We start from the raw sequence: 535,068 nt of genomic DNA, 5'->3' as shown, positions 1-535,068 counted from the left end.
GGAGTCCAGAGTAAGTTAACTTAAAGATTGCACATCAATTTAAGTGACATAGTTGAAATTGAGAGATTTTCGCATTTATGCTCAGCACTTTGCCAAGCGGCCCGCTTTATCTTGCAGTTAGGTTTCAAAAGTGTTTTCATCCTGTTTCAAAATTTTGCGTTTGCTTTAGGTGTCTTCATCCATATATACAAATGGCACCATTTAAGTTTTTTACTAATATAATTATTTCAGTATATTTTTTCATTATATTTTATGGCTAAATTGTTTTCATAGCTGTGAATATACCCACATTAATCATCTTGTTTGAAATGACATGAACATATTTTAGTATCTTCTTTGACAATCAAAAAAAATTTTAATATTTACCCAGGGATATAGTTTTACTGATTTTAGAGAAGAAGGGGGAGAAAGAGAAAGGAAACATCTATTGGTTGCTACCCATACATGCTCCACTGGGGATCGAACCCAAAACCTACATCATCTGACTGCAGATCAAACCCACAGTCTTTCTGTGTACGGGACTAGGTTCCAACCCACTGAGTCACCCAGCCAAGGCTGCTTTGACAACTTTCAAATTGAACTGAACTCTCTCGTCAAAAGCAGCATTGGTTATCACCCTGCTGATGCATTCTTGAACCAATTGTTTTGGCAACTAATTTACTTACCTGTTATTCTCTGCATATCAGGCTTTTTTGTGTGTTATTAGTGCATGCCCATGTTGCAGTTAATTTAATGATACCAAAGGGAAAAAAAATTGAGCCCTGGCTGGTGTGGCTCAGTGGATTGAGCACTGGCCTACAAACCAAAAGGTCACCAGTTTGATTCCCAATCAGGGCATATGCTGGGTTGCAGGCCAGGTCCCAAGTAGGGGGGGTTGTGGGAGAGGCAACCAATCAATGTATCTCTCACACATCAGTGTTTCCCTCTCTCCCTCCCTTCCCCTCTCTCCAAAAATAAAATCTTTAAAACAAATTGATTTCTCTCACCCAGCCTAGTTATATAATGCATTACAAATTAGTTTTGTCTTCACTTGTTCTATTTCTTTGAGAGCTAGAATTAAAAATGCAAAATTAACAGTATAGCAAACCATACTTGATTTTTTTAAGTCAGCAATATTTTAAGTCATTTTTCTGTTTATTGATAAAAAGCATAAAGTTTAAAATATATTTTTAAAAATATATATTGATTATGCTCTTAGAGTTGTCCTGATTTTTTCCCCTTTACTCCCATTTCCCCAGCATTCCCTACACCCTCAGACAATCCCTGCACAATTGTTCTTGTCCACGTTCTTCAGCTACTACAGTTTCCTGTACTATATAACCCTGTGGCTGTTCTGTGATGACCTATTTGTACTTCTTAACCCCTTCATCTCTTCACCCATTCCTCTGTCACTTCTGGCAACCATCAATTTTCTTAAGTTAACATTTCATATAATAATGGCTTGGTGATGATGAACTTTAGTTTATTTCCTTGTCTAGGAAGCCATTTATCTGTTCTTTAGTTCTAAGTGATAGCTTTGCTGGGTAGAACAATCTTGGCTGTAGATGCCTGCTTTTCATCACCTTGAATACTTCTTGCCAGTCCCTTCTTGCCTGCAGTTTCTTTCGAGAAGTCAGCTGACAGTCTTATGGGAACTCCCCTGTGGGTAACTTAACTGCTTTTCTCTTGCTGCTTTTGAGATTTCTTTCTTTATCTTTTAGCCTTTGGCATTTTAATTATGATGTGTCTTGGAGTGGGCCTCTGCATCCATCTTGTTTGGGACTCTGTGCTCCCTGGACTTACATGTCTATTTCCTTCACCAAATTAAGGAGGTTTTCTTTTCATTACTTTTTCAAGTAGATTCCCAACTTCTTGCTCTTTCTCTTCTCCTTCTGGCACCTCTATGACATGAATATTGGACCTCTTGAATTGTTCCAAAGGCTGCTTACACTATCCTAGTTTTTTTGGATTCTTTCTTGTTCTGATTGGGTGTTTTTGTTTTGGGCGGGGGGGTTGTTTCCTTGTGTTCCAAACTGCTGATTTGATTCTTGGCTTCATCCACTCTTCTGTTGTTTTCCTGTAAATTGTTCTTTATTTCAGTTAGTGTATCCATGTTTCTGACTGGGTCCTTTTTATGCTGCTGGGGTCCTCACTAAGTTCCTTGAGCATCCTGATAACCCTTGTTTTGAACTCTGCATCTGAGAGATTGATAATCTCCATTTTGTTTAGCTCTTTCTGGAGTTTTGACCTGTTCTTTCATTTGGGCCAGTTTCTTTGTCTCTTCATTTTGGCAGCCTCCTTGTGAGTTCCTATGTATTAGGTAGAGCTGCTTTGATTCCATGTCTTGGTAATGTGGCCTAATGTAGCAGGTATCCTGTAAGGTCCTGTGGCACAGCCTGCCCTACCACCACCCAAACTGGGTACTCGAGGTGTGCACTTTGTTTGTGCTGAGTACACCTTCCTCTTGTAGTTGATTCTTGATTGCTGTGGCAGGTCAGTGGAAGGGATTTACCCAGGCCAGTCAGTGGCAGGGACTGGCTGTGACCACTGACCACCACCCTCTGCCCTCTGTGGAGGATCAGCTATGCAAGGGCAGGGTGGCAGTGCTCTGAGATTGTAGCTGTCCACTGGGTGTGGAGGCTCTGGGATTTCCCTAGTGGTGCAGGCCAAGGGCAGCCCCTGTTTGTGTTTTGCCTGGGGCACCCTGCCTGAGATGTCTGCTACTTGTGCTGGGCTTGGAGATTCCCAGGCCAAGCTAAACTGCATCTAGGCTGGCTGCTGCTTGTGCGGGGCCTGGGTCTCACTGAGGCCAGCTGTTGCTTGTTTGAGAGGGTTTAGGAAGTTGGGTGGGGTGGAGTGGAGTCTCAGGAGATCTCGAAGGGCTGGGCAACCAGTGTTAGCCAGGTTGGTGGATATGGCACCAGCTTGCTGGCTCTGTGGGGGGAAGGTTCAGAAAAGGGCAACAATGGCCTCTGCTCTCCTTGATGCCAGGCACTTCAGTTTTCTCCCTGTATGCCACGGGGACCTCTCAAGCTGCTTCTCCAGTGCTGGAGCTCAGAGAGAGTGAGTCTGAGTTAGGTGAGTCCTTGCATGGGTTTCTTAAGAGGAACTGTTTGGGGCTCCAATGGTTTCTTCCACTGACTCAATCCCCACTGGTCTTTGCAGCCAGAAGTTACAGGGACTTCTCTTCCTGGCACTGGAACCCTGGGCTGGGGTCCCTTGTGTGGGGCTGGGACTCCTCACTTCCAAGATATCCCTCCTGAGTTTTTATCCACCACGTGTGGGTGTTGGACCTGCGTGCTCAGTGTCTGTGCCCCTCCTGCCAGTCTGGATGGATGTGGTTTCTCTAATTCCTAGTGTCAGACTTCCATTCAGCTTGATTTCTGCTGGTTCTGAGTGATGGTGGTTCTATATTTTAGTTGTAATTTTGATGTGGTTGTGGGACGTGGCAATTGACATCTGCCCACGCCACTATATTGATCGGAAGTCCACATAAACTTTTGTGTGGTCATGTTATTATGGTCTCAAAACATACTGGATTAGCCGAAAAGTTCATCCTGTTTTTTTTGTTGTTGTTTTTTTTTTCATAAGATGGCTGTGGTAGTGCTTGGTTGTCTTTAACTTCATTTGAAACAATTTTGTTCAATTGTATTTTGTGACAGCTGTCATATCAGTGTGCATTTTAAAAAAATTGGTGAGCTTTTGTAGCCATTTTAATATTGAAGATGGAAGAAATTATGCAAGATTGTTTGGCATATGCTCTATTTCAAGAAAGGTAAAAACACACTGAAATGGAAAAGATGTGTGCGGTGTGTGGAGAAGGCGCTGTGACTGATGGAACGTGTCAGAAGTGGTTTGTGAAGTTTCGTGCTGGAGGTTTCTTGCTGATGGATGCTCCACCGTCGGGGAGACGAGCTGACAGCGATCCGATCAAGACATTAATTGAGAACAATCAGCGTTCTACCATGTGGGAGATAGCCAACATCCTCCAGATATCCAAATCAATAAAGTTATTGGTGAAAATGAAAATTGTCTTTTATGGAAAAAAGTTAAATGAACTAATTGGCCAACCCAATATTATGAATTCATGTTATGAACCAATCATTTAATAGTGTTCATTTTTATACTGAATTTGACAGACCTAATTTTTTTAAATGTTCCTAAGAAAGGGAGCACTTCATAGTGTCATAGAAAGGTAGTATTCATAGCAGAGGTCTCCACTTTGATTGTTTATAAGAGTTCTCTGGAGAACATTCTAAAAATTTAGATTTCTAACCTGTAATTTCCAAAGATTCTGACTGAGGAGAGCCAGAATAAGCCTGAGAATGGGCATTTTAAGGTGGCTTTCTCTTAGGTCTTTATTCGAACTGATGGTTTATACACACGTTGAAAAACTGGAAAGATATGAAGGAGTATAGGACACAAAATGTCTCCTCCCCCCCCCAACCCCCTGCCGCTTCCCAGAGGCGGTCCCCGTCACCCATTTGTGTACTCTTTCCTACGTGGTCTCTGCGTTGCCCTGCGCTGTGCCTTCTTTCCTTGTGTTACCAGGTGTCTTGGAATCTTGAAGTTCGTTCCATGTGGGTATACACAGAAACTGCCTCTAACAAGCACTGTAGGACCATTCCAGATTAGGCTTTTTCTCTAGTTACAGATGGTTCAGACGCAAGTGGTACATGGATCAGGCTTTAATCAACATGCTTTATAGCAGTGACCATAACATATAGTCCCAAACCAGTATTTTTTTTTTTTAAGATTTTATTGATTTTATTTTTAGAGAGGGAAGGGGGGGAGAGAGAGAGAGAGAAACATCAATGTGCGGTTGCTGGGGGTTATGGCCTGCAACCCAGGCATGTACCCTGGCTGGGAATCGAACCTGCGACACTTTGGTTCGCAGCCCGCGCTCAATCCACTGAGCTATGCCAGCCAGGGCCCAAGCCAGTATTTTTAATTTAATATTAAAGGTGTTTTATTATCAGCCATATAATATATGTAGCAATAAGTAATTGAAATATTCAGCAAATCATAAAATCCCCATTCTCTGAGCAATTTTAGTCTTCCTTTATTGTGTGCTTAGTGTAATACTCGATGTCAAGTAAAATCTGAAAACAGGAAACAATTCTGTAACAATGCGTGAATATTTTTGAACAATAGTTAAACTGGCTTCATATTAAGTACAAAGTTATTATGTTCACCTTCTATTTGCCTTATCCTACTATAATTCCAAGTAAGACTAGATAATTGTACTCAATTGATTAATCACTCTTAAAATACACGGATGTTTAAGAGTTCAGAAATAGGGAAAGGAGCAGAGAACAAACTTCTGTCTTGAGTCGATGTGGGCCCTGTATTTAAAGATACGTATGATAGTGCAGTATGACAGATTCATGACGAGAAAAAGTTCAGGGTGTTGTAATTTGTTGAGTTTTGCTCTGAGCTGTAGTGACTGACTACTTCAGTGCAATTTAGGGGGCAATACAAGGCAGACAGAAACAGCTGGGCTGCCTTTTGTTAATGCCTAGTGTGGGGCATTGGAAAGAAGCTAAAAGCCTACGTTAGCCATCACACTAATCTTAGCATTGGGACCCTGTTAACAGGAGCTTCCTTGTGTCCCTTACCTGCACGATACCCAAAGTGAGAGAGACAGTAGTTCCTTCCGCCACCCCCTTATCTGTGGTTTCACTTTCCACCATTCGTTATCCACGGTCAACTGTGGTCCAAAAATAGTAAATGGAAAATTCTGGAAATAATTCTTAAGTTTTAAATTGTGTGCTGTTCTGGGCAGCGTGATATCTCAAGCCATCCCACTCCGTTTTACCAAGGATATGAATCATCGCTGTCTAGCGCATCCACATTGTATGCACTGCTTGCCTGTTAGTCACCGAGCTTTAGGTTAGATTGGTTATCAGAGAGACTACATTCACATGTTATTCTCCTTTTATTCTACTATATTACTGTGATTGTTCTATTTTATTAATCTCTTACCGCACCTAATTTATCAATTAAAACTTATCATTGGGACACATATATAGGGTTTGGTAATATCCTCATTTCCAAAGAGGGCTTGTGGAACGCATTCCCCACGATGAAGGGGAAACGACCGCATCTAGTTCTACACTTGGCATTAGTCACGCCATATCTGGAGTATGGTGTTCAGTTCTGGGCATTAGTTTTGAAGTGATACAAGAGCATGACTAATGTAGTGAATTTGTTTGAAGCCGTATCATGTATAGTTGGAACTACAGAGCAGTAGGGACAAGAGATGATGTGGGAAACAGAAAAGATGGTATCTTCTTATATGAATGTGGGAAAAATATCCATTGAAGAACAGCTTTTAAAATGTTAACTGCAACAATAAAATGGAGGTTACTTGCAAAGAAGTTGTTGCCCATGTTCATAAGTATAACCAACCACCTGTGTAAGATTTTGGTTAAGGTCTGGCATTTGGTATGAAAGTATTTAAGATGACCAATCTTTTCCAAGTTTGAAATGCTATTATACTATAGTCCATGTATCTATTAGAGGTCATTTGAACAGGATTCAAATGGCCAATTGCCTCAACGTTGATAAGAATTATTTCATGGCATCCAAAATAAGATTTTGGAAAAACAGGTGCTGGTTTTGCCATACCTTCTTAACTGTTCCCTGGTTTTCCATAGCATTGAAGTTTCTAAGCATTTTTTCTCAACATTTTTCTGCTTCTGCTGCTTCTGAATAGCACTTTTCCTGGATTGTCATCAGCATCTTCTGTGTTTGTACACACTATTGATGATCTCATTCACCTTCCAAGATAGATACTCCCTTTGTTAAAGTTATTTCCAAATCCTGTCTATCCAAACTCCAGCCTTGCTTTTTTTCTTTCTGCCTCTAGTATCTACACTATTTATTCAGCCTACAGCCCCCAGATTACATCTCTATAGCATCTGTTTGATCATGACCTTCAAACAATTCCACATCACTGTGTTAAACAGTATGTGGCCCTGGCCGGGTAGTTCAGTTAGCCCGTCATCCAATACACCAACGTTATGGGTTCAATCCCCAGTCAGGGCACATACAAGCATCAACCAGTGAGTGCATGAAGAAGTGGAACAACAAATCGATGTTTCTCTTCCCCTTTCTCTCAACCTAAAATAATAATTAAAAAACAAAAAAACAAAAAAACAAGTGTCCCAGGTTCGATTCCCAGCCAGGGTACATGCCTGGGTTGCAGGCCATGACCCCCAGCAACCGCACATGGAAGTTTCTCTGTCTCTCTCTATCTCCCCCCCTTCCCTCTCTAAAAATAAATAAAATCTTAAAAAAAAAACAACTACATACTATTTCAACCACACAACATTACTACATGGTAGGTATTTATTACACATGAGCAAACCAGGGTTTGGGGAAAAGTAACTTGCTGTAATAAAAGGTCATTAGAATGAGACAGCTTTTTGAATTGGGTCAGATCGTCAGAAAGCTACCTCCTTGGAGAGTTCTTTTGACTTGAAAACCTGAGTGTTTGATCTTTATGCCCTATATCTCCTATAGATGTGTTTTTAGCCAACCCTCTTTCTGTAGAACTTAAATGCTGAAGACATGGTATGCAAATAGATTTTAAGTCTCCCAATTTTGGTCTACACTGCAAAGGCTTGCACCCCAGCCTTTCTCACCCCTCTTTATCTTAAAGAACTTACAAAGCTGTATCTCTTTCTAAGGCCGATGGTTAACTGAGGATGGGAAAACAAAGGGAATCCCATTTTAACCTCTACCAGAGCCAGAAGTCAAAACGGATGTCTTACGTACCATACCCAGGATAAGCTATAGCTGTGTGTTATTTGGCCCAGACACTGTTAGGAACCTTTGTTAGCAAAGGTTCATATTAAAGATTTCACGCAGAAATCCTCACTTGACTTCTCTGAAAAAATTCTAAAATCTGACAATCCAAGGCATGTGTACCTCCGTGGTGATAATTAGCTAACACTGAGCATAGTGACCTCTTCCTGTAGAGGGTAAATCTGAGACAAAGCCTCTTCTGGACAGCTTACCACAGCCTTCTCTGTTCCCTGTCTTGCCTCCCAGGCTGGCCCTGTGGGCGTTTGGTTGTTACATCACATCAGAAATGCCAGCCATGTTGCTGTAGCCTCGCCCCGTGTTCGTGTGTGACTGCATCTGTTAAACTGAGGCACTGAGGATCTCTAAAATTACTTTCAGTTCCAAAATTCTTGAGTTCTGTGAGCACGTGCTTCCTACACAAGTGCCCTTGATGTCATCCACCTTTAACATAAAGGACAGTCCTAAAGAAACACTCGCACTTCCTTCATGGATTGTTTCCAGAAAAATGCCAGAAAGGAGGCCTGAGATTTAAGCGTTACAGCCTTAAGAAAATCCTTTTTTTTTTTTTTTTTTTTTAAGTAGAGACTAAAATCTAGCTCCTGACAATCTCACAGTAACATTGGAGCAGCCCGCCTGTCTTCCTGTCTGCCCTTGGGTGGGGCTAAGAGAAAGATGTAGAAGAAAAGACTGTGGGAGTTGAAAAGAACAAAGATGGGCTAAAAGAAGACTTTCTAGATGGCAAAATTCTTAATTATACAAGTTTTTACATTTTTATTAAGATTTTGTTTACTTATTTTTAGAGAGATTGGAAGGAAAGGAGAAAGAGAAGGAGAACACATCAGTGTGTGGTTGCCTCTAGCTCACCCTGCACTGGGGACCTGGCCTGCAACCCAGGCCTGGGCCCTGACTGGGAATCAAACAAGCAACCCTTTGGTTCACAGGCCGGCACTCAATCCACTGAGCTACACCAGCCAGGGCTACATTTTTTATTTTTATGAAATCTTAGTGTACATCAAAGGAGATGAAGAGGAGAGGGCTTAGTAAAGTGGAAATGGAGCTGCAATTAAATTATTAATTGAAACCCAATTTATGAGTTTCAGCTCTGGATGAGAAAAAGTAAACACACTCTTCCTTTCTTGCCCACGGAATGCAACTACACAATCTGGATAAAATGCTGAGAGCACCCATGTGAGGACTCTGAGACATAACTAGTGGCAGACAGATTGGAGGAGATCACACATGCAGTATCATCAAACTGACATGACAGCTTGCCATGACTCCTTCTGGAAGTAAACTCACTGCTTAGCCTTGGATGTGAGCACAGCCACAGAAGAGTATGGCAGGGTGTGGTAATCAAAGCCCCAGATTCCTGGTCAGAGGATGAAAAAGGAGAGTCCTAGGGACCTGGAACATGCTGGGCAGGTTGGGAAGAGGCAGGAGCTAGGGTAAGTGACCTCATAATGTTATTTATGAATAATTTTGTAGTAATTTTTTCCAGGGCTCAACTGCAAGTTATTTTGGGAGGCCAACATTATCCTGATATGAAAACCAGATAACAACATGCTATAACCACCCTGGCAAGGTGACTTGGTTGGTTGGATTGTCATCCTGACACGCCAAGGTTGTGGGTTCAATCCCTAGTTAGGGCACATATGAGAATTAACCAATGAATGCAGAAATAAGTGGAACAACAAATTGATGTTCCTCTCTCTGTGTCTCAAAATCAGTAAATTAAAAAAAATTACATAAAAACATACCACAGCCATCCAGGTCTCCAGTTGGGGGTGTGCTAGAGGCAACAGATCAATGTTTCTTTCCTTCTCTTTCTCCTTCCTCTCTCTAAAAATAAATAAAATCTTTGAAAAACATACCACAACCAAGTGGACTCTACCTTTGGAATGGAAGGTTCAATATGTAAAAATCAAAATATGAATTTTACTACTAAAATATAAAATGAACTGTATCCTAGAATGAATAAGATTTAAAGGGGGGAAGCCATTGCAGCATAATATACCAAAGAGCTGATATTGATGAAGGCGTTCAAATCTTTGGAATGTGATTCCACTAGGAAAAGAACTGGACACAGCCATAAAGAGTTACCACCTAAATGGTCAAGAATTGGAAAAATGGGACACCCATATAGTGAGTCACCACAAATAGTGATGTAGCTATGTGTTTCCAACAAGCTGAGCTGCTCACAAACATGCGTAAAGCCAGCATCTGTGTCAGAGCCCACTTTTGCAATACATGCATCTACTTGGCACAGACACATGTAGAAAAAGTCCTAACTCTAAACTACTGACACTGGTTATCTCTGGGCTATGAGGTCCTGGATGACTCATTGAACTGATTCGGATGTTTTGACAATAAACATGGAATGCTTTGTTAATAATAAGATAAAAGCTTTTTTTTGTACTTTTTTTGTTTTAAGATTTATTTATTTTCAGAGAGGGAAGGGAGGGAGAAAGAGAGAGAGAGAAACATCAATGTGTGGTTGCCGGGGGCCAATGCCTGCAACCCAGGCATATGCCCTGACTGGGAATCGAACCTGCGACACTTTGGTTCTCAGCCCGTGCTCAAACCACTGAGCTACACCAGCCAGGGCTTTTTGTACTTTTATTAGCATTAATCTTATGCTGAATTTACTCCTGGGCTGTAAGTTTTTATTTCTTCAGTTTCTTCTGGGGTATCTTTTTCTTCTGTGCAGCCTCGTCTTCCGGTTCAGGAGCCATCCGCGGTTCCTCAGTAGGCTCGCCCCAGCGTGGGAGGGAGGGCGGGCTCACGTGCGGCTGCCCGGTCCGTGAGCTCTGCATTCTGCGCCGCGTCTTGGGAAGTTTGTTCACTTGAGTGTGTTTGATGACCAGAGAATTTACATCTAAATTCTGAATTTCAGTTTTACTCTCAGCATTTTTCAACTCGTGCAGCAAAAAGTCAGCGCTCTGGGGACCACTGACCCCGCGCCGGGGACCACTGACCCCGCGCCAAGCCCCACTGTCCGGCCTGAGCACACCTCCGGACGTTACCGTTGTAACAGCGGAATGACGCACTGGGCTGCTGTGAAGTGACATCCCTCAGACACTTGATGGCTTCCGGATATGCATGCCCTTGGTGGCCTGGGCAGCTTCTCGAGTGACCCCGAAGTGAACACAAAGATTTGAACCTCTTGAGTCACATGATTTTGTGGGGTTTTTATGGGCCGAGCAGATAGTGAACCATTTTCAGAGGTCACCTCCAGCTGCATATAGGAAGAGGAAGAAAAACTTTCTTTAAAAGGACAAATGAGCAATGTACATGCGTGGACAATTCTCAGGAGAAGTATATATTCTCAGAAGAAATATAAATGGCCGATAGCCATATGAAAAATTTTCAACCTTACTAGAAATCAAATAGATACAAATAGAAAAAATAAAGGTAATAGACTTTTTGTCAACCAGATTGACAAAGGTTATAAAGAATGAAAATAATCTGGTCTGATCTGAGCTAGTAAGATCACAAAGGCAAAAGGCGAGGGGCACTAGCTCAGTTGACATTGGAATGATCTTCTCTCCTTTTAGTTTTCTAAATACACACACACACGCACACACACATGCACAGATAAAGAGGGAGAATCTTTGACCCAGCAACTGAACTTCAAAAACTTTACCTGAAAGAATTTAATCAGATAAGTATACAAAATTATAAATTCAGATATTTTTACTGAAGCACTATTGGCAAGTGTGTAAGAGTAGAAACTATTGAAATGTCCAATACATACTTTATGGAAATAGAGCTCAACCATCTAAATGATAGTACAGACCAGTCATTCTAAAGGGAAGTGTTGCTTTCTTAAAACCCTCATTATTCAACCCCTGTGACTCAGGAGAGAGTGGGTGTCAGCTCCCTCAGGAATGTTAGGTTGGAAAAAAGTTGAAAGTAACTACGTGGACCCCGGCCAGGTAGCTCAGTTGGTGAGTGTCGTCCTGATATGCTGTGGTTGCAGGTTCAATCCCCAATCAGGGCACATACAAGAAACAACCAAGGAATGCATAAATAAGTGGAATAACAAATTGGTGTTTCTCTCTCTCCCTTCCTCTGTTTCCAAAATCAATAATAAATAGAAAAGGAAAAGAACTATGTAATAGAACAACACATGAAGACATTTACTTTATAATGTTTAGTGAAAAAATCAGATTATAAAACCACCATGTGTAAAGTATTGTCAATAAAGCATGTATACCATTCTCCAAAATGTTTCCAGTGGTCCCTTCTGTGCATTATGATTACCGCTTGTTCAGTTTGGGGCTTTTATTTCTATCTTATTAGGAGGTTTGCTAATATCTGTTTCTATAATAGCTTTTACCATATATTAATAAATAACTACCTATTAATTCTTAAATCATTGCTACATAATAACTCTTTAAAAAGAAACACGGTGTGAAAGCCTTCAGATATCTCCACGTGCCTTAAGGACAGATTCCAAAAGCCTTAGCATGGAAGCCAGGGCCCCATAAACTGCCATCCTGACCTGTTCTTCCAGCCTCTCTTCCGGGGCTCCCTGTCCCTGTTCTAGCGCCGCCGGCAGCGTCAGCCCCAGAGCAGAGCGCTCGCTCGCTCTCGCCTCCCACCCCCTGCCGCGTGTGCCCGCTCCCTCTGAGGTCAGCCTCAGAGGCCTATGTGGGGCTCATCCTAATGGACCAAGAGAGACAGACAGAGCCTTTCCTTTGGATGGGGGGAGGTGTTGCCCTAGTCTACCCTGGAGACTAGGAAAAAAGTAAATCAAGAGACTTTAAAAAAAAAAAAATTAATTACTTCTCCGACCCTATGTTGTGGTTCCAAATTAAGATTCTCTGAGTAGTTTCCCCTCAGCGGATGTTGTCTCACGTGGGGTAAGAGAATGAATAGGGTCTCCCCACCCTCTCTTTCTGGGCCCCCAGTGGAGCTGAGCTATAAAACTTCCTTTCAGACTTCTTAAACCTGCATAAGATGTTTGCAGAGTCTGAGATGGACTTGCTGGGTGCTTTGCTTGGCTGCCCTCGGAATCTGCTCCAGAGACCAGGTGAATGAATGGTGAATAGACACCAGTGTTCTGGAGGGAGGCTGGGAAATGGCTGGCCACGAGCGGCGCTCCAGGAAAGTTACTCTATGAAAAACACCGAGATGTTTCTGTGCTGCTCAGGCCTTTCCATTCCTTGCATTCTCTTTTTGCCTTTGGACAGAAAGGACTTTAAAAAAACAGTTTTGCATACATTTAAACCTTGGGGCAGACAACTGTTTCAAGCGAGAAACAGTGGGCCTTTCACAGCCGCTGCGGGTGTTCCTTTACGGCCACCTGAACAATGAGCCTTTCAGGTCTTCAGTGAGCAGAACGGGTTAGCCAAGCTCCCAACGGGTGTAACCGCACTGAGCAAAGATCCAGTGTCCCGGTGGGGAGGCATGCTTGGCCTGATTTTGTTTGAGAAGGTCTCCCGGCCCTTAGGACGGCAACTGCTTCCTTCTTTCCCCTCTAAGATCATCATCATGCTCCAGACTCTGTGGAAAAGAGGCGTCCTCCTGCCGTGGTGCTGGATTTTCTATCCAGATTCAGCCCCGCGCAAAACTCGAAGAGAAGATTCTCTCAGTGCCATTTTCCTTCAACTCAGAGAATAAACAGCCTGGACGCCAGGTCCTTAACTTTTCCCCAACCAGCTCGGTGGCACCCGAAATTCTAAGATTTAAACTGCATGCTTTGATCCCAGGAAACATTCAAGAAGGAATAGCACATTGTTTTTATTTGGCGATATGCAGCCTTCAGATGATTGAATGACATGTAAAGCATTAAGTAACAGCAGTCTTAACAATCTGAGACATCAAACAGCCTCCTTCGTTCCTCTCTCCTGGAGACCATCTCTGAATCAGATGCCAGATCTGGGCTGCTGTTATCCTGGAATGAGTCAGGAGAAATGGAGAGCCAAGCAAAACAACAGGTTTTTCAGCTCAGTGGTTGCTCCCTCCCACAGTCCCTCCCATTCCAGACACACACACACACACTCACACACACACACACACGTGCGCGCGTGCAGCTCTGAACTGCCAGAGTGAGGAGTAGGCAGTGTCCCTGTACTGAGCCCCTGCCTCGCAGCTACTCTGTCACTTGCGGGACCTGGGATGTGTGGGCCTGAGTTCGACACTCTGTTCGGGGTTTTTGGAGGGTGGTAGCCCTGTGGACCTCTGCCAGGCCCTGCTCTAGGCATAGAGTACTTGAAACAGCAGCATGGTCTTCCCAGGGGTTGCAGAAGCCCCTTGATTCCTCTGTGTCTCCCAAGAGGTTTGGAAATGATCCACAGTTTTCCAGGGCCCCTGAGTGAGACCTAGGAAGTAATTAGGAGGGAGAGCCCAGGCACTCCTGGGAGGCTGCCCAGCAGAGGGAAGGCAGGGACCAGCCCAGGGATGAGGGCTTCGCTGCATCTCCGAGGCATCACCATGCCGGCTGGCTGCACAGGGGCAGGACAGAGTGACTGCAGGCCCCGGGGACACCTTCCCTGCCCAGGAACACACAGGACAAGCAGCGAGACCAAGTCAGGGATCTGGGCACCTGGCCCCACTCCCATGCCAGGCCTGGCCAGGACTTTGTGCCGGCCCAGAGGGTAGTGGAACACACACGGAGGGGAGTTCTGGAATGGATTGTGACTGCCTTGAAAGACTCCCAGTGACAAAGATAAAGCTCAGAAATAACCAGATTAGGTCAGACCTCTGGATTAGAGGATTAGAATTCATGCTCGGAAATCAGACTGCGCTACAGGAATAAGTCCCAGGGCTGCACCAAGCAGCTGTGTGATCTTGGAGGCGCTGTTTTACTTCTCTGGGCCCTGTGACATCCCTACTCCCTGGCTCTTCAAAGTGAATTTGGGTCCGGCTCTGGAAGCAGTTCCAGGGCCTGCAGGGGTGGCCCAGCGCTGACTCGAGCCAAGTTGCTAGTGCACGCCTCATGTAACTGTTGGCCGGGTCGGTGTGCCCAGAGGAGGCCTGGTGAAGGAGGGCAGGAAGAACAGTCCCAGCCCCCTCTTGTATTATTTGTCTGTGTCCTGTACCTGGGTTAAGGGAATTCCTTAACCCCTGTTTGAGAACACCTTTCTGGCTCACCACTTCCTAAAACGTCCTGTAGAGGGCGCAGTTTCCTTATCCCAGAGGCTTCCAGGGTTCAGGCGGGTCAACGATTTCGATCAAGTTTGAAGGCTTATCCATCCGTCGTATAATCTCTTCAAAGCACCGAGGACGATACTGCAGGGAATGTCAAGAAGCACAGGAGGGCCTCCTGTGACCGTCGGAAGCTCTGGGCGGTGAGTAAGGTTGGACATATGGCATTTTACATGTACAAATGGATCTGTAGGATACATTTGTAGAAGCGAAATTCCTGATAAAATCCTGATGGATATTGCAAAACTGCCCACCCAACTGCCCCATCAATTTGCCCCCCACCTCTGATAACGATGAGAATCCCGGTTTCTCCCGTCCTCACTGAGGGCTCACTTAATGTTGCAGCGCTAATGCAGGGGAGGTCCTAGTCACACAGGAGACCCACGCCCCTGCTCTCGGGAACTTGCAGTCTTGCTGAGAGAGCCTCAGAGAAGAGTCGAGCGGACCATCCGTAAGCCTTTGTTTGATAAATCTATCAGGCCATGAACTTGTGTTTTGAAGGAGACAGAATACAGATTACACACAGTAGGCTCATTAAGCCCCCTACCATGTGACCAACTTAGATTGTGTGTGTGGTGGAGAAAAAAAAAATCACAGGAAGTCCTTGTTTATAATCGGCGAGCCTCCCCAACAGGTCCTCATATCCTGGTACCACGAGACTGACACCATCCCAAAGGCTTCTGAAGTCAGGTTTACTCCGCGTCATCTTCAGAGGCGGGTTGAAAGACCCATGGGTGCAGCAAGACCCATGTGTTCAGTGAGAGAGGGGGGCAGGCCTCCACGTCCGGACCACTGGCCAAACTCGAAGTTTGGCAAGTGGCCATTAACCATCACATGCACTTCAGCCCCTGACTATTTTATATACAGATATCATATGTAAATAACATGTGATATAGAAGAAGGGTAATATTGATATATTATAGAATATATTGAGTTATAAATAAGAATCTATCACATATCACATATAAATCTATTGTATATGTCATATATAATAATATAAAGTTTTATTTATGTATTTATTTATTTTAAAATCAAGTCCTAGTTTGTATCCAAGGGATTGAAAAGTACAAGCTCTAATGTGGATGCTCGAGTGTGAACTCTTGCTTCCCCTGCTTACTAATCAATCACTTCCCAGGCTGCTTTTCATCTCATACCATTTCGCTCACTGGGGTGCAAATATTTGTTGAATTTCTACCATGTGCCTGGCACCTGTTAGACAAAGATGATTAACGCATACCAGGAGGCTGCTTCACAGGACTGCACACAGGAGGAAATGGGAATGGCCGGGCTTAATTATCTGTCAGAAGAATGTGTCTCCCCAGCTGGGAGCATGCCGTGGGAAGAACACACTGCCCCCGGTCTGGCACTCACTGTATGCTAGCTAGGAGCTGAGAGTTGAGTGGTTCTTATTTATAGTTCTCCAAGAACGCTTGGGGCGGCATTGGGAGAAAAGAGTGACCTTAAAACTATTGCGCATAAATTAAAACGTTTCAAAGTCTAAGGGCCACCATCTGTGTTTATTAATAGATGGAGATATTTGACCTCATCATGACAGGAATTTTTCAATCAGTCGGGAGAGACCCTCCCAAGGAGAATTGACCCACACCCTAAATATTAAGCAAAAATATGCTGGTAGCTGGAAAACTTGACAGGAAGATGGAGACAGATGTGAGCCTGCTCTCCATCCTCATTGCCTTCTTGCTTCTTAAAGAAGGTACAGATTCTCATGACCGACTCCAAACTGCTGGCGGAAGCATCTGGCCTTTCAGTCTTTAAAAACTTTCCTTTGAAAGTGTCACAGGTTCGATTCCCAGTCAGGGTGCATGCCTGGGCTGCAGGCCATGACCCCCAGCACCGCACATTGATGTTTCTCTCTCTCTTTCTCCCTCCCTTCCCCCTCTAAAAAATAAATAAATAAAATCTTAAAAACAACAACAACAACAACAAACTTTCCTTTGCCCTGGCCAGGTAGCTCAGTTGGTTAGAGCCTCATCCCGATACTCCAAGGTTGCAGGTTCAATCCCCAGTCAGGACACATACAAGAATCAACCAATGAATGCATAACTAAGTGGAACAACAAATCAATGTTTCTCTCTCTTTCTCTCAAATCAATAAATAAAAATTAAAACAATCTTCTTCAGTCACTGTCTATAGTTTTCTGAGCATGTATATACATGGAGTGGCAGTGTGAAGTTTCCAGACTCATCGCATTGTAAAACAACTGGATGCTGAAGAGCAGGATAAAGTCATCATTATAAAGCAGGATGGTTTGAAGGGAAGGAAAGTTGGTATAACGGATTAGAAATAAAAAACATTATCTCTAGTCCAAGGATTGGGGCAGAAGTTAACAACAAGCAAACAAACAAAACCTCTTTGCTTAACAAAGTCCCAGAGCCGATTATTGGGAGAAGTCATTTTCCTTCTCTTTCTATAGTCTGGGAGAAGGAGTCAATTATGTCCTGCTTGGTGGGCTTGTACTAAAGGCAGCCAGCATGTATTTAGTTCTTGCTGACTACTAGGCATCACTTGGATACTTCGGTTAATCTTCAAAACAATCCCCAACCACAAGGTAATTATTATCGTTGCTTCTATCATCTTAGACAGAAATAGAGGCAGAGAGAGGCGAAGTAACTTGCCCGGGGACACAGGTAAAAGGTATAGGCAAGGCCAGCTGCATGATTTGCAGGGCCCAGTGCAAAATGAAAATGTGAGGTCCTGTCCCAGGGCAGAGAACTCAATTCCCTCCCCACAGGATATGGGTGACCCTTGAGAGATTGGAGCCTATGTGCCTGGCCACACTAGGTATCTGAATGGGGGTGGGTGAGAGGCTCTGGCAGCCGCCATGGTGCTGCCAGCCTAGGGCAGGGATGGCTGCTTATCTCACTCAGAGACACGGGAATGAATTGGGGGACTGCACTTGACCCTGATCATCTCCTAGTTAATGCCCAGGCACTCAGGGGGCGCGGGGTGGATGGCGATAGAAGAACACGAGATTCCTCCCTCATCCCTTCTGGGGAATGAGGCCTGGCTGCTGCTGCCCTCACAGAGGCTGGCAGCAGACTAGGCTTGGCTGGGGAGGACCAGGGTGCCAGGGCCTGGTGGGCACCTGCACGGAGGCAGGGGAAGGATGGGAAGTGGCACTTCCCAGGAGCTGAGGCTTCCAGCCCCCAGGCTTGCTCCGTTGTCCCATAACATTTCAGTCAAAAAACACGAATTCAGAGATAAAATGATTCAGAATTTCAAGGCCGCCACCATGGAGCATTAAACAGCAAGCCCTTCTAAGTGTGGGTCCTGTGTGACTGGACTAGTTTCCCACCCAAGAAGCCAGTCCTGACAGCAGGTGCCCACACTAACCCATTGACTGTGGCGGAGGATCGTGGAAACGCAGGGTCCTTTGAAAAGGAAGTACACATTTGCTCAGGGTGTGAAAATCTGCCCTGCCATTTCACTATGAAAAGTGAAAACTCTTATGAAATATAAAGTGGGCTATGATTAGTCCTGCCAAATAATTTCGTTCTTCAACACCTTCTTAAGGAGCGTCTTTCTTGATGAAGCTTGACTCGGGCTTCACACACAGAACTGACACTTTCATTGTGATCCTCCCTAATTTGGGTAATGACAGTGCTGAGAACATGGACTTTGGCCTCAGGCAAACCTGGGATGGAATCCAGCTCTGTCAGTGACTAGCTGTGTGACCTGGGCAAATTATTTGCATCTGTTTCTCATTTAAAACGGGGAGAATGCAGCTCAGCAGCAGCTACAGTGCTGAAAACCGGATAGACTTAATAATGGTAAAGTAGTTGGAAATGAGGCTGAGACAGTGTAAGGGTCCATCCTGACAGAAAGAACTCCGTCCTAGAGGCTATGACTCCTTGCTTTCAACAAAATTCTGTAGTTAAAATTAACGTAGCCACATCCTTAAAGGAAAGAATATATGAGGATAATACCCTTCCTTGACATCACATTCTGCAACAGAGTTGTTTTGTCAATTAAATAGTAACTAGAATATTCGCACAGCATCATTTTATAGGCCCTTTGGGTGGTCCACTGACTGTGGAAAACATTTACCCCAGGTTCAACTGCTGCTAGATAATGATCTAGGGACAATTGACCTACTTCATTCTCATTCCCAAACCGTACACCCTCCTCAAGGCCCTGATAGAAGCCATAAACTATGGCTTCACAATAAACTCTCTGCTTGATCTTGTACTGAGTCCAGTGCTCATTTCTATGGCATCCAGACTCAAGAACCTGGCATTCAAGGTCCAGTAACAAGGCTACAGGGCTTGTTCTGAAATTGTGTTTGCAAAATCAAGTTCATTCTTTGTCACTTAGGTTTTATGTTTATCTGGAGCTGCTTGGGAGGAGCAGTGAGGGAGGAAACTCATGGGAATGAGGAGGGTGAGAGCATTAGTCCCTGACACAGAAAAAAATTAACTGCAAATACTGATTAGTGTTTTCCACAAGACTGAATTTCTTGAAAGCTGTGTCCTGTATTATTCATCTGTATCTAACAATGCTTGGGCCAAATGTGTTATTTAAATGAACTTTCTTTGCAATCTTCACTAAAAATGGGGTTTTATCGGTAACCTAGGAGAGTGGGTAAGAGAAGTCTCTTAAGGGCCCTTGATAATTGTCAGAAACACGAAGAAACAAAAACTTGGAGAATGAGATAGACAAAGAACTTCATAATCAAACATCAGGCACTACTATTAAGCGTCTGTTAACACTTGGTTTATTTAATTTTTTTCTACATTTAAAATAATAAAGCTGAATGTCATTAATGTGGATTTAAAACTTATAGGGGGGAAGCTGCCATATCATACTTTTGGGAAGTTTTATTCCAAGACGACCGGGAAAGAACAAACGTCTTGACCGATGCTCACAACTTAGTTACCGCAGGATCATTGGACGACGGAGACATACTTGCTATCCAATCGCCGGGGAGTCCGGAGGAAACGCTCTCTAGATTGGCAGAGAAAACATCTCTCCAGGTTCCTTTAAGAAGGGGCATGGCCAATCAGAGAACGCAGGGGGGCGGGCTTTGCCGCGGTGAGGGTGAAACAGAGCCTACCTCAAATAGCGACTCTCCGCCAGTGAGACTCGCCTGTTGCGAGGGGGGCGTGGCCTCTGGCCACAGTCTCCCAAGGCGCGGAATGGGCGGAGCGATTGGTTTCGGCGGCGGAGCCGGATGCGGGCGGTGCCGCGGCCCTCGCGGCCCTGGGGATGGGCGGAGCCCCAGCCGCCAGTGCTGGTGGCCGCCGCCGCTGCCGTAGTCCGAGCGGCCACCTCTATTTCGGCGCGTCGCTGCTTCCCAGGGCGGTGGTATGCTGGGGAAAGCGGTAGTCGGCGCTGGCGGCGGCACCAAGGTGCTGAAACCCTCCTTCGTGTCATACGTGCGCCCCGAGGTGAGAGGACGCCGCACGGGCAGGGCGTCCGGCTTGAGTGGCCCGGGCAAGGGGTGCTTGGAGCCCCTTCCCCGGTGCGGAGAGGGCGGCGGGTGTGTGCGGGAGGGGAGCCGGGCGGGGCGAGGTCCTTAGAGGCTCTCTGGGGCCTCCGGTGGGTCGGAGTGGGGATGCCCCGGCGCGGGCAGGCAGGTGCGGAGCGCAGGGCCCGGCTCCTGTTGGCCAGGTGAAGGGGCCGGAGCCCGGAAGGTTCTGCGGCCCGGGACGCCCCTGGGTAACACTGTAGAGGCGCTGGGGTTCTGGGCAGTGCGTGAGAGTAAGGGCTGGGTGGCCCAGACTCCAGTGGGGCCTGCCCAGAGTCTGCCGCCCTGGTGGGTCTGCCCTGTGCTTGGAATTTTTCGTGAATCTTGAGAGCTTTCCTGTCTCCCCTGTCTGCTCCTAACAGCGCTATTTGACGCCGCCGGCGGGATACTGTGCACCGGCTCTCCCCTCCCATTTGCACTGCAGGGAGAAACTCTGTGTCGCCCCCACCTCAGCCAGCTTTTACCTCTCCCTGGTGAATTCCCTTTTGTCACTTTCCTCTCCTTTCATTTCGCCCATTCACCGTCACCCTTTCCACCCCCTCTTACTTTCCTTCTGGATTTTTACTGTCAAGTTCATTCATTCATTCAGAAAATATTTTTTTAGTTCCCACTCTGTGCCAGGCACTGTTCTAAACGCTTGGGATATATACATCAGTGAACGAAACAAATATCTCTGCTCTCCTGGAGCTTCTTTGCGGGGGAGAGAGAGGAACAAACAATAGATAAAATAGATATAAGTAAATTTTATGTATATTGGAAGGTGCTAAGTATCATGGGAAAAAGTGTTACCTTTTTTCTCTTTGCAAGCCTGACATTTGAGCAAAGACTTGAAGGATGCTTGGGATCTGAGGGGACAGTAGTACTGGCAGAGGAAGGAGTCTGGAGTGTTAGAGGAGCCTCAGAGAAGCCAGCCCCGTGGCTGAGGGGGACAGTCACAGGGGAGGAGGCTGGAGAGGTTACAGCTTGTAGGCCAGACTGAGGGCTTCTTGAGCAATGGCTCCCAATCCAAATGCCTAATTAGACACGTTCTCACTTTTGGATTACTGAAGTTCTTCTCTGCTCCTCTCTCCAGCACTTTATCAGCAATGTGCAGAAGCGCTACCAGACTGTGTCTCCCCATCTCTGTGAAGGAAAGGCAGGTGGGCTGTGGATGGGGGGTTTGGATCTGGAAATGTGTCTGTAAGACCCCCCTGTAGGTATCTTCAAATTCAAAATGTACGTTGTTTTTTTTTCCAGTGGAGAATACTCTTGAAACGGGTCTTATTGTTAGTCCTAATTTTAAAATAAAATAAAAACCACTTCCTCTTCCTCTGTAAATGCTTGATAAGGAGTCAGGGTCATTTTGAATTTTCAGCTGGCTTCCCTTTTAGTATCATGGACAATACTGTGGTCAGTTAATTTCTCTTTCTACCTTTTTTGGTAGAACCCTGGTTGAAGTGCAACCGATCTTTAATCTTTCCTTGTCAGTGAGGTTAAACTGCAAGTGGAAAGTCTTCTGAAATGTGGCCAGAGTTCAAGAATGTTCGCATTTTTCATCTACCAAGTGCACATGTTGTAATTGGACTTGTTTTCCCTCTTTGCCTGGAGTGCCTGTTACAGTTCTTTTGAGGGATAATTAGGGTAGGGGAGTGGTTTAGAACCACAGTAAGCCTGAAGTGGTCACATTTTTCAGGTTCCCATAGTTGGCCGTCCTGTTTTCTTGCAATAAAACAGTGCTGTGCAGACTCTGTGCTTCTTTGTTATAATCTGAGGACAAGGCTCTGGTGGGAATTGTGGATGATGTTTAAAAGGTAAGTGAATGCAGAGGTGAGAAGGCAATTGGTGTTTAAGTATGTATGCAGCTTTCGCTAGACATCACATTATTGGAAATGCATGAGAGCAGCTTGGAGGCTCAGCTGATGTGCCTCTGAGAGCACCGGCTCTGGTGACATTCTCTTGCTCGCTCAGTAGGAGGAGTTCCTCACAGCACCCTTGGAAGACTCATTCTTGCTATTTCTACTCCTTTCCCTTGTATTGCCCTCATCTCTACTGCCTTGGATGTATGTCTTCCTGTCACGTCTGTGTATGCACTTTGCTTTTGTTAGCTGGGAAATCACAGATTCTTGGCACACCTTTTTGCTGATAGGTCACTGAGCTGCTGGAACAACCTTCACGTCTTATGATATAATGATACCTGTGCCTGGTGATGAACTTGTTCTTGGCTGATCGGATCTTGGGAGGTTCAGCTGGGAAGTGGCTGCCTTTGATATGCCAGGGAATCCATAAGAAGTTAGCATTTTGGGTTAAAAACAGGAATGTTTCACTGGATAACGTATTTGAATTGAAGATGATGCTTTTAAACATCATGGCTTATTTTTTGTTCTTGAGGTCAGAAAGGTTGGCATTGGACAGCCTAAAATGAGGGGCAGTAGTTAGCTCCAACTTTAATAATTGGATCTCTGCCAGAGTGGCTTGAGCTCTTCTGTTACTGATCCTCCTAAGTCAATGACTGGGGAAGTTGAAATCCTGAACTGGAATGTAGGACCTTTGGTCAGTTTGGTAAGCTCTGCCCAGAGGGCTGCAAATCGGTAAAGCTTGTAAGTGGGAAGTTGAGGGGAACAGGAAGGAGAGATCTGGACTTATGTTGGTGGTACCTGATGGCTGGAACCGGAAACATCTCAGCACTCCCCCCCCCCACCCCCCGCTCAGCCCCAGGGTGTCTGTGCCTGGGAACCCCGGCCTGAGCTCTGCTTCAAGGAGACGTGTGGATAGTGTGGGTGCCAGATCTATTTTTCTTGTTCGATAAAACAGCTGTTTGAATTCTTTCAGGAGGTATAAGTGTTCATTGTAGAAAAATAAGAAAATATAGATATGCAAACAAATATTTTACAGAAAAGTCAATAAGCTTATTTTTTAAAAAAGATGTTTCTCTTTATTTTTAGAGAGAAGGGAAGGGAGGGAGAAGGAGAGGGAGAGAAACATTAATGTGTGGTTGCCTCTGGTGTGCCCTACTGGGGACCTGGCCCGCAACCCAAGCTCATGTCCTGACTGGGAATTGAACCAGGACTTTTTGGTTTATAGGCCTCTGAGCCACTCCAGCCAGGGCTAATAAGCTTATTAAAAACTTCATTTATATCCTATTGGATGTGTGTAGGTATTTTGGTAAAAAATACATATTTACATACCAAAATACATATTTTATCGGAATAGGATTGATATTGCTGGTTATATTATTTTGTAATCTGCTCTTTTTACTGGAAATGTATATTGTAAATGTCTTCCATGTCAGTTGTTAACCTATCATTTTAATTTGACCCCTTTTCCTCAACAGGGACATATAGTGTCTTGGGGCGATGTTAGGTAGCAGAAAGAACCAGAGAAAGTAGTATGATTGTTAAATGTTTTTCCAGTTAAGTCACCTTCTGCGGTGGTGAGTGACAGTTCTGATTCGTCAAAACCACTGGCTCTCTGCTCAGTAACCTTGCACTTATAAGCACTGGTCTGGTAATTTATAGTGATTAGAAATGCTTAGTGTCAGTACCCAGAAGTTTGTAAGTAAAGGACCATTCAATGATCCTAAGAGAAAGTCCTGATTTAATAAGTCTGTTCCACTGTGATAAGGAAGTTGAATAAAAACTTCAGGGTACTCGTGTGTTGTTCCCTGAAACCAAGACCAGGAAAAATTCAGCTTTTAGAGTCTGTTGTACCTGTGCCCATATTTGTGTAGTATTCCAAATACAGTTCAAATGTATTTTTTAGTAGGTCAGTGTTTGACTTGAATGTACTACTAATAATGATCAATTTCTTATTTGTGGAGTTTTAGATTTTGAAGAGAATTTGAAGATAATCTAGATGTGTCCTGACTGGTTGGACTCGGTTGGGCGTCGTGCCCCAGAGTGAAAGGTCGCCGATTTGGTTCCAGGTCAGGGCACATGTCTGGGTTGTGGGTTTGGTCCCCAGTTGGGGTGTGTGGCAAGAGGCAACTATTGATGTTTCTCTTGCATGCCAATGTTTCTCTCCCTCTCTTTCTCCCCCACCCCCCTCTCTCTAAAAAAATAAACAAATAAAATCGTCAGCGATAATCTAGATGATGGGGCCCTGCGGGGTTAAACGTTCTTCCCCGGGCCACAGCAGTACTGCAGAACAGGGTTAAGAACTGTCTCCTGAGAGCCAGCAGAGCCACAGCCTGAGCCAGGTTCACAGGCGCTCAGAAAGGTTTTACGAAGGCAGGGGAAGAGAAGGCAAGAAGAGAGATGAAGATTGAGAAGGGCCAAAAAAAAAAAATCAGACTTAATTGCTGATTTTTCTTTTCCATTTATCCCTCAGGGAAGAGAATCCATTCGATTGCCTAGTCCTCATTTGGTGCTATTTCTTTTGTTGGGGAGAGGTGAATCTATGATCCTGTTTTCTTCCCAGGGATATGACTGTGGGTATATATCAAAATAAAAAAGCCAAGTAATTACTAATATTTATTAGGTACTTTTGTGTCTTAGAACTGTACTTAGCTCATTTCACCCTTTCAACTGTTTCATGCAGTGAACACGAACTACCGTTCCCTCCCTTTTTTCTGTGTAGATGTGGAAAGTGAGACCCAAGGAAGTGAAGTGCTCCGGGTCCCGGCTGGCAGAGGGCGGTGCCGGGATTTCAGCTAGGGCAGTCTGACTCCGGCGCGTTCTCTTACGCCTGCGGTTCATGAACACAGGGCCCCTGAGCAGGGAAACGTGCCTGTAGCCCTGCCTGGTGTTCGCACCCCAGAGTGCTTTCGCATCTGTGTTCTCCAGGGCCAGTTTCTTTGTTGGCTTTTGTTAGGTTGTCTAGCAGGTAACTGAGCGGATGTGGGCGCCGTGGAGATACAGATCATCCATTCCACAGATGTTTAGTCAGCACCTTCTCGTGCCAGGCACTGTTCTGGATGACGGGGAGACAGGCAGACTGAGATTGTTTTGTGGTGGAATACTGCTGTACTGGACCGCTAATTTTGATGCCTTTGATGGATTGGTGACGAGGAGAGACTGGCTTATCCTAAAATGTCCCTACTTCCCCAGTCCTAGCAATAGAAATTAACTTTAAAAACAAAATCTAGATCCATTTCCTTTTTTGTTTAAGACTATTTCAAGCTAATTTTTTTAATGGCAGAATTATTTCCTTAAGTTTATTGAGGTCATTAATAGTGATTTAACGGCCACTAAAGGACATTAAAAGTTCTTCCTAAAATGATCACTTTCTTAGCTGTGGCTTTAGCCTGATGATCTGTCCAAAGCTTCCGCTTTTCCTTTCCTGCTTGTGCTTCCTGCAGTATCTCCCTGAGTCAGACCCAGCACCACGCCAGCCGCTGCGGACAGAGCGTCAGAGAGTGTGTGAGGCTCTGTCGGGCAGCACTTCCTGGTCAACCAGCAGCCACCGGGCAGCCACCGGCAGCCACCGTCAGGGCCAGGCGCTCTTTCATGCCCTCCCCACTTCTGGCTCCGCTGCCATCAACGTCTTAGGCCGAGGGGAACCCGTACTTAGAAATGTAAAGTTCTGGATTTTTCTCTGAATATCCTCAACAGATTATTTGATGTTCTTGGACTACTTCCATGTTAAACCATCCTACATAATAATGTACTTTAAGGAAAACTCAATTTTTAGGAGCCACAACTTTTTTTTACCACTGTAAAACATACATACCCTATTTTTATGATGCAGACAACGTCATGAAGTTGCAGACTTTGGAAGTTAGAAAAATGAAGTCACCCTTCGTTTTGCTGCCCTAACCAGAGCAGTTATTTCTGTTTTTAGGATGCCCAGGATTTGTTCATATGTATGTGTCTTGCATGTCTGCAACATAATGGGTGTAAAAATCTGTGACCCACGTGAGCTTGTCAGGTTTGACAATGCTCCCACTGATCTGTGTCCATGGAGCTTACACTTTGAGTTGTTTTCCAGCAAGGAAACGCCCTTCGTTTTTCACTGTGTTGTGCTTGTGACTTCTGACGTGCCCCTTTTTAAGACCATGAGAACAGTTTAATGGATCATTCAAAATACAGTCCTTGAGACAGGTTGAGAAGTAGGACTGAGCTGGAATAATTCTTACAACCTCTAATCTTCTGTGGCTCTGGGGGGAAGAAGAGGGGAGGTAGAAGTGGGGTGGCGTCCCAGGAGGGCACGAGGGCCGTGGGAAGGAAGCGGGGCCTCCCCCTTCCTGGAGCTCCTCTGCGTACCCGCAGGGCTGGGACTCTGGGGGGAGCAAATGCTCGTCAGTCGCTCTCCCTCGTCGGTTGCTAGCTGTGAGCGAGCCTCAGTTCTGTTTCTCAGTGAAAAATGGGAGTAAGAATAATACCTCTCTTGTCTGGGAGGTGTATGTGAGTGTTTGGGAACGTTAACTGTGATTATGCAGGCAAAACCGTGGGCAGAGCGCTCGGCTCGCGGGGAGCCTTCGGTAGACACGGGCCACTGTCGTCGTCGCTCCTCAGGGGCAGTGGGCCAGAGCCACGTGGATGGGCCCAGAAAGTGCGTGATCGTTATAATCTCGGGACACAGACACCCTCGCCATGGAGCGAGTGAATGAAAGTGGAGTTTTAGTTGTTGCGGTGGTTGCCATGGCGCGTCAGGAAAGGTCACTGTGTGGTAACTTTTTCTTAGAATATGTTTTACTATCTCTAAAAGTTTCCTTTCCTCTTTTCTTTGTTCCTTTATACATTTGAGGATGACTCGATTATATTTAAAATTCCAGCTAATGCGAACACTTAGTAGTTGACTTTTCCTTGTTAACGGTTGCCCTTTGACATTTTGCTGGCTTCATTCTGTGTGCTTCTTTTGCCCTCTCTTCCCTCGTTTCTAACAAGTCGGTGCCACGGGGCGAATGTGTCCATTTATCCCATCTGTTCAGCGGCTGGCTTAAGATCTGAGGGTCTTAAGACCATACGACAACAGTATGGTTGGAGACCATACTGATATGATTTCATATTTAAATGCTTTTCCTAAAATGACACCATCGCTTTTCCCTTCTCTGCCCCTGTCCTTCGTCCTTCCTGCTAGACCTGGCTGGTGGGCAGCCGTTCCCAGGTGGCGTCTAGGTCCTCAGTTGTTTGCTCACAGGAGAGGAAGGGGCTTCAGCAACTGGGCCGCAGTGGTGAAAGGCTTGGAGTCTGCCTTCCCCGGGACAGATTGCTGGCCTCTGTTTCAGACAGCGGTCCTCAGCTACTGGGCTTTGGCTTTTGTCTTTGCTAGGAGGAGGGTTTTAAAGTTCCTGAGAAAACACTGAAGGGAATGAGCCCAGTTTTTTGGATGAAAAGTCTCATTGTTCCTACCTTTTCTCCAGACATAAAATCAAGTTCCTGTTTTGCTTTATTCCCTTGAGATCCACTTCCTGTTGCACTTCAGCTCTCTTTGACTTCCTGTCCTCACCTGTCACAGTGGGTGACCATCTGCCTGCAGGCTGAGTTTGAGTGTGAGAAGAAGTGCCACATTTACCCAGCTCAGGACCTGACAGCGGGCGGACACTCAACAAATGCTCGATGCAGTTGCTATTAACAGTAACTTGAATTGGAAGAGTTATTCATTGCATACCTCCCATTTGCTATGCACTGCGTTAGAATTAGGACTGCAGAACACCAGCCTGTGCACTCAGGGTGCTCACATTCTGATGGAGAGACGGCAAGCCAGCAGATGGCTGAGACACACGGGGGTGGGTGCTGCCTGCTTGAGGGAGGAAGGCGCGGAAGGCTCTGGGAGCAGGAGGAGGGCCCGCTGCAGAGCCTGCTGCCGCACCAGCGTCAGGTGAAGGCTGTGCGGTGGGCTCTGGTATGGGGGAGGAGGGATGCTGTAGCCGGCAGGCCAAAGGGACAGCTCGGAAGACTGATAGGCACACTGGGACCAGGTGGCTGGAGCATCAGTCCCCTTCCCTTACGTAAGACATGTGCGTGGGGGTGCAAGTGAGAGAAGTCCCGAAGGGTGTCAGCCCCCTGGGCGCTGCTAGGGTGGGCCGGCTCCTTTCTTCCCCTCTCCTGAGGTTGCCTCACCATTGGGTTGGGGTGGCCCTTCTGAGCCTGTAGGTACCTCCTCATTGGCCCCTGATTGCTCTTGCGTCAAGACCGTGGAAAAGCTTCCACTTCAAGGCTTTCAGCTCCTCACCAGCTACTCAGCTGACCTATTATTTATATAGCAGTCCCGGAGGGGGAGGTGCGGGGGAGTCGCAGAGGCAACGCCATGTGTTTCTGCAGCTGCTGTCAGTCACATCGGTTCGCCTAAATTCCAAGACCGACAGCCCCATAAATGCCACCCAGCATTTGAACACATCCCAGTGCTGCCTCTGTAAATGTAACCTGGTGGCGGAGAGCGTGGCTTTGGGATTAGAGCTCTGCAGCTTGCTAGCTGTGTGGGTTTGGGCTAGGTATTTGACTCTCTGCGCCTCGGTTTCCTGATCTGTGAAATTAAGATAATAATGTCTAGCCCATCAGGTGCTTGTTGGTCCTCAGTGAGGCAGTCCATAGAAAGTCGTTGACATCATACCTGGCATACAGTAAACACTAATTAAATGTTAATTGTGGTGGCTCTCACTCCCCTCCCCAAAGCTGTAGCTCTGTGTGTGTCCGTGTGTCTGTGTGTGTTTTCAGATGCTCTGTGGGCCTCCATCGCGGGTCCCGAGAGTGGCGATACTTGACCTGCATTCGCTCCCAGCATCACTCCCCCCTTGCACGCTCAGAGCCCGTGTCTGGAGCCGGGGTGCCGGCCCTCTGGTGAGACTGTGCCATGCTCACAGCGAGCACCTTCCCCGTCTACCCGGAGGGCCTCCTGCCTGCCCAGGTTTCGTCTGCAGGGAGCTCTTCCACGGACTCCTTCTCCGTCCCCCTGGCACAGTGTTCTCCCTCGTCTCAAGGGCTTCCAAGAGCACCTGCCCGCGGCCCCTTCTTTCTCCAGTCACTGCACTCCACACCAGGCGTGGTCCCCAGGGTGCCTTTTGGGAGGGTCTCTGTGGTGGTCTGTCTTCATTTCCATCGCCAGCCCCTCAGCTGGTGTCCTGTGCATGGGACTGCGGACCACAGCTGCTGAGCCGGTGCCCCCACCGACCGCTGCTCCCTCCGGCAGCACCCGAGTCACCTGTACACCCCACGGCCAGGCCCCCCCCGCCCCGGCTGCAGCCTTCGTGGCTCCTTTTCCCGTTTTGGGTTCTGCACTCCCCGTGCCCCTTCCCCTGGTCTGAATCTCGACTGGCGCCCAGGCTCGCTGCAGACGCTGCCTGCTTCTGGCTTGTTGAAAGAGCGTTAGCCTGACTTGAGCAGGCCTGGGCTGCAGCCATTTCTTTCCTGCGTGGCTTTCATTTCCTGATTTATAGAGTTGGATTAGGGCAGTGTTTGTAAAATTGTTTTGTGCAAGGAACTTTTTAAAAAAAATTTTTTTAAACTTATTTTTAGAGAGAGGGGAAGGGAGGGATGAAGAGAGGGACAGAACCATGGATGTGAGGAGGAAACACCTACTGGTTGCTTCTCACACGCACCCCGACTGGGGACGGGACCCGCAGCCCAGGCACGTGCCCTGACCAGGAGCCGGACTGGTGGCGACGTTGCACTTTGTGGGACGGTGCTCAGCGGACCGCCGCAGGGTGCTGTGGGTAACTGTGGTGCAGAACTGTGTTGGGCGCACAGTGTGATTGCTGCCTCTACTCTCTGTCTTCATGCCCCAAGACTCAACTCTGGCATGAGGTGCTCTGCCCTACATCATTCCTTCTAGCTGTCACCATGGCTCGTAGCTTGTTAAGCCAGTGGCTTGGCATGGATGCGTGAAACCTCGTCTCTGGCTTTCCTTCACCTCCTCCGGCAGCTTCATATTCCATTAAACGAGCAGCCCTCTTTGTTGGAATCGAGCCAGCTAACTATTTGGGGAGGTCAGATCTCTGGGTTCGGGGGCTTACACTGGAATTTGGGTCTTAACAGTTATTGTTTAGCTTTGAGTGTCTTCCTAGGGGGGGTTTGATAAAGCATTTGGTTTGTTTAAAGGCCTAGGGAATGCCTGGTAAGAGTGATCCTTGCTGAGAGGCTTGAGTGAGTAATACTTTCACTGCTCTTCAGTAATTGCTGAGCTGCTGCCCTGACCACTGTGGCTCAGTTGGCTGGGCATTGTCCTGCAAAGTCAAAGGTCGCCAGTTCCATCACTGGTCAGGGCACATGCCTGGGTTGCAGGTTCGGTCCCCATTTAGGATGTGTGCGAGAGGCAACCCGTCAATGTTTTTTCTCACATCGATGTTTTTCTTCCTCTTTGTCTCCCTCCCTTCCCTTCTCTCTAAAAGTAAATTAATAAAATTAAAAACAAAACAAAACATTTAAATAATTAAAAAAATGCCGAGCTGTCAAAACAGAGTGAGGGCTTTAGTTTGGGTCTTCGCAGTTACCGAGATAAGGGGAGAAATGCAGTCTAAATGTGAAAGGAAGGGTTTAGAGTGGACACATTGGAAAGTATCGCTCAGCTGTTAGGGTAGCACACAGCCAAAGGGTGTTGCCTATTTCTCTGTCCTGCAGACTTGCTGCAGTGGAAAGGACATTTGACGGTATTGTTTTGTAGTAGGAAAAAGGTTAAGATGGGCAGTTGCCCAGGGCTGGGGGCTGGGATGGGGGTGGATAGGGAGAATGAGGGGATCAGTGCTGACAGGTATGGGGTTTCTTTTAAAAAATATATTTATTTATTTTTAGAGAGAGGGTTAGGGAGGGAAAAGAGAGGGAGAGAAACATCAATGTGAGGTTATCTCTTGTGTGCCCTTACTGGGGACCTGGCCTGCAACCCAGGCAAGCATGTACCCTGAATAGGAATTGAACCAGTGACCCTTTGGTTTGTAGGCCGGTGCTCAGTCCACTGAGCCACACCAGCCAGGGCTGGTACGGGTTCCTTTTAGGCATGGTGAAATGTTCTAAAACCCATTGTGGTAATGGTTTTACAATTCTGGCAATATACTAAACACCATTGAATTGTACACTTTAAATAGGCGAATTATCTCTTAATAAAGCTTGTACAAAAACAAATTAGAATCAAAAGTACTGAACTTGGTGTCAGAACTCCTGAAAATGAATTCTGGTCACCAACTATTTAGCGATGTGAGCCCAGGCACATCATTGAATCTCTTGGAGCATCATCGGCCTTACCTGTGAAGTGGGGATGGAAGTACCTTACAGGATTGCTGTGAAGATAAATGATGTAGGACATGGGAAAGTAGACAGAGTGAAACCTCCAACAAATTATATCTTCATGTGTTTAAGCTAGACATGTATTTTTGTGGGTAATAAGTACTTAGTCTGAACTGCTCTTGCGAGTTCCCGACTAGCCCTGTGACATGAACGCTTTTGGAGGCTGAGAGCTGATTTGCACGCTGAGTAACTAGCAGAGGCCTTAACGACCAGGTACCCACACAGCTCTGTCTGTGGTCTGGTACCTTGAGTCCAGACCGAGGTTGTTCGTTTGCCGCTTACTGCATGTCTGCTTCCCTGCCTTCAGATACTGTCTTCTTCGTTTATTGTCAGAGTAATTGTTGCTTGTAATTGCCAAGGACCGTGTGGAGGTAGTGGAGTGGAGCTGGTCATGCTCTCAGAGGCAGTGAGCCTGCTGCCCAGGCTGGCTGGGAAGGGAGCGAGGCCCTTGGGCTAGGAGCAGGGAACCCGCAGCCCTGCAGTCAGCTCCAGGAAGCAAATCCTGTTGTGAGCGCCAGCTCCCTAGACCTGAATGGTGGCAGAATCATTGAGTCTGGGGTCTGCACCCTCTGTGGTTTAGAGTCTGGCCTTGAGGGTGCCCCTGCCCTGTCGGGGAGGCTGGAGTGTGTTTCAGGAAGCCAGCTCCTCATGGACGCAGGCAGTAGTTTTTAATAGAGTTGTTTCTTTATTTCTCAAGGCCTGTTAAGGATTAAAGGCTATTACCACGTTCAAAAGTTATTTGTCTTTTTGTATGTTTTGATTTGTACATTCTTTCAGTAGACTATTAATGACAATTTACTGTCTGTCAAGGATTATATACTGAGTTGAGGCTAAAAATACACAAAGGTACAGCTCCAGCCCCCAGTTGGCACCGTGGGTTGGGAAGATGAGGTAAGGTATTATTGTAGTACAGGAGGGTGGTTGGCCTTTGCGGAGGAAGTTTTGCAGAGGATTTGAACGGTGTGGGCTGTGGATTGGATGGTGAACTGGATGGGGGACAGTGGATTGGGTGGGGGACACTAGGTTGGGTGGGCCTGGTGGGTGCACTGGGGTCTGGATGGATGCGGTCCAGCTGTCATCATAGAGATGCAAGCTGAGGGATGACGGTGGCCTGAAGTAAGGGAGCAGCAGCAGGGATGGGCAGGCGTGGACGGGTTCTGGAGCTGTTAAGAAAGCAGAGCAGGCAGAATGTGAAAGAAAGGCGGGGAGTAGTTAGGATGACTCCTGAGTGGCCTGGCCAGCTGGGTGGAGGGTGGGGCCATCTGCTGAGCCAGAGTCCAGAGGAGGGCGAGCTGGTTTGGTGAGATGCAGGGGGGAAGTGATGAGCTGATTTTGAAATGAGAATTTGGAGGATCTGAGAGACATTCTAGTGCAGATGGCCCGGAGGCTGTTTGGGTGTCCAGGCCTAGAGCTCAGAGATCTGGAGGGAAGAGCCATTTGGGGGTCATCAGCGTATACGGTTGGCAGCGGTGTGAGAGGGAGAGCTCATCCTGGGAGCACAGGCCGTGTGAGGAAGGGAGAGGACCCCGGAGACAGGAGGAAGAGCAGCGGGAGAGAGTGTTGGGTGTTTGGCCTGGGACTCATTCCTGCTGATTTACAGGTCTCAGTGTAAATGACACTTCCCGGGGGTAGCAGGCTTCTCTGTCCCCCTTTGACTGCAGCGGGGAGTTCCTGCTGTTCCCATCACAGCCTGCCCTTCCCGAGCGCAGACCTCACACACACCTTTATTGTTGATTTGCCATGGTTGCCCCCTGCACTCTGGGACGGTGGGGCTCCGGGTCGTGTCACTCCTGGGTGTGCAGTGCTGGATCAGAGCAGGCGCACACGAAATATCAGTTCAGTCCGAGAGTGTGCGTGAAAGGCAAGGGGGAGGGAGACAGCGCCCAGGGAAGGGTGGGGCCCGCAGGGACAGGCAGGCTGTACTGTAGAGAGTAAGCACGACTGGTCAGGTGAGCCAGGACTCTAGTCCCACTTCACCTGACCTCGGCCAGCTTCATTGTCCTCATCTCTAAAATGAGGACGATGAGGGCAGTTAACAACATTTTGAGGACCAAATGAGACGGTGAATAGAGGTATAATCCTTTGCAGGCTCTAGTAGTTATTGCCCTGATCACCCAGTGTTCTAGTTATTATTTTTTATTTGAGCTTCTTGATGATGGCAGAAGTCAGTTCTTACTCATCTTTTTGTCTTCAGCATTTGAGGTTTAGGATGTTTGGGAGCTGTTTGTTGAACTGGTCTGTATTAGAGATCGGTCATCTTGCAGCTTTGGGTACCCAGACGTACACCGTGAGGTCACTGGCTGCGCTCCCCAGGCTCACTGGAGCCCTGTGCTTTGGGCCAGTGCTGCTCGCAAGCATGTTTCTGAGAAGAGACCTGCTGAACAGCCCTGTGGTGCTGGGCCAGCTGTGTGCAGTGGGTTCCAGTAGGCACAGTCCTTCGGCCACACACTTGCTAAGGGTGGGTGGTACTCTCATGTCTTGTTTGGCGCTCGCAGGCTCTGGCTCAGCGCCGGATGCCGGGTGGGCTCTCAGGGAACATGGGGGCAGCAGCCGCTGTGGGACCCCCTGGAGTTGTTGGTGTTTGGAGTGAGAACACGAAGAGACATAGTTCCTTTGGATCTGTGGGGCAAAATGTGCAGAAACTGGAAGACTTGTTATCCATGGCCTTAGCCCCTTTTTAAATTAAAACAAACAAAAGGAGCATCCATAACATTTCAGGTAAATGTGGAAGTTAATTAAAAAGCACCAATCCCAATCCTACCACTCTGGCAGAACTTTCCACTTAATGTTTATGCTGCTGTTGTAACTGAATTCAGGCCACTGGGTCATCCTGGTTTTGAAAACTTGGACATTCCCTGACCAGTGCCAGTAGTCTTTGCTACTCTTTTGTGCCATAACAGCGAGCTTTGTCCAAACTCAGATGAAGTGGCGAGAGGTGCCCCACACAAAGCATGTGGGCCGTGTTTAATGACCGCATTTGTTGAAAATTTGCATCACTTTCAAATGAGTTAGTTTTCAGGCATCTGAAGAAAGAAGTCTGTCTGCGTAACTAGTATGACGAGTTCTGCTTGATTATTAAGGAACCTACCTTTTTTCTTCCCTGCCCATTGAACATGATAGTTAATTGGGGTCAGTAGGGTATTCAGATCCCATTCCACAGTTTCTAGAAATCAGATTGTCTTCATTTGCTGATTAGGTAGCGTGGTCAGGAGTGTCAGAGTTGAAGGTTAGTGGGACAGAAGGAGCAGAAGGTTAAGGGGACTCTGGACCCTTCACTGAAACCCGGGGGCAGTTTGGGAAGTTCCCAGCACCCCAGAGAACAGGGATCGGACAGAAGCAGCTGTCACTGGTTGAATCGGTTGCAAGATCCTGGAATGAGGCCAGGCCCATCCGCGGCTGTTGCGCTTCTGCAGGTTTTACTGGACAGGCTTCACGACTGCTAGTCTTTCTGGACTGACACCATGTCCGTGGCAGTCTCTAATGGAATGCAGTCCTTCTCCTGTTCCACCATACGGACCTGTGGTGACGCCAGTGCATTGATGGCCGCGCCCTGATGTTGGACCCAAATCTCCATACGTTTCTCTGGGCCCTGCTGGAGTATTTTTAGAAACTCTCATCATTTAAAGTCATTATTAATTAAACTATTCAACAAAATCTTTTGAGCCTTTATTGTGTACAAGGCCTGTATTGGATTCTAGGGCTATTTGGTGAATGAAAAAAAAAAAAAAAGGGAACCACAAAAACACAAACAGACAAAATGCCTGCCCTCGAAGACTTTATAGGTTGGTGGTGAGATAGACTTAAATAAATACATAAACAGAAGCAAAATTGCATTTGTGCTGAGTGCTAGGAGGGAGAGGTACATGGGGCTGTGAGAGCCTCATAACACAGACAGGTCCCTTGTGCTGAGATCGGATGGAAACCCCAAATTCACAGGGCGAAGAGGGTAAGGAGAAGTGTTCCGAGCAGAGGGAACTTCCTGTGGAAACCACTCAGGATGGGAAGGAGCGTGGCAGGTATTGGGGGGCGACAGCAGGCCAGTGCGGCCCACGTGCAGATTGGACATAGGCGGGGGCTGGGCTAAGAAGGCCTCGTAGGCCGGGTTAAATCGTCATCTTTACCCGGCCAGTAATGCAAAGCACACTGCGCTCTGAGGTGTTCACTGCTGCTGCAGCGTGGAGGATAGAGAGAGAACAGCCACAGGTAGACAGGTTGCGGTGCTCCAGGTGGGAGGTGACGGCTGCTTGGTCCAGGGTGCTGCTGGGGAAGAGAAGAGAGCAGTGTGGATTCTAGGTGCATTTACTAGGCAGTATCGATGGGCTCTGGTGGTAGAGCGGGCGTGGAGGGGGAAGGAGGAGGTGTGAGGGGGAGCAGTGGAGTCCCCTCTGGACGACCTGCACAGAGCAGTCCTGGTTGGCGCCTTTCCTGGGGGTGGGGGGTCAGAAGTTCCCCTTGGACTCTGGAGTGTCGGCGTCGGTTGGGGTGTCAGTCAGGTGTCTGCCTTGGAGGACCCAGTGGAGGAAGTCATCGGAGGCAACTCTCTCCGAGGGGGTGGAAGAAGCCCCAGAGTTTGCCCCATGCAGGAGTAGTAGCCAGCTGCTACTCCGGGGGACAGGTGGCTTTTGTTTCCTGGTTTTCCCTTTAGCCTCCTGCCTCTGCGGGCACTTCTTCTGGGCACCCTCAGTGATGTTTGCTTCGGCCTGGTTTCTGGTGGGTCTGGCTGCTATATCCACCCATCCTTCTGTCCTGGTTTTCCTTTTTGCCTTCATTACCATTTCGTGGTAATGAGAGACAGAATGCTCGTTCATGGAAGAGGTAGTATGGTGTCATGTAAGAACATAGACTGAGCCAACTACCAGGTTCAGCTTCCACCCCCACCGCATGCTGGCTGGGCATTGTCGTCTGCGAGATGGAGAGCACAGTGGGCACGGCAGTCCTGCTCCAGAGGCTTGCCGTCGGGGTCCGGTGAGTGAGCAAGTGTAACATCCTTTAAACAGTGTCTGACACATAAGGCTCAAGAAAAGTTTATCACCCTGACTGGGTAGGACAGAACCCTAAAAGGTGTCTCCTGATGGCCAAAGAGGAATTTCATTAACCAGTTCAAGAATCGCTACAGATGGTTTTGGATGGTGTAAATTCTTTATCATCAGAAGATGATAGATACTCCTGGAGGCACAACAGTGGGCTAGCCCTCTCCACGCTGGCGTTGGTGTCAGGACTGAATTCCAATCACTAGTCAAGATGATTGCTAGAGTTTTCCAACAGCCGATTGAATTTAATGAACAGCTTTGCTCTCTCCTCTGAGAAAGATGATAGACCTGTCAAAAATAATTGTGCTTTAATATAGTTTCTTTGCCGAAGACAGATGAAAACTCTCAGTGAGAATTCCTAAATTACCGTATTTTGCTGAGTGCAATGCACACTTTTTGCCCACATCCTGTGTATAGTGCACACAAAAACGTGGGTGTGCGCTCTACCCGGCAAAATCCGGCGTGAAAACATTGGTTCCTCAAGCCCGTGGTAAGGCCTGAGAGTCTACAGAGGTTGTGGGCTCCCCAGCTAGTCTGGCGCCCTCAGGGCTGCGAAGCACTGCCTCAGGCAGACTTGATTCCGTCCCGGAATGGAATCATAGCGTCTCTAAAACAGCCCTTGCTCAAGCGGGTTCTCTGAACCAGCTGTGACTTTGTCTTTCAGCCTCAGGATGGGCCGTCTGACCTCTCCCTGCCTCAGCCGTACCCAGGTTTCTTCTGATGCCGTATTTCAGATGGAATCAACAATTTCAGAAAATTCCTACCACCCGGGGTCTTCTGCCAAAATAAATAGATAAATGAAATCCAATTTTATTTGTTGACAAAACTGGTTGTGTCTTGTAGAACGTTCCAGAGGCAGGATTTGCCTGGTTGTGTCCCCGTGGTGTCATTTAACATGTTTCTCTGTCCCAGTGTTTCTCATAAATTGGTAGAATGACACAGACACTCCAGCAGATTGAGCTTAGCTAGTTTGGCGAGAATACTTCATGGGTGGTAGGTCGCATTAGGAGGCCCTCTGTGCCACCTTCTTGTTAGGTTGACAGCCATTTGTGACTGTTGAGGATTGCTGATCATCTTTGAATACTCAATAAACACCAACCCAACAGGGAGGCATTTGAAGATGATTTTCACTGAGAAACAGTGACACAGAACCTGGCCTTAATTCCTTCTTAGAAATGACTGTGCCCCGTGGCACTGTCTTGGGATCTTAGGTAACTCAGAAGGGGCAAAGGACGGTTCCAGCTGTCTTTATTGGGTCCTAGTATACTACAGGGCAGATGGATCAATACTGACTCCAATATTTTTAATTATTTTTATTATTTTATTTTTTTTACAGAGTATTGACTTGAACCATTCACATTTTCCTGTTCTTACCTGTAAGGGCTTTACATAAGTCCATTTCCTCCCTGTAACCCACATTCTTTTGCTTCTAATCCTTGCTCCTCACTGGAGGGAGCGGGGAATCGTTCTGTGGGATGTCTTCCCCTCGCTTTCTGACTCCCAGCTGTCTTGCTTTGCCGTGTGACATTTGACCTTTTAGATAGTGCCAACCCCTCTCTTCCTGCTTGGGACAGTGAATAGTTGTTGGTCGCAAATAATTAGTTTAATATTGAACTAATTTGTTGGAATTTTCTGTCTCCCTTTAGTTAAAAAATACTTTTTTTAAAAAACAGTAACTAGCTTGTCAAAGAAAAGACCCTTCCTTGACGAGGGTTTCTGTTTTTGTGTGTATTCTGAAAGCATGGCTTAAAGTTACTCATTTTGAGCCCCTAAACAAAGAAAAATATTACTCTATGCTTTTCTCTTTTAGGAAATTCACACAAACGAAAAGGAAGTAACAGAGAAGGAAGTAACTCTTCACTTGTTGCCAGGTAATGGTCATCGTGTTAGCCTCACGTGCAGCTCAAAGCCAGCGTTGATTATGTCGTTCCTGCTGTGGCCATATAGCCTTTGTGTTCATCCAGACAATATGTAACAGTCATGAGTGGGACAAAGGATCAAGGTCTTTAGTTCAGTAATGACACACCTGGGTCTGAGTATTACAACATCTGCAAAGAATTTTCCTTCTTTTCCTCTCCCCGGGCAGATGAAAATAAACCTGGGAAATTGTCACCGCTTTCACGAGCAGATGAGGCCTTTTTTAGGTCACGTCCCTTGGCCCCATCCAGTATTCTGGTCTCCAGTCAGGAAAATCCTGGTCGCCCACAAAGCCCTGCACCCCACACTCTCTTCCCACTGCCCAAGTGCAGCTGCCGGTGACTGGCGCTGCCTCCCAGGCTTCCCACCTGTTGTCTGTGCCTGTGCATCTGAGCGCCAGTGCCAGGTGGGCTGCAGCCCCCCAGCCCATCCCAGGGCTGCCTGGGCTTTGCCCTGCGGTTAGCACCAAGGAGCCTGGGTGGCTTGGGTGTTTTTCAGATGGGGGAGAGTGACTCTGTGGCTTGAGTCAAGCCTTAATCATGTCTGAATTCAGAAACAGAAACTCCTTGGTGGTGTGTCCTCTTTGTATGTGGGGCTGTGAGCGGTGCACTCAGTTCTTCGTGCTTTTTTTTTTCTAATCCCAAATGGCTTTTTAAAATAAGTTTTTTAAAGGCACATTTTCCCAAAACAATAAGGGCTTGTTCTGGTACTTTTTATTTTATTCCATTTTATTGGGAGGATATGTATATGCACAGATTTCTGGCTGATCCACCTTATTTGGTAAACATATTGGAATCCTGTAAGTATTTATTTATTTATCCTCGCTCATTGATCTTGGAGGGGAGGGGAGAAAGGGAGGGAGAGAAAGAGAGGGAGAGAAACATCGATGTGAGAGAGAAACACCAATCAGTTGCCCTTGCACACCAAACCTACAGCCCAGGCATGTTCCCTGACTGGGACTTGAACCCGTGACCCTTCAGTCCGTAGGATGATGCTTCAACCAACTGAGTCATACCAGCCAGGCCTATGAGGTTTTTTTTAAAGAGATTTTTAAGTTTGAAAGACTTTTTCCTATAGTAAACATCTAAACCTTAATCCATGTACCCTATTGTCTTTCCTTTTCCTGGGTTATAAGTTCTGGGAATAACTTTATTTTTAGCTTAGTGTTATATACATTTCCCCATCTTCTGGGTCACTTGATGGTCTCATCCGGGTGTGCAGCTGTGAGCTCACAGCTGACTTCTCTGAGCCCCAGCTTCCTAGAATAGACCAAGATCTTTCCCAGCTCCCGAGATTCAAGACTGTGCACACGCAGGTCGGAGACTGTGGCACTGCAGTAGCCACCGTGTGCCCCTTGCTCGTCTCCGGTGCGTGGCACAGGCTGAGAACGGCTTGCCGGGCCTGGGGGAGAGATGACTTGCCGTGAAAAGCCGTTTCACTCTGGGAGCTGAAAGCACAGGAAGCCTCGCTCACATGTCTTCCACCTTGGACTTAGCTGAGGCACCTTTTCTGGGGTTGTTTAAACCTTAATGAGGCCCTGACTCCATTGTTTTCCTCAAGTGCTGTGGTCTCTCTAGAGGATGACCTAGTGACTGAGCCACCTTGCAGTGCTTCCGTAGTAATTAACCCCTTGGAAGATGACAGCCGCGTCATAACGTGTGTCCCTGGACAGTCTTCGTGTCTGTGACTGTTCTCTTTACATATTGAAGGTCAGACTAAATGCATTTGAGTCAAACCGTAAACTTGAAGACATCGAAGGGAATACCCAGAGGGAGGTTTTGAGGGGAAAGTGGCTGTCTGTTGGAGGAGAAGAAATTACTTTTCTTTTTTGTTGCAAAGTATTTACACTTAGTGTTTCATTTCCCTCATAACCTTCTCCTTTCCTGCCCTCACCCGGACAGCCATCCCCGAGTTGCTGCTCTGGGGGAGCCGAGAGTGCTTGTCCCTCCCCACCTCCTGGTCTTTCTGACTGTGCAGAGAGTTACTCCGTCTCCAGGAAGCGCAGCTTTGCATGCGGGCTGGGTGCCTGCAGATGGAGGAGGAAAGGTGACACACCGAGAGGAAACAGTTTTCCCCCCCACCGCAGACCTCTGCCCTCCCTTTTCCTCCCGCCCTTGTCCGCAGAGCCAGAGTTAGCATGGTCAGGTGGCAGCCTCTGCGTCTGAGGAAGCTGCTTGACAGCCCCGTGGCCAGGGAGACGCCCTGCCCCTCTGGCAGTTGCAGATGAGACCTGGCCCACTCCCCCCGAAGGTGGGCTGCAGGTCTGCATTCCGGAGCACGCCGGCAGGCCTTTCTGCCCTCCCTTAGTTATGGTATTGCTTCTGTGGGACATCCCCTGGGTCCACGTAATAAAAACACTTGTAGCTGAGATCATTTCCCCGCTTTGGAAACTTGTTACTCTGTGAGAAGATGGAGGGGTGCTCTGTGTGAAGGCATACCTGAGCCATTGATCTCATTTGCCAGTGGCCCCCACGGTGCCTCATCTTCGACTTCAAGTCTGGCCGCGTCGGCCTGGCTGGAAGGCGTGAGCCGAGTGCTGCGCTGTGCTGTGTGTTGGTCCTCACGGGAGCGCGGCCCGGGAAGCTTTCGCCGTTCGCATGCTGTGTGCTCCCTGAGGACTCGAACGGGGGTTGTTTTGGTTTCGCCCAGGTGAGCAGCTGCTTTGTGAAGCCAGCACCGTCCTGAAGTATGTCCAGGAGGATTCATGTCAGCGCGGGATCTGTGGGAGACTGGTCTGCACGGACTTCAAGATCGCTTTCTTGGGCAGTGACGAGTCTGCCCTGGAGAACGACGTACGTCCGAATGCGTCTGGCTGCGTGTGGGGGAGCAGTGCCGCTGTGGCCACCCCCCCGTCTGTTCCCCAGCTGCTCGGTCCCTCCACCCCAACGCACACAAGCACAAAGGACAAGTCTGCTCGCTGTCCTTCAGGGTCTCCTTCCAGTGCGGGACCACTCTAGAAATTTCCCCCATGCCTCCTGTCACTCCGGCTTGCATTTGCCTTCCTAGATCGACACTTCTTGTTTTCTTCTGTGTTTCATTGCAGCGTTTACCACTCACTGGAATGACATCTCCCAGATACACTGTTCCCCCCGCCCCCTGTTTTCTGTATACTAAACTGTTCCTTAAATTTGGGAACTAAGTCCAGTTATGAAACTGATGCTGAGTACAGCACTTGAACTTGGGTTCCTCTGCACTGGGCGGCGGTGTGCTTGTTAGACTTGTCCCTGCTCCTGAAGAGTGAGCAGTGTGGTGAGGGGAGAACTGGCCACACCACTCGGAGGGCACCATGCGCTGATGGAAACGCAGCCGTCCCGGCCCACCCTTGCTTCTTAAACAGCAGCACCGTTGCTGTCTCAGAGTGTGGTCTTCTGGCTGCGGGCCACTGTAGCAGCTTGCTTCCCAGTCCTGTAAAAGGCAGCAGTCACAGCCACTCGAGTCCTCGGTGTTTTTCTCCCTGCGTAGCTGTCACTCACCTACTCGCATTTATGTGGAGAAATCACAACCTGCGTGCCACTCCCCAGCTCCCCTCGAAGTGACCGTGGGGGCGCGGCGTGTTTGCGCAGGAGCAGCCCATGGATGGCCTGTCCTGCCTGGGTCCACACGCCGGTGACCACACCTCTCTGCACACCCTTCCCCGTCCCTTTCCCAGGCATGTGGCTGCATGTCCCTTTTCCTTAATGTGCGCGTGGGGAATGGTGATGTGCTCTGTCTGTAAGTGTGTGCCAGCGCGCAGCAAGGAGTCACAGTTGTCCCCTTTTGAATCTTTCAGGAAACCCAGTTTAAGAACAAGATTATAGGAGAAAATGACATTACACTCCACTGTGTGGATCAGATTTATGGAGGTAAGTATCTGTTTTCCCCTGGGGTGTTACAGGCTTTTGTAACTGATAATGTTTTTATGGTCTTTTATAGTTTACTAGAATTTCTTCTTCTATTAATCTTGTTTACATCAGTTTTATGGGTGATAAAGTTGTTATGTAAAGTGGCTTGTTTGTGGTCAGTCACTTAGCTGGAGCAGCTCGGACTTGAACTTAGAACCTTTCTTCCTAATACTCCACAGTGTCATTATAGATTAGATTGGATCATACTTTTTGCTGTCGGGGATAGCTGTGTCGGTCTCACATTAAAGGTGAATCTGATCCAGGTCTGTGGTTCTGCATTTGGGTGTCTCTTCTGCCTTCAGGCACCGGTCTGCTCCACTCCTCTGTTTTTGTAAGGAGGACTTTTTCAGCAGTCATGCAGTGGTCATGTGTGATGTTTCTCATGCCAGCAGGTGCTGCGTGGTCCGAACTCTGGGGCAGGGAGGGAGGGGGCAGGAGCGGCCCCTGGCCCTAAACCAGGCGTCAACTGTCCCTAGTTGTCTCCTGTCCATCCTTGGTAATCCCAGCTTCTGGAGCAGGGTTTCTGCAGGCCAGCGGAGCCAGTCCTTCAGCAGTGGCCAGTCCTTTCCCGTCTAGCGCTTCCCGAGAGGCGCGGAGAGCCCTGGGTGCCCTCGGGGAGCCTGGGCCCTGCCGAGGGCCTGGGCGGGGTGGGGCTGGCAGTGACTTAGAACGTAGCACCTTACCCCTCACTTCCCAGAGGTCTCCTTAGAGGTTAATAGTACACCTGGTGTCTTGAGTGTTAACTTGTTGCCTTATAACATAATTCCCCTCCCTGATTTTATCATTTATCGTATGTGCAGTGTTTGATGAGAAAAAAAAAACTCTCTTCGGACAGCTGAAGAAGTACCCCGAGAAACTCATCATCCACTGCAAAGACCTCCGGGTGTTCCACTTCTGCCTGAGGTACACGAAAGAAGAGGAAGTCAAAAGGGTAACTAGCTACATGTGTTTTTAGGTTTTATTTCCCATCAGGTTTTCCCCACCAACTTCAGCTTACACTGCATGTAGGTCGAGGAGCCTTTTACTTTGTAGAGGTGGAATTGGTTGTGACTCCGTATGCCTTGATTAGAATTGAGAGAAATTGGGTGCAGCGTGCCTGTGTATTATCTTGGCACGCGCTACCTTTAATTCCTCAGTCCGTAATGTTGCGATTTCTGGAGCCTCTGAAGGGTGGCAGATGGAAAGCCAGGGCCAGCAGGCGGTCGGAGAGGGGGAAGGATGGAAGCAACCCTCTTACCTTGCCCCCGGCAGCCTTTCCAAGAGCCAGCAGCAGTGACCCCCCGGCTCCTGGGTGAATGAGCTTCCCCTCTACCTGGGGAGCAGTGGACGGGTGTGGGAGGGGGAGGAGGTGCACAGGTCTGGGGGGTAAAACCGAGCCAGCAAACGAGCCTGTGGACACTTTGGGGCACTTTAGAAAACTTAATCCGGTAGCCACAGCACATTAAGATGCGTAGCTGGGTAAGCTGGTTGTAGTGGTCATTGTGACCTCGAAGATTCCTCTCACTGAGGCGCTGAAGGTCCCGAACTTGCCCCTCTCGTGGTCCAGCGCAGCGGGGAACACAGGCGGGAGGCCAGCTCGTCCGTTGTCTTTGGCTGCAGTGAGTTACGCACGCTGACAGGCAAGTCCCTGCTTTTCTTGCAGGTGGCATGGAGGTCAGCAAGAGTAATGAACGTGACCTCAGTTGTCTGTTCTGAGCAGAGGAGTGATGTAGGTGTGGAAAGTTCCCTGAGAAGCCAGACACTTCATGTCGAACGATGGTTTTGGTCATCTGTCCAAACACGCCTTTGTTGGGCACCTCAGACAAAAGCACAAAGGGTCGATTTCGTTCCTCATCTTCTAGAAGAAAGGCCTACAGGCCACAGATTGACCAGACTGTTTCCGTTCGCATCTGATATCAGATGTGTGTGTCTCTGATGTTAGATTTTAGGGTGTCCCAATGTGGCACTTGAGGTTTTTTAGCACCTAGTTTTTGAGCAATTAGACTATGCTTTACAAATTTTCCTAGAAATCCAAAACGCTTGGGAAACCTGACAAAATGCTTGGCCTTTGTGTGTTTGGTGTTCTTCCGAGAGGTGCTGCCGTAGGTGCAGATCTCAGGGGGAGTTCTTGCGTGTCGCCCCTAGGGACCGGTTCGCATGACTGAGAACTAGACGGCTCCATGCTCACTGCCCAGACGTGACTCTCTCCACTGCTTGGTTCTTTTCCAGATTGTCAGCGGCATCATTCACCACACCCTGACCCCTAAACTGCTCAAGCGCTTGTTTCTCTTTTCCTATGCAGCTGCTGTACAGAACAGTGCAGGTGAGTGTCTTCTGGGTTCCGTTTGTGAATGGGCAGACCTTCCCATTTCTGGAACTTGCCTGAAACTGGTGGGAGAGAATCCACGCACTGAGCTGTTTCCTCCTCTTCTCTAGCAGTCGGTCGCCTTTGCTTGGGCGACACGTTCAGGTTTCTAAAAAAAAAAAATTCTATTTTTGTTCCTGTGATCTTTGTTGCTTTTTACTTATCTTTTAGGTTTGTTGTCTTATTGTGAGGAATTCCTCACAATAAGGAATTGGTTTGATTGTTTCGCATGAAAGATGGAAGTTGCACGTGAAAGGACGCATCAGGTGGGAAGCGGATGTTCTGCGGAAGAGCTTGTGTACTCAGGAGCCAGCGTGCCTGGGTCGGGACCCCGAGTCCGCCAGTGTTAGCTGTGTGGCCTTGAGCAAATTACTTAACTTTCCCGTGGCTTCATCTGTAAAACGAAGATGATAATGGTATCTACCTCTCTGGGGTACTGGGGAGATTCAATTAGGGAATATACTTAAAGTACTTAGAAGAGTACATGGCCCGTAGTCAACCCTAAGGGTTTACAGTTAGCATTATTTCAAAAAAGAACACATCAGAAAATCAGCTTGGTTGGAAAACTTAAGGTTGCAAATATTTTCCATTCAGTTCACTGAAAAAGAGAGCAGGCTTTTAGCTGAGAACCTCTGATCATCTGAAGTAGCTGTTAGCAGTGCCTGCATCGTGCGTGTTTCCGCAGGGGTCTGTCTTCTCCCCTCTCTAGGTGTCTGCCCTCCGTCGGCTCCCCGGCTCTGCCCACCACTCCTCACAGGAGGCTGGTGTTGGGCGGTGCTGTGTGCTGCGTGCTCTTCGTCCGGGACGTGGCTTTCGGTTTAACAGCACGGCACGGCACGTGTCAGGCTTTCTGGAGTGCAGAGTTGCTTTGTCACGTACTGCTTGCTGAGTGAACGCTGTCGAGTGCCTGCTGTGGGTCAGGCTCTGGGGGGTGCGGAGGCGAGCAGGACTAAGTCTCTGCGCTCTGAGAGCATCACATCAGAAGCAGCCGAGTGACGCTTCCTCTGCTGGAAGAGGCCGTGGGAGCAGGAGGAGGAAGTGCCTGACCATCCCGGGGGCAGGAAGGCTGTGCGTGAGCTGGCCTGGACGACGTGGGAGTCTCTGGCAGGCACAGAGGCGTGTTTTAGGCAGAGATGGAGCTATCTGAGGGAGCAGGTTGAAGTTTGGGAACTGGGGTGATTCAGTGGTATGAATTCCGGGGTCTGTCCTCCTTGAGTTCAGATCCTTGCTCGGTTGCTTAGCAGCAGTGTGATCTTGGGGCCTCTGTTTCCTCATTTTAAAAAATGGTAGTGTTAATGCTTCCTTTAAAGTGTCGTGAAGGTTATAAATTATTAAACGTATGACTCAGGGTACAGTCAATAAATGAGGGTTAACTGAGTGTAACTGCGTGTCATTCAGGACGTGTTATGTTCAGAGAATTATGCTGATATAAAACATAGTCAGCACTGCTAGTAGGCTGAACCTGACGTTTGTCCCTTAATTCAGGAGGCTCACTTCTGTGAGTGACAGCTCTCTCTGCCGTCGGTAAGCGTGCGAGTACCGGTGCATGGTGCCTGGTGCCGGTGTGCAGCCGCCCGTTGCAGCGCGAGACAGGCTGTGTCGGCTGCTCTCATGCACACAGACGTGCGTTGGGCTACGTGTGGAAAGTCTCCCTCTACTTTTTAGGGGTTCTGCTGCTTCCTCACATCTGATTCTCGCCCTGGACCCAGCCTGGGACAGCTTCTCAGCTGGGGTCCGTGTCCGGAAGCCCTTACCTTGGCGGACCTGGCAGTTTCATTACCTCGTGGTGGCCCTTGCTGCCACAAGGCCCCGCATGTGAGACTGCTGGTGTTCTGTTTTAGTCCCGCCCTTCTTTTCTCCTTTTCACCCCCAAGTGTGGGTAAGTCAAGGTTACACTAGATAATTTTGAACTGACGAATTAATTCGCGTTGTCACTGTGTAGGGGTTTGTAGAGAGGGCTGCGTTGCAATCTGAACATCTTTAATTATTCTCAGGCTTAATAATTCATAAATGTGCTTTGGCTGAAAGGTCGTAAGTGCTTATGTCCATGGGGATAATTTTTTTTTTGCAGTTATTACTGTGTAGAAATTTTCTCTACAGCTGCCTAGGCTTGAATTCCAGTTCTGCCATTGCCTGGCTCTGTGATCTTGGGCGAGTCCTTTACCCCTCTGTGCTGAGGCTGTCCAGTGGAGGAAACAAGACCACCTAACCTGTGGGGTTCCGAGGACTGAGTTCAGGATGCTCAGAACAGCGCCTGGCACACACTAAGTGCTGGAAGCTTATACAAACTTCACTACTGTTTTTATATTATCGTTATTTTCATCATCATCCCTTGTACCATGATCTGGTTTTATTAAAAAGAGTGGATGGGAGTTTTATCAAACACTTTATTTTTCCCAGAATGCTTATTTTTTTAGATACGCAAAGGCTTGAACTAACCAATCTGTGTAAATACCCACAACTGTTGTGCATGTCACCCCCAGCAAGCGGTGGTGTGGCTTGGGAGAGGGTCCGGGACACGTCGGTGGGGCGGAGCCGTGCTCCTGGGCGTTTCCTCCCGGCAGGTGGCAGCGGGGCAGGGGCCGGGGCAAGAGCATCGGCACACGCTGCAGCCGTTGGCTGGCAGACCCTGCCTTCCTCGTGGCTCTCCAGTGTTCGTGGCCTTCAGGGACAGGCTGGGAACTCCACTTGCTGGCAGTGTGTCCTCCAGTTGAAGGAGGATTTACACTCAGGAGCCCTGCATGCCGTTCAGATGAGCTGGCCGTCCCGTGCACTTACTGGTGGGGCTGAAAACATTCTTTGAGCATTTGTGCTGAGCCCGCCCTTCAGTGCCTCTCAGGATCTTTTTATGTTATCCAAATTATCTCATGGTCAGATGGCTAAAAACGGACCTATGATTACTTTTACAAGGAGTGGAACTAAAACAGCCCCTTTCCTCCCGTATGAAACAACAGAGCCTCAGTTACAATTTTGGATTCGTGACAAAAAAGGGGAACAAGGTTAGGACCGAGCGGGGAAGCCATCCTGCTGGATGGACCTGGGTGCAGTAAAGGGAATTGGGGCCTGAGAATTCACTTCGCCGTCATTAGAAGACCAGCGCTTCATGACAGGCTTTTATTGTCTTTTTAAATTTATGTTGCTAGCCACCAGCCCCGAGAGCCACACTGTGATGTTTGACACCCTCGAGGACTGGTGTCGGGAGCTGGACCGGACCCGGGGCAGCGTGAAGTACAAAGCAGTGAGTGTCAACGAAGGCTACAGGGTCTGTGAAAGGTGAGCTTTCAGGGCCGTGCGCTTGCAAGCAGCTGCCTCGAGATTTCGTTCCCATTCCATACGTTTCACCCATTGGAGATACACTGTTTTGAAATACACTCACACAGTTGTGCAACCATTACTATAGTCGGTTTTGGAACATTCTCCTCATCCCCGAAAGAAACTTCATACCCATTAGTAATCTCTCCCCACGTTCTCAGAACACCCCCAGCCCTAGGCCGCCACTCATCTGCTTTCTAGCTCCGTAGATTTGCCTCTTCTGGACATTTTATAGGAAGGGAACCACACAGTATGTGGTCTTTACGCCTGGCTCCTCTCACTCAGCACAGCGCCACAGTGTTAAGGCTCATCCATGTTGTAGCACGTATCAGAACGTCATTCTTGTCTGTCACTGAGTGATACTCCACAGCACGGATAGTCGTATAGACCATGTTTTATTTATCTGTCCATCAGTCGATGGACATTTGGGTTGTTTTCACGTTTTGGCTGTTATGACTAATGCTGCATCAAACGTGTGAGTACGAGTTTTCGTGTGGATGTGCGTTTTCAGTTCTCCCAGGTAAAGGCCTAGGATGGAGTTGCTAGGCCCGGTAGTGACTTTGCCCTCAGCATTTTGACGAGCTGCCGGACTGTCTTCCCCAGCAGCGACTCCACTTTGCGTTCCCATCAGAAGGGCCCCCTTCCTCCACATTAATTAAGGTATCCCCTAAAACATTCAGAAGTGGGTTTCTGTTGTATTGCCCATTCCTGTATCTGTAATCTAAGTGCAACATTTTTAGAGGCATTTCTGAATTTATTTTGTGTGTTTGCTTTCCTCTTACCAAACATGTCATTTATTCACGCAGTGAAAATTTGAGTGCCTACTCTGTGCTAAACAGTGTCCTCGCCACTCAAGGTACAGCAGCAGCAGAGGCTAAAAACGCGGCCCTCCTGGGGCTGTCACTGCCGTGGGAGGAAGTGATGACAGAATAAGTGAGCACTCACCGTGCATTAGGAGGTGACAAGTGCTACAGAGAAAATAGATCGGGGAGGGGGGAGGGTGTGCTGGAGCTGTTGGTGGGGAGGCCTGGTCAGGCAGCGGCGGCAGCAGAGGCCCTGCGGTGCAGTTCGGTCCTGCTGTGTGGGGAGCGAGGAGCCAGGGGCTGGAGAGGAGCGAGCAGGGGCCGAGCAGTGGGAGGCGAGGTCGGGGAGAGGAGGAGCGGCTGGTTGCTGGCTGGCTGGGAGGCTGTCAGAGGAATTTATAGGTAAGTGAGGAGGAGTTCGAGCAGAAGCGTAATGTGTCCTGACCTACATTTTAAAGGTTGATTTTGCATAATTCTCTTTTAGAAACTTGAATCTTACCATTTGGGAACACAACGCCCCAGCGCTCTGCTAGCAGTCTCATAAAATTTGTACAGTAGTCTTCCCTTGTCCGTGGTTTTGCTTTCTGTAGTTTAAATCATCTGTGGTCAGCTGCAGTCCTAAAATGTTAAATGGAGAATTCCAGAAATAAACAATTCATTAACGGGGTGCTGTTTGAGTAGCGTGATGAACTCTTACACCGTTCCGCTGTGTCCCGCCTGGGTGGGGAGTCGCTCCGCCCTCTGTCCAGCGTGTCCCTGCTGCAGGCACACCTGCCCACTCACTAGCCGCCTTGCTTATCAGATGGCGTGTCGTGGGATCACGGCGCTTGTGTTCAGGTAACCCTTATCTTACTCAGAAATGGCCGTCAAGTGCGAGAGGAGTGAGTGGTGCGGCAGTTCAGACCTGCCCAAGTGAGGCTGTAAAGTGCTTCCTTATGAGAAGGGGGCAGTGCAGCACAGCAAGATATTTTGAGGGAGGGAAAAACCACATTCACATAACTTTTATTACAGTGTTTTCTTATAATTGTTCTATTTTACTAGTAATTGTTGTTACTCTCCTGCCGTGCCGAATTTATAAATTAAACCTCATCGTAGGTGTGTGTGGACGGGAAAGAACATAGTGTGCCGCTTTTTGCCACGTGTCGTACGCTTCCATGTACAGCGTGCACCCACGTTCTTGGCCCAAACTTTCAGGGCAAAAAATCTTTCATTTTAATTTTGTAATTCAAATTTTATTTATATTTAGAAACGAAACCGATTACTGTATTTCAGGGTAATTTGCATATGGATATCATTGTTGCTTTCTAAAGTAACACTTTTAACACATAAGCATAAATAAAAGAATTAAGAACATTCACATAGATACGGAATTAGTACTGCCCGTGTGTAATGCGCATCCTTATTTTTCCCTCAAAAATTTGGGCGAAAAAGTTTGCATTATACATGGCAAAATATGGTGTATAGGGATCGGTACCACTCATGGTCTCAGGCATCCTCTGGGGTTTGGAGCGAATCCCCGTGGTTAAGTGTGACCACTCTACTTTGGTGGAGCATTTTGAATTCGTGGCTCTGATGGGCCTCTTCAGCAGATGACTTTTGATGTTGACCAGTCTCAAACATTTATGATTAACCTTCCTGTCACAGTGGGAGCTGGGGTGACAGGGGGAGGGGCTTGCAGGGTGAGGGCGGTATCACGTGCGCCCCCACTCCCATGGAGCTCCTCCTCCCCTTTACAGTCTCAAAGCTTGGAAAGTGAAAGTTAGCACCCCTCAGAAAGAGGGTGAAACCCCCGCTCCCGGGAGGCAGTGAGGCAGTAGTTCGGTAGCTCATGATGTGACGTTGGAACTGAGAGAAGGCAGTCCCGTTCCCAGAACTGTTTAGAAGAAGTCCTGCCGCAGACTGGTTAAATCCACTGGTGTTCGCGTACATGTCAGCACATCAGAAGTACATCTGGTAGAGAAGACAGCTCCGGGGAATCAAGGACACTGTTTTTGCTCGTCATCACAGGATGTGGCAAAGGAGGTTTACAGTGTATATGAAAAATAATACAATAATTAATAGATATTAATACAAGAATAAACTATCTCATGTGCTTACAGTTATAAACCTATTTTTGCTCCACCTCTATCCTGTGAACCAAGCGTAGTGCTTGGATTTATGAGGGACTCGAGACATAGGAGACAGAGCGAATAAATTAATGAAAGCCCACCCGTAGTCAGAGGGGACTCCAGTCACTTTGGATGAGAATGAAAAACTGAGTGCCTATGTCACCTTCCTTTAAGGTCCGAGCTGGCTCTCCCCGTACCACAGTCTGTTCTCCTGAAAAGCCTTTCTCTTGTCCCACCTCCCTAGGACGGTGTGAGGAGGTCTCACCCCTGTGGGGCACGAGTAACAAAGGAGCCCGTGAGCAGACCCCGCTGCCGCCACAGGCAGACACCGCTGCCCGGTGCTGTCGCTCTGCGGGTTCCCTCACCCTGCCCGAGGCCGTGCCTGAGCAGGTCACACAGCTTCCCGTGAATAGAGTCACCCTGTATTTGAAGGAGCTGTTTACTTTCTGCTCTAAACTCATCCTAATCACTAAAACGACTGCTGTCCCAGGAGGGAGGGTTACTGGCTTACAGACGTTGGGAATCTTATCACAGAGACTCCACAGAGCCGCGTGTGGTGCAGTGGGACAGGACAGCACCTCTCCGACCTCCTGCACTGGTGCAGAGCTGTCCCTCTCTGGGCAGCCTCCCCGCCCCCTTCTGCCTGCCTGCCTGCCTTCCTTCCTTCCTTCCTTTTTTTTTTTGAATTTGTGTGAGGTTTGTTGAGCCAAACTGGCAACAGTTGCTGGGAAGCAGCAAAAATCTCAGTGGATTGAGAACATGCTCCCAGCCTTCTTTCTTGAGTGACTGGTACATATGCTGATCCACTTGATTCTCCCTTTGGTGAAAGACATAAAAAATTAACTAGGTAACCAACACTGTGAGACATGCGAATGTTTTAAAGCAATAGGACCCCACCCCGGCTTTGGAGAGTGAGCCTCTGGTGAAGGAGCTGGGAATCAGGTTTGAACCAAGCCCATGGTGACTCCCCTGTACAAGGGGAGAAACTCGGACATGTCTGTAGGCTGCCATCTAGAGCACTGCTTCCTCTCACAGTTTCCTGTCCAGCTAAGTCTCCTGGGAGCTAATTCAAATGCAGGCCTTGATCCTGTGAGGCTGGCTCTGGGCCTGAGAGCCTGCTTTCCGTATCAGCATCCAGGTGACGCTGTTGCAGACTCGGAGTAACAGGATCTTCCAGAACAGCAGCTTTCGTCTCGTTTGCACATCTGGAGAGCGTTTAAGCTTCTGACAGATCATAGTTCTGGGGTGGGGCCTGGACATGAAGAATTTATTTTATTTTTATTCATTTAATTAATTAATTTATTTATTAAGATTGTATTTATTTATTTTTAGAGAGGGAAGGGAGGGAGAAAGAGAGAGAGAGAAACATCAATGTGCGGTTGCTGGGGGTTATGGCCTGCAACCCAGGCATGTACCCTGGCTGGGAATCGAACCTGTGACACTTTGGTTCGCAGCCCACGCTCAATCCACTGAGCTATGCCAGCCAGGGGTTAAGAATTTTTCATCTTACCATGTGATGTGAATGGGCAGCCTGAGTTTGAGAGCCACTGATGCGTGAAGAAGTTTTTCCTTCAGTGACAACGACCTCTGAAGGGGTGTCTCACCGCCCACGAACTCAAGCAGACACACGAGACAACGTCCTAAGCACTTCCAAACCTCAGAAGCCAAAAACAACTTCTACGTTTCGGTGGTTTGAGGTGTCTTAGCCTTGACCAGTGATTCCCAAACCTAGTTTTACGTGACAATATTATGGGAACTTTTTTCTTCTTAATTACCTTTAAGGTATTTCTCTAGGAAAATTTCAAGAGCATAAAAGAAAAGTGAAAATGATGAATTCCCTTTTCTCCATCGCCTGGCTTCAACAGTTACTAACGCATGGCTCCTCCTGTTTTATTTATCCTCTCCTGGATTGTTTTGAAGTAAATCCCAGAGCTCATCACATTTCATTCATGAATATTTCTGTATACATCTCTAAGAATTAAGGACGCCTTGTTCTTAAGATTTTTATTCATTTAACTTTTAGAGAGAGGGGAAGGGAGGGAGAAAGAGAGGGAGGGAAACATTGAGGTGAGAGAGAAACATGGATGGGTTGCCTCTCATACACACCCCAGACCAGGCATGTGCCCCAACCTGGAATCCAACTGACAACCTTTCGCTTTGGGTGAGGTTTTCCAACCAACTTGAGCCACACTGGTTGGGGAAGGGCTCTTTTTTATAAGCATAACCATAAAACCATCATCACAAGTTTCAAATTTAACATTAGCTCCTTAATATCATTCGTCCCCACTATTCAGATTTTCCCTATTGTTTTATAAATTTTAAAACAGTTTATCTTTCATCTTTTTACATGTTTTATCATTAGTCAGGATTGAGTGTGATTGATATTTTGCAGTTGATAGGTTTTTGATGTTTCAATCTATAGATTCACTCACCATCATTTTCTTTGGTTGAAGAAAGCAGGCCACCTGTCTGAGAGTTTCCCACAGTCTGGATTTTGATGAGCACATCCCCATGATGATGTTTAAAATGTTGCTCCATACCTTGTGACCTGATTCGATCCACTGGCTTGATCACACTCAAATTTGGATCTTTTCAGCTTGGAAAATTAATCTTTCCCACGACCTAAAATTGCTATTTGAGAGCTTTACTTCACACACGCAGCATAAAAACACCACCTGAGTAGTTTCATTGTAGTTCCGACACCACAGGCACCTTCTTGTCGTGGGGGAGGCTTAGTTTCAGGCTCGTTGAGTAAAAGATCCTCCCCGCCCCGCAGTGATAAAACCTAGGTGGCCTTCTGATAAAAGAAACCTGCATCTGCTGATTAGAGGAGGGGAGGGTGTCCCCGTACATCTCTGACCTCTGTGACCCCGAAAATCTGCCTGTCCCACGTCCCTTCTTAGCAGGTGTGTTATTTTTGGAACCTAAATTTTCTCATGTAGAGACTGAGGTCATTACTCCTGGGGGTTAAGTCCCAGCTTCACAAATGCTTACTAGCTGTGTGACCTGGGAAGGGCCTTGGTAGTGCTGTGTCTCAGTTTCTTTATCTGTCAAATGGAAGTTGTAGTAGCACATGCCACGTCGTGGTGTTGGGGAGTTTGAATAACTCAGTAATTAGAACAGAGTCTGGCGTATATTCAATAGTAACACTTAAGTGTTGTTGAAGCACTTGGTAAAGTGGGCAGTGGTCATATTAGTCTGACCGAAAACAACACAAGTGCTTCTGTTGTCACTACGTGATGACAAAGATCACTCCCAATTTTGGAATTCATATAGTTTTACACATCACATATTCCAGTGCCCCTCTCCTATGGATGAGAGGACCGACCCAGAGAAGTGAAGAAAGTTGTCTGTAGTTACCAGAATCAGAGGCATAGCTGGGATTTGCACTCAGACTCTCTTATCTGGCCAGAGAGGGTTCACCTGTGCTGGTTCTTAACAGGGAAATATGGTCCATTTCCCACCACTCCGCTTAGCTTCCTGTGTTCATTAAAATTGAGCTTTCGTATTTAGCGAATTAGCCCCACCGCTAAAACTGATGCCATCTCTTTCTTCTAGGTTGCCTGCATACTTCGTTGTCCCCACCCCTCTTCCCGAAGAGAACGTGTCGCGCTTTCAGGGTCACGGCGTACCGGTAAGTGCATCTGGAAACCCTGACAGCCACGGCTGCTTCCTCGGCTCATCTTGGGGAATTGTTCTACTTAAATCCCTTGGCTTCTGGACTAGAGATTTTCTCCTTAGCCCAAGAGTGATCCAAAAATATCTTAGAGACTCCCTGGAGAAGTCTCTTAGACCCGAGGCTCCCGGGGACAGAGCTCTAAAGTTTTCACAGATGCAATGGCGCATTAGCAGAGACACCTTTGAAAAGCTTTAAGACGATTACGATCTGTCTGGTGTTGAAAGCTAGCCTGATTTAACACCTAAATAATTTTGAGGCTCAGCCGACCACCCTAAGGGTAGTAGGGTTTAAGATTCTTTTCGGCCTGCACCATTAATCTTTGGGCGTGGCTGTGGTTTTCCCAGAGACGGCAGAAAGAGCTTACTGAGTCTCACAGAATAGACTGGGAAGGGAGCCACATTTAATGTGTCACTGATCAAAGAAGGCAAGACTCTGGCAGTTACTCCGGTTTCTCATGGGTGGTTGGGAGTTGCCAAGCCTGCAGGAGTTCAGTGGGGAACGAGAGTTACAAATAAATGCTCTGCTGTGCCCATGGCTCGTTCGCCAGAAAGGTCACTCTGTATGGGAGGCGAAATGTGCAGGCAGGGTCACCCGCCCAGGAGCACGTGCAGGCCGGGCAAGTGATGAGCGTGGTGGCCCTTACGGTGCACCCGGGTGGCCGCCCGTCTGTGCCAGCAGGTTGTGCTCTGGGAGTATGGGCCTGGTCTTGCCAGACACCTGATCGCTCTGGAGAAGCCTCAGATATGGATTCTTATGTGAATTTTCTTGATTTCTAAAGGTATGCGTTGGACCCAGAGGCTTAAAAACAAGTCTTCGGGCCTGCGTTGGTTCATGTCCTCACCAGTCTGCAACTTTCAGTGTAGGGCAGTGGTTCCCAGACTTCCCGGTCTCCGGGCGCTTCACACTCTTACAAATGACTGAGGGTCTGGAAGGGTTTTTGTTACGGGGTTGTATCTACTGCTGTTTGCATGTTAAAATTAAACCTGAAACACTTAAAAATTGTTGTTTTAGTGATAAACTCATAACCTGCTAATGTAAATAACGTATTTCTATAAAAAGTAACTATATTGTCCAAAATTTTAAAAAGCAGAACAGCACTGTTTTACAGTTTTGAGAATAGAAGACAGGTGGATACTTCTGTATGCTTCGTTCATGTAGTCTGTTACGGTATGTGAGACTTTGGGGGAAGTACGTGAAGGAAAGTCCAGCCTAACAAATATGTATTTGGGGAAAGAAGGACTATTTAATAGCCTTTTTCCGTAATTGAGAATATTATTTTTTGATGGTACACCAAAAAAACTGATCAGTGGTAGTTTCATAAAGGTTAATTGCAGTTAGGAATCTGAAAACATAATCGAGAAGTTTTTCATTCTCTGCTAAGTTAAAATCCATTGGTTTATCTTATACTTTGAATGGATCTCAAAACATGCATGATTTTATAACACTATACATTGGTCATCTGGAAAATATTAGTTCACTAGGTAATACAGATTGTCCAGTACTGACATTTCCTTACATAATATAAAAACCAAGCCCTGGCCAAGTAGCTCAGTTGGTTAGAACGTTGTCCTGATACATCGAGGTTATGGGTTCAATCCCCAGTCAGGGCACACACAAGAATCAACCAATGTCTCTCTCTTTTTCTCTCTCTCAAAATAGTAAATAAATAAAAAAAATAAAAATCACTTTCATTTATATCACTCCATCTCACCAGGAAAATCATTAAATATTGGGAAGCTGTTCAGCCAAAAGGGCAGAGACTAGTTTCCCAAAATTCCAATTTTTACTTGAAAATTCAGTTTTTATCTTTGGTGTCAATTTGTCAGGTGTTCTTCATGAAGTGATAGGCTTACTTCATTCATATTTTTAAAAAGAATGACCACCAGTTACCAAAGTCTGAACACCCATAATTTGTCAGTCACTCATTTCTTCAGTTCCATGAAAAAACAGTTAGCTCAGTTCTCAGGCGCATATGCTCTTTTTCCTTGAGACAAACGTTGCGCTTTGGTGCTTACCTCCCATTTCATCACACAGAACATTAAAAAGACATGTAGTGGTCAAGATCAGTACAATTAATAATTGTTAGTCCCTCAACAAGGGCACTGGGAGGTGAAGCCGAGTGTGTTTTCTGCACGTGTGTGGCAGTGGAGAATCCTGGGGCGGGCAGTGCCGCTTGGTGGCGGTGCCTTGACTGGTCCTGGGGCATGGGCAGTGTCACCCACCACCTGTGCAGATGGCCACACAGTGAAAAGGACAGGTTACATCTTGCTGTTATTCTCAGGACACCTGAAAGGGTCTTGGGCTTCCCATCTTGGACCTGTAGACTACACTTGGAGAACCACTGTTTCAGAAGAATGAAAATGAGGGTCTTCCTCCTTCAGCCTTTCCTAGAAGCATCTAGGAGAAGCGGGTGAGCTTCGTGGGAAGAAACAAAGATGAGTCGTCTGCACAAGCGGCAATAGGCAGCGTCTCCGTCCGGCGTTGTCTGGAGCTTCGGTGTTCTGAGTTCTAGCCAGGCCGTGGGCTGAGAGGCAGAGCCATGCTAAGCCCGGAGTGAGGAGCTGGCAGCATAGCTGATAGAAACTGTGGGGAGGTGTTCTCACTGTACTAGGTCATCAGCCGTAATTATGTGACCTGAAAGTCATTAGTGGAGTTTGTATGAATGAACAGCAGAAAAATATTACACAAGGTGGACTTTGTACATTTATTCAGGGAGCACAGAACTCTCGATGCACATAACGTAAAGTTTACCACTAGTGACATTAAGTATATTCACAATCTTGTGCAACTATTACCACTACCTAGTTCCAGAACATTCCTCATCTCCATGCTGTTTTACCCTGACTTTCACCTGCTTGCCTCATCTGCCTCCCCGTCCTCGTCAGGGAAGCCGCCATCGTGTGTAACTCCAGTCATGCTCTCGCTGCTGCTCTGGAGTCTTTGGCCTCCGACCCAGAGGATTTTTTTTCTTTTTTTTTGTTTTTTTTCTTTCCTGTGGGGCTAACGAACGTGGCCGTGGATTATTTACGCCCAACAGCACAGCGGACCTCATGGGATCGATGGAAGCTGTCGCGTCACCTGGGCTGGGTCCCTGCCCTGCAGCCGTCTGTCTGGCCTGTCGTCTGACTCCTTCGGGGCCTGTGCCCTTCTTCCCCGGGGCTGCTGCGGACGTTTTCATCTCCTTCTGTTCGCCATTCATTCCCTCCTGAACTCTCTTACTCGCAGAGACGAGCCTTCCCATCCCTTTAGTGGGATCACGGGCAGCAACCACAAGACCCCCCTCGCCTTCCTTCCTCCCACCCCCTGTGGTTTCTCTGCGCTCCTCTGCCCTTCAGCTCGAACCCAGACCCCTGCCCGGCTCTTGCTCTCGTCCGCCCTTCTGCCCGGGACCTGCTCCCGTCAGTCCCCCGGCCCACGCGTGCCTTTCCACACGGTCCTCTCCTCTCGGAGACTTCCTCAGCTCTCCCTAACCTGAAGAAGCCCTTCCTTAGGAGTGAAGCTACTGTGGTGTCCTCCGTCCTTGGCTGCCAAACGGATTTAAAGAGACTGAACTCATTTTCTCTACTTGCTTCCCTGCCGCCCGCCCTCTGCTGACCAGGCAGAGCCCGCTCGGCCCTGGTGCCCCTGCACCCCTGCTGTCACTACAGTTTGACTCTGGGGCACCCTCCCTCGGGCCTTTTAAGCTCCCGTGCTGGCTGTAGAAGCACCGTAGTGTCTGGGTCCTCTTACTTCCTTAATAGTTCTCTTCCTTACCCTGCTGTCTAGCCTCCAGTTGTGCATGTCCCCCCGAGACTCTGTCTTTGGCTCTGTTAAGAGAGACACTGTAAGATGCATGAACTAGTGAATAATTTTCCCCCTTCCTTTTCTTAGGTAAACAGGATTAACCAACTGTGATTCTTATCTGTTGTCAAGTCCTTCACACTAAGAACCCCGGGCCCTTTCCCAGACAGAAATAGTACACACTACAATAGGAGAGGACGTGTGCTTTTTGCTAAATTCCTGAGAGCAGTCTCTCTCTAACAAGAATTTTGCTTGTTTTGTACTTACTGTTTCAAATGGAGGATAGTCAGGGAGTTGCCCCTCCGCTCCTCAGCTGAGCTGAGACAGTTCCTTTACGGTTGTGCCTCAAATAGAAAATGAGTTATGGTTTGAGACCGCCAAGAACCACCCTTTCTGTTCCAGGAAAGGAGATAAAAAGGGTTAAAATCACTCAGTTGCCTAGACCCTGTCACGCAGTCATGGTAAAGAGCATCTCCCCCTTCATCAGGATGAGCCGTGCCCAGCAGGGGCGCAGGACGGCTTGGGCATGCGGGATGTTGCCGCCTTTGGCAGGGAGCTAGAGCTGTGGCGGTTTCCGCACGTGGCTCAGCATAGCACCGGGGGAGGGGATAAGAGGGCAGCAGAGAGCCCTCTGAATTGTCTCAGTGTTCTGACACTTCTGCCTTGTTGTGAACCCTAAAGCATCAGAGTACGGGCACCGCCTGTCCCTCAAGGAATCCTTGCTTTTCGGCAGTTCTATGTCCCTTCGCGTTGCTTCCTGAGTGGGCTTATGTCTCTTCCACGTCAGCTGGAAGTCAGCTGCCGTGTCCAGAGCTCCAGTCCTGCCTTCCTCTCCTGAGCTCAGAACCCTCATCTCAGGTGCCTCCTGAGTATCCTCACGTGGATGTCCTACTGGCACTAGACACCCTACACACCGAACACTGATTGTGCTGCTTCGTCCCCTTCCCCCGGAGCCCCAGACTGGTTCCTCTATGTTGGATTCTCCGAGTGTAGTGCATAGTATCCCCTGGATCGGCCTGACCTCTAGTCTCCTGGGCCAGGCTGCTGCTAACATGGTCAAGGTATTGTTTGTACATCAAAGAACGGCAACAAGGTGCCCCTCCGGGCTGCTAAAATCCTGTAGGTTTACCTTCGAGCCAGGGCCCGATGGCTTGGTCAGCAGAATGGGGGCTGAGCTTTAGCCGCTCTCGAACCCTTAGCCAGGCTGCTGTCATACCAGGCCCAAAGGCCATGAATGGACTCGAGTGCCCCACCCAGCCTCGCCCTCTCCTCCACCCCAGGCTCTGCTGGGCAGATTACTTTGCCCCAGGATCAGTTCTGATCTTTCGTTCCTGCAAAGCAGAGCAAACACGAAAATGCCCACTGTATCCAGAAAAACACTGGGACCTGTCCTTTGTGACCATTCACGTGATTTCTTCCTCCTTTGCCCTCCCTTTGTTGTTCCTTGCAATTCTCTTCTGCTGTGGTTTAGCACATCCTGCTTCGTTAGACTGCTAGGCGTCTCTCCCTTTTAGAGTGTCAGCTCCTTGAAGGCAGACACCGTACCTTCGCCCTCTTCTCGTGCTCTCACAACCCGAGTCGGCGCTATGCACATGCGAGTCTGCGACAGTGTGTGTCGAAGAGCCGACTCCCCCTTCTCTCTAGCGTGAGCTTTCTCGGATGGCAGCACTGCCCCCTCCTGCCGCCCTTTGAGTCAGACCGCCGCGGCCGGTCTCTCCGAGCCTCCGTTTCTGGTTGTTAATGGGGCCAATAATCACACCTGCCTTAGAGTGAGAACTAGATGGGTTGATTCATGTAACGCTGTGACACGACAAGGCTGCACTCCAGCGATAGCCTCTACCCCACTAATACTAACATTGTTATCTGCACCCAGGTTCCCACACTGGAGAGCGCGTCTACCTAGACCTGTTCTGTTTTCTAAGACTCAATCAATCTTCGTTATGACTGTTGCTTAGCTTAGCAAAGTTTAATATGTCCAGCCACTTCACGTTGAACTTATAAATTTCCCCGTATCGATTTCAATGGTAAGCTCACCTGTTCCCTGTTGGCTTGTGTATATTATGTTTGGAAAACTTTTACCTCTCTCTGCAGATATGGTGTTGGTCCTGCCACAATGGATGTGCCCTTTTGAAAATGTCAGCCCTACCCAAAGAACAGGATGATAGCGTTTTGCAAACCCAGAAGAGCTTCTTGGAAGGGTTGGTACTGTTCGGCATTTCGTCACTGCTCAGCTCTGTTCTTACTTTCTGAGAAGCAGGGAATAGTTCTTGGTAGTATGGCCGTTTCTGGTCACCTCTAATAGCTTAGTGCTTGGGATGCAGCTCAGAGTGGTGGCTTTTAACTGCTTCAGAAGGCGCGTACCGAAGTCATTAGGAATGGCAGCTGTGTTGTTTTCAGAGACGCACACTGATGGATTTAGGGGCGTGTGGCGAGGTAGCTGTAATGTTAACCGCTGTCGGTCTGTACTGTGGCGCGTGTCACCGTGGTGCGTGTCACCGTGCTGCTCTTTCTGACTTCTCCGCATGTTTGAACATTTTCAAAATAAACTCCGCACAGTTTAAAAAAAACCAGAGGGCACGAATGAAAAACACAAGAGGCGTAGACTTTGGAGTTAAGTTGCTTTAGTTCAAGTCACGGCTCGATCAGTTTGTGAGCTGCACGGGCTTGGGCCAGGGAGGCGCTCTCCGCGCACCCCCACTTCCCCGTGCGCTGGCTGTCGCTGGCGGGCCCGTGGGGCTTGCCTCGGGGGTGAGGGTTAAAGGGGAGGGCGTCTCCAAAGCCCTTCACACAGACCTTGCCATGTAGTAAGTGCTCAGGAGAAATAAGCTAGTTCCAGTTCCCGTCTGCCCTCCTAATCTCTCATTACTGTTTGACGCCTAGAATTTACAGGATCATCCACAGGCCACCCTACGAGATTGTCAAAACCGAAGACCTATCAAGCAACTTCGTGTCCCTGCAGGACATCCAGACTGCGTACTCCAAGTTTAAACAGCTGTTTCTGATAGGTGAGTAGAAGGCCGAGGGAAATGGGGAAGGGCACACCACGTGGACCGGGTGGCGCTCGGGGCCTTTCTCTGGGCGCCTCGTGGTTGTGCACAGAGCTCCGTGGCCGCGAGGGCCGGGGTCGCGCCACGGAGGGGCTGGCAGCCAGGGGGCGGCTGCCTTTGCCACGCTCCCCCTCCGTTCTCCTTCAGGCTCTTCCCCTTCTCACAGCAGTGAGCGCGGATCCACCCGCCCCTTCTCTCCTTTCCTCAGCTCCCCGTTGCCCGGTGGTGAGCGCTGGAGCCTCTCTGGGCGAAAGTGGTGGGACTGTGCCGTGCGCGTGCTCACGGACTGGCTTGCCGGGTGCCCCAAGGGAGTGATCAGTGTGGCCTCTTAGTGCGCTGCTGAAGGGACTCCGCCCACCCGAGTGGGGTGACTTTACTTTTTTCCTGATTGGATATACACACACACACACACACACACACAGAGGTACCTGTGTGTGTGTGTGTGTGTGTGTGTGTATCAGTGTGAAAATTTTCAGTTAGTCAGAAATGTACGAAGCAGGAAGTGAGATGTGCCCATCCCAGCCACCCCCACTTCCCTGCCCAGGCTGCCCACTGCGGACAGGTCAGAACTTGAGTCATCTCTAATCAGGCTCAGTTGGCTATTAATTCTTTTCATTCTTGAATGAGTCTTCACCCTGAGATTTCTCACACAGGTAACTTTTCCCAACTTGGACCTCTTAGCCTAGCAAAGCCGCACTAATTTAGGATTCATTCATGTATTCAGCTGCTGTTTACTGAAGTTCCATTATGTACAAACCCTGCGAGGCACTGGAGATAAAAATGAATGTGACACCAAGGGAACCAGAAGTGGACGCCTCTGACTGAAACACATTGTGACGCATGTTACAAAGTCAGTTGATAAGAAGTAGGGGCCTGGCGAAGGGAGTGAGAAATTTTACCAGTTGATACAGGACTGATTCTCCACTTTTGTTTTGATCGTCCAGGACCTGCAGGGGTATCTGCCTTTGATTTAAAGTTGCCGCTTTGAAGTGGCAGGCTTCTGTAAAGGGCAGGGCTCTCTGTGTCGGGTGGGTGGGGGACACTGTGCAGCGCTGTGCGCGGTGACTGTGTGTGTGTGTTCGGGGTCTCAGCAGAAGGCAGGTCTGCCCCGAGGCCTCGGGGCCTCGGGGTGTATTCTGTTGCCTTCCCACTTCTGGGAGCGGCAGCCGGGATGTTCTGTCTCTGCCCGAAGCCTGCCATGCTCCGTGCCGAGTTACGGGGTGGACCGTGGCTCCCGTTCTGCATCGTAGGCGCTTTCTGTTTGTGCAGTAAAAATCTGTTTGTGACTACCGCGACCTTCCAGTGCTTTGCAGTGGAAATGCCGTCTCAGCTGACGTTTTGAAACAGCCCTTACTTACAGCGGAGACTGGTGCCTGGCCTCGCACTTGAGCTGCGTGGTTGAGCTGCGTGGCTGAGCTGCGTGGCTGAGCAGCACAGGTTTTCGTGGCAGGCGTGGGAGCGAGCCACCTGACTCTTTACTTTTTTTTTTTTTCCAGATAACAGCACTGAATTTTGGGACACAGATATAAAATGGTTTTCTCTGTTGGAAAGTAGCAGCTGGCTTGACATAATCAGGTATTTCAAGCCATTGATTGCTCGTGAATGTTATAGTTCTCTAATTCAAAGTAGTTAAGCAAATTGACAAATAATTTAAGTGTTTTACATTTCACAGTTAACTATTCTTACATCGTGTCTTCTATTCAGGGCTCATGATTTTACATTTGTTACCTATTGTGTGTGTGCACATTTGATTAGAATTTTTTAGAAGAATTCAGTGTCCTATATGTATATTATCTATTAAAAATTAAAAAAAAATTATGATTAATGTCAGTTTGTCATTCTGGGTTTGGGAATTAGGTTGAGATTCCCAGAGAACAGAATTATATTCACTTTCACATTTTGAGTAGCTCTTCCCTGTTGCCAGGAAGTAGAGGGAAGGGCAAAGGTGGGGGTGGCATGGAACGGAAATGAGGGCTGGGGCGAGAGAACAGCCCCAACCCAGGGATGGGGTTGAGGGAAGAGAGGAATTCCCCCTTGGGCCTCGCCTGGCATTCTCCTCTCTCAGCTGTGCCCTCTGCACATACTAACCAGCATGTTTTAAAGAGCATGGCTAATAGTGTGAATGTGTTATGCCAACAGGGATAAGTGTCGTAAAAGAACCTCTCCTTTTGGGAGGCAGAGAGAAGGTTGAAGGTCCTTAACCAGGGGAAGAGCCTGCAGGGGTGGCGCCACTGCAGGCAGAGAGCAGCAGGCGAGAGGCCCTCCTTGTTGTAAGTCAGAGTTGCCGGTGGTGGCCGCCGTCTCAGAGGGAATAGTGCGTCTGGAGAGCGACCCGTAGGACTTCTGGGATCTCGGCGGCCACGCTGACCGGAGTCAAGGTGTCCTTGAGTGGACAGCACGGACGTGCGGCCCGCTCCGCAGGTGGCGCCTCCGTGGCCCCCCCCGGGCCTCGCGCCAACTCGGGTCTGAGTCCTCACCAAGAGTTTCCAGTTCAGAAATCACCTGGGAGCACTTCTATGTCAGTCTGGGGATTCCCTTCTGAAAATTTTAAGTTTCTAGTAGGCAAAATGCATGTCTTGCAGTACCTGAAGAGTGCCGATGGTGATTTGTTTCTTTTGGAGGCTTTTAGCAAAAATAAGATAGAAAACTGAAGATCAAGTCAGACTGCCTTCTGAAGTTCTTATTGTTTCAATACCAAGCCCAAGAACTAATGCCCTTTTTTTGTCCCTTTTCCATTTAGACGTTGCCTGAAAAAAGCAATAGAGATCGTGGAATGTCTAGAAGCACAGAACATGAACGTTCTTCTCGTAGGTAATGTATTTACAGCAGCAGGTGCGGTTTCCGTGGTCCTTCCCTGGAGACTCGTGCTGCAGACACAGCCCTGTGTGGTTGGGGTCATCTTGGGCAAGGGGTGAACGAATGTAGAAGTCCTCCCCAGTCTCTCCTGCCCTTACCTCCGGAGCCTTTGCGTTGGATTTCAGTGTCACAGTTTAAAAATAAGTTATTTCACTTGGAACTTGGCAGATCTGTTCACAGCGCAAGAAGAAATAGTTTGGCATCTTTACCAAAACTCACATTTCCCAGTGCTTTGGATTTTGTTTTATATTAACTCAGCTTGGTTGAAGTTAGAATCTTTGATAATCCCTGTTCTAGAAAGAGACCCACGGATGGTTTGTTATTCTTATGTGTTTGTGTTCAACAACCTCATGCAGTTGCTATAGAAACTTTGTGGTCCGTGACTTCCTTTTCCTCAGTGGGCTCAACCTGCTCTACGGGAGGACAGGGCACAGACATTCACGGTGTGCGAGAGCAAGTGTGAGCTGCCGCATAGCAAAGGTTGCTGGAACCCGGTCGGCGTGAGCTAAGCTCAGGTCTGCTGGTGAGAGCATTTTAGGTTCTCAGAGCCCACATTCTGGGTTTGGTAGGTCGTCTCATGCTGCTGTGCCCTCAAGCTCTTGTCATTTCTCCGACGTGCTCTGTGGCTGTGAGGTTTTGCTTTTATGAGCAGTTTGGAAAAGGTGTCCTCCTGCGGCTTCTGTAGCGTCTGATGCTGGGTCGCTGGCTTAGCTTTTAATACATTTACTGAGCACCTATCATGTGCAGAGCTCCATCCTTCTGCCTGCTAGAAGCTCACAGCCTAATGGGAAAGTTGGCCTAAGGATGTTACTGAAAAAGACCTCCGCAGCAACAACAGAATAGAGTTCTAACTGGTAAAGGGGGGTAGGGGTAAAGATTGGGGTCTGAGAGGTGGAAAGCCCAGGGCCCACCTGCGCTGATCACACAGTTGCATAAAATGAAATGCAAACCTTTGGCCAACGTGGCTGAGATGTCACTTGTTCCTAGATGGACTGCTGAGTTGTCTCTAGTCGAAATCTCATTTCCTAGCCCCTCTTCCTAGTCCCATGGGTGTGCTGCCAGCACCCTGCAGGTGCAAGAAGGCAGCAGGTTAAGCCCTCTGAGGGCCCCTTAAAAGCTGAGACTCGTTTTGAACACTGATGGCACTAGGAAGTCAAAAGTGAAAATGTTTCTTTTCGCCCTGTGTGTGTGTATGTAGCTCAGGCTTGTTTCCTGAGCAGAAAAAGGAGCGCACGAGGGAGCCGGGCCCTGTGGCACTTCTTGGTTCTGAGGCCTCAGCGAGGAGAGTCCGAGCAGCGTAAACACCTCGCCGCTCACAGCCCATTCTTGGTGTCTCTGACCCCAGTGAGACCAGCACCGCCATCCTCGTGGGCATTTTAAAATAGCAGCTCGAACTGCACTTCTTCATTCTGTAAAGAGGAAACTCTGGGGATGTCACACCCTGACTTTTAGGACCTTCAAACTCAAGGCAGAAATGCATACATGTAGAGGATGTATGTTTTTATTGGCTACGAGTCACGAGTGTTAAACGAGCGTTTGGATGGCATGGTCACCAGATGGGTTTTGTGCAGTGACTCCGGGGTGGGCGTGTGGAAGCAGGCCACGGCGGAGAGCTCGTGCTCCTCGGTCGGAAACAGGAAGAGCTGTGGAGCGGGGAATAGGAGCATTGAGGTGCGGCCCAGAAATGCTCGGCTCCCTCCGGAGCAGAGGGGGTGGAGGAGGAGCCTTGCGATGGGTCCATAAGGCGGCCGAGCCGCGGAACAGTGGGTTCCGCGATGGAGACTCGGACACGCCCGCCCGGAGGGTTTTGAGCTTGGTCCGAGGAGCCCAGCAGGTCGCCGTTACGTGGGTGACCCGCCCTTAGCCTGCAGCCTGTCTGGACGCCCACACGCCGACAGTGGGTGTGCAGCGCTGCGTTCATCCGCTCAGTGAGCCCGTCCATACTCACTGCCAGTGCGCGCCGGGCCCCTGCCAGGCTGACTCGCAGCGGTCTGAAAACACTGCCCTTTTTTATCGTCGGCCCCTTTGTAGGGAGTTAGGGCCGGACTGTCAATAGCAGGCCTTGGCGTCGGTGACCCTGCTGTTGGCTGTGCCAGCGTGAGTGCGCTTTGTGGGTGTTGACCATTTCATGTCCTCCTTCCTCTCTGTGCTGCTCCCGGGCCCCTCCCAGAGGAGAACGCTTCCGACCTCTGCTGCCTCGTCTCCTCCCTGGTGCAAGTGATGATGGACCCCCACTGCAGAACCAGCGCTGGCTTCCAGAGCCTCATCCAGAAGGAGTGGGTCATGGGCGGGCACTGCTTCCTGGACCGCTGCAACCATCTCCGCCAGAGCGACAAGGAGGAGGTGAGTGTCCTCATCGCAGGCAGTGCGGGTCGTGGGGAGAAGGGCCCGGCCTCTTAATTCCTGTCTCCCCGTGTAGGGGCAGTGCTTGCGAAGTGCACACTGTGCAGTCTCAGTAGGAAGGCTGTGATCTGTTCGCTGTTCGGTGGCTTTGAGACTTTAAACAATGTTGAAACCCTTCCCAGAGGAAAGAATATTAGCAGGTGTGTTCAGAATGTTTTCTTCTTAACTGTGTACACCAAAGGTGTACATCTATTTCATGGTGGGAGCAATATTGATTTGTAAAACTTAAATAAAAACTAACTCAGTGGGAGAGACTCTTATAATTTCTGCTTAGTTAGTCTTTGCAAACAAAAAATGGATATTCAGGATACAGTTTTTCTGTGGAAAATACATGACATAAAATGACTTTTCCTTGCACATAAACCTTTTCAAACTAAAGCATAGGGGACGTTAGTGTCGCCTGCCACCAGGGCCCTTGTGCTGTGTCCGTGAGCGTGTGCGAGGCCTCCTCTGCCTCTGGCGCCGTGAGCTGCTCTGGGCCCAGGCCTCCCTCTGAGGTTGGGCACCGCGGTGTTCGCATTGCAGTTGGTTGCTGAGAACGAGCCCCCACATCGTGGTGTTCTGCTTGTCTCGGCTGCAGCTGTACAGGCTCCTTGGACTGGATGGTTAATGATTGCAGAAGGAAAAATGAAAACAGCACCGTCTGTAATTAAATCGCCTGCAGAGCTCCCATATGCTAGTAGCGTGATGCGTGGTTCTTCTTACTGCAGATAGTAAGCATGTCTATCTGCAGTGCTGAATGGCCTGACACACGTGCCGTGGGACTCGAGAGCCGTGGCTCTTGCCCTTACAGCCCTGGCGTGCTCCTGGGAGACTCCCTTCAGGCCTGACCTGTGCTCCTCCGTACCTCCCTGCGCTGAACGGGAATCACCGTCTGCCGTTCAGGGACTGGACTTTTCCTTTCTGAGAAGTCAGTGGGAAAGCTTACGAACTCCAGCAACATGATGGGCAGGGAGAGCTGCTGAGTGTGTGGGGAAGAGTGTGTTTTCCTATCTGAGGTCATGGGACTGGCAGGCATCACGTCTAAAGGGGAAAAGGCTGGGAGCTTCTGAGCCGCTGTTCAGCCAGCCCCTGGGGAAGTCTCCCTCGCTTTCCCAGCCCACTTGCCCGACCGCACAAAGCGGTTCAGGTATTTTTCACTCTCTCTTTAATGGGATGGAGCATAAAATGAGGTATGAAGTAGAATTGCAATGTAAACGTTTCCTAGCGTCCACGTGGACATAGTAGAGGTCTGGAGGAAAACGTGGTGGCCTGTGTTGTGATGTAAGTGATGCGGCACTGGACTTGGGTGCAGGAGCTGGATTCCAGACCCACGTCCCCTGTGAGCCGCGGGGGAGGCCTGGGCCACCTCTGTGAAGGAGAGGCTGTCGCCCGCAGGGTCACCCGTGGCTCAGAGATAAACTCTGTGAGTGACAGAGCCCCTGGAAAACTGCCATCTGTACTAACATATGGCTTGTCTCGCGGTAGGCTCTACAGGGGGCCAGCAGTTAAAAAGTACATTTGTGAAAAATACTAGAAAATTTGTTTTTGCTGCATGTGCCTTCTCTCCTGTCCTCTTGTCTTCTGGGCTCTCATTTTGGGGGTGGAGAAGTGGGTATTAACAAAATTCAAAATAATCAAGTGTCGTTTTTTTTGGTAATAAAATTGACTTACAAGAAGAATGGAATTCTTTGAAGGGAAATAACATTTTAGTTTATTGGGGTTCAACGTTAGTGTTTCCGACCACAGTCAGCGGCAGTGCTCATCTGTTAGTGCTGTTTGGGTTGGCAGTGAGGTTTTACACAGTTTACCGTTGAAGCGTCGCATGGGTGGCTACTGCTGAACATGGGTGCTAATCTGTGAGCACATGGTTCCGGTCGAGCACACTCGCTGCTCGGAGTGGAGCAGAGTTGGCTGTGGTGTCCCGAGACCGCCGTGCGCAGCCGCAGTTGTCCCGCAGCGGCGAGGTGGCTGCCCCGAGCTCAGGGCAGCTGGCATTGGACCCTGAGTGCCCGCCCAGTAACGCGTATTTTGTTTTCACGTAGGTGCCTGTGTTCCTGCTCTTCTTGGACTGTGTCTGGCAGCTGGTGCACCAGCACCCCCCAGCATTTGAGTTCACGGAGACCTACCTGACCGTTTTGTCAGATAGCCTGTACATACCCATTTTTAGCACCTTCTTCTTCAATTCGCCTCATCAGAAAGAAACGAACATGGTAAGTAGGAGTCCCTCTTAGGAACCCGTGTGTTGAAGAAGCTGTGTCCCGCAGGCAGGATGCAACGAGGTTGATAATAAAAAGTGAAAAGTGGTTTAGCAGTGCTGATGCACGAGGCCCTGTTTGGAGTGCTTCCCGGTGTTGGTGTTTAGCCCTCACAGCACCTGCGGGTCTGTGTTGTTGCTATAGCCCCTCGGGAGTCGCTGCTCAGGACGGGTACCCTGCCCTCGGTCACACCGTGGATACTGGAGCGGGGGCAAATGTTGGAGTTGGGGGACTGAACAGGGTTAAAATGCCCTTTGTAAAGGCGGTCAGGCCTGACGCCTCCTCTTCCGCTCGCCTGATGTGCGGGGTGACTCTGAGGGGAGCGGCGATGGGGCGGAGCAGGGAGGCCAGGCCGGCACTGCGCCCCCCTCGGACCTCGCTGCTGGCCCGGCCGGGGGCTCAGCTCTCACCAGCCTGGCGCTCTGCCGGCCTTCTGCAGGGTGGCCCGAGCCGGCCTTCTGGGAGGGAGTTTGCCAAATCCCACGCGGAGTGGGAAGCATAGACTCTGGGCTTTCGGGCACACGGCCCCGGTGTCAGGTCCCTGCCCTGCCGCCCACCAGCTTCCTTCAGACAGCTCACTCCAGTTTCCTGAGCCTCAGTTTCCTCAGATGTAAAACTGCAAAAATAGTAGTCACTTCACAGGGGGTTGTGGAAGTGCCCAAGACTGGCTGGCAGGGGACCGGCTGGAAAAGGATGTGTCCTTCTCCCCTCCCCCCTCCCCCGCCCGAGCCTGGCGAGCAGGCCTGTGAAAGTGAAGCGCTGTGCGTAGTCCTTGGGCGGGTGCAGCAGCGCCTCCCCGGTGCCTGTCTCTGAGGCCTGTGTTTGCTCTCCTCGGCCCCCCGGAGGCCGGTGTGACCTGTGCTTGTCTTGGCAGGGCAGGGAAGGCCCGGATGCACAAGGCAAGCCTTTGAGCCTGCTCACCGTGTGGGACTGGTCTGTGCAGTTTGAACCCAAAGCCCAGACGCTGCTCAGAAACCCTCTGTACGTGGAAAAGCCGAAATTGGACAAAGGCCAGCGGAAAGGAACGCGCTTCAAAGTAAGATGTCCACGTGCTTCCCCCCTCCACCTTCCCCCCATGTGTGAAAGGCTGAGAGTCGCAGACGGATTCCGGAAGCAGCCTGCGGGGTTGAGATCTGTGGCAGGCAAACTGTCCGGGTCCGAGAGAATCCCCGGCTTTCCGCAAATCATGCTTTGCCCCGATGAGACGTGTCCGTGTGCTGAGCGCCACTGGGGACGCTGCTGCCAGAAAGTGTGTGTCGCGTGGAGCCGTGCATCTGCCTGGGCATGTGGCTGGGGGAGCAGAGGGCCGTGATTGCGGGGGCTTTCCTGTGCGCCAGTTCGTGTCTCCAACGGCTAGACCTTTCTGCATGAGATGCACCTAAAACGTTCCCGTCACTGGTACAGCTCCCCGCCCCCCCCCATTGTCATAGCACAAAAGCAGCCACAGACCACCCCTGAGAAGGTGGGCGTGGCTGTGTTCCAATATTTACAAATACGGGCCCAGCCCAGGTTTGGCCCTGAGCTGTCAGCTTCAAGTGTCAAGTTATTTGGGTTTCATGTATTTGTTCCTGACTTTCCTGGTTAGTTAAATCCCAGAGTTCCCTAGATACGTGATTTACATGGCGTTTCCTGGCTCTGTGCCCCGGCCCGGGATTTCTCCCCCACAGACCCCACGAAGGGAAGAGCGGGAAGGCAGATCCCAGGTCAGGGCTCGTCCCTGCCTTCCCCTGGCCAGGCCGTGCTTCTGGTCCCGCCTGCCCACGGGGCTCTCCAGGAAGCCTGGCTGGCTGTGGTGCGGGCGGCGGCTGCATTCCAAAGAGGCTCGGGGACCTGGGTGAGCCAAAGCCAGAGCTCACAGAGGTGCCGTCTGCCAACTTAGAGCTGCTGCTTTGCCCTTTGGAAGGTGGTCCTCAAGCCCAGGGTGGATGTTCCCCAACAGATTTAACCTCTTTCCCGCCAGCTGGACCAGAACTCCCCGAGCTCCGGAACAGCTTGGCCAGAGGTCAGTTTTCCTTCATGCACTCTGCCCCCTGGTGGCTGCATGCACACTTCTCGTGATGGCCTGGTTAGGATCCCCCAGCTGCCCCAGGCCAGCCGGTGAGGGGCCTCAGAGGTGGCAAGGCCTAACGCTTATTTTTGCACCAGATGAAGCTAAAGCTCTGTCTTGTGAGACTGGATTGCATTTCTCTGCCCAGATTGAGTTTTTTAAGTGTCCCCTTCTCCCTGTAAGTCGGGGCAGATAGCCTAGCCTCCAGGAGCTGACTGGTGGGAGGGGTTTGAGCCAAAGGGTTGGCCAGTCTCAGACTGTAATAGATGAGGTGCACTGGGGCTGGGGCACCTGGGAACTCTGAAGCGTTTGGGTTAGGAGATCAGGTGTCGGGCTTGGAGCCCCTCGCTGAGTGGAGGGACGGCCTTGGAGGAGCTCCGTAGGGACTGAAGAGGCTGTGGCGGGAAGTGCTGCGCTGTGAGTGCCTGCGGGAGGCCAGGGGCCTGCTCCGGCGAGGGACCTTGGCTGCAGCCTCAGCCCTGCCCAGGGTCCAGGCGTGTGGCGCCGTTCCCGCCCCGCTCACCCTGAACACTCTGTTCACTTCGGGCAGCGTTCCCAGCCTTTCCCTCTCACGCAGACAGAGACTCTGCAGCACACCGAAAACATGTATTTTTTGCCATTTGGACAGAAAATAGGTATACTTTTGATTCATTCAAACCAAATGGCTATTGTTGTGTTGGCTGTTGTCATTTTCTTTTTTATTCAACAGTCTAAGGAAAAAGAGGTCAGTGCCCTCTACTATATAGCCAGGTACCGCATGTTTCAAAATTCCTGCGGCGTGCCAGTTGAAAATCACTGACTTAGGGGACGGAGGGAAGGGGCTTTCAGGACAAGGAGAGTTCTGTTAGGAGCCCACACTCTGGAGCCGGACTGTCCGTGAGTGGAACCACCTGTGGCATTCGGTATCTGAGGCCTTGCCTTGTTATTTAACCTCTGTGCCTTGGTTTCCTCACGCGTAAGGTGGGGCGCTAATAGTGACTCCGAGGACTGAGTAAGTCGTGGCATACAAGCCGCTGAGCACCGAGCCTGGCGGCAGTCAGCAAACACTGAGCTGCTGTTAGGTCCCACCCACCTTCCTTACTTCCCACCCACTCGTACTCCCCTGGTCGTGGGGAGGGGAGAGGCCGGCCACTGGCTCCCCGCCCTCGGCTCTCGGTCCCTGGCTGGAAAGTCAGAAATCCCCGTCAGCTCTGAGTTGGGGTTTTGTGGGTGGTTTAGCTTTCTTCTTTTAATTGTTATCCCATATTTTATAAGGAAATATTTCCTTTATAGTAAAGAAAACCTTTTTGCAAGGAAGACCACTCACAGAAATAGGTTAGAGAGTCGTTTTAAGTCTAGCCTGAGACTACAACTTTTGTCTGTTCTTACTTCAAATGGATACTTCAAGGGCAAAAGAGTCGGGGAGAAACAGCTTCCCCCTTTCCTACCTTGTCCTCTGGCCACTAGAGATCCCCCATGGCCTCCTGGCCGCTGTTGCCAAGGAGCAGGAACCCTGTGAACGCTCTCATGTGGTCTCCTCCTTGCAGCTTGTCCGGCAGGAACCTCTGGCCAGTTTCGTCAGTTGCTAGAGTGCTCCTGCCCCCTCTGCCTCGCTGTCCAAGCGAACTTTCCGACTTAGGCTTGAACTCCTCCTGGACGCCTGCTGACCTCCAAGGTTATTTCACTGGAGGGGTAGGGTCTTCAGGTGGTCAGCACTGCTTCCTGGCAGGTGTTCAGAACACCACGGAAGCTCAGGATTCTCAGAAAGGAAACATTTTGTTCCTTACATAAAATGAGTAGACATCGCACCCAAACTCCCCTAAATTGTCACCCTGTCTTAAGTTAAACTTGTTCTTCATAAGTACCCAGTGCCCTTCGGCCCCTGTGACAGTGCAGAAGGCGGTGGGCAGCTTCCCCGCGTGTCGCAGCTTCCCTTTCGGCGCTGCTGCGGATCACCTGGTTTCCCCCGCTCGTGTGTGTACGTGGCACAGCTCACAGCTGCATCACGAACTAGACAAGAAGCCCTGCTCTCTCTGTGTGTTATAGCATTTTAATGAGTTTGCATTTACATAGCAATTCTGATGGCTCAAGACTTGTAAACGCAGGATTATGCCCCTTTCTTTGGTGGGCACAACGGTACCTATGTTGTCAGGCTAACCAGCGATTTTTTATTTGTATTTTCTCTCCAAGCATCAACGACAGCTTTCTTTGCCACTCACCCAATCTAAGTCATCTCCCAAAAGAGGATTTCTCAGGGAAGAAACAGATCATTTAATTAAAAACCTTCTGGGCAAGAGAATTAGCAAACTGATCAATTCTTCTGATGAGCTGCAAGACACCTTTCGAGAGTTCTATGATAGCTGGCACAGCAAGCCCACCGACTACCACGGTCTGTTGCTGCCTCACATCGAGGGGCCCGAAATCAGGGTCTGGGCCCAGCGCTACTTGCGTTGGATTCCAGAAGCCCAAATTCTGGGCGGTGGCACGGTGGCCACCATGAGCAAACTCTTGGAAATGATGGAGGAAGTACAGAGCCTACAGGAAAAAATCAACGAGGGACACCACCACCAGGAGGCCCCCCAGGCAGAGTCCCCCTCCCGGCTGAGGAACTCTGTCCGCCTGTCCTCTTTGTTTCCTTTTGCTTTGCTGCAGCGGCCGTCCTCGAAGCCCGTCTTGCCCACCAGTGGCTGGAAAGCTTTGGGAGACGAGGAAGATCTGGCCAAACGGGAAGATGAGTTTGTGGATCTAGGGGATGTGTGACCCCCCTGCTCAGTGGTGGTGAGAGTGGTTGGCATTTTGAAGACTGGGACCGGCGGCCAGCACACTGACCTCCGGACTGGTGTGTCACGCTGGCGCTTGCTGGTGGGGGAGACGGCCGCTGGCCCGGAGCTCTGTAGGAGGAAACCTGGGCCTTCCGGAGAAGAGCTGGCACTCATTTTTTTTTTAACGGTCCTGAAAGACTATGCAATTAAAACCATGTCTCTAGTATTATTCATTGGAAGGAATTACTACTTGACCCATGATAGAATTGCAGCTCTTATCTGATGGTTAAGTGTTATACGGAATCTGCAGTAGCTGGTTTACTACTAAAAAGGGCTTTAGTAAGATATTCTTGGACTCAACTCTTTCTTCAGATCCCTTCTGTGCCAGGATGACGTATCCAGTCCCTGGGAACAGTCGGTGTCTCTCTAGCCTGCCTCAGCTCGCAGCAAGTTCGGCTTTATGTGATGTGTGCATGGCGAGTGGAGATTCAGGTAGCGGCGTTGAGATGTGTGGCATTTGCTTAGACAAACCACAGCACTTTTCCTTTCTGCGTCCTCTCGCCTGTAGAAGAGCTGGAGAAATCCCACCCGTGTCACCCATCCTGACGCTTCTGACCACCCTCCCTCCTGCATCGACTGGGTCGCTTTGCAGGGGTGCTGACGAGCCAACCACGCCACTCTTTTTCGTGGGCCGATGCCTCCGGGTCCCTCCCTGCCTGCTCCAGCCCTCTCGCCACCTTCCCTCCATGCTAGGCCCCCCCCACCCCGGTGCATATGGCCCCAGAGTCTTGCTTTGAAATCCGCAGTTTTAACTGCAGAGCTCTCTTTGGTCGGCCAAGAGGAGCTTTCATTCTTCTGGAGGCTCTCCCTGTTTGCAAGTACCGTGTACCTCAGTACTCGTCGTTAATTCATCCCGAGGGGTGGTGAGCGAGGGATGATGGACGGAGCATTTTCTCTTGCGGGGTGACATCGTGACTCACTCGAGGTCCGGCAAGTGTGATGAGTGCCGAGCAAGCGCTGAGTGAGGAAACATTCCTTCCCATCAATCGACGAGTACCGGCCTTGACGAGTTCCGAGGCTGACGAGTACCGAGGTACCCCTGTAATTGTTTTGCCTTTTTCTAGCAGCATGCTGAGGCCTCGGAGCATTTGGGACCGTGGTCCCCTGCAAGAGCCCGTCCAATGGTTTCCCACACTCTCTGTCACCTGACAGACTAATGAGGATCGTTTCTGAATGTGGCTTTCACAGGGGAGCAGTTAAACATAAGTGTCCGAAGTGATGGCTATCATGTAGTACCTCAGCAATTTAAAAAGCCATAGGAGAAACTTAACTGCGTCTGATAACCTTGCATCTGCTGTCTGGATGGTCTGTGTTTTTAAATGCAGGAAAGCACACTGTAGAAGGACCAGTTTTTTCATTCTCAGTGGGACTGTATTAAATCCCACTAAAGGAAGGGGGGGAATCTAATGTTAGAATGTTTCAAATGGAATATTTGCCTTTCGTATATATACATCTGCTCTCTGCTATAGATCCTAGTTTAAATATTACATGTTTAGAAAAGCTTTCAGTTGCTCAAGGGCAATAAGAAGTTTTAAAACTATTGACAAAGAAGAGTTTCTTGGGTTTGCACTGAATCGTCTCTTGTATACACCAGAAACTGCTTTGCCGTTCTCCCACTGCATGGCGACACACATGCAGTCGTCTGTCCGGATGGCCAGAGGTCGAGGGGAGGGCGGGGGTCACAGATTGGGGCCAAGCACATGTCTAGTCTCGGTTGCCTTAAGATTCTCACGAGGGAGGTTGGTGTTAGGCTTGCCATAGGGATTTTGGAAAAACACCAGTTCCCTAGCTACCTTCACATGTTCTCTGTGGGCCTTCTTGAACTAGCACTCACCTCCGCTTCTCTGCCCTAGCTGCCCCAAGCACACTATGGAACTGACTATTTTTGTTACCACATTGTAATGTGAGTGATTTACACAGTGGCCTCTTCAGTCTTAGGGTCTTAGTAATTTTCATTCCAGAAATGCCCAGTGTGATGCTTTACACTTCACAATGATGGTTTAAAGACACAAGGTCATGGCCCTTGTCATAGCAGTTGAATGTGCATTGAAATATTTTTCTATGATTTAAAAAAATTGCAATAGAAAAATAAGCTGTTATAACATGGGAAGGTCATGACAATTTATGTATTTATATTTGAAATCAGATTTCTATAAACTTGTATTTGTGTACAGAATTCTCAGTGGGTTTATATATTGTGACATTTTTATTCAAAACTGAAATGTGGGTTATGCTTAACAGTTAAAGCTGAAACGAGACCATTTTCTTTGTTTAAAATGCTGCACTGTGCAAGTTTGGAAATGTACGTTAACTTACTGTATATAATGTCTTGAGTTTGTTTATACCTCCAAGTTTTTACACTGAAGATAAATTAGCTTTAAGTACATTTAAACCTTTTTTTTTTAATGGAATAAGCTGTTGGGCTAAATCTTTGTAAATGTGCTTTTTATTTTCTGGATGTACAATGAAAGTTTATACTCGTATCTCACTGCATCATACCTGATTGCAGAAATTAAAGCACAGCTTACCAGCGATCCTGTGTTCAGTGTGGTTGATGAAACGGGGAATAATGACCTTCACGAGTACCGAGTACTCACTCTGTGTGTGTGCGTGTGTTTGGTCGGTCGGTTGGTTGGATGTGGCGGAACATCAATAACCAAATAAATATTTAAAATTTCAAGTAGTCATAAATACAGCAGTGAAAAATCGGGTGGGTGGCCTGTGGCAGTGACGAAAGGCAGCGGGGCTGTACATCCCCGGAGTGGAGCACTACTGCGCGTCTCCTTGTGGGGGCAGGTGTGAAAGGAGGGCAGCACTTCACCGCTGGGGGAGTGCCGAGGCCAGGTAAACCGCGCAAGGGGGGAGGCTTTGCTTTTCCTTCCAGAGAAGACGACAGGTGCGCCACACCGAGGGGGCGGCGTGTGAGAGCAGGAGGCGTGCTGGTTCTTCTGTCTGACACCTGCCCGCCTGAGACCTGTCCCTCGTGTTTGCTGGGAGAAGCTGCATTTGCTTGGCCTTTCCCACCTGCAGCCCTTCCCCTTTTAGTCAGGACAAGAGAAGCTGTGTCCCCCCCCCCCATCCACTTGCCCCTCCTTATGTCACGAAGGCTCTTGGAGACCTCCCTGGAACTCAATAAGCCCTCCTTGTTGCCATGTCCTCACAAGCGTTATTTCTTTGATATTTGCATCAAACTCCCAAGTGGTCATCAGCGCCCTGTTGACGAGCAGGTTCTTGTCCGATTCTCCACACTGGTGGAGCACCCCTGTGGTGGGGGGGTCCGCCCGCAGTGCCCCCTCGTCCGCCAGGGGTGAGAATAAATCTACCAAGATGTGATCTGCTTGGGGAGGAAAGGTGGCCAGTCTCAAGAAGGACCAGGAAGCCTTTTCCTCAATGGGCTTTTATTGGGTTTATTTGCATAGGAATACAGGGTGTATACGTAAAGCTCATCAATCATTGTCAGTGATGATCAAACAATAACATTCAAAGAACACTGACAGTTTATTTTGGGTCAAGGTCAGATAAAGGGCCATAAAACTTTGGGGAACAAACTCATTTCATGCTTGGACCCTTATCATTTAAATTGAGGGTATTAGCAAAGCAGGTTTCACAGGATTTTATGCATTCTCAGGCCTTCTTAGGCCTGATTGCCCGGGGAACCTGCCCTTTCCAGCATAGGGCTGTACCACCCTCTGTCATTGTTTACGGCTTAAGTCAGGCAGGGGAAGTAAGGCAGCCAAGAGATTAGGAGACTTCTCGCAGACAGAATGAGGACTCAGGCTACGTCAAAGCCTAGGGGTGGGGGTCCATCACCCCCTTTTTCTATAGCCCCCCAAGGCCTTCCCTAAGAGACTCCTAGTGACCATGCCTGTCTTAGGTCGTCCCTCCCTTGAGGAATCTTACCCATCATTGGCTAATCAGTCATCTGCCCAGGGCCAAGCAGGGGGAGGTGAAAGGGGGCAGAGGCAGCACGCCTGCCAGGGAGATAAGCGTTGTCTCCTTAGTGGCTTATGGTCCCAAGGTCTTTTACTCAGCCTTAGCCATGAGGGGTTACAGTTTCTGAAACCAGGCAGGGTGGTTCCCAACACCCCTGGATGTGTGCGTGCTGGCTGCGGCTCTCCGGAGTTTGCTTGTTCCTTGGTTTCCAGGGCAGGGCAGGAGGAGGACTGAGGGGGCGCAAAGAGTGGAGCGCTCCCCTTCTAATGTGAAACAGGGTGGCTGGCACGGGGGCTCTCACTGAGGGCAGAGGACTGGCTCCCATGCCTTCCGTGTCCCCTCCTGTACTAGGAGGGGAGGCGGGGCAGAGGGGGCCTAGACTGCAGTCTGTTTTCCGAGCCCCTGCTGTGATTGTCGGAGTTGCTCTGCAGGTGGAAACTTTTCTCCTGATCACGGCTCCTGAGCATCTGTAAAGCGGCCCGGGGGCAGGGCGGGTGGGCACTGAGCACCCAGCACCGCCTGCCTGGCCCCAGGCAGGGACGGGGTCTGTAGTGACCTCAGCCTTCCACAAACACCCTCCTGCAACCCCCCAACGCACGCACACACACAACACGCCGCCCTTAAAATGTTAACCCTGTTCGTGCTGCGAGTTCCCACGTAACCAGAAAGCGCCCAAGGGCTCACACATAAGTGTGTCAATAACCAGGCCAGCCATGGGTGGTACAAGCAACTTCCATCGAAGAGGAAACTAATTTGTTGGTTTTGTGCCATTAAAAACACAGACATCTGAGTCTATTTTGTAATCCAGGTTCTTTTTTCCCTTCTTTTTTTTAATCCTCTTATTACACTGCCTACTTTTAGCAATTGAAGTATATGAAGTGTCTGATCACCTGGAAGGGTATACAGTAAGCTTTTGGCCTTTGAAGAAAAGCTTTCCAGTTTTGCTAGCCAGTCCAGTTTTTTGTTGAGTAGCTACTTTTTTAAAATTTAGATTTGGGGGTTACTTTTATAAAAAGCTGTGTAGCTTTATTATTTTTTTATTATTATTAAAGATTTTATTTTTATTTATTTTTAGGAGGGAGGAAGAGAGAGGAACATCAATGTGCGGTTGCTGGGGGTCATGGCCTGCAACCCAGGCACATGCGCTGACTGGGAATCGAACCTACGATGCTTTGGTTCGCAGCCCACGCTCAATCCACTGAGCTATGCCAGCCAGGGCTTATTATTATTATTTTAAATCCCGGATGGAAGACTTTTCAAATTATCTTCACAGAGGCTTGGGCCAGGTGAGTGTCTGCTTCCCTGTCCTGGCCCCGAGGGCCCAGTTCACACGGTTCTCGGACCGTCCGAGTTTCCTCCCTCAGACTCGGCCTGAGGACCTGCGCCAGGGACCTGCACCTGGGGCCAAGGCTTTGGGACGCTGCCACGGTGGCTGCGTAGCTGAGCACAGCGTCCCCGCAGACTGGGGTGGAAAAGAACCAGTGGAGATTGCCAGGATTAGAAAAATCTAATCCTGAGATTTTGTTTTAGCTCGAAAACTTTTAAGGATGCATCATTAGAACTTGGGGTTGCAGTAACTTAAGCCAAACAATATAAAATTGGAGACAAAAAAGAGAGAGAACTTGTGTGTGTTTGAAGGTTCAGGTCGGAGGTGCTGTTGTGTCTGAGTACCCAAGCCCATGCAGTCTTTTTGAGTCTTCTTTGCTTCCCCTGCTCTGCCCACCAGTGTTCTCTTCTGTCCACTCCGTGAAATGGGGCCAGACTCCTAGCGCAACTGTTTGCAAGAGACCAGTCCTAGTGAAGCTGTAACCTCGGTCCTCCGCCTCGGTGCCAGGACGGGGCCTGCGCTGGCTGGCTGGGGGCAGGGTCGTCCTGGAGGACGAGGGCCCCTCCCACCGCTCTGCTTGTGTGCTGCGAGGTTCTCGAATTTTGTAACAGGATGGATGTCACGTTTCTGCATTGCCCTGTATTAACTCTGGCCTGGCTCCTGCCAAAGGCTGCGTAGTGTGGTGGTTAAGGAGCTGGGCCCTCTGGAGCCAGACAGCCTGAGTCTGAACCCTCTGCAACTTACCAACACCCTGAGACTGGGGCCTGGGAGTTAACACCCCTCAGTCTCAGCGCTCTCATCTGTGAAACGATGACACTCACAGAAGCCACGCCACTGGAGTATTTGAGGACTTAAGATGAGCTCCTTTGAACCACCTCATTAAGAAAATGCTCAAGAAGTGTTAGCTATTATTATAGGATGTGTATGGTCATTTAAATACGCCATATAAACAGTGTGTGTGTGTGTGCGCGCGCGCGTGCACGCGCGCGCAGATGAACTTTAATCTCCACTCCAGGACCAGTTAGTCGTTAAAACACTCTAAACAAAAATCCAGGTTCCAAAGCCGGCTGCATGGGCACTTCGGATGCTTCCAACATCCACCCGGAGGGTTCGTCGAGCAGCACGCGGATGTTCATCATCTCTCACTGGCCAAACGAGCGCCGCCCTTGGGGTGCGTGGGAGGCTGGAAATGCGGTGGCCGCACCCCCAGACCTACAGGATAAAAATACCCATCAGGCCCCGCGGTACAGGCACCTGGGAGCCCAGCGCGGGGTCTCAACCCCGGTGGATCCGGGGACCGCGGCGCCACCCGGCAGACTCCAGGATCAGCCGCTTCTGCCTTCTCGCTGTGCCTGTCTTGGGAGTGAAACTTGCATCCGAGGTGCCGCCGGGTGGAGGGCAGAGCGAAAGACTTCCCCACAACCTGAGAGCAGGAAATGAGATTGTTTTGTGCGGTTAATAAATGCGGGCACATCTGGTAGGCTCGCCCCGAGGCGGGCCTTCGCTGTGGGTGCCATCTGCTGAGGGGGGATGGGAGGAGGGGCAGCCAGCCGCAGCCCCCACCTGCCTCTGACTTCCAGAAGCTGCTGGCACTCCCCAGAAGCATGTCGCCACTGCTGCATGGCCAGATTGACTAGGTCAGTTCATGGCCCCACTCCCTCGATGTACTCGGAGTTCCGTGGTTACGTACAGAGTTACTGGATGTTCGGTCACAGTTTTACCCAGTCCATCCGAGGGACTCCGCCCTCGCTGCCTAAGGTCGTCCATGCAGTCTTAGGAGGTGCGAAGTCTGCCTGCGGCCCTTGGTCCGGCATGGCCGCTGCCGAGGGGCTCCTTGCCCCAACTCTGCAAGTTTTAGTTTGGGTTCCCCCAGGAGCCGACTCTGGGGCACAGATGTGGGCGTGAGGGGGCAAAGACGTGGCCGGTGACCCCAGGCAGCACCGTGGGCGTGGGGATCGAGGGCAGGCAAGGGAAAGCGACAGAGCGGCGTCTACGAGCAGGTTGTCGCTGGGGCCCACTGGCCGGGCCCTGCGGAGACCCTCCGGGAGACCGTGTGAATTCGGGCGGGGCGTGCTGGTTGCACGCACATCTCTTCATCTTGCCTTTCTCCCTCAGCCAGGGGCTTGTGGCAATTCCTTTAAGTCAGGTGGTGAGGTGCCAGCTCATTCTCACGTCACAGCTGGTCAGAGCGCCTCCTGAAGGGCGTGGGAGCAGGCTGTTCAGCCCATTCCTCCCTGGCGCTTTTGGCTCTTCATGGGAAATGCCCTGATTTCTCCCCAGATTCCGCAGGTGGGACTGGCTGCGAGGTTCTATTTCTGCGGCCTCGGTGCCTGCGGGCATTTCTAAGTGCCCTTCCTGTGCGCATCTGAAGGCTGAGTTTCATCCTGCATCAGAGCTTCTGCTTGCAGGGCCTGACTTCCCAGAACTCTTGACAGTTTGACCCACACTGTCCCTTGCCTCACAGGAAATGGCAAAAATAACTGGATGATGATGTGATTCGATCCTCACCATGAAGTTGAGCATTTAATTAAATGCACAGTGTTTTCAATTCACAGAGCACCTCTCTTTTCATCATCCAATTGCACGAAGCCTCCCGCCAGCCCTCGGAAGTGCAGTAACGTTCTCCAATGTGCAGCCCCACCCCAGATCCTCCAGGCTACAGAGCCCTGGGGAAGGACAGCGAGAATTCAGGAAAGAAATGTTTTGTGATTAAAAAAAAATGAGTTAAAAGCCAAGAGATTAAACAGCCTCTGTTTATAGTCACCGTCAGAAAAATGTAACGCAGCATACACCACTTCCTGCCTTTGCCCAGCCAGTCTGATGTGTGGGTTGTGCTGTGTGAGCAGGCTCAAACCTTCCTGGTTTTCTTTGCGATCGCAGAGCCGGTGCCAGGGAATAAGGGCCCAGTGTGTTGCAGGCACAAGGAGAACTTATCCTGGATGGACTCAGGCAGCCAGGAGCCAAGCTGTCAAGACAAAGGGCGGCTCAGACACAGGAATTCCAGCATGACGCCCATAGCTGCCCAGTTCAGACACACAGACTGGCGGCTCTGTCCCCACACCCACACGCTGGGAGGCCGTCGCGGCAGACCAGGTGGCCGAGGGTGTTGTGGCTTGCAGGCAGAACAGATCGGGTGGAAGGAAGCTGCCCAACTGTGAGGCTCTTTTTTTTTTTTTTTTTTTGCAGCAGCAACAGCTTTATTGAGATATAATTCACATACCATACAGTGCACCCGTTTCAGGTATACAATTCAACAGTTTTTAACACTCACATTTGTGCAGCCATCAATCACCACAGCCCACGAGAGAATGTTTTCACCACCTCAGAAAGGAACCTGTGCCCTTTAGCTGTCACTCCGCCACCCCCCATGCTGCTCAGCCTCAGGCAGCCACTAATCCACCTGTCTCTGCATATTTGCTTTTGCTTTTTCTGGATAGTCCATATAGATGAGATCACATGGTGTGTCCTGTGCCCGGCTCCTCCCACTGAGCGTAAACGTGTGCCGTGTTCGACCCCGCGGCAGCGTGTCTCAGAGCTCCACTCCTCTGTGCAGCCTGGGAGCCCTCGCGTAGGCGCTCCACGTTGGGTTTGTCCGTCACCAGTGTGGGCGTCTGGGCCTTCACCTTCTGCTGTTAGGAGTGATGCTGTCACAAACTGACTCGGACACCGGCCCGCAGTGTCCACAGTGTTACAGATGGGGCGAGATGAATTCACACGAACTACCGAGTCCTGTGGAGGAAAAGGGACAGCGCAGCCACCCTCTCAAGAGGAGAGCGCCCCGACCCTTGCCTTGACAGGCTTTTACTGGCTTTCTAATAGCGTACATCAAAGAAGGTTTTCATTCGCTATGCTTAGGTTTGCTTTAGGTGATTACTTTTTACAGATAGCAACGGAAGGGATGTTACTGATTACTTCTTACAGATTAACGAGGAAAAAATGTTGTAAATGCAAGGGAACGATAAGAGTAACAGGTCTGGTTACACTTCAGTCCTTGGAAGAATTAGCACAGACTTCAGGAGATTCCTTTCAAGATAATGCAGCAAGGGCTTGCTGCCTGAACTCAGGGTGAGAGAGTTTTAGCAAGAGCAAGTCACAAAGCAGCCTCGGTGTAATGCAGGCCTGACTTCCCACGGGAGAACTTCTTCACAGGTGTGGTCCTGGATGCCCACTCGCTCTCCACTGGTTTTCCACGTGGGTGCTGAGCTACATTTCCATGTCGAGAGAAGCGGTTCCCTACAACAGACCTTTGTGTGCAAGTTTTTGTGTGGACATGTTTTCATTTCTCTTGGGTGTGGACCCAGGAGTGGAATGTCTGGGTCAAACAGTAACTCTGTGTTTAACTCTGTGAGGAGCTGCCAGACTGTTTTCCAAGGTGGCTGCGCCATTGCCCGTTCCCAGCAGCAGTGTTCGTGGGCTCCGAGTGCCGATCTCTCCACGTCCCAATGGCCAGCCCGGGCCATCGTCGGACTTTGTGGTTCCAGGCGCCCTAGGGGGTGTGCAGTGGTGTTTGTTGTATTTTTGATTTGCGTCACTCGGATGCCTGACTCATGATGCTGACGTTGAGCATCTTTTCATGGGTTTGGTGGCCATTGGTCTGTCTTTCTTGGAGCTGGAGAAATGCTTATTCAATCCTTTATTCGTTTTTCAAAGTTGTGTGGCCTTTTCGAATTTCTTTGTGTATTTTAGATAGAAGTCCCTTATCAGACATAATTTGCCAATGTTTTCTCCCATTCTTTGGGTTTTTTTCACCTTCTTGACGTGTGTTTGCGGCACAAAAGTTTAATTTTGATGCAGTCCAACTTATCTATTTTTTTTTCCTTTTGACACTTATGCTTGGTATTGTATCTAAGATTCCATTGCCAAAGCCAAGTTCACAAAGATTTACCCCATGTTTTCCTGTAAGCGTTTTACAGCTTTAGCCCTGACTGGTGTGGCTCAGTTGGGTATCGTTCTGCAAAGCAAAAGGTTGCCAGTTAATTCCCAGTCAGGGCCCGTGCCTGGGTTGAGGGCTCAGTCCCTGGATGGGGCGTGTATGAGAGGCAACCTATTGATGTTCCTCTCCCTCTCTTTCTCCCTCCCTTCCCTTCTCTTTAAAATAAATAAAGAAATAAAATCTTTTTAAAAAGAGTTTTGCAGCTCTAGCTCTTGCACTTTGGCTCTTTGATCCGTATGAGTTAATGTTTACACACGGTGTGAGGTGAGGTCCAGCTTCATTCTGTTCCACGTGGATACCTGTGCAGGTTTCCTAAGGCCTCCCGTCCCACTCTGGCTGTGAGCAGCAGAGGCTCACTTCAGCCAGATGCGTCCTGCAGGGCAGACCATGGTGTGTCTGGGCATCATAACCTCCCTGTCTAATTTTGACCCCTGTCTACATGTTGAAGAAACTGATTTAGAAGGAGATGCATTGAAACTCTTTGGCCTCAGCTTTGTCTGTTATTATACAAGATTGGCTCTGATACTTGTGAATAGAGCCATCCCTGGAGATTAAATGGGTAGTTTTACTGCTGGAGGAGACAGGAAGGAACATCCTCCCTGACCCTGTGGGTCTAAGTCAGCATTATTCAGGGAGGCGTTGGCTCCTGGTCCACATTTCCCATCACCCCACGCTGCCCAGCACCTTTCTCCCACAACGTTCCCTCTGCCCCTCCTGTTACGGGGGGAGACTTGGACTCCTTCTGTCCCCGTGGAATCCCTGCACCTGTGCCCTGGCTGCCCCCACCGGTGGCCTGCCCAGGAATCTCTGCTCTCTGTGATCCTCTGTCTCCCCAGGCCTTTGGTCTCCGCTGGCCCTGCCCATCGGTATTGCAGCGAGACCAGCTCTAACTGATCGCAAAACAAACAAAGCCCTGGCTTTGATCCCAGCATCCTCCTGCAGCGCCCTGCCCCCAGCCCCACCCTCCACCGAAGAGCCGAACTGTGGAAGAGGCCTCAGCAGGCGGGTTTTCAGCGTCCCACCTCACACTCACTCCTCGGTCACTCTGACCTTCTGAGCCCATTTCCCCAAGGCCCCAGTGAGTTAGTTCCCTGCCACCGAACAAACCCGGAGGGTCCCCTTCAGTCCTGTCTTACCCGTCAGTTAGGGCTGAGTGTGACGAGGATGTTGGGAAGGTGACTTCAGTGTCTGCCAGACCTCGCTCGACTTCCAGTGCTCAGCACCAAGGGCCATTCCCTCCTTCCTGAAAGACTTTTCCTAGACTCCGTGACGTCCGCTGAACACAAAGGGTCAGTACGCTCTGGCTCCAACCAAGAGCAAAAAGTTTTTCAAGGGTCTTAGGGTTTCAAACTGGAAACCCAACCGGGCAATACCCGGAGCATTCCAAAGAAGGAAGAAAAGTACGTCTTTGAGAAGAATCAGTCCTTCATTCTGAATGCACTGGTCCGAGGTGATAATCTCCCAGATGTCTAGTGGTCTGCATAATGAAGTCAGGCAGTCTGGACCTCTGACATTCTTATCTAAGCCCTCCAGGGGGTAATCGGAGGGTCGTCTATAGGATCTCTCCTTGGCCCTTCCACCCCTGTTTCTCAGCATAAAAGAGAGCTCAAAAGTTTAAGTTCCCAGGCTAGTTAAGGCAAGAATAGAATCATTTCTTTATGCCTTAGCCTTCTTGATTTTAGTAATTTAGCAGCTTGACTACAGTACTTCCATTTTACTTCTTGGCTCTATTCCTCATTTCACCCTTTTGATCAGTCTTTATTTTTATCAGAAAACATGATAGCTCAAAATATTTTAAAGTCCCTTAATGCCAATGTAGCGATGCTGGGTCCATCAAACCCCTCAGAGAGGGGACGTGGGCCAGAGAAATGCTGGCCATATACGGTTTATAGTCAGCTCAGTATTGATGCCAAATTTAGGTTGAAGAATTAGGAAAGGACCAATTAAGACATTATTACCCTGGCTGGCGGCGTGGCTCAGTGGGTTGAGTTCCAGCCTGGGAACCAAAAAGTTGCCAGTTTGATTCCTAGTTGGGGCACATGCTTGGGTCACAGGCCAGGTCCCCAGTGGGGGTCGTGTGAGAGGCAACCAATCCTTGTATCTCTTGCACATTGATGTTTCTCTTCCTCTCTTTTTCCCTTCCCCTCTCTCTCTCTCTCTCAAATAAAAAAAAAAGACATTATTATTATATTATTCTGTAACAGTTCCAGAAACCAGTCTCAGTCTTGAGAATAGTTCAGTTCAGGTAAATAGTTGCCCCTCATTTTAGGAGGTGATGATGCAGGTGGTGTTCCAAAGCAGGCCGATGGCACAGCAGTTGGGTATCGTTGTAATAAGAGCCATCTCTATGGCAACAAAAGAAAAACAATGACTACTGATCGGAGCAGACTGAATTCCAGTTTCTGCGTTCTGAAGGCAGCCAGTTGCGATGATTTCGAGGTGTCTGGCTCGGAACGTCTCGGGGTGGAGTGAAGGTGAGGGTGGGGGCAGTCTGAAAGATGCTGCCGCGCTGCAGTTTGCGTGTCGCTGGTGGTGTTTTCTGCAGCAGGCACGGAGACTGACCTTCGATGAGCTCTCGCGGTGATTCCTCTGAGGTTTGGTTCGCGTGGCGGCTTTGGGGAAGGGACCGTTTTGGTTCTCAGTGAGTCCACGTCAAAGGACGGGAGAAAGACTGGGAAAGCTAGTTTGGAGAGTCACACCCAGGTATCAGAGGAGTCCAGATTAATTCAGGATCCCGCTCAGTCTATAGGTGGACACAAAACCTGAACAGCCCTGCTGTCTAATACCCACACAGGTGGACTCCTGAAACATCATGTCTCTGTCTAACACCACCCTCGTGTTTGCCAGTCACAGCCGAACAAGACACTTTTTTAAGGAAATAGGGGTGCATTGCAAATTCTGATTTTCACCAGTCAAATCGGTAAGTAAAATGTTTATGACACTAAGTCGGTAAATAGTTAGGAAAATGGACTTTCCCCATATTTGGCTAACACAGCTGCTTTTGATGCATGGTGGTAGAGTGTAGTACTCAACAGCACAGATTCTGAACCCAGACTGTGTAGGTTCCAACCCCGGCCCCATGGGTTAGTAGCTCTGTGATTTGGGGAGCTTAATCTTTTACCTCAGTTTCTCTATCTGGAGAATGGGGAGAATGGTGGTGTCTGCCTCATAGGGATTTTATGGGGATGGCACAAAATAAATGTAGAGCAAATAAAACAGTGTGTAGCATACACTTAGCACTGTGTAAGTGTCTGCATGTCAGGAGGCGTCAGAGAGGGTGTTGAGCGAACAAGTCTGCAGTGAGGGCCACAGGGACACGGCCCCACGATGTGAGCATCAGTGCAGCGAATGTTCCACCTCCAAGTGCTGAGCGGACCAGGACCCAACAGTTCATACAGGATTTCAGCCACGCGTCATCTGGTTTAAAGTGTTGGAGGAAATATGGTAGCTGGTACTTTAAATAGTCAATGGGTGTGTTTCTGTCCTTGTGCAACGCTTTTTATTCCTACACCATCATAAAAGCCACCGCAAAAATCGGAGAATTCAGGGCGCGCACACACTCACACACCTTCCCCCACCTCCTTGATGGAAGATTCTCTGGCTGGGGAGATTTGGCAGAGAGCAAGGGGGGGGGGCGGGGGGGCGGGGGGCGGGGGGCGGGGCGGGCAGCGCCCTGTTTCCTACCGCTAGCCCTTGAGTCCTCTGAATGTGTGTAGAGGAATGTCAGGGCTCACAACATTGATGGGAGAGTCTGCAAGTAAAGGGGACCTGTGTCCCACTCTGTCGTAGAACTCCCCGAGAACACGGTTGGGCAGGCCACGCGGGAGGAGAGCCTGCGGCCGTCCAGGTGGCAGAGGAGAAGAGCAAGACATCTCCATGCTGCTCTGGACTGAGGGTTGGACGGAATTCCTATGCTGAAATCCTAATGGCCACGGTGATGCGGATCCTGGCCGGCAGGATCCGTGTGTTGTGGTTGCTGTGAACACATTCACACGGACTGCAGAAGTCCTGCGGAGAAAAAGGGATGGCATGGCCGCTCTCCGAGTGAGAGACACTTGCCCCGACCCCTGCCTGGACAGGCTTTTATTGCTTTTCTGGGTGCATCACATTGAGGATGGTCCTCATTTACTATGCACAGGTTCGCTGCAGGTGATTACCTTTTACAGACAGCAAAGGAAAGAATGCTGCTAATTACTTCAAAGGGAAGGATGTTACAGATCAAGGGGAAATGTGGTTGAACTGAACACACTCCATACTGGGGAGGTTTAGCACAGACTTTAGGAAGTGACAGTAAGCACTTGCTGCCTCAATTCAGGGTGAGGAGTTTTAGCAAAAGCAGGTCTCATAGCAGCCTAGGTACAATGCAGGCCTGATTGCCCAGGGGAGAACCTATCCATGGGCATGGTCCTGTGTGCTGACTCGCTCCCCACTGGTTTGCCACGTGGAGGCTGAGCTGCATTTCCACGCCATGAGAAACGGCTCCCTATACCACGGTGATGGTGTCAGGAGGTGGGGCCTTTAGGAGTGATTAGGTTGTGAGGGTGGCGCCCTCCTGGATGAGCTGAGTGCCCTTACTAAGGAGACTGAAGAAAGGTGCTCACCCCATTCCCGCGTGAGGACACTGCAGAACGCTGCCACGAGAGCAGGAACCGGGGAGCTGGCCCTCACCCGACACCAAGTCTGCCGCTGCCTTGATCTTGGACTTCTCAGCCTCCAGAAATGTGAGAAATAAGCGTGTGTTTATAAATTTCTCTGTTGTAGCAGCCCAAATGGCCTAAGACCGTGTCCTCATGAGCAGTCTGGAGGAGCTAGGAGAGGGTCAGGGGGTCTGAGGGGTCTTGTGTGGGAGGGAGGACACCCAGCTGCAAAGGCCGGGAGAGAGCCACCTCCTGCCCCACGGCCACACAGTGATAGGGTTTCAGAGGATCGTCCCCTGGGGCCCAGATACAATTCTGGGAAAACAGGGAAACCCCCAGCTCAACTGAGAACACTCTGAATCGACAGTTCAGCCCAGAATAACTGCAGCGAAGTGTTCAGACAAAAGCAGAATGAGGCTTTGGATAGAAATCACAGACGGGTGTGTTTGTTTTTGCGCACCTGAGTTTGTAGCCTCTGCAGTAAACTGGCCCACCTGAGAGAGTTATGCAAGTTGAAATGTGGTTTGGAAAGACATAATTATACCATACATTTTTCATTGCCCAAGTTAACGAATTCAGATGAACATTTCTTCACTAGGCCACTTCTATTCACATCACGTGTAGATTTGGTTGAAGGCTGGGCCAGTGGATATTTTCCTGAAATACCATCGACCTTTCCAAACTCACATTTCCACCCAATAACTGATCGCACCTACTGCAACGACCTTTCCTAAGTGACATTGGCATTCATGAAGTAAAACCGAAGGTATTAGTCATACATGTAGCTGCCACTTGGAAGGCAAAATCAAGTGGTCGTGTACTCGGAAGACTAGTTCTTCAAATTTCTTAGGACATCACTTATTTCATTTTTACTCCCAGAACAGAATTTTTTACATACTCAAATCAAGGAAATTTTTATCTTTGACTTCCTCTCCCACATGCCCTAAGATCTTCAAACACAGCAGAGGCGCTCCATTAGAGACCCAGAGGGGGGATTATTTTGAAGAGGGGTAATATGAAAGCTCAAAGTAGCTTTTGTTCATCGAATTAACCAACAGTGGATGCACCTGCGAGACAGACCCTGTGCCCCACTGCGACCAGAACAACTCAATCATGGGCTCTGCCCTCAAGAAATCTGCAGTCAAGTACGTCTCAGATTCCGTCCAATGCAACAGGACTTGAGGAGATGAAGTGAGACACAACCTGACAGGCAGATCAGTGTTGTGACGGTGTTGGTGTTCCTCAAGTTTGTCTCAGAGTTTAACCCAAGCTCAGACTGAATCCCAAACCAGAACTGACCTCTATGAAATGACTCCTGAGTTCAGTGACTCCTGAGAAAAGAAGAATGTGAACCTTTAAGAAAATCCTGGAGAAACAAGAGAAAGGAGGCGGATTTCCCCTGTAGATAATAAGGTGTGTGATATGGTTATCATCTCAGAACACAAAATTTAAAAAAATCAGTTATCAAAACAGAAGAAGCAAGTAAATGAAAAAGGATAAAGTTTAAAAATTGACCCAAGTAGATAAAAGAATTTAGAATATTATTACTTTGCCTTTCCAATCGTTAAATTGATTTTCAGTCAGAAGTGATGGTTCAAAAAGTGCAGTTGGAGCCAACTGGCTAACCATTTGCAAAAAATAAAATAAAGCTGAGATTTGTACCTCATGCTTATATCTGAGAGAGGTTAAGGATTAAATGTGAGAAAGGAAACCATGAAAGAACAAGAAGAAAATGTCGGTGGATATTTTTATCATCCTGAGATGGGAAAGACTTTTTTAATATGACATCCAAAGCACAGCCTCAAAGATTGTTCAGCTTTGCCCTGGCTGGTGTAGCTCAGTGGATCGAGTGCTGGCCTGTGAGCCAAAGGGTCACCTGTTTGATTCCCAGTCAGGGCACATGCCTGCGATGCGGGCCAGGTCCCCAGTAGGGGGCGCTCAAGTGGCAACCAGACATTGATGTTTCTCTCTTTTTCTCCCTCTCTTCCCCCTTTCTAAAAATAAATAAATAAAATCCGTTAAAAATAATTTTATTTTAATTATTGTTCAAGTACAATTCTCTATCAAATAAATAAAATCTTTAAAAAAAGATTGTTCAGCTTTAGTAGATAGTGCCAGTTTTTCAAAGTGCTTATTACGCTTACACTCCTGATAGTAGTGCATGGAGTTCCAGCTGCTCCACATTCTTGCCAGTGACTCATATTGTTAGTTTAAAATTTTCACACATTTTGGTAGTTATAAGGTAGTATTTTACTGTGGTTTTAATTTGCATTTTACTGAAGGCTAATAATAGTGAACACATTTTCCTTCTAAATATGCATACATTTTTAACCCAGTAACTTTACTTCTAAGACTTTATCCCAAGGAAATATACTGGTACATTTATGAAATACACATGTACACCAAACCCATAAGTGGGAACCCAGGCATGTGCCCAGACTGGGAATCAAACCCACGACCTTTCGGTTCACAGGCCTGCACTCAATCCACTGAGACACACCAGCCAGGGCTATTTTAATTTCTAAACATAAAACTTTATTATATTTCTAGTTGTATCCTGACAGATGATTTTTAAATTGTTGTAACTTTTTTACATTCTCTGAATTTTTCACAAAAAGCAAGTATCATTTTTTAAAACATATTTTTTAAACATATATATTTTTAAAGATTTTATTTACTTATTTTTAGAGAAGGAAGGGAGGGAAAAAGAGAGAGAGAGACATCAATGTGCGGTTGCTAAGGGCCATGGCCTGCAACCCAGGCGTGTTCCCTGACTGGGAATCAAACCTGCGATGCTTTGGTTTGCAGCCCGAACTCAACCCACTGAGCTACACCAGCCAGGGCAAGCATGTATCATTTTTGTATTGGAAAGAAATGGCAAAAAAGCATTTCTGTTTTATTTTGAAACAAATAGGAATCTTAAGTACAATCCCAAGTAATCTGAAAGAATGGTCATAATTCAATCATGAACAATATCGTTTGCGGTGTTCTTCTTTTAAAATACAAAAGTAGCCCTGGCTGGTGTGGCTCAGTGGATTGAGTGCTGGCCTGGGAACTGAAAGGTTGCCAGTTCAATTCCCACTCAGGGCACATGCCTGGGTTGCAGGCCAGGTCCCCAACGGGGGGCATGTGAGAGGCAACCAAAGGATGTTTCTCTCTCTCTCTCTTTCTCCTTGTCTTTCCCTCTCTCTAACAAATAAACAAATTCTAAAAAAAAATTTTAATGCAAAGATATACCCAATGCCCATGTCTTTCTAAATACGTTTTCATCTTCACAAACAATCACGGCTCCTTGGAGGAATGACTGGGTCTAGGGCTGAGGCAGGACAAACGCGAGGTGAGCCAGGAACACGGAACCCCTTGATGTGCCAGGAAGCGAGGAAGTGGACAAACAAACAGCAAGTGGGGACGTGTGAAAAGGACACGGGAGCCGCTTGGGAGGAGAGCCCACTGCACAAGTCTGGGCTCATTTTTGAACAAAAAAATAAATCAGGAGAGTAAAGATTTTAACTCAGTGAGTAAAATGGAATCTATCAGTTCACGCTGATAATAAATAGGTAAGTAAGTGGGGCTGAGAAAGGCAGAGAGCTCGTCCTCGCAGAGAAAGGCGGATTGAGGAGTGTGGAGGGAGGAATGCAGTGGAAAGATTGCCGTCTTACAGTCATCATGGTAGAGACTGGCTTGGGCAAGAAACAGCAAATATTGCTAAACCTGGGGGGAATCGTTCGATGAGGAACAGGATATTTACTCAGTCCTGAAGTGTCTCTCTCCAAATCACTTACTAGTTTCAAAGAAAAAATAGTCACTACGCAGCGAAGAAACTGGACAACACCTGGGTCTGTATTGATCAAAATTACCCAGCAAGGGTCAGGCTGACGTGGTGCACTTTCAGATACGAAATTCTGAGAAGAGCGAGCCCTCACTTCTGTGCTCTTCTGGCCAAGGACGCGTGACCTGAGTCAAGTCACGTGGAAGCAAACACCGGACAAGTGCAACTCAGGAACGTTCCACGCACAGGGCTGGCTTGCATTCTCTAAGCCTGTCCATGGTGTGGCCCTGGCTTGTGTGGCTCAGTGGATTGAGTGCCAGCCTGCGAACCGAATGGTCGCTGGTTGGATTCCCCATCAGGGCACATGCCTGGGGCTCGGGCCAGGTCTCCAATAGGGGGTGCATGAGAGGCCACCACACATTGATGTTTCTCTCCCTCTCATCTTCCCGCCTTCCCTTCTGTCTAAAAACAAATAAATAAAGTCTTTCCATGTTGCGAAAGACAAAGAAATACTAAAGTACTGTTCCAAGTACAGGAGAGTAAAGAAACATGGCCAGTTCATGCATGTGCGATCGATGCTTGAGGCTTCTGCTAGAGGGGAAGAATGGTACCAAGAATTTATTGGTATAATTGGCAAAATTGAAATACGGATTGCAGAATAGAAGAAAGTGTGTAAATTGGCAAAATTGAAATACGGATTGCAGAATAGAAGAAAGTGTGTACGAAGGTTAGATTTACCGATTTGAAAACTGTTTTGTGATTATGTAAGAAAATATTCTTGTTCTGAGGAAGTATACAGCGAAGCATTAAAAGTACAATAAAGGCATGAACTATATAACTCCAAATGGTTCTGAAAAAAGTAATCACAATAATCCAACAAATGTGATGGAATGTAAAAACAGGTGATTATTTTGGATAAAGGCTATGTGGAAGTCATCTGTAACTTTGGCAACTTTGTGTGTGAAATTTAAGAGTGCAATAAAGAGTTTAAAAATACACAAAGTCACAGGCAAGGCTCGACCTGAATGCTTGTACTGCAGACACACACACAGGCACGTGCGCACGTCACTGAGATATTCACGCGGAAGTAATTTATCTGCGGCAGGGGAAGGGCAGAAGGGCAGAAGGGCAGAAGGGCAGAAGGACAGAAGGTCCTTCTGTTGCGTGGTGAGCATGTCCCTCAGCTCTTGCTTCATGGAAGACGGGAAGGGGAGTAGACCCTGGCGATGGGTCTCAGAGTGGAAGATGGTGGCTCTTGCTGGGGACTTGACTACTGAGTATCCCGAGAGGTCAGTTTGCTTCCAGTCATGCTCCACGAGCATGGACATGAACGTGGCCATGGTAAAATGGAACTTCCAGGTCATAAACAATAGAAGACAGAGGGGACGCCACTAGAAATTATCCAGGAGAAGCTGGCAGCACAGGGATCACGGGGCCCACGAGGACCACGGGGCCAGGGTCAGCTTGGAGATACAAGGGTGGCTTTGCAAATGATGTTTCCCTTGTTGGTGCGTCACTGAAAGCCTTCAGATGGGGATTTGCTGTGTTTGCAGTGGCCACAGGGGCTGAACTTTAGCCTGAGGAAAAGATAAGGAGCAATGCTCGAGATAATGCCTGGAAGGAGCTTGGTGGCTTCTTGACTCTGTTATAAAAATAAGATCTCTTCACTATAAAAAAAAAAAAGAAACGGGAGATGGCAAGACCTCCTTGCTTACGGAACACCGCCTTGTAACTCTCGTTTCTCCCCTCCCCCGGCCCCCCCGAAATGCCCAGCGCAGTGGTAGGGTTGCAGGGGCCGGTCCTCACGCTGGTGCGTCATCAGCTTCGCTTCGGCCATGAGATCCCGTCGGCCGCGGGACCGATTTCCTCCGTCTCATCTTTCTGAATCTTCCTTCCCAACCAAGCTCCTGTTTGGAGACTGGAATTTTAGTTCAAATTGCAGTGGCCTTTATAGGCTTATTTTTCTATGGTAAAAAACAACCCCCCCTCCCCCATACTTTTGAAGCCCCATCATTTGACACAGGTCTGCCACGACCAAGCAAGCCAACGAGACCGATCGCCACTGCAGGGGAGCTTCTCTGATTGGGAGCCGGGGGGAGATCTCTGTGGTCACACCCCTTGGGAGTCACGGTTAAGGATGGAAACATCTTAGAATGCCTGGTGTATCTTTGGCATGGCTGCAAGAGTTGTTATGGCTTTCCTAACATATTAGGCGGTTTATAGTTCAGTGGTCTAAGGCCCATCCAACCAGGATTTATTTATCTTCAGCTTTGCCTTTGAAACATCCCACTGGTCTGGCTTTTGTAAAAGGCAAACCTAACCTATTCATTTTCCTTCTCCCTCCCTCATCCCTTATTGAGACGGATAAATAAAAGAAGACTGACAGGCCAGACCAGCAGGCTCGATACAGCTATGATTTAGACTTGGCTAAGTGACTTTTGGAGAGACATTAGAGCTTTCAGCTCACAAGGCACCCGTTGGTGCAGCGAGGCAAGTGGATCTGTCCAAGGAGAGGCCAATGGGATGGGGGAGTTGATCAATATTTCCGAGGGTACCTGCTGTTCTCCCCATGGCGGGCAACTAGTGGAGAAGACGGCTAATTTTAGTTGAAGCTTCCTACATTTATATTATAAGGCTTTCTTTAGTTTAAAAGCACATATTTATAATCAAAGATTAACTCTGCCCAAGGAACTAAAACCTGTAGGGAAACCAGGAAAGGTGAAAACATTTCAAGGCCATCTTTATTAAGAAACTCCTTGGGCTGGCAAAAATTGCTTTCCAACTGATCAGCTCAAATTCTAGGTCCTAGTTAATTTTAGCTTCTGTAGCTGAATTTTCCTGCCACTGGAGTCTTCTCTTTCCTTAGTGAGTAGCTATTCTAAAATTCTTTGGGAGAAGTCACTGAAGAAACAGGACTGAAAGGCATGGGACAAAGGGTGGCAGAGAGTGTGGGGGGGGTTACCTCAATATAGAATTCAGAATACGAGATGCTTTATTTGCCAGTTCACATTCAACCTAAGACATGGAATCTCTTGCAGAAACACTCAGCATGTAGGTGTTTGTGCAGGGCGGTGCAGATGCCTATATGGCAGCACTGCTGGGATTGTGGGCATTTAGGGATGTCCCGTGTCCGTCGTGACAGAACTGAGTCGGTTGTTTCCCGTGCTGAGAGATACTTTGCAGCCGTTTGAAAGAATGCAGTAGAGGTAAATGCCCTCTACAGGGAGGTTCTCAGGACGTATTGTTATGAGGAAAAAGCAACTTGCTGAACAATGTACACAATGTATACAACATAAAAGAACAATGATCCTTTTAAATTAAACAGGGAGATTCTCAGGAGGTATTGTTATGTGGAAAAAGCAACTTGCAGAACAATGTACACAAGGTATACAACATAAAAGAACTCATTTAAATTAGACGGCTGTGTAGTATACTTGTAGGTACACGTGTTGCAGGTGTATAACTAGAACAGGGATGGAAAGGATGGCCATGAAACCACAGTCCTGGCTAATTTGGGGGAGAGAGGAGAAAAGGTGACTTTTATATTTTGCTCTCCAGAATTGATTTGTGTTTGAATCTGAATCATAAGAATGTGCTTATGTTGCTTGTGCAACTTTTAAATAAGATTTTATTTACATTTTAGAGAAAGGGGAAGGGAGGAAAAGACAGAGAGAGAGAGAGAGAGAGAGAGAGAGAGAGAGAGAGAACACCATCAGTTTGCAATAAAAACATCGATGGGTTGCCTCGTGCATGTCCCCAGCTGGGGTTCTGGTTCACAACCCAGGCATGTGCCCTGACCAGGAATCAAACTGGCCACCTTTCTATTCTCAGGCCAGTGCTCAACCCACTCAGCCACACCAGCCGGGGTGCAGTTTTCAAAAGGTCATCTGATGCATTCGGTTTCTCCTGAAAACAAGAAGTACTAACTTTGTAATGATATGTTGAACTCCTTGTGTGGGTAGCTCTTTGGCATCTGACTTCATGCTACCCACCCCCCTCCAAGAGTTAAAGTCCAAGAGTGACGATTTCTGTGACATCCCCTCTAAGTCATGCCCAGGTGGCGTAACTGGTTTAACATGTTTGCTCTGCCCTCAGAGTTGGAGGAGTTTCTGTTGAAACTCCTCGAGAGCATATCTTCCTCTCTTCATGACCGCTTCAGCCTGATTATTGTGCTAAGCCAGGCTGCCCGGCCCTTATGTGCCCCGGTGACTTCACTCTTCCCATTTTGAGTCTCAGGCCTGTAGCATGAATGGAGGACCGACTTTCACGAAATTCCTTATTTTGATGAGGGAAGCTGATGAAAAGTTCTGAGTTCTATTGGCGGTTAGAACAATTCATCTTGATGACTGACTTGGGTTTTTTTACCACAAGAAGAGGCAAGTCCTTTGGATCTAAAGATAATGTATACCAGCTTCTGCTCTACTGAAGCATGAGCCAAGGAAACTCTTCTTCCCCTGCATCTGTTACCTATTTCTGACTAGTTCAGTTACCTCTTTCTCACAGAGCCATGGCTCATCTCCGTATGCGGCATCAGCTGGGGCCACTCAACGAGGGGCCGAAGGATTCACTTTCCAGATGACTCACTCCTGAGGCTGGCAAGTCGGTGCTGCCTGCTAACTGGGGGCTCAGCGAGGCTCGTGGGCCAGGGTCCTCTGGTCCTTGCCAGGTGGGCCTCCACACAGGATGGCTGGCTTTCCCCACAGTGTGGTGTCTAGGTTCCAGAAGGAATCATCCCAACAACACAAAGCAAGTGTGCGTTGTATTTGCATTACACTGTAATGACCTGCCCTCGGAAGTTACATAAGGTCCATTCCACTGTGCCCTCTTGGTTGAGGCAGACTCATGGCTTACTCAGGTTCAAGAGGAGAGGACATAGACCCCACCCCATGTCTGGATTGGGGCAGACGTAGGCCATCTATTGGCCACACCTTGGCTTTGAGAAATAGCACAGGGGGCATTGATTACTGGATCTGAAGTAAAAAATAATAGCAGTTAAGCAAATGTAAAGACTGAGACACTGATATTTCCAGATCGTCCTCAATCTCCTATAGTTTGGTTGATCATGAATTCTCCCAAACCCAGTAAAACTTACTGTCAAATGCAAAATGCAGAAGAATGGCAGTTCAAAAAAAAATTAGCCTGACCAATCAAGCAACTCTTCAGAGAAAAGCAAACCAGCCTTTCTGGGTGGGTAGTTCAGCTGGTTAGGGCATCTTCCCAGTACGCCGAGTTTATAAATCCCAGTCAGGACGCATGTAAGGATCAGCCACTGAATGCATAAGCAAGTGGAACAACTAACAGATGTTTATCTCCCTCTCTCTCTCTCTCAAATCGATGACTAAAAATTAGAAAATAAAAAATAAAACAACCCAATGCCAATGTTGGATTTAGGATTATTTATTACTTGCTTAATTTGACTTATCTGAACCTCTCTTCCATCAGAGAGAGAGAAATAGGTAATTATATCACACCATCTTATTTATTAATTAAATGATACAAGGTAGTAAAAGTTTATTGGGATTTTGAATTAAAGAAGGTATAGTCATTGTTAAGATTATTGTGGACATGACTATGTCACCTATTAAGGTAGCTTTCTTGCATCCTCATTTTATTTCTGTGGAAGGAAAGAATACATTTGAAATAATGATTTCTAGTTTACTTCATTAAATTTTGATTGAAATGAGTGTTTCCTATATAAACCCCATTACTTTCTCATATGGTTTGAACAGACTCTATTCAGAAGAGCGTTCCCTATGCAGTGAAAGATTCATTTGGAACATTTTCTGAACTTTGTTAGTGACTGGAGGGGAGGGCTTTCGGTGGTGAGAATGGAGCAGGCACAAACATGGAAGGAAGACTGTTGTGGTCAACTGCACATGGTAAACTTCTGGTGAACATTGCCATAGGGTGCTGAAGAGTACCGCGAGCTTCTAGAAAAGGGGCTATACAAATGCAAAATACAACAATTTTGTCCTTTTTTTAAAGTATGCAAGTTCCTTGGCTGGCATAGCTCAGTGGATTGAGCGTGGGCTGTGAACCAAGGCATCGCAGGTTCGATTCTCAGTCAGGGCACATGCCTGGGTTGCAGGCCACGGCTCCCAGCAACCGCACATTGATGTTTCTCTCTCTCTCTCTCTCTCTCTCCCTCCCTTCCCTCTCTAAAAATAAATAAATAAAATCTTAAAAAAAAATCTAGTGGTTATTAAATAAATACTAAAAAAAACAAATCGTAAAAGAAATAAAGTATGCAAGTGAGAAAAGATCAGTTTATTTGGCACAGAGTTCTTTTTTTAAAGATTTTATTTATTTATTTTTAGAGATGAGGGGAAGGGAGGGAGAAAAGGAGAGAAACATCAGTGTGTGGTTGCCTCTCATGGGCCCCCTACCAGGGACCTGGCCCATAACCCAGGCATGTGCCCTGACTGGGAATCGAACCAGTGACCTCTTGATTTGCAGGCAGGCACTCAATCCACTAAGCTGCACCAGCCAGGGCACAACAATTTTATCTTCTAAAGGTAAGTAGGAGATGGGAAAAGACTATGACAGATATACACCTGTGCCTTGGAAAAGCTCCCTGGCCCTTTGGCAGGTAAAGTAGCAGGAGAGAGGAGTCTCCACCTCAAGTGGGGTCAGAGCAGAAAGCTTCTTAGGCCATTCCACGTCAGCCAGAGCCAGTGGCCGTGGGCAGCTGGCAGAAAGTCACTCCTTGCTGCCATAGAGCATTTATGGAAATGAAACTAAAGGAAGTATGGTGGCGGTTGGAGAGGAACATGTTGGTACTGGCCCTGAGGTAAAATAAGCAGAGGTGATTGTAGATCTTTGCACCAGAGAAGAAAAAAAAGAGGAACCGACACCCCCTCCCCCCCGCCAACAGGCAAACTGGCAGATTTGCCTTGGGCTGGGGGAGCGAGACTAGAGAGCAAAGGGACTGCGAGGAAGATGTTCTGCAACCGACTGGGGCGATGGCCGCACAACTCCGTGGTTATACTAAAAGAGCACTGAACTGACAATTTCAACAGGCGAATCATGTGGTATATGAACGAAATCTTAATAGAGCTGATGTTTTGAAAAAGCACACCTGAAGTTGAGTATAAGTAAAAATACATGTGCAGATTAATAAACATTTGTGCTGCATGGAAAAAACAAACTCTCCATTGACTTGTCCATCACTGTGTCCCTGTCTCTCTCCCAAATCGTGTAACCCCTTTTGTTAGTTTCTTTTGTGTCTTTCGCAGGCTTGGAAAATGCAGATGTAAGCAAATGGGAATATACAGCCTTTTGTTCTTCCCTTTCTTACAGGATACAAATGAACAAATGAAATAGAAACAGACTTATAGATACAGAGCACAGAGCGAGGGAAGCCAGAGAGGAGGAGTGCTGGGCAGTGGGCGGAAAGAGGTGATGGGATTGCAATCAAGTGCTGGTTGTTAGTTACAGAAGAGGCGCAGGAGTGTAAGGTAAAGTGCTGGGAGCACAGCTAACGGCATTGTAATAACTGTTGCACAAACTCTTCTGCTGTTTGTATTTTCTCTGTACAATGCATGTCAGAGATCTTTCCACGTTAGCACACAGAGCGCTCCCTCCTTCATTTCCACAGTGCGCAGTCGTCCGTTGTGCCGCCGTTCCAGTGCCTGTTTAACCAATCTTCTAACGATGGACTTCTGGCTATTTCCAGTCTTTCGCTTCCACAGTGTTTACAGTGAAAAACCACATACATGTGTCATGTCATTCGTTACAAGATAAATCTGGGAGACAAAGTAAGATTGGTAGATGAAAGGTTGAAATATATTCATAATTTTGATAAATTAATAATTTATCAAATCATTCCACATTTTGTACTCCCACCAGCCACGTGTGATAGTTCTGGATTTCCCCATACTTTTGCTCATGTGTTGACAAAATTTCTAGCTGGTGAAACCAAATTATCTGTATAGTTGAAATATGTTTTTCTTAAAAAAAACCAGATTTTATTTACGTATTTTTAGAAAGAAGGGAAGGAAGGGAGAAAGGGAGGAGAGAAACATCAATGTGTGGTTGCCTCTCACACACCCCCTACTAGGAACCTGGCCCGCAACCCAGGCATGTGCCCTGACTGGGAATTGAACCTGAGACTCTTTGGTTTGCAGGTGGGCACACAATCCACTGAGCCACACCAGCTGGGGCTAGATATGTTGTTCATATTACTAATAAAGTCAAAGTTTTTAATACATGTAAGGTCCAACCGTATTTGTTTTTCTGTGAGCCGTCAATATGCTGTGACCACTATTTTCCCCCTTTGGCATGTGTCTTGACTTTGTCGTATTTTCTTCCCATGCAGATGTTTTTGATATTTATGGAATTAAATTTATTAATGTTTCTTTCCTGGGTCTGGATTTTGGGTGATAGTAAGAAAGCCTTCTCCTCTCCAAAGTTCCAAAGCAGTCCACCCACAGTGTTCTTCTAGTACTTTCATGTTTTATTTACTAAGTGCTTTCAAATGTTTATTAAAATAAAAGGTTAAAAGAAAATGGAAAGCAGCTACCAATATTTAAGATTCAAGTGATAGCTTATTGTAAACAAGCAAAGAACAGTTAACTAACATTAAATGCCATTATATGTTTCACTAGTTAAGAAATGCTCTTGTATATGAAGGTGGATACCTTGTAATAGTTATCAGGTAAATACTGAAGGGTTCTCAGCTTTGAACTTTGCCCAGATGTAAAAAGGGAAAGAGGTGGGATCTATTTTCCCATCCATTGCACCTCAGCTCACCTCAAGACTTATTCTGACCGATAGAATGTGGCAAAGGTAATATTGCCCAATTTCTGAGCCTGGCAGGTTCCCCTGGAGATCACATGCCGTGTGAAGAAGACGAGCCTACAGCCGGCACCAAGCCCCACGTGTGCGAGGGAAGCCATGTTAAACTGACCGGCTCAGGGTACGCTGCAGTCGGACCAGAGCCCCGTGGATGACCCCCCGGGACACCAGCCGAAGAGCAGCCCCGCAGAGCTCCGCTGAGCCCAGCCCATATCGCTGAACCAGAGAGTAACAAGCCAACAGTTGTTTTAAGCCCCTATTTTGGAGATGTGGTTTGTTACACAGAAAATAAATAATGCATACGCATGGTTTTGTAGGGAGTTTTGAAAATACTGAAAGCTAGGCTCGGTTTTGTTCATTCCCACAGTCTTCATCTCCATGCAGAAAGGGTTCAAGACCGCCATGGTGGGCGGACCCTGAGGTGACCCCCAATTATCCCTGCCTTCTGGTGTTCGTGCATCTGTATAATACCCTCCTCTTATGCTTTTTTAAAAAAGATTTTTATTTATTTATTTTTAGAGAGAGGGAAAGGAAGGGAGAAAGAGAGGCAGAGAAAAATCAATGTATCTTCCTCTCTCATGGCCCCAACTGGGGAACCAGCCTGACATCCAGGCACGTGCCCTGACTGGGAATCGAACTGGCAACCTTTTGGTTTGCAGGCCGGCACTCAATCCACTGAGCCACATCAGCCAGGGCTACTCCTCTCCTCTTGAGTGTGAGTTGAAACTAATGACTGTTTCTAACCAATATGGCAACGGTGATGGGATGTCATTCCCCTGATTATTTTACACAGTGTAGTACTCCATTATGCTACAGATTCACACTGGGGTTCTCCTTGTGGGCTTGATGAAGCAAGTGGTCAAGCTGAAGAAACTCGTGCAACCTCTAGGAACTGAGGGCGGCCTTCAGCCAACACCCAGCAAGAAACAGAAACCCTCCCTTCCACAACACAGGGAAATAAATTCTGCCAATAACTTGAGCGCGCTTGGAAGCCAGTCCTCTAGCGGCTGAGCCTCCAGAGGAGAATGCGGCTCAGCTGACACCTTCAGCGCATCCTCATGAGTCCCAGAGCAGAGGGTCCAGCGAAGGCGCCCGAGGCCTGCTCCACAGCGACTGTGAACTAATAGATGCCTGCTGTGTGCTCCACAACCCAGAACACTAATACAGCCTCGGAGGCAGCCTGGGCATTCAGCCCTTTGCCAGGAAAGCAGCCCTTGCTCCCAGAAGAGAAAACTGTGGTTTGTGAAGAGAGGAGGACATTCTGTAGCTCGGTGTCCACATTTTTGGCATCTCTGGGCCACACTGCAAGAAGAAGTGTTGTCTTGGGCCACACATAAAATACATTGTGACGTGGAATCACATAAAAAAATCTCATAATGTGTTAAGTAAATTTATGATTGTGTGTCGGGCCGCACTCACAGCCATCCTGGGCTGCATGTGGCCCGCGGGCCACAGGTTGGACGCCCTGCTTTAGAAGGCCGGTTCTCATCACACCCTGATTTATTTTAGAATCCTGGGGCAGGAGGGTATGTATTTTCCTGGTTGACTCAAAACACTGAGGACCATTTCTCAAAGAAGGTGGGTCAGGAAACAAATTAAATTTGCATACATGTCTCAGGGGTTCTTTTCTAGGTACCAATGAGGAAGTTAGTCAATTTCCATTGAGTTGAGTAAAAAAGAAGTATGTTAAGTGCAAAAAAGTTTACCTGAAGTACATTGCAAGAAGGTGGCTTTGGTCTAAAATTGCAATCACGGCAGAGACCCTTACTTATAAGTCAGGAGATGGGTGACCTCCTGTCCACTTTGAGACAAGCCAGAGGTGGGAGCCATCCTTCAAAACCCGTTTTCCTTACACCCCACCCACTCCACAGTCATCTGCCACTAAGTCCTCTCAGTTTTACTTCCTAAGTATCTCTTGGAAACATGCATTTCTCATTTCTCTTCTTCCATGACCGAAGCTGAGTTGCCGCAAGGCTCTGAGGGACTGCTGCGGAAACCGACGGGCTCCTGTACCCAGTGTGGCCGCCTCCTTCGTGCACTCGGTGAGCCCTCCAAAGTCAAGTCTGATAATGTGACACACCCACCCGTTCCATCTTCCCCACGTGGGTATTTGAAATATCTTCAACGGCTTCTCATTGTGTTTAGTTGGAAAAAGACCAAGATCTTAAAATGGACTCATAGCTCTGCATGATTTGATGCTTGTCACTCTTGCGTTGGGTGAACCCTGCCCCTCAGCCTAGCCAAAATGGTCTTCTGTTTGATTCCCCATCATCCTATGGTCTGTCCTGGCCTCAGGGCCTTGCTACCATCCTCCTAGGAGTGACCAGCTCCGATGTGATTTAGTTAACTCATGTTCATTTGGGGGCTCACGACTTCCTTAGAGTCGTTTTCCTTGAGTTCCAGACAATACAAGTCTCTCATATATTTGAGGATACATGCTCTCATAATACTGTATTCCTTATGTACTCAAAGGTATTCAAAACATTTCCCAGTTTATACATGAGTTAGTGTGATGATTCCCTTAATATCTGTGCCCTTCATTACGCTACCTCATGATAGCTGTGACTGTGTCTCGTTTGGCTAGTATGACAGCCTCATTGCTTAGCACAGTGCCTGGCATGCAGCGAATTGGCGTCTATGCAAATACAGGGGTGGGCAAGGGTAGGTCTACAGCTGTTTGTGTGGAAAAACACATTCATTCGGGTTGTGATGATCTCAGTGGCTTTATTAACTGAAAAAATGTCTCAATGGCACAGGGCACTTAGGTACAAAGCACTCTTGTCAGTGCTCCAAGGTGCTGGTCTTCCTGACTCACACATCCTGGTAGTCTCCTCACTCCACTCCAGCACCCTCTGGCAGAGAGATCTTTATTGTCATCAGTAAACCTAATTTTGCCCACCCCTGTATTTGTTCATGGATCAAATCAAGGACCTGGGTTCTAGGGCAGACTTTGCACTTTGCCAGATGTGTTAGTTGGGAGATTACTTAACTTCTCTGAACTTCAGTCTCTTTGCAAATTAAATGGTGTCATGGTCTGGGATTCCCAGAAAGCAGGACCTAAGACCAATAGTACCTTTCATGCTACTATTTTGCTAGGGAGTGCAACTCCTGGAAACAGGACCACGGGAGGGGGGTCGGTAGAGGAGACTGTTCTGCGTGGCGTGGGCCCAGCTCTCAGTGGAAGGCGAGGTCTAATGCACAGGACCCACACCCACAGATAGGTTCTCCCATGGGCAATCAGGCCTGCATTGTACCTAGGCCACTTTGAGACTTGCTTTTTGCTAAAACTCCCTCACCCTGAATTGAGGCATCAAGTGCTTACTGTAATTTCCTGAAGTCTGTGCTAAACCTCCCCAGTATGAAGTGTAACTGGTTCAACCACTTTTCCCTTGGGTCTGCAACATCCTCCTCTTTGAAGTAATTAGCAACCTTCTTTCCAATGTTTTCTGTAAAAGGTAACCACCTAAAGCAAACCTGTGCATAGTAAATGAGGACCATCATGGAAGGTGCCCAGAAAAGCAATAAAAGCTTGTCAAGGCAAGGGCCAGAGCGCTCCCCCCTTGAGAGTGGCCATGCTGGCCCCTTTCCTTCCTCGGTAGTCTGTGTGAATTTGTCTCCTCTCATCCATAACGCCTCGGACCCCATGAGCTGGGGTCCACGTCATGGGGGCGTGAAGAGGGATGGAGGGAGAGCCGTATCAAGAATGGGTGGCTGAGCTCGCTGTAGCTAAGCGCCGCTGAGAAGTCGGAGAAAGGATCTCCATAATCCACTTGAGAGAGAGAGGGGAATGTTCACCCACCAGCTTGAAGTGCTAATGCCTGCACGCTGCCGGGCTGTCCCTCGTCGGGGGCGGTGTGGAGGGGTCAGACTACGTTACTTCACGAGTCCACGCAGAACCGCGGGGCAGCACCGCCACCTCTGCTGAGGGTCCGGGTGGGGGATTCTGGAGAACAGGCCTGGCACGTACTCAGCAGGCAACAAATAAATGCTCCTTGCTATTAGGAACCTATATTTTGGTTCCCCAAATACCATATTCTCTCCCTTTCTTCCTCTTCCACCCCCTTTTTCTAGACAAGGTGGTTTTGAAAGTTTACCTTGTGGAAAATAAGGGAAAACATGCTAGGAAAACTGAGGGAAAAAAAGGGATAGTTATGTACAGTCTCAATAATTTGAAGAGTGTGGTGCATATTTTTATAGACAAAGTATGTGGCTATTCATTACATTTAGTTTTTCAACAGTTCATTTTTTATTGTATTTTTCATTACCATTTATCCCCCCATACTCTCTTCCCCCACCCACCTCTCTCCCTACCACAATCACCACAACTGTTGTTCATGTCCATGAATTCTTTTTTCTTTTAAAAAATATTTTATTGATTATGCTATTGCAGTTGTACCATTCCCCCCCCCCCACTTTATTCCCCTCTGTCCTGCACACCACCTCCCACCCGCATTCCCCCACTTTAGTTCATGTCCAAGTGTCATACATATAAGTTCTTTGGCTTCTACATTTCCTGTACTATTCTTAACCTCCCCCTGTCTGTTTTCTACCTACCATCTATGCTGCTTATTCTCTGTTCCTTTTCCTCCACTCTCCCCTCCCACTCCCCACTGATAACTCTCCATGTGATCTCCATTTCTGTGATTCTGTTCCTGTTCTAGTTGTGTGCTTAGTTTGTTTTTGTTTTTGTTTTTGTTTTTAGGTTCGGTTGTTAATTGTTGTCATTTTACTGTTCATGTTTTTGATCTTCTTTTTCTTAGATAAGTCCCTTTAACATTTTATAAAATAAGAGCTTGGTGATGATGAACTCCTTTAACTTGACCTTATCTTGGAAGCACTTTATCTGCCCTTCCATTCTAAATGAAAGCTTTGCTGGATAGAGCAATCTTGGATGTAGGTCCTTGCCCTTCCTGACTTAGAATACTTCTTTCCAGTGCCTTCTCTGTCTGCAAGGTTTCTTTTGAGAAATCAGCTGACAGTCTTATGGGCACTCCTTTGTAGGTAATTGTCTCCTTTTGCTGCTTTTAAGACTCTCTCCTTATCTTTAATCTTGGGTAATGTATTATGATGTGCCTTGGTGTGTTCCTCCTTGGGTCCAACTTCTTTGGGACTCTCTGAGCTTCCTGGACTTCCTGGAAGTCTATTTCCTTTGCCAGATTGGGGAAGTTCTCCTTTATTATTTGTTCAAGTAAGTTTTCAATTTGTTGCTCTTCCTCTTCTCCTCTTGGCACCCCTCTGATTAGGATGTTGGAATGTTTAAAGATGTCCTGGAGGTTCCTAAGCTTCTCCTCATGTTTTTGAATTCTTATTTCTTCATTCTGCTCTGGTTGAGTGTTTATTTCTTCCTTCTGGCTCAAACTGTTGATTTGAGTTCCAGTTTCCTTCCTGTCACTGTTGGTTCCCTGTACATTTTCCTTTATTTCACTTTTCATAGCCTTCATTTTTTCCTCTAATCTGTTACCATATTCAACCAATTCTGTGAGCATCCTGATTACCAGTGTTTTGAACTGTGCATCTGATAGGTTGCCTATCTCTTCTTCTAAATATTGTATTTTTTCTGGAGCTTTGATCTGTTCTTTCATTTGGGCCAATTTTTTGTTCTCAGCGTGCCTGTTATGTACAAGGGGCAGAGCCTTAGGTGTTCACCCGGGTGGGGCAACCCACGTGGCTGTGTTATGACTGCGTATGTGGGGGAGGGGTCCGAGAGGGAACAATGGCACTTGCTCTGCTTTCTGCTGGTTTTCAGTCACTTCCCCCATTACCCACAACAAAGTGGGCCCTTCTGGTGCTGATTCCCAGGTGGGTGGGCTTGTGTACATTCTAGGACCCCGTGTGTCTCTCCAATGAACTCTCCTGTGAGGCTGGGAGTTTCTCCCAGCATCCTAACCCCCACAGGAGTTTTCAATCAGTGCTTTGGGGCTTTATTTCCCTGCGCTGGGACCCTGGGTTGTCTGGTCCGACCCGCTCCCCAGTTTCCCTTGGTTTATCTGCATGCGAATGTGGGGCCGCCTTGCTGGGTCCCCCAGCCACTCAGCTGCCTGTCTCTGCCCCTCCTACCTGTCTGGATGAATGTTTCTTCCTTGGCTGTCGGACTTGCATATAGTTGAACTTTTCTGTCCTGGTTGTTTTTTGTTCTTAAATTTGTTGCCGTTCTTCTTTTGGTTGTGCAAGGAGGCACAGTGTGTCTACCCACACCTCCGTCTTGGCTGGAAGTCCGTGTCCATGAATTCTTTTTCTTTTTTGCTCTATCCCTCCACCCCGCACCCCCCACAGTCATTACATTCATTATAGCATTGTTTGTAGTAGCAAAGGATTAGAAACAACTTAATGTCTATCAATAGGGGATTGATTAAAAAAATTATGGTATGTTTATACGATAGGATATAATGCAGCTGAAACAAAGCATGAAGCTCTTCAGTATTACTATAGACAGCTCTCCAACATCAATTAAGTGAAAAAAATCAAGATGAAAAACAATGCAGAAATATGCTATGATTTGCATAAAAAGGAAAAAAGTTTATTTTCATATTTGTTTGAATGTACATTAAAAAACTCTGGAAGGATATCTAAGAAAGTAATATTAGTTGTTAACTTTGTGTGTGTGAGGTCTGTCTGGAAAATGTTGGACCATTGTTGGTGAGAATGGTTTGCATGACATCAATGGAATGTGGCAGCCAAGGAGAGTGGACTGGAATGCGCAGGTGTGAGCAATGATGACTTCACTGTACTAGTCAGTGGGGGCTGTAGACACAGTTGAATGAGCATGTGTACTGTGTGGTCGTCACACTCAAAATGACTGAAAGAGTCAAGCAACAAATCTGCATCAAATTTTATGTTAAGTTTGAACATTCCTCCACAGAATCTATTAGGATGATTCAGAAGGCCGCAGCTATGGGCAACTGGTGATTGGCAGCTTCATCACGACATCGCACCCACTCATGCATCATGTCTCCTGCAGAGTTTTTTGGCAGAAACATCAAATCACCCAGGTGACTCAGCCCCCCTACAGCCCAGATTTGGTGCCCTGACACTTCTGGCTTTTCCCAAAACTAAAGTCACCTTCGAAAGGGAAGAAATTTCACTGTGGATGAGATTCAGGAAAATATGCCAGGGCAGCTGATGGTGCTTTTGGAGAAATGTGTGAGGTCCCAAGGTGCCTACTTGGAAGGGGACTGAGGCCTCATTGTCCAGTGTGCAATGTTTCTTGTCTCTTCTTCAATAAGCATCCGTTTGTCACTGCATGTGGCTGGATACTTTCTGGGCAGCCCTCATGTATGTGCCTATGTATTTTGGTGCCCTTACTGCATAAAACGTGACCCCAAATTTATCAGCCTAAGACAACAAATATGTATTATCACACAGTTTCTCTAGTTCAGAAATGTAGGAATGGCTTAGCGGGGCGGGACTGGCTCAGAATCTTCCATGAGGCTACAATCAAAATGTCAGCTAAAGGCTTGACAGGGCCCGGGGGATCCACTTCCAAGATGACTCACTCACGTGGCCATGTGCAAGAGGACTCAGCTCCTTCCCAGCTGGGCCTCTCCAGAAGGCTGCTTGCATGTCTTCATGACATGACTGCTGGCCTTCCTCAGACTGAATGACCTCAGGGAGAGAGGTGGAGAGAGATGGAGAGAGCTGGAAAGAGGGAGAGCAAAGAAGCTGCAAAGATTTTTATGGCCTAATCTGTCACACAGTCACACCTCCCATATTCTGTGCCTCTGGAGAGGGGAATTAGGCTTCACCTTTTGAGAGCAGGAATATCAGAGGGTTTGTTGACATATATTTTGAAACTGCCAAGGCAGGGGAAAGGGGAAAAAACTGGGTCAATAGAAGCAGGCCTGGAACGAAGATTTTCCCTATGTCTATGTTTATGCTTCTTCAACTATGTATTTGACTATATTAATCCAATAAGAAGTTAATTACATTTCTTTTACAAGGAAATACATTTAAGCTCTTTAGGAAAGAATTGGGAGGTGGAAAAAAAAAAAAGAAAAAGCTAAACGTGAATAGGAAAACTTGTTTGAGGTGAAGTTGAACTTCGCCCAGAATAGCCGGGAAGTAAAAAGGTCTACTTTGTGCTCACCCCGCCCCCTCCTCCCACCCACGCCAGGGCTTGGCGCGGTGACCGTGTGTGACCCGCTCCAGATAATGGTTCTGTGGAGAGGGAACAGCTCTGTAGCCGGAATGTTGTATGGGGCAGGCGTGTATCATTTATGAGGGCTTAAGTCCTGTTACAACAACATGTGTCTATCTAAGCCATTCTGTTGCCACAGCCTGTGGTCACTGCTGATTTAATGTATTAGATGGCGTACAATGCTATTCTTAATAGGTCATGCTTTACTTACTTGCTCCACCCTTCTGGCCTTCCAAAACCCCTCTCTGGGTTGACATTTGTTCTTTGACATAACTTGCATAAACCTGTTAAGCAAGCCAAGAGAATGTAACCTAGTGATTAAATGGAGGGAGATTTAACGTCCACAAAGACGTGGCACGGAATTGGAACAGGTTTATTGTCTCTCCATAAAGTTCCTTCCGGGCGCGTGCACGGGGCAGAACTAACTGTCCTCACTGCGTCCCGGTGGTCGCTTTACAGGTCAGGAGGTAAGGCGAAAAGTTTTACAAACAGAACTACTCCATTTGTTTTAACCTCTTTAATACAGCAACACACCTAGAAAACACTACAGATCCCCTTTCAGGCTGTTTCAAGGCGGTTGCTGCTTCAGAAGGGTCAGGGAGTGCGGGGAGAGAGCGCGCCCCCTCCTCGCCCTCATCTGCGGCGACCGAAGTCCTTCCTGCGTCTCGTGGGGACCCTGGACTCCAAGCCGGTTCCGGCCAGCCCGGCCGAGGCCAGCTCCCAGGGTGGTGGTGTCGGGGGAGCGAAGGGCACCGCTGGAGGCGTGCACCCTCGCGAGGCCACGTCCCCGATTCGTGCACGGCTCCAGCCCTGGTTTCTCGAGAGGCGAGGTGGGAGGTGGACGGAGGGAGGACACGACATGGACGGGGGACCGCGGGCCAGGAGGCGAAGGGACGCCGAGGCAGGGGAGAGGGCCGGCGGGGAGCCCAGAGCTCGGGAGCGGTCGCGGTCGGCGGGTGCCGGGCCGCCGCTTCCGGCGCCCCGTGGGCCAGCCCCGCGCCGGCGGTGCCACATCCTCTGGTGACGTCAGCCGGCGCCGCCATATTGGGAAGGCGCCGCCGCCGCCTCGGAGCTCGGGCTGCCTGCGGGGCTGCGGCCGCAGGAAGGAAGGGAGGAAGGAACCCCCGCTTCGCCGCGCCGACGCCCGGCCAGCCCGCTCGCCCGGACCCGTCTCCCCATGAGTGCACCCAGTTCGGCTGCCGACGGACGTCGCCCCAGCATCCGGATTTAACACGGAAGCCCGGGGCCCGGGCCGCGGGGGGAGGAGGAGGAGGAGGAGGGAGGAAAGCCGGTAGGTCCCGCGTCCCTGTCGGCCCGGCGCGGAGGCCTCGGCCGGAGCCATGACCTCGCTGACCCAGCGCAGCTCGGGCCTGGTGCAGCGGCGCACCGAGGCCTCCCGCAACGCCGCCGACAAGGAGCGGGCGGCGGGGGGCGGCGGCGGCAGCGGCGAGGACGACGCGCAGAGCCGCCGCGACGAACAGGACGACGACGACAAGGGCGACTCCAAGGAAACGCGGCTGACTCTGATGGAGGAGGTGCTCCTGCTGGGCCTCAAGGACCGAGAGGTGCGGGCAGGGCGGGGGCGGCCGGCGCGAGGCCCGGGTGTCTCGGGCGTCTGCCCTCCGAGCTCCCGAACCCTGCTCCCGGGAGCGTCCGGCTGGCCCGGGGCTTCCAGGTCCTGTCTGCACAGACGGCTCGGATTTTCCCTTCCTCCTCCCACATCACTCCGTTCGTTTCAACTCCCTGGGCGTCTGCATTTCCTCCTCGCCCCTCTGCACGTGGCTGATAGCCCGTGCAGACCCCAGGTGAACGTCCTCACCTGGAGACGGCCGGGTAGAGTGAAGCATCTGGAACCACCAGCGCCCGGGACTCCTGGGTTTTGCAGGTTTTAGGACCTGGGAGGGCTCCACGGATCTGCTTTCTGGGAGATTTTTTAAAAAGTTTAAGGTGTACTGTTTGGAATCTTTAAAAATGTCGGTAAGATGGTAATGGAGGCAAAGTTATTTCACTGATAAAGTTAAAAGTCCAACAAAATCCTGATGACACCTTCTGGAAAATGACTTTCTAGGTAAACTTGCTTTGGGTGAGAGGTAATTTTTAGTGTCGCCTTTACATTCTATCAGTTAACTATTCTCCAGAAAGTATTGCCATCTTAAGCAACGGCTTTTCCGTGGGGTGCTTGAAATAGTAGGTTTGTGATTTCATGAAAGGCTTCAAAGCCTTAGGTAGGTTGAAGTTGCCATAGGCATTTCTTTGTGTTATGACTTGGAAAGATGATTTCCACCTAAATATCTTATAAGAATTTTCACACGTAGAGAAGTTGAAGAAAATGCTACAGTGTACACCTTTTGTGTTCACCGCCTGTGTTCTGTCACTGACATTTTGCTGTAATTGCTTTATGGCCTTTCTACCTACAAAAATGATTTTTAGAGACTCCCAGACTGTGGCGAGACGGGTAGTCTAAATGGTATTTGGTAAGGTGCTCCCAGAAGCTTGTTTTCTCTCAGCATGGAAACCAGACATTTTGAGTCAGATACAAAAATATCTAAGTTATTTTTCTTTTTTAAAAATGTATTTTAAAATTATAGTTGACATACAAAATTATATTTATTTCAGGTGTACCTAAGTTTTGTTTTGATTGTAAGAATGTTTGGTCAATCCTAGGAAGGTGGGCACAAATTTTTCTTATGAAACAGCTTAGTCTTACTTCATCAGTACTTATCAGATACAGGTGAGGTTACACACACACACACACACACACACACACACACACACTCCCTCCCTCCCTCCCTCACTCCCGTCTCTCTCCCTCCCTCTCTCTCTCTCTCTCTCTCTCTCTCTCTCACACACACACACACACACACACACACACACACACACTCTCTCTCACTCTCTCTCACACATGACAAAAGGTTATGTTCCTCTGGCTGCAAAGTGGGCCTAGGCTGTATATGGTATTTTTGTTCTTCGGAAAAATAAACTAGATATCTAGTGTCCTAGAATTGCCATTTTAGGAAGTATTTAACTTGCCTTTTTTGGCTTTACAATTTAGAATCTTGGTAATAAATGTTTTTCTTTGAGTTTATAATAAACATCTTTTTCCTTTGGGACAAAAGTAACATTTTAGAAAAAGAAAAAGCCAAGTGAAGAAAACAAGTTGCCCTTATTTCTGAGTGGATACTTCAGTTTTATAGTTTTTGAGACTTCTGTGAGGGTACGCCCTGTGTGTCCACTACACTTAGAAATACTAAAACCAAAACTAGCTTTTGGACTTTTGAGTCACTCTGAGTGAGAAATTATGGGGGAAAAATAAGTACCTTTTTGTCTTTTTAGTACGTGTTACTCCAATGTTTAAGCTAAAGCATATCAACATACTACTTCCCTGTGACGAGTTTTCATGAAGATAACCTAAATAATTTGTTGAAGCTTAATGGTACTTAGAAAATGTAGATACTTTAAAGTTTTTTGGTGGCAAGTAATTGAAACCATCTGTTCTGTTTGTGTCAGGAGTGGCTATACTTTGCCATGTCATGGCCATGGTCCAGACACTAGTTAATTCTGAGCATTTCTTGCTGATTTCAACAACCACCATAGGGAATTTTTCCCCTCTGCTGCAGGCAGGTCCAGGGAGTTGAAATGGAAGTAGGTGGGATTGGAATTTGGCATTGGTTTAGATTTAGGTATTAACCTACATATTTTTTTCTGTCCTCACATCTTCTCATACTAATAACCAGCTCTGTCTGTCAACTCATCCATTCATCTAATTCTCCTGCAGAGGTTTCCCCCATGTCTTCAACCTGTGTCACCTTTTTAGGGGGCAGGAGTTACTTACCCTCTTACCTGGAGCCTAGGTGTTTATGCTGGTTAATACTAGATTTTAACTTACTAAATTTGTTACAAACGAGCCCCAGACTCGAGCCATAATACAAGGTGGAACAAAAGTAGGTTTACAGTTGTGAGTATGCAAAACAGAGTTTATTCTTGTATTATGATTTATTAAATGCTGTATTTTCATATGAACGACTGTAAACCTGCTTTTGCCCCATCCTTTATATAGTTCAGTAAACTTACTGCTTTAGCTTTTTTATTATTTTAACTCAGCAAACTCAGCATCTACCTTTGTAATAACTGGAACTCAAGATATTTAATTTTAAGGTGAGGCATGCCGTTAGTGGTGGACACACTATATATATGTGAGCTAACTTTATTTGAAATCAAAATAAATTAAATTGTGAAATTAGTTTTATTTTCATAGTTTTTTTCTTTTTAATTCTCACCTGAGGATATGTTTATGGATTTTAAAAAGGGGGGTTGGGGAAGAGTGAGAGAGAAAGAGAGAAACATTGATGTGAGAGAGGAACATCCATTGGTTGCCTCTCATATGCACCCCCACCGGGGATCAAACCTACAACTGAGGTATGTGCCCTGATGAGGAATCGAACCCTGATCTTCTGGTATGTAGGACGTGCTCCAGTCAACGGAGACACCTGGCAGGGCTACTTTTACTTTTTAAAAAGTTGAGAGTTAGTCTTTTAGAAAACATTTTTTGTTGTTGAATAATAAGCCTACAGAAAAGTGCAAATATCATAAATATGGCGAATTTTCACAAACTGAACACTCCTAATAAACTAGCATCTGGGTCAGGAAACAGAACATGACCAGCTCTGCAAATGTCCCATTGGATTTCCCATCCAGTCACTGCCTGGTCCTGAAAGGTCACTGTTAGTTAGCTTGGCTTTAGAATTCAGCAGAGAGTAATTTTGCTGATTTTTGTACTTTGATTTGCGCCTTGCGTTTGTTCAGCAGTGTTTGTGAGATTCACTCATATTGTGCGAGGTTGTCATTTGTTCATTCTTACTGAGTTACCAACTTTTAACACATTTACAATCTGCAGTATTTAGAAGGTTACTTCGGCTTACATCCCGCCTGGTGCTTTCCCCCTCCCCTCTTCCCTGACCAGAAGGCTCAGCTTTCCAATAAGCAGATAGTCTGGCTGCCGATGACCTAGTACAGCTGACTCTAAAGTCATTGCGAAAGACGTTTTTTAAATTTAAGTACACATTTCAGGGTGGTTGTTTTTTTTTTTTTAATTTTAAACCAGTGATTTTCCTTTTTTGGCTTTCATTGAGACACAGATGTCTGCATCCTTCCGGGGGTTTCTGTGCTCAGTCTGGGGCGAGCATCAGTGACACAGGTATTGAAGTAAATCTTCAGAGGCCACACAAGGGTGGCAGATAGGCTCAAATTTCAATTTAGTTTCCACACAGTTGGCCCAATTTCTGGGATCTTGTTTGTCTTTGAGTGAGGGGGAGGGGCAGCAGATGACCCAGGTGTTTTCCCAACTAGTAGTTGATTTTTTCCCCATGGATGCCTCCAGTAGTCAGTGTTTTCGGAATGCCTCACTGAGAATTACCTCAAATAACTGGTGTCATGTGCTTTTATTTTATTTAAATTTTTTAATTTATTGATTATAGAGAGAGGAAAGGAGAGGGACGGAAAGAAACATCAATTTGTTCTACTGAGCTATGCATTCAGTGGTTGATTCTTGTATGTGTTCCCTGGCCGGAACCCACAGCCTTGGCGAGACAACTCCAACCACCTTGAGCTACCCAGTCAGGGTGGTGTCATGTGCTTCTAAATATCTTTCTTGGTGGCAAAGTTGAGTGATTTAAGGTTGGATTTGATTATTTTAAAGGACCAGGTATAATTTAGAGGGAGTCTGTGGAATACCAGAAGTGGAAAGGGGTACTGTAGTCCTAGCCTGAGGTGTATCCTCTGTTTTACCTGCTTAAGCTCTCTGAGCCTCAGTGTTCTCTAAGTAGAGAAATAGTCCTCTCTCAGGGTGGTTTGGATCGGACTGTTGCAGGCATGTATTTGTTTTACTGTCCACTAAGATTCCCCCGTTCTGTCTTGCTAGGGCATTCCCCATTGTGTGTACCCAGGATGCCCTGTTGAAGCATGTACCCCGTCCCTTCTGTGGTGCAGGCAGACCTAGACTTGTCCAAACAGGCACCCCCCCCGCCCCCCCCAAGGGGCCTCGGCTCCTCACAGCAGAACAGGCTGTGGGGTTTTTTGAGACCTGTCAAAGCCTGGGCAGTGTGTGTGCCTCGCACTGTTCCCTGACTTGGTTCGCGGAGCACCATGTTCTCTGATGCCGATCTCTGAGCTTCTCTTTCGAGTCTGCTGGTGCTCACTTTCCCACCCATTCAGTTTTGTGAGGCACCTTTCGATTTTGTGAGCTTCAAGAACAGTCTAGTAAAGTTTGTTTTTAAAGATAGCCAGAGTCAGTTACAAACGTTTCTCATGCTTGGAGACAAGAACTCTAATGCAGTATATTCACTCTTTATATTCTACCCTAAGTGTATACTTACACTTAGGGTACACTTAGGGTAGAATACTCATGTTTAAGATGATGGAACTGACTTTTGTGTGGCTTTTAAACTGGTTCCAAAGATCGATCCCATAGTTGGGTTCCATTTTTGGAATAAGTTTCCCAAGGTCACTACTTTTAAATACAATAGTTATCAAGATGTACGATTTTTTAAAAAAATTCTCCTTTCTGTACATGCAGTCATATACATCATCTATGCATGTCAAATTTGATGAGTAACATCCAACAAATATTTAGTATTTCAAAATGTGCTAAGATTTTAATAAAAGTATCATAAGGCTTCTGAGTTTTGGAATTTTATGATTCCTTGATAATACAAATAATAGTTCCTTCATATTTTTTAAAGATTTGAACTTTTTTTTCCTTTTAAGGTATATTTAAAAGAAGGTACCAAGTATGAGAGATACAGAAACTAAAAAAAAATTCATTTTTGATGTTAATTTAATCATTTAATTTTACCTTTTAAACAAGATTTTATGCTGTTGAAACAACTTTTTAGTGCATGGGGCCAAAATACTAATATTTGATGTTTAGTAACTTTAAACCTTCTGAGCCTCCATGTATGGGTCATTTGAGATTATCTTTTAGAAGTATTGAAATTGAGTACTTTGAAATTATTATGACCCAATTTTGAAGTATTTGGGGAGTTTACTGATATTTAAGACATACATTTTGTAGTAAAGTGTATTTACTGTATATGTCAGCTTACATGTAAGTCTCAAAAATACTCTGCAGGGGCGTCCAGCCTGCGGCCCGCCGGCCACGTGCAGCCCAGGATGGCTGTGAATGTGGGCCAACACAAAATTGTAAATTTACTTAAGACATGAGATTTTTCTGTGATTACGTGTCACAGTGTATTTTATGTGTGGCCCAAGAGAGCCCTTCTTCCAGTGTGGCCCAGGGACGGCCAAAGGTTGGCCCCCCGGGAGGCGGCATCATGCTGTCAGGTCAGCCTTTCGGCCCAGCACCCCTTCCTGCCCAAGCAGACTCTCCCTGCTTCCTGGCTGCATAACTTGTGTTATTAACCAGAGCGAGTGGTATGATTCAGAGTTGCTGTGATCTTTGTTTAGGGGAGTTTATTTTCTCGAGAGTCTTTTGAAGCGGCACCAGGAGACTGTGCTTGTCCCTGTGTTTCTTCTATTTGACACGTGTAGTGACATGTACCAAAGGGGGGAGGCTGGCTTTATTTTGAAATTGATGTTTGTGGCTCTAGTAAACATTGAGGTTTTAATTTAGATATGATATGGAGTTGTGTTAACTTATATTAATTTAGATATTATGTAGCCTGCTTCTCTTATTATTAGTTGTTTGGTAAACCTCTGATGTGTATGAATACAATTTATATTAAGGTACATTACATTACCAAAAAGAAAGCTTCTGGTTAAGTACACACTTAAGCTTAAAAACTTATATTTAAATGAAAATATAACTTCCTATTTTTTTTTAAAGCAACACCCCCCCTTTTTTTTTAGATTTTTTTATTTATTTATTTTTAGAGAGGGAAGGGGGAGAGAAAGAGAGAGAAAGAGAAACATCAATGTGCAGTTGCTGGGGGCTGTGGCCTGCAACCCAGGCATGTGCCCTGACTGGGAATTGAACCTGCGACACTGGTTCCCAGCCCACGCTCAATCCACTGAGCTACACCAGCCAGGAAAATATAACTTATTTTTAAACCTAATAAACTGCATTTGGTTTACATACTCCTTTAATGGAGAAGTTCTTAAATTGGAGTTAACAGATGGAGTTTAGAAATTGTGAACACTTTGCAATTGTGTGTTTTGTGTGTGTGTGTTTTCCCAGAGAAAGAAGACACAGCTCTCATCAGATACTCAAAGCATGTTGTGAACTGGAAGGTTAAAGATTACTGAGTAATAACTGTTTCTTTGTTTAAGTTTTTGCTTTGCTTTGTTTTCTTTTTTCTTTTTTTTCTCCTGAAAATTGACTAGAAAATTCCAGGTTTCAGTGAATTGGATTTTGAGTTCTTTTGAAATGTGAAGCCAACATTTCTGTACCCTGGCTATCTTGCTAAATGGCGTTTACAAGGTCTGTGACTACCACATCTATAATTCGAACAATTTCCGTGCATTCATCAAATATTTATTGAGCTGAGCCCTTGACTAGGTACAAACACTAGGAAGAAGGTCTCTATTTTCATTTTAGTTCCCTTAGGCAAACTCTTATACTAAAGTACAAAAAACTAAACTGTGTTGATGTTTAATAGTGAGTATCTCAGCCTGGCATATAGCTACTACTCAATATTTATTAGGTAAATCTTGTATTTTCAATGAGGGCAATTTCACTCCTTAAGGGAGTGAAAATTGATTCAGGGTGGTGATGGTGGTGGTGGTGGTGGTGGTGAAAAGTTCTTGCCCTTTTTATGTATAAAGCATAGATGCCCATACAATATGTAAACAGATTTACAGTGCATCCATCTTACTAAAGTTTCATGGGGGAGAGGGTAATTAGGAAACAAATCTGAAAAAGCTCCTTTAGGGAGTGATAATGAAAAAAAAAGGTTGAGAACCACTGAAATAAACTAGTATTGAAAATACAAAGTTTATGCTTAGCTGCGATTTAGAAATCTTTTTCTCTGATAAGAATTTTTATATAATAGAATGTCTTGTAGTTCAGTAGTTGCAGGAACAATGGTAGCATACTGAACTGTGGGAAGTTGTGAGTTAAAATTTTTCATCAAAACGATTTGTGTTGGTTGATAATTTGTAGGTAGACTTTTGTGCTGCTGTACCCACTAGCCTCTGGGAGGACTGGAAATTTAAGGACTGAATATAAAGTGCTGATGGTTATTTTTACTGCGGTTTCGTTTCCTAGTTCCAGTTTCTTAAATGCTATTGACTATGTAAACAAAATAAGCTCAGAAATAACATTTAAGAATTGAACTTAAATTTCAGTGCAGTTTCTGAATTGAGTTTGTCATTTAATTTTCCTATGTATATGCTGTTTATAAAAACTGGAAACAGGTTTAGGGTCCGTATGTTTAGTTCAGGTCAGCTGTTGAACACCCATGTGACAGTCTCTCTGCTAGGCGGTGGGGCGACAGAACACTTTTATTCTCAGGGAGCATCCAGTCTGTGTGGAAGACAGATGTGCCGGTGATTTCAGCGAAAGAATTACTTTAATGGAAGTACGTGTTACGCGCAGTAGGGACGTAGGGATCTGTGGCAAAAAGATCCCTGCGCTTGACTCCCAGCTTTGCCTTTGACTAGGTAGAAGATCTAGGATAAACCGAATGATTTGAATTCTTAGACCTTCAGTTTTCCCCTGGACAAAAGGGGCCTCCGTTTGTGGGCTGTCCCATAAGTCAAGCCCTAAATTGTAGGGATCCGGGGAATTGGCCTGTGTGCAAGCACTGGGAAAGCTCGGTGGCACTGAACTGATGCAAATGAATATTTACTTAGCTTAGAAAAGGGAATCAAAATTTATAGTGGTCTTGACAAATATTTAGTATTTTCACTATTTTAGTATTTCTTGACCCTCTTGTACTTTATGTGCTGAGCTTATTGAACATTCCATTCAAATGCAGTGCATTTGTACTGAATACACCAACCTTTTTTTGAGGGGGCTGCTGTGAAAAGGGTAGTCCCTGGCCCACCTGGCCGGGAAATCCGGAAACGTGAACTACCACCTGACTTCTTATTTTTAGGCCAGTTCCAAGGTCTTCTTTAAACAGTCCTTATAGATACTGTTAACTCTCTGCAGAGCTATCAGAAGCCTCCAAACCTCCAAAATAACAAGTGACTCTAAGGACAATTAAAAACCCATGTGAAGTACATACCATAGTGGGCGCACCACAAGCCAGGCTTCCAGATGTCTTGAGCCTCCAAATCAGGAAGCTTCAAAAGGTCCCTGACCTTTCAACACCTGTGATTACCATTTGTTTCTACCTTTGATGTTCCCATCTCCCTTTTTTAAAAAATATATATTTTATTGATTATGCTATTCCAGTTGTGCTTCCCCTCTTCCCTGCACACCCCCTCCCACCCACATTGTCCCCCTTTATGTCTGTGGGTCATACATATAATACGTTCTTCTGCTTCTACATTTCCCATACTATTCTTAACCTCCCCCTGTCTGTTTTCTACCTACCATTTATGCTACTTATTCTCTGGACCTTTTCCCTCTCCCACTCCCTGCTGATAACCCTGTGTGTGATATCCATTTCTGTGATTTTGTTCCTGTTCTAGTTGTTTGCTTAGTTTGTTTTTGTTTTAGGTGTGGTGGTTAATAACTGAGTTTGTTGTCATTTTACTGTTCATATTTTTTATCTTAGATAAGTCCCTTTAACATTTCATATAATAAGAGCTTGGTGATGATGAACTCCTTTAACTTGACTTTATCTGGGAAGCACTTTATCTGCCCTTCCATTCTAAATGAAAGCTTTGCTGGTTAGAGTAATCTTGGATGTAGGTCCTTGCCTTTCCTGACTTGGAATACTTCTTTCCAGCCCCTTCTTGCCTGCAAGGTTTCTTTTGAGAAATCAGCTGACAGTCTTATGGGAAATCCTTTTAGGTAATTGTCTCCTTTTCTCTTTCTGCTTTTAAGACTCTCTCCTTATCTTTCATCTTGGCTAATGTATTATGATGAGCCTTGGTGTGTTCCTCCTTGGGCCCAACTTCTTTGGGACTCTCTGAGCTTCCTGGACTTCTTGGAAGTCTATTTCCTTTGCCAGATTGGGGAAGTTCTCCTTCATTATTTGTTCAAATAAGTTTTCAATTATTTGCTCTTCCTCTTCTCCTCTTGGCACCCCTCTGATTAGGATGTTGGAATGTTTAGATGTCCTGGAGGTTCCTAAGCCTCCCCTCATGTTTTTGAATTCTTATTTCTTCATTTTTTCCTGGTTGAATGTTTCTTCCTTCTGCTCCAAACTGTTGATTTGAGTCCTGGTTTCCTTCCCGTCACTGTTGGTTCCCTGTACATTTTCCTTTATTTCACTTTTCATAGCCTTCATTTTTTCCTCTAATTTGTGACCATATTTGGCCAATTCTTGAGCATCCTGATTACCAGTGTTTTGAACTGTGCATCTAATAGGGTTGCTATCTCTTCTAAATGTACTTTTTTTTCTGGAGCTTTGAACTATCCTTCATTTGAGCCTTTTTTTTTTTTTTGGTCTCGGTGTGCCTGTTCCGTATTAGGGACAGAGCCTTAAGTGTTCACCAGGGCAGGGCAACCCACGTGGCTGCGTTATGACGCTGTACGTGGGACAGAGGTCCGAAGTGGACAGTGCTGATTGCTCTGCTCTCTGTTGGATTTCAGTCACTCCCTCCGCTTCCCACAAGCAAAGTGGGCCCTTCTGGTGCTGATTCCTGGGTGGGTGGATTTGTGCACGTTCTAGGACCCTGTAGGTCTCTCCAACAACTCTCCTGTGAGGCTGGGAGTTTCTCCTGCTGCCTCAACCCCCACAGGTGTTTTCAGTCAGAGGCTTGAGGCTTTATTTCCCTGAGTGGGGACCCTGGGTTGTGAGGTCTGTCTTGCTCCCCAGTTGTTCTTCGAGGTTTACCTGCACACAGATGTGGGACCTCCCAGTCTGCCAGCCGCTGCTTCGTGGGTCTGTCAGCAGTCCCCTTGCTGCGAGTCCTCTCCGCCCCTCCAGTTGGTCTGGATGAATGTTTCTTCTTTAAATTCTTGGTTGTCAGAGACAGTTCTGTACAGTTCAATTTTCTGTCAGTTCTGGTTGTTTTTTGTTTTAAATTTGTTGTTGTCCTTCTTTTGACTGTGCGAGAAGGCACAGTGCATCTGCCTACACCTTCATCTTGGTCGGCCCCATCTCCTATTTTAACTTAGGGGGAGGGTGTCTGTCCTTCTGGCCTAACTTCAAGGCTAGGATCTCTTTATAAAATTTTTTTGTTTATTGATTTTGGTGGGGGGAGAGAGCAAGACATCCACTTGTTGTTGTTCCATGTATTTGTGCATTCATTGGTTGCTTCTTGTATATGCCCTGACCAGGGTTTGAACCTGCAACCTTGGCATATGGGGATGAGGCACTTACCAACTGAGCTGCCCAGCCAGGGTCCTTTCTGAGGGTGATAGAGCTGGGTCCCCTGGAAATGGCATTGACTCCATAACCCTTTCTTTTTTATCTTATTGGACAAAATCCATTTCCTCCATATTTATTTAACGATACTTATTTTTAGAGAGAGGGGAAGGGAGGGAGGAAGAGAGGGATAGAAACATCCGTGTGTGGTGGCCTCTCATACACCCCCTACTGGGAACCTGGCCAGCAACCCAGACATGTGCCCTGACTGGGAATCGAACCAGTGACCCTTCTTTTTATAGGCCAGCACCCAATCCACTGAGCCACACCAGCCAGGGCTAAAGTAATTTTTTATTTTCTTAAAATTTATTTTTCAGTTACAGTTGATGTACAATATTACAGTAGTTTCAGGTGTACAACATAGTGATTAGACATTTGTGTACTTGACCATGTGCTCATCTCAATACGTCTGTTACCCATCTGACACTGCACATAGTTGTTTCGGTATCATTGACTAATATTTCCTATGTTGTACTTTACATCTTCATGACTGTTATTTTAATAAAATTATTTTCAGTTACTGTTGATACTGAATATTGTATTAGTTTCAAGTGTATAGCATATTGCTTAGTCATTTTATATTACTTCGGAAGTGATCCACCCAGTAAATCTAGTACCCACCTGGCACCACACACAGTTATGGCAGTATTGTTCAGTGTTCTCCCTGTGCTGTACTTTACACCGTGGTGACTACTTTGTAATTGCCCATTTGTACTTCTTCACTTTTTTCACCCAGCCCCCAGTTCCCTTCCAGTTTGGCAACTCTCGGTTTATTCTCTGTATCTATGAGTTTGTTTCTATTTTGTGTGTTTATTTTTTTAGATTTCACATGTAAGTGAAATTGTGGTATTTGTCTTTTCTCTGTCTGACTTATTTCACTTAGCATAAGACCCTGTGGGTCCATCCATGTTGTCACAAATAGCAAAATTCTGTTCCTTTCTTATGGCAGAGAACTATTCCATTGTGTGTATGTACCACATCCATTTTTTTTTATTCCTCCATAAGTGGACCCTTAGGTTGCTTCCATATCTTGGCTATTGTAAATCATGCTGTAGTCAACATAGGGATGCGTATATCTTTTTGAATTAGTGTTTTGGATTTCTTTGGATGTCTACCCAGAAGTGGAATTGCTGGGTCATATGATGGTTCTGTTTTAAAATTTTTGAGAAACCGCCATACTTTTTCCACAGTGGTTGCACCAATTTACAATTCCACCAACAGTGCAGTAGGGTTCCCTTTTCTCCATATCCTTGCCAACTCTTGTTGTTTGTTGATTTATTGATGAAAGTCATTCTGACAGGTGTGTGGTGTTACCTCATTGTGCTTTTAATTTGCATTTTCCCTGATTAGTGATATGGAACATATTTTCATATGTCTGTTGGCCCTCAGTATATCCTCTTTGGAGAAATGTCTGTTCAGGTCCTTTGCCCATTTTTTAAATAAGATTGTCTTTTTGATGTTGTATGAGTTCCTTATGTATTTTGGATATTAACCTCTTATTGGTTGTGTCATTGGCAAATAACCTTTCTCCATTCAGTAGATTGTTTTTTCATTTTGTTGGTGGTTTCCTTCACTGTGCAAAAACCTTTTAAGTTTGATGTAGTCCCATTTGTTTGTTTTTTCTTTTGTTTCCCTTGCTTGGGGAGACACACTAAAAAAAAAACATTGCTAAGAGCGATGTCAGAGAGTTTACTGCCTATATTTTTTTCTAGGAGTTTTATGGTTTCAGGTCTTCCATTTAAGTTTTTAATTGATTTTGAGTTTATTCTTGTGTATGGCATAAGCAAGTTGTCTAGTTTAGTACTTTTGCATGTATCTGTCCACTTTTCCCAGCATCATTTATTAAGGGGACTATCTCATTGTATATTATTGCCTCCTTTGTCATAGATTAATTGACTCAATAGGCGTGGCTTTATTTCTGGTTTCTCTGTTCTGTTCCATTGATCTGTGGGTCTCTTTTTATGCCAGTACCATGCTGTTTTGGTAACTGTAGCCTTGTAGTACAGTTTGATGTCAGGTAGCATTATACCTCCAACTTTTTCTTTTTCAAGATTACTTTGGCTATTCTGGTCTTCTGTGGTTTCATATAAACTTGAGGATTATTTTATTTCTGTAAAAAATGCCATTGGTATTTTGGTAGGGATTGCATCGAATCTGTGGGTTACTGAGAGCAGTATGGACATTTTAATGTTGTTAATTCTTCCAGTCCAGGAGCACAGTGTATACTTTCATTTATTTGTGTGTTCTTTTATTTCTTTCTTCAGTGTCCTACAGTTTTCCAAGTATAGGTCTTTTACCTCCTTGGCTAAATTTATTCCTAGGCATTTTATTCTTTTTGATGCAATTATAAGTAGGATTGTTTCTTTAATTTCTCTTTCTGATAGTTTATTATTGGTGTATAAATATGCAATTTATTTCTGAATATTAATTTGTATCCTCCTACTTTACTGAATTCCTTCAATAGGTCTAATAGTTTTTGATGGACTCTTTAGGGTTCTTTAGATATAGCATCATGTCATCTGCAAATAATGACAGTTTTAGTTCTTCCTTCCTAATTTAGAGGCATTTTATTTCTTGTCTGATTGCAGTGGCTAGGACTTTCAACACAATGTTGAATAAACATGTGAGGGTGGACATCCGTGTCTTGTTCCTGATTGTAAAGAAGAAGCTCTCAGCTGTTTACCACTGACTGTAATGTTAACTCTGGGTTTGACACCTGTGGCCTTTATTCTGTTGAGGTTCATCTCTATCTTTTAATTTACTTTGCACTTTCTCTTCATTGTAAGGAGGTTGAGAGTGGAGAAAGATGTGGAGACAATAATTTTAAAAATTGCACCAAATTATAAAGTTGTATTTTGTGCAGGGTTTTTAAAATTTTATTTTAATTTATTTTTTATTTTTATTAAGTGCATCTAGTAATAAAATTAAGTAATAAGTATAGTCCTAGTCTTCACATGCTTGTAGTCTGAGTTTGTAGTTTGTGGTAGGGAGACAAGACACGTGAGAATGAAAGTAAAGGTGCAAAGTAGCATTCCTAGTGCCACTTTGGCAGTGGAGACAGTGCATTTTCAGTTCAGAGGAAGCACAGAATTAGGCTGAGGCCGTCCTGGAGGGTGTGAGGAGCATGGAGGAGTTGAACTGGGTGTCGCACTATGTGCAGGAGGAAGGGTGTTACGTTTTAGGAGAGTAGGGGGAGCCAGGGCATGGAGCAGACTCTCCCAGGGAGCTGTATTCACAAAGTAGTTTGAAGTTGACTGGAAATTGATTTGGGGGTAAACTTCCATTTGGTTGTTAGTCTTTTAAGAGGGTGCCTATGAAATTTTAAATTAAAAATATAAAATTGTTTTTTTTTAATTTAATTTATTTTTAGAAAGGGAAGGGAGGGAGATAGAGAGAGAAACATCAATGTGCGGTTGCTGGGGGTCATGGCCTGCAACCCAGGCATGTGTCCTGACTGGGAATGGAACCTGCGACACTTTGGTTCGCAGCCCGCACTCAATCCACTGAGCTACGCCAGCCAGGAGAAAATTGTTTTAAAATGCATTTTTAGTGATTTTTTTTACAAAATACTTGGTATATTTAGAAATTATTATTTATACTTTTTGAACTTAGAATATTCTCTCTGTGTTTCATCCGTCCATTCATCTGTCCATCTATCCATCTGTCACTTGTCCTCAAGTATAGTTTGGGATCTTTTATGATGTAGGCAGTGTCCCCTGTGTTGAGCCAGAGACATTTTAAGATGGTTCCCTTCTCCAGTCTCCACAGCCTTAATTGTGACTGAGAGATCTAAAAGAGTAGAAGGAAAGCTGTAAGTTTTGTGTTTTTAGTTTTTTAATTATGGTGAAACATAGGTAACATAAGATTTACCATTTCAGCCATTTTAAAGTGTACAGTTGAGTGGCATGAAAGACATTCACGTTCTTGTCTATGTTGTGGCCATTATCACTGTCCACCCCAGCACTTTTTCATCATTTGAAACTCTGTACCCATCAGAATTTCATTCCTTTTTAAGGCTGAATAATATCGTGTTATATGTATGTACCACGTTTTGTTTATGTGTTCACCTGTGGGACATTTTGGTGGTTTCAACTTTTCAGCCATTGTGAATAAGGCTGCTTTGAACATTGTTGCACAAATACCTGTATAGAGTCCCTGCTTCAATTCTCGATTATGTACCTAGAGGTGACTGCTAGATCATATAGTGATTCTGTGTTTAATTTTTTTCTGGAATACTTATTTTATGTGTCAGATCTTTACAGGGGAGTTTTTATGTGGTATCTCACTTATTGTTTATAAAAACTCTGCAAAGCAGGCATTAGAACATCCATTTCACAAGGAGGAAGCTGTCTCATGGTATAGTCATTAACCCCAGTTTACACACACACCTAGTAAGAGGCAGAGTTAGGGTCTGAGTTCAGGTCTAATGGAGTCAAATTTTCATGACAGATGCAGCTCACATGAGTTCTGATCTGTAAAATATTAGGATCAGAGCACATTAAAAACTCAAGTTGCAGAAGCACCATCCTTCGGTGATGACTTGGAATGAAATGCCTATTAATTTCTAGATCACAAAGATGGTCAACCTGCTACCTGTCTCTGTGGATGAGTGAAATGAGGCAATGAAACCAACCATTTGTCTCCCAAGCAGGTTAGATATTTCTCTGCAGCTACCCTCCGGTAGGTATCCCTTGACATGAGGGATTCCAGAGGTTGCGTCCACTTGAAAATGCAGACTCGAGCCAGAATCCTAGCTTTGCTTCTTACTAAAACATATCCTGGGACAAATTGCTTAACCTCTCTGTAGTTCAGTTTTTTCATTTGTAAAAACAAAAATATTAATGTAGCTATTTCATATAGTTCCTTTGAAAATTAAGGAAGTAGATTCATGTAAACAAGTGACTTTGTGCTTAAAACTATGCCCAGCACATGGCAAGCATTTTCAACCAAGGTGAGATGCTGTTATGTTTTCTCTTTTTAAATTCTTTAAATTAATTATTTATTATTCATTAATTAATTTTTCACTGGCATGACTTTAGATGCATCATCCACCTTGGTCATTTTCTTCTGGACTTTCCCCTGTTTGACCTTTCTCCTCCTCTCTTGGGATTACCAGAACTGAGCATGTTACTCTAGGTATGATCTGATCAGACCAGACTAAAAAGTTAGGTATTGATTGATGTGGTCCCAATTAATCCTGATGTATTTATAGTCATGGACTCTCTATACTTTATATCAAGTTTAGCATCCTTCTCTTTTTCTGAAGGCAAAGAACTGAACTAAGTAATCTTAATTTCTTTCTTGCGCAAGGTCATCTTGGGTGGAGTTCAAAAACTTGTCTCCAAGTTTGATTTTTTGAGGAAACTACCATACTATTTTCTGCAGTAGCAGAACCATTTTATGTTTCCAGCAGCAGTGTTCAGTGATTGCAATTTACTTTTTTAAATACATTTTATTGATTATGCTATTACAGTTGTCCCATTTTATTTTTTCTCTTCTGTCCCCCTCTGCCCTGCACAGTCCCTCCCCCCAGCATCTCTCCCACTTAGTCCATGTCCATGGGTCGTACATATAAGTTCTTTGGCTTTTCCATTTCATGTACTATTCTTAACCTTCTGTCTATTTTGTACCTACTATTTATGCTACTTATTCCCTGTGCCTTTTCCCCCCAGTCTCACCCTGCCCCCCATAACCTTCCATGTGATCTCCATTCCTGTGATTCTGTTCTAGTTGTTTGCTTTGTTTTTGTTTTTTAGGTTCAGTTGTTGATAGTTGTGAGTTTTCATTTTACTGTTTATAGTTTTTGATCTTCTTTTTCTTAGATCTAAGTCTCTTTGACCTTTCATATAATAAGGGCTTGGTGATGAAGAACTCCTTGAACTTCTCTGGGAAGTACTTTATCTACCCTTCTATTCTAAATGATAGTATGGCTGGATAGAGTAATCTAGTTGTAGGTCCTTGCTTTTCATCACTTTGAGTACTTCTCTCCAGCCCCTTCTTGCCTTCAAAGGTCTCTTTTGAGAAATCAGCTGACAGTCTTATGGGCACTCCATTGTAGGTAACTGTCTCCTTTTCTCTTGCTGCTTTCAAGACTCTCTCCTTATCTTTAATCTTAGGTAATGTATTATGATGTGCCTTGGTGTGTTCCTCCCTCGGTCCAGCTTCTTTGGGACTCTCTGAGCTTCCTGGAAGTCTGTTTCCTTTGCCAGATTGGGGAAATTCTTCGTTATTTTTTCAAATAAGTTTTCAATTTTTTGCTCTTCCTCTTCTCCTCCTGGCACTCCTATGATTCGGATGTTGGAATGTTTTAAAGTTTCCTCGAGGTTCCTAAGCTTCGCCTCATGTTTTTGAGTTCTTGTTTCTTCATTCTGTTCTGGGTGACTGTTTATTTCTTCCTTCTGCTCCAAACCGTTGATTTGAGTCCTGGTTTCCTTCCCCTCACTGTTGGTTCTCTGTATATTTTCCTTTATTTCACTTTGCATAACCTTCACTTTTTCCTCTATTTTGCAACCATACTTAACCATTTCTGTGAGCATCCTGATTACCAGTGTTTTGAACTGTGCACCTGATAGGTTGGCTATCTCTTCATTGCTTTGTTCTACTTTTGGAGCTTTGATCTGTTCTTTTAGTTGGGCCATATTTTCTTGTCTCCGTCAGCCAGTTACATAGTAAGGGGTGGAGTCTTAGGTATTTGCCAGGGTAGGGCAGCCCACATGGGTGCCTTGTGGTGCTGTTTGTGGGGGAGGGGTCCAAGAGGGAACAGTGGGGCTTGCTCAGCTCTCAGTCACTTCCCCCACTAGCCACAAGCAAATTGGGCCCTTGTGATGCTGATTCCTGGGTGGGTGGTTTTGTGTACATTTTAGGGCCCTGTGGGGCTCTCCAACAAACTCTCCTGTGAGGCTGGGAGTTTTCTCTCACCACCACAACCCTCACAGGTTTTTTCAGTCAGAGGTTTTGAGGCTTTATTTCCCATTGCTGGAATGCTGGGTTGTGTGATCTGTCTTGTTCTCCACTTGTTGCTTGGGGTTTACTCGAATGCAAATGTGGAACTACCTGATCCACCAGCTGCCGCCTGGCCTGCCCTGGCCTGCCCTGGCCAGCCCTGGCCTTGCTGCGTGTTCTTTCTGCCCCCCTCCCCCCCCCCCACACCTGTCTGGATGAATGTTTCTTCTTTAACTCCTTGGTTGTCGGACTTCCATACAGTTTGGTTTTCTAGCAGTTCTGGTTATTTTCTGTTTTTAAATTTGTTGTACTTTTTTTCATTGTACAAGGAGGCACAGTGTGTCTACCTACACCTCCATCTTGGCGGGAAGTCTCTGATGACAATTTCTTTACATCCTGGCCAATATGAATCATTTTCTTTTCTGTTTTGTTTTGATAGTTGCCATTCTAACAGGTATGAAGTAGTATTTCATTATAGTTTCAATTTGCATTTCTCTAATGATTAGTGACTTGAACATCTTTTCATGTACTAATTAGCCATTTGTATTTTTTTAGAGAAAATAAATGAGAACAGATGTTTTTCCTGAGCTGCTTAGTGTGCCCAGGTATACTAATAATAAGCCACTGTAGTCTGAGGATGCTGTATGCCTGAGCCCTGGGGCTGGTAGTGTGAAAGAGCTTAATGGACACGTACCTTAACGAAGAATGAAAGACACTGTACTTTTAAACCTCTGATTTCCAAAGTTACTTGTTGTTTCTCCACATGTAAAGATAAGTGGTAAAAAAAAAACCCCAGTAAACCCTGAAAATCCTGAAAATTCCAGATTAGTAATATATAGTAATTGTATTTTTGTATTTTTTCAATATTGTATTTAAAATTATAATTATGGAAAGACAAAGACAAAAGGCACCAAGTGGCAAAAGTATTTGTTTTTGACTCTGAATTCAAAGTAAATTAGTTATTTTCTTTTCTTTTTTAAAATAGGGTTATACATCATTTTGGAATGACTGTATATCATCTGGATTACGTGGCTGTATGTTAATTGAATTAGCATTGAGAGGAAGGTTACAACTAGAGGCTTGTGGAATGAGACGTAAAAGTCTATTAACAAGAAAGGTAAGAGGAGTGCCGAATAACAACATATCCTTGTTAAATAACGAGTTTGTGCTGCCTGAAAATGAAGAGTGTTTTTGCTAATGGGTTTAAAAAATTAAAGAGGACATTGATTTTAAAGTGTTTATTGGATCATGTTTCTGTTTTTTTGTTTTTTGTTTTTTGTTTTTTGTTCTTGGTTTCCTGGTTCTTTGTGCATAATGAGGAATGTAATTTACTGTTACAGTCACTGGCCACTGCATCTCACACATTCAGAAAGACGCCAAACTTCATTTGCTGCTGCTGAAAGCCATGCCGTATTTTGCCATGTATAATCCACTCCCATGTATACTGTACTCCACATTTTTGGCCTAAACTTCCAGGAGAAAAATCTTTTGTTTCAATTTTTAAAGTCAGTTATTTATTTATTTCTATTTAGAAAAAAAACTAATTATCATATTCTAGGGTATTACTTTGCATACGGATATCATTGCTTTCTAGAGTTACACTTTTAACACATAAGCATAAATAAAGGAATTAAAACATTTATATAGGTACAGAATTAGTACTACCCATGTATAACATGCATCCTTACTTTTCCCTCAAAAATTTGGGGAAAATACGCATTGTACGTGGTGAAATACGGTAATTTGGGAAGACTTGACATAACTTTCCTTGTGTTTTGGGGGGCATGGTGTTTCAAAACTGTTTTTTTCCTTAATACAGTGTCCTAATGCAATCCAAACAGTTTTAGGTCAGAATGGAATTTTTTTTTTCATTGATAGACTATACAGAGTAATAATCCTATAAGAAAGAAAGCCATTAATAATTCTTTCAAGGTATATACAAAGTAAATATGGTATAGCAGAAAATATTTTTCATGGGACTTTAAAATTCTTGTCTGGGCATTTAAAGTCAAATGAGCTGACGACATAAGATTAGTGTTAAAATTACTGTTTTAGATAACTATATTATAAAGCAGAGTGTAATTTTCTTTCATTTTACTGTGCAGCCACAGAATTATGGAGGAAAAGACCTTAAGAATCTGCTGATACAGTTATTGATGAAATATATACATAGGTTGCTAGTAATTATAGTAGTTATAAGTAATTTTGCATTAATGTTATGGATCCCAGACCTGAAGAGAAAATATATTGATACTGGTTCTTTGTACTGATATTCATACTTCTTTGTGTGGTAACAAGACCTGTTCTGTGTTGGTGGTTATCCATAACATTTTTTTAGTGCTAAGTCTGCCATGCCTTGTGCTTCACCCTGGAGATACAGCGATGACCAAGACACATGTTCCCTGCCTGTGTGGGCTTCATGTTTCAGTCTCTGTGTTTTGGGATCTTAGTTAAGTAGGTAGTTGATACATCGTTTGAAAAAATGCTCGAGTGTGATTTAATTTACACACTTAAACCAGTTTTCTTTGTAGCTGTCCTGTTTTCTTACATGCTCCATCAGAGAAAACTTAGCAGTATTAATCTTTAGATGTTAAAATACACCATGTAACTCCATTAACTCCATTAAAATTCACCTTGTGTTCCAGCCTGAGTTATGCTTGGGTTCTCCTGGCATTTCCTGTGCCATTTTGACTGCTTTCAGCCCTCTGCTGGATCTGATCTTTTCTTCCGTCCTCGCAGGAGACTGTGCGGAGACTTGGCATTCCTGTAGATGCTGCTTCAGTTTTATTCGACAATTTAGTTTTATTTGGCTGGCAGTAGAACGTTAGATTTAAAGTCTTTTTTTCATGGAATTTTTGAAGATATTTCCAAATTGTCTTATAGTTTACAGAGTTGTGGGTTAAAGTTTGATGCCCTTCTGATTTTCATTCTTTGTATGAGATCTGCTTTTTTCTTTCTGGGAGCATTTGGGATCTTCTATTTATTCCTGGTGTTCTGAAATTGTATGATTTGCCTTGATGTGAGTCTTTAAAAATTCGTTATGCATGCACTCTTTTAATTTGAAAATGTGTCTTTTGGTTTTGGATAGTTTTCTTACATTTCTTGTATCTTCTGCCTACCACTTTCTAGGACTCTTACCAGTTGGATGTGGGCCTTTTGGCTACTCTTTTTTCTTTCTGCTTTTTGTGTATTTTCTCAGTTTTATTGAGATGTAATTGACATTCTCTGACTTCTCTTACCTTGAACCCTCTGTTGATTTTTTTTTTTATTGTGGCACTCATGTTTTTAGTTTCCAGGAGCACTTTCCTGCTTTTTGTCTTGGCTCTTATTATTGTTTTATTGGTGTGATATCTTTAAGATCTCTGATGACTTTATGGCTTTTCTGAAAGTTTCCTTTGTGTTATCTGTGTTTCATCAAAGTTCTTATTTCCTTCCTTTTTTGGTTTCTTTGCTGATGAAGGCTTTCCCTCAAATGTCTTGTCCCCTTTGGTTATCTGTTCAGATTGAAGAAGGAGACCTCCTCCTCCAAAGGAAAAACAACAACAACAAAAAAAGTAGAAATTGCAGGTGTGGGCATAGAATATTTGCCAGTGGGCTACATGTTACTGAATTTTTTGAGGAGTTTAGAACTTACTCGGAGTCGGAAGAGTTTTAAGCAGAAACAGTGGAATGCCATGATAAGATTTCTCTTATGTAAACATCACTGAAGAGAATCGATTGAAAGGGTTAAAACTAGCGAGGGAACTTAAATTAGTCCACGTGAAAGATAACCAGGTTAGGTGGACTAGAATAGTTGCAGAGTTGATAGAGTAAAGTGGTCCCTTGGAGACAGATTAGAGGACAGAATTTCATAAGAAAAAAGATCTGCTTGTACCCAGGTTATTGGGACCCTGATGTAAGGCCACTCTCAAAGTGGGTAGGGTGGGCATGAGGCGGTCACTGAAGCTAGCTTGCATAGATTTAAGGAGTGAGTGGGTAGTATATAGACATACAACTTTCTCTCCCTAGGTTCTCCTTGTTTCCCGTTCTCTCTGACCCCCTTACTGAAAGCATGGTCTCCAAGAGCACTGTCCAAAGAACTTTCTGCCATGATGAAAATATTCCACACGTGCACTGTCCAGTATGATCGCCACTGGCCACATTTGTCTGTGAGCCAGACGCTTGAAATGGGACTAGTGCAAATTGGGGCATGCTGTGAATAAAAACACACATTGTATTTTGAAGACTTACTGTGGAATAAGAAGGATGTAAACGATCTCAATTCAAAAATATTTATTGCAGCCCTTGCCATGTGCTCACTTGTTTAGAGTGTCACCCCACACACCAAAAGGTGTTGTGGGTTTGATCCCTGGTTGGGGTGTATATGGGGGGCAACCGGTTGATGTTTCTCTTTCACGTCCATGTTTCTCTCTCCCTACCCTCTGCAAAATCAATAAACATATCTTTGGGTGAGGATTAAAAAATAAAATAAAAAATTAATTGCATGCTAATATTTTGGCTATAATGGGTTAAGTCAAATATAGTAAAATTATTTCTACCTGTTTTTTTCTTTTTTAATAGAACTACTAACATTTTTAAAAATAGATTTGTGTTATGCATTTGTGGTTCTTAATGTATTTCTAGTGGGTCACACCGTCTCATAGATATTGTATGTATATTTCAGACTTTTAGAAGATAATTACATTTTTTGAACAAAAATGTAAAGGATGCATTGTTGAGGATAAATTTAAGAGAGGACTGTTGCATTTAAAAATAATGCTTTTAAATTTCATAACATTTTAATAGGTTAAATTGAGTAATATAACAGATTTAAATTTGATATTATACAATTTAAACTGGAAATTTGTTGCTGAGGCAGCAAGAACATTAATGAAGGCCATAGGGGTCTATTACTTGGCTGAAGCAGTGTAGCAGTTTCCTGTCTTGTCCCCCAACTCTGGATTTTTCCACTGTTAGGGTGGATTGTGTATCCTGATATAGTTGAGACAGAAATTTGTAGTATTTAAAAAATTTATGTCATCAAGCCTGTTGGTATTTTCTTTAAGTTGTCAGAACTTTGAAAAAACGTTTCTCACCTTCCAAATTCTATTTCATTATATAAATCTTTATTTTATTGTGGTATAAACTCTGATGAGTCGTCTTAACTTTAACTATTAATTTATTAGACAGTTTTAATAACATTTATTGACAAATTTATTTTTCTACTGATTAAATGCTACCTTGTATCATGTACTGAGTTTTTACATATAATTGAAACTGTTTCTGGAGTTAATAAATGTTTAAAAAATAATTTATGGGTACATAGCCTAAGATTGAGTAGTGAAAGTAATTATGGTTAGTATAAACTGTTCTACCACTTTGCTTTACTAATTAAGCTTATTTTTATTCATGATTGTAGCTAATCTGCTTAGGTTAAATGTTGGATTTTCTTAATATAGAAGTAATTTAAAATCTGAACCTTGATACTGAATGTACACTTGGGGCTTTAGCCACATTGAATTACTTGCATAATTAAGTTTTTCATTTTAAAGAGAACAAGTCTCTTTAGGAATCTGTGGGTCATTTTTTTCTTAATGCTTGCATCTTAGGTGATCTGTAAGTCCGATGCCCCGACGGGGGACGTCCTCCTTGATGAAGCTCTAAAGCATGTTAAGGAGACTCAGCCTCCAGAAACAGTCCAGAACTGGATTGAACTACTTAGTGGTAAGTGTCTGTGTGTGGACTAAAAATTGAATTCTGTTTAAAATTTTTTTTTGTACAAGTTTAAAATCCTTTTAAAAGGAACTTAGACAAAATAGCCAACAGCTTATTTTGTAATTTATGCATAAGTTGTAAGATATCAGTCCCTGAACAGGGAAAGTGGTGGTTTTTAAAACTTCATGCCCTTTAACAAGACTGAGCAGGTGTCAAATGAGATGTTACTATCCTCCCCTAGAGCTCCCATCTTCCTTCAGCAGAACCGCCTCGTGCTCTCTTACTCTGGGTGGGTTAGGTTTCACTTTGGTAACAAACAACCCCCAGACCTCAAAGGCTTAAAACGACAGTTTATTTCTCAGTCACACTGTCAGTCTGTCACGGCCACTCATTCTCCCTCCGACAGGCAGACAGGTGGAACTGTCCCCACCTAGAGCGCTGTTGGTTACTGGTGTAGGAGCAGGAGCATGGCAGGTCTCTCGGGCTCTTCAGTTGCTGCTCAGAAAAGACAGGTTTCAGTTTTCATGGTAGGTTATTTGTGTATTTGTCTGATCTAGGCAGAGCGCGCCTTCGGTACAACAAGACCTGAGTTTTCTTGTTCTTCCGCGTACAGTTGACCCTTGAAGAGCATGAACTTCTTGTGTCCACTTATATGTGACATTTTTCAATCGATATTGTAAATGTATTTGTTTTCCCTTAGGACTTGATTAATAACTTTTTTCTGACTATTGCAAGAATACAGTATATATAATAACAAAGTAAAATATGTGTTAATCGTCTTTATTTTACTGGCAAGGCTTCTGGTCAACAGGAGGCTATTCATAGTTAAGTTTTTGGGGAGTCAAAAGTTGTATGTGGATTTCCGACTGCTCGGGGGTCAGTGCTGCTACCCCATGTGTTGTGTAAGGCTCAGCTGTACATATATTGTTATTTCATTTTGTGTTTAGACATATCGTTGCTTAGCATAACTTTTAAACACACGTGGACTTGGTCAGAGATTGGTAATTAACGTGGTGTCATTTTTTCACTTACAGAGTTTGTAAAATAATAGTCCCTACTAGGATGTTCTTTTAGTTATAAAATTTTGAGCTTTGCATGTTTGTTTATTTAAAAATTGAATATACACACTACATTATTAGCTCCTAGGGCCATAATGGGCACTTGACACTCAGGGCAGGATTCATTCTTCGTTTTGATAATTTTGAAATTTTGGTTATGACCACCCTCTTGTAGATCTGCTGGTAAAGTTGTTTACCTCATTGAGCGAGAGAAACTTTATTCTTTACCTTCTTTCTTTTTTTGTTAAATATTTTATTTATTTTTAGAGAAAGGGGAGGGAAGGAGAAAGTGAGGGACAACATCCATTGGTGGCCTTTCCTGTGCCCCCAACTGAGGACCTGCCCTGTAACCTAGACAGGTGCCCTGACCTGGAATTGAACCTGTGACTTTTTGGTTCACAGGCTGGCCCTTAATCCACTGAGTCACACTAGCCAGGGCTACTCTTTCTTCTTTGTGTTTATGAGATTGCTGATGTCTTAACTGATCATTTCTTCTGCAGGGATCTTTTAAAATTACTTTGCCCATTTTACGAGGATTTGTTTGGTTAAAACTAGATAATACTGTCTACAAGTCCACTTACTCAACACATACCAATAGAGCATGTCACTGTGCCCAACTCATTGTGTAATTGTGTAGGTAAACATTCTACTGAAGTACTTTCTGGGCAGAGGACATAACCTTTGAGGAGCTTTTCCTCTGTGTATATACTGTCACCTCTCTCTGGTTAGCCACCTTCCGCTTATGTTGGTGACATGTGGCTATCTGACAGACTCAGAGATTAACATCAATTGTATATGTTAAATATTAACAGTTATTTTAGAAAAAAGTGGAAGTGCTAATAACCTGTAACTGTACCCTAATGGATCATTTTGTACATCCTTTGAAGATCACTGACCTGAGCAATCTTCGGGTTGAGCTCATTTTGTGCTGCCATTGTTGACCACCCCTGTTACCGCAAATTAGACTTTGTAATTAGGTTCTCAGCTGGCCTGAAGGAGGGCTTCTTAAAGTTTACCTGTGGTAGGGAGATACCCAGGGGTTAATTTTATTATCACATACACTGTGCATCATATATGCTAAACCTCCTGATAAATTGTGAACATTATTTATATATGAGTCTATCTCATTAATTTAAAAATTAATATACACATATTTGATGCAAAGACTTAAAAATGTTTAACAATATTTTTAAGAATACAGAGCTTCTGGCCCTGGCTGGTGTAGCTCAGTGCATTGAGCGTGGGCCTATGAACCAAAGCGTTGCCAGTTTGATTCCCAGTCAGGGCACATGCCTGGGTTGTGGGCCAGGTCCCCAGTAGGGCATGCATGAGAGGCAACCACACACTGATGTTTCTCTCCCTCTTTCTCTTCTCTTCCCCTGTCTCTAAAAATAGATAGATAAAATCTTTTAAAAAGAGAGAAAATAAAGAGCTTCTGGCTTTCTGAAATCTTAAGGCATGCAGTTGATCAGCTTGGTCACAAGGTGTCACCAGATTGCCAGATTTCTGAACAGCTACTTTTAGTTGTGTAATTTAATGTCCAGGAAGACAAGTTTTTTGTAGTAAAATTATGTAGATAGATGTTCTACTGAAGTACTTTCTGGGCAGAGGACATAACTTTGGGGAGCTTTTCCTCTGTGTATACTGTAGTTTGCCATGTATAATGTGCACCCATGTTTTTGGCCCAAACTTTCAGGGGAAAAAAATCTTCTGTATTATGGTATATAGATATGGAATTAGTACTACCCCCATATAAGGCACCTCCTTATTTTCCCCTCAGAAACTTGGGCAAAAAGTGTGCGTTATACATGGCAAAATATGGTACTTCTCTCAATTTCCTTTACAAAAAAAGTGAATAAGTAAATTCTGTACATTTTAAATTTGCTTTTTAACTTAATAAAGTCTTTTCATGTAAACAGTGAATAAATTAGGGACTGATGAATAATAATATGGATTACAGTAACATCTTTTAATCTGGAATTTTTAGTACTATTCATTTTTCAGGCATTTATTACAAGTATTTAAAAGGTATTTAATATTCTGCTTAAATTGAAACAGCGATATTTTTAGTGCTAGCATAGGTTAGATCTTTATTGTATCTTTTCTTTACTCATCCAGCTACCCTTCTCCCACCCCAGCTGATGCTGGTTTCTTAAAGTATGCTAATCTCAAGGGTGAGTTTATTCTTTGGATTTTGCCTAATTTGGTTCTTTTAAAACAAAAAGCAGAAATGTCAGGATACCAAGACACTTTACTCAGTTTTGGGGGTTGCCAAAAATAGTATTAAACATTTGCTTGTTACACTGTTTCAGCCTTCTACTTACGAGATTTCTTCTTGCTTTCAAATACCTGAGGAGATCTGAATAACATTTCTGTTGAAGTGAGCACACAGAGTTTGCCCTTTTCCAGGGAATTGCTACAAAAGAAGATGATGTCTAATTCCCTTTTTATTACTTCCTCTGAGGCAGGAAGGATTGCCCAATAATAATGTGTAGTCTTAAGTGGAACATCTTGAAGGTGGGTCTGTCTGTGTTCAGTCTCTCCTTATTTTTAGTAGCAACACTAAACTGTAAATTAGCATATTTTGGAATTGAGAAATTTCTTACAGCAACTTTGTAAGCATTACTTGTTCCATTGGGTACAATATATATGATTTAATTGTGGATAAGTTGTAGGTAAACATTAGTGTGGCTCAAATACAATAAACAGTAAGTCATAAACTGATGCCACTTATTTCCCATGAAAAAGAAAAAATTATTGTATAGCAGCAATCAGGTTTTTTTTTAGGTCTGCAAAGAGAAATTTAACTATGGGTTTCTCAGAATGATCTTAATTGCCTCCCATTCCCCCCTCTCTACCTCTGCACTCCCCCGGTCCCCCCGCCATTGTCTGGGAATAGATGGCTAATACGTTCTCCAAGGTATAGAACATCTTCCTATTTGACTAGTGAATTGCTAGGGAATGCTGTTTCTTTGATAATTAACAAATTATTATAAGCATGGTTAACTAATAATTTACCTTAGAATTGAACTATAGTTTTTTATAGGTTTTAATGTAAATTTGGCTATTGAGTAATTTATGTTAAAACATATTTTTAAATTCTGTTTTTTCCATTACCATTTTAGTCCTTTTATACTCCCCTCCCCACAGCAGTCACCACACTGTTGTCCATGTCCATGAGTCCTTTTTCCTTTTTACTCAATCTCTCCACCCCCTACTGTCCGCAATCCCCCCGCCCCACAGCTGTCATCCTGCTCTCTATCTATGAGACTTTCTCTGTTTTCCTTGTTAGTTCAGTTTGTTCATTAGATTCCACATATGAGTGAAATTATATGGTGTTTGTCTTTCTCTGCCTGGCTTATTTCACTTAGCATAATGTTCTCCAGGTCCATCCATACTGTCGCAGAGGGCAAAAGTTTCTTCTTTTTTACGGTTTCTTCTTTTTTTACGGAATAGAATTCCATTGTGTAAATGTCCCATAGTTGTTTGTCCACTCATCCACTGATGGACACTTGGGAGTAATTTATGTTTACTAGTTTAAATTTCCAAAAGTTAATTGAGAATGTCAGAAAACACAACCTAGCCACTTCCAGCCTAGTGACTAGGCTGCCTACTACTTGCCAATGGCATTAGGAAACCATACAAAACCCAGTCTCTCTGGTGAAAGGTGCAGCAGGCAGGCATTTGTTGAGGAGACAGTGGGGTTGGTAGAGCAGTTACAATTCTACACGTAACCATTGCCTGTCCGCTTTATTCCTCCTGCTTGGAGTGCGGGTTCCTCTTCCTTTTATAGGGTCTTGAAAACCTGTTGGGTTTCAGGATTTAGCTTTGAAGTTCTTTCTCCTGTAACTTTCCCAGAAATACTCCTTAACATTAAGCCTGAGTAATTTCTTATTTCCCTAGGTACTTTGTTCTTACTGTTTTTATGGCCCTTTTTGCATCTTATTCTAGCCAGTATAGTTATATTCATCTTTTTTCTTCACTTGATTTTAAATTTCTACAGTTAGAAATATGTCTTTGTATTTTCAGAACCTAACATGATTGTTTTTAGACCATTATAAATATGGTAAATTCTTTCTGCCAAAGTGTTGATTCTGTATGTGGATAAATAATGGTAACTAATGTTTCTTGAGAGCTTACCATGTACCAGGTTCTGTTCTAAGAACTTGGTATATCTTAGCTCATTTAATCCTCATAATAACCCTATGTGCTGAGTATACTTATCTTCACCTTACAGGTGAGAAAAGAGAGGTTAAAGAACTTTGCCCAAAGTCTCAGAGCTAGGAGATGATCAAGCTGAAACTCTGGCTTGCTGTTATAACGTTAGGCTGCAATGCTTCATCAAGTAACTGTTCATGATTTCTTAGCATTAAATGTGGGTATGAGCTTGTTGAACACCAGAAACTGAAATAAGTTTTTATTTATTATTGAATTATGGTTTTTTAATTATGATTAGGTTTTAAAGTCTAATAGGGCCCCCAAATATACTTCAGCTCGTGTCTTTTTTTTTTTTTTAATTCTCACCTTAGGGCATTTTTATTTCCATGACTTTTAGAGAAGATGAAACAGAGAGAAAGATCAATCAGTTGTCTCTAATATGTGCCCAGACTGGGGATCATACACACCTAGAGTATATGAACCCAGATTGAGGACCACACGCACCCAGACCTGAGACCAGGGGTCAAACATGCAATCTAGCCATATGCCTTGACTGGGAGTCGAACCCACAAGCTCTCTGTTATGGGCTGATGCTCCAGCCAACTGAGCCACACTGGCCAGGGCAGCTGTTCTCCTTTTTGAAGTTACCAAGGAAATTGAATGCAGTGATTGTCTTTTATGGAAGCTAATTTCCCAGGGTTTTTTTAATTGGAAAAAGTCATATTGTCTCTAAACGTAGATGGTGACCTCAATTTCCTAATAATTCATGGTACCAACACTATTATTTGATAATTTTTTTCTTTTTTAAAAAATTTTATTTATTTTTAGAGAGAGGGGAAGGTAAGGAGAAGGAGAGGGAGAGAAGCATCAATGTGTGGTTGCCTGTCATGTGACTCCCCCTGGAGACCTGGCCTGCAACTCAGGCATGTGCCCTGACTGGGAATCGAACTGGTGACTCTTTGGTTCGCAGCGGCACTCAATCCACTGAGCTACACCAGCCAGGGCTGATAATTTTTTTTTAAGTTTGTAGTTATACAGAGTGAATCACAAAATGAAACATAGCAGTTCCAGATCATTTACTCATTTACAAAAATAGCTCTTACCCTGGCCAGGTAGCTCAGTTAATTGGAGTGTTGTACTGTGCACCAAAAAGTTGTGGATTCAGTTTCGGGTCAGGGCACATACACAGGTTGTGGATCTGATGCCCAGTCGGGGCATGTACAGAAGGCAGCAGACCGACGTTTCTCATGTTGGCGTTTCTCTGTCCCTTTCCCTCTCTCTAAAACCATTAAACGTGTCCTCTGGTGAAGCGTCAAGAAGAATAGCTCTTTTCTCTTTGTTGTGTTCATGCGTTTCCTTAAATTATTTAGATATTTATATAGCCATTTTAAAGTCTTTGCTAAGTCCATTGTCTCCATGGTCTGTTATGTCTGATTTGGTTGACAGTTTCTATTGATTTTCTTATCCCTCTTAATTTTAGGTCATGTTTTCTGTCTTCACAAGTTTAGCAGTTTTTATTGGATGCTGGATGTTGAGTGCCATGTTGTTGAGTGCTGAATTTTATTGTCTTCCTTTATGTAGAGTGTTGAATTTTGTTAGTTAAATTGCTTGCAGACTGGCTTGTTTTTTAACTTTGTTAGGCCAAGTCTAGAGGAGCCCTTTAGTCAAGAGCTCGTTTAGCCCTGCTCCAAAGCTGTGAGCCTTCTGGAGTCCTGTCTGAGCGTCCTATGGGCTCATTGAGCCTTTCCACTGAGGCTGGTTGGCAGCCAAATTATTTTAATCCCTGTTCAGTTTACAACTTTCTCGTAATTTTTCTTTGCCTAATGTTGTGGAGTTTCTCACCTTAACATGCTTGGCTTTGTTTTCCACCAGATCTGAGGGGATACCATGCAGATTTCTAGAGCCCTCAGCCTGCACAGTTCCCTCTCCCAGGACTCGGCTGTGCGTGTTCCAGGTGGTTTGCCCCGACCTCCGCCGCCTCGACCCAGTGTGACTTCTGTGCTCTGCTTTGGGTCTTCTGTCCTACTCTGTTTCTTTAACGTGCCTTTAGGTAGAGAATTTGGTCAGTAGTAGGGCTCACTTAGTTTTTTCTCAAGGATCACAGCTCTGGGCTGCCTTTTGATTAGCAGGTGAAAACAGTTGTTTCATGTATTTTACCCAGATTTTTCATTGTTTAACAAGGTGAGAGGGTAAGTCCAGGACTGATTACTCTACCATAGCCCTATATTTTTTAGTGTTAACTCACACGCTAAAATAATTTTGTCTGTGGCCCACTGAATAGTAGTCGATTTAAAAAAAAATTATTTATTCATTTTTAGAGAGGGGGAAGAGACAGAGAAAGAGAGGGAGAGAAATAACAATGTGTGGTTGCCTCTTCTACACCGCATACGGGGACCTGGCCTGCAACCCAGGCATGTGCCCTGACTGGGAATCGAACTGGTGACCCTTTGGTTCACAGCGGCACTCAATCCACTTTGAGTTACACCAGCCAGGGCAATAATAGTAGGTTTTGAGACAGCACTGTGCACCAGAATTTTCTGTGACAGTGGAAGTGTTCCATTTTAGTGATATCCAAACAGTATCGCCAGCCACACATGGCTGTTGAGCACCTGAAATGTGGCTAGTGCAGCTGAAGAACTGAAATTTTTATTGATTTAAATTTAAAAGCCCTGTGGTTAATGCCTCCTATAGTAGACAGTGCAGCTTAAGGTTTTTCTCTCAGTATTATAAAGTTTCAACCTTACAGCTTTTGCATATAATAAAAGTTCCTGTGGTTGATCTTTAACATGCCCCAATTTAGAAAATTACTCTAGTATAAAAGTAGTTACATGTTCATTGGAGATCATTTGGAAAATACAGAACATACAATAAAGAAAATTTGTCACACAGAACTCTCAAAGATAACCAATGGGTTGAACCACAAGCTAGGTATGTGTCCTGACCAGGAATTGAACACACAGCCTTTTGGGATGAGGCTCCAACCAACTAAGCCACACTGGCCAGTGCAAGATTAATATTTTGATATATTTCCTTCTAGTCTTCTGTAGAGAAAAACTCCTGTAGTGAAAAAAATCATTTGGTTTATTTTCAACATTTCTGTCTCAAAAGAAAGTGTTATATTAAAACAGGATTAAAATGGTGAAGATGTTTGTCCTTGAAGAATTAGCTTTATATTGTTTGTCACCACAGAATACCGTACATAGCCTAAACAGACTTTCCTGGCCTTATAGGTTGGGTATATATGTAGTAGCGGTTTCAGGAATAACATATTAATTAGGAAACTTCTTTTCTTTATCTGCTTGTTGCAGATTGGTTTTTAGCAGAAAATAAACATCTTGTTTTGCTGTTGGCTGCTTTCTGACAACAGCTAGAGAAAGGCCAAACATAACTTAATATTTGGCTCATCTCCACATTAGGGGAGCTGATTTGAACACTGCTTTCAGTTCCATCGTTTGAGTGACTGCTGTGCTTGAAAATGTTCCAGGTGCTTAGGACCCAAAGGCCCGGTCTTCAAGGGGTTCATGGTTTATTTGACAAGTAAATATAGTTGTATTTTTCTTCTGTTTCTCTGGAGGGGAATAAATTAAATTTTACTGTTTATTTTAGTACAAAATTTGATAAAATTAGATTATCTCTATCATTTTTTAAAATTAAATTTTCAACTCCAGTTAATATAGAATACTATATTAGTCTACAGTATAGTGATTAGACATTTATATACTTTATGAAGTAATTACCCCAATAAGTCTAGTACCCATCTGATAACTATGTATCATTATTGCAGTATTATTTTTTTACTTTTTTATTTTTTAAAATATATTTTATTGATTATGCTATTACTGTTGTCCCATTTTTTTCCTCCCTTTTATTCCCCTCCACTCTGCACCACCTTTTTTACCAGCATTCCTCCCCTTGAGTTCATGTCCATGGGTCGTACATATAAGTTCTTTGGCTTCTCTGTTTCCCATACTGTTCTTCACCTCCCGTCTGTTTTGTACCTACCAGTTATGCTTCTTATTCCCTATACTTTTTCCCCCATTCTCTCCTCTCCCACTCCCCACTGATAACCCTCCCTGTAATCTCCATTTCCATGATTCTGTCCCTGTTCTAGTTGTTGGCTTTGTTTTTGTTTTTGTTTTTTTTTAGGTTCATTTGTTGATAGTTATGAGTTTGTTTTTATTTTACTGTTCATATTTGTGATCATCTTCTTTTTCTTAGATAAGTCCCTTTAACATTTCGTATAATAAGGGCTTGGTGATAATGAACTCCTTGAACTTGACTTTATCTGGGAAGCACTTTATCTCCCCTTCCATTCTAAATGATAGCATTGCTGGATAGAGTAATCTAGATTGTAGGTCCTTGCTTTTCATCACTTTGAATACTTCTTTCCAGCCCCTTCTTGCCTGCAAGGTTTCTTTTGAGAAATCAGCTGATAGTCTTATGGGAACCGGAGGTTCCTAAGCCTCCCCTCATTTTTTGAATTCTTGTTTCTTCATTCTGTTCTGGGTGACTGTTTATTTCTTTCTTCTGCTCCAAACTGTTGATTTGAATCCTGGTTTCCTTCCTGTCGCTGTTGGTTCTCTGTATATTTTCCTTTATTTCACTTTGCATAACCTTCACTTTTATTTTGCGACCATACTCAACTGTTTCTGTGAGCATCCTGATTACCAGTGTTTTGAACTGTGCACCTGATAGGTTGGCTATCTCTTCATTGCTTCGTTCAATTTTTGGAGCTTTGATCTGTTCTTTCAGTTGGGGCATATTTTTTTGTCTCTGAACCTGTTATAGAGTAAGAGGTAGAGCCTTAGGTATTTGACAGAGTGGGGCGACTCACATTGCTGTGTTGTGGCAATGTATGTGGAGGAAGGGCCCGAGAGGGAACAGTGCCACTTGCTCACCTCTTGGCTGGCTTTCGGTCACTTCATCTGCTACCCAGAAGCAAATTGGGCCCTTGTGATGTTGATTCCCGGGTGGGTGGTTTTGTGTACATTCTAGGGTCCTGTGAGTCTTTCCAACGAACTCCCCTGTGAGCTGGGAATTTCTCCCACCATTACAACCCCGATAGGTTTTTATAGTCGGAGATTTTTGAGGCTTTATTTCCCATTGCTGGAATGCTGGGCTGTGTGGTCTGTCTTGTTCCCCAGTTGTTCCTCCTGGTGTTTTTGACGCAAATGTGGGACCGCCCGATCCACCAGCTGCCGCCTTGCCCACCCTGGTCCTCTGGCCAGTGCCTTGCTGTGAGTCCTCTCCACCTGGCTGCCCATCTCCACCCCTCCTACTGGTCTGGGTGAATGTGCTGCTTCTTTAACTCCTTGGTTGTTGGACTTCCATACAGTTTGCTTTTCTGGTGGTTCTGGTTATTTGTTGTTTTCAAATTTGTTGTGCTTTTGGTTATGAGAGGAGGCAACAAAGTATACCTCCCTACGCCTCCATCTTGGCCAGAAGTCTAATTATTACAGTGTTATTGACTCTATTGTCTATGCTATACTGGACAACCCCAAGACTTATTTTATAATTGGCAATTTGTACATCTTAATTTCACCCAAGCCCCCAGTATGACCTGGCATCTCATGAATACATATGTACTCTGTTTCTATGAGTTTGTTTCTGTTTAGTTTGTATGTTTACTTTGTTTTTTAGATTCCACATGTAAGTAAAATCATATGGTATTTGTCTTTCTCTCACTGACTGACTTTGCTTAGCATAATACCCTGTAGGTCCATCTGTGTTGTCACAAATGGCAAGATTTCAGTATTTTTTATGGCTGAGTAATAATCCATTTTATGTATGTACCACATCTTTATTTATCTATTAATAGACACTTAGGTTGCCTCCATCTCTTGACTATCTAAATAATCTTGTAGTGAACATAGGGTTATATACAATCTTTTGAATTAGCGTTTTAGATTTCTTCAGATATGCACCCACAAGTGGAATTGCTGTGTCATATGCTAGTTCCATTTTAAATTTTTTTGAGGAACCTCCATACTGTTTTCTCTAGTGGTTGCACCAATTTACAGTTCCACCCACAGTTCACAGGGTTCCCATGTCTCCGCATCCTCGCCAGCTCTTGCTGTTTGTTGGTTTATTAATGATAGCCGTTCCGATGTGTGAGGTGTTATCTCACTGTGGTTTTGATTTGCATTTTCCTGATGATTAGTGATATTGAGCATCTTTTCATGTATCTGTTGATCATCTGTGTGTTCTTTTTGGAGAAATATCTGTTTATATCTCTGTCCATATTTTAATTGGATTATTTGTTGGTTTTTGTATGTATGTGTTAAGTTGGTGTTAAGTTCTTTGCATATTTTGGGTGTTAACCCTTTATCGAATGTATCATTGACTAATGTGTTCTTCTAGTCTGTAGGTTGTTTTTTGTTTGGTTGACAGTTTCCTTTGCAATGCAAAATTTTTTAGTTTGATATGGTCCCATTTGTTTATTTTTTCTTTCCCGGGCCTGGGGAGACATATCCAAAAACAATGTTATTACTAAGAGCGATGTCCGAGTTTACTGCATACATTTTCTTCTAGGAGTTTGATGGTTTCAGGCCTTTCATCCACTTGGAGTTTTTGTATGTGATGTACCTTTAAGTGGTCTAGTTTCACTGCTTGTGCCCAGCCTGGGGCTTTCTGGTAGGAGCTATAAGGTGACCTGCAGTTGGTTGCTGCTTATGCTGGGCCTAGAGCTGCTTGGGAGTGGCTATTCTGCAAACCAAGTCTGGCTGCCACTTGTTGGGCTTGGGACCCTTTGGTGGGCTCCATGATGTGAGCCGGGGCCAGCTGCCACTTTTGCAGGGTTTGTGGCTGCTTAGTTGGAGCTGTGTTCCAAGACAAGACTGCTTGCTGCCTATGCCAGGCTTGGGGCTACTTGGTGGTAGTTACAGTGCAAGTTGAAACCTGTTGCTGTTTGTTTCATACTTGAGGTTGCTTAGCTAGCTGAGGACAGCCACAGCTTTTTGGGGGTTTGTGGATCTTTAAGAGAATTTAGGAAAGTCTACAGCATAAGCTGAAGCAGGTTGCCTGCTGGGAGGAGCTGCCAGAAGAACGTCTGCTGGGCACCCCTGTTGGGTGGGGTGGGTGGGGTCTCAGGGAATTGCCTGGGCAGGACCACTGGTGTTCACTAGGGTAATGGAGAGCTAAGATTTGGGCCTTCCTCTGCTGGACTAGCTGGGTGCGGGGAGGGCTCAGTAAAGGAGCACTGGCAGCCTGGGAGGGAATAGCTCCTACCCTGCCTCTGTGGCGCTTTTCCTTGCAGCTTAGTCAGTTTAGTTTCTTCGTCTGTCTGCAGTGCTTTTGGAACTGTGGCCCTTCACTGGAGCCCAGCGGAGTGACTTTGTTTTAGCGAGCCTGCGTGCCAGCTCTCGGCAGGAATGCCCGGGACTCCTGCAGCCCTTGTTCTCAGTTGCATGCAGTTCCTGCTGATTCACAGCCAGATGTTAGGGGGACTCCTTCCCACCACTGGTGCCCAGGGCTGAGGAGCCCCAGTGGGGCTGAGGCTCCTGCTCCTTGACACCTCCACAGCACCCATGGGTGAGGTCACATCACCCATTTCACGTCTCTGCCCCTCCTGCCAGTCCCGTAGTGGCTTCTTTATGTCCTTAGTCATAGCATTTAAGTTCAGTGAGTCTTCAGGTGGTTCTCAATCATTGTGGTTTTATAATTTAGTTGTATTTTTGCTTTAGTCACAGGAGGAGGCAGGCACAGTGTTTACCTACTTGGACATCTTGACTGGAAGTCAATACCTGTCATTTCTAACTACTTAAATCTTTTATTTAGGTGAAACTTGGAATCCATTGAAACTTCATTATCAGTTAAGAAATGTGCGGGAACGATTAGCTAAAAACCTGGTAGAAAAGGGCGTGCTGACGACCGAGAAACAGAACTTCCTGCTCTTCGACATGACGACGCATCCGCTCACCAACAACAACATCAAGCAGCGCCTCATCAAGAAGGTGCAGGAAGCCGTCCTCGACAAGTGGGTGAACGACCCCCACCGCATGGACAAGCGCCTGCTGGCCCTCATTTACCTGGCCCACGCCTCCGACGTGCTGGAGAACGCTTTTGCTCCCCTCCTGGGACGAGCAGTACGACTTGGCCACCAAGAGAGTGCGGCAGCTCCTCGACTTGGACCCCGAGGTGGAGTGCCTGAAGGCCAGCACCAGCGAGGTCCTGTGGGCGGTGGTGGCGGCGTTCACCAAGTAGCCCCGCCCAGAGCGGCGTGTCCTCCGGTCTCTGTGCGCCGGCTGCTTCCATCCCCTGGACTTCTGACTTTCTGCCGTTTGTACTCCCCTACACTAACATTGGCTTTTGTTTTCTAAAACAATAGGAGATTATTTTTTTTTTAATGTACGCAGGATTCTGCTGGTACGAGAGGCCTTCCTCTTTCTGTTTTAAAAGAAGTTTTACTGCCATATTGGCATTCCATTCTCACTCTTGCCTGTTTTGAGTTTCTGATGTGCTTTGACTTTCAAAGTACCTCCAGTCCGGTCACAGGTACACCTTTGGATTACCTCAGGTTGAGTTTCCCCATGTGCATGTGTACATCTCACAGTCTGCCTATGTATGGTTCACATAGAAATCACAAAAAGGCCTTTAATTTACCAAAGGTAAAAAACTGTATGTATTAGCACATTTTATACATAGACCTCAGTTGAGATGTATACTTAGTAAAATTATTTTTAAAATTTAAACAACATAGTAAATAATACAAACTGCCCCTTGAATTTTGCTTCTCATGAAAATCTGTTATACTATTTGTTATAATTTTAATTATGAAATCATACATGTCCAGTTGTTTCACAAAGCCAGTTTGGGATGGGCTACATTCCGGGGATGCTGTATATAGTTTGAATTATATATAAATTACCCCTTCTCCTGGCCTCCATCTTAGCATTTTGCAAGATTTAATCAGTTTTATACCTGGTGCCCCTCACTTCCCTTGTTATTATTTGAGGGCAAAATAGACCTCTTATCATTGAGGGAGAAAGAGGTGTGTCTGATTGGTGCGGAGATTCTTTGAGCTGTGCCATTCATGACACTCTTCTGCAATTTTTTTGCTCTTGTTGTTTTATCATTTCTATAGGGAAGAGGCTTGTGACCAGTACTAATCTTGAGTACAGTATTTTTGTTTGTTGATCACAAGTTACATTAATGTCTTCTCTTAAATCTCGTTCATTCACTTACACTTTCTTTAAAGAAGAAATCAAATATCACTTATAGCAGATGTTGCATGTAAATTGTTAGCAAGTAAAGGACTAAGGTCAGATGATTAAGAGTTATAATAGAAAGCTCTGCTATGTTTTAATTTTTATATACAATTATGACAATTAGCACATTATAAAAATATAAACCTTTGATTTTTAAAGTTTATTTTTACTATTTCTTTATCACTTTATTATATACCACAATTCGTTTCATAAATGTAAATACTATATAGTGAACAAATTAAATGTCAAATTTTTTATTACCATAGTTCATGTCAATAGTGAGGCTTCAGGTATGTAGAGATTTTTTTTTTTTTTTTTTGTTAAAATTCAATGCAAAAGTGCTAGATTGTGTATAACTTCAGATTTGAATTTTAAGATATTCTCTAATATGTATACTATGTTTTTATCTGAAGTAATAAATAAACTATCATCTTGAAAGTGCCTGAATTAGAGCAAGCATGTTATTTGTATTTCTGTATTCTGAGTTTTCTTGGTGATGAAGTTTTACTTACCCTTGTGTAGCGTGGTAATAATTTAATGCAAGCTCTTCTGAAAGAGCCAGATAGTAAATGTTTTTAGGCTTTAGGCCGTTTATGGTATCTGGTGCACCCCTGGGCTCTGCTGAATGAAAGTCGTAGACAGCGCAGATCAGTGGGTGAGGCTGTGTTCTCACGAACCTCAGTTACAGAAACGGCAGCTGTTCACGGGCAGCTGCTTGCCAGTCCTCGTTCTGACGCCTGGGAGAAGACGGGTTTCCTCCCCAGCAAAACAACCTCCTTCGCCACCAAAAATGACACTACTGCTGGTGAGTATAGAAAGTATTCGTTTATAGTTTCTTCCCATAAAATGGATACTGGAAACTGATACCTGTATCGGAATTATTTTTCAGGTGAAGATTTATTGTTTTATCCTTGACAAGATTCTAGAAGTTACGGCTGTTTCTCAGGGAGCCTTAATTTCAGCAGCGTCAGGATCCGCGGGCAAGGGCGAAGGCCTGGCCTGCGCTGCGTCAGCCAGCGTCGTGTGGGGCTCCGCTCCGGCGCTGTTTCTGTGGGCAGAGGAAGCGCCGTGCGGCCTGGAGGGAAGGCTTATCCAGAACTCTTGCCCCTGTGAAACGCTGCTGCTTGCCGTCCTCTTCCAAGCATGGACGGTGTGTGTGACTCTGTGGAAATGCCGTGTGTGGTAGAAACGGTGTTCTCACAGGTTCTTGCCACTTGGGTCAAAAGCCTTCCGATCCGAGAATCAGGCAGTGAATTTTAATATAAAACTTAGATAAAGATCTGTTGTGCAAAGAATTAGTTGCTATGGCTTTTTGACTAATGTTTTTTATTTGATGTGTATTCCTTAAAATAAAATGATCTGGAACAGTGTTCTAGAAGAAGGGAGAAAGGAAACGTACTGAACGCATGTTCTGTGCATGGTGAAGCATTTTATGCCTTGTTTTGACCTCCCTGAACCCCAATTACTATCTTCATTGAATGAAGAACAGGCTCGGAGAGGATGATGTGCCCAGTCCACATTATCTGGTAAGCGTTTGAGCTTTACATCCTGAAGTGACTGAGGAATAGTAATGGCATTCAAAGACAGTTTATCCTTTCTTATGTGGGCACCAGGCGGGGGTTTCTCTTCTCTAACAGACAAAACAGAGTAGTAGGCAGGCACGCAAAAAATGACCGTGCTCGTGCAAAATAACTGATAAAAAGGACATCCCTGTTTTACTCCACTGTCTTGGTATAACTCACATAACTTATTTTTTAGGGATAAAGAAGTTGACTAATTCTGTATGTTCTCAGAAGAAAAAAAGCATTGCTCGGTGTCCAGTGGCTGGCCATGGAAGCCCCCCGGCCTGCTGCAGTGGGACTGCCCAGTGGTCTTGAAACATGTTCCGTCGCTGGGTTCTTCCCGTTGTGTGTGCACAGATGGGTCCCGTGCTCTTGTCAGGTAGACCACGCCTTTGAATTTGGGTATCACCCGAGAGACAGTGAAAGAGGCTGGTGTCTGGCCAGTTCAGTGGCAGTATTGGACCAATGGGTAATGACATCCAGCCCGTAACTGCCAGGCGGGCGTGGCCACTTTTGCCCCAGGAGCATGAAAACCTTCCGTCATCAGTCTGGGAGGTGTTTATTTTTTGTGAAGTTCAGTTCTGACTTCATGGCCTCTCCGTCTTCTATTCACTTCCTATATATTGCCGTGATATTGTCCTGTTTCACTTTCATTCAAATCAAGGTGACCGAGAGACAGCCTGAGGTAATTTCCAGTTCATCACGGCCCGTCGGGTCCCAGAGTGCTGTACCTGGCCCTTGTAAGTTCTGCACAACTGTCACATGATCTTTAATGGTGCCAGCAAGGTGGCGTTGATATCCATGATCTTGCAGGCCGTCCTTCAAAGGGTGGTGGGTGGTAACGTCGTTCCTGTCGGTGTGCACGTGTTCCCGGCCCCACGGTGGAGTGGTGGGGGCGATCACCTCTGATGGCCGGTGGTGCCCGGGGACTCCCATTAGCATCGTAGCGTGATGGTGTGCGGTGTGCTTCTTGTGCTTTCAGGATAAGCACACAGCACACAGCACTCTTTCTAACCAGTTTTGGCTTCATTATGTAACTTTGTTAAATCTCCTATTAATGGACATTCGGATTAGTCTCATGGTTTTCATTATTGTTGCAGACAGTATTTTAACGTGCATATATCTTCATATTTGTCTGACGTCTGTAGGAGGAATTAATGGAAATGAATTTGTTCCAACCGTATGTCTTGAACATGTCCAAGATAAACCCAGATTGATCTGCGAGACTCGTGTGCACTTGCACGTCCATCAGTGACGTGCGTGCTGGTTTCCCCACCCCCGGCTGGTACTGTAGAGGGTCTGCCCGACAGGCCTTTGCCAGGCCAATGGGAGAGAGTGACCAGTTCATTGTAATTGTTGGGGGGGGGGGTTTGGTTATCGTTGATTGTCCTTATTGGTGATTGGCATTTTATTTGCTCTCAGTTACCTCTTTGTGTTTGTTCAGTGTTCTAATGGACATCTTTCTGTGAATTGATTCGTCAGGACTTCTCATGTATTACGGATATGAACCCTGTGTCTGTGATGCACTGGGCTTTCCCCAGCCTTCCACGTTGACATGTGGTAAGTTTTTTTTAACATTCAGTAGAATGTCAGATTCTGTGTTGAGCATGGACTTTGTGGAGACCTTAACTGTTCTGCTAAAGTCATCTGTGTGGTATTCAGATTTGGGGTGTGTATATATATGTCATAAAAATTGTGGGGGGTATGATTAATGAAAACAAGTACAAAAATCATACACACAAATGTATATCGTATGAGTACACATGTATATAAGCATTCCATGTAATTTTTACAAGTAAAACACAAATAGAAGATCCCATAAACACATGCAGGGGCTGATGAATTATTGTAAGGCAGATATGTGTGCAGCCGTCACCCAGGTCAAGGGGTGGAACTTGTCAGCTGGCTGTCCAGAAGCTCTTCAAGGCCTCCTTCCAGTTCCCGTCTCCTGGTCCCAACCCAGGGTACGGCTCTTACAGCTTTGTTCTCTCTCATTTCTTTTTTCATTTGTCATGTGGTTGTACGTTTCTCCTAATTTATAGGTTCTCCCCCCCCCCCCACCTCTTGTTTATTCCCTTGCTTAATATTTGTTGATGAAATTGGATCACTTGTCCCGAGTTTTCCCAAGTTTGGATTTTGCTGAGGGCACCTACACGTAGTTTAGTGTGCTTTCCTGACTTCCGTCCTCCCCGGGAGCTGGTCACTGGACCTCGAGGCCGCAGCAGAGGCCGGTTTGTTGCGTAGCCAGCACCGTTCCCTGGACAGTTCCCTGGCCAGCGCTTCCGTCCGGAAGGAAGCACGTCTCCTCGCTCTGCTTCTGAGGTGTGAGCAGCCTTGCTGCTCGGTGCCTAGACCCGTGATTTACTGGGGTGCAGGGGGGCGATGTTTTAATTCTTGTCAGTTTTCCTTGATCGGCTAGAATTTTGCTATAAAGAACTTAAAGAATTTTGCCTACCTTTATGTAGCTTTTAGTACAATTTGTAGAGGAAAGGTGGGATACATTCTAACCCTAAATTATTATTAAATACACAATAACCCTAGCATTCACCAAAGGTGACTGATTAGTTTTTTTAAATATTATGAATTTGTGAAAATAGAAATTGTTTTATCATTAGTTTTCTTCATGAATACAACCAGGATTCTCTATGTGGAAAAGTGAAGACACAGCTTTAAGATGGAAGATATAAAAACCTTATCGTTCTACGTTTGAATAGGAAGTATCAGTGTAAACTTAGGAGGTATTTCATTTTTTTCCCTTTTTATTGCACAAAATATGTAATATGAAACTCACCATTTTAGCCATTTTTTAGTGTGCAGTTCAGTGCCGCCACTTTTTGTAGTTGCGCTGCACCTGCGTTGTGAGGACAGTGTCATCACACGCTGGAGTCTGTCCCTTTTAATCGTCTTAGCTCTTCAAATAAATCCACACTTACTAAATCCACACTTGCTAATTTGTCAGGATCTTCCGGAAGGGCATGTGCGCACAGCATCCCCTGAGTTGGTGTGCAGGTGACAGTTTACCTTCCGCCTTTTATTTGAAAGTCAGTTTGGATGAAATTCTTGGCTCACATTTTTTTTTTTTCAAAGTATCTTACGTTCTTTTTGTCATAAAGCACGACTGTCAAAGTCTGATTAAAATATTTATTTTCTTTCCCACATAAATGCCTTAATCTTTTTGCTTGAAGCCCACGGGATTTTCCCCCCAATTTTTTCCTGGTGCTGCTGGGGTGCGTTTTGGTTGTGGTTTTGGTGGTTCTGGGATAGAACGTGGTGTGTTCTTTCAATATATAGTATCAAATCTTGTATTCTCTGGAAGCAAGGGAGGGAGGTGGATTTGGAGGGGGTGGGGGGAGGGTTGGGGAGAAAATATGGATAACTGTAATTGAACAACAATAAAAAAACAAAAAATAAAAATAAAATAATAAAACCTTTTTATTTTCATTTTCAAGAAAATTGAAGTTTTAGCACTTGTTCTGTTCCTTTGTTTAGGTTCTCTCCTTTGGGGACTGCTGTTAGTTACACAGCGTCCAGCAGGAGTGTCTGCGTGAGTGGGGCTGGGAGGGTGATAATGCGGGTGTAACAATGTACAGTTTTAACCTGAACATTTCACCTAAAATGTCATATGGTATGCTTGGGTGTGGTGTTATGTTACAGAATTACGTGCTTACGATTTTGTAGTAAAAGATTTTGTAATAAAAAAGGGGGCATTATTTGTGCCAGACCCTGTATCTCTTCTGTATTTGTCAGCTTTGCTTGGGTTCTTTTCTCTATTACTGATCTTTAAACATTTTACCCTTTTTATCTTAAAACATTATTGTGTTTGTTCACTGTGAATGATCTTTTAGTTTAGTCTTTTTTGAAATTGTTTTTCTCTGAGTTTTAATGCCCAATTTTTAATTTTTTCTAATTTCAGTTTGTATTATTCACATTTTCTTGATATACTTTAATTAAATTTGAGGTATTATGGTTTTCATTGGTTTCTTGGGCACACCTTCCTGATGTGCCTTTGCTGTCTGGAGGGAGTGTATTTGCTTCTCACGCGCCTTTTTCTGTGTGTGGGGTTTGAACCAGATCATCTTCTGTTGCCCCTGTTTACAGGAAATTACCTTTCCTGTTCTAGGAGGAGGGGCAGGTGGGTCGGGGCAGGTGGGTCAGGGCAGCTTTTCCCACTGTGTTGACTCTCTGGACCTCTCTCCTGTTTCGGTGGAGTGGACAGAAACACGACAGCTTCCTCTCGGAGATCTGGTTCTGCTCCCCTTTGCCTGCGCCCTGTTCTTCTCGATCACGGATGTTCTTGTCCCACTCAGTTCGGATTCTGTTCTTGAAATGTCTCCTCGGTGCGGGAATCGGCAGGTCTGTTCTGAGAGTACGTGACGTGCGTCGGCCCTTCCTGCCTTCCTGTGGGAACCCGCACACTCGCCCACTGTGCGCAGGTGAGAAAACTAGTCCAGCCCCCACCGCCTTCTCTGAGCTCCTGCTGATTGTGGAGTGGGGAGTGGAGCGGGGGTTTTGGGGCTGTGAGATGCAGTCACTTCCTCCTGCGTGGCCTTGCACAGATCCTGATACCCGATTGCTCTTTTTGGTAGTTTTTCTCTGCCTATTTGTATATCTTGGGGGTGTGGGGATTACACACTAAGTTTTGTTGTAGATGTTTACCAAGGTTTTTCTGTACTAGTTGCTTGTGTGTGTGTGTGTGTGTGTGTGGCAGTGGCAGTGTAGGGAGCAAGGAATGCTGGGAGACGAGATTTGAGAGCTGGGTCACTGTTCCGCCCTCTGGCTCGAATCTGCTGCGATGGCCCCCACTGGTCTGCATGTAGTTTGGTTAATTTATGAGTCTGTGGCTTTATAATAAAGCTTCTGAATTTACCGTCATACCCACTTGATGATTCAAACAATATATTTGGCTTTTTAGATGTTTTTTTGTCTTCCTTTCTTGTTTTTACATCTGTGACCACTCTGGAACTTTATTTTGTCGTCAGGACTTTATTTGGTTGCAAGGGATTCAGCTTTCCCCCATGCCTGCCCCCACCCCGCTGGCCACCCCCAAATACCTAGCCGGTGTTTCCAGAACCAGTGACTGAATAGCCATGTTTTCTGCCACCGATTTAGAGCGTTCCCTTTGAATTCAGAAATACTATATATGCTTATATTTGGCCCTTTTCCCAGTGGTTTGCCCACTCAGTTCTGTGGAGGAGGAGCCACTATTTTAATTACGGGCATCTCTGATGGTGTGACGATAGGGCTGGTCCCACTCCTACTGTGCTTTTTCGAAATTCTTCTGGCTGTTTTCACCTGTGGAGCAAACGGACTTTAGAATAATTTTGTCGGGTTAAAAAATTCTTTTGAGGTGATGGTTGGACTTACATTACACTTACAAGCTGGTCTGGGGATATTGGAATCTTTATAGTATTGAGTTATCCTATTCACGGGTAAGCTGTATCTCCCCGTTTGTTTCAGTTACTTTTGTTATGTCTCTTAATGCATCCTTTTTTTAGGTTTGCCAGCCCTTGCTAAGGTTACATATATCTTTCCATCGCTGTTGTGATTCAGTGTTTTTTGCCATCTGTGTTCCGTTGGTTATTATTTATATATGGGAAAGCTCTTGTTTTGGTGAATAATTTGATAGCTACCTTACTGAATTCTAATATTTTAATAATTTTTAAATTGATGTGCTTATGTTCATATCGGCTTAACTATGTCATGTGCAAGTTATGATACTTTTGTTTCTTTTCACTGTTTATACCTCTCTTTAGAAATTTTGCCTAATTGTGTTGGCTTGTACCTTCAGAACATATGTTACTCAACAGTAACAATGGTGAACATCTTTTTCGTGTGTTCCTGACTTTAATGAGAGTGATTCTGGGGCTTTTCCAGGCTTTTAAAACTGTTTACTGGTATCTTTCACAATGTTTTTTCTCTTTTGTCCTACTGATCTGATGAACTACATTTTGGATTTACCTTCTAGCCATTTCATACCTTCCTGAAAATAGCATCACTGAGGCTAGGGATTGGCCAAACCTGATTGTTCAGTGGGAGGTGCGGGGGAGGGTTTTATCAAGCCTGCCCTTGGGCCCAGTACTGGTTGGGGGTGGACCGTGTAGAGCTCTGGGGGTGAGCGCTGTTCAGTGCCTCCCCCAGGATGCAAGAGGAGAGTTGGACGCAGGCTGATGGTCCCCTTCGCTCAGACCCTCAGCGGCTTTGGCCGCGTGGACTTCAGAAGGGGTGCGGTGCTCGCTGGGTCCTCCTAGCGGGTGACCGGTGGCCACTGATCGCTCAGGGAGTCAGATTAGCTCTTTGTCCCGGGGTCCTGTGTGGTGGGGGCTCCCCTCAGCTCAGACCCTCCCTCAGCCCTCACCTGCTACTCCTCTGACCTGCCTTGGCTGACCAGGTGCCTGGAGCAATTAAAGCTACCCCACCCCCGTGTTCAACCTCCCCTCCCAGGTGCTGTTCTGAGGAGGGGAAGCAGCTCCAGCTCCAGTGCTCCCGGCTTCTTCTGGGGCCCGCCTTCCCCTCTGCCTGCGCTCCTCGGAACTCCTCCACAGCACCTTTGCGCTCCCCCATCCGGAGGGCACCAGATCCCACTTCATTGTTCTCCTTCAGTTTGGTCTCGGGGCCTGTTGTACGTGGGTTGCAGTTCCTCCGTGAACAGAGAACTGGTTTGTGGCTGTTTCCGGACTGGATTAAAACTCTCCTTTTTCTCTTTGTCTTTATTTCATTGGGTTTTTGAGAGGCTCCCCTAGCCGAAAGCTCTGTTCTAGTAGGGCCAATCAGAATCTGACTTTGGGGGGATAGAGGGAAAACCAGGCAGACGGCCTGGGAGGGAGTGGGGCCACCGTTAAGACAAGAGCATTCGTAAACCTCTAAGTCGGGAAATGGGGTGAGGCAGCCAGTTGGTGGCCAGGAGTGGGGTCTGCAGGAGTGGGCCCACGAACAGTGGCGGTATCCCGTGGCTCGAGGCCCATCAGGAGGACCCACGGGCCCCGAGTCCCTCTGGGTTCTGAGGTGTGGTCACAGGCTGGGTCCCGTTCTTGGATTTCGGTGAGATTTCATCCTGCCTTCTTAATTGGGCTGCTTCCGGTTGGTGTCTGCATCTTAAAACCGAAAGAACCCAAATAAGTAGATGCTTTTTGTTTTACTCCATGAAGTAGGATCCCAGATCATCCAAGTATTCTGGGAGGAGGTGAGTGGGGCGGGCTTTTGAGGAAAATGAAGAGCGCGGTCACTGTGAAGGACGAGAGAAGACACTGACAAGGAAACGCCTGCCAGGTGGCGCGGAGTGCCCATCTGAGGCTGGAAACCAGGAATTTATAGCAGCCCCGCTCTGTGTGGTGGTGGGTTTTCTCGGGGACCGGGCATGTAGAAACCAAGCAGCAGGCTGGTTGCTTGGCTCCGGGGTTTAGTTGGGGTGAGGAGCTGAGCCCACGGGCAGGGGACAGTTGCACTCGCCCTGGCGGCGAGTCTAAGGAGAGTTGGGGGTGAAGGGGGGGAGAGTTGACAGTTGTGAGAGGGCTGGTTGCAGGGGGAGCCGAGAGGCAGTGAGAGGAAGAGGAAGGGGAGGGAGGTCCGGACGGTCGGGAGGGCGTGGTGTTGGCTCTGAAGGTTTCGAAGGCAGTACATTGAGTGCGATTCTGAGTGCGGCTGTGGGAAGGAGCGGCTGACTTGATGTTCTGGTGCCTCTGCGCCTCTCACCCACCTAGATAATAATTTAGGTAATGTATTACTTTGACCTTTTAAATGGTTATTCTGTAGATGCAAAGCTAGAAAAACTAGTAAGCAGAGTGTTTATTTTTTTAAAATTACTTACAAAAGGTTGTTTACAGAGATGTGGGTTTACATAACAGTGACAACATTTTAAAATGTACAGGCTATTTCATATTATTGCACTTAACTCTTTAATAATATAAGGCATTTTTATTTTACATAAATAAAGAATCATGTATATCATACAACAGGTGTGGCGCCAGTTAGGTCAAACAGAGTTACATGAGATGTGTGTGGCAGAACGGAGACGAACTCGACCTACTCCACCCGTCACGGTCTACCCTGGAACTATGACTTACGTAGCATAACACACACTTACCCTCATAGCTTATTGCGAACGACCAACCAGTCAAAAACCAAAACAATGAGCGTTTCAGTGGGACAATACCATTAGTGTTCACTGCAGGAAGTGTGGGAATTCATTAGACTAATTAGAAACACTAGTCATGCCTCGAACACGGAAGACAAATAAGTAGCTCTCTATCATCTTAGGGTCAAAAACGGTTTCGCTTCTGCTTGCTCCCTTATGTTCCCGCTGTCTGCCAGGGAATCCTTCCGGCGAGATCTACGAGAGATGGCTGATGCCCTGGACAGAGTCTGGTGAGCCAGACGTCCGCCCATGCGGTGCGAGCGAGGGGCAGACACTCTCGAGGGAGACCCCCACTCCCGCCCCGCTCGGCACCGCCCCGGAAGCCCTGCCTGGTCACAGGGGACGGCCCTGCTCAGCAGCACAGCTGGAGCGTGGAGGCTGAGAGAGAGTTTGCAGCGTTGACTTCGGAGAGTCTCGTGTCAAAGAAAACAAACCACAAAACTGACCCCCCAGAGACTTGAAAACAACCTAGCATGCACCTTGCACTGAAGTTCTATAGTAGCCTACGTGGAATTCTAGTGAAAAGTAGAAGCTAAATTAACCAGGCCTCTGCTAATTCCTGTACTACATTTCCGTTTGTATAGCCTGTTAAAAAAAAATGAGAAATGGAGGCTCACACCAAGCAGATATTTCGCTCCCATCTCAGACGCCCCTCTGGGCCAGGTGCACAGAGGTTTACTGGGATCAGTCGCGCAGAAACATGGTGGACAGAGGTGATGGCTCAAGTGCCTCCGTGATTGGGGCTGTAAGGACCCGAGTTCCTCCTCTAAGCCATGGACCCCAGCTGCAGGTCAGTTAAAGACGCTCCAACATGAAACCTTAGCGTCGTGATGTGCACAGGTGTGCAGTCCCACCTGTACTCCCTGAACTCAGTCAGCTAGCCTGTGCCCCACCCTGAGGATCTGGATCGTAACTACACAGTCCTGCTCCTTTACCTTGAAAGAGGGACTTGCTCTTGTTCTCCATTCTCCTCCTCACTACTCTTTGGTGAATGAAGCTGATGAGAAGTACGAGGGGGAGAAAAGCCAATTTTGTGACAAGGAACAGCACCGACGAAGATCCTGCTTTGAAAGGAGAGCAGCTGGGACAAGTTTCACAAGCAGCGTGAGTCACAATGGTGTTCTGTAAGACAGCAGCTGGGCAAAAGGAAGACTTTGCAAAACAGACAAAAATAGCAAAAACTTCAGTCACTGCAGAGGTATGTCATTACACCCAGGTCAGCAAAAGTGATCCAATGCTTAGAAAACAGCCCCATTTTTTTTTAAAGCTTGCTGGGAAGGGGAAAGAACGCAAAAAAAAGTCCCTTGCAAGAATTATCTTAAGCTCCTGTATTTGGATTGTAAATATAATGCCTATGTTTATAAATCCAAGGACACTAAAAAGGTATTTGATCTCTAAAAATTGAACTTACTGGTTGGAGTACATAAAATACAGGCATAGAAACCCAGAGACTGCAGCGGTTCCGCCTGCTCCTGTGTTGGCCAGTCTTGAACTCGTGCTTGAATTCAAGGCCGGTTCCAAACTGGATACAAGGTGCTTTCAGAGCTGGAACTTCCTGCTCACCGTAAGCAGCAAAGTTCATGGCTATCGAGTGCAGTTCATCAGAACTGCGTTTCTGTAAAAGAGCCTTACGACCTACACTCCTCCTAGGTTACGACCAGCACTTCGCGGCGCTCAGTGACCCACTGAGCTGTGCTCTGCATCCACACATTGCACATTACACTCACTAAAAAACACCACTTCCTGGATTCTGCTTTTTCCTTTTTGGATAATTCCTGAGCTCAGCCTAACCATTAGGTCATAATTGATTCTTATATATATGTATATATTTTTAAGTCTCCTTTTCAGGGTAACATACAGACCACGGCTCTCTCCACTGAACGTGCCTGAAGCTTGGTTACTTAGGAAATTATGTAAATCCAGAGTCTGTTCAGTCATGACAGCTGTGCGGCCCTCCGACTCTGCAGGCTCCCCAGCTGCGCGGGTGGGGTATGTGGGGAGAGGTGGCGGAAGGGGAACAAAGGCCCAGCTGGGTGTTGGGGGGAGGGCGTCGGGCCACATCTGTAGCCCCACCAGGAAAAGTGAAAGCTGGGGGCCCAGCACCGGGACACAACGGACCCTCCTGGCCTGGGTGGAAAGCTTCCAGAGTCGAGCTTCATCTGTCGGTAACAATGTGGAGATTTTTGGAGTCCTTGCCCGCGCCAGCGTTCCTCTGCTGTTTCGGGAGGCTGCGGCGTCAAGAAGTCAGTCTGATTTGCTAGGGTCCGGAGGGAACAGAGGAAAGGTGATTCTTGTCCAGAACTGGGAGCGTCACTGCTCGCGCTGGTTTCATGAAGAATTCCTGTGCTTCCTGATCACTAGCTGCACGGGTCCCTCCGGGACAGACTTCATGATGTTCCAGGCGTCGAAGTGCAGGAGCCCGACCAGGGGTCTCCCGTTAATGGCAAGGATTTCATCCCCGGCTTCTATGGTTCCGGCTTGTTCGGCTGCACCGCCTGGGGGGGGGGCGGGGGCACACAGGACAAGGCTTGGTACTGTCATAGCGTTCACAAGGAACTAACTCTAAACACTTCACCGAGAAAAAGCTCTGCCTGGTATTGTCTTAGGACAGATACACAGAACATGTATCCGTAAGAAGAAACCCGACTGCATAAAAAATTCAAGTCTGGAACCCTTTCCCCTCCCCCTGCAAAACAGAAGCTAAGGGAAGCTATTTCAAAAGAATACAAAATAAAGAGAAAGTTGAACAAAGGAAATCAATAGCTGAACATCTAAATGGCCAATAAACAAAAAAACCCAGGTTCAACGTCTAATTGTTAACCAACAATGGTTAATGTATCCAAGTTTGACTATGGAGAGATACTTAATATCTCCGCTTACACAGCTTTAACGTATTTCTACACTACAGCTGGGTGCACGTTACAGCAAGTTTATGGGCTCCGAAAAACAAGTTTAAGCCCTCTTCTATGGACTTTCTTGCACACACACATCTAAAACAGTCGTGTGGAAAAGACACGCACACTGGCTGTGGAAGTACTTACGGAAAAAAAGGGCACTGAAAAAAATTCCCAGATATGAAAATTTTCTCAGAAATCTTAATTCTCAGAAAACTGACTAGATGTAGCTATCCCATCGTAAATTTCCGAGAATCATTGCTAAATATTTAAATATTAAACATATATCCATATGATTATAGTTGATTGTAAAGATTAACAAAATAATTAAAATATAGCTGGAAGAAGGTAAGTTCAGATCCAACCCACTTGAGGACAGAAACATTTTGTGTTGATGAGAGGCAGACACTGTCCTTAGCGTAACTGACCCTAACATTAGTTTTTAATAAAGCAGTGCTAAACTAATATTAGTATTAAAATTTAGTATTAAATTTAGTTATAAGACAATATTAATATTTAATGTTAACTCAGTATTATTAAATGTGATGTATTACATGTATATATATACTGATACTGTTAGTATAACGATATTGTTAACATATTTATTGTTCAGCTCAGGAACCTGAGGAGACTTGGAGAACTGCCCAAGATCATAAGATGAATGATTCGGGTTCATGAAGAGACCTTGTATCTACCAGCCATTTCACTCCCCTGTAGTCTGGTATTTGCAGTGTTAGTGGACTGATCTCGGCCGATTGTAGGTATCCCCGACTGGCCGTTCCGATGGCATTACTTAGCTGGGCACGCTCACGTGAGTAACACCCATGTTCACCAAGAACACAGGCACAGGAACAGGGAGTTAGAGAGTGCGCAGAAGTCGGGGCCCAGGCTCTGAAGCTGCACAGCCTGGTTCTGCCACTTCCACCTGTGACCTTAGGCCCCGCACAAGTCCCCTGTGGCTCAGTCTCCGCTTTCATGAAGTGAGGGTGATAACAGCACCTACGTGACCAGACTGCCGAGTGGGTGACGTGAGCTGATAGTGCATGGGAAACACTCATGACAGGGCTGACACCCGTCAACCCTGGGTGTGGAGAAAGCATCAGAAGCACCTTGGATTGTTAAAAACAGGTCTGATTTCCAGGGGAGGCGCTGACGTACACAGACAGAAAACAGGCGACGGGCGTGTTGCCTGTTTGGGCTGGTGTTCTAGGGGCGTTACCTTTGTACACGCGTTTGATGAACAGAGGCCCGTCCCCGGACACGGACGATTTCCCTCCGTCCAGGCTCAGCCCCAGCCCGGCCGCGGTCTTCAGCACTTCCACGCACAGAGCGTCGTGTGCGGCTGTGCTTCTCCCTGCAGTGAAGATGAGAAGACGGGGTGCTCACTGCCTCCCCATTCAGTCCCCCAGACGTGCTGCCCGGGCACAGCCGAGCCCCCTCTGACACCGGCTGGTCTCCTGGTGTGGGGCTGCCCTCCCGGCCGTGCTCCTGCCACCCCTGCACCCGCTGCCCTGCTCAGGCCCGTCTGCGAGTGTGGAAACGCCTTTGTGCCCGAGCAGACTCTCCAGGTGGGTGCCGTCCTGCCCCAGTCGAGCCCCCACTGTCGGTGTGCATGTCAGTGCACATGTTGGTGCAGACTGGGGCTCACGCGTGGGGAGAGAACGTGCACGTCAGAAACCAGAGCAGCGCCTGGTTCCCAGTCAGCACTTAGTGTGGCCCTGTGGGGCCCTTAGTGTGACCGTGCAGGGCACACAGTGTTCCTGAACCTCTTCTGTAAGCTCTTCCTGGCTGATGAAAGTCTGTCTGTCAACACATCTGCCCCCTCGCTTCCTTACCATTTTCCACAACAGGCACCGACACAAACCCTGGTGTGTCCCGGGGACACCCCTCAGCCTGGAGCTGCTCTTTCAGCTCTGGCTCCCCCATCACAGCCGCCCCGTGCTCCACCTACCGGCCACTTCAGTCCTAACAGGAGGATGGAAGTGCGCAAGGGCTTCCTCCTCAGGACGTTTGGAGAAGCTGTCAAATATAGCTATTTTAACCTTCAGCAGTCTGGCTTTAACTACCAGGTTTTTAAAAAAAATAACTTCTTTTGCCCTGGCTGGTGTAGCTCAGTGGATTGAGCGTGGGCTGTGAACCTAAGGGTCCTCAGTTCAATTCCCAGTCAGGGCACATGCCTGGGTTGCAGGCCAGGTCCCCAGTAGGGGGTGCCCAAGAGGCAACCAACCACACATTGCTGTTTCTCTCCCTCTCTTCCTTCTCCTCTTCCCCTCTCTCTAAAAATGAATAAAATCTTAAAAAAAAACTTCTTTGTCACCCTGCTTTTGCAAGCAGCATCCACAAACACCAGACTCCAGTACATTTAATGTCTCTGACCCAGGATATGGTGATTGCTATTGCTGTCCTTCCTGTTCAACCCGAGTCTGCGCTGCCGGCCGCTCCCACCCCCACCCTGCGGGCTGGAGAGCGGGAGCCTTACCCACTCCAGGCTCCAGGGGGACGGTCCTCCTGGACAGCGAGCCCCTCCCGTTGGCGGTGGGTGGCTCCTGCCGGGTGGAGGGCCTGGGCTGGCCGTTTCCCTTCCTGACGACCACGAGGACATCTTTGTGCATCTGTGCCTGGTGCAGAACCTTCAGGACGTCCCCGTGGGCCAAGCCTGCCAGCGAAGTGCCGTTGACGGACAGGAGGACGTCCCCTCGGTGCATGGTCCCTTCCTGAGAAGCTGCCCCCTGAGAAAATACCCTGTGGACCTGGGACAAGGAGAGGGCAGAGCCAGATTCATTTATGACCGCCAGTAAAAGCAAAAGGCGGACTGTACGTCTGCAGTAGCGGGAGCGTCTAGCAGCAGGTTTTCCACATCATCCCAACACTCGGTTTATCGAACACATATTCACTGCGAGGGGTGGAATTCCCACCTCAGTGCCGGCATCTGAACCCATTTTTACTCAGCTCCTTGCTGGTGTCTGAGGCGTGCCTGACACTCCACGGGGCAACAAAACACACGGGGGAAGGGGGCCGGGCCTCGTCCTGTTAAGGACGATCTCGAAGGCCCTGAGCGATACAAACTGTCAGGTAGTGGTTCTTGAGAAAGAAGTAATTTCATAAGCAGATGCAGGCTGGGTCCGTCAGTTCTGATGTTTTCTACATAAAACGGGAATTTGGAGCTACAGATGAATGGCCGTGGTCACGTGTGCTGGTGTTTCCCCAGTCCCCCAGCCTGCGTGAAGGGCCCGTCTCCGTCAGGGGAAGCACTCTGCACCACCTTCCCCGCTCCCCTGCCGCGTGGGTCCCCGTGAACGGAGACCAGCGGCCCCTGAGCCCCGGACACGAGTTCCGTCCTGATCACACGCCGGGCTGCCTCCGCAGGGACTCCCCGAGCGCGTCTCGGCCTCGTCACTCACCACAGTCGATTTCGGCTCCACCTCTGACCCTCCGGCCACACTGAATCCCAGACCTGAGCCTTCTCTTTTAGTCAAGACTATGAAGCAAACATCTTCTTTATTCTAGGGAAAAGAAACAGAAAAGTAAAAGTATATTCCTTGTGCCAAGAGTAGTGAGTGCTGATAAAAATCCTCCTATAGTAGAGTACTGAAATCTGTCGCCATGAAGCCCAGTGGTTTTTCAGGAGCTTTCGAGGAGCATTTGGCGTGGACGAGCCACGACTCAGCCGTGCTGCGCTCCTCCTGGGGGGTCGGTTGCTCTATGGGTTTTCGAGGGCTCGTCCTGCAGCTCTGTTACCGCAGAAAGGTGGGCGTGAGCCAGGACGGGGCCGTCTAGAAGCTCGCGTCACCCTTCTAGGCACCAGACTGTCTTTCCAGATGTGATCCCAAAGGGAGTTCTTTATTCTACAGTCAAGTCGACAGTGTCGCAAACGGGCAGCAAAGGCAGACGCTGAAGCGCCAAGAGCAGGGTAAGGGCACGCAGAGGCCGGGAGTTCAGTGCCCCCTCCTCCCGTGTTCCGCTCACGGGACTCCAGGTGCGCTCAGTGAAGCAGTACTCCCAGAACACCAAGCGCGTCTGACGCTGTCAAGTGCGTTACACTATTTAAAGTACATTAAAACCGTCACCTCTCGCAGTGAGCTCGTCTACCCCATTCTTAGTAGGATCCTGAGGTTAAGGAACAAAAGACTGCCGGATATTTCAAGCGTCGATCAAAAGATACGTTGGCAAAAGGTTTTAAATAAAATGAGCTGGGCTAATTAGTTATACCGAATTTTGACTTCCTCCACCCACATGCTAGAGATGATTCATCGCCATTGTAAAGATCTGTACTGCCAGGTTGCCCGTGAAGTGATTTATAATCCATCAACTCAAGGTGTTCTCAAACACGGCAGTAGAAAAAGAATGTAATAATAACCTTTAAGGATTGCTTTGATGAGAAACTGAAAACGTTGAAAGCGAAACCCGCCTTGGTACTGTGCTGGGGAAGGAGCCCAATATTTGAAAGTGTGTGGTTCTGTTCGTAAGCCCTAAGGGCTTATCTTAACGCATTTCAGATTTCTTTGGAGAAGCTCATTCAAATGAAGGCTCCATGTGCTGACAATACGAAGTCCCACAGAACTTTTTAGGGGTTGGGCTTTTGACGTGGTGGGCCAGTTGAACCGTGTGTGCGCTCAGACACGGTTCAGTGGAGAGAAGAATGATGACTAGGTTGTCCCAACAAAAGCAGCACCGTGTGGCCTGGCAGATGGCCTACGCACAGCTTCTCAGAGGTAGTGTTTGATGCTGAAATAGGAATACTTCCGTTTACATGCACTAGTGGAGCAGAGAGACAGAATACTGGAAAATGAGACTCTTCTGCATCCCAGAATGTTATCACCAAAATTTTTAATTAAAAAAAACTTTTCCCAGTTGTTTTTGAGGACCCACGTGGGCAGACCAGATTTTGCCTCTGTGAGGCTTAGCCCAGCATCGGGAAAGCTCGACCCACCACCAGGGCTAGGGCTCCCCGAGGGGCGGGCCCAGAGCAAGCAGGAGACCAGGGCCTGCCTTCCGCCTCCGGTCTCCCACGGCACCCCAGGAGCCAGCTGTTTCGGGCAGTTCCGTTCTCAGCCCTGACAAACTATACTCATTGGGAAACAGCAAGGCGGGAAACTTCCGGTCTAAAGATGGCAGAGTGAGGACCTCCCTGCTTACTGCTCCTCTGAAACCAACTGAAGACAGTAAGAAAGTCAGGGGAGAAAGCTGCATGCTGATGAAAGTCAGCATGACCTTCAGCACCAAGCCATAGTTAGTACCTGCCTGGCTCAGGGTGAATGTGGAACCAGGGCCAGGGTGAGGGAGGGCCCGGAAGATGCCCCCAGGGGGCGCTCAGCACCCTTGTCCACACACAAAGTCTCTACCTGCTACCTGCGAATGGCCCCTGAAAATGTCCCATCTCTTGGGAGGTGGTTTGGAGAACTTTCACATTTGGTTTTCTCCTTTAGCATCTGTCTGAAGGAAAGGCGGCCCTGGGCAAAGTGTGGTCCCACTGCACCACCCCCCCGACGGGAGATCCCTGAGTCAGACTTTCACGTGCAAAATGCTCCCTTATTGTAGCGAGTCAAGGGACAGAGGGAGATGGTGGAGCAGTCCCTTTCACTGAGGGTGAAAGGCACCGCACGCCCCAGGCCTCTCTTGCCGGCACAGGCCCAGCCGGTGGGCGGAAAGCCAGCAGAGGGCGCCGAAGGGGCTCGTCTCTGCTTCACCCCCACCCCTCCCCTGGGTCCCTCCTTAGGGCCAGCGTCACAGCCCTTCTCCCGTCAGTGTCCTCAGGTGCTACCAGTGACCCTGGTACGTTACCCCTCATGGAACACAGCTCAAATTTGCTTTTTTCTCAATAAAAAATCTTCATTTCTTAGCAAATCTCTATAGGTAGTCCTGAGGCATTAATGTTGCACTTCAGAATAGTATTCTAGGTAGGGACCCCCCCCCCCATGGTTTCTTTTGTTGTTACTGCCACGGTCCAATTTATTTAAAGACTGTAATGAGTAATGTGCTCCCTTGTTGGGAAGCCCAGGGCAGGGCCACACAGATGTTAACTTATTTCCCCAGCAGGTGGCGCTCTTGACAGGTAGTTTAGGTCCACCTTCCCTAGCAATTCCAAGTTGCCTGTTTTGAGGACTCTGTGCAGACACACACTTGAAGTGTGGGGTGGGGTGGGGTGGGATGGGAGGTCAGTAATGAGTCGCCACTGGGGGATTAAAATAGCAGCTGCACCAATCACCTAAAAATGCAAGACGAGGTGCAGCTTCTGAACCCGTCTGCAAGTGAGACAGAAGAGTGAGCTGCAGACTCACAACTCGAGACCTGGAGCTGGGCTCTCCGGATCTCTGAGCTCGTGGACATGCCCGGGCGCGGACCTGGCCAGAGTCTCACCTCTTTGTGTTTTCTGTTTCACTCACCTCTGATTGTGCTTTCGCCTCCTGCATGAGAGCCAGGATGGTAGATTTCGACCTCACCGAGGACAAAACGGCCTGTAATCTTTGCTGGTCCCCTGCTGACCCTAGAAGCTGATCCAAACTAAATAATACAAATGCATTAGGAGAATATTAAAGGAAAAAAAAAGCAATTTCTCCATTTTTAAGGACGCATGTAACATGATCTCCTTTCAACTACATTCTAGGTATTACGAGGGGGAACTACTATGGATTCAGGGATTCCTCCAAGATGTTAGGGGACCCATGTGGTAACTTAACCAAATTTGATGCATTAAAAAATAAGCCACGTATAGGTTGAAGTGAAGTGTTTTAAAATGTTAGGAACTCCCTGTTTAACTGCAGTCACCGTCGAAGGCCCAGATTCTTCCCTGAGGTGTGGCCCCTCCACCCACCATCTCTGGGAGCTTCTGTCTGAGCGCCCCGCCCTGCAGAAGCACCCCCTTAGCACACGGTTTTGGCAAACAGTCTTCCCTGCAGGCACGTCATTGTTCCAGCAATGATGTTAAAAACAACGGGGGAACCCTGGGCTGGAGGCTGGAGCAGGAACAGGACTTCTGTGGGATTCAGCAATATCTAAACCAAGCCTGTAGCTAACTGTGCTGTCCCAGTGTTAACTTCTTGTGATCAGAGGAGGGTGGTTGTGAAAGACGTTAACAGTAGGAAGAACTGGGAGAGGGGTGCATGGAAACACTTTGCACGTTTTTTGCAACTTTTCTATACATCTAAAATGAGTCCATAATAACAAAGAGTTTATTTAAGTAAAAGGGGGAAGGGCAGATACTTACTTGACTGACCAGCTTTTTCCGGAAGGCGGAGCCTGGGTGGTTTCACTCCCATCGCCGTTGTCGGTGGGACTGGGTGCCCCAGGCTCACCAGCTTTAGGCCTGCTTCCTGCGGGACAGGCCCTGTCCCCGCCCTTCACAGGGCACAGAAGGGCAGTGGACCCGTTGAGGCCCCCGGCCGGGGAGCCAGGCGACCTCCTGGGCACGATTTCCAGCTCGGTTTTGAAGAGCACAGCCGTGGGCCCTGCAGAGAAGTCCTCGTTGCAGAGCTTGTCCAGGTCAGGCATGCTCAAGGCCCTCAGTTCCTGGAGCTTAGAGCGGGACAGGGGCGAGGGCTGGGTGTGGCGCACCGAGCACTTGTTCCTCCTGACGGGGGCAGCCGGCGGTGGCACTGCTGGGGCAGGGATTCCGGAAGGCCCCGGGGGTTTCTTCGGGTCAGTGTCAGGGCCCTTGACGCCGGCCTCCAGCAGGTTCTGCCGGGAGACCATCAGCGTCATGCTGGACGGGGACTTGGTCATCTGCGGGATGAGGCTGCCGGCTTCGCTCTGGCTCTCGCTGCAGGAGCTCAGGCTGCGTCTCAGTGACCTTGCGGCTGGGTCACTGGGGAGGCCGAAGCCCCCCGAAGCCACGCTGCCAGAAGAGCGCCTCCCGATGGGAGGCTTGGAGCTCACAGACAGGAAAGAGGAAGCCCCAGCCTTGGCCGTGGGCCGGTCAGAGTGGGCCAGGTTCTCAAAGGACTTGATCCTCTGCTTCACAGAGAAAAATGAGGTAGATTCATGGGGCCAGTTCTGCTCAGGGTAGTAATGTCTCCTGGTGACCTTGATTCTGTCTGTGACGAGGCAGCTCGTGTCCTGCGTGGAAAGGCCATCCCCTCTGTCACCTGGCGGAAGGTTCCTTGACGTCTCCAGCAGCGGCTTCACACTGTAGATGCCCTGTCCGTTAACCAGGCCCAGAGCACCGCCTCGGGGGGACACCTTGGCCTCGAGAAGGCCACTGCTTGTGGCAGGGATCTGGCTGTCCCGATGGGAGCGACCCGGGCTGGGCAGGGAGGGCCCTTCCCGTCCAAAATGGCTCGTGAACTGGGCAGGCATGGAGTAGGTCCTGGTCGCCGGCCTTGGCATGAAGTAGGGATGCTCGTCCAGCGCTGGGCCCCCCGGTGTGCCATTCTTGGGTGTCCCTGGGGACTCGGACGACATCTGGCGCGACCTTCCCGGAGAGGAGCCTGCCTTTTTAGCGGGCAGCTGCGGGGAGCAGGCGGCGGCCAGTTTCGCCATGCTCCAGGAGCGCTGCATTTCCTGCTCCGCCTGGGAGGCACGCGACGCTGTGGGTGAGGGTGGGCGACCGGGGGACGGTTCCGCCGACTGGTGACAGAGTCCGATTTCACTCCTCTCCTGGGAGTTGCTCGGGGCCAGGAACCCGCCCGGTCTGTCACTTTCGGCTGGCCCGTCGCCCCAGGCTTGCTTTGGCATTCTCTCAGAAGAAATTTCAACTATTTTCAGCTGGTTTGTTCTTTCTGGGGGGTCGCTAGCAATTGTTCGGCTTCCTCTGTCGCCAGGTACCCCAGGCTGGGCTCCTTCGGGTACCAAACCTGTCTGGCTGGCTGAGAGCTGCTGGCCCTGCCCGGGAGGCGGGAGCTCCCGTGAGTCCTCTTCTGCGGACACGGACACGCTGCTGCTCCTCCTCGAGGCTGCGGGACCCGTCCCCGCCGCCTCCCTGCTCTCTGGCCCACACCTAGGCGACCTGGGGGTGGGCGGGCAGCCTCTGTCGGGTTCTGAGTGGACAGCCGTGTGGAACCTCCCACCCGCACCTTGCTCGGGAGGAGCCTTGGGGGAGGTCGGGGACGGCACGAACGGTCTGATGCTTGTGTCCGACGCCGATGGCCTCAGGGACCCCGGGGCCGCAGGGGCTGGCTTGCTGTCCAGCACACTCTGGGGAGACTTGACGGTGGCCGTGGCGTTTTTGCCGGGGTCCTCGTGGTCGGCTCCCTGGAGCCGGTGTGGTGCTGCCTTGGAAAGCACTTTGTGGGAGGCCTGGGGGGAGACGAGGGATCTCCTGTGGTCCGCCCCACTGGCCTTGGGCGGGTTAGCAGCGGGCGCCTCGGAGCCGCCTTTGCTTTTGCTCTTGATGCTCAGTCTCCTCAGCCTAGGGCCGCACTTGGATTTCTGACAGTTACTTAGAAGGGTTTCCACTGAACTTTTTCTAGGTGCATCTCTATTTTCAAGACTCAGTTTCAGCTGAGGGGGACTGTTGGGCACGGCAGCCCCCTTTCTGTGGTTCGTGCTCAGCACCTGGCTCTTGGAGTCGGGACTTCTGGCCGGCACCGCCGACTGTTCCTTTTCCGTTTGGCTCTGCAAGTGCCCACCTTGGTGACCTTTATTGATCTCTTTAAACCAGGCCATGATGGGCCTCCTGGAGACCATTTTTGGCTTCTGCAGAATGTCATCCGGGTCTTGGCTCTCAGAGATGTGCAGGGTAGTCGAAACAGATTCCCCGTTCTCAGGCGCACCCACATGAGAGGAGGACCGACTTTCGGTTGCATTAATTTTTGTTTCTGTTTTTTTATCCGGGCTTTCACCATCCAGTAAGTCATGTCCCAAACCATTGACCGCGCCAGGAGGGCCGAGAGGGACTGCGTGGTTGTGCGAACGCCGGGCGGCGTCAGAAGAAGCCCTGCCGTTTTCCGCGGCTGAGCCACTGCCGCTGGCTTCCACCGCCGCTCCTTCACACAAGGACCTGCGCTTCTGTGCCATCCTTAGGTCTGCGTGGGGTGCGCGCCCCTGAGAGTTTCCATGCAGGAGAACCGACGGCTGGGCAGCATCTGGGGTTGCAGGGGAGGCCCCGTCGCGGGGACTAGCTGCGGCCTCGCTCGGGGCACCGTGTGCTGGGGGCGCGGCTGCGGCCAGAGTAGGGCAGGGTGCTGCCCAGGTAGGCGGGTGTGCTGCGGTCGGGGCGGGGCTGGGGGGACTGTGGGTGGAACAAATTTCAATTTGCTCCTCCTCAGACTCCGTGGCCTCTTCCTTGGGAGAAGAGCCCCGAGAACGAGGAGGGGACCAGCTGGCTCGGGCGGCAGCTCGCGAGGCTCCAGGGAGCGACTCGGGGTCGGACGAGGAGTCTTCCGCGTCGCCGTACATGGACGAGAGAGACGGCTCTGTGCTGTCACCCAGGCCCGACAGGGACAGGGACGTGCTGTCCTCATGAAAGGGGCTGAAATTTCTTGAGTAGTTGCTCAGAAAGCTTTTGTTCACAGTGAAGTGTTTGTCAGGGTTGATGGAATCCAACACGGAGGGCTGGGAGGCCCACTGCAGGGGCGCGGGCGCACCGGTGCCCGGCTCGGCGCGGCCCGCACGCCCCCCTCCGGCCGCCGCGGGAAGCGCGCCCCGCGAGCTGCCCTCTGGACTCGCCCGGTCCCCTTTGTCCGGAGACCGCGGACTTCCTTCCGAAGCCGCCAGCTCCTGGATGAGGCCGTCGATGTCAGTCACAGGGCTCCCTCCGCTGACCGCGGGGCAGCCGGGCCCCGAGGCACTGCCACACTCCCCTGGGGCCGTGTCGGCGGGTGACCTGCACGAGCCGTGGGCCTGCGGTGCCCCCGTGGGCCTGGCGTCTGGTCCCTGGAGCAGCGCAGACTCCCGGGAGCGCTCAGGTGTGAGGGTCCCCGTCCTATGCAGAGCCTGGCTGTGGTCACCTGGAACTTCTTGTCTATCTTGGCACGCGAGGAGGCCTGGTGACAGGACGGGGCCTGCCGGAGTCGCCCCCTCTGCCTCGGGTCCTGCTCCCCCGTGCGCACCTGCCTTCCCGGGGGTGTCTGGCCGGCTGGTTTCGGGGGCTGCTTGCGTGGCGCCGAAGTCGGGATGAGCCGCTGTGGTCTTCCCTGGGGAGATGCTGTGGTCCTGGGCAAGGCCGACGGGACATCTGTCCTCAGACCTGGGGACCCTAGGTGACACTGGCCCTCCGGGGTCCTCAGGCTGCCTCACTTGTTCTGTGTCCCCTGAGGTCTTGCTGGGGTTAGGGTGCGTGGCCCCCTTCAGCCCTGGGGAAGGGACACGGTCGGGGGAGCCATCCAGTCCTGTGTTGAGAAAGCAAACGAAAGGTGGGCTGACACGAAGGGAGGTAGAAGGGAAAAGGTGAGAAAATAGAAAAACTCAAGTAAAAAATAAAGGGAAACCGTCTTTTTTGTCTGTTTCAGAAGGACACCCCACAGCCCGAATGTGGGACTTCTTGTCTCTCCAACCACGGAGAACACGGGTCCGGCAAGCAGCACTTGCTTTGGGCGCTGGCTGCGCCAGAACCGGGTGGGGAGCCCGGCTGCGGCTGCCCCCTTCCTCTCCTGGTCCGGCTGAAGGGCCGGGGCCCAGCACCAGCGCTGCCCCGGGTTTCTCTGCACTGGTCACTGTGACGGCAGACGCCATGGCAGTCAGGCTGTGGTTCTGGGTCCTTCCTAAGCTTCCCGTGGACTCTGCAGAGGCCACCTGTCTCTCTCTCTCAGTGCCAGCACCTGGCCGGGCACCTGCGGTCTAGGTGTGGGTTGTAAGCCACACAGGGAAGTAGGAAGCAGCCCAAGCGCCGAACTTGAGGGACTCACTGCTTCGCGCAGAGACGGGGCTCATCTGGGAGACAGGTGGAATGCCACAGACAGGATGCGAGTCCACGCTGAGTGGGGGCCGTGTCTTCACCGAGCTCAGAGGGGTGGGGGAGCCGGAGGCCAGGTCGCCCTGGGAGGCTGTGACAGAGGGCTGGGGACTGGAGTGGGGTTCTGAAGGGGTAGTTTGACCAGAGTGATGAGGAGGGTAAGGAAGAAAACGGAATGAATGCAGGGAAGCAAGAAGCAGCACGAGGCCCTGGCTGGGTGGCTCAGTTGGTTAGACCCTCGTCTGGAGAGGCCAAGGCTGAGGGTTCAATCCCCAGTCGGGGCACACAGAAGAATCAACCAATGACTGCATAAATAAGTGGAGCAACAAATCAATGTTTCTCTCTCTTTCTCCCTCTCCCTCTCCCCCTTTGTCTCTTGCCTTCATCTCTCCCTTTCTTTAAACTCAAAAAGCAGCAGCATGGAATCTCAACGGTGCAGGGCCGGCGGAGAGCTCCCTGGCCCCGGAGCCGCCTCTCCCGAGGCCCCGGCACTCGGGGGCTAACCTGCCCACAACATCTGGCACACGACACTGTGCTGTGGGGGCGGAAACTGGCTTAAACAAAACGTAAGATTTGCTATTTTATGGGAACTACAGGCCTGAGGCTGGAAAGAAGTCACAGTGAGAGCTCTGCCTTTGAGAAATGTGTCTACCCCGAATGCCTTTTCCCTCCTCCAGTTCCTGTGTCACCTATTAAGAGACAATCAGTACAACTTAGCACTATGCTAAGAGCTTATCTTGCACTTAATTTCCCTACTGGCCCCATGAGGTTGGCACTGGGACTGTGAGCACTGGGATGGCAGGGAACCGAGGCCTGGAGTGGCTAAGCCACATACCCAGGGCCACGGGGTTTCTGGCCAGGGGTCACCCCAGGAGGCTGGCTCCACAGCCCCCACCACCACCTGTACCCCTTGGCCTTTGAGTAGAGAGCACCTGGCAATGACAGGCCGGCTCAAGACACCTGTGGAGACCCTGCGTAACTTCCCCAGGTCCCCGGAAAGCCGGGGGCCTGCCTGGATTCACATCTACAGCACCTGTCACCAAACGGGTGAAAATGTGCGCCTGTCTGTGGCACGGGGACGAGCAGCTCAGGCACAGTGAGTCAGTAATTAGATGCAGGCTGCTTTTCAGTGTCATTCATCTGTGTAAGAGTTTTTCTTCCCCCTTAAAATTCCCCCAGCCAATTCCCAGGGGCATGTCCACCCTCCCGTGGAGGAGCGTAAGGAATGATGATTATCGTACCTGTCCCGGGTTGTTGCCGCCCCTGGTCTGCTGCAGCTTTGGGCAGGTTCTCGGCGAGGCGGCCAGCACCTGGGTGGGGCCCATGCCCGGCCGTCAGCCTCCCCGGAGGTTCCTGGCACAACGACAACAGCAAAGTCACTGTCTACAGCTTTCGGGCAGTCTGCATCCCGAGACGTCACACGCAGAGCAGAGCTGGTTTGGGGGCAACGCAGAGAGCCCTGGACTCGGAGCCCTGAGACCGGACTGTGGGTCTGAGTTAACTAGAAATTGCACGCTCCTGTCGCTCTTCCTAAGCCTCTGTCTTCTTGACTTCCAAGTGGGGGCGGTTAGGGAAATGAGGCAGCACCTCGTACCCAGCGGGATGGCCATCATCGGAGGACAGAAGTAACCAGTGCTGGTGAGGGCGTGAAGAAATGGGAACCTTGTGCACTGCTGGTGGGAATGGAAATTGGTGTGGCCACTGTGAAGTGTGGCGTTTCCTCAAAAGGAAAACTAAAAATATAACTATTATATGATCCAGCCATCCCACTTCCAGGTATATACCTAAAATTTGAAAGCGGGGTCTTGAGGAGATAAAAAACACACCCATGTTGCCCTGGCTGGTGTGGCTCAGTGGACTGAGCCCCAGCCTGTGAACCAGGGGGTTGCCAGTTTGATTCCCAGTCAGGGCACATGCCTGGGTTGCGGGCCAGGTCCCTAGTGTGGGGCATGCGAGAGGCAACCACACATGGATGCTTGTCTCCTTTGCTTTCTCTCTCCCTTCCCCTTTCTATAAATAAATAAATAAATAAATAAAATCTTTAAAAAAATACACCCATGTTCATACAAGCATTATTCACAACATCTAAAATATGGAAGCAACTCGAGTCTATCGTTAGATGAGCATATAAGCAAATGTGGTCTCTACAGAAGATGGGAATCAGCCTCAGGAAGGAAAGGAATTCCGACACAGGCTACAACATGGATGAGCTGTGAGGACATCATGCGAAGTGAAGTGAACCAGTCACGAAAAGACAAGTATTAGGAGTGCCCAGAACAGTCAGAATGACACAGACAGAGGGCAGAGTGGTGGTGTCCAGGGGCTGGGGGGAGGGGGGCGGGGAGTTAGTGTTTAACAGCTGGAGTGACCAGAGGAGGCGTCGTGGAGACGGACGGCAGCGCACAACACTGAGGCTGCCAGTGTCCCCGAGCTGTGCCCTTGAAAACGGGCAAGAGCGTCAACAGCTAGGTGTGCTGCACCACCCGCACGGGAAAAGGAAGAATATGGGGATGAAAAGGCTTGCCCTGTCTAGTCACAGGGTTTTAAATGAAAGACGACTAGGTAAGTAATAGAAACCACGCGCGTCACACGAAAGGCTGCACAGACGGAAGGTGCTGCCGTCACACCGCAGAGCAAGGTCCCTGAGGGTGAGCGGCCGTTCCTCGCCGCGCCGGTTAGGGCGAGGGCCGACCTGGGTGAGCGGAACTGACACTCAGCATTTCAGAATCTTACTGTGGCCACGTGCCAATGACTTTATCTCCTTTCCTTTTACTAGCTACTGTAAAGAAAAATTCTTTAAAAACAAATTTACTAAAAAGTCAAGCCAGGGTTCACTGAATTTCCCCTTGGGGTTCGAGTCAGAGAGTGGCCTACAGGGGGCAGCAGAGGGCAGAGGTGAAATGGACGGGAGGCCTTTCAGGGGCTCCTGTCCAAAAAATCATTCAGTAAAATGCCAACTGTCTGCTGAGGGGAATCCGCACAGGGTTGGACACAGTTAACCTTCTGTTGGCCAGTCGGGCACCAGTGTGACAAGAAACAGAAGTGGGTTGCCCAGCATTGCTAGTGCCCTAAATTCTGGGGAACTGCACGGTTTAAAACGACTAACTTTAGGTTCTGTGAATTTCTTCTCAATTTTAAAAAGTATTAAATAAAAAACAGGAGGCAACCCACTTACCAAAAGATTATTTTTTAAAAAATAATCTTTTATTAAAATAATCTTATTTTTTTAAAATAATCTTATAATCTTTTACCCACTGTTTGAGGGTAAATGCTTTATGGCAATGCATTCTATTTTCTTTCTTATGGATAAATAAAATCAAATTTTGGAACTAAAATTTTTAAGAGAAACATTAAACTTCTTTGGGCCAAAAGTTTTAAATACTGTTTGAAGTTTGTATTGGGAATACTAATTAACAATTGCAAAAAGCCTTATTTTAATAGATGTAAATTATTATGAATAAAAATGCCAGTTTGACTTTAGTTATCCAAAACTTATCAATGATACTTTTTAAAAGAAAAGGTTTACCCATTGGCTGAATGTTACATTTTCAAACACATTTGCTATTTGGAGGTCATAGTTTTTTAGGAGGAAAAAAGATGTGCATTTCTGCTTTTTCGACCAGGTTAAGAAAACCCCCTCTGTTTAGCATAGTTTTTGTGACTTTGTATTTTCTGGGTCTATTTACATGAATGTTTATATAAACCACCTGGATACACATCTTTATAAATACGGCCTCACAGGTCACCTCAGATCCTTTGCTCACACAGCAATCATTCACGTTGAGGAGATCGTAAATAACATCTGTGTCTCCTACTCCTTGCTAAAGTGGAGGTATTTTGACATTAAAAAAAACGAGCAATTTGATAAATCTGGGCCATTCTGACACAGGTGTAATCAAGGAGTAGCAGAACTAACTGGAAGGAGTTTAAAAAATAAGGGTCACTCAGAATTTTATCAGTAGGGGATAGTCACTGTTACCCCGTGTCTGATGGCCACCCCGACTCTGGGCGTTGATCAGGGCGTAGGGCGTCCCTCCTTCACTGCCCAGACAATGGTGGTCTGGATTCTAAAACTCAGAAAGGCTCAGTAACCGCCTCAGAGGTTGCCCAGCTTGGTCAGTGGAGAGACCGGGCCCAGGCCCCGGGCTCTCCTCCACCTGCCTCGCACCTGCCTCCCATCATCAGCCACAGGCCCCGTGGTCAGGTAAGAGGGCAACGGTATCTTTTGGCCGAATGACCCATTCCTCAACACCTGGGCACTTCTCCCTGCACCGCCCCCCCCCCTCCCCCGCTGATGTATGCACAGGCCCTCGGGCTGGCCTGTGCTGAAATGAATGCCTTGTTAAAGGAGAATTCCCCTGTCATTATCTCTCTTGCAGGCAGATGATGCCCTTGTGCTTTATAACGCACCCTGTATTCATTCACACAATCTCCACTTAGATCCCAAGCAACTAAGGAAACCAGTTACCTTTTCCACAGTTCCACCGGGTCGAAGACCAGTCGTGGTCACTTGCCCTGAAGCGCCCTGGACTGGGGAATCCAGACCACATGGGTCGTCAGCTCCCCCCGTCAGGGTCACTGTCTCCGAGCTGCTGGGCCTGGCGTCGGCCTCTGGCCACTTGCAGTGTGGGCTGACCCTGGCCACAGGTCTGTGCCTGGACCCCAGGCTTCCATCCTTCTGGGGGGAACCGGGGCTGTCCACACTCACGGGACTCCGGGGACTGGCTCTGTACTCCAGTTTGGGCGAACTCCTGGATCCCGACAGTTCCTTCCGCCCCGAGCCGCCCGAGCTGCCCCTGGGGGCCTCTGCAGAGGACAGCAGGCTGGCCGCATGCAAAAGAGTGTCCCCCATGTCCCCCGGGACACCCCCCTCTAAGTGTGATGCACTGCCCAGGAGAGGCACTGAGGAGGCCTTGCTGACCGGCATTTTCGGGGGATGTTCCTCCTGGTTCTTGACGCCCGTGACCTTGGAAGAGGTCATGGAGACAGGCCGAGAGTCGTCCCCCGTCCGAGGCCTGCCGGGACCGGGGAGGGTCCCTGGGAGGGAGACGCAGTCGCCTTCGCTGCCGCCGAACTCGCCCTCGTCGCTGGCGTCGTCGGCCTCGTAGCAGCCCACCTTCCGCTGGCGGAGGAGAGGGTTTCGGAGCGCCTGCGGGCTCCCGGGGAGGCTGGCTTGTCTGGCAACCGTCACCTGCTTGTGGAAGAGCCCGGAGCTGCGCTGGCTTCCCAGACACACAAGGCTGTTGGCCCTGGCTTTTCCGGGCTCCTTGGGAGCTGGCGGGAAAGGAAAGTCAAGTGAAGAAGTTAGCTGTCTGGCCTGGCCTTCGCGTGCACCCCCGGAGCATGTCCACATGCTGCACAATAACCGCCCTCTGGCGGCCTGCGGCCATGGGGCGCCTGGCTCCGACGGCATGGCTCTGTGAGGTCTGCATGCAGCGGGCACCGGCTTCCCGCCCCCGTTCTCCGCCCAGCCTCCCTTGTTGTGTGTGTGTTTGTTTTTGTACCAGAACCTCTGGGGTGTTTAACTTAAACATGGGTGCTGCCTAGAAACAGAAATGTATCGTTTGTCACCATCGAGGATGCCTAACACATCGCTGGGGTTTGACTCAGATGCTGCTGCTGAGAGTCCCTCTTCAGGAGGCTGACCGGGGACCAAGCAAGTGCCCCTCGCCTGGGCCTTCCGGTCACCTGAGGTCCTCCCTGCATGGGCAGCAAGGCAGGCCCCCTCGGAGGGCACGGGAGCCCCGAGACCGTGTGGTACAGGGAAGCCTGCGATGATCATCTGTGAGTAAATCCCATCAGCGAAGGGGAAAGGGGCCCAGGCTGGTCTGAGAACTCGACGCATCTTGCTAAGGGTAGTGAGAAGTCACACAAGCCTGTGCCTGGGAGTGTCTCCCCCAGACCCGAGGAAGCTCATCAGGTGCTCCAAGTAAGAGTCGGGGTGACTGTCGCCGGCCTGCCCTCGGACGGGGCACTTCCTCGCTCGCACGTTTGAAGTGCAGCGAGAGGGGAAACCTTGCCGGCAGAGGCCCGGTCGTCTCCCAGTGTACACAGGAGAGAAGCCACACGAGATCCAACGTCTGTCTCTCCCAGGGCCTGAATCCTCCACCCACTGCCTTGTCCAGAGAGCTCAGTGAGGGCCCGGGGAGGCACGGACCCTGGCGTCTGGCTGCGATTCCCCGGAAAGCCCGGCCATCAAGCTGCCCGTCCTGACTTGGCAGCACCGCTCTCGAGGCTCGGCCGTGAGCTCGGCACCTGCGGGCGGCGGGCCCGGCCTCCCCCACCCGCCCGCACAGACTGAGCGCCCGGCCTGTTGCTGCAGGCGCGAGTGGCCGGCCATTAGCAGCGGCTGTGTTCCCCGAGAATGAACTCTGGACGTAGTCGGGGCAGACAGACGGCCGACACGACACTCGGCCAGCGAGAGGCCTGGTTTCCCACCGGAGCACCGTGACGCGTGGACCGGAGAGGCCCGGGTGGGAAAACAGCCGCGGCTTACCGGAGGGGCCGGGTGGCAGGCTGCCGTCCTCCGAGGTGCTGCAGCCGCTGCCCGTGTGATCCTCGTCCTCGGAGCCGGCCACCACGAAGTCCGACAAGGGGCCTGGGACGTCCTGGGCGAAGTACTGGGAGAGTTCAGAGTCAGAGGCCAAGGAGTCCTGTCGGAGAAGACCGCGTCAGGCGGCTCGGAGGGCGCGCGGAGGCAGCCATCCCGAACACTGACCACTCCCATCTCTCCCCGAGCACTCGGTCCTAATCCACGGTCACTGCAAACAGCTGTGACGGTGCACACCCACTTCCACTTACTTCAGGACGGCTCGTCAAACGGCCAATGAATCAAAAGCCAGTGGTCGCTGCCAGATGACGTTTTTTAAGGTTTTGTTTTTTTTTTGGTGCTAAATGTTTGGTAATGATGAGAAAGGCCGGGGCAGCCCTGGAGCAGCCCTCCCAGGAAAACCAGTGGGGAAGAGAGGACAACAGAGTGAGATTCCGAGCCACGGGCTCAGCCCGCCCATGAAACAAAACACAGGGCAGCCTGAGCCCCACAGTCCCACCCGCTGGGACTTGGGGGCAGCCGGCCGAGGAGGCGCCCACCAGCTCCTCACGGCTGTGGGGCCCCCAGACCTGGCCCGGGGGCCCTCTGATTACGGGGCATTTGGACAGCTGTTTTCAAACTGCAGCTCCGTTCTTTTGTTTTTCTATCCTTTCCCTGGGTAAATCGTTAAGAAAGAAACACCCATTTGTGTATTTGTTCTCAAGTCAGCATTGTTGCTGTATAAAGCAGCCAAGTGACTCCTGGACAGAAATGTCACCAGGGCCCTCACATTCGCCTTTTTGGGCTCCGGGACTTTGTTCCCGAGGCAGGTGGGCGAGGCTGCAGTGCACCTTGACTCACCTTCTTTGCAAAAGAGGGGCTCTTCAAGGGGGTACCTGTTGGGGAAAGGTCACCAGACTGTCAGAACAACGAAGCTCAACCCTTACAAACAGGCTCACACCCTTAACTAGAGGAGGAGCAGCCAAGCACATTAAACAGAACCCTCTTCGCTGGACTAGCCCTGACGGGCCACGTGCGTCAACGTGCGTGTCCCCTACCCGGGCACCCAGGCCCTGCCCCGTCCCACCCCGCCCCCCTCCCAAGATTCTGCGCCTGCTTTCAGGTCTAACTCGGGTGCTACCAATGATGCTGGTTAGAAGTAACGTCTTCTAAATTTCAGAAGTATTTTACACTGCTCACACACCCATTCCCGTGCACACAGCATAATTGAGTCATAAGTGGATGCACCTCATCTCCCTTCAATGCTTTAACCACGTGCAGGGCTGAAACCCTCGCTGATCTGAGACCGCAGCACCCAGCCTGGCACCCTGATCAGAGGATGAGTGGACAAAGGGACACTGCCCGAGAGACGCAGGGCAGAACTGGGGAGAGTGTTGAGTATGTATTTGAGATTCTGGATGAAGGATGCAGAGACTCAGCATTGAGACTCTGGCTTCTGTGCTATGAGCAGCAAGATCTTGGGCATGAGGATTGTGGCTTAATAGGACCTTTTATAAGTGATCAGTGGTGATGCTGGGATTATGAGAAGGCAGCTTTCAGGCAGGTCGGGAGAATGAGCTGGTTGAATAAAGAGCCCATTATGGCTGTGCCATAATTTCACATGTATTAATCATGGATGCAAATAATCGGGGCATTTCATGATTTCCAAGAATTCCTACGCCTTCCTTTTCCTCTGACAGCCTGTCACTCCTGCCTCAGCTCCTTGTCCCTCCGACATCACTCTCCACGTCGGGCCTGTCTCCAGTTCAGACACGCTGCCAAGCCCCTCTAGGTTTCCATGCTAGAGGACACGTGACTTTACAACTCAATGCAACGCTTCCTATGTTAAATTCACATGAAATCCTTACTATTTCAGGCCTCCTCTGCCTGAACTGTTCCAAGCAAGAGGGAGGAAAGTGTGATTTATGCAGCCTGTATCACCTTCCTTAAGTGGAAGCGTTTAATTCACGTAAAGAAACCCCAGGCTTCTGGATGGATAGTGTACTCTGTGCCCAGCCACGGGTAAACCAAAGAGCTGCTGTCTTTGGTGTCGCTTCGTGTTCACCTAGAACATTTCAGATGGATTGCTCTTAGCTCACTTTTGCAAATGATCTTATCGTACAAGCATGCATAATTAGAACTTTAATAAGGCAGATTAAATAACTGCAGACATCGAAAGTAACAGCTAAGAGCAAGCAGAGAATCTCTTTGACAGCTACTTCTGCCCAACATGATAATTACAGAGAATCCAATAATACTGCACGGGGGAGCCCCCCGGGGGAAACTTCACGAGACGCTTCTGAATGGCGAACAAAAATGTGCGATTACAGTACCTAAGCCAGGAGAGGAATTGGCCTCTTTGCTCTCCTGGTAAGTGCTGCGTGCTATCACTTCATCCATTTCCTGCTCGGAAACCTGAGTTTCAGCAGAAAGCACAAGTTAGATGGGTTTTATTTATTGACTCCCCCCATAAAAAGTAACGAGGAGCACAGGCAGGAACTGAACAGAGACGCGGAGGAAAACCGGAGGGCGGAGGACTCAGAGCGTCCTCTGATGCAGCCGCTGAGGGTGCACGGGAAGCACAGCTGGGTCAGCCGACTGCTCTCACCAGATACTCAGGTCAACAGCCTCACCTGGGCCCCACGTTCATTAAGAAACGTAGTCGAGTGCAATGGTGGATACCTGGCTCTCTCTGGAACACTCCTCTTTTTTTCCCTACTTCTTATTTAAACAATTTCAAACTTACATACTTGCAAGACTAGCACAAAAATAGTGGACTCCTCACCTCGATTCACTATTTGCTGGCATTCTGCCACATTTATATTCATGCTGGCTGGACACACACGGGCTGTGACAACTTTTTACTAAACCACTTGTACGTGAGTTGCAGACATCACCACCCTTCACCTGTGCGCTTTTTCACGGAGCTCCTAAAATCAAGGGTGGTCTCCTAAATAACCCTGGTACTGTGCTCAAATTCAGGAAGTCCAATGTTGACGTAATGGCTGTCTAATACACATACACTCCACTTTCCATTTTAGCCAGTTGTCCCAATGCCCTCCTTCAGAAGCACTACCCCAAGGGTGCCTCGGAAGTAGTTCCCAGAAAGTTTGGTGCCAGCCTGCGGTAAGATAGGATTTTCCTCGAGAATGCAAATTGACATTCAGATTCTTTCACCAGCTCTATCTTGCCAGAGGGAAAAATGTCACATGAACTAAATGTGAGCACGGCGATCCAACATTTCCATTCTGTGCAGGCTCCTGATCTGGCGGACCTTTAGTGGGCTGTCACTGACCTGCGTTTTTGCAGAGGAATAACTTCATAGGATCTTTTCCTCTGTTTTTGCTAACCCAGAATTTAATTCATGACCCAGCAGTCCTGTCTCTTTGGTCTCCTTTAAGCTGAGGCAATTTCAAGCCTTTCTTTTCGTTTACGAAACTGTTATTTTGGGGGAAAAAGGATGCCAATGCAAGCCTCAACAGATTTGTCTAATAGTATCTTTATGCTTAGATGCAGATTTTGCAGTTTTCTGGCAGAAAAACTACAAACATCATTTCCTTCTCCATGCATCCCAGAGGCACTCAGGGTCAGCGTGTTTCATAATTAGTGATAACTAGGATCCCTTGATTAGGGTGGAGTACACCTGATGTCTCCACTAGTTTTTTTTTGGTCATTAATGGGTAATTTATGAGGAGATAGTTTGAGGCTATGTCAATACCCTGCTCTCCAACATACAGGGTCTAGCAGAAGTAACACCTGTGTGAGTGTGGTTGCTAGGGCAATAATATGGGCGTAATAACGTATAGTTTTATTTTGAACATTTCACCTAAAATGTCATATGATGTGCTTGAGTGTGACATTGTTATGTTCCAGAACTAGATGCTTATGATTTTGTAATAAAAGATTTTGTAAAAAAAGAAAAAGAAAAGGGGGGGGCGCGTTACTTGTGCTGGACCCTGTATTTTTCACTCCATGGTTTTAGCATTGTTGATAATTCTTTGTCCCCCTTTATTTTTATTGCCTACACTAATCCAGACGCCCCCATTTCTCCGTGATGGTGAGGTTATGATGATGAAGTTTTCACAACAGCGGTTTCAGGGCTCCCCTTCCCCTCCTCCTCCTCCGTTTCCTGGTGCCACGGCAGGTCCGTGGATCCTTTCCCCGTTGGTTGTTATCCAAACCGTCAGGGTTCAGGGGAAGATTTTTTAAAGGCCTGAAACATGCTACACTACGAGATGTTTTAAAAGATAATTATGTAACGTCTACAGTTTCTTTTTTAAAGAGAAGAATACTTAAAACGTAGAATGATAATTTTTTATGCTAACATACCATTTAGTATAAATAATATTTGGATAAGCAAAGTAATTTGCCTTAAGTAAATAAATATTTCTCGACAGGATTCAGTATTACATGTAATCACAATCACACCATGGCCTTTATGGGATACTTTCTAGTAGGTTTTACAGGAAATAAAGTGTACACACACATGCACACAGGCCTGTACACTTACATACACACCCTTTTCCCCCTTCACAAAGCCCAGGGTAATTTTGTATAAATGAGCCAGGGAGAATATCAGCTAAAACAGTGGTTGCAACTTTTTGTTGATATTAGACTTTCCATATTTGCAATTGCTTTTTGGAGTTAGGGTTTGAAACAAGTGAACGATTTCTGGATAATTCTAATTGTGCTGAAAGCCCCGGCACCAATTAAAATGGATCTCTATTCCTTTCTCTACTTAACATAAGTGAGACGCTGCTACCCGAGCAGGCCCACACTGCGGCTTGTCTAGACCTGGAGGGCTTGAATATCCCGAGCGGGCAGTGCTGCTCCCGTCGTTATGAGAAACAGAAGAAAAGAAAATCCTTGTGGTATTTCTCTTGGAACAACATGAAAACGAGGAAGCACGTACATTCAGTATCAAAATGTACTACTGGCATGAGATGCTGGGATAAGTGGTACAAAAATACATTAAACATAAAATGAAATCTTAACCCCAAGAAAAATACAGTATGATGTTACAGCTAAGAACGCCATGTTTACCTAGGGAGAAACGTGAAGTCCAGCCAAACAATTACGGGAATTTGGTTTTGCTGGACGCGATCCCCAGCGCCATCTCAGAGACCGTTTCGCTGCGGCTACAAACATGAATCAGCCTGAATGTTCAGCGGCCCACAGGCCGGAGCCCACCGGGGTTTTGCCATGCACTGAAATGCCGTGTGTTTTGGACTGTATTAGCAAGTTAGGCAGATGCTTCTGGGCTGAGATGAAGTGAACTCTGAACAAATCATGGCCTGTGTGATGGTGCAATGGATTGTGAAGCCAGACATGCCTTCAAGCTGTTCGACTGCAAACCACTGAGAACTTGACTTTCTATAATGCTGCCATGGGATGTGCTCGGTCAGCCACAACTTAGTGAGGTGTTTCCTAAGGTGACAGGAGGCACGGCTGTGTGGCTGGTGGAATCCAAGAAAGGGCCCTGGAGGAAGGAGCCGAGGCTGTTCTAACTGTCACAATGAGCAAAACAGTGTTAAAAGAGACCCAGAGAGAGTCTTGGGGAAAGCAGGAGACAAAGAGCAGCAGATTCTAAGGGACAGTGTCAGGACCGCAGAACAGGGTGGAGAAGAGGGGGATGTGACAGGCAGAAAAACTGGGAAAAAGTGGAAGCAGGACTCAGCAGCCTGGGACCATTGAGGGTATCATCAAATACAACTACAGATAATACAAGAGTGGCCATAGGACAGGCATGGAGAGAACTAATGTTCTCAATGAGCATTTTGAGTTGTTAAAAGGAAAAGATTAAACTGTGTCAAGTTCAACCCGATTACAATGTTAGAGACCAGCTAGTTTTAAAAGATGTTTACCCCGAGCACTCAATGCCACACAGTGTGCACTTCAGCAGCACGTGCACGGAAACTGGGGCGATGCAGAGAAGATCAGCATGGCTCCCGCACAAGGGTGACATGCAAACCTGTGAAACGTTCGTATTTCTTAAAAAATTAGCGTTCAGAGAGAGTTTTTTAAAAAAAGTGAACAGTTGAGTTGCATTTGCAGAGGTGTCTTGTGGTTAGCTTAAAAAATTAAAAGCAACTGCACGGGTGTAGAAGAGATAACCAAATAGCAGCAGGGGCCACGATAACCTGCAAGTTCCATATGTGATATCAATGCTCAAAAAATAAAAAATTAGTGGGCTCGGAAGCCTAACTGCAGGAGTGTTCTGCTCAGGCCAGGAACGGCCTGGACAAACCGTGTTGTCGCACGCTCTCCGACAGTCCTGCTGCAGAAACACCTGCCATCTCTGCTGCGGAACCCGAGATCCCATGGCCTGCTGGGGGTAATCAGAACCCAGCTCTCCTGCCTTCTACCCAACTTTAAATTCACCAATGACACTGTCAAAACTGTCTAATATTTTCGAAGAACGCGAGGACGAAGAAGTCCAGGTGGGTGATTCCTACCCCTCGTGTATCTGTCACCATGGCCACGGTGTGGCCTCAGGCTGACTCCCACCCCCAGCTGAGTGAAGTGTCTCCTCGGAGCGTGGGTGTGGACCCTGTGACATGTGAGTCACTGCTCCTGGACAGATGGCCAAGCCGTGTCCCATGCCCAGAAACAGCGTGAAATGCGTCACCTTTGGATTGGGGTGCCGGCCGATGACGAGGCGAACGGGTCCTGGGGGGCACTTGCTCAAGATGGCGTGGACTTTGCTTAAAGCGGCATGGCGGACGTTGACGGAGTTCACTTCGAGGATTTGATCTCCGCGGCTGGGGAGGCAACACAATCAACGCTGTGCTAACGAGTTAGCTGTTTACAAGGTTTCCTTCGGGGAGAGGTTTATAACAAGGGATCTTTTCTGCACACTTTAAAGAAGCAAATGACATCCTTTTTATCTTGGCATGCGTGTAAAAGAACAACACATCCGTAGAAACACATTAGATGTGAGACTGGCAAAGGCCCTTACGTGTATCTGCCCACACTTTCAGAAGCAGTCAAGTTCAATAAAATGGACAAGAAGGACAACAATGCAGGCTGCCCTTTCTTGAGCCCATAGTGCATGCCAGGCACTCTGTGGAGCGATTCACACAATGATGCCTGAAGAGGTATTATCATTCCCATCATGGAGAGAAGGCCACAGGCTCTCACAGATGTCATCCAGATGTCACACTCTGGTGAACTCAGGTCTGTCTACCTCTTGATCATCACGTGATAGCCCTTCGACCACCAGACCACCATCGGTTTCTTTCTTCCTACCATCTTGAAATGATTATTGTAATATAATTTAAGGAGGAAATATCTGAAGCTCAAAGGTTACCCAAGAATTTGTAAAAACGTTTCAAATTTGAACAAATGAGAAATTGAGGACAAGATGCCCATTTTTGACTGGAAATTACAGGGAGAGAGCTCAGCCCGAGAGAACAAAGCCCCTTTATATGGGGCTTGAAGAATGTTCATTTGGCAGGCTGCAGACACATGGAACCATTCAAGGGAGAAACATCATCTTGGGATGTCATTAAAGCATTTTTTTCCTTGGGTTCTCAAAGTATATTTTCTTTAATGTACTTTGGATGATTTGCTAGGTTTTTTTTTGTATGGAAATTCACTCTGATGATTAACTAAAAACATAATCTAATCTATTCACAGGGCCCCAAGATGGCAACCTCAAGGAATGTCATTTTGACAATTCCTCCAAAGCTCAAGGACTTAGAAGCTTATGGAGGAGAAAGGTGATACTGTTTGCACAGCGTGCTTTGTGCAACACGTGTACATTCCCGTGAAGTTTGGGTGGGCACGGGCCCATCGCCGCCGCCGGACGACAGAACACCTAGGCATGTCTTGTGTAAACAGAATACCCGCCCAACGGCCCGGCTAGCTGCACTGAGAAATCGGACACGCCGTGACTGCTGACGGTAGGCATCCAGACCTCACCGTCCCCACCCAGAAAGGAATGAAACCGCAGAAAAGGTTCAAGGGATTATACTTAACAAAAAAGGCCTCCCATTCAAGGGCCTGATTTGAGGACTCTCCAATCATGTGTATCCAGGGATCCTGAGCCACTGTGAGCCGTTCCCAGCATCTCAGATCAATTTTATGTAACTGGACATAAAGAAAACACTCAGGTAATCCTAGTAACCTGTGCAGAGCTGTATTTGGTCATTTCTGAAACTGAACTTCTGGGTCCAAATAGAATAAAATAGGCAAAGCCAGGATCCAGAGTTCTCAGATTCAACTGAGTTTCATTTAGATTCACGCGTCATCTTTGGAGATGCTATTAATTATAACCCTGGCTATATTTCTGCAAATGATAGAAAGATCGAGGATCCCACAAAGGCATGTAACCGGGCAGGCACCTTACACATGCATGTGTTCGGATACTCCCAAACGTGCCGGAACCCTGCCCGGTCAGGTGGACAACGAACCTCAGGTTGCTCTCCATCTTGGCCACGGAGCCGGGGGCGAGGCTGTGGATGTAGATGCCTGGGGGGCTGTTCTCCAGAGCCAGGCAGCAGGCACCGATGCCTAATCCGACTCTGGGCTCTGCGAGGGCAGCGTTCCGAGAAAACAAACACCACCGAGAAAGAAGCGTGAGTGATTTGCAACTGCCTCAGTGTACATTCAGACCAACAGCCACTTGGTTTTTGACCGGACTCGGAATGTCAGTCCTGCTTTTCTTCGTGCACACTGCCGTGTTCCGTTGACGAGACGGGTCCACGGCAGAACCACGGCTAAGTCTGGACCATGACCTAGTCAATGGTCTACTCTGCTTAGTCTGAAGAGCCCCTCGAATCTGCTTTTTGGAAACAGGCAGAGTTGCAGTAATAATATATTTTATTCTGAACACACAACGTTAGGTTTTGTTTCACTTCTTGCTTTAGTGCCTAATCTCTTGATTTTTAAATTGCGCCTCATATCTCCACAGTAGGAGGGCAGGGAAAGACAACAAAGATGAAAAGCAGTAAGATTTGGTGATCACTCATGACTCAGTTACTGGTATTAACTGTATTTTTAACTATAATCTTTTGCTCTTTAAAATTTTCTATTAAGCCAGTTACGCTGGTGAGTGGTTTCTTCAAACACGAGTCTCTAACACACAGTCATTCATCAGGGGAGCCTGTGGGCGACTGGTAACTTCCGCCCCCTTCAGTAAAATGACTAAAATCTCCAATTTGGACCCACTGTCCATTTAGAGAATACCCTATGTTGTTGGCAGCAAAGTGCTCCAAAGGAACAGGTCACAGAAAAAAAAAACAGGGGAAGTTAACCTAAGAACAAAGCACGCGTCATCGTCATTTGAGAGCGTGCAGCGACAGTGAGGAGGCATCACCTTTGTTGAGCGTCACTTCCATGACGATTCTGTCCTTGGGCCCCGGGGCCTTCCGACCCAGGGAGGAGGGGCTGCTTTCATCGGAGCCCACTGCTGAGGAGGTTCCCCCGCTGGCGTTGAAGTTTGGGGAGCTGGATCTGCTCATGTGTGTGGGTGTTGAGCAGGGCGTGAGGCTTGGACTCAGCAATTTTGTGCGTACCGTTAACACAAATAATCCACTCCGGATTTGCTGAGGAAGCAAAAAGAAAGTAGGGCGAAAACATTCACACTTACCCCATGTCAAAGGGTGGGAAAAACCCCCAAACCAAAAAACAAAACCCAAACCAGGAGGAAATGAAGAAAAACGTAAGAAGATAAAGATCAATGAGGATGTCTTTACCTTGAAGGTATGGATGGCTTCTTGAAACGTCAAGCCCTTTATTGGTATTCCATTTACATCTAGGATTTCATCCCCTAGTGAGCAAACAGGAGAATTACATTAACGTCAAGCTTTAATTTACGGGAATCGAGCTGCTCAGTCAGTACGAGAATAGGACACCACGTGGTCCCTGATTTACAGCTCTATAAAACGAGTTTTCTTGTTCCAATCCACCTTCCTTAGTGGAGCTCCCTGGAATGTCACAGAAAGGGACAACTAATGACAATGTATACTCTTTGGCCGTCAGCTGTATTTCCATCTTTAATTAAAGCAACAATGGGAAGCATCATGGTTCTTATTCTTTAGCCATTGCCAAGTTTAATAACAGATGTCCTACGTTTAGAGATCAAACTGCAAAAAACGGAGTCCTGAGTCTTTCCTTATGGTCTTTGTTTAAAAATTCAACCCACTGGCAATGGAGCATAAACACAACATGCGAGAAGCCACTCGTGCCTTCACAGAGAGACGAGCTCCGTGAGCCCAGGGAGGCATCACAGGGCAGGGAAACTGGTGTCCATGCTAGAGACGAAAACACTTGTGAGGTATCATTTAGGAATGGCAGCCCCACCTCTAGAGACAGTCTAGATGCCTGGTCTTACTGGGGCTGTTCCAGGTTCTCGGTCACCGAGCTGGCAAGTTATATGCTTCCGTGTAAGAAATCACTGTAGGCTCATGTCAGCGTGCACACATACCCCTCTCTTCTCCGCCCCCCCCCACGCCCCCATCTGGACTCATCTTCAACCCCGAGAAGGTACAGTTGGGTCGTTTTTCAAGTTGCTGATAGTGTCTGCTGGGAATAGGGAAGAACTTGGACATCCTGTTGACTTACCAGAGTTTGTTTCTAGTTTGTACTCTTATAACACGGCCTGTTTTTTAAAATAACAGTCCATCAGACACACTACCGAGGGGCCCCGGAGAGAAGGACAGACGGGCCCTGCACAGCGGCGCGGGACAGAAGAGGGCCTCGCTGCCCTGTAACGGAGCGCACGGCAGAAGAGGGCTCCCACCCCCTCCAGGGCAGGGCCCACCCCAGGAGCACACTGCGCCTGCGGTGCATGGAGTTCTGTGCCGGGGTTTAAGAACGTAGCAGCTCCCCGTGACTTTGTTCTGTGCCTTCTCTTCTACGCAGTTACAGAAGTTGTAAAAGACGTGAAAGATTCTGTTTAAGAACCACCTGGTGTAACTGATTACTCAGCTAGGTGAGGTTTGGGGTTTCTTTCCACATGGGAAAAGCATGGAAGCATTCAAAGGATTGCTTATGCTCTGAAGGAAATCTTTATGCAAGATTCTAAAAAGACCATTCAACAGGTTGACAATCTGTTTTAAGGTCTTGTTTTTATTGTAAATGAACACAGATGAAAAAAAGTTTTAGGAAGCATCGAGTGCTGTTGGCCTTCCCCAACTACTGATCCCTCTCCGTCCTGCTCCATGGCACCCGCAGTGCGGGATGAACTCCAACCACGCGGACACGAGGGGCGTCCGTCATGAACACGCTCTGCTGCGAGAAGTGTACCTTGTTCTGTCCGCAGACACAAGCACCACCTGGGAGCCGCCCCTTCCTCTGACGGAGAGAAATACATGTTCTGCCGTCAATGTGCGAAGCCTGGTCACGAATCAGCATTAGCAGACAGGCCTCCCGGGCCATTCTGCCTGGAAAAGGGGCTCCCATCCACCCCATCGGTGACAAAACAAACCAAACCGGCTGAACTGAGCAGCAGCTCTGCTCTGGGCCGACTGCAGTGAAGACTCACAGCGTCTCTGGCAACTGGCAACACCGTGACTGAGTCATTTCATGAAGGGAGCATATCATGAAAAGGAAAACATCTGAATTCATGAGTAAGTTCTGGGGATCTGCACGGTGGCTACAGTGAACAGCGCTACTTATATTCTTGAAAACTGTTGACAGAGTGGATCTTAAATGTTCTCCACACACACACACACACACACACACACACACACACACACACAAACAGGTGATGCGAGGTGAGGGAGGTGTAGACTAACCTAATCGTAGTAATCATTTCACAATCCGTAAGTGTATCCAATCATCCCATTGTACACCTTAAACTTACATCATGCTATCTACCAATCACATCACCATAACGCAGGGGCAGGGTGAGGGTGGGGGCACTTGTTTCGGGTGTCGATGCACGGCAAAACGGTAGGTGCTGGGGAGAATGTAAAAGAAGTTCATGTACCCAGCCCCGAGGCAAGGGCGGACGAGGAATTCTCAGGAATTTTCCAGGCAAGGAACCCGATTAAGGAGCGAGGGAGGGAGGGAGGCAGGCACTGAAAGGCCCAAGTGAAAGGCAGAGAGCCATTTTTCGCAGGTTAGCCCATTTAATCCTCACCACCACTCCTCAGGGGTGTCATCAGTGCCCACGTTTACAGTGGAGGAAAGGGAAGCTCAGGTCACACTGTCCAAGGTCGGGACGTGGTCAATGCTGGGTTCAGCCCAGGTCTGCCCACCTCCCAGGCCCTCGGCCTTGACTGCTGCACCTCTGCGCCACACCCTGCACAGGGGCCGGTTCCGTGGAGTCCCGGCTGGCCCCCACCGAGGACCTACCTTCCTTGAGTCTCCCGTCCTCCGCAGCCGATCCGTTCGGGAAAATGGTCTTGACGAAAATCCCCATCTGTCCTCGAATGCAGTCTCGACCACCAGCGATGCTGAAGCCCAGGCCCTGCACCCCAAGCAGACGGAGGGTCATCGGGGGCACCTCTTCCCACGCTGGCATGTCGCCGAGGGCGTCCCTCCCGGCACGGCACTGAACTGCGGCGTCCGCCCCCGTCATGCTCGTGGTCAAGCTAACTAGCTGTCCACTCAAGCTTGCGATCCCTTCTCCTCCCCTCACTGCCCTGCCGCGCCCTCCACCCCCACCCCCACCCCCGCCCCGCCTCGCAATAACTACTTGCATGGTGCTGGCCATGCGTCACATGAAAGGGAGAACATTTTAGGTGTTTCGGTTGAAGCATATAAAATTGTCAGTATTCGACAACCTTCACTCTTCAAAAATGGCAATTTCACATGGATCAACCAAACAGCTCACGAGAGTCATTGCATGCTCTTCAGGTGCCGTATTTGTTTTATTCTTTTGTTTCCGTCTTTCCATTTTGTGCAACAGCTAATGAATATTCTGAGACTGGTGTAAGGATCCTGCTACATGTGTTCTCCTCTGTATGATAATACCGGAATCATGAGACTCCTCCGGAAGGTTAACTGGGAGTATCCCCTGAAGCCGCGGGGTCCCCTTTTCTCTCACTTCCGGTACAAGTTGGGGCACTCAGCTCACACGTGATCCTGTCCTAGCAGCCCGGAGCTGGAGACCCCTTAAATCGTAAGGACAGGCGGGTGTGACCGTGACACTCAGAGGCCCCTAGGAAAGGGTGCCCTGGATCCACTCAATATCCACAGTAAGGCCACACATCGTCAATTCCTCTTTAAACGTTTTAAAAAAGTTTTACTTTTTATTTTATATTAAAACAACAATAAAAAGCAACCATTGAAAAAAATGTATGTGAACCTGGTGCAGAACAGCGGGCAGAGGGAGCTCACCTTGCCCTTCTCCTTGTACAGCCCGATGATGGAGATGACCGACGGCCGGATGAGCCTCCAGGGCGACTCCACCTGCGTGGTGCTCAGGGAGCGGGTGGACTTCTTCACGATGTGGTAGTCCTGCAAGTCAGCAGACGGCAAGGTCAGCGAGGGTCTCTAGTATGCTTCCAGGGGCCTCCGGTGTGAAAACAGATTCAGACTTCAAAAGCCTCGATCGTCTTTTGGGTTAGATCGCCATTTCTCCCCGGCCCAGCAGCTTAAAGAACATTTATTATAAATAACGTGGGAGGAATAGCACTTTCTGCAATAAATTGCCACACCTTCCTCCTCCACAGAGAGAACGGATCGGAGGCCACAGATGCCTGGTATTTCTTTCCTCAACTGCTCTCCATGGTCCTGCTTGCTGCTCTCTGGAATGGAGTGAGCAGTCAGGGGTCAGAAACCAAGACGTCTCAGAAACTGCGGGTGACCGCCCTGGGGCCAGGGTCTCCCTCGGGAGTCACCCTCTGCCCCCACCCCAAGTTCCCAGTTGTGGGTGGAAAGCGTTTGCTGTTCTAACCTTAATTCACTCGCTCAAAGACTTAAGCCCTTGTTTCTTGTAAAACCCAAGCTGCAAATGCAGATACAATTGTTATTCTGTATGAAACATCCCAGCAGCTCCCGTTCTAGTCCCTCGCACTCGGACGATAAAACATTTTCCTTTCAGCCACACCTTCCCTTCCTGGCCCACAGCAGTGCGAATCTTGATCTCCTTTTTCTGTGCGGCACTCCAATATATACACTTGTAAGCAGGGCCCACTATTTATAATGTAAGAGATTACATGAGTCTATTGCTAAAGCATTCCTACAGTCTAGCTCCGTGCTATTCTTCTTAGAATAAATTTCCTAAATGCTAGATTTTCCAGCATTTGCAAAAAAAATCACTTCATATTTAGTCCTATTTTCTCATATTTTCATATGAGAAAAGAGACATCAGAAATAGTTTTTATGCTTAATGGGTGTGTTCTACTTTCAAAGGTAGAAACGAGATGTCGGCTAATGATATTTTTGTTTTCCTGGCAGCTTAGCACAATTATATTTTGTAGTTTCACAAAACACCTGCCAGCTATGTGGGTCTCCCAGGCCCTGATTCAATAAAAAAAAAATAAATAAAAAAGATGCTGGCTCGGCAGAGTCACTGCCCTTTCTCCGAAACCCCCACAGAAATGGCCAGACGGAGCCCACGGGTTCGTGGTCCTGGGACAGAGAGGCCCCGTGTCGACTCGAAAGGGAACTTTCTCTGCCCACCAATCTTCAGCATCATTCCACCCCGTCTCCCCTCCGGGACTGGCAGGCCTGTCTGCTTCACTGTTCTCTCTAATAGCTTCAGGGGTCCCACGGAGCTTTCTAGACCTGGGCTGTCCCAGATGGCAGCCACTAGCCATCTTGCGGCTGTCTACAGTTAAGTTACAATTAAAAGCACAGTCCTCAGTCTCACTAGCCACTTTTCAAGAGACACATGTGGCTGCCATGTTGGGCAGTACAAATATAAGGCATTTCTGTCACTGCAGAAAGTTTTAATGGATAGCTCTATTCTATTCTCTTTTATTTGTATGTTTATCCTCATCCAAGGACATTGATGAGATGGCTATTGATTTTAGAGAGAGGGGAAGGGAGGGAGGGAGAGGGGGACAGAAACATCGATGTGAGAGAGAAACCCTGATTGGCTGCCTCCTGCACGCGCCCTGCCCAGGGATTGCACCTGCAACCCAGGCAGATGCCCCGACGGGGAATCAAACCTGTGACCTCTCAGTTACAAGGCGATGCCCAACCCACTGAGTCACACTGGCCAGTATAGACAGCTCTATTCTAGATAGTACTTTTTAGTGGACGAAGAGAGAACAAGAAGAAAGAAAGAATCCTGGAAGAAAAAGAAAAGGGCAGAAAATAAGGAGAAGACAAAACAAAGGACAATTGAATGAGGAAAAAAAAGTCTTTCCTGTAAAATATTTACTAGCCTGTGCCCTCTAGTTTCCGGAAGCCTGGTTGGAAATAGGTATTTACAGGCTACAGATACGGCCGGGTCCCCTCAGCAGGTCGCCCCCTCACTGCTGGACATCCTCGGCCGCAACGGCAGCCGAGCCCCTCCCGTCCCGCACTGACCACCGCAGCCCGACAGCGTGGCTCTTCTTGCTTTCTGATCTCCTCATGTGCTCGGTCCACCTGCATCATCCTTTGCAGGTCGCAGACTTGTCTGCAGTCTGGAGTCACTTTCACCAGGTCCCAAGCGCGTGTTCTTGCTCTCTTTTCTCTTGATGCCCCCATCAGGCAACTCAAGTTGCCTCTGGGCGGGTCGGACACCACACAGCCTGACTAGCAATGGCTGTGGAACTGCTGGCGCTTCTCACGTGAAGCTTCCCTCACTGTGATTCTGGCGTGGCCCTCTGAGCAAATACCCCACCTCGCTGAGATTCCATTGTCCTATCTGTAAAATGGTGACCCCGTATTTAAAGTAAGGGCCCGACCCCGGTGTCCTAACCTGGTCCTTTTGCGCTCTATGATCTCTGTGTCTCCAAGCATTTTCGGGTGTCATTACAGCCTCCCCCTCTTCTCCTTCGCCTCTGCTTCATCACAGGCCTGGGGCAAGGAGCCAGGGGTTGCTCTTAGCCGTCTGGCTAATGGGCCAGGACTCAGAGAATCCTCCTCAAGTTCCCCAGAGACTGGGCCTGCCTCCAGGGGTGGTTAGGAGACATTAACTCCATTTCAACTGGGCTGAGGATGATGTAATTGAAGAGGTATCCCCATTCGGGGTTATGGAGCTCCGAACACTTATGGCGACAGGCCCTGGAATAGCAACATCACCTCCCACTTCACCCCTCTGGGCAGCCCCCGCTGACCCTGGCTGCTGGAGTCGTTCCTGTGTCACATGCCACACACACTCCCTTCCTTCTCTCACACAACCCAACATCCACCCACCCGGTTGTCAGGCTGACACCTGACGTGCCCACTAAACCAGTCATGGTGATTCACCCCAGACCGAAGGGCGCCACTGTCTCCCAGCCGCTGAAGGCAGCTCTCGGTGCCAAAGGACGCTAGAGGAGGGATCAAGGTGTCAAGATCCGACAGGGGATTCTTCTTCTCTACTGTTTTCAGATATTGGGCCGACTTCCTTCTTGCCTCCCGGGATAGACCTTACTCACTCTTGGTATGCCAGCTCTAGTCCCAAATGCTCCTGGCCCACACAGATGGGCAGTTGTTCAGGACACAGAAGCTCTCGCTGGTCTTTGGAAGAACTACGGGAAGCCTAGAGACCCCGGGGTGGAAGCATGCTCTTTCATCCCTGACTGGTCAGCGGTGACTGCACGAGAAAGCAAGCGGCTCCACGGCGCTGCCTACCTGTGCTGTGCTCGAAGATTCCAGCAGCTGCGGGAGAGAGTGCTTCCGGCCATCTCGGGACACCTCCAACATCCTGATCCGGGGGTCCCCATTTTGGACCATCAGCTCGTTATATTCTTCAACAGATTCTAGACGGTGTACACCCCCTTGAAAATACAGGGGAAATGATGTGGCTTGATATGGGACAAAAAAAAAAAAGCTTAAGGGCATACATAGGCATAAACCTGCTGTATTTATACCCATATTCATGGTTTTCAAAATGTCTGGTGTTCGAATCTTTCGAAGCACCGAACTCACCATGTTCAACCATGAAGCTCTGCATAAGATCAGCATGTGTTGAAGCAGTAATACCAGGTTATGAAGAAAGTGCCAGTTTTTGAGGGACAGATAAGGCAATGTACATATGAGGGGGACTCCCCACAAAAAACAGAATTATCTTCTGGAGGGAGGGCCTCTTGTAGTACAGGCTTCCCTCCACTATGTGAGTGTTCTAGGAACCCAGTTGTAGCAGTGTGCCAGCTAGTGTTGTTGTGAGAGGCTGCATTTCGTTTCAGTGAATTTTTTAAAAAGGCTCTTTCAATGCATTCGCCCATTTCATGATGGGTGACTTAGGAGCACACCTGCCCACACAGTGCTGAGTGTTCAGCAGTTTTTGACCAAAAACAGCATGACCCCCATGCCCCACCCTCCCTAGTCACCCAAGCGACTCTTTTTGGTTTCCCCAGATGAAAAAAGTCAGTTTGCCCATGTGGAAGACGTGAAACAAAAAATGGTAGAAGCACTAAAAGGCATCAAAATTGATGAGTTCAAAACTGTTTTGAGCAGTGGAAAAAAGTCTCAATAGGTGTATTGCATCAAAAGGAGAGTACTTTGAAGGTGACTAAAGTTTAAACATGTAAGAATAAATATACAATTTTTAATAAATAAATTCCATGTTCCAGCCCTGGCTGGCATAGCTCAGTGGATTGACCGCGGGCTGCGAACCAAAGGGTAGCAGGTTCGATTCCCAGTCGGGGCACATGCCTGGGTTGCAGGCCAGGTCCACAGTGGGGGCCACGCTAAGAAGCAACCACACATTGATGTTTCTCTCTTCCTCTCTCCCTTCCCCTCTCTAAAAAATAAATAAGTAAAATCTTAAAAAAAGAGGTAACTCTAGTTTAAAACAGAAACAAACAAACAAACAAACAAACAAATAAATCCCATGTTCCTTTGGGTCCCCCCTCGTATTTCACCCAAGGAAGATGTAGCCGTGGCTGACAGGGCAATAAACAACAGTGAGGACACTCTCGGGAGGCTGTTTTCTGGTGATGGAGGAACATCACTCTGTGGTCAGTACAGTGCCGTCGCTGGGGCACATGGGCTTTGTTTCAAGTGCAATGACTTTTAAAATAAACTTAAAACGCACAGAAATGTGCACGAATAATCAGTGTACAGTGTCACGAAATTTTCAAGTGGAGGTACCAATAACTGACACCCAAACCAAGAAACAGAATCTTGCCAGATCCCGAGAGCCCGTTTTGTGCTCCTCACCACCTCTCACCCACGGGGTAACCGTTATCCCAGTCTCTAACGTCACAGGTTACTTTCGCCTCTTTTCAGCCTTTACGTAAACGAGCGTGTGCAATGTGTACTTACTGTGTGTGTCTCGCTCCTCGTTCTTTTTTAAACATTTAAAAATATATGTTTATTGATTTTAGAGAGAGAGGAAGGGAGAGAGAAAGACAGAACATTGACTGGCTGCCTCTCATACACGCCCGGACCAGGAACCAAACCCACAATCTAGGTATGTGCCTTGACTGGGAATTGAACCCCCAACCCTTTGGTGTACGGGATGATATTCCAATCGAGCCACAGGGGCCAGGGCTGGCTCCTCATTCTTAGCGTTTGTTTGTGAAACTCTACCAGGTTGTTGCATGCCAACAGATTGTTCATCCCATCTCTTTGTACTATTTTATTGTATAAACACACCATTTCTGTGTACTGTTTCATGGAATAAACATCCGTTCTTTTGCTGATGGACATCTGGTTTATTTCCAGTTTTAGGTCTAGAACAAGCGTCAGAACGCTTTTTTTCTTCTATTTTGTAAAGGCAAGATAGTCAATGTTTTAGGCTTTATGGGCCACAAATGGTCTTGGTTGCATATTCTTTTTTTAAAAAAATATTTTATTTATTTATTTTTTAGAGAGGGAAGGGAGAGAGGAAGAGAGAGAGAGAGAGAGAAACATCAATGTGCGGTTGCTGGGGGGTCACGGCCTGCAACCCAGGCATGTACCCTGACTGGGACTCGAACCTGCGATACTTTGGTTCGCAGCCCGCGCTCAATCCACTGAGCTATGCCAGCCAGGGCTGGTTGCATATTCTTTACAAAAAGTTTTTACAACCCACTAAAACTGTAGAGAGCATTTCTAGCTCATGGGTCATACAGACACAGCCACTGGCGGCAGTCTGCTGACCCTGATCTAGAGTGTGCTGTTACTGAGCCTCCTCGTGCACGTCACGTCTGCTGGATGTAGCTCTGGGAGCGCAGCTGCTGGGCTACAGGTGCACACGCACCGTGACCAATGTCACATCACCAGTGTGCGGGAGTTCCGGTTCCTCCACGTCGGCGTCACACGTGGGGGTGTCTGTCTTTTTAACTTTAGCCATTCTGTTGGCTATAAAGCGGCATTTCATCATGGTTTTCATTTACATTTCACTGATGATTAATCGTGACTGAGCTTCTTCTAAAATATTCATTGGCTGCTTTTCTTTTTTTGGGGGGAGTGCTATTTTTGAATATTTTTATTTTTGTCACATTTTTAAATTGTTGTTCAAGTACAGTTGTCTCCCTTTTCTCTTCGCCACTTCCCCCCACCCTGTTTTTCTTTTGTAAAGTGCCTGTTCAAGTCTTGCTTGTTCTTTTACTGGGTTTATTCTCTTTTGTTGTTGGTTTACAGAATTTTGTTAATATACTTTGGATGTCTGCCTAGATCGTGGGCTCTGTGTATTGTGAATGTCCTCTGCACGTCTGTGTGGGGTGATGGTCCAGTCCAGCCACTTTACTTTCTTGATGTTTTTTTTTGATAAGCAAAAATTCATATTTTTAACATAGTAAAATATATAGATTTCCCTCCCTTTTTGGTTAGTACTTTTCGGTCCTGCTTAAGAAATTTTATAGTAATGATTTTTAAAGACGCCCTCCTTTATATTATATGCTATTTAAAAACAAGATAATTTAAAGGACATTAATCTTAAGTGATATCTTAATTACACTGAATGTAATAACTATAATCACACTGCATTGTTTACATCATACACTGTATCAGCCATTCTCAATCCTTTTCATCTCATGGCACACATGAGCTAATCACTAAAATTCTGCAGCACACCCAAAAATGTATTTTTTCCTGATCTGACAAAAAATAGGTACGATTTTTGATTCCTTCACACCGGATGGCTATTGTTGTGTTGGCTGTTGTCATTTTTAAATGTGACAAGCGAAGAGAGGGCAGTGCCCCTGACCAATGTTTTAAAAATTCTTGTGCACTGGTTGAAGACTGCTGCACTATACGCGTATGTACATACGTGTATACGTGTGTGTGAACATAGCTATACGCACATATAGATCCGTTGGAATATCAAGTTCTCCTGGACCGTGTAATGTCTTATTTGATGACTTCAAACTTCATGTACCTAAAAGTTTTTCACGAGATGAAACAAGGTGAGTCTGTACTCTTTTACAAATGATGGTGAACTTCCAGCAGTGACGGAAAGTTAGACGAGGGCTGACAGCTACTTCAGAATGGAGATCACCAAAGGCCTGGTTTTTCAAAAGCTGAATATTAACTTTGTGACACGGGTTTTCAAACACCTGAAATTCCTTTGCAGTCAAAGAAAATCTTCCATTTAAAAAGATCATAAGCCTAAGGCGTTAACATGGATCAGTCAGAAACACCAAAATTAAGAGGGAACCTGCCGGCAAGAAAGGAGGCATGAAGGGTGAAACCTCCAGTTAAAATTTCAGGAAAAAAAATGTTCCATGAAATCGCTTTAGTCATTTTTTTGGAGCCAGACCGGGCAAAAATCATAGTGGGAATGGCTGGAACCTCTTTACAGAAGAACCTCCTCAATAATTCATGACGAGATTAATCTATCTTGGCATGCTTACTCATCTGAAAAAGACTGATTAGAAGAAAATTCCTTTGCAGCTGACCGGGAAGCACTTGCCACCGACGGCAGAGAAACCACGTACGGTAGCGTCTGTCGATCATAGGCTGACACGAGAATACCAGGGTGACGCACTTGAAGAAAATACGAAATAAATGTCCAAGTTTGCAGGACAGACAAATTAGCTCATCGCATTAACATCTTCTGTATTCAAAGGTCTGTAGAGGGAGCATATTTCACAGCGCTCACTGCAGACCCCATTCCTTAAGCCTCTTGAAGAGGGCCTCCAAATTGCTTTTCCAGTCTTATCTCCCGCTACCCGGCTACATGAATCCATTGCACTAGCCTGCTGATTCTCAAAGGCAAGGATTTGTCCAAAACTTGCATCCTTTCCAAAACTGCGGAGCACATAAACATCACCCGACAGTTCGCCCGACTCTGCCGGCCCGTCACCTCCCACCCAAGGGCCTCCTTTCCCCTAATCGCTCTGACGAGCTCTGCTGGAGCCAGTCGCTGTGACTGTAGAACTGCTGGGTCTTGCAGATGGATGAGGAAGAAAACTGGTTGCCCCCGGAATGCCTCCCCCGGGCACCACAGCCCAGAGAGACCCCAAGTCCCTGGGGCTCTGAGCTGCCTTTTCATGGCCTTCTCGCTCTTACCCAGACTCGTCCCCGTACCCAGTGAAGCACCTTCCCCTCCTGAGAGGGAAAGAGGAGAACAAGGACAAGGACAGTGATGATGTGACATTAATGACAACAACGGTGAGAACAGTGGCAGCTACCGCACGGTGAGGGCCTAGCGCCACCGCACTTTGGAGTGGCCTTACCCTGTACGTTTGTTTTTTTTTTTTAAACTTCTTGTTTATTTGTTTTTTTCCAATCCCCACCCAAGGACATTTTTTCATTGGCTTCAGAGAGGGGGTAAGGGAGAGAGACACCCATGGGACAGAAGCACCAACTGGTTGCCTCCCACACACACCTGGACTGGGGACTGACCACACCCAGGCCAGGAAGCAAACCTGCAACTCTGCAGGCACCGGCACCTCCCACCCAAGCGTCTCCTTTCTCCTAATCGCTCTGACGAGCTCTGCTGGAGCCAACTGCCGTGACTGCAGAAGGGCATGTGTCCCAGCCAGGATCAAGCCTGCAACCTTTTGATGATAGGATGATGCTCTGCCCAACGGAGCCACGCCGGCCAGGGCGTCCAACTCCATCTGCCGACGAGGCCTGGCACTTAGAAGGCGCGCACGCTGATGGCCAGGATGAAGGAAGAAACAGAGAGCCAGAGGAGTGGAGTCACTTGTCCCAGGTCACACGGAGCCGGGCAGTGCTTCCCCCGCACTTCCTCGGTACGGCCCTGGATGTCTGGGAAGGACGCAGGAAGGGAGGGGGCATCCATACATGGCAAACAGCAGCCAGCCCTGGGTTTACTACTCAGCTGGGCGTGCTGCTCATTCTAAAGTAACAGAATGAACAGAGTTAGGGAGTCGTGGGTCTGGAAGGTCAGCCTGACGTCCCCTCCCCACATCTACATCTAGGAAGCTCCAGGCGGGGGAACAGGATTCCTTTCCAGATCCGCAGGAGGTAAAGGGGTGGGCAAGAAGAACTCTGTGTGGGAGGCAGATCTTTTTGTGGCACTGGATGAGTGACCGTTGGGATTCCCTTAACTTCGTGGGTCTCGTCCGTAAAATGAGGAACGTGACTGCTCTGGTTCCAAAGCTCCCTCACGTTTCCCCAGAGCGCTGTGGCCCTCCTCTGGGAACCGTTCATCAGGTGTCGATCAACTCTGCCAAGGCAGCTGACCCAAAGGTCTCCTCTGGGCTTCCAGTCCCAAATAGATGCAGGATTTAAATGCACGAGGCCTGTCCAGAAAAAGTCCAGCCACTGTAACCACAACAAAAACAGCTTGTGTGACATCGATGTAACCTGGCAGCCAAGAAGAGTGGGCTGGAATGCACAGGTGTGAACAATGACGACTTCATTGGACTAGTCAGCGGGGGTGCTGGACACCGTTGACGAGCATGTGTACTGTGTGGCCGTCACATTCAAAATGACTGAGTAAAGAAATCATTGAATCTGCATCAAATTTTGCATGAAGCTTGAACATTCCTCTGTGGAAACCATTCGGATGATTCAGAAGGCCGCGGCTATGGGCAGCTGTGATTGGCAGCTTCATCATGACAATGCGCCCACTCATGCATCATGTCTCATACAGAGTTTCTGGTGAAACATCAAATCACCCATGTAGCTCAGTGTACCTCCAGCCCAGATTCGGTGCCCTGCCACTTCTGGCTTTCCCCAAAATTAAAATCACCTTTGAAAGGGAAAAGATTCAGATCATTAATAAGATTCAGGAAAATATGATGGGGCAGCTGATGGCGACTGGGAGAACTGTGTGAGGTCCCAAGGTGCCTACTTTGAAGGGGACCGAGGCATCACTGTCCTCTGTACAGTGTTTCTTGTATCTTGTATCTTCTTCAGTACATGTCTCTGTTTTTCACATTACACGGCTGGGTACCTTCTGCAGAGACCTCGTATTTCTCTCGGCTGCTCCTCATGCCAACTCTCCTTAACCACCCTCCGGTCATCACGCTGTCTTGTCACAAACCCACCTTCCAGCATTTGCTCGGATATGTACTACCTAATTATCCTGAGTTACAAACACAAAGCAATCCATTTTGTTACTGAAGAAATGAAACTGATACAGTTTATGGCCTTGGACCTGCCACCTCACCTGAGAGTAACAGTCCAGGGCCAGGCGGGGTGGTGGGGGGCGTGGCTGGGGGACGTTCTTGGTTGCAGGCATAGATTCTGCCTCTCGCCACTGATGTGAGTAGCAGGAAGAGGAAACTTCCTTTTTTGGATGTTAACATACATGCTTTCTGCCAGCTGCTTTCATATAAGTTGATTATTATTATTTTTAAGAATCTGCTCAACCTTTCAAAGTCAGCATTATCACCTCCTTTTTCCACTCGAGGGAATGGAAGTTCACGGATGGTAAACAGTCGGCCCGAGGTGATAAGGTAAGACAAGGGCTGAGGGGTAACCTTGGTTCTGCCAAGCTCCCAAACCCTGCTACAGCTGAGTCTCCCACGGACAGGCAGCCGGGGCCAACTTCTGCATCAGGCCACGGACACAGTGCTGAGAGCCCACACCACTTTTAGCAGCTCACAAGCATTTTTTAATTTCTCAAATTCAGAAAAAAAAGAACATATTAGCAATGAATAGCCAATAACGAGTCCAGCTTGTAACTTTATACGAATGCAATCATGAAACATAATTTTAGTATTTTTTGTATCCTTACCCGAGGGTATGTTTATTGACTTTAGAGAGAGAGAGGAAGGAAGACAGAGAGAAACACTGACCAGTTGCCTCCTGTACATGCCCCAAGTGGGGATCGAACCTGCAGTCAGGGTATGTGTCCTGACTGGGAGTTGAACCCACGATGTTTTGGTGCATGGGACAGCACTCCAGCCAACTGACCCATCAGGCAACGGCAAGTATATTTTTGATAGAGGAAAGAACCTGGCAAAGCAAAAGTGCCTGGGATCCTCGGAAGCCCCTGGGTCCCAGCACACAGCCTCTGCTTCCAACACTAACCCCCTCTCTCGGGGCACAGGCCAGTCGCCGCAAGGCTGTGCCCAGGAAACATCAAATCTGTGTCTGTTCCAAAAGCTGCCACTCCATCCCATTCCTTGTCCCCCCCCAGCCCCCCCTCCATGAACTGAAATGCAGATTTGAAATTCACAAACAGCTCTTTGCCCCTCGTTCTGGTGGACCAAGGGCTTGGGGGAGAGGTACGTTTGCTGGGAAGACAGGCCATCCGAAATATCCCACACTGAAAGGGTCCCACTGAGGTAAACAAACGAAACACATGGGAAATTTAAATGTAAGCAGAGACGAACGGAGATGTCCACAGTCATTTCATTATGACTCGAAATATCCACCCGGGGAAGCCAGGCTCAATGTCGTTCTACACCTGAGACATGCACTATCTAAAGGAAAAACAGCTCTGAGGTTTTGAGGGGAAAAAGGAGGCCATCCTGCTCACGGTTTTGTACTCCCACTCCCGAGGCTGGAACCTTATTCTCAGAAAGATCGCGTCAGGCGGACAGTCCCACTTACCGGACAGACGACTCTTGAGCTTCATCTTCCCGCCGCCCTGTTTGGGGCTCTCCAGGTTTCCCTTGGCGTCCTCGGAGCCGCCCGGGTCGTGGGGCTCATCTGCCCCGGGGATCTGAAACGCAGACAGCGCAGAGCTGATGGGGAGGCCGGCGCAGTCCCTCCCGGGAAGTCCTCTCTAGGAGGAAGGAGCCGCACGCCAGGTACCACGTGAGAGATGAGGAGCAAAGCACAGCCCTGCCGATGATACCCTGGAACCGGTACCCGGGAACCTCGCGGGCAAGTCCTTCCCCCGCACACACTGCACCGCACCGCACCGCACAGCGCAGAACCCGGGAGGTTTCCAAGTTGTTTGTTTTTTTTTCAATCCTCACCCCAGGGCATGTTTATTGATTTTAGAGAGAGAGGAAGGGAGAGACAGAGGGAGAAAAACATCAGTGTGAGAGAGAAACATCAGCTGGTTGTCCCTCCTGTACATGCCCCGAGCAGGGGTCAGCCCCTCAACCCCACATATGCCCTGACCAGGAATCGAACCCCCATCCTTCTGATGTTCTGAATGATGCTCCAACCGACCCAGCCGCTCAACCAGGGCAGGTTCCCAAGTTTACAGAGCTCGAGGGGGTCTTTTCATTTCTTGAGAAAACTTGTCGGACAAGATCACCCATGTGGTCAGCGGCTACAAAGCCACAACTAGAGCCCAGGACTTTGGACGTGTGGGTCAGTGCTTTTTCTGATAGAGCAAGTTGCAACAAATAGTAGACCAGACATTTAAACTCAGTTCTAAGGTTCTTAAAATATAGTACAACTTTGATTTTGTGAAGGACAAACCACCACAGCCCTCGGGTCAACCAGGGGGTCCATGTGCTCTGCTCCCGAGTCCTGAGTAAGCGCCTCCCAGATCCCAGCCCTGCCCAGGCCACGGGGAGGCGTCCACACGAGCTCCCCTACCCATCTGTAGGCTGCTCGTCCACACTGCCAGACGGCTACAGGTGACGCAGAAGGATGACGCCCAGGCCCACTGGGTCTTCCTTCTGAGAAAAGCCAATCATGCTTAAAAAAAAAATCCACCAAAACTACATGTCTGAGAGAGGAGACTTATGCACTGGAGAGTGTTCATAGAGAATTTAGGGGGAAGACGTACATTTGCTCGTACAAAAGTTATGAGATACATCCAAACAGTGAGCCTTCCCCTGGGAAACTTCATTTTTTCTTTGAGGTTCATGGAGAAATAAAGCCATATGAATTAAAAGAGATAAGATTCACGTGGAGGACCAGATAGTTTAAAATGACAGACGATACCCTTTAACGTTTAGCAGTCATTGGACACTTATGTAACTATAAGGTAAAAAAAAAACCTCTGAATTTTAATGGATAATAAAAATTAGACATGGTATCTACAATTCAGTATCAAAACATATAAAGTAAGCAGTAAGAGTAACATCCCAGGTAAATCCCCTTTTAAGAGGTAATGGTTTATATATAAATTGTACGTAATACATAAGATTTGGAAGATTTGCCCTTTGCCCTCAAGTTCTTGCCCTCAAGTTCAAGCATGTTTCTGGATAAGAAACAGGAAAAATGGTCTGAGAAATGAGGAGATGTTGGCAAATTGAGGAAGGGGCTTTGGGAAAACAAATTAATCCTGACATATGAAACTAAGATAAATTTGCTGAATTCCTACCACAATGTCAGGGACTGGCAGGTCTCCAGGTTTAAATGATGAAGTAAAGGCAGGAATGGAATCCTGAAGGTGATTTCAGAGGTTCTCTGGAGAGCTGTCTTCTCAGCCCCGAACTGTGACACTGATTCACACACGCTGCAGAGGAACCCTCTCGGACACACGCCAGAGACCGGGGCACGGAGAGACATGCAGAGAGCCGTCATCCACAGAGGAGCCTCTCCTTCGCTTGGTTTAAAAACTTCGTGGGAAGGACCTGTCTCCAGACTGCAAACAGCAGCTCCGGGAGACTGAGTTACGTTCTGGTGCCTGCTAGTTACACCCCCGGCTGTGGCTGTCAGCCTACAGAGAAAGGTGGGCCCCAGGTTTACAAGTCACTACCTCCTCTGGTGCCTGTTTAGGGGGCAGCTTCTCACGCGGTGGCCAAGGCCCAAACCATCAGAAAGCCTGAGAGAAGCTCCTGTCAAGCGGGGGGAAGCCATCCCAGCCTACTGATTCTGGATGTAGACGTTTCCTCCGTCCAGTCTCTGCGCTATTTTTTTTTTTTTCAGCATAGCCCCAGGTTTTCATACATCAGAAATTTTGGAGATGACGTGAGCACTCACAGGAATAACCAAGAAGAAAAGTGGCCAGCCCATGGTTTCTCCACTCATTCCAGCCAAAGGGCTGTGACTTCCAATTTAGTCCCTGACTTCCAGCTTCGTGTACTGCTAGGGTATTTCCCGCCCCTCCATCCTAAGGTGCTTTTAAAGATTTTATTTATTTATTTTCAGAGAGAGGGGACGGGAGAAAGAGAGGGAGAGAAACATCAATGTGTAGTTGCCCCTTGTGTGCCCCCTACCTGGGACCTGGCCTGCAATCTAGGCATGTGACCTGACTGGGAATCGAACCAGCAACCCTTTGGTTCACAGGCTGGTACTCAATCCACTGAGCCACACCAGCTAGGGCTGCTTTTAAATGAATAACTTTGGATGATCAATACTGAACCCCGTGGCCCATGAGCTGCAGGCAGCACAGGATGGCTATGAATGCGGCCCAACACTAGATCATAAACTTAAAGCTTTTTTTGGCTCATTAGTTTTCGCTAGTGATTGTGTATTTAATGTGTGGCCCAAGGCAACTCTTCTTCATCCAGGGTGGTCCAGAGACGTCAAAGGGTTGGACGCCCCATCCCATTCCCCTCAGTTTTTCCCCCACTTGATTTTCACAGCAAACACGTGTCCCAAGGTAAACAATATCTCCATCTGTCAGATGAGGAAACAGAAGTGAGGCCCGTCAGTTTATAACCGAGACATATCCAGGATCTCGCGCTGACTGTGTGTGAAGAGCGTCGGCACAAAACGAGTGGTGTAGAGTTTTACAAGGGCACAGACGCCCTGTCAGCCTGAAGTCCCTGGGAGGCAAACACAAGTGCCTGAACTCTTCCTGATGTCCAGAGTCTGAGGGAGGCAGCTTAGAAGAAAGAATCGCAGCCTTAAAGAACAGTCTTTCTCGTGGTCCTCAGATACAACGAAGAATGAAATGAGATTTGGTTTCTATGATCTGTGTAATACGCAGAAAGATGCCTGACACCAAAGACACCTATGGTAGAGATGGTGCCTGCCACATCACTCCTGAAAGCCCGTGGCAAACTGGGAGTGGGCCCAGAGAGCTCTCACAGCGCTGCAGAAGGCACGCGGCACGGGCGCCCGCCGGCATAGGGCCCCGAATCTAAATGGAACCACCTCCTCTTGCAGCAGAGAACCCGTCTGCCCTGACTTCGGGTGGCTCGTGACTCAGTGAGCAGGAAGCAGGTTGCTTAGACACGTTAGTTCCAGATTAGTTCAGGAAGTAGCAACCCTGGAAGTGCAATTTTGATTACAATGAGCCTCTCTTGAGTTTTACGACCATTGTGTGAAAATGTTCCCATTCCAAGAAAGTCCCTGTGTTGTCATTTTTTTTCAGATTCGCAGAACAAATCAAACTGTTCTGGAAATGATGTCATTTTAGTTGCCCTAAAATGGAATGTGCAAAAAGTTCTTCTGGAGGGCCTTTGGTTCAGAGAAGCAGTTGATACAATCTATTATTCATCAGCAATTTCTAATTCATGTGTCATACAACAATGCCATTAGATTAATGGAATCTGATACAGCTTGCCAATTTCCCAGTGAGAGCCTCTCTGTGTGCATACTTTTCCACACCTGTAAGCTAGGAGACACTCTCTCCGTGAAGACGAAATCCTTGCTTCTGGTTTTAGAGCGAGGTGCTAGGGCAGAGTGGCGAAGAACCCAGCTGCCTGGGCGCGAATCTCAGCTGCATCATTTATTAGCAAAGTAGGCACACTTGCTGGCCTTCTTGAGCTTCGATGTTCCCCCATCTGAAAAATGAGGCTCGACTTAAGAATTAAGTGATACAGGCTTCTGATAAGAGATGGACAGATTTCCCTCTTGAAACCATACTAAAATGAGAGGGAAGAGATTTTTAAAACCGAAGACAGAATCCCACAAGGACAAAGAGAAGAGAAGACAGCAGCAAGGAAGTTCTAAAAGCCAGGACGTAGACCGATGTGTGGCCAGGGGTCCAAGCCGACGAAGTTGAACCCTAAACTGGCATCGCAGAAGGATTCAACTGAATCCTCCCCAGAGCAACTTGGCTTGTACACACGACTCAGTTGCCGAGAGAGGATCTCGGCGGAAGCAGTGGTAAAAGAAATGGCTGAAGGAGTTGAAGTTGATTGATGCGGGTACCTGGAGGAGATCTGATTTTGAGGGAGATCCCCGGGGTCAGGGATGACCCAGACAAGCCTGGTGTGCATCAGAGCCACGTACAGAGTTAATGAAAGCCCCGGCTTATGGACCTGGGACAGGACCCAGGACAGGACCCAGGGCTCTGTAATTCACCAGTGCCCTGGTCCAAACAGGAGCAGCCTCCAGAGCAGATGCGGGCTGAGCTGGAATCCCCTGTCCTCCCTGCCCTCCCCCTGAGCCCACTCCAGACACGGAGAGTGGCAGAGTGGGGCTCCGGCTGCACCCAGGCAGACCCCGGCCTGCGAATGAGAAGAGGTTGTTACCCTCAGGTTGCTCTCTATTCAGAATGCGGGTATTTAAGCAGCAACTCTGACCCACCCTCTGTACGGACTACAGACACACAAAGTGTACATAATGCAAGTCACAGGTACCATGGGTTGTGACACGTCTGTGCCTGTAATATATTAATAGCACACTGATGTCAGAAGTAGTTCTTTAGTTACATAACACAGGCACAAAAATACATACTTCTTGCGAGTTAAACTTACCTTGTAATTTATCTTATAGACTTATTATGAGGATTAAATAAGAATGCACGTGAGAATACCAGGAGAGTTCCTAATGTGTATCACGGGGGTACAGGGAAGGTTTAGTTAGAAAAACAAAAACAAAACCCCCCAACACCAAAAACCCGAATCTCTCTCCCTCCAAGGTGCCAGGGTGCCTCTGGATTCAGTGAGTATGTGGACTAGGATTACAGCCGTGGACTGCAGCACCTACTCCAACTCCACACCTACAGGAGGGACCAGGTTTAATTCACGGGTGAAGCCAAAGAAATGGGGACCCAAAGAGAATACGCCATCTTCTCGGAGTGAAGATGAGGAAGAAGGCTCCATGATGTTACTGCAAACCCGGCAGTTAAGAAGACAGTTTTATTTGGGACACTGGATTTTTAGCAATCAAGTCTGCACGGGACCCCCAGGGGGATCTGAGAACACACTCTGACCTGACAATCAGAGCAGAAGCGGTTCGAGAGAGGCCACGCAGGAGACCTGGTGACTTGCTGCGGGAACAGAGAGGCTTCCTCAGGAGGATGAGACCTCCGACGGCAGACTGGACACAGACGAAGGGGAGGGGGGTTTGTGACGTCCGGGGCAGAGCGATGTGTAAGGAGGAGAGAGAGATGTGACTACGTGTTCTCCAAGCAAGCATTGTAAAGTGGGGAGGCGCGTGGCTCTTCCTAGGTCGGGGGGGGGGGGGGGGGGGCTGACGGGGACCTGGAGAAACCCCGCTGAGGAAGAGAGGCAAAGCCACAGAGAACAGCGCAAGGACTTCCTGCAGGGGTCCCAGGCACGGAAGCTTGAGAGATGTGATTGACGAGCTGCATGCGAAGAGCCTGAGTAAGAGGATTTGGGACACCTATACTTGGAGGGATCAGATTTAAAGCAAAGGAGCAAGGAAGACCAGGAAGAATGAACAGAAAAAAAATTCCTGGGTAAATTTTAAAGGAATATAGTTATTTTTGTTGCCCCGATGGAAGCGGCCCGAGAAATGGGAGCCAGGTGGGACAATGACAGGCCCGCAGTGCACGTTGGTCTGATGGGGGACTATTTCCTGGGTGGACTTAGCCAAGTCAGAGGTGCTGGTGGTCAAGAGACGTTTGCACAGTGGATGCTTTAGTAAACAGAGGACTCATTCACTCCATCTTTTTCACAACGATGGGCCCCATGTGACAGAGTCTAGAATAGCATTTTGGAAAAAAATATCTGAGTCGGAAAGCAGAGGAACAGCGGAAGTAAAAAAAAAAAAAAAGGCACCCAGACGCAGCAAGCAGGGCTACGGAAGCAGAAAGTGGTCCATTTAAGTAGCAGGTTAACCAGAAACTCAAAGTGAGTCTTCCCAAAAGGAGACAGATAAGAAACACCAGAGGCATGTCCAACTACTGCCCAAAAATACATAGCAGAAAGCTGTGCTACTCAACCCCTGGAACATTCAAAACCTGAGGAAGGACTTGCCCAGGGGCGGGGGGCAGAGGCACTAGCCTCGCTAGCGCACCAGGGGTGTAAGCTTCAGCATCATCAACAGCAGGTCTGGTTCATGGATCTGCAGAGGGTGTGTTTCAAGCTGAATGGGGGGAGCGAGAGATGCAGTGGTCTCTAGTCTAAGCACTTCTTTGTCAAGAGGCAGTGGAAATGGAAAGTCTGAGAATGAGGGAGCTCTGTCAGAGATACAATTAACACCCAGCGTGGCACACCAGGGTGCCCTATGCTTTTATCTCAAAGTGTGAATGCAAATCAAGAAGCTCTTGACCCTGTCTGGGTAGCTCAGTTGGTTAGAGTACTGTCCCAATACACCAAGGTAATGGGTTTGATCCCCAGTCAAGACACATACAAGAATCAACCAATGAATGCATAAATAAGTGGAACTCAAATTGATGTTTCTCTTTCTCTCACTAAAAGTCAATTTTAAAAAGTTTTCTAAAAGAAGCTCTTGACTACAAACAAAAGGCACTGTAAGTAGGACCAGATGGATTCTCCCACCCAGATTGGGAAGATTCCTGCAAGTTGAGTTTAAGTTCACAGTCACGCACTCCAAACAACTGCTACAGACTGACTGGCATCTTCAAGAGAAGCCAAGAATATTTTCATCATCAACCGTCCTTCACTTGACAGTACTGCGTCTCTGCTATGGCCTTTCGGGAGACATTTCTCCACGGGGCTCTCCCATTTCTGTGTCTTGTGGACAGAGGCACAGGCTGTTTTTTCTGTGGATTATCTACCCCTTCAAGGATGTTTGTAGAGTGAACAGCCTTGACAGGTAGAGACAGTGTCTCAAGAGAAAGCAGCAGATTTGTATACTGTCCAGGAGAAAAAAGATAATGCCTCTCTCTGGAGCAAAGAGCAATCAGGTTTGCTTCCAGCTCGCCATAAAAGATTCAGGTCATCTATACTCAGGGTTCCTTAGCTGGGATACAAACCCACTGCATGCGCATCCACCCGAGGCCCTCTGCATCGTTTCCAGAGGACTTGTGTGTATGTGGGCGGGAATGGGGGGTGGTGCAGGGGACAGTCATGCAAACATGAAGCTCTAAACTGGGATTAAGTCTTAAAAATTTTTTTTAATTTTTATTTTTTTAAAGACTTTATTTCTTTATCTTTAGGGAAATGGAGGGAGAAAGAGTGGGAAACATCAATGTGTGGTTGCCTCTCGCATGCCCCCAACTGGGGGCCTGGCCTGTAACCCAGGGATGTGCCCTGACTGGGAATTGAACCCGCAGCCCTTTGGTTCACAGGCTGGTGCTCAATCCACTGAGCCACACCAGCCAGGAGGAATGGAATCTTAAACTGGGACTGGAGAAAGCCCAAAAGTGCTGTGCCAGAGTAACAAAGTCATTTGTCTCTGACCCAGGAATCCCATGTCTTCTGCCAGTGTCCATTAATCTGTAGTGTAAAATTCCAGACTTTTTACTATTCTTAACATGGTTTCTGGCAAAATTAAATAAAGTCCTGGGAACAAAACTTTGCCTGGGACCACTGTCCAGGGGCTGGGGATGGGCTCATTTGCCTGCTGACGTGGGCAATGTTTTGATACCAATGTGGGTCTCTTTACTCTTTCTTCACTTCTGTTTCACTAACAAGAGACCTGCTGTTGAAAAAATGCAACTTTCCTGGGGCTGAAAGGGCCGTGTTTGTTTCAGCGGAAGGCAGCCCAGGCTAGATAGACACAGATGCCGAAAAGCACCACCTCCCCCGGCACCCGACATCAGGAATCTCCTTGGTCAGTAAGCCGGTCTGAGAAAGACAAGCACCACAGGATTTCACTTACATGTGGAATCTAAAGAACAAAATAAATGAAAAAAATAAAACAAAACAGAACAACCCCAAATTGAAACAGACTCATAGGTAGAGAGAGAGAAAACAGGGGGCTACCAGGGGGAGGAACTGGAGGGCTGGGTGAGAGAGGGGAAGGGGCCGAGGAGCACAGGTCGGCAGTCACAGGACAGGCACAGGGGAGGAAGGAAAGCACGGGAAATACAGTCAGTGACACCGTGACGACCAGCTGGGGCCAGGTGGAGAACTGGAAATACTGAGGGGAACACTGAGGTAGGTGATTGTCCAACCACCAAACTGTCCACCCAAACCCAATACAGCATAAAATTAAAAAAAAAAAAAGAATTTCCTTAGTTAGGATGGAGCAAAATAAGAAACAGGAGAGACGGAAGGAGGCTGTGCAGTGCTCTGGTTTTTAACTCAAAAGATCAAGGAAATTTAAGTTCGGATGTTAATTACTTCAGGTTTTAATGTCTTCGGATTATCATGTGCAAGGGGATTTGGATGGTTGGCATTTTAATGATCCGAATATCATTATGTTGACATTTTCGTCTCATTGCAAAACCTCTGAAAAGCCGCACTGGACAAGGTGGCTAGAAATAATTCTGGATGAGAAACAGCATGGAAATTGAGTTTTAGCTCCTGGCACATTTTCGCCTTCTCGGGGCGGGGAGCAAATATCATCGTTTACCATGAGACAGGCCTCTCTGGGCCAAGCTGGAAGCCTGGCACTCAGAAAGGCGCTGTGACTGCTGTCCGGAGCCTTTCTGAGATCTCCGTGAACGCGCCGTGACTAACGGAGGGTCGCGCTCCTGAGCAGCATCTGTCTTTCTCAGCTAACTTTGGAAGCCCCACAAACAGCCCCTGCGAAGTGTGGCTTTTATATCCCGCCGTTTCCATTGCGCAAGCACATCTGATCCCAAGGAAAACAGCAGGAGGACTGGGCTGCACCCAGTTCCTGCCATGTTTTTATGGCTCCCAGTACGTGACAAAAAAAAAAAAAAATCTGCAGATGTGACAGAAGATATCCAGGCTCCAAATCCCTGGGAAGCTGTGTTGGCTCTTTCCCCTGGTCAGTTTCTGCAGGACAGTGGAGCCTGGAGACTTCCCTTTCACGCTTCAGTCTCACTGAGATCGTTTTTAGGCTGCCGAGGGACGCTTGCTTTCCAAATCTCTGGGGCAGATGTTTGAGTGATTGAAGGAGCAGCGGAGGCCAGGGCTGGGAATAAATAACCATTCAGAAAAAGGGAATGAGAACAACCATAAATCAGCCCCAAAGTAGCAAGAAGCCTGAGAGCTGACTGCAGAAATTCAAACACAAATCTACTGCAACACTAGACTCATTGCTTTCCAACAAAGAGGGTAACTCAGGACTGAAGAGGAAAACAGTGAAACTGAGGAGTGGAGCTGGCCAAATGCCAGCGTGCTTCTGGGAGAACCAGAGCTGGGAGGCAGCTGGGCGAAGCAGCAGCTGATGTGGACAGAGGCGCTGGGCTGCGGCTCAGCCGATGAAATAACATTGTCCTTGTTCTAACCAAGCCCGTTTCCGGTTTCCTCCCATTTATCATCCCCAAGCAATCTGAGCCCACTTTGTTGGTGAGCTGGATGATTTTTATGCATGCAAATCAAATAGCTCTCTTGGTCCCTTAGAAGGCCGAGGCAAATACATCCTCCTTTAAGGAGACAGGCATGTGATCACTCCTAGGTGCATGTTAGCCCCGCCTGGGGTAGATCTGTATCTGTCACCTTCCCAAGGAGAGGTCAGTGTCCTCAAGTCATTCTTGGCTCAGTTCTTCAAAAACGTAACAGCAGATGCAGGTGGCAAAGAGGGAGAGCCTGTCCCTCCTTGGTATTGATTTCAAACGGAAGCCAAGACAGACACCTCTATAAAGCAGGAATCGCTCACTCTTGCTACATTCCCATGGCCCACTGGGTGAGAACGGTGCAGGGCCTGGATCTGTTTCTCCTGGGTCTGTGGGCTGGTCATTAAGCGCAGACCTCTGGGCCACTGGTCAGCAGGAGCCGGCTGCCTGCTCTCGCCGGACATATTTCTGGGAGCAGGACTGTGTGTGCTGCACTCTCCAGGCCAGAGGGATGAAGCTGGGGTATGTGTGTGTGTATTTGTTTGTGTGGGAAAATCTCAAGATACATAGAAAGTTGCGGGGTGGGTGGGTTTGGGCTATCAAAAAGGCATGCAATAGAGACTGAAGAAGTACACGGAAGGAATGAATGGCAGGAAAGAAAACACGGGCTGAATCGCCAGAGGTGGTCCGACACAGCAGCTGAGTCGAATCCAATTGAGCAGCAACGGTAAACACAAGCCAGATCCTTCCAGGGCCCTTCCCCCGACGTGAACGGTTTAGAGGGAGTTTTCTGTGACTGCACGGCTGACTGTTACAGAAAGGGATTGTTTTACCGGGGCATTCCACACAGGCAGGTTTTGGATGCCGAGGAACCGGTCCTGTTGAAGATGCTGTGATGAAATTTTGGTCTGGCACGTTCCAGGCAGGACCCTAGGGCCTTCTGCCGCCTTTCCCAGACCCCCCGAGAGCTGCTCTGCGTTCTGTGTTTTCCGGGAGCGGTGCTGAGTGTGCGCTGACTTGCTGACAGATATTCCTAAGGGCATGCGCTCCTTGCAGAACTGGACTGGACAGCTGAGCCACGCTCTGCGGAGACCACCTGGCAAGCAGCACGCGGAAGCTGTCCCGGCTCACCCGTGATCCTCTACAGCAGGGTGGGCAAAGCGCTGCCTGGGGCCCCACAGGGCCCCACACCTGTTTTTGTAAAGTTTTACTAGAACAGTCGTGGCCATGAGCTCCCTTGTGGCCTGGGGCTGCTTTTGCACTATGAAGCCACCTAGGGCTGTCGCCATGGACACTGTTGGGCCAGCAGAGCCTCACATGTTTATGATCTGAACTTCACCATTGCCAACCTCTCGCTTCTAGGAATAGCTCATACCCGAGCCTACCCGTCCCTATGCAAAGTCACTGTGAACAAACTTGAGAACTTTTAGGAAACACAGGATGCTGAAGGGAAGGCACGGACAAGTACAGACACCTTAAGGAAGCTGCTACCGGAGGCAAGGCTTAGTGGCCCACCGAGGTACGTATCTCCTCTAAAAACAACTCCGCCGTCCAGGCTGTGGGAATGAACTTGACCTCATCACTCAGTGTAAAAACCATCAGTGAGTCACAGCACTTGTAAACTAAGTCATAATTCCTCAGTCCGGAACTAAAAGCATGGGCTGAGCCTTTGTGTTTAATAGGCTGTTTGTTAATCCTTAAACAGGCTTTAACATTTTCTGCTGGTGGATCACCGTGCCTGTTGTTTCTCTGCTCTAGAATGTCACCCCTTTTTGAGGGTGTTTTCATGGAAATCCTATGAAACAGTCAAATACCACCCATCCACTGAACACTCCCTGATCCCTGGAAGAAATCAGACATCCCTCTTTTAGGCCATATACAGCACATGGCTGCTAGGGATTTATTATACAGAAGAGGGGAATATGAAAATACAGAAAAACCTATCATTCGTTATGGAATATAATAAATACTGTAAGAGAGGAAGATTGTGTTGTATCTTTGTATCCCCCCAGAGCGGCCAGCTCAGATGGGTGGCAAAGTCCAGCTGGCTCAGGCCAGTGCTGATTCACACTAGGTCTCGGATGTGGGCACCTGAATGCCATGTTATCAACTTCTGAGGTTGCATCTGGTATCAGTGGGAAAAGTGTTAGGAAGAGTTAGAAATGTTTGCTCTGGGAGGTAAAGAGGTGATGTGTCCGTGTGCATGTGTGTGTGTGTGAGAGAGAGAGAGAGGGAGAAATATGTGCAGGCCACCTATTTGCCACCACTAGCTTAGGAGACAATTCCACAAATATTTATTAACATATCTGTTTCTAGGGGAAATCAATTGGACACAGCTTTACTAGCACATTTTGGAAACATCTGTCTTACCTGCTTATTATAAGTCAGGGGTATCTTTCTGATTTTTAAGAGCTATAATGTGACAAACAGACAAATGAGACTGGCGGTCGGAGAAAGCAGAGCCCACGGAGGCGGGAGTCGTTAGCAAAGTCTCCGAGGAACGAGGGCCCTCAGAATCTTGAGGGTCAGGGGTGGGAGGAAGGTTCTTCCTGGTGAAGAAACCAGAGCAAGAACCAGGGGAAGAGGTGCGGCTCACCTTGTCTGCAAATGTCGTTCGCTACGTCAGTAACTTACGTAAGACAAGCTGGGCAAGCAAAAACCAAACAAGCAGCAAACAAAACCCTGGGCGAACAAAACACGTGGGTGGGGAGAATTCTGTTCATTGTAAACAGCTCTACTTCTACGGAAAATCTCTGCCCTGGATTCCACAGGGCAGCTTCTACTCTTCCATTCTGCTCTGTTTTTATGTCACGGCCAGGCCTTACTGTGGTGGCAGAGATGTGGGGAAAGGAGAAAGACACCCCAGAACTCCGAACCCCCTACTGCTCACAGAGTCTTCAACTGAGGCTTCTGCCCCGTTTCCTTCCACCCACGCACTGCCTGTCCATCTGAGTGACCTAGGCACTGCCAAAGGGCGACTTCATCATTCGCCTTCAACAACAAACACAGGAACTGGAATGGACACCAAGTGGAGATACCCTGTTTCTCTTAAGAGAAAGAATCTGATCATGTGTATCAGCCCCATGTCTATGCCAAGTCTCAAAAGACAGGGATCTCAGGGATTCCTGTCACCTCCCAGACTGAGCGAAGCTCGTGAACAAGCACGACGCGTCACCCCCGACAGAGGGCACGCACTGTCCTGTCTGCTTTCCCCGTGTGACGGCCACCCCTCGGTCTACGGCAGAAGAAATTTCTATTTCACTTTCATTTCTGAACTGCCACTTCCCCTCAAGTCAATATATGCTACTTAACATTTCAATGGGAGAACCAGGGATTTGAACGCCCCCAAACCACTTAAAACTAAGCTCCTGGGGGTGATATTTATCAGAGGAACAACTGCAGGAAGGGGCGGAGCTGAGGGGCACCTTGGCACGCTGAACGGGCAGGAAATAACCTACTTGGAGAGAGAAGTTCCCTTCATGACTTCTACAGTATTATTTTCATAAAGAAAACAGATTTGAGGGCAAAGACACTTTATTACATGCTCTCGTAGCCCATACTTGATTCTCACGGAAACCTGAAGGGATTTTTCAAATCCAAACGACGACCGTAAAGTTGACTGCTCACGGAGGGGACCTCTTTACCTGCATTTCCCATTGCTCTGAGCTGGGTTGCAATCTTAGTGGCTGGTGCAGCCAGCGGGCACGCCCAACACAGATTCATAAGCTATAATCCGATACTCCCAGATTAATGCATACACACCCTGGAAAGCACAAAAGCACCTAAAATGAGCTAGGCGTCTACTTAAGTGCTAATACTGTCCTCCCACAATCCAGGGGGCCAGCTGGCTCCCCTCCCCCCACCCACTGTGCTCACCCCACCCACCCACTGTGCTCGGGAGACCCCGGCGGTACGAGGCTGAGGAATATCTGCTTGTCTACGCAGAACACGAGTTGTCTGCTTCCCTGCGAACCGCAAACTGCTCGGTGGAAATGCAACGCAGAGCCAGGTAGCAGGTTGGAACAGGCCCCGGAAAATGCGCCCCGGGAGGAAGCCTGATGCAAACTTCAGCAGTTTTCTGGGCAGTTCACCCAGGCCAAATAATTATTCTTATCTCATGTGCCACCCCTCCCCGCCACACACTCATTTAAGTAATCACTTCATCTCCTTTAAGTATGAAATCAAACCAAAGCAAACAAAACCCACCCCCACATGGAAATCTTGTTTTCTTAGGCCAGCAGTAATCACGGCCTGGTTTTTCTTATCTCGCTCTGGCAATTCTGCCCCGAGTGTTAAACCAGGTCTTCTCTGTGGCCGTGCCAGCGGACGTGGGGCTTAAGGAATGTCCGTGTGAACTAGGACCTACTTGGGGAGGTCCAGGGCTGTGAGGGGAAAGAGAGGGCAGCTCCCAGTTGGGGGCAGTGGAGAGAAAAAAGTACAACTCAGGGAATTTGGGGTCAGTGTGTGTGGCTGCTTGCCTCAGGCTGGTGCCCACCCAGGATGCTTTTGAAAAGACACTCCTGGGCACCCTCCCCCGCCAAACACTCAGACCTGCCAGATGGGTCCCTCCAGTGGGACCCCTGGAGATGCGAGGACCAGCTAAACCATGTGAATGCTTTTTTTGGTGTGTTCACCTTTCCTTTCCTTTCTCTTTTTTGCTTTTCCCTTGTAGCTGGCGTGAGTGAGCCATAAGGTGACTCGTCCAGGGAGCAAGCCTGCTACCAGTGGAACTCAGCGGGCTTCTTTCCCACCCTGGATTTCTAGCTCATAAAATGCAAGGTGTGGACCAGCTAATCCCCACGGTTCCCTGGAGCTCTGATACTTCAGGTCAATTAGCCCGAACCTGCATCTCCGAGGCTGGCGGTCCGGGGTCCTTGCCCCGGTGGCTTCTCGTCTGGTCTTCTCACTCGAGTTTTGCTTCATTGCCGTCCTGGGGGCGATCAGTTGTTGCTGTTATTGTTGATTTCTTAAAAATCAAGGCCTACATTCCCTGTGTAGTTACTTTTGGCTTTCAAATCTTCACCCAACAAAACATATGAAATCCATTCATTTTTTTAACGAGCTGCTGCCGCAAATGTCCTGTTTTCAAGGAAGAGACACTGTGTCCTCCCAGGTCCTATCCTTGGAAAAACTGTCTCAACATCACTGATCTGTGAGTCTCAGGGGGCAACTCCCGGAAGGGAGAGGCAGACCGACTTCCTGGTTTTCAGGCACAAATAATACGCACCTACTAGGTGCCCTGCCCGTTACAGAGTCCTGGTGTGCTGGGGGAGACAGGTAAGTCAGTGGGAGGTAACCGAGTCTTAGATGAGGAGTCTGTGGGTGCATGAGGAGGGAAAGAAGTTCCAACAACCCTCTACCTGTCTGCCCGCCTGTCCACCCACCCACCCTACAATCCCTGCTGAGCACCTGGGATACCTGAGCGAGCAAACCTGACGTGGGTGCTGTGCCCACGGATCCTCTGCTAATAGGGAAAGAGGACGTTCACCAAACTGCCACATGAATACAAGTTATAATCTGTGCTAAGAGTCGTGGATGAAAATGCAGGGCGTAACGCATGCTGGGGCCCAGGGATGAGGGATGTGTGTATCTGGGAAGACTTCCTAGAAGAGGTGAATCCTAGATGAGGAGGAAGGGTAAACCCAGGGAGAAGGGTAGACTGTTCCTGACCCCAGAGAATGAGGACATCCCTAAGCAGTAGCCGCCGCTGCCTGGTGCTTAAAGGGACCCTCGGAGCCCACTGCTGCCCGTGAGCAGCCTGTCTGACCACCCTCCCCTCGAGGCCTGCTGGAAAGAGCATTCACTCCACTTGCAGAAAGTTTGGGGAGCCCCGTACCAGTGTCTCTGCAGTAACGGCTTCCCACCGGGAAGATCCGACTGTCGGTCAGACGCTGGATCTTCCCGCTTTAACACTAATCACAAGCTCACCCTCCTGATGCTCCCTCTTCTTTGCATTAAGCGCTAAGATCAAGTCACCTGAAAACCTAGCTCAGGTCCCTGAGTCCCGTGCAGGGCAGCTGGACTCAATCAGAAACGATACTTTCAGATGCTGCAACACAAGTTCTCAGCATCCAGACATTTTTGGAAACATGTAGAGCGAACCCTTGATGACTTTTTTGATCCAAATGAAAACACCAGAGTGCCTCTCCTGCTTTCTGTATCTGGATAGGCGTCCACCCCAGAGGATGCCGCTCCCAGACCACTGCTGTCCAGGCCCCAACACCCCTGCACCACTCCCCCAGCAAACACAGACTCAACCACCGACGTCAGACTTACAGAGTCGTGAGACCCAGCTCAGCGCTTCTTTCCTTTGCAGAGACGAGGTCCTTTATTCCTGCTTAAACCCTAACCGCCCCGAAGTTCTCCAAGATTTCCCCAACCTAGGGATTCCAAAAATGTCAGGACTGCTTCCCTGATGTCACGGGAAGCGGAGACAGGCCCGCTGATGGATGTGCTGAGCAAACTCTTCCCAGCGGAGCTGTGACAATTGCAGATTTGGCGACCAACACCAGTACTTCCATTTTTTTTTTTTTGGTTAAAAATACAAAAAAGGAGACAGGCTCTTAATGACTTAAGAGGTTCTCACCCATTTCACACCCTGTTGCATTGAAACTCCCCTTCATCTCTTCATTTGAAAAAGAGCTACTCTCTCAAAAGGCCAGAAGGTGGATATTTTTTTTTTCCTGAAAAATCTCATTAAAAAAAGAACTGTAATTATTTACACTTGAGAAAGGATACACACTTTTTTGAACAGCCTATAAGAACACATGTGCCCTTCATTTTACTGGAAGGCCCTGAAACTCTCAAACATTAGCTAACGTCCACACTACCTGGAAGGAAATTAAAACAATTTTGGGCACCGTCCCCCGAGTTTCTGATTCAGCAGGTCTGGGGTGGGTCCCGAGAATGTGCTGCTGCTGTTGTTTTTTGATGTATCTTCTTTTAAAAATTCGAATACCATTCTGATCACCCAGGGTCCATACCATTCAAATAATAAACCAAAAAAGAAACAGATGTGAAAGACTGGTCCTCAAACACTGCAGCCAACGACGCCCCGCGTGCTGGGATCCGGCTGATGGAGAACCACGCCCACTCCTCAGTGGCCGGTGAACCGCTGGGCGGAGCTTCACCCACTGGGGGCTGGTTCGACTCTACACTATGGGCGTGAGCACGATCGGCTGTATTTTTCCAAGCACTGAAGAGCTGCAGGGATCTCAGCGGGGGTTTGAGGAAGCAGGTCAGCCTTGGCATAGCGCCAGGATGCGGCCAGCCGGGGGCCTGAGTGCGACACGGCCGCGTTCACCAGTGCCCGTCCTGTTCTACAAGGCTGCGGACGGATCCGGCCACGATTCTAGGGTGGTAGGTCTGTGGCCTCCAACAGCCAGCCGAACGTCACTGCCCCACCCTCACCCCCTGTAAGGCGAAGATTTGTATTTTTAACGAGTTTCTGGGGAATGCTGATGCTGGAGATCCGGGGACCCACTTTGAGACCCACTGCTCTGCAGCGAGCTTTATGAGCAAGACGTATACTGAGTATGTGCTCATCACAAGGAGCATCACTGGATACCGGGGGCCCCGGAGAGGCACCCTAACTTCAAAAGTTTGAGGCCCTGGCTGCGTAGCTCAGTGGATTGAGCGCAGGCTGCGAACCAAAGTGTCGCAGGTTCGATTCCCAGTCAGGGTACATGCCTGGGTTGCAGGCCATGACCCCCAGCAACCGCACATTGATGTCTCTCTCTCTCTCTCTCTTTCTCCCTCCCTTCCCTCTCTAAAAATAAATAAATAAAATCTTTAAAAACTTTCAAAAGTTTGAAAGCCTTAAGTAGTTTCTTTCTTTCCTCAGAGAAATAAGTGGCAACAAATAAATAGAAAACAGCTAAATGCCAGGGGAGCCGTGATGAGCAGATTTGGGGGGGAGGTGATCACAGGTGCTTCGAGGGGGGAGCATCAAGGGTAACTTGTAACTTGATCTAGTCTTTGAGAGCAAGGTCCTGCTTAGGTAACCAGGGAGAAGAGCACACGTGTAACATCTCCAAGTGAAACCACCTCCATTCCTTTCAATGTCACCTCCATGGTTGACCTGGGGATCCTGGCACGCAGCAACAGAACGACGGCTCGCTCTCCCCCCGTGGGCTCGTGCCCCCCGTGGGCTCACACGCTCAGCGGCACCACCCCAGCAGGGCTCCACGTGTGCAAACCCTGCAGCGGAGCTGAGCCCACCCCCCTCAACTGGCCACAAGGACCAGAAGGGAATCGCTGTCCTTTATTCTCCAATCAGCCACAAGGTCAGAGCTCCAAGTGCTGCTCTGCCCCACAGTGAGGCCACCTAACTGGTGGAAGAGACAGGGCCCGATGAAGAGGGGCCCAGGCAGGGCAAGTGTGGGGGGCAAGGAGAGGGAAGCAGAAGGGTCAGAGGCTGGGGACCCGGGCTTGTACCTCAAGGATGTAAGGACCAGCTGAGTTTCTAGTCCTCCAGGGAAGGGCCAGAGGTGGTGAAGGAATGGCAGGAGATCACAGGAGGATCCCTCCCCTTCCTCCCATCTCCCTACTATTTTCCAGGCATTGTACTGTCCTAGCGGTAGAGAAGTGCTTAGGCACCATGGTCTTTGCCCTTGAAATGTTTCTATCTAATGAGGAAGACGGAACAGTAAACAGATCATTCATCAAGACAAGATGGTAAATGCTACGACAGAAATCACCTCACAACACTATCCAAGCGCAGAGCACAGAGCAGAGAACTCGCGTGTCAGGGAAGGCTTGCTGATGGGAGGAGTGACCGTGGGCGGGTTGACAGTGATGTTGCCAGGCAGAGAATACATACATGTCTATATTCTTTCTAGGCAGAAAGAATAGCAGGTGCAGAGGCACAGAGTAGCCTGGGGAACTTGGGGCTCACAGTGCCACGAGGAGGAGGTGTGTGTGTGTGTGTACATGTGTGTGCATGCATGTGGGTGTGTGTGCATGTATAGGGCTCCTGGGAGCACACACGGGAGAAAAGGCAGCAGAGGCAGGCAGGAACGGACGGCAGTCCAAGGTAAGGAGTTGGGATCTTAACCTCGGTGTGATGGAGAGCCGCTGAATGATTTGGAACCATTCACGACGGCCAGACTCTCATTTAAAAACTGTCCCTGCGGAGCAGAAGACAGAGAGTGGAGCAGACAGGCCTGAGGAAGAACGGCCAGTCAGGGGCCCAGGACCGCAGCAGGTACGGTGGGGGAGAGCTGGCCTTCAGATATTCCTCACACTGATGGGCAGTCTTCAATACTGGGTGTGTGGGGGGGGCACAGTGGGGAGAGAGCCCTGTCACCGAAGCCAGACCCCCCTCCCCCACGGAGATGGATGACCCTCATGCAGATGACAGGCATCTCACCATCCCATCCCCCCGTTCCCTTTTCTCCTCACTCTATTCCTCAAGCTCGATGTTCACCATATGGTTTTATCCTCAGCATGACTGGAGCTTTTTGGAAGGAAAATCTCACTGCTATTTATTGTAGCCATGCAAAATAAATCACGAGGGTGCTCCTGGCAGGTCCTCGGCATGTGCGTCGCACTCGCGCAGCCTGAGTGCTGGGAGCACACCGCCGCCGCTTGCAGGAGTGGAGCCCGTCAGCGTTGCACTGGAGTGGGCTCCGCAGCGGGTTGAATCGGTCGTGTCTGTGAGACAGGAGACTCGGCAACCCAGCTCACGAAACCGCTCCAGGTGCTTTCGTTTAGGGAGGTGCATCCGTGTTTAAAAACGACACAACCAAGAGTCTGGGACTGTAAACACAGAACTAAACATATATATAAATATATATATGTCTGTTTTTTCCCAGTAGTTGAGCACCTTCATGAGGTACAGAGGGCAGGTCCTGGATAGACTATGATGCCCGGAAGATGCCTTGTGCCAGCGGCCCCTCCCCTGGCCCTGCAGGGCTCTGTCTCGGGCCTGGGCGTCCTGGTTGCAACTAGACCTCAAGGGAATGGCTGACAAAGGACGGGTGTTCAGGTGCGCGTGGTGAGCCCAGGAAGAAGCCCGGGAGTCTCCTCCTCTGAGTGCTGTGTGAGGGGGGAGGAGAAGTGGGTGAGGGGGTCCCCAAGGCACGGAGAAGGGGGAACTGTGAGGGCAGGATCAGTTCTGCTTCTTCCACCCGCGATCATGGGTTTGAGGGGTGTGTGTGCGGCAGCTGGGGTGACGAGGTGGAGAAACCCAGAAACACAGCCCAGGAACATGTGTGCTCGTGCAGAATTCGTGCTGGAGACGTTTGTGTCTCCTTAACGGCCACATAAAGTTCCCCAACGCATTATGTGTTGGACAGAATGCACTGCAATTCCTTTGGAAAAACTACAATACAAGCATATAAAACCCTATGTGACTAACTGGTAATTATTTTTAAAGGTAATGTCATTGGCGATGATGGGAACTGGGCACTGCTAGAAATTTAAATCAGTAAAACCTCTCTGGAGAAAACCTTTGACCAAGCAATCCCAAGGGCTCCAAATGGCAGAAAGTCAGCCCTCTTTCCGTGGCTGGTTGGGTGGGGAGCAAAAGCTAACACGAGTTTACACTAGACTTCCTGTCAAGATGAAGACGTGGGTAAACATGCCTCGCCTCCTCGCACAACTATACAAAAAATACGAGACTGCAAGACAAATATCACCCAGAATTTTCAGAAAATCAAGCTGTGTGGAAGTCCGACAACCAAGGATTTCAAGAAGCCACACTCATCCAGACAGGTAGGAGAGGTGTGCGGACGCGGAGGGTTGCACAGAGAGGCATGGACACATGAATGGGTGGCCCCACGTCCCATGTGTGGTGGATCAAAATCAGGAGGGATACACTGGGAGCGAGTGACCCTAGCCCCAGACCCAACCACCCAGCCCAGGGTTCCACTGCCAGGAAGATAAGTCCCTGTGGCTTCTGGCTGTAAATACCAGTGGAGATTGGGGCAGCAGAAGAAACCAAGGGATTCCTAAGAGACTCCTTTTAAAGGGCCTTCAATGGACTTAGGACTCACACAGACCCATCCACTCTGGGATTCAGCACCAGGGCTACAGCTGGAAGGGCACAGCTGGCATACGGGGAGGAAGCGAAGTGACTGGCAACAGGGCGAGTGCTGGGAGATAACTTCCTCCTGCACAAAACTCCAGCGGCCAGGCAGCGGCAATGTCCACTGTCAGAGTCTGCCCCAACACAGAGCAGCAAAGCAGTGACACGGGTCACCCCGCCCTGGTGAACACCTAAGGCTCTGCCCCATACAACTAAACAGGTGTACTTTTCTACAATAGGCCATGCTACTAAGACAAGGAGTCAAAGTAGCTCTACTTAATACACAGAAACAAACACAGGGAGGCTGCCAAATTGAGGAGACAAAGAAATATGGTCCAAATGAAAGAAAAGAACAAAACTCTAGAAAAAGAACCAAACAAAATGGAGATAAGCAACCTATCAGATGCAGAGTTCAAAACACTGGTTATCAGGGTGCTCCAGGAACTCATTGGGTACTTGAACAGCATAAAAAAGACCCAAGCAGAAATGAAGGCTACATTAAGTGAAATGAAGAAAAATCTACAGGGAACCACTATTGGAGTGGATGAAGCTGAGAATCAAATCAATAATTCGGGACACAGGGAAGGAAAAAGCATTCAATTACAATAGCAGGAAAAAAAAGAACTAAAAAAAATGTGGACAGGCTTAGAACTATGGGACATCTTTAAACAAAGGGGTGCCTGAAGGAGAAGAGGAAGGACAAGAAATTGAAAATTTATTTGAAAAAATAGTGAAAGAAAATTCCCTAATTTGGTGAAGGAAATAGACATATAAGTCCAGGAAGAATAGAGAGTCCCTAACAAGATGGACCCAAAGAGGTCCACTCCAAGACACATCATAATTAAAATGTCAAAGGTTAAAGATAAAGAGAATTAAACGCAGTAAGAGAAAAGCAGAGATTTACCTACAAAGGAGTCCCCATAAGACTATTAGCTGATTTTGCAAAAGAAATTTTTCAGGCAAGAAGGGGCTGGCACAAAATATTTAAAGCGATGGAAAGCAAGGACCTGCAACCTAGATTGCTCTACCCAGCAAAGCCATCATTTAGAATGGGAGGGCAGATAAAGTGTTTCCCAGACAAGGTAAAACTAAAGGAGTTCATCATTACCAAGCCATTATTATATGAAACAATAAAAGGAATTATATAAAAAATATCAAAACAATGAACATTAAAAAGGAAACACACCCACAACTATCAATAAGTACATCCAAATAATAAAACTAAGCAAATACGTAGAACAACAACAGAACCATAGATATGGAGATTATTTGGAGGCTTATCACTTGGGCGGGGGAAGGGGAAGAATAGGGGACAAGGTGCAGGGAATTAGGTGTACAAATTGGCAGGTACAAAATAGACAGGGGGATGGTAGAACAGTAGAGGTAATGCAGTAGCCAAAGAACTTATATGCATGACCCATGGACATGAACTAAGGAGGGTATTGCTGGAGGGAATGGGGGTATCGGGCAGAGGTGGACAAAGGGGGAAAAATTGGGACAACTATAATAGCATAATCAATAAAATGTACTAAAAAAGAATTTACACTAGAAATGACGCATCTGTCAGGTCTGGGAAACAAAGCAGAGACCACGGAGCCCCACTGCGACCACAGGTCCCCAAAAGCGCCCCTGCCCGTGTGCGAGGGCCAACGGAGGGTGTGAGGCATCCCGGGCTGTGAAAGGATGAGCTTCAAGCCCCGGAGGAGTCCTCATCTGTTTCAAAATTTAACACCTATCTATTCAATTTTGCACAAAAGAGTTTTGTGTTATTTTAACATTATGCTTTCAACCAGAAATCTTTCAGTCTAAGTTTAAATTCACAAACAATAGTTTTCAAACACTCTGTCAAAAACAACAATAAAATCCTTGCGTATGTTATTAAGCATCTTAGAAACGGATGTACTCACTGAACTTCATACTCAGTTTCTCTCTCATCCTGTTTCCAGTTTCAATGTTCGTTCTTAAATGAAAAGCATTACCCTCATAGATCTTTCTGGAAGATTCTGACAAAAAGTAAATACATACAGAGAATACGCTGGGGTCCTCTCCCATTCTGGTCTCTGTCATACTACTTCGAGCTTTTATCCCAGACCCCAGCAGCCCCGTCTCCGGGGGGACACCGTTCCAGCAGAGCAGCCCGGCGCCGCAGGCACACTTACTGCTCCCCGGATGGAAGACGAGCCAGTTCCTTCGTCCTCTTCCCCGTCTGGCTCCTGGTCTTCGTTGTCAGTCCAAGAGGACACGTCCTCTACCGAGCTGGTCAGGTCAGGCAAACTCTTAGATGTTAACCTCAGGAGGTCCTCTGCGGAGGTTTCCTGTGGGAACACAATTAAAGGCCCACCAATTACTGCATGGCACCAGCAGTTCTAGGTCAAGGTCAAAGAAAACCTAGCAGAGTCAGCTGTGGGCAGTCACATGCTCCCAACCCAAAGACTGTCTATGCGATGGATGTTCTGCATTTCCAGGTTTGCAAGGTTACCTCAAATGCCAGGGGTGTGAACCCAATGTAAACCCAAACCAATTTTCCCCCGTGAAGAATCTGTGTTTCTTAGATGGGTGTTTCCATAAACAATCCAAGTTCCCTGAACTCATGTTCCTTTGCTGCCTTCCTGTCTTGCTTTCAGGATACAACTTTTCAAGGTCAACAAAAACACAAGAACCAGACTCCATTAAAATTAGACTGCAAATGAGGCTTCCTCTCCCACTGTTACCTTGCTTTTGCATTCTCAGTTCTATACACCCTTCGAAGTTGAAGGGTAACACTTCCCAAACTTCTAGTGGTTTGCTGGTCTCTAGTTTTTGGAGAGTTCTTGTCACTATTTTCTAAGGAGAACAGGTAGATTTTTTAATGCCCTCCCCCAATCATACATTTCACAAAGCCCTGATGAATTTTGAATATGTACAAAGGTTTAAACATTCCCTAATGATGGATCTGTGATTTAGTAAATTTCCCTCATGCGTATATTCCTTCAGTGCCGGGAATTTTCTTTTTCCTTTCGCAACAGCCTTGTTGCTTGTTTTCCAGGTGCAGCTAGTAAAGCCAAGTTTTAAAGCAGGAACCTTATTTGATTTAGTGTAGATGCTTCCTGTCTATTCTTTGTTGACGGGGCCTTTTACATGAGTGTTTTTTTTTCTTTTTGTGTGTGTTACATGTCTGTGTATTAAAGAGGAATGTGCATATTTAAAAAATTTTAAACATAAAGGGGGCTCCATCAACACAGCCCTTCCTACGCATCGACAAGGCCAGAGTGGGCTGTGATACGTGGGTGAGATCATAGGGCCACGGGACAATCCCAACTGCAGACGCAGCCCACACAGGAGCCGAGAGTGCTCGCGGGAAATGCCATAGCCCACGAGGCTGGGGACCGGGGCTGCAGGGCTGGTCCCTGGTCAGGACAAAGGGCAATGTGTCCTCTCCACAGCCTCCACACCAGCCGTTTCTACAAGGCAGGCCCCGTGGAAAGCTCTGACGATCGAATTCCTCAGGGACTGGCAGAAAAGAGAATAACAACAACAAAAACGTCCATCATCAACCATGGGCAAACTCCTGCCGAGGAGGCATCTGGTGACAGTGACACTGGATGCAGGTTCCGCCTTCAGGGTACCTCAAGCTCATTCATTTTAGAGGAATAATTGTAAACACTAGACCGTGAGCCCTTCCCTAAGGAAAGGGAAAAGAGCTGTCAAACAAAAAGTGAGTTCAGTTTTCCTCCGTGATGGCACCTCTGCTAGACCATTAACAGAAAAAGAGTAAAAAAAAAAAAAATCAAAATGGTGAAGGTCCCGACTGGTGAGCAAATTGCACAACAGCCACAGGACAGAATGCTTCAAGGTCACTACAAACGGCGCTGCAGCAGACAGTCCCGGATGTCAGGTGCAGTGCAGGGAACAGTCGATGATACTGGAGCCATGGTGCATGCAGCCAGGTGGGCGCTGGAAGTACTGGGCAGGCGGGGGGTGGGGCACTTTGTAGAGTATGGTTGTGGAACCACTGTGTCGTACACCTGTAACTCACACAAAATAATGCTGAATGTGAACTGTGATTGAAAAGTGAAGTAAACGGTGCTGTAGCAATGTGCTTCCTGATGTGGCGATTCTTACACGTAGTATGCTATTTAGTAAAAAGTAGGTTAAAAATAAACTGTAGTGACTACACGAATGCTAAATGTAACGATACATGACAGCATAAGGGCAGACGTCGCTGGGAACAGCTGCATGGTTCGGACCCATTTACATCTCTCAGTCTTCCCGACAGCCCGTGAGTTTCAACGTACAGGCGAGAGCACTGAGCTCTAGGCAGACACAGTAGGTTGCCAAAGCCCCACAGCTCGTCTCTGGCTGTGCTGGCGCTGAAGTCCAGGTGGGACTGCCTCCGGGTGCACTCCGTGTCTTGTGTTTGGTTCCAGTGAATGAAAATGTGTGTGTACATTCTGCACACACCTGTGTGTGTTCCAGGCTGGAAGGACACGCCGGTTAACAGTGCTAATGGTGGCGTTGCAAAAATTTTTATCTTCTTTTTCTTCTATTTTTTTTACATTAGATTTAGTAAGCACACATTACTTGTTAATAAAAACTAAGAGTAAAAAAAAAAAGAGCACAGGAGAAATCTGTATTGCTGTGCATGTACTTTCCAGGAACACCCAAGCAAACTTGGATATTCCAATTTCACTCATCCAACAAAAACCTGCTCAGCCCCTATACACAGACAACCCATCTGTGTAGAAACACGAGGTCTCCAGAAGAAAGTGACTGCTGAATTTCTGAAACAGTGCCTTAGAATTTTGTGATGCGGTGGCAGTTATCTGTCACAGTAATTTACACTTTTATTATTCCTTATACTCAGCAAGTCAAAGCTCTTGTTCCTTCTCCCCCTCTTCGAAACCAGGCAAAGGAAGCCTGTGGACTGCTTGCTACTGTCGGGTAATGAAGAGGAACAGATACCATGAGGTGCCTGGAGACGGCCTGCTTTCCCCTCCTCCACGGGGGAGCACCCCCGCAGTGCGGACTAGGGTGAGGAACCAGGAGCAGGCAGCAGCTGCAGCAGCGGCTTGCCTAGTTGTAAGCAGAGTGCTTGGGAAGAAGTGAAAGGGTCGCTCCTTTGGGTCGGCTGTAGGGCCACAGCCCAGTACCGGTGGCCAGGAGCACACGGACCGAGCATATAGACGCTCCTTCCCTGGCTCCGGCTGCAGCTCCGCCCTACAGAGACCCCGGCAGGTGTCCCACAGGTCAAAACCTGCAGCAGAGACACACAACCTTTTCTAATATCATTAGCCCTAGTGTTCTTTGTATCTTATTTGACTGAGGGGCAGCCTGGGCTAGGACTTGAACTTGGAGGTCTGAGGGACCCAGGATGAAACCTGCTTCTGCCGCCCACTACTTGTGCGACCTCTGGGCAAGTTGATTAATCACTTAGATTTTGATTTCATCCTTTGAATAAAAAGAACTAATACCTGACTCACGGGAATTATTTGAAGAATTAAATGCGATGATAGGTGAGAAGCGCCTGGCACTCTGGGGCACCCGATACCTGTCGGCGTCCTTCTCCCCGTAAGTCGGTGCATGAAACTGTCGGCCGGGCGTCACAACCTGCCTTCACAGTCCCGCGTGCGCCCCTTACTCAGTAGCCTCACCCCTGAGCGGCCTGTTTTTGTTTCCGGTCTATGTTTTCTGTGTGTCTGTGTGTTTGTGGGTAATGAGATGACATGGACTCCCTCTTTCCCACTTTCCCACTAGCAGGGGAAAGACGTGGCCAGGGAAGTTCGGGTTTGGTGGCCAGGGTGTAGCGCCTGTGCAGAAAACTCTGTTCTTGAGCCACAGACCTTGGGGAGGTGGGCCGTGCAAACACTTGACTGTGTGTGCATGCACAAGATCCGATGATGCTTTTCAAACTCCTAGCCCTTCTGATCAGATGAGGAATTTGTCTCCCTCCTTGTGGAGTTCGCCAGGCTGACCGAGGACCTCCCCGGCTCCTCTGTCCCTCCCCGTGCCCAGTGAGGAGACGCCAGGGTGCCCCACAGCATCTCTGGAAGGGGAGGGGGGCCTGTGAGTGGACAATGTGTCCACTTCTATCTCTAGGACCTCAGTGCAACTCCTCCTGCCGAGTCTTTCCCAAGGCTCCGCGTTCTTTTTTTTTTTTTTAGATTTTATTTATTTATTTTTAGAGAGAGGGGAAAGGAAGGAGAAAGAGAGAGAGAGAAACATCAATGTGTGCTGCCTCTCTTGCATCCTCTCCTGGGAACCTGGCCCGTAACCCAGGCATGTACCCTGACTGGGAATTGAACCAGTGACCCTTTGGTTCGCAGGCCCATGCTCAATCCACTGAGACAGGCCAGCCAGGGCTCAAGGCTCCGCACTCTTGTTGGAAGCCCAAGAGTCGAGGTCAAGGGTCTGGGGTGAATGGTGTAGAAGGGAGGGAAGCAGATTATTCAGGTAGCTAAAAGCATTAAAATTCCTCCAGTCTACTTGTTAAACACTCCAAGAATAGGCAATAGACCTTGCAACCTAAGAGGCAGAAATACAGGATGGGGCAAATGTAGGTTTACAGTAGTGAGCACACGAAACACAGGTTATTCTTTTTAAGAGAGAGGGAAAGGAGGGAGAAAGAGAGAGAGAGAGAGAAACATCAATGTGTGGTTGCTGAGGGTCATGGCCTGCAACCGAGGCATGTACCCTGACTGGGAATCGAACCTCCGACACTTTGGTTTGCAGCCCGAGCTCAATCCACTGAGCTACGCCAGCCATGGCTAGGTTATTCTTGTATTATTATTTTTTAAAAATTTTTACTGCTCACCCAAAGATATGTTTTTATTGTTGAGAGAGAGAGAGCGAGCGAGAACATTGATGTGAGAGAGAAACACTAATTGGTTGATTGGTTGCCTTACACAGGCGCCCTGACTGGAGATGGAACCCTCCACCTTCTTGGTCTACAGGACCATGCTCCAACCACCTGAGCCACCTGCCCAGGGCTATTCTTGTGTTATTATTGATTAATATGTACTGTTTTCCATACAAACAACTGTCAACTTACTTCTTCCCCACCCTGTGGATGGTAGGTTCAAAAATAATAATGGGGATAATGGGGGAAAACAGCCATACTGCAAGAGTATAACGCTCACACCAGTTCTTCCCGGAACTGCAACTGGGACCAACTGGGATGAACTGGGATGAGGCCTTGTCATAGCAACACTTCGCTAGCTCCTCAGTCACGTGGGCTCTTTCCTGGTCTCGTCGCCAGCAGGATGAGAGCGAGGAGCAGAACCAGGACAGCCCAGTTCCTCCTCCTCCTCCTCATGTAGCTGTGGAGTCCAGCAGCCTCCATCCAGGGCGCTGAGGCTGGCGAGACCCAAGGAGGAAGCAGGTGCCAGCCCCGATGTCAGCACTATCTTAACGCACAGAGGGAGCCCAGCTGGAGGCCTCGTGGACAGGAGGCTGCCACAGAGGGAGGGGACAGACTCTGCCTGTGCACCGAGAACTTGAAGAGCATCTGGGCCACCACGGAGCTCGGCCTCACCGTCTCGTTTGTAAAACGGAGGAGGAAGACAGGGAGGGCTGACACTGACAAGCTTGCCAGCAGCACCGACACTCTGTGACGCAGCGAGTCAGATCCTCCCTCCCTCCAGGACCTGAAGACGGACACCTCCACCACCCCGTCCCCGCGGCCCTGCGGCCCCATGGCTCTTCCCCGGTTTCTCCCTGGGTGAGCTGCTGCTGCTGCTGCTGTTCCCACTACCTCGTCCTTCCTCCCACCCTACCGTTCTTACCTTTTCCTTAGACTTGTGGTTTCCCCATCTCCTAAACATACCTTCTAAATAACCTTAAAAGGCAGCAAGCACGCTGCCCTTCAGCTAAGGGCCCCCCTCGTGGGCCTTGCGCTGCGGAAGCATGGCTGTTTCAGTGGCCCGAGGTAAACGTGCGTGGGGAGGGCGCCAAGTTCACCACCACCATTAGAAACATTACAAACAAACAAACTACCTACCTTGCTGGCCACGACCAGCTGAACCATTCCCGTGGCTGAGCGAAGAATGGCCACAGCTTCCTCGTGGGACAGCCCGACCAGCAAGTGGCCATTGATTACCAGCAGCTCGTCTCCTAAGGACAGCCTGCCGTCCCTGAGGAAACGGAGACGGGAAAGATTCCCTCGTCAAGACATGCCGGGCTTGAGAGAGGACATTTTCCTGGAGCTGGGAGGGTGGGACGGGGAACAGTTACAATGATGCCAAAGAGGAAGTCGGGGCGGCCAGACATTGTTGGGCTGGGAGGGCTTCCTTTGTTGCTGTGGCTCAGAGGAGAGAAATGCTCCGTCAGTTTTAAGGAGACACCTCGGAACAGACACATCCTTAAGTGGCCACCACGTGACCTGGCATTCATGGCACTGAAATGTCCCATCCTGGTGGAGACAACAACAGAGGCACCCAGACCTCAAGGTTTGGGAGAGTCAAGGCATTCTCTCCTCCGTCCGACCTGCCACCCTCCCCTCGTGCCTCCGTCCTCAGCCGATCGCTGAGCTGAGCCCAGAGAGGCAAAAGCATCCTAAGCTCTCCGGGAAGCCTTCTCCAGCCCGTGCCCCTTTTCTTCCAGGTGACACAGCCCTGGCCAGATTTCCTCTGTGGCACCTGGGACACCACATGGCACGTGTCTAACTCCCCGCCCCACAGAGTTATGGGACCTTGAGGAACACGTCTCTTAGCCCCTTTTCATCCCTGTGTCCTCACAGCCGAGCTTCCTCGGCAGAAGGATGAACACAAAGAGGAACAAAGAGGCTAATATATGGCTATTGCAGGTATCAGGCCCGGTCTACAAACACAGGTGCACAAACACACTGGTTTTTAAGTTTCCTTTCAATTAATTACAGCTGACTCAGAGCTTCCTTCCCGGGGCTGGCAGGAGAGCCAGTGGCCTCGGGAACTGGCTCCCCTGGGGGGGGGTCCGGAGAGGCACTCTGTCGGAGTGCTGGGCAGGACCCTCATTCATGGTACACCCATAGTCTTGTGGGTTTCAGTTGAACCCCCAAGGGTCTGGTCTCCCATGAACCCAAAGGAGCCAAAAGCTTTTCACCTCTATTGCTAAGTACGGGATAGGAAATCTGGTGAGTCTGGGAAACCTTACACCTAGGGTTCCATGGTCCCCTCTGCAGGCTTCGGATTAGTACCCAGGGTGCGGCCCTGGGATACGGCCAAGTCCCCAGTGGCTGTGTCCAGGGCTACACCCAGGTCTGTTTCTCTCCCACCTGCGGACCTTTCCCCTGCTTCCTTTCAACGGATCAACCAACTTCTCTCCGCTTTTCCCTCCCTCGTCAGTTCCTCTCCCCTGTCCCCTTCCTTTAGGGTGTGCGTCAGAGGGGGTTCTGTGAATTCAGGCCTTAACAGAAGACGACAGGCACCAGAGGCTTCTGAGTGCCTCTACTTCTGTCCTTCAAAAACCCTGAAGGCAGAGAAATGCTAAGGACCCCATGGGAATGGAAAGAGAGGGGACGAGAACGAGCACAGCACAAACCACAGAGAACAAGCGCCTGCAACCTCAAGGAGCCGTGTGGTGGGCCCCCCGGGGGAGTGGGATTCGGGACTAAGGGCGCATGCACGAGTTCTGGCCACTGTCCCTGGGTTTACTTCTCTGTAGCACCATCGAGACCATCCCTGACCCCATCTCTTCACTTGTTTCCCTCTTTCATCCCATCTTGCTCTTCCCCCTGATTGACTAGAATGCCCCATCTGTGAGCTACACACCCCAGAGACAGACACACGTGCACACAACTCCCAGCGCGGGGCACAAAGAAACACGGCACCCACTAGAAACAACTCCCAGAGAAAACAGACAAGAACAGCTCTACATGAGCTTTCCTCTGGGCACAGGAATTCCCTAATTGCCAACCTTGCAAAGACAGACTAGAACGGGAGACCCAGGACTAGTGGGCAAACGGCTACCCTGGTGGTAGTTCCTTAAGGCACACATCACTGGGGAAGTTGACCAATGTTCCCGTGGGTAAAAACTGTCGAAGGGCTTTGTCCCCAATCATTACGGCCATGCAGATAACTGACCTACACAGTTAATCTTCTTTTCCCTTTAGCGGTTAGTTAGCCTCCTACTTTCTAGTTCGAGGACTGATGAGCATGAAACACCTGGATAGTCTGTGCCCCAGTTCTTGCCTTACTTGCGCATTCTTCAGACGAAATAACCTCCAGCTCCTTCTGCTCCACCTCACGAGATACACCTCTGAGTGCCCACTCGATCGTGGGCAGGCCAGCACTGCTCTGGCTTGCCACCACTCCCTTATCAGGGTGCCTGGCTTGAACACTCTAAAATCCAGGCTACATCCATCTTCCTCATCAGTGGAACTCTACCTGTACGTGCCCGCTGTACATGTGTGGGCTTGCGACATGTGCACATACCCGGCCATGCCTCGCAAACAGTAGACACCCTCTGTACAGCAGGTCCTCGGATATCATTTCATGCAATATTGTTTCATTATCTTGTTTACGAGATGCTGTAGGAACTTAATTCTTGTCTGTAGCAATTAGCTATAGTAACACTGCTTTGGCCACACATTGTTTTTGTTAAAGCTGCAGCACCTACCGATGGTAAGTGAGGACTTACTGTACACAGAAGCAACTAGCTGGCATGGCAATTGTATTTTCGGATTGTTACGTCCCTTTGACTCCAAATAGACTTCTTTGCGCAAGCTCTGCCTACGCACAGTCTCTCTTCCTATTTCAGATGATTGTTCAGGCTGGAACATAACCTATTTTGCTGTGTATAATGCACACTTTTGCCCACATTTTTGAGGGAAAAATAAGGAGGTATACTATATATGTATAGTACCTTGTATCTGTTCTTGTTTTTTTGTAATTGTTACATAAAACTTCTTGTACCATAATATGTTCAAAAATAAATGCTAAAATTCCTTTATAATACAAAACCCAAGTATCTAAATATAAATAAATAAATAAATTGAATTAAAAAATTAAAGTGAAAGGTTTTTCCCCTGAAAGTTTGGGCCAAAAACATGGGTGCACATGATACACAGCAAAATATGTAAGTTTTGAGGTATGAATTGTTTTCAAGTCACGAGGAGGAAGATTCGTTTACTTTTTCCCCCTCCACATCTGCAGGACAGAGACACACGCATATAAGCACGTTAGGAGCCTGACCCCCCATGTGAGCTGTGGTCGTATTTAAAACCAGTCACTTCCCCAAGTCGTTAGCCACAGTCTTCTGGGAGTTAGGACGTCAGGAATGCGGTATTCTGTTGCACGGCACAGTCTTGATAAGTAACCACACGTTACCAGCATTCCAAACTCTAGGACAAGTCGCATTCGCTTGAAACTCAAAAGTGGACTGGGAAGAAGTCCCATTTCTCCTGCACGGTTTGGGGGAGCCTGCAGCGTCGCCGGCAATTAGCCACTTCCTGTGCTCAGAGGTAGGTGTGATTAGAACAGCTCAGGGCCACATAGCTCTGGGCTCCAGCACAACCTTGTGAAGTAGAATTACCAGGGCTCTGGCCAAGCGGGAGGGTCCCAGCACCCAGGGGCAGGGAGGGGAGAGGATGGGGAGGAAGAGAAAGGGAGAGCGTTAACTAGTCACCTGTGAGCGGCACCTCCTTCCTTCACTTGAGTGACAACGATAGCGTGAGGTGAGCGCTTCGATCCTCGGCCTCCACTAACCTGAATTCCCAGCCCATCCGATTCTTTAAGCAGCTCCAGCTTCCATATCCGGCCGACTTCCTCCTTGGAAGAAAAAGTGAGCACACCGTGAAGAACACAGACAGACGCAGGGCCACGGCACCAGAACGGGAGAGCGGGGCGGCTGGGTCAGGCCATACGCTCGTCGCTTGTCGACAGGAAGCACAGGTAACCACAGAGGAAACAATTCTGTGGACTGAACCCACGCCTAGCTGGCAGTGTGTCCACCAGAGCGTCCTCTGATGATGGGAAAGCCCTGCGTCTGCACCATCCAACACGGAGTCACAGCCACAGGTGGCTGTCCCGTGCCTGAAATGTGACTGGCAACTGACACACTATTGAATTTGAACTGAATAGCCACTCATCGTTACTGGCTATGACACTGGGCAGCAAGGCAAGAGTAATTACTGAACCCCGTGAGCAGGGTCCTGCTCAGTGAAGCCGCCTCTGCCCGAAACCCAGGCGCCACCGTGCGCATGGCTGCTAGTTCGCAAGGGAAGGCGGAAGGGGGACCCGGCCTGGTCTCGGCGCCAGACGTCAGCTGGCTACAGCCCAGTGCTGCCACTCAGTCCTCCTGAAAGTCCCCTGATGCCTAAAAACCTGTTTCTTTGCCTCTCGAGTGGGGATAAGTATGACTAATTCCGGTTTGTTGTTAGGGTTAAAGGAGGTATTTCTGGAAGCAGGTGGCAACGTTTCCAACATCTAATTCCCTATTCTGTGCACATAACAAATGTTGATAGGTAACCATGTGCTACTTATAATACGTATAATATGTGTATATGTTAAAAACATCATATTGAGTTGAACCTCAAACTTCCTTACACCCTATAACTGAGAACTTTGGTAGGAGAAACCAAAACAGTCAATTAGCTGATGAATTTGTTATTTATTGACTTCCACAGACATTTGCTGTACATTCTTTTGATACATTAAAAAATGCTTCAAACAAAATGTATCCTTTTTAGAACTGACAAATGTCTGTAAGTCTTCTGCACTGCTGGTAGCTTTTCTGGTTGAGTTCATTCTCCGCGGACCCCCATTTCACGCCAAGGACACAAGCACAGGCCCACCGCACAATGTCGGCGTTGCCTCAGCTACTTCGAGGTCGGAGAAATGAAAGCAAAACCTCCCAAAGCGGTTTGTTCTGAGTCTTACTGAGGCTCACCCCTATTGTTCTGTTCAGGTCTAGGTACAGGGGTATGAGTCACAACACATTCTTCAACATTCTAAAACAAGAGCCATCTGCTTTCTTCATCCATCATGAAGGGCCACTGGAACCATGAAGGTCCGACAGGAACAAAGCCATCCTCCTCCTAGAAATAGGCAACCTGCCCAATCAAGCTGCTTGCAAAAGAGAAGGAATGCGAAGCATTTGGAAAATCTGAAATACACTGTCAGAAACTCCAAGGAAGCTTTATGCAATTGTAAAAAAACCAGATGTTGAACGGTCACTGATGCGCGGCAACAGGAATGTCTGGGGAAATTATTACCAGACAGAGACCTGGTAGATCCTGAGTTTATCTGGTACAGCACTCGGTGGGGCCCCGTCACCCCAGCCACACGCAGGAGGTGCCAACTGTCTCCTCCATCCGCTCACCACAGACACACGAAGCCTGTCTGGCCAAATGTAACTTCAGAAGTCACTGGCTTACCACAGTAGTTCATGAACTTGTCAACGATCTCTAATTCATCCAGTCGTCTCCCTCTGGGTTCCACGGTTTTTGGTTAGTTGCCTCTGACCCCTGGAACACCTTTCTCTCTTCCCCATTCAGAAGCGGCCTCCCTGGCCTTCCGTGTCTCACTAAGCTCCACTAATTCAAGAAGCCGTCCGTGAAAGTCAGCGCTACCACCCAATGGCAGCTCTCACCCCTTCTGGTCTGTGAGAGCCCCTCGCCTGGCGGACAGCCCCACAGGGAACCAGCTCAGGGGACGGCAGATTCTCTGTGATCCCAGCTCCCTGGGCATCTCACTCAGCACCCGGGGCAGCCTGTGGCTGCCTCCCTGGGCCTCGTGACGCAGTGGACAAACTAGAGCAGATGGTGGCCTGACTTGCTTTTTCCTGTGAAGAAATGCCAGTGGCTCCTGGAGTCTGGGAGGTGTGGGACAGCACTCGCCCCTCTCTCAGCAAGCAAAGCTGTGGAACCCTTCCCTAAGAGCAACAGGGACCACTATTAGAGTCTAGAAATAAGAAAACCCGTTCAGTTTTAGTCAGATTAGTAAAGGACTATCCATCCCATTTTCAGTGACACCACCATTCCTCTCCATCCCTCCCCCACCCCGGTCCTACCCTTCTTGTTAAACAGAGCAGGTTAAGTATGGTTCCTAGATGGTGTGATTCTCAGTACTGGATACAGTCCTTTCCCATTTTTAAATGCTCTTAGAAACAGGACTTGTGACAAGACACATGCAAAGCCATGATCGCTGGGGGAGAGCAATGCCCTAATGTACACTGAGAGAATGAAAGACACTTTTTGTCAAAAGTACCCACACCCCTACCCCATACCCCTGCTCCTGCTCCAACACACACATTAAGTTAAAAGCAAAACAAAACACCTATCTAATAAAAGTGGCTTCAGAGGGCGGAAAGGACTCATCTGTGGTGCAGCCCCCAAGTGTACTAGTCAAGAAACATCAGTTTTCACTGATCCGACAACATGAGTTTTTTCACAACTGGAAGCAGGGACTATAAGGAGAGAGTTCACAGAGATCAGTGTACGTTTCCGTGCCCTGGAGCTTCTCGGTCACTGATGGGGGTGCGGAGGGACACAAAGGAAGGCCCAGCAGGAAGGGGCAGATGTTATCGGTCTCGATTGTACAACTGTCAGGGTGGCGTTAAATTTATCGGCCCGTAGCTGAAAGCAGCGCTCAGTTAAAAATAAAGTCAGCGTTTGAAGTTTATTTGGCTAAAGCTGGTACTGGCCAAAAACCAACCGGCCAGCCAAAGCATGATAATATTAAGTATATTTCCAGCTGCTTCCTCACAATTCCACTGAGGTATTTGAGACACACCTCAGTACGGTCCAAACAGGACTCTCCCCATCCCCAACCTGGGCTCCCCCCTCTCCATGGGAAGAAATACCATCATCTACTCAAGATGGAGAGGGTATACAACCCCAAAATCAGACCCGAATCGAGAGCGAGGTCTACTGGAAGCTCTACTGGCAAAACAGATCCACACCCATCTCCTTCTGCTCCTCATCCCCGCCGCCACCCTTGTCAGGGCCACAGGCATCTTTTTCTTGGGTCATCACAATAGCCTCTAATCTGGTCTCCTTTTGTAATCCTCCACCTCCTACAATTCACTGTGCTCTCCATTCCAGGTCTAGGGTGAACTGTAAAAGAGTGTACGTCACGACGCACTCAGGTTAAACCTTTCGACAGCTCCCCACCAGGCTGAGAGCGAGGCCGGGATGGCGTGCACAATCTGTTGTGATCTAGCCCTGCCCAGTGGGTCCTCCCGCAACTAGAACCGTGCCTGGCACATAACACTATGCATACTTGTCATGAAATGGACAGCTGTAAGATATTTTCCCACTAGTCTTATGGTTCTTCAGAAGTCACCGAGACTGGCATGAATAGGCTCATGCAGATGGGAGACCCGTGTGCTTGCCAACGTTCGGCGTGTGAATGCTGACCTGGTTGTAGACACGACTACATTCTGAAACAGATCCCGTCTAGACACACGGCTCGGGCTTTGGCTTCCTTTACGTGGGCTTAAAGGGCAAGGAGCCTGTGTCAGCCTGCTGAGAAAAAGCCAAACCACATGGAACTGGACACTGCGGACCTTTGTAGCACGCTGTCGGAGCGCTGCCCTTCCTGCAGAGCGCTGAGGACTATGCGGGCGCCCGTGCGTCTCTTTACGAGAGCAAACAAGGGGGCTGACTTACCAGACGGGGCAGTACACCAAAGGGAGCTGTCTCTGCAGCATCTAAAGGACCTCATCTTCTTCTGGAACCAAGGGTAAAATCTCACAGCAGCAGCTTTGCCCAACATGAGAAGGCACATCACCCAACTCGAATTTCACTGCAGTAAGTGCTCTGGCTCTCGCTGGAAACCTATTCTGAGACTGTATGTGTATCCCCCCTTCTTATTTAGAACAATCTGTAAGTGATGAAGCAATGTGTGATCATAATGTCCAAGTTGCAGTCCCTTAGTCACCAGACTAAAATGCTCAGTTTATAGGGGAGAAGACAGAAGCTCAGAGAAAGGACATGGCTGCCCGAAGGCCCCTGGGATGAGAGGGCCAGGGCAGGAACTCAATGTCCAGCCCTCAGGCCTGGTGCTCCTGGGTGCCTTTATTTACGAATAGCTCAAGAGCACCTATGGGTGCAAGGCACCAAGTCAAGACAGAAAGACAAATGAGGTCCTTGCCCTTGAAGTCTACTGTGGATGCACAGCCCAGTGCTATTTGGAACACGTGGGGTTGAGGCACTGATGGAGATCAGCAGGTGGTCCTGCAGGAGCCCAGGGAGGAGATGCCTGAAGATGGGGCAGGTAACAGGGACATTAGGGGAGCCTCCCTGAGAGGGTGCCATGGTGCTCGGTCCCCCAGAAAAGGCAGACGCTAAGCTACACTGAGTGGAGAAGACATGATGCTGAGAGCAACATCTGCCAAAAATCAGAGGCAGGAGTGAGCATGGCCTTTTGAAAAGAAAAAAAAAAAAAAAAGGGAAACTACTTCAGCCCAAATCAGGGAGGCAGAAGGTTAAGGAAGGATCAGGTAACACTGGGCCTCATGTGCTTTGCCAGCCAGGGTGTTTGACTCTTACCCAGAAGGTGAAGCGGACCCGTCAAAAGGGTCTGAGCGGCAGTGTACGCGGGTGCGCTGGCACATGCATGACGGCACCTGCCCTTCACAAGGGTCTGGCTGGTTGCAGTGGGACAGCGGATGATGGGGTCAGCGTGGGGGCAGTGAGATGGGTGGGGGAGTACTGTGACCACCCCGACGAGGCATGAAGATAGCCTGGCCTCGACCTGAAGTTGTGGGAGTCGGGGAGAGAGAAGAGGGGAGAGCAGGGACATCCGAAAGAGAGCAGGCATTGACGGGACTTGGTGACTGAGTGGACATGGTGTGAGAGAGAGAACAGCATGTCAGTGGACTAGAGGACACTGGCTGTCTCCAACTTAGGATAAAGGCATTTTTCAGGACATGGGACTGTTGGTGCAAAACCAGGGGAAGTTCTGGGCAAACCAGGAGAGGGGTCGCTCGCTGACTCCCAGGTTTGTGGTTTGGGCAGCTCAGGGGGCGGTGAGTCCTGGAACACTGGTGCAGACTCAGTGGTGCGGGCAAATGATGCATCGAGTTTCAGGCACGATGTGCAATAGCCAGGATGGAGACATCCTACAGGCAGGTGGTGGAAACTTGGGGTTCAGGAGAGAGGTGAAGGTGCAGGCACAGACATAGGAGACACTACCATGCAGGAAGACACAAGTTCACTCAGCGACCCTGGGGGCTTCCCAGAAGAGGGACATCCTGATGTTGCATTTGCTTGTTGCAAATGTCAGGGACCACCGGGGAGATGATGTCCTGAGTGTCAATCTCCAGAGCTGCCCGTGCTTTCCTGCAGACTCAGGCCTTCCTGAGGTCTGGCACTGTGCAGGGCAGATCACTAGTACTAGGGTAAGACCACGAAGGGACCCACAGACCCATGCGCCAGTAGTGAATAAACTCACCTGCCTGGCCGATGGTAGGACTGGTTTTCTCTGTTGTGTGACTACCTTTGGTTGCATTCATTTGTACCATGCAGTGTTGCAAAAATACACATATGTCTAAATAAGCTTGCAAAAACTGTCACCTTGGATGACAGTGAATGTATTTCTAAGACTGCTTATTTATGTTTTAGCAGGTTATTATGTTTTAGATGATAAGCATGGCTTTTTAATCTGGTTGCATACCTATCATTATGTGTTAATATTTTATAGAATCATACTGGATTTTTTTAAAAAACGAGGTATTTGTTAGAGGAAATATTTTCCTATAGCTCTGTTAAGGAGGAACAGAATATAAAAATGTGTAACAAATAAGTCTATGAAAAAGGAGCACCTGACAAGATTGGTCTTGACAATCATTATAAACCTTTTCTGTAATTTATTAAAGCTTTGTAGACATGTTAAATCATTAATAAAGCAGAAACAGAACAATGCTGACATGTTTAATTTCCCATTATTCAAATGGAATGGAGTTTTTTTCCTCCAAAGGCTTAAAAGGTAAATAGCTCATTTCTTCCCCCTAGAGATTCTATTTCAGCTCGACTCTGGGCTCATCCCATGACTTTGGAGTAAAAATAAAAATCCATTCCGCTCAAGGACTGGATAACTTTCTGTGAAGATCTACTGGTTCCAATTTGAGTACCACCTGGATGTGGGGGATGCTACTTCTTGCCAACTATATCAATTTTGGATAAATGCAACTGATGATAATACTTCTGGGGTTGAAAAGGGTGCTAAAATATTCACAAGTAAGAAGGTATGTGGCCCACTCTGACTGTGCAAACGAAAAGCCGATAATCAGTCCACAGATTACAGGCAGTGATGCAGAGAGCACGTTCCAGATGGCAAGTCTCTGCTTTCTATAGGCAGGTGGCTTTAAAAAACGCCCCACAGGCCGTTGGTTTTTGTTTCACCATTTCATTTATACTTTTTTGCACATTTGACCTTGAGCACAGAATTCAGGGGCTCTGATAGGTGTAGTTTTCAGAGAGTCCAATCCAGAAATTCAATTTTATGTTACTGCTGTTTATTAAGATAAGCAGAGGGTGGTACTTTAAAAGTTTGATGTGTTTTTTTTCTTTTAAAACAATTCCAAGTTATTTCCACTTATCCTACAATTCAAAGCCTGTTCTTTAAGTGGTGTGTGAGAGCCAACTTTAAACCTTTAGTACCTCAACCCTCCAATAGTATTAAGGATGTCGACACTCCCTCACTTAGTTTTTTCCACCCCAGGCTTTCTGTGTATTTACAATCCAATCACTGGGGGAAAAATCATATCAAGGCATAGTATCCATGGATAGGGACACCTTATAATACGGGTATTACCTGCTTCTCAGAAGTTCGTGTTATGCCACTTCATTTTTACAAGAGTCTTAGAGTAGACCTGTTTTCAGTAACAGACAGAAATCCAAAGAAAGTTTTTGCTTTTATGAGAAAAGGCAAAAAGCGAAAAGAGTGCCCAGCGTTTGCTTTGTGGGGAGAGTCACAGAGGCAGGTGCCCCCCAGACAGCAGGAGTGGCGCTGCCTTTACTGTACGCTAGTGTTGCTTTCGCCTCTGTGTGTTCTTTGGTGTGGTCAGTAGGTTATTTTGGGGGTCTAGGAGCACTAAAATATTTTCTCACATGAATTAGTAATAATATTTTAATCCTCACCAGAGAATATACTCATAGATTCTAGAGAGTGAGGAGGGGAGAGGGATGGAGAGGGAGGAAAGGGGGAGGAAGGGAGGGAGGGAGGGAGGGAGAGAGAGAGAGATTGACCAGTTGCCTGCCATATGCACCAACTGGTCCATTCTGACCAATAGATCCACCACCCAGCCAGAGCAGGGCTGTATTCCTATTGGCCTTAATTTGGTGGGAGGGGGGACATTAAAGTCTTTTTTGCCCTTAATCCTTTTTTCGTGGGGAGCATAACTGGTTAGGAAAATCACTGATGTGAGACATTAGTTTTTCTTCTTATTTGTTTACCCTTCCATCTACAAACAGGCCTCCTCTGTGTAAGGCTTTAAGATGACCCTCTAGCTCTGCAAAGGAGAAAACAGGTCCTCTAAGAGAGCATTATTCTGGTTCTTCTCCACCCCCTGTGCAGCCTGGCTACCACTGCCGACATGTGCGTAGATCAGCCTTTAGAAATTACACTCACTCGCAGGGCTCCGCTTCCCAGCAAAGCTGAACGGTATACTCCCCCTGGGCCCATTTCCCACCTTTCCAACTTTCTCTTTCATCCCTACGAGCATCTCCCGAGTCAGAGAAGACGCCAGTCAGGAGCCACTTAGGAAGTTACTGCTTCATGAAGAATCCATAGCAGTATCTGCCAAGAGGATTCTTGGAAAGAACGTGCTGATCCTAAAGAAACGTAACTTAATGAGAGAGTGCTGGTTATCATGGGCGGGGGGGGGGGTCAGTTTGCGTCTGGAAGCGCACCCACCACTCTTCGGAATAGACCACATCTGCTTTGCCTTTAGGAGGTAAGACCAGCCCTGACCATCACAGCTGGATATCATAGCATCAGAGATTTTTGTGAAGTTTCTAAACGTCGCTGGAATTCAGCAATGTAATAACACGACCCCATGAAAACGTCTCTGGTTTTGAAGTGTTAAAAATAAAAGCAGATGCTTCCCTGCGTGTTGGACATCCTTCCTGTGTGATGCCGAGGCCTGGATGTTTATGCTATCGACTGCCACCAGGAATTCTTGGCCTTGCCGTGGCAGGTCCCCTGGTGACAGCAGTGATAAATAGTGATGCACTTCAAGCACTTCATCTGGGCCTCAGATGACTCAGCTCATACCACAGAAGGCTTGAATTTTCCACTTAGGATCACTCGACTCGCTCTTTATTTAAGTAGGATAAAATGACTTGGATTTTTTTGGTTGTTATTGTTAGTCCTCTGATCGTTTATCTTAATACACTTGTTGGCTTCTAAATGCAAGGTCACCTGAGACGTTATTTTCGAAACTTTAAAAGCAACTTCAAACAATATGACTTTAAAAACTCAGGTTCTAGAATCAAGCGGAACCTTACCCGTGCCAGGCAGTCACTTGACTGGAAGTCCGTCTTCCCCGACTTTGAGAAGTGCCGTTTGTCGTCACTTGTGGGCAGGGAGACGTCTGTCTTTGGAACCCTCTGCTCGGTCCCTCTGCCCACTTCTGACCCGTCTAGATGGGATCCAGCCACCACCTCCTTCAGAGAATCTCGGCCGTTTTCTAGCTCAAAGGCATGGCCATTGCCAAGTTCAGGGTCTGGGCCATTGTCCGGCTCACAGATGGGGTCATTGTCCAACTCACAGCTGGTGCTGCTCTTGGATTCTTCAGTGGCCTTGTGGGTAGAAGGCCTGGAAATGACCCCAAACTTCCTTGTTCTTTTCCCCTTTTTCACCGTTCGGTCACCCAGCTCCAAGGTAGGCGTCTCTCCTGGTTCAGAGCTGTTGCTGCTGTTGCCATTGTAAGGAGAATGGACTTTGTGCTTGAAGCGACGCAGCATGATCAGGTAGATGAAGCCGCCATTCCAGCACTGCTCAGCCAGGTAACTGCGGCAAACAGAAGAAGACTGCGGTTAAAATCCTCAAACTCCCCCCCGGCGAACAGTGCAGTGGGTCGGTGCATTCAAAGGCCCACGGAGGGGGCCTTGTAATTAAGAACCTGGCCAACAGACTGAGGCACTGAGCTCCCCAAGGAGACGTAACACTCATTTCATTCTTTCAATCTACATAATTGTCGATGCTAAAAATGACTCCAAAACCAACCAGAAAAACCGAATGAGCTAGAAATTACTAATGAAAGTGCCCCAGGATAGGTAATCAGAGAAGGATTTTCCTATTAACAGAGCCAATCCTAACATACCATTAAAAAAAAAGTCCTCTGCTCAGCAACTTCTGACATCAGAATTATTCTAGCCTCCCATTCATACAGCTCTGCTGTGATAACACTGGAGTCCCCAGGGTAAAGAGCGGGTAAAACGGCTTTGGGGGAAATGTTCAGTTCTGCTCTCGGGATCAGAGAAATCCACCGCCCGACAGGAACCTCTGCCGCGCAGCAGTTAAAGCGGAAAACCGACCGGGGGTGGAGTGGAGTGGAGTGGAGTGGAGTGGGAGGGTGTCACGATGCGAGCGGTGATGAGCGCTGGCAGGTGTATCCCGTATTAAATGAGCATCAGCTCATTTCTGGGCAAGGGTTCTAGCCTGCCTTGTTCACAGCACACGCGGAGTGCCATTTCCAGCCTGGGCATCACACTAAGAGGCACGCCGACAACGTGCAAAGCACGCACACATACATAGGGTGACCAGGACAAAAAGAAACAACACTGTGGAAACCAGGAGAACCAGGAATAGTGGGAGGGAGGGGGGACCCTTATTCTGAGAAAAACAAGGGCCAGGCTCAGTTGTTTTTCATGTATTTTACAGCTGCCAAACACTCAGATGCAGGAAATAATATCAACGAGATAATGAAGCCTGACACACAATACTCCTCCAGATCTTAAAGAATAACAAGAAAATAGAACATGAAATAAGATGGGTAATTAGTGGTGATCAGACCAGATCATTAAAGCTTCAGCAAAGAAAACACTTACTCAAAGCCAGGAAACCAGGCTGGGCTGCACCCTCCAGCCCTGCCCCCCAAGATAAGGAAGCACAAACCCCAGATGAACCCAGGGGTTCGCCACTGGACCCTTGCTGCATTCTACACACCACCAGTTCCCAAGAAAACAACACCAACAACCAACTCCTTAATGAGTCAGAGCTGCTTCTGGTCTTCATGCACCACCCCCCACTGCCCCCCAAGAGAAAGCCTTCATCTTCTATAAGTGAAAACAACTTTTCCAAGCATGCCGAGCTAGCTACGCTCCCTCCAGGCCTGAGAACCAGACCTGAGCGCCGGAGCGAGCAGCATGTGGGAAGGGGGCCAGGTCGCAAGGAGAGGTGACCGGCTGTGTTTAATACTAAGTTCTGGGCCAAAAGGCATATATTCCTCATGCCTAATGCAATGACAGGGACCGTCTCACTGAAAAAGAGAATAATTCTGAATTTGCCATGGAGTAAAGGGAACAAAACAGAAGGGTCTTTAAACATCAACCAAAGCTAATAAAAACTCCGTGACCCTGGGCTATCAGCCATGGTACCGAACGTGCACGTAAAGCCCAGGTAGATAAAAGATGCCGTACAAGACTCAGGCTGTTCTGTGAAATGCAGCGGGAGGAAGAGGGGTGAAGTACCCTCTGGAGTACAATGGACTGTCCACTGGAGTACAGAAAACAAAAATCAAAGCTGGTTTTCAGCATAACTTTTCTACAACGCTTAGATTTTTTATTTCCTTGGATTGTTGTGGTTTCTTTTTTCACACGAACAATTCTTAGAAAGGTACGAAACCCTGACAGCGGTTAGCCAGGTTACAAGGTTCCTTTGAGCCAACCACTGCTGCGAATGTGATGCGCACACTCGGATGTAATGACACCCGGTGTGCAGTGGCAAAAACAGGACCAGGCTGAGGGTTAGATTCCCCGAGTCCTGCCTCTGGCCCAGCTGTGTAAAGCAATGGTAATTTCCCCAAATTTCCACCGCCTGACAAGTATATAGACAAAACGTGGTACACCCAGATGATGGAATGTTATTTGGCAACACAAAGGAAGTAGTAGTATCTGTGCTACAACTTAGGTGAAGCTTGGAACCGTTATGCTGAGTGGAAGATGCCAGACCACCAAATGATGCCCCTTCCAGGCCATGTCCAGAATCCACAGAGACGGGACGTAAGCCAGCGGTTGCCAGGAACTAGGGGGAGGGGAAAATCAGGACTGACGGATAACAGGTACAGGGGTTTTTTTGGGGTAGTGACGGAAACGTTCTGGAATTAGATAGTGGTGATGACAACACAACCCAGTGAAGATACCACTCCAAAACGGTGAACTTTATGTTAGGTAAAGTATGCCCCATCTAAAGAGAACAAGAGCAAGTAAAATAACACCGGCCCAGTTTTGAGTTCGTTTTTTGAGTAGGCACTCCCTAAGAGCGGTTTACGGAGGAAGAAACCGAGACTCAGAAATACTGGTTCACTTGCCCAGGTTCGCATACCTGCTAAGTGGGAGGCCCGTCTGCTTCCCAGGCCCGTGCTGTGTTCTCTGGGCACTTCTCCCTCTTCAGTTGTTACCTTCCCAGTGCTGCCGTTTCCTCGTCTGGGAAACGAGGTATTCTAGTGGGCCCCCTAAGTGGCTTTTGCATGTGGATGCCTCTGTTCCGGAACAACTTTGGAGGACAGAGGACAAGCCATCCCAACAACCCCGACCCAGGGTTGAGGACAAAGCATCATCCGGGAAGAAACGGGAACACTCCTTTTACGGCCAAGTGATCCTAGGGGCCTCTTGGACATTGCCCAACAACCTGAAAAAGACTTCACCTGGTGGGGGGCAATTCCTTTAAAAACATTTTTGGGATTCTACCTGTTGTATGAAAACTCTGAACACCCTGAGGGGGTGTATGGCAGGGACCTTCTTTTCAGCACCCCGAAGGCCAGCCCGTTGATTCAGAACAGAGGCTCCGGAGTATCTTTCCCATCACTGCTCTCACAGAAGCTCCAAGACCCTTGACAGGTTCCGTGACAGAGTGTTTTACTCCCTCTGCAGAGTCCGCACTCAGCAGCACTGCAAAGCCAGAGGAGTTTATCTTTGGTTCGGCACCATCTCCCTCCCTATCATCTCTCCCCTGGCTTCCTGGCCATAAATAAGACCCTGACACCTTCAGGGAACTGTCTGACAGGTTATTTTATTCCTTCCTGGACTCAGAATTTTCTAAGGTCATCCCAAAGACAGAGAGTAATGCATGAATTATGGACATCTGAGCAAGCTGGTGAGAAAGAGACTTTTAGGCAGAGGGTAACTTTCTTATAATTCGTGGAATCACCTTAATGTCAGGCTGCCACATTCCCTTCCTGCCTGTGTTGAAGTAACTTTCCTAACTCTTCCAGCACCTTCCTGGCTAATTCATACTTCCAAATCCCTTTTTTTCTGTTCAGAAGAATTCTCATCCATCATTAGAATCTGTTAATTTCAAATCAACATTTAAGAAAGAAGAAATGGAATACAATCACATGACTTCAGAAAAAGAAAAAGAAAAGAAAAGAAAAGGTCTCCTATTCATGATCGATGAGTAAAATTAGAAGCTTTTCCACCCTATGATTATTCTTTGGTTTCTTCCGGAAATGGCAACCGATCCTCTGGCATGTGAAATGAATTCAATGAATATGTATTTGATTTTGACCATTCCAGGATGACCTTAAGATAAATGAGGAAAGACTAGCATATCCAGAAATGAAGTTCCGAATTCTAGCTTAGAAACCCCCCTTCTGCAATGTGTGTGGTTCTTCATTCCTCTCGGCCTTTGCGGGCATCTTTTCAGAACTGACCTCTTCCTTCCTCCTTCCTGTCTCTCAGACAGTCCCCTGACCCAGTGTTGAGTGCCTCCTCTGTTTCTTGACGTTCTGTCCTAATCCTGGGCTCTCCGAGGGCTGGCAGGGGAGGTTGGGTCTTGGAAAAGCTGAAGTCTGGAGTTGGAAGAACAAGAGAACAGGGAGGTAGGAGACACAAGAGGGGCAAAGACAGGCACTGGGAGGCCAAAGGCACACATTATTCACCCTTGCCCTGATTCCGTCAGAAGAGGGCTTGAGGCAGCCATAAAAGTTTGATATCCTGGACTGTTTTGCCAAAGCTCTTGGAAGGAGCAATCTCCAGGTGGCCTTTGAAAGTTGTCTCGGGCATTCAGCCATCGGTTACTGATGCCTGGCACGCAGTGCACACCCACGGGGGCAGATGGGGGGTAGGGCGGGGGTGCTCACGCCGAGCTGACCCATGAGTGTGCATCTGTGTGTAACTGAGAGGAACCTGGCTCACCACCACTGGGCACTGGCCCGTCTGCAATCCCATGGGAAGATGAGGGAGCTGCGAGAACACAGAAGAGAAGTCTGGAACTCAGATGTTTCACCAGGGCCGACATTCAGCTGAGTACGTCAGGCTCCCAGGAGACAACAGGAGAACAAACACTGACCGCAAGAAGATGTTTATAGGCACTTATTCTGACAGAGCCTGGGTTTTATGGCGTGGAGCCAGCTGCTAAGAGCCACCTGGTCTGACATGCGGGACAAACGGAGATCCATCTTTCTGGCCTGCGACCTCCCTCCTGCCTCAGATGTGCAGGGAGGCTGGAAAGCTGTCTGGTCATTTGGAAACCTGCTAAGCCGAGTGAACCCAGAGGTCCGCCTGAGGCTGTGTGTGGATCTGTTGGTCCCCGAGAACAATGTGTCGAGAGGAAGTGTTAAATATACACAGCTTCGTTTCCCGGCGAAGTCTTGGCTGGGAAACAGAGGGAGGCAAGTGTGGACAGCAATGAATATCGAGGGGACAGGAAGATGAAAGTCGTTATTTCTCGGAGTCACTCAGTAACCTGGTTCCCAAAGGGCAGTTTCTCTTAGGTGTTACCTCCCAGGCACATTTGAATTTTGGACACGCTTCTTCCAGATTCCACAGAATCTTTCTTTGGAAGACTCTGAAGGTGGATGCTTTCGGCTGCACGTGGTGCTGATAAGAGTGAGTGACGTCCTGGGTGCTCTCGTAAGGCCTTTTCTGAAAGCACGCCGACCTGCTTCTGCACTAGTACAGCGAGGGAGAGGGTCAGGCCCTTCCTAGGGTGGAGGAGGCAGGGGCTCAGGCGACCACGGAGGCATTGTAACTGGGTCAGAGTCAAGGCCTAGAAGGGAAACTAGAAATGAACTAGAACACGGGATTCCAACGGCTGCTTGCAGAAGGGCCACCGAGGCAGCCGGTGTTTGCGACCTCTCGCGGCCTCTGTTCAGCATGAACAGAGAGTTCCTGAGGTTCAGGAACTCTCTCTTCCTCTCCCTTATCTGGAGTCCGGGGCAGAGAATGCAAATACATTTATGTGTTTTCTTTATTATAAGATGTGTATTTATTGTTTTATTTTTATCATAAGATTGGGGTGGGGGAACACAAGTTGAGAGTGAAGAATCAGGGTAAATATTTGAGGATTTCCACCCCACCGGCCTGTAAAACAATTTAGCGATTCAAACCCAACCTAAATTATCGGTCATCAAACTTGCCATCATTGCTACACAACGGTGAAATTTAAATTGCACCCACCCAGACCCCAGCACAGAGGTCCCCACTGCCCTCAGGGAGTTGGGGTTGGGGAAGTGGTTAGTACAAATAATGCTAATGCTCTGGCTCCTGCGATTTCCACGAATAATAAACTGTCTTTTCATCTCTGATCCAAGAGTTTCATATTTTCTGCCAGCCGCCATGACACTGGCAGGCTAAGCTGTTGGCTTACGAGTGGAGCACACTCATCGCTCTTGACACATAGAGCAGGCCGGTACACAGGAAAACTTGGCCTGTAATTGGCCCGTTCCCTCCATCAAACTTATACAAGGAGTTCGATGATATATTACCCAGTACACTAGTCACTTAGAAATAAACATCAATAGGCACCCTTCATCAAGCCAACACTGAAAAGAAGCCGTTAAGGCCGAATCAGAGAGAGGCGGCATTGAACGAAGGGAGCAAGACAGGAGGTGGGTCCCTGCCCTTCGATTCCACGAACAGCCACTACATTCGGCGATTTAGATTCACAACTCCCACAGCAGAGAACCTGCACTCCAGGACACGCACTCTGCGTGACCAGCCCCAGCGGGGTTTAACAGGAAGGAAACAGAGGTGTGGCCTTTTATCCTGCACCAGGACGTTTGAATGAAGCTTCACTTTTTATCATAGGTTTTCACGTACCTCATTTCTGTGTAAATCAATAAAAGCCTTTTTAAAGCACCCACATGCCTTTTGGAAATAAGACTTCAGAAGCAAAATTGAGTAAGCATGTCTGATCAATGATGAAAGCTGGCCTTATAAAAACACACTGTGGAGATACTGGGCCCCGGAAAGAGAACCTCCAGACTTCCATTTGCAAATGATTTCGTTTCTGTATTAAATTACTGAGAGTGAAGCAGGGTTTTCTAAGTAACGATATGAAGTCAACCTGCAGCCTACATGGAATCGAATCAGAGCTCTAGCCCCATGGATCTGCTGACTCACCCGCTGATGCCGGTCCCACTTTCCCAGGGGAGTGAAAGCGGGGGCTGGCTGAGTCGGACTTCTCCAGATGTGTGTGAGTCAGCCCCAGCTCAGCAGGGAACCGCGGGGCGTCGCACAGCGCACCTGGGCACGCACTTCACTTTTCTTCTCACGACATAATGCTACTTTTTTGTTTCCCAAATTACTGCTTGCTCATTACCAACTCATGTGCTCATTCATTCATTAATTCAACAAATAGCTACAACATTTTTAAAATCCTCGTCCACGGATACATTTATTGATCTTTAGAAAGAGAGAATGGAAGAGGGAGAGAGAGAAACATTGATGTGAGAGAGAAACATCGATCAGTTCCTTTCTGTACATGCCCTGACTGGGGATCAAACCCTCAACTTATGTATGTGTCCGACTGGGAATTGAACCCACAACCTTTTGGTGTATGGGATGATGCTCCAACCAACTGCTGCAGTTGGCCAGGGCCAACAAAAAAATTTATTGGTTATCTACTGTATGACAAACTCTGTTTTGGGCATTTGGGGGTATAGTGGTGGACAAAACGATTCCTGTCTTTGTGGAGCTTCCAATCTAGCAGGGGAGATAGACAATAAATAACAGACTTATTCAATGAGCACCCAACCGTGTAGTAAGTCAGAAGGTGAGCTGTGCTGTGGAAAACAGAATGCCCTGACCGGGGGAGGCCCGAGCGTGCCAGGAGCTGGAAGGGTCGGGCTGGAATCCGAAATGCTGTCACTGAGGCAGCAGTGGTGCTGGGAAGATGGAGCAGATGCTTGGAGATGAAACCGTTGGCCACGCAGCTGCCTGGAAGAACATTCCAGACACAGGGAAAGCCAGGGCAAAAGGGGTAAGTTGGAAGCGTGTCTGGTGTGTTTGCGGAACAGCAAGGAGGCCTCAGTGGCTGCAGAAGAGTGAAGCAGGGAGGGGAGGAGGGGGAAGGGGGGAGGTAGGAAGTAACGGAGACCAAATTCATGCAAGGCCTGGCCGGCTGTTATCATGTTTTGAGCTGCTGCGTTTTGAGCAGAGGAGTGATGTGATGTGTAGTACGTTTTGAAACAATCCCTGTGTTTCCTGTGCTAAGAACTGGGCAAGGGTAGATGGAGGGAGACCAGAGGGCCCATCATCTTTGGAAATTTCACGGAGAGACAGCTCAGTGTGGAGCAGCACTGGAAACGGGAGGAAATGGCCCCAACGGTGATGCGTTTCGAAGGCAGAGTCAACAGCTCTTGCCTTTGCATCAGACACAGGGTGTGAGACAAAGAGGGGCGTCAAGCACGGTGTCCAGGTGTTCGGCTTCAGCACCTGGAAGGGTGGGGCTCCCATCACCCGAAGCTAGCAGCGCGCCTTTGGGGGGGTGGCGCTCTTGGATTCTGAATGCAGATCTGCTCTGCAGTCAGGTTCTGGACGTGCTGAACTGGAGGTGCTCGCGTGGTTGTCATGTGGGCAGCTAGAGACCTGAGTCCGGACTTGGGGGCAGGGGACTGGTCTGGGGACAGCAATCTGAGAGGTGTCAGGACACCGACGGTATGTATCTAAAGCCCCCCTGGGACAAACTTCTAGAGGTGAACTTTCTGGGCCCAGAGTTCTTGCGGAGTCAAAAGCACATTCAAGTGTTTCAGTATGTCCTTCCAGTCTTTCCTCTAAACAGGGCCAACAATTCCGAATCCCACCGGTTACGTCTTACAAAACCACGTGCTCCTCATGTCATCGTCTGAGTAATGACAAGGGAAGCCAAGTTCTCAGGAGCCATTTGCCACAGAAAATGGGCAGTGAGAAGTCCTTTCTATTTAAAAAGGTTTTTTTTTTTAAAAACGACTTTGTCGAGGCATATTTTACATATCCATTTCCAATGCACAATTCAATGATTTTCAGGAAATTTACCAAGCAGTGCAACCGACAGCAACAATCGGCCTCAGGATATTCTCTTCGCCCCAGCAGGACTCCCCGTGCCCAGGTGCAGGCCACGCCCCTTCCCCTCCTGGCTGCCCCACCTGGGTCCCTGTCCATCTACCTCTGCCTCTTCTGGACGTTCCACAGAAACGGGATCGTACAACACGTGGTCTTTCCTGTCTTGCTTTTTAGAAACATTTTTTATTGAGTTTATTGGAGTGGCGTTGGTTAATAAAATTATATAGGTTCTAGGCTTATGCACCGTCTTGCCTCTTAAAAGCAACCTCCTTTTGGTTGGTCTCACTCACTAGACTTTAACTCCTGTGTCTGCTTGTCATTTACCCCCTACAAAATCCCGATTCGTGCAAACATGCTTACAAAAAAAAAGATTTTATTTATTTATTTTTAGAGAGAGGGGAAGGGAGAAAGAAAGAGAGGGAGAGAAACATCGATGAGAGAAACATTGATTGGTTGCATACACCCCCACGAGACTGGACACACAACTCAGGCATGTGCCCTGACTGGGATTCGAACTGGTGACCTTTCATTTTGTGGGATGTCTCTCAACCCACTGAGCCACACCAGTCAGGGCCAAACATGCTCTTTGGCTATCTTTCTCATTTTCCTCCGATCACACCCAGGTATCCTGAGTGGACAGCCCTCATGACCCTGCTGGCCCCTCACCCCACCCTTCCCTTCCCATCATTCCAGCAAATGCCCACCATTCCTCTGGTCCAGGCTCCAGGTACCCAGGGAGCCCCTTTACCTCCAAGGTTCCTCAGGGGACCTCGCTAGGCATTCTTCTCCAGTTGCTCTCCTCGATTCTTCCCACGGTGCCAATATCATCGTAAACCAACTCTGCTTCGAAAGGAAATCTTTCCTCTTTGGCACTAACCCGGCAACGGTGCCAAACACCATGTTAATGCAACAGTGTATCATATGTAGTGCATGCTAACATATTCACATCACGAGTGCTCTCCATTCACAAATGCACTCCTAGGAGCTGCATTTTCATTTTTTATGTTCTCCATGCTATTTTTGTCCAGGACAGAATACCGGCGTCTACCGGACCCAAAGTCTCTTCTGTACTTTGCCTGGGTTGGTGCTAATGAAGCTTCCATTCCCCTCCTATGTCCTGCTCCCCAGCCAGCCAAAGACACTTAGTTCCTACCCCAGAGGCCTTTGCTGAGGTTTGCCTGTGAGGCTGAAAGTAGGCCAGGTCTGAGGGACAGAAAGCGCAGGTCGGCCCGCTCCCCTCGCCTGGTTCACCACGTGCAGCCCTGCCAGGGCTGTTTCCCACGGCGACGCCGCGCTGTCCCATGTGTGGCGCTGCCCTTGGCCTCCCCTTGGAAGAGGCCACTGTCAGCGCGCAAGGATGACCGAAGGCAGACCAAGTCCCAAAGATTAGGCTCCCTCTCTTCTCTAACCTCAGGGCCGCCCAGCCCTGAACAGCATGTCAGAAATGGCCCGGGGCCTGAGTGCCACGCTGCCCCTGCCCCATCTCCCTGGCTCCCCCCACAGCAAGAGCTGCTGGAAGCCAGGAGAGTCCCCCACTCTCTCCCTGTCTGCTTCCACTTCCACCAAAGCAGCCACATCGGAGAGTTCACAACCAGCCAGCCAGACGTCCTCAAGCTCCGGCATGGCCCCATTCAGACGGTGGCCACCCCCTCCCGCTTCCCTGGAGGGGACTGTAAAGGGAGGGGGACCCCTGAGTGTCTCTCAGAAGGCATGCGATGCTACTCACCCCCTCACTCAGACACCGACGAAGCGTCTGCACCTTCTGGGGTCCTCCCCTTTCAAGCGGCTCCAGCTCTGGCCCAAACCAACTTCCCCAGCCCGTCTCAATCCCTCCACACACTCTGTTCCACCGGCTTGGCCACAGCACGCCCCCGCCGCGTGCCAAGCCTGGCTTCCCTTAGGTCAAAGCAGCTTCCACCCAAACACTGGGCTGCTTTTCTGAATTTCTTTCCCTGTTCTGAAGTCTGCAGAGGAAAGATACTTGAGGAATTGCAAAACGGCTACCTCCACCAGTGTGTTCTGGCTCGTGTCCAGCCCCGCTATTCTCCCCGGCCTCTTCTGTACCATGTCCCGAGGACCTTTTAAAACCTGATTTCCCTTTTTCTGTCTCCTCAAAGGCTCTCTGGCAGGCGTGGTGGGGCTGAACAGGTCTCAGAATCTGGAAAGGCTCACGTCTAGGTTTTGCAACCTTCTCCTCCAAGCAAAGGGTGCTCCCAAGAAGCTGAGTTTGTTGGCTATTTACCCTGTGGTTCATCCATCTGCCTGGTCCTCCAGGGCTCTTGCTGGTTCGGAGAACTTCACGTACAAGAAAGCCAAACCAGCAGGATTCTAGCCTAGGAAAACAGATGAGCCAAGTCCTTACAGATGTGGACAGAACGATTTTATACCTTGGCTTCCAAGCAGGGCACTCTTCATGTGTCTGCTGATCAGTTGTGACTGCGATATCATCGAGTAGCTCTGTGACCCCTGGTTTCTTAGTCGTGTTCAGACAAGAAAAATGCAGAGCCATTTGTATTTATCTCAGGGGACTCTAAAGATAACTGCAAGTGAAGCACTGAAGAAGCTGTAACTTCTTGAATGCACAAGCATAAATGTTGACACAAAAATGCAAAGCTTGCTTTTAATGGTGTGTTTATATCAGAAGCTCCAGAAACTAGTAAGAACTATAACAGACAAGGGGGACAGGTACCAATATTAAGTTGTAACTACTTGTGTACTGAGTTAACTGCGCACACACATCACCTCGTTTCAATGTAAAGCAACCCCATTAAATATCAAGATTATGGTCTGTATTTTGGAAATGAGAAAACTAAGGCTTAGAGAAGTGAACTTGCCCAAGGTCACAGAGCTGCTATGGGTGGAGCTGGGATTAGAAACAACCCCGGTAATGACCCAGGGACTCACTGTGGTCAGGTCCCACCTGCTGTTCACTCTGACCGGGCCTGGATCCAGAAGAAGGGCTGCAACTTCGCACAGCCAAGAGGCCTCTCCCCGCATTAACACCACTTCAGCGGTGAGCGAGCACCCAAGATATGTCCCACGCCCACAAAACAAGGGCCTCAGGGAAAACAAGAGGTGCTTTCAGGCAGGCCCAGCACACGGGTGAGTATTTGGGAGGGGGAGGGGGTTTCTCAGGGTGTGTGTGGAAGTGGCCAACCGCCCCATTCCATCTCAGCTGGGGGGGGGCTCGAGGCAGTCCTCGAGAATTCTGCAGAAGTAGAGGCAGTACTTGCTGGGATTACCTAGAATCAGAAGATTAAGAAAACAGCTGGGCCTGTGGCCCAGCCGAGGCCAGACAAAAGCCGAACGAAATGCCTAACAGAAGACGTGCCCCTCCCAGGCTGGCCTCGCCCCTCGGGGGTGCTCTGGGGCTGAGGCAGCTCCTGCCTTGCCGCACCCCACCCCACACGGTGCCCCAACTCCAGACCAGCCCTTCTCAAGTAGAGCTGTGCACTGGACACCTCTCCCTCTACGAGGAGCTGCCCCTCTTGACTGTAGGTAGTCTGGAGATTTGGGCTGTAAGACTGTCTTACTACGATATCCATTGTTCCTGTGGATTCTTGGAGAAGATAACGAGCTGTCAGGTAGTGATGGGCCAACGAGATCAGAATGAAGGAGAAGCAGGCAAATCTCTGGGCTGGTATCACTGCGACGCCCCTTCAGCTAAGGACTTACGGTCCAGTTGGCCAGGTGTGTGTGTTCGTGAGCTCATGACCTCCAGCAGTGAGCTTCATCAGAGCTTTCAAGCCCAGGCTGTGCTCTTCTGGAGCGATTCCTTGCCAATGGTGATCTACATGGGAGGCTAGGCTAGAGGTTTCCACCCGGGGCAGGACGCCTCGTACGGGCAAGCGCTGCTTCAGAAACCCCTGTTGGGTGACCCACTTTGTCAGGTCAAGCACAGGTGCCAGCTCCCCTACCCGGTTCTGCTTCCTCCCTGTCCTTCCACAGGTGTCTTCCCCACGGATGCTCTGCACCCTTCGCTCTAACTCAGTATTTGCTTCCTGAAGGACCCCAGGGGAGAGAGGACAATATAATATAAAATATTTCCCCAAAAAGGAGATGATGGGAAATAACAGTAGCCAAAAAAAAAGGCATGTCAGAAATGAACAGGACTCAGCTCATTGGTTAGAGCAGCAGTCAGCAGAACGTTCTTGAGAAGTCAAGTCGGATGAAGGGCACTCGCAAAGGTTTCCCGTGAGTCTGTTGACTGGTAGCAAGAAGAACCCACCACAAAGGGCTCAGACTGGGGCTCTCTATACTCAGTACCTAACAGCTTCACCAAAATTCTCCAAATGTATGTGGGCCTCGTTGTTATCAGAGGAACACCACCTGAACACTTGCTTCAGGTGTCAGCATCGCCATCTGGGCCCTTAGGGCAGGACACAATACCAGAGACTAATCCCTCAGTGTCGTGCACCGATGGGGTTTTGGGGAGGAGTAATTGGGATGATGAACTAAGCAGGCTGTTTTGCTGGCTGGTTTCCTGCCCGGCACGTCATAAATGCCAATACAGGAGACCCCTTTCCTTTTGAAAATGTTCTGGGTAATCCTAGGCCAGCCAGCTAAACTTGTCTGCAGCTATGGTCCTGGATGAAATCCTGGGAAGGCGAACTCACAGAACAGAGCGGTCAAGGCCAATTCTGTGGCCAGAATGGGGCAAGAGCACCGCAGTCAAGCCAGAAAAAAGGGAGTCTCTGGAAAAAGCAAGTCCACAGGGACGGGCAGGGAGTGAGAAACAGATCTGCAAACTGAAGATCTGATGAAAAGGTGGGGCAAGTGTGCCTTACCACGGAGCCTGCGTGGCCCCTGTGAGGCGCGTTTTGAGGGTGGCATGGACCTAAGTGGCTGGGCCGAGAAGCGTGGCTGTGTGTGCGCGGGGTGGGGGGGGGCTCAGGCTCGCGCGGACGGTCAGCACGGAGTCTGGCCAGCCGCAGCAGGCACGCTGTCTGCCAGAGAGAGACGAGACAGATGTCTTTCAAAACACAAACCGACGGTGGCCTCCTGTTTCACTTCCACGTCCATCTGGCCAGGGTCAGGCTCCCAGCTCCCAGAGCAATTACATGCTTTCTGACCTGATCTGAACTCCAGGGAAGGTCCCTGAGGTCCTGGAATGGCCCCAGAACTCGGGGTGGAGGCTGGGAGGCTGCCCACCCCACCCCACCCCACCAAGCTGCGGCACGGGCTGACCCCTGGATATTTTGTGAAATCCGTGAGCTGCTCACAGTGATATAAGAAACTGCCACGAATAAATCAGATGCACGTGTGTGCAAGGAGAGAGACCACCTCTCCCAGCATCCACTTTCCCCTAAGCTACCTTTCCTCCATTTATCCAAATATCGGGATGACAACCCTCCCTTTCAGTTCAGCGGCCTCCTTTCCAAGGGCCTCTTCCACTTTTTCTGAGGCAGGCGTTTCCAAAGCCTGGTTGTTTTAGCATTAGATGTTTCAGCGTATTACAATGCCATGAGATAGTCAACATCATGATGGTGGTTTTTAAATGGCCAGAGAGGGTCCCTGCAGACACACGGGTTCAGTTCCAGGGGAGAACACTCCAGCACGAACAGCCGGCTCCTTGGCTGTCATACGAAGCACAAGCAGGTGCGGGCACTGGAGTCACGGGCATGTTTTACTATGAGGAACTCCCTTCCTTACCACGAGTTCTCCACAGGAAATAGCTGGCAGACGGCACACACTAGACTTGGAACTCTCCTGCTCAGAGCAAACGGAAAACATCCAAAAACAAAATCAGAGCCATGAGCTGCCTGGAAAAACAAACACCCCCAAAAAGTTATTTCTTGAAATGCACACCAGAAAAAGTGCAATCTGGAAGAATCGGGAAGGGGGAGGAAACAAAAGCACTGCCCAGAGGACCTCTTCGGATCTCTGGGGGAAAGCGCACGAGAGTTTTCTGCTGTGGCCCCCGTTCCACTGAAACTCACAACTGCTTCTCTCAGATAAAGGGACATCTGAACTGGGTCCAGCTCCCCGCGCTGGAGAGCCCACTGCACCCACGTTTCACCCAGGCTGGCGCTCTTGGAGGACAGCGGTGGTCCTGGGTCAGGGCCGGGGGGGAGGGAGCCCCCAGTTCACCAGAGACCGAGAGGGCTCACTGTGGGCCCCAGACCATGTGTGGGCAAGAACTGAGCAGCACTCAATTCCTGGGGTGTTTTTTTTTTTCTCTCTCTCTTGTTAACTAACGCTTTGCATCCTGAGCTCTCTTCGGTGATTTCCTCCTAACGAGGCTTACTGTAGTAGATCTCTCAGATGGAGCCCACGTGGCCTCCCTCCCTGTCTCACTTCCCCACAGGATTCACGTGTTACCGCCACCACTTGTATTCAGAAAGGCAACCTCCCAGTACCTGCGGCAAAATGAGAGGATCCCAGGTGTGGCTTCAGGGGAAGAGGTCAAGTTTGCCAAAGCACTTCTGTGGAAAATGCCAATGTTGCTGTTTCTTAAAGACCTGGATCGAAAGGATCAGGTACAAAGCCTATCAGGTCCAATTTCATTAGAAACATCTTCGAAGAATAGAAACAAATATGTGACTGAGTCCAAAGGGGCTTCTCACTTTGGACTGTTTCAAATGGCTGACGTTGCAGCTCATCTAAAGAAAATGCGTGTTTGTCCAAGTTCATGGGACCCCATTCTCTCTCCCTCTGGGGCAGGGGTGAGGGATCGAAGGGAAAAAGCAACTGGAAGGAGGAACAAACAAGAAAAGTGAAGAGTCAGATTTCACTCTTTTTCTCCACTCCCAATAGGATCAATGATTGAAGCCATATTTTAAATGCTCCACCTTATATTTCAAGCCGACGCACAGACGCCCCTCGGAAAGCCTGGAGCCCAACTGTAGACCCGTCCCCGCTTCCACAGACAGACGGACGGACGGACGGACTCGGGCTGAAGACAAACAGCAGCTCAACAGCCCCAGCCCCTGGCCCCCAAATGGGAGGTCCCCGTGAGACATTCCATAGCAGATCAAGAAGAATTCTGATCTTGCCAAAGAACAATTTGCCAAAGAAATTGCCAAAGAACAATATTCTCTGAAAACCAGGGAGATGATACAGAGACAATAGGTTCAAAAATCAAGCGCAAGGATCAGGCTTGGGGCTGACAAAGCGGCGAAGATGGCAAGGGGTCCCCGCCCTCACAGGTCTCACAATCAACCTGTAGTAATTTAAAAGACTTAGGTGTCATTTATATCATTAATTATAGAAATTATGTTATTGAAATAAAATTTTATACAACAAAACACAGTACCACATAAAACTATTAAAATGTATGAGTGGTTAGAAAATATTTAATAATACAATAGGAATACTAATATATAAAATGAAAAAATATAATATAAACTTTTTTTCTAATGATATTAATTATTTGAATAATGTTCGATGAAGCACAGGCTACTGCAGAAGCTTTTAAAGGAGGGACTGGACTGACCCTCGTGCACTGCTGGCGGGAATGCGGACTGGGGCAGCCGCTGTGGGAAGCAGTGTGGGGGTTCTTCAAACAATTAAAAATGGAACTGCCATGTGAGCCAGCGATCCCACTCCTGGGAACAGAGCCAAAGAAACCTGAAACACTAATTCGAAAGAATATACGCACCCCTGTGTTCATCGCAGCATTATTTAAAGCTGCGGTCCATCTACACAATGGAATATTACTCAGCCATAAAAAAGAACAAAATCTTATTTGTAGCATCATGGATGGACCTAGAGGGTATTTTGCTCAGTGAAATAAATCAGAGAGAAAGAGAAAGACAAATACCATATGATTTCCCTTATGTGTGGAATCTGAAGAACAATATAAGTGAACAGAAACAGAAACAGACTCACAGACACAGAGAACAGATTGGTGGTGGACAGCGGGGAGGGGGCCGGGGGCTGAGAGAAAACGGAGAAGCATCGACCAGCAATTACAAACCGGTCGTGAGTATGGAAAGCAGAGCGCAGGGAACAGAGTAATACTGGAGTTACTATGCACGGTGCCAGGGGGGTGCTGGGAATATCAGAGGGGACCCTTGGTAAAGTATAAGGTTATCTAACCACTATGCTGTACAAAATAATACTGAATGTCAACGGCAATTGAAAAAATGTAAAAAAATTTAAAAATGAAAATCAAAGAGGGACTGGCCGGCTTGGGCAGTGGACGCACACAGGCAAGGTTTCCCCAGGAAGTGTCAGGGGTGGGAGGTCCAGCAGAAGGCAGCTGGGCTCGCTGGGGATCTGGCGGGCGGGGGGAGGGTTTGGATCTGAGTGGAGACAGACAGGCTGCAGGCAGAAGTTCAGGCTGACTTGAAGGCCTTGGGCCAGGAGTTTCACATGGAAAGTCTCTGGGCTAACCAGTGAGGGTCCCCCCAGAACTGCCGTCCGCCTGGAACCTCAGAACGCTACCTTACTTTGAAATAGGGTCTTTGCCCAGGTTAACAGGTTAAGGACTGAGAGGAGATCCTGAAGGATTGGGGGGAACCCTAAACCCAATGCCAGTGTCCTTCTAAGAGACAGAAAAGAACAGAGACCCAGAGAAGAAGGCGAGGCGAAGAGGAAGGTGGAGGTCGGAGTGACGCGTCCGCGAGACGGGAAGTGCCGGGTCGCCCACGGCAAGCTGAGACCGGCACTGGGCGCCACGCCCCCTACCTCCGGAAGGAGCCAGCTCTGCCCGCGACTTGGTTTCGGACTGCTGGCCTCCGGAACCCCGAGAAAACACGTTTCTGTCGTTCTAGGCCATCGGATTCGCGCTCCTCTGCATAAATGGCAGCCCTAGGAAATGAAGACAGACTCCTCCCCCCCACCCCCCTTTGGCTCTTCGAAGACTTTTTGACTCTTAAACTTCTTTCACAATAAGATGCAATCTTGTAAAACCTCCAAGACCTGCCTAAAATAATTTAATGATGTTTTGCATGGTTATATAGCCAAGTGGTTTTTAAATAAATATATCATATTGATAGGCTGTCAAAACATTTTAAAACCCCTTTTAATACAATATTTAAAACTATCAGGATGAATTTTCCAGTTTCACAAGAGATACACACTGTTTCATTTACTATTCATCTATAAGAACAAAGAATTTACTGACTCAAACATCATTTAAAATATTTAATAATATACATCATTTAAAAATATTTAAAATATATATTTTAAAATAGAGAGATAAATTACCTTGTGATACCTATGGAATTAAGAACAGAGGGAAAAAAAAAACCCTGCTGTTTTCACTCTTGGATGTTAACAGTTTTTGTGGTCGAATCACAGAAAAATGTCCTGCTGTGTTTTTTGGAAGCATGGTGCTTAGAACCTAGATGACAAGAGGAGAGATTTCTAGCTGCAACTTGTAATCGCTTTCCCTCGAACAACACATTGCGGGGTGAATATGGAGTCTTTGCTACACTGGCTGGACTGAGACACAGCTGCTACGTGTGAACTTGATTAGATGACAGGAACTTAAAGACCTGGTGAAGACCATCTTGAGGGGAACAGTCACTGTCATGTTCCACATTCTCGGCCATCACCAGTGTCCCGATGCCTCTTGTCTTCCGTGACTCATTAAAGGCACGGCAAACAGGGATATTACCAGGCAGGGAAAGTGATTTCAGGACCACGCGACGGGCAAAGCCACTGTGGTGGCCAGAGCTGGTCTCTGACTCATAAGAACACCGGCTGTTTCCCCCTTGTTCAGTACCTGCTTTGACATTCTCAAATGATGTGGGAGGGAAAATATTTAAGCAATTATCTTATTTTCTGATTTCCAGCAACACATTTGACATTGACTCCAGGGACCACCTTTACCAACAAAGGTGTTCCGTGAGCCAGGAGCCCCTTTGCCAGCTGCTGGTGACTCACAGGTCTGTGAGGGGCCACCCCCCGCCTGCAGGCGGGAGCTTGCGGACCTTGAGCTTCACACAGCTGGAACCGCTGGGCGGTGATTTCCCCCTGGGTCAGAGCCAGCGGGCATTAACTGTGCTGTCACGTCAGCCTCTCTTCTCACTGAACACACTTCAGAGGATTTTTTAAAAAGCAAACAAACCCAGTAAAGACGTCAACGCGTATTACCCATGTCTCGCACAGGTTTCTAAAGGGCCCGAGACATTGGAACAAACTCAGTTTTCCTCTTTGTACTTCCTCCTACCATCTGACAGGTGACCGGGGCTCATGCTCTAACTTGGCAGTAGCTCCCTCCCTTTCCTATAGCGCCAGAGGCGGACCGCCACATTGTCAGCCCACGCGGACGGACACATTACATATCAGAATGCAAGACTCCTCAAGAGATGAACAAGTAAAAGAAAGCAGAAACAAACTCAGAGACTCAGAGAACAAACTGATGGTTGCTGGAAGGGAGGGGAGCAGAGAAAGGGGCGGGACAGGGGAAGGAGGGTTAAGAAGTACAAACTTCCAGTCATAAAATGTGTCACTGGGATGTCATGTGCAGCACAGGAAATAAATTTAATGACATCCTAATAACTACATACGGTGACAGATGGTTACTACATTTACTGTATACCCTAGGTATACAAATGTTGAATCGTTACGTTGTGCACCTAAAATTAATATAATACTGGGTGTCAATTATAACTAAAAATAAATAAATAAAAAACAGGTCATTTGTGAAGGGAGGAGTCCCGACTCATATCTTCTTTAAGACACGGCCACATTTCTCATGGGCACCTTCATTTAACAGGACGGTCTTGCCTATTTGCTATCCCAAACGCCACTGTACATGGATTTTCAGCCTCACGTGTAGGGGACAGTGGGGGAAAGGTCAAGAGCATCGTGTTCAGTCAAGAGTTTCAGTGGAGGGGTACAAGACCTTGTAACTGCGGGGGTTGTCACGCATTAGCCAGGACGGTTCAGCACCCTCATTTACTATTATTAATGCTACCTTGCTTTGGTACACGTCTTTGCATCTTACGATCTGGCCACCACGACCTTGGGAGGTGGGTAAGGAAGATGGGATCGTCTCCAGTGTCTGAGTGATACAATTCAGGAATGGAGGTGAAGGAGCTGCACAGCCCCTTCCGGCCGCCTGGTCTAGAGGCCCTCCTCCCCCTTGCACAGAGGGACGGGAGATGGTAAAGCTGCCGTTTTGGGAGCTAGCTGAGTTCTGGCCAGGAAGATCTTCCAGAACTCTCCCTGTGCTGCAGGAAGGGTGTGATGTTCACTGGGTCTGGCAGCTTTTTGGACAGAACATGGGTTTTGGAGTCTAGCAGACCTGGGTTTGAATCCAGGTTCTGTCACTTACCAGTTGTGTGACCTTAAAGTAAATAATGTATTTTTTTTCTTTTTCTTCCCTAGTTTCTTCATCTGAAATGGGTTACTATGAGAATTCAATGATATTTAGATGTAAAGCATGAAGTGTACAAATGTCCACAATGACTATATCCAAGCCTCCTGGGTTAGCTGTAGTCAACTTACTACATATAAAAATCCCCTCTGGTGAAGGGAAGGCATTAAAACCCACCTGCTGAAGATGACACTGCGGGGCAACTGGATGCCAGCCCCGCGGCCCTGGCCCATGTGCTCAGGGAGAGTCTATTCCCCTGCGGCCCCAGGAGAGACCGTTCACCCTCTGAGCTGGTCAACCTTCTAACCTGACATCCGACAACAGTGTGTGTGAGTCACCTGACCGCAGAGCACAAGCTCAGCCAGGAAGAGGCCTGTTTCAAAGGAGCAAGAGGACAGGGCAAGTCTCTAGAATCATCTGTCTACCAAGGTGGGGCTCCCTGATCCACCTCTTCCTGACCCCTGGACAGGCAGGTCCCCACTGGAAGTTCCACAGAGCACAGATCCCAGACACCCTCCGGGACCTGGCCATGGGCTGATCACACTCAACTTGGTGCTGGATGCTGAAGCGTTTACAGCCTGGTCCCTAGAGGTTTTCACTGGACGCCGTGGTGGTCAACAAGACCATGCGTACCTTAGACAGAGCAGGCCCCTGGCCCTTCCGCTGCATCCTCTCCCTGCCTCCCCCAGGCCCTCCTCCGGAGCGCTGCGTATCCCTAGGCGCACTGTCCGTCAGCTGTCACTACACATTTCACAGCGGAACCGAATCTGATTCCCAACACATAAGAGAATCTCACAAAAAACCCCACACATTTAGACATGAAGCCAGATTTTCTAATGTGAATCACTGTAAGTGAGGAAAGGGGTTTAAAAACAATACCTACTATACGTTATGTGTGCGTTGGCCATGGTCCACACATTATGGTAAGCACATTGATAAAATCGTGCAATTCATAAATACTTTCTTTTTTCCTTTTTTACTGAATGTACTGGGGTGACATTGGTTAAAAATATTACATAGGTCTCAGTGTACAACTCTGTAACACATCGTCTGTATTGCGTGTTCACCACCTGATGTGTGAACATATTTTCATGGAGAACTCTCATGGGAAAGTATGCTGAGTAAAATGTGACAATCACGCCTTCATATAACCCTCAAAAGCACATTCCCACGACTTGACTTTCAAGTTGTTCTTTTTGTCCGTGTATCGTCATCCATAAGTTTAGCCTATCTTCTTCTCCTTTGACTTCCTGAATTTATAGTCTTGGTGGCTTCCCCTCCCTAGATAATATTCTGTTTTCTTTCAATACTTGTACAGATTTCAGTTTTGTTTAGCTCTTTATCCCATCTGGAATTTATTCAAAGGCAGAACCTAAGTTTATACTCTTCTCTAAACAGTTTTAGCTAACTATTTCAATAAAATTCACTAAAAGACTGTCATTTATCCTTCAGTTTTGAATGTTTCCTTTTCATACACCAAATTGGGCCTCTTTGGGATTCCCTGCTCTGTTCCACTGGTGAATTTGTCACGTCCTGTGCCATACCAGTTGAATTACTATAGCTTTGAAGTATAGTTTGCTAGATGGTAAACAATGTGCCTTGTTGCTCTTATTTGTTCAAAAATTTCTGAGCTATATTTACTCAGTTTTCTACTTTTTAGATGAAGTTTAGTTTATCTGTTCAAGATTCCAAAATAACTTTCTTCCAGATTTTGATGGAAATTGTATTTATAGATAGGAAAGGAAGACAGCAGAATCTAATACCCTTAAAAAGACTGTCTGCAGAGCCCATTTGCTTGGTACAAGTACTCTGTTTGTGATACGGTAAGTTAAGATGGTCCCTATGAAAAAGCAAACAACCAATTCATCTAGCCGACACTAGTGGTCAGCTTCGAAACTTCAGAGAAAGTCTCAGTGCCGTAATCAGCACCCCACAAGTTTTCAATTGAGATTATGAAATCCAAGAAGATTTTCTTTAAAAGTTCTTTCTTACCAAATCATAAATCAAAGGTGAACAGAGGTTATAAATTCAGACATTCCTATCACATAATTATTTCAAACCACCCTCTCCTCCATTCTAACCTGAATTTCAGAGTGCAGTGTTTATGATATAACTATAGATCTCTTGGCACAGCTATCAAAAAAGTATTCCCGTAGACATTTAGTGGAACACGTCCAATTTTAAACTAAAAACAGTTCTTTAAAAGAGAGTTTAAAATTCTGGCATCCTAGTTCATGTAATAATTACAATTCAGTAAAGAAATCATAATATTAAGACAGTGACAGAGTTCCTTTAGAGACGCTTGACCAAATTTTTCCTTAAAAAGGAAAAACCAAAAAAAAATAAGAAAGGTTTAAACTGGTTTCAAAGTGCAGTAAGAGACACGAGACCTATATTCAAAATAGACAAAAATCTGGTGCTGATGCCTGCGGGCAAAGAAAAAGCAAGCATACATATACTGTACAAAGACTCCTTTTCGTATATTTTCCGTACTTCAGGAGACAGAAAGATAGGAACTTAGCCTGCATGAAGGGCAGGGGTCACACGCAAGAGCGCCAATGTCTCCGTGCCCTCTTTCCCGCGGCGTTACACAGACCTCTGCCTGATGTAACAGCCCATTCAAGGCGTGAGTGGAATACGCATGGTGGCACATGGGTGCAACGGAGGACTGCTCACAGGGAAAAGGAAAGGACTACTGATGCATGTGGTAGCGGGGAGGAACCTCAAGCGCATTCCAGTGTGAGACTGGGATGGCCACATGCAATGTGATTCCGTTTACGTGACCCTTCTGGGAGAGGCTGGGGGTGCGGGGAGGGTCTGCCTACAAGAGAGTACTTTTTAGGGTGATCGAATGGTTCTTCATCCTGAGTATGGCGGTAATTCACATGACTTGCGTTTGTCAAAATTTATAGACCAATACAAGCGGAAAGTCTTCCTTTAGTTTCTGCCTTACGTTAGCATAATGTTTCAATTTTGTACTTTCAGTATACTCCCTTTAATCCTTTCTTCTGAAATTGAGGAAAATTTATTATGCTAAAGAGTGTCAGCAAATTACACTTCCATAAACTTATCATCATCGTCGTCATCTAATAAAAAAAGGCTGTGGCAAACCACGCCCTCACCCTGTCTTCCCATGCCTTCTTCCATCCACCAATGGCAAGTCAGCTATTTATTTGCTTGTGAATGGAAGTAAGGTGTACACACCGGTCTACCTTGCAGGTCTGAGCTCTTCATTTTCCCAGCTACCCGGAGAGCTCACCTTCTCAGGCCTTCCATGGAGCCACGTGGGCATTCCCCGAGGTGTAGCCAGTTAACAGTACTAGATGCTGCCGCCCGGATGCTAGTCCTGGGCTCCTGGATCAGCATCTGATCCCATGGGATATTTTAAGCAAATCCACACAGCTTCAGTCCAAAACTCTGGGTGTGCACAGTCAGTCAACTTAATTCCACGAGAGAACCAGCAAAAGGCGCTGCAATGTTTGACTGCATTAAGTGTACACCCACATCAAAGGAGGTGATAATCCAGTTTCGGATGACACTGCATGTAGAGAGTCTGATTCAGTGCAGGCACCGAAGTTCAAACCTGGCGATTCTGTTTTACAACGAGCAGCTGACGAGACTAAGGGGGCTGCCCCGGAGAAGATAGTAAGGGAGGGAGAGGGTAGGAGGGACATGATGATTTTGCACACGCAGATACCGGAATGATTACGTGGACAAAGGGGCAGACCACTTCACGGTGGCCCAGGGTATAGGGTTAGTACCAGTGAGAAAAATATTAAGTAGTGTAAGATGTTTGGCTGGATGAGTCAAAGCCAGTAACTTTTGAACACCTCGTGTTACCCCATGGTGAAATGGCTGCCTTCTGAGGCAGGGAGGCCATTCGGGATGCTGCCGACAGTGTTTCAGATTTCACAGGAGGCTGGGTGAGAAGACTGAACAGAAATGACCAACAGTAAGCTCATGCCACTGACTGAGTGGCCAGGCCACGCCCAGGACAAGATGGGGTATCTGGGAAAGGCCGTGCAGGAGAGGGAAAGAAGGGGAAGAGAAGGATGTGGACATGCATTTCATTCAACGGTGGAGGAGGAGGAGACACACCTCAACTTCTGTCGCCTGCACAGAGGGCAGATGAACGTCTGTGTGGCTATGCAGTGTCTGATCATCCTGTGGGCTTGCGAGTCGCTCCCACTCCGTGGGAGGTGGTGAAGAAGGAGCATTTACTCTCCGTCCCCACTCCCGGGCACCGCCAGTCCATCGGCATTTGACCTGGATCTGGCCCGCTGGAGGTTCTCACCTGGCTCTCCTGTCCCCTGTGAAGACATGGGGACAGATGCAGGCTCCTCACAGGAGTCCAATGATGGTCATGGTGGCAGTGGCGGCGTGCTGAGGAGCGGCGCCACCTCTGGCCCATCCTCTGGCGCTCAGACCTCACCTCCTTTGGCTCCTGTGAGCTACGCCGTATTCTGTTAGAGTTTCTTTTCCGCTTAAGTGAGCCAGGATTGATTTCTGCTGCTTGCCACTTCAAAGTCCTGACTGTTGGGACCTCACACAATGGGGCACGGAGGGTTTAAGAGCTATTATTGTATGCTGTTCTCCTGTCATGCATGAGGAGGAAACTCTTTGTAACTTACACGGTTCTTCCTAGTGATTGTATATGGAGAACATTAAAAAAAAGAATATTAGGTTCTCTGCTCTACCTTTACCCCTGCCCTAATTGCCTCCAAGATTCTGAAATGCTAAATGAGGGTCCGGAGCGGCAGTGACAGTGGTGGTGGTAGAAGCTGGCATTTTTTTTTTTTTTGACCCTAACGTTTTCTAGGTAATTCTAATGCAGACGCCGAGTCTGATGTGTGGGTTTCTAAGCAAATGAAATATGACTTGAACCACTTAACAAAATTTGTATTACTTAAGTCTTTTCAGTCTCCTCTGTGTCAGACCAAGTCAGACCAAGGTACTAGGGTCTGCAGGGTGAACCTTAGCTCCAGCCCTTCCCCCTGTTAGCCACAGCTCCTCCCACAAAACCCCTAAGCCCTGTGCCACCCCCACGCCTCCCCTCTGCCCTCTCACCCTCTGGGAACGTGCTTCCCATTCTCTCTGCCTACACAGATCCTGCTCAAGCATCAACGTCTGACCTAAGGATGGCCCCTCCCACAAACTCTGCATCCATCTATCCCAGCCTAGGGTGTTTCATAGCATCATGTGATCTCAAAGTTGGGGGGTGGGGTGGGGAGCCTCCAGTAAACACATGTCATCTATGTCATCTCATTAAGTCACATATTTCATTAGAATTAATGTCTTACATTTTATTTCAAATTTCACTGTGAATATTTACACCTTGTCTCTCCAAGTCCATGAGTTTTCTGTAAGCAAGTCTACAGAAACATACTGGTGCCTGATATCATTAAGGTTCATTGTCATGGACTGAGTCCCCTCATTTGTAAGCAGTGCCATTTGTGGGGGGAGGTGGAATAAAGCTCTACCCATTCTAGGGACGTCTCTCGGTTGGAACAGCTGCAGAAACTTCCTACAGATATTCAGATCTGTCTGTTTCTTCATCTAGTCTGGAACTCGAGGTTGGAAACCCTGCCATTCTCAAAATGATAAATCTTGAAGCATTTTCACTACTCAGAGCAGCAGGAAAGACGTGAAAGACAGCCCTTGCCTCTGACGGGAAAACACCCTGTGACTTACAGTGACTTACGTGTACCAACTCGCTCACCCAAAAGGTTCCCGGCTCTGGAGCCCAGCTGGAAAGGGGCCATAAAGGGCAGAGAGTGTGAAATAACTCACTAATGGGCCATTAGAGCTACTTTAATCAGGAAACTCAGAGGTGATATATTTCCATGGGAATCCTAATCCACCCTCCCCTCTCCCCTAAGGAAAGCCTTTCATTGAGTGATAGTAGAACAAAGCATTTCTTTTATCTGTCATTCTCAAAGGGATTCTCTTTGGCACCACTCAGCAGACAAGTAAGATCTTTGGGGGCAATTCAGTAGCATTGGTGATGAGAAGACCACCTTAAAATGATACAATCATTTGTACTTTGTACTTTGCCCCCCCCAAAGCCCTTCATGTATGTTGTTTTCCACAACAGTGTTGTAAGGTGGCCCGGAGAGAAATATCCTCATTGTACAGATGGGGAAGTTGAGGCACTGAAGGATGAAGAGGTCTCATGAACAGGTGGGGCCCCCTGTGCATTCTGGGGGCCTCAACTGTCCACTGTGGAAGCATCAGGGTGGCCGACGTCACTCACCTTTCAGGGCTAGAACTGGGGACAACGTTTAGGTTAAATACGGCCCACACCCCGCATTTATGGGCATTTGACCACTATTGTTCGAATGCGACACCCCAGAAACAAGGTCCCGGAGGTGCAGTGAGTCTGTCCTGGGTGTGGTCTCCATACAGGAACCCAGATGGCACCCCAATGCTGGTTCAGCCACGAAGCCTCAGTTTCCATACAATGAGGGCTCTGAGTCGGAGAGAACGGGCGTACAGGGGTGGTTTCAGACTCAGCTGATTACAGGACTGGGCTGGGGAGCCTTTTATTTGGAGAACAAGAAAAGAGAGACTACGTTGTCAGATGACACACATTCATCATGTACAAGATTTAAGCAAAAAAGAAAAGTATAAATAAGAAACAAAAGAAGTCCTCAATTACCATGGCCCATCGGTGACAGGAGAACAGTAACACATAAAATCATTCTGAAGCAGGCGGCCACCACCAGAGGGATTTCTCAAGTCCCTGGGCATGTCTTGCAAGGAAGACTCCAGACCCCCAGAACCGGGGTGGGCCCCCTGTGGCCTGTTTCACAAAATGCCTCCTGGGAACCAGGGGTGTCTGTCAGTGACGCAGAGTCTTGAGGAGACTGGCATAAAACGGCACGTTTTCCAGAGAGAACTCTCCCAGTCACTAGTCACCATCTCCCAGTCGCCATCTCCCAGTCACCATCTGTGTGTCCTCAAAGCTGGGATCGCCACTCTTGGGGCTACAGGGAATTGGCCCCCCAAATTGAAATAGTAAGAAAGAGTTAAAAGAAAAAAAAAGTAGAAATAGTAGGAGTCACCCCGTAATAGCTGTGCACCTGCAGAAGTCCCACCTGCCCCATCCACACACGCGCAGCTCCTCAGAGAGGACACGTGGACGGGCAGGTGGGCAAGGAGATCGGGGACACACCTGGATCCCATCCCAGGCAACAGCTGAGGTTTCAGGCACGAAGAGCCCGGAAACGTGGGAGCTGAAGCAGCACACCAGGTGGGTCACCACGGTGGAGGAGAGAATCAGGGAGGAGCAAACGGGGTGGGGGTGGGTATGGTGGGAGTGGTCTTGGGGGAATCTAGTCCAGGTGACCCCAAGGCTTATGGGAACTCGGGCACGATTTTTTGGCCATAGGCGAGAGAGAAAACACTGAGTCTGGGTCCCTGGAACATTCCTTAAGGCTTATTCCATGTTAAGACCCTCTGCTCAACCATCTCTCTCCTGAGAAGCAGGGCTGAGACAGCAGAAACAAACAACGGACGGCGGGACCACGTTCAGTCCCTGGAAGGAGCCTTCCTGCACCAGGAATCAATAAACTGGGTTTGGAGGCCTGTCTCCCGGCAGTTTGATTTGCATCAGTCCCCGAGCAGCTGATAACCCCTGGCATTTGGGCAGAATTGCGTTCCCGGACCTCTTTAGCCACCCTGTGAAGCCACTCGCTGGCCATGTGGCAGAAGGGGTATGACCCAAGCCAGCAGTGCACCTTTAGGAGACAGCAGGTCAGAACTGGGGACACTGGCGTTATACAAGAAAGCTACTTGGGCCTTGGAGGTACAGTGACTTTTTCTCCTCACACTCTGCTAAAGGACCTTCCTCTAATTTGCAAATGTGTACGAAAATCTCCCAGTGACACAAACGTGCATCATCTAATGACACACCTCATAAATCACCCCTGGGGAAAGGAGAAAGCCGTGCCCAGTGCTCCTCGGAGGGCGCATATGGTCTCAGGCACGCACAGGGATCAGGTGGGGAATCCAATCGGCTGCAGGCAGGCAGGCAGCTGCCGTGTGCGCTGTGCGGCTCCCAGCGCACCTGGACCCTCCCAGGGCTGCAGCTGCAGTGGCTTCCCGGGCCAGGCATTCCCACGGCAGAGCCACCTGGGAGACATGCATCTGCTACCGTGTCCTTTACCTTGGCAGCTTCCCCCAGGCCTGAGCCTCCCCCACATCCGCTCCAGCCTGGCAGTGCCTCTGGGCCCCAAAAGACAGAGCGTAGGACATGCCCCTCTCCCGGGACATGTCTTGCCACAAGCGTTACGATAATCAAGCTATTACCTGCAACTAAGAGGGATTACAATGATTGGAAGCGAATTTGGGAAACACAAGCCTCTGTTAGGGCCGGAGCCTGGCTACTCTGAACTTGTCAGAAACGCAGAAATCTCAGGCCCCACCCCAGACCTATGGCATAAGACAGAGTCTGCATTTTATCAGGATTCCCAGGTTAGAATAAACACTGTACTTAATATTTTTCTCCTGGTAAATAAAGATTTTAATAAATATCCAATGGGTAGCCTTTAAGACAGGTTTTCTTTCTTCCCTTTTGGTGGTTCAAACCATTGACTCCTCTGGCAGCTACTGCATTTGCCTTTCTGGCTTATATCAGCTGACTGCTACATAAGTTCCTACCACAGAGCTAAGCACTTAGACGTTTAGTAAGTACTTCTGATCAGATGCTGTAGGCTGGGGTCTCCGTATTTCTGAAAGAGTCATTCCGGGCTGCATTCTGAATCCCATCACACTGAGGAACTAAAATAGCCCCGTTTTGGAGGGAGCCGACATCTCCATCTGCAGAGGCACTTCAGACAAATGCGGATTTAATATAAACCACCGACACCGAGCCCTGAAACCTTGCCCCCCCGCCGCCGGAGCCCGGGGCAGGCTCCCCATCCCTTGGATCAGGTGCATCTTTTCAGGGGAGTCTTCTTGCCAAGAGTAAACAACGCTTCCCACAGCCATGTCTGCTGTGGTTCCCAGCGTAAGATCCATCTTCAGAAAAGCCAACATCGATTTGTCCCTGAATTTCAAAAGTGTGCCTGCGAGGTGCCCACACTGCTCCGAAGCCTACTTTCTCCTCTCACCCGCTGAAGCGCCGTGCAAGCGGAACGGAACCGAACACGGCAGCCTTGGGGGGTTCACCGGACACTCGGCTTCGACTCTCAGAGCAAGGTCGCTACTCCACAACGAGGCATTCCTCCGGCAACAACACATCCAGGGGACACGTTTGGGCCGCGTGCTTCCAGAAGAGGAGAGAGACCTCCAACTTTGACACGGGGTGTTAAATAAAGGTCTTTGCTCAAAACCAGCCCTGTCCCAGGCCCACGTGAGCACCGTGAACTAATCTCAGCTTGCGACCCTTCCCCCTGACACACGAGTCATTCACACTCAGCTTTTCCTCACCTGGGTCTGCTCACCGAAAAAAATTTTTTTTCTGAACCTTACGTTCTGAAGAGGCTGTGAGGAGTTAGTTGCATTATCTTTATCTGGTTCTCTGCCTGTCCTGGTTCGGGGGCTGGTCGTCTAAGACACGATCTTAAGAAAGAATAGGCTGAAGCAGAGGAAACCTCACGGATTTGAGGGTCAACCTGTGGATAACACGAGTCTCTCACAGCAAATCATACCAGAGTAAAGCCGATCTTAAAAATCAGCACTGCATAATTCACGGTCGCTGGACCTAAAAAGGTGGCTGGGTAGCCCTGGTCGGGTGGCTCAGTTGGTTGGAGAGTCATTCCATACACCAAAAGGTTGTGGGTTTGATTTCGATTGCTGGTCAGGGTACATACCCAGGTTTGGGGTTCAATCCCTGGTTGGGGAGCATACGGGAGGCAACTGATGGGTGTCACTCTTTCTTTCTCTAAAATCTCCCTCTCTAAAATCGATAAACATACCTCTGGGTGAGGATTAAAAAGAACTTAAAACAGGCAGCTGACTACGCGTTGGGTTGAGCGCTCGGCTTCAAGGCTGCTTAGGCAGCAACCCGGACCTTGCTGCTGCGGACAAAGAGCCCACGGTAAAAACTAAAACCGATCGCAAGGTCTCTCCCCAGTCTGAAATCCCCCTGGGAACAATGCGATGAATTAAGCCGACAGAAGACCATACAGATGACTAATGTTTTTCCTAGTGAAAGCTGGAAATAACCGACTCCACTCACTTTCAAGATGAGCTGTTAAATTGTTGTTGCTGTAAGAAGCTCATTAAGAATGTCTAATGAGTTATAGACAGGAGAATGCCTGATGCCTCAGCATTACAAAAACGGCAGCGCGTCCACCACACTAGGTTTGGTTGGGCCGCTGGGTGGGACCCCAATAAAGTCTCCACGCACTGGGATGTCTCCAGGTACCCCGCTCGGCTCCAGTGCTCCCTTCTCTTTTACTACTCCCTGACTCACTGGAGGAAGAAACTGAAGTCAAGCAAGTTCTAGCCTGTAAGAAGGATTGTGCAAAAAGGCCTGAGCTCTACAAACCCAACGGCATCCTTCATTTCTGCCACCTTCTTCCCTGCAGTGCTTAGAGGCAATTTTCTGTTCCCCATCCAGGACTTTATTGCTCCCCTGCCAAAACCGTCTTGCATCTGTTACAATATAAAATACCTGTGATGTTTTCCAAAGCCAGCAGCTTACTGCCAACAGTCAACCCTCTCTACCCGACAGGCAACCGTCTGGGAACTTCAGTCAAAAAGCGTTGCGAGGTGAAGTCAAAGGGAGGTTCCTTGGAAGACAGACCCTCCTCTTGCTGGTGGAGCCAGGCAGCAGGGAAAAAGAGAAAACACTTTTGACCAAGGATCAGAAGCAACAGCAAAAGGCAAAATTAAAGGGTTGCTGTCCCATCAAGAGGCACACTTTTCAAATGAAGCTCAAGTATGGTGCCTTTGAACTTCCTCCCACTCCCCCTACCTGGGGCACTTCCGGTTGTGTCCTTTGGGTAGGAATTCGAAACTGTTCACTGCAGGACCACTTTTTTGGAGGGGGAGGGAGGGGAGCTTGTAAAATGGTTTCAGTTTTTATTAAAAGGGCAAGGCTTGGGGAAAGGTGACATATAAACCGACGGCCATTGACCTACTCTTTAAGGGGGCAACCTGTAACTGCTGATTCGCCCGCCCCACAGTCTGAGGAGTCTCACTGAAACAGAGGCCTTGGAACAGAACTAATTCTCAAGGGCCAGGCTGGTCCTTCCTCAGACTTGCCCTGCTCTGCCGATTTTCAGCTTGGTTCCCACCTTCTAATTCAGGAAGGAAATTAGTGTAGAAATTGGAAAGGCAAAAAAGATGTTTCATGTGTATCTTGCTTTAAGCCAACCTGACAGCCTCCAAATCTTGAAATTATAAAAAATACAAACTATGGGAGGATCCTTCTCTTTCACCCAAAGAGTCACTTGTGGTCCCTCTAGTTCTTATTTCCTCTGGTGCCTGTGAAACGTGGTTGGATTGCTTCTTCGGGAGCAGACGACAGAACGGCAGGCAGACCTAGAGTCCCAGGTCAATCGCTGTCATGGTCTGACTCACCGTAGAGGGCCCTTGTATCTGAGCCAAGGCCATGCACCCAGGTTGTGCCCTACAGAGGCCATCTGTGGAGTCACAGAGTCGTAGCATGTGTCCACACCCAAGCACACCTGGATTTAACAAACGAAGGCAACAAGCGGCAGATGTGCCCACAGGGGCAGCAAAGCCATCAGAAGTTCTCCCAGTGGGGCACACTCCGTCTCCTGCCGCTAAGCCGAGCAGGCGCATGCCAGTGGAGGAGGAAGGCTCTCATCAGGTTCCCTGGCCACCGAGGAAGACACAGAGAGTCCAGCAGGGACCTCCCGTGTAAGAGGGAGTTTGTGCCACACCCCATGGACCCCACTGCAGGAAATGCATAGAAATCACGTCTGGAAGCGAGAGGGGGCATCGCCCGTAGACGTTCTTAAGAGGGACAGAATTTATGGATCCTCTTTCATGGACGTGGTTGCACGTTTTCTGTTTCTAATTCAGAATAACTTCCTTTTGCTCAGCTGTTCCTCCCCTCTAGGTTTACACACTTTCACACATGTATGTGTGCACACACTAGCTCAGCCCTTTATCCCATGCACCCTCAGGGACAAAGTGAGAGAAGGGGTCAGATTCCAGCCCTGTTGGGACAGCCGAAGGAAGGCGGCGGATGTTCCAACTTTGGGCAGACACTTAGCCTTCCAACACCCTATAAATAAGTGGGCTGACTGAGGGCTGCTCATGGCTTGTACCCCATTTTAGCTCTTGGGCAGACTTTGCCTGCCTGGCTGTCCTGCCTCTTTATGAGCCAGCTTGGTCGCATGCCTCGGAAGTGGAAGGGCCCCTCTTGCCACCTTGAGACAGGAGTGAGTTCTAGAGCTCTGCGGTGTGCACTGCTGGCTCACACAGAGAGGTTACTCACCCTGTGATCGTGGCCTTCTGGGAACCCAGCGCCTGCCCCCCTGAGGCTGGCTGCACAGCAGCGCCGCACCCTCTTGGGCAAGCCTGATGAATCCCTCAAGTGCGGTGATGCCCCACTGCCCCTCGTTTGCGGAGTCCAGGCCTCTGTCGGCGTGGCTTCCAGTTGAGTTTCAGCAGTTTTGGAAAACAGGTTTCCAATGGTGTCTGAAATTCCAGTGCATACAGGAATAGCAGGTTGCTCAATCTCTAAATGCAGAGCCAACCACCTTTCTAAATACAGACAGAGGTGCTGCCGGGCTCACGTCGTGGATTCAAGGCCCCGCCCCTGTCGCTCCGGCAGCCTGACTCGAGGAGTTCGCCGCCGCCATCCTGCTCTCTGGCTCCAGCTCCCGTGGGCACCCACGATGGCACGGTGCATGTTTCCACCCCCCTCACTTGTTTTCACCTGTCACACGGGGCCCCACCCCCATTCTTCTCCACTGACAGCACATAGTTTCCTAATACAGGCGGGGGAGATGACTGAAGTGTCCTGTAGACAAAAATACAATCATGCCGGCCATTTTATTTTTTTCTCCTGAAACTACAGTCTTTTTGTGAAAACTTTCTTGGGCTTCTGCCGTGGGCTGTAAGCTACTTACAGAAGTCAGTTCCGACACAAGAGCAAGGTCATCAGATCTTCCTCTTGCCTTATTAGAAACGACATTAACAATGGAATGCCGTGCTGGTCGAGAAGGATGCATTCAGGGTTAAGGCTGGAGGGTCTACAGTGCGCTTTCTTAGAGCTTTCTTACAGGCTTTCTTTAGAAACCCTGTTCTAAATAGGAGAAAACAAGATGTCCATATCCACCTAACTGTCTATCTTACTTTTTTTATTACAGAAAACACCGCCACCAAAGTGGCAGCACCAAACAACTCAGATTGTGGAGGTCTGGCCAGCAGTCGGTCCTCCAGAGAAAGAAGGAAGTGAGTCGTCTTTGTGTACATTAGCAGAGTGCTGGTCCCCATCAGGTTCTTTCAGCAGGGGACGCAGTCCGCACAGCCGAGTTGCACAGGGTCTGCCTCGGCAGCTTCCCTGACGAGGGGAGAGAGTGATGGTCTAACCTCAGGCCCAGAGTTCATTTCCCCTTGTTTGGGCCTTGCAGAGGATCTTCAACTTCCTTGCTCCTGAAGCTAGCCCTTTGGAGGTAATAATGCCATTTACTAGAGACTGAAAAACCAAAATCAGTTTCCAAAACAACGGCCCATTCAACCAATGAGCGGCATCAACCCACTGGGCATACGGCTCATGGACGGCGTTAACAAGGGGCTGGCAACCGTTTTCTCTAAGGGGGGCAGGTAGTAAATATTTTAGGCTTGGCAGGCCCCATCTGGCTCTGTCCAGTATTCTTCTTTGTTTGTTGAATGTTTTAAATGTGAACTGTGTGAGCTCACGAGACACACAGAAACAGGCTGGGGCAGCCTGGACTTGGCCCACAGGCAATGACCTCTGAGTGCTTCCAGAATGGACCTTGGAAAGGTCCCCCACGCCGCTCCCCCCCCCCCCTCAGTTTAATCCATTGAAACAGCCCCTGGGACAGAGAAGTGTGGAGGGTGGGAGACACATCAAACCCACCCAACAGGGGGACAGCAGGCAGGAGAGAACGAGAGTTTCCTTGAAGACCACAGGAGGTGCTGTTTCCCTTCCCAGGCAACGTGGAAGGCCGAGGAGACAGAGAGGGAGATTAGCAATAAGGGGCAGGCCTGCCCCAACAGAGCACAGGCAGCTCCCAGCCCTTCGGGCCTGAACTGCAAAGCCGCAGGACTTGGCCACCAAGGCCGGAGGACAGCAGCCAACCAATGAGCAGCAAGCAACGCAGCTCTCACCCCTGCCTTCTCAGACACACCCCTGTGGGTGATACGGTGGCGTTCCCCGAAGCTCAAACCCAAGAGCGCCAGGACTCAGGCTGGCCTCGTTCACTGAAATCAAGTTCTCTACCTAATTCCGATGCTCCTGCTACTCTGAGCACACATGCCGTTTCTGACCTACCCCGCCTTAGCTCCATTTAACACTCGGACCAGGTCACTGGGGGGCAAATCCATACCGAAGTACTCAGGTGCCAATCAGAAGCAAGGCCTGGGAGTGGCTCAGAAACCCAGGCTTGAGGTGGTCTGCATTCTGTCCTGCTGCCCTTATCGCAAGCCCCTAGGAAGGAGAGAATGCTCTGAGACTCTGCTACAACCACAGGGTCCACGGATCAGTCCTTACATTTTCCTTGCACGTGGCTGCGATCCATGGCTCTCCTTGTTTTTTTTTTTTCCCTGCTTCTGAGTGTGAAAATGTCACAGCAGCCTGGCTGGGAGCTCAGTGGGTTAGAGTAGCACCCCGACACACCAAGGTTGTGGGTGCGATCCCCGGTCAGGACACATACAAGCAGCAACCGATGAATACGTACATAAGTAGAACCACAAAACCAGCGTCTCTCTGCCTCTCTCAAAATCAATCAATAAAAAAATTGAAAGAAAATGTCACTGTGACCATTCCTAACTCTCTGCCCCTCATCCCCCCCACTCCCCTCCCATGACAAATACTCAGGATCCACACTTCACTTTCGCAGTCCTTTCCACTTCCCTGACCCAGGAGCCGAGCAGAGGCAGCCTGCCTAATGGAGAAAACATTAGTGCATTCGGCGTCACCCTGGATCCCAGTCAATTCTGGACATTTCACAGCTGCTCTGCATCCACCGCCTTTCTTACAAAGCCAGCAAAAATGAGCAAGCACCTTGCTGGCTCTGAAATAGGAACGTGTAGCAAGAGTCAAGCCTGAAGTCAATTTCTGGTCAACTATCTTCAAAGTCTGTGTTCTAAAACAATGTCTGCAGTTCATTTATCATCTCCCAGATTTAAAGCCAGTTTTAACTTAAATACTGCATGATTTGGGGTGATTTTTTTTTTAAAAAGCAACCCCCGTCATATGACTGTCATTTGGCCATCAAACTAGTAACAACAACAACAAAACCTTTTGCCTGGGCAGACAGCACGATTCAGGCTGAGTCTGTTTCTTATGTCAGTATCATCACCTCGTTTCTCACATTTCTTTTTTAAGTGAGCCTTTGGAAGACAAGGAAGTGTTCAGAGAGATGGCGAGTCTCTCTCAGCTGCCTGGGTCTCCCCTCCTACCTGTTTTGTGAGCCGATCAGGTGAGCGTGCTCCTCTGTGCTTCAAAGCCACACGCCTAGGACAGACTCCAAAGTTTGTCGTGGTTCATTTCCCCTCTCCATTCAGTTTGTTCAAGTCCTGGGTTATTGACGACCTACAAAAATGCGAGCCATGCCAGTGTGTGCTCCGACATCCTGCCAGCTTCCCATGCTGTTCGGCTCAGGAGCTGACTGACTCGCTCTCTCTCTCCTCTTCCTGGCTTCACCTCCTGAGCTCGCGGGCCCCACCCACAGCACTCAGATCGTTTTTCATTTATGAGTGCATCCAGCTAAACTGTGTTTGTAAGAGAGCAAGCCAACCTTTGCCCCGTGAGCGTACTGAAACCATGCTGCTAAAAACGACTTCAATTTTCTGGAAGTATAGGGTGGACCAGTTGGGGGGGCAGGCAGCGCAGAGCGGCGGGGTGGAGGGGGGGTACTCAGATCCTGGCAGAAGTCATTCATGGCTTCCTCCTGCAGGCACGTGATGGAGGTACCTCCTCCATCAGCAAAAGATGTACACCTTGGCGATGGAGTCACGGTAGCTTCATTATACAGACACCTCCACAGCATATCACGAACATCGAAAATGTACCGCCAAGCCCTGTCTGGATGGCTCAGTGGACTGAGTGCTGGCCTACGAACCAAAGGGTTGCTGGTTCAATTCCCAGTCAGGGCACCTGCCAGGGTTGCAGACCAGGTCTACAGAGAGGGCATGCGAGGTGTAACCACACATTGATGTTTCTCTCCCTCTCTTTCTCCCTCCCTTCCCCTCTCTCTAGAAATAAATAAATAAAATCTTTAAGAAAAATGTATCGTCAAGGGTAATGGTCAAGAAACTTTCCATCCAGCTACCTGACACTTCACAATGAATTAAATATTTTATTTCACACTTATGAAAGGGCCAAGTTTCTTAATGCAGTCAAATGGGAATAACAATTGAGACTTTAATTTTAAAAAGGAGCCCACTGGTCCATGAGGGCTCCTTGTCACGATGACTCCAGCCAAATCCACCACCTCCCTGTCCAACTGCTGTCCCATCTTCTGTCCCCGACCCCCACCAGCCGAGCAGACAGCTGGCCAGCCCTCGGGGACGCCGACCGCTGCTGGGCTGTCAGCAACTGCAGGGATGATGCGGGTTTTACTGTCTTCAGATTTTACCAGGACGTAGGATTTTTAAAAATAGGCTCCCCAAAAACTAACACACATATACATTGTGACTTCTACTCTGTCAAATTCATCTCATTTTGCAGCTGGAGCAAAAGGGGTCTTTCATGATCCACCGACCAGAGACACGGTCCCCCAAGCCCCAAGGCCTTCGCGATAGATATGAACATTCACCCAACACTTTAAATGAGAACAGCATCTTGTTAAGATACGGACAGTCCTTGAGCAGTTACAGGCGTCAGGGGAGAGGGAAGAACAGTCATTCCAAGGTCAAGCTTCCACAAACCTGGAAGGACTGTTAGGTTTCAGGGTTCATGTTTGTGTTTTTTAATCTCCTCCTTTCTTTTAGAGTTTTATCCCATATGGATTCCTCCCCGTCCCCAACGAATCTGTATTGTCAGGATAAGGTCCCAATCACCATGGGAAGTTCTCTGGACTTTCAAAATTGTTTTTTAATTCATGTATTAAAAAAAATGACTCAGTAGTACCCAGATTTTTAAAAAGTTCTTGTTTTATAATTAGATGGTTCCAGTGTCTCCTAAAAGGAGATGCTATACATTTCCACACGTGCTCACAATGGCTTCTAGCCATCCCCACTTCCCACCACCATGTCTTTGGGGAACCCCACTTTCCCCCACCACATCCTTGGGGAACCCCACTTCCTACCACCATGTCCTTGGGGACCCCCACTTCCTACCACCATGTCCTTGGGGACCCCCACTTCCTACCATCATGTCCTTGGGGAACCCCACTTCCTACCATCATGTCCTTGGGGGGAAAAAAAGGAAAGTCTTTTTTCTTAACAGTCTCCCATTGGCCAGTTTAACAAATGAGAAAAAGTAAAGCAAGACACACAGTCCCTGGGAGATACTAGACGTCTCACTGGCGGGGCAGAGAAAGACCTGCCGGGGGGTCAGCGCCTGGCCTCCAAGGCCAATCCAGACACCACAGACCAGTCCGCATCGTCACGTGCCATCCAGGGGCTGAAACGTGATCACATGAGTGTCCTCCTGGGACTCACGTGCCTAGTTTAGGGGTGTGGACTCCTTCTGAGTATAAGCTAAGGAGAAGGAAGCCTGCTCTTCAACATTTTTTTTAAGAAGTGGGGAAAAAAGGGGGTTAAAACTAGCTTGGCCCATGACTAAACTAGTCTTAATCAGAAGTGAAATTTGCCCATAGAGTATTCGCCCCAGTGTTAGTGTGTGGCATCTGCCAAACACCTATGGTGGCGAAACCTGTTATTCCGCCTCTCTTTGTCCCATCCTCTCAACAAAGGGTGGGTAATGTACACCACACAATTTTGCTTTAAGGAAAATCGCTGCGCTGTTTACTCACAAAACCAGCCATGCAGCACATACCAGAATGCAGTCAGTACACAAGTCATTAGAAACGTCTAACCGTCCAAGGTTTTGGGCAAATACGTTTTTGGTCAAGCCACCTGTGGTAGGAGCCCGCAGCTCTGCTTTCTTGTCCCCTGGGTTCCTGGGGTCAGGAGATGACAGTGTCCTCCCACACTGTGATCTGGGTGGGACCACGAAGATGGCTTAGTCCAACCTTCTCATCGTGGGGAAGTGGAAACAGAGGCCCAGAGAGAAATGCAAGAGCACACCAAGGTCGGCACGCCAGAGGAGGCCCTGGGAGCAGAACTGAGACTAGATCTTCCCCAGGGAAACTCGAGGCCACACTAGGTGGACGCGGTGCAGATCTTCCTACTCCAAGAACGGCAGGCAGGGGCTCAGTCCTGGCCCTCTGGCTGTCCACCACGCCTGGCCTGGGGACACGCCTAAGTCTCTCCCAGGAGCAAAAGCAGAGGGGGACAAACAAAGGTGGCATCAGCAGGACGGGGAGCAGCTGAGCGGTGCCAGCAATCCCCCACAGAGAGAGGAATCAACAATATCACAGAAGTCAGCGGACACCTCTGGGCACCCACCAAAGAGTGGGAAGCAGAGACACAGATGGCTGTTTGTACAACCGTGTTCATAGCAACCCAACGTGTCCATGGACTCATGCGTGGATATAAAAAATATGGTCTATATATACAATGGAATACTACTCAGCCTTAAAAGGGAAGGAAATTCTACACGTAGTGCAACAGAGATAAACCTTGAAGACATTATATTAAATGAAATAAACCAGCCACAAGAAGACAAACACCGCCTGACTCCACGTGTGTGAGGAACCAACCCAGAGTGGTCAGACTCGGAGACAGAGACGGTGCAATGGTGGTGGCCAGGGGCCGGGGAGGGGGCAACGGGCAGTTATTGTTTTGTGGGGACAGAGTTTGTTTCACAAGATGAAAAATGCTCTCAAGGTGGATGGGGGCGATGGTTGCACAATGACGTCGGCAGGCTTAATGCCACAGGACTGCACACTTAAAGATGGTTAAAACGGGCCCTGCCCGGTGTGGCCCAGTGGGTTGGGCATCGTCCCGCAAAGCAGAAGGTTGGCAGTTCGATTCCTGCTCAGGGCACGTGCCTGGGTTATAGGTTTGGTCCCTGGTCAGGGTACATATGGATCGATGTTTTACACATCAACGTTTCTCTCCCTCTCTTTTTCCCTCTCTTCCCCTCTCTCTCAAAATAAGTAAATAAAATATTTAGAAAAAAATGGTTAAAATGGTAAACCTTATGCTGTATATGTATATACATATATTTTAAAGAGCCAGTGAATTTTCTCTTTGCTTCCCTTCTGGCCAGTTCTACAGCTCTCACGCTTCACATCATCGCGGCTACTCAGCACAGATGCCCACCTGCCACAAGGTAACATTTCTAAGTGACTGCAGAACAACAGGAAGCACTGAGGTTTCCTTCTCTCTTGTCCCCCATCTCACGGTCCAAAGGAACTCCCGGGAAGCCATGCAAGCGAACAAGGTGCTCAGTGTGTTTTCCACGTGCTGCGATGGGAGATGGTGACGGCGATGACAATGGCCATGACGGTGGGAACACCGTGCACCCCAGGCGAGCAGGGGGAGCCCTGGCGGCAGCAGGCTCAGAAAAGCAGCGGCTCCCTTCCGGCTCCTGCAGCCACGTCGTACAGGGCTCACAAACACCCCGGAGACAGCGCCGGGTGGCTGCAGTCCAGCGTGCCCCTTTATAAAGCTCTCGTAGAGCTCGCCCATCCCTCACCTCCCCGAAGTTGGGCAGCACAGGCTGGTGCCATCATGCTTTTTTGTCCTTATATGTGCACAGAACTCTCTCTTTGCTACCGAATCAGCCCGCAAGCCTCGGCTCTCTCACCAGACCCTCTCAGTCTCCATCCTCGACTTCTCTCCTTCTTCCTGGCAGGCCAGGGTGAGACTGGGAGGGGCGCCAGCATCTCTCTCTCTGTCTCCCCCCTCCTCTCTGGGTTTCCCCCGTCTACATCCACAGCAAGAACCACCAAGAAAGAGCCACCACCTCCTCCACCTCCATCTCTGGATCTCCGGCCTCAGACCCCGCCCCTCCTGCCTCGCTGCAGGTAGCGGTCCTGCAGGCACCTGAAACTCGGCATGCCCTCCAATAAAACCCATTAGGCTTTCCCTCAAACTGCTGCCTCCTCCTATAGCCCCCCCCTTTAATTAATGTCAGTCCCCGTCACTCAAGCCCAAGTCAGTCACCCTCGACTCCTCTCTTCCCTTCACCCCTGATGGTTAGGTCCCGTGAACCTTTCACCTGTCCCCTCTCCTGTATCCTGTCACCTGTAGGAGCCCTGGTTCCAAATGAGTCTCTCTTCCTCAGTTGTTTGCCACTCCGATCGATCCTGAGATACCCGAGAGCAAAGATGTAACCACCGCCTGAAATGCCCTGACAATCTCTCATCGCCCAAAGGATAAAGCTCTTATGTCTGACGCCGAAGACCACTCCCAATCTAGCCCCAGCGCCCGCATCGTGAAACACACCGGCCACGGCTCTTTTTCATGTAGCAGCTGTGCTTCCGCGGCAGGGAGGGAGGGGGCTGTTACTGGCATCTGGCGGGAAGAGGCCAGAGATGCTGCTAAACACCTGACAATGCACAAGACAGTCCCCCGCAATAAGGGACAAGCCACGCAGGTTCTCAGAGCACCTGATTCCACAGTATTTATGATGACCATGATGGCTTCCTACACTAGGGATGCAACCATAAATGTTGTCTGAATGCAGAAAATGAAATGGGTGTGAGAAGCGGGGTAGGTGAAAGCAACAGGGGGATTGAGGACCGAAGCTGACGCGCCCTTCCAAAAGCATCCAGAGTCCCAAATCCCCCAAACCTAAGCTGACTCACGCAGCAAAAGGGTGGGTCTGCAGCTCTGTGAGGCTCCTAAGCAAGGGTGGAAGGGCTGGATCAATACTTATTGCAAAGTTTCCTCTTGTGTTTCCCTTCAGAGCCATGCATACTCCCAGGTTCTAGTACCCAAATGGAAAGACAGAACAAAACTCTCCTGTCCAGACTCTTAATACAGTTTCACTGCCCTTTTGAATTTTCATTCCCCAAAGGTTCTTTGTCATCTTTCTACTGACTTTACTCTGGCTTTTCCAAAACTGCACTCCACAAACAGAAGAAGGACTCCAAGGCCAGATACATCTGACAAGTGTGACGGGTATGTCCAAATCTTATTTTATCAAGCAGTTCCCACCCCTGCCTTTTTACGATGTAGCGTATTAACAGGAAACAAGTGCTGTGGGGAGGACTTTTTGCAACACTCCTAGGCACTCTCCTTAGCTAACTGAATCGGTACAGGGCACTCTTTTGGTCTGAGTTTCCATTTGTGCAGCGCCCCCCTAGCTCAGCCCCCTGGCCTCAGGCTGAAGCCCTTGTTCTCACTGTTCTCAGCCGCACAGCTTGTCTCCCTGTGGAAACGAAGGTGGGCAGGTGAACTGGGGCGGTTTTCTTCAGGAAGGCGCCACCTCGGGTGCGGGTGGGGGGAGGCAATGAGGTATGCCAGGTCAGGGAGGGTGACTGAATAGGAAGTGCACATCGGCATGTCCCAGGGCCTGGGGCCTGGACAAGGACACACGCCTCTAAGGGCCACTGCACCGCGGGCCAGCATTTCAGAATCAAGTCCCACTGGTGAGGATGAGGTCTGGCCATTCGACAAGATAAGCATGTTTCTCCTGGACGCAGATGGAGAACAAGACCAATCACTTTAGGCAAGGAACGTCTACCTTCAGAGGACCAGGAAGGCTTTACAAGTCCCACTGCCAAGGGCACAGCTCTCGGTTCCCCACAGGATGCTGACCCCTCCGTGCCCTCACTCCAAGGCGTGGCAGCTCCCTGGCCCCTCCCTACCTAGGACAAACCCCTCAGACCGCCTGGCTGGCGTGGTCTTAGTCGTGGAATGAGGGCTCAGCCCCCACTTTTTAGCCTGGCTCGTGGGTCCTGTCAATCCTTTGAATTAGAAGTAGTTTGTTTCTTCATAGAAACAAAGACGTTTTTGGCTTTGGAAACTAAGTCCAACCCATCAGAACCTGAATTCCCCTCCCAGGAATCCTGCCGCGGTCCGCAGCACCCGCAGGGATGGCAGAGCCTCAGTGGTAACTCTTCCGCGTCTGGGCAGAGGGAATAAGCGGTTTCCTGAGCCACTGTCACCGGCCACCTGCTGCTGGAGACTTCTCTCTAATGCATCTCAGGGCCCGGGGCTCTCCACAAATCCATGTTTGTGAACATCCCTGCAGACAGCTCCCCAAAGCCCCAGTACACGGCCTTGCTGGTGTCGGGGGATTAGCGCCCCCTTAAGACCAGAAGCAGAGGAGTAACTGAGTGCGTCCTCTAAGCACACGCGCTGTGCACATTCAGGGCACCGATGAGCCCTTGTCCACGTGAAGGCCCCCACCTTCGCAGGGGGACGCGCTCAATGGGAAGCAATGCGTAAAAGCAGTCGGGGCCCCCAGACTCCTGCAGGGAAGGGATAACCACGGCCCGGAGTCAGAAGTGACTTTCCAGAGGAAGTGGCTCTTGGGCGGAGCTTTAAAGGCTGCTTCTTGGTTTTGACATGTCCCACAACTCCACGCCTCCCCTCCTCACATATATAAACAGAAAATGGGCTCCTCCTCCTCACGGTTGGGCTGGGCACACCTGACTTGGCGTAGGGCATGCCGAGCGGCAGGCTTGTTAGCAGGCATTCTGGAAAGGACGTGAACTGGACAAGTGTGACATGGGCCACTGTCACAGCTCCACTAAGATGTCACACGGGAACCAAGCAGTGGGCTGAGGTTGGAGTCTCCAACCTTTGTATTTTATTTTTGCTCCACGGATATGTCCAATAATGAAAGTGTTGCCTTTCACCTGGTTCTCAGAACCTGAAGGCGACGTGGATGTTTAATGAACCCATCGTGACTCCCCTGGGTGTCGTGCGTCCCAAACGTGTGTGGATTGTAGGACACGAACCAGGCAGCCTGGGAGCAGGAGGCAGAGTTCTGGGTGTGGGTCCCGAGCGGCAGGAGAATAAGCTTAAACTTCAACACTCGCCAAGGTGCTAAGTGATCAGAGGGAGTGGACGACACCGTGCCGCTTGGGTCGCCTGAGCAGAGGGCACACTCCGCACGGGGGGGCTGGGCTGCAAGTGTATTCTCCCAGAAGGGCTGGCGAAACTCGCATGAACTGGAAATGTGGTTTTTTCAAAGCAGTTTCTGCGATTAACCAACTCCTTTCCCTCCCGTCTCCTTCTGCTGTCTTGTCAGTTCTAACGGTGGTAACAGAATTCCCTGCAGTGCTGTTTTCACGGCTTTCTGCATCCAGTCTGTAATTTCTAGATCTCAAAATAGTTCCTCTTAAAAAAAATACAGTCCCCCAAGTCTACAGTATGATTAAAAAGTATTCGCCTTTCTTTCTCAAGTGGGGAAGGGTAGAGTGAGCCCTTGGGGGAAGAAAGCTATCGAAAACCACAGCATGTGCAGCGACACGTGGACTCGCTGTACTTGGGAGGGAGGTCTCGTCTCCACCGTGAAGAAATCTCCTCTTGGAGTCATGTATGGTTCTGCGGGGGGGTGGAGTGGGTAGGAACTTGACTTACAAAACCTTGGCTTTCAGGAGCATTGGTGAGGAAGCAGGGTCACGTATGAACATTTCTTTCTATAGCCTCCAAACAATCAGTTATTTGTGTCCCCCCCCCCCTTTCTTTTCCCCCAAAAGAATTTCTCTAAATAATTGGAGGAGATTTCCCATGGGAATCCAGCAATGGTGACTTCCAGATCCTAAACTTATCTAAATCAGTGTAAAAACAAAAGACACAAGAATGTGCCTGGCTGGCTGGTAACAATGCAAATTCTGGCCGTGAGAACAGCAGCCAAAGCGTGAAACTTCCAGTCCTGGAGCTTTTCCTGGGCAAGGGGGGTAACGTCTCTTCCGTTTTTACTCAACCAACTAAGGATATGGGGCCCTCCCAGCACTGGCCAATTCAAGTTTAATTCTAAGACCTATGAAAAAAAGTTGGGGCGGGGCTTTCAACAGCTAAGTAGCAAAATGACATCAGACTCCATGAGAAAAGGAGCTGGGGTCAAAAGCTTCAGAGACTTCCGAGCTCAGTGGATTGGGCGTGTTCACAATGGTATGGCTGCCGGAGGGGAGGGGATGGAGGATCGGATGGAAAAGGTAAGGGGACCGAGAAGTGCAGACTGGTAGTTCAGAGTAGTCCTGGGGACGCACAGCCCAGCAGAGGGAGTACAGTCAGTGGTACTGTAACAACTATGTCAGGAGCTAGGTGGGTACTTGAACTGTCGGGGGAACAGTTGGTACAGCACATGACTGTCTAAGTATATATATATCACTATCCCGTGCAACTGAAACTAATTCAAAATAATATTGAATAGAAAGTGAAATTGAAAAAACATTTTAAAGCGAAAAAAAAAAAAAATTACTTTAGCCACAACCATTTGTGCATGGTGCCTGCAGAGGGCCAGAGGCTTCCCGGAGCTGTGGCCTCTTGTGCAGGTAACGCCCCCGAGTCACAGAAGGGGGGCGCTGGCACTCAGGTCTGCCTGTTCCCAAGTCCTATGTCCCTCCCTCTCCGCACCAGACTCCTAACGTGTTCCGTCGGTCATAGAGGGTCTAAGTGAGTCCTCTGTGAAGTCTTTTCAGGGGAGGCAGCATACTTGGGAAAAGAGAGGGAGCCTCAGTTAGGTAACTACGGATTAAATTCACGGTCCCCTGCTTTCTAGCTAGGTGAACAACACACACACACACCTCGATGCCTCAGCTTCCTCATCTGGAAAAGCAGCATGCATTTACGGAGCTTTAGCTAACACAGAGAGATGATCATGGCTCGGGTCGTCCCTGCGCTGGCCTCACACCGGGCACTCGGCAGCTTGTGGTTACGGTGACTCTTGTGTGAAACTGACTCACCGCTCTCCTATTTCTTCTCCCCGGCGTTTCCTCTCTGCTCTTTCGCCTGATTTAGATCACTACCCAGACCATGCATGCCTGTCTTTATTCCCAAAGTCCCCGGCTTAATCTAAAGTAACAAAGCGGGGAATGGGGAAGGAAGGCAGAGTGCTCAGTGTTCAAAGCCCGGAGTCAGCGCTCTGTGTCCCCAGAGGGGCTGCCAGCTCCGGTCAGGACACTGGTCGCCGGACAAGTGGAGGAAAGGGCCATCCACACAGAACCCCGGCCCAGACTCCACCGAAGACCATCTCGGCCTCTTCCTGGGTGCCCTGGGTCGTCCCCACCCACAATCAGGGCTTTTGCGGGGCAGGGAGCCGCACTCTCCCCCTTGGCCGTGCCCAGGGCCCCATCCAGGTTGTTTTCTGAATTACTTACCGTCAGGTAAGGGACAAGCCAGGGCTCGTTTTCTTTTCTTCCTTCTTTCTTTCTTTAACCATCGGAGACACGGAAGGAAGAAAGAAGTTGAAGACCGAGGCTGCTTTAAACATCAGAGGCGAGGCCTGCACAAGCATTACCAGAGACGTGCTATTTGAACGGAAGTTTCTCTCGGGGCACCCTGGAGTCTCAGGGGCAGCTCACTACCATATATACACCTCAGGGGAGAATTCAGAGATACTCAGAGTGACGGTCACGGTCACGGGGGATTTCCAGACGGTTCTTTCTCTGCTTTAACTTCTCAGTCCCAGGATCTCTGCGTGCTCCCCCAGCGGGTGCCATTGTTCCACGAAGGAGGCGGGTGACTTTGCAGCTAGATACGCCATTGACCTTTTACCCAGCCCGACACCCCTCCTTTCCCCCAGGCACCCCCCTCAGCCTCAGAATTTCACTTTTCTCTCTATACGTCCTCCCATGGGAGGGGACCCTATTTTGATTTTCTTCCCAGCTCTCCCTGACGTAGGTGAACAATATTCTCTGCCCAGGAGGCCTCAAATGCCACAAATGCCCCAATCGTGCGACTCCCAGAGTTTCTCTGCATCAGACGTAAACTCCTGACCGTGGCCACCGAGCCCTTCACCTGGCTGGCCCCATCTTCCTAGCCACCCTGCTGGTTTCGCCTAACTGCTGCCGCAGGTTACCAGGCCCCACCTTTGCTCAAGCGGTAGTGCCTGTCTTCACCAGCCTTTTCCTCCCGTGCCAGCCACGTCTTTCTGACGTTTGCCGGCAGTGCTACTGAGCATATAAACAGTGACACGCCAACTGTCCCTCCCGTCATAACAATCAGCACAGGGACCCTCGGGAGATGCCGACTGATACTGACAGGAAGTACGCACCCGGGGTACACTGCCCCCCGCAGTCCTGGGCCTCCCTCCCTTCCCTCAGCCTGCAGAGTCGTTTTATCTCCAGCCAAATGAAGTGCTCCCACTGAGGAATGGCTAGGCACGAGGCCTCTGCAGAGGAGGAGGCGGCAAACACTCAGGGAACCTGGAAGAAAACAGGTGAGCACGTGCAGGTCACAGCCTTGCAACAGTGACACTGGAATTAGGGCCGGCCCAGGCTAAAAATAGGTGCACCCAAATCAGGCCATCGGGAGGCATCAGAAGGCATGGGAACGCCACACCCGGCTCACTCGGCTTGCTGGGCTGGGACAGCCGGTGCCATGGGTGTGAGGCAACACGGAGATGGCACCGAAGTACCTGTTCACCTCTTGCTCCAAGGCAACTGGCGACCCAGTGGGAGTGAAATCAGGCCTCTGCCTGACTGTGGGCATGTAGAGGCACTCTCCAGTTCCACGCAACTGCGCCTGGGGCGGAGAAGCCAACCCTGAGATACGTCCAAGAGTCTCGGGAAGACACCAGAGAGGTGTGTCTGCTCTGGGCGGGGCAGCCACAGCTGCCCACGGAGACCCCTGGGCCCTGTTCTGGAATGGGCCCGTTATGAAAGCTTTTTATTTTGTAAACACGGTGCTCCGCATCTAGAAAACGTCTGGGGAAAATAATGCAAAGAATAACTAATGGTTTTTCTCCCAAGGAGGCAGTCTTAGATTCCGCAAGCACGTGCGAGCACCAGCAGCGCCTAAGCAGCCTTGTGCCCGCTCTCCAAAGGCTGTCTCGACACGTCACACTGAGATGGATGCCTGCGGCGCCTGCCAGACCCACCCCCACTAAGTCCTCCTGGAAAACAGGCTCTGAGTACACGGGGTTTCTGAGCGAAGCCCTGGCCTGAAGGGGCCCTGTAGAGAGGAAGGTTCCCTGCTAACAGTGGAAGAGGACAGTGGTGGGGAGGGGCCGAGTGCTCATTAACCTGTCTGCACGCGCTGGTCCTTCCATCTCTTCTTCAAAAATATATCTGAGAAGAATAATGTTTGTTCTACTCAGGGTAAGTGTTGAGACAATAACAAAACAATATCAAAAATCAATTAACACACACACGAGCGCACAGATCCGAACTCGCTCCCCTCACCCGCCAGCCTTGGCAACTCCCTGCCCTGTGCACAGACCCCACGGGGTGCTCGAGAGCCTGCAGGGGTGTTCAGTCAAGCCCAGAGATGCGTTCTCCTGGGGACAGGGACGGGCTTCTCTGGAGCGGTCGGTCGCCTGCCTCCAGGCCCAAACGTCTGGAGACAGGACCCAGATGAGGATGGTCCCCTGGCTAAGCACCTGGGCGGGCAGCTGCAGGAATGAATACAGGAGGCCCCTGCTCTCAGGGCTCGCTGCCTCGTGGGGAAACCACACTGCGTGGACTGCCTGCGGCTGGTGAGCTGGGGAGCAGAGACAGAGTCTAGGGGAGCCCACAAGGTTGGAACTCACCCAGAAAGGGCCGCCTGTGCACAGGGCTGACCTTTTCTACACAAGGACTTGACGGCTGCCATCTCAGGCCACCTGCCGATGTGAAGTGAGATGTTTTTTTCCCCAAAGGGAGCGCAGGCAACGGGAGGGTGCTATCGTCCCCACACTCTCTGGGGCATGATGTTCTGGAAACATCCAACACGCCTTACTTGAGAAAGTAAAAGTATCCAGGGAAGCCCTTTCTAGGCCTTTCAGAAGAACTAGGAATTTATATCCGGAACTTTGCCTCTTTCCCGAGGAGAGCTAGGCACGTTTTCGCCGCGTTAAGCACTCCTCCGCGTCCTACATTTTGCTGATCTCAACCTCTGCGCGTGCTAATCCCCGCCAGGCTGGCGGTAAATATTTCATGCCGCCCCCACTCCCCACCGAGCACTTGTCAGAATTACTGAGGCTGCCCGGCTGAGTTCAGGGGTTTGCTTCACCTGCTTTCTTCGTCCATTCCACGCTGTGCGCACACAGTGCCACCTCGGCTTCAGCTGAGCTCCCGGCCGGAACAACACCAGCCCTTGTCCCTGAGCTACGGCCTCAGTTTCTTCACCGAAGAACATGGGACTGGCCACGGCGCCAGATTTCACTGGGTCACGCTCATGCATCTGCCCTTCGAGAAATTTTAAGATTGTCCCTGGAGACATGCCCCATCCACTTAGAACATTTTCCTTTTCAAAATGAGATCCTTCTGTTTTAATTTACACAACTCCGAGTTTTTAGTGCTTTGGAGCTGCCCAGGCCTGTGCCCCTTGACTTGAGAATTTTCCTAGATTTCTGGTTCTGGGGTCACGCGGCCTTGGAGACGTTCGCTCATCAGGGCCCTTCGTGGTTGGGTTGGCACCACTGACGAGCTACAGACATTGATGTGCGTGTCACCACGACACAGGGAGTGACATCTGGCTCCAGCTCTCTGCAGCAGAGACAGATTGCTGTGGGTGGGGAGAATGACCCAATTAAAATGCAAATGACGCCTCTTCTTGTTGCTGCTAAATGAACTTTGAAGGAAAATTAATACATCGAGGGCAAGTCCCTGGCGGAATCAAGACTTCAGGATGACCGGAAAAATGCAAACGAAGACCCTTCGTGACGACTTCATCTCTAATGCCGTGGAAGCTCTGAAGCTCAGTCACGGTGGACAAGGTGGCTCAGAGAACCCGATCTGGTTTTCTGTCCCCAGTCATCTTGGGTTAAATGCTGATCTGCTTATTCACCTGCTGATGCAAACCACTCCTTAACTATCAAACTAGGCAAGACAGAAACCCATGTGGGCAGCAAGGGCCGTGGGAGGAACGGCTGGCCCCCACACAGTGGAGCTGTGGTTTCCTAAAAAGAAAAAAAAATCTTGAAGCTAAAACTTTTTAAAAATTGTGTGCCAGACAGTGTGCCCAGCGTTCGAACACTTAATTCTTACAATAACCCTTAGGGTCTCGGAGTTTGTGTCTTTTCCAATTTTGCGGGCTGGGCACAGCAGCCAGAGACACGGGTGGCATTTGCCTGAAGTCGCCCAGTTGATATGCAGACCACCAGCCAATTCTTGGGCCCCTCTTCCTTTTGCTTCTAGACTATCGCTCCAATCAAGTCTCTATTATTTGCAGAACTTGGGCTTCCCGTGATGCTTTTCTTGAAAGCAACTGGAAAACCTGAAGCCTAAAAGAAGTACCCAATGTATTTTTTTTAACTTACCATTATTTTTATTGACCCATTGTCAAGAAACTCTTATATTTTGATTACAGCTGTCTGACTAGGAAGGAATTCACTCTCATTAAGTTCATTGTAATGAAATGTAAAATACACAGCAAGTCTTATGCATCGCACTCCTAGGCACGTCTTTCAGGAAAACAGAACAGCGCATTCCCTATACAGAAGAAAGAGGCCATCCTTTCCTCTCCGGTTGTTTTATCATTGTGCTCAGGGCTGGCACCCAGCCCCCCAACGCCTGAGCTGGCGTGGTGGGGGGGTGGGGGCTCGGGGGCATGGACGAGGCGGTGCAAGCGCCTGGGGCTCACTGGAGCACCCACCAGGAGGTGCTCTCCAACAAGCATGCCCGACTCCAGAGGAAGGGTTTCCGCTGTAAAACGTAACTTGGGAAAACACCGTCATGCTAGTCGGACGCATCCACAGAGTGAGTCTCCTTTTGGGAGGTGAGTAGCTTTTCCAGGAGGGCCCTCCGCGTAGCCCCACTGTGGGTCGTACCAACTACAGTCAGAGCAGCAGAGTGAGGGGAACAGGTCCCAGCGCTAAGAGGCGCGTGGACATGTCACTCATGTGGTCTTTGCCTGGTGCCGCCAAGGCTGGGGCCAGAACCGGGCCGGGTTAAGCATGGTGGGCACTGTATATTGGTTCGTCAACACTCCTTGAGCAGAAAATCAGAACAACGGGGAGAGCTGACCTGGACACAGAAGTGGGCGGGGCTCGCCGCCGAGACCCACCCTGTGGGGGATCACCGCAGAAAAGGGGTACAGTTTCGGTGGTTTCTCCCTCAAGCCCTGGGCGGGAGCAGCGCGCCACGGCAGCGTGGTTTTTCTGCTAGAACAGTTCCACCATGTGGTTTGGCCCTTTTCCTGACTCCACAACATGTACGTCTGATGCCTGATGCTTCCCAGAAATTCTGTGAACCACCTAACATCCTTGAATACATCCCTCTCTGCTTAAAGTAGCTACAGAAATCTCTGTGGTTTGCAGCCAAAAGCCCTGCTGGGCTCAGCGAGGGAGAAAGCAGAGAAACAAGAGGAAGTTGGAAGGGCCGCGGAAGCCCGCTGGCTTGGGCAGTGTGGTGCCCAGATGTGCTAGTCAGGGCTTGTACCTGCAGTGCCCTATGCCCAGCGAGGCCATATGGGGTCACCCGCAGTGCGCAGGTGAGTTGAGTTGGCTGGACAGGGTTGAAATCTCAGCCCCGCTGCCTAATCTCTGCATGGTGCTGGGCACGTTTCTCATCCTCTCTGGGCCTGCACTTGCTCAACTACAAAATGGGAGTCCTGCTCTCTGTCTTACAGGATCACAGACACTACAGCTAGGACATGCATGGGAGCAGCCGAGGACAGGGCCTAGAAACCGGCTGTTGTCCCAGAAATAACACGGCCATCCCCCCAATCTTCACCAGTTGACTCGGCTTACATGTTCACACACAGAAAAATACCACGCATGTCCCAATACTTTTTTTCCTCTAAAATTATCCTCCTCAAAGAGGATTGTTGTCTTGTATTTGAGTCTATATATGAGTCTATATATGAGCCCTTCTTTCAATTTCTTTAATTTGGGTGACAAAGTGTTCTTTGGAGAAGACAACTATCTCGGACTCCATGTCAATTTTAGAATTTTAGATGCTTACAGGGGTCAGAGTTAGTTTATAAGAAAGAGGGAAAACAAACCTCATGGTGAATTTCACAATTACTCTTGGGGGAAATGACCTCACGATTTAAGTGCTGGGTTTCCTAGCGGCAGAGCGGAGTGGGGGCCGAAAGCAGGGGTTCGGGGAGCTGCAGCTGAGCCGGAGCCCTGGCTGTGCTGTGCGTGGGCTGTGGGACTCAGAGCGAGGTACGTGAGCGCTCCGGACCTTAGCTCCCCCGGGAAAATCAGATAGCAGGTATCTCTCTCACAAGGTTGCCCCGAGGAGCAACGGAATTAATCCACGCCAAGCTCCCGTGACAGTGTCTGATGCATGGCAGATGCACAGGTAACCAGGAGATATTCTCAATGACAGGGTGAAGGCGTTGGAAAACTGTGCGGGGTTATGTGAGTGGGTCCTCGTGGCCTTGGACAAAGGCCCAGGGACAGCACCATCACACGGATGTAAAAATTGCCGTCTCTCAGGATGGAAATGAAGGTGAGAAACTCCAAAAAACAGACTTAGACGATGTAAAATGTGGCTCTGACTGAAAAAATTTGCTTTACGAACTATATAAGTGGGAAATTAACACTGCCTTTACATTTTAAATGGGATTTCAAATGTGTGTGAACTACCTTAATACAGCAGATATTACAGAGAGACATGGCTATTTCACATTTGGCGCTAGAGTAGTTGTACACTGAGTAGTATACTATTAGCACACAAAATGCATGTTTTCATATGTATATTTTTGTTGGCCAAAACCTCTCTGTAGAAGATCTTCCTTATGCATGGCGCTTGTATTCCACGAGGTATGGTAAAAGAAAATGTTCTTACCCTCTTTCTAACCAGCACAGAAATACAAACAGATATCAAGAAGCATCTAAAACCATATGTCCCTGCTTCCTTAAATTCATGCTCTTATCCTCCCCTTCCTGAGTTTTGCTTAGATTTCAAACAGAAATAAGCAGCAGCAAACCAACATAGAATACAACGGAAGGAAATGTAGAATACCTTCACGTGGCTCACATATATGCAGTCTCCAAAATGGGTACGGATGTTACCCAGTCGTATTTACCTGGTGCCCTCATTATGGGTGGGGATGCTAGAATCCAACCAAGAGGAGGTTTTCTATATTCACAAAGCGTGAATCACAGGAAGGGTCCCGTTTCAGAGGGCCGGCTCTCATCTCTGCTTCACTGGAGCGGGAGGGTGCATTCAGCTGGGTTTTGCATGCCGGGCAGTTTCTGTGGTTCTCTAGAAGGCCGTGCACGGAGACACCGGCAGCGTGCAGCCGGGGCACGCTTGATGTTTATGAGGTACGAAGGGTAAGGAGCGACGCCGCGGGGAGCACTCAGAGGAGGTCATAGCTACGCCGCCCACAAAGACAGTCGTCCCCTCTAACAGAAGAAACCCTTCCATGCTGACCTTTTTCTCAGCTCTGTTTGTGTATGGTTACCAACTCGCGCGAATCAAGCATTCTCCCCAGCATTAGACAGTTTGTACAGGCCTCAAAGTTTACCCGTAACATTGAATATAATTCCCATTGGATATCAAGATTGTCCAAATGTGGGAACATTCTGTTCAAGATATTAGAGGCAGCTTCTTAATTAACAGACTTCTCACGTCACTGATAAAACCAAAGGAAGCAGACATCAGTAACACATGGCACATTTTACTTCTGTGGAATGTCAATGAAAAGTACCTCAGTTTCATACTTAACACACACACACTTTAAAAAATCAAGAAAAGTCACTGAAATTGGCCCAAGACAGGGTCAGGGGTGGAGACGCTCCTTCTGGCAGATGAGCCACGTGCTCTGGGCTCTGAAGGGGTCATTCCAAGCCTTTCAAGTCCTCTGAAATGCTGTGAATCAGCACTGCCAACAGCCAGCCTGGTCAGAAGGCACCCAGTATTTGAATGGAGCTGTTCTTTCTCTGGGAAGCTCTCAGCAGGGTGGTATAACCGTCTTAAGAAGATACATTTCCGACTAAGGAGAATATGCAGAGAACCAGCATGAGGTCGTATTTAATGGCGTTTAACTAGGGGTCTGCTGGGCTGGAAAATGCAAACATCTTTCGGTGGTAGACTGAACTCAGCTCCAAAAGGCAGGAAAACCAGCCAAAATCATTGCAGATATCCCATCAGCTGGCGCAGTGAGAAGAAAAGTAACCCCAGCACCCTCCGGTTTTAGGTAGAAAAGGAAAGGGATGACCAAACCACTTAAGTTTAAGCTCAGAACACCTGCAAGGCAGTGGGGAAGATTGCATTCTTCCATCATTTAGAAAAGGAGAAAGGACACTGATCAGACTCCACCCCTTTAAAAACAGACTCACTTGTGTAATTTTACAGGCTAATCAAAAAGGCAAGCAGCGGCATTTAGCGTGTGCTGCTTCTTTTCTGATGCTCAGTTCTAACCTCAGCTTTATTCAGGGTAACTGTGCCCAGAATGCTTCATCTGTACTTTTTCCAAGGACCTACCTCCTCCAGTTAAACTCTTCAGGATCAAGTCCCCCCTCTCCGCTCTCAGGTGATGATAACAGTTTACTGTGTTCTTCAGACAATGTCTCAGCGTGTTTACAAATGTATCAGGGCTCATTTAAAAGGCCCTGGGAAGACAGACCATTGCACTTCCTGTGTCACCATGACCAGCCGGGCCCATGGTAAGTCCTTAGTAAATGTTAACTGAATGACTGTTGCCTAAATAAACCTGTCCTTGATTTTTGACATCTGTGGCTTATTTTATTAAGTTACTGTCACCAGTTTGTAATCTGTAGAAAGTTAAAGTACTGATACAAGCTACACAATGGATGAATCTTGAAAATGTGCTGAGGGAAGCCGGTCACAAAAGACCATGGAAACATTGTATGATTCTGTTCATATAAAATGCCCAGAATAGGAAATTTACAGAGACCAAAGGTGCACTAGGGGTTGCCAGGGGCTAGGGAGACTGGGGGAATATGGGAGCGACTGCTAATGGATACAGGGTTTCTTTTGGGGGTAATAAGAATGCTGTAAAATTAGATAGTGGTGATGAATGTGCGAAACACCATTTAACTGTACACTTTAAATGGGTGAATTGTATGTATGTTAAAAACCAACCAACTAACCAACCCTGGGAAGACAGGTGCAGACTAGTGGATTCCTTAACACTATGGCTGTTCCTCAGGAAGGCACTGAAGATGGACTGAGGTGAAGAGTTAACCTCTCAAAGTTTAAACAGGCAAAATCAAGATCGTTGGAAACCATTAGGTAACAAAGTCACCTGTGGTGTAGCAGGTAACCTGAAGGCAGACTGTAAATGCCTGGCGAGTAGCAAGGCTGGCTCATGCCTCCAACTCCCTGTCTCCCTTTGTAAACTGGCTAGTGCTTGGGCACAATTAGAGAACATTACCAAGCTATTTTGGAAATAAAAAGTAGTAAGCATCTGTCCGGGAAGATGTATGAAGACACGTTTTTAGTGGAAAATTAATAAGCAACAAATCTAAGCATTCCTGCTGGGTTTTCTCCATCTCCTCCCCCTACGTGCCCCACAAACGTCGGGGGTGCAGCAAAAAACGACACTTTGTTTCCTTATTCCAAGGAGTAGGGGGTCAACACAAGCAAGTCCGTTATAAAGACACAAAAACTCGGGGGAAAACTGGCTGCTCCCCAGCTCATAATTAAGACAGGCGGCTTCCGTACTCCTGGAGCCCACATATTTGTCTGTCTGCCGTCCCCCAGCAAAGAACTAAACTGCACTGTACGCTCGAGGTCGCCTCAGTGTGGTCTCTGGTCTTGGCTCAACACCAGAACAAACTGCAGAGCGTGGAAGGCTGGCCAGGCCCCACGGAGGCTGTGTCCGTCCTCCCTCCTCCCACCCAGCCTCACCTTTCTCTGGAGATCAGACCCCACCTCTGGGAACCTGGCACCCACCCTCCTTCCAAGGAGCCCTGAGATCCTTGCCTGTCACCCGGAGGGACAGGAGGAAGCCTGACTCCCAGCAGCAGTGAACAGTAAGCTCTTTACACTCTGTCTCCATGTAGATGGCTTTCTGTCTAGGAAGGGGAAGAGTCAGCACATTCCTGAGTCAGTTTAGCCAAGATTGTGCGTGTATTCACAAGTATTTCCTGACCACCTCACACAGTCCCAGGTCACCTGCCTGGGACCCGGAGCTGAGAGCAGCCCCCAGAGGACACACCCCACCCATCCCAACTGCTCACCCGCTGCCCTTCTCAACTGCTGGCAGCCACCGTTTATTTTACCGCACCTGCTGTGTGCGACCTGTCTGCGTGACATGGGCTGTGTGTGCATTCTTTCACTCAAGTCCACCAACAACGCTGAGTGGGAAGCATAGTTATTATTCTCGGTTTATATATAAACACGTGCAGCGAAGCTAAATAAGTCACCCCAGGCTACACAGCCAGGACACGGGCGGGCTGTGATGAGATCCAGGGCCCGGAAGCCGGCTTCGTTAATCTCGGAAGAGGAACTGCTGGTCCTGATGGGCGGTGGGAAGCTGATCTACCAGGAAAATGCTGGAAGTCTGCTGCTTGCCCACTAGAACGGAGGCTCCATCTCTCCCTGGGAATGACCCCCAAAGCTGTCCTGGGAGAGTGGGTTAGCTCCCAAGGAGCCGGGGAAGGCTTGGCTGGGGGAGAAGTGGCTCAGCAAATCTGTGTCCACACTGTGTGTGCGGACACACCTCTTTTCCATGTGAGAGGGGCACACAGCTCACACAAACAACACACCAGCAGAGCCGCATCTCCGAGGCCGGCCAAGCCCAGGGCGTAGAGACAACGGGGATGGACGGTGGGCGCTCAGCTTCACGGGAGCCCAGGACAGAGCAGCCCCCGGACAAATGAAGGAGACTCTGCCCTCTAGGGGTGAGGACACGTGATACACACTCAAAACAAGGATCACGCAAAAGGAGACCTCGTCTCATTTGAGTGTTTCTTACAGGTCTTTTCTGTACGAGGTTGTTGGTAGTTGGGGACTGGGTGCACACTGCTCTTTATCTGCCTGACTGCAGAAAGAAAGTAGTTCCGCACTGTCAGGAGGCACCTGATCCTGCTGGGGGAAGGTAAGGGGTCTTGGGGCCGGTTAAAACTGGAACTCTGGGAGTTCCGCATGAGTCACCCCAAAGTGTGCCTCTGCTGTGCTGATGGTTTTGCACTGAAGGCAACTTTAGCCTTGGGCCCAAGAGCAGCAACTCTGCCCCTCCCTTAACTACCTGTCAGGGCTTGAATTAGGGGCCTGGCCTATAATAAGAGATAATCTCTTTTATAGGGCAGAACAAAGACACTTCTATTTACTAAGCATCTGCTCCTAATATCCTGCATGACCCTTTGAAGCCCCCAAGGCACCGCACCTCACCCGTAGCTCAGGACGCCACACAGCTCGAGCTGCCCTCCCGTCTCCGACCCTCCTGTACACGGGGGGTCTCCGATTCTCTCGTGTATGCGGGCTTCCTGTACACATGTATTCGTTAAATTCAGTTATTTGCTCTTGCTCATCTGCCTCCTGTCTACTTGATTATTGCACCAGCCCGAAGAACTTCGAGCGCAGAGGACCGTTTGTTCCTCCCCCACAGGCGTCAAGGGTAAGTTGAGTCACTGTTTCTTCTGAACTTGTTACTCTTAACTCACGTCTGAACGTCCGGTAAGGCGGCGGAGCAATCACCAAGGCAGTGCACCCCGTGAGCAGGGCCGAGAGAGCGCAGCAAGCACGCTCAGTGGGTGCTGGGACGTCTCCCGGAGACCAGGGCAGCTGCCCCCACCCCCGTGCTCCGAAGGCAGGGACGCAGGTGCCGTGCTGTGACTCGGTCTCCACGTTGTGAACACACACAGGGCTCGGTCTCCCAGAAACAGCTTCCACATCGGCCCAACACAGTCCCGCAGCCCTAAGTACGGGGTGTGCGTCATTCCGTTGGTTGAGGTGCTATTGCAGAAAGTATTGTCATGTATTACTGTGGTTCCGTGGGAGGGAAAATATTTTAACCCTGCATTTTTTTACACAGGGGAAATTTAAAGAACCATTTTAAAGGGAATAAAAATCTTATCAGAGCCATACCTCCTTAGACTTCATTTAGAGTAATAGTGACTTAAGATAAAATCTTATTTTATTGCTATGTCTTTCACAGTTGTAAATTATTGCTACAAAAGGGGAGTTTTCCCTTAATAGTTGGCAAAACACTTTCAAAAAGATTACTGGAATAAAGTTTTTTAAAAAGTGCATCCATCTAAAGATTTGGAAACCCTTGTTTGAGAATCATAGCTTTAATTTATCCAGCAACCTCTACCCAACACAGGGTACAACCCAGCACAGGGCCTGGCACACGGATGTACAGTAAACCTTTTCTGAGCAAATGAATCCTACATGATTTGTCATTCAGGGCAAGAACTGGGCAAAGTCCAAAGTGTAAATTAAAACACTGCCCGGGGAGCAAGCTCAGGCAAGCACCAAGCTGTGCCTCCGGTCAGTTGGGTTTAAGAAAGAACCACACGAGAACATCAAACAAGAACTTGATCACACGATTATGTCGCCTACTGTGCCCCTGGTTACCACCGGGACACTAGCTGAGGGGGCCTGACAAACCCCCCCGTCACCCCGCAAACACCGCCCTGTGCCTAGCGCAGTATGAATTAATTACTCTTTGACATTTCTATCCCAGAGGAGGATCAGAGGCGAGCCTGGCCCCACGGAGACAGGACAGCAGCTGAAGTCAGCTAGTTCTGGGTCCTACGTCTGTGTCCTTGGACACATTTCTTAAATTCCAGCTCTCAGCCTCCTCATCAGTGCATCGGAACAAGCAGCTTTCTGGCCGTGTTGCTGGAAGGGGCACACATTGAGGAGGCCTGGAAAAGCTCCTGGCACATCGTCGGAGGTCAGCAGAGCTCACTCCCTGGTAGGAGCAGGAGGAAAAATCCAGGACAGGAAAAAAAAACAACTCTAAGGCCAGGAGTGAACAGGGCAGTCCTCGGGGTGGGCTCGGGAGCAGACTGGATGCGAGGCAAGGTCAAGGTAGAGCTGCCGTCTAGATGCAGGAGGCGTGCTGATGTCACGGCTGAGTGAAGGGCAGCGGCAGGGGTGTGCCACATGCTCGTGGAAGTAACCAGCAGAATTTAAAGTCATTCCACTGGCTCAGGAAAACTAGAAGATCCCGCTTCTGACAAATCCCGACAGAAGACGTGTCGGTGAGCTGGAAGGGGCCTGGCCTAAGAAAAGGGAGGAATGGTAGGCACGCAGTGCTTCTGCTACCGGCAACGTGGGCCAAGGCTGGGGCGTGAGGGAGTTCCTGAAAGACTCCGGCACATTACCCTTTGGTTAGACTTCTGGAACATTTCCCTCATCCATCATTCGGGAGCCACTGAACCAAAAGTAGAGCCAGACGCAGGACATTGTCACTCAGTCCAGCGCACCCCAAACTTAATTTCAGGCTATGGTAAAACCAGAATAAAACGAAATCAGCATAGGCTCCAATTATAACTACGTTATTATAAGTATGCATGCAGACAGGAGTCTAGAAAAGCTTGGAAAAGCAAAATACAGACGATATGTATTAGGTGGTAGCATTGAAAATGTTCCCTTTCAAAATTCTTTTTTTTTTTTAATGATTCTGATGTTATTAGTGTAAGACATAAAAGCTGGGAGGGGAAAAAGATCAAGTCAGGAACAGCCCGACCTCATCCATGCCACTTAGCCTGCGACAGGAGAACTCGGACGGCGGCCACTGCTGAAATCATCCGCTCCTGCTCCCCTGGCTTCCAACCCATTCACGGCGGGCCAGGCCAGACACAGACAGCTGCGGCCCATCAGGCCCAGAGCTTCCGGGACTGAAAGGCTCAAGGCTTAATGTCTCTTGGTTAAAAAAATGAATGCAAAGTTCACCCCCACACAGCACTCCTATAATGCGCTACGCTGATCTGACTCCAGACCAGAGAATTTTCAGTCTACACAACTTCATGCTAACAGACACCTAAATCAATGTTTTCTCTAACTAGTCTGAGATGTTTAGTAGCACTGCAGCACCCAGACACAGATGTACCCACTTCCCTGATGAGGGGATAAACAGTCTCCCGTACAGGGAGGAGGCTAGGATGAGAACCTACACAGCCTGGCTTTTGCCTTAAGACAGACTTCAGACATAACCAATCACTTTGCATTTACTCCACGGGAATGTCACGGGCCCCCACACCACATGTTTAAGGTTTTTGTTACAGAAACCACAGTGTTGGACTAGACAGTGACTGGGGGGGTAGGATGATCTCCAGGATGACTCTTGGAACACACAGTTTTTACCAATACGGGATTCAGCCCAGCCCAACAACCCCAGGGGCGAGTTGCAAGGCCCCACCTGGCCAATGGACACCAGTTCAGCAGTCCCAAGGTTACTTTGCCTCTGCTTCCTTCTGAAAAGCCCTTCCTTACTCCTCCCCATTGCCTCCTTCCACCCCAATACCTTCTTCATACCCACGTCAACACTTAATGCAGTAGTATTGCATTTGCTGATACACCTGTCTGCCCACCAGACTGTGAGTTCCTTGCAAGGAGAAACTACATCTTCTTTACCTGCGTGCACCCAACTCACGCACAAAGCCTGGCGAACGGGAGATGTTCCATCGCCCTGTTTTCCGTAGGCATCCTGGTTTAAAAGGGTTGTCTCTGTGTAATTATGAATGTCCCCTCTCACTCTGCAAAGTGCCCCACTGTGTATGATAAATCCTACGACCGGCCTGTCAATCAACAGTAGATGAAGGCTGGCTACCAGTTTTACGAAGTTTGTTTGCTCATTTTTAAAGTCACCGCTCCATTATTTGCCGTGGTTACTATAGGCGGTAGAGAGGCAGGTGATGGCGGGGGGGTGGTGGATAGATGGGCAGGAGATGAAGCCGCAGCCTGACTGAGAAGCAGGAAACCCATAAATTCGTTTCGCGAAGAATCTGAAGGCAGGTGGTAGCCCTGATGTGTCCCAGCAGATTTCCCTGCTAATGGCCCCGTCGATCCTTTGGTCACAGTAAAGGGACGGTGCTTTTCCCCAGCACACCGGCAGGGTCCGGGTACCGGGTGAGGTTAGCAATGGCTGCCGTGTGCTGGTGGCGCTGGGGAAAGCCGCACTGGCTTCAAGTCCACAGCAGGACTTCCGAGGAACGATGGAGCAGGCACATGGTCACCCCCCTGACCCAGATGCCACTGCCCCACGGCCCAGCACGCTGCCTATGAAGCCACCCCTCTCAACGGGTGCCCCTTACAAATGGAAAAACCCTGAGCTTTTCTTATGGTCCTCAGGAACAGACCAGCAACAAGCAGAGAAGGCGAGGAGGCTGGAGCTGGAACCAGGGAGTGGACTTGGTGTTTAAGGTGGTGGCTTACATGGCAGCAAGCAGCACTGCAGTTAATACAGTCACCAGAAGCGCCGAGAAAACCAGGGTTATGCCAGTGTACGCCACTCTGGTCCTGGAGTCTGGCCTTTCCACGGCCCGTTAAGGACAGAACCACACGTCTCCACGGGGTCTTCCCCACTTGTCACTGCCGCAGACAGAGCCACACGAAGGAGGCCAGAGGGGAGGGGCGTGCTCCACCTGTCTGGCCCATTTCCTCTGGTAACAGAGACACTCCTCCTCAGATGGAAGGACCCAGAGGGATTTCCCGACTCTCGCTGCTCATTAGGCCTGTTTGATTTTAAAGGAGAAGATTAAATGCACAGCCCACAGCCAAGATTCCAGATGTGAAGCGAGCCTTCCTTTGTGGTTGGGGTCCCCTGCTAAGCAGTACTTCTAATTAACATCTAGAGCTGGGCTCCAAGGGGCTGTCAGAGGTGGGAGTCCAGGCTGAAGGGGCCCTGGCCCCAGGCCAGCTCCGCTGTGTGCATCGGATCTGGACCCCTCACTCGGCCCACTTCTCTGGGTCTGGGCATCTTCATTCTTCCCTCCCTGGAGCAGAGCGTGCCGCCGCAGACCTCCCGGCTGTCAGAGGCGGAGGGGATTGGGAGTTCCTCAGACGACGTCTAACAGCCTCCAGAGCTGTGCTGACCAGGGTGAACGCACTCACCACGTGCAGCTGTTTAAACCTGAGCTAATGGAACTTTAAAATTCGGGTCTTCAGTTACACCAGCCACAGCCCAAGGACTCAGTAGCCACACGTGGCTAGTGGCTGGCTCCTCCACCGGCCACCTCAGATCAGAGAACACTCCCAGCACCCAGAAAGTTCTACTGGACCGTGCTGCTCTCGAGCCACTTTGGGTTCCTTTCTTTCAAGATTTTATCTATTTATTTTTAGAGAGAAGGGAAGGGAGGGAGGAGGAGGAGAGAAACATCAATGTGCGGTTACCTCTTGTGTGCAACCCTCAACCAGGGACCTGGCCTGCAACCCTCTGGGGGAGGGAAGGCATGTGCCCTGACTGGGAATCCAGCCGAGACCTTTTGGTTTGTAAACAACGCCCACCCCACTGAGCCACACCAGCCAGGGTACCTCTCTTGGGTTTCTCTCCATAAAAAAACTGGAAGGAGCGTCCCAACCCTGTCAGATGCTAGGGAAGGCATTGGACCACATGTATTTTAATGCCTACACAGAGAGAAGCTCTTTACACAGACACTGTCAGGCCACAAGTAGACTCTCTTCCAACTTCTCCAAAGAGACAGTTTCTCTTCCCAACACACGAGACAGGTGCTGCCACGCGGTGGCGGTGGTGGGGGGGTGGGCTTCTCTTCCACGGCCCCCGCCTATCAGACTCAGGTGGCCCCTTCTGATCTGACCTATTATTTGCCCAGTCCTACTTTTAAGAAAATGCATTTCCAAATGTCCTCTCAACAAGAGTGTGAGGTCTGTGCAAATCCAGGGACCAGGGAGAGAGACCCAGTCACGTCCTCCCGCCTGCCTGACAGGCCTTCCCATACAGCACCCAAAAATGCCCAACTCGAATCATTTAGCAAAGTAAAAGGACACAATCTTCGCCAGGGGCCAAGTGTTAAAAGCATTCCAAAAGCAAATGGCCCCAAACAGAAGCTCCTCCCCTCCAGTCTGTTCCTCATCGGCCAAGGATTTATTGGCTGTAGCTATAAATCGATTGCCAAGAGAAAGTAAAACCACGGCCTCAATGTAAATACTTGTTGGTAACAATCCTTCAGTGTGACACTTCGGATTTCAAGTGGCTGGGTGGCCCTCCAAACGCCTCATTAAATGGCAACTTTATAGCATTAAGAGGAAAAGGCTCTGGGATTTTCTGTGCAAATGCATAAATCAATCTTTTCAAAGACAAACAGTAGAACAATTCACACAATGTGTATGATTTGGGAATTGGGGGGGGAGGGGCAACTAAAGTGAGGAGGAGAAACTGGGCAGCCAGGACAGAGTGGTCTGGAGTGTTTCCTGGCTTTTGGGTATCTTGAGTCTGGATGTTTCCACTCTGCTCAGTATCTGTTTATCCATCAACAAATGGGTCCACACTTCAGGTGGTGCCAGTGTGTGTGTGTGTGTGTGTGTGTGTGTGTGTGTGTGAGAGAGAGAGAGAGAGAGAGAGAGCAAGTCTCAGACTAACAGGGTCTTGTTCCTCTTCCTGTCCTTCACAATTACCATAAAGATTTCCCATAAGCTCACAATTGAAATCAGTCAGGCTCAGGGACTGATTTTGTGTTCAGAAAAGCTGTATCCTCCAAGCTGGTTATTGATTACCCTCTTGGGCAAGCAATTATAGTAATACTTGGAAAAATGCACCCCCTCCACTCCCCCACATAATGCAACATGCCTGGCAGAGTGTAAACCAGCAAATTAACAGTTAAGCTCACGGGAGACCACAACCTCACAAATCCTAGCATTTGGTCTTGACCGACTCAACCGCATGTTCTGGTTCAGGAACGTTTCCCATGAGCATCATCGGCTCCACCCAAATCCCACTGCTCTAAATGGGCCTAAGCAGTTGCACCCCCCCAACCCAGGCTTGGAAAACGGGGTTTTTTTTTTCCAGCTGATGCATCCCCAAACACCAGTGTCCGAGGCCAGTCCCACTCTCACTGGCCTTCAGCTAAGCAGACTTTCAGAGCTATGTGTGGTCTCCAGTAGGCCAATGCATTTTATTTTTCCTTTAGAAAAAGCTTTAAACAAACAAACCAACCCACAAATAAAACTGACGACTGAAACCAAAGAGAAAGCTCTGAAACACAGCGCACAGCGACCCTCTGCACTGGTATCGCTGGCCACCTCGACTCCGTCCTCCCAACTGGCAGTGCTCTGTATAGCTCTACTTATTGTGTCAGCTTCTTATGGAAAAATCAGCCCCATTGTTCCGAGAGAACAATGAGCAACTGATAATAAGCACAGTGAGACAAAGGAGGAAGACTGCAGCTCTCAGGAACGGTTCTTTTCTGCACTGGAGAAGCTGCCATCTTGGCAGCCCTCCGCCATCCTCAAGTCTGCTGCTTCTCCATCTCAAAGAGCAAAATGAAACAAAATCGAGTGCGTGGATTAGTGAAAACTGCTCACAGACTCCTAACGTGGTCCCTCCACCAACACCCCCCCACACCCCCCCACCAAAGAGCGTGTCTCCGGGGCACCAAGTTCGCTGCAAGCATTTTTGAGGCAAGAGTCATTTTCCTAATACAATCCCCTTCTGTCCCTGCCTCCACATTCGCCCCGTGTGTGTGTGTGTGTGTGTGTGTGTGTGTGATCTGCTTCAGACTATTCAGAATCTACCAAGTCTGTATTTAAAACATCCGCCCTTCCATGGGCTTGTGGAATTTCCAGAACGTAGCAGAGTGGTCCCATATACAGAAATCCAAAGAAAGAAGGAGTCCAACTATGTCCAAACTTTAAAGACTCAGGCACGGAAGCAATATGCCCATCCGAGCACTCCCCGGGCGACAGCTTACTGTGAAATCTAGCACCCAGTAGGTATCCAAGAGACTTTGACAGAATTTAATTGATGCATCAGTGCCTCTGGGCTCGTGTGGGAGTCACTTGGTCCTAACACGAGAATCGAATTCCGCCCCAGGCACGAGGGCCAGGGACGTGGCAAAGGTCCCGGGACATGGCAGGGCGCCCACGCCTCACAGCATCCTTCACAGAAGCGGCTTCCTGCAGGGAGGCTGCTGGTCCTCTGCCAACCCACAGTCCTCAGAAGGCTGGAAGGGCAAAGGGAGGAATTCTCCTGCTGGCAGACCCTCAGCTCGAGAGGGAGGGAGTCTGGGCAAGCCCAGGGGAAGACGGGGAGGCAGGGCAGGAAGGGGCCCACTGGAGGCCCGTGGACGGGCAGGTGAAGGCAGGTCAAACCAGAGCAAATCTTGGAGGCACTACCCCTCTTCGAGTGGTAGGTGCCCTTTACACCAATGTGTTGTTAATTGCTTCAGACGTCCTTGGATACATTCTTTTTGTACATGCCCTTTAAACTATACAAACTTGAATCTCCTCCCTAATCCCCCTCTCCTCCCCCCAGACAACTCTTGTTATCTGGTTTTCATCTAGACCTTTTCTGGATGCAGCATTTACATACTGTAACATTCCCCTGGGGAGCAAATATGTATCACTCTACTTAAATGGCCACAGAGTGTACTCACCCTTCTACACTGTGCTTTTTCCTCCATTAACCAAGACTGTTCTGTCCTCACAGAGACCCACTGGCTTCTTTGAAACTGTTACACAGTCTTCTACAATGTGGATTTACCATATTTTATTTATTCCTTCTTCTACCGGCGCTTAATTTTTGTTTTCCCTCCCTTTTAAACACTGTTGGAACAAATACATGTTCAGATGCAAGGATTTCACTAGAATTCAATTCTGGAAGTAAAACTGGGTCAAAAACGAGTACAGGTCTAACAGACGGGAACAAAACACTCGTGACGAGTCTGACTCCCACTGACAGTGTGTGAATAGTGTAGACCACCCTCCTCTAAGGTTTCGGCAACTGGTGGTCAAACCACCGTCAGAAAATGTCACGTGGAAAATTCCAGAAATAAACAATTCATGGGTTTTATTTTTTTATTTTTTATTTTTAGTGCTCACTCAAAGATATGTTTATTGATTTTAAAGAGAGAGGATGGGAAAGAGAAAGAGAGGGAGAAACATCAATGTGAGAGAGAAACATCAGTTGCCTCCCATATGCGCCCTGACTGAGGATCGAACCCCCGATCTTTGGGGGGAGGGCACAATGCTCCAACCAAGTGGGCCACCCAGCCACAGCCCCTCCATAAGTTTTAAATGCCACACTGTTGTGAGTAGCACGGCGAAGTCTCGCACTGTCCCGCTCCATCCCTCCCAGCGCGTGAATCGTCCCTTTCTTTGATCAGCTTCCCCACGCTGTTTATGCCACCTGCCCGTCGGTCACTTGGTCGCCACTGGATTATAGGACCGACTGTCACGTTGCTGCGGTGTTTGTGTTCAAGTAACCCTTATTTTACTTAAGAATGGCACCAAAGTGCAAGAGTAGTGGTGCTGAGTAATTCGGATATGCCAGAGAGAAGCCTTGCAGTGCTTCCTTTAGGTGAAAAGGTGTGAATGTATAAGGAAAAAAAACATATGTAGGGTGTGGTCCTCTGCACAGATTCAGGCACCCACTGGGGGGTCTTGGAAAGTATCCCCTGCAGATGGGGGGTGGGGGGCTCCTGTACTTATGTCCCTAAGTCTACCCACACTTGATTCTATCACCCTTTTCATTTTTGCCTAAGTCTAACCTTAACCTTGACCTTGTCCAGACAGTATGGAGAACAGTAGCATTGAAAAAAAAAACAAAAAACCCACTGCTTTAATGTGCACTTCAATTAACTGAGAGATCCAGCACTTTGTCTTAACATAATTGGCCATTTGCATTTTCTCTTCCGTGAGTACACTGCTCATTTGTCTTTCGGGTCATTTGCTTTTTTCCTCATTAATGTATAGGTTTTAAGATGTCCTACTGATCCATTGTTCTATGGGTCTTATTCATTTCTCTCAGTCTTTTAAAATGCTGCTTGTGGCATTTCCCCACAAACAAAGTGGCTCCCCATGAACAATACGGTGGCCTCCAAATTGTTCTTCTCAGCCACAGCAACCTTTCTTGGACCCAAGAGAACACCAGTAACGGACAGAAACAGCAGAGCTGCTCTGGCTGAGGCTGAGCCGGCCTCCTAAGGGCCCCCTGCCCCCCCCCCCACCCCCCAAGCCTGAGGGGTTCTTGGGAGCACCTAAGAGCAGAGTTCGAAAGCACAGATGCACTCCAACCCCCTCACGTAACAAATGAAGAAACGCAGGGTGACGGCCATCAGAGGATGAGCTCCAGGCCTCCTCCCGGAAACAAGACCGGCACGAAGGTCTCATTGGGTTTCTGTGAACCCAGCACAGTATTTAAATTACAGAGGGGAGATTAATCCCATTTGGATCTAACAACAAATCTCAGCTGCCTGGCCCCTGATTCATGGACTTTTCTCCCATCAAAGAAAAAGTCATATGCTAACAAAATAAACTGACAGACAACTTCACTCAAAAACTAATTAAAAAAAAACAACAACCCTTGATCATTGCCATCCATTTATTACCATGTTCACTTCCTGCCTCTTCCCCATAGAATGTCAGCTAAACGAGAGCAGGGGACCCCTGTCGTCCTCTCGTGGTCTCCGAGACCCAGAACGGCCCCCGTCCAGCTGCAGGCCCCAGGGAAAACTTGCCTCCCAAACCATCCACTGTATCTGAAAACGATCGGAAAGTGAGCCGATGGCACTTCTAGGAAACTGCAACCGCCTTCATCAGTTCTGCGGGAACAGCTGTCCACTGGTAGGTGCCCTGAACCAGGGTGCAGGGAGGCACGTCTGGATACCCCAAATGGACCACCGAGAGCAACGCCGCTGAGCACACAGGACCCCCTCCTCCCTCCTCTTCACGGCATTCTTTGGGCTTCTGGCTGTCACGTCTGTGTTTCCCAGGACATCTGGCGCTCGAAGGCCCCTTTGCAAAAACCTCACCCGAGAAGGAGGCCGCTTGAGGCAGCTGCGTTCCTGCCCGAGGTCTTTTCTCTCACCTGGCATAGTACTGATCACCCTGTGGGAGCCTCAGGGGGTCACCTACTGCGGGACCCACGTCTCAGGTTCCTGCTCTGTCAGGTGGGCACGGGAGGAGGCTCCGCGCCTCCTAGGTTTTCCAGAGGCTTGGTGCCAGTGCAGGTACGTGGCTGACAGGATGCTGCTGCACACGCGGGGTCACGGGCGTTTGCTGTGTTGGTTAATGAGGTGTGCAGAGCTGTCAGAGTTCGAGGTGGGGTTCGCATGCCCAGAACAAGGGGGCGGAGTCAAAGCAAACATTGTTAAGTGTGGCAATGGGGGGAGACGAGCCAGCACTGTTCAACGTGCACTCCTGGGAGAATAGCTCCACTTGACAGAGCAAGTCCGCTGCCTGCAGACGTAGGTCTCAGAACTCCTGGACCATGGAGGGAAGGCTCGATGGAGAGAGAGCCTTCAGTTCAGACACCCGCCAACCTGCTGATGAGAGACCCCAGCCCCCAGCCACTGCCAGGAGGCCACCTCTCCACCTCTGTGCCTGAGCTCACAGGAGCTCCTGTTTACTCCCCTGGGCTGCAGGGGCGTTTACAGCTTCCCTCGGCTCCCCAGGCAGATCACAAAGAATGTCTCCTGGCCCAGGCCCGCCCTAGCTGGGGAACAATAACCATTTCACACACTGGTGTTCAGTTACAGGCCTGCAAACACCCAACAGCCAATCAAAACAGGATTCCTACAGATCGGATTCTGATCTCTCTTCAGGAGGATGCGGCCTAAAGCCACTCTGGAAAAGCCACGAGGAGCAAACATTCTCTTCGTAGGACTTCGGACAGGTCTGCTTCCTCTCTGCACTCGGAGGTGGCGGCTGCCGCCGCAAGGCAAGGCCCCAGCACACGGGTGAACTGACAACTCGTGTGTCCTGGGCTGTGACTCATCCCGAAGGATGTAAACACAAACAGAAAAACCCATGTCTTCAAATTGGCCTACACAGGAAAAAACCTTCTGGGTTTGAAGATAAAGCATAAACCAAAACGCCCATCGTCACTCTGGTCTTCCAACGGTCGGGCGTTGCGGGAGACCGTGGGCGCAGCCTCCTCGGAGCTGGCCTCCTGCAGAGTGAAATCAGACTGAGGGGCTTATCTGTCTCACACAGGTCAGGCTGGTCCCTGAAGGTGCCCTTCTTTTCACCTTGGGTGGAGGACGGGAAGATTTTCTTTATCTGACAAAGATACTGCCGATGAACAAGGAACGTGCTAAGCAGAAGAACATTTTAAAGTCGGCTTTGAAAAGAGAAAAAAAAAACCCCAGTCCTCACCGATCTCTGAATGCTGCAGAGGGGAGGAGGAAAGGGAAGGAGAGGACAACCGAAAAGGGGGCGTGAAAGACCCACAGGTCAGCAAGCCGGGCGTGCCTCCCGCCAGCAGTGACGCGACCCTTCTCAGAAGAACCCTGGGTGCTCGCCACCTCCTGCAAAGAAGGGACCCAGAGGAAAGCTTTCGGGAATGACTGGAGTTGCTCTCGATCCAGCCTGCGTTCACTACAAAAAATACAGTGTAGGACGACCTGTTGGGTCATACTGGAGGAGAAGTTTCAATTCTTCATGCCCATCTGAGCACACCAGCACCGCCAACAGGACTTAGAACCCACCAGTGGGTCCGCACGATCGTGTCAAAGTCACAGCCCAGCTCCCGCCCGCCTTCATCACTGCGCAGCGCCACGTCTACGCAGTTACCGGCGGCCCACGGTGGGGTGTATGGTCACAGATATTTAAACACAGGGTTCACCATCTCTACCCAATTCCAAAGTAAGCCGAGGCCACTCATCCACTAAAGGCCCCGAAACCTTGCAGCACGCTATGTCGCTCAGGGGTCTCGAGATCGTCTATGTTCTTCTGCGGGTCAGACAGAGAGGAAAACAGTGCTTTGTGGCAAAATTCTGGGACGCTAGGAAGGTTGGTGAGGACGCTGAGAAAGGATGGAGCTAGTTGTTCAGGACCAAAACAAAAACAAAAACAAAAAAACAACCCACTATGGGAAGCACGGGCCACGGAAGCTTCCTCTGCAGCCGGGCTGTCTGTCCCACGGTTCCGTGCCCACCAGCGCTGAGCAATGTGCACGTGTTAAGTCTGGGGCACTTGCTGGGCTCTGAGTCACAACCATCGCATTTTCTCCCCGAGCTCATAACACTAAGTACAGACCACGTCAAAGCTCTGGACTCCGGTGTATCCATCTGCTAGCACAGAAGGTGGGAGCCCTAGCTAGCATCCCTACGAACAAAAACAAGACTTTCAGCAAAGTCTGTAAAGCAACTTCTGCAAAACCACTTTCTTTCTGACCTAGGGTGCTAGACATGGTCTTATCGGAAGTGATATGATCCTAAGGAACACAGCACAGCATTTTAAAACAAACCGTGAAAGAGAAAAGGTCGACTTTCTGGCGAAACACTAATAAGTCTAAGCTATTACTAATCCTATGCTTCCCATCAGAAAGATGTCAAAATACCCGAGATTATAACAGGCAGTAGTGATATCTCGTAATAATTCATAACATTTATCGAAAGCTCAAATTAGCAGGTGCATACGGCAATTCGATGAAGCCTCACACCTCCCCATGAATAGATATTAACCACTGCCTCCCTTTTTTCAAAACCTGGGGCCCGGGTGGATCCTGAGGTCATGCAGATGCAGTAATGGAGGAACCTGGGCAGCCTGGCGTCAGAATCCGACCGCCTGCATGCAAATGGAAATTGTGTAAGAGTCGATGCGAGGCCACACCTGGTCACCACCCAGAACTGGTGTCCCACTGTCTGTCTGTATGTTTCTGTTCCCTGCACACAGCCCAGCACCAGAGTCAGCGCCTCCTGTGTTCCATCCATCACCCTTAGGGCCCTTTGTGTAACTGTGGGTGACAACGTACCTCAAAAGCCTGTAACTCAAAACAGGACTGAAAACCTGCAGTCGGTCTGTTACATTTAATGATCAAGACAAACCTCCAAACAATCAGAATTAATAGGAGGATGCTGCAAGACTGCTGGGAACCAAAACCCAAATCTGAAGATCCATAGTATTCCTTTCCAACAGCAGTCATCAAATAGAGAATAGCATTGTAAAAAAAAATGGCTTCCTTAGTAACCCAATCTATAAAGTACACAGGCAAAAGTCTAACAACAACATTAGGAAGATATTATAAAACTACACCACAGGGCGCAAGAGAAGATTTGGAATAATGGAGGGATGAGCCTTGTTTATGGGAAGGGAAGACAACATTGTAAAGATGTCAGCATTCCCCAAGGCATCAGTAAGTTGAGTGAAATTTCAAAGAGATCTCTGCAAGAATTTTGGGCTGTGTGAACAATGTTGCAATAGTTATTGGGAAAACAGAGGGCTAAGAAGGGCTAAGACAACTTGGAATAACAAAGGCAAAGAGGGTGGACACACCTCATCAAGTAACAAAATGCATCGGAAAGCTGCGGGCATTGAGACCCCGTGACACTGATGCAGGACGAGAACGAGGGTCGGGGGGAGTGAGGAGCCCCGAGGCCGAGCTGCATGTGTTCAGGGACCATACACGAACGTGACATGCACACGGACCGTACATGCACGTGGGCAAAGGCACGCTGCTCCCTGCGCCTGGTTTGTAATAATCCATTTGAAGTTTATTTTAATCCCCTTTAACTGGGTTTTCTCTTTAGAGTGAGGATCAAATCCTATACTTTCCACATAGATGCAAACCGCCCCCCAACAAATCCCACCTAAATAGGAACAATTACCAGAGGAAAAATACAGGATAGAAAATTTTCTTAAGCCAAAAAAAAGCAGTTAAAATGAATGACTCCACTAACATTTTTGATACTGCACAATTTTTTCTCCAAAACAAAAAATGTATACAAAGTAAGACATAATACGGTACCATCTATGTTGATTAAAACACAAAGATGCACGTGTTCAGCTATGAATAAATGGTAGTCTGTCAACAGCTAGCGCTTCGTCTGGATGGGTGCGCACTAAGCTGGAGGGAGGTGGGGAAGGGGCTGAGGGGAACTTCAGTTACCATGAATGTTTTGTTTCAACCCAACCTTAAAGGCAAATATGCCAAAATACCAGCGGCTATCAATTTTGAGTGGCAGAGATATAGATGTTTGTTAGATTGTTTTTGCATTTTCTATGTCTTTTCAGTTTTCAAAGAGAGAATTCGCAAAATTCAAATATTAAATCTAGAATTTCTTCATTAAATTTTCCTATCAACTTGCAGAGTACTTGTTTATTACTTATCTTCTTATTTACTTTGAAACAAAGAAGAAAAGCAGAAAAGTCAAATACATACAGTTAGGGATCCCAACTGTGATAGTTAATTTTATGTGCCAACTTGGCTAGTCTCTGGTGCCCAGATGACGTGTTAACACCAGTCTTGATGTTGCTGTGAAGGTATAATATTTCTTAGATGTGATTAACATTTAAATCAGTAGACTTTTTGTGAAGATGAACCCTCTCTACCGTGGGTGGGCCTCACCCAATCAGTTGAAGGCTGTGAGAGAAAACAGACTGAGGTTTCCTAAAGCAGGAATGGTCCTCAGGACAGCCACCGAGACACCCAGTCTGGCTTCCAGCCCGCTGGCTTGCCCTCGGATTTCGGACTTGCTACCCCACGAGGGTGTGAGCTGAGTTCCTAAAATAAGTGCCCCACCCCACCTACTTATATACCCCCACCATTGTGTTTCTCTGGGGAACCCTGACCAATACCAATGCTGCAAGTCTCGGGGCAGCCATGGTTTCTCGGCAGCTAAAATGGTCCATACATTCTGCAACATTCAAGAGGACAGAAAAGCCTGCTTTGGGGGGTGGGGGACCGTGATAGGCCGGTTCATGTTGACGTGCTGAGATCAAACCCACCTTGTGTTTGTTTTCTAGGAAAATGTATCTCCTGAGAAGATACAAGCTCTTCAGTCAGCCGCTTCTTGTCGGAGATGTGTATTTCGGAGTGGAAATTTCCCTGTTGGCCTGCGAGTCCTTGCTGGCCAGATGCTCCGTGGGGAGGGCACACGTCCACACTCCCATGTGGAGGCTGCCGACGGGCTGGAGGAGGGAGGGCCGGCCTTCCCGTGCCTGTGGTTCTTCCTGAGGGACACTCTCCTTGTTTGCTTCAGCAAAGCCACGAGCTGACAGGCTGCCCAAGACGGATTGCGCTCCAGACTCCCGCCGCCCAGACGGACCCGGTGCGCGGCTCACGCTGTTATCCCAGGGTCAAGGGCGCCACTTTGTACAAGGGCCCACACTGCTCTCAATCTGCCCGTGACATTTCCAGGCGCCCCGTGTGTCTGGGGGTAAGGACCCCCGGATAGAAGTTGGTGCCCCTCTCTTCTCAGTTCAGACCCCTTACTGGTTGTAGAGAAAATTTATTGGAGTCACTTTAATATTTTGCATTTCTGTTCATTTTATTTTTGGTTTGACATTTGCAAAGCAGAAAGTTCAAGAAAGAAACAAAAAAGGAGTTACTGAAGCAATGATTCAAGGTGACAGCCACATACACTGTAGAAATACTTTTCTGACATCAGTTTGCATTTTCTAAGGAGTTAGAGATGGACAAGGGACATCTTAGCTGGATCATAAGATCACCTCATATATAAGTGACCCCTACTGCTCCAATCAGAAGAGCTAAAAAAAATTAGGGGAGGTGGGGGAATTTGGTTAAATAAATATAAATGATGGAAATGAAAGAATCTATAGCCTGAGATGCAAACATTCTAAGATACTTAAAACATAACATTTAGCCCTGGCTGGTGTGGCTCAGTGGATTGAGTGCTGACCTGCAAACCGAAAGGCTGCCGGTTTGAGTCCCAGTCAGGGCACATGCCTGGGTTGTGGGCCAGGTCCCCAGTTGGGGGTGCGAGAGGCAACCACACATTGATGTTTCTCTCCCTCTCTTTCTCCCTCCCTTCCCCTCTTTCTAAAAACAAATAAATAAAATCTTTTAAAAAATAACATTTAAAATATTTACTTTAAGCTATTTAGGATATTAGTGTAGCAATATACATACTTATATGTGCACAAATATTATATACACATGTATTATCTAAGCATCATATAATTGAACACTAATTTAGAAGCATTTCTTGCTTCCTCCCACCCCTGATCCGGGGAAACGTCTGTCCCGAGTCTTCACCTGACAGCTGTCCTGTGATCGCAGCCACTTTCCGAGTTTCCCAGAACATGTCCTCTTCACTGCTACTTCAGCTATTTGGATAACATTCTCAACTTGTTCCATTTTTAAATAATCTTTTAAAAGTCTTGTTTATAAAGAAACCCAACACTTGTTACTGTGAGGTCAGATGCCCAGGAATATTACTAGATGTTTTTTTTTTTTTAAATGTGATTTCCTCAGTTGACCTCTACACACATCCAAAGCCAGAAATGACTAAGGTCCTTTCAGGCTAATGTGTGTTCCCTAAATAATATGCAGATGTTCCAAATAAAGCCACTGTAAGATCCTCTCACGGCAGGAGAGGTCAGGACCTAAACATACGACAACCTGCTCATTTCTGATAACTTTTTTCAGGGTGGGGTGCGGGGACTGTGCCTTATATTTGGGCCTGGGAGGTGAACTGTGTGACGTCATTCCCCGCATTTCCTCCCATCTGCCTCCCCACCCCCAGCAGGCCGCCCTGGCAACATGACCCAGACCCTAAGGGGACTTTCTCAGGGTGGAGTTGGGGAGCCTGGGGAATCCCAAACGCTGGGTCCAGAGGACCCAGGAACAGGTGTCTCTGCCACAGGACAGATGGCTGCTGCCACACGAGCCAGGCTGGGGGGCCGATGGCTTTCTGTCTTGTCTTCCTTCCTTCTTCTTTTAAAAATAATTTATGCCGCCCTCGCTGGGTCACTCAGTTGGTTGGAACGTCGTTCTATAAACCAAAAGGTTGCAGGTTCAGTTCCCCATGGGGGCACATACCTGGGTTGTGGGTTCAGTTCCACAGCTGCCCCCCACTATCCCAGTCAGGGTGAATAGGAGAGGCAACCGACTGATATTCTCTGCCCCTTTCGTCTGTGAAAATCACTAGAGACATGTCCTCAGGGGAGGATTAAACATAACAGTGTGTGTGCCGCTGGGCTGTGCGGCCTGTACAGTGGCAGCCAGAGAGCATCTGTGACAGGGAGAGTCACACCCCCCCCCCCACGGTCTCAGCCCACCTTGAAGAGGGGCTGAGACTCACCCTCTCTCTGCCCACGGATGCCCCGGCAGCCAGGTCCTGGGCTCAGCTCCAGTACTGCCGGAGGGCACCACCGGCCCGAGAGCCACCCAGGGCAGCAGGGAGAGACTCAGAGAGTCCTCAGAGCCCCTCTGGAGAAGGCAGTGAGGAAGAGCAGAGGGAGCTGCGAAAGGTGCTCCCTGCAGCCGAAGCGGGAGGGGACGACGACAGTGGCCATGAGCACACATCAACAGTGTGACTGACACTGTGATTCCGATAAGAAGTATGTGTTCGGTCCTGGTCCACTGCTCCTGGCTCAGAGCTCCTAAAGCCCTCGTCATTCCCTGCAGAAGAGCCACGGGGCATCTTTCCTTGCATCGGGTGGGCCACAGAGTCTGTTATGTTTTTTCCGTGTGATGGCCCTAGTAGTGCTTAGTTGTCTTTAACTTTGTCCAACTGTGGTGTGACAGTTCTCATAGCAGCGTGCTTTTTTAAAAAAACTTATCAAAATCGGTGAATTTTTGTGCAGTCATTTTAATATTGAAGATGGAAGAATATACACATTTCTGGCATATTATGCTCTATTATTTCAAGAAAGATAAAAACGTAACTGAAAGGCAAACAATTTGTGTAGTGCATGGAGAAGCTGCTGTGACTGATCGAACGTATCAAAAGTGGTTTGCGAAGTTTCTTGGTCCTATTGACATTCTGGCCGAATAATTCTTTGCTGTGGGGCTGTCTTATGCACTAGAAGATGTTCAGCAGCACCCCTGGCCTCTGCCCACTAGAAGTCAATAGCAGGAGATAGCCGACACACTCAAAATATCCAACTCAATAAAGTTACTGGTGAAAAAGAAAAATGTGTCTTTTATTTTATTGGAAAAAAATATAAATGGACTTTTTGGCCAACCCAGTAATATTTAGTTCCAGAAATAGCTACAGAGCAATAAAGGTGAAATGGATGTGTTTTTTTTTTGCTCATAACAAGCCCCTTTCAATCACACCGGAGGATGATAACAGGGTGGCTCTTTGGATGCGGGCTGGTTGCCAGGGGGCCCAGGCAGATTAGAGGCTGAGACTTTCAATCCTACCCCTCCACCTCCGGGGAGGGGAGAGGGGCTGGAGAGTGGTTCCACCCACCATGCCACTGGGGTGAACCCTCCAGACAACCCCAGAAGGACGGGGTTCCAGAGCTTCCGGGCAGGTGAGCACATGGAGAGGCTGTGCCCCCATCCCCACACCTTGCCCCGTGCACCTGCCACCTAGCTGTCCCTGAGTTGTATCCTTTCATAATAAATCATTAATCTGCTCAGCAAACTGCGTTCCTGAGTTCTGTGAGCTACTCTAGCAAACTCATTGAACCCTGTTAATTAATCCTATTAATTAATAGGAGGGGGCATGGGAACCTACCCGGTATTTTGCTGTATATAATGCGCACATCTTTGCCCAAATTTCTGAGGGAAAAATAAAGGTATATATTATACATGGGTATAATGATTACCTACCATGGGTATAATAATTCCGTGTGTAACGTGCACGTGGTACGCATTATACACGGCAAAATACTGTACTTAGCCCGTTGGTCAGAAGCAGAGGTGGTGGCTTGGACTTTTGATTGGCATCTGAAGTGTGTGTGGGGGTGGGGAGCAGTCTTGTGGGGCTGAGCTTTTAACCTGTGGGATCTGACCCTCTCCCCAGGTAGACAGTGTCTGAACTGCACTGGGGGACACCCAGCGGGTGTCCCAGCACTGTTTGGGGAGGGGGGACCTCCCCCAACACACACACACACACACACACACACACACACACACACGGTGACCAGAAGTGCCAGAGGTGAAGTAGTATTCTAAGAGTGTTGTGCATAATGTAGCAGAAAACAATTGAGTTTCCCTTTGTAACAGGGACTGTGAGTCACGAACCAAGCGGCAGGAACTGAGGGAACACCGCTGGAATCTGGCTCATTCAGAAAAGCTACCTCCAGGGCCGCTGACCACGCCTAGGTTCTCGCCAGCAGAGTGCAGTGGGTGATGCCCTGAAGTAACACACAGACCCAACCCTTGTGGAAGTTCGACAGTTTGAACAGGAAAGATGGGAGTTTGCCTTGTTCTCCTTGGGTGTTTCTCCCTTATGAAGACTGACCTTTAACCCAAGCCTCATCTGATGACTGTGGAAACAACCCAGGGAAGTTGACAGCGGACAAGCGTGTCCAGGAAGGAGAAGCAGCAAACCCAGCTCGAATGGCCCAGGAGCTAAGGGCTTACGTGCCCCGCACCATAACGAGGACCTTATGGGCACTCCCTCAGTCTGCAGCACTAACCCAAGAGGGAGTGATGCACCTTATCCACACTTCACAGTGGCGAAAACCAAGGCAGAGAAGCTAGCTAACTTTCCCCGAGTCATTTATCGCAAGAAGGTGGACCAGCTGGGTTGGGATGTCATTACTTCACTCACAAAGTTTGTTTGTGGAGTCAGACAGAACTGAGAATGTGATACACCCCCTGTGCACTCAGCTCTGCAATTCTGGGTATGCGATGGCCCTTCTGAGCCTCAGTTTCCAGTTCTGTTCAGTGGGCGTAACACGCAGCTGTCTGGGTGTGAGATCCTTTGGTTTACGGCCCAGGCACAAAGCCTGACCAATAGCAGCCTCTCCATAAAGATACTATCTACCTTCCTTTTTCTTCTGAGCCTAAGGCTCACAGGTAAGGGGTACCAATTTATCACTCTGCAAGGCTGACGTGCGCATGTGAAAGAATTGGAGGAACACTAATTGCTGACATTCACAGTGTCACACGCAGACCTGGGCCAATCTGCGTTGCTGCTGCTCATTTAGGAGAGGCTTTTCTCCTTGTTATTTTAAACCAACCTGAAGCTGTGAATTAGTGGAGCAAATGTTTTGGTTTTGTAGGGAACACCTTGTCCTCTGGTCCTTGTGCTAAATGAGCTCACACAGGACCGTGGTCACAGGAGCAGTGGCCATCAGCAAACACCCCCCACCTCCAGGGAAGTCTGCAAGCAGCCCCGGCCCGACTTGGAGATCACACTTCTGCAGAAGAGGCCGAGACTCTTGCTCTCATAACCGCAGCAGCCTACGTGTGGTCAGGAGCCACCTTCTGCATCCTATTAGGCCTTTTGGTGAGCTCAGAGCATGACTGTGTGGTTTGCATTTGCAACACAAAAGGAAGCAATAAGGCGCAGCAGGGAGGCTTTCTCAAGGGTACCTTGCGGAGGTTAGTTTCACCAGAAAGCACCTATGAGATGACCAGGCGGTGGGACCGAAGGGAGATGGGCGAGGACCCCCATGCAGAGTTGGGGCACCACGCTCTGGCTCCACCCATCCCATCCACCAGCTGTGCCCCAGAGAAAAGCACCAAACGCTTCTGCCTGAGTGCCACCTAAAATGATGAGCCTCAATTAATTACACACGCTCTGAGATTCCTTCTGGCTTGATAATTCTATTAGCTCAGTTCCTAATAACCCTCCTTTATGAGCACTGATAAAAACATTAACCCAAACACCTAGCACAAAGCGTCACCTAAGAATTGGCACTTGGTAACTATTTACTGCTTAAATTAATGGGCCGATGCTGGTAAGGACACAGATAAAGGTCACTGAAAAAAATCAAGTCACAGATGCATTATACACACATGCATACCACATACGCACACGCACTTCTATTTTTATGTTGTCATTTTACCCCGAGAGTTGCCACGTGTCGTTGGGTCTGTGTGTCAGTGCGCAGGCACCCTGTGTACTGTGCTGCTCAGACACCGTGTTTGCCCACATTGAAGGCAAGACTCTCCACCAGCAAAAAAACATTGTGACTTGAAGGCTCAGATGATGGTTAGCACTTTTTAGCAGTAAAATAGTTTTTGGTGAAGGTATTTACATTATTTTTTTAGACAGCATGCTATCGATTGTACACTCAACAGACGACAGCCCAGTGTGAACATGCAGTTAGTGCACAGTGCCCTGGGAAACCAAACATGTCACACGACTCACTTTATTGTGATACTCGCTTTCCCGCGAACCTGTCACTGGTCTGGAACAGAACCTGCAACATCTCCGAGGGTGATTTGTACTGGGCATTGTAGGCAGAGGGCAGAATAACCCACACCCCTGCCCACCCCCCACCCCCCCCAAGACTAGTAATCTAACGGAAAAGACAAAAGATACAACAATAAGAAGACAACTCTCCAACAGGAGGAGAGACAGTTCAAATTCGGACGGACTGAAGCATATGCAACAGGCCTTTCAGAGGCAGACCTGACGATGAAGGTTTTACATGACGGAGAGAAGGACCTACATGTGCCAGCCTGGGGCCCAGCAGCAAACACAGAAGGCACCCTCAAAAGCACTGGCCTCGAGAGGTTCACGCAGGGACCATCCCAGAGGCGCAGGTAGGACGAAGCACCCTCGGGCTAGCTGCAGCTGGAAAGCTCGCACTTCCTCTGGGTCAGAAAGGCCGGGGAGGAGGCGTGAAGGGGAACTAACTGCCCATCAAGGGCTGAGAAGAAATCAGCCCTCGTGGGAACCTTAGCAAAGGATTGGGGGGCAGTGGTAAGGAGGACAAATACTCCAACACTATCTCCTGCCTTGAGATCCGCCTGTGTCTCCCACTGGCTGAACCCAACCAGAAACAGGACAAAGGGAGGCCAGATGCCGTGGTTCACAGAAGTCTGTTCTTGGTACAGAGGATGAGGACAAGTTGGGAAGGAGGAGGAGGAAGGAGAAAACACACACACTTATGCATTATACGTACACGCATGTACATTGGCGGTGTATTTGGGAGAGTATGTCTTTGGCTTTTCAAAAAAAGATTATTTGTTCTACAAAAGGGTTTTACCATAGAATTAATCACAATTTAAATATCAGGACCTTCTAGGATATCCCAGATAATTTATTTTATAAAAGCGGAAACTTCTTGACCTGTAAGTAACTTCTACAGAGGGACCGTATTGCCTGAGACACGGTGTGCTTGTTTGCATCGGGGGTGACAAGCGAGACCGCCGAGACAGCCTCCGCCGGACACAACTGTCTCCTAACGGCTTCCTTCGCCCCCTCTCCCCACCTGTCCCACCGTCTCCAAAGGTAAAACAAATTCCAAGCTTTGCACGCTGACACATTCTTCCACATATATTTTCTATCAATTGGCAATTAAAACAAGAATCCCGGAGGTCAGCCAAAATCTTAACGAACGAAAAGAGTCAGATACGTTATCCTTGGATTCCAAAGTGCGAAGTGACATGTTACGAGAAACCACCTGGAAAACAGCGCACGGGCAGGCGACGTTTCAGGAATCCGCATTCCAGACTGCGATTCCTTGCCAGCGAATGCTTAACCTTTAACAGGGACCCTTGGACCGAGTTCCTAGAGCCATCAAGCCGCTGGACCGGATCTAGATTTATGCCAAGTTCTGCTGGCAGCAACAGGAACCCAAGACTGGACGGGGGTCAGGGTGGCTGGCTCCCACAGATGGCGGGGAAGGGGGTGGAGGAGGGCTGAAGAAACATCTCGTGGTCATCTCCCAGTTAGTGACCACACACCTGCGGTTTCTCCGGACGGTCCCAGTCTCAGCGAGTCTAGTCCAAACTACTTAACTGTCCGATCCTGGGGCAATGGTTACACAAATTACGGTCCTTGGACTCTCTATGGGCAACTATGCTGCCATTAAAATTAATGAGTCAGCCCTGGCTGGCATAGCTCAGTGGATTGAGCGTGGGCTGCGAACCAAAGCATCGCAGGTTCGATTCCCAGTCAGGGCACATGCCTGGGTTGCAGGCCATGGCCCCCAGCAACCGCACATTGATGTTTCTCTCTCTCTCTCTCTCCCTCCCCTCTCTAAAAATAAATAAATAAAATCTTTAAAAAAACTAATGAGTCAGTAAAGAGATGAAAAAATCCTTGTGTTTATTCGGTCACAATAATATTGGAATCCCCATTGGATACTACAAATGGCGTAAGGGTATCCAAGCTACAATGATGAATTAGTTCTATAGCATACATGTCACTTAGCACAGGACGGGCTCAGAACCAGACTGCCAGCATTTGAGTCTCTGCTCCACCGCTCAAAAGATGGGCAGCCTTGAGCAATTTCCCAAATGCTGTGTGCTTCCAGCGATCTCCGTCATCAAACAGGGAAACGAATAGCACCTTCTTCATCGGACCACTGTGAGCATGAGCTAAGCTCATCCATGGAAACCTTATACCCGGCAAGCAGGAAGTGCTCAATAAATTGTAGCTATGCCACAATTTGAAGTACCTGTGCTTGCTGCCTTGGTTTAGTAGGAGACACAGATGCAACCAGAAAAGTGATGGTATGATGCTAAGTGCAATGAAGGGCTTTCTTTTCGGCTACCACTTCACTGGGAATGGAAGAGATCCGGAGGACCTCCTATTCATAAAAGCAGAGAGAGTGTGTCATGGCCACGTGAGTTCGACTGGGGAAAACAGGAATGGACAGAGTACTTTCTCCCACATGCCGGTCTTCCTGACACCACTGAGCACTTCCTGAGTTTATTTCATCTTCGAAGCTTCCCAAAGGCTGGGATGCACACAGACAAAGGATGGACCTCGGAGGAAGCAAGGCCAAGCGTGCAGGCCGACTGGCCAGCCTCCGAGATCACAGAAGGGAGTGAAAGCCAGTCCCTGGCTTTTCATCAGCTAGAAGGAGCGTTAGTTGTCATTTTAAGAACAGGCTTCCCTTTCGTGACAACCCCGGGACGTCCTCTCACTGGGACTGGTTAGCGATCTCCAGAGCGGAGGAATCCTCTTTGTCTCTCGAAATGTCTCCATAGTTATTCCTCCCTTTGAAGTTGGAAGAGAGAATAAAATTACTTTCATCTGCCTGGAAAGCAGGCAGCGAAGCGAGGAAGGAGGAAACCGGCAGCCCAGATCTTCAGGAAGCCGAGCCCCCGGCCTGCCTTTACTCTGTTTGGGGATGAGACCACGCGTTAACAAATATCCACCTGCCTCGGTTTGGTAGCAAATGATACCAAGTCCAGATCCAAAGTGGCTCGAACAGGGAGGAAATTAACCATCTCACACGATGGGAAGTGCAGAGGAAGGGTGAGGCTCCTCGAGCCCGGCTTGTCCATGACCGGCGGGGACCGGCTCTCTCCGGCAAGCCCGCTCCAGCCTAAGTAAGGCTGGAGGCAAGGCTCCTCTGGCAGTTCTCGACAGCAGCAGGCCGAGAAAGCAACGGGCTCACTGGTTTTTTGGGGTCTTTTTCTCAGTAAGGAGCAAACCTTCCTTAGGAGCTCCACGAGAGACTTTCCTCCACACCTCAGTGCCCAGACGTGGCTCGAACGCTCTTTTCTACACGTGTCCCCGGGGTGTGGAGTGGAAGGACCGCGGCGGGAGCGGGCTGAGCATTTCGGGACAGAGGCGTCTGAGACCCAAGGACCTGTGAAGCACCTGACGGGCTTCCGGTGAGGACCGAAGACAGGGAGGAACGTGTGCCTATTTCTACGAGGTTAGTGTGCTGCGCAGTTATTCTTTTTATTAGAATTCTTTTCACATAGAATTAATTAATTTATTGATTGTTCAAGCGCAGTCGTCTGCATTTTCCTGCCACCACTTTCCATCCTACCCCCCTTTGGCTTTGTCCCCCCTTGGTTCTGTATACATGTTCCTTGAGGACCCTTCCCCTTCCTTCCCCTGTTACCCCTCCCCCTCCTTCCCACAGAATTGTGGGAAGAGTTAGCATCAAACACATTCAGAAATGCCTCTGCCCGATACGCCCCCCACACGAAGAAGCACAACTGACGACCACTGGAGAAGACAGTAGCATACCTAGCATGAATGTTCACTAGCTACTCTATGCCCGGCCTGGGCATCTGTAATGATTACTAATGAGATGACAATACAATCTGGTCCACTTGCATTTTCGTCCCAAGTGGGCACTTGCAAGGGTATACACACAGAGGTCAGGATGGAGAGGGGGTTCCAGGGCAGAGTTGGGGGGCACCAGGCAAGAAGACCCAGTTGCCAATAACTGGGATGGACTGAAATGAGAGTATAGGAATTTTCTGAAGTATAGGGGGAAGGGCTCACTCAACTCTCAAAGAGAACAGAAGAAACAATGATTGCAACAACATTTTGGAAGCTGGCAGGCAGTCAAACCAGTGGTAACTGACTTAGCAGACGGGAGAAAGCTGAAACCTAGCACAGCCATGTGCATGAAGCCTGGAAGCAGGCTGGGATTCATACCACAGAGCTCCAGAGAGCCTCCGGAATTGGGGGCACAGGCCCCCTGAACGCAGGAGGACTGGCTGAGAGTGCTTGAAGCTGTCAGGCCCTGGGATGCCCTCTTCTCCATCCTAGCGCCAAAATGACTGCATTCTGCAACCTGTCCGCTCCGCTGCTGAATCAGAGATACCATGTGCAGCTGAGGGACCAGGTGCCGCTTTACAAAGGGGAATAAGAGAAAGTCTCCATACCAAATGTAGACTCCAGGTCTCCTTCCCGCATATGGCCCGCAGAAAGCCACCACCCACCGATTCCCTGCAGTGTGGGAGGGTTTCTCTTCCCCTGGTCAGTTTCCTCCGCGAGGAAGGCCCTTCCACCAACAGGTGGGAGTCCTCCAATAAAACCTCTCGGCAGGAGAATCCTGCAGCAGGAGTGCTCAGGGCCAGCCGCACATTACAGTCACCTGGGCCCTAGAAAGATGGCGCATCATTCGTTACTGGGCAAACACGCACGAAAGGTTCCCTGGGTGGCAGGCATAGTTGCGGGTTCTGAAACGCTGCTCTGCGTGGTCTTCTTGGTAAGGAGGGACTACTCCCGGGGACAAGCCCCATCCATGCACGCAGACCTTCCTGCTAGCGGCCCAGTGATTGGTCCAGGACCAGCAGACATTTGAGGATGGACTTCAACGTGCAAGAGTCAGAAACAAAAACAAAGGAAAAACACTGACAAGAAACCACGCAGGGAGTGGAGCAATGCTTCAAAGAAGCTGTCGTTGACCTGCGTGGAGAGCTGAAAAGCATTTTCTCTGTAAAACAACAACAGGATGTTAGACTAAGAAAATTTAGATATTTTTAAAGAGCTCCTGGAAATTAGAAATTTGCTAGTAGACATGAACATTCAATATATGTGTTAAAAGATAAAATGAGGAAATTTCACAGGAAGTAGAATTTTTTAAAATGAGGTAGAAAAATACAAGAGAAAAAGAAAATCAGAGATTCAGCCCATGAGGGCACCCTTCTAGTTTAATAGGTGTTCCGGAAGGGAAGATTTTTATTTTTTTTAATTCCAGAAAAGTGGAATGAGTTTCCAGATTGAAAGGGGCCATTGAAAGCCAGCTGGAATGGATGAAAAAAGCCTCACAACCAGGCACGCTCTAATGAAATTTCATTACAGGGGGAAAGGACAGTACGAAGGACAAGCATTCCGAGAGGGGGAATAACTACGTTGTACTTCAAAGCATCAGGAGTGAGAATGAAATCAGACATCTCGACAGTGACGTGGAACCTGGGAGAGCAGTGCTTTCCAAATTCCGAGAAGGAGGGGCTTCCAGTGTAGAGTCAACACCCCCTCGAACTATCAGTCAAACTTAACAGATAGCACAGAACTGATCTCCCAGGTGCTCTTTCTCAGGAACTTCTGGAATATGTGTTTTTTGAGAGAGAGAGAGAGAGAGAGAGAGAGAGAGAGAGAGACAAGGGAAAGAGGAAGGCATGGGGTTTCAGAAAATAGGAGACACCACAGGAGACAGAGACAGTCTGAATCTCCAAGGGGAGGATGAGGAAGAGTCCAGGATGAGGGCGGAGCAGCAGAAGAACCAGGAAGCACTTGCTGTTAAGACAGACATAGGAAGATTTGAAAGTGGTCTCTGGAATATATGGCAGCTGAGGCTGATGAGGTGCGTGACTGATGTTTCTAGTTATGAACCTTGTGGAAACATTTGATGTTTTCCTTACACACCGTGTAGGTACAGTGTTGATAAAGAATGAAGGGCAGCTCCGCTACAAGTCAGGTTCCAGAAGGAGAACCCAAGCGAGGATCAGGAGGAGGTTCCCGAGGAGCACCCTGGAGAACCCACTTCTCCAAGGCAGCGAAGGTTCCCGGGGGAAACTCTGGGGAACAGAAGAGTTGAAGAAGGAAGGACTGATTTGCAGTGACATGCGCGGACCTAGAGAGCATTATGCTCAGTGAAATAAGTCAGAGGGAGGAAGACAGGCACCAAAGGATTTCACTTATCTGTGGAATCTAAAACAAAGAAACTGAAAACAAAACAAACTCATAGATAACTGCGGGTCACCAGATGGGAGGGGCTTGGGGGGAAAAAAACGGAAAGGGAATTAAGAAGTGCAAATTGCCAATTACAAAAACAGTCACAGGAATGTCAAGTACAGCACAGGGAACACAGTCCCTAATTCTGTAATGACTACGTGTGGTGCCCGGCGAGTGTCCTAGACTTATCTGGGTGATCGCTTCATGAGGCATATAAATGTCTAATCACTATGTTGTACACCCGAAACTAATACTGTATGTCAACTATAATTAAAACTCAATTTAAAAAAAGAAGGCAGGGCTGAGCACGTGGCTGAGTAGGGGAAAGGAGAACTCCACGTCCCACGGAACAGGTCACGGTGGGTCACTATTTCCCTTCAAGGAAGGTGTTCCCAAGGGAGCGTGACCTGCCTGGAGTTACAACAGGATTAAAGGAAGCTCTGAGCCCGGCGTGGGCACTTTACAGCGTGAGAAGGCAGCGTGAAAAGCAGCTCTGGGAAACCTTGCTGCCCCTTGCACCGTCTTCCCTTCACTCCCCCCATCAGGGAGCAGTTGCCTCTATCCCCTCAATTACGCCCCCCGCAGTGCGGGCTTGAGTAGCTCCAGGCGGAGAGAGCTGGAGCAAGCCTGAAATCTAGTCCACCCGGGGTTTCCCTAGTCGCTTTCCCTGGAAAGTCCTATGTGTTTCTTCCCTACGTGGCCCACTCTGAGAACTTACTTTCTTTTAGAACCTGACACTGACCTCGGCTCCCAAAGCCTACCCTCCCCATGGGTCCTCAGGGCTGTCCCCTAGTAGGGACAATGGCTAGAGATCCTGAAGGCAGTCCACTGGGTAGGTCCTGTATCTTTTCAATGTCATTAAAATTTCAGGGGGCGGGGGGGGGGGAAGAGCCACAGTACACCTACAGGTTAAGGAGTATTTTATAGCCAGAGTAACATAGTGGGCTAGAACCATCTCCTTACACCTTCCTTTTCAATTCATAGGCAAAGCGAATTTCGAAGTGCCAAGTCCAAAATGACTGCATGCTGCGTATTGAAAGATACTTCAATCTTATTATTAATGGAGTTCATGCCATCACTCTTATCAAAATCAAACTCAGCCTGACGTTCACTGTGATGAAGATCATTCACTGTTTACATTCTCAGAATCTTTGCCCCCAGAAACGTTTCCCAGGATCACAGCTGTAGTTACCTCCTCCTAACCCCACATCCTGAGGCATCATCGACTTAATTTCCCTCCTGGTATTTACGAACTGCCTACTGGAGAGGAGCAACATCACAGAAAATGCCATTCTCTTTCTAAACATCCTTCATCTTTAAGATCTTTGATTTGTGGATACTACAAACAAAACATTTTATGAATCAGTGGTGGGGGAGTTTCCCAAGCAGATTGTTTAGTAGCTTGGGGGCAGAGGTCCGTCCCCAAAGGAGACCGTGACCTCGCGAGGGGGTCATAAACTGTTCCAGCTGGTGGAAGACGCGGCTTTGCCCCGCCCCAGAGCTCTCCCCGCTCGCCCAGCCCCGCGAGGAGCTCGGCATCCGGCAGTGGAACAGACGCTGGGTTCCCGGAACCGCGCCCCCCACCCCACGTTCCCGTCTGGGGCTCCAACAGCATCTCCTATACCGGGGTCTTAAGGAACCGTGGTCGGGGCCCCTCCCGCCTTGTCCCTCGTGTCCCCCACTCCAAGGCCCCCCCTCCCTCCCCGGCGTCACACACACTCAGCGCGCCTCCTTCCGTCTCGCCGTTGACAAGCCAGCTAGTTGCAGCTCGGTCACTCCTCCCAGGGAACACAAACCGTCTCCCGACACGCAAATCCGAGTCAAAAACAAGAAACCCGAGTGATCCGCGAGATGACTCAAGCGGAGGCCCGCGGCGGGAGGCGGCAGCGTTTCTCTGAGGCTGTGGCTCCCTTCCCACCTCCGCGGATCCGGCTTCGCGCTGCGCCCCAGCGCGGTGGGATGCAGAAGCCCCAGGTTCCTGCGTGCTGAAGCACATCCCTACCTCCAGTTTTGAAGTCACCATCGGGGTCTCCTCTCCGACGCGTCCCGCGGAGTCCCCGCCGAGAGAGCGCGGCGGGGCCGGAGTAAATCCTCCGGGGCTGGGCGGGGCTCCGCGCCCGGGGCGAGCCTGACCCTAATCACCTGCTCCGGGCGGGCTCCCCTCGTGGGACGCGGCCCCAGCGCACGCCTCGGGGCTGCCCTCCCGGAACCCGGTTCCTGCCGGGGTTCCCGAAGGCTCCTCCCGGCCCGCTCCGGTCGGTGGGAGCAGCCCTCCTCCCTCCTGCAGCCCCGGTCGTGGAGGTTGTGCAGAGGCTGAAATGGAATCCCAGCTCGGCTCGTCACTCCCCTGCTCACTTGTCAAAACTCCACAGCATTCCAGAACCCCTTCCCCGGTCACTCCCCTCGCCTCCTCGCTGGGAACAGGAAACCGCCCCGGGGAGGGTCTCGAGCAGTTTGGGGCTGTAGATGCAGACACTTAGTCCACATCCAGTGCTCAGCAGCTTCCACTGGTAACTGGGAGCAGGTTGGAAGCAGAAAACGCCCCACCCAGACACCCTCGCGGGGTCCCAAGGTCTCCTTCCAGCCGCCGCAAGAAGCTCCACCCCCCCACATCAATTCATTTCATAACTGCTCCGTTTCATAATCAGCAGCAGCATGGGTTTTCCCTGGGGGTGGGGGTGGGGGTGGGGTGGGGTGGGGGATGGGGGGTGGCATGGGTGGAGAGAGCCCCAACCTCGAACCACAACCATCACACCGGCCAGGATGTCGGGAAACTTTCCAGAAATCTCCAGTTAGATTCTTTCTGCTGGAGTAACCAAATTCACCACTGCTGAATTACAATCGCCGGTGACTGCACAACTTAAGCATTTCCTTTATACCTTCTCCGGCTCCGCGCCCCTCCTGTCTTCTTGGGGTTCAGTCAACAAGTCATCCCCCCCCCCCCCAGAGGCATGAATGGGCCTGGGCCGCGCAGCCCTCCCTCCAGCTGCAAACTGATGAGGAAGCCCGACCCTCGGCCTCGATTGTTTACATCACACCCACTGAGGGCTTCCTGTCTTATATTAATGGGAAGACAAATAAGGCAGGAAAAGAGTGTTTGCTTTTCTTAGAGCTGCGGTGGGTGGGGGCCAGGCAGAGACAGGAGGAATTGCCCCCCACATTTCATTGCACGAAGGGGTTGCTTTTCAAAACTTCACCTGTATTTCGCCCCATTTTTCTACTTGAACACTTGTTGAAAAGTAAAGGCGTCGCTGTGCCAGACCTCAAACCATTAAGGGACTTGTGCTCACAACGCATTTTCACCTGGCTTGGGAGAGGGATCCAGGTGGGAGCTATGGGGGGGAGTGGGCGGGACTAGAGGAGAAGAGGACTCTCCCCCCCCCCCCCATGGCACAAACTGAAGCCTTGCGCCCGCAGGGACCTGCAGACAGGTGCACACAACTCACCCTTGGGGTTCATACAGGAACCTTGCCTTGTCCCATTCTCCAACTCTATGCCTCTAAGCTACAGTTCTCCTCCCAGGTATCCAGCAGCCCTGGGAAGTAAATTAGCTTTGCAACAAACAGATCTGGTGGAGCTCGAAGCAATTAATTATAAAAGGAAGAGGCAAAAGAAGCCTTCAGTTTCCAGTCCCATTACTGCCATCAGAGTGGATAATTAGAGCCTGGGTGGGGCCAACCCACGGCAAGACCCGCCTGGCCACCTGCCCTCTCTCAGAAGCAGCTCGCAGAGCGCAGAGCGGCTGGCAAGTAATCATCGTAATCATCAGTCCTGGAATTACCCCCAGTTGCTTCCTGCAGGTTGGCACATGAGCAAACCAGGAAACAGGCAGGAATCCGCGCTGACCGTCCTCCTTGGGAAGTGCTGGGCGGAAACAAAACCCCCAGATAAAGTGTATCTCGAAGAGGGGTGGGTGTTGCAGCCAGCCCTGACACGTGGAGTAGGGCGGACACTACATGTGCCCCGTGAGAGCATGCTCTACAGGCCCGTCCTCAAAACCCCGCAGTTCCTGGGGCAAAGCAGGTTAGGCTGATGACTGCGGAAAGGCCAGGTGCATCGGAAAGGCCAAGTGCATCAGAAATCTCGAATAGGAAGTGTCTGCCTTACAGAGAGTATGAGGGTCTCCGTGAATGTTAGGTCCTCCCCATTCCCTTGTCCTTCTTTCCTGCCCTGAGCTGGCAGTGCTGATGAAGGCATTAACGTGTTTCTTATGAAGCATCTGGGCACCTAAGTCTTATGGGGGTTAAGTTCAAATTCAATGATTTTCTAATAATCTCAGAGGTACTCCTTTTCTTCCTCACTGCTTTCTCCACAGCCAGTTTCTGCATGCTTCTAACTTTCCCTCCTCCTTCAACCTGGTGTGCAATTGATGATGTGCAAACCAATGCTATTTTAAGCATATGCAAATAAGTATTTCATGTCCCCCCACCAACTTTGTTGCCTAAGTTCATTTTAGGGTGCATATGTGCTGGGAATTAAAGTGTAACCACATCTGTAGAAGATCTTAATTTCAGGAAAGCCTTGAATGCATATGACATTCTCATCAGCAGGCCAGAAAGATGTGATCTGGTCTGTATTTTCCCTCACCGGGTCTTGCTGCTGCCTGGAAAAGAGATCAATGGCTCAGCAAACAAAGGGGCACTTAAAACGTGGCCTCCAATTTTATACTGGGTCTGGTTTAAATAATACTTCAAATTGCTGTGCGCACACCCAGAGTCTAAAGATAAAATTAATTTGTGTGGGAATTGTCGATACGTCCGGAGACTCCAAAGTGGATTCAACACATGAAGGAAATGGCTCATTAAAAACACTTTCGAGTTCAGCATTGATGGCTAATGTCAGAAGCAGCATGCTGGGGGGTGATGGTCAATCTGACAGGCACAAATGGGTTTAATATCTAGCGTGGAGAAAACCTGACAAAGACTGAGGGTCCCAGCAGACCATGCAGCTACTAGACTAGGAATCTGCAAGTGTGCTGATAAGAAAGAGGCCACCCGATACTAGGGTGAATTCGCGTGAGTGGGAGTTTGACACGCAAGAGAGGTGCCTTTCCCACAAAAAAGAATTTGGCAGCAGACTCTTCTTAGCGGGGTATGTCCAGCCTGAGGCCCCTTGTTTTAAGGGAGATGTGGAGACATTGGAAAGGTTCCAAAAGAGAACCTAAATGATTAAAGAGACAGAAAGTAGAACCTATGAGGGAAGGTTAAAGGATTTGGAGTTGTTTAGTCTACAGTAAAAAAGTGCTTAAAGGCAAATGTAGCCGTCTCCCATTTGAAGGGTTATTATAAAGAGGATGCCGACCAGCTGTTCCTCATCTCTACAGAAGACAGAATAGGTAAGAAACTCGAAGGCAAGATTAAAATTTGGGTTAGACATAAAGAACCCTTGCTTGGTGTAATGGTAACTGACTTGATATTGACATTGGCATCACTGTGAGTGAGATGTTCACCCGTCTGACTCCACCATAAGTGCCAGTCTTGCATGGTCAGGCAGAAGCCAGGCTGGAGAATGTCTTTCACCCCTTCTAGAGCGACAGTGTTCCTCAGTTCTCCACTGCATGCAGGAGCAAAGATCCTGAGTGCCCACGTCCCCTAATTCACAAACAAGGCGCCATGAGGTTACAAGGCTGCACCCAAACATGGGCCCATATCCCACTGGATCTTCGTTTGTTGGGATGGGTATCTCTAAGAGCATGTCCAACTTCAGGCACTGAGTAGATGATAAATATATTTTATAGATTCACTCTTCTACATAGTTTCTGGGTCTAGGCAGCATTGCTTTTTTGTGTAGTTGGCACACAAATATTAGCTAATAATGATAATAATAATAGCTATGAATTATTAAGCTCTTACTATAATTATGTTGGGCACTGTGCTAACTACTTTATGTAGATTATTTCTCATTTATTTTTTTTTGCAGTAGCCCTGCAAAGTAGCATTAATTATTACCCTTATTCTAACCCAAGGAAACTGAGTCACAACGCGGTTAAGTAACACAGCCAGTAAGTGGTGCAATCCCAATTCAAACCCATGTAGTCTGTCTCAAAGGGTGTGCTCGACCTCACACCACTGCCTCCCATCATTAAGCATTTTCAGCTCTTAGGAGGGAAGAAACACTGCACAAAGAAGCATTTGTGCTCGGTGACCCCAAATGATCAAAAACCAAGACTTCCACAGGTTTCCAGTGCCTGGGGAATGCCGCAGTTCTTCCAGCACAACAGAGGGAGGACTGACTCTCCTTCTGACCAAAAGCAGGCACCGGTATTTCCTACAAAGCTGAAGGATCCAATCAAGGTTCACGTGCATTTCATTAATTAGAAACACTTGGCTGTTCATCGCTAACCCTGCATATAGTAGGTCTTCTATGAGTATTGACGACTACAAGTGCATTATGACTGTGGTGTTTTGAGACTGGACTAAGTTGAGGGTTTCCAGCATGCTGGTGGTCAAGGCTCTGGTGGGTCATTTCTAAAGGCCTCTTATCAGATGTTCCCTAAGAGCTCAAAATCCAACTGTTTCCTTTAATTCAGCATCCATGAGAAAGCATATGGATGGGTCACATATTTTTCCAAAGTCAACTACTTTCAGATCAAGGAAAGATCTGTAATGGGGTTTATTGAGTGCTGTTGTATATCAACAATGGATGATTCATGAGTGAAACAGACATCAAAATGATTTTTAGAAAGGCAAACGAACCACACACAAACAAAAAATTAAAAGCCTTGATGCAAATTACTCCAAAGGACAGATATTTTCCCATTAGGACAATTTATCCCTAGTCTATAAACAGAGAGGGGCATAATTATCCAAGTGTTTGCTAACAGATTTAAACCTTATGTAGCTATAAAAGCTGGAGAGAGGAAGAAAGAGGAAATTCCCAGGAGATCCCCAACCACATCCAGGGCCTAACAGATCTCTATAAATACATACAAAGGCCAGCAGTGATACCAAGCAAAGCACGGGAAGAAACCTCAGGTTTTTAACCCGAGCCACAGAAATAACTTTGAATTGTCTTAAAACTAAACAATGACAATTCTACCAGTAAACTTTCAGCCAACACATGGGCAGGGTGGTGACTTACTAGTGTTCCAGATGTAGTTAATAGAAACATGCGGCCCAGAATAAAAAAGGTATTTGGTAAACAAGGATCGAATGAATGAATGAATGAGTGAATGAGTGTCTGAACAGATGCCCAGGCTGCCTCTTTCCCCCTCTGAAACTCTGTTGGAAAGAGGCTCCTGGGTGGGAGGCTTCAAACCCAAGGCTCCCACCCAGGAGTTGGACCATTTGATGCTGGTACTCTGGAAACAGCTGGTGGAACCAGAGACTGGTGTTTGATCCAAAGATACCAGCTGGTGGTCTTGCTCTGGACACAGGAAGGTGGACCGCAGTACCTATGGACCATCTTTGCAGACCCGGATTCGAACGCTTCCATTATGTACACTACAGACTCTCAACTCTATTTGAAGTCAGGCAGAATCAAGAGCTAACTAGCAAGCATCTACTGAGCACTCACTGGATGCTGAGTCTTGTTCTAAGCCCTTTATGTATTGACTCATATCCTGATTATAATCTTAAGCATGTTTACTATTATTATCAACCCGTTTTATAGGCAACAGAACTGGGCTGAAAGATTACCTAGTTAACTCATGGTCATGTAACTAGTAAGTAGAGAAGCTGGAACTTAAACAGATTCCATCTGCAATACTTGATGTTAACTGCTGTCCGATGCTACCTGCACAAATCTTACCTCCTGCTGTTCCTTAATACAAAATGACTGCTTCAGTCCAAGGATTACGCACAAATGTGCAAAGAACATTCTGATCTCTGCAGGCTGAGTTCCCTGAGCCCCCCAGCCCACCGCCACCTCTTCTCCAGTGAACATGTCTGTAACACATCACATCTTTCCAACCACATCTTGAGTTCCTCTAGGGGGTTAGCACTGAGTGTTGAATGTCAGTCTGGGGATGTAGTGGAATCAGAAAGACCTAGATTTAAAGTCTAAATCCCATCATTATTACCCATGGGACTCTGGATAAGTCATCTAACATTTCCTGTTCTCATATCCAAACCATATTCCTTAAGGGCTAATTGGGAGGGAAAATTGAATGAGAAAATGTAAATGAAGTGTCTAGGATGGTGCCTGACACTGTAGGCCAGTGATTCTCAACCATGAGCTATTATGACCCCCAAGGGACATTTGACAATGTCTGCATATATTTTTGGTAGTCCCAACCGTGGGGAGGGGGGCTACCAGCATCTATCACAGCGGTAGAGGGCCAGCCGTACAGCTAAACATCCTACAAAGCACAGGACAGCCCCCCGCCCCTCAAGTGAAGGATTATCCCATCCAAAATGTCAATAGCAACAGTACTAGGGCTGAGAAACCTGCTGTTATTTTTAATTAAGAATAAAACTTTCCATTTTCCTCCCTTTCTTTACAGTACTGTGCTTATGGTAGGTATCCAGTAAATCTTTGTGGAGTAAACCTATGTGTAAATAGGCACATGAATGTATGAATCCTAAGATATTTTGCTAGTCAGCAGCTGACCTGAGGGTGTGGTCTCCTCATCACAGGGGTATGGGTAGGAGTGGATTAGCCTGGAACTGGAACTTTCCAACATCCACGTCCAGTGAAAGGAATTCTGAACAAGAGCCCAGGGAAAGTGGTGTCAAAGTTGGTCCTAGGAGAGCTGAAAGACCAGCTTCTTCTCATTGGTCACTCCTCCCAAGCGACATGCTATTGATTACTCTGCAAATATTCCTTCCTCTGAATCTAATGCCCACTCCAAAGAATGATCCGGTGAAAGAACCAGAAGGCCCTGGAAGACTTTGTTTAGTCTCTTATCCCATGTCCACCACTCATCCCTGCAACAGGCACACCCCTGCCCCCCTCCCCTGCCCCCGGGGCCCGGTCAAATGGACTGTCGTCAAGAACACAGACTAAGAAACACAGTGGAAGCCAAAGGAATATGCAGTTAATACTTGACGTTTTGACAGGTTTAGTAAGATCAGTTGTAAGAATTGGAAACCCAGGAATAAAAGCCTACATTCTTGGAGAGAGCACTAATGACCTGAACTCAAACAAGGCAGGGGGGCGGGGTAGGGGAGAGAGAGAAAATTCCTTCCAACTCCCATTCTCCAGACTTGGTGGCAACACCTACTTCCCTTTCCATCTTCTACATCGGAATACTTGAGAGATTTTTGTGTACTTGTGTATGAGAAATTTTAAAACTAAACTGTAGTTTCCTGTCAACTCTAAGCTTCTCTGGGAGATATCCTGAACTAAAATAAATTACCTGTGTAGAACTGTGAGAATCAGACAGACTCTTTCCTGCCTTGGGCCATGAGGACATCCAACCTGGGATTATCCCCTCACTGTAACCGCCTTCACCTGGCGAATCCCTGCTCCAAGCGCTGGACTCAGCTTAGATATCACCTTCTCCAGGGGTCTCACCCTGAGCCCCCCCTGGAATACATCCGGGGCCCTCCTTGGTGCTACCAAAGCATCCCCTGTCCATTCACTTGTCTGCTTATGCTTCTAGACTGTAAACTCCGTGGGGGTAAGGTTATATGACCTTGTTCACCATTTTATTCCCGGGGCCCAGAGTCATGCCTGGCACATGTGGGTGCCCCATGAGTATTTGGTGAATGAACGAGTATAAATCAGGAGACTTCCAAGTGCCTTCATTCCCGCAACTATACTTACTGAGGGCCGACTGTGAACCAGATATTAGTTTAGGCACTGGGAAAACAACAATTACTACCTTGGTATTAAAAAAAACAATAGCAGGAAAAGCAATCATAGCTAACGTTTACTGGATATTTACCATGTGCCAGGCATTGGGCTAAGCTCTTGTATGTATTCTCTTTTAATCTTCCCCTCCCCCAAAGCCAGGTGGCAGACACTATTATTATTTTCATTGTACCAATGAAGAAAGCAAGCCACTCCTATGGACCTTAATGTGAGAGAATTTCTGACACTGAGGTTCCCTGAGGTCTACTTACATGGGATTAACTCACACCAGCTAAGAAAATGTTAATTCACATATAAGCTTTGTGATGTCTGTCTTCTTGCATGGAAAATCCCCATCCACTCTTCGAATCGTCTGAAATTTACTTTAAAATACTTCGATATCGACTCTCAAGTGATGCCGACCATGGCCCACAGAGGAGGGGCCGTGCCCTGATGTTGGGGGGATCCTGAGAGCCCACCCTCTGCAGGGGCAGAGGCAGCTGCGGCAGACACCGGAAGTGCCACCGTCTGGACTGGCACCGCAGGTTCCATAGTTAGCAGAGTGGAGGCGAGCGATATTTGTTCATCTGTGGAACAGAGACACGTGTAGGCTAGTTAGACGGTGCGTACCTCTGTCCTTGCCGGCTGAGCTGTAAGGATCCAGAGGGGCCAGCCCCCTAACACCTCCGAGTGATGCTCCAGCTGCAAATCCACAGGGCCCGGGGGCCCCCCAGCTACCGGAGGATCCTGCCCCTGGGCCTGACTATAAAGTCAGGCGACTCTTCCCACAGAGTACTGCTGCGTGTCCTTCAGCATGCGCCTGCTGGGAGGGTCCCTACGGCAGGCTGAGAACAAGCAGGAAGCGGCTGGGATGTCACTGAATCGACACAAGCCGGCTGCGGGACGGTTGCTGTGCCTGCGCGCGGAGGCCCACTCTCTGTACCGCAGGCGTCGGGACTTGCTTTCAGGGCGACCTACCGCCACGGTAATCGGCAGCCTTAATCCCATGCACATGTGTCCCTGCCAGCTGCCGCTCAGCGACTGGTGTTTTCTCTTCCAGAACCTAATGCGGGAGGGTTACAGATCCGCGCCCTTGTCTCTGGCTCTGGGGCCTGCACCAGGTCCCCTAGCTCCCGTTCCATCCTCCCCAGCCCTGCCCCCTGCACCCTGTTCTCTGGACTGGAGGAACCTGTCCCAGCCCACAAGGACTTCGCGCTGATCTACCCCAGAGAACGGGGACGTGGCCATTGCAGGCATGCCCACCTCTGGGCCTGGCCCACACCTCGGCCCTGCCAGCTGGTTTCATGATGCTGATGAGCTCTGCATGCCCCGAAGGGCCTCCATGGACTCCGAGGAGAGCTGAAGCAGGCTGGGGGCGCAGGAACTCTGCCTTTCCCCCGGGGTCTTCATCTACCAGGGGCCGGTGCCCCTCCCTCATAGGCTTGTACCAACGTCACCAGACAAAATATAGGACACCCGGTTAAAACAGAGTTTTAGGCAGAAAAAAAATACTTTTTTAGCCTAAGTATGTCTCAAATAATGCATGGGAATTTTTTTCCCTCAATCTGACAGCCCTAGTTTGTACTTGCTACTTGGTTTTCATAAAAATCACATCTATATTCAGGTAAATAATTAGACAGACAACAAAACATACAGACACTCTTAAAAGGTGGAACCCTTAAAAACATCCCTGGTGCTCTGTTTCTCACTCTGATGGATGTCTTCTTCAAGGATGGGTCTTTAATCATCTCCTCCACAGCTCACTGGGAGTCCCTCACCTCTGCCCAACCTTTCTCACTCGGTTTATAATTCTCTCCCCGTGATCGGTCTTTGCATCATTAAGTTCAACGACTTTGATCCTTTCTCTCTTCCCAAGCAATTACCATTCAGCCGAATGCTTCACCTTGGCTTGCTCTGTCTTACGACGACATATCAAAACATCTCCTCTTCACCAGCCCGTGAACACATTAAGGAAACATTGCATGGCTAGTAAGTCATTCCCCAATTCTTCCAAATTGACCTCGAGGATCAGATTTCTCCTCCTGATTGCCCAGGCTCTCTAACTCTAAGAAATCCTTCCCGAAAAGCAACACCAGGACCCCAACCCCAGTTTGGATCTGGTCCACCGCTGCTTCCCATCAGCCGGAGAAGGTCCCAGTTGGAAAAAAGCAAAGGACCAGATAAAGGTCCAGACAATTTTCTCACAAAGGAAAACGCTGAATTTTTCTCTGCAGCCCGGGGCCACGCCAACCATGTTCTTTACAAATAGTGCCACACAGGGGGCACGCCAACACCACCCCGAGAGGTGGAGAGAGTAACCCACTTATAAACGCATGCCCGGTGGGAGGAGGCTGTGAAGGGAAACGAGCCCTGGGATTGCTTTCAGCTTTCTCGGAGAGTAACTGGGGTTGCAAGTGGGAGGCGGTGGGTAAGGCTCAGAGCCGGGACCAGGGTAGCCAACCAGGTCTGACAAGGCACAGACGCTGCCTGGGTGGGCTGGTTAGGGAAAAAGGAAGGACACAAGTGAGATCAAGAAAGAGTTGTTAATGCGTCAAGGGGGAGAAATGCTTTGATGGCCTCAGTTACAAAGAACATCACTGAAAACAGCCATGGTGTTAGAGAGGCAAGTGATGTGGTTGCTATTTAAAACTTCCATCATATTACATTACCATCACTTTCAGTGACCTCTCACTTCGTTCCCCGTGAGGAAGGGAAGACGTATAATTATTATCCTCACTCCACCGGGGAGAACATGTGATGGGGAGAAGGACACAGGAAGTTCTAGGGACCCAGGTGTCCTGACTCCTGGTCCTGAGTTCCTTCCTTGCCTAGCAGACGGTTGTTGCTCTATTAGGAAGCGACGGGACCCTGGCCAGGGAGCCGCTTTCAGACTCATCCCGGTGAGTCCAGAAGTACGCGCTGGGATTTGGGACCGGGCTGTGTCGGCGTGAGCTGCCCAGTACGAAGAGGGAGGCCTGGGTTTGGGTCTCGGCTCTTCTTTGCCCGCCTGCATTCTCTTGTCTGTAACTGGCAGAGTGACAGTCACCTCGCAGAGGTGTCGCGAGCTGCCGTGAGCTGGCGCGTGTGGAGTGCTGGCACCAGACTGCAATAGGCGTGAACATTGTTATTAACGGTGACTCTAATTGCAGGTTCGGGGATCTCACTTGTGAAGAGGAGCTCAAATGTATGCAAATCCCCATTAAGATAGGGATGAAATGGGTGAGAACGGGTAGTTTTTCAAAGCTACCAAAAGGCTTGTCGAGTTAATGTGTTGTTTTTGAAGTGTCCAGAGAGAGTGACAGACTAATAATGGCTCACATCTGTCGACTGCTCCTGGTGTGCCAGGCACGGTGACAAGCCTTTACCTGCACCCTGTCACCTTATGGGTTAAGGACTGTTCTTCTCATCACTTTACAGTTAGGAAACCTTGGCTGAGTGGGATTCAGCAATTGCCCTATGTGACACGTTTCATAAGTGGCAGGCTCAGGACTCATTAGGTTCATGGTCTCAGACAGGCAGCCCGACCACACCGTTCTCATCAGGAGTGTGTGAGTGTGAGTGTGTACACGCCCATGAGTTCAGAAGAAAAGACACCAAAGATGAGCAGCGACTAATCATGGTGAGCTAGCAGGCGATCTGCACTTCTTCTTCATGTCCAACTTGTGTACGTACTGCTGTGATCACTTGAAACATTTTCCATTTTGATAACAAGTATAGGCTTTACAAAAATAATCCAAAACGAGGCTTCAAAAATATATAATGAAAATGACCAGTCCTTGGATGCATGGGGGGCGGGTAGGAAGGACTAAACAGCCACGGCATTTTCAAAGTCCACTGTAATTAAACTTTCAAGTTCCTATTTCCATCAAAGATACCTTCAGCATGAAATGAGCATCCTGAAAACACAACTTACATTCTTTCCTGCCACCCAAAAGCTCAGGTTCCATTAGCCCTATGTTTTGGGGCAGAAGACCTAAATTCTAACCTTAAATCTGCTCATCATTTGAGCGTCAACAGTAACTCCAAGATTTTTCTGATAATTTATAACACCACCGATGAGTTCTTAAAACATTTTGTTTCACTGCACTTTCCCTTGGCACGACTGTTTACTCCTCACCAGCAAACACCCTTCTCTTCCACGGCCGCCACTAAAGACAAAATGACAAAAGATCACCGAAGCAAACATTTGTCTTACTGTTTGCCCTGAACTCTGAAGTCTTCCTCAAGGAGAAGAGCGGTGATGAATTAAGATTCGGTACCCGCTGTAAACGGAGCTGGTCTTCAAAGACGACCTTGGGCGGGGGATACAGGAGTTGAAAGCAAATTGAAGGAACTTGAAAATGATGCCCTGCCCCTGTTTTTCTGCTGTTGGTAACCGCGCAGGAGGCGCAGGGGAGAGCTGCCTGTCCCCCAGAGCTGGCACCCAGGCTCTTCCCGGTGAGGGCTCCTGACACGGAGGTCCCCCGGGTCAGATGGCCTGGGGGGCGAGAGGGAGGCACGCTGAGAAGCCCCCAGGGAGGCCGTGGGAGGCAGAGGTGTGCCCGGCCCGCAGGTACCACTAGAGATTGCTTAGAAGAGGAGGTTGAGAGGCTCTATTGGGAGCAAATGGCTTGGAGTTCAACTAAGCAAGGAGTCCGGGTTGTGTTCACAGAACTGGCCACCTGCGAATGCCCCCACCTGGAATGATCTGGCCGGGCTGGGCTGGGCTGGGCTGGCCGCCCCGGCTGCCACTTGAAGGTGGCAAGGAGGTCTTATGGCCACTTGAAGGTGGCAGGGAGGTCTTATGGCCCCATTTACACCAACACGGGACTGCTCAATCCGTGGAGATCCGTGGCAGGGAAGAAAACAGAGACGACTTGTTTGTCTTTGTGCTGTCTCATTTACTTTTAACATTCATGCCTGCCGATAAGTTTTGGGAAGCTCGCCCGCACATTTGCATGGCTGTTTAAGTTTTGGTTATTTTCTCTGTCAAAGCAGAAAAGCAGGATTGACCTCAGAGTCTCCCACACGGTGATTCCAGACTGAGACCTCGGGGACACAGGCGCACGCTGACCTCTGGGTCGTCGTCCTGACCCCACAGGCTTCCAGCTTAAAACACACCTGGCAACCACGGTGTCTGGAAACACGGAGTATTATTTCTAACACTGCTTTATTTTTTACAGATTGAACACCCTGACAGGATTCTGCATATTTCACCTATGTTTCCAGAATTGACAGACACCACACACTCTCTCCCTCTCTCATTTTCTCTCGTAGCTCTTCTTCCTACGTCCCCAGTCCCACCTCGTTTTACTCTGAGCCACCGTTTCAGTTGGGGGCTGAGCAGGGAAGAAGCAGATCTACTAGGACTGATACGTGACCATGGATTTGACCTCCCACAACTGGGAGCTGGTTAAAGCGTGAGCTGGTGAACGTAAAAGGCTGTCGCTTCCCTGGCGGGGCCTGAATGTCAGGAGGGCGGGTGGCCAGGAAGGAAACACGCAAATGAGGGAGAGCCAAGGCCCGCGGACCAGTGGAAGGATGAGCTGAGGGGACAGGGACCAGCTCCTGCCTCAGCCTCCAGCCGTGATAGTTTTGCCGGCACCCTGCAACACGGAACTCAACACGCCCTGGCCCGGGGGCATCAGGGGGGCTGTGCTGGGACACCCGGGAGGACCTGGGACGCCACCCACGAGGTGCATTATCCGACAATGACGCCCAGTGTCCTGCAACAACCTTTTGAGGATGCGCGCACAGACACACATGCAAATACAGCTGCTGCTTCACTCACACATTCCCAGTCTGCGCACAGGGCCTCCCACGGCCCACACCCACCCAGCACCGTGCAGGGAAGGCGTGGGAAATGCAGCTCAAGCTTAGTTCAGCCAACCCCAAACGAGCCCACCACCGCCTCCCCTCAGGGCACCGGCCCCCGAGTGAGGCCGTGAACATTTTATCTCCTACACGATTTAGGGCAGCGATCCGTAAACCTTTCCCACATGGGATCAGAGTGTTTCAGGGTTTGTGGATCAGGTATGGTCTCTGTCTTACTCTCTGTACAGCCTTTACAAAAGGAGAATCCATTCTCAGCTGGCAGGCAGGAGTTTTTGTTCCCTGGGAAGAAGGCCCCAGCCCGAGTCAGGAGGCTCTTCTGGGGGACCCGGGGGGAGTTACCTCACCCTCTAAGGGGGCTTGGGCCTTCTCGTCTGCAAGGGGAGTGTCTGCGAACAGTTCCGCATCAGGAGTGCACACCAGAGACACAGCAAGTCTCAGTGCTGAGGGCGGGGGCCCGCAGGGGAGTTCTGTTTGCAGCTGCAATATAGATTCTTGTTGCCATGTGGAGTGCAATGTAATTATTATCACATCATATTCTTAATGGGAATTAAGTCGCATGTACCTTTTCTCTTCTTTCAAAAGTGAATTAATGGACATGCTTTATTTCGACAATCCTGGATGGATGAGACCCTTTTTCAGACGTAATTTCTGGAGGTGATTTAAAAGCCTTCGTCTGTACCTCCACATGCGTCGGAGAACACCACCATCATAAGAGGGGTTTTAAGAGAAAGGGTTTAGGTTGAGTTGTGAAAGTTCGCAAAAACCACGTTTGTTTTTGCAAAAACAATAAACTTACTACTTGTTTATGCAGAAAAGACTGAAATGCTTACACAAATACCAGCCTCATTCTATTTTTTTTTTTTTTTTGGTAAGGATCCATTTCAATCTATTTCAAAACATATAAATCAGAGGGGTAAATTGGGAACGCCAACACAGACTGTCTTTTTGCAAACACAGCACATGAAAAAGTGCAGAGCATATAATACCTCTATTTATTTTTAGGGGGACAGTTATGGAAACCCCAAATCTGGACCCGCAGGGGCGGAAGCCTCCATTCTCAATGGCTGACGCTCCTGCCAGCTATGATGGGGCTGGTGCGGGGCGGCTCACAGAAGACTCGGACACCCGAGACTCTCGTTTGAAGGAGGAACATTTCTTTCATGCAGCAGACGTTTCCTGAGCTTGCATTACGTGTTAAGTGCTGTTCTAGTTGGAGATGCCAACCCAACCCAAGACCATGAAACGCTGTTTTTTCTGCCAGAGTCATTGATAAAAATGTTAAACACCGGCTTCAGAAATCACTGCAGGGTAAGGGGCGCTCCTTTCTGTAACTGTCGCTAGACGGACTCGGACGTTCTCTGTCAGCCAGGCAGGTTCTGTGAGGCGAGAAGATAAACTAAAGACATTCAGTAGAGAGAAGCTCATGACAGGGAAGAAAGGTGCAGAAGCCCTGGCCGGATGGCTCGGTTGGCTGAGGTGTCATCCCATAAGGTTGCGGGTTCAATTCCTGGTGCAGGAGATGTTTGAGGGGTAACTCACAACGGTCTCACACTGTGACAGTCAAGTCGATACGCCCACACATGGGTGACTACCATTCTCCTGCCTTGTCCTTGGGTTGTGTACGCTGGGAGGGGTCTCGCATAGAAAGAATCTGAACTGTCTTGCTCTGAATCACGAGACATGGAGTGTTCTCTCTCTTTGTCTCAGAGAGCGTTGGGTGCACCTGCCTGGGCTCTTAAAGCTGTGAAATAACCAGCTGACGTTTCTGAAAAGCAAATAGTCCTGAAGAGTTCTGGTTTGTTTCCTTTTGATCACTCCTTTATTACAACAACTAGTAACAGAATGAAATAAATCTCTTAAAGATATATTTCCCAATCACAAAACTTTTTTTTCCGTACAAGCTGAGGTCACCCACCATCTTTTACATTTGAAATAGCAAAATGGAAACAAAATCTCCAAGGGTTGAGTACCACAAACGGTTCTGGGGACCAGAAAGTTGTGCACAAAGGTGTTTTCATTAAGCCACAGCTCACAAAATTTTTTCGGAGGGTGGCCAAAAATTCGAGAAACTTTTTGCCATTTCATCTTTAAGCTGATATCTTATTGTCATAAAAGCAGCCATTTAAGCTCTGGAAACTCTAAGCAGAAACTCTCTGTTGTTTTCTTTGACTAAAGTCTATTCCTTTAAAATGGAGAGTACAAACATATCCTATTCCATATCTTAAAGCCCGGGACTTGGTGGTTAGCTAGAAATGGGGGTGGGGGGTGGTCAGCTCCTCCAACGGAGTACACTCTTCTCCAGACCGGGGCACCCCTGGAGAAGGCAGCGAGTGGTAGAGGAAAACTTTTTCAGGTATTTCCTCCTCTTGACGACAAATTTGAGCCTCCAGACTTGTGAGAAAATAAGCTTCTTTCTTTAAGCCGTCCAGTCTGTGGTGCTGAAGAAGTCCTAGCAAACTAACACACGATTTAAAGCTGATTATTATGGCATAGCATGCACATGCCACACTTTGTTTCTTCATCCGTCCATCAGTGGAGGTTTGGGCTGTTTCTGCCCTTCGGCAGTTAACAACAATGCGGCTGCAAACGTCGGTGGGTAAATGCGTGTTTGGGTTTCTGCGTTCGATGCTTTGGACATGCGCCGTAGAAGTGCGATTGCTGGGTCATAGGGTAATTCTAAGTTTTAAATTTAATTTTAGTTTACTTTTCTAAGGAACCGCCATACTTTTTGTACTTCTTACTTTACTCACCACTCATAATAAAAAGAGGAGATGTGAAGCAATACGTATGTACGTGTATTGGTTTAGACTCTGGAAATTTGACCTCTGTTCTCTTTTTAAAGCACTCCTGTCTTCTGCTATGAAGAACATTTCCTTATAAAGACAGAATTGGTGTTTAGATATTTTTTTTATGAGTTATCTCAACTCCTTTATCTTTGCCCAACCTTTCCACTCAGTTTACAGGCTTTCTCACCCCTTGGTTATTCCTAGTACCACGAAGTTCAGCCCCTCTGACCCCTTTTCACTTCCCAAGCCATCACTCTTAAATGTCCTTATCCCTGTGGCCGACACATCTCGCTTCATCCTCCGTCAGAACGCCTCCTTTTCTCCTGGCTAATGATCCGTGACGATGGGAAACACTGAGAGGGAGCTGGGTCCCCACACCTCATAAATCGTCCCCAGGCAGGTCGGCACCCCCCTTGCTTTCCCAGTGCGGGAACCTCAAGGGGAGCAACTTCGGGATGTACACAGTGAGTCTGAGCTGAGCCACAATGGCTCCGAATTGGCTGGAGAAGCCTTGGCCAGGGAAAGCAAAGACATTTGCATGAAAAGATGATGCTTCTCCTAAAGGCCTCTGAGAAACGATCCCTCTTATCTGTGCAAATCAGAATGTTTGGGCATTGTGCAGAAGTCCCATGAAAACCCGCCTCATTTTATCCTGAAGGGACTTCAGCTCTCTCTGTTCATGCTGATGAACAAGCGTGAGGGCAAGTCCTGGAGAAAGGGGTGGAGGGGAGCCACAGCCAACCCTCCAGGGCCTGGTTTAGTGATGGGAGGGTGGTTGGGATGACAGGAGAGTTTTGGGAAGCAGGAGGAGCTGGAAAGAAATAAGTGGGTGCCACAGGTAGCTTAATTACTTTAAGCAGTTGAAAATCAAAAACAATAAATTTCATAAGTAAAATAAAGATGGCATTAGGTTAAATGTATTAAGGGAGTGGTTTGGGGTGATATTTGAATGACTGTAGTCAAACAGACAGTTGGAAAAAACCATGATGGTAAAACCATGATGGTTCTGGGCAGGCAAGTTATCATGAAATGATTGATACCACTTTACTTTGATCGGGAGGGTGTCACAACTGGTAAAGGGCGTGGGGGGCGGTCTTTGGTATTAGTAAAATTCTATTGCTTCATTTGCTTGACAGTTACTGTAAAGATTCACTAACTGAACCCATGATTTGTGCATTTTTCTATATGTGTGTTACACTGTTTAAAAAGTTTGTTGGGAGAAGCACCTCTAGAATGATAGAAGGAGGGCCTTCAAAAATCCATTTCTTCGTAAAAGCAACAAGAACCCTGGAAAAAATATCAAGAGCAACATTTTCAGAACTCTGGAAATTTACTAAAGGCTTGAAGTGGTCTAAAAAGCAGTTTTTCAAGAAAAAATGGCCGGATCTCAGCAAGCCCAGTGAGCTTTGTGGCATTTTAAGTTACACTGTTCCCATCCCTCTCTCCACAGTTGCACGCAGCTCTGAGAGCCAGCAGCCTCCCAACTCGGGCAGCCGTGGACACAAGCAGCCCAGCCGCCATGGGGGCAGAACAAGGTGGGAGGTCCGCCAAAGCCCCATTTCCAGAGGTTGCTCGGTATCTGTCCCTCCTGGAAGCTCCCTGCAAGCTCCATTTTCAGGACTTATCTTCATTTGATCGGATTCAGAGCTGATTCTGCAAGAACAGCCCCATCCCTAGGTCATTTGTTGAAAACAATCAGCGACAATTGTTTAACATCTCTAGGTACCCAAGAAAATATCAGCAAATCATATAGTCAATAAGGGACTTGTATATTAGAATATATAAAGAACTCTTACCACTCAACAACAAATACAGGCACTGATACAATTTGAAAATGGGCGATGAATTTAAATAGACATTGTTCCAAAGATACCCAAATGGCCAAAAGCACATGAAAAGGTGTTCAACATCATTAGTCGTCGGTAATACAAATCAAAACCACAGTGAAACACCACTTCATACCCACTGGGATGGCTGTAACAATAAATACAGATAATAACTGTGGCTGAGAATGTAGAGTAATTAGAACCCTCATACACTGGTGTGGTAAAGTAAAACAATACAACCCTTCAGAAACACAGTTTGGCAGTTCCTCGGAAAGTTACACGTAGAGTTACCATATGACCATCCGCTCTATTCCTAGGCATAAACCCAGGAGAACCGAAAACATCTGTCTACACAGAAACTTGTACACCAGTGTTCACAGCATTACTTGTAAAAGTCAAAAAGTGGAAATGATCCAAATGCCCTTCAACTGATGGATGGCTAAACAAATGTGACATATCCATATTATGGAATACTATTTTAGCAATTTCTGAAACATCCTACAACCTAGCTGAACACTGAAGGCATTGTGCTAAGTAAGAAAAGACAATCACCAAAAAGCACACATTGGAATGTCTAGAATAGGCAAATCTCCATGGACAGACAGCAGCTTGGTGGATGCCATGGGCTAGAAGATGGGGCAAACAGGGAGTGATGGTGATTGGTATGGGACTTCTTTTTGGAAGGATGACAATATTCTAAAAGGAGATATTAGTGATATTTAACTCTCAACTGTACACTTTAAAAGCATAGATTTATAATATGTGAATTGTTATAAAGCTGTTATAAAACAGGAAAGTTTGCCCTGACTGGAGTGCCTCAGTTGGTTCGGCATTGTCCTGCAAAGTGAAAGGTTGCTGGTTTGATTCCCAGTCAGGGCACATGCCTGGGTTGCAGTTTGGTCCCTGGTCAGGGCGTGTATAAGAGGCAACCTATCAATGTTTCTCTATCACGTCTATGTTTCTCTCCCTCTCTTTCTCCTTCCCTTCCCCTCTCTCTAAAAGTAAATAAGTAAAACCTTTAAAAAAAAGGACAAGAACATTTATTTTAAAATTACTTCATATTATTATTAATCATATCATCTCACCCCAAGGGCGAGGCAGTTTTCCAAGGCACGGATGCTGTGTGTCTTGTACACGAGTGCTTTCCTCCTACGCAGAACCAGGGCTGAAACACTGTAGACCATCAGCTGATATCCTTACACAAATCACAATGTAGTAAGGTTGAGAAACTGTCTGGAACCGGATTTCTTGATCTTTGATTCTTCCCTTCCACAGCGGAGAGGGGTGGGGACAGCAGTGTCATGAACCAGGAGCCTGAGGTGCCCTGGCCAGGGTGCTGCTTATAGATTATTACTGTGTACCTCGTACGGGGGAATCGATGTGCTGTCCAGTTAGGATGCAGGTGCTCTCTGTTGGGACAGGCGTTCTATTTGTGATATGGGTATGAATGGACAGAGCATCCTAGCCCCCAAAACAAAACAAAACAAAAACAAAAACAAAAACCCAACAACACAGGTCATGGAGACAGATAAACCTAGGCTCAGTGCCAGGCTCTGTTCCTTAGCAGGTGTGTTTACCTAACCTTTCTCAGCCTGTATTTCCCCATCTCTAAAAGGAGATACTACTGCTTGCCTTTTACATCATAAGGTTGTTGCAAGAATTAAATGAGAGTGTATGTAATACACATGGCTCATATGGATATTTGAGAAATAATTTTATTGCCACCGATAGCATCTAATAAATAGGGGTTTCCAACTATCTTGTAAAGAAAAAAATAAATGTAGATGGGCCAGTAGTTGTTCTCAGACCTCTCAGAAGGCCCTGGAAAGGTTTGAAACCTCTTCCCGCCCCCTCCCCCCTCCGGACTTGCTGGCCCCGAGCCAGCTGGAGAAGAGCAGTGACTCCTCCCCCTGCCTCAGCCCCACTCCCTCGCAGCCTTCGGCCTGGCCTGAAACCGACGTAATTATGCAGGGCGTATGGGGGCCAACAGGTAGGAGACAGGAAATAACTCACCACCAGGAAAGAAGAGGAAAACAAGTCATGTATACCATGTCAACCAGCATGTTCCCTGTTCTACAATGTTGCCACATTTAATCCTTTGTGTTTCCAATTCAAAAGGAGTACATGCCCATAAAAAAGTTAATTGCGTCCCAGTCCATAGAGAAGGGCTGACTGAACTTGAACTGGTTCCCATCCCCGTGAAAAGAAAAGAGCTTTCATTGTGTTTGACACCTGCAGAAGACACAGGTTGCAATGCTCGAGAACGATCTGCCATGGCTAGGAACATCTGCGAGGAAGACATAATTTGTGTTAGCGCTGCTAGCGTGGTGGCGCGCACATAGTCTGTTCCAGACACCTATTTCTTAACAGCTCTCTCCCTACCGCCTGCACTAGTGTGGAATAAACTTAACCGAAGAGTGCCCTCCAGAGGTCACTGGGAATTCAACTGCGCTGGCCGAAAGGGGAAAAAGACCCAAGAGACACAATTTTCTTTTTTTTGACATCATGCGAGTCAGCACTCCAATTTGGTGTCCGAGGACTCATCAGAACCCGACTGATTTGTCGCCCACCAGCATCCTTTGGCCAGGACTTACGTGGTTGCGAGGGATACTTTTTGAGGACGTGGAAATACGGTGGAAACAAGTCCAGCTAGGCACCGTGGGAACTGGTGCCGGAAACCGCGGGCTCTGAGCCCCAGAAAGCTGCCCTCCGGTCCCTCTGCCTCTGGGGACGTTGTCTCTCCCCCCTGCCCCTCCCCGCCTGTCCACTCCACGTTCCTCCAAAGGGACCGGCTTCCTCTTGATGTCTGTCCTTGTGTCACTCGAGGCATGTGGCTCTGGCTCTCTGGACATGGTTCCTGAAATCTTTCACCTCACCTCAAGCAGTGAAGCAGCTTGGTCTCTCACTGGCCTGATTCCAGATTCCCAGGAGACAAAGTTGACTACCCATCAAGTCCAACAGTTGGATTTAGTTTATCCACCCTGGTGGACGGCCAGTGGGTGGAGGTGGGGGGCAGTGTGTGTGTGTTTGTGTGTGGAGGGTGGGAGAGAAGTTCAGGGTTACGTGGTACAAACAAATTCAGCACATATACAACATACTGAACTGTGGGAAGCAGACTCCTCAAAGCGTCTGGTTTTCTTTAAATAGCAATAAGCTAGCATTTACAATTTACCATGGACCAGGAACTCTACTAAGAGTTTTATAAACATTATCTCATCTAGAAGATGATCAAAACTATGAACAGTAAAATGACAACAAACTCACAACTGTCAACAAATGAACAAAAACCAGAAACAAACTAAGCAAACGACTAGAACAGGAACAGAATCACAGAAATGGAGATCACATGGAGGGTTATCGGTGGGGAGGAGAAAGGGGGAGGACAGGGGACAAGAAGCATAAATGGTAGGTACAAAATAGATGGGGGGGCGGTTAAGAATAGTAGGGGTAATGGAGAAGCCAAAGAATTTATACATATGACCCATGGACATGAACTAAGGTTGGGGAATGCTGGTGGTGCAGGGTGAAGGGGAATAAAGGGATGGAAAAAAATGGGACAACTGTAATAGCACAATCAATAAAATATACTTTAAAAACATTATCTCATTTAATCCTCATAACGTGATTATCATGCCCCACCTTCAGAAGTAACTGCTGAGAGCCATGGTTGTGCATCTGATGCATTTGATTCCCATTTTAAAGATGAAGGAACCCAGGTTAGAGAGGTCACGCCGAGATGGAAGCCGAGGCAGTCTGACTCTAAACCCGCCCTATCGCCACCAAGCCCTCCCTGACCCAGCCAGCGCTGTCCCTCGGGAGAGGCAGGCCCTGTGGCTGAGGCCACAGAAAGAACAGACCTGGTCTCACTCTCAGGAGTTCACAGCCTGATGGCGGGAGGCACGATTCACAAATGTGAGAGGATGAGCCAAGTGCCAAGCTGTGTGTCGGCCTGTGTGAGCTTTCTCCTGCTGGGCAACTAATGACCAGACGTGCAGAGGCTGTGGAGCTCATACGAGCCCACGGTTCCGTGGGTCAGAGGTGCAGGGCCACGTGGCGGGCTCTCCGCTCAGTGTTTCTTAAGGCTGACATCACGGCATCGGCTGGGGTTGGGGGCCCGCTTCCCAGCTCACTGGCTGTTGGCGGAGTTCGGTTCTCTGCGGCCTTAGGACCGAGCTGCCCACTTTCCTGCTAGATGTCGACCAGAGACTGACCACCTCAACACCCAGAGCTTGCACCGTCCCCTTGCCAGCTCACAACTCTGGGTGCTTGCTTTCCTCCAGGTCAGCTGGGTCCGGCGCCCACCCCCCCCCCCATGCCCCCTCTGCTCCCAGCCTAAGGAAATGGCTCTGCCTTTCAAGGGCTCCTACGATCGGGCCAGGCCCACCCCTGTGTCCGGCTGGGACATAAAACCCCGTCACGGGAGCAGTGCCCCAAGTTCCCAGTCTGGGGGCGATGAGGACACGCACACGGTGGGAGTCCTGCCCGCCACACCCACGGAAACAGAAGGTGTGTGCGTGCAGGTCAGAGCCGTTATCGGGAGGGGGAGGGGGAGGCGGAGAGATTTCTGGCCGGGGCTCGAACCGGGTTTGGAAGGACAGCGCACGCTGGAAAAGACAGTCTTCCCCCGGGATGGCCTGAGAAGCTTGACGCCACGACTCAAGATAATCTGGAACAATTAATAGGTATGGATTTCAAGTAATATTAGAAAAAATTTCAGCACTGGCCTGGAGGAGGGAGCTAGCCCTGCTAGACGTGATAACATGATCAAACCCCGGTTGATGAGGAGAAAAACAGACATAGAACAAAAATGGGACAGCCAGAAGTAGAAATGTATGCAAAGCAGTGTGTGTGTGTGTGTGTGTGTGTGTGTGTGTGTGTGTGTGTATCACAATAAATCAAGCCTCACAAACTGATTAAGGAAAATGAGTTATTAATAAGTGATCTTCGGATAATTACATAGCAACTTATTAAAAATTAGATATAAAGTTTCCACTATACTACATCAAGGTAGATCCCAGCTAAATTAAAACTTTAAATTGTGTAGATAAGTTTGAAACACAATCCAGAAAATTGGCAGAAGAGTTTCAGGCCTGAGAAGATGGCAATGTCCCGAGACTGGAGGCAGTGGAAAATCACAAAAGAAAAAAACCCGCAAAGTCACCCACAGGAACAGCTGGAACTTCTTTATAGTTATAACCACAGTCTTTCAAAAGATTAACCACGTCGGGCAAAAGGAGTGAGATCTGTCACATGTCAGTGCATGTGCCAGCACTAGAGAAAGATGGAGACCCCACCAGACAGCGGGTAAAACACGAGAACAGACGACTCAGACAGCAGGTAGAGTGGAAGAGGGGAGAAAGACTAGGGGAACACGGTCCAGCCTCCTGATAAAATAAGTGCAAAGTGAACCATGAAGGGGAGCCATATTTCTGTTCATCAAATACAATTTAAAATTATACCGGGTGGGGCAAAAGTAGGTTTTTAGTTGTGAATGTACGAAGCAGAGTCTATTCTTATATTAGCATTTATTACTTGTTGTCTTCTGTTCGGTAGAGACAACTGTGCACCCACTCTTGCCCCACCCTGGAACACCCAGCCCTGACAGGGCCCTGGTGCGCGGGCACCTGTACGTGTTTGGTGAGAGTGCACTTCGGTGAAGCCATTGGTGAAAAGCAACTCAGCGGGATGTCCTTTGACACAGTACTTCCATTCCGGGAAATCTGTCCCAGGAGCACGATTCAGAAGGAAAAATGGAGTCATGGTCACGAGCACAGTGAATGTGGTACTTAACGCACAGCACTGAAGAACTGGGAGCAGCAGGATGGGCATCTTACCTGCGTTACTGGTGACGGCTGTACCCGTCACCGCTCAGTAAGGTGGAATGCATTTGATGGCCGTGCCTGTCAACCGTTCAATAAGGTGGAATGCATCTGAAATTGTTAAGTGCAAAAGGATAACACAGATTCTGCGTGTATGGTTATGCAATGTTTTAAAAGCATTCCTATGGCAGTGGTGAAGCTGTGAAAAAATAGCACCTTTATGTACCGTCAGAGGAGATGCAAATTCGGGTAATTTCTCGGGTGAAACAATTTGCAATGTGAGTAAAAAATTTAAAACCTGATTCGTTTGAGGATTCCACTTGTAGGAACGCATCCTTTACATAAATGTAAAATTCATGGTAGAATTTCTGACGTAGCAAAAAAGACGACCACAAAATGTCTGTCAACTGGTGACCCATTAAATAAATCATATGAGAACTCTTTGGTGGAATATTATATGGCTGTTAGGAAGGATGAGAGAAGTGACATGTTCTTCTGATTTGAAATTGTCTCTAAGATAGGTTTTTAAGTTTAGAAAAAAAGTTAAGATGCAGAATAGTGTGAATAGCGTGTCCCTACCTGTGTAAAAGAAAAGTAACACAGAAAACTTGCATATGTTTAGAGGGTTCTTGCAAAGACACCCCAAAGTGGTAGCAGCAGAGTGGGGCCCTGGAGTGCAGCTGGTGGCGGGACTAGGCAATGGGTCTGAAGTGAGAGGACTTATCACTCACTGTCCTCTGGGTCTTACTTGAATGCTTTGCCCTGTGCATGCACTACTTTCCAATGAAGAGAACTGCTAAGAAAGGTAGTCTAAAAAATACACACACACACACACACACACACACACACACACATACATTGCAGATGAACATAGAGGAGATTAAACTAAACCTATTGCATTAGTATGGTGGTTTGCGTGGTCACAGGTAATATCTTAATGTAGAAAAATTAAATTGAGAATTAGTGTAGTGGAACCACAAGTCCTCCTTTCTTTTAAAATGCTATTTGCAATGTTGTTTTAATGTTGCCAATGAAATAAATAAAGATTAGTGTGCGGACTGGGCCTGGGTGCCTGAGGAATGAACTAATAGCTTCATAACTACGTTGCTCTGGAATAAATAAGCGGAAGAATAATGAGTGGAGGGGAGCTCACAGAAGTGGTCCAGGGAGTGGGCAGTTGGCATCAGGGCTGAGAGGAGGGAGCCAGTGTGTCTGCCTGGTGGGACGCCTGGCCGGGACGCCCCGGTGGGCACCCGGGGTCACCTAGAAAACAAGCGAGGAGGAACCGGAAGAACGTAGGAGGAAGACCTGGCCTGCGGAGCCCGAGGACACCAGCCCTGTGGAGAGCCAGTCGTGGGCACGGGGTTGATGAGAAACACCTAGATCCCCCAAATCTCAAATGAGATGTTTCATTGGGGAGACAAGGCTGACCTCTATACCTACTGGTGACTGCTCTAAAAATGTTAATTTCTCATTCCTCTCAAAAAGAAAAAGAAAAAGATGAACATGTTAAGCACTCTATTAGTACCATTGTACTAATACAGTATATGCATTATAAAACATATAAAAAAGCATTTAAGTATTTAAAATAGACACACTTAACCTCAAGTGCGTTACTAAAAAAATAATATAAAGTGAGTATTATTTTTAGGAAAAGCTATGTAGTTAAATATACTTCAAGGTCTTTAAAAACTTGGCCTAGCACTTTGGCACGTGATACCACTACATAAGTACGGTTTCGGGTTCCAAATAAATGCATGTTGTTTTCCAGGGCTGCCGCAGCTCAAGACAGCTCCCAAGGGTCGGGAGAGCCAAATGCAAGAAGCGGGCCAGGGGCAGCATTGAATCAACCACCATACAGGGGTGGGCCAAGTGAGGTTTATAGCTGATTGTATGAAAAAAGGACAGGCAGGTTATGATCGTGGCAGTAGCTTTATTAACTCAAAAGAATGTCACAATGCAACTGTAAACCTACTGTGGCCCGCCCCATGCTCACTTTCTGGCCCCACAACACTGCTTTGTGTTCATCTTCAACTTGGTTGCGTTTTTCTCAAAAAGTCATGGAAAGGCACTACCTTTTAGAAATAACTTTTAACATACAAATTCCCTAAGAATCTTTGGAAGATTTAAAAAATAGAAAATGTTGTTCTCGAGGTTTCAAATATGCCTGTGAAACTTTTTGTGGCAAACAGCCTTTTTTGTTTTGTTTTGTTTACAAAATCATGTGCGTACAGGAACATTTCCACTTTCCAAAGGTCCATTTTGGAAATGCTTTTTCCGTAGCAGGAGTGTCTCTCAGAGAGCAGCTACCCTCCCGCTTGTCGTCACCGTGTCGGCTCTGCCTTGGAGAGTCAGGTTATGTGGGCCGTGCTTTGGTGTGACCCCCAGGAAGCAGGCACCTGAAAACCACTTGTTTTCAGACGCAAGGTGGGCGAAGGGCAGGCTTGCCTTTTTTTGCGGAAGGAGAAAAGCACAGTTGTCTTTAGGTGCGACCCCTCTGCCAGGTGCTGTGTGTGCCTCAAGACGGACAGCAGGCCTCCACAGAGCGAAACATTTTCACAGTCGTTTCTCATCTTATTACGGAGTAAACATTCCACTAGTGTGAAAAGTCTTATTTTTATAAGACGAACCATACGGATGACATTCTTCAGCATTTTGGGCCCCTCTGTCCCTAGCATCTTTGTCGTATTACCTTTCCCAGGACCACTGTGGGGAATCAATGTCATGTTCTGGCCTATTTTTGTGAACTTGCTCTGAATTCTTTTTTTTATTCTAGTCAAAGCAGCTGTTACCTTATATAAGTTTCCTATAAAGCATTATTTTAACTAACAAAGTCATTGACTTTTGAAGATCTACCTTTTCTGGTATCTCTTTCCTTTACTGGTTCGTAAACAAGCAGGTGCCCTATTTCATTACTGAAACAGAGTTAAGCAGTGGCGTTGGCCGACAGGAAGTTGCTCTGGGTGGTTTGCGTATCAACTAGTGACTTACTGACCAAATTGTAAAGGATTTTAAAAGCTCTTTTAGTTTACGCCTTAGATCAAATCTACCACTACATGACTGGAAATTAAGACTTTATGTAGTAGTATTTCTTCAAATAAATCTCTCCTACAAATGATACAGAATCAGTAACTCCTCCATTAACGTCATCCGTAGGTTCTGGGAATGTAAGCGAAACGATGTACAACACACCCAGTTCTTACCATAGAGTAACTGACGTAACAACAGTTAGGCTGAGGCATCGCATCCATGTTACAACGAAGGGACTTTGCAGGAACCAGCGTTATTCAAGGGCCGGCTGTGCCCTCATTGGGGCCCGTGGGAAACAGCAGTACTTCCCCCAGTTTCAGAGCCCACCTCCCACACTACATGCTGCTCCTCTGTAATGTCAGCGGGGTTTCTCTGCACCGTCCAACAGGATTTGCTGACAAAACCGAGCATTTTGCTTTGTAGCTCTACTGTTTTCCATGCATTGTGTTAGCTATTCTTACCACATCAGGAAGAATGAGGGATTTCCTAATGGTACATGACTTTTTATTTTGCTCTAAGCAATTAAGTAAAAAAAACTTCCAAATAGGCTCTGAAATATTCAGTTTAGTACAATTCTGAGCTAAGTTTAGTATTGCATTGATTTTAAACATTACCCAAACACTTAAAACTATTTGTGTTCATGTTGTGAGAGGTTAGATTTTCAATATCTTGCTAATTACGACGGCCTGATGCCATCAACAAGTATGGTCTCAAGGCACAATCTGGGGTTCTGCACGAGGTTTTTCTTTAATGATAGAGACTAGTAATTTATATTTCACACTGTATTTCCATAACTTCCAATTTTATTTTTTTGTCTTCTTGTCAACCTGAATAAATTGTCATCTTACCTCATAATATGGCTGAGCACATACTAGTGGTAAAAAAAGGGTCAAAAGCTATTTTTCTTATGGTTTGCTTACACCTGCCCTGATTATATTATTAATATAATTAATATGCAGTAAGTAAATCATATCAGATATAATTAACACTTACCAAATATAAAAATAAAGTTCTTAAAGGATAAAAGAACTGACACAGTATTATATTAATAATATATTAATCATATACAGTATATAATGATAAAATAATATATACTATAATATATAATTAATACTAACAATTCACATATAACTATTTGATATATTATGTAATAATATGTAAACAATGTATGATTAATATTATTAGTATAACAATACGTTGATCCTCTTTTTTCCCCCTCAAGAATTTTAGTTTATCTGTCTGTTTGGTAAAGGTTAATTTAGTTAGAATGAAAGAATTGCATCCGTAAACCTACTTCACCCAGTGAGGCTACATGAAATAAGTGAAAACTGAGTTAAGCAGGAGGGGCCATGGTGGACCACCCTTCCCCTGCCAGGACACGTCCCGCGCCACACAGGACACGTCCCGCGCCACACAGGACACATCCCTTGCTACACAGGACACGTCCCGCGCCACACAGGACACGTCCCGCGCCACACAGGACACGTCCCGCGCCACACAGGACACGCCCCTTGCTACACAGGACACAGGACGTTCTTACGTACGGAGTAAGGATACCGGTGCCGATCCACAGCTAAACATTAGTCGGGCTCCATTTCTTCATCCCCACCCCTTACCCCATGGATCTTCTTGGGCTTCCCGCTTGGACAGCAGGCTTTCTAGACCGTGAACCATGTCTGCCGACTGCCGTCCGAGTCCTCTCCGCTGCTCTGCCGGCCCAGACAGGACTTCCCGGGGACAGACGGTGGCGCTCCATACAACCCTTCAGTCGGGGGAAGACCCCGAGACTGGCCACACAGTTTGACAGAGACCTGCACTTCCCGGAGCTTGGATTCTTATAAAGAACACCGCCTCCCTTCCCCCTGCAATAGCTCAGGCCTCCTTCAGGGACATGTGTGAAAGCAGATCTGTGGTCCCAAAGTCTAAAAGTTTCTCAATACATCCCAGCTCCATTTAAGTGGAATAACCTTCACGTCCAGCCTAAAGAGCTGAGCAAACCTGCACTTCCACTATGAAAGTAGCCCAGTCCTCCATCTCCCTTCCAGACCCGAAAAGCAACACCTACATTTAAGTCCAAACACAGTATACATGACAGAGTCATCCTCTCTCTGGTGAAGAAAGAGCCCTGGACAAGGTAACTGCAGGATGGGTCAGCCATTAGGCCATCGCCGATGGCCATGCACCCAGGTTTCTGTGGCTGAGACAAAGAACCCTGATATTCACATACTGCTCTGTGTCCAGGGTCCAGCAGAAGTAATGCCTACGTGAGTGTGGTTGGTAGGGTGATAATCTGGGTGTCATAATTTATAGTTTTCACTTGGACATCTCACCTAAAATGTCATACAGTGTGCTTGATTGTGATAGTGTTGTGTTACAGAATTACACATTTGTGATTTTGCAATGAAAGAGTTTGTAATAAAAGAGGGGCGTTACTTATGCCGGACCCTGTATTTCGACATTGGTAAGCCCTGCCATCCAAAAAGCCCCAGGAGTCACGTCTCCATGGCCCTTGTACACAGAGTAGAACTGAACCTCGCACAGACTCAAAAGCCTCTGGAGAAAGATCATATTTCCAAGAAGAGTCCCATGAAGAAATCTTCATCTGTTTAAAGCCCATGTTTTATTTTGTTATAAATTTCAGGGCGCATACACATACTCGTGCCCTGAAAATAACAGATTTATTCCCCTGCAGGAGGGGGCAACAACCCTTGGTTAAACACTAAAAGGCAGGAGCTCAAGTCCTTGAACCGCTGAGCTCGGCCAGCAGGTTGCTTAGGGACAGCTCGGCCAGGCCGTGTGGCTCTCTGCCTGCACTACGGGAGGCAGAGAGGGGGCAAGGGCGGAAGCTTGGAGCTCCACGGACTTCTGGAAAAGAAAAACTCAAGAGTCATTGGAGGGCATCTGGGGCTCAAAATGAGAGAATAAAAGTGCACAGCACCTAATTTAACCCCGGACTGAGGTAAAAAACTGAAGGAGACGTCGATATTTCTGCAAGTGGCCGGGGTGGGGGGAGGGTGAAGGGTGTGAAATCAGGCTTGTAAACGCTGTAACCACACTAAGATGTTTTTATCTTTTTTCTTTTCCTGGTGTACAATTACAAGTACAACAGCCCCCAAGAGCCATGCGAAAAGTCTCAAAGCGAGTGTCCTAAGTGGGACATTTGGGTTTGCCGTCTTGCACTCCAGCGGCATGGCCCTGATGGCGGCCAGAGGAGAGGCAGGCCACTGCGGTCGGTGAGGTTAAAGGGCGTCTGTGGATGGAGCTCTCCAACCTCAGCCCCGGTGAAGTCCTGAGAGAGGCTCCCCTTGAGGCACCTCTTCCCTCACAAGCACATGAGGACTCTGCAAAGCCACTCTGGAAGTGGCTCTGGGCATGACCTGGCCCCCACGGAGGGCGAGTTAAACTTGCCAGGCCTCTGAAAGAGTGCACCCCCTTGGCCGGCACAGGGTTTGGTGCTGCCTGGCTACTCCCTTTCCAAAGGCTTTCTGATTCCGGGGGCTTAGTCGGCCTGGGGAAGCAGGGGCGTCCCTCCACCGTCCATCACGAAGACCTCAGCACTGTGGGTTTATCAGACCAGTGACTCATCTACCTGCAGGGCATCTGAAGGCTGTGCCTGTCCAGAGGGAATGCCACTGGGGGGGATGGGGATGGGGCACTTCCTGGGGGCGGCAGGAGGACACCAGTACCCAGAGGTGAGGATGGCGCCTGAGTCACTTTCTGCTCGCGGGCTGCGGTGTTGCCACTCTAGGACAGCTATGGAGGCAGAAACCATGATCCCAATAGCGCAGCTGAGAAACCCACTCAGCCTAATAAACCCGAACTTGACTGCAACTCCCAGCACTTTCTCGCCCTGTGCACCACTGACTTCAACCACAAGAGGGCAGGCGTCGGCGGGAGATCGCCCACGGGCAGCCCAGAAGGAAGCCTCGAGAGCTGAGCTGAGAGCAAGCTCCCACCAGCCAGGCCAGTGACCGGCACTGACACTTTTAATGCAACAAGCTACACTCTTATTGAGGAGAAAGGTTCTGGATGTCACTCCCATCCGCTTAGAGATGGGGATAGGGAAATATGTAGAGAATATATAGAAAATCCTCACTTTCTATTTGTTTGTACTGTCAACAGTAAGTTGTCCAAAAAGAGATAGAAACCTGTCCTCATTTCGTTGGTTACTCTTTGTAGTGTCGAAGAACACGTTTTAAACTTTGAGTCGGAGGCCCTGAATGCTAGTCCTCACACTTCTCTCAATAAGATCACGACCCTGGGAAACCACCTCCTCAGGAACCACGAGGAACCAGGAGTCTGGGATGAGCTCGGGGCGGGGAGGGGGGGTGCGGTCCAGAGACCCAGTCCCGCCGCGGAGCAGCACGCGGGGGCGGGGCCAAGGAGGGAGAGGTGGGCGCAGGTGTGAGGTCCGAGACGCTCCATTTGCACGGCCTCCCCGGGGAGCCAGCTGTTCCACTTGACGGGTTTCCCGGATAATCGGATCTTAAATGCTGAAACTTGTTTTCCTTTCAACCTTCGGTTGCGGGAATCTTTCTAAAGTGTTATGGTATCTTCTCGGGCTTCTTAGGCCGTGAGCGGAACCTGATTTAACCTTGCCCGGATGTCTCCAGGTCATCACGATGCCCACTCCGCACCGCAGACACGGTCCTGAAGAGGGCGCCCGTGCCCTGGGGCACAGACAGGTGGGCAGGGCCCTCTGCCGAGTGGTCCCTGAGACCATGTCTAAAGCTCTAATTGGCAAGTCTTTCCTTCTTGGATCTCCTACATCGCTACCTGCTATCATTTCTCCAAGTAACACCTTCTAGCAGCCTCTTGACACTCTGTTTAAAATCTGCCATACTCTAGACAGAACTCAAGGTTGCCATGGGTAACCAGAGTCTGAGCCCGTAACAACCCTACATTTAATTTTACACACAATTCAAAGGCAGTGGGTACTGTGCTAAAGGCTACTCCTGGCCTGGGCTGATCTTCAGCTTGTTCGCCCAAGGGGTAATGCTTCTGTAGCGGCTGGCCAATCACCCTGCGCCCCGGGCCCTCTGGCCAGCCCAGCACCCTGTTCTTGCACAAGCTGGAGTCCTTCCCAGTTGGCTAGTACCCACGCCACACTGGCTGCACAGTATTTGAATATTGCACTGTTTTCTGGGTTGAAGATGAGTCTCTTTTCTGCTGAGCGAATTGCCAGAGGTTGAGGCTCTTCTCCGACCCTCATACGCAAAGGCATTCCCTCGGTTGCACGCTGAGCCCTGGGTTCAGGTCACCTGAAGCCAGCCAGCTGGGGTGTTAATAGCTACTTTTGATTGAATATTGAGCATGTGCCAGATGCACATTCAGTACGTTATATAAATCATCTCAGCTCATCCACAAACGGACCCTGCTGGGGAAACAGCGCTGACCTCCTGTGTCTGCAGAACGTGCCCATCACAGGCCCCGTAAGCGGGTCTGGGAACCAGATCCCCCTCTCGGGGGCGTGCTCTTTGCACCATGTTCCGCTCAGGTTTATTAACGTGTAAGAAAGTCCAGTCCAGGGTCACATCCTGGGAAACATCTTAAGTGAAACACAGCCCTTTTACTTTTCAAGTAGATGGCTTTTCAAGCCGAAAACACGGCTACTTGTTTTTTGGTGTGTGGGTTGTGTTTTAATTAATTCCACATTGTGTCACCAATTTGGAACAATCTGTCCTCAGGGAACAGATCTGGTTTACTTATAGAAATCTAGCCGAGGGAGGGAGAGACTGCGGTTATAAAGTATTTGGAGGAACTAATCAAAAAAAGCTTTCCCAGTTCTCCCTGCACCAGACAGAAGTAAATAGAACATTCCAGAGAGTCCCATCTTCCCAGAGTAGGTGTGACAGAGCTCACACACAAAAACTCAGCTAAGCCTGAAAGATGGAGCATGTGACAAGAAGAGAGCTAAGATCCCTCCTGTCCCGGAAAGTTCCCTAGAAGTTCACTCCAGGATGATGCTGTTACGACCCAGGAGGAGGAGGGCTCTCAGAGCCAATGGGGGAGCCGAGGAGTGAGCTGTGGACCTCGGGGGTCTCGGCCAGCCGTCAGCCAGGAGCGGGGTCTGTAGCAGAGGGACAGTCACGGATTTAGCTTTGGAACTGGTCCCGCGGTGCAGACAGATGTCATCCCCACGGCTACGAGCCCTGTGGTCTCCCCAGGGAGGGACTTTGCACAGTGACTCTGAACGAATTTTTAAAATAAGCAAACCATGACTTCACCGTCCACACTCTGCACCTGCTCCTCCCACGGTGCGTGCGCACGTGACCCTCCGTGTCCTCTCCCGGACGCAGCCCCAGAGCTGTCACGTTCCAGAGCAGCTCTTGTCGGGTGGGAGGAGCCCCAGGGAAGAACTGAGCAGCCACAGGCGACAGGGCTCTGGAGGCCGGACACCCCACAGCCGGGGGTTGGTGCAGCCACGCTCCCTCTGCGGTGACCGGGAGAGACAAACGGCAGGCCCTGGGCCCCACTGCCGGTAGCTCCTTGGCCTGCAGCAAAGCAACTCAGCCTTCTCCTTGTGGGCTCGTCTTTGCCGTTTTTAGAACACGAGTCATATTGGATTAGGGGCCTGTCTTACTCCCATGTGGCCTCGTCTTAAGTAGTAACATGTGCAGTGGCCTTCATTCCAAATAAGGCCCTATTGGAGGCACCAGGGGCTAGGCCTTCTGCGTATAAATTTTGGGGGCAACACGGTTCAACCCATAACATCATCTGAGGTAGTTTTGAATTCAAAATCAGCCTCACGAGAAGGAATGGAATGAACTTCCCCAAAGATTGCCTCACAGTATAATCGCAAGTAACAGCATGGGTGACATCTTTGCTCCCCAGGGTGAGGCGCAAAGGAGGCCGTCGGCTGTGGAGCAGAGAGGTGCGCTGGGCTCTCGACAGAACCCTAAGTGCTCCTCACCACTTCTTGGGACAAAACCCACCTGGGCCTGTGCCACAGGTTAGCGTCGCGGGAAACCCCCCACTCACCTGGCCCCGCTGACGTCCACGCCGACCATCAGCTGCCCGTTCAGGGAGAGGACCTCGTCGCGCAGCCGGACCTTCCCACTCTTGCCGGCCGGGCTGTTCTTCCTCAGCTCCGTCACCCAGATGCAGCCCACGTCCAGCACGGGCCCCTGGTGGGTTTTCCGCTTCTTGCCCGCCCTGCGCTTTTCTCCGTAGTCCCCGAACACAGGGATGTTCCCAAAGCTGAGGCCCACAGTGTCTGTGTCCCCCAGCTCCTTGGAGAGGTACACAGTACAGATCTCCATCCCCGGGGGGCTGTGGTCAGGGGGGCCCGCGCTCTCCTCCACGGAGAAGTTCAGCTGGATGTACTCCCGCAGCTTCTGGATGGCCGCCTGGCACAGCCGCTGCTCCGGCCCGTCCCCGCCCTCCCGCACGCTGTTCTCCAGCCACCGGCAGAGCAGGGGCAGGTGCCGCCCGGCATTGTCCTGGGTGATGGGCATGGTGCTCACTCCTGGGCGCCAGCATCATGAGAGGACCTGCTCCTGGGGGCCGGGCCCCACGGGGCCCCACGTCCCTCGGGAGCCCTGGCTGTCATCAGCTCTGCCGGCGCTCATGTCCAGGCTCGAGGACGAGGGGTGCCGGCTGGAGACGGGGCCGTTCGCCTTGGCAGGAGGAGGACAGGACACAGACACACAGAGGGGCAGGCGTTGTGCCTGGAGGGCTTAGCGAGGGGAGGGGGCAAGTGTCTGACAGTCACGGCTCGGCTCACATCACAGCAGGGCCACGCAAACGGCCCGGAAAAGGCGTGTCCCTTCGTCGGCCATAGCACGAGCTGATGGGTTCCTTCACACCTGGAAGGGGAAAAGACAAAAAAAATCCCTTTGGTCACGACAGTGAGCTTTCTGACGCAGAACACGTGGTCTCTGGTATTACAGAAAGGCAATGTTTGCTTTCTGAGCCAGAGGCCGAATGCTTCCACCCATCCCCCAGCCCGGCTCCCCCCACCCAGTAAACACAGACGCACACGGAAACAGACAGACAGATGGACACACCCACCCACACCCCTCCCCTCGCACAGAAACCTCTGGAACACTGACTGCCCCCAGGAAGGTTCCCTGATCCCCAGGGAAGCGAGATGACTTTCGCCAGGTCAGCCCCCAACAAGCTCGCACGGACCAGAAGGCTACGTGGCAAGACTCCTTGGAAGATCACAGAGGGGCTGGGACTTATTTAAGGCCTTAGGTCCCTAGGAAGTTGACATCTATCTCCCTTTGCCTTGACGTGTCCGACTGTACGCACCGGAAGGCTCTCCGTTCGGGAACTGTGCTCTGGCAGTGCTGCCAAGAGGAGAGGGGGTCAGCCAACCTCACGGAGGCTCGGAGACTCGGGCTCAGCCCGGGACGCCACCGTCCTGAGCTCAGCCGTGGACTTGGTCTCCGTCACACAGACCCGGGGGAACCCTGTCCCTCGGTATCCTACAGCTCTTAGGCTCCTCCCTTCTTTTCCTTTGGTACACTGTTCAAGCCAGGCTACTCCTAGACCCATCCAAAAGCCTTCTCCTCCAGAGAAATGTTTCTCCAAGCTTCTGGGCGAGAAGGTTGGCTGCTCTGGGCTTGGGCTTCAATGCACGACTTGGAGCGGCAAAGTGCCCGCTGGCTGCGGGGCCAGCTGCAGGGGAGGGGGGCTGGCGCAGTCTCGCCCCTGTGGATTTCTGCACGGTGCCGGTTCTCCCCCAGTGAAAGGTTAATTGAATTTCATTACCAGTTCATCTTCTCCACCAAAGAAAATTTTCACTTCCATTCCCTGTAAGTGCAGAAAAATGACCCCTTTCACTCTTTCCTCTGAACTTCACTTGCGCCCAAAGTCAATATAAACTGGGCCATCAAAGATGCAAGACATTCTTCACCTTCTCAGGAAGTGATTTAACAAGAAATAATAATAAATGGGAGAGGTGTCAGCAGCCCTGTCAATAATAAATAGCCGTATTACTCAGTGACCATAAAGAAATGTCTGGTATCGTAGGTTTTGATTTTCCAAAGAACTCGAGTGCCAGCTATTAATGGGTTCCAAATACATCAGAAGCTCAGCAAATATCATCTCCATAATCACATGCCCATTAAAAAGAAATGCAAAATCAAAGAAAAGACAATCCATACATGTGCAAAAATAGAATGTTCCCTTTGGCCAAAATAAGTAACACCTCGAGCTGAAAAGTAATGCCACGCAGGCATATTAACATCTTATGAATAAATGAAAACATTTTCCATCAGGCCTAGCAACCTTTCCGAGTCTCCTTTCTCTCCTCTGTAAAATGAGAAAGTTAGGCTAAGTGATCTCTAAGGCCCCTCAGACTCTGTGGAGAGATCCTTAAATACAGTGACCAAGTAATAGTCAACAATGTACTCCCTACCCCAGCACCGTGCCGGTCACCTTGCATACTCTCAGTGCCTTCAAACAGTTTTTTAAAAGAGGCTTTACATTCCAAATTTTAAGGGTCTGTGGTTCAAGGCACTAGTCTCGGCTCCAACGGCTCCATGCAAATGGAAACAGAGTACATGTCTTGGACAAGATATTCTCTAAATAAGTCTGACCAAAGAAAACCAAACTTTGGAGCAATGGAGAATTTGTTTTCCTGATGCCGACTTCTATTCATGCAATGTGTACTTACTGAATCTCGATTAAGAACCAGACCTTGGCACTGGGAATATACTGTCAATAAAGCCAATCCCTGGCCCTGAAGGAATTCATAGTCTAGAGGGAGATGCATAAATGAATGGAAACCACTGTGTAATGAGTCTTACAACAACCCTCTTAACACAATCGACAAAGGTGCCCTCCTGGCAGCCGGGCCCACGCAGTCTCAGCCCCCCCACCCTGCCCTGGCGGGGGTCCCGGGACTGGGCATCTCGTAGGAGCTGGAACAGAGTTCTTCCCTGAGGACTGAGTGCTGGGGCCTGGAGAGAAAGGGTCTGGTCCCAGGTGTGAGGCGAGAACTGTAACGTGGGATCTAGTGGTTGTAAATGGCAATAGTCTACGGGGTGTGTTGACTGAGTGGCAAAAAAAGCCATCCTGCCACGAACTAAAACCCATCAGTAGAAGGAAGAGGCACAAGACTGGGGAACAAGTGGGCTCTGGCCCCCCGACAGCAGCCCTGGCCTTAGAGTCAGCCATGCTGGGTGGGGGGGGGGGCCTGCTGACCTCCCCCTGGGTCTGAAAGACCACAGCCATCCTTACAGTCAAGTACATTGTAAAAACGTACCTACTTCAAAAAAAAAAAAAAAAACCCCGACAAAGAAAAACTAAGCTAAAAAAAACCCACCTTTGAATAAAAATAAAGTTTACCTTGAGTTGTTTTCTATACTTTGCAACTCAGAAGTTGTTAGGTGACATACATTGGAGGTGAGCAGAGCCGACTGGCTCAGCTTGGAGCATCGTCCATCTGTGGACCAGATGGTCACAGCCAAGGGGGTAGAGTCATGAGATGCCAGCATGGCTGCCGGGGGCCCACCCTCTGACCCTGCACGTGGGGAGGGCAGGGAAGGAGTTTTTCAGGAAATGAAAAATTGTTTCAAGTGTACAGACACCCTCCAAGACCATCTTACTTCGATGTTCATGGGCTACACAACTCTTGAATTCCATACTTGTGATTCTGAATTTCCCAGTGATGCTTCCAGCCCCCCGTTCTATCAACTCCTTTTCCTGGGAGTTTCTGTAAACAAGAGGAGTAGAGGCTGAAGGGGTCAGGCCAGTGTCCTGGCCCCCCAGACTGCTCATGACCCTGTCAGGCCAGTTTCCCAGCCCGCTAGACTGCTGGTGACTCAGTTATCCCGGCTCACTTCATAGCCCGAGGCCCCATCGGAACTCTCTCCCACCTCACTCAATAGACGTCTGGTGCCGGACATAAAGGCCCGCGGTCAGACTGACCCTCCCACACCTGGGAACAGCCCGGCCTTCACCTAACCCATTGTCCTGAGTCACGTGCTGGAACCCTGAGGCACCCGTCTGGAAGAACAAGAGACTGACCCCTCCCCTATCGCCTTACAAACCCTGTGCTTTTTCTTTTAAAAATCCCATTCCTGCCTCCCCCTGAAGTTGGGGCTGCAGTTGGTCCGGACTCAGACCACCTGTAAGCACAGCATCAAATAAAGTCACTTGGATCAGATCATCCAGCCCCTCCTGCCTCTATATCTCTACCTAACAGAGGTATTCCCACCCAGCTCCGTAATTTGAGATGACTCAGGGTAGCAGATGCACAATTTGGCAACGCCATGGAATGCATGGTTCTTCCATGAAATCCACGGAAACATTACAGTAAACAAAATATTGCCCCAGAGAAGATACAGAAGAACAGAAATCTGCAAATGGTCACGAACACCGACATTCCTGTTGGGCCGACCCCACAAAGGTCTAAGAGCTCCTCACCCTGAAGATCCATCCACATCGGCCGAGAACACAACTTGTGGACATGGAGGCCCACTGCACAGTCCAGTTGGCATCTGTCTATTGTGTATAATTCTTCAATTAGAGTCTCATCTCCAGCAAACAGCCATGGTCATTTAATTTAATTTTGAGTAGCCTGAAGCTGACAGCCTTAGCATTCAAAATGAATGCATCTGTCACTGAGATAATTTATTGATGCTGTGTTTACCACCTACCAACTTTCTTGGACCCCGTCAGGGAACTCATCACTCACAACAGGCTGGTGTCCCTCACCAGGAGGGTGAAAACTAGCCTTACAGAATGCACCTGTGGGCGCCGAGAGAGACCAGGTACTGGTACCGAAGCAAGCCCCCTCCCCTGGGGTCTTTCTGTCACTGTGGGTTTGTTGCCTGCCACCAGATATTGGGAACGGTGGCTCTCAATGCCAGAGTTCAGTAAAAAGGGAAGAAACTATTTATTCAAAAGTTATAGAGGTTTAGAGTAATGGAGGAATGTCGCTGTTAAAATCCCAAAGTCCCTTTAAAACACCCACAAACACACACACACAGTCCCGCCTTCCCGCCTTTGCCCAGCCAGGCCAGTCAGGGGCGCCGCATCTCAGGAAAAGAGAAGTCGGCAGATCGGCCAGACTCCCGGTTCCTCCCCATTATCTGTGCTCTGCCAGGCAGGGCTCCCGCAGTCCCCAGCACCATCAGCGGTGTCGTGCAATCTCCAGTTCTTAACCCCAAACCACATGACACCTCCGCATGGCCCGCCAGCCAGAGTCCTTTCACCCCTTTTCTTCCCGCATGGTCTTACATGGTCCTCCGTCACTGTCTCCCATTGTCTCTCATTGCCCCTCGTTCCATACGGTGGCCAACCTTTAGTTTAAATCCCAGGCTGGATCTTCCTCTGTCACCCCATTTCCGACTCCTCACACAATCAGCTACACTTGCTGGCACTCTCACATTCTCTGCCTTTCTTGGCTGCCATAGTTAGTCCGGGCAGGTGTGGCTCTGTGGTGTGGAGTGAACCATCTCCAAGCTCTCTGGCAGGAGCAGTAAGGGGAGCTGCCTCCCATTACACCACTGGTCAAGGTTACACCCTCTCCCTAGGTAGCCTGCAGTGATATGCAAAATAACTCTCAATGGCCATGCTCCATGTCTCCCATCCCCCAGCCAGACTTGTGTGTGTGGGATTTCCTATATTCCCAGACACCCCAGGTTCTGGACCCTGTTATAAATCCCCTCTCAGGCCTCCCAGCCCACACCCATTGCTCTAGTTCAAGGGTGGGGGGGGCATAAAAGTCTTAGATATTACAATGGTTGGTGCCCCCCAACCCCCTGCCACAAAGGCAAATCATACCTGAAAAAACGAATCTTACTCCTTAGTCTTTAACTTCTGTGTTAGAGAGAATTAAATTAAATTACATGTTTAAAATTAATAAAGCTCAAACAAATGAACTTTTCCCCTCCAGGACGAGGAGAAGGGGACAAGGACGGAGAAGACTGGGGGATGCTGCGCTAAGTGGACCCAGGCGTCGGCACCAGGGCACAGTCGCTGGAGACGCGGAGGCCGGTCCTGAGCCCGACGGGGTTCCCCAGGCCTTGCCTCCAAGTCGGGTTCCCAGCAGGCTGTCTCGTGCAAACCGCCTCTGGCAAACTGTCCTGGATTCTTGCCGTCTTCTTATTCAACCTCTGCTACCTTCCCAGTTCCTAAACCTTCCCCTCATCTTCCTACCTCCTGGACTGGATTCCCCCTTTGACTTTTAGAAAACGCTCCCGTTTTAAAAGGAAAACAGTGCTAAGCAAGTATCTCCTAGTCCTTCATTCAGCAGACGTTCATCGGGGGCCTGCCACGTGCTGGGGCCTGAACAAAGTGGACAGGAAGTCATGGGGAATCAGTCAACTTAAAACACGACAGCGCCAGAGGCTCAGTAGTCCCATGCAGAGAACGGTGGTCTGACTGAGGCCAGCGAGGGGTGCAGGGTGGAGGGACTAGGAAAGGCCCCTCTGGAAAGGGACTTGCGTGAAGTGAGAGACCGAGGAGAGAGTGTGTCTGGGGGGAGGCCGTTTTTGGACAGCGGGCAGCAAGCCCAGACTCCACAGTGGGCGAGAGCCCGTGTGGCCGCCTGCGGAAGGGCGACGGCAGGTGTGGAAATGTCCCCGCTGAGCTGGGTGCTTCCCCGCTGCCTTATTCTCTCTGCCGACCCTCACAACCACCTTGGGAAACAAGGGCCTCTGGCCCCTTTCACCGACACTGGCAGGGCTGTGGGCTGTCAATTAGCAGCTGTTATTGAGTTCCTACTTTGATTTGGGGGCACAAAAACAATTAAAAAAACCCCCAGCCCTGGCTGGTGTGGCTCAGTGAACTGAGCACTGGCCTGTGAACCAAAGGGTCACGGGTTTGATTCCCCGTCAGGGCACATGCCTGAGTTGTGGCCCAGGCCCCCAGAAGGGGGCACTTGAGAGGCAACCACACACTGATGTTTCCCTCTCTTTCTCCTTTCCCTCTCTCTAAAAATAAGTAAATAAAACCTTAGGAAAAAAAAAACCCAAACAACAGAACATGTTTCTGCCCCTAAAGAGCTAAATGCACACGGGAATTCATACAAGAGTTTACTAACATCTCTGTGCCGCCCCTGGTGTTACAGAGAAACCCACGACGGACTGAGCAATGGCAAATATGAATGGCCATGAGGGACTCCTTTAGATCGGCTTATGTTTTGGAAGAGCAAGGTACTGGCTAATTTGAGGAATAGTATTACGTAATTTGGGGAGTATTTAAGAATACATATAAAAGTTTCTTATACAAAATGCAGGACTTCACATCCCATAGCTCACTGAGGCTAAAGAAAGACTAGGTCGTTTTTAAAAACCTACACAAAAATTCCACTTTCACTTCCTCCCGCCCGCAGCTAGTACAATGGACGGACCACAAGTTACCAAACACACGCTGCAGATGACACCAAGTCCTTTAAAGACAACGGTCCCAAACGTTAGCTGTTGGCAGAGGTGACCTCCGTCGCACGGGACAGTGTGATCTTCGATCCCCGTCAAGCGTCCCTGGCCTGTCCATTGTTTTCAAAGTCAGCAAATGCCATGTCACTCCTCCCAGGTCCCAGACACACTTCTGTGAGGCCTGGGAACGGGTCCAACAGCCCAGATCACACCGTCTCATTCGCCCCCTTTGGCACGTTATTAAGGAATAAAACGAAGCTCGGAGGGCGGTTGGGGGTCTGGGGGTTCGGCGTTGCATTTCCTCGGGTATCTGCGGACTCTGGAGCCCCCCCCCCCCCAGAAGGCTTTTCCAGGGGCGGCCATTGCTGTCTGCTCCCCAGGTTTGGCGTTTCCCTCTCCTTTCACCTTTTCTTTGTCAGCAAAGGTGCCATGCGTTTTAGACATCGTAGCACCATCTGCTTTTGCGTACTGGATTCCCACGGGTTTACCGTAAAACGGAAACCGTTGTAACTGTGGGTGAGCCCAGTTTTTTAAATGTAACAAAGGTGCACCCCTTCGCCTTCCTGGTCGTGAAAGCCGCAGTGTCCGCCACGGAGGCACCTCTGCACCTGGCCTTCGTTAGTCTTGTCACTCGCATCGTCGGGGCTGCGTGGTTCGGCGTGACAGCCGTCTTCTGGGTCAAACTGTTCGAGTAGCCCGAGGCCGGCGTGGTGTCCTGTTGGAGCTGAGAGCCGGAAACGGAGCGGCTCCGGCTCCTTTTTAACTCCCTCCACGGCTGACTCTAGACTAACTGGGTGATGGCTGTGCACGCGAGTCAGAGGAAGAACCCGATCCAGCCTCCGTTTCACGCAGCAAGGGTGGATCGCGCCAGGCACCGCACCGGGCTGGGGGAGAGAGGAGGAGCGGCCCGTGGGGGGCCGAGGAGAGAGAGAGCATGAAATAGAGTGCGCGACGGGCAACGAGGGGGTGCATTTGGGGGCACGTGCCGGATTCTGGACAGCGGGGCTGTCCAAGGTCTGTTCGGGGGCTTCCGGGGATGAGAGAGAGGGGCTCCCATATAAACTCTGGAAGGCGGGGGCCTGGCAGGAACCTCAGGGCTTGCCACATCTGGGGCCCTCAATGTCCCAGATGAGAGAAATGCACGCGGAGACAGGACCATGACCTTTTACTCCCTGGGCCTGAGGACCCTTGAAGACACAGGAGAGAATAAAAACTGGACGGAATGAAAAGGAATGGCCTGGCAGCTGCTCTGGAAATCCCGCACTTGAAGATACCGTATATCCTAAAACAGGGACTGTTTACCAAAACAACAAGAAATGAAGATGAGGGGAAATTTCATGAAACACTACGAATGTTTTTTTTTGTTTTTTTTTTGTTTTTGTCTTAGGATGAGCGCGAGAGAAGCAGACAGAGACCGGAACACCACAACGGGGGTGAGGAACTATTCCCGATCCCCGCCGAACTGTGAAGCACACTCGCCGCGGCTTCACACACGGAAACAAGTGTGCGCATCTGCGGTTTAAGATCCTTTACGCGGGATTTGGCCTGTTCTGGACGAAGGCTACTTCTGGAGTTTGGGGGCCTCTGTTCTGAAAGAGCGTAAGGACTGGGTTAAGAAAGCATTTTACTCGTGAGCTGGCAGCTCGATACTTGGAAGCAGTTGCTCTCTACCAAGTGGGAAATTGACTGGGACAACCAAGCTTCTGGGTCAGCGGCAGGACAGTCGTGAGGTCACTGTGGTTGCCCATTTGACTGTGACCCTCCTGTGACTTTGGACAGATGGGGCCGCCAGGAGGCCACTGACCTGTCACTCACAGCCCCACGGATCTCGCCGTCGACACGCAGCCTGCGTCACAATAAGTTCTCCTGCAATTACAATGGGGTTATTTTTTTAATGTATTTTTAAAAAGATTTTATTTATTTATTTTCAGAGAGGGAAGGGAGGGGGACAGAGAGAGAGAGAAAGAGAGAGAGAAACATCAATGTGCAGTTGCTGGGGGTCATGGCCTGCAACCCTGGCATGTGCCCTGACTAGGAATAGAACCTGTGACACTTTGGTTCACAGCCCGCGCTCAATCCACTGAGCTACGTCAGCCAGGGGGTTATTTTTTTTAAATAGTTACTTCACAGTTATTCCTTTCAGATCAATTGTGCTGTTTAGATGCTTCTGATGTTTAGGCGTTTGGGTAAATAGTCTACTTACTATATTTGAATTCTCGGCATGTAACTGCAGAGTCTCTGACCTCATCATTAATTAACAATGATTCAAATATTTATAGCAGCCAGTAATATACTTTACTGTTAGTTAACTGCAGGTCCCCAGGCAAGTCATTTAGCATCTTTTTTTTTTAATTCTTACCCGAGAATATGTTCATTGATTTTAGAGACACAGGAAGGGAGAGAGAGAGAAAAAAAACATCAATGTGAGAAACTTCGATCGGTTGACTCCCATATGTGCCCCAACCAGGGACTGAACCCACAAACTAGGTAGGTGTCCTGACTGGTTATCAAACCCGCAACCACTTGGTGCACAGGATGATGCTCCAACCAACTGAGCCACCAGCCAGGGCTCAGTTGGCATCTTTGAGCCTCAGTTTCCTTATCTACCGAGTGAGGTGGTTTTACGAAGCTTCCTTCCAGTCCCAGCATTTTCCTGGACTTTGGAGCTGAGTTAGCACGTCAGGGATGGAGTTGCTAGGCTCATTAAGCAGCATCCACACAGCACACGGAGGTTTCAGACTGCAGGAGAGATGGGCCAAACTGCTTTATCAGGTTTTGAGTATCTGCCAAGGCGAGGGAGGAAGGGGGCCCCCGGGGCGGTTTTACGCTCACTGTGCTTATAACCAGAGTTCAGCTCTTCCAGAAGACAAGAAGAAATATATCCTGCCGGATAACAGCTCTTTGGAGCCGCAGGAAGAACCGAGGTTTCGAGAAGGGAGGACGAGCTTGCCTGGGAGGTGGGGTTCAATGGGAAATCCGGTGTTCCCATGGAGGCCCCACAGATGCTCCAATTTGGCGAGGGCCTGAACTGTGCGGAGACTGGCCTGCGCGCCCTCCCCGGCCCAGGCAGCTCGCAGGACCCAGGGCTGGAGCGCCTGGTGCGGACAGTATCCTCAGAGGAAACCGAGAGAGATCACAGAGCACAAAGGTTCAGCCCCTGCGCTGCTGGGAGAAGCATCCCCTTTTCCCAGGCCTCCCTGTGGGAAAGGCCTCAGACAAGTCAAAGTCAAAGTCCATGGGAGAGAGAGAAGAAAGAATCCTCGTTTGACCTCTTCCAGGCAGGAAATCCGAATCCAGGAGAAGGAAAGATGGTGAAGGCGTGTGGGACCCCGGCCCCCCACACGCTCAAGTGCCCCCACCGCTACTTGTACTCCATCTTGGTGTTAGAAGGGGTGGGGGAGAAATAAAGTAGAGAGAAAAATAAGACGAGATGGCACGAACGGAAAGGAGCTAGGCTGGAAATCATCCAGTTGAGGTTCACGTGTGGGCACTGCCGCGGTGACCTTGGGGAGAGGTCTGGAGGTGGGAGGAGGCTGGAAGTGTTATCGCCCGAGACCCTGCTGTTGCTGCGTCAGGGTCATCATGGGGGGCTGTGCCTGGGTGAACAGTGCGGCTGAGGGAGGCCACTGGTAGGCCAAGGGGTTGCCCCTAGGGGACCTGGTCTTGGTGGACTTCCCACCATTCATGTCTTCAGGCTCCCGGGCTCAGGAACCCGAGTTCTCTCTGCACATTGAAAGAGCATCTGCCTCTCAAGTGCAGATACACTGTTACCAGCAAGAAAGCTCGTTCATTAATTCTCAGTTGGAAATAATACAGTTATTAAGTGGGCGGGGAGTTTGCATCGACCTGATCCATGCCTGCTTTTCCTGCCCGCAGCAGGCAGAGGATCGCAAACTCCAGAACCATGAGGGCCCCCAGCTGAGGCTCTCTCTGCTGCTCCAGCCCCCAGCTAAGGCACTCTCTCTGCCGCTCCAGCCCCCAGCTAAGGCACTCTCTCTACCACTCCAGCCCCCAGCTAAGGCTCTCTCTGCTGCTCCAGCCCCCAGCTAAGGCACTCTCTCTGCCGCTCCAGCCGGGGCTTTGCAAAGGAAGTGGCCCACTTGTTCAACAAGACTGCCCTGCATCAGACAGCACCCGAAAAGGCATCGCTGACATCTGTCCCCTAGAGCTTTTCCCTCCTGTCCTCTGCACCAATTCTCACCCCCCTTTCTCCAAACGACATTCCATAACACCAGTAAGTGTTCGCACCTGTTCACTGAATTAGGGGAACAATCACACTGTAGTCCTTCATCCCCAAAGGTGACTCTAATTCGAGTTTTAGATTCTATTTGTTTTGATGGACAATTTCTTAACTTGTGTGTTCCTGGGGCTGGCTATTCAACCATGTATGATGGATTTCCTGGTCTTGTTCTCAACACAGAAGCTCATCTTCTGTGTTTCTAAATTCGGGGTTGTGGGGCAGGGTCTCACGGTTGCCCCAAGGCCCAAGGACACCTTCCAGATTTGACAAAACTCCAGGGGACCACCCAGCAGGCAGTCTACAGCACAGCTCTGATCTTCCCAGAGAGCGGGAGTGAGGCAGGAAAGGCGGGTGGGGTGGGGGGACAGAACCACAGTCACAAAGGAAAGGCCGGGGAGCCCCCATTCTCTTTACCCTTCTCGGCCCAGACCCCTGCTGGGGACCCTCCTGCTGCTGCAGTTCCAGATGGCTGCAGCACTTCCCGGGGCCCTGCGGCAGCGCCCCTCACCGTGACACAGATGGGGGAACAGACGGAGAGGGGACCAGCGATCCGGCGGAGCGGAGCACTGGGTGACCACAGCATCACTCGGCAAAAACTCCCATCAGAGGGGAAGCCCGTTCTTAGCCATTAGGCAAAGCCTCTCGCCAGGAAAGTAGGAAATTGGAATTTAAAATAAAAACCCAACCTTTACAGTTCCCTCTGTACTGGAGATAATGTAGGCACCAGGACGCATCTATATGGGGGGAGGAGCAGGGGTGGGGCGGGCTAGGGGAAATGTGGCCCATTGGGTCCATTATGGGTTTAAAGTTTAGCACAGAAATCTAGTCTTCCTGAGGCTAAGCCTACAGAGATAGGTGCTGCCGGAAACAGGTGCCCCCAGGTGCCCTGCTGACCTGGGGAATTACCAAGGTGAGCAAAAGTGGCTATTACCTGTCACCCACCAAGTTCCACTGAAGCATTTCTACAGGCTTTAAGCAGCCCGGTCGGATGACTCCAGGTTCCGCATCACCCCCGCTGCAAAGCGGAGCACATGGACTGTGCCAAGACACACGCTGAAGGAAGACATCCTGGGAGAGGAACTGCAGACCTGCTCTCGACGTGAAATCGCGAGTCTCCTCGCCTGAGGAGGTGATGAAAAACTTGGCCTACCTCCCGGTGCGGCGCGACGCTCCTGCCCCCTCCGCGGCGGGTCCCCGTTGCCGGCCCCCTCCTCTCCCTCTCGTCTTGTCATTTCCCCCTGCTTTCCGAGTCTCTCCGTATACCTTCCGCCCAGGTCCTTTCCCACGGGTCTCATGACCAGAAAAGAAACAGAAAGAGAGCCGTCTCTGCTTCTGGGCGCCTGGGGTTCTACAAGATAAACACTGGTTAAGCCAATATCGACTCCCCAGGGAGGAATAACTCATTCATTCACTCATTCATTCAACAAATATTTATTGAGTGCAACAAACAATGTGATGTCTTTCCCCTCAGGAACTTAAAATCTGAACTGGTCTTCCCCCGGCTGAGCTGAGCCTCAGAATCCTGGAGTCCATTCAGGTCGTCAGCATTTTTAATAAACCTTTCGGGGGAACTCTGACGTCACAGGGCCTCAGAGACTATTGGCTGGCTAGAACGGGAGATGCTGGCTGCTCCATGACTCGGAATGGACACCAGGAGGAGGAAGTCGGCTCCAACATCCTACTGTGTCAGGAGACCCCTCGTTTCCCACCCACATGGGGTTGTTAGATTGAACAAGTAAGAATATACAGTACCCTGTTAAATACGAACTTCACATAAACAAGTTATGTTTTTGTATAAGTACGTCCCAAATATTGTACTATGTCTTAGTCTGTGTATGTCCCACGCAGTATGTAAGATACACTCATACTAAAATTTTATTGTTTATCCGATATCTAAGTTTCCCCATGTGTCCTATATTTTATGTGGCAACCCTGTGCCTCTCCCATCTGAAGTCAAGAGCTTAGAGCCTTTGACCGGCGTGCCTTATCTGCCCTGGCAGAGTAATCCTGCCCAGCATCTCCGTCCCAGCCCCACAGGGCCTCCCACTGCCTCCTGGTGGCAGATGCCACCCGTGGGCCAGGGCACCCACGCTGTGCAGGCAGAGAGTGAGCAAGTCCGCTCTGCGGCAACAGCTCACCAGCCCGCGCACAGCCTCTTCTTCCTCCTCCGGCTCCCGGTCATCTCAGCCTCCGGTCTGCTGTGCCCAAACCTGCTACCCCCAGGCCGGCTGCCTTCCTCCAATGGCCCGGCTTGCCTGGGCTCTGCAATACCCGTCCCCTCTGGCCAGCTGGCCTTCTGTCCCACATAATGCCACTGCGTCCTTAGGAGGGGAGGAGACAAGGAACAGGAAAACATCTGGCCTAAACACAAGAGGTGCTGTAGCAGGGACTGTCAAACCATGAGCCCACGAGCCCAGGACTGCAACATCCATAGATTTATTTTTTTTAAAAAAAGCTGCTCTGATTTTATCAGTTTTTAAAGAAGAGATTTTTTTGGTAAAGATTTTATTTCTTTATTTTTTAGAGAGAAGGAAAGGGAGGGAGAGAGACAGGGAAACATCTATATATGGTTTCCTCTTGTGCGCCCCCCACTGGGGACCTGGTCTGCAAACCAGGCATGTGCTCTTGACCGGGAATCGAACCGGCGACCCCTTTGGTTCACAGGCCAGTGCTGAATCCACTGAGCCACACCAGCCTGGGCTGATTTTATAAGTTTTACTTGTTCATTTTTCTGGGTAAGATTTTATTTGAATGAAGAGAAGTAGCTAAAACTGATAGAAAATCACTAGACAGTTGGCAAGCGATTCTGTGGCTTATTTTGGGGTCTAGGGGACACTGTTGACTGTCCACCCAGCATCGGTCCCTCTTTCCAACTTTGTAACAGAAGTCTAATTTTTGTTCAGAGACCCATCCGTCCTCTTCAGGAAAGCAGGGGCCTCAGCTCTAAAGATGGGCCTGACCTAGCCACGGGCTTCCCTTGCATCCGTGGTTTCCAGAACGGGCAGGTGACCCAACACGGGTCAATGAGTCACGAGCTTGCCTCCCAGGGGTCTGCCAAGAAGTGATGGTCCCTCTTACGCCTCTGGATGCCGTCCAGACTCAGATGTCTAGCACGGCAGCTGCCACCTCGATGCCAGCCTGAGGGGAAGCATGTTGCCGAGGATGGCACAACGAGAGAGGATCATGCCGTCGGGACCCGGATGGCACGTGGACCCCGGGGAGTCCTGGAGCATCCTTTCTGCTGAAGCCGCTCTGGGATGCACCCAGAACACGACCTGTTACGGTTTTGTGCTCGGGGTGTTCATAGAAGGTAACAAAGACAGACAGGCGAATTTAAACTTCTGAGACTGGTGGCTGCCTCTACTTCTATTCTGGGGGCAGAAATCTGCTCATTCTTATTTCTGTATGGCTAGTACCCATAAAAGGAATGAAATGAACTAGCATCCCCTTACTCTAAGTTGGAATAAAAATAACTTGAGCTTAGTGTTTGTTGATAAAGTGTCAAAATGAAAATAAATTTGCTCCTCCCCCTAGCGAAACCTTTCATATTTAATCATCCTCATGTCTACAGGCAGCAGCACCTGGTGTTTGAATGCCTTATGCATGTGTCTCTGGAGCACAGGCAGAGGCCGGGACCAGAGTTCCTCGGGCTTTTTGACGGTGCAGAATCCCACAGCCCGGGGCAGAGCTCTTGGGCCAACCACACCCCACTCAGCCCTCATGCACTTGACTTTCCCTACCACTTCCTCTCTAGTGAGTGCTGAGCTAGCCCCCCTGGGGTTAAAGGTGGCTCCCACTTTCTGCAGAGGTTGCCTCCTCCTGTTTCAAACATTTCCTCAAACCTATATGCATCAACTCCTGAGGAGAGGGGCTGGAGGCCTGACTCTGGGCTGTCGACTCCGAAAACCTGAGCTTGCTTCTCAGGGATTCCGAGTAGCACCCTCAAGCCACCAGAAACCAAGAGCATCTTCACTTCGCCAGCGAAGGCAGAACTAAAGCAGTGGATGGCGCTAAGCCAGGAGCTCTTATTTCAGTACAGCGAGACTGAAACATATAGGGGAGGAAAAGAAAATATAATATGGATTAGCCACGGACACCAATAAAAACAAACACACGGAACTGGCAAGCGGATGAAAACACACGCACCAAATCGAAGCCAATTCATTCTACAAATATTTACTGAGCGCCTGCTGCCCTGTGCCAGGCATAACCACAAGTTGCTAAAAATACAGACTGAGTAAGTTCTGTTTCTGTTCCCAAGGGATTCTTAATTTTCCTAGGGACAGACACATACACAACTTAAGAGAAATCTGAAAGAATGAAAGAATTCTCAAAGCGGGAATGGCGGGAGATGGGAGCCATTCACACAAGCCAGTCCGCGTGGAGCTCGGAGCAAACCCGTGGGCGGTGTGTTCCTGCAAAGGGAATGGAGGGTGTGCGGGGTGGTGGGCGGGGCGGGGACTAGTGTGGAGGGCGACTTCCATCTGGCCTCCCCTCTGTGCCAAGGAGTTCGACCCTCTTCATGTAGGCGATGGGTTCTGGTTGGTGGTAGTGTTATTTACTCAATTATTCAAGCAATGGAGTGATGTAACCAGATTTGTGATTTCATTTTAGAAAAGTATCAGTATTGGGAAATGTTCACCAGAACACACGAGGAAGCAGGTGACCAGGCAGCTTTGATTATCCATTGTGTTTAAGAATGAAAACAGTCTCTGAGGGATATTCACTCAGATAACTGATTTCCTCTCAGGGAAGTAAGGCTATGAGTGTTTTTTTACCTTTAAGTGTCTGGATGTTCTAAATGTTTATTGAAACATATGACTTTGCTGATTTTATTTATTTTACTTTTTCAAACATTTTATTTATTTGTTTTTAGAGAGACGGGAAGGGAGGGAGACAGAGAGGGAGGGATACATTGACTGGTTGCCTCTCACACGCCCCCAACTGGGGACCCGGCCTACAACCCGGGCATGTGCACTGACTGGAGATCAAACTGGCAACCTTTCAGTTCATAGGCCGGCACTCAATCTACTGAGCCACTCCAGCCAGGGCTACTTTGCTGATTTAAAAAAAAGTGTATTGCAGGGACACAGATTGAATGACACTAGACAGCAGGGAGACCAGTCTAAAGACTGGTCTCCCAGCTCAGGTGTGATAGCATGAGCGCCTGGACCATGGCCGCGGGGACGAAGGACAGAGGGTAGCTTCTTGGGCCATTTCTGAGGCAGAGTTCACCGGTCCGGGTGACCACTTGAAAGCAGGTTGCTGGGGAAGAGGACAGAGGAATCAAAGATGACCCAGGGGACTGGAAGACTTGGGGGCTTGCCCAACAGAGAGGCCCCTTATTCATGCTGGCTCTGTCATCTGCCTCTTACACTCCAGGCATCTGAACTTGACCCTCTTGTCAGGGATCCAAACCAGATTTCTTGTCACTCTCCGTTCACACTGGTTACACAAGTAGAGGGAAAGGCCAAGTCTCTCCTTCCTGCTGTGACAATGGACTCCCCCTCCCCTGTGCCCACCCACGGCCACCTGCTCCCCACACCTAGGAAGTCTTCATTGGAAACTCCTTGTCTACATTCCCTGGGCCAGGGAGAGCCAGGTTTGTTATCAGAAGCTCACAAAGCTCAGCCTCTTTAAGGCCATTAAAACTCCAATGTGGGAGACCTTTGGCACCCACTACTTTTTCCACTGGCTCTTACTGCAGATGCAAGAGTCCACCAGCTTAGCAAAGCCAACGCATTACCCTGGAGCCAAGCAGGAGATGACTCCACACACACACACACACACACTGCTGCTTTGTGAGCGCAGCCCTCTGCTCCCTCTCCCCACCCCCCGCCCCCCATTTCCCAAAGCTCCCATTCAACAAAGAAAACATGGATATGATTAGGAGGTTACTCGTGGGCCAAACAGTTGCAGCCTGATTCTCATCAGACAGACAGGAGGGGGGCCAATTTCCATCAGAAACGCCAGGGGAAATGAATGACAACTATAGAAGCGAGTTGCTGGGCCAAGGAAAAGGAGCTGCAAAGGAGAAAATTGCCTCGATTAAGTCAGATCCGCCCTGGGATAATGGACTGTAGAACCAGTTCCTGGCCACCACACTGTCTTTGGCTTGATCACATTAATCTTCTTTTTTCCCCCATTGCTTTTCTATTCATGCCACCTGATAAAGTGTAGGCCCACTCCCTGCTCATATAAGGAACTATGCAACACGAGAAACAGACACATTCAAACTGGAGGGCAATGCTTACACTCAATGGAACAGGCTAAGATCCAGCTCTTGATTAGAAAAGGGAAACAATTTTGATTCACAAAGTAATTTGACAGTCATATACTTTACAAAGTGTTCCCTCTGACCACTGTGGTATACACCTGAAACTAACACAAAATAATGTTGAATATAAACTGCGACCGAAAAAAAAATTAAAATTAATTCCATAAAGATTCCTTTTCAAAAGATGAAACATACAGACTTGTGCATTATTTTGGGAGGGAGGAAGGCTAATTAGAGAACGAAACCTGGTCAGTGGTAGGCTGGACCTGGCTCTTCCTGGTTCCCAGTGGCCACTGATTAAATTTTCAGGACGTTGGGAAGTTGTTGACAACGCTTCGGTAGTTTGAAATCAGCCGTGGCGGGAATATTTACACCATGGAAATTGGCAAATACTGCAAAACAGGATGGCGTCTCTCCGAGCCATTTGTTAAACATTACTGGCACACCACTGAGTATGATCTTTTCATTTAAAGCTCTTTTTTATAAACACGTTGGGTGTGTGTGTGTGTAGAAAGTCAGGAAGTAGCTAGAACATTAACCCTTTTGATTCTAGGTGGTGAGAGTAACAAGCACTTTTAAATCTGTTTTTATTATACGTATATGCATTTTACAGTGAACATGAATTCTTTGTATAAAACTCACCTTCTCTTCTCTCTGAGCTGTCTGATTCACCCCTGTCCTCTCCTTCCTCTTCTTTGATCTCTTGCTGCCCTGGCCTCCCAGGTGTTCATTCCCTGCGTAGGGTGGTGCTAAAATCCCAAACAACTCACCCACGCCCAGGCAGGCAGAACTCCAGATAACGAGAACAGGTGAGCAGGCCCCACGCTTCTGGTGGACAGAGCCCACACTCAGCCCACAAGGGGCTCAGCGTGGGGCTGAGCTGGCTTCTGGTCCTCTGCCCTGGGTGCAAAGCTGTTACTGGTGATTTAACAAGGGAGCAACGAGCAGCCAGGAATCTCAGCCCAGGAGACTCCAGGCTCGGTGGAAGTGACACCGCCATCCATCGCTCCAGGGACTCGGGACTGCTGTCACCAGCTGCATACTGGCCATTCCTCCTATTTGTTCCGCTCTCAAAACAGTCACATCTTTGTGACATCTGTGTTCCCTGCCATAGTTGGGTGTTCCCTCAATTTAACAGACATCACACCCAGGCACAGGAAGCCCGAGTGATTTGCCCCAAGTCATGTGGCCAGGAGCAGCGCCGAGACAAGGATCGAGGTATTAATATTGAACATCAGGGGTTTTCCCCTGTATTATATTGAATGCTTCTAGAGACCCTGCATATCTAATAGCATCGTTTGAATGATGCTCGAGCTCCCTCTTTCTCATGAGTAAAGAAGTCTCAGACAGCCTTTCTGCATAAAGGGAATGGGGCGACTAGCCCTAATTTGACTTGGTTCGGAGCCAATCTCTGGTCCCTACAGGAAGGTACGGTGGCACCGTGGTTCTTCCTACTTCCCACACACAGCCTGCACGGGGGACCCTGAGTGTGGGTGAGTTGCCGGCACTACTGCTCGTGTTGCTTCTCCACCGCTTTCACTTCTTAGTCCCACAGGTTGTGAATCTCAAGGGCCACTTGTTGCCTCCAAATTCCCCTGCCTTGCAGGAAGACGAGAGGCCTGGGTCCGGGAAGGGCTTGCTAAGGGTCCTCGGTGTCTCCTCAGACAAACAGTGGGCAGCGTAAGTGCCCTATGCAGTCCAGTGCTGGTCGAGGGCCTCCTGGCTCTGGTCACTTGCTGGCCTGCAGAAACCTTGGGCTGGCCTGTGACTGACGGACAAGCCTGACCCTGTGTGGACCGGACCCTTCTACGAACAGGAGGAGCCACCCTCCAGACAAAAAGTGTCTGGGGAACCGTGAGCCGCTTTAGAAAAAAGGCTGCACTGATTCTAAAGGCTTATTGACCAACTTCTGAGCTAGAAGGGATTTTAAAATTTTATCCAATCCAGTATCTTTTTAAAAAATATTTATTTTTAGAAACAGGGGAAGGATGGGAGAAAGAAAGAAGAGAAGCATCAATGTGGGAAGGAAACATTGATGGGTTGCTTTTTTGTACGTGCCCCAACTGGGGACTAGACCCGCAGAATCAAACCAGCGACCTTTCGCTTTGCAGGCTGATGCCCAAGCAGCTGAGCCACACTGGTCAGGACCCAACCAGTGTCTTTTAATGCTGTTCCCAGGAGGTCAGGGAACCACTTTGATGCATAAGGCGGGCCAAGCAGCTGGGGCTCAGGCGCCTATTCCAGCTCCTCCCACCAGTGCTGACTAGAGCACACCCCATTTTATTTGATTTTCACATTGGGCTTTCTTATCAAAATCTTGTTTCAAGAAAGGGTTCAGTGCCTTAAAAAATGTAAGCTTGAAAGTCACTCATCCAATCTAACCATGCTGTTTAAGAGGTGAAAGGAACTGAGGCCCATGGAGGCAAAGTCCAGGTAGAAGTGAGTGAAGAAGCCGGGTCTTTCCACTACACCCACATCGCCTCGTGCTTCAAACGTCCTTGCACTTGGCAGGCAGTTGACCTTGGCCCCATGAAATACTCCAGTCTTTCTGGTCTACCGCAGCCCTTGCTTTTGCTGGTGAGGAAATGATCTAATCATTTTCAATTTTTGAACCTGGCTCCACTACCTGTACTTGCCTCCGTATTGACTTAGATTTCCTGTCCATGGACCCTGGCCAATCCAACAACAGCCCTGCCAGACCCCATCTTACCTCCACATCCTCTGCCTCTCCACACAACACAAGTCTGCATCGACTTTGGTGGTCCGAGAAACGGCAGAAACGCCCCCACACCCTGGATGTAATAGCTGTATTAGTTAGTGCCCCATGCACAGTCTGCTCTGGCTGAAGATGCTGATGAGAAACTCAGGGAGACAAGATAGGCAGCTATACACAAGAGAAGCACCAAAGTAGATTGCATTATCCATGCACAGACTGGGATCGCCCAGGAGTTCTGAATAGTTCCATGGCCAGACAATGCCTATATCACTCTCTCTTTCCTCTTTTGTCAAATGCAGAGTGGCACGTCTTCACCCATTGTCATGGAGATTTCCAAAATATGAACAGCAAACACATTAGACTCAACGCTCATCCCCAAGCGGTTCTATTAAATTGTGCTTATTTGCACAACCCAAGAACTCGTCCCTTACAAACTGCATGGCTGTGGGGTTTCCTTTGCCAGCAAGCTTCTCTAACAACTGTACACTCTTCTCTGTGCACAAAAATGCACATTTTACAATGTCTACAAAAAGATATGGTGCACTTCAAACAATGAAAACTATAGGTAAAAGAAAGTGAAAGAAAAACAAAACAAAACTAAACAAAACAAAAGGCAAGCCCAAAGCAGAGGCCATTCCTGGCTGCTTGACTTCTGTTCTAACACTGAGGATCTAAGGAAGCTGGCGCTGCCTGGAGAAATTCCCCAGGCCGGTACTCTGCACGCACAGCAGCCCCCCAAGGCAAGCACGTGGAGCTCTCCGGGCCACTAGGTTCAGTTCATGTCAGGCTGTTCTGGGTGGCCAGTGCCACTAGCACCTCTCTCTCGAGGAACCTGGCCTGGACCATGACCTCCCACAGGCCTACATACTGGGGGAGTCAGCGACTCCTCTGGACCTTCTGAGTATTACAGTCCCGTTCACAATTCCTAACCCAACGACAGCCAGTGAACCGGGACCTGGGAGACCGCTAGTGGTACCTGAGTCTGCAACGACTCAGGATGCACCCCCAGCCCCAGAGAAGCCCCCAGAATACTCGCTTCAAATCCAAACGCCTGCCGTTCAGCTGAACATCAGACTCTGAAGCACACAGAAGGGACCCATCCATCGGGCCTCGGCTCCCCACCGGCCCAAGAGGCTCACTGAGCCCCCGCCTGGGGAGGCCTCCTTCAAACCCGCAGGAGACCCCAGGGTACAGAGCTGGCGTCAGACCCTGAGCCTCGGACACAGACCATGTGGGCTTAAGAAGCTGTGATAAAACTAAATTATCTGACATTTTCTTCTTCATCCTCTTTTCTGTTTCTTTCAGACGGAACAGGCTCTGAGTGTGACCTACTTTCTCTTTCTTCGTGAATATGCAGAACTCACAAAGCTTCTCCTCGAGCCTGACCAATATTTTTGGCGACACGCTTTTCATCTTTCAGGAAAGAAGAGCCCGCCGTGGCCGGCCAGAGCACAGAGGTCTGGATGAAGGACCGACAGGAACGCCTGAGGTGCACACACTCCACTGGGGGACTCGCACGAGACTTGCACTGAGCCCAAGGGAGAAAAAAAAACAACCAACGAAATCCAGATCGGGTCCCTGGAAAGGCATCGGCCTGTTGCCTGAAATTTTGCATCGACAAGAATCACACCGTTATCCATGGGCTGAGCGCCTGCAGAACTCCTCACCGCAGCCCACGGCCCGGGACAGCAGACGCGGGGCTCGGCCCGGGACCCCGCCGCGCTCACGCCCACTCCGGCATGGCCAAACTCTCTCTGCATTTTGCATTAAAAATGAGTTGCCCTCTTCCAACTCTTCAGTGAATCGGAACACGACAGGGTTTCAAAGTATCAGGAGGAACGATTTAAAAATAAGAACCAAGCACCCAGCTTGGGCGGAAATCTGGCTCCATTACTCAGGATGAAGTTGCTGTTGATTCTCCCCCTGCCCCCGTGTTTACCCTGGAGGCTCTGCCCTTTTTCATGTCTGGTCTGCTGTCCGTTGCTAACAGGGAGACTCCTAGTCACAGCTGGCAGTTGGAAAGCATTGGCTGGGTGACTCTAGAAATGTCGCTGCTGGCCCAAATTCCGGCCCGGGGATTCTGACCCAACGTTTCCCTTTTGTGCTCAGTGAGGTGAGACAGAGTCTGCTAAATGTTTACCCGACAAATTGTCCAAACCAGAAACAGAACTGCAGCCTGGGATCCAACTGTGTTTGCTTCCGTCCAGGTTAGTTCGGCTTCACATCACACGCAGACTGTCTGGTCAGCACGGGCTCAAGCACAAGCCGCACGAGGCTGTGGGGTGGGGAAAGTCACGGCGCCCACACGGGGCCGGAGCCGGTGGGCTGCATCACCCTGACTTAATTCTGCTCCATCACTGTTAAACAGTTCCCATTTGTGAAGGACTCATTCCTCTGTTCCTTCAGAAAGCAGTTACGGAGCACCTTGGGGCGCAGCACCGGGCTCCGGCAACACCGAGGGGAGCAAAGCAGATGTTGTCCCACCTTTAGGGAGCGTGTGAGAGCGAAGATAAGGACAAGGGTTATAAGAGTCACAATGGAGAAGGCAGAGGGTGCTGCTGGCTCTCGGCCTCTGCCCCTCCCTTTTCCGTACACGGTGGCCCACGTGATCCCCTGTAGTCCCCCCCATCCTTGCCCCTGCTCAGCACCACCCGTAATTCTCAGTGCAGGTATGACACCTGGTGGGAAAGATAGGAGGATGGTTCACTGTCATGTCCTTAGACCTGGCATCAGTTTATCCTCCTTATGTTTATGTCCTGATCACACCCCTAGTTCTAACCATCAAGGCCGTATCTATCTCGTGCTAGGGTTAGAGTGTGTTTCAGCACCTGGAGTACCGCTCTGTGTCTTGCACGGGTGTCTGGGGGTGTTGCCAGCTGCCCGGCAGGCCGCCTGCCCTTCACTGGGTTCCACCAGCCTTTGGAGGCTCCGGTGCCAGCTGTTCGTCTGAGCCACAGCGCACTGCTGCAGGTCCCCTTGGATATGAGACCTTGCCCGCCTCGGCGGGTGGCCAGAGACCCGACTCCAGGCCCTGGGTCCACACGGTTGGCACCGCCTATCTGTCCTCCTGCCATTGGCTGGGCCGGGCCTCTAGATGCAACGACAACTCTGGAGGGAAGGGCTGACCTCACAGGTGAAAAAGGTGGGTTAGGCTCGTTAGGAGGAAGATGCTCCAAAGAGTGGACCTAGTTGTTCCCAGTGTATTCCTCTGCCTTCAGGTATACTACCAAAAAACATCTGGCAAGGGATCTCTCAACTCAAAATTGGACAGAGTGAAACTGGCTAAACAACCGCTGGCCTGAGGGACGGACAGATCCTTGCAGGAAGTGTGACTTAAGAACACACTGGGGGAGACGCCAGGAGCTGTGTCCTCAAGCTCCAAGGGGAGCCCACGTGCAGGGTGAGGGGCCTGGGGCCAGCCCTGAGCCAGCAGCCAGGCCCTCCTGACGCTGCCACGCCCCAGGGCCCCACGCTGACTGGCCCGCAGTGCACTCACGGGCAACCGACTCATCAACCTGGGCCTCCGTTTCCTCATTATTGAGACAGATGATAAAAGGCCACTGGGAACCCTTAAATAGCCTTCCTTTGACTTCAGACTGGCAGATGGAAGTTTTAATAAAACACGATCAGAATGAATACACAGCATTGTGTCCCCTAGTGCGAAAAGTCAGCTGAGACAATGAAGGCCTTTGCCCTGAGGGACAGGCACCGAGCAGCCCGAGGTCGTTCCACCCGATGACTTTCCCAAGAGCCGCCCTGCTGACCACATACGCAGGCAGAACTGCCGTCTCCGGCACACTCTTCTCGAAGTCAGCTTTCCCGCGGGAGGCTCTGATGGTCCCGGTGGCCGAAACCCGCGGATGGCTGAAACCTGAGCGTTTAAAACGTACTCACCGTGGAGCTGTGTTTTGGTGTTGACTTATTCATTAGCATCTTCCAGACGCGGACATCCGATTTTCACCTTATGGGATATAGTTCTATAGAGCAAGTTCGGACTTTGTTTTTTTTTAAATATAAAGACGTGCCCAGTAAAAACCAAGCAGGGGTCATCTTTTTACCGACTTGAAACCTGAGCAATAATAGCTCATGGCTGGCTCCGCCTTCAAAGTTAGAGCCCATCAGGCCTTCTCGCTCCCACTCACTGGCCCTCGGGTCACTGCAAAGAGCCGGCCCAGCTGGGCAAAGCGGTGAGCTCGGTCTTGGCCAGCCGCTTCTCGTGGGGCCTCGGGACACACAGCGTGCTGTCAGCGAGCCCGCCGGCGCAGGACTAAATCACGGGGATGGTTTCCTGCCGCAGGGACGCGCCTGTGCCTGCCGGGAGACGGCTGGGGACAGCTAATAGCTTTTCAGCTCAGGCTTCACGGCTTGCTCACATCCCCTGCTCCCCAGGGCCGTCTGCTCTCGAGCTGCGTTTTCCAGAGGCCAGGGCAGGAGGGAGCGGGAAAAGAGAGACAGCCGTGTCGGGCAGGACATTGCCTTTTATCTTCATTATAACTTCAGTGACCGTCTTCAAAGTCCTTCGCGTAAAACAATAGACTCCTCTCCCGATCTTAGGTTCTGGGTGTCGGAAACTCCAGCCTTGAGGGGAGTGCAGCCACTGGTGTTTGGGGAGACAGGCAGAGCGCCCTCGTGGAGGAGCAGGGGCGGCTCCCTGTCCGGGGCTGGGACACACGCTGGTCCCCACCAGCAGCCGTGCTGAAGGAGGGGACGGCCGGGGCCCTGCCCCCCACCTGGACTTCGGTGGCCCGCCTGCCCGCTGCTCCTCTCTTTGGTATTCCCGGGCCGGGCCATCCTCCCTTCACACGCATCTCCGCGGGACCCACTACGCATGGATCCGCATGTTGTTTCCAGTGGGGTGACTGCTTTCCTTTATTTGCAAGTTTCTGAAGACTGCCTGCCTGCGCTTGGCCGTTTCCAACTTGCAGTCGGAGGACAGTCTCAGTGCGGCCGCTCTCGTGCTCCCCTGGGTCACGGGATCCTCCGAACCGGACTTCTCGCCGGGGGACTCGGTCCACGTGCAGTTGCTGAGCCAGCGTCTCCGCAGGGAGAACGAAGGAAGGTCTGAGGCTTCCTGTTCTACTGTCTCGCCGCCACCCCTCCCTCCCAGTCTCCTCCAAGTTTCCAGGTTCCTAATTTCAAATTCTACTTAAGAGCACACACGTCACTGAAGCTCACAGGAAGAATTTGCCAAAGTGGTTCGGCATTCCCTCTTAGCTCTTTCCCTCCAGCATGGCTCACGATCGTCATTCTCTCCTTGTGGTGAGGCTGTGGTGGCTGTTGGGCTGGGGGAGTTTGTTTCTTTTTGGTCTGCTCTAGACAAGGGGCCGCACAGCCATTGGGGGCAGAGCTCTGTGGCTGGAGTGGCTGATGCGCAGCATGCTGGGACCCGGCAGGGGGGCCGGGAGCTGCTTTCCCCGGCAAGCAGGTCAGCCTGACCGCTGATATAGCAGAGGGCCGGGGGTGGGGGGGGTGCTGCAGCGTCTGGCATGGAGGTGCTCTGTGTGGAGGGGCCAAGGCCATGCTGATGCCGGCAAAGGTTCACCCCGACTCTAAGAGTCACTGAGGGCTGGTCTCAGAGCCCTCCAGCTTCCAGGGACACAGAGAATGACGTTTTAGCCGCTGCCCGCACAAACCACTAACTCTTATTCAAAGGAAAAAGACATTTCTGATTTCGCATAACTCCCTAAGTGCTCTAAAAAATCCCATTCTTAATTACCCGCTCTACTGAGCTCCACCTGGATTTCAAGTCAAATTATTCCCAGTTTGCTCATTGCTGAGGGGAAGTGTGTGGTGGAGGGGTGGGGGCTGGAGAGGGGGCTGAAGAATAACCTGGCCCGTGAATGTCGGGCCCAGTTTAAACAGCTGAGGAGTACACTCCACGTGGGAAGGACGAAGAGAGCAGCCTGCATTCTCTCCCAAGCCCAGCGCTAGGTTTGAAGCCTCCTCCCTCCCCGATCCCGATATTATTTACTGCTTCCATGTAGTGAGCCTTGATCTGTGGCCAGGGGTTGCACACAGCCGGCTGCACTCGCCAACCAGCATGACACGTGGCTTCCGTGGAGGTTGAGACACAACGGTGCATTGGGGTTCCAGTGCTGGATGGTGGCACTGCAGCAGGGCAAGGGCCTCCTCTGGCTTCAGAGGGAGTGACTGTGCAGGTCGGCGCGTCCCCGGGGAAGTGCTGAGGTCGTGAACAAAGCCTGAGCAAGTGACCACGAAGCACTCGACTGAGGCCTGTCCTCTCCCTCAGTCACCTTCACGGTGGTTGGTGGTCGTCAGGCCAATGGCGTGGGGAGCTGGGCCTTGAAGTCTGTTCCAGGCTTACCCACTGGGGGCAGCCTCTGGCCCTTGCAGAAGCACATGGCTGTGAAACCCTCACAACAAGAATTGGTGTTGGTCAAACGAATGTGGGTGAGAATGTGGAGAAACCAGAACCCTCTCGTGTTGTTGGAGATCATGTAAAACAGTGCAGCTCTGTGAAAAAGTTTGGCAGTTCCTAAAGAAGTTAAACACAGAATTGCCCTATGACCCAGCAATTCTACTCGTGGGTACAGATCCCAAAGAACTGAAAACAGGTGTGTCAAGAGGACTTGCACAGAAATGTTCACAGCAGCAGTGTTCACAATAGCCAACAGGTGGAAACGATCCAAATGCCCATCAACTGATGAACGAGTGAACAAAATGTGATGTATCGTACAGCAGAGTATTACTCAACCATAAAAAGGAATCATATACTGATACATGCTACAACATGGATGAACCTTAAGGTCAGAATGTTAAGTAAAATAAGTCACTTACAAAAAAGCCACACATTACATGATCCCACTGATATGACATATCCAGAACAGGCAAATCCATAGGCAGAGAGCAAATCAGTGGTCGCCAGGGGCTGGGAGCAAAGGGAATAGGAGGAGCTACTTAACAGGAATGGGGCTCCTTTTGGGCCGACGAAAGTGCTCGACAGTAGTGGTGGTTGCACAACACTGTGAGTGTACTCAGTACCCCTGAATTGTACTTCTAAGTGGTAAATATTATGCTTCATGTATTTTATCACACACACACACACACACACACACACACACGGGTCAGTCTTGCTTGATTATATGCCTGCCGTACCCGCAGCACCTGCTTTGCCCCTGCGCCCGCTGGTGCTGACTTCTGACTTTGGCCCATGGCCAGTCGGCCTGTGCTTCTCAGACGCTGTACGCCTAGTCCGGATATCGTGCCAGTGGTTTCCAAGGGTCAGCCCCCAGTCTGGCCCTGGCCCCTTGACACAGGATCAAGAGAATGTTGCCACCCCTTCAGTATAACATCGCTGCTGCTAAATCAACTTGGTCTTTCAAATGTCTGTGTAAGCAGAGTTTATTCTATTATTTTGTTCATGACTTTAACAATTAAAAATCATCAACTCACTTGACAGATATCCAGCCGCTTAGTCTGAATATTAATTGGCCGGGTGTCTCAGCAGAGCTGCTCAGAGCTTCTCAGTTAACCATTGGTGATGTGAAAAATCATGAATGGATTAATTAATTTCAACCACCTCCAGCGAGTAAGAAAGTATGTATTAAGCCAGAATGCATGAATTGACAGACTATAAATATTCATATTAGGTTGGATTTCTCCTATAACACTTAGTTGATTGGCTTGAAATTTGGTCAGTGAAGAGAAATTGCAATCCAGATGTCCAGACTCCCAGACATTCTGATCCAGGAAGTTTCTAGAAGGTCTCTTGGGCTCCTACACCTGATCCTTTAATGTCTGCTTTACGCTCCACAACCTGTGCACAAACACAGCCTTCCGGCTTCCCCAGAGCTGCAGACCCCAGCTTCCTCCACGGCCCCAACCTGCCCCTGGGTTGAGATCGAATGGAAGAAGGTGCTGGGGCAATGCTGAGCCCTTATCCCCCTGGTTTTCCTTCTCTGAGACCGCTCACGCAAACATCAACGCAGCAGCTCCCACTGTCTTGAGGACATCCCCATCGGGAGGCGCTGCCATACCCTCCAGCCTGACGTGTCTAGGACTACACCAAGCTCTGGACCTTTGGGCCCGTCTCCCACTTCTTTCCACTGGGCTTTCTATTGCTCTACAGTTCACATGCATCCTAGTCTCTGATATTCACCTCCAGTCCCACTCTCTCCCAAATGTCTTTATGACAACCGCCCCCCGCCTGTCCAGGTTCTCTCTTAGTTTAACTGCGCACAGCGCCCCCTGCCGGCCTCACGTCACGCTCACGCACTGCCTCGTGTTGTTCCGCCAGGCGCGTTTCATGGGGACTCCTGACGTTATTTCACTCCAGGAACTGGTCACCGTGGTTCAAACACCTGGCACGTTGTCTAAATACTTCTTAAGAATCGCAGCGAGCTCACTCTAGATGCTCAGTAAACATACCTTCTAATGCAATTGTACCTGAGTTCCACCAACCCAGTGGCCGTTAAATCCGCTAAGGGCAGCCCTTCTCCACTTCCGGTATGCTTCCTTAAAAAGATGAAATAATGGCCAGGAAGCACTCTCCCCACCCCTCCCCCCGCCTGCCTCACCTAAAGCAGGGCACCCCAAGCCTTTCCCAGGCGGCGCTCTGCAAACGACAGTCCTAATGTTGGAAGACGCCAAAACCCACATCCCGTCTTGGAAATTCACGCCGCACACACTCATTTTGGTTACCTTTTAGATTTAGACACAGGAGTAAACAACAGAGACACGGACCCTGCCCTCGGCAAACACAACCTGTTAATGCTTTGGGCAAGTCCCTCTGTAAAGGGATTTTTAGGTTTTCACAAACTACACTTTCCCTCCCCTGCCCTTTTATAGAGGCACCTAACAAAGTTCCATGGGCCACTCCCTGGGCTTCAGAGGAGAGGGCCAGCAGATCAGGCTAAACCACAGTGTTGGGTGAAAGAATAAAGAACTCCCCTCCCCCGAAACCACCTCACAGAGCTTAGGGTGCACGCACTAACAGCTGCCCAAAGGCACCCTTTTTAAAACACTTGAGTGGGGGGGGCCCCATGCACGCTGACTGTGCAGCAGCTAGCTCAGGCTGCTCCCTCCCAGGCACCCAGAAATAACGACAATGGGATGATAGCGTAAGAAGCTGGGGGAGTGAGTGGGCACCGACAAAGGGAGGTGAAGGCTCACGATGAGAAGAGCTGGCGTGGGGGCTGGCCGATCTTGGGTTTCAAGAGTGTTACTAATGGGGTGAGAACTGGGGCAAAGCTGAGGAGCTGCTGTGAAAACTGAGGAGGAGGAGGAGGAAGGAGCGGGGTGCACAGTCAGGCAGGACCAGGAACGTACTGTAACCAGGGAACACGCGGGAGGCAGAGGTGGGCGGCTGCTGGGGAGGGGCACAATTCTTTCTCTCATCCTTTATGACTCCACCACTTGGTGTTTAAGGCAGGGACCACACACCTTCCCTACTGTAGGAAAAAATGGGTAGATTCAGAAACGGCCACATGTACCCACCTGGGGATGCCTTCTCCCTTCTACCTCTGCAGAGAGAAGGCGGAGGAGGTAGTCAAGATGAGAGAAGGAGGGAGAAAGGGAGGGAGGGAGGAAGGGAGGAAGGAAGACCCTTCCAAGGAACACTCATTTTAGAAAACTCAACTTGAAGGTGACATATGACTATGGGATTGTATCAGGCAGACCTGTCCTGAGCCCGCCACACGTGAGGAAGGTAAATCTTCCATTGCCCACCCCATTGCCTCCATCATGTCCCTCCTCCCTGGGAGCCCTCCCCAGCCCAGGCGAGGTACAAGCACGTGGACGCTGCATCTCCAGGCCAAAGCCTGGGCCCCGTGCTCCATGGCCCCTTTCCAGGCTCTGGGGTGTCCCCTCCCTAAAACCTTCCTGTGCAGAAGAGCTGCCCAACCCCAACTCCACTGAAAAGACTTGAAGGTGTTGCTCTTCCCAGCAGTGGGCAGGCGTGGTTTACGGCAGGTAGCCCTCCGAGGTGCTCGTATCCGTCATTGAGTGAAAAACATTTGCTGAGCCCTGCTAAGTGGCTGGCGCAGAGAAGATATAAAGCAGAAAGAAGTCAAGGCCAGGCCCTTGGAAAGTTTAGAATCCAGTGTGGTCGAGAGCAGGAGGAGCAGGCGCCCCCCACCCCCGGGAGACACGCCCGAGGACCCAGAGGGCCCCCGGGCAGAGCTGCCAGCAGACTGGCGGACAAGCCACACAAAACAGATGCGCCCCCAGCCTGGGCGGTCACTGCTGTGGTCAGAAGGGACCGGACATGTGGAATGAATTAGGGAGACAGACAGGAGCTGGAATTAACAGTGCAATAAAAACAAGAGTTAATTCACCCTCAGAAGCCAGAGCACTTTATGGGGCACAAGGCTGGGCTGTCCGGCCCCGCCGCCCGCCCCTCCCTACATGGGGCCCGAGAACAACAGCCCGGCACAGCTGGCGCCTCGGAGGGGAAGCAGGGGACAGAGTCGGAGCCCGTGTTCCAGGTGGGGAACCGCCGCCCCACCCAGATGTGCACGCTCGGCGCAGTGCTCTGGCTGGGGGTCAGCCCCTGATGGAAACACCTTGACCGCTCCCTTTCACTTTGAGACTTTTCCTGGAGCCTGAGCAGAATGTCACAAGCAGCCAATAAACGGTCACAGCCCCTGGGAACTGCCATTAACATATTCTTAATAGCCTATAACCCGCTGGCCCCTGTTGACTCTGATTTGACACAAAATAAAATTCTAAAATATACATAGTGGCGTTTTTGTTTCTTTCTTCATATTTGCTTAATTAGCTGGATTATTCATCACATTGATGGGTTCTTCGAACTCCTGCTTCCAGGGGACATTCTGTTTTTGGCTTGGCCACCCGGCATGGCCACCCTGCTCTAACCTGGGAAGGAGGGGCTCCTGCATGTGTAAGGCAGTGCCCTGCACCCCATCAAGCTTACTCACCCCAGCAGGACGGCCAGGACCCAAGCTGACGAGTGGGTGGAGGCATGGTGCCCTCATCCTGGACTTGGGATCTGGCCGGAGGATGCGCAGATGGAGAAGTTTAGGAGCCCTCCACTGGGGGGCAGCACTGAGAGGCCAGAGCAGCAGGAGGAAAGCCAGGGATACCCTGGGGGGCCCTGGAGTGTCCCCAGGACCTTCCCTGAGAGTGACCCTGGCAGTCATCCTGTAGTCCACCTTGACTCTGTGCTTCTTCAGTTCCCCGTTGACTCTGGGAAGTGCCTGATAGCCTTCCAAGAAATTAGTCTTCGGCTTCAAGTATGCAGAGGAGGTGTGTTACTCGCCACCAAGCAGTGGCATGTCTCCACGGCTGACCAGGCCACAGCCCGGCAGTAGCCACCCAGGGACTCAGGGGGGCCCCGAGGGGATGCTGGTCTGCACTGGGGTGAGGTCTTCCCGAGCGCCTCTCCCCCTTCCTTTTATTTAACAATCCACCAGATGGTGAATAACAACACTGGCTGGTTGGTGCTGGGGTGTGGTGCTGCCAGAACTGGACGCGGCCCTCGCCCTCAGAGAGCTGACAGCCCGTGGCGCTTTCTCAGAGTGCACCCTGACCTTTAGAGAAACTCCCTCCAGGCGCATCGTCAGGGCTGGGTCAGTGGGAAGCAAGCAGTGCCCTGTGGCTCTGCAGGGCACAAGTCCCCCGGAGGCACCGGCACCCCTCCCGCACTGCCTGTCCCAAGTCCACCTTCTTCTACCGTGGGCCTTGCCTTTCCCATCAGAACGGACCTGGTCTCTGCCTCTCTGTCTCTGCCCCGAGCCTGTACAGCTCCGGGCTCGCCTGCGATCTAAATCACAGCCTTTAACACGTGAGCCGCCAGCCACATGTAGTCAGGCTTTTAAAGAAAATGGGGGACAACAGTCTTTGATAGTCAAACCTAGACCCCAAATTGTGACCCTCGTTCTCAGACCTGGAGTCAACATGGGCAGTTGTTTCCAGATGTTTCTAACGCTTCAGCGCAGTAAAAACCCAGCCTTTCTGCTGCAGCCTCCTCTGCCCACCCTCCCTCGCACCCCCTCACTGCACAGCCAGGCCAGGCTGTCTTCATTAGCTGCTCACGCCGACCACTTCGACGCTGTTCTTCCAATGCGCGGAGAAGTTGGCAAATTGTTTCTGGCAAGGGGGGGCATGCTTTCCCTTCCCACTGAATCTATCAATCACTCACTAGGGTTTGGTCCTTTTTAAGAATGCTTACTTTGAGAGAACAAAGCCTGTAACCTTCTGGTGTCCATTTTGCCCTGCAAAAAATATGGCACCTAAAGATGGAAAAAAAAGGAAGGGTGTGATATAGTGAGCTAACCATCCACCTGTATGCTCGCTTGGGGCCTCTGGAGGCAAAGCGTGCTCCAAGGAGGAGAGGGAAGCAAGAATACAGCTGTCCGGTCAGCTTTCTGCAGGTGACATTGGCACAAAATAGGGTGTCCTCTGGGTGCTCCCTTCAGGCTCTGCAAGCGCCGCTTCCTCCAGAACCCTGCCGACATGGCCATTGCAGACTTCCAAGCCCAAGGAAGCTTCTTGAGGCTTCATGTCTCCCTTTTCACCCCCATCTGCTCTTCCCACGTTATAATTTGCTCCCATCTACAACAGAAACAAAAAACTCTCCAGAAACGGCGGTCGAAGCCAAGGCGGGTCAGAACCCAACACAAACGAGGAGCTGCTGGTCATCCGTAGTGAACTAGACCACGAGAGCCGAGCGCCTGTGGTCTGCCCACAGGGTGGGTGGACCCTGGGAAACCTCCCCGGGGCGGCCACCAGCCGGTGGGGGCTGCTGCTACCCTCTCATTGAGTGCGCTGCCTGTAATTTTCAAGCAGGACGCCCCACATCACACGACACCAACATCCTCCTCTGCGCTTTTTATAACCTAAGTGCCGAGTTTTCGCTGAACAAGCCCTCGCTTGTCCAAGCCTCAGTTAGTCTGTTGTATAACATATGTACAGTGGTATTTTTATGGACTCCTGAGACACACTGAATTTTGTGCAGGGAAGAGCTCGGCGTCATTTCAGAGGAACACGTGAATCATCCTTTGCAAGCACTGGAAGGGACGTTCGTGGTTGTATAATCGAGCGGACTCCTCCGTCCAGGACGGAAAAGAGCCAGGAGAGGGGCGTCTTTTTTTTTTTTTTTTTTTTTTTAAGTTTACCCAGAGCATTTTAGAAGGTGTCACAATCAGAATCCAGGCCCTCCGACTTCGGAACCAGTGCTCTTTCCACTTGGAGAAACTGAGGTACAAGGTGGAGCCTTTTAGAGACACGCTCTGTTGGCCATGGTAAGAGAGGAAAGTGAGGAATGGGAAAAAGTTACTTAAAATACAGAAAGAAGCCAGAAGCCTGATGATAGCCAATTAAGTAAACACATCCTCCTAATTAAGCCTTCCACACGGAAGCCAGATTGCAGAGTTTGAGTTCCTCTGCTGTCTCCCAACGGAATTCCCGATGAGCCGCGGGGTGACCCAAAGAAGAGGAAAAAGACGACCAGGAGCCTTGAAGGTCCAGCCTCGGACCCCTATGCCTGGGCACAAGCGGTGCCCATCAGCCTCCTGTCCTCCAGGGGCCCATGGTGACGTGGGGCGTTTGACCCCTTCATTCCTGGGGTCTGTGAGGATGGGGCAGAGGGGCTGAGGTCCCTAACAGCTGGTTCCTCCGGAGGAGAGCAGGCAGATGAGTGAGTGACGGGTTGCCAAGGGCTGCCAGCGGGGGCTGAAAGGCACTACATTAAGCCCAACATCATTATTATTAAACCTGCAATTTAAAACCAATTATGCTTTGCAGAAGACAGCAGCCTCCATTTCAACCACTCCTGGAGGAAAAGAAAAAGCTCGTTGTGCAGAGTTCAAGGCTAGCTCCAGAAGCCCTTATGCCGCATGAAGCTGGGATTCAAGCACAAATTAATAACAGTAACCCCAGGGTTCCCACTCCAATGGAAGTAGGACAATGGAAGGCGAATGCTGGAGAAGAAAAACAAGATGCAAACATCCTCCTCATACTGAAAAGCAGCTAGAGCTCCTGGAGATTTCACAAAATGAATTTACTTCCCTCAGGGGAAGAAAACCTAATATGTAAATCAGAGGTCCTAAACTGGTAGCCAGGCCCTCCCAGCAGTGCTGGCCAGGGGTGGGTGGGAGGTGGAGAGAAAAAGATCACTTGCTAACATCTAGAAGTCGGAATGTTTCATGCAAAAAGTCTGAATTTGCAGCTTCTCTTGACAAATCAGAATATCCAGAAATACTCCGGCCATGACTGTCTAGAGCCAGGGCTGGCTGTCAACTTCAGATGAATAGATGGGCACATGCTCCCTTTACCCCAGTCCCCACCACTCCCTAACGCCTCTTATCATCTTACAAAGGGTTACAAAGAAAGTGAAATCTGTCTTAGAATGGTGTCTCTATCAACACTTTTCTTATACTTGTCCTACTTCCTTTACTTTCATTCTCCATCTGACATATCTCAGGCATGTGATTGTTTGATTCCTAACCCAAATCTCCTTTAAAAGACAAGAAGTGTCCTGAGGCTGCTTCAACTATGTCATAAAGGAAGTCCATTTCAGTTTGAGTAATATTTCTCAGGTGTCCACTGGGTTCAAGAGACTGTGCTGGGCCTTGCAGGAGGGACTCGAAGATCATTAGGGCCCATCACTTCCCTGTGGGCGTCTGGGCTCAGAGGACTAGGGAAAGCCCTGGGGAAAGGGATGCCACACAGCAGGCACCAACCACTCGGGGCTTCAGAGGCGGCAGACACCGCCTCTGGCTGGCACAGCAGGCAAAGCTCCGTGGAAGCAACAGCATCTGGAATGGGCTTCGGGGGCGGGGTGAGGTTTTGCTAAGTCAAGAAGGAGAGCAAGAGATCTGCAAGAGAGAGAGAGAGAGAGAGAGAGAGAGAGAGGGAGGGAGGGAGAGAATGTACAAGGCAGGGAGGCTCCAGGGTGGGCAGGAAACAGGAAGGAGCCCTCCCCCAAAGCCGTCTAAACGAGGAAAGCGAGGGGTTGGGCTGCTGAACTTCTGGGTTTGTTCCCACCTCCTCCCCCGGCCCAGCTCCTGCAGAGGCAGAGGCGGCCTCTTAAGTCCCTGATGACAACTGAGTGATGCAGAGGGGCCACCCTCACAAACCCCCTGTACCCGTAGCACACGAACCACCCCGGTGCTGACGCCACGGCATGGGGTTGAGCCTCTGTGTTACCCGTGGGCGGTGCCAGCTGGGAGCCAGGCCCCCGCCAGGGATGTGCCCCAGGGTGGGCACGGTCCCCGCCCTCCCAGGAGGGAAACCATCAAGTAGGAAAATAGCAGACTGGGTTTCCGTTCAGTCGCTGATAGAGTGAGTCCTGGAATTCAGAGTTAACTGCCCACCCCCAAACCCACAGTCTCTGCCCTCAAAGCGAATCCTGAGGCCAGTCTCTGCTCATTACCTGCCACGATGTCACCTTAGCTCCAGTCCCCTAGCCCTTGACCTCTGCGAGACCTTCCAGGCCGCTCTCCCTGCCCCTGCCGGAACCCCTCAGAGTCTCTCCTCCACACCGGGGAGAGTGGGAGAGTCCGTTTGGGCACCGCACTCCTCTCTCCAACCACGGCACAGACGGTTGCACGCAGAGAAGATGCTCCTTCCGCCCGCCTGGCTCCTCTGCACCGGCTGCCCCTCTGCCTGCAACCGTCTGTGCCTCGGATCCGCGTGGTTCCCCCCACGCCGCTCACTCAGGCCTGCCCAGCACCCGGCCTAGAATGCCCCCTTTGGTCGCCCCTAGCAGACCTTCCCTTACATTGTAAGTATGTTCGTGGGTTACGTTTTCTGCCTGTCTCCTCCGCAAGAACGTAAGCTCCGCAGGCACAGGGCCTTTGTCTGTTCGGGCCACTGTGCTGCCCCCCACATCCGGTGAGTGTTCGGCACAGCGCGGCAGCTCACTGACTGCTTGCTGGAGGACGGCAGTGAGGCTAACCTGTGGGGCCTGTCCCTGGGGCCAGCGGTCCCGAAAAGGAGAAAGCAAGGGTGAGCCGCCCAGGCTGAGGGGAGAAGACTTGGGGGAGGCTCCAGAGACCCCCTGCGATGATGAGGAAGGCAGACAGGAGCACGGTCTTCTTCCAGCGGGAGAAAAACCAGGGCCCAAGGGGTAGCAGAGGAATTTGGCAAGGCAGGGGCTGGGCAGGGCACACTGGCCCACGTGACCCCAACGGGCAGTTCCTGGGGGATTGTGGCTGAAGATGAACTTGGACGGGAAGGGCAGGATCAGTGGCTTTCAAAGTCACCTGCCCAGCGCGGTGATTGCTGTGGGGAGAGGGGGTGGAGGGCGGTGGAAGAGCGGATGAATGGTGAGGGACAGCGATGTGACTCGGGCTGGCGAGCACACAGTACCGTGTGCAGATGGTGTGCCGCAGAACTGTACACGTGAACCCTGTATGAGTTTGTTAACCAGCGTCACCCCAACAGATTTACTAAAAAGGAAAAAAGAAGTCAGCTGCGCAGGCAGGGCTCCACCTCCAGAAACCCAGATTCAGGGGCCTGGGGTGCGACCCAGCAATCTACCTTTGACAGGTTTGGGAACCACTGCATGGAGAAGCCCGCAGTCCCGAAGATAAACGGCATCAGAGCAGACTGCCAATTTCCTACCGGACACTCATGTCTTTATCCCCGCTGACAGCTTCTCCTGGGAGGGGGAGCGGCTGTGTGTGTGTGGGGGGGAGGGCAGGGGAGAGCCAAGCAGGGGGAAAGAGCAGTGCTGGGGAGGGGCTGAGGCCTGCAGGGCAGCCCAGAGATGCTTGCGGGGCGTGCCCAGGGGACTGCAGGTGGGCGCCGTGAAGGTGGAGGCATCGGAACCCCATGGCACACCTTCTGAACTCTGGAACTGCCCGGGAATGATGGGGACAGACGTCTACCCCAGACCCACTGCCCACCTAGTTACTTACCCCCGAGAGCTTCATTTTTCCCTGTACTCACCTATCCTACGCACAGAAAACCAACAAACATCCGTAGGCCTACTATGTGTCACTCATCTGGGCTGAGATGCACAGATTAAACAAACAAACAAAAACAACATCATTCCTGCCACTCAAAGCATGTTCAGTTTCATCAGGAGGCAGATAAGCCAGGAAACAACATCAAAATACTAAGCCTTGTGCCAGAGCTGTTGCAAGTATCTAAAAAGGGAATACAAATTAAGGGTCCCCTATAGAGTAGAAAGTCAAGGACATCATGGCCACCTTGCTTGCTTGCTGGCTTTGGGCCACTCCTCAATTTAACAAGTGCTGACGAGGGCCCGGTGTGCCCCAAGATCAGGGTCATTCTAAGTGGTGTTTCAGGCCTGGCAACCACGGTCCTAGAGGAGACCCAGACTCAGCCGAGGACAGTCAGCCCGCACGAGACACTCCCGCACCGTGAGCCCAGCCCCGCGGACACTGCAGTGCATGGAGAACCTAAAACCTCTGTGTCTTCGGTTTCAACCTCCGCCCCAGCGGAGTGTGTGATCAGAGCTGCTGACGGCAGCAAACTGGAGAGATTTAAATTTCATCTCCTTCTAATTTTCCCACCCACCCCCTGCCAGGAATGCCTGCTTGCAGGGAACAGCCTACCTAGAAAGAGGGCCAGACAGCAGGCAGCCGGACAGACAGAAGCATCACCGAGTCCCCTGCTGGGCCGGCGTGGGGGTGGGTCAGGAAGGCCCTAGGGGGAGCCGATGGGTCAGGTTGGGAGGGAGCGAACCCCGTGAGCTCCACCCGGTCTGGGCTTATTTTGGCTCCAACCAGAGCAGCTTCAGCATTCTGTGTTGGGATTATGTTATGTTTTGAAAAAAAAAGGGCATCATATTTAAAATAGCTTGATGGCCACTGACCTGGTCCTCCCACCCACTTCACGGAGGAAGAGGGGGGTGCAGGGAGGGGAAGTGACCTGTCTGCAGTCACACCTCGTTTGTGAGAAAGACAGGACTAGGGTCCACGTCTTCCGGCTCCAACACTCTCCTCTCACGTTGGGAACTGAACACCAGCGACGACGCAAACCGAGAAAGGGTCACGTTGTCGCAGGCCAAGGGCACCATCAGTCAGAGCAGATACCTTGACGCCCAGTCTGGGAGGTGGGGCTGGCACTCCTGGGTGGCTCCCTGAGGGAATCCCCACTCTCCCGTGCTCAGTAAATGGACTTCTTCAGTCACTTGCTCATGGCAAACGGGCCGTGCAGGGAGCACATGGTAGTGAATGATGGCCGGCAGGTGTCGGGGGCAGGCTCCTGGGGCAGGATTTTGGAGAGCTAGCTCCCCGAAGGTCAGGTGGCACAGCCAGTCCTACCCCAGCAGTGGGGAAGGCACGGCTGCCATCGGGGGCAGCAGGGGCATGCATCACACACGCCCTGCAAGCCCAGCAGCCTGGGCAGGAAAGTCTCCACACCGTGGAGCTCTCCCTGGGAGCCACCCTGCGTAGGGTGCGGATGACAAGACCGGGTGAGTGGGTGCTGGATCACTCATCATCACGCTGGGGAGCTGAGATAACAGTGCCGCAATCAAAGGGCCCCTTGGGAAGAGTGCAGAGCAGAGCGGAACGGGAGGATTTGCCCTGCTGGCCCCTGCAACTCAGGGCGGGGACATTTCCATGCAAGGCGGTTTGCGAGGAGCCACGTGTCGTGGGTCTTTGTTTGCTCCTGTTGTCTGGGGATAATGGCGAACTTTTCCACTCTCAAAAGCACCCTAAGTTGATTTTTAAAAAAATCATGTGGGCACCCGAGGCACAGGGGGACCCTTTATAACAAACACGCTTTTCCGAGGGTGATGGTTTAAAATACCACTTTGGAGCACAACTTCTTTTCTACACCGACCACGGGCAGGCGTACCTGTCCCCTTCCCACTCCCATACCCATGACAGCCGTTGTTGCCGGATCCCGATCTCATTCCCACCGATCCTGGACGAAGCCACAGACCCTTCTCACAACAATTCTCCGGAAAACGAGTGGGCTCCTGCGCTGACCCTGATGCACCCTCGCTGGTCTTCCGCTCGTCTGCTCAGGAAGCCGCTCCGCAGGGCTTCAGCTTCCTGAGGCCGCGAGGGCAAAGCCACAAAAGCCTCGACCTGGCTGCACCTAGGCATTTGTCTTTGTCGAAGCCGAGGTTGTCTCCTATTTCTTTGGGGACGGCAGTGACTCCCGCCTAGGATGCCTGGAATCCAACCAACAGCCCCTGACTTCCAGGCTGACCACGCCAGCGAGAGCCCCGTTCTCGTTAGAGCCCTATATTTTGGCGTTTCTGTTGCTGGGAAGGACGGCCCAGCCCCTCAGGGGCTGCTGTACTGCGGGCCTTCCTCTCGGCTTTAGGGATCAAGTTTCACTGGCTTTCCCCTCCCAGGTTTTGGCAATGGTAGAAGGCACAGCTCAGATGCATTTTGCTGAAATGAAACATGCTGCCTCTTAGAACAGACCCTTCAGTTCTTGCATTAGGAAATGAAAACCATTCATTTACATGAATTAGGGGATATCTCACGGCAGAAGGATATGATGAACACTGACTATTTTCATTTTTAGGATACGGAGACGTAAGTGTAACTTGACACTGAAGAAATTTGACCTTACGAGAACCCTTCTCCGCGGAGGAGGGGAAGATGCTGAGGCAGACAGGCTAAAGGCTAGCGGCACCCTTCTCCGGACGGACCAGACTCTGATGCGAGAGGTGGGTGTGCGCGTGGAAACGTGAGTGCGTGTGTGTGTGTGTGTGTGTGTGTGTTTGGCTGTGTGCTCTGTGGGACCGCAAACAGGACGTCTCCTCAGGGGGTGACTGGGAGCTTCTGGAGGAGGAAGGCTTCTGGGATCTTGAATCCATTTGTTTTCCTTCAGCAAATATTTATTGCACACCTACTAGGTAGTGGGCACTATTCTAGGTACCGGGAATAAAATCCCAGACAACACAAGCAGAGATAAAAGTGTCTCTTTCTGTCTCCACCTCGAGCTCTCTCTCGCCACTCACACACCTGCACACACACCCAGGGGCATTGCTAGGGATTTCCTCTGCATGGTGGGGTCATTGGTCTTTACGCCCCTTCTGGTCCAACCACGTTTTCTCATTTCTCTACAGTAAACATGAATTTCTTCATTAATATAAAATGACTTTAAAATTAAACATTAAAAAGAAGGAACTTGGGTTGGTAAATCCACAATACAATATACCGTTGATATAGAATTATACACCTGAAACCTGTATCATTTTATTAACCAGTCACCCCCAAATATTCAATGAAAATGATAAAATACAATACAACAAACAAACAAACAAACAACCCCAACCACCACCACAGCAAAGGAGGTACTGAGAACAAGTACCGGAGAGACACAAGGCAGTGGGCACCCGAGGGACAACACTCAGTATCTGTTAGTGCATTTGAAGGACAAGGTGAGGACAAGGGCACCAAGGTCACCTGAGTGCTCCCTTCCTCTCTCTAGTCTCCCCAGCGACCTCGTGCAGCCTGAGCTGTGCAGACTCGGGAGCAGCCAGCTGGGGCGGGAGCGGGGCGCAGAAACGACCCTCACTAACGTGGAGCTTCTTAGCCTTCCAGGAGAATTTCTTAGCAGTATTAAAGCTTTTAGCAAGTTCATTAAAACCCCCCTGAAATGATGTGTGTGTATCCTTAGCCTCAATAATTATACATATGATGGAGAAGAAGAAGGAGGAGGAGGAGGAGGAGAAGGAGTGTTTTTACAATAAGATTCTTTCCTGTTCAAACTACAAGGGGCGGGGAATTCTACCCCACATTTAGCATCAAGATAATATTGGAGAAGAGAATAAATGTCAAAAGAAAAATATCATATGATTATTCAAATGATATCAATATCAAAAGGCACTTGACAAGAAAGCCATTTTCTTTCCTTTTTATTGTTGAAGTGACGTAAGACCCTCTCGGGGCCACCAGCTGTGACAGAAAGGACTGTCCGGCCGAAGAAGGACGTGGCTGATCCAATCCTGTCCTCCCATGAGTGGCCGGTAAACACAGGTGAGGCGAGTCCTGCCCTGGTTTGGAAAGAAACGGGACAACAACTCCACCCAAGTCTCCAGGAACCGATACAGTTTTCAGAACACGATTGGGACCCAGACAAGAAAGCCACCATAGAGCAGCAACCAAGCCATAGTCCTCAGGAGGAGGTTCAGCATTGCTGCATGGTTCAGCCCTGGCCAGATGACAAAATTCCTCCCGTGAACTCTTTAGAAAGCACGTACCCTAGAATGTCCCAGAGAAACCCAGTTCCATGGACTGGCAGAGGCCAGCCCCTGTATAATGCTGTGACCACATTAGTAAGAAGGGGCTTGTGCCTAGGGTTATAAGCAAGGCACAACAAAGGGAAAAAAAACCCCAGAAAGACTAGGACAGAAAAACCACATATTTGATGCCCCCTGAGCTAGTTCACTGAGCCTAGAAATACTGACTTCATTCTCTCACTGACCGGCCTCTCAGATGCAAAGTAGCAAACCACATGTCATGTGTGCCTGGTCTTTGGTTTCCTTCATGGGCTGTGATTCATTCAGTCTCTGAGGCACTGACCTCCTAGCTGAGAATCTGACAGAGAGCTGGCACTCCATGAGAGGTTGTTGGTGGTGGATGGATGGATGAATGGGTGGACAGACGGAGGGATGAAGGGACAGGTAATGTCACTATTATGAGGGATTGGCCCTTTTTGAAACTGGATGCAACTGGACCTGCCTTTGGAAGAGCCTTTCACTTTTTTCTAGCAGTAACTTCAGCTACTCATCCTATGAGCAATTTATTAGTGGCAATATGCTACAGATACTGCGGGATATAGGAACAGAAAAATAGGATATTCAAACACTAGTTGAAGAGCAAAGACAGACAACAACTAGCAGTGGAAAACAGTCAAGTTGAAAGCCCGTTATATAGACTCACAGCAGGTCAAAGGTCCATGGATAGCATGGGAAAACTCACCAAAGGGAAAAGAGTCGCATGTTATCCACACAACATTCTCCAAAGGGAAGGGTGGACTGGCTAACCTAAAAGAATATTTGGAAGGGTTTCTAAATTTGTTTAGAAGCCCACTTTTTCATCACATAGCATATAGCAGACAACTTATTGGAGAGATAGACAGTAGAAACAATATAATTTGATTCACACCTTCCACCAGAAGTTAAGTCAAATGCCTTCAGGGACCAAGCAGGTAAGTGACTAAACACCTATGTGTGCCCTAGGCACTGTTCTGAGTGTTTCACGTGCATTTTTTCACATAGTCCTTGCCACAGTCTCCTCAGAAGATATAAATATTAGCCCACTTAACAGGTAGAGAAACAGGTCCTGCAAATTAAGGCTTTGCAAGTTTACCGGGTCGGCCAAAGTCCCACCGGCAGAGGATCGGGAGGAAATTCTGCCCTCCGCCATCAGGCCCCGCCCCCCTGCCGCCGAGGGGAGGGGGTGAGTGCGGGACGTGCTGGGTGCCAAGGACCCGACTCCTGGGACTGCGAACGGCCAGAGCTGAGCGCGAACAGGCCGGCGGCGCCGGGCCAGAACGCCAGGGCCCACAGAAGTTAAAAAACCCCCACTCCAAAGCGGGAAATCTCTTGATTTTCCAATATTGACAACACGTTCAACATTGAAAAATTAAATTAAAAAAGCCCACTCGGCAAAGCCAACAAAACCATCTGCCACGAACTTCAGTCCTGGTGCCTCCCTCCAGCGGGAGCCCCGGCCTTGCACACCTTGCACGTGGCCAAGGCCCGTTTCGCTCTCTGGTTGCACTCTCCACACAACCCTGTGGCGGAGCTGTTACTATTCCTGTGCACGGGTGAGGGATCCAGGAAGGCTTCCGGAGGGTGAGTGACTTTCTTGCAAGTGCACCTGCTGGCAAGCAGGGGCCCTGGACTCCGTGTCCTGGGCCTGGGTGAGCGGCGCGGGCTCCCTCGAGCTCTCCCACCCTGGTTGGACCCCCCCCCCCCCGCCCCCGCCCCGCTCTGCAGTTTGCCAAGGAGAAACCTGTCCGTTCACTTACAGCTTCTTCCCTTTTTTCCCTACGAAAATGTAACCGTCCATAGGCAGGGTCATGGAGTTAAGCATTTACTGGCCAAGGCACCTTCCATTTAATAAATACGTATTTGAAGGAATGAACTAGATCCTCTCCAGGGAGCAGTTTTCCTTAGGGGACGGTTGCAGGCAGCGCGAGCCTGGGCTTGGGGTCGGGAGCCTGCGAGAGGGCACGGACGCCGCGGATGCAGACACACACGCCTGGGTCTGCTTCACATCTGGCCTGGAAGTGGCACTGATGGGTCCACCCTGCTCCCGAGAGACAGCAGAGAGAAGAACTGGGACTCGGCTCTCGGCTAGTAAGAGAGGGGCGTTTGGGTGCAAGCTCCCGTGTTCTGACTGCAAGTTCAGCTTTCTCTTTCAGCTCACCTCCAGCCAGCCTCTCCTTCACCTCCGTGGCCTGAACCCCAGACCTGTCCCGACGTTGCAGGTCTCCGTTCAAAGTCACCGCGGAGCTCTGCTGCCCGTGAGCAAAGCCCGTAAGAGCTCTCTCAGAAACAGGCTTCGTTAAGACGTGAATTCAATATCGACTCTTAGCTGAGTCCATTTTCATGCCCACCCCCCAAAAATGGAGAAAATAGAGAAATACAAAAAGAAAATAGTTATCCGCAATCTCACCAATCGACACAACCACGATTGTAAATGATTTCTTCAGTCTTTTTCCCAAGTGTGTGGTGTGCATGTGCAGTATTTTGTGCTTAATTGAGGTCATCACTGCATGCAGTTTTTAAGCTTATATTTTCACTTATATCTTACACATTTTGCCATGTCATTATAATTCTGCAAGGACTGACATTTTAATAGCTGCATTATACTGTAACAAACAGATCACCATAATTTATTTTACTAACTCTGTGTTGGGAATTTAGGTTACGGCCCTTTTCTTTCTTTTTTTTTTTTTTTGCTACCATAAATGATGCTCTGATGAATACAAAATTGTCTCGATTTCCAACTTGTTCTTCCAGATGCATTTATAGAAAAGGAATTACTGGGCGAGAGGGCACGCACTTTGAGGCTCTTTATACATATCGCCAACATGCTTTTCCAAAAGGTTGTAGCAATTTATATTCAAATTGTATAATTAAAATAGTATCTTTGGCCCTGGGTCTTCCTTAACTTCAGAAGTGACTGCTCTTCTGGAAAGAGGGTGCCCCCTCCCCTAAACCATAGGAGGCTGCCGCTGGGTTCCCCGCAAGGAGGCTCTTATTTCATCCCGCTTCGTCTCTGACTAGCAGATGAACACGCAACCCTTGCTGACAGAGGCCCAGGTGCCCTTTATTGTGTTTTGAAGGCCTCTGGTGAGCAGGCTGCCGTGAACCAAGTTCTGAGAAGGGCTGAATCCATCCCGCGCATGTAAATCACGACGCACAGGCCTGGAGGGGGAGCGCCCAGTTTGAAAGGGCAGCGGCGGTTCAGAGCTGAGCAGCCCAAAGGCCCCGGAGCTGTTTGTCAGGAATATTTTTAGAAAGGGCAGCACACGGCTGTGCGCCCCGGGAACCCGCCCGCAGTCCTTGGAGCCGCCGGCACCCGCTGTGCTCGGAGCTGACACGCGCCGCACGTCCCCTCCTACAGCATCGAAGGCCGCGTCCGTCCGGCAAGGGCACGCGCTGCCCAGCGGTCTGTCCGAGGATGCTCAAGATTTGCAGAGTGGCTGCAGGGAAGGAATTTCTGTTATCAGACTTGGCAGACAGTGAGAAAGCGAGAGGTGGAAGCGGAGGGCCGCGTCCGTGGTGAGGCGGAGCGGACTGCCATTTCTCAGATCTCTGAAACGAGGTGATGGGGGGGGTCGGGGAATCCCATGATCTACAAACATGTCCTGGTTTCAGATGTTGCAATCTTGCGAACATTCCCCAAATTGCCACTGTCACTGTTGTTCTTCAGGTCCGTGGTCCTCTATTGCTAATGAAGCTTGTGCTCAGGGCCAGGGCAGAACTGGGTGGCTCTGAGCAAGTTACTTAACTTCCCTGGGCCTCAGTTTCCTCGTCAGAAAAGTGGGTCAATATTAATGCCTGGGGTTTTTGTGAGGATGAAGCAAAAACAATCCATATAAAGCATTCAACAGAATACCTGGTCTGTAACACACTTTCTACACGTACTAATCCTAGTACTAGTTCAAAAGCAGATTCATCCAGCTGTAAATTATTGGCACATTTCACTTCTAGAAACCACTATTCACTAGCCTCCCCACCAGGGGAAGGGAAAGAAAAGATATGAAACCTGAAGAGTCACATTTGCATTGTGCCAGCCATCCTTCCCAGCCGCGTACAGGGAGGAGGAATTTGTAACAAGCGCCAACGATGAAATGATTCAACGACCTGTGGCCGTCGCTGTCCCCGTTTAGCATCTGTCAGAGGACGCGAAGACGCACAAAGGATGCACGACAGTGAACTCTGCACAGCACCGGGGTTTTCGCTCCGACTCCAGCCCCGCCTCTTCCGACTATAAGCAGGTTCCTGAAACCCCATGAAAGGGCCCACGGTCTCCCAGCCCCAGGGTGTCAGCGGGCACACCTACGGGTTAGACAGCCCCAGGCCCCGGTTCCAGCCCTGTTCTGCCACCGACTAAACAAGTCACTGCCTCTCTCTCTCTCTCTCAAAAAAAAAAAAAAAAAAGAAAAGAAAAGAAAGAAAAAAAAGCAATTGAACTGAGGGTCATTTCTAAACTCTTATTCAGTGATATGAGAGTATGTGGTCCTATTCCCCTAAGCAATTTTAAGCTGTCTTTTCCTGTGGATTTTATAAAAGTCTCTTGTCTTTTGTAGTGTAGTTGTTCACATCCGTGTAAGCAAATGAGCCAAAGAGGGTTTGAACATCAAGCTGAAACAAGGTTATACGGCTGCTGGTGGGCTTGTGGGGCTCAGGGCGAAAAACCTGCATGGAACCAGGTCAGCAGATGCTCACTGGACGGCTACACGCAGTCACACCGTAACCAACCCCCGTTCGGCACCAGGGTATCCATCCGCGGGCTCCGCACGGGTGTGAGCCGTGATGGGGAGAGGAGCCCAGGGCAAGGAAGCCTATGGATTATTTTAATGATAATCTTTTGTTTACTTACAAAGTTATCATAAATCATTAAGTGTTTTATTGAAGAATATTTTCCGTCCAGTGAATAGCTGAAAATCCATCCCTAAAGCAGAACGCTAGACCACCCAGGTGGCAGACACAAGGCCGAATCCGGCCCCCACCTTGTTTTATCTGGCCCCCACCTCGTTTTTCCTCGGCGGCAGCACCGAGCTCCTTGCCCCTAGTTAAGGAGTAGTCACATTTACACAGTCCAAAAATTCCATTTGGCCCTTTGAAGGCAACCACCAGGCTGATGAGGCCCCCGGTGAAAATGAGTGTGACACCCCTGCATGAGACACTGTTAGAACCACCTCCGTTTTAGATGATTCCGATTTAGCGAGTTCCTCCACAGCCCAGGTAGAACGGCCGTAACAACTGTGTTCCTGAAACTGCAGTTTCAGTCCTCTTCATACATTGGTAACAGAAGGTCATCACTGGGCCCTTCCTGGTTGTCTGCATTAGGGTGGTCAGCTCCCATGGAGCTCTGTGCTCTCACCTATCCTGGTTCTGTTTTACAGACAGAAAAAGGCATAAGAGCCGAGTCCTGGGGGATGGCAGGGAGCAGTGAGCCAGTGACTGCACTAAGCGCCCCACGCCATCCCAAATAGCACACGGGCCAGAAATGGTGTGTGAGCTGTGCCGACACAACTTCAGAACAAGCCCCCATGCCTCCAACCCAGATGCTATTTCTGAAGTCCTCCGGTCTCTCCACCTGCACCCCCCCTACCCCCACAGTCTGGAGCTGCCGCTGTACCCAGAGGGGCTGGCAGAGAGACTGAGCGCCCCACGGGAAGGCGTCAGAGCTGGACAAGTGTATCTCATTGTTCTGATTGACTAAGAAATAAATCTCTTCCGATCAGTACACCCCTTGGAGGCCAGGGATCAAAATTCAACCTGAAGAACACAGCAGAAAAGGGAGCTTATTGGCACATATAAATTAAAAATCCATGGGGAATGGAGGTAGCTCTCAGCATGGCTGGACCCATATATCCTGTCACCAGGAACCTTGACTTTTCTGTCGTCGGTGCTGGCTTCGTTTCCAGGTGGCGCTCTGCGTGTGGCACCAAAGGCAGCCACCAGTGGTCGAAGCTTATGTCCCACCAATTTAGAAACACCAGCTGACAACATGTGCGGCTTTCTCAGTGGCTCCAGCAAATGGATTCTCACTGTCTGACTTATATCGAGCGCCCATGGCCCCACAAGCCCCAGACTGATGCACCCTCCTGGAGCCCGAGGGTGGGGCGGACCGCCTGTGCGGCACAGGAACCGAGCATGAGAAACGGCAGGACAGAAACCTGGAGATTCTTCAAAACTTCCTACAATCAGGAGGCTTAGCAGTCTGAACCCTATTAACCCCAGGATATTTTGCTATTCTCAGTTTGGTGCACACTAAAGATGACTTGAGGTTCGGTTAAATCACAAAGAGTTGTTCCTAATCAGGAATCGCAATGTAATCAGCATCTTGGGGGCACCCGTGTGCTCCCTTCCCAGCGCTAACCACCCAGCTTTAACCAACATCCTGACTCCTAACACCAGGCATGCATTTGCCTGTTACTATACTTCCTATAAACAGGACTGCAGAGAAGGCACTGTTTTATGATTATCCAGTTTTCTAATTGTACATTATACTTCAATAAAAAGTTCAGTTAAAAAACAGCTGGTTGTGATATTTCCTCCGCCCTATCGATGCCCTATCAGTGTGACTTTCAAGGACTTTCTCAGCCTTTTCAGAAATGGCCTTCTGTCCAAACAAAACAATCTCTTAGCGCGTTCTTCCAGTATCTGCAGTAAACCACAGGTGGCCAAGGTCAAAGACAGTGGGGCCTGTGGGAGGGACTCGCCACGCTCTTCAGCCTCCACCTCGAGGGCACAGCCTTCCAGCCTGGGTCCCGTCCTCTCACAGGCGGGTGTTCAGAGAGACAGCAGCCGCTGCTGGTCTCTGCATCTGGACGGCAGAGGTCCAGCTGTCAGTCAAGCGACAGTCTGCCTGCAAACCTTTGAAGACTCTTGGGTAGGAGGGAGAGAGATGGCATTATTGGGTCACTCTGGAACAGTGGTTCAGGAACCCCTTAACGTGGAAGGACAGTTACAGACTCTTCCTCTGCCGCTCCACACTGAAGCCCATCTGTAGATAAACTCCAAGAGTCTATGGATTCCAGCTGGAAAACTCCTCTATGGGGCAGAACCAGCGCAGGCTGACAAACAGGTGGCGCTGGCCACAAAGGGACTGGCCCCCCTCGGGAGGTAGGGCGACCCTCGGCCCCGGAATTGTGTGTGCAGGAGCGGGAGGGGCTCCTACGAGATTTACTACAGACAGACTCCTGGGACGGGTGAGAAGATGGATTAAGCGGTCTTTAAGGCTCTTTTTATTTTTATTTTTATTTTTAAAAATTTACTTATGTTTTAATAACTTTTATTACTGAGTATACACTGGGTACACTAGCAAACAACAAAGTAGTCACCCTGGGGGTTTAAATCTAAGTTAGAAAAGGCATTTAAACCCAGACACAAACCTAATATAATGAATAGACCACCAGGATCTCTTTCCATCTGAGATTTCTTTCTCTGCTAGGTCCACTGGGCACACTTCCTAGTATCTGTGGACACTGTTTCACATACTGTAGGTATTCAACAAACACCTGATGTAACCCATCACATCGTCAGGCTAAAGAAGAAAAATCACAATCTTATTAATAGGTGCGGATAAAGCACTTGACAAAATGTGACACCACGGCTCTTTTTTAATGCTGATTTCACGATTCCAGCAAAGCCCCACCAACAGGAGACCAGGAGCTAAACCATCAAAACCAATGCTGGTATTCCTCATAAAGGTAGACATGGTATCGCCACATAACTGAGGAATTCTGCTCCTGAGTGTAGAACCAAAACAGGCACCCTGCCAAATGCACGCACATGAATGTTCACAGCTGCACTGTTCACAACAGCCAAAAACTAGGAACAATCCAAATGTCCATCAACAGATGAATGGGTACGCAAATGTGGTATATCCACGTCGGGGAATATTACTCAGCTCTGAAAAGGAATGAAGTTCTCAGACATGCTGTAACAGGAATGAAACCTCAAAAACGTTATGCTAAGTGGAAGATGCCAGATACAAGAGGCCACATATTGGATGATTCCCTTGATATGAAATACCTAGAATAGCTGAATCCACAGACAGAGGGCAGATTAGTGGTTGCCAGGGGCTGGGGGGAGGGGCAAATGAGGAGTGACTCCTGAATGGGTACAGAATCCTTCAGAGGAGTGATGAAAATGTTTTGAAACCAGACAGAGATGATGGTTCCATAGCACTGCCAATGTACTAAATGCCACCGAATGTTATGCTTTGTGAAGTTTACCTAAATGAAAAATTAATAAATAAAACCAAAGCCGACTGACCACGCAGTTTGCCAGGCAAATATAGGTCCCATCATTCTGGGTCTGTGAATCAGGCATTCCCAACCCACAGTCATATCCTGGATCTGGGAATTTAGAACAAAGCTAAACAACGCCGACAACATCAACAAAAACAGTGGTCACTCTGAAAAGGTTCTTCAGCCTCTCAATACCCAACTTCAGGCTGGAAACTGGAGAGGGAGACGTGAACAACCTACCTGCACGTCAAAAGGCCACGGGTTTTAAGCTCGAAAACTCCTTGGGAACTCAAACACAGGCTGGAGTAGTATTTTTTCCCCTAAACTCAAAACAGAACAAAGACATTCCCTCTAGACCTGTTCCAATATGCACAGCCTTGAGAAAACACAACGGCATTTGAAGGCCTCAAAACCATCTACTGTATTTCATCCAGGCCGATCCAGCAACTGGCCTGGCCATGAGAGTCGTTACCCAAATACCGCCCCGCCCCCACCCCCGCCTGGGTTCTTTAAGCTTCGTTTCCCTTTGAGAGCTAGAATGCATCAGTGGAACCCAGAGAGCCAAGCCATTCTCAGACTTGAAATTGTTCTCTAAAGTGTAAATAATCTCATGATCTGTTCTACCACAAAGCTGGTGAGTTTCCCATTTGGGGCTCATTCCAGGATACCCCTGAAAACACGGATCCTTGAGGTCTGTTGTACAGAAGGGCCCCTTGGCTATTTACTAGACAGAGATTTCTACCCTACCCCAGTCCACTTTCTCACACACACACACACACACACACACCCCTAGTGATGGCTTGGCTTCCTGGAATAGTTACGTCTTCCTTGGCTGAACCGTCCTCCTGATGACAGAGAGGAGGCTGTGACCCTCTCCTGAGACCCAGCTGAACAGAGATGACCTCGTGTCGGAATCAGGTGCACCCGCCATCACAGGTAATTTGGTCCTGCAGAAAGAGGGAGAGCTGTGCGTGCAAACACTTCTCAAGTGCTCTCGTCAGAGCTGCTCTTCATCGTGCCCAAAACCAGAGGGCAACAGGAAATAAGGCATCTCCAGAGCTAACCTGTAACATAGAAATTCCCAGTCCTTAAGTGGCATGAAGAGGTTTTACTTGTCCTCAGTTCCATCTTGCTGGAAGTGCCTAGGAGTTAAGAAAACTCAAAGAGCAAGCATTGGTGAAGCCCCACTCCTGTGTATGATACTTGAGGTGGGAAGAGTTACGAGACACACACTGGGTCCTCTCAGAATGTGGAACCACTTCGGGTGGAGAAGCCACAGACATTGAGAACAGACATACACGTTTTGTAACAACAACCCGAGGTGAAAAGAGGTTCTTTTTCAGTGGGTGAGTGGATAAAACAAGTGGGGACAGACCCCGAACTCCTCATCTCACGTGACAAGGCAGTCTCTGAAAACAATCTGAATTGTGTTTTGTTTCAGAGAGATCGTTCAGGGACTGTGTCGAGAAGAGGATCTGTTTACAGATACCAGTCTCTCCACACTCTAAGTATGTCTGTGAACACTTGTTAAATCTTGACCCGTATGTTTATTGATTTGTGAGACAGAGATAGAGAGAGATCGATTGGTTGCGTTTCACATGCCCTCTGACTGGGGATCAAACCCTCAACCTTTTGGTGTGCAGGAAGACGCCCCAACCACCTGAGCCACATGGTCAGGGCAGAACAGCCTGAATTTGAATACTGTCCTCACCCTCTACAGGCTTGCTAGGGTCTATATGACCTTCCCAAGCCTCACGTGTTCCATCTATAAAATGGGCATCACGCCACCTATCGTGCAAGGTGGTTGTGAGCATCAGAAGAGGCATGATGTTAACAGACCACAAAAGCTGTGCATTGTATAGTAGCTGTGATTTAAATACACGACAGGGAAATTCGTCAATAATAATTCCTAAAAACAGCTATGGATTGGAGGCTGAGTACGCTGCCTGAACTATTTCACTGAATCTTCTCATCAATCCTGCTATCCGTAAACTCCACTTTATAAACGAAGTGTAATTTTGTGGACATGGCATTTGCTAAGGCAAACTAATCTTTCAACCAAGAAGCATGCAACTCTCGGAGTTTTTCTAGGCTTGACAGATGCTACAAAGCAGCATCGTGTCAGGTGTGGCCAACCATCATATCCAGCCCCCCGCCCCCCAGCCCTCGCCAAGGAGTGTCCAAGCGCCCGGAGAGCCCCTCAACACCGGGCTGCAAGGGGACCGACCAGTGCATTTGCTTTCTGGATTCAGCTTAAAGCGTGATCCTCAGAATTCTTCATGTGCCTACAAGGGGTGGGATTTTGCCTTTGGGGGTCATTTGGCAATGTCTGGAGACATGTTTGATTGTCACAGATGTGTGTGGGGGGTGGGGGGTTGTTTTGCTATTGGCTGCTAGGCACCCCACAACACTCAGGACTGCCCCCGCCCCCACAAAGACTTCCCCGGCCCCAAACCTCAGCAGCACTGACGTTGAGACACCTTGACTCAGGGGCAGAGAGACAATCTCAGATTTCCTTCTAACTACTGCACCTGCCCATGGGTGGTCGGTGACTTTTCCTGATTGACGCTATAGCGAGAGCCCAGCTCATGGAGTGAGGGCTGCAATTTGCAGCGGGAGACAGCACTGGAGGGAGAATGAAGTGTGGTCATCTGTATTCAGGGAATCATAGGAGAGGCACGGAGCCTAGAAATCACTACCCCAGTGTGGCCTGCAGGGGGATGGGGGGTGCGGGGTGGGGGAACAGCCTATACCAAGTCTGGGAATGGGTGGTAACCTCGCAGGAGAAGAGAGCACGCTCCTCGAAGGTGGAGCAGGAAGAGGTCTGGCGGAGGGCTCGAAGGTTCTAGACTGCTTTATTCCTTCATGAAACATTCACTGAGCGCTTCTGGCCCAGGTGCTGTGGATACAAGGTGAATTTGGCAGACGAGATCTCTGCCTCCTTAGATTTAGACTCCAGGAGAGATAGATGATAAGCAAACCAAACATATTAAGCACCAGAAGGGAAGTAAACAGGAAGCTGCAATAAGAAAATGCCAGGTTGGGGAGAGCAATATTTAGATCAAAATCATGGAGATGCACACGGAGAAAGTGCCATTTAAGCCCGAGACCTAAAAGATAAGAAGAAACCAGCTCCCTGGAGAAGAGAGAATGGGAGGATATGTGGGTAGGAGACATCCTCTCTGTCCAGGCATCGGGCAAGGGTCCCGAGTCAGGACCCTGAGTAAGTGCTGGGGGACTGACCACTGAGGCTGGCCCGTGACCGCAGGGAGGGAAACAGTGGGCAGGGTAGTTAGGGGCTGCCACATGCAAGGCCTTGAGTTTATCTAAGAGCAGTGGGAAGTCGGCCCTGGAAAGTTCTATGCAACAGAGAGAGATTCCTGTTCTGCAACATCGGTTGGCCACAGGGCGAAGAGGGACTGGAGGAGACCAGCCCTGGAAGCAGAGTGCGGGTCAGCAAGCCTTGGTCCAGGCGTGAGAGGAAGGTGCCTGGCTTGGGAATGGCGCGGGGCACCTGGAGGGGAGGACACAAGTACGAGGTGAAACTGAATGGAGGCTGTGGGGCGAGAGAAGGCGGAGCAAAGGCTGGTGGCCAGGTTTCTGCACTCAGGCAGTGGCCAAATGATGCCTAGATTACCGAGATGGGGAAATGCAGAAGGGAAACAAATTTAGGGGTCAGTAGGGCTCCATATTCCAACTCTCTAAACCAATGTGCCTTAAAAACATCCTCATTCTTAGTCTCTTCGTCATTAATAAATATTAATTGATCAAATGCAACATTAGGCATTCCTTCTAAAATTCACTTTTTAAGAAATCTGAGGCATGAAAAGTGGGAATAAATTTGCAAAGCAAATGTGATTGTATTGCACTTGAGATTTAAAAAAATATATAAATATAAGCGATAGTTATCAAGGGTCTTGTACTTTCTCACTTCATACTTTCCTTATTACTCTCATCATCACTTTTTTCAAGGAAGAAAAAAGAGTCACTCCTTTGGAGCCAGGCTTTGTAGTTCCCAAAGCCCCTCTGGAAATGCACAGCATGCCTCCTGCTGGGAGCCAGGGCTCTCAGGACGTCTGAGGGGAGCAGAGTTGGGGGGAGGGCGTGAGGAAGGACAAAGTTGAGTCAGTTTTGCAGACGGGCTCCCATGCAGGTTGCCCTGAGCACTTCCCAGCCTCTCCCACGTGAATCCACCACTAATGCATTCAGCCTCCAATGTGCCTTTTTGTTTCATAGTTTCCGTCTATGAAATCTGGCACACTCACTCACTGCAGAGGAAGGTTTAAATTCAGAGAGTGAGGGTCCCCGTCCTTACTTATCTCCGAGCTGCTCCTCTTCTACCTCATCTATCGAGATGGGCTCAGTCATCGATCATCTCCACCGGGAAGCCTTCCCTGACCACCCCAGGCTGTTAACAATACATTTCCTGATCTCCATCGTGCCATAAGCGTATGTTGGTTACAGCAGTTGTTCTACTAATTTTTAAATCTTCTTTTATTTCCTCCATTAGACTGGAAGCTTAGAGTGGACACCTGCCATACTTTTTGTCTATGCAATGCCTTTTGACACCTTTCCTATGTTTGCAGAACTTACCATCATGTGATCCCACACCTTTAAGGCAGAAACTTACTTTCCCAGCTTCCCTTCCCAGCCAGGCACGGGACTTGGACTCTGCCAATAAGGCCTAAGGGGCATGAAGTGCCCCTTAGTGGTTGCCTTGGTGGCTGCAGAAACCCAACTGTCAGCGACATCAGAAGCGGAAAACCTTAAAGCAGTGTCTTGCGCTCACTGTCACCCACTGGTGCCCCTGGGGCTCCGCCGGAGCCATGTGTCGCCCGGACTGGGCTTCGCTTCCAAGCTAGTTCTGCCCTCGCTGGAGCCGATCTAACGAATCACCTCCCTGCTTACGCCAGCTGGAGTGGATCCTGTGGTTCGCCACCGAAATTCTTCACGGGTCGCTGAGGTCCTCAGGGTAGGGGTAGAATCTCATTCGCTTCTCTACCACCACTGTCCAGCAAAGTGTTACGCATGCCCCCCATCCACCTGCCACGTTGAATGCAAGCAAGAATACTGACTTAAGCATCACTGAGGGTGCCCCATCAGTTATGTCGAGTAAATGAGAAAACGGAGGGAGAAGCCACACCGCACATGACGAGCCGCTCGAATCGCCGTCCTTTCAGCACTCACGGAAAGGTGTCGGCTGTCCGCTGAGTCTTCTGACCAGCTGGACAAGACACACAGGGACGCCGCTTCCCACAGTGGCTCCCGGGCTCCTTTGGAAGACGGGTGATGTTTCCTTGGCGAGAACCAAGTAACAGTGGGTTTTTTCCCCACTAAAGAACATTTCCCGTAAAGAACATTTGTTCGGTATATGGAGTTTTGTCAGTTTCAAGATTTTATTCAGAGTTTTTAAATCTCTGGCACCTGCTACTGTTTTGTCAGCAAGTGCAGATGAAAAAATAATTGAGCGAGTAAACAAAGAGTCTAGCGAAAACTTGAAACCGCTCGTCGGCTTAGTTCAGCGATTCCTTCCTCGCCGCGCCCGTTTTATTCACTGGGGTTTTGGACGCCACTCTTGCACGGCATCCTCTTTCCCGCCACTGAACTTGTTCTTTGTTCGTGCAATGGAATCCAACAATTGAACATTTTATTGTCCGGACACCTCCAAGGTACAAACTCGTGGCCACCTGAATGCTTTTGAGAACTGTGGTTCCCGCCGCCATGCAGTCCTGCTATGGGCTGAGCTGTGTCCTCCCCTAATTCAGTGCTGACACCCTGCTGCCCTCCCCCGCCCCAGTACTCAGGATGGGACTGTATTTGGAGATGTGCCCTTTAAAGAGGTGATTTATTACAGGCAACACAAGGCCATTAGAGTGGGCCCTACTCCAGTATGCCTGGCATCCTTGTAAGAAGAAGGAATTTGGACACACCAGGGGCGTGTGCGCCCAGAGAAAAGACCACGTGAACAGGACTCAGACAGAAGACAGGCATCTGCAGCCAAGAAGAGAGGTGTCAGGAGAAACCGAGCCCGCCGACATTGACCTGGAACCATTAGCCTCCACAACGGTAAGAAAATAAATTTCTGCTGCTTAGGCTGCCCAGTCTATGGCAGGTACCACATTAGGTCAGGCCTGGTGGACCGATGCGCCTTCCTAGAGTCAAACCAGTGCTTGCAGCCCCGCATTGCAACCTGCACTGGAGCTTCCGGCGGCCAACCCTTCTTCCCTGAGGCCCTTCTCCTGCCTCAGTTTGTCCTCTGCACCCCAGGCCGGGAGGGTGGAGGGACAAATCACGACGGTGCTCTGGGACACAGACGGATGTCCTCTGTGAATCAACAGACCCCCGACTTGTGGCCCCCGTCAGACAGTCACCCTCCACACTCCGCAACGCGCCCTCCTTCCCATGCTCCTTTCTGGCACAAATGCCATCGGAAGGAGTGACCTTTAAATTCCACTAATGCGACTGTGTTTTATAGAGGAGCTGACAGCACAGTCAGATGGCACCGGCCCCTCGGGGAGGCCCGAGGCGAATCAGGAGGGGAAGAGACCCACAAGAAGGAGATGAGAAGGGCCTGGGACAAATTATCGACTTCGAAATTGCCCCTGGCCTTGTGCTGGCTCCAGGCCCCTGCCAGAGACAACGGCTTGTGGGGATAAGACAGCATCTTAAAAGGGACTCTGGGTGGTTAAGCCCCCGGTGTGTGGAGGGGGCCCGCCTTACCCTGCCAGGCACCCCTCCCAGATGCCCACCAGCGGCTGGTGCACAGCTGCTCTGAATTAGCGCTCAGAGCTCTGCTGTGCAACGGGACAGACGGGAATGGGGGAGGGGGGAAGGGGGGCCTCCGGCTCCGACTCTAACCAGGCCTCCAGGAGGGGCATGTGGGAAAGCTGGGAGGCAGTGGTTTTCCTTCAGTGGAACCACATGGCGTCTCTCCCTGCAGTCAGTAGAAATGAAGAAGGGATGAACTTGACCATAGCTTTAGGAGGTAGAGTGAGCAGGACGCGCATGCTGAGGGTTAAGGGGTAAGGAGGTGGGGACAGGGAGAGCAGGAATCACTCAGGGTCTGGCTTCAGTGGCTGGGCACACCGTGAGGTCATTCTCGGCAACAGGGACTGTGGGAGGAGCAGGTTTGGAGATGATTGTAGCTTTCAGGATGGCAATTATCATGTTATAACAAATATATTTGTGTGTTTCTTTCTCCGACTAGACGGTATACCCCTGAGAGCACAGTTGGCCTTTCCGGCCCTTCTAATACAGACTCCAGGCACGGGTCTGGAGCGTTCGTTCCGCACTCGTGTAACAAGTATCAGCGGAGAGCCGCCGCGTGCCGGAGCTATCTCGAGTGCAGCACTAGCTCTAGAACCACGAAGGCCAGACGCGGGGCTAGCACTCAATACATGCTCTGATCTCTTGGGTAAATACTTTAAAGGATGGCGCACTAACCATATTTCCCAGTGTTCTCTTCTCAATGCTCCGGCATCTGGGACTTGCTGACCCGAGAGAGACTACCCCTCCCAGAGCTCCAGATTTGGAGACAACAAAACCACCGGCGTGCACACTGCCCCTTTCATCCACAAACCAGCCAATCCAGAGTCCACACCCCCAACTGTCTCCTTGACCAGCTCTCACATGTGGCCCCTGCCCTAATCTCCCCATGACCTAGTCACTGCAGGTGTACCAGACAACTTGGGGTGCTCCTTACACCTTGGAGCCCTTGAAATTATTCAAATTATTCAGCCCGAAGACTCCTTATCCTGTACCTTACCCATTCCTTCCTGCAAAAGTCACATAAAGGCTTTTGCCCACACTTGCTCTTTGCTCTCCTTCCTTGAGGGGTGTGCCCCATGGTGCGCCCCGTGTGGCTCTGTGTGGTGTGGTGTCTCCTGGCCCCTGGTGTCTGGGTGCATAAACTTCCGTCATGACAGTCATTTCTGTGTCTGCATCTCTTACCATGCATAATTAAAGCAAATCCCGGGGACATTTTTAAACAGATGGCTAAATGTGAATCAGCATTCAGTAACTGTAAATTAACAACCGATCCTTTCCAAGCGGTGCAAAAGTACATCTTCTTCAAAAGACGGAAGAGAGGTGTTTGTTCTCTCGATCATTATGTCCAAAGCGAATGGAAATGAGAGAGGCGGCTAGTTTGGGGGAGATGGACCCAATCCGGGTATGGGCTGTGCCCAGTCTAATGGGAGGTTGTGGGTGCGGGGCAAGGAAGCAGAGCGAAGAAAGACAGCAAGAACGGCCTCCACCATGCGCCCGCAGAGCCTTGCACGGGCCGGGACGGCAGCGCCCAGATGCTCCGTGAACACCAGCGGCATCAGAGGCAGGACTCTTCCTGCCCAGGGACAACTTCATCGAAGCCATGCGGACCCACAAAGCACGGAGGTGTGGCAGGCACCCCTTTCGTGATATTTATTTCTTAGTGGTGGCATCAGAAACTCCCATTAGTCCAGAAAGAGGTCATGGGCACATGGAGCGTGCCGTACCACATCTGGTATCGGGTGAGCCCTCGAAAAACGACAGTTGTTACTGCGGTTGTTTGTAGCCATTGCAAAAACAAATTCTTCACATGGCTTTTCCAGTCAGCAATAGTTAGGTGGCCAAGGATCACAAAGACAATAAAATGCAATTCAACGTTGTGTCTGGGCTGCACATTATTTCCTCCTCCTTTGATGCCTTGGCGATGCTGAGTACACTTTAAGATCTCATCCAGCTTCCAGTATATTATGGATGACAGTAATTGCCTCTGTATCTTAATGATCATAAAATACACCCTGGTTACAGTTGGATGTACATGAGGTGATTCAGGGGGGTGCTGGGGGGGTCATACACTCACTAGACCAGGACGAAGGGCGACTCACCCATGGGGCATATCTGCGAAGCCATGACCGCCCCAGGTATGTCAGGTGTGTGTATCAGAAATCAAGTAACATAAATGATGGTGTCTGCTTCCTCACGTTGATCTCCAGGGATTTTATAAGGCCAGACAGACACAGCAAAACACAACTCAAAGAGATTCTGCCAAATCCACTTTCTCAGCTTTGGGCTCCAGATCTGGGAGTGAAGTGCCAATAAACACGAACCCTCCAGAGGCAAGGAGGAACAAACTCTGTCCTGGGGAGGCGTGAAGTTGGGAAAAGGGGTGCTTAGTCACCCATTTCCACTCCCACAAGACCCCTGAGAGCCTCTCCGTCCTCCACCCTCACACCGTTTCCCTCTCTGGGATCTTTAGACATCTCCCCTCCACCTGCCGGAATATTAACTTCGGTGTTTCCAGACAGACAAGTCAAGCGACAGGCACCAACGAGGATCGTGGGAGCTGCAGCACAGGTGGAACCCAGGGGTGCGTCGTCAGGAATTATCCGGGCTGCAGCACAGGCCTCCCGACAACCTCAGCGAGAACTGGCACCTGAGCTGCCCAGACAGCAGCTCTGCTGTGGCCCAGGCCGGCCTCCCTTGATTCAGGCAGACTCCCCTGGCAAAGCCCACTTAGCCGAACCTGGGGGCATTGACCCATTTCTGCCACCAGTGCCTGCTCACTGGGCAATATAGATGCAATAAGAGATTCAAATCCTCTTCTGATGCTCGTCTTAAGTCACTACCACGAGGAGAAACACCAACTTGAAGGAAAGGTACCAAGGTGTATAAGCACCTGACCTTGACTTCAGATATCTAATAGCCAAATTAGAAATAATTAGTCTGTAGACGTACAGATAATTAACAGTGCATCGGAGTATCTGACGGTGGAAGCAACGCACAGCAGTATCTCTCTAAGGGTGGAAACGCCCTCGGCCCAGGTTCATGGAAACCCAGAAATGAGGGCGGTCCAGCAAAGCCTGGAGGAGGAGGCAGGCCTCGAAGGCCGGCAAGCTGCAGGCGACCACTGCGAATGCAATGAGCCCTGCAAATGGGGGCAGCTGGGAAACCACATGGCGAATTCAGAGACTCATTAATATGCCTGTCTCCCTTCTGGAAGGAGCGTGGCGTGGTCGGACCCAGGTTTAGAGTACATCTATTTTTTTATAGAATAAATCTAAATGGCCCCCAATGAGGCCACACCTCTGTCCAAGACCGATGGGACCAACACACTACAGCCCTGAGCCTCGATGTGGCTTCAGAATTCTACCCCAACCTTGTGCTCTAGGACAGCGATTTTCAACCAGTATGCCACAGGGGCGTTTAAAACATGCAGTGCCTGACTGTTGAGTCAGGGCCACTGACTTCTGTTCCCTTAGACTGTCCAAGAAAAAACTGACAACAGACAACAGAACAACAGCTGTCCAGTGGGAATGCCCTGTCTTGAACCATGAATACATAGGCCATATAATAGAGCTGCCTCTTATTGGTCACACTGCATAATAAGGTTGCATCTGATTGGTTAATTCTTGGTACCAGAAATCCTTATATACAAGTATAGGCGCTTGATTTTTTAAAAGTCACTTTGGAGCAAAAGGGGCAGGTTATTACTGTTATTCTTCCTTTTGTAATCAATCAGAGTTATAACTATTTTTTGTCAGATCGGTAAAAAATATATAATAAATTTTTTGGTGGGCCGCACGCAGAATTTTAGTAATTAGTATATGTGTGCCATGAGGTGAAAAGGGTTGTTGAAAACTGCCACTCTAGGAAGCCACTAAGAGTTGATCGAAGTCAGCACTTGTGATAAAAAGCATTCCTGTCTCCCTGAGAGAGCCCAGGGTACACTGGGCTGGGCCAGGGATTCTGGGGCTGGGCGTGTCCAGACCGCTGAGCCCGGGTGGTTTTGCTCGCTGTGCGCTATGCTGGTTTACAGCTCCCTCCTGGGACCAGAAGGGGGTCCCATCTCGATGGACAGTTAGGCTGACTCCCTTGCAACCACAAAGGCCCTCTGGGCATCACCACTGTGGATGTGCCCCCAGACACCAGCTCCTTCCAAATTCTGCCAAAGGAGGTTTGAAGTAGCTGATTCCCAAAGGTCGGCACTTCAGGGCCTTTTTTCTTCCCGGCACACATGCACTCCCCTAGGAAAGAAAGGGAAGTCTCCTCCGCCACCCCTCTGAATCTAAGCAGTGCTGTGACCGCTCAATCAGCAAGACATTCAGAATGGGGCACTGCCAGGTCTGGTCCCAGCCTTTAAGAGGATTAGCAATTTCTGCTTCCTCTCTCCTGGGGGCCTGGAGCTGGAACCGTCAGGTAAGAAATCTGGCAACCTGGCCAAAGAGACACATGGAGAGAACAGATGGAGAGGAAGAGGCCCAGGGACTCTAGCAGAGAAAGAGAATCAGAGGCCCAGCCATCCAGCCCAATGCCCCAGCTGAACCTCGTCTTCCAGCTCCGCACTGCCAAGGTTTCTGACATGAGAGTGAGGCCTTCCCAGGCCCTCTGGACCAGCCCAGCCCCTGGGTCCCACTGAGGGGTCCAGGCTCTGTGGCGCAGAACACTGCCCAGCTAAAATCTGCCCAATTCCTGGCCCAGAGAATCATAGACAGCAAACGTGGAACGTGGAACGGGTGGGAGCGGGGCCTTAGAGAACCGGGATTATTGGCACATCGGTCCCACTTCACAGGCAACTGCCAGCGCTTCTCAGCGCTCCTGGTTCCATGCTGGTCCCTGCAGCCCCTGGGCCTTACCGCATCCAAGACGACTCAGGGACCTGCAGTCTGGAGCGAGATGCCACACCTCTGGTCACTCGCTGCCTGGGCCTCCGTTCACCGTCCACTTCTCTCCTTCAAGTCACCGTGCACAATGTCTGAGGAACCCAGGTTAATCACTAACTTCAAGACTCCAAGGTTCCAAGCATTGTCTATTTGTTATTCTTTTTCTAAAGGATACAAAGGGCAACCCTCTCCTCCTTCAGGGGCTGGTGCCTTGGAGAGCTGCAGCCAATGCTGGGGCTGCAGACTGGAGAGTCGGTTCAGATGCACCAAGGAAAGCCTGCGAGTCAGCTGGAGATAAGCCACCCTCCCCTGCTCCAGCCACGGGTAATCCCAGACTGGGGACGCACCTGGCCTGCTGGAGCTCAGTGTGGCCCAAAGGCTCCCCATGTCCAAATTTGGCAGAGGGCGATGCAGAGGCTTGAAGGTGAGATGTGTGTGGTCAAAGGATGTTTCAGCACAGACAGTAGCCAGACGCCGGGCCCCCAGGTCACAGTCCAGGAACGACCCACTCCTTCCCCGTGCGGACGCCATCAGGGAAGGGGCCGATAGCCCCAGGGCAAAGCTTTCATTGCACACCCTCTGGTTTGTGTGTGGCCTCTGCACCATCCTTTGCACCACTGTTGGTTTGAGGTGCATGCCAGCACAGTCCAGCACAGCCTGCTTCTGCTTTAGGGTCTCTCTCTAAGAGCTCAGGGAAAAGCGCACCCCAGGCAAGAGCAAAAAGACCCTCTTTATTTCTGACTCCCCTTCCCACCCCCCAACACACACGCTCACACATGGTCACACAGCATCTCTGGGTACAGTACATTTTCTGGTTTCGTAGTATGCATGTACACCCTCTGCCCTTTAATTAAGTTGGATTGCATATTCTGGTGCAAAGCCACAAAGCCATGTTCCGATTCCTGTTTTAGCCAAAAGTGCAAATCCAGATCCGCCTACTCATATTCACCTCCTTGTGACCACCCTGCATGGACCCTGGCACCTGCAAACGCCTGTTGCTGCTTGACCTCAGCTTAGATACCAAGGCCTGGAAACATCCCAGGAGATGCAGCCCATGGGAGATCTCCTCACACAGTAGTTATTTCCACAAGGCAAGGAGGGAAAATACTGCAATGTGCACTTTTGATTTCCAGTGATGGTGTCCTACCTGCCAGACACACTCCCAGGTGCTTTGCAGGTGGGTTACCTCCTTCAATCCTCACAACAGGCTGGGGCAGTAGGTGCTGATAACTCTGCTCTTTATGTGTAAAACAACTGGGGCCCAATGTTTAGACAGAAGCTCAAGGTGACTGCCAAGTAAGCGGCAAAGCCGGAATTTGGACAGAAGTCCAGCTAATTCCAAAATCCATGTTCCGAACACTATACTACATTGATTTACATACACTTATCTCCATATCATTCATTAGTGTAATTCATGTCAAACATATAAAACCATTGCCCATATGACGGTCTCAGAGTGGTACTGGGATCGTAGAAATACAGTCCAGCAACCAAAGCGGAAGTTCAAATTGTTCCCATTTTTAAAAAATTGAGAAGTAATTGCTATACAACATCGTGTTAGTTCCAGGGGTACAATGGAATGATTCAATATTTGTATACGTTGTGAGATAAATTTCATGTTCCTGATATGCATTTTCCAAACATGATGGAGGACGTTCATAGACCTCAGCGAGGTTTCCCCAAGTCTCCTGTCCACCTCTAACTGCTTCCTTCACGTGTTGCTGCTGCACCTCTGTCTTCAACATCTGGCCCAAACGTCCTTCCCCGAACACAAGCAGAACTCTAGGACTGCAGCTGTTTCCTTGGGCATGCTCTCCCAGAGGGGCTCGTTTTCAACCAGTTTTTAAGGGAATGTTTTGATGGGACTTTCTGTATGGCTCCGGGAAAGGCACTGGAGGAAGCTGGATGGAATGGAGGTGTGGAGGGGGTGCTTTTCCTACATGCGTGTTTCCCACCCGGTCCAGGTGTGCTGCCTTGCCCCAGGCTCGCATGCCCTGAGGAGAGAAAACCTGTTTATGCCCAACGTGGTCCTGACCCTTGCAAAGACCGAAAAGGACGGTTCAGGTGGGGCGGGGTCCTCCTCATAGTCAGGGGCTGGAGAAGACACAGAGCTGACACCCTCATGGGGAGGGAGGGCCGGCACATGGGACAAAGGCTGGGGACACAGGGACATGGCCTGTTAGTCATTTCTGTGCTGCCGAGTGTACGTCCCGGGTTTGTTTAGCAAATGGACTGGTTGACTGACTGGCTGGTTGTTGCAAACGTAGAGGCTGCAGGGAGAATCCTGGGAAGAGTTCGGGAGTATGTGAACCCACGACAGCCTGGCGTGAAGTTTTGTGCACTGGCTTCTTGAAAAGGGAGGACAGAAACATCCGGGGGGAAACTGCCATCCACTTAACAGCAGTGCAAGCTAATAAATGGTTTTCCATGGCTAGACTTATTTCTCCCAATTGTTAAATACTTTCTTTAAAAGCAAAAGAGTTGGTTTATATAAAAGTCGTTAAGAGAGTAAATCCTAAGAGTTCTCATCACAAGAAAAAACCATTTTTCTTTACCTTTTTGTATTTATGTGAAATGATAGATGTGAACTAAACTTACTGTGGTAATCACTTCACTATCTACATGTCTGAGTCAAAGCATTATGCGGTACACCTTAACTGTGCACAGTGCCATATGTCAACTATATCTCAATAAATGGGGGAGAGCAAAAGAGTTAGTTAAATCTCTCCAGGTCTTCTTCCTGCCTAAATGCTCATGATTTTAGATGATGGAATGGGATTAGTACAGGCATTCCTATAGCTTCTTAGAAAACATCACGGAATGCCTGTTATCGTTTTATCATAAACATTTAGAGATAATTGACTTCTAGTAGAAATTACTGAGGCCACCCGGACCAGAGTTTAGAAGATGAAGGCTGGAAGAACATCCACACTGAAGTCTCTCCTGAATGTGTCTTCAAAGAGGCCTGAGGTTAAGGCTTGACCTGTAGGTGACCTCAAGATAACCTTGACCTGCTGTCGGGGAGAAAGCCTGGTCTCGGGTGTGCACCCTGTGCCCCGTTCCCGAGGAGCGACACTCGCTGTCCTGACTGATCAGCACACACCCTGTACATGGCAGCCCAGCTCTACAAATAGTGATGTTTGGAGATAGTATTTCCTCTTATGACAGCACAGAAGCAACAATTTTGTCTTAAAAATAGGTTTGGGGGCTGCAGCAGTTCGCTGAGAAACAATAAACATAACCCAAACCCAGAACAGACAAGGAAAAATACAAGCCCGTGGTCCTGCCACGTGGCCCCTCCCCTAGGACACCAGTGTCCCATGGGCCATTTATGGTTTGGGCCAGATGCTGTAAATGAGGGGTATACAGTCTCTCCTGCTGCCCCCCTACCATCTACCCCATGATGGGCAATTTTAATTTATAATTGTGGGTGAGTTATATCTGTGCTCAGAGTGGGGCAGGGAGGGGTCATGGGGGGCTACAAACTTAGATAAATAGGTTGTAAAAGATGTAGTGAGAACGCCAGACCAAAATTGAAGAGCCTGAACTCAGTTGGTTCAAACTGTCTGAGTGTGCCCCTCCTTGCTGTCATTATATCCCTCTGAGGGCCACTGTGATCTGCCATCACTCCCAGATAGGTGAACCTGATGTTTTTTCTTTTTTTATTCTTACCCAAGGACAGGCCTATTGATTTTAGAAAGAGGGGAGGGGAAGGAGAGAGAGGGAGAGAAACATCAGTGTGAGAGAGAAACATCGATTGATTGCCTCTGGCATCCATCCCGACTGCGGAGGGAGTCTACCACCCAGGCATGTGCCCTGACCGGGAATCGAACCTGCGACCTTTTGGTTTATGAGATGACACTGTGACCCACTGAGCCAGAGCATCCAGGGCAAACTGATGATGTTTCAATTCTCTTCTAAAAACAAAAAATGCTGTGATGTTTGGAGGGTGTATTAGCCAGCTCAGGCTGTCAGTAACAAAACACCAGCCCGGGCGGCTTAAACAACAGAAATGTACTTTCTTGCGGTTGCCGAGGCTGGAAGTCCAAGGTGAGGAAGACACCTGGCCTGTAGAAGCCACATGTGCACTGCGTCCTCGACATGGCCGTTTCTCTGTGGACCCTTGGAAAGAGAGGGAGCCTCTGGTGCCTGCTTCCTCTGCCTACAGGGACACCAGTCCTGTCGAATTAGGTTCCCACCCTTATCACCTCATTGCATCCTAATCACTTTTTTCAAGACTCTGTTTCCAAGGAGCCACATCGGGGGTGAGGGCTCCAACGTATGAATTTGAGGGGACGTGATTCAGTCCATAATAGAGGGTCTAGATCTGGGAAGTAAATGATGGGATTATTTGGCTTTTAAGCAAAGCCGCCTTCCACCCTGGTTCTCCAGCAGCTCTCCCCTGTGGTCTCTGCCCGAGTCAGGAAGCTCCTCCCCTCCCCCCAACCCCACATCTGCCCGACAGACATGCTTCTCTGCCACTCCCCCCCACAGGCCAGCCCTTCTCACGGCTGCCGGTGCCAGTCCTGCTCCTCGGAATAGACGCCCGCCTGCCCCAGTGCAGCCTGGTCAAGTCCCGCCCCACCGCCTGCATGCTCTGTCGACAAGGAAGCTCAGGGTCAGAAGTCATGTATTCAGGACCATGTGGCAAACATCTTGCCTACCTTTTCATTCATCCATTCATTCAGCCAATACTTATTGAACATCTACTATATGCAGTCATTCACCCGGTTGTGTGGGATCGATCCATCAGGGAAGAAAACTGGTGAGGAATCCTTCCTTCATAGAGCTTACATTGCTTCTGTCCATGTTTTTCCTTTGCCCTGATTTCGTCTGCTTTCAAAGCATTTATTACCTTGTGCCTACTTCAATCATATTGTACCTGCAAATATTTCCAATCTTATACTGTATACATCTATACTTTTATTACACTGTATATTTTTTTGCAAGGGTCCAATTGCTTTTAACAAAAAATTGGGAGGCCCATTTTTTGGAAAAAAGTAGGAAAAAAGGAGATGATATGTATATAAAGTCCCAAGCACATTGTAAGGGTTCAGTACAAGGTGGCTTTCTATCCTTTTAAATCCCAGATACTTTTTTTGAAGATTTTATTTATTTTTAGAGAGGGGAAGGGAGGGAGAAAGAGAGGGAAAGAAACATTAATGTGTGGTTGCCTCTCATGTGGCCCCACACTGGGGACCTGGCCCACAACCCAGGCATGTGCCCTAACTGGGAATTGAACTAGTGACCCTTTGGCTCGCAGCCCGTGCTCAATCCACTGAGCCACACCAGCCAGGGCTCCCAGATACTCTCTTAAGACCAACCTCAATTTTCCTCTCTCTCCAAAAGTCTTTAAGGGTGCCAGAAAATGTCAGGGTTTTCTCTTCTTTTACTATCTCCCTTTAGTACATATCCATTCACTGTGTAGTTTGATGCTTTGTTATATTCTTTCAAACATTATTTTCTAGTTATTTCCTGTGTACAAAACAGGCTTCCTTGGGAGTCGGTTGTGAACTCATCAATGTATATTTTTAACCCGCCCAGCACAATCTAGGTTTAATAAGAATAGGCTTCATAAGAAATGAAGTAATATATGAATATTTCTCCCAAACATTCTCTCTCACATTCTCACTCTCTATTTTATTCTAAAATCTGGCCCTCTTTTGAAAGCAGTACAAGCTCCCTTAATTGGGGTGAGGGGGGTTCTTCTGCATTTAAGAGGTAATTTGATTTACACTAGTAGAACACATCCATCATTTAACAGGGGGAAAAAGCAATGATACTTCAAACAAAGAAACATTTCGTGTAATTAAGAGTCAAGGGCAAGAATGTCGCAGTGTTTTCTATAATAGGAAAAATCTGCAGTGAAAACATTTGAGGAAAAGAGCACTGGTTCAATCAATTGTGGTGTGCCCACTGGAAGGAGTGTTACCCATTCATTAAAAAAAACAACCATGCTTGAAGGCTCTTCAGTGAAGCCAGAAGAAGCACACCACCTACGACTGGGGCGGGGGGAAGAGCAGCATTCAAACTCTAGAGTGCACGCTCAGTTTTGTAAATGTTCTATACACATATCTACAAACACACATGGGAAAAAGATGGGAAAGAAATGTCTCAAAAACAATAGTATCTATGGGTGGTGAAATTATTGATGGAAACTTACTTCATTTTTATACTGACACTTCTTTTACAATCAGAATGAAAAGAATGCACATTGTGTTGAAGCCTGAAGTTAAAGAAGGACTTCAAGGCATCCTTTCAAGGGAGCGTGAGGCTTGCCAGCTGCCCTGTGTGTGTGTTGGGGGGGGGGGGTCAGGCCCTTGCCCCTGGTCCTAGCGTTCAGAGAATATTTCTTTAAGTAATTAGGGCTGCATTTCTTTTAAAGCACCCTGTAATTTAGGCTTTCCAAAAAATCCAATGGATGCTCTTCACCGTGAAGGGAAAAGCTTCTCTGGAAATAAACACTTCCGCTCAGGAAGGATGCGGCCCATTGCTCCCCCATGCACAGGCGGGGCTGCGGAGACAGCTGGTGGCAGTGGCCATGTCCAGAGGAGGACGGGGAGGGCCACCCATCTGAAATAAAGCACGGGGGGGGCGAGGGTGTGGGCGGTCCTTCCTTGTGCCTGCCCTGCCCCAGGACACTGAGAAGAGATTCCTAGCTGCCCTTTGACATCCTGCCTCTTCGCCCCCGCCCCCACCAGCATCCGTGTTGGTATTTTTAACAAGGCATAAAACTTGCAATTCTATTAGAAACACATGTGTCTGGTTTCAAAGCACGGTCAGGGACAGCCACTGACATTCCGTAAACACTCCCTCGACCAGGGGAACATGCTCGTTGGACTGCAAGGCTCCAATTCTGAGCATTATATTTTCACCAAGGAACACGGGCTCTTCTAGCCGGAATAAATTTTCAGATAACGTCTTGGGCTTCCCCCAGAAGACTGTCCAGTCTGCTTGGCAACAACATTTCTCAAGGAGAAGACAGAAGGCCGGCAGGGCGGAAGTTTGAAGAGTGGGAGACGGGGAGGAAAGAGGGTCAGCGAACTGGGTGGAAAAGTGGAGCCGAGCGCTGGGAGGCTAGGTCAGCTCCCAGCTTCACTGTCGGGTGACACCGTCAGCGACAGTCCCCATTCGAGGAGGGGTTTTGCTTAGACGCCGCATGGACTGCATGTTTCCGTCCCCCGCAAACCCACGTGTTGAAGCCCTAATCCCCGGTGTGCTAGTATTTGGAGGTGGGGCCTTTGGGAGGTAATGAGGGTTAGATGAGGTCATGAGGAAGGACACTCATGACAGAACTGATGTCCTTATAAAAGGAGGAAGAGACCCAGGATCTCTCTATTTCTCCCCTCGTGCACCGAGGGAAGGCCTCGTGAGGACTTAAGGAGAAGACGGCTGTCTGCAAACCAGGGAGGGGGCCCTCATTAGGCGCCTTTAACTCAGACTTCCCAGCCTCCAGAACCATGAGAAATGAATGCCGTTTAATCCACTCAGGTTACGGTATTTTGTTATGGCAGCCGGAGCTAAGGCAGACACCTTTAAAATGAGGGAAGATTTGACTTTGCTGCACTCAAAGGTTCATTCATTGGTGAAGGCCTTCAACCTTGCCCTTAGACAAACTTGGCTTCAAATCCGTTCCCCCACTTAACGGCTTACCTTGTCTACTAAGACTGACTTTTCCCGAATGTTCAGTGTGGGTAATGAGGATGCCTCCTTCATGGGATTGCTTGAAAATTAATGAGACACGAAAAGGCCTGGAAGGCAGGGCTTGGCATGTAGCACTCCATACCTCCTCCCCTCCTGCTGCTTCCAGCGCTGCTGTGATAAAGCCCATGAGAAAGTCAATGCGAAAAACACAAGCCAAGGTTAGGGTGGGGAGAGACAGATAATGAGCCAGCAAGCCGCTGAGCATTCACTGTGGGTGTGAGCTGGAGTTTCTGTAGGAGGAACACAGGCCATGTGGCGGCTCGGAAGGCAGTTCCGTGCGCCCAGATTACCAGGCACTTAATCGCTTCCCCAAATCCTGATGCTAGGGACAGAGGGGAAAAAAGGGAGGGAACCTCCCCATCAGAGATTTTAGACTCCAGGAAAGGAAACAGAAAGTTTTATTTATCTGGGCTCCCCAGCTTGCTAATTAACTCAGGACTGGAAACTATTCTCATGTGTCAGCGCCTGCACACGTCCTCGTTATGAGAACAGCATCTGCTCGTTATTCCAAACGCGAGAGAGGGCCGAGCCTCGCGTTCCCAGATGCAAATGCGAGACATCAAAGCCGTGCCGGGCACTGGCGGTCCGGCACCGGGCGATGAGAACAGGTATTGGTTTTTGTAAATAAACCAGGAGGAAGGCTTTCATCTCCGAGGCTTTGGAAAGATTGGGGAACAGGAGACAGCTGTGTGTGTACGACAAGGCTGCCATGTAATCGGTGAAGAGGAATCACTTATCCTTAACTCTGCCCCCTTTCCATGGGGCTTCCGTCACTGGACAAACATTTACAGAGGACCTACTGTGTGCTCAGCACAAGGTCTGTGCCACTCATCCCAGGGGACAAGGACTCTGGGCTCAGATGGCAGGTCGCTCTCCCATAAGAAGCATACCAGTCTCAGAGGCAGCCTGTGTGTGGCCTGGCTACTGTGTCCCAGGTCCAGAGGGACAGGGAGCCTGTGGCCCTGTGACTCCCCTGGGAGAAGGGAGCCCAACTTGAGAACATGTCTTGCTCCGAACACCATGGGAAGACTCCTTCCCTTTCCCCCACCCAACCTAAGCCGACCAGCCTTCCTAGGTTTACTAAGGTCTGAAGTGTTTCCTGGGATGCGGGACCTCCAATGCTGGGGTGTAGGGACTCCAACACTGGGGTGCAGGACCTCCAACCCTGGGGTGCAGGACCTCCAATGCTGGGGTGCAGGGCCTCCAATGCTGGGGTGTAGGGACTCCGACACTGGGGTGCAGGGCCTCCAATACTGGGGTGTAGGGACTCCGACACTGGGGTGCAGGAGCTCCAATGCTGGGGTGCAGGGCCTCCAATGCTGGGGTGCAGGAGCTCCAATGCTGGGGTGCAGGGCCTCCAATGCTGGGGTGCAGGGCCTCCAATGCTGGCAAGCTAGGGTGAGTGGATCACTGTGCTCACATACCCTCATGTTCCCCTTCTCCCCTCCTTGGCTGGACAATTGGTTCACGCTTCCCTCCCTGGGAGCTGGATGTATTGTCAGGGAATGCAGCTACCCTGACTGAAATGAAGTGCACAGAGGAAAGAGGCCAGGGGCCATCTAAATAAAACAACTGACAGCTGGAGGTGGGGGTGGAGGTAAAACGGAGTGGGAACATAGGAAGGGAACCAGGGGAGGGGGATCAAAGCAAGGTCCTGAAATCTGAGATTTCCTACCATTGGAAACCATCTGTTTAACTCATGGGCCTCGCAAACGCATCCTCCTCCGACTGTCTACCAGCCCTTTCCTTTACAAACCTGGCCTCCACCTCTTTCTGTTTCCTCCGGTCTCCCGAAAGGCCCCCCCACCCTCGCTGGCCCAAGGCCAACATCAGGCACGACCTTGGCGTTCTCCCTCTCCTTCTCACCTGAGAGGAGCTTGTTCACCACCTCTTTGTGTGGAGTCTTCCTCCGAGTCTGTCTCACATCTTGTCACCTCCAACGCAACCCACTACCTCTGCCCCACTGTCCTTTGGGCTAGATACCTCCCGGCTGCCACAGCCTCCTCTCTCCAGGCTGCCCCCCTCTGACTGGCCTCCACTCGGAAGCCACAGTGTGGTCTTGCCAAAGCACAAAGCAGATTCTCAAAGTCCTTCCACGGTGCCCAAGTTTCAGGGATCACAACCAGACTTGTTCCCGTGTCACCTCCTCTTCCAATCTGGCAGTTCCGAGGCCTCCAGATTACGTCCTTCACCCCTCACTCTTCACCCATGATGAACCGTGCGTGGTTTCGGGACACTTCCTGCTGTGTTATGCCTCCCTGCCTTCAATGTGCAGCTCAAGAGTGGCGCCCCCTGGGAAGCATCCCTGACCACCGCCTCACCTCCGAGGCTGCTTTGCGTTTAGACTCCTCCCCCTCCGCCCCAGCCCTCTCTCCCATCCCTCCTGCCACAGCGCGGGGCATTGACTTGTCCCTCTCCCCAACCGGAATACGAACCCACGAAAGGCAGGGACCTCGCATTACTTGACTTCCCACCCCTAATGGCGGGTCAGTGCTTAGAGCACATGAGGCAGTTATAAATATCAGTGAATTAATAATGAAAACAGCAGCCTGGTGTGTACAACACGATACCAAAGCCCAAAGTCGGTGGATGTTTGGGAGCAGGTCTTCTGCACCGAGGAAACAGAAAATTCTCCATGCTGAGATAAATCATCCATCTACTACCCCAGCCCTGCCACACACCAGGGTGGGGGGAAAGAATGGGACAGCAAGCAGCTTGGGCACTGGAGACAGAGGACCTGGGGCTGCTGTCTCTGCAGGTGGTCTTTGTGTGACCCTGGGCCACCTGCCTAGCCTCCTGAGCCTTGGGCTCCTCCTTTATCGTACAAGGATAATAATAACCCACAGGGCTGGAGGTGTTGTGAGGAGTCAATGAAATTACGTACTTAAAATGGTTAGCACTTGGCAGGTGCAGCGTGCTGACCTGGTCGCTTCCTCTCAGTGTTACCCAAACAGAGTCTCAGCCTAATAAAACCTGTGTTCCCAGCGCACACAGACAGCTCCTGCTGGTGAGGCACAGTCTAAGGAAACAGGGAAGGAGGCAAAGCTTTGCTTCTGGACCATAAATCTGGAGGTGCTGGGCGTGGCCCAGAGCACCCCAACAGGGTTCACGGTCTTCAGGCTGCTTGACTTGGAACACAGAAATCTCTGAGGCCTCCCACCACCCTAGAGGCAGCTCACGGGGGCTCCATGCCAACAACCCCCACCCCCTCACCCTGCCCCACAGGGTTGGTGCCAAAAGTATAGTTCAGGAAACAGAACATACAGTGGGCTCTTCCCTGCTTTCCCCACTTTGAAAATCATCATTTTTCTGCAAAGAGAAACAGAAGAAAGTCTGAAAAAAAACATGAAGAAATGTTAACAGTGGTTACCTCCAAGGGCAAGAGTCTCAGTGACTTTTTTTTTATCTTCCTAATATTCGTTTTAATTTTCTACACTTTCTGTAGTGAATCGCTTCTATAGTCTGAAGACGTTTACGATGCCCGTGGTATACCTAATAAAGGACCCATTTCCCTGAGCCCTGGCAGAGTTACGTCCCTGTGAGCACAATCCAACTTTAATGTCTGTCTGTTCTGGAATCTCTGACAGAGGAGGGTCAGAACCCTGAGGCCTGGGTCCAAGGATGCTGTCTTGACCCTGGCACCTTCAGACCATCAAGCAGAATCACGGTGGCCTTTGAGAGGTGAGCTGAACAAAGATCCCCCCCAACATAAGCTGTAGGCTGCCTCAGGGTACCCATCGTTGTCTCTGTGCTCAGTGCTGGCCGGGTAGGAAGAGCCCAGAACTGGGGACAGATAGTGAGGAAGAGAGGTTGAGGCTAAAGCATTTTTCATAGGCCAAGATTCTAAGGAACTATATATACCTCCTGTTGAGAGAGAAAGCTTGCTACTTGCCAAAGGCCTTCAAGTTTCGTCCTTAGGGCTCAGTTCAGAAGAGGTGTGGAAGAACTCCTCTCCTAACAGAACCCCCTTCCTGGCACCTGGGCTTCGTTCGCTCATTCGTTCACTCATTCAATCAATCGTTCATTCGTCAGTCACTCTCCGACGCCCCCCTGAGGGGCCAGGCCTTGTGGCTGGGGCGCAGTACGATCGAGACCGTCTTCCCACTGATTCCCATCACCGCACTGCTCAGGAGGAAATCGTGAGGAATAACCACAGTGCTTGAGCATTTGCTTTGCTCAGGAACGTGGAATGAAAAGAAGGACAGGGAGAGAGAAGCCAGCTGGCAGGAGAGGAGAACCCTGGAGGAGAGAAGAGAAGATGTCTGCGGAAGACTTCGAAGACAGTAGGTTCCTCTCTCTTCCCCATGAAACACTTTCCAAGTTAGATTGGGCAGGGCCTCGAGATAGTAGGCAGCTGAGAGCCTAGGGGGACCAACGAGGTCCCATCAAGTCTTTCTTACACCCAAATAGGAAGACACTGTCCCCGCCCTCCAGGGGCTCACGGCGCAGTGGGAGGGGCATCACAGACACGCGGGCGCCATGGGTGCTGTGTGCTAAGGGCGCCACCAGGGCCTCCGGCACAACGTCAAAGGGGCTTCAAAAAACTCTGTCATCAAGACTCATGAAGTGTTTTATAAAATCAAAACTTGTGCAGAAATGCATGATGAAAAATGTCAAATTTTCCAGTAGAGACAAGACCTGTGGACAGGGACGGACCCGGTGAGGCGAGCGAGGCTGAGCTGTGGGAGGCACACTGGGCTTTGTCTCTATGTCCGAATGTCAGTGTTTAGTTCAGGGCAGAATTTTTTGCATATGTTAATTTTTAAAACATCGCACTAAAGTACCCTACCTCTTGATCACTGCATATTTTGGAGCTCTGTCATCTTGTGCCCAAGAGGGGCCTCCCTCACCTCCCTGCAGCCCGGCCGAGGAAGCACCTGGGCAGGAGGGAACCCACGGGGCCTGAAAGACCTGATAAAGCTTCTCTGGGCACCCGGCATCCAGGCGGATTCTGGGTGAAATCTAACATGTGCACAAACTAAACTAAACCAAATAAAATAAAATAAAACAAAATAAAACAAAACACAGGCACGCAAGCCTGAGGATGCAGCCTGTGCAGGAGCACGGAAGAGGGTGGTGTGCCTGAGGAAAGGCCACAGGCAGCAGGTAAGTGCAGTGCCCGGTCTCATCACAGGTGAAACATCGGGCTGACCCAGGTGACCACCGAGGCGTTCAGCATTTGGGGAGCGAACGCTACACCCCGGATACTGTAGACTGAAAAAGATGAGGAAATGCGGGAGATACAGCCCCTGTCCTTGGAGAGCTTGTGTCCGCCAGGACGCCCTGTGTCACTTTCGGCTTTTCAGCTTCTACAAGCATTGCTTTTGCTTCTGACACTTTCAATGTTACCATCATTACAAAAGCATCATTTAGGAGTTGCCCGCGTACTCCTTAGAAACAACATTCAGTCTGATGGTTCCGATTCCATTTCAAAAAGGGCCCGCACAGGCAAGGTCCTGCTTTGGTTCCCTCCAAGGGACCTGGGCAGCGGGTTGGAGTGAACTTTCGCATCTCTCATTTTCCAAGAAGAATCTGAAACTCAGGGCATTTGAACAACTCCCTCAAAGTTTTCTGACCATAAGGGCGGACGTGGGACTAGCACCCAGGCCCCCTAAACTCCTGCCCGCCATCGATTCGTGCAGGGGGAGTGAGCAAGCGACCTGGAACAACTCCTGGCTTCTGAGTGCTCTGCTGGCGGTGGAGGGGGGTAGGGGGGGAGTGGGGCGGTGGGGGAGAATGGCCAGGCCCCAAGCTTCGTCCTTGAAGGAGACAGAAAAAAAGAGAGAAAAAATGCTCCTCCCCACTCTTCTCCATGCCTGCTGTCACCTCCAGAGTCAACCCCCAGCTGGAGCAGCGGGAGGCCTAGAAACCTCACACGCAGCAGCCGTCACCTCCCCAGCAGGCCCCTGTGGTGCACATCCTCCCAACCAGGGAGCGGGTTCCACTTGCACACCAAGGTTCCTGCCAGATCCAAAAGCTGCCTCTTCCCATTCCGAAATTAAGAAGCAAGCGTGCTGTCAAATCTTAGCCACCAAGCAGGGCCTGAAGAACAGGAGCATCCCCCACTGGAAGGGGTGCCATCCCCCCAGTGGCCGGGGAGAGGCCTGGGGGAGATGCTGCTCCCCCCCAGCCTGGGCATGGGTGGAACATCCCCCGAGGCCTGGGGGGGCGCCCGGCAAGTCTTTGGATGCAATCACAGCATCCTGCAAGGCATCCTGCACGGCATCCCAGCTCCTCTGGGTGTGGAAGACAGGCCCTCGGGGAACGTCATCATGCTGAGCCCTCACAGCTGGTGCACACCCCTCACAAGGGAGGCAGAACTGAGCTGAGGAGGGGCCCCAGGCCTCGGTGTCTAGGCTGATGTGAGCTGGCCCAGGAGTCCGACGAAGCCAGGCAGAAGGCCACACGGGTGTCAGAGCCATGGACCCAGGGGGCCGTCCAGAATGCAGTGAAGGGTCGGAAATCAAGTCAGGCCAGAGCCTAACCCCTCTTTGGTGCCATCCCAACCACTCCCCAGCCCTAGACTAGCCTGCACTTCTTTACTGAGTTGTATTGTCATTGTCGTCACCGTCATCACCATTATCACCACCACCACAGGTAGCATTCACTGAGTGTAGTGGGCTGGATCGTGGCCCCCAAGAGACATGTCCACATCCTAACCCCAGAAACCTGTGAGTGTTACCTTATTGGGTATCGTCGGCTCTGGGCCTTTGCCTATGTGAAAAGGCACATAGCCTGGGATATCCAGGCGGGCCCTACATGCAATCCCATGCACCCTTGCAGGAGTGGAGAGCCAGCGGGAGGGCAGACCTGGACACACGGAGGAAAGCAGGAAGCAGCGCGACCACGGAGGCGGAGACTGGAGGGGTGACGCCCAGCCGAGAACCCGTGAAGTGGCCAGAGCTACAAGAAGCAAACGCAGATTCTCCCCCAGGGCCTCCTGAGGCAGCCCAGCCCTGCCAACCCTTTGAGTCTGGATATCCGCCCTCCAGGACGGGGAGACAAGAAATACTGTCATTTGAAGGCACCCAGTTTATGGTGCTTTGTTATGGCAGTCCCAGGTCAGGAACGCATCATACCACTGCCTGCCCCAGGGGGCTTTGTACTGAGCACATGGAGCATCTACCGCCACCGCCCAGGCCCCGGGCAGCGTGCCGGGTGGTCAGCAGTGCCATGAGTCATTCCCATGCCACAGAGGAGCGAACTGAAGTGTCCTGTGAGTCAAGAATGTGCCAGGGCCATCCGGGACCCTGCCGAAAGCCAACCCCGCCCAGCCTGCTCTTTCCCGCCCAGAGGGGACCCTAACACCCTGACAGCACCTTACTGCATTGCCACTGCACGCAAGGAGTCAAACAAACTTTTGAGCCCAAGTGATATTTTTACCAGAGTTATCTCTGACGCCGGGCTCTTTCCAGAAGGCCGGGGATGACGCAGTGTGGGGCCACGGAGGCAGCGTTTCATGTGACCCGAGCAGAGCTCTGACGAGTTTGCCAGCACCTAAGTAGCTCGGGTGGGCCTTCGGGAATTTCCTGTTCTCCTTGCTAAGGATGGACTGAGATGAAGATAAACTAGACATGCAAAGAGAGAACATCGTCACCTCCCAGCAGTCTGCCTGGCCCAGAGAGCTGTGTGCCCCAGCAGATTCCTGAACCCTTTCTGGGTCCAGGGAGGAACATTTCAGAGGCGCTCCACTCAGGAATGCAACCGGATGTGCAGGGCTCAGCGGAGCCACGCCAGCGGGGTGGGGCTGTGGGACTGAATGTCACACCATTACTTTTCACTCGTTTTGTGAGACACACCACACGGATGGGAAGGGCTGGGTGGCCTGACCCACAGTTTTTGCTCGTACAGGAATGCACCTCGTGCAGGATGTGGTGGCATCCAGAAATGTGCCTGGACAAGTCCATCCTGAGTCCCACAGACACTGGGCCAGCAGCTCCCAGGCCCTGGCCAGTCCACGAACACAGAGCAGCAGCCCTGTGTGCGGCCTGGGGAGCCAGAAATGCTAATTGCCCCAGGGAGCCCTGTAAACTCAGCAGAAACTGCTGAGCCAGTAGCTCTGCCTGGCTGTGACCCGGCTAACACCCCCCTGCTCTGCTCACAGGAAACCTCATTCCCTCAAGTAGAGCCAATATTAAGCCAACTTTGCAGTGTATTCATTCAATCTTCACCGAGCAGGAAAGGAAGGGAGGAACCCTGAAAGGTAATCACCACCTCTGTCCGCAGAGCAGTTCCCGTCGTGTTCCAGGAATGAGGAGACAGCCTGCTAGTCAGTCTCCGGGCATCCCAGCACTTGGCGTGCGTGGCCTGCTCAGTACATCTGGTGCTCACCCTCCGTGGTCATCCGGCTGGGAAAAGTGGGCCAGAGGCTCAGCACCCAATCCCTTGGGTTTTGCCGCAAGCCTGGGGGAGGGGAGGAGCAAGGCGAATGAAGGGCATTAAGAAACATGAGTTGTTAGCGAGCCTAAGGTTCTGGCATGTTCCACGTGAAACCGGAAACTCCCAGAAGTAGTTGGAAGTCAGCTAACTCAATGGCAGCCAGCGGCACGAGGAGGCGGCCAGCCCTGCTGATCTCTTTACTGCCTCCCTGGGGGACTTGTTTCGTCTCAGCAGGGCCTTTGCTTACGTGGGTCCACAGCTCCCGTTTGCAACTGCCAAACCCGAACAGCTTCGACACGGATTTGTTGTGTAAGGCAGCACAGCGTCGCCTGATCTGAACTGTCCTGAGGCCGATGGGTGTCTTTCTTCATCCTGCTCTTGCGATATTCCCGCCCGTGCCTGCCAACATTGCAGTTCATTCGATCTGGAAGGGCTTCTCCAAACCCCAATGGAAATGGCACGTAACAGAGTATATGCATCATGTGGCCTTTCTAAAGACCCCAAACCAGGCTGAGTTCTGAAACCCCTCTGGCCCTGAGGATCCCAACAAGGAATCATGGGCGTGCACTTCCAGGCTGAGTGTGTTCCCGTGTTTCTCTGCCAGACTCGACCCCTCACGTATGGGGAGCCTTTACTGTTTCATCTGATCCTGCTGCGATCTCCTGTGATCTCTTGAAAGTTGGTGACTTTGTGTGGACTTGCTGATGAACTTGTGCACTGTGAGTGTGAATGTACGAGTTTGTCTATTTATACGTCTCAAGTGAATTCCCAAATGACCCTCTGGGATCTAATAACCTGGTGGGTACCTTCAGTCTCGGTGCGCCACGCCCACAAGCCTGCACACAGCTGGTGTGCACGGACTGGGTGCTTATGCCCTCACTACGTTCAGAACCCTCCAACCGCAGGCATAAGAAGACTAGGAAAGTCTAGAAACAGTCGGGAGATTCAATGAGGTGACAAGTTACAAAATCAGCATAACACAATTGTTAGTTTTAATATACAAAGTCTGTCCAGAAGGTATCCGGCCATGTAATATGAAAAATAGAGACATTTATTAAAGAAGACACAAAATACAAGAAACACTGTACAAAGGACAATGATGTCTCAGTCCCCTTCAAAGTAGGCACCTTGGGACCTCACACAGTTCTCCCAATCACCATCAGCTGCCCCATTGTATTTTCCTGAATCCTGTCAGTGGCCTGAAATCTCTTCCCTTTCAAAGGTAATTTTAGTTTTGGGAAAAGCCAGAAGTCACAGAGCACCAAATCTGGGCTATAGGGGGGCTGAGTTAGCTGTGTGACTTAATGTTTTGCCGAAAAACTCTGAAAGAGACCTGATGCATGAGTGGGTGTATTGTCCTGATGAAGCTGCCAATCACCAGTTGCCCATAGCTGCAGCCTTCTGAACCATCCCAATAGTTTCTGCAGAGGAATGTTCTAAGTTAATGCAAATTTTCATGCAGATTCATTGCTCTACTTGCTCACTCATTTTGAATGGGATGACCACACAGTACACCAGCACATATGCTCGTCAATGGTGTCTACTGCCCCCACTGACTAGTACAGTGAAGTCATCATTGTGCACACGTGTGCATTCCAGTCCACTCTCACTGGCTGCCAGGTTACACTGATGTTGTACAAAGCGTTCTTGATATATTAACAATGGCTGGACTTTTACCAGACAGACCTCAATATACAAAAATAACTGTTTGAAAAATACAGTGGAAACAATGTCTCCATTTTCAATAGAAATTAAAGCAAATTCTCAACTTTGATACGTTGATATTCAATAAGAAATATATAAAAGATATCTTGATCAATAAGAAGTATACCTGACCTATTAGAGGATAACTTTGGAAGTATTGATAAAGAAATTGTTAGCTTTTTTGATATAATAATGGTATTATATCTATATTTTTAAAAAGAGTACCTTTACTTTTATACATGTTCTAAGTTCTACATATTAAAGTTTAAAACAAACTAATGAGGGACTAGAAGAATATTTTCAGTTAAGGGAAAGGCCCCACTTGCTTTTAGACAAAAAGTTTCAATGATTTTTTTTCTTCCAAATTAATCTATAAATTCAACATGAACCCAATTAAAATACCAACAAGGAGCACTTTTAGAAAGTTCCTCTGAAAAAATAAACATATAATGGCAAGGAAAATTACGAAAAAAGAAGAGGGTGAGAGGGGTTGGGGCAGAGAAAGCATGGCCTGACAAACATGAAAACGTATGAAGCTACACTAATTAAAACAGCTTAGTAATAAATAAGAACAAAAGACAGGGCAATGGTGCAAAGTAAAATTCTGGAAACAGGCGCAAGTGCCTATCATGCGCCAGGCACTATTCCAGATGCTAAACACTCAGCACCCAACAGAACACAGATTCTACACTTAAAATAAGTAAACGAATAGGAAAAGTAATATAGTGAGAAGTGTTACAGAGAAAATCGGGCAAGACAAGGAGATCAAGAGTATGGGGTAACATTGGACTTGGGTCCTGAGGAACTGGCCAGGACGAGGAGAAGCAAAAACCCTGAGGCTGAAATGAGCTTCAGCGGTGCAAGAGTCAGGGCGAAGGTCGTGGGTGACAGCGAAAGAGGCCGGAAGCGAAGCAAGGGCCAGATTACATCAGCCTCAGGGGAGCTGGTGAGGGATCTGGATCTGGATCTCATGGAGACGGAAAACCATTAGAGGGTGTTCGTCTGCAGATGTGATCTGATTAGCATTTTAAAGCACTTACTCTGCCTACTACGTCGGGAGAGGACTCCACAGATGCAAGAGTGGAACTACAACTCCGGTTTTCCCCTGCCATGGTCTCCCTCAGAGGTAATGTTGATGAAAAGCAGGTGGACACAGTGGAAATGTTCACCGGTGTTCTGACTTGGGTGCAGTTTTGACACAGTGCCGTGCTGCTGATGGGTGAGAAGTGAAGGAGGGAAATGGGAAGGAATTAAGGATTACGCCCAGTGTTTTGGTCTGAGTCACTGGGCAGACCGTGGTGCCATTAGCTGAGAAAGAGAATGAGCAGGAGCAGGTTTGGCTGTGATTGCAGGAAGCCAAGGGCTCCATTAGCATATCTACCTGTCGTGCAGATGCCTATCAGGTGTCGAAGAAGAGTCGGCAGTGGGCAGGTGGCTGCCACATGAGGATGGATTTCGATCGGGGAAATGTGTGTTTGATAACTGCTGCTGGGACAATTAACTTTGCACTTAGGGGGAAATAAAACACTAACTGAGTTGCAAATTCCAGCTCAGAGCAAAGTAATTTCCAAAGGGGTAAAAAAAATTTTTTTCAATACTGGTACATGAACATAGAAAATGGCTCTTCTGGCCCTGGTCGCTGTGGCTCAGTGGCTGGAGTATCATACATAACTGAAAGTTGGAGGGTTCGATTCCTGGGCAGGACATATACCTTGGTTGCAGGTTCAATTCCAGTCCAGGTGTGTATGGGAGGTAATGAATTGATGCTTCACTCTTGCACCAATGTTTCTCTCTCTCCCTTTCTCTTTCCCTTCCTCTCTCTTTAAATGCAATGAAGCCCTGGCTGGTGTGGCTCAGTGGATTGAGCACTGGACTGCAAAGCGAAGGGTCACTGGTTCGATTCCCAGTCAGGGCACATGCCTGGGTTGTGGGCCAGGTCCCCAGTAAGGGGCAATTATCTTCCTTTCTTTCTCCCTCTGTTCCCCTTTCTCCAAAAAATACATAAATAAAATTTTTAATAAAAATAAACAAAAACAATGAAAAAAATGTCCACAGGTAAGGATTAAAAAAAAAGGAAGAAAAAAAATAAGAAAATGGCCCTTCTGCACTCTTGCTGTGAGTGTGTATTTATGCAAACTTTCTTAGGGACAATATGTTTATCAAGTTTACAATGCATGTTTACTTTGTTCCAATAATCCTACTATCTGTCTTAGTTTATCCAATAGACACACAGGGAAGAAACTGTATGTACAAGGATGCCCACTGCAGACTCACAGCACTAACAAATTAAAAACAAGCAGTGTATCCAACAGAGGACTGGCTAACTAAATGATTGATGTCCATACAACAGACTACTTTGCAGAGGATACAAAAGGTGAAGGAAACTTTTATAAGCTGATATCAAACTATCTTCAATACACATTGGGTGAAAAACAGCAAAGTATAGAACCTCTTGTGTTTTTTTATCCTTCTGGGTAAGCAGTGTATAAAAGTTTTCAGGTTCATTGTTTTAATCATTTTCGCTGTTTGAATTTCATAAGCATGCGCACGTTTTCCATTAAGAAAACACCAAAAAAAAGCTATCTGAACAGTAAAGTTATTTTCTTTATAATTCTTTATACTTCTGTGTATGTATTTTTAAAGTAACCTAATAAGTGTTATTAGGAAAAAAAACTTCAAAGAATATGGTCTCACATCCTACTCTCTAGGACAGTAGATAAGTCACTTTAAATCAGCATGAAGATTGTATGACTGTATTTTCTAATTCTTCCCCCCCGCAATATTCTGATCTGAGATTCTGTACCTTCGGGTTCTGTTGGAAGCAGCCTGCACCCAAAGCAAAGCTGTAGAAGTCGCAGGAGCAAGAGCTGCCACAGAGGGTCTATGATGAACAAACCGAAGAGTCAGGCAAAGTGCCCACAAACACCAGAGGGCCGGGCTCGGGCAGGAGACCACCTCACAGAGACAAAGTGTGGGCCCTGGTCAAGTCTGGGGAAAGAGAAAGGACGCCCATCTGGTTTGGAGGGAGAGTCTCATGGGAGCCTGCAGCTGGGGTGTGCACACTCATGCAAGAGCAGGACAAGGGGGCTTTCTCCACCGGCTCACGGGTGGGAAGCCAGGGGAAGGGCAGGAGTGCGGGCTCAGAGGAGCATGGCAGCCTGTGGTGGAAACGGAATGTCTTGGCCAGTGTGAAATTCACCTTTGGGGTTTTGAGGCTTAGCTGCCCTGGAATCCCCAAATGCCCAAACCACATACATGTGTTCCACACACACACCCGCACACCTAGAGACTGACAATGTGCTGGTTCTATTCAGTCATGGAGGAGGGGCAACATTCAATGAATTCAATGAAATGGTTGTTAAGAATTTCACATGGAGAAAGAAAGTACCCAATTAGCCCTTGTTTTTACATTTCTCAACCTTTAAAATCACACCCCTTATTTAAATACAAAGTTAAGAGTATCCATTAGTGCTAAGTCTTATTTGTTGCAATACCTCCTGGTTTTCATAGGAATTCCACCTCTCCCCATTAAACAGCTTTATGGGAAGGCAGACTGCAGGTCACTGAGGCACTGAGCCCCTCCCCAGGGGCAGTCTGCCCTGACTGTGGACACAGCACCTCGACAGAAACACACATGTCAGCAGCGCCCTCACATGCTCTAACTTAAAAGGGAGAACGTACATGGGAGCACCCATTCAAATGCCGACCCCTCTCACTGCCCAGTCCAACGCCCAGGCATCTGATAGAGCCTGAGCAGGGCTCCCCTCCGCTCCCGCCCTACAGGAAGTGCCCACACGCCACGGCTGCTGCAGCCCGTGGGTTCTCCCCCTCTCTCTCACCTCCTCTGCGTTCACCTGTCCCCAGTTCCTTTAAACTGTCCCCTGGGGTCTAATGCTCCAGTCGTATAATTATCCCCGTGGGCCTTAGAGGGAAGAAAGAATGTGGTGTTCCAGAAAAAAATTATACCCTTCCTTTGGTCCCCTACTCTGTATTTTCTGCCCCGGTAAAGGAATCCAAGCTATGCTACTACATATATTTACTTGGAGTAAGTGCCTCTCCTGCAGTCTTTCTTTTCAATTTACTATTGCCTTCTTGGGAGACACTGTAGCTCAGGGGGGACGAGTTTTTTAAATGGAGTTTCTATATTCACCCAAAGCATTAGATGCTTTGAGAGCAACCGAGGAGAGTCACAAGAACGGCACCGGGCAGCGATGTGACCAGTTATCAAATGGGCGTGCGATAAGGTGCCCCAGGCTGAGGTCACAGGAAGACAGGGTTGTCCAAATGCCAAATAACTCAGGCTTGTCCGCATAGTGCCAGGGCCAGAAAACGAGGAGTCAAGGTTGATGGAAGTCAAAATGATCAGGCAAGGAGAACAGAATAAAACAAAACAAAACAAAAGCTAAAAAAACCCCAAACAAAACCCAAATATATACTCCTTGATTTAAACAGTTGCTAAAAAAAACTTATAAATATCTTTTTTGAATGTCTACTTAGACATATTTGAATTTAAAGTTTTTATTATAAGGACCAACTTTGGAAAACACTTTCATAGTTTTGAAAGTTTTTCACATAGCAGTTTGTGACCCCACAAGGTGGGAAAGGCGAGTGTTAACAGGCAGGTGGATGCACACACATATGTTATAGGCACATATTATGCATCTGTTATACATGTATGTTATCCATATGTATAGAGAGAATCTGTATATACTACACGAGGAGCATGAAGCTCAGAGAGTTTTAGTTTTTTTTTTTTTACTTTTTTACTGAATTTATTGGGTTGACATTGGTTAATGAAATTATATAGGTTTCAGGCGTACAATTCTACAACACATCATCTGTATATTGTACTGTGCGTTCACCACCCCAAGTCAAGATTCCTTCTATCACCATTTCCATCCTCCTCCTCTCCCCCCACACCCTTGCCCTCTGGTAATCACCATCCTGTTGTCTGTGTCTATGAGGTTGTTCGTTTTTTTTTCCTTTAATTCCTTCACCTTTTTCACCCAGCCCCGGAGTTTTTTTTCTTGCGAGCATAAAATGAACACAGGCAGACTTGGTGTTATTGCACCTCACCTTACTGAACTTCAGAGATGCTGCATTTTTACAGTTTGTACAAATGGAGAGCAAGACCCACCACCAGGGAAAAGATTACAACCCGCGTCATTGCAGTGGTCTCGAATGGAGCCGCAACATCTCCGGGGCATGCCTAGAAAGGGAAGTCCCTGGGTTCACACTCGAGCTGGACAACAAGTCCTGTGAAAATTCCACGATATCCAATGAGTCAACACCATCTGCCGTTCACAGCCCAAGATGACAGATGACAGTCAAGTTTTAGCTGTTATTAGAGAGGAAAAATGTACTGTCTGTAGGAGAAGCCCACAGCAACACAGTTCAGTCTCTCTTGCTTTTTTAATGCCCTGAGCTGAGATACTCGGGTGGTAAACAGAGATGTAACTAATGCACTGTGGATCCTGGATTGGATCCTGCCACAGACAAAGGACGTTAGTGAACTCTGAATAAAGCGTGGAGTTCAATTCACAGAAATGTGCACCGTGGTTATGCGCGGCATTAACAACAAGGACAACGGTGAAGGGTATACGGGAACTCTCACCACTGTGGTGGTTTTTCTGTTCACCTAAAACTATTCCCGAATTAAAAGTTCATTAAATTGATGTTGTAAGTATCAATAAAACATCAGTCTTAAACCTTCCATGTTTATCACATATCAAAGAAAGGAAACCAGTCATTTTGCACCCGAGTGGTGGCTCCGTATTCAGAAGCAGTTAGTGACAATCGGCAATGGTATCCATTTATGGAAAAGGCAAAATCATGTGCATGTGTGGTGGCAATTATTTTGCAGGTTTTGACCTTGAGGGCAAGAACACTGGGGAAATCCTGGGAAAGAGTTCAGAGTTGGCCAATCCCCCAAATCGACATCAACTATTGCCGAAGAAGCCAAGACCGGCTGGCGAGGCACAAGCTGGACTGGTCGCTACCATGCACTCTCCAAACTGCAGGAGAGAAATTGCCAGCCTGGGCGCGGGCTGCATGCGCCCACAACAGCAGGTATTTACAAACCCAGCAGGGCCTGGCGCCTGGTCAGGGATTTCAAGGACAAGCCAGCAGCGTGCGTTTCCAGAGAGCAGCGGAGTAATTAAGCTCGCATGTCCAGATGAGAAGCCGGCAGGCCCAGGCTGCCGAGCCGCAGGCTTGCCCCTGTCTGCCTGTGTGTGCGTGCCACCAGGCCCTGGCCACAGAAACGGACAACCTGCAGGTCGAGTCCAGGCAGCACAGGGCAACTTGTCTTCCCAAGGCTGACATGTGTGAGGAATATTTTTAAAAATAGGCTTTTGAAGTGCAAAGTTCCTCCCAATCCTCAGGGGGCTGAATCCACAGCCGGCTCACTCTGCCTCCTGCCTGGAAGGTTTAACTTGGACACAGCACTGTTCTGATTTGCTCTCTGACGGCATGAATGGGTGGAAGCCTTTTTCTTTATCGTCTGCAAAGCAAATGTTTGCAATATATAATTATACATATAGTATATATGACAAAGCCGATTCCCAATATCTGTCCTACCCCTTCCAGCTGACAAAACCTTGGCTGGGACAGGAAGCGGGAGTCACCGTCAGACTAGTGCCCTAGGATCCAGGCAAAGTCTGCTGACAGGTGGCCAGTGGGGAGGGTCTTCTCCTCTCCAGGCCCACCCTCCATGCAGCTTTTCCACGACGCCTCCTCCAACTCTGAATGAATGAATGGGGCTTGACAAGTCTTCTCAATCATTTCATGAAGGCAAAGCACATCCAAAACATACAATAATTCTACGTCAGTTACTGAAGAAAGATGCTGTGCAAACTGTATTTAAAACCCTTCGAGCTGAACATTTGGGGGCGTGATGATATTTGAGGATTTGATACAGTTTCACAGACCTGGTGTGTTTACACAAGTTCAGGCATTCCACAGCATCCTTGAAGGTGAGTTTTAACGATCCTTGGTTGATAGTGTCTCGGGACTATGGGATCTAAGAGCCTTAATAAAAAAGATGCAACTTTGGATATTTGATATTCATTTCTGCAAGGAAGTAGATTAATAACAACTAAGTAGACATACGTACTCGAGTCTCCCGGTTCACAGCCAATTAGCTGGAGGTCCAGAATACCGGTTTCCTCACGTGTAAAAAGTTACTGCTTCCTAGGGATGCTAGCGAGAGTAAAGGAAACGAGCTGATGCTGTGTTCATAAAGCATGGGAACAACACCCAGCACAGAGTAAGCGCCGCCTGAGTGCTTGCTACAAAACCTACAGTTCAGTGCAACACAGTACTCCACCACCCGGTACAATGACACGTGTCTCACCAGGTCACCACACCCCTCGAGATATACGTGGTGAATCGCAGTGTCCCTCCCAGACACAACATCTCTCGCGATGAAAGAGCAGCTGCTTCAAACTGCTTTTGAAAATCCTCAGTTTTCCAGAGGGAACCTTTTGGAGGCATGCGCTGCCAGAACGGTCTTGAAGCAGAAGCTGCTCTGCAAAGGTGAAGAAATATTTTGCTTTCCAGGAGAAATCTTGGAATCTGTGCCAAACCGGCACAGATCTTTCGGTCAAGTGCAATGAAAACAAGAAGCGGCTGTGAAGTCCCTGACCCTCCCGTACACAGATTTGCTCTCATATGTGTGTGTCTCCCACCCAAGACAGAGAGCCCTTCTCCTTGGTCAGTTCAGTGACGGGGGCTTTGTAACCAGAGACCACCATCCTGCCCACCCCTCTTCTCCTCCAACAGCCTGGCAGGAGACAATTTTTTTTGACACCACCCAGTGTCTTAAAAAAAAAAGAAGTTATCTAATGAAGCGGTACCCTAGTTCACCTTCCCTTTGACATAATTGAAGAGCAAATGTAAGAAAGACCATTTAAAACACCCAGGCTATAGGGGGTGCTGTGGCGCTCCCAGGGGAGGGGCTGCTGAGTCCCTGCAGCCCCGCCCCTTCCCCCAGGGGGTCCAATCATGAGATGTGCCCCAGGAGCTTCCCTGGGAATCCAACCTGCAACACAAGTTATGACTGACATGGGATAAACTCCACATCCTGCACACAATTTGAGAACCTTTAACATTAGGTATGTATACACTCATGAAGCGGTCAGGACCATGAAGATGATTCTCACGGAGACGGCGGGTTGCACAGGGAAGGCGGGTCTTCCACAGGTGGCGGCGCAACCCAGAACACGGACTCGGTGCTTTCTCGGGCTGTAGGCCCCCAGGCGTGAACCCTCCACGCCTTTCCGCTCCGAGAGAAGACTCTGTTACTTGACCCCTCTCTGTCCTACTAAGGCAACAACAGCATCCACTTCAAAGGGCTGTTGCATTGATTAAATGAAATAATGGAAATGACGCTCCCGGCCCTGTGCCCTCAACAGATTATAGCTGTTAATGTTTTATGATTACGGCTCCCAGATGTTTCATCGGCCCCCAGCATCCTTCCCTCTCCAGCTTCCGCATTTCTCTCAAAGGTCCCAGGGTCGCTCTCTAAGTCCCCCCCTCCCCCCCATTCAAAGACACCCGGTGAGCCTCATCTTCTGATGGTCTTCTAGGTTCTGCCTCGTCTTCCTTCCATTCCCTCCCCCACCTGTGGCCGCTGCCCTAATCCAGACAGCCTTCGTCTCGCGCCTCCACTTTTATAATCATCCGATTCCGTGGTTTCTAGACATGTGGACTGCAAGGGCAAAGAGACATCTCACAAATTATTTTTGGAACGAAAGTATTTCTAGCTTTTTTGGGCCCATAAAGATACTGAATAAATAAATATCTTTGAGAAACACCACAGTTTAATGAACAACAACACAGTTTAACCTCTCCAAAGGAGGAAGGCCGTGGACACCGCATCGATCTGTTTTTAACACGAGCACGTCCAGCTCCAAGAACAGGTCTTTGTATTCACCTGCTTTCCTCACTGCCCGCCGGGTTGGGAGAAATAAAGTGCCGACCCCGCCTGTCGTGTCACAGGCTGCACTTGGAAGGCCTGCGTCTAGGGCATCTTCCCGCCTGTCTCAGCCCAGGCTGCTGGAACAGAGATACCCCAGAGTGGGGGCCTCAGACCGCAGGAGATTTATTTTTGGCAGTTTTGAAGGCTGGGAAATCCAAGATCAGAGTGTCGGCAGATGTAGCTCCCGGTGAAGGGTCTCTTCACGGTCACGTTCTCCCACAGCAGAGAGAGGAGAAGAAGGAGGGGGCACCCTCTGTCCTGTCTCTTCTTATGAGGGCACCACCCCATCCTGAGGCTCCACCCCCATGACCCAATTACCTCCCCCAGTCCCCTCACCTGATACTGTCGCCTAAGGATCAGGGGTTGAACATATGACTGGGGGCAGGGCACCAACATTCAGTCCACAGCTCGGCTGACCTCCCCCCTCTCCCTCCCACACAAATCCTCCTACAATGTACCTTCCTGCTGGACACCCAAGGGTCGAGTCCTGCTGTTCTGGGTAGAGCTCACCCAACGTGACATCCCAAACCCAGCCGGTGGGAGATAGCAATGGAGCGGTTTGCAGGTTAGAGCTCAGAACGAGTTCTCCCGTAGGAGCAGGACACATGCAGGGGGCACGCCTCACTGTCCCCCCACACTGTCTGTACTGCAGGGGGCACAGTGCTGTCCTCACAACCACAGAACCCGAGGCCACAGAGAGGAGAGCTGCGTGGATGAGAGCAGGCATTCCCACCTGAGCTGTCCCAGCGGGAGTCCCGGCCACCCCAACCTCCCTTCCCTATGTTGGGACGGCTCCTTTGGGTGACTTCCCAGTACAGCACCCACCCCTCTTTCCCCACAGTATCTCAAACCTCCTCCCTAAAGCATGGAGAAAAGGTCTCCACAGATTTTTTACTATTGGTACAACAGGAAACAGACAATGGCTAAAAATAACCATGACAAGGTGGCAGCGTTTCTAGAAGCCCACAAAGAGTTCATTACCAGAATAACTTCTGGATCCCGTGGTACGTCAAGGGGCCACATCTGCCTTAGGCCTTTCTGCTGCGTAACTGCAGCTGCTTCTTTGGCTCTGAGCACCATCCCCTGAACCCCCACAGCCGGAGATGGCCTCCCACAGGCCTCCTGCAGTTTCAGGTTGGCAGGCCTGGGCTTCTCTCATGTCATAAAGCGGGTTCCCTGCTCCTCTCTTCTCCTTCCAAAACTCAAAATCCAAAAAAAGTAAAAAAACTCCAAGAAGTGCAAAGTGGGCTCGCTCTCTGGGGACTGAGGCGGCCCTCAGATCTGCTGTCACTCAAAGAGGAAGGCTGACTCCTCCCTGGACAAGCAGGACAGAGGTTGCAGGGATGGCGGACGGGTTGGTGGGGGAGGGGAAGACAACATCCACAGGTTTCATCAACCTGGAGGAATAAGAGGGAACTAGAAGGATCATCAAAAGTTACCAGTGGTTGCATGAGACACCTTTGGGTCTTTAGGTGCAGCCAAAGCTCTTCACTCACCAGAGGGTTGGGCCACTGCTACTCCGGGTGTGGTTGCCCAGCCAGCAGTATCAACATCACCCAGGGGCTGAACGGAAAGACCTAACACAGCTCTAACCGGTGTGGCTCAGTTGGTTGGGTGGTGTTGTGTACAGCGAAAGGTCACCGGTTTGATTCCCAGGCAGGGTACATGCCTAGGTTGTGGGTTCATTTCCCAGTTGGGGCAAGGAGGAGAGGCAACAGATGGATGTTTCTCTCCCTCTCTTCCCCCTCTCAAGAGAGAAAGAACAAAAGGAGGGAAGGAAGAGCCCATGCAGACCCCATAGATTTCACAGCAGGGTCCCCGGTGATGCGTCCGTGCAGTAAAGCCCGAGAGGCTGTGTTCTGGGTCATCTACGGCAGCCCATCTCAAGCTGGAGTGATTCGCTTCCCAGGGGTCATTTGGCAATGTTTGAAGACATTTGGGTTGTCACTACTGGGAGGTGCTCCTGGCTTCTGGTGGGTAGAGACCTGGGATGCTGGTAAACATCCTACAAAGCACAGGGGCATGCCCACAACAAAGAATTACCCGGCCACAAATGTCAATAGTGCCGAGGCTCAGAAACTGATCTAGCTGGAAACACCTAGGCAAGAGTTGGATGGAAGGTCCTAGAACTTGCTGCTCTAAGTGTGGACTGCAGGCCAGCGGCATGAGCAAAGGAGGAGGTCTCTGACTGGACCCCACCACCTCAGAGCCAGAGCCTCCAGGGGCGGGGCCCAGGAACCTGGGTTTCAGCGAGCTGTCTACGTGAGCTGCCTGCATGCTTCTTGCTTCTTGAACTTTGCATCAGTGCAGACCACGGGTCCCTGCCCTCGGGGTGGCTAGCAGGAAACTGGCTCAGCCAGCTCAGCCATTCGTCCAGGATTTCACATCAGCGACCACGGCTATCTGAATGTGAGGACGGGCTGGCTCTAGTGGATGTGGAGGGCGGTGTGGCTGGCGCCAGCCCCTTTCCGACACAACCTCAGGGACAATGGATGAAAGGGTTCTGCTGCTGTGAGCACGTGTTCCAGGCTCATGACCCTGATGCTGACCACAAGGGGATGCTGGCAGGCCTGCACGTGAGAAAAGGGGAATTCAAAGCTCTCGGAATGAAAGGCCAGGCAACACTCAGGTTGGCATTACTGCACTATGTCCTAGTGATGAAAATAAGGAGATGCTGATGGTAGAGAACTACAGTAAATATGCTTGCAGCCCTTCGAGTCACCTCCTCTGGAGAGCCTTCCCTGCTTTCCCATGATGGAGTCATCTTGTTTCTGCTGTTTCCCCATTCATTGTGCTCATCCTCCCATTGTCCCACTGCACTGTGAATTCTGCTAGTTCCCCTGGTATGGCGATGTTGCAGGCACAGCTGCTGGCCCATCCTCCTGGAGGTCACTACATAGTTTCCAAGCTTGTTCTAGACTTCTTTGTGCCTGAGGAAAATGCCTGAGAGTTCAAATCCCCAGAAGCAACCTGCATGCATGAAGGAGCAGAGCAGGGGGATGCAGGTGAATAACCCAGCAGCCAGTGGTCTTGGGGGGCCATCCTGAAGTGTACCCTCATCTGTTCTCCTAGAGACCCACAGAAGGGCTGAGCCGCCATCATCGCAGCAGCAGCCTCAGCCTCAGCAGCTCAGCCTCTATCAGCTTCCTCCCTCCCCCGTCACCTCCCCAGTCCTCACTGGGCTCTGCACCCGTGTGGACTTCCCGCATCCAAACCCTTGTCTCTGGGTCTGCTTCACTGGGAACCCACACTAAGACCAGTGCTCTGCTCACTGCTGAATCCCTGGTATTTAGCTACCTCGCTAACACAGTGAATGATCACAAAAATAAGTACTGACAGAAGTTAAAAAAAGAAGTTCTGACATGCTTGAAAAATCCAAAAATAGCCCTGGCTGGCGTAGCTCATTGGATGGAGTGCGGGCTTCGAACCAAAGTGTCGCAGGTTCGATTCCCAGTCAGGGTACATGCCTGAGTTGCAGGCCATAACCCCCAGCAACCGCACATTGATGTTTCTCTCTCTCTCTACCTCCCTCCCTTCCCTCTCTAAAAATAAATAAATAAATAAATAAATATATATAAAGAAAAATCCAAAAATGACAGCAACCAAGTTAGCAAAACCCTATCGATCACCTGGGTGATATAATCCACAAGAACGTGTCTACATTTCTTCTCCTTGAGTTTTGGGCAAAATTGTAGAGTCTCCTAAGTAGGGTAATGACTTAATTTGTCCTCATCATGTATTAGAGAAGAAGAGAAAGCTGTGGCCAGGGGTTCTAGCTTGGGATTCAGCAGGACTAGGCTCACATTCCCAGCTCTGACACCTGCTAAGTGATCTGAGCCCCAGCTTTGTCACCTGTCAAAGGGAAATCATAACAGCACCTGCTTGCAGGGTGGTAGGGAGGATCTAAAAAGATAAAGAATTTACGAAAGGACTTAGTACAGTCCTGCCCCAGCCTGAACCCTCAATACCTGTTCTGAACACGAGATCCCCACCATTATAGAATTGTGTTGGCCATTTAGGCAGCCTTCGCGTTTCCCCAGGCGAGAGGCGGTAGCAGAGCGCCAGCAACACAGCACTCAGCAGAGAGTTACTGTGTGAAGGAACGCAGTGGTAATCCCGAGTGGAATGTGAAAAGCCTGCAACCACTCCTTTTGCAACAGCTCCCAGCTTTTCTCCTGTTCATTAGTCCTACTTCGGTTCCTGAAAACTCTGTGCGTGTAGGGCAGTCGCTCCGTCTGAAGGCCCACAGGCACTACCTGTGAAACTTGGGTTAGCAGTAGACCCTTGGCCAGGCCCCTTCCCGGCCCTCACTTGAGATGAACTAAGTCCTAGGGAAGGATGGCAGGGGCCACGCCACAGAACAGGGAGACTCAGGTAGGAAAGAGGCAGACGTGCTGGGCCCGGGTGCTGCTGACATTCAGGGCAGGTAAACCTTGGCTGTGGGGGTGTCCTGGGCATTGTCCCATGTTTAGCAGCTTCCCTGGCCTCTGCTCACTAGATGTCCCCAGCATCACCAGAGACAACCAAAATATCTGCAGACATCGCCAATATCCATTGGGACAAAACTGCCCTTGACAGAGACCCCTGTGGTAGAGCTTTGCTTCCTTTGGTGACCCACGGGCCTGCTTTATTGTTCTGGGAGAAGAGAGGGGCAACACTATTCTCTTGCCTCAGTTGGCCTTTTTTTTTAAAAAAGATTTTATTTATTTATTTTTAGAGAAAGGGGAAGGGAGGTAGAAAGAAAGGGAGAGGAACATTAGTGTGTGGTTACCTCTCACGTGCCCCCTACTGGGGACCTGGGCTGCAACCCAGGCATGTGCCCTGACTGGGAATCGAACCAGCAACCCTCTGCTTCGCATTCCGGCGCTCAGTCCACTGAGCTATACCAGCCAGAGTTGTTTTTTTAAAACTTTTATTAAAAAAAAGAAAAAGAAAGCCCTGGCTGGCGTAGCTCAGTGGATTGAGCGCGGGCTGCGAACCAAAGTATCGCAGGTTTGATTCCCAGTCAGGGCACATGCCTGGGTTGCAGCCCACGGCCCCCAGCAACCACACAGAGAGAGAGATTGATGTCTCTCTCTCTCTCTCTCTTTCTCTCTCTCCCTCCCTTCCCTCTCTAAAAATAAATAAATAAATGTTAAAAAAAAAGAGAAAAACTCCTGGAATGCTATTTCTACCCGTTTCCCTCTGATCCTTCATTTTCTACTGTGCTCCGTTAAAAAAGCAGGCTCTTTGGAAATAACCAAGCACTCACTGCAGCTCTTGAATTATTTTGTTTTCCCTAGTCTGTCATTAGCCTTATTTGCCTGCAAATAAGATTGATGTTTTTAAAGCTCATCTACTCGCAACCCCGGAAGCTAATCCCCTTCCAGGTTATTACTATCCATTTACAGCATTAGGAACAGCAGGAGAGCCAAGCGCCGAAACCCAAATGATCGTGACATGCAAATGTGTCATAAAAACCCAACCACAGCAGAAGATTTCAAAGGATTTATTAGCAATGGAGCTGCCGGTAACTAGACAGACCTGAGCAGTTTTCCAGGCAGTGGTCAAAGTTGCTCGATAATGGGCCAATTAGACCCAAAGTTCTCTGCTCAAAGTCAGACGAACCCTCTCTCAAGGCGCAGCGCTTGCCCAGCGGTGCGCAGTATCAGGAGCTACTGAGCAACAGAGGGCGTATAACATTCCACCAGCTTCCGAATGGCTCTCTCCAAACAACGAGGTTGTCTGCGTTCATGAACTTTTTCCTTTTGACCAAAAGCAAATTCCTGTAAAGACTCGGACCAGACTATATACATGCATGTGTTAGACTACAGCGATGGACAGAAGTCGATTGAGCAGAGAGCTCTGATCTCTCCACCAACTTCCCTGCCCTTCTCCGAGTGGGGCCACGCTTCTCTAAACAGCCTCCGGCCTTCCAGGGACCTGTCACGGCCTTTCCCCGGCTGAGCCAGCAGCCAGTTCCACTACATACGGTCCCCGCTCCATGTCCCTGTGGGTCTCGTCCTCCAGGGTCCTTGCATGTGCTGTTCCTCCTCCCCAGATCCCTTGTCCCTCAGATCAGTGCCTGGCTGACTCCTCATTTCTCAGGCCTCTGCTCAAATGTCCCTTCGTCAGATCAACCTTCCCTGCCCAAACTATCCAACCAAGCCCCTCCATCCTTGGTAGCCCCTGGACCTGCTTTATTTTTCTTCGAGAAGCATTTGGTTCCTGAAGTTATGTTGTATATCCATTTGTTCACTTGTTTCATGTCTGTCCTCCCCACTCCTAAAACGTCAGTGCTGTTGGCACCAGGGCTTCGGATGCCTAGCTCACTTCTGTGTCCTGGGAGCCTAGAAGGGTGTATGGTGGGTGCTCTACAAATACGTGGTGCATTGTTCTGGTTGGAGTGGCTTAGTGGATTGAGCACTGGCCTGTGAACTGAAAGGTCGCTGGTTCAAATCCCAGTCAAGGCAATATGCCTGGGCTGTGGGCCAGGTCCCTAGTTGGCGGCGTGCGTTTCTCTCCCCTTGTCCCTGCCTTCCCCTTTCTCTAAAAACAAATAAAAATCTTTAAAAAATATAGTTGGCGCATGAATGAATGAATGCCTGCACTTCGGCTGACAAACCACAAGAAACAGAGCAGACCACCTGGGAGGCAGGGTCCGAAGGTCCCTGAAGGGCTGCTCATCCGGTACACCTCAAAGACCCGGCCCCCACCCCCCGGATTCCATGCCCTGTCCAGCCCCCAGCTTCCGAAAGCCAAGCCTTCAGGCCAGTGTGGGCAAGAACAGGGAAACTGACAGCGTTCTGTGGAGAGCCAGTGGGGTTAATCCTTCCTAAACCATCCTGCCAAGTTTGTTTTTTTTTCCCTGAGCACCCAGCTCACCGGTCTATTTTTAGGTCCCTCTATTAGTAACCTAAACAGTAAAAGCAGCCGTTGCCTCATAAATGCAGGAGCAGCAGGCCCCTTGCGTGTATGAACTTGTCAGGATAATCACAAAAGGCACTTTTCCTTGAGATCATTAAAAATAATTAGTGAGGAAATTTCTTTTTTGAACGAGGAGGTGAGTTCTGCTGCAGGAGAAACATGCTCATTTCATATTTCCAAAAAAACCAAAACCCCGTGTTCCTTTATAAGGTGCTGGGCCTGTTGGAACAGGAAAATGCATTCCATGATGGCTTTGACTCCAGAAGGTTCTCTGCCCCCTCCAGCCTCTGTCTGGAGACAGGGGCTGGCTGGGTAACCTCTCCTTCCTGCTCCCAAAGACAATGCATCCAAGGCAGCCTCTGCCCTGGTGTGGGAGTCCCATCCTTAACCAGCACCTGGAACGTTTTCTCATTTGTTCTCTGGAAACAAACCCTGAGAAACAGCTACCGGAAAACCACTGTTGGAAGCACAGTTTCCTGAGCCTGGACGCCCCGTGCAGCTGGTCCTCCTGCAAAGGGAAGAGCTCTCCCTGCTGAGCTGTCAGAAGGTTGTAAAGGTCCCTGCCTCACTCTGCCATCCCCCTGCGCCTTCCTCGCCACCCTCATCTCCCATGTAAAACAACCATTTCGTTAGCAGGAGGGCTTCCACGTCGGTAATCAAATTCAATAAATAAAAATCTTCTTGCTTTGCCTTCATATAAGGCTGGCACACATCTGTGCAAACTGCGTCTGTGGGTCCAGGAAAGGTTTCCTGGGAGAAGTGCCTTGCAAGTCTGCACCTGGTGGAATATGGACTTGGGCAGGGGAAGGGCAAGGTGAGGTGGGAGGAAAGCTGGGGGGTGAGAGGAAGAGCATGTGTGATGGTGTGAGACCGAGAAAGAGAGGCACGGTGGAAAACTGAAATCAAGCTCAGGAGGAAGAGGGGGAAGGAAAGATCACAAAGGGATGACCCCCTCACCCCCAAATCCAGATTAGGTGCCTCTCCTCCGTGTAGTGTCCTGACGGCCCTACCCGCTCCAAAAAAGTACTAGCCAGACCAGAGCAGAGCTGTCCAGACAAACACCACAATCCCACATACTCCCCTTCCACAGTGTGGACTCACCCTGGGCTACACGTCCTAGTCCTCTTGGCTTCGGAGCGGGGCCGTGTGGTTAGTCTTGCCAAGAAAATGTGAGAAGTGGTGTGTACCACTTTCAAGCCAAAGCATTTCAGGGGCAAATGTACCTTCTTTCCCTTTCCACCAGTTGGACGCAGAGCGCATAGGCAGCCCTAGGAGACTGTGGGGTCGTGAGATGGGAGGAGCCCAGGGCCCTGAATCACTCACTGTGTGGAGGACAGCTGCCTGCCGACTGAGAGCTCCTGCACCAGGCTTTTAGGTGAAAGAGAAAGAATCCTGTGGGATACTCAGCCATGAAAACCTGGGTGTTTAATTGTTACAGCAGCGAACGTTACCCTAATACACAGACCAGGTCACAGTCACTTATTTAATTATAGGTAACCTCCTCTAGATGGTAGGAGTCCCCAATTATATTACCAGCACCTAGCAAAAGGTGAATATTAAATAAACACGTGTTGAATGAAAATAGTCCATTTGATGAGAAGGAGAGCCTCCCTAGAATCTCTGAGTCCCAATTAATAGACGCTTTCTTACTTTTCGTAAGGTCAGCACACACACACACACCTGCACACACCCTGTTTCCACACCACAGCCACACACGGCTCGTGGCCCAACCTGCTCGCGCCGACTTGTGATTCACACAGCGACGGAGACCATCCTAGGAGCAACCCTGGCAGGATTCCGTTCCCGGAGCCAAATACCGCAACAGAAAACTGGAATAGGAAAGAAAAAGTCATCAAGAAAAATAGGCCAGATTTCTCATGATCTCACCCGTGAGTCAGATTCGCGTTTGGGATAACAACTAACCAAGGAGACTGGAACAGTCTGTCTGCAAGATGTGGGCCTGCCAACGGCAGCGGCCCAGAGAAGGCCCACTTTTCACATTGACTTAAAAGGACAAATGTAGCCCACGTGTTTATTTCTTTTTCCTTCAGGAAAAAAAAAACAAAACCAAGGTGAAGCTGCCTCCTGTTTAAAAATAACTTTCTTGGAAATTAAACTATAATTAAAAAAAAACAAACACAAACCTGATTGCCAAGTACCTGCATCTTGCCATTTTGGGAAGCAGGAGAAAGTCCTGCAGAAGTGTTTGCTGTGTGACATTCAGAAAGCTGCCTCACCTCTCTGGGCCCTGGTCTGATCATTTATAAAATATGAGAGGAAAATCGATGATCTCTAGCAGTCTGCAGAAGAAATAATTGTCTGTGGAAGGGAAACTGAATTTTTCATGCCTTGCGAGTCTTTTAATATTCATGGAACTTAGTCCCAACAGAAACAGTGTATTTTTTATGGGTAGCTTAACACAGAGGAATTTATTCATTTAGGACAGAACGCGAACTCCAAGGTGCTGCAGACAGACCTAGTGGGCCCGCAGTGGTGAGAGGCAGAAATAAGACGCTCCGTGCTCAAGACACAGGCGCCGTGTGGACTGTTGAGCTGTGACTGTGGCACGGCACTGTCTTCGTTCAGAGATAGAAGAGACGTTAAGAATCGTTAAGCACAATGGCTTCCTCCTAAGTGTGGAGAAACGAGGACCCCAAGATGCTGCTGATGAAGCTGGACATGGGTGGTGGCCTTGTGTGATGGTCACTGGCCTGCTGCTCTTTTCTCTCTGCCTCTGCCCCCTCCCCCCCCAAGTCCTGCTTGGCTCCTTGTAGGGTGACAGCATCCCCCTTTGTGCCGCTCTGAAAAAGTCTCCCCGGAAAAAAGACCCGCAGAGGAGCTATCTAACTTGAAGCTCGAGAACGACTGCTGGATTTTAATTCCTGAAGCCGGGCCTCACCCTCAAGCCCACAGGCTCAGAGTGCTTTCTGAAGATCCAAACAGTAAGGGTGGGATCAGGGGAAGGATGGGGAAGGAATCACATCCCTCAGAGGCAGAGGGTAAGTGCTCCTTAGGGTTCTGGGGATGGCAGCAGCCAAGGGCTAAAAAAAAAAAAAATAACCCCTCACGGGTTATCTGCCAGTTGAGTCTCTCCATAGCTTGGATTTCAGGCCCTTGACTCACCTGTCCCCGTGGGCCCTTTTCTCCCGCCCAGGTACGGTCCTGGACTGACTGCTTTCCATTGTGATGCTCGTCTGCAGTTATAATGAGATCTCTGATTCCTTCCAGGATGATGTAGTGAGGGCAAAAGTGGAAACGAGGTAAATATCTGCTCACATTTTCGTTCTCTACCACAGCCAATCCTCCCCCTTTCTTTCCAGTTCGTAAGAGAAACCCAGGGATCGCCCCCTCAGCATCTGCCACACAGCAGGGTTCTGTCTGAGCAGCAAGCCGGGGCCTCTGGAGCCGGAACCTGCGTTTCATTAAAAGTGGTTCTGAGGCCATGGAAGAGTTAAGCCCTTCTCACATGTTCCTCTCCACGCCTCTAGGAAATGGAAGTGGTGGCCTATAAAGAAAACGGCATTTGGTAATTAGCGTTGCTGGTTGCAACAATAACGGGGAAGGGTAATGGACCAGTAACTATAGGGACGTAGTTAAGAAGAACTGAAGCTCCAAATTTAGTTAAGCTCTGAATCAAAGAACTGCTCCTTTCCATTATCCTTAAAGCTCCCCTGTGCCAGGGAGGGTGCCGAGCCGACCACACTCCACTGGACTGAAGTCCATTCCCAATGCCAACCAGAAGGCAGAGGCTTCACGCAGACGGTGGGCTTCGGGGACATCGGCTCGGCTTCCGAAGCCTGGCCCTGACGCTGACTACCCAAGCGGATCACCTCGGAAAAATTACTTGACCCTCTGAGCTTCTGGTTCCTCATCCATAAAATTGGACGAATAATCGACTGTGAAGCGTAAGTGAGATGACGTGGACGAAGTACACAAGGGGGACTTATTAGCTGTTGCAGTAACTCTCAGAGTCGGCAGAGGCATTCGGAACCACCCAGCCAGACACGCAAACTCCATTGGCAAGCCTCTGGTTGACGCCGCCGGCAGAGAAGGGAGGCTGCTGCTTCTCGAGGCCGTGCACGCCACTGCGAGACGAGGGCGGTTAGAAAACCTTCCCCAGCATGGGGCCGCACCGTCTTCCTTTCATTGCAGTGCTTTGGCCCTAGTTCTGGCATCCAGACCAGAAACGCAAATAACTCTTAGCAGTCCTGCACGAGGAAGCCATTGAAACACTTTGTTTGGTCGTCTAATGGATGTCGGTGGCAAGCCTCCCGTGTGCAGTGTGCAGAGCCACAGAGAGGCGAGGGATGAGCCCAGACTTCTTGTTTGGGGGGCTGGTTCAGAAGGGGTGCCGTTGGCCAAGACAGAGAACAGAGAAGGGGCAGGTTTGCATGGGAAAGGTGAAGACCTCAGTTTGGGATGTGTTGCTTTGGAGCAGCAGAGGGTCGCCCAGATGGAGATGGTAGGTGGACACTGGACATGGGAGTCCAGTGCTCAGGAGAGGGGGTTGGGGCTAAAAGGACAGATTTCAGACTGATAGGTACACAGGAGGGGGCTGAAGTTGAAAAGTGGCTGAAATTGCCAAGGGGGAAATGAGTACATGAATGTTTAAGAGGCAAACTATAAAACTCAATCAAAAAGAATAGAAGGAGACAAAAGTTGTTGCAAAATTACGTTAAAGGAACCCAGACCGGTGTGACTCAGTTGCATTGTCCTGCAAAGCAAAAGGTCGAGGGTTCAATCCCCGTTAGGGGACACGCCTGGCTTGCGGGTTTGGTCCCCAGGTGGGGCACGCATGAGAGGCACCTGATCGATGTTTCTCTCTCTAATCAGCGCTTCTCTCCCTTTTGTCCCCCCTCCTCCCCACTCTCTAAAAAGAAGTAATTACATAAAATCTTTGATAACAATAAATGAATTGAAGAGCCCCATGGAGAGGAGCTCAGAGAGAAGGTTAAGACTAAGGACTAGTTAAAGATGTAGGGAAAACCCCAGAAGACAACCGGAGTCAGAGAGGCCAGAGAACACTGTTTTGTTGAGGAGGATCTGGGCAGCAGCGACGGCTGAATGAAATGCCGAAAAGTCCCCACTGGACTTGGATCTAGAAGCCCACCACTCATGACCATGGCAAGGGTGTTTTAATGAGGGACTGGGACTGGAAATCAGGCCGCAGTCCACTGAAGACTGAATGAGAGGTTAGTGAAAAGAGCCGATACGGACCAAGTCTTCAGGTAATTGGGTTGTTAAGGACACACAGGCCAAGGGGTCTTAGAGAGGGGGAGGTGTGCAGGGCAGAGAGACACCGATTACGGCCAGCCGGAAGGTAAAATACACAGATCAAGTAGGATGCTTCAACTGAGCCTGGGAAGAAAACGTTTGATAAAAAGAGGCACCTTTTCTCAGAGGCGGGAAAGAAAGAGTGCAGGCCGGGTGTGGAAAGAGTTGGTAAGTGGGGAAGTGGACCTAAGGGGTGTCCACTGATTCTGTCTGCAACATTAAGGTCTCCCGCTTGGAGGGAGGGAGAGACAGGGTTAGAATAGACACTGGGGGTGGCAGGGGAAGGTGACTGGGATCCTGTGAAGAGGTTGCACACCTGTCTGCCCGTCCCTGGGTGGATGCGTTTAGAGGCCACTGTTCGACAAGTGCACTGATCCAAATAGATGGACAGTTTTCCCCATTCACGGAAATGCTTAGCAGACAGGACAAAGGGGAGGAAAATGCAAGTAGTCAAACTTAGTGGTGTGGGGATTTTTGCATGGTAGGGAGAGCAAAAAAAAAGAAGACTAGAGAGTTTAGAATACTGACAAAGGAGCCGATAAAATAATGGGCTGGAAGGGGACGGCCTTGCAAGCTATGGCCAGCAATCTCTCCCGCTACCTCCTCCATCCCGGAGCCTAGCCTTGGGTGTGTTACTGTAGACCACGTGCTGCCTGAGGGCCAGCACCCCGTTCTGGGGACTCTGATGTCTGGGATTTACCTAGGGTTGCTGGGGAGAGGGGGGTATAAGGAGACTACATGGTAATGGGAAAAAATACAATAAAGATTAAATGTTTTAAAAAGTCACAGTATGGTAACATAAATGAATAAACCACATCACAGGGTTGATGCATACTGACCTTAGACTCAAATGACTTCCTACAAAGTCTACACAGAGATCGCGGTTAAAGCATAAATGTGGCCCGGGCAGTCCAGCAATGCGTGTGATTGGTTTATCCAGACATCGGTGCAGGACTTTCGCTGGAGCCCCTTGGGTGACTCTTGCCAGTCTTGGCCTATCCCGTACATCTATTGTGATTCTGAGTCTGGCGTGAAATGAGGTCACTGTGCTTCCCAGATCTGGGTCACGAGCGAATGGGATAAACATGTCATCCACATTTTTATCCAAGCCGATAAAAACACTGAACGGGAGCAGAATATATCCAACGGCAGCACTGCATTTGACTCTCGCTACTAGTACCTTCTCTCTGGCTGGACACCGATCCATCAACCCCTTCGCCCAGGCATTCGGCCCGTCAGCTACAAACTGCCGGGTGCTGCTACTGTCCCGTCCGCATCGCTCCATCTTGCCCTCGGAGCTATCCCGAGGGACCATCCAAACACCTTGCTGAAAAGTCCAGATACGCCGTGTCAACAGCTTTCCCATGATGGACTGGTCTGTAACCTTATCCCCATTGGATAAAAACACAATGAGCTTTTCTTTTCTTGTGTCTCATGCACCTACGACCAGATGGAAATCGGTTTATGACATTTTACAGCTTTATAACATTTCCTGTCTCACCATGACATCACTTTCCCCCAAGCCCAGGCCTTCAAAAGGCCACAAAGGTGTTAAGGACTGAGTTTCTAAACCTTCCTCCGACTCCAGTGTATTAGGTTACCTGATCGCCCAGGCTGTTGAAATGAAGAATGCTAGCTTGATAATGAGACTATAATAGACCAGCCCCTACCTCAGATGGAGAGGAAAGGGCCCTAGACGGTGGACCCACTTTGCCCTGCCTCGGAGCTTCCTCCCAGCAGCCCTAAAAGGCAGTTTAGATTTTATTTCTCTGAATCTGATTTTGAAGAGGGGGGGAAAAAGCCAAATGTGATTATACCTCAGCTTCCTTGACTACGTCATTTTTCAAACAGGGTGCTGAAATCTTAGGGGTTTAAGTCTTACAAGCTGTGTATTCAGTCGCTTTTTTAAAAAAACTCTTAAAATGAGAAAGATACAGATCAACCACGAGGCGGAGTGAAAAATGCCAGGGTGTTTATGAAGCGTATAATCCCTAATTATGCTGAGGGTGACACCCCTCTCCGTAGGCAATGCTCCTTAGATGCTTCCAATGCAATCAACAAGAATAGTTTCAGCAATTCATCCACACCTGTCTACTGACTGCTGCTGGAGACACAAAGAGGTGACGGTATGGCCAGGAGCCCTGGAAGAGTTGCCAGTCTAGTCTGGGTGGGCATCAAAAAAACCCCTGAAAGATGCTTCAGCAAAAGGTTGAGCAACCATAGTGGCATGCGCCGGATGCCAAGTGAGCGTGCCAGGAAGTATGGGCACCAGACGTTCCAAGAGGCTGTCCATTAGGGGGTGGAGAGGGGGTCTCTTTTCAAAGGGAATAAGACTTCTCCTGGGCCTTAACGGACAGACAGAATTTAGGCACTGGGGAGGTGGGCATTCTGGGTGCAGGGCATGGGATCAATGATATTACCCAGGTAGATGAAAGGAGTCAAGCTGGATCCAAAGCCCCTTTTACTTTTCAAATATACAGAGAAAAGCCTCGTGCTCAGCCGGGACATTAACAAAGAAAACACTTGACTCTGCAGGACCGGGTCTGTGCCTCCCCAACGAAGGTCAGCCAAGGTCGCGCAGGAATGAACGCCCACTCCATTCCCTCTGACGAGATGCTCCGATGAGAACCCTAAGATGCTGTCATTTGCATATTTAATGAAATTTGTTGTTTAATGAAATTTGTGGTACAAATTTCATTAAGATCATCCTCTGCGATTTAAGTCTTGAGGCTAATGGGTTTTTCTAAGAATGCAACTGCACACAGCACAGAGATGATAACATCCCAGGGAAAAACAAGCAGTGGTTTGCGACCATGGCTCCACACGAGAACCTCCCGGGAGCGCTCCAGAAACACCAATGCCCGGGCTGTCCCTCGACCAATTACATCGCAGTCCCTGAGGCACCAGCATTTAAATGAAAAAATACCAGTGATTCTAATTCATTGTCTCATCGAACATTTTCTGAGTGCCTACTATATGCTGACCATTGTTCTAAGTGTTGAAGAGACAAGAGCGAGTCAAAAGGAACCTCCCCCTCCCCTTAAAAAAAGTACCTTCAAATTTTACATTACAGTGGGAAAGGACAGGCAGGAAAGCAAAATATATTCAGTAAAATATATTTTAAGAAAACTGACAATGTGCTAAGGATAAAATCAAGCTGAGAAGGGGGGTATGAAATCTCAGGCTGGAGTAGGGTGACATGGAAGACATTACCGAAGGTGACATGTGAATGAAGGCCTGAGGGAAGTGAGGGAGCAACTCAGCTACATGAAAGAATGTGCCAGGCAGAGGGAACAGTAGGTGCGAAGGCCCCGAGGCAGAATCACGTCAGCGTGGCTTGAGCCGAGAGGGGAAGAAGAGAGATGACATCGGGGAGGGAAGGGCATGGGGCAGCGAGAGAGCACCAGGGCCTGGTGAACTATGTAATGGCTGTGGCTTTATGCTGAGTGACATGGGAAGCTACTGGGCAGGTCTGCAGAGAATTCAGCAGAGAATTGACACCATCTGATTTCCATTTTACCAGAATCATTCTGGCTGCTCTGCTAAGAACAGACGACGGAGGGACAGGGGAAGCAATAGCAGTTGAGCGATTCCTAGAACGGTCCAATTGAGAAACGAGGAGAGCCTGGGTGAGGGGAGGGGTGATGAGCAATGGTCAGATTCGGGGTATATTTTAAAGAACAAACCAGAGACAAAGCATCTGGAAGGGGCAGAGGTGGGAATCAGGAACTTGGGTTTAGACACTCAAGTCTGACCATTAGACATTCAGTAGGATATTATCAACTGAATTATAGTTCAAGTTCTCTCCCACCCAGATATGCCGGTCCGACACTAGTTTCATTCATTAAAAAAAAAAATGCCCTGGCTGGCGTAGCTCAATGGATTGAGCGCAGGCTGCAAACCAAAGTGTCGCAGGTTCGATTCCCAGTCAGGGCACATGCCTGGGTTGCAGGCCACAGCCCCCAGCAACCACACATTGATGTTTCTCTCTCTCTCTCTCTCTCCCTCCCTTCCCTCTCTAAAAGTAAATAAATAAAATCTTTAAAAAAAAAGAATGGAATCTCTCGATTCCCTCACCAAAGCTTAAAAAAAATCTTCATAAAGGATCTACCATGGTCCAGGCCCCATAGGAGCTTGAGTGACAGGATCAGACAGGATATGGTCTCTGCCTAGAAGGACCATCCAGTCCAGCGCTTTTGACCCGCAGCTGATACTAACTCAAGGAGTGGCTCTGGCATCACCCTGGACTGCAGTTCACACCCCCAGCCAGATCCATGGCACAGCGCTGCATCACCCAGATTCGCTCAGGCCTAGAGATATATCCATCAGCCAGCCTGCCGCAGGGATGCCTAACCAGTTCCAAGTTTCCAACAAAAGTGGGCTCACCATGTTTTTGAAGGAATGTCTTTTCCTTTGTTTTGTCCCCATCCCAAAAGACAGGTAAACAATTTGATACAATTGATAATCCAAGAAATCGGAGTTTCATTTTTATTTTCCATGCACAAAATATGAAATATATATATACACATATATATGTATGTGTATATTTATTTTCCCTATGTGCCATATGCTAAACAAATATTATTTGAATGAAAAAAAGACAAAAAAAGGCAATGAGGACAAAATAAAAGCTCTGAGAGAGCTGAGCATAACTGATAAGACTACCTCTTTCAAAAGTTTGCTCAGTTTTCATAGTTTTCAACAGTTTTGTGCGAAGCTACCTACCTCCTATTTGCAGGACCACTATCATTGGCAAGGTTGGCATGCCGTATCAAAATGAAGATGGGCTGGCTGGTGTAGCTCAGTGGATTGAGCGCGGGCTGCGAACCAAAACATCACAGGTTCGATTCCCAGTCAGGGCACATGCCTGAGTTGCAGGCCACGGCCCCCCAGCAACCACACATTGATGTTTCTCTCTCTCTCTCTCTCTCTCTCCCCCCCTCTCTTTCCTCTCTAAAAATAAATAAATAAAATCTTTAAAAAAACAGCAAAATTAAAAAATGAAGATGGGGAAGAACACTTGGGAAAGAGTTATAAAAAATAATCAGTCCAACTATCCTAGCGTGCAGGTTCCAGCACAGATCTTAACCAATGGCAATCCAGAAGCACTTCCTGGTGGTGGGTGGTGACATTCCACATGGAGCAGCACATACAATTCCACCTGGGCTCCATTGTGACCACCCACCTGCCTGTTAGCAGGAACAATGAGCAGCTCCTCTTTGGTGTATGCTAAAAATAAAGGAGACTGCCAATGAATGACACTTTACATGCACAACCCTCCAGGTAAAGTTCTGGTTACCATGGCAAACCCCACTCATGACAGCAGAGGCAAAGCGCGTGATGTGTCAAATGGCCAGAGTCCTGTCTTCCTGCAGGAGAGCAGCTATATTTGCCAGGCACGCGAATCTACCACTATAGCCCTTTATAGGAATAAAAGCCCAACTTATATTTGTGGGTCTTGGCCATTCTCACAATTACCATTCGCCTGAAATAGTAGTCTTTTGTCTGATGTTTACTTCTCAGGATGCTGATGTAATTCTCAAGATGGAACTTATTTTTAAAAGGGGGCCCACGACAGGGAAGGGAACAGAATAGTGGGGGTCTCGTTCTCCCCAGACTACGACCTTGGCCAAAGCGCCTCTGGACCTCATACCTGGCCGGAACCTGGACTTGACTGGTGTCTTCCATGACTGGTGATAGAGAAATGGGCCGATCTTGGAGCAAGACCCAGTGGGGAGCGCCTTGCTACCAACTGATGTAAAAATGGTGCCCCTGTGCTCACCCGAGGTTCCCTTCAGCTAGGTTGGAGATGGGGAGGCAGGAAAGACCAGACTACAGAAAAACGTTGGTAGGTAAAGAAAACGAGGAGGAAGACCTTGGGGCTTGTTATGAATGCAAATAAATTCCACCTTTGCATATAAAGGGTTCCTTTCCTTTCAGGGTTCAAGGAAGAAGTTTAAACATTAAGTCTGCAGCTGGATTAGAAAAAGTCTTGAGCCTACATGAACAAGTGGAGGGAAAAAAAAAAGAAATGAACTTCTTAGCTTCTCAAGCTTAAGCCCCAGGGTCAACTTCTCAGAGAAATAGTGCATTTAGAATCTCAGTAAGTACACCCCTTCACTGTGTTTTAACAGTCTGTGTCCTGGGTTTATGAGCAGGAAAATGAATTAGAAGACTCAGAGCTCTGTAGGGACTTTGCGGATCTTGGGCAGTTCCTGCTTCTCAGAAATTCTGCATGGAATAACAGTTAAGAACACAGGCTCATGAGTCAGAGAGATTGGGTTCAAACTCTTGCTCCAACTCTTAATAGATGTGTAACCTCAGGCAAGTAATTTAAACCATTTGAGCCTACTTTCCATCATCTGAAAAGTAAGGTTAACTGGGGTCAGTCCCTGGATTGCAGTAAGTGCTCGATGCGTTTGACAGCTATTTATTGAGTACCTACTGTATTCTAGGCACCAGAGCAACAGTGGACAAGATAAGGGCCCTGCTTTGATGGAGCTTATATTCCAACAAATAAATGAGCACTTTATTTTTAACAGAACAGAAGTAATGTGGCAGAGTGCCTGGGGTGGCCATTTCAGATTATGCAGCTGTAGAGAAGAAGGCCTGTGAAGGTCTCAGGGAAGAAGCTTCTAGGCCGAGGTGTGGCCCTACTGTGGGGCAGAGCTTGGTCTGTTCCAGGGTGGAGAGCAGGACAGCGTGCCTGGGTACAGAGAGTGAGTGCCGTGAGTGGTGATGGGAAATCACTGGAGGGAGGGATGGCTTAGGGCAAAGGGCCTGGATCATGTTCAAACAGCAAAGAAAACCCCCCAGTTTTAAGCTTGGGAGTGACATGACTTGATTTGTGTTTTAGAAAGTCACCTCTAGGTTTTCTGAGGAGAAAGGACTAGTGATCAAGGGTGCTCTCCGGAGACTCTGTTAGACCACGGCGTTAGGGGCCCAGGGACAGGAGAGAGGTCACCTTTACGGGGCAGCTGCCGGAGAAGCGAGGAGAAGCGGGTAGATGCCGGAGGAAGGGCCCAGATGACTTACAGATCTAGTTTCTGGGAGTGGGGAAAGGGAAGAATGAAGCGTGGTTTCTAGGCTTTTGAAATGAGCCTTTGGGTGGATGGCAGTTCTGTTTACCGAGACAAGGAAAGAACAAGCCTGGTGGAGAAGAAGCAGGGATTCCATTTTGATTATGAATGGTCTGGAATGCCTATTACACACCCGTGCGGATATGCCAAGTTGGCCGCGGTGCATATAAATCTGGAACTCAGTGGAGAGGTCAAGGCTAGAGACATAAATTTGGGAGGCAACAGCACAAAGGTGGTAGGTAAAGCCTTGAAGCAGATGAGATTTCCCCAGGAGGGAGAATAGCTAGAGAAGAAGACCCAAGGTCAAGTCCTGGGGCACTATCACAAAATGATGAATATTAGTTGTCCTTGTTGTTGTGTTCAGTACACTGGGAAGGACAATGTCTGTCAATTATTGTTACCAGCACCTATAAATCCATCCATCTACCTACCCATCCTGCCATCATTAATGCCATAAACAATCATTGAGCACATTTATTGAGAGGCAGTAAAAAGCAGCGGTCAAGAATGCAAGTGCTGTTTAAATGCCAGCTCCACCAACACTTTGGAGACTTTGCTCAGCTGTATAGCACCATTTCGCCATCTGCAAAAGGGGATGTGGTAGGTTGCATGGGTGGCCCGCCCCCAAATATGCTTATGTCCTGGTGCCTCTGAATATGCCCTTATTTGGCAAAAGGGTCTTTGCATATGTAATTAAGTTAAGAATCTTGAGGTGAACCCTGTGGCTGGGTAGCTCAGTTGGTTAGAGTGTCATCCCAATATGCCAAGACCGCAGGTTCAATCTCTGGTTAAGGCAAATACGAGAACAACCAATGAATGCATAAATAAGTGAGACCACAAATCAACGTTTCTCTCTCTCTTCCTCTCTCTAAAATCAATCAATAAAAATTTTTTAAATTAAAAAAAACAACCTTGAGGTGACATCATTCTAGATGACCCAGTTGGCCCTAAATTCAATGACAAGTGTCCTTATAAAAGACACACACAATAGTGACACACAGACGTAATAGAAGACACGAATGCACAAAAGAGAAGGCAATGCAAAGACAGAGACAGAGAGGATCAGCCCCGGGAATGTCCGCAGTTTCCAGAGGCAAAAGAGGCCAAGGAAGGTTCTCCCCGAGAACCTCCGGAGGGAGCGTGGCCCTGCTGACACCTTCACTTCGCACTTCGGACCCCCAGAATGACGAGAGAACAAATTTCTGCTGCTTGGAGCCACGAAGTTGGTGATAATTTGTCACAGGAAATGAATACGGGGGGTAATAACAGTATGCACCTCATCCAATGGTTATGAGAATTAAATGAGTTAATATATATATGCAAAGTGTTGAGAATAGTTCCTGCCAAATAAGGAACATGAAAACAAGGTTCATTTTTCCCCACGTGCTGGACATTGCGCTGATCCTGAAGAGTTTGGGGAGAGGCAGGCCATCTTCAGAGACCCTCAGGATGAAGATGGTGTCCAGGCAGCAGAGCAGGTGAGGGACCAGCAGGGGGAAAGGGGCTCAGGGGCCAAAACCCGCTGACCGCTGCTCCCCTGTAGTCCCAGTAAAGGCACTCGGAAGCCTCACATCTGCTCGGGTTTTTGAAGCCGAGCAGTAGGTCCGGAGAGGGGTTAGCGCGGTGCTGCCTGGTCCCCTCTCCTCCTCCCACCCGCTCACCGCCTGCCCTCACGAGAATCCACGCCACTGAGGATGCTCAGAGCACATTTTCTGGGGACAGCTGTCTCTACTTTCAGCCTAATAATATTGGGAATCGTGATGAGCAGGGCAGGGCAGGGCAGGGCAGGGGTGGAGTCTGGGCAGGGAAAGCCTTCGGAGAATCTGTGGACGAGGGCGATGCTGATTTTGCATGGTGGGTGACTTTGTAATAACATTTGCATGGCTGCTTCAGTCTTGGACATTGATATTCTCCACCGAGAGACCCATGTAGCACCATCTAGTTTTACCCAAATCTCTATAAAACACACTTTGCCGACAGTGCGGGATGGAGTGGAATCCAACTGAAACACAGCTGAAATCAGACATTTTATAAGTGTCTGTTGGCCACCACGCAAAAATGTATAGTTTATTGACATCTTGCTTTACTGAACTTGGCTCCACGCTCGCCTTTGTAGGTGTGGGGAAAAAAAAAAGAATTGTTCCAACCCTCGAAGAGAACTTGATATTATTGTGTTTGGTCACCTGCCTGCGGACAGAAGTTGTGTCGGGGACCAGCTGATGCACCTCAGGGACGGACGGAGGGCGTCTCTGGGTGTTCACACTTGTTCACGCCAGCCCGGTGCAGTGCTGCTAACCTGAGACACACGCGCCCCTCTGAACTCCAGGAACAGACTTCTGGAGCGTGGGAATTACAGAGTATCCGAGGCTGAGGAAGCAGGACAAACATGTTCCCATTAGACGAGCATCTGCAAAGCGCTGGCCTTTGGTGAAAGGGACAAGAGAGTAGAGAGTGGTGCTTCTTCTGTTCCCCTCTAGGTATGGCACTGTCTCGATAGTGGCACTGACACTTGATAGGAGTATCATAGCTGGACAAGGCCCTGAGGGATCCCAAGTACTGGTGGTCCAAGGCACGAGCCTTCTCCCACCCCCCTCCTCTGGATGCCCAGTGGCCATCCCTGTGAGGGAGCCCAGTCCCTGCCCCCTCTACTGCGTCCACCGTGACCCCAAATCACCTCTCTCGCACCCTGCTTGCAGCATGCTGCTGCTCCCTCAGCAGGCAGGTCCCAGCCAGGGGCCCGGCTGGATTGCCGCTGCACTAAGTATGGCCCTGCTCGGGGTAGGAATCCCATTCTGTGTTGGGTCGCTGCGTTTTTATTTTTAGCCAAGCAAGATGACACTCTTCGGAGGCCAGGACAACTGGGTGTGTGTGTCTTAACTCAGATGACCGGACTGAGATAGCAGTGTTAGTTAAAATCTAGCACGTGCAAAGCCAAGTACTAGGGGTGTCCAGGGGTTGATTAAAAGGAGACCGTGAGTGCTCAGGTCAAATCCATTTCCACTCCCGCTAAAACCTCCCCACTGTGGGGCGTTACTCTGTTACGGGCTCATACACCAGGGAAGCCTTCTCAGGCGGCTGTTCAACCACCACAGATCCTACCTGGGAAGAAATAAATTTACTTCAGCCTCAAAGCTGGGAAGGAGTGGGGTCCTTTGAGCACTTGCAGGTCCTCAGGTGGATAGCTAGGTATTTCAGGCTACTTCAGACAACAAAACTGCCCCTGTCTCCCCACTACGATTTCATCTAAAGCTTGCAACAGTAGCGTGGGCAAAATTCGCCCTCTTTGCTGTAAGGCCGGTTCCCTGAAGCCCCGCTTCTCCAAACCCTGCTCATGTGTCCCAAATCCTCCTCATGAGCCACAGAAATACTTTAAAACCTAAAAACAAATAATCTAAGAATAACTTCATCAGCCAGATGTTCAGCGCTATCTGCATGGCTTTGATAAAGTTTCTGATTTTCCGTTCACTCAGTGTGTTCTGCAGGCGAGGCATGCCTCCAGAAGCCGGGAGCTCAGAGGGCGGGGATTGCTTCCGGGCCGCGCTGAGGGCGTAGGGGCAGAAGATGCTTGGCACGGGCTAGGGGCCACAGCCAGGGGCGGGCCTCTTCCCGGAGCTGCTGAGGCTACAGACAAATGTGTCTTCTCCGCGCACTTAGTGCCTTGACAAGCGATCTCTCGGCTCCGCCACCTTATCAGACCACAAAGGGCCTCTTCCACTATTGAATTTTTAAACCGTAAATGCTCCCAGTGTTTTCTCGAGCACATTTGTAAATAGAACGCAGAGCTGTTTAGATCGCAGGCAGTTGGAGTCTGGCTCAGCCGACCTGCCTGGCTTCAAGTCCTGCCACTGCCCAGAACTGCAGAACCCCTGGGAAATACACGCTGTCTTTCTTGATTCCTCCTTGGTTTGTTCAGTTCTGGAATACGGCTGTTATAGGATCAAGAATTTAAAATTTGTGAATGCTGTCAGAGGATCTATCATTTTGCATGCAGCCTATGCCTAAACCCAACGCCCACACAATCTAGACATAGGCCACCCAGGCGGAAAGTAATTTGAGAACATACTTTTTCCTTGAAAATCTCTCCTTCTTCTCCTCCTTCTCCTTCTCCCCCTGCTTCAGTGTTGCATGCAGCAGAAGTTTCCTTATTTTAATGGCTTTGGGGAGGGGGTTAGTTTTGTTTTTAAATTTTTAAAATTTTTTCCATCACCATTAATCCCCCCCATATCCTCTTCCACCTAAAACTTCTCTTTCTTAAAATAAAATCCCGCACATATTCCCCCAATATCATTGAACTTGACACACACCTATGGAGTGTTTACTAAATCAAGTTAAGTGCCCCTTTCCTTTTCCTCTTCGCTAATATGCAAGGGTGTTTATTTAATCTCTCTAGGTTTCCGCACAGATCCATTCACAGAACCGATGGGGTACGCGGATTTTGAATCCTTCCTTACCCAACTGCATCTTGCAAAACTGGCGCTAAAAGACAACAGTTCCCCCCCCAGTTAGAGCATCTGTACATTGTGCCTTCCGTTCCAGTGGTCCTGGAATGAGGCAGGTTCTCAGCTTGCTGGGCCCCAGCTTCCTAAACGCAGGGATTGGCAAGTGGAAAAGCATCGCTCCCTTCCAAACTCCCGAGGAGCAAGACTAGGCAGGATCTCCCAGCTCTGAGCCCTGGCAAACTGACCTTTGCATAGCAGGGGGGAGTGAAATGCAGATGTGCCCAGTGAAACAAGCCAGTAGATAAAAGGGCGTGCATCCTGAAAGATTCCTTAAAGGAGAACAGGGAGGCCAGGCTGCTCCGAGCAGTTCAGAGTTTTCCATCTGAAGCTGAAAGAAAGCTCCGGTCGGGTCCACTAAAAAGTCCTGCCGTCTACATTCAACTGGGCCGTCACAGGCTTAGGCGAGAGGCTAATTCATTTCTCGACACACTATCAGAGGGACCGGCTTCATAACAGATGCTACTATTGTGGGGTCTGCATACACCTCTCAGTACGTTTTTTTATTCCTCCTAAGTACAACCCCAGTTAGTAGCTGTTATACCGATTTGCACGTGAGGAAACTGAGGGTCCAAAATTTCGAGTGATCTGGCCAATGAGAAGGTCTCTGTGCTGCCAGGTTTCAGCCCAAGTCTCTGACCCCAATTCCAGAATCCTTCCTTTCCCTCCGGGCTGCCTCAGCTGGCACCAGGTGCCCGGCTTACCTCCTCTGGCTGGCAGCTGCACATCCACCTGTCCCCCCAGGTCCCCAGGCTCATGCAACGACCCCACCCCCAGCCCCGCTCCTGGCAGGTGCTCCTCCTGTTCCACCAAGACCAATTCCTCCGTCCGCTGCACTGCAGGCTCCCTCCAGGCCTCGCCCCACCCTGGCTTCCCTCCTGCCTTCCAGGGAAGGCAGATGCCAGCTTTTCTTCCCCTGCATCTGTTCTGCCTCTTCCCTCCCAAATGCCCCTTACCTTGTCTCCCTTCTCTCCTACTCTCCCACTTCTCCTTTGTTTACCACACATGCCTGGGAGGAGGAACTAGGGGGCTCTCCTGAACAAACCTCCCCACAACGCTACCACCTCCTCCAAATACTCTCCCATTCGTTTTAGCTGGCACACTTCTGGATCCAGTGTCTACACCTCCCCGCTCCCCCCACCACCTCCACTGTCTTGGCCTCACTCTCTCCTTTGTCTCTCGTACCCTGGCTTCCGTGACCATCCTCTACAGACACTGCTCTCAGTGTCTGTCAGTGGCCTTTCCCCATCTTCCTCCTGGGATGGCCCTTCTCAGACATTCCTGCCTGCACCTGTCCACCTGCCTTCCTCAAGGCATTGCCTTCCTCAGGGTGCTGCCTCCCTAGCATCCTACTTGGTACTGCGGAGATGCTTGAGGTCAGAAAGGAAGGGGTTAAAACTCTTGAGGCTCCAACTCAGCCCTGTTACGGAGATTCAGCCTCTCTTTGGGTTTGGTCCTGACCTTTTGTGGATTTGACAAAAAGGTTTGGATGTTTCCTCCTGTGGGTGGTGCAGTAAGAGGGATCTGGGGCCACCTTTCAGCAGGGACATCCCCCTCCCACCATGGTCTGAGTCACTCAGGCCCCCATGATCTAGGACAAGGGAGCAGCACCCACAGCTCTGTGCTCTCCTGTCTAGCCCCCCAGGCCTGGCACCTCTGAGTCTGGGTTGGGACTGCACCCTAGAGTACAATCAGCTGGGCATGGGGCGTCTGGCGTGTGGCCTCTGTCTCCCTTCCTGCCTAACCTGGTTAAGTCGGTGGGCAACTGGGCACACATAAGATAAGGTCCTAAAGGAATGGGACCAGAGCATCGTGATGAGGGTGCAAACAGGGCTCTGTATAGCAATGGTCCGCAGGGAAAACTGCTCAACGCCCCTTGGGAGAGAGTTAGAGAATTCACGGAGCAGGAGGCCCTTGAGCTGGGTCAGAAAGAACCAGGGGAGAAAGGATACTCCAGGCCCTCACCCCAGAAAAGCAACATTGCAGAGGCAGAGGGTCAGACAGGTCAGTACGAGGTGTGTGTTTTGTTGGGAGACGTAACAGGAAGGAAGTTTGAGGAAGCACGCAGGTTTGGAATTTATTCCACACAAGGTCCTGGGGCCCAGTGATAGGTTTTACAAGGAGAAGGAGTCGAGAGACCTTCAAGACTGATCAGTTATGGGAGGAGTGAGAAGGAAAAGTCTGACGGCATTTCTCCAAGTTTCTGGCGTGCTGAATGTTAAAACCCCAAACCCTCTCCTTCAGTCACCTGTACCTTCACACTGCTGACCTGCGGGGTCACCTGCTTCTTCTTCACTCCAAATCCAAGCAGCGCCCACACTTCAAGTCCACATCTGATGAACCTTTCCTTTCTCCGGAGCCTGCTGCCACCCCCCACCATGCTCGACCTCCAGCCACCACCTTATGCCAATAACCTTCTCACCAGGCTCCTCACCTCCCATCTCTCCCCACTCCCAATTTTGTCTGTGGGAGATCAGATTAATTTCCCTAAAGCACCTGGCTGATCATAATAGTCCCTTGCTCAACAGTCTCAAAGAGTTCCCTCCCAGCTGCAGAGCTAAGGTCCTCCAAGTCCTTAGTTCATCCTCTTCTCCCACCATTCTCCTAGGGGCCACATCCTCCCTGAGGATCAATCTCAGCCCACATCTGATCTACACAGGCTCTGGGCTCTCCACAGCGCCTTTCAGGCCTCCTCCCTGCTCCAACAATGTTTTATGGAGACCACTCTTCAGGTGCTCTAGTCATTGCATCATCCCTCATTCCGTCACCCAATCCATATAAGATGCGTATTATAGGCCACGCACGCACGGGCTTGGGTCTGAGCTCTCAGGATAGTTATCTCACTTTCTCCCGAGAGAATGAAACTCTGAGAGCAAGGAGGGAGCCTCTTTCATCTACGTGTGTCCCCAGGAGCCTTTAAGCCCCCGTGTACAGCGCACCACAGGTTCTCAGAAAAAAAAATTGTTTGAAATGAATAGAGAAATCATCGTCAATTTCCTTAAATAGTAAGCTGCCTTAAGTGCATGCAAAATCAATTTCAATGATACAGATTTCAAGTATAATTCAATATTTTCCCAGAAGCATATTAACTATGCCAAGGGAGGTGCATTTGTATACTTTACACGGTTCTGATTCTTCCTCTCCCAGCACCTGCCATCCCCTTACTCCTGCATCTCCCCCTCCCCACGTATACACACTCACAGCAGTGCTTGGCCCATTCTAATGGAAGAGGGAGTTAATGAAGCTAGAACAAACCACCTACAGCAGGAGCGTGTTCTGAGACATTCTATTCTGCCCCCACGAGCAGCCCTCCCATGACACACCTGTACTGACTGGACACCCACCCAGAAGCCAGACCAGAAAAGCGGGCCCTGTAGAAATGCCAGGGCCCTAGAGCCCAAGTGCAAGGCAGGCTGAGGGTGGGAAGCCCCACTGGCGAAGGACCAGCAGCACTGAAGGTCCAGGGGGGCTTTTTGGTATAAGCAGATCCAGGTAACACTTTCCACAGCCATTCAGCGACCACCTCCAACAGCTTCATCATGATTCCTTAAGGGAAACACATCCACCCAAGGCGCCCAACCTCTGTGGGAGGCAAGAGGCCAGCCAGGTGCCAGAGCCTAGGTCCTGCCCCCAACACTCCACCTCCTGTCCCAGTGCAGGGCTGCAGCTCTGGAATGCCCTCGTGCCTGCTATTCCAGTCTTCCGCGACCAGTTCCTGCCAGACCATGTCCTCTTCACACTCCAATGTCCCTTATCAAGGTCTCTGCACCCGTCAGGGCTGCTGAGGTCAGGCTCCTGGCAAACCCCAGCCAGGAGCCCTGGACCCTCCCCCTACTTGATTCAGCATTGCGGGAAGGCAAGCAGCCCAAAGACCCAAAATATCAATGCAAATCTGAAGCAAGAGAGAAAGGGAGGAGGCCAGATTTTAGGAGGAACTCCACACTTAACAGGGAGAGCAGGGTTTCCCCATCCGTACATTCCCTCTCCCCCTGGCAGAGGCCAATAACCGCTCCAAAGATGCCGCTGCTCCTTGCGAGCCCCCTCCACTCCCCCGCCGCGTCGTCTCTTCCCCAGGCAGCGGCAGGCGAGGCTCGAGGATGCGCGGCAGATGGACCCCAATGCAGTACCTGAGATCGGCGCACCTGAGCGCCTCCGCCCTGGACAAGAGGACCAGGTGATGGCCCAGGGAGGGGGACATGAAGTGCAAGGTCTCCAGGTCCTTGCCCAAGCGTGTCAGCAGTGCGTCTCGGGCTGTCACGCTGTCCTCGGCCCCCTCCATCCGCCCCTCTAACCGTGGCCACGTCCTCCCCGCCCCCGGGCGGATACAAGGGGAGTTGGCGCTGCGCAACGTGAGACCCGGCTTCGGGTCCCCACTCACCGCCTTGCCGAGGCTGGGATTCCCGCACCGGGATTTGTCACTAAACTTTCCCGGGCGCATGCAGTCTCGGAGGTGGCAACCCGCCCCCTGCCCCCCCCGCCCCCCAATCTGGACCCCCAAGTCCCGGCAGTGACCTCACGGTCACTTCACCTGTGCGCGGCTCGTCGGAGGTTCCTGCTGCTTCTCGCTTCTTCAGACCCAGGCGCCGCCCGGCGGGACCCCGCGCTGCTGCGGCCGCCGCCGCCGCCGCCGCCGCCGCCTCAGCCGGTGCTGCCGCCGCGCCTGCCGGGAGCTGCAGCACCGTGCTTCTCCCGCAGCCGCGGGAGGCGCAGTCCCGGGCGCCCACGGCTCGCCGGGGCCCCGCAGCCGCCACCCCGCCGCGCCTCCCTTCCTGGGGCCGCCTGGGGCCGGTACGCCCGGCGCTGGGAGTCCGCTCCGCGCTCTGCTCTCCCAGCCGCACGGCGCAGGGGATCCACCAGCCTCCAGGATGGGCGGGGATTCCCTCCCACTGGTAGAGTCGAGGGGCGGGAACTCCCTTCCCGGAGTGACAGCGACGGGGGGCGGGGATTCCCCTACCCGAACGTCTCGGTGGGCGGGGATTCCCCCGAGCACCGCACACCGCAGACAGTGCGTCCCCCGGGTAAACCCAGAGTCCCCATGCGCTGCTTTCAGACACCTGAGTATCTCGGGAGGAAAGGATCCAGGGAGATGGCAGCTCAGAATTTCCAAATGGCGGGGCTCTGGGCGCCATCTAGGTGGAGGAGAGGAGCTAGGGAACTTGAAGTTGCCTTTGCAGAGGACTTCACATAGCGTGGAGAAAAATGTCAATTGCTTTGTGAAAGAACGGGGCGGAGGCCAAAGAAGACGGGGGGAGCACTAAGCGCTCACTCCAAGTGCCCCTTGGTCTCTAGTCCTTGGGGTGCCGAAGCATATTAAACAGTAAGAGAATTCGGGGAGAACCTCTCAGCACCTCAGAGCTCCTTAGGCCCCCGTTTAAGACCCTGAGGGAAATCCTCAAAGGCCGAGTATCCTCGGCCCTGGGTGATGGGTTGGGTCCTTGTGAGAAGGAGCCAAGAGCGCCTGCTGAGTGGATTTCGATAGCTAAGGCCTTTTGCCCTTGGCCTTGTTCCGGGTCACTCGAGGAACAGAAGCCTCAGGCTTTTTGGATCCTTCACTCCCATGGATTTTCAGGAAGACCTTCAAATATTTTTGGTTCTTTTTTTTTGTCATCCTTGTCATCCTGCCTACCACCGGGAGAGGATGATAAGAACATAATAGGGAGACTGCACAGCTCTGCAAATTAAAGCTCTCTTAAGAGGAAAAAGCTGGTCTTTTTCAAGTGCTAGCAGATAAGAGTAAAAACATATGAAAAATTACAAAACCTGGGGTAATGAATAGTTGAATAATGCTTTTGACATTTTCTGCAGAGCAGTAATTGGAAATCTTTGCTTTGGGGGGAATAGGGTGGGGCAGGGAGCTGCTGCCGTGGCGCCCAGCAAGGCAATAAGCTCTGGTCTCTGGGAAGAGCGGAGGGGCATAAATCACCTGCACAGGCTCTGCGGAGCCGGCCCACATCATCAGAGGCCAGCGAGGCCCCCACGCATTTTGAGAAAGCATTTTTGGCAGGGGTTGGGGTGGGAGACTACTTGAATTCAGCTGTTCTTCAGCTTTTATAATGACCAGGCCACCGAGATCAATGTCTGCACCAAATCAAGCTTCCTGCTGTACAAGCTGTGCAGTTGCAGGCACCCAGAGCTTCTCTTCCGATCTGTAGGTAGAGGGGACGCCTGCTGTGCAGGGCTGTTGTGCTGGCGCAACTGCTCAGCACAGCATGTAGAATGTGCCCAGTGAAATGGCACACATTCCTTGGAAAGATGTCATTGGGACACCACAAAAAGTCCTCCTAGAATCCAACAGTGGTTTCTGTTTTGTTCGAGTCCCAGTCCCATTTTCCAGCAGTCTCTCCCAAGCACAGGGGCCGTGAAGAAGCCCTGAATGCCTCAGCTGCTGCGCGCAGCACCTACCTCCTTCAGCACTCGCTGAACGTCTGCTGAGTAAATGAATGTGCAAATGAATTGACCACTGAAACCACGAAGCTTTGTGATTTCCTGCCCAACGCATCCCAACCTCTTCATTCCAGCCATGCGCTCCTAACTTGTAACTTCTGTTCCCTCTGCCAAGACATTCTCACCTTCCTATGTCCACCGAAAGTCCAAGGAGTTAAATGTCACCTCATCTGGGAAGGCTTCTCCGGTCACTGGCACGAACATCTGGTTTCTTCTTTCCCATCAGTCTTTGCAACAGTAGCACTTTCTACAGGTTGCTCATAGAACCCTGGTCAGGTTGTGTTAGGTTGTAGGAGTCATGGTGTTACAGCAGGCAGTTAGACAGACATGAGCTGAGTGGGACCACAACCGTAGGCCTGGTACAGAAGGTCACCAGGCTGGAAAGCCCTGGGGGCCTAACACTGGGCAAAACTGGGACAACCAGGGCCTCGCCCCCAGGGTAACCTTTCCTCTGCTAGCCTATCACGGGGCATGTGGTTTAGACCCCGTCACTTTTCATACTGCTGGTCGCTGGTTCCCACCCTCCCCTGACCTTTCCTCCCCTGGCAGGTCACTCACTAGTCACCAGGTAGATCCCCTCAGAGGAGGAGCAAGGGGGCCCGAGAATAGCCTCACGGAATGCCCTTGAGTGACCACTCCCTTAAGCATGAAGCCCTCAGGACAAGGAGGCCCTGACCCGCATCAGATGATCTTGGAAGCAGAATCTCGGGTCTGTCGGCCACACAGACAGAGTTTTGGTCACACTAGAGAAAACATCTAGGCCTCAGTGGTGTTTCGGCTCCAGGCCCAGAAGAGCAGTAAGGCTGGTGGGTGGGGGGCTCGTGGGAGGGGTGATACCAGGGCCGAAGGTCGGGCCCAGTGACCCTGTGCCCTAGCACTGACCCATCAGAGGGGGCTGCTGCCCTGAAAGGCCACACCTGGGGAGTTCATGAATATTGTGACGAGAGGCCCCTGGTACCTCCCCTGAAACCCCTGCCTTCGGAAAGCAGATAAAAACCCTCGAAATGGAAGGCCCATACTGAGGCCTCTTTCTCTCTCTGGAGCACACCCGCTCCTTTCCCTCCTCTCCTTTCCCCAGGTGTGTTACCTTTGCCTTTCCTTCCCCTAAATTCCAACAGCCCCCCCATCCCCCCCTCCCTGCTTTTTTCCTCTGCCACTTGTTTCCTGAGCCCACGCAGTGCAGCTTACTCACTTCTTCCTGCCTCTGTGACTTTCTAAATAAACTTTCTCCTTCGATTGAAGTTCATTGGTTCTGAATATTTTCTTTGCTGAACTCGAGTACCGAGGCTGCTGAGTCGAGGTCCAATCGCTGGTAACACCCGGTGCCGTTTCGCTGCCAACAACAGTGTTCCCTCTCACACATTTCCAGCTTGTGAGTTCCTGGAGGGAGGAGAACCTAGATATTACTATTTGTGTTCCCACAGCCTAGCATGGCGTAGTGTCTAACCTGATAGCCACTTAATAAACATTTGCTGAATTAAAACGAATTGTTAAATATATTAATTGATATATGTTATATAAATAAATATTATATATATGTGTATGTAAATTTTATCTTCTGTCTCCTTGGAACATGGCTCGGCTTACAGACTTAAAGCACTTCTAGTTTCAATCACTTTTCATCCAATATTTTCCAGAGAGTTTTTGGCAAGTTCTGGCCTGCTGATAATGGCTTACCTCTCGCAGGGTCAGTCAAATGCATGAACATTTTGTTTGCCCTTGCAGTCTTGCCCATTTGGAAAGCTCATCACTGTGGGCATTTATTTCTCATAGTTTGAAGTTCAAAATGGAAATTCTTTCTGCCCCCCTTGTTAAATATAATACTTAGTCACAGATTAGTATTTCCGTCCAAGTGGCCATATTAATTTATTTGCTCATAAATACATGATATGGAGAAGGATATGAGATGCAGAAAATCCAGGGCTTAGTTAGGGACAAGAGAAGATGAAAATGATGAACCAAGAAAGAAGTGTATCATCCTGGGAGACACCACGTCCGTGATAAGTGAAGGAACGCAGCATGCTTCAAATGAATCCAGTTCGATTGTCAGGCACTGCAGCGGCATTTGGTTTACCTGGGAAATGTCCCGATACAAAGAGGAATCTACCCACCAGGCAGCTGGAACTAAACGGGAGGTCTCATCACCAGCTCAAAGGAAATCTTAAAGACTGCTTTCCACCTTTTCTGCTCAGCTGCTCTTCCACATGTTTTGGGGGGGCTGGGGGAGAAGGCTTAGTCAACAACAGAATCAATTCCTTTCTTATCCCAGCCCTTGTGGCTTATTTTCTCTCGAAAATAGGCACTAGCATCCTGTTTACCCAGCTACTTCTCCTCCTTTCTTTCTTCCGCAAATTCCTGGCCACTAAAACTTCCATTCACGAACTCATGTTGGAATGAGCCAGCCCCCGGTCAAGGAAGGGCTTAAAAAGAACAAATAAGGAACAGGGACAGTAACACATTCATCCTCTGGGTCCTCACCCCGAATGTGTTTAAGGACCCCCAGGAGATTGGAACATTCAGACTCCCTGGTGTCTATTCTGTGCCACCCCACCCCTGCCCTCCACAGGCCATCACGCACGGAGTCTTTTCGCCAGGCTCTGATACTACGTTTTCCAGCAGCAGCCCCGTGATTGTGACAGGTGTGCCCACAGAGCACACCTGTAGAGACGCCAAGGTAGAATGACTTTAAAAGGAGAGGGAGCCTGAGTTAGATTGCATTCTAGTATTTGGCCACAGAAGTGATAGATTTTATTTTAAACCTTGATGGAAATCTTGTCACATTTATCCTTTCTCAGACTAAAATCTTTTATTAGCCAATACAAGAAAAGAACCTACACTTGATGTATCTTGCCTTAAAATACAAGAGGGGGGAAAAGTACAGAGAATAAGTAGCATAGATGGTAAGGAGAAAATAGACAGGGGGAGGGCAAGAATAGTATGAGAAATGTAGAAGCTAAAGAACTTATATGTATGACACTTGGACATGAACTAAAGTGGGGAATGTGGGAGGGAGGGGGTGAGGAGGGTGGAGGGGAGTGAAGGGGGGGAAATGGGACAACTGTAATAGCATAATCAATAAAATATATTAAAAATAATTAAAAAATACTTGTTTAGGGGAAAGGTTTCAGGTGCGTTTCATCTTATGCATATTGAAAATGATGACTTTTAGTGTGTTGGTGAGCCTGACGTGGGAACTTATGTAATCTTGTTCTGTTGTTTTCAGTGTTGCGTAGTATTACCACACGTGCAGAACTTACGGTTTCCTCCCAGGCAGGTCCCCCGCACAGAGTGTGCTATCTCTCCTGTTTATCTAGGTGGCCAAAACATCCATTACTTTATACCTTTGACTCAGCCTTCCATTTATATTATCTAAGCATAGGTTTCCAGGGTAAAATTTTTAATACACTTTTTGGCAGAAAAATAAATTACATGCTATCACGTAAAGACCAGATATTTCTTACTTCCACAATGTATATAGATGATTCAGTAACTCTGTCCACTGCTGACCACCCCTCACACTAAGGGCACCCGCAAAACAAGGCTACTAAAAGAAAGAGATAAAGAGAGATCCAACTTTGATTAATGTAACCAGTACTTTGCCGTAAGAATATCTAAAGAGAAGCTATGTTAGTTCCACATACACACAGGTTTGGTTTTATAGTTGGCCAGTGTCTTTATTTTGAACTCACACAAGAGACAGGACTTGGGAGTCTTCTTGGGGCCTAGATCTTCTGCCAGACTGGTGTAGTTGTAAAAGGTACCCCCACCCCGAGAAGCTGGGAAGCTTGTGTCCTCCCCGATTACCTGTCCACGCCTTGTTGCCATTCAGCCCAAGCACCACCGTGTTTCTAAATCTGCAGGCTCTGTAGGTAAGATATTTCCCAGCTCCTCATTTCGTGCACAACACACTCGCATTCCTAACTCCGAGCCCCCCTGCTGATTGCTCTGGCTCCGTTCTGCTCTACTTAGAAAAAGGCATCATTCGAAGTCAGTCATATGCTATTTTTACTCCTTCATCAGAGACTTCTACTTCCAGATATCTGTATTTAATAACCTTGAAAAAAGCAATTATAAAAATAAACATATTGATAGTCTGTCTCTTCTGTTTTCCTTGTCTAATTTTACAGCTTCACTCCTTATTGTCTCATGCTAATCTTAGCACCTGCCTTTACTAGCACAACTAAAATGGACACGGAAATAAAAGTCAGGTAGTGATACCCAGCCTAAAAAAGTAACAGAGAGCCAGCCAGCCAGTCACTAACAGCCCAATAACGTGCAGAGTAACCTCAGGCATTCTTCTCAGAAATGGGGATAATAACACCTGACTTTAAGGTCTCGTTAGGATTCTGAGTCCCCAGTGAGATCCAGGTGGGAAGGTACTTCCATGAGAGGGGTGAGAACAATGGCTCTTTATTTATTTCTGACTGATTGATTTTAGAGAGAGAGGAAGGGAGAGAGAGAAACATCGATTTTTGTTGTTCCACTTATTTAGGCATTCACTGGGTGATTCTTTTATGTGCCCTGACCAGGGAGGGATCAAACCTGCAACCTTGGCGTATCGAGACAATGCTCAAACCAACAGAGCTACTAGCTGAGGGCAAGTGATAGCTCTTTAAATGGTGATTTCAGGTCGTCAGAGAATGTATAGGAATAAGGTGACTTATATTTCATCTCAATGTACAGCAAGAATCACTATGGGTGGTTGATAATGCAGTCGACAAACTTATCATGAATGGCTTATTTGCATGATGTATGATTTTGGGTGCCAAGCATCATACATGTGCTTTGCATCTCTGCTGTGTTCAAGAGCAGTGCACGAGTCAAAGAAGTTCACAGAAAGCAGAGCCTTTGAATAGACAATCAGGTGGACTTGAAAAAGCCAGACTTGGTAAAAGCAGTCATTGTCTGTAGGAAAATATGTTAAAGCATCTTCTATTTGTTTGGTTTTAGCAAATGCTAATAGTGACCTTCTGTCTAATTGCCCAGCTGAGTGGGCTTCTCATAGAGCTGCTTCTTGGGAACAAACAAACAATCAGTCCAGGGTTCATGCTCTTTCTCGGACAGCTTTCATGTGAGTCACGGGGTCCTTCTCATTTCTGGTTAATAGGACACCATTTTAAAAATATTTAAATGCCTACTTTTTCCATGTCTTAAACTTTATCAGGAATCCAGAGAGAAGTGAATCATCGTTTCTGCTTTACTGTGTCCTTATCAACCAAGCAGATAACCTAAGTTGTTTTTAAATCACTTGCTCTTTTAATTAGACACACAGTCCACCTGGAAATAAAGAGAGAAGAAACAAAAGAATGAAGGTCAACAAAAGGTGACAAGGTCCCAGAATTCCAGAGCCCACAGGAGACTCCTTGGGAATCACCATGTCCCCCACGGTTCTGGGGCTCCCCTGGGAGTCCTCCGGGAAGGGAGGCTGGATGCTTCGGAAAGCGGTGGAGAAAGACCCTGTGGGGTCGGGTGGCCTCTCCTTCTGCCCCTCATTTTGGGAAGCCAATTCTATCTACTGCACAACACAGAATGCCTGGTTTTCAGTCACGATGCAGCGTCTCAGCACCATGGGCTCCAGGATAGAAAGCCTGACTTCCAAGATGGACAGCCTTCGAGTTCCCTTGTCGTTGAGGGGTGCACCCATATCTCCGTCATGTCAGAGTAGAAGAAATATTTTCCAACGAAGGCAGCAGACTCATCAATTAATTCCTTCTAAGAAATCCCAAATGCTCCTAAAAGAATGATATTTTTCTTATTAAAGTCTTTTGAGATGTGTGTCATCCGTCAGAAGGGCATGGGGCTTATCAATGTTGCATTGGCGAGAAAGTGCGTTTCGAGATCAAAAAAGTTCACAGAAAATGTACCAATGCAGAGCGGCCCCCGGCAGAGTTTCTCCAAGTTCGCCTCTTGGTGCAGACACATTTTTTTCTAACAAGGCCTCACGGACGATTCCAGTTGATTCTTTTCCTGGGATTTCTAATTGCAAACCTTTCTCCAGAAGCATAGAGAATGGCCCCGTAGATGCCATTGCATAGTAGAGTTTGCTGCTAGGCCCAGACCAGGGTGAAGTACGAGCGGTGCCTAAGGTATGAAATGTAAAGGTTGCACACTCACTCTCCTGCCTGTGCCTGACCCTCAGATGGACGGCCTCCTTAATTGTCTGCCCTAGGTGTTTCTCTTGCCTCATCCTAGTGCTGGCCTGGGTGCTTGGACAGAACACCTGGAATGCAGAAGACAGCTGAAAGTTTTGGATGCTGACTCAGCGGGGGGAAGCAGAGCAATGGTGATTAATAGCACATCTGGTTGAAGACCAGTCTAGGCTTCGCCCACGACCACAGGCATGACCTGGGGCAAGCTGGGCCCAGACAGCACGCTCCGCTCCGTGAAGCAGTGCTGAGCTCCCTGCTCTGAGCCCCTGCTCCAGTCCAAGAGGACCACACACACACACGCTGTGCTGCTGCACAGTGCTGCCTACACTTCATAGACAATTAGTGGGGGCAGATCTGGCACTCCAGCACCCGCTGTCCATGGTCTACACCCCAGCTGAATTCTGGTGGGCTTGTGTTTTCAGCAGCCTCTAAGAGACGTGGGAGACGTAAAGGATACCGACTTCCTTACTTTTCCACTAGTCCCGCCGCACTGTGAGCCCCTTTCTGCTACTGACCGTTTGCTATTCACTTGGACACTCCGCATTCTGCCCCCGCTCCAAGGCCGTTTTCCCTTCTGCCCCACCTCTCCCACCACCAACTCCCACATCAGCCAGGGGCGCCCTCTCCTCAACCTTTTCTTTACGCATCCTTCCCTCCAGACCGAAGACGAACTTACAACTCAAGGTCAGGTGGGGTGTGAGGGCCTCCTGCTTTTATTTTATGGCCCGTGATTTTCATCACTGTCTTATCGAAACTGTCTTGTGCCTTGGCTGTGCCTACCTGGGAAACTCCAACCCGAGGTGACACTGGCCCTGGCCTGAGCCAATGCCGGTCAGCTGAAGCACTGATGGCAAAAACAAAACAAAACAAAGCACGAAGCTGGTAGTTAGTGAATTCCTGGTTGCCCATCCCAACTGGCTATCAATGATGTCCAGGCACCGTTTCTCTAGCCAAGCAACTCTCCTACTTACACAGTAAGTATTTCAAACCTTCTCCACTGTGTTCAAATTTCTGACTCTTCCCGTCTTATCTCTGTCTTACCATCTGAAGCTGACCTTGCTTTCTAATCCTCAGATAAAATTTTAAAGTGATGAGATAAGAGCTCCTTTAACTTTCTGCCTCCAGATTAATAGATTTTTCCTAAGTCAGCACCCACCTTCCCTTCCCTGCTTGGAGATTACATCTCTCCACTTATAATCAGTGTAAGTACAAACTGAGTGTAGGTTCTCCCCTGCCAATCTTCTCTGTTGTTACCCACCCCCCCCATAAACAGAGCCCTCCAGTAAATGCGCTCCAATGCTCCCAGATGTCTAAGCTAAAGTGGTTGAGTCCCTCACTCCTCAACTCCAAAAAGCACATTTCTTCAACACTTTCTCAAGTATCCGTAGTAGGCTTTCCACCCCAGTCCCAGCTACCTTCACCTTTTGTCTGCACGAGGGGTTGGCAAACAAGTGTTATTGGCTCACAGCACACTCTTTCATGGGTTGATTGCCAGTGGCTGCTTGCCCTACAAGGGCAGGGATGAGTCACTGACGCTGAGAGACTGCTGGTCCACAAAGCAGAAAAGATTTCCTTTCCAGTCCTTTACAGAGGAAGTTGGCCAATCCCATCCTTGATCTCTACCATCGCAAGAACCTCCTAAGTGTGCCCTGCACCAAGCCTGGTACTCTGTTCTCAGGCTCCTGCCCCCTAGCACGGCAGGTCATCTTTTAAAAATCCATGCTCGGGAGCCTTCACACCATGAACATCATGCTCGGGGTACAGTGCACTGTCCCCAGCCTGGCTCCCTGGGTCTGTACGGTCAGTTCCTGTCCCCTCTCACCCTCACCTTGCACCGCTGTACCCCCGCTCGCCACCCCCAGCAGCGCTCTCCACCTCCCAGCTCCGCCAACGCGCCACACGCTTTCGTGCGTCAGAATTTGGAAAATTTTGTTTTCTCCCTGGATTTGCCCCTCATCCAATTCCTACTTAATCGTCAGGACTCTGCTTAGGCCTCGCTTCCTCCAGGAAACCTTTTCTTTCTCCCAGATGAGGTCGGGCACCGCATTTCACAGCATGATGTACTCTTTGTTTAAAGAGTTTATCTCAGCTACTCTTAATCCTTTGTGAAACTATCTGTTTAATGTTTGCTTTTTTGGATAGGCTGGAAGCGTGATGATAGAAAATCTCTGTCTATCCGGCTCGGAAGTGTTATCGTCAGGACTTTGACACAGCGCCTGGCACAAGATAGGTACTCAGAAAATATTTTTTAAAATGAGTGGATGATTAGAAAACACGATAAAATTGTGATAATGATGCTTAGGGGTAATATACACACACCACTCGGTTAATTGCCCGGTACTGGCCAAAGTTAGATTATAGTTGTATTTTAGTATTATGTTCTTCTCACTTTGAAATGCTTCTAGATTTCTTGATTCAGCAAACAAGAAGGCACCTAAAAGGCATTTCATTCCTGTAAGATGCAGCATGAATCGTTTTTATTGATTTCTTCTGTTTGGTTGCCCATAGCAAGCATAGTCTGGCTTTTCATAGTGCGAGACTTCTGAAACGCCACTGTATCCAACCCTAGAAGACAAAAATCACACTCACGTGTGCATCCTCAGCTCGGTGGTCCCTGCCGCCCTGCAGGTCTCCTTTCCACGGTTCTCCACCTGCTTCCTGGTTGGGTTTGACCGATGGGCACCACCAACCGAAGACTAAAGGCAGGGCAGCAAGAAAAAGGTATTTCCCCCAGCTCCTCCTTTGGGCCACAGGGTGGCAGCGACTCTGCTTCTCCGCCCAAGGTCACACGCGGCCCCTATTAGGGGACTTCTCTAACCGGCCACTGTCACCAGGCTCTCTCTGTAGGTGCTCCCTCCTCACGCTCCTTCTGGCCTGCAGTGTTAGAGCTCCTGCTGCCGCTAGCCTTGGCATGCGTCACCATGCCTCCTGGATTCCCTTAGCTCGTCCACACCTTCATCAATTAAACTCTCTTCAATTATCCCGTCCGTGTGTGCTCTCTGAGTTCTGGCAGGATCCTGACTCATTCCATTCCACTGCTTAAATAAATAAATGAAAACATGTCAAGGGTTCTTACGTGCTTCCCCGGGTCTCTCAGCTACCTCTAAGGAAGTCTGCAAGCTCGGTTGATGGGAGCTTAGGTGCCATTATTCCCATCTCTCGGGCCAGTAGCAGGGGTGTGAAAGCAATCAAAGGAAGGGTTGTATCCACACTTGCAGAGCTTGGCAGAGCCAGAGCTGCACACCTCGACTCTGTACCCCACACATTGCGCTCAGCGCTGTAAACCGGCCATGTCCCTCCCAGAGGACGACCTGCCAGAATCTGGACGGTTAGGATCCCAGATAAATTATTTCCTGGTGACAAAGCTGCCTGCGTGAGTCTGCTCAGGTGCACTCTGGAGCTGGTAGAGCTGCAGCTGGCTCTGGGCCCCTGCTCAGAGCAGGTCTGGGAAGCATTCCCGGATGGCTCCTGAATGCCATGGCTTTTCCTGGCTGTGTTCCTGGGGGAGGTGAGAAAACACACGTAGGTCTCCTAGCTGCAAACCCAAGCAAAGAGCACAGTGTCATGTCTTTAGCAAATGACAGCACACAAACACAGAAAGCCAGGGCCTGGAGACAGACGTATCCACCCAGCTAAAATAATTCAGTCTTTAGAGCCAAGGGATGGCCAGTGTAGCAGAGTCTCAATCCTCTTTATGAATCAGTTGTCCTTCTTCAAAACCACTACATGGGAATTTGAACCAATCACGACAAGCCTTCATTCTGTTCTTTGAATTTACTCCTCTAGGAAGTGGGGTTTTGCCCATTGGCATATAAGGGGGAGCAATTATTCATGAAGGTGAGCAAAAATATCTATAGGTCTTAATTAAAAAATCCCCAAATACAAAACGATTACTGATTTATCTCTTTTTGTGCGGGTATCTCCTTCTGTTTGGGTAGCAGGCGGCCCAATGATGAGGTGGTGCGAGTCACAGTGAAGAGTATAGAATCCAGAGCCAAACCATCGGGTTTGAATCCCACTTCTGCCACTAACTGTGTGATTTTGGGAAAGTAACTTAGCCTCTCTGTGTCCCAGTTTGCTTACCTATAAAGTAGGGATAATGACAGTATGTAATTCATAGGGGTGCAATTAAGTAAGTTATTATAAGGGAAGTACTTCAAACAATGCCTCATATGTGACAAAGATTACCTAAAGAAGGTACTTGAGTAAAATTAGTACAGTAATTGCCCATGTTTCTTTTGATAGACACATATGAAGTGTTGGTCATTCCATAATTTTTCATCCTTTCTTTTGTCTGGAGTCCAGATAACTCCCAGGGTGGAATAACATGTTGATCCCAGGGCAGTGCGGCTAGCCCAGGCAACCCTCAGGTCACAGGAATCCGGCTGTGTCCTGACTGTCATCAGGAAGAGACTGAACCTGGAATGCTTATATTTGGAAAAGCACATTCTAGCACATGGATTCAGCCTGACACACTCATCAGTTATGCCCCAAGAATAAGGGGGAGCAGCAGGTGCCTTACCTGTAGGACTGATTCAGAATGGTGAGCTGCTTTTCAAGTGGCCCATCCATCACTGATGACTGAGGGCCTGGGCACAAGTCCCCATCCATCAGTCACACAGGTCATTCTATTTAGGCACCTGTCCCACAAGGGAAACACATCTTGGTACTTCTCAGAGCCTGGATGAGTGTGCGTCCTTCCTTTTCCTCTTGTCTTTTTCAACTCCCTCTTGGAAATCAGCGACCTTCCTGGCTTTCCACAAGCGAGCTTTGGCTTCCTCGCCTGGCATTCAGCTGAAACACAAGTCCTCCAGCCCTGGCTGGGGGGTTCGGTTGGCTGGAGCGTACACCGAAGAGGTTGCAGGTTGGAGCCCTGGCCAGTGTGTGCGTGGGAGTCAACCAGGCAATGTTGTTTTCTCATGTCAATGTTTCTCTCATAGCGATGTTTCTCTCTCTTGCTCTTCCTCCTCTCTCTCTAAAATCAATTAAAAACCCATAGTCTCGGGTGAGGATTAAAAAATAATAATAAACAAATTTGATTCACCCCCCCCCCGCCACAAGCCCCCCGGTCTGCGGAGCCATGCAGCCCCCACCCAGCAGCCCACCCTCCTCCTGGGAAGTCCGGCTGAGCCACCCTCCTGGGAAGTCCGGCTGAGCGAGGTTCTGAAAGAAAACGCCGCAGCTCCCCCGAGAAGCTGAGAGCTCAAGCCAGTGACTGTGCCTTTACAACTCCGCGAGGATGGCTGGTTTTTTATTGAGTGCTCACTCTGTGCTAGGCACGATGCCAACACTTTACATAACGTTCTCATTTCATCCTCGCAACCAGCCCGTGAGACAGGACAGAGCCCCGTGTCTGAGCCCACAGAGCGGCGAGGTCCCACAGAAGTGCGGCATGAGCCGCCAGGGTGGTCATCACCCATGCCATCTGAGTTTTCTCGTAGCCACATTATACACAGTAAAAAGAAACAAGGAAAGATTATTTTAATAACATAGTTTTGTTTAGCCCAATATATCTTAAACTGACATTTCAGTATGTAATCAATATAAAAGTTATTAATGAGATCGATTACATTTTTTGTACCGAATCTTCAAGATCTTAATTCCATTTAATAGCTGTAGAAGGAATGAAGGAAGGAGAAAACCACTCTTTGTCAGATACCACAGGAATAGTTGTTGCATGCGAGATCCTTCTGTGAATGCCAACATCAGAGAAGGAGAATTTAAGGAAAAGGAGATTATTTTCCTACTCTGAAAATACCTCTCAAGGTATTTATTACTGCCGAAGGGAGAAATAGGACCTTCTCAGTGGAGAGACCAGCAGGCAGCGTTTTGACAAAGTGAGAGGACTCAGCATCCCTGGGGGATGGGACGGATTGACGTCATACGCACCCAAGCAGGGCGCACAGAGGAGGCCACGTCACTCTGAGATCTCACCAAGAACCTGTAGCCTCAGTCTAATGATGAGAAAACACCAGAAAGACCCCAAACTGAGAGACAGGATACGAGTAGCTGGCCAGAACTCCTTCACGAGAGACTAGGACAGACTGAGGAACTCTCGCATTTGGGAGGGACTGAGGAGCCGTAACACTGAAATGCATTGGTGGTGGGGGGTGTGTGTGTGTTGGGGGGGGGTCCTGGATTGAAACCTGAAGCAGAAAAAGGATTTTAGTGGAAAAACTGGTGCAATTTTTTCCCCCGCCTCAGGTTTATTTGTACAAATAGCACAGGAGGACACCAGCTCCGAGCAGACTGAACCCCAGGGGTCTCACCAGTCCTTCCATACTCTTGTTGGCAGAGGCCTCCACTCTGGAGCCTTTGTGGGGACCTGGGCAGCTTTGGGAGTCTGAGCCAGAGCCTGAGCCTGAGCTGGGGCCTGAGGAGGAGCTGCAGCTATAGACTGGGGTTTGTTTTGAACCTTGGCCTTGTCCTTTGGCCAGCGGAGCCTGAGACCCTTGACAATGCTTGCACAAGCACATTTCCCAAGCTTGGGGTGAGCAATGCAGGCGAGTCAACTTAGCTTGCAGCTGCTGGCCTTTGGGATCTTGGGCTTGACCTCCTTGGGCTTTACAAGGGCCTTGGTAGCATCACGTGCGCTCATGGCCTTGGCATTGTTTGCCTGCACCTTCTTCAGGCCTTTCTTACTGTGTTTCCTGGCAAAGCACGTGTTCCTCAGGAAGCTGAGGTCTACCCCCTTAAGAGGTTCGTATCTTTGTGATTGGAGTTTCTTGATGCCATTTCTGTGTCACGTTCGGGGCTGGTTATGTGTGGTATGGTTTTTGGCTGTATCTGCACAAAAGTCCATGGCTTCCCCAAACTGGTGCAATTTGAACATGTCTATAGTTTAGTTGAAAAACCCCACGCCAACGCCAACTTCCTGGTTTTTGTCATTTACCCTAGTTCTGTCCATTGTTGACATTGGGGGGACAGGGGTGTACGGGAACTCTGCACTCGTTGTGCAGTATTTCTAGAAGTCTCAAACTGTCTCCAAGGAAAAAATAAAAGAACACAGTGCAGTGAAAATAAAAATGCCAATTGCTTACGAAGTATCTTTGCAATTATGTCAGAAGATGCCGGAGTCTATGAAGTTGATGACAATGTTGAAGTATTGCTAAAAATGCATGAAAACCCACGGACACACTAGGTAAAACAGCATTTGGAGAAGAAAAATCAACAAGGATAGTGACAGGATGTGGGTTGCAAAAAACAATGACTTAAATGTCAACGAATTTTGAGAGATCTTTGGGAAAATGAATGAAGCTTTCTAATGTGTTTGCCAAAAAGAAATTCTGCTATAAAATCATTCGCTGGGTGAAGGCTGTGGTAGCGCCGCTGATCATTTCCGTTTTCAGGTGCTGCCAGACCCTCCGCCCCAGATCTACTTGTGTTCGCTCTGGGAATGAACACACAGTTGCAACTATAATTCATGTTCTGTCAGAGAAGATCGAAGTTTATTTGTATAATTTGTAGCTTCATTTTTCACAATTTTAAGTAAAATTTTAATCATCTTAAGTGGTGTGACTCTGACTTATTCCAGCCTCAATTTTCCTCAAATCACGTGCACTTCCCATCAGTCAGCAGGAGACGCAGGACCCAAACCCAAGTAATCTGGCCCTTCAGCTCCTGCTGTGTGCTCCAGGCTCCTGTCCCACGCAGGGGCCACTGCGCTTTGCATCCTGCACTACGCTCATGTTCCAAAGAGGGGGCACCCCTTTGTTCCCATGATCTGATCCAAGCCATCCCAAACAAGTTTCATGTCCCTTGTGAGGGAAAAATATCACTCTAGAATGTTTTCTTTTTTATTACACTCTAGGAATTGGTTGAGGATGGGCAACTCTATAAACCAATGGAAGGCAAGGAGAGAGTGGGTGTGGATGAGCACATGAGCCTCATCGGCCATGTTCGTGTGGCCTTTGTCACTGAGGTCCATCAACCCTGCAGATGACGTTCACTTTTTAAATAAACTCACTGAACCCTGGCTCAGAAACAAAACCTATAGCCAACGAAGTCATTCAAAATGCTTCTGGTGTCAAAATAACAGCCTGTGCTACTAGAAATGAGACTCGAAGAGGCCAGGAGACTAAAGAAAGGAGCTCCATGGCAGGAGAAGAGATTTCCCTGCATTTGAAGCTCAGTAGCAAATGGTACGAACAGAAGGCTAGTAAGTTACAGGGAGGGGTGAGAGGCTGGGTGCGGAAGGTGTGGAAGACGCGTGGGGAAGCCAGGTGAGAGAACGTTCTCAAATGCGCCTTTAAGATCCAGGAGCAAGCACTGCTTGAGAGGGCGCACACACACACACACACACACACACACACACACACACACACAGTGGAAACTTGGGGGCTATCAATGGGTCAGTATGATACATTACTGGTCTCTCCCTGGCCCTGAGGTTGGGAGGTTTGCTTTGGAGAGAAGCTCTCAGTCATGGGAATGAAGCAGGGCATGACTGTCTACTCTGGGCACACGGGCTGGCCCATGGGTTCATTTTTATCCTGAAAAGACCCTCAAAACCACTGAAAAGTAGCCCATCTCTAAGCCAAGCTAATGTCAGGACCCTGGGCAGCAGGGAGTGGCTTCCTGTATCAGTATATGCTCAAGTCAGAAATTTCTTTGCAGTCCCATCTGTTTTTTTTTTTCCTGACGGTTGCAAGAAGAGTTGGGTCCTTTTCTGTTGGTCTGGGTTGGGCTAAAATCCCGCCAAGGCACTCTCATTCCAGCCACAGCGCGACTGCCACAGTCAGTGGGAGAAGAAGGAATGAGTGGGGACGAAGTGGGATGGACAGCGACAAGGGAGCCTTTCTTGGTCTGCCCCGCCCCATCCCTGTAGCTCTTTGTCAGCTCCTCACAGACCTTCTGAAGATTTCTTCTTCCCGAGTGTCCTGGCTGTGGTTTCTCAAACTGCACAGTTTAGTGGACACGGCCCTGCAGTACTTGCTACGTTCCCCCCACTCCCCCACCCCCACCTTTCAGGGAGAGTGCTCAGGGGCCAGCCCCCTTGGGGAATTGCATTAGCTAAAAAGAACCGCCTCCCCCAAGGGCACACATGCTTCTTGAGTGAAAGAGCCAGGCCCCTTGCCCCACTCACACAAATCTGGAGTTATCCCAGCTTCCCAGCTCCAGGCCCCGCCCCCTCCAGGGTTGGCTGAGGCTGCATCCTTCTGCAGCAGGTGCGAACCCCAGCAGCATTCCCTGATGGACTCACCACGGGCGATCTCCATCTCAGTGTCTGCTTCAGGAGGCCGCGGCAGGCTCTCTCCTCCCCTTCGCTATCCTCTGCTGCCTGCCGAGATGGCCCTCTCGTCAACCGACCCTCAGCACCTGTTGGCGTTTCTTCTCTACACTGACTTCCCAGCCTCGCTGACCCCCGGCCTCACTGGCCCTGGGTCCTCAGTCACTCTGGTCTCCAGTGCCCAGGGAAAGGTCCCCGCCCCTCTGTGCATGAATATTTACCTCATTCTGCAAACAGGGAACACAAATTCAGGCAGCAGTCTCCAGACATGTCCACCCCACCTCCACCTGCAGCTTTCCAGAGGACTGTGGGAGTCCAGTGGGGTCTGGAAGGGAAAATGCCAATGTCAGCCTTTATCTTGCTAGTGGCTCAAGCCATCCCAGAAATGCCAGCTTATCAGAAGGTGGGATGTCCTAACTTGACTCATTCCTGAGCCAAAGGTCACACTCAGTTGTAGGCTCTTTCCATGGCCTATCCCTGGCCAGGATGCTTTCTATCCACCTGGGCAGCGGTGTCAGGTGAGCACAGCAAGTCCAGAGCCATGAGTCCTCTGTTCTTGCCTGCATGTAACTGTTGCCTGGAGAGGCAGCGGAGCAGAGCTGAAGGGTAACTGTGCTGCCTTCTGGAGGATCGGCTGTGGTGGGAGGAGGGGAGAGCAAGCGGGGCCAGAGAGAGGGTGCGCCAGGGAAACTCTGGGGGTCAGAAAGACTGCGTGCCCAGGAGGAGAACCCAGCTCAAAAACCGGAAGAGGCTAGGTTGACGCTGAGCAGAGAGGGCAGGCGAGGGCAGCCGTTGAGCGGAGAGGTGGGGAAGAAAGGTCCAAGGGGGACAGTGACTAGGAAGGGGGAGAAAGATAAGACGTGGCTCGGTCGGATGGTTCAGTGAACCAAAGCCACAATCCCTGGGCACAGAACAGCGTTTCTTTTCTTTTCTTTCTTTCTTTTTTTCTTTTATTTTATTTTCTTTTCCTTTTTTATTTTTTGATCCTCTGAGGAATTCTGCCAGGAGTGGGCAACTCCTCAGAGGTACTCTGAAAACAAAGAGCTTCACAGACCTTCCAAACTCAAAACAAGGTGCCTGTTACAAACAGCCTCAGCCAAGGTGTCAACCTCTCATGGCCCCCGATTGTGAGAGGTATCAAGAGTCTGGCACCGCGGTGCTTAGCCCTGACACTCAGTTCTCGCTGCTGGGAATGGGGGGCCATCACACACTCCTTGGGGGGACTAGGTGTCCCATGTATTTTCCCTGTGAGATATACAAAGCCCAGCCCAGCCCAGCCCCCTGGCAGCCCATGCCTACACATGGCATAGCTCTCTGTGCCATCAGTATCTCCCCGCCCCGCCCCACCCCACCAGGGCTGCGGAGTGCAGCACACACCAGTGTAGTTGGTTCTTGGTCCTCTCAAGATAAAACTTTTGCCTTTGCTTGCTCCTGAGCTTCGGGTCAGCTTCCCAGAGAAAGAAAGAAATGCAGAACATAGCCTGGGCTTGCGTTCCTCTGACGCAGTTATGACTAAAGACAAGAAACATGTGCTGGAGCTGAGGTCACAGTGGGCTGACTGTGTGACCCAGGGGCACGTGCTGGGCCCCAGCCTACTCTGCTCACATCAGGGCAGGGGAGCCTGGCTTTTACGATGCACTGGGGGTCGTGTTTTGTCTTGGTGGCAACATGCTTTACACTGCTCAAGTGACACCGATGCTCAGGAGTATTCCCACGGCGGGTCATATAGGCACTGAGGGCCACGGCCGAGGCTCATGCGTTTTCTAGTAATCACAAAATCCAGGCTCCCTAGAGGAAAACTACCGACCCAGAAATGAAGACAAGCACAGTGGGATTTTTTTTTAAAGCACAATTTCCCCCTCCTCTTATCCATTTTCTCACAGTTTGTTCAAGTGTTTTTCATGTCCATTGTATCTGCATAGGAGTTCCATTGCTTGGATTTTTTTTTAAGGAGAAGCAAATAACCTATGAGGGAAGATGAAAATCAGTAATTGTATGCTAGTAGTAATTGCTAGTAATGTTGTAACTTGAAGATACAAATATAATGCATCAGTAACTAAAATAAATTTTAAAAGAGTTATCTCTGCTACATAAAAGGTGGGGCAGGGTGCCACCCTGAAGCTGGGTAAAGACTGTCGAAGCGCTCTCAGCAACTTGGAGCTTGGCCTGTGTGGCTTTCTGCTCGCACAGGGTGAAGCTGGGGGAGCGACAGAGGCTCAGCAGTCAGTGGTCTCGGACACGACGCCGTGCACCGCAGCACGGTAAAGGGAGAAGTCTGGCGTCAGAGGGGAGGAGGGTTCTCCCGGAGGCCGTGAGCTCTCTCCACGGAGGAGACACTTCCTGCTGAGTTGGGCTGGCAGAAGCACACGCAGCGGGGGCTCCCACAGCACCCCACAGCACCCCATGTGGGTTCTAGGCGACTTCCTGATGAGGCCTCACACACTCATCTCATATTTACAATAAGACCCTCGGGACTGACGAAACACAACCCAGTTTCTGAATGAATGAAAATGCACGTGAGGGGTGTCCTTCATGTGGCCAGTGGTACTTGAGCTATAGTTAGACGAGTCAGAATGGCTCTCCTCTGGTTAGAAAGGAAAACAGCTCTTGTTCTGGCCCTGTGCACAAGAAGTGAGGCCTCCTGACTTGAAAACATTAGGTCTACCGATGGGGCATTTCCAGCTGGAGACTGTAATGTTGCCTGCACCGGTGGGTGAGCTGAGTGGCTGGGCCAGTCCTCTTTGTTATATCCTGATGGCCTTCATTCAAACATCTGCAGGGTGCACTGAGTGTGCCAGGCACCGAACCAGTAATAGGGGTACACACCAAGAGGGCCCTAAGTCCTGTTTCCACAACAGGGTAGGTAATAGGCTCATGCTCAAGTGGGACTCTTCCTTTCCAAAGGCTGGCCCAGCTGGTTGGCATGGTGGCCCCAGACCAAGTGTAGAACCAGCCATGCTACCCAGTGGGTCCTGAGGTCGGGCCTCTCCGTCCTCGAAGTCTGTGCTCACTGCTGCAGAGAACTGTCAAGCTACTGAGAGCTGAGAGACTGGGGTGTATCCTCAGCTACACATGAGCAAATCCCTCAATCTGCTGGAGTCATCAGTTCTTCATCTATATAAAGAGGGTAAAAAATATCCTGGTTCCTCCACTCGGGTAGGGTGTAGAAGAGTGTTCTTAATGACTGCCTGCACTGCATGGCTGTCCAGCCCCGCACACACCTGGGCTCATCACTCGAATGGATCCTGTCATTTAATACCCGTCTGGTCTCTGCACAAGCACTTTCCGCAACATTCCCACAGAGGTAAATACCAAGGGCAGAAGGTCAGGGAGACTCATTACCAGGGCTCTGAATATCCCCCTTCTTGCCTCTCTCTTAGCCTGCATGGGGCCCCTGCTTGCCTCCCCAGATTGTAAGTAGAGGCGGATACTCGTGGTACATTTTTGTCTGGCAGAGTGCAGACCTGACCTTAAGGAGTGAATTAGTGCAGCTTCTTACATTTTTTTCCTCAGCCACAAATGTGTCTGCCCCTGGCACAAAGATATAAAATTACATGCTTTCAGCTCTTCTGGTTTTTATTTTGTTTTGTTTTATTGCTTGTATTGAGGGGCAACTTAGCATTGTCATATTGTGCGATCTATTTTTATCTCTGCCGAGGTGGGTTAGTGGGGGCCGTAGCTCCAAAGAAAGGTATTTGCATTGTTCAATGATACGACCTGACCACGATCTAATATGAGACTTCACGCACAAGCACGACTTTGAATGCCATGAACAATTTCTTCACAATCAGGCCATAATTTGTGAGTACACATCCACATGAATATTTTTCTTCCAGAAATATCTGAAGGGAGAGATGTTAATGTTGTCTTTAACATGTTCCGAACAGGACTCATCCAAGAACTTACTTTTGCCACTCTGAAAGGACCAATTTGAACACGCCTACTAAAATCAGTGGCCTTATTTTATTCTCACACACCATGCACGTATCTTGTTAATATTTAAAATATTCAACAACTGGTATGGTTAGTACCCTCACCAAGCAGAAGATGCCTGGCTAGGACGTGGCGTCAGGGCATGCCGGCCAATTCCCGGGCAGTGAAGTAGATAAAACGGACCCACACACCTTGAGTAGTCTGGGATATTAAAACCCAAGTACTGTAGGTGGAGGACCAATTCTACCTTCGAGAACCCTTGACCTTAGACTGCGTGGCACACTCAGAGGAACAAGATCATTCAGGGAACAAATAGTTCCAGCAAGAGTTCTTTCCTGCCATCCAGCGAAAAAGCGATCGGACAGCTTAGGATCTTTTCGGATATTAAAGATTTATTTGAGTTTCTTACCCCACTCATAATAATATTCTGCAATAGTAGCAGACAGCCCTGCTTTTCACAATGTCATTGCAAAGGTGGCTGCTCACTCAAGGACACCTCTACTTAACATAAATAAAGTCCCTAAGCAATTTAGCCAAAACCCAAGGTTTCACTTCTATTTCTATAAGTAATTACTTCTGTGTGGACTCCATTTAATGGATCTAGTTGCCTTTTGTGCTCTTCCAGATCACTGCTCCTCACAATTAACCAGTCAGCCCCACGCTTGCTACTTTGAAAGTTGCCTGCTCTCATCCTGACCTTGAGCGAGGGGGCTCCCCTTTGTCTCCGGCCACTTCGCTTGGCCCCATAGCGCCATCTGTCGCCCGGACAAAATAATAGACTCCTTGGCATTCCATATCCAGGACATTTCTGAGTTTTAAGAATCTATTTCCCATCCACTACTTTGTTCTTTTCTTGGCTTCATTTCAGGTTCTGCCTTCAGCTGGTTTCAGTCTGGAAGCAAGAAATTTAGAGGCTGTTCCGAGATTAAAACAATCACCTTGCAGCTTTGGATCTAGCAACAAAGTGCTCTTTATCCCTGTGGCTCTTTATCTTTGTTGTGAGCTCAACATCAAGTGAAAAAAGGACGTACACATGACCCCTAAATGATCTCCTTTTATATGCATTTATGTCATTTCCTCAATTTGGTATCTCTGTTATGGCATGTATTACCTCATATCATTTGTCCAGCTTCTAGAATGAGTTCCTGTATTTTATTGATTCTGTGCCCCCATCACCTCACACAGGGCCTGGCATATCATATGAATCACAAACGCAGGTGTGTGTATTTGTGTGTAAGAAAGCAAGAGACTTGAGCCACTGGGATACTCATGTTGCACAAGTCATTCATTGGTGGCCAGCCATGGGGCCTGGCTGCCGTTTTCAGGAAGGAGGGAGCTGGTGCTCTGAGATAAGACGAGGTAACCAGGGTTCCTGACCCCGAAAGGGGACTGACAACAGAACTCCCAGAATGAAGTCCCTTAGTGGGGACTCCTTACAACTGTGAGAGACATGGGAGCATCACAAAGACAAGGACTCAGGTGTTTACTGCAGGCCAGAAGCAGCCCCAGCCTTTATTGTTATCCTAAGAGCCACATGAAGACCATAAAATACCCAATCAGGTTTATACCACAGACAAAAAATAAGTGAACTGGTTGGACTATTTAAAATCCAATCCACGTGTCCCCGAGGAATTCACGAACCGTTTGTGACGAGAGAAGAGACCTCTGGGTGTGGAGCCACTCCTTCTGCAGGGCCACCTGTACCTGCTTCTTGTCCCCAGTGATCCTTGATCACTCAGCTTGGTCTCACCTTAATCAGGTCTCCATAAAGCTGCCTTATAGTAAACCATTCTTAACATCATCCAACAATGCTTTCTCTGAAAGTATTTTATGATTTTTGTACCTAAAAGTCTGTTTTTTAAAAAAAATTTAGAATGTTTTGATTCCCAAGAGTTCAGATGTTTGTGCAAATTTTTAAATGTGCAATCAACTCCAAGGCCAAAAACCTATCATAACCTTGGGGTTCTTTCTGTCTTGTTTGTCTCTCTGGTTTTTAACCCCCTGTAGCTCATTTGAATAGCAGGAAGAAGCAGCCACTGGCTGGGCTGAACGGCTGCGTAGACGCTGTTCCGGTTCGATAGTGTCAGGCTGTGGGGCAGAGTGTTGTGTCTACACCTAGTCATCGTGAGATCGAAACGTGTCACCAGGCATCTACCTTTCAGCAAAGAGAAGACTTCTCTGCTTTTAGTCATTGCTACATTCTTCTTCTTTGAACCATGAAGATATATTACATATGCCAAGGAACATGTTTCAACTTAATGCTAACTATTGCATTAAGGGGAACTCCTTATAATTAAAAGGGGAAAGTAGACTGCAAACTAAGGGAGGATAGCTCTTGAAAGCTGCCTGAGCCCATTTTTTAACTCCACTCAACTTCATGAATAATTTAAACACAAAGCAAAGGGTCTGGCATATAGAAAAGAGCAGATAAATATTTGTCCCATGATTGCATGAGTACTTTTGCACTTTAAAAACCTTTGTATCTACTAATTAATTTGCATTCAGGTGAACATCACTCTTTGTAGGAGTATAGACCCATGTGGCCCATTCGGAAATGTTTTATTCTATACTAATAATTACCACTCCCTTGAGATATCAGAAACCCACATGAATGGCTTACAAGGTCTGCAAATTCCTCTTGATTCTCACGTATACCGGGCTGTCTAATGGAAGTCTCTGCAAAGAAGGAAATGCTCTGTGTCTGCTCTGTCCAAGATGGGAGCCACGAAGCACGTGTGGCTGCTTAGCACTTGACATGCAGCTGGTGCAACCAAGCCACTGAATTTTAAATTTTATTGAATTGTAATTGATTTACATTTAAGGAGCCACACGTGGCTGGGCATGGCTCTGCGAGATGACCGTAAGAACCTTTGAGGCGCGGGAGAGCACGGTTAAAGGCATCCCTACGAGCCTCATCCCCACGAGCCTTCGCCATGCTTGCTCTCCCGTGGGGGCCGTTTGATCATTTCTCTTCTGACTCCCGTCAGTGTGAGCATTTTTTAATTCTGTAGTTTGAAGGATGGTAAACGCTATTCCATCAGCCAGTTCTTTGCTCTCCTGGTTCTTAAACTTGGCCGTGCACCAACATCACCCCCCGGAGAGGAGATTCAGCAAATTTGGAGGAGACTGGGCATCTGTGTTTCTTAAGCTCCACAGATGATTCGGAGCTGCAGCCGGGCTCGGGGACGACGGCTCTACCCCAGAGATCCCAGACTGGCAGCCCTTGGGCCAAATACACCCTCAAAACATATGCTCATCCCACACAGTATTTTAAAATGTTTTGAATCTGTTGCCGACTTGTACAAATTAGAATTTTTCATCTAAAAACGTGGAGTCAAGGCTGCCCCCTTTGGCTGTGAAGAATAACGTCTGTGGTTCAACACTGCCCACCCTCCTGCTACCAGGCCAGCTCCCAACAGGCACTGAGTTGGAGGCCCCCTCTGTATCCCGTATCTGTATAATACTTGCCCAGACAGGCAGCGGTCCCGTTATGTCTGTGCGTGATGCCCAGGATGCGGCACCAACTATTTCCTCCATGGGCTGTTCTGCAATCATCTCGGCAGGCTCAAGAATAGTCTGCTACCACCAGGTAAAGAATACCCCATGAATAACTATGGTGGGAGATTCGATGAGAGAATGTGTCCCTACTCAGGATCCTGAGACCAATCCTCCATGGACAAACCATTACATTCAGGGACAAACCATTAAATCCAGGCAAAAGATTGTCTTTTTACTTTTTATACCCCTATCTCCCTCCCTGAAAGCACCATAAGGCCAGCCAACAAGACTGCCGGGGAGGGTATCTCTGTTATAAATTCCTATCTCTATTTTAAAAGAAATTTTTATAGCTCTCTCATCTTTTACCCAGATTCCCTTCCAATACATTTATATTCAGCCATGGCTTCCAATGTGAAAAACAGTTGATCGTACTTGGGTTTTTGATCGTACTTTCTTTCGTTTGAGAATCCTCTGTAATGACAGGTAAGGAATGCAAACATGTAAACCCACACAGTGAGATGAAGTGTAGACGGGCCATCAGTGAGTTGACGGAAACCAGACAGAGGGGAGCTAATTGATTTAGAAAGGCAGAGGAAAGAGTAACTCTGGAATACTTGTGGAAGCAATAGATCTTCCCAGAAAAACACACACATGCTAGACATCTTGCAATCAGTTTTAGGGATTTCCCGGGCCCCTGAATCCCATCCACTGATTCCTAGTAGGAGAAGTCATCAACTTGAAATAAGACAGACTACTTGATGAATACTTTACTGGATACAAAGCACCAAAATGTCAGCCACCGTGGGACACAGTTTTGAATCAAATACTATGATTAGGCTTTCTTATCAAAAGGCACACCATTGGACTGGAAGTAATAGGCCAGGAATACACAGTCTCACTCCCAGGACCCTGTTAAAAGAAGTGTCACCTAGATCTTAGTGGAGTTCTCAGGACACAATAGATAAACCAATCGGTGGAATTTGAATTTTTAAACAAATCCTTACGGAGCTGAGACATTTCCTGGAACTGCACGTGCATACACGTTGCAGACAGCACTTGATGCCTTAGCCTGTCAGTTCCACTAATTCGGGGCTGGCGCTTCTGCTCCTGTGCTGTCCCCGGAGTGGCAGTTGGTGCCATCATCGAGGTAATGAATTCGGAGTCACCTGAAGGCATGCAATATGCAAAATGAAACCATCTTCCTTTCTAATTGGAAATGCCTGCATCTATTTCTACATACGACAGGTATCAAAGATAGAGTGAAGAAGTTAGGTTTCCCCACAAGGTGACTTGCAGTTTTCTGTTTCGGCCGCTTTCTGTCATTGAGGATGTGTGGGCTTTTCACACATCTGGATGTCCTTCCAAGTCATGCAACAGATATTCCTTAAAATCTTCCTGTGCTGGTCTCTTTCCCTTTGCTGCTGCCTACGTTCTGTCACCTTACTCTGGGCCCCTGGGAGGACCGCCTCTCCCAGGCGCCCTTGACACCTGGCTTCCAGCGGCCTGAAAGGGGACCTGACGGCAGGAGGAGAAAGGAATATCAGGAAACTGCTTCTTTTCTCCCTTCCTGTGTCGCTAAGTCTCAGGCAGCCGTGGCATCCCACCACCATCAGAGAGTCTGCTGGATGGCCGCTCCTCCCCATCTCGCTGTTCTTGGCTCCAGGAATTCTGTTCCTCCTCTTTGTCCCCCTTGCCCTCGGTGTGGTAATGGCTGCCTTCGACTGCTTGCCTGTGCATGCCTCGATATCCGCTGTTCATTCCCTTATCTACAGCTCTGAAGGAATTCCCTTATTGAAGTCTTATCTCTGGAACTAGCTGAAGTGAAATCGTTCAGCTTCCTGATGAGACCATGGCTGACATACCTCACCTGTCTTCTTTTCAAACAGGTAGGGCTTACAAGGCAGAAAGAAGAGAGGAGAAAATGCTTAGAGAAGGGAAAGAACCAGCGCGGTTTTTAAAGACAAGATTTAGCCAGATAATAGACTAAAATCCATCAGAAATGCTCTTTTCTTTGCAATAGATCCTCCACTGAGATGTCACTAACCTACTTTTCAGCTCTGCTTATAACAACGACCAATTCTGATGAACATTTCACTAATTTCCATCTTTTACTTATTCATTTCAAATAAAAAATAGAACTTAAATTAATTGAACTTTATTGTATGTGTTCATAACTTTTAATTCTTAAGGTTTTATTAACTCCACTTTAGATAAGAGAATACTGAGGCTCTAAGAGATCAAACAATTTTCCCCAAATCATGCAGCCAGCAGGTGGGACAGCCAGAAGCAATAATTTAGTATATAATTTCATATGGAATATTGAAATACATTATTGCAAAGTATTTCTCTTTGATTTGACTACAATCTTAAGATGATTTTGACCCTCTGCAAAAAGAACTTCTTAGGCCTACATAGTTTTCATTAAAAACAGTTGATCTGTATTTGTTAATTTTTTTTGCTTCTCTTGAGACTTCTCTATACTTATAATTAATGAATGGAAACTAGGTAAGCCTAAATGATGCCCTCAGTTGACAAAAACTAGAAAGATGAGTGCTATTTAATTATGAAGACAGAGAAAGGCACAGCTTAAAGGGCTCCCAGGGGAAAACTTGGTCAGGAAGGAAGATATTTGATGGACAGAACCCTAGGGAACTTAGGAACCAAAGATTGGACGTACTCTGGGGGGGGGCGGGCAAGAATGAGAAACAGGGCTGAAACAGAGCTGATGGGAAAAAAACAAACAGGTATCTGTGGTCTTTGATGATGTTTATATTTTAAAATGAGGCACTGGAAAGATGATTGGGAAGTCTGGGTCTGTTACCAGGGCTTATGATTTTGCCTAATTTATGTAGAATGATCAAGAAGGAAGATGGCTATTTTTTTCCTCCCATCCCCAGCCTAACTCACATTCTCTCTCTGAGAACGCACACGACAAGGTACCTACCATGCAGCCAAGAAAGGGGAGGTCTCTCCCCTGGAGAAATGCAATGGTCCTGCAGGGCAGACTTGCACAGGAATTTCAAAGGAAGTCTATAGCAGCTTTTAGGTGACTCAAAACTGGAAACAACCCAAATGGTCCCACAGACAAGCATTAAGTAAGTTGCAGTATGTTCAGATAATGGGACACTATTCAGAAAAAAAGGGAGAGAACAGAAAAAGAAAAAAAAACTATCAATCACTTAACCTAAATGTGAAAAATCAAAAGTTTGGTCAGCTCAGGAGTATAGCTTGGAGGGGGCATGAGTAAATTTTCTAGGGTTATGAGAATGTTCTGCAGCATGAGAGGGGTGTCGGTGACATGGCGTATGTGTATCAAGGCTCATTAAAGGAACCACTTACGATCTGTACTTTTCACAGTATGTAAGGCATACCTCAAAATTAAAAGGCAAAAAAAAAAAAGGATACAATTCCATTGTCAATCATGATAAGCTCTCAGAAATTTAAAGATAGAAGCAAACTTCCTTAATCCGATTAAGTATCTCTCCCAAAATCTATATAAAACATTGCAATTTAAAAAAATTTATTTTTAGACAAAGGGGAAGGAAGGGAGAAAGAGGGGAACAGAAATATCAATGTGTGGTTGCCTCTCGTGCACTCCCAACTGGGGACCTGGCCTGCAACCCAGGTATGTGCCCTGGCCAGGAATCGAACCAGTGACCCCTTGGTTCACATGCAGGCACTCAATCCACTGAGCCCCACCAGCCAGGGGTAAAACATCACAATTTAAATGACAAAATTTAGAAACATTTTTATCAAAGGCAGCCAAAGAACAGAGACATCTGCTACTATCTGTATTGGTTGATACTGTATTAGCCCTTGTGAGAAGACAAAGGAATGAAGATAGAGCAAAATGTCACTGTACATAGATAGCATATAAATGCTGCCAACTGAGCTTAGGAAATGCTTACTATACACTTTTTATTGTTTCTTGAAGCATGTAAATGTAATACTTATTCCAAAATTAAAAAAATAAATGCTGCCAACTTAGCTCAGGAAAAATTGAGTAAAATAACTCGAAATGAACATCACCCTTTCCTGATAATATCATCTATATAAGAAATCCAAGAATATCAACAGACAGGTTATTTGCTCTCTTTCTTTTATAAGGACACAGTCCTATGAGGTTAGGACCCCACTCTTATGACCTCATTTAACCTTAATTGCCTCTCTCCAGGCTCTTCCTCTAAATGAAGACCTATTAGGGGGCAGGGCTTCAAAACATGCACTTTTGAGAGGACACAATTCAGTCCTTAACAGTCAGGTTCATGGGTTCATTATCTATTGTACAACACCACTCCAAAACTTTTTCTCTTAATGTAACAATAATCCAATATTTCTCCTGATTCTATGGGTTGGCCAGGTGGTTCTTCTGGTTCATGAGGTGTTGGCGGCAGTTTTGGCAATTTTCTCGCCAGCACAAAACGTGACTGACTGTCCTTCCAGACTTCAGTAGTAGTTCCCACCGGACAGCCCAGAGTTTCCCAGCTTCCGCCAGCAGCCTCCTTGCTGCCCTGCGAGCCTCGATCCGCTAGCCAGTCCGAAGGCCATGTCACAGGCAACAGGTTTTGATTACAGAGCACTTCATTTTTAGGCACCATTTTCTCTTCCCACTAGTTTTTGTTGTGGAATAAAACACCCCGAAGTTTAATGGCTTAAATCAACAAGAGTGCATCATTTCCCGAAATTCTGAGTCGGCCGAACAGCTCTCTGCTGCTCTCACGTAAGCGCATGCACGCGGCTGCGCTCAGCCGGCAGGTCAGCTGTCTGGGTGCTGAACGGGGCTGGGGCAGCTGCAGCTGCATTTCTCTTCCCACGTGCTCTTTCATCCCTGGCTTCACTGTGCTAGGGTGGTCTCAAGGCACCATTCCAAGGACTTGAAGGTGGACACGACATTGCGCTATGTGTCCCAAACTCTGGGACTTGCAAGATGTTACTTTGGCCATATTCTATTGGATAAAGCAAAGAGCAAAGCTCGCCCAGATTCAAGAAGTCAGAAGATAGGCTCCACCTCTTGACGGAAGCTACAAGGACTCTGTGGCTATGTTTAATTTACTGCAGAAAGTCATGCCATGTTCCTAGATGGAAGGACTCAATATCATAAAGATATTGGTTCCATCGCATAAATCTGTGCAGGCCGTGTCACACCAATCAAAACCCTTACAAGGTGTTTCAGGGGGCTCGATAGTGTGCTCTTCAATTTCACACGGGAGAGCAAGGGGCTCAGAGTCACCAACACAGTTTGGAAGACAGGACCGGTCCTCGCAGTTATCGAGATTTATTGTGAGACTGTGGAAACAGCAATCCGAGCAAGGAGCAATGCACCTGAAGTCAACACTGTATGCCGCAGAGATGGGATGTATCACAGCCCCAGCAGCTTTATGGAGCAGCGTACCGTTACGATTTAATACGGTGAAAATACACGTCTAAGATGCGCGAGGCAATTTTTCCAGCTTTATTGAGATATAATTGACACATATAATATGTAGCATGCATGTCAAGATACGGGGTCCAGCAGAAGTAACACCTGCATGAGTGTGGTTGCTAGGGTAATAACATGGGTGCAATAATTTAAACTTTAATTTGAACCTTTCACCTAAAATGTCGTATGGTGTGCATGAGTGTGATATTGTTATGTTACAGAATTAGATGCTTATAAAAGATTGTGTAATAAAAAGGGACATTATTTGTGCCAGACCCTCTATATCTTTATATATTGCAAAATGATTACCGCCCTAGCTTTGGCTGACACCTTCATCCTGTCGCATAACCACCATTTCCTTTTTGTGATGAGAACACATAAGATCTATTCTCGCAGTAACTTTAAAGTATACAGTACAGTATTATTAACTGTAATCACCACACTGTTCTAATATAAGGTCCCCCAAACTTATTCACCTTATACCTGGAAGTTTGTGCTCTTTGACCAACATCCATTTCCCCATTCCCTCCACCCCCCAGTCCCTGGCAAACCCCATTCTAGTCTCTGTTTCTGTGACTTTTTAAAATTCCATGTATAAGGGATATCATGTATTTTAGTGTTTGTCTTTCTCTGCCTGACTTAAGTCACTTAGAATAGTGCCAGGAAAAAAATATTCCAGTATGCATCTCTGCTGAGCTCTGCCATAAAATGCCCTTAGATACAGCTGTTTGCTTTTAGTAAGTTACAAACGTTGTGTGTGTCTGATTTCTGTTTCCATTTTTAAAGACTGGAGAAGAGTTTGTACTTGATGAAAATTTGAAACTGAGTACACACTCATGATGTGTATTTGGCACTCAAAGAAGTTTGAAAGTGAACATTGTGGAATTCCAAAACCCATTCGAGTGAGAAGGGCAAGTGTCTTGAACTCAGGAAGGAATGGAATGCCCATAAGCAGGAAAACTTTTTTCTGAACCTCACATACCAGCAGATACCTGCATGCAAACACACATAAAAGGAAAAGCCTCCTATTGTTTTAGAAAACAAAAGCCAATGTTCGTGTAGGGGAGTACCAACGGCAGAAAGTCAGAAGTCCAGGGGATGGAAGCGGCCAGCGCACAGAGACCGGAGGACACGCCGCTCCGGGCGGGGCTACTTGGTGAACGCCGCCACCACCGCCCACAGGACCTCGCTGGTGCTGGCCTTCAGGCACTCCACCTCGGGGTCCAAGTCGAGGAGCTGCCGCACTCTCTTGGTGGCCAAGTCGTACTGCTCGTCCAGGAGGGGAGCAAAAGCGTTCTCCAGCACGTCGGAGGCGTGGGCCAGGTAAATGAGGGCCAGCAGGCGCTTGTCCATGCGGTGGGGGTCGTTCACCCACTTGTCGAGGACGGCTTCCTGCACCTTCTTGATGAGGCGCTGCTTGATGTTGTTGTTGGTGAGCGGATGCGTCGTCATGTCGAAGAGTAAGAAGTTCTGTTTCTCGGTCGTCAGCACGCCCTTTTCTGCCAGGATCTCAATCATTCTTCTGCGTCTCATAACTGATAATGCGATTCTAGGGGATTTATGTCTCCCTGACCAAAAGCTTTAAAAGTTAGAGGAGAATCTCAGCCGTTATTTTCTTTCTTTGTATTGAAAGTATGAAGAGCCAAGTGTGTTTGCTGTAGCCGGTGCATTTCTAGAGGAGCGGACTCCAGGACTCTGGGAAGGGCCGTGCGACAGCCCGTGTTCCCAGAGCGCGAGCCCCTCGCGGGCTGGGAGTCATGTTCCATTCGTCTCTGCGGCCCCGGCCCCAGGCATTGTCTGGGAACACAGTGCTTGCTCAGCAAACACCTGGAAAAAAGAACGAATAGACTATTCTGATACACGAATTAGAACAGAACGCTGATAGTTTTAGCATGAGGTGGAAATGAGCCAATGTGTGAAATGATCACTTTTGGCACATTTCTATTGACATAAAGGTGTCGATAAGTAGCCAAAGGATAAGTGAGAGGGGTTTATTTATTTTTATTTTTTAAATAAGCACTTTAAAAGGTGTACAAAAAAGTTATGGAGGTAGAGTTCCCATGCCCAGTTTCCCCACTAGTGTGAGACATTTGCCACAATTAATGAAATGTACTGATACAGGACTACTGGCCGAAGCCCATACAGTATTCAGATTTCCTTGGTGTCTGCCTGATGGTCTTTTTCGGTTCCAGGGTCTCATCTACATAACCCCATTCCTTTTACTCATCATCTCCCCTAGGCTCCTCCTGGCTGGGATGGTTCTCCAGACTTTCTTTCAGAAATGACCTTGGCAGTTTTGAGAAGTACTAGTCAGGTACTTAGTAGGTTCTCCTGCAATTGGGATTTGTCTAAGCAGGGGTGTCCAACCCGTGGCCTGCGGGCTGCATGTGGCCCAGGATGGCTGTGAATTCGTCCCAACACAAAATCTGAAATGCACTTAAAACACAATGAGGGTTTTTTTTGTGTGTGATTATGTGTCACCATGTATTTAATGTGTGGCCCAAGACAACTCTTTAGAGTATGGCTCAGAGATGCCAAAAGGTTGGACACCCCTGGAATATTTTTCTCATGACTAGACTGAGGTTGTAGGTGTGTGGGAGCAGATCGCAAAGGTATGTGCCATCACTGTTGCTGTTGACCTGGATCGCCTGGCTGAGATACTGTTTGTCAGGTTTCTCACGGTAAAGCTCCTCCCCCTCCCCACACCTTTCCCTTCTGTGTCTTGTAAGAAAGTCACTATGTGCTGCGCACACTGAAGTCATGATGCACTCCCATGAAAGTGAGGTATTTACATAAGATATTTGGAATTGAAAGCTTCCTTTCTCATTAAGAATTAAATCGAGATTGTCATTAAAACAGCCGGTTGAATAAATACTCTGTGCCTGATGAAAATGAGAGTAAAGGATTGTCACAGAAGCACAGATCCATGGTGAGACCAAGGAAGAAGACAAAAACAGTAAAATTTTGGACACTGTGCAGTAGTTGGAATAGTGGTGGATGGATTCGTGGGTCCAGGAAAGCTAATCCCACAGTGGCAGTGGGCAGAGCAGAGAGGTGACCTACTTTATCCTATGGGTCCCCAAAGGCACAGACACTGGCAGCAGGTAGCTGTGGAATCGGAGGTTGGGGGTGGGGGCAGATAATGGGAGGGCTAAAATTAGAGAGGGGGTTTGAATTTCTGTTTGAGAAGTATCTCCAGAGCTCTCACTCTGCTCTCTGCAGCCACCCCAGTACTAGAGGATAAGACGTAGGGTCTCTCACCTCGGGGACACAGGCACAGCTGAAGGAGACAGGGATTTCCCACTGACAACGAGGATCAAGTAAAAACCATGATCTAGGTTCATGGCCTAGAACCTGTGACATCTCAGCTTTCTCCTTCCTCTCAACTGTGGGACACTGGAAGCTAGGATTATACTCTCAAATGAAAACACTGAAGGGTGTTCTCTGGAAATTTCTTTTTTTTTCTTTTTTTAAATTTTATTTTAATTGTTGTTCAAGTACAATTTTCTTTTTTTTATTATTATTATTTTTTAATCATTGTTCAAATACAGTTTTCTCCTTTTTACTCCCAATCCAGTTCCCCCCCTCCCACCCTCCCCACTTCCCTCCCATTACCACCCTCCCCTTAGTCTATGACCATGTGTCTTTCAAGTTTGTTCCTGTGAACCCTTCCCACTGTCCCCTGAAATTCCCTCTTCTCTCCCCTCCGGTCACCATCAGCCTGTCCTCTATTTCAGTGTCTTTGGTTATATTTTGTTTGTTTCTTTGTTTTGTTATTTAGGTTCCTGTTAAAGGTGAGATCATATGGTATTTGTCTTTCACTGCCTGGCTTGTTTCACTTAGCATAATGTTTTCCAGCTCCATCCACGCTGTTGCAAAGGGTAGGAGCTCCTTCTTTCTTTCTGCTGCATAGAATTCCATTGTGTAAATGTACCATAGATTTTTTTTGATCCATTCATTTACTGATGGGCATCTTGGTTGCTTCTAGCATCTAGCTATTGTAAATTGTGCTGCTATGAACATTGGGATGCATAGGTTCTTTTGAATTGGTGTTTTAGTATTCTTAGGATAGAGTCCCAGCAGTGGAATTGCAGGGTCAAAAGGCAGATCCATTTTTAGTTTTCTGAGGAAGTTCCATACTGCTTTCCATAGTGGTTGTACCAGTCTGCAGTCCCACCAGCAGTGCACTAGAGTACCCTTTTCTCCACAACCTCTCCAGCACTTGCTGTTTGTTGCTTTGTTTATGATGGCCATTCTGTCTGGTGTGAAGTGGTATCTCATTGTGGTTTTAATTTGCATCTCTCTGATAGCTAGTGATATTGAACATCATTTCATGTGTCTTTGGATTTTCTGTATGTCCTCCTTGGAGAAGTGTCTGTTCAAGTCCTTTGCCCACTTTTTAATTGGATTCCTTGTTTTCTTAGAGTGCAGTCCTGTAAGTTCTCTATATATTTTGGAGATTAAACCCTTGTCTGAGGTGTCATTGGCAAATATGTTTTCCCATACAGTTGGTTCTCTTTTAATTTTGATACTGTTTTCTTTAGCTGTGCAGAAGCTTTTAATTTTGATGAGGTCCCATTTGTTTATTCTTTCCTTTATGTCCCTTGCTGTAGGGGACACGTCAGTAAAAAAGTTTCTTCATGAAATATCTGAGATTTTCCTACCTACGTTCTCCTCTAGGACTTTAATGGTGTCATGTTTTATATTTAAGTCTTTTATCCACCTTGAATTTATTTTTGTATGTGGTGTAAGTTGGTGCTCAAGTTTCATTTTTTTGCACGTGGCTGTCCAGTTCTCCCAACACCATTTGTTGAAGAGGCTATTTTTACTCCATTTTATGTTGCTGCCTCCTTTTGTCAAATATTAATTGACCATAGAGACTTGGGCTTATTTCTGGGCTCTCTGTTCTGTTCCATTGGTCTATGTGCCTGTTTTTATGCCAGTACCAGGCTGTTTTGATTACAGTAGCCTTGTAATATAGTTTAGTGTCGGGTATTGTGATCCCTCCTACTTTACTCTTCTTTCTCAAATATTGCAGCAGCTATTCGGGGTCTTTTATAATTCTATATAAATTTTTGAAGTGTTTGTTCTATGTCTGTGAGATATGCCATTGGTACTTTAATAGGAATTGCATTGAATGTGTAAATTGCTTTGGGTAGTATGGACATTTTGATGGAAATTTCCATAAGCCCAAAAGAAAAGGATGAAAAACATTGACATGAGGATGTCCCAAGAGAATTATAATAAAGCCCCCACTTCACCACTCCCCCCACCCCACAGACATCTTCCAAATAATTCTTTGGGCCTTCCTTTCTGAACAATGAGCAGACTGCCAGAGAGTGCCACGCATGTGGGGAAAACCCTCTCCTGTGAGATGCCTTGTTCAAAACAAGATATTAAAATGACAAAAATATGCTGATAATTTCTCCAGGGTGTAAACAACCCAGATGTCTAGTCAACTGGTAAATGACAGAGCAGAATCGACACAGGGGAAGGCTCTTCAACAACGAAGAGGAATGCACTGCCGACACGCGGTGCAGCAGGGTGACCTTCAGAGCCACCCTGCGGAGAGGAAGGACTCACACACAGGAGAACACAGAGGACGTGCTTCCAGATACACGAACTGTCTAGGAAAGGCACATGGACAGAGACGGAGAGCAGGTCACGGCCAGATTGGGAATGGAGGGTTGACCTGCAAAGGGGCACAGGAAGTCTTTTGGGCGGGGCTAGGAATACTCTAGAGCAGGATTGCAGTGATGGCTGAATGCATTTCAGTAAATGTGCTAAGCACAGTGAACTGCACACTTGAAATGCATGGATTTTATGGCATAGAAAGTATGTTCCGAATAAGCTTTTTTTTTTTTAAATGAAGGGACTCAGAGGATACCCAATCTGTGGGGGGAGAAGGAACATAGAAAATAATCATTACTGTTCTCAGAAAATTAAGCAGGACAGATTATCCATCAAACAGGAACAAAATGGCAGATTTATAAAGAATATTCAGAGCCCTGGCTGGTGTAGCTCAGTGGATTGAGCGCAGGCTGCAAACCAGGCATTGCAGGTTCAATTCCCAGTCAGGGCACATGCCTGGGCTGCAGGCCAGGTCCCCAGTTGAAGGCACCAAGAGGTAACCAATGGATGTCTCTCTCACACATCAATATTTGTCTCCCTCTCTTTCTCTCCCCCTTCCCTCTCTCTAAATAAATAAATAAAATCTTTTAAAAATCATTATAGCCATTATATTAAATGCAAAAATGTGTAGTTGCATTTAATATATGCAACTAGAAACAAGTAACAAGAAATATGGAGCCTTAAGTTATAGTATTAATACTCAGTTTAATATACTTAATATTATTTAATCATATGAGTTAATACCAGAAGAAGACATCATTTGGGAAACCCATTTTGCTTTTTATGATTTGCTTTGTAAAACTGAAGTTTGAAAGTTGTGCTAATTAATTCATGAAGGGTTGAGGCTTATTAATATTTAAAGCCTGAGTCCATATTTGAAGCAAAAAGAGCTTTATCAAATTAAAAAGTGGCCTATTATTCCTCTTTGAAGAAAAACATTACAATTCACATTCAAATTCCTTCCTTATCTTTTTAAAGGAAAATAGACAGCATTGATTTTAGGCCTCATTATATTGACTATCCTAAGAGCTTGTAAAAGGAAATTATACCCAAATGATAAAGTTAAGCCTGATTCCTTCTTGCTTCTGGGTTGAACAACTGTGCACACACCCATACGTAAATATTAAGAAATCAGCAACAGTTGTTTCATCCGCCTTCAGTCGGAGCACAGCAACAGGATGCCTCCCGCCTCCAGGAGCACTGACTTTGTTCCCGGCATTGGCTACTGGGAAATGATAACCTCATGCCTCTTCACACAACTAACCATAAAACGACGTGAAAAGGGAGAGAACACAGCGCTGCAAGAACAGAGAGGAATCAGAATTTTCGGGGTGTCTGTGGACAGAGGAACTGGGAAAAACCTCCCTAAAGGGGCCACTTTCTCTCTTTGACTTGGAGAGTTGGACGAGCAGAGAGAGGGCAGCCAATGCCCCAGGGCAGAGGGCGCAGCAGGTGCCAAGCACCCAAGACCACGGGCAGGTACAGTGAGACACACACAGCACCTAGAAACCTCGCCTCCCAAGGCGGCTCACTTCTGGTCCCTGGTCACCTGCGCACATGCCCACTCTCCCAAAGTCACCCTACCCACTGGGCGGAGAAGCAGAAGCCTGGGGTGTGGCATTGGAACTGGGCACATCGGGGTGGAAGGCAGGGAGGGCCGCACAGAACAAGGGATGGCTGTTTCATTTCCAGCACAAAGAAGAGTGCATTGTAAGCACATTCAAACAAGGGAGTGCTCTGTGAATAGTGCTAAATTTAAAACTCTTGGACAAAAGGATTTTCTTCAAGTTCCCAATTATTTAGGTTAATGTGAGAAAAGACTGGACAAATAATTCTTATATGCAGATTGGACACAAGATGTTTGTTTATTTAACAATTAGTTCTTAGGTGCTGATGTCCATGTGATTGACCCTGGGAACAAAAGAAGTTCTTACGCTCGTGACACGTATTCTGTGGCTTCTTTTCGTTTATGGCTCATCATTCTAGATTTAAAAAAAAAATCCTCACTTGACCATATGTTTATTGATTTTAGAGAGAGAGGAAGTGGGGGGGGGGAGAGAGAGAAGCATCGATGTGAGAGAGAAACAACAACCGGTTGTCGCCCATACCTGTCCCTACCAGGGAGGAGGGTTGTACTTACAACCTCCATATGTGCCCTGGCCAGGAATATAAGCCGCAAGCTTCTGGGGTACGGGACGTCGCTCCAACCAACTGAGCTACCCAGCCAGGGCCACCATTCTGGATTAAAATGAAAAATCATTGCCAGAAATCAAATTAAAACCATAATGGTGAAAAATTAAATGCAAAATGTGATAAGATGATTTAAAAAAATTTATTAGAAGAAATTGTATCATTGCCTTTAGCGTCAAAATTGAAGGAGCCTTTTTTATTTTGGATACATCTGGTCATCTAATGCCACCTTGTGCCCAAAGTTCCTAATTCCGTGATTTAACAGTGAAGATTCTGTACTAGTTTCCTATTGCAGCTGCAACAAATTACTACACGTTTAGTGGCTTAAAAACAACCCAGACTTACTATTTTATAACCTCCTGGAGGTTATACGTTAGTAGTGAATCTGAGAGAGCTGAGGCGAAGGTGTTGGCAGGGGTGGCTTCCTTCAAGGCCCTACGGAAGACTCTGCTTTCTTACCTCTCACACGGGCTCGAGGCTGCCCGGATCCCTGAGGGGGTGGCCTCTTCCCACCTCCAGAACCCGCAGTGGCCCCTGAGGCTCCTCCTGGTGCAGCTCGGGCACTCTCTGTTCTCTCTCACTTGTAAGGGCCACGTGATCACGCGGGGTCTGCCCGGACAGCCCAGGGTGCTGCCCCCGTCTCACAGCCCACTAACGTCATTCCAGCTGCGCCCTCGGTTCTCCCGCACCGTGCGACAGCACAGTCACGGGCTCTGGGGACCAGGGTGAGGGCACCTTTGGGAAGGGGCGTCCTGCCTGCCATAGAGTCTGTTAGTCTGTTCCTGGGCAAAGATGATCCTTTTTATGTTTCAGTCAAATGGTAAAGACATTAAACTGTTCCTTTGACCTTGTATGTAATTTGGGATTGATGAACAGAAAAAAGGTCTCTTTTGCCAGGGGTCTGTAAAAAAACACTAAATGTTTAAAAATTCTCCCAGTGAATTTTCACTTATGCTTTGCTAACCTGAGCTAGAAAGACACAAACGACACATACAAATATAGTTAAACTAATCTTAAATTTTTGAGTTGACAAAGCTGAAATATTGCTTAATAATAGGCAAAATATACTAGTAGGTTGTCTTTTTTTTTTTTTCTTACAGGGCCAGTGGTTTTGTTCACGAACTGGTCAGAATTCAGCTCACAAAAACTCAAGTTCACAAAAAGTAGAAACTCTGAAGGGATTCAAGGAGGAGAGGGCGGTGGAGGAGAACAGTGGTTCTGTACCGCACCTTCCCTTCTGTTTGAGGAGCAGAGGAACGCTTTTGATGGGTCATTGCTGGCCAAGCTGGGTGTCCACTAGATTTTACGGGCTGTTGTTCCTGGAGTGGCTTTCTGGTCAACGTGCCCTCCCTTTTCTCTCAGTGTGGGTGGTACATGCTAAGCAAGCGTCAAAGAAAAATTAGCATGATAAAAAAATGCTTGGGTTGCCACAGGGCTTCCCCTGCCTTCTCTGGAACGTCCTGCGTCGTTGTGTGCTGCGGGAAGGGTGTGTGTCTGGAAAAGGGCCACGCATGAAGCCGGACTAGCTCAGGGGAGGGCGGCACAGGGGGCGTTTCCAAACTCAGAGACTCAAGTAACCCCCCGGGGATGGTCTGAAATGGGAACTTTCTAACCGAAACCAAGCCAGGGTGGACAGTCCCGTCCTAGGTCGGTATCGTCCGTGACCAAGGTCCATCTCCCCGTACCTGAGCCTGTCTGTGGTCTTTTTTGCATCTTCCACGACATACCTTCGGAATGGCGGAGTCATCCCCTTTTGCAGGCCCCTCAGGGCACGGTCTCCCACCGGACGGGAGGCCACAGCACCCCTCATCGTTATCTGTTCTCCCACCTGCCATCTCTACGCGCCGTAAATGTTCACGGTTACCTATCCTGTACCCACCTATGTAAAGGAAGCACCTGTCAATCTCTTTTACTTTTTACCCAGTCCCTGAGATTTCCTCATTTTGCTTTCTCCTGCCTCCCTCCTTTATCACCAATGGATCTTCTCACGTAATCCCTTACGTCCTCCCCTTTGATTCTGATGTGTAAAATAGGTGGTAAAACTGCCATTTCCCGGAACATTTTCTCAATCCGTTGTGATTTTGCTTCCAGGCAATTGTCATCAGTTGGCTTAAATAAACTCATACAAATTCTCTACAGGCTTGGACATTTGACAGGTACATCCATAGAATGCCGGTAGGATGAGGAGAAAGATAATTGCAGATTTATTTTTCTGTTAGAATATTTTTACCAGCTGTCAGCAGGACAGAGTTATAGTAATACAAATCTTTTCAGAAAGGCTTCATCAATGCATTAAAGTGCCTCCATCACAACCTCCTTCAAACAAGAAAGGAAAAAGAACCTGGAGAAAAAGGGCCTTGTTTGTTTTCTGTATTCTGGTTTGTATTTGTTGCCTTCAGTCTTGCTAATGTGCCTGCATCTTGTTGTTCTACTTAGCACAAAATACTACATGCTGGGAGGTTTCGCAGGTGAATCAATGTGGTTTCCATGATATACTGGCCTTACTTCCCTACTTTCCAATCTCACACGAGGTAATCCACCTTAAAGAATTATAGCAGCATAGATGATGTTGAACTTGCATGTGAAATGTTTAAAATGGAATCATGAAGTATAAGAGGAGATGTTGGGAGCCTCCCTGGCTGGTTTCAGGAGCTGTAACCCCCCCATGGCTAAGGCTGAGTGAGCAATCTTCAGACTGGGAGCCACTAAGGAGACAAAGCTTATCTCCCAGGCAGGGGAGCCACTTCTGCTCCTTTTACTTCGTCCATAAATGACCCCCCAATGCTTTGTCAGTTAGCTAATGATAGGTTAGATTCCCCAAGAGAGGGGATGATCTAAGACAGGCATGATCACGTGGGAGGCCCCCAGGGAAGGACTTGGGGGTCTACAGCAAAAGAGGGTGATGGACCCTCACCCCTCAGCTTTGACAAAGCATGAGTCCTCATTCTGTCTGCAAGAAGTCTCCTAATCTCTTGGCTGCCTTACTACCCCTGCCTGACTTAATCCTGACACAATGCCTTAAGCCTGAAACAATGCTGGTGGTGGGTGTAGCCCTGTGCTGGAAAGGGCAGGTTCCCTAGGGCAATCAGGCCTAAGAAATATGTCAAGTCCTGTGAAACCTGCTTTGCTAAGAATGCTCTCAATTACATAAGGGTCCAAGCAAGAAGTGAGTTTGTTCCTCAAAGTTTTATAGCCCTTTAGCTAATAGACCCTGACTCAGAATAGGCCCTCAGAGTTCTTTGTATGTTATCTATTGTTTGATCCTTACTGTCTGACAATGATTAATGAGCTTTACCTGTATTCCTGTGCAAAATGAACCTAATAAAAGCTCATTGAGGAAAATGCTCTTGGCCCTTCTCCTCCAAGAGATCAGCCACCTTTCCTCCCCAAGCAGATCCTGTCTTGGTAGACTTATTCTCATCCATGGTGGCGGGGGTGGGGGTGGGGAACTTGTGGGCGGAGCCCCCCCACCCCGGGAGAAAAAGTCAGTATTTAAGTTTCCATACAGGTCTGCAATTGCCAGAGCAATCTTGAAAAACAACAAATTTTGAAGACTCACAGTTTTGGATTTCAAAACTTACTACAAAGCTACAGTAACCAAAACAGTAAGGGTGCAAGGGCAGACATAAAGACCAAAGGAACAGCATAGAGAGCCGGGAAATCAACCCAAACAAATGTGGTCAGTTGATTTTCAATAAGAGTGCCAAGACCACTGAATGGGAAAAGGACGGTGTTCTAACAAATGGTACTAAGAAAACTGGATGTCCACATGCAAAAGAATGAAGTTGGAGCATTACCTTAAACACCTTATACAAATGCTAACTCAATACAGATCAAAGACCTAAGCTTATGAGCTAAAACTAAAAAACTCTTAGATGAAAACATGGGGAAAAATCTTCATGGCACTGGATTTGGCAATAATTTCTTGGATACGACACCAAAAGCATAGGCAACAAAGAAAAAATTTAAAAATTGGACCATCAAAATTAAAAACTTTTGTGCATTAAAGGGCATTTTCAAGACAGTGAAATGATAGCCCACAGAATAGAGATAGCCCACAAATCATATACTAATAAAGAGTTTATACCCAGATTATGTACATAATTCCTACAACACAATAGCAAAAACAACCAACCAACCAACCAACAAACGAAACCAATTCAAAAATGGGGAAAGGTCATGAGAAGGCATTTCCCCACAGAAAACATACAGCTAGCCAGTAAGCACATGGAAAGATGCTGGACATCATTTAGTGAGTAGGAAAATGCAAATAAAAACCAAAGTGACATTTCACTTATACGCCCATTAGCATGGCTGTTATTTAAAAAGCAAAAAAACCCACTCCCCACCCAAAACAGAAAATAACAAATGTTGGCAAAGCTTTGGAGAAACCTTGGGTATTGCTGGTGGGAATGTAAAGTGGTGCACCCAGGGTAGCCAACAGCAGTCTGGCAGTTCCTCGCAACTGAAACATGAAATGACCAGACGACCCAGCCATCCCATCTCTGTGCCTATGCCCAAAGGAATGACAGCAGGGACTTAAACAGACACTGGTCCACTGATATTCACAGCAGCATTATGCACAATAGTCAAAATGTCGGAACTACCTGGTGTCTACCAACAAATGAATGGATAAACAAAATGTGGTGTATATATATAATGGGATAGTAATCAACCACAAAAAGAGGTGAAATTCTGATACATGCTACAACATGGATGCACCTTGAAGACATTATGTAAATGAAATAAGCGCAATGGACCAATAAACACAAGTAGACCAATATTGTATGGTTCTACTTATGTGAGGTACCCAGAATAGGCAAATTCATAGAGACAGAAAATACAATGGAGGTCACCACAGGCTGGCAGGGGTGGGTAACAGGGACTGGTTGTTTAAAGAGTATGGGGCTTCTGTTTGGGGCAATAGGTTTGGTACTGTTCGTATTCCATTTTGGGTTCTCCTCCCGTCTGACTTATTTCAATAATTTATTTTTTGGATATGTGAGACATTTCTACAAATCTCAGAGTCAAAGCTTCATAGGAGAACATCAGAATGCCTAGCAGTGTTATTTACAGTAGCCAAGATCTGGAAACAGCTCAAGTGCCCATCAGTAGATTAGTGGATAAAAACGCTGTGGTACACTTACACAATGGAATACTATGAAGCTGTAAAAAAGAGAGAAATCTTACCTTTGCAACAGCATGGGTGGACCTGGAGATTATCATGCTGAGGGAAATAAGCCAGACAGAGAAAATCAAACACCTTGTGATGTCACTTATATGTGGGGTCTAATGAACAAAATAAACTGATGAACAAAATGGAAACAGAGTCATGGAAACTCTGTTTCCATGACTGACAGCTGTCAGAGGGGAGGTGGTTGGAGGGTACTGGATGAAAGAAGGTGAAGGAATTAGCCAAAGAATGTGTGTGTGTGTGTGTGTGTGTGTGTGTACATATAACTTAACTCATGGACACAGACGACAGTGGTGATGGCCGGGGGGAAGGGGGAGTGGGGGCTGAGAGGATGGGGGCAAAGGTGGGGGAAGCGGAGACATCTGCAATAGTGTCAACAATAAAAATAAAGGAGGAAAAAAGCTACACAGGAGATACACTCAGAAAAGTGTCCATCCTTCCTCATCTCCATTGCTCCCTCCTACTTTTCCCCTTCCTTCCCCCCTTTGCTACTCACACACTGTAGGGAACCCATCCCTTCAGTTTCGTTTTATCTTCCCTGTATATCTTTAGCACAGATTAGATATATGTGTATTTTCTCATATATCCTTCTTGTTTAAGTGAAGGGTAACACACCAAAGATGATCTTTTGTACTTTGCTTTTTCCCCACCACACTATCTTCTTCCTTTTGGCTCAATTTGGTTACGTGTTCAGTCTTGGATGTACTTAGTACCCAGTTTTCACCATCTCGGTGCATTTTGTTTTTGTCACCATATCCCAGAAGCCCCAACCATTTCCTGTACTTCCATTAAGCTTCTTTCAGCACTTTTTAAAAGGTGAGATTGTAATCCTACTGTAGTATTTTTTTTCAAGAGTTTAATTTCTCACGTGTTACTATGCCAATATTTCGTACTGGATTGTGCCTTTTAAAAACCCGTCTCGGTACAGACTTGTACAGGCTTTGAATGGCCACTTCAACACTTCCCCCACATAAGCCCTGTAGAGTGTAGCGTGCAAGTTTGCAAAAGACAAGGTTTAATAGCAGAAATGCCTGAGTCAGTGGTTTCATCATTAGTTTTTGAGTCTTCTAACACATTTGCATAGGACATCCTCTTCAATTCTATCTAAATTTTCAAGAGAGCACAGTTTTGATTTTGTGTGTGATGTTGTTACTGGAGATTCTATTCTGAGCCAAGTACCCATACACTGCTTGTTATCTCCTCAACATAACCTCTACACTGTATTCACTTTTGAGTGTCTTATTTATAATATCTCACAGCCGTGATGGTATTTAGGAATAATGAGTAAACCTGTATACATTTCTTTATGTTTTTTAAGAGTCAATTCTATCCTCTAAGCAACCCAAATTGTTCAAACTCATGTAATTAGGGAAATTCAAACCAAGCTGTTACTGCTGAATAATCAGTGAGTCATGCCTGGGCTTCGTGATTGGGAAGGCTTCACCGGGTACACAGAGACTAGCTGCAGGAGTGTCAACACTGGCGATAAGGACGCCAGTGTTATTGTAGAGTAGTGCAGGGCTTTTAAATTCTGTGTGCACACCTAACTCACGGATCTTGCTGAAACACAGATTTTGGTCCCATAATTCTGAGAAGGAGCTCGAAATTCTGCAGCTCTTAAAAGCTCCCAGGTGATGCTCATACTGCTGGTTTAGCGAGCTCGCTTTGATAAAGAAGGTTACAGATGCTAACTCGAGACAGCATTCAGCAGAACCTTCTGCAATAACGGAACTGTTCTGGGTCTGCACAGCCCGATAAGGCAGCCATAGACCACATGTGGCTACCGAGCACCAGAATGGTGTGCCTGGTGAGATTGAGAAACTGAAGTTTAAATAAAATTAAATTAAAATTAATTTAAATGGCCACATGTGGCTACTGGCTACTGTCTAAGTGAATATCAAAAAGCATATGCGTCTCCACTATTGACAGCTACCACCAAATCGCCCTCCACAGAGACGGTGCCCATACATATTCTCAACATGTCCATCAGCCTGCTGCTTCCCCTCGCCTTCAGCAACACAACATATGCTGTTTAAAACTGCTTGAAAGGCATATAGACAGAACCGACATCTTAATTCCTGCTCTAACAGATGCTGTTGGTGTCCCACCCACCAACCTTACCGGCAGCCACAGAGGACAGTGACTGCGTAGTCTGCCCACCTCCAACCGGTACCTGGATCTTCCTGCTTCTCCTCTTGAGTTGTTCTGAAGTGTCATGGAACTTGCTCCACCCAGGCAAGGGTGGGCTTCCCTGGGGGGCTGGGAAGTAGCAGGTTATCAGGCTCGCAGAGGCAACTCTTGACCAAAAAGGAGTGGGAACCAGTGGATTAATATAGAAGCTTCCCTGTCCCTCAGCAGCCGGTTCTGCCAATTCTTCAGTCTGGAATCGAGCTCTCACTGACCACGGCATTTATCTTCTCTTCGATATCCCCTTTACTGACATTTCTGCCTTCCTTATCTCATTTTCTCCACTCCCTCACTTCCTTTATCACCTCCCAAATAAACTACAAGCATCTAAATCCTTGCCTCGAGGTCTGTTTTTTTTGGGGGGGTGCGGGGGGAGGGAAACAAAACTAAGATAGATGGTACCAGAGATGGCCATAGAAAGTTAACCCTCAAGAATTTGCTCCCTTCCTGGTCAGGGGGCAACACGAACCTCATTGCTGGTTTAAGTGGGCGCGGTGATAACCAGGGCACGCCGTAGCTTCAAGTTGACTAAGACTTTCACCTCTGAGTGCTTTGGGTGAAGTGCAGGGATTGGGCTAGGGAATCGTCACTGCTCTTGGGAGACATGGGGTTACAGCAATGATAAGGACTGTAGAGGTGACTGACTTTGAACTCTCCTGGAAGACTTGATGTTGGGAACCTCCCTGACTGGTATCAGAGGCTGAAACCCCCGCCTAGGCTAAAGCTAAGGGAACGCCCTTGGAACCGTAAGCCAGCAATGAGACAAAAGCTTGTCTTCCTGGCAGGAATGCTGCTTCTGCTGCTTTATTCATAACTGAACCCCAAAAAGCTTGGTCGGTTAGCCAAAGACGGGTAAGATTCCCAATGGGGGGAACGACCTAAGACAGGCATGATCACTTTGGGAGGCCCCCCCAAAAGAAGGACTTGGGGGCCTGCAGCAAAAGGGGGTGATGGATCCTCGCTCCTCGGCTCTGACATAGCCTGAGTTCTCAGCGTCTGGGAGAAAACTTCCTTGTCTCTAGGTTGCCTTAGTTCCCTTGCTCCACCTAAGCCTGAAACAATGACAGGGTGGTGCAGCTCGGTACTGAGAAGTGCGGATTCCCCAGGGTGATCAGGCCTAAGAAAGAATATGTAAATTACTGTGAAACCTTCTTTGTTTAGAATGCTCTCAGTTGAATGAGAAGGGTCTTAGGAGGAAGTTATTTTGTTCCTCAGTCTTACAGCTCTTTGACCCCCAACTCAATAGACCGGCAGAGTTCTTTGTTTTCTATGGTTCCTTACTTCCCCCTAATGAGTACTGTACTTTACCTGAATTATTATGCAAAATGAGCCCAATAAAAGCAGGTATGGACGGTAAATCAGGGCGCTCCCCACTAGGGGGGGTAGCCATTTCGTCCCTACTTCCCCACAGAAACTAGTTTGTCTCTGTGCATGTGTGTTTTTTCTCGCATGTTTATCGTCGAGCCATCCACAGTGTTCCGTGGTCACTGCTGGCCGGTGACCCACGCGCAACAACTTGAAGGAAGAGTATGGGACATCAGTTCAGCCCACTCTCAACTCTCAAGGCATATCATGAAAGCCAGAAAGAGTTCATGGCCAGCTTTATTTAGACTCTCCCCTCTGGCAGCAGGAGGGAAGACTATGCTGAATATTAGCCTCAGAATACAAAAATAGAAATACCCGAGCTATGGATACCAAACACATAGCCAGATCTGGCGTTCTGTGTTAATGCCAGGATGGTGAAACCTGAGCTGGTTACATTTGGGCCGATGCACTGCACATTCCTGACCCCGTGTATCTGACTCTTCCAGGCAGGCATGCTTACTTCTGAAAAGGCCTCCCCTTTTCTCTCGTGTTTTCCAATAGCTCACCTAAGTGAAATTCAACTTTCTTTTTTGGTAAGGAGTGAATTGGGAATCAACTTAATTTTTTTGAGAAAGCTCTTGAGATCTTCAGCATCATTGATTGTATAATTCAGCTGCCACTCTGATTATAGGTTAAATTACAGTACGAATTTGGGTCTTGTGGGAGAAAACTCTAGGTATTCACCAAACCCGTTTCCTCTTCTTTTGGGGCCCACACACCAGGGTAGTTTCTGAGCTTCCGTTCCTGGGCGAACGGCGCTGTCCCCCAGAGAGACTGGGCAGACACACCGAGGCGGAGGACAGCAGGGCTGCAGCTGCAAGGAGCAGGAGCCCCAGACTCCTCGCGTGGAGGGGCCTGATGAGCAGGGTTTTGTTGGACGTTATGAAAATGAGAAGTAATCTTTCTTTTTTTTTTTAAAAAAATAATGTCTGGGCTCCCCAAAGTCAAAGACAAAGTGGGGAGTGTCTTGCTTTGTTTTTTTTTTTCCATTTTTTAAAAGATTTATTTATATATTTTTAGAGAGAGAGGAAGGGAGGGAGAAAGAGAGAGAGTAACATCAAGGTGTGGTTGCTTCTCATGTGGCCCCCACTGGGGACCTGACCGGCAACCTAGGCATGTGCCCTGACTGGGAATCAAACCTGTGATGCTTTGGTTCGCAGCCTGCACTCAATCCACTGAGCTATGCCAGCCAGGGCTGAGAAGTAATCTTTCATTTTATATGAGCTGTGGGTTTTTTATGTTTTTTTTTCTTAAACCAGATAGCCTTACTCCAACAGATGTAGGTCCATTTCTGGACACGATGACGTCTCACTGACCAGTCTGCTGGCTTCTGTGCTAGTAACACACTGTTTTAACTGATGCAATTTTATCATATATTTTGGTACCTGGTAGGGACAATCCCTTCCCTTGTATTTTACAGTTATTTTCCCCTTGTATAAACATTTTTCCATGTAAACTTTAGAACCAGTGTCATAAGTTAAAATTTCCTTGGTATGTTTATTGAAATTGCATTATATGTACTTTGATACAGGAAGCATTGTCATCTTTATTGCATTGAATATTATAGGTTTCCATAGATAGTCATATCATCATTTACATTCTTCAATCACTTTGTAATGTTTTCTTTAAAGTACAGGCAGTGTCTTTTTATTCAGTTTATTCACAGGTACCTTTGGGGGCAAAGTTATGCTCTTGCAAGTAAGGCACTGCATTTTATAACTAGTTGTTGCTTGTGTGGGAAGTCTGCTGCAATGCTGTGCTGCCTCTCTTAGCGTGACGTCAGGTGAAAAGAAAACATCAGTCTGACACCCCAGGAAAGCACTTACAGGCAAAATAAGTCTTTAAAAAAGTTTAAAATGTCTATGCTGCACAGCAGAAAAGCAGACCGTGTCAAGAGAAGAGAGGGTGTGGGCTTTTTTTCAGATGGTCACAGAACGCCGTCCTTTTTGAGTGGAATTCCAATGAGCTATTGCTGCACCTGGGACTTCCCACGCAAGGGCCGTCACGCGGGCGTCTGAGGAAGCCCGGGAAGCATCGCCGCTCTCTGCTGTCTCCAAATGCCTTGGAAACAGGCCCAGGCACGCAGGCAGGTGGAGAGAAGGATGTCGTTATTACTGGTAAAACGGATATTGAGAGAACTTAGGTCTGGGGCAGGAACTGGTTTCCAATACTGCGCCCCAGAGAGAGACTCTGCTGCCCACTGGCTCCGAGGGACACCCATGGGTCTCTCCTGTGGGGCTCTTTCTTAGGAGCTCATGGCATGGAAGGACAGAGCAGGCCACGTACCTCTATGAAAAGGCATCCTGTACTTCTCGTCCCCACCCCAGGGAGTGTGAGGATGAGGCGGAGCAAGGCCAAGGCTGCTGTGGAAGCTGCCTCCGCAGGGCGAGGACAGTCTGGAGGGAGCAAGTGGTGCTCTTCCCGGTCCGCACAGCTGCGACTGTCTAAGAGCGATACCTTGCAGGGACCCGTAGTTCTCGGACAATAGCGTCAAACGCTAGATGGGAATTTTAGACAGAAAAGCAAACTATATGCATTTTTACCTCACCCTAACATGCGCATCGTGGAGCACGGTTCTTACCAGGCTGTGTCCGAGAGAGAACAGACGACAGGACAATTGGGGAGCTGTTGTGAGTCCCTCTGTGGGCAGAATCATTGGATCGCAGGCATTGCTTTTTAGCTCTTCTGGACACACCTAATCCTTGGTCACTGTTCTTGTATAATACCTGTATTTGCTCAGTTTGCTCTCAAGGATAGCATACTCACGAGAAGACACAGAACAGAAGGCACACGATAAGGTGTATTACTGCCAGACCTCCAGTGGCCACCACGCTGGAGACTGGGACACCAGGGGCTCACGGCCCCTGGGGAGGGCCGGCACAAACAGCTAACTAACGTGCAATGCTGGGGCACAGGACAGAGCGCCCTAGGAACACGGGGCGGAGAACAACCTCTAAAACATGGGACTCTGACAAGGTTAGTTGCCCAAGTTCACAAAACTGGTAACTGGCCGAGGCAGTATTTGAAATTGGCCCGATTTCAAAGCCACCAGTCCCCCCAGTGCTCCTTTTTGATGGCAGGGCCACTCACCGCTCCAGGTGGGCCAACACTTCGGGGGGTGGGGGCGGGGGACAGCGCTGCTGTGCAGACCTCAGGGTGGTGTCTGCCCCAAAGCTGGTGTCCAAGTCCAGCTCCAGCTCTGACTCCATCCCCGTCTCCCTCCTTGAGCGACCAGGGTCATGTCTGAAGGGTCATGCCACATGACCTCACTAGGCCAGACTGGCAGAGCCACCCCACTCTTGCGATGGTCCCATTTTCCTCACTCCTGAGCAAGCAGAGGCTGCCCTGAGGTAAGCCTGACGCCCAGAGGAAGGGAGGGCTTGGGAGGGGGTTGGATGTGACAACAGTGAACTGCTCTGGCTGATGCAGGAGGGGCTTTTCGGCTGGAGGTCACCCATCAGACAGTAATGTCAAATATGCTAAGGATAACCCTTGATTCTGTGAATGTAATTTATTAGTCTGGGGGCGCAGCTTCCAAACACTGTCTACAGTAGAAGTTTAGCAGCAGAAGTCCTGGACTGATTTAAAAGCAGGCGGGAGGGAGTCTAGAGAGGAAGAAAAACTGGGGCAGGCTTTGATGTCCCTAACCCCCCGACTGCACACGAGGCCAGGTTTCAAAATAGCGAGAGTGGATGCTTGTACCAACTGCAAGACGAAAACTCAAAGTTATGAGCAACTCTGCTTAAAGCCCTGATGCTTCTTTCCTTATGGGCAAGGACCTGCCCTCTTTGAATAAAGAAGCTGAAATTCCCATAACAGAAATAGAGTGGAAGCCAGGATGGGGGTGCAAGAAGACACCAGTGCTTGGGAGAGGCATGAGGAGTGCAGCTGAGACCTGCAATAACCACCACAGGGCATTCTAATGAGGGCTGGGTTTGGAAAGGACAGCCGATGTTTACCGAATGGTTCTTGCATAAGGGCTTCGTATGTGTTATTCCTCACAATATCTGATGAGTTCCCTTACTGTAAAAATAAAATAAAAAAAAAAAAAGGAAGCTGAGGCAGCAGAGGGTGCACTGGAGCCAGGCAGTAGCTCTCTGAGGCTCACACTTACCACTACAAGCTACTGCATTTCAGTCACGACACATCTCAGGCCTGGCACGATTCCCACCAACAGGTGCCACGGCTTCCAAACAGTGCTGATGGCTGCAGAGATCTGCTTGCTGCTGAACAGCATTGTGGAGTTAGAGACATGTCAGGAATGCTGTAGCTGTAGGTGAGCTGAGTGTTCAGCCAGGGATGCCGGCAAAGGAAGTTGAACTGTGCAGCCCTGGCCTAGCCGCCCCGTGATAACGGGTTCCTGCTTCCGAATCACGGAACCAAACTTACAAAATACTGATGTATAGAACGCCAGCTTACTGACGTGCGATGGTGAGATGCAGCCTTTCCGTGAGTGACCAGGATGTTCACTGTTCAGAGAACTCTTCCCTAAGAATCCAGGTTCCCAGAAACCTCAGTCTCACCTTCAGTTGCTGAGCTCACACGAATAAAGGGAGGGGATGGCGCTGAAGGTCGGAACCCCGGAGCGCAGCCAGAAGCGCAGGGCCAGAGGCCCGGGACCGGGGAGTCCCCAAGGGCGCTGCGTGCGGCTCAGGACGGCCAGGCAGCCGCCCCGCGCAGTCAGATATGGAGCACTCGCACAGCTGAGCCGCACGGACCACTAGCCTTTCTGAAACACGGCCAACAGAAACGGCTTCCCTTTCAGGAAAGGGCTTTCTCTTAAGGTGTACGGTGAATGAAAGAGTCTTGTATTAAGAAGCACACCCCTGACTATACACTACTGGCAGTTCGATGAATGTACTACAAACAGTTCAAGGCAACTACTGCTAAAATAAAAATCAGTATTTGGAGATAATACCATATAAAGAATGAAGGGCTTTGACCAAGAACTCCTGAGAACCTGGAGCACT

At 48.8% G+C, this 535,068-nt stretch overlaps 3 protein-coding genes, 1 non-coding gene and 1 pseudogene across 11 annotated transcripts; 3 read left to right on the top strand and 2 right to left on the bottom strand.

Moving 5' to 3' along the window:
* The first annotated feature begins 20,135 nt into the window (after positions 1–20,135).
* On the top strand, positions 20,136–73,792 carry MTMR12 (myotubularin related protein 12). Its single transcript, XM_045847882.1, has 16 exons — positions 20,136–20,351; positions 38,404–38,464; positions 41,160–41,302; positions 42,280–42,352; positions 43,192–43,322; positions 44,600–44,693; positions 47,879–48,008; positions 54,517–54,592; positions 60,509–60,615; positions 61,298–61,422; positions 62,961–63,039; positions 64,205–64,275; positions 66,491–66,663; positions 68,748–68,915; positions 69,835–69,996; positions 73,177–73,792. Exons 1-16 carry the CDS (start codon positions 20,271–20,273, stop codon positions 73,744–73,746), a joined length of 2,244 nt encoding a protein of 747 aa, XP_045703838.1. The 5' UTR covers positions 20,136–20,270; the 3' UTR covers positions 73,747–73,792.
* Positions 73,793–110,361: 36,569 nt separating this feature from the next.
* GOLPH3 (golgi phosphoprotein 3) lies at positions 110,362–149,276 on the top strand. Its single transcript, XM_045848343.1, is given in 5 exon segments — positions 110,362–110,902; positions 129,705–129,836; positions 134,308–134,422; positions 147,406–147,704; positions 147,706–149,276. Coding segments are annotated over 5 exon segments (897 nt in total). The 5' UTR covers positions 110,362–110,677; the 3' UTR covers positions 147,832–149,276.
* Positions 149,277–158,161: 8,885 nt separating this feature from the next.
* On the bottom strand, positions 158,162–483,664 carry PDZD2 (PDZ domain containing 2). Of its 8 annotated transcripts, none has more exons than XM_045847727.1 (26): positions 483,388–483,664; positions 366,741–367,567; positions 245,962–246,466; positions 237,135–237,277; positions 233,533–233,665; positions 227,717–227,872; positions 204,715–204,826; positions 196,444–196,589; positions 193,069–193,188; positions 192,082–192,196; positions 189,477–189,550; positions 189,098–189,326; positions 188,193–188,310; positions 186,407–186,539; positions 182,112–182,193; positions 180,640–180,674; positions 179,746–179,902; positions 177,718–178,523; positions 174,491–174,602; positions 173,203–173,373; positions 168,627–172,686; positions 167,806–167,923; positions 164,824–164,925; positions 163,902–164,172; positions 162,642–162,776; positions 158,162–161,023 (listed from the first exon to the last, which is right to left on the bottom strand). In XM_045847727.1, the coding sequence occupies exons 2-26, from the start codon at positions 367,214–367,216 to the stop codon at positions 160,857–160,859; spliced, it is 8,676 nt and encodes a 2,891-aa protein (XP_045703683.1). In that variant the 5' UTR covers positions 367,217–367,567; positions 483,388–483,664; the 3' UTR covers positions 158,162–160,856. The 8 variants fall into 8 exon arrangements, with proteins under 8 accessions (XP_045703683.1, XP_045703684.1, XP_045703685.1 ...); XM_045847728.1 differs by lacking the exon at positions 483,388–483,664 and adding an exon at positions 428,311–428,418; XM_045847729.1 differs by lacking the exon at positions 173,203–173,373.
* LOC123824998 lies at positions 185,667–185,771 on the top strand. The gene has a single exon (XR_006786788.1). It is a non-coding gene; the product is annotated as a U6 spliceosomal RNA (small nuclear RNA).
* Positions 483,665–514,625: 30,961 nt separating the features above from the next.
* LOC123824574 lies at positions 514,626–533,307 on the bottom strand (annotated as a pseudogene).
* Positions 533,308–535,068: the final 1,761 nt, after the last annotated feature.

This window comes from Phyllostomus hastatus, unplaced genomic scaffold (genome assembly GCF_019186645.2).
Source record: "Phyllostomus hastatus isolate PE091 unplaced genomic scaffold, TTU_PhHast_1.1 phas_contig_58, whole genome shotgun sequence".
Taxonomy (NCBI): domain Eukaryota; kingdom Metazoa; phylum Chordata; class Mammalia; order Chiroptera; family Phyllostomidae; genus Phyllostomus; species Phyllostomus hastatus.
The sequence above is the reverse complement of the archived record's forward strand: the minus strand, read 5'-3'. Positions and strand labels throughout refer to the sequence as shown.

Coding starts and splice junctions, on each gene's coding strand:
- MTMR12 (XM_045847882.1), top strand. CDS start 20,271: ATGCTGGGGAAAGCGGTAGTCGGCGCTGGCGGCGGCACCAAGGTGCTG. Junction 60,616..61,297: donor CAGAAGAGCTTCTTGGAAGG/GTTGGTACTGTT, acceptor TTTGACGCCTAG/AATTTACAGGATCATCCACA. Junction 66,664..68,747: donor GCCAGAGCGACAAGGAGGAG/GTGAGTGTCCTC, acceptor GTTTTCACGTAG/GTGCCTGTGTTCCTGCTCTT.
- PDZD2 (XM_045847727.1), bottom strand. CDS start 367,216: ATGCCCATCACCCAGGACAATGCCGGGCGGCACCTGCCCCTGCTCTGC. Junction 193,189..196,443: donor AATCTTCGAGCACAGCACAG/GTAGGCAGCGCC, acceptor GCTGACTTGCAG/GACTACCACATCGTGAAGAA. Junction 172,687..173,202: donor CCCCGTCTCTGCGCGAAGCA/GTGAGTCCCTCA, acceptor TTCTCAACACAG/GACTGGATGGCTCCCCCGAC.